Consider the following 465256-nt stretch of genomic DNA (forward strand, 5'->3'; position numbering starts at 1 on the left):
GATGATTGCGGTGATGGTGATGATGATACATCCTTGTAAGGTTACATTCTACTGCAGTACAATAGTCACCCTCTATCTGTTGAATGTCTCTCTAGCTTCATTTGTACTTGTGTCCAGTCGAAAAATTATCTGCCCGAGACAAAGAAAAACTACTACAGGGAATTCTTTCTAGAGTTGAAGTTTTCGTGACTGCAGGGATCCATACTCTTTGGTTCTTTCGGTAAAGTCACGTGGGTATAAAAATAAAATAACAATAAGAGACGCCGATCAAAACCATCACGTTACCATACATAGCAGGCGTTACCAAAAAGATTGCCAAAATCTTAAACAAACACAAGATCCAGTTCCGATTCAGTACAGTACACAAAATACGTGGTCTAATCCCATCTGTGAAGGATGTCATTCCTGACATGCAATATCCTGGAGTCTACAAACTACGTTGCTCCTGTGGTGATTGTTACATTGGGGAAACGAAACGGCATGTGTCGGACCGTGTTCGCGAGCACAAGGCAGATCTGAAACACGGCAGGACTAATACCTCCGCCGTGGCTGACCATTGCTATAACGCTGTGGGCTCTCATGATATTGTTTATTTCCCAGGTGCTCTGCAAACCTTCCGGCTACTATCAAAGGTTTGTTCATGAAGCCATTCAGATATATATAAACACAGACATAACTTCAACCGAGAAGATGGATACAAATTGAGCAATCATTGGATAGATGTTATTAACCAGGTAAAATCTTAACCGCTTTATAGTGTTGCCTTCATATCCGCATCTCCAGCATTCTTCAGCCTCCTACTCCCAGCCCCGCTCGCTGCCCAGCCCCGGCTTTGTCGTCGTGCAGCACCCCACTCCCCCTACCCCCACCCTCTCTGTCTCTCCTCCCTGGCTCCGCCCCCCCCCCCCCTCTCTTACCTATAAGCCTCTTGATACAAGCAGCCCCCCTTTTGCCCACTTCAGCAATTGTTTCTTGCTGTGGTTGTCACACCTGATGACGGACGCTTGTGTTGCGCCCGAAACGTCGTGATTTAATTTATTTTATTTTATTTTTATACCTACGTGACTTTACCGAAAGAACCAAAGAGTAGGGACTTCTTTATTTAACATTATTTTATATTTCTCACGTAATGCAGTTGCTTTTTGTTTTTACTCCAATTTCTATTTTGCTTTATTGTTTCACAATATTTTATTTTTGTTTTTGTTATTTTGATGACCCAGGTCACTCTTGTAAATGACTCATCCTTGTCTCTTGAGTTCTCACCTGGATACACAAAATACACTTGAAAGTGGAAACTATATACTGTATATATCGCTTTCGCTCTGGGATATCCGTGTATCTCTATGGGTATCTACGTATCTCTATTGCTCCTCTATGTATATCTTTGTATCTCTCTGTGCATAGTCTCTAAGTGTCTCTATGCATCTCTATGTATCTCAATTGGTCTCTATGTATCTCTCGATATATATGTGGGTCTATGTATCTCTCGATGTTTGTGGGTCTACGTATCTCCATGTATTTGGGTCTATGTATCTGGATCTATATGGGTCTATGTATATTTTCGATATATATTTGGGTCTACGTATCTCCATGTATCTGGGTCTATGTATATGGATGTATATGGGTCCACGTATCTCTCGATGTTTGTGGGTCTACGTATCTCCATGTATCTGGGTCTATGTATCTGGATGTATATGGGTCTACGTATCTCTCGATATATATGGGTCCACGTATCTCCATGTATCTGGGTCTATGTATCTGGATGTATCTGGGTCTATGTATCTCGACGTGTATGGGTCTATGTCATGTTTGTGACCCAGGTCACTAGCAAATTGGACTCGGTCTGGTCTCTTCAGTTCTCACCACCTCGTTACACGAAATACGCTTGAGCAATAATACTACACCGTTGGTGATGTTGATGATGTGGGTACTATTGATGATGTTTGTGTTTATGATGATGGTGAGAGTGGTGGATCATGGTCTCATACATTCTCATCATCATCATCAGCCATGGTCAATCCACTGCTGGATGAAGGCCTCCCTAAGCACCCCAGCGCCTGCATACCGAGACAGATTTCGCCGCTCCATCTCCTGCTCGGTGGGCGTTCCATTGCTGAGCTCCAGACACAATGCACTGTTACTCAGGGGCAGTCGAGCAGAACACTTATTTGTGGACCCCGTCTGAGTGTGTTCACCAAGAAGGTGTTGATGCACACACACACACATGTGTATGTGTGTGTGCATCATAGCCATGGCAGCATCATTACAGCAGCAATAGCAGCATCGACCACTTTTCGTCTTTGCTTTTATCCGTGACTCAATGTCTCTCTCACCTCCTTCCCTCTCCCCTAATCCCCCCCCCCCCTGCTTACAAGCTCTCTTCACTAAAGCCCGGATCTCACCAGAAGGAATTTTAACTCAAATGTATTTTAAAAAGTCAAATTCTTCAGCGACACCCATGATTACAAGTCTTCGCTTTGATAATGTACGGACCGCAGTCAGTTTTAGAAACGTGCGTGTGTGTGTGTATGTCTGTATGTACGTGCCCTTGAAGGCCACTTCACATGGCCTTAAAGTGCACATAGCCTGGCACAAGCGCCATGGTGACGTTACTGCCACTTAGTGGCTAAGGGGGGGTTGATGTATCTATGTGTGTAAGTAAGAGAGCGGTAGCGCAGTGGTTAGCGCACTGCGCTATGAACCCAGCTGATCCGAGTTCGTTTGCCGCTCAGGGCCAATAGCAATATTTGAACCGGTTCTGGCCCTCCCCTAGGTCGACGCAAATTCAAATGAGCACCTGGTGCGGTGTGTAGAAATTGGCACGGGGAGACAAAGGCGGCCGGGAGTGGTACAGACACCCCCCCCCCCGTGTGTGTGGTGCTGGCCTTCATAGGTGATCAACAACTCCACAATGGAGATGTGGAATATCCACCTATGGCTCAGGGCAGGCGACAGAGTGAAAGCGCCGCCCGATGCTCGCGTTGAGAATGGAAACTTTCGTCTGCCAGGCAGTAAAAACAAACACAGCGATTTGGGGATTAAGGACGCCCGGAACTCGGAGATAGCAACCATAGCAGCCATACAGCACCAACAACAACAACAGCAGCCGTGAAGACTGGGGGCATGAGGAGACCTGGGAAGTTGGTGGTGGAGGTTGGGATCTGGGAGATCTGGGATGGTGAATGTTGGATCTGAGAATAAGAACCTTGGCCCGTGGAGCGAAGGGTTGTTGGATCATGTGGCCTGGGCGAAGGAAGATCTGGATGAGTGGTGGACGGAAATGGGAATACGGAGACCTGGAACGGTGGTGATGCTGGTGGGACCTGGGATAAGTGAGATTTAGTAGGGTTCGAGATTGCTGGATAAGCTGTGTTTTCTGTGCGTCCATCAACCAAGGCATCTCCTCTCTGTGTCTCCAGCTGTCTGTCTCTATATCGTTCGTGAACAGTGCGTTTTGTCTGTGCACCTGCCTAACTACTAAATACGTCTGTGCATCTGTTAGTCCCGCCGGGGAACATGTCCCTCTATATTTGTCACAACACTGAATGTTCTGTCCGAGCGGTGAGTGAACATTGTCCGCCTGTGCAACCCAAGGCGGCAGGCCTGAGCGTGGAAGAGTAGGCCAACAGTTACCCTCCAGAGGAGGATCCTCTGCAGAGTTCCCTCTAAAGTGGGGGCGCTTCCGCCAACAGTAGCGCGAGCGGGCAATTGCAGGGCTGCGCCTTTACCCACACCTGCCCGAATATTTGTGAGTGTGCGCGCGCGCGCCCGTCTGGCTGTGGAGAGCGGTGGCGCATCGGTTGGGCGCACTACGCTCCGAACCCTGCGACCCGAGATCGATTCCCGCTCACGACCAACAACAGTGTCTGCGAATATTTGAACCGGCCCAGGGCCTCCCCTGGATCGACTCGGCAAACGAGCACTTGGTGCGGTGTATCATCACCATTGGGGAGGCAAAGGCGGCCGGGCGTGGTGTTGGCCACCAACCCCTTCGTGTGTGCCGTTCAGATCTTCATAGGTGCTCGCTTGCACTTGCCCCAGCAGTCTGTTAAGACTATATGGGGAAGGGGGGGGATCTTTGTATTTGTGTATACGCCTGTGTGTGGATGTATACGCGCTTGTGTGTCTGCAGCATTTATCTTTCGCGTCTCGCGGTAATCACCGCTGCGAATCTATAATTGCCCTAATTTGGCCGGGGGAAGGGTTCATTTGACATCGGCCTCCCTCCTCTCTCTCCTCTATCTCCGCGTTCAATCGGCCCATGGACACTTGAGCCGATTGAACGCGGACTGACCGCGGTCAGTTTCAGAAGCGTGCGTGTGTATGTCTGTCTTTATGTATGATGATTGGTACGCACACGAACACACGCGCACACGTGCACGCGGTATCTGTCTTGAGTTGTGTTCATTGTGCATGCGCACCGCTGACAATGCGCCAGCAAATAGCTTGCTCAACCTTCGTTGGAATGGGAATTCTCTCCATCCTGTGGCACGTGTTTGACAATCGTCGGGGTGCGTGCTGTGTGGAACGCCTTTTGCATTGTTTGTGTTGGAGCGGGTAAGCTTGGTAAACTTGGACAAATGTAGGGTGGTGGTAAGGCGGAGGGCGGAGGATAGGGTAGTGGCAAGGTGCTGAGGACCCTCGGTGTCGACAATTTTAACGGTACAACTTGCACCCTCCTCGAGGTCTGGGCAAACTTTTAAGCACATATTTGTTGACATTTTCATTTATTCTATTTTCGCCTGGATAATTAATCCCTCCCGATGGGGGCATCTCCGATGACACGCAGAGCAAACACGCGACGCGTTGTGACCTCTTGCGTCGGGTTGGAGCACAAGTCGCTTCGCTGCTGTACCGAGTCGGCAGTGCTGGCCCTCTGTCGCCACCTACTGCACTCGTAGCGAGACCAGGACGAGCCTGGGCAGTCCACGAGGGGAAGGGTTGTTCCTCGGAGGCTTCGTCAACGGGGGGACGGGCAACCGTTCAAGTTCCTTTCCATCTCTCGTGTGGCGTATGGAGAATAAAAACACCGAGGTGAAAAGAAATTAGTTTTTTCGCACGCACGCACTTTCATTTGCGATCAAAAGTTGAAAATAAATTGTTGACCCCAGAATTAATCCAAGGGGCCTCCAGAAATGACGTCACGTGATTTTGGCCGATTTTTGACCCCCCCCTCCCCCCCTCGTCACACGGCGTCACAAAAAGTCAGACCCCCCTCAAATATGACGTCACAAAGCTCTGCCCCCCCCCCCAAACCATATTTCCATTTTTAAATAAAACATGCTTCAAATCGCTTTAAACTATTGTCATTGTAGTGCGTATTTAATGTGGCGCTGCACTCTGATGTTGTAGGAGAAAACATTTATTAAAAATGTGGCGTTGGAAAGCTGAAATTTAGCATAAAATTCACTTGAAAATATTCAACGTCTAACTAAAACTGCAGATGTTCACAATATTATATTGAAATTCTCTTATAATTATAAAATATTAAAAGTAATTATAACTATAAAAAATACTTTAAACTTTGTAGTAGAACGAAGCAAAATGGAGAGTACAATTATAACAATCACATATTCATTTCACAGAATGAAAAGCCCTGGTAGAATCATTAGAATCAAAGTGTTTAATAACAATCATTAGAAAATTTTTCAAAATGTATGCTGCTCCATTCTCCCATGGAGAAGCAAAATGCACCTTCATGGAGTGAATAAAAGGTGACCTTCGTAAATTTAAATGATCAAATAGTTAATAATGAAAATTAATCAAAATTAGTGTTGTTATGACAATTCTGTTACTATTTGGTTCTTTCGGTAAAGTCACGTAGAAAGAAAAATAAATTAAATAATAGCATACGATGTTTCGATTGCAACACAAGCAATCATCATCAGGTACGAATGAATGAGCAATCTTTGGAAGAACGTAATCAACCAGGTGGGGTGTTGACTGTTATGTTAGCCGACTCTCTGTGTTGTTTTGCTTTCTATTTCTAAGTTTACAAGGTTTGTTTTATATTCTTGGTTCTTTTGGTAAAGTCACGTAGAAGGGAAACAATAAAATTATAAAAATATAAAACAATAAAATTCTCACGACGTTTCGACTGCAACACACCTGATGATGATTGCTGGTGTTGCAATCGAAACGTCGTGAGAATTTTATTGTTTTATATTTTTATCATTTTCTTGTTTCCCTTCTACGTGACTTTACCAAAAGAAACCAAGAATATGAATCCCTGCAGTCACGAAAGCTTTCAATCAAAATTTAAGGTTTGTTTTCTCATTCATTTGTACCTGATGATGATTGCTCGTGTTGTGAGTAGACCGATGTGAAAATGCGACGATTCACCACACGAATAATGGCTCTTTTGTTATGTACAGTTTATATACAAGCGTACATAATCCAATCACAGGAATGTGCAATTTCCACCACTGGACACGTGGAATGACAACAGGGATAACCGTGTCGGCCACGGTGGCGGGAGGACTCCCCTCTGGTGTCTGGAGTGGTGGTGCAATGGTTAGCGATATGCGTTGCAAACCGGGGCCGTGGTTAACATTGGTGGAAATTATATAATTAGATACTGGGTCTCCCCTAGGTAGACTCAACCTCAAATGAGTACCTGGTGAAATGTGTAAACGTAAGCAGTGGAGAGACAAGGGGGGGGGGTGTGGTGCTGGTCACAACACCCCCCCCTTGTGTTGTGCCGTCATAATAGGTGCTCACTAACAGCACTTGCCCCAAGAGTCTGACAAAGGCTATACGGGGAAACTTTGTCTTTGTGTGCGTCATGGACCTCTGTGAGTATCAGCAACCCGTGTCCTGAAGACCCCTATATCAGCGACTTCTGTGACTTGTTCAGAGACCCCTATGAATGTACAGGAGACTTCTGTATCAAGAGACCCCTGTATTAGGGGTTCCCTCTGTGAACACCAGGGGGACACCTCTGTGGGAATCTGGGTGCCCCTCTAGGCAACAGCGAAGGGGGTGACGGTGGCCGGGTCGACGAGCGACTCCATTAGGGGGCGCTCCACGGCCGGGGGGCGCCCCCCGCCCCCCACCCCGCGCCGAGACCCCCGCGCCCCCCTCTGCGGGATGGGCAGCTCCGAGTGGTGAGCGGGCAGCGGCGCCGTGAAGAAGTACGGGTGCAGCAGGGCCTGCGGCGGCACACACGTGTGACACGGCACTTGACATGTATGACACGCGATACGAGGCGCAACATGTAATGCACGACACGTTCACACATGACGCCGCACGACAAGACACGTGACATGCGATACAGACAAGGCACGTGATACCAGACACGATGCGCATGACAGCGCGGCACGCGCTACACGATACGTGTGACACGCGACAAGATACAGGACGAGTGGCGTGCGACATGTGAACCCCCTAACCCCATGGGTGGTACAGCAAAGTGCAAACTAATCTCCATCTGTTCCATCTGCATGGGATAGAGTGCTGCCCCCTCAAACGTGTGGGTTTTCTCTGGGTGCTCCGGTTTCCTTCCGCACGTATAAGCACTTTTGAATTGGCTAAAAGCAACTTAATACAAATACGCGCCTCTGTGTGTTGTGGACTAAGCTGAGTTGTGTGATGAAGTTTTATGATTAAGTTCATTTACCACAGAAAGCCTCACTAAAGTCTCGTGAATTATTGTTCAGGAGGGTCCTGCTAAGTTTTCGCAGGAGGGGGACGACGGTTGGCTATGTATATTCCAATTGAGTCATTTGCGGTGTACATTTTTCAAACTTGAATAATTTGGAGAGTGACGCTTTCACAAAAGTGGCCCTACTCTTTTGCGAATGACGTCACGGGATCTTTAACGTCCACTGTGGGTGAAGCAGACCGCGTGTGGTCGGATATTTACTGCTGATAAGACACCGCAGTTTAACCAGGTGTCACTGCAGTTTATGGCTAATACCACCACAGTTTAACCAGGTGAGAACTCAAGAGGGCAGGGAAGCAACTCACAACGAGTGACCTCGGGCACCAATCAGTCTTCCCGACTGTATATAGAAACAATAGTACTGGTAGGAACCTCCTGGTTACACCAGCCCACAGGGGATTATTGTGTCCGTCCGTCCGTCGTGCATCCAAAAATGGGAGGGGCTGGTCACCCCGTGGTGCCCTTATAGAACTCAATATTTAACCTACTCACGCCGGCTTGTGCCCGCCCTCACAGTTGGGCATATTTGCGGAATACACCACACCGCCGTTGACCCTGGCCATTGACCGAGCGACCCAACGTTCCTACCAGCTCCCTCCGCAGGAATGTGTTCATCATTGTTAAATATGAAATTCATCCGCCACTGTGTCTTGCCACGAGGCCGCACATAGTCTCGAATCCACTCCGCAATAAATCCACCCCGCGTCGCACCAACGCGGGTTCAGCCCTCGTGCTGGACAAGGGCTGCGCCGCGCAGGGCGTGCCGGCCTTTGTCGGCGCTCGCTGACCTCGCTGGCGGGGATGCGCTGGCGCGACGGGTACACGAGCAGCCGGCGCAGCAGCTCCACGGCCTCGGGCGGCGCGTCCGGAACCACCTCCTCCAGGGGCAGCGCCGCGTTCTCGCGGAACGCGATCTTGTTGTAATCCGGCAACTCCGTTATCTCCTGCCAGGGACATGGGTGGAGTGAGAGTCGTGGTGGTAAGTGGGGCGAGTTGAGCGTGGCGAGGTGGGCGAGTTGGATGAGTGTGGGGAAAGGTGGGGGGGGGAAACGGGGAGAGTGGACAAATCGTCACGTGGAAGGTGGCGACGGCTGCAGGCTGACAATGATGACGACGATGATGATCATGATGGGAATGATGAGAAAGATGATGACGACAATGATGATCATGATGGGAATGATGAGAAAGATGATGACAGGGAGGTAACGGTTCAGCCCTTCCTTACAGCCCTCTCTTAGGTAAGTTGAAGGATCGTCGCGATTTGAGGTGACAATTTGAGCCAAGGGTTAATTAACTGGTCTCACTGGCTCACTTGTGTTGTTTCATCGGTACCGTTTCATTTGCACATTCTTGTCTTATAATGTCCGCCTCCGTCCTTCTGTCTGCACCGTTTGTACGCCAACGAGAGGAAAGCGAACCTATCTGACACCTGGACGTGGACTCAATGTGGGGATGACGACTCATGAGTCGTCTGGCAACGAGGGGGTCTATACCGGCCACACGTGCTGGTTGGGGGTCCCCAGCACACGCAGCACGCAGCACAGCTGCTCGATGTCGTTCTCTCCGGGGAAGAGCGGGGAGCAGTTGAGGAGCTCGCCCAGGATGCAGCCCACCGCCCTATGCGACGTACACAAAGACAAAGATCCCCCGTGTAGCCTTAACAGACTACAGGGACAAGTGCTGTTAGCAAGCACCTATGAAGGCTAGCAATGGCACACACGAAGGTGTGGGTAGCCAGCACCACGCCCGATCGCCTTTGTCTCCCCAGCGGTGATATATAAACACTGCACCAGGTACTCAATTGAGGATGAGTCGACCTAGGTGAGGCCCAGTGCCAGTTCAGATAATTGTTACTGGTGTTGACCGTGAGCGGGAATCGAACCCGTGTCGCCGGGTTCATGATGCAGCGCGCTAACTACTGCACTACTGCTCCCTACATGCGATGCGCACGCACGCACAAGCAAAGTCACGCGCGCAATTAAATTAACGCGCGAGTGCACACGCAGAAGCGGCCAGGTGGCTCAGGGCAGCGACACCATTTTGGAGCCGCTGAACTGGCACCGAATTAGTCAATGCAGGACCCTCCTAAATGAAGGTCTTGAGACTTACTGCAGAAATAGACAAATGACGTTTTTTTTAAATTCCAGTTCAACTAAACGGACAGAGGAACGGACAGATAGAGGGACTGACGGATAAACTGGTGATATTCTCTGTAACACACCACAGCCTTGGTTCAGACTCGGAGCGGCACACGATCGTCTCTCTCCGTACGCCGTGGCGCGATTACGAGCAGGCTGGCGCTTACCACAAGTCCACACCCTCGTCGTACTTTCGGGCTCCGTACAGCAGCTCAGGTGCGCGGTACCAACTTGGGTTGGAGTTCACGCCACCCGACAAAACAAACACCGACACACACGCCACCGTGTCAGTACTCATCCCGCGAGACACTCATCTTTCTCCGTCTGTGGTCCTGGTAACCCTCACGTCTCGAGTTAAATCGGTCAAACCTGCGAAGATGCCTGCGACAAAGTGGCGCGTCACTTGCAAGTGAGACCCAGTGCACGTGGAATGTTGGTCCAGCGGTTCCAACCACATGTCAACGTTGGCCCATGGGGTATTAGTGAAATTAACATTGGGTACAAACATCCAACGATGGCGAAACATTCGGATTCTTACTGTGGCATAAATTCAGCAGTCAGGCTGCCTCTTACACCAAGTGAGCAGCGATTCCTCGCCCCATAGACAACTCACCCCACGACTGCTGACCCTTTGTTCCGTGCGTGCTCACCGCGTGGCGACCTGGTGGCTGTAGAGGCGGTCTCCGTCGTTGGAGAAGACGCGAGCGAGGCCGAAGTCAGCGATCTTGAGGTGGCCCATGGAGCTGATGAGGAGGTTCGCTGGCTTCAGATCCTGCGAAACAAAGATCCCCCGTATCAGCAGCGATCTACCGTGCGCGGCCGCCTTTGTCTCCCCTCACACCTCCGATTATCACGGTTGGCTATGTACGGTTGCGAGAGAAGTTCAACAGACATAAATACAGTGCTGTCTACACACTCGACCAGCTACTCAATGAAGGCTAAGTCGACCGAGGGGATGACCAAGACCGGGTGAGATATTCGTCTCCAAATTTTCGCTGAGCAGGAATTGAACTCGGGTTGCTGGGCTCATAGTGCAGCTCACTACACTACACTCCCACTCCCCAGAAGGTCCAACACACACATGGATCAGAGATCAATGCTGCTTTTCCACTGTCAACTGAACCGTACCCGGGCTGTGCCGAGCCTGCCCGGCACTGCTCGGGAGGCGCCGTGTTGTTTTTCCACTGCGTAGCCTTTGCCATGCCGCTAGCCACACGACGAGTTGCACTGCATGGAGAAGACGTGGTGAAACCGTTGTCATGGTGTGCTTACGTCCCGAGTACAGAATAGGTCCTTATCCCCACCCTGGCTCCCGTGTTGTGCCATTAACCAGATTTAAGATGTCTTGTGTGGCCAGCAGAGCACGGGTTTGGCTCCGGCTCGGCTCTGCAAATAGCCAGTGGGAAACAGTTGCACTGGCTGGGCTCGGATGTATGAGTGTCAATAATAAATAATATATTTTTAAAAGTGTAATTCATGCAACCGCATCACACAACGCTGCACAGTCCTCAAACACACAGGCGCAAATTGGATAAGATGTTGTCAGCCAATACTTAAGAGTGTTCATACATGTGGGAGGAAACCATAGAACCCAGAGAAAATCCACACGTGCGACGGGGTAACACTCTACCCTCTGAAGATAGGACAATGATATTCGTCCAGACTGGTGCTGAAGATGGCAGCCTTCACGCGCCCCACCCTGTTCAGTGAGAAATCACGATTACCTAATACCATCATCAACCCGGCGACCGAACATCGATCAATGATCTCACGGTCTCCAGAGCAGCAACAACTCAGGTCCCCGCTTCGCTGTACAGTACCGCCTTCTCCTGGGAGCCAGGGTACAGCACCTCGCCGCCCACGAGAAGGGAGTTTCGCAACATTTGTGCGTTGATCCACCAACCCTCCTCTGCCTCCACAGCGCTGGATTACAGGCCACGTGCATTGCCACGACTACCCCAGAAAAGTAAGATCGCATCACACCCGCAACGCACACACGTGGTCGGGCTGCAAGGTCGTTGCGCACGCGCGTGGTTTGCAGCCCGCGGGTGAGATGCCAGGGCTGTTGTGTACGTGCCCGCGCGTGCCACTCACCCTGTGCATGATGGAGTTGTGGTGGCAGAAAGCGACGCCCTTGAGCAGCATGCTCATGTAGCTCTTGACGTGCGCCTGGGAGAGCGGGCGCTCCGAGTCGCGGATCACTTCGGCCAGGTCGGACAGCATGAACTCGAACGCGAGCACAAAGCCCGTGCCGTGCGGGAAGACGTCGCGCAGCTTGACAACCTGCGCGACGCGACCGTTGTGACATCTCAGCGTCATTTTCACCTTCGTTTTACGTACATTGTCACCATCGTTTTCACCATTAATTAAATGTAATATTACTTACGAGTATGTGTGGCAGCCCACATACTCTGGAATTCTCTCCCAGGAGATACCTAGACATTCAAACTTACACCATCAATTAATTCAAATTTTACATACATTTCACTATAATTGTCAGAATAATTCCACTGTCATTTCACCAATGTTTCGCCGTCATTTTGCCAACATTTGACCATTCATTCACCATCAAAACGAGACATCACCCAGCAACCTGCGTTGTTGTGACAATGTGCCGAGCTGTCGATGAATGTCACTTGTCTCAGGAAGCGGCGAGTGCTGTGAATTGCGTGCGCACGGATTGATTGTTTAGGGTTTAAGTGAATTATACCATGTGCAGATCACGCGACGGTGTTGGGGTGAATTAACGTTGTAAAAAAACAACGCAAACCGAGGAGAAAGGGTGTGCGGGGGAGAGGAGTCTACAGGAGAGAGTATGGAATGGAGAGTGAAGGGGAGAAGGGTCGAGATGGTGATGCCGGGGTCTGGTAGAGAGAGGGTAGGGTAGAGATAGGGAAGGATAAATGAGGGGGCCTGTAGGAGATGGCATAGGGGAGAGGCTCTGCAGTGAGAAGTTAGGGTCGGAGAGAAGGGTCTGTGGGGAGAGTAGGGGAGAGAGGGCTGCAGGGAGGGGATAGGGGTCCCCTCACGTAGGGGTTGTCCTCGATCTCCTCAAGGGCCTTGATCTCGCGCAGGGCCTGGTTGGGAATCCCGTCCTCCAGGCGCCTCAGGGCCACTTTCTTCAGCGCCACTGTCTCCCCACTCTGTGGACACCCAGGCAACAATAGTGAGGTCACCATGGTGCTCGTGCCAGGCTAGGTGCACTTTGAGGCCACGCATGTGTTGCAAGCTCACTGGCGGTGAGGTCACGGCCCACATGTAAAGACATTATACAGAAATATAGAAAGAAAATCCCATGAAAATATATACATATATGGCTTGATTTATTTTCAATGCATATTTTGTGGGTCACTGCTAAATCAAGAGATGGTACGTGATTAGTCGTTGCCACAGTCATAGGCAAGAGGTATGATGTTGCCACAGTCATAGGCAAGAGGTATGATGGATGTGGTATACCGGGTCAGGAAATAGTTCCACGGGTCACTGACCCGGACAGGACCGGTTGAAATTAAGCCCTGCATATATACTGTACATTCAGTTTCAGTTTATTTCAGTTTATTTATTTGGTATAGGCCTGTGAGCCATTCGTCTCTTGAATCGGGTGCAACCACAACAAACAAAAAAACACGAACAAGAAAACATCTTAAAGTGACTATGTGACTGTGCAAACAGAAACTCCATGAAAAAAACAGCAAAATATTCCTGAAAAAGCACCGTACACCAACGCTGTGTGCAAAAATCCCAGTGGGATGCAAGTCAAACAACAACAACAACCACAAGAAAACTTAGAGTAAGGCCATCAGTCTAACTCCGTACTACAACAAAACAAACATGTCCAAACCAAAAAACTTTTCGAAATCACCAAAAAATAAAGCCATAATTGCAATGTAAGAGTGATCATAGGGACTGTGACCGAATTTTTTACAATAAACTACATAAATAACATGTAACACCAAACCCTAGAGCCATAGCTGGCTGCATGAGTTACTCCACAACAACAGAAGCATCAGTCGGAGTGTCACATTTTTCAATGCACCTTTAAGATCAGCACGCTAAATCAAAATACAGATAATACTTTGCAGCGTCATCCGGAGTGAAACATTTTATTTTACGCCAATGAATAGCAGTGGCAGCTCGGGGTGTACAACTCCTCTAGAGCAGTTTTGAGAGATCTCATTGGTAGCGATTCAAGTTGCAGCTTATTGGCAATAGCATTCCAGACCCTGGGGGCATCAATAGCAAAGGCCCTTCCTCCAGTTTCTGTACGGCAATAGGGAATGTGAAGCTGGTATGTGATCGAAGACCTGAGGTCAAATTTGTTCTTTGAAACAGAGAGGAGATCCAGCAGGTAGTCTGCGGATTTTTTTGTAAGTACATCGTGAATAAATACGATCTTGTGCACAAGCCGTCGAAAATTAAGAGATGTTAAGTTTGACCCAACGTAGAGATCACAGTGGTGAGTCCTATATGGGCAGTTCAATGTAAATCTTAAGGTCGAGTGATAGATGGAATCAAGCTTCTTCAGTACAGTACTTGGGGCTGATTTATACACGATGTCACAGTAGTCAAGTAGAGGCAGTACGGTAGCTTGTATCAATTCCAAACGGAACATTGGGGGGAAGCAGTGCTTGTGTCGATACAGAAAACCAATTTTTATTTGTCTTTTTACCAATATAATCAATGTGAGCTTCAAAATTCAGTTTTGAATCCAGGATGACCCCAAGATACTTATAGATCTTGAGCATATATACTGTACATGCATATATACTGTATATACCCTGATACAGGCACATGCCCAGTAAACATGGAACGATAGGCCATCATTGGCCGAACGTTGGTCCAACAGTTCCAACCACGTGCCGACGTTGGCCCCACATTTCCATGTTTACTGGGTAGCGGAACATGTTGCAGACATCGTGTAAACATGTGAGTGGTACAGGGTCCACGTGCTGCGATCGTGTCAGTGACACGTGTCGCTGTGTTCTCGACGTGCTATGCTAATTCTCACGCCACGTATTCTTGCCTTGTCAGTGACGTGTGTGTCAGTGGAGTAGTCAAGGGCTGAGGTTTATGTTGCGACGTAAGTCCCACGTGCTTGGCATGTTAGTGACGCACGGACTTGGCCCTCTCACCTCGATGTGCTTGGCTCTGAACACGATCCCATGGGCGCCTTCGCCGATGCGACCCAGGATCGTGTACTGCTCCATTGCGGGGCCCCGAAAAATACCCAGACCCAGGGAGACACGGACCCCTCCCTCTCTTAGCCTCCTCCTCTACCGGGTAGACAGGCGTCTCTCTGAAGATGCGGTCTCTCTTCTTTCTCTCCCAAATAGCCCGTTCTTCTCTTGCCGCGAGACAGGATATCACTTCTCTCCCAGGAGATGGGGGGGGGGGTCTTTCCCCTATCCTCTTCCAAGAGATGGAGACTGTCTTTTCTGCTGGAGGACACAGGGTCAAGATACGGGCTGTCTCTCCACTGCCCTCTCATGCGACAGGGTCTGTTCCTATTGCTTCTGTGGCAGGGTATAGGGGTCTATTATTTAGCTCTTCTCGTCTCTGCTGGAAGGCATGGTCTCTGTGTCTCTCCTTCCCTCTCCTCCCAAAACCGGGGTGTCCTCTGCTGCTATCCTCGGAGACGGAAGGGGTGGGAGGTCTTCCCACACCTTTACTTCACCTTGCTCATCCCAGGAGATGGGAACCACTCACACCTTTCTCTCTCTCTCTCCAGATGGGTTCTCTCTCCTCTCCCTACCTCCGATGAGAAGACAAGAGGTTTTCTCACCTCCTTTCCTCCTACCCGAGGAGACAGGGGTCTCTCTCCCTAGGAGCCAGGGGCTCTCTCTCTCCCTAGGAGCCAGGGGCTCTCTCCCTAGGAGCCAGGGACTCTCTCTCTCTTCCTAGGAGCCAGGGGCTCTCTCTCTCCCTAGGAGCCAGGGGCTCTCTCTCTCCCTAGGAGCCAGGGGCTCTCTCTCTCCCTAGGAGCCAGGGGCTCTCTCTCTCCCTAGGAGCCAGGGGCTCTCTCTCTCCCTAGGAGCCAGGGGCTCTCTCCCTAGGAGCCAGGTGCTCTCCCTAGGAGCCAGGGACTCTCTCCCTAGGAGCCGGGGGCTCTCTCTCTCCCTAGGAGCCAGGGGCTCTCTCTCTCCCTAGGAGCCAGGGGCGCTCTCTCTCTCCCTAGGAGCCAGGGGCTCTCTCTCTCCCTAGGAGCCAGGGGCTCTCTCTCTCCCTAGGAGCCAGGGGCTCTCTCTCTCCCTAGGAGCCAGGGGCTCTCTCTCTCCCTAGGAGCCAGGGGCTCTCTCTCTCCCTAGGAGCCAGGGGCTCTCTCTCCCCTCGCTCTCCCTGTTGACTCGTCGTTATGGGGACCCGCGCGTGGGGGCATCGTTTTACGGCACCTTTGGGCCGTCGCAAAAACAACATTTTACGACACACGCGAGTACACAAAGACAAAGGTCCCACCCCCCGTGTAGCCTTCGAGTCGCTGTTGGGGCAAGGTCTCTGAGTGGGGTTGTACAGGGGGTGGTGGGGTGACGTCACATCCGCTTTACGACAGCCGTGAGGAGGGTTGCTCAGGGCGGCCTTCCCTAGGTGAGGAGGTGGTGGTGAGTGAGGAGGTGGTGGTGGGTGACGAAGAGGAGTGGTGGGTGAGGAGGAGGTGGTGGGTGACGAAGAGGAGTGGTGGGTGAGGAGGTGGTGGTGGGTGAGGAGGTGGATGACGAAGAGGAGGTGGTGGGTGACGAAGAGGAGTGGTGGGTGAGGAGGTGGTGGTGGGTGACGAAGAGTGGTGGGTTAGCAGGAGGTGGTGTTGGTGGGTGGGTGACGAGGAAGGAGGTACTGAGTGAGGAGGTGTTGGTGGTGGTGGAGGCCGTACAAGGCGCTCGCAAGCTCGGCGCGTCGACATGGGGAAGGAGAAGGCCGGCTTCCTCACGCCCAAGGCGATCGCCAACCGCATCAAGGCCAAGGGCCTACAGAAGCTGCGATGGTATTGCCAGATGTGCCAGAAGCAGTGCCGAGACGAGGTGAGGTTATCCCCGCCGTCATCATCACCACCCCGTTCATGATTATGTCGTGTGTGACAACGCATGATTTGGTTGATTGCTGCGTTGGTGGCAATGGTGTACAAGCATAAATAATAACAATACAGTATCAACATAACTCAACGCGTCCCGTGTTAATAACGTCGCCGCAGAGGCGACGATTCGGGCAATGGCCCTGATTCATAACACATGGCCGTGGGGCGGATGTGTTAAATAAATAATTATATTTACGTGGAGAGATTTATAAAGCAGACGTTTTAGTAACTATTGACCGTTTTCCCATTTTTTAAGGTTATTGGTGATGCAAATCAAGACTGGTCACTGTCATCATTGATCCTGTCTGTTCATCCGTTAATCCTCATCACTAGTTTTATCATCAAAGTGATCATCATTGTTTCATCACCAGCCATCAAAGTGATCATCATTGTTTCATCACCAGCCATCAGTAGTTGTTTTTCATCGTCATCAGTCTCATCATCCTCTTAAAGGTTAGCTTACCAAATCGTTCCTCATCAGTTGTTCATTACGGTAATGTTGTTATGTCTTGTTCACCTTCATAATCCTCATCACTTAACCATTTTCATAGCGACCGTAATAATGTCATCAATTCATCATGATATGGGGCGTCACGGTTGCGAGATGTTAACTACCTCGCCTGATACACAAGCTCAGTGGTCCTTTCCTGGTGACATGAAATAGTTTTTAGTTTAGTTAAATCACCATTTGTTCACCATCATAATCAATTGGTTAATAATCATAATGCTTAGTTCCGTCATCATCCAACCTAGTTCCGTCATCATCCGTCATCAGTTATCGTCATCAATTGTACATGATCACCACCGTCAGTTGTTGTTCTTCTTGATTACTGACTGGGCCAAATTTGTCTGCCGTTCACAGAATGGTTTCAAGTGCCACTGCTTGTCCGAGTCTCACCAGCGGCAGCTGTTGCTAGCCTCGGAGAACCCCGAGAACTTCATGGACTTCTACTCAAAGTGAGCTTGGCCCCTGCTAAATGCAACCAGAACCATGTTCCTGCAGGCTCAACATCCACCCCTTTGCCTGCGACAGTGTATTTGTCTGTGGGTGTTTCCTCCCATGAAGTGTCTTCATTCGCTCTTCTAACCATAACGTCATCTCAATGCCCTCCCATCTGTCGTATTTTACCCCTAATTTCCTGCACTGAAAACATCTTCCACCCACATGGCAGAAATACATTATTGGCATTGGCCACAAATCCCAATGCAGGATGCTCCTGAAAAAGAGTCTTAAGACTCAGGCTTTTCCTAGTAGATAAATTATGATATTGTTGCTTAAGTTGGCTACAACATCCCTTAACCATAACCCTAACCTAAAGCCAAACTCTAACCCTGACTCTAACACTAACCTTAAATCTAACCCTAGCTAGAGCATTCTTTACTGCATCGAGTGACAGCCCACTGGTGATGACAAGCACTCATAACGATGCCTTGTGCTGCTTTGGGAATAAGTAAATAACTGTAATTTGACAACCGATTTGAGTCTTTTAATGTTCAGTGACAATGAAGTTAATCTCTTGTCCCCTTTTTTTCCCAGTGAATTTTTGAGTGACTTCATGGAACTTCTCAGTCGGAGATTTGGTAAGGAGGGCATTTCTTACACAACTCAACGACCAACACTGTCTTTGCATTACCTCATTGTTAGCAGCATTTAAAAGCTCATTACATTTTCTTGAACGTTGAATAAATATGCCACGTCTTTTTACCAGTTTTTTGTTTTTATCAATACAGTCGTTCTTATTTGTTGTTTGATAGAGTCCAGACATTCCGGTAATATATCTGAAATTATCATGAATGCTCAAATGAGCATTGGGCGGTGCAAACAATTTCCAAATTCTTATGACTGGGACCAGCTTCTGTATTGAAAAACTAATAACCTCTCACAAAGTGATCCTGATTTTATTTTCCCTGGGGGATATTATGATAGTCGAGTCAAGCCCTGACTCATTTCCAGAATGCGAGTTTGGTGGTTAATTCGCAGCCAATTTTAGATTAATTACATATTTGATGATGGTGCTGCTGTGTTGGCATTGGTGCACAAGCACCGATAACAAAAAAAAACATTCGTTCGACATTCGTCAATAACAGTCCAATAATAATACTCCCCACTCTACCTCGGGCCCCTCTACACAGTGAAGAAGGACCATTGCCGGAAACGTTACCAATTATATATATTTTTTTATTTCAGGCCAGTGTTGTTAACAAATGTGCCGAGTTTTTTCCGTGTTTAGATGAGAGCTGCTGGTTTTATTGGCTCTTAATTGGGCACCGCGCGTGAGCGCGTCTTGCAAGGCAGGAACCAAGAGGGTCCACAACAACATGGTGTACAACGAGTACATCTCGCACCGCGAGCACGTGCACATGAACTCCACCAAGTGGGAGACGCTCACCGACTTGACCAAGTGGCTTGGCCGCGAAGGTTCGTGTTTACGCGCACACACACGTGTATGCGCTTGTGCACGGACACCGCCGATTAGCACGGTCGGCTACGTATGGTGCAAAAGAAGTTCAACATACATACATATACATGTGTGAATGCACTCATGCTTGCATTATCAGCCATGGTCTATCCACTGCTGGATGGAGATTGAATGAATGTACCTGAAACAGAGTGAGTGGAGTAGAGTAGAGTGAGATGAGAGGGGAGAGGTAGGAGAGTGCGTGGAGGGGAGCAGAGTGAGATGAGAGGTAGGCAGGTGCAAGTCTCTGTAGGATCTTTAGATGGCGAGTGCAATCTAGGAATTGATCTAGGATTGGATTGGGAGCCGGTTGAGCAATCGGAGTATCAGGGCAAAGTGGTCTCAATTAACGGTGCGGGTGGAGCTTTGAGAAGTCGCATGGCTGTGGAGGAGGGCAGAGGGAACGACCTCTCACCGAGCTCACGAGAAGCCATTGCCGATATCGGGCGCGCAGGCTACTGCAAGGTGGATGAGACGCCCAAGGGCTGGTACATCCAGTACATTGACCGTGACCCCGAGACGATCCGGCGCCAGCAGGAGCTCGACAAGAAAAAGAAGCAGGACGTGGATGACGAGGAACGCGCCGCGAAGTTCATCGAAGAGCAGGTCCGGCGCGGCAAGGAGGGCCTCGAGGAGGTGAGCGAGGGGCGGGGGCGGGGGTTGTTTGTTGAGCCAGAGAGGATTCCGTACATGGCGATGCATGCCAGAGTAAGACCGGCAAGAACATAGAGGAATAGCAAGAATGTACTGGGAAGACACGCCGAAGAACGTAGAGCAGAAAGGATTAGACGTGAGCAGTGCAAGAGAATTAGTCCGAAACAGAAGGAACCTTCATTCAGCCCCCCTCGTCTGTATTGGTGAAGGGGTGTGTGGAAGTGTGTGCGAGTGTGGGGTTGTTTTGGTGGTGTGGGGACTTGTGTGAGTGTGGGGGTGCGTCAGGTTGGAGAGTGGTAGTGCAGTGGTTAGCCGCAGTGTGCTATGAACCCGGCGGCCCGAATTCGTTTCCCGTTCACGACCATTAGCAGTGGTGAATATTTGAATCGGTTTTTGACCTCCCCTAGGTCGACTCGGCCTGCAATGAGTATCTGTTGTGGTATGTAAACAGCAGCACTGCGGAGACAAAGGTGGCCAGGTGTGGTTATGGTCACCCACCCCTTCGTGTACTGTCGGCCTTCATAGGTGCTCACTGGCAGCACTTGCCCCAACAGTCTGCTAAAGGCTATACGGGGGATATTTGTCTTTGTGTGGTAGCGTTTGGGGTGGTGTGTCGGCATGTGTGCGCATATTATTTTGGAGCCTGCACAAGGCTGGTATGTGGCTGTGCGTTTGTGCACGTGTGGGTGGGTGAGTGAGTGCCAGTGTGGTTGGCACAAGTAAATAACACCGGAGAAGCGGAGGAGCCACACTTTCTCCACATCTGCCATCGTGTGCGATGGATGCCGGCTGAGTGGCTTGTGGTGTGTTCAGCAGGAGGAAACGTCCGTCTACACGGAGCTGAAGAGAGAGAGCGAATCCCAGCTGGGTGCGTGTGGACACTGCACACCCACGGCCAGTTTGTAATCTTCCCACTTTGGTCAGGGCCTCCCCTAGGTCACCTCAGCCTCAATTTGTTCACATGGGTTCAGTGTATCAATATTAACATTGTGTCATGGACTTGCCATCGCGCTTACCACGCCACCCACACTCGTGTTGTCATTAGAGCTTCTAAAGAAGATAGAATCCAAAGGACACAAACAGCTCTTGCATCTACATGCCTCGATTATGGTGTCATGGACTTCATTAATGATGGGATAGACTTCAAATGTATGGCTCGTGCTATTGTGATCATACTACCCAAACTATGGACCATATCGTAAACCACTGTAGTCTGCACTCCTTCTCTCCCTCTCTCATGATTCGCAAACCTCGAATTGGCATTTAGCTCCTAAACATATTGCCATATGCAAGAATAGAATAGTGCATTTCTACAAGTAAGAGCTTATCCTTTTTTTGTTTAGATATAGCTTGAATCTTCCTCTTACTAAGTGCTCACCAACAGTGCTTGGCCCTTCATTCCGTGTAGTTAAGTGGGAGGTGTCATGTGGTTGTGTCTGTGCAGTGACGTTCAGCATGGGGGCCGGCACCAGCTCGTCGTCTGCATCACTGAGACCCAGGTGAGTCTCCCTGTGCCCGTTTGTGCTGCCCCACCCCCCTCCACCACGAACCTCCCTATCAGCCACCCACGGTTTTGTGCAGCAACGGTACACAGGTGTTGCGCAGTGTGGTTACACCTCTTGTGCCTCGCAGCAAGAAGGACCTGGGTTCGATTGTTGGCTCGGGCACCCTTTCTGTGTGGAGTTGGTATGTCCCCCCCCCCGTTCTGCGTGTGTTTGCTCAACGTTTCCTGGCATAACCGTTGTCACGTCTTCCGCGCACCCGCATCCCATCGGCAGTGCCCTGGCAAGCGCAATACAGCCGGGCGGTAGCACAAAGAGGAAGGAGAAGGGCCCCGTTGTGGGCGAGAAGGATGGCAAGAAAAAGAAGTCTGCGCTCGATGACATCATGGAGGTGATGTTCGCATGTGGGCCTTTCTCACAAATGACACGCACGACGTGATACGTGTATCTTGCCGGGCAGCAGTGGCTACGCACGCCTGTAATAATTCAGCACTGTGAAAGCAGCGAGAGTTGGTGGATTGCACCTGTTGGAATACCCCCTTCCCATTGACGTCGAGGTGCCAGACCCTGGCTTGACAGAAGGTAGGACGTTAAAATGTATACTGCGTCTCTTTTGTCTGTATGGCGAAGAGTTTTGCCCCCTCACACGCGTGTGTTTTCTTCGGGTGCTCTGGCTGCTTCCCACACACATATATACACTTATGAATTGGCTGAACATCTTAATATATAGAGGACCACAGAGCTTGGGCCATTGTTGGCAGCGCCAGCTCGTTGCCGCTTATCAGTGGTTCCTCCTCGTGCCTCTGGGTCATTCTCTGACTCGGAGAGTGAGCGAATACTGTGCGGCGGATTACAAGTTTAAATTATTACCGCACGCGCAGCTGCTTGTAACACAATGGCTATGGTTGCTGTGATGGTTGGGGGGGTGTGGAGTTGGAGATATTGGGGGTGAGCGTGGGAAGAGAGGTCGCTTAGAGCAGTACCTTCTCAACCTTCTTCACTTCACGGCACACTTTCGAGCTCGATTTATCTTCCCGACACAACGAATCAAAATATCCCACGGTGCTTCTGCGATTGAGGGGGGGTTGAGAGGGCTGTGGGTGTGGGCTGACAGCTGCCTGCTGCCATACTGCGCACACGCGTGACCGATGGAAATGGAAGGGTAGGAGGTGGCGGACGGGGGCTTGATCGGCCACTGAACGGCTTGGAGGGGAGTTCATGCGTCCTAGCTTGTGGACATTAGTGAGGTTCTTTTCCTATAATTCCAAAAAAACCGCAGCTCACCTGGGACTTTGCCACGGCACACTGGCGTGCTGCGGCACACCGGTTGCAAAGCACTGGCGTAGAGGTTGGTAATGAAACTGGCGGCTCACTCGCAGTTCATTTTCCTTTTTTCTGCAGATGGAAGAGCAGAAGAGGAAAGTGCAGAGAAGCGACTACTGGCTCCATCCGGTGAGGACTCCGCGAGACACAAACAAACCACGACTACGCATGTAGCTGTGTTCACACTGAGTTCTTTGATGCTGCACTGCTGGATGGAGGCCTACCTCAAGCAGTGTCGGTCGTTGGGGTTGTTTGACCGTACCTCACCACGCTGGTCAACGTGGGTTGGTGAAGGTGGGAAGAGTAGTAAAAGTATAACAATGCCCTCTGCTGACAACGTAGTCCCACAGAAGCCTACAACAACTGTTTCATTCACATTGGCCGGCCATCCAAACTTTCCAGACTGAGCTTTGTCCAGACTGACTCAGCCTTTAATGAGTACCTGGTGCCATTTATAAACATCAGCACTGGGGAGAGAAATGCGGCCAGGCGTGGCGTTCGCCACCCACCTCTTCGTGTGCTTTGCCAGTTTTCATCGGTGCTCGCTATCAACACTTACCCCAGTAGCCTGTTAAAGGATACACGGGGGGGGGGGGGGGGTATCATTGTCCTTTTTTGTGCACTTCGCCAGGGTATCGTGGTGAAGGTGATTACCAAAAAGCTGGGTGACCCGTACTTCAAGAAGAAGGCTGTTGTTCAGGTGCGGTATTCACGGGGCTACCCCAGGGTATGGCTGTAGCTGTTGAGAGTACATGTGCGAACCGCATGTGCACGCACATAATAACAACAATCGCCGTTTGCCACTAAGTGGCGGTGATGTATACACATACATGCAGGGATTACATTTCAGTCGGGCATTGACCAGTTTGTTCAAACCGTCAGGAACTCCTTTATCAAGCTATTTTACTTGGTCAATACATTTGTATAGGCATGCCTATAATAACATAAAAATGTATTTCATTGTTATTATAGGCATGCACTCCACCTCAAACTCCCATTGAAGCATGCATCATCGCGATCATAAGAATCGAGTTAAGTCTGCTAATTGATGTATCCGTACATCGTGCACCGTGGATGCATAGGATCCACGATTACGACAATCGTTAACATGCTGTCTGTCCGTGTATCTGTCCATTCGGCTGTCCGACTGTCCAACTGTCTTGACTGTCCATCTGTCCATTCATCTGTCCGTCTCATTTGTTTGTGCGTCCCATCTGTCTGTCCATTTATGATGTGAGTAGGAGGTGCAGGGGAAGTATGTGGCGGTGGTACGCATGACAGACTCGGGTGACAAGCTGAAGGTCGACCAGATGCACGTGGAGACAGTGCTGCCAGCGCTAGGTGAGTAACACCCGCAGGGCCATCGCTGGCATGTAGCCAACCATTGTCATCAATGTCATCATAATCATACTTCATGGGTTGACACATTGAGTACCACTTCTGTGGGATGTCAGCAGTGAGTGACTATGGTAATGGTATGGATAGATTGGGGAGAGTTGAGAGCCCAAGATTCAGTGGGACCCCCAAGACCATTGCGGTTAAGGGATAGATGATGATAAGACTGGGCCCCACCGTGATAATGTGGAATTTCTACAGATAGCTGCCAGTGGAGGTGAGTGCCACCCCTTTGTTTGATTGAACAGGGCGTAATCACTTAGATGAGCACTTGCTCCCATCAAAGTGGATGGATAATACTTTATACATTCTAAGTATCAAAATCAAGCAATGTCTATCCTAAGACAGAGTAAACAGGGCCTGTAACGATCCACCCCCTGGTGAGTTGATGGATCGTCAAGATTTTATTCGAGCATCGATTATTTTACGCCTTATGTTTACGTCTCGTTTGTATTGTTTTTCATTTGTGATGTGTGTCGTCTGTGCCATTTGTACGGACCCTGTTACGTTTGCTTTCTCCCTGGCAGCGTCTCGTTTTATGTTGTTTCTCATTTGCTCCCCCTCATTTTGTTTTGTTTCCTTCATTACCATTAATTGGGTGTCTTGCCCACTCGTCTGTGATTCGTCCTCAAGACTCTGAATTGTTCTCTTTGAGAGTGATTAAATACTGGGGGGCGACGCGTTACAAGGTGAAGTCGTTATTAAAATGGAAACTCGTCGTATGTTTTTGTGTACAACTTACTTAAATATAAAAAATGTCTTTCTGGCAGGCATTGGAAGTTACGCGTAGTAATTTTGTTTGTATTCGTCGTGGGTTGTCACGGCGCAGGCCGGAAAGTGCTGGTGCTGAACGGAGGCTACCGCGGTCTGGAAGCCGTGTTCAACGCCATCCACGAGGACCGCTTCTGCGTCAGCATCACCATCGACTCGGTGAGAGGCTCACGCAGGCTCCCACTCTCTCAGCGGTTACCCTCCCTCCCAGCCACTCGTTCTCCTAACCACTTTCTCAAAACTATCGCCTCTCCCAACTGTCTCCTTTCAAAACTGCCCTCTCTCCCAACTCTCTCCTCTACCAAACCACCCTCTTCTTCTCCCAACCGCCTCCTCTCCCAACTGCCCTCTGGAGCGCTCGCAAATCTCTCTCCTCTCTCAACCGCCTCCCTCCTCTCCCAACTGTCCTCACTTCACAGAAATTATTTGTGAATATCAGCAAGGTTTTGTGCAGTCGTGAACATAATAAAATATCCCTTCTTAAAAGGCATGAGAATTGAGAACAGCCAAGGTCTTGCTTGTGGCCGAGCATTGCCCAATCGGTCACAGTGGTTATTCAGAATACCAAATGTGTGTGTGTTTGTGTTTGCTGGCAGGGCCCCCTCAAGGGACGGAAGCTTGACAACATTCCGTACGAGGACATCTCCAAACTCGCCTGATGACGATTTCCCACGACCTCTTTCTCATCTTGGCAATCATCTCAAGATTAAAATGTCATTAGGGCCACCACATATCCTCAATGTCAACGCTTTCTATCCTCCACCAGATCCTGCAGTTGCCAAATGCACGGTAGAGGCCTCCCCAAATCACACCGCCATCTGGTGTTAGGTCCTTTCCCTTATGGTTGTTGAACCATAAGGGGAAGGTTGGTGGCTAGAACGATATAACAGGTGTAGCTACTTCATTCCCAGTGTTTGTGGGTGCCATTGGACTTCTTGAGGCTCATCTGACATTGCTGATAAACAGTTTATCCTTGGTCCCACGACCCTCTGTCACAGCGTGTAAAGTATACAGTCCTTTAAGAGGTCCACTCTCCAAAACCTAGGTGTTGTGGCACACGCACGCACACACGTTCCCGCGATTTCTAATTGAGGGTGGTGGATCATACGGACATCCTCACATATGTTGTTAAGACTTACAACCTACCGGGCTGCCAAGGTCACAGTGGGGTGGCAGTACAGGAAACAGAGTTCTTGACCCGTCTTGCTTGACTTTTTGAGCTTTGTCTGCTCGCACGCACGGTGGGATTTATGCAGATCCTTTGGTTTCCTCCCACGTGTGAAACACTCATTGAAAAAAAAAAGGAAATTGTATAAACGTCGTCAATGCAGTTGTGAGGCTTTCCTGGATAAACAACTGTTTTTATTATAAATGATCCAGAAGCCACACACAAACTGCAGGGGAAATTTACACTGCGGCATTTCCAACCAGAAGATTGGCTGTGCAGGTTTGGGAGTTTACAAATCTAAAGTGTGAGTTGTTCATAGGAACATGTGACTATCATAAGACATTGCTGCTTCCAATGAGGTGTGTAGTGGTGTGGTTAATGTAAATCGACAGAAATTAGTTTTTTCCGAAGATGCATTTAGCCGTGTGATTCCACAAGAGAAGACGATGTTAAAAACATAAAAGTATTGTTTTTTTGTATCTACAATTAATTATCTTAATGGTGATAATAATGGAGTGGCAGCCAAGGAATGGAGTGCGTCCGAGAGGGATGCCCAGCGAGGAGGCTGAAACAATCATGAAGCAGGATGGATTATTTAATAGCAGATTCGTGAGAGGTTTGGTTTGGTGGCAGCTGCATTGAGGGAAGCCCTTCATCCTGCAGTGGATTGACCATGGCTGATGATAATTATATTACAGTTTCCCGAAGCATATCTCACAGTTGTCCTTAAAATATATATTTTTAAATATTCGCATATACATACTCGTGCAACAACCGCCGTTCGCCACTAAGTGGCGGTGACATCACGGTGTTTTTGCCAGGCGAGGTGCACCCTGAGGCCACGTGAAGTGTCGAAGGCTCGCTGGTAAGAGGTCACGGGGCAGACACTTGTGCATGTAGAGACATTCATACATACAAAGACCCTTTCGCCATACAGGTGGTTGACGTTCACTCTGGTAGGGGAAACGAAGGTGAGGAAAGTGAGAGATTCTTACATTCGTGAGATATGGTAGATCAAATAAATATCACATTAACGAGCAAAAGAGAAACGTAGTTTAAACAGGAGTAACAAAAGAGTCAACTTTAATGGCACAAGAGTGGCGAAACGCCGTCGTTTCCTGCCAACTTGGAAGTTGAACGTGCAATGGTGCTCTGACATAAAACTATTAAACTTTTATTTTACTGTTTAAGGCTCATTGAGTTATATAGCTCTTTTTCAAAAGCGACCTGGTCAAAAATAAAAGCTCAACGAAGTGGCTTAACGTGTGCAAATTTATAGCAACCACCGAATACTCTAAAGAGATGCATTGTGTGTAAGGGCGCCTTATAAACCTCAATTGAACAGGAAGTAGACACAACAGGGTCCGTACTAATTCGTAATTCACACAAAAATCAGTTCACCGCCTTGTGTCAAACAGCCCCTAAAGAGATGTCATGACTACGAACTACTGTTGAGGACCCTGGAGTTGCCAGAGAAGCGGTTTGAACTTGAATCCAGCAACGGGGGCCCCGTTACTCAACATCGACATTGAAAACAATTACCCCCATATTTCTGAATTTGAGTAATTTAAGGATTAAGCATATGGTGAGTCATCTCGTACTGCGATTGTTTGCAGGACTCCCCTGCAAATTAGTAGTTTAGGCTTTGTGAGGCTTTGCTGGTTAAATGTAAGGGATTGATTGACCCGTTTAAGTATCATTCTTGTGTTATCTTTCACTTGCCAGTAGCTGTTATTTTATACCAGCCTGTAAATGTCTGTCGTTTAGCTGGGGCGCTTGTACGAGTTTGTGCACTCGTTGATTAAGCGATGCTTATTGCCTTCGTAATAAACGACTAATTGTATTTTTTATGGACGTTAACGCTGCGATATATTTCATTTTTGAGAAGTGTGCAGCTGTGTGAGCACGCTCGGTTCGAGGTTGTAGCCAATCATCATCTACATCAATTCAAGGGTGGATACAATGAGTACTGCCTTTTGGAAGTCCGCAGTTAGTTCATGTTTAAGTCTCGCAAGAGTGACCTGAGGTTACCAAAACGAGAAAATCCAATAAAATAAAATAGCACCACAACGAAGAAATATAAATCGGAACTAAAACAACCGTATTACGGTTGTACTTTGGATAGACTGGTTCCTGGCATGGGAACGTGGAATTTTCACCGCCGAGACAACCAATGGAGATGGAGGGCCACTACGTTGGTCGCTTAAACAGCAAGAAAGTTGCTGCGTAGGTTTTTGGCGGTTGTGCCTTGCAGCTCTCATGGGTTTCCAGATTGTGAATCTTATTCACAATCTGAAACCCATCAAAGCTGCATCGGCACGTGGATCGAAACGTCGGACATGCCGAGCAACAAGCGGTACAACCGGAAAACATCGGAGAGCTGTAGGGAGTGCGGTGGCTCGCACGCCAATGATCCAGCACTTTGGAGGCGAGGGTTGGTGGATTGTGCAGGGATTTGTGAAACTCCCAAACCAGCTGGACTGTGAGCTAGTAAATGGAAGCACTGCAAGTGGGATTTCCCACTTGACAGGACATGTGGATTCAACTCCGCAGCAGGGCACATTTATACTCGCAAAACATTCAGTCGCAAAATATTAACTACTTAACATACACAATACTTAATCTTCCTTTCCTATTCCATAGCCTGGGACTACCTTTTCGCAGCCGTCCTTACTGTCGACTCCCTGACCCCTGTTCACTTCCAGGCTTAAGATATTCCTCTTCTCTGCCTATGACATAGAAACTAAACTAAGTTTTTTATTTTACCAGGTAAAGCCCACTGAGCTATATACTGTAGCTCTTTTTGAGAAGCGACCTGGCCACATGATAGCTCAACGAAGTGGCTTACCATGTGGACATGTATAGCAGCCAAATACTCTCAAAGCATGACTATAAATGTGAAGGGGGAAACCGGAGGACCCGGAGAAAAATCCACGCGACCACGGGGAGGACTTGGAAAACTCCAAATATACAGCATGCGTCAGGGTCGGGATCGAACCCACGACCTCCTGTGTACCTGGCGAGGGAGTTAACATCTCGCCACCGCGTCATCCACAGACCCGCACACACAGACCCATAGACTCGCAGTGAGACTAATGACTGACTGCCTCTGTCTCTATAAAATAAATATGCCCACAGTTTCTGTACAGCGTCTTGACATGTGGTGGCATTTAAACACTTCAGTATGTAAATCAACATGATGCCGTAACATCACGCGTGTACCACTACACAGACGGTGTGTACCGGTGTAACAGTAGATGGCAGTAGAAGTCTCTGACTTTCAAGTTTATTTTTTGTTTAATTGGGCGAGAACTCCAGAGAACAGGACAGAAGTTTCATTTTTCAAGAGTGGCCTGGGGGGGTTACTAAAATGACAAAAGTTTTTTAAAAGTACATCAGTAGATATCACAAAAACGACTGTGTGAAATGAGAAGTTCTAAATAATCCAATGTTGGTATGTGGTTGGTACGTTATGAGACGATGTTAGCCCAACGTTGCATGTTTACTGGATACAAATCAATGTTAAATAGGAAATGTCACTGTCGCTTTCTCTGTATAAAAGATACGTTTTTGGTGTCTCCCTCTCTTATTGCGTGGTGGATTTTCTGCGGGTTTCTTCGGTTGACGGTTGAAGCTAAATAATCATGGGGCTTTAACGAATATCTCAATGACACAGGACCTTCTTGAAAACAGTCTTGAAACTAATTGAGTATTACTGTAAAAAAAAACAAATTTTAAGTATTTGTCGTTAACAATTAATTGTTCAAACATCCCCATGCCGGGACCCTGTTCTAAATAAGTTATGATAACCCGATAATGAGAAAATCGTGGTGACGTAAAAGCATTTACAGGGACTCCTCTACTTTAAAACATTCGACTTACGAAATTTCAGAGATACGAACAAACCTGCCCGGATGTCCAGTTGCCTGTTCGGACCGAGAGTCGTAAGTTCAACCGCCGCGCAATAGATGGCGGTGGTGGTTTCTACATCGGCAGAACGTGAAGAACCAGTGGCATCTACATCTGCAGAAAATTAAGAACCAGTGGCATCTACATAACGTGAAGAACCAGTGGCATCTACATCTGCAGAAAATTAAGAACCAGTGGCATCTACATAACGTGAAGAACCAGTGGCATCTACATCTGCAGAAAATTAAGAACCAGTGGCATCTACATAACGTGAAGAACCAGTGGCATCTACATCTGCAGAAAATTAAGAACCAGTGGCATCTACATAACGTGAAGAACCAGTGGCATCTACATCTGCAGAACGTGAAGAACCAGTGGCATCTACATCCACAGAACGTGAAGAACCAGTGGCATCTACAGCCACAGAACGTGAAGAACCAGTGGCATCTACATCCACAGAACGTGAAGAACCAGTGGCATCTACATCTACAGGAGATTATCCAACGTTTAAAGCCATTCCCCCGTGTTTAGTGTACATTCCGTACACCACTTTTGCAATCGACAGTAGTAAAGTTGGACTTGTGCAAAAATCGACTTACGAACAAACCTCTGGAACCTAACTCGTTCGTAAGTAGAGGAGTCTGCATTCGAACGCTGCCGTGGTACAATACTGGATAAGGATTAGTTCCACTTTATTTGCTCCAATAGAGGTCTTGAGGTCTCGGGTTCGATCTTCCGACACGGTAGTGTAAAACAACGCCTCTGTCCATCTGCAATGGGCCATACGATCAACCAATGGCTATACACCGCAGTATTAGTCTATGCTCAGGAAGGACGTGCGTCGAGGCGGCGGGGTAAAGTTCGGCCGGCGTGGAAGAGTAGGCCAAATACCCTCGCCTACAGCTCCCTTCTCGGTGGAGGTGGTTCAGCCCATCAGTGGTGGCGTGAGAAGAAGTTACAGGGCTGCGCCTTTATCCTTGCAGAGGCAGCCACGTGTTACCCGGAACCTTTTATGCCTCAGTTCCATGTTGCACAGCGGACGAGGCGCACAACCGCGGCCTGGGCTTGGCCTCGACTGGCTGGCGTCTTCCCGCCCTCTCGTTTAAAAGTAGCGAGTGTTTTATTTTGTTATTAAACGGTAATTAGTTTTCTTCTTTACATATAAAATATTACTTTCTAACAAGTTACGAGGAGCGTTTCATTGGTTCATCAGCTATGGCGCACAGCCGGACCGAGAAGAGTAAAGTCCCCGCGTCGCAAAAAAAACGGGTGAGCGATTTACGCTGCAGTACTTAACAACATTTAATGTTTAAGTTACAAAAAAATTGAGAAAATAATTAAACAGCCTCTCGGTCGATCCACTGCTGGATGAGGGCTTCCCCACGCCGCGTGTCGGTCACGGGGGAGTTGTTTGGTGCTGGCTGGTGAGGGGAGGGAGGGCTAAGTACAGGGATCGCTTTTTAACTACACATCTGATGATTATTGTACTGTACATGTTGTATGACGGTACATGTTGTATGACTGTACATGTTGTATGACTACATGTTGTATCACTGTACATGTTGTATCACGCGCGCCACTGATGTTAGCCGTGACGGGGAATCCAACTGGGTGTGCTGGGGTTCATAGCGCGGTGCGTTGCTAACCACCGATGCACTCAATGTTATACAATGTTGTAGTCTGGCTTAGTCACTTAAATTGTTTAATTAACATGTACAGTTAACGCGTCGATTTGCATTAACTATGAATTATTCTAACATTAACTGATAACAAAACAAAAACAGCATTCGCCAGGTGGTGTTGCTGTTGGATGGCAATCCCTCGCCGTGTGAATGTGGAATTTCCGGATTTGATTTATATAATATACTACAGTACAATGTATACTACACAGACGTAGACTACGGTACAGTATTCCAAACGACGTGATACAACTGGTTCAGAGCTATTGAGTTTGAATGTCAAGTTGTACTTTCGAAATGTGACTACGGCGGTGTGAGCGTCATTAGAAGTATTTAAAATAAGACTTAAAAATTATTCGTCAATAACGCTGTGGCCTTCAAAAGATGGTTAGGTGACGGTTCGGGCAATGTCCCTTCATGATTTCCCGAATCGTAGTTGCAACATTCGGCGCGAAAGTTTGCACAACAACGTTGCTATGAAGGGTCGTTATACGAAACGTTGCCCAATTAATGATGGGCACACTACCAATTTAACATTGTTTGGGTGACGTGCCCACAGTACCTGTTTTCTCTAATCACATGCAGTATAATATTCTAGTTATTTAATTTAATCGACTCTTGTGAAGCAATTGTATTCAATACGTGACAGGGAAAAGACATGGATTCTCACAACTGTAGTTCGATTTGTTCATCATTGGGATTTCTTTCGATCGATGAATCAATATTTGTTCCACAACAAATGCCGCAGTTAATATATTTTTGCTGCTGTGTTGACAATGGTGCGTAAACACAATTAACACAAACAACCCAACATTATTTTTTTAAATTCCCTAAATGTATACATATACTGTATATAGAATGTGACGGTTCGGACAATGATCCATCTTCAAAGCACATTAAGCGCACTATGTGCTATTCAGAAGGGTCATTGACCGAATCGTCACCTATTTTATATATGCAGAGACTCCAACTTATGAACAGAGATACGAATAAACTTGTCCATGTCCATTTGCCTGTTCGGATCGAGAGTCGTAAGTTCAACCCCCGTGCAGCAGATGGCGGTGGTGGCATCTACATCTGCAGAACGTGAAGAACCAGTGACATCTACATCTGTAGAACGTGAAGAACCAGTGGCATCTACATCTGCAGAACGTGAAGAACCAGTGGCATCTACATCTGCAGAACGTGAAGAACCAGTGACATCTACATCTGTAGAACGTAAAGAACCAGTGGCATCTACATCTGCAGAACGTGAAGAACCAGTGGCATCTACATCTGCAGAACGTGAAGAACCAGTGGCATCTACATCTGCAGAACGTGAAGAACCAGTGGCATCTACATCTGCAGAACGTGAAGAACCAGTGCTATCTACATCTGCAGAGCGTGAAGAACCAGTGACATCTACATCTGCAGAACGTGAAGAACCAGTGGCATCTACATGTGCAGAACGTGAAGAACCAGTGGCATCTACATCTGCAGAACGTGAATAACCAGTGGCATCTACATCTACAGAACGTGAAGAACCAGTGGCATCTACATCTGCAGAACGTGAAGAACCAGTGGCATCTGCAGACCGTGAAGAACCAGTGGCATATGCAGAACGTGAAGAACCAGTGGCATCTACAGGAGGTTATACAACTTTAAAGGCATTACCCATGTTTAGTGTACACGCCGTACAACATGTTTGGAATCGACAGGAGTAAAGTTGGACTTACGAACAAATCTATTTACAAACAGACCTGGAACAATAACTCCTTTGTAAGTAGAGGACTCCAAGTACCTGTATTTGCATATTAAGGCCCGAGTGTTCTTTGCGACTGAGTTTTTTAATACTACAATACTAGAACTATTACCACAGTATTAGTTGTATTACATCAGTGCCTGTAACATACAGAAAGCACAGATGACATGTTCATTGTGCAGCTGCACACAACCTTGAGTGATTTTTTTAATCAACATTTATTTCGATAGGAAATGCATGACTTGGCGAAGAGTATTCATGGCTCTTTCAGTGAATAGAGCTGACATGATGGTTTTTCCTTGTATTGATCACAGTCCATTGTATCTTGTATTGATCATTAACTTGTATCATTCATATTCTGTTGTATATTAAGTTAGCCATAGGCTCTGGTGGCTTGTGTACAGCAAGGTGTCTTGTGTTCAATGTTGACCAAAGTCCCCTGTAGTCTATCAATAACCTATTTTGTGTATTACCTTAACCACAGACCCTTGAGTCTTATATAATCACTGTGTCTCGTGGCTTGAGTCGAGCACGGTATCTTGTGTCGTATTGATTACAGTCCCTTGTGTCAGTCAAAAACATTCGCTTATGGCTTGTGTTAATCACGATGCCTTGTATGTCGATTGCAACGCCCTATTGTCTCGAGTTGGTCAAAATACCGTGCGTTTTTTTCTTATCACAGTTTCGTGTCATATTGAGAACAGTTCCCTTCAGGCTTGTCTTAATTACAGTACCTCATTATTGTGTTAATCACAGTGCGTTGTCCTATCTCAAACTCAGTCCGTTGTTGTGTCAATCACAGTCCACTGCGCTGTTTATGATCCACAGTCTGCTGTGGTTTGCATCAGAGCATGGTGGTTTACATCTCCTTTATCATAGTCCCACGCGTCTTGTATTGATCAGTCCCTTGCATCTTCTTTGTTTATCACAGAACCGAACGAACGAGGACGACGATGAACCAGATTCCTCCAAGCTGAGCAGTCGGGTGCAGTGCGCGGAGCAGAAAATCTCGCCGAAGCAACTTGAACAGAAAGTACGACATCCGGCTACGTGCATTCCACTTGCCGGCTTGCTTTGTTGTGCACATGGCAGCAATTGCAAGACGAGCAGAGTAAATCACGAGCTGCGATTTTGTGCATGTGTGTGGGTCGCAGGTGAGCGAGGTGATACAGTACATCCTGACTGTAGACCAGAAGAAGATCCCTATAAAAAAATCAGGTGTGTGGCCATTGTGTGTGCGTGAGTGTGTGGGCGTACGCTGTGGAGAGCGGTGGCATAGTGGTTGGCGCACCGCGCTACGAAACCATCAACCTGAGATCGATTTCCACTCGTAGCCAACATTGCTCATCAGTATCTGAACTGGTCGTGGGCCTTACCTAGGTCGACTCAACCTTTCACCTGTACCTGTTGCGGAGTGTTTAAAACATTACCAATGTTATAATGAGGTGAGGTCATCACTGTCATCATTATCAACACAATTATCTGCCACGTATCTGATGCAATGTTGCAGTGACGTGAGGTCATGAGCATCATAGTTTTTATTATCATCATCTTTGTCATTTACACAACATAATTCTTTGTGGGGCAACCGCCAAAAATGTGTCTGCAGATGTGTAGGCTATGAAGCAGCAACATTACAAATTAAATTAAACAAATGTATTAAAACAATACGTGGAGATAACGGTAAACTCTCCAATGACCAAATTATCCTGGAGATTATGCTTGGATGGGCAACTTCCTTTCGTAATCTGGGGCTATATTGTGGGCAGCGGAGAGGGGAGTTCAGCAAAATCAATTAGTGTGCTGTGCTTCTACGCTGCCCCGCCTTCATAAACCCACACTGACCAACGTGGTGAAGTATGGTCAAATAAACTCCCACGACCCACACGGCAGAAAGAGGCCCTCATTCAGCAGTGAATTGACAAAAGAGTTTTGCGCGTACAATATTAAACTGTGATTTACACAAGACACAAGAGACTGGTAAATACAAGATACAGGCATCCCTCGCGTAGTGCGTACCCCCTATAGCGTGCATTGGCAGTTACGCGATTCATATTTTCGGAACATTTCACAATTACGTTATGCGTTTCACAGCTACATACTCAATAAAAAAACAATAACATTGTGAAATTTAATTTTTCTAAATAAAAAATTGATTTCAATGATAACAATTCTAAGTAAAATAAAACAATTCTGATGGCGTCTCCGTGTGATGGCAGCGTCCAGTGTCACGGGCTGGGCGTAGCCACCTTAGATCTGCTGCGTTTGTTTGCATGATGCGTGCTGCTGCCATCAGCCCACGGAAGCATTCAAGAAGCCCTGAAGTTACTCCTCTTTGTAATGTATTACATTTATATGTACTTTGTAAATCCAGGGCTAAATTAATGAAGTGAAATTGCTTAATTTTTACTCGGTAACGCACCCCCACTTACAACATGTATGTCTGGGAAAATTGGGTTCATTCAGCGCGATCCAACTCACGCGCTGTTTTTCATCAACGCATGTCGCGCGTTCATGCGAAGGACGCCTGCAATTTATTGATGCGACACAAGGGACCGTGGATTAACATTACGGATAAGACACTGTGCATGCCACAAGAGACTGTGAAGAACAAAAACAGGAGAAGATGGGAGACAATAAACAACAGCACTGCTGAAGAAGGGGCATTGCTCGATATGTCAGCCAATAGTCTTTTATTTAACCTTCATCTGTAGAGATGGTTTGGCTACCCATACTCGGGTCACACTTGCAAAAGGGACTCATCCTGGTCTCCGAGTGGTGCTCGCCTGGTTAAAAAAATAAACTTGAAACCTGAGCTATGCTCGTGTTGTGCCGTTGGCTCCTGCTGCAGATATCAGCAAGAACGTGCTGAAGGACCACCGTTATCTCATCAACACGGTGATGAAGATGGTGACCAAGAAGATGAATGAGGTGTGTGTGTGTGCATGCATGCACCCCCTCAACTGCCCATTGGTCATGGGGCAGTTGGAGAGAGAATGGAAAGTTTTCTATAATTGGGCAAGGACGCTACTGGGCAGTTCTAGACAGTCGCCCTGGAACAACAACGGAGAGCAGAGAAGTGACGCTCGCAACAACGAGCGGAGCTCCAAGCGGCTAAAATGCAGCAAGTTGGCATGGTAGAGGCCACAGGTGGTGCATCTGCCAGTCATCTCAGTCAACCCATAGCACCTGGGTCTGTCCCATGACGTCCTGTCAGCGAGCCTTTTGACACTTCACGTGGCCTCGAGTACACCTGGCCTGGCACAAGCGCCGTGGTGACATCACCGTAACTTAGTGGCAAATGGTAGCTGTTGATGTGCGTGCAAAATTGGGGAGTGGTAGTATAGTGGTAAGTACACTGGTACGGATTCAGCAACCTTTGATTCCCACTCAGATAATCATTTGATTATCTGAATCAGTCCTGGGCCTCTTCTAGGTCGACTCGGCCTTAAATGAGTACCTATTGCAGTGTGTAAACATCAGCACTGGGGAGACAAAGGTGGTCAGGTGTGGTGTTGGCCACCCTACCCCCTCATACAATGCCGACCTTCATAGGTGCTCCTCGGTAAGAGCACTTGTCCAAACAATCTGTTAAAGGCTATTTGGGGGATCATTGGCTCTATTTTTTTACTTGTGGTATCATCAGCAGTTTTTCCATGTGTGTTACGAAAGGTGTTTGTGTACATGACCATGTGTTTGTTTTTGTGTATACGTGTGCAGGTGTTTGGGATGGACTTGGTGGAGATTGACTCCAAGTTGCACTCTTTCATCCTCGTCAATAAGATTCCCAATGCTGGGGAAGTCTTAGCTGACAGGTCCAGCCTGCACCTTATTGCATTGGACAACAGCACAGTGTATCTAACTAATTGTATGCATGCGTGTATGAATGTTGAACGTCTTTCACACCGTACATAGACAGCCGTGCTAATCGGAGGTGCGGGGGAAGGATGACAAACTAACCAAGAAATTAGTTTGCGATTTCGAAAATAAGTTTTCAATTGAAATAATGTACTGCAGTGTGATTAACTCTACCTTCAGTGTATTACTTCTATCTATTCATGAGACCTCTCTTAGCTTCAGTGCATGTGGACATTCACCACACCACATTTCTTTGTGGAGGATATAAACAAACAATAAGCAGACAATGTCTAATTCACACATCAATCTCGATATAAATTCAGCAGCATCATTTCAAGCACGGTTTTATATTATTTTGTGTCGAACTGAAACCCCCATAGTGTAAGCGGAAGGGTCCTTGCCTGCAAGATCGGCAGTCCACCAGCATTGAATCTGTTGGAACTAGTCCAGTCTTTGCTTGTTTTAAAACAGTTCTGATTAATTTGTGCACTTCCAGAAGTTTGTGGGTTTGTGGTTGATGAGTTGTATCTTAAATATTGTTTTAATGTAGAGAGATGGTAATGTCAAGTAATCATATTGTCTGGTTATATATTTTTTTATTACACTCGGTCACCGGGATTAATCTTAGCTATTAATATCAATACGCTATACTCCACTAAGCCGCTACTTCACTAATGGACGCAGTTGGGACCTGTGGCATTCTCTTCTTATGTTTGCATTATTAAGCTTTACTGGACCCAGTGCAATTCCCTTCACTCCGCCGTGTTGCACTATATCCTGTAATGCATTCGGTACTTGCCAAATACCTTTTAATGCAGGATTCTTGAATCCGGTTTTCTATGGGTTAGACGTGACCCATAAAAGCCACGCTACGATCCGTAAAGATAGGATACAATTTATTTAGTGAGATGAGAGACAAGTGAAAGATAAATATTGAGATTGAAGCATGATATATAGGCTCGAGGCCTCAAGACAAGAGGTACACATCAGTGTTCCCATGCACAGATGTGACATCACAGGCCCGTAACATCTGTACACGTGCCACATGATGTCACGTGGTCTACCAGAACATGCCAACTTTAAGTGGACCACGGGAAAACATGGTCGAGGAACCTTGCTGCAATGTGCCCAGCTCTCACGCGACATATCCTTGTCTCCAGTGAAGCTTACAAAGCATAACCATGGCGCCTTCCTTGGCGAGCGCCTTTTTGCACTGTTGAGATTGTCGTGAATGCCAAATATGTACCCGTTGAATTGTGTAATTTATTGGAATGCGCCCGGAACTCGCTGTGCCTGGTCTCTCGTTCCCGGTTTCCCCCGGCAGTGCGAACAAGAAGCTGGGGCTGCTCATGATCCTGCTCAGCATCATCTTCATGAAGGGCGGCGTCCTCAAGTGCGGTGCGCGCCACACTGCATCGCCACTCGAAACACTCCAGAGGGGGCTAACGACGGCCTCCTCGATCCGCCAATTTATGTCGAACTTTAAGCTCGCAGATACGCGCGTCAAATTATAGGTGTGCGAGATTGCATTGTTCGATCCATTTGTGTTGCGTGTAATGGGTTGACATGACTTTCCCCTCCCAACCACCAAAAGTTGCTACATTGGCTTTATCGAGACCAAAACATTCACCAATTGAGTTATCTTATATTTTTGTCTTCTACGGTGAGTAGGCACTTCTAAGGCATCCGCTAATGTTTTCTGCAGTTACAATCAGGCTTGCCTTGAAAATTAGACTTATGGTCTAAATTAGATTTTAATAATAATTTACGGCCCTTAATCCACCAATGGATGATGGTCAGCCCACGCTTTGTCCAGGGGCGGAGCCAGAATTTTCAGCACGGGGTGACATTCAACAAATTTTAATTTCAAGAATGATTAGAGTCAGGCTGTTGAACTAGAGTTCAGACGATACGATTGCGGCGAGGGCGCATCGACTGGAACTGCTCCATGATTTCGTCATTGGTGACGCCTTTTGCGACGTCGTTTTCGACGAACAGGAGCATCGCGTCAGTAAAGTACTCGGCGCCCATGGTGGTACGCAATCGGGTCTTAATGTGCTTCATCGCGCTAAAGATGCGCTCGGCTGTGGCGGTGGCCACCGGTAGGGTCAACACGAGGTGCAACAGGCGGTAGACCAGGTGAAAGCCGGAATCTCCGCGGCCGCTTGTCGCCAGGTTGATGGACAGCATTGGCAGCGTGTTCACATTCTTCAGTTCTTCATCTCGCCGGATTTCCTGTTGGAAGTGGAGCAGCTGCTGCTCGAGAAGTATGTCGAGATCAGGAAAATCGCGATTGTAAAAATCACGGGCCAGCTCCAGGATCTTGCTGATGTTGAACGACTCAAATCGATTGCGGGGCGATAAATGGACCGCCAGCCGCAACATCTTCATTGGCTCCGTGCTGAAACGCAGATCGAGCTCGACCAGCATCTTGTTGATTGAGGCGTGGTCGTTGGTGATGATGTAGGTGCAGCACCGAGGATGTCCAGGGCGGGTGTAGTTCGCTTTCATGTCGACGACGGGTACCTCGCGCAGGATGCCCGTACTGACCTCGACAAAGCGGTTGACGACGACCAGCTGCTCCTTGCTGACGTCACGCGACTCGTTCGCCATGATGCAATAGTACGCGTCGCCAATCTCGGTGTCGAGGCGCCGGCGCACCAGTTGAGCGTGAGCATGGATCAGGTCCTTCTGAACGTCGGGGCTGGTCACGGTCGCATTCTGCGGCGCGTTCTCCCAGGTGATGGCCGCAAGCAGTGCGTCGCGCTTGCGTAACATGTTGAGAATCTCCAGAAAATTGCCCCGGTTAAGAGCCAGGCGACTCGTCGTGTCCCCGCATCGCAATGCCCTGGTTCATGCAGACGTGCATGACGTCGACGGAGGCGTCCAGGCGCTTGAAGTTGCCGTCAATAGTTTTGGCATTTTGTCGGGCCAGCCCAGCGTCGCCCGTGATGACGTGCTGCCGGGCGTTGAGAAGGTCCCTGGCCTTCTTCAAGGCGATGTTGTGTGCCGACTTGTGCCCACCCTGATGCTTGAGTAGGCTGCAATTCTTGCCACTGATCTTATTCCAGGTTGAGAAGCCGGGGGAGTAAATGAATGCCGACGCAACGTTATCTGCGCTTGACGACGGCGGGAAGAGGTAGCAATAGAAGCAGTAAACAGACTCACTGAACGAGTACTCGAGCCAGTCGAACTGAACAAACAAAGACGCCGCCGGGCGGCGGGTAGTGCCGCCAACGAACTTGGATGGGTATTCTTAGCTCTTTCGGTAAAGTCACGTTGAAGGGCAACAATTAAATAATAATATATATAAAACAATAAAAATTCTCACGACGTTTCGACCATAACACAAACGTCGTGAGAATTTTTATTGTTTAATATATATGTTATTGTTGCCCTTCAACGTGACTTTACCGAAAGAGCTAAGAATATGAATTACTGCAGTCACGAAAGCTTTAAATCAAAATTTGGATGGGTATTTCAACGTCCTGGTCAGGCCAGGTTGTGGAGCCGGAGGCGGTACGAACCGTCCCGCTTGCAGATACGCGTAGCGCAATACTTCGGCGTCCGACTCCGCCATCGCCTCGTGGCGAGGTCGCGATCCAGAGCGCGAACAGGCCGTAGCTGTCGCTCTTGCTCATCGGACTGTGGCGAAATCCGTTCTTCATCCGGCGGCGGCGAAGGCGAACGATCACGCCTCCGCTGAAGGGCAGGCTCGTCTTGCGCTTCAGGAGCATGCCGAGGACGACGTGCTAAGAAATCGGCTATACCCCACGCCATCGGTTGGCGACACACTCTGACAATACAGTTGCACGGAGTCCGCCAGACCGAGTGTCGTTCACTTATACGTAGAATGTTTCAGATTTTAGATTTTTTATTTTTTTTCGGGGGTGAAAATTGTCTACCCTGTCACCCCCCTGGCTCCGCCCCTGGCTTTGTCGATCATGGACGTTCTTTTACCATACTTCACCATGCTGGCCAGGACAGGATTGTGAAGGGCGGTGTGCCAGGATCTGTTCATAGCTCCGTGCGTGATCAACTGTACCCCTGCCGCACCCACCCCCAGACTCTGACCATGTTATAAATAAGGATACCCTCTGTGTCTCATGAATATATCCACTACAAGTTGAAATATATTTAGTGGAACTACACCACTGGGAAAATAATTGCAGTAATTCAAAATTTTAATGCACGGCAATGTTTGTTTATTTTATTTTTGTTACAGCAAAGCTGTGGTATGTGCTAAAGAAGTTTGGAATCGATCAGAGGTATGTTGCCTTTCGTTTTAATGTCCACGCGCTGTTAGTGTTGTGCACTTAAGAGTATTTGTCTGCTATAAATAACCACGTCACCCACTTCGTTGAGCTATCAATTGTGGCCAGGTCACTTTTCAAAAAGAGCTATATAGCTGAGTGGGCCTTAACTGGTAAAATAAAAAATAGTTTATAGTTCATCCGGTGAATACAGCCCTAGGCCATGTGTTCTAGGTTGTCTCACACCAGTGAGAATCTCCGTTCATGGCAAAACAAGGCACCCAGGCAAGACGGCTTGGTATATTGTCTCACTACTCCCAGCAAATTTCATGCGTTGCTTTAGTTTGGCTGTTGGAGCATTTGACATTAGCACTGAATGGTAAGAATCCTTAATTTGAACTGTTGTGATGGCAACTTACTGCGACCCACAGTACCTTAAATAAGTTGCTTGTGAAGGCATCCTGTTTCTTAAATGTATAATTATTAGAAGTAATACAAATTAAATTCTTCTGTTGCGAAACTCCCTTCCCGTGGGTGTCGAGGTGCAACACCCTAACTTTCCACGAGCATTTGGTACAGCAAACTTCAGAATAATCTCCAGCTGTCCCATCTGTATGGGAAATATTGTTACCCACTCGTATGTGTGGGGCTTCTCCCGGTGCTCCGGTTTCCTCCCACTTGTATAAACACTCATTAATGTGCTGTAAACGTCTTAATATATCCACTCCATTTTGCAGATTGTGCAGTGATGTGAAATGCAGTTTCCATGAATTACTAGGAAAGCAAAAAAAACACACACTGATTACTATTATTATTATGTTTGATTTGCGGTGATTCCCAGCCACCGGTCCCACGTGAGCAACCCTGCTCGGTGCTAGTTGCTCCCAAGACAGCGCAGCTGAGGTGCGCACAGCCCTGGGCGTTGGGGCGTTGGGGAGGGGAGGGGGACACGCTCTCACCGTCTGTGACCTCTGTTCCTCCGCGTTCCCCTCCTCCACGTCCACCCCACAGCACGCACCACATCGTGTTCGGAGACGTCAAGAAGCTCATCATGGAGGAGTTTGTGCGGCAAAAGTGAGCGAGGTCGCTTCTATAGTCGTGCACGAGTCTTAACGGGATTTGCTGCTCAATTGAGCATTGAGGCGGTGTCCATCTCCTGCTTGCAGCCCTGAGCCAGTGGTGGACATCTCACATTCCTATGGAATCCGATGAGCTATAAAGCTTTTTTTCACAGATATCCAGTACTCTGGACATATGTAATCTCTCCACACGACAGCCACTGTTGACTTCCTCACAAAGTGGTATTTATGTATTGACCCCGGAGGGATGGTGGGCGAAGGCAACCCCTCCCCCCATCATCGCCAGCGGCTTGCATCCTTCCGATTGTCAGCAGCTGCTTCTGAGCCATCTGGCCGTGTACAGCCCTTTGTTACTCCGCTGCTGGATGGGGGCCTTCTCACGCTGTATGGGTTTCATTTTTTGGATCATACTTCACCATGCTGGTCAGCACGGTTTGCTGAAGGCGAGAACAATAGGCGTTGGCAAGTCCAAAACTCATCCCACAATGAGGGCTGTACAATGTTTGTGTCGCATCTGTAAGTAACGAGCACGCGAATAATAAATTTGCGTGATCGGTGTAATCAGTGCGGATGCCCCGAGCCTTGGGCCTTCGTTTAAACTGCACCGTAGAGTAAACCATGGAGGAGAACAGCCGTGATGACGGGGGGGGGGGTGGGGTGAGGAATTCCCCCATCGCACCGCCTCGCGGTCCCATCCACTGGCCCCTTCAAACACAGCATAACCTCAGCATGGCAAAGCGTGGCATTGTGGACACCCACGTTGCCACACTTTCACGTACCTTTGGCTGACCACACTTGAGCACTCGCCTCGGTCTTATCCAACAGTAATGCGAAATATAATTAGTGCTCACCATTACTGAGCGTGCTAAAATGAGCACAGCATTGTTAGGTCAAAAATATTGCCCTCGAGTATCCAATAAGTATGGCTTAGGTGCTCGTTGTGACGGATAAATGTTGTTAGCAGCCCGCTTCAAAGTGGTAGACCTCATCTGGCTGCAGGCCATATGAAATGAAGCCATGGGCCGTGTGGAATGAAGTTGCGGGCTGGGTACGAGCTTGCGTGCCTTACGTTCCCCACCCATGGCGTACACACTGGTGTTGGTGATATACAGAATGTACGCCATGCGTGGTATTCGACTCGCACTAAGCACTCTGCCTCTTAATGTACAGGGGCGCTTGGCGGCTGGGCAACACGCAGTGTTATTGAGCAACAGTCGGTTCTCGGAAAGCTTAAAATAATTGTGTTATCTCTTAAACAACAATGGTGGGGTATTTTGGTACTGTCACTGAAAGGAAGGAAAGATCTCGATGTTTTAAGAAGGCATCTCAGAAGTGAAATTCAATAAAATGTCGACCTCCTTGACTGTCCCAGTGTAGGGAGACTTTTATCCAGCATTGAATTAACGCATGGCTGTAAAGAGCCCATTGAGGCCGCAAGTTGATTTTTGAAAGGATACCAAATGTAGACTCTTGTCCCTATTGTTGTACCTCCCAGGTAGGTGAGGTAAAGGTGCAGCCCTGCAATGTCATGCTCACGCCACTGCTGGTGGAAGGGTCTCCACTAGAGGAAGCTCTAGATCCCCTCTTGTGAAGAGTATTTTGGCCTACTCTTTCAAGCTGGCCAGACATCCCTTTAAAGAGGTGGGAGGGACCCACACTTTACCCCATCATATGCGACCTGCCGATAGACTAACTATCTGTAATGTACCCATTTTATGTATACTGCTGGTTGGACGGGGGAGGCGGGATGGATTTGATAAACTTGTCCCACTGTTATAACTTCCACACCGGGGAGATCGAATGGAATTATATAGCATGCTCACCATTACACCACGGCAGCATCTATAGAGCACAACATTAAATAAATTGTGATTAAAGAGCGTGTGTGCATGCGTCCCGCAAGTAGTAGTGTTGCGGTTAGCGTATTGCGCTACAAACCCGGCAACCCGAGTTCGATTCCCGCTCACGGTCAACATCGGTGACGATTATCTGAACCGGTCCTGGGTCTCCCCTCGGTTGATTCACCCTCAAACGAGTTCCTGGTGTGGTGTGTAAACATCGCCACTGGGGAGGCGAAGGTGGTGCTGGCCACCCACCCCATTGTGTGCCATGCCGGCCTTTAAAGATGCTCGCTAACAGTACTTGCCCCAACAGTTTAAGGCTATACGGGGGGGGGGGGAGGGTCTTTGTATCCACATGTGTCGTGCCATTCCAGGTACCTTCAGTGCTCGCGCGTGCCGCACACGGACGTCCCGGAGTTTGAATTCCGCTGGGGCGCCCGCGCCGAGTGCGAGGTGCCCAAGATGAAGGTGCTCGAGTTCACGGCCAAGGTGCGCGCGATGGCCGCGATGGCCGCTTCAACCGCGCGGAACTACGAGCCTATTTACCGGGGCTGTGTCTAAACTCGTCGGATATTCATAATAATCCAGTTTATAACGCGCGCAATGTTGCGGACCAAAGACGCAATTCCGAGGTGCGGAGCCAAGCTCGGTGTCAGATCTCGTCGCGCAGTCCAGTGAGGAGACTCGGTTAAATGTCGAGCCGAAGAGATGTGCCTTGAGATGGTTTTTGAACGAAGAAAATGAATGATTGTTAAGGATGTCAATAGAAATGGTGTTGCAAATGACGGAGGCTGCCATGGAGAAATGACGAGAAGCGATTACGGTTCTTGTCCTGGGGGTTTCAAGGAGGTTCTGCGTCCCACTACGAAGGTGCCTACGATCCATAAAAGTGTAAAGCGTCAGCAGAGAACTTTGGCACGGTGGGTAGCCGGAATTAGGCCGCGGTCAGAGGCAAGCGGTCTTGAAGGTAATTCTGGTCGAAGGATGAACAGGGAGTCAGGGCGAGGGTTGCAGGGGCCGTAGGCTTCATTTATTTGGTATAGCCCTGTGAGCCATTCGGCTCTTGAATCGGGTGCAACCGCAACAAACAAAAAACAAAAACACGAACAAGAAAACATCTTAAAGTGACTATGTGACTGTGCAAACAGAAAATCCATGGAAAAAAAGCAAAATATTCCTGAAAAAAGCACCGTACACCAACGCTGTGTGCAAAAAATCCCAGTGGGATGCAAGTCAAACAACAACAACAACAACCACAAGAAAACTTAGATTAAGGCCATCAGTCTAACTCCGTACTACAACAAAACAAACATGTCCAAACCAAAAAACGTTTTCGAAATCACCAAAAAATAAAGCCATAATTGCAACGTAACAGGATTGAATGAAGGAACCAGCGATTGAGATTCCCGAGGGGAGAGTGAGAGTGAAGCCAGTCTTTGCCAAGTGCCAATTAAGATGGCCTCGGATTTAGTTGGGTTTAGTGAGAGGTCATGATATCGAAACCAGTGCTGTAATGCAGTCGAGCAAGCGGAAGGACGGTCGATGCCCAGTATGTTGGGAGATTTAATGGAGGCGATGAGAGGAGTGGTGTCGGCGTAGGAGTGGTAGCGGACGCCAAAGCTGTCAATCAGTCGGCAAATGGGAGATGAATAGGCGGAAATCAGCAGGGGACTCGGGACTAAGCCCTGAGATACTCCGCATGTCAACGGAATTTTGTTGGATGAAGTAGCTCCCAATTTTGATGGTGAAACACCTGCCGGAGATCAATGAGGAAATCCAGTTTAGTGCAGTCCCGCTGATCCCGAAGTTGGACTCGAGGTGATTGATGAGGCGTTTGTGGTTCACTGTGTCAAAGGCTGAGGAATTGTCAAGACTGACAAGTAAAGCAATGGAACCGGAATCGATGTCAAGGATGTCGTCCAGGATCTTAGAGTGGTCTCTGTTGAATAATACTTGCGATAAGCCGATTGGAAGGGGCAGAAATTCGGTGAGGATGTGAGCTGAGTCTTGAGTTAGGCGAGGGCAAGACGCTCGAGAAGTTTGGAGGTGGTAGTGAGGTTTGTGATCGGATGATAATTAGACGGGTCAGCAGCGTCCAAGACAGATTTTTTTGAGCAGCGGGGAAACCTGGCCGACCTTTAAGGTAGGAGGAAAACAGCCGGTGGAAAATTAGATATTAGCAATGTTGGTAATAATGGTTGCAAGTTCCACGGCGCAGCGGTCAAACAGATGGCCAGGGAGAATATCCAGAGGAGATGTCTTGATGTGAAGTCAACGGATTAGGGCCAGTACATCATTTGAATAAACTGGTGTGAATGAGGACAAGAAGAGAGTTGGGTGGATGGAGGGGCAGGGTGATGACCTATGAATGGTGATCGGTGTGCGATGACCGCAATAGTGGTGAGCTTGTTAGTGAAGGTTTAGTGATTTCAGCTGGTCATTGTTGGAAAAAGATTATCCTGGGTGGAGCAGAGCCTTAAGGACGTGTCGGAGGGTTGCGAGAGGCGGTTTGGATACGGTAGGAGATGTTCGCAGAGTGTGAGGTGAGAATTAGTGCGTTAGCTGGCAGCGCACGTGCGGCATGCCGACAAACGACACCGGCACCCAGGCAGCAGAGTGATCATGGCCGGGAAGGACTTCAAGCCCGGATGCCGAGGCCAGCAGCTCCGTGCAGCCGATAAAATAAAGTGATAAGCGGAATAAGATGAAAATTAAACGGGTGAAGAAGTACAGGGGAGGGGTATACAGAAGAGAGAAAGAGAAAGGGGGGGGGGACTGAATAACTGAGCTCGGTGGGAAGGAGACGCAATGCTGGAGCAGGCAGATGGCAGCCAGCTCGCATGCCGCCATCTTGTCTTCAGAAGCTAAGGCTGCTCAGAAGAAGGATGAATGAATTTGCATTCATATTGTACTCTCTAGAACGGAACAAAGCGCCTGAGCACAGATCCTCCCCCTATTGGCTGTTGTCCCCGTGTGGCACAAGGTGACTCTACCTGGCTCGGCGATGGGCATTTTTGTCATGTCAATTGGGGCCGCCAGTTCATGGGGAGTGACGTGCTCGCCGCTTGTTGCAGAGGTTCAGGGTTGATATCCAGCGGCCACCCTGGTTATTACTCCGGGTGTAATAAGCATGATGGTACTACCATGTGTTGTCTGCAATGGATGGTAAAGATCTCCCTGACATAATTAGCAAGAGAAGGCTATTGTGTGAGGGGGGCCAAATTTGGCAAATGAAATGACACCGCAAATTACTCAACCGGGATTATACAGTCGCAGTTATCGCCTCTTACTGGCAAGCTGATGTCCCATATCACGATTTCAAGTGAGACTCATCCAAGGCTCTCGATTTCTCTGACCTGGTTAAACGAAATCATTTGAAACGATTGCTTAAAGAGTGCTGTTTTTATTTATTGATAATTTGACCCAAGATTCACATTGTTGGTTGAGTTACACGGAATGCCTGTGTATGGAAATATTTTTGTGAGTCGCCAACCCGGACAGACCCAGCTGAAATAATTCCCTGTGGTGATCCCCCCCCCCCCGTCCCACACAGATGTACCGCAACGCGCCCACGGACTGGTCCTCGCAGTACAAAGAGGCGGTTGAGGCGCAGAGCTGAGCACAGGAAACTCAGCCAGGTGTGTGACGGCCACACACTCGTGCGGGCTGTAGAGGTCGTACCAGGTGTGTGCGGGGGTGTCACGGTCCACGCTCGACAATTTACTCCTCCCATTCGAATACAAATGAGCTCGATCCATGCTGCACGCACCTGCGCGATTGTTAAACGCATCCCACGCTACGCGCTAAGCCATCAACGCTGCGTGTATACACGCACACACCGAGATCTTAATTTGAATGGGGGGGGCAAGGAGGAATTTAGTGGAATCCTGTGGTTCCTCCTCGCGCCTCTTCAGTGGTTCTCGTTGAGAGGGAGCGAATACCATATGGCTGCACGTTACAAGCTTAAGTTATTATTATTGCAGACAATATATTGGCTGAACTTTCATTTTGACAGGGCAAAAATGGCATGACTGTGCGATGCCTTAAAAACACTTGCAAATAGTTCAAATATGACCCGTTTTCCATGTAGCCATTCCGTGTAAATATGTGAATAACTTTTTTACATTTAACACATTTTCTGTGAGCGAATGGGGCAGCGTTGCAGCGTTTTGATTCTTTGTGAGCACGTCCGACCCACGCTTGACCTTATTCACACGTGACGGAGAACGCTCTAATAAACTTTACTTTTCGTCACAAGTGCCGGCCTCCCTCGTCCCAGTGTTTGTTGCGTCGCTACGGTCATTCTCAGAAGCGAGCTTCACACTTGGGGCGCTCTGAAACGCGGTGTCCAAACGCAGGCTGACCCTGCCCCCCCCCCTGAAGCTGGCCAGATGGCGGTCTCTCGCTTGCCGCTTTCACCAGAGCGGCGCGGAAGGCCCAAGTCTCAAATGTATGCAAATGCGGCATGGACAGACGGACGGACATATGGGTGGACCTTAGAACGGATGCAGTGGATGGACGAATGGACCAACAGAAAGATGGATGGATGGATGGGCCGACGGACACATTGGTGAATGGATGGAATGCACGAACAGAGAGACAGACAAATTGAGGGATGGACGGAAGAGCCTGTGAGGCCCAAGAAACAAAACCCTCGTCTGCCAGTCACTCATTGGCACGTGGTATCACACCCCTCATTATCCAGCACTGCAGGGCAAGGATTATGTATAGAATTGTGAAACTCCTACCGATTACACTGGGCTACACGATGGATGCCAGGAGATGGCAGTATAGCAAGTGGGTTTATTGAACACAGCTGTGTAGACCTTTTCAGTGTCATTCCGGATCTGCAGTCTGTCTGGTGGTTTTTCTCTGGGGTTCTCCAGTTTTCCCCCACATGAAGTAACTTTGACCCACCCCTTACTGGAAATCTGTGAAAGAGCTTCATAGCTCACCAGATTTCCTCCAGTCTTAAAAGATTCTGATTTTGAAATTAAGTAAAACGTTCCATATTTGTAAAGAAATTGGCCAAAGATTCAAATACAGTGGAGCACTCTTGAACAAGTCTTGAGCCTCATCAAGGCTTCCTGAACGACATTTCACACAAAACACAGAGACGTTCTCAGGGCTGGTTTGCCCTTCCCAATATTTTATTTTGTTATTGTCACAGTCTAAACATCGACAAATGTTGTAATGATGTCTTTGGAAGATAGATTGTTATATTTTTTTTACATCAGTTGAACACATTCAGCCTTCATTACTGTACAGGTATTTAAAATCAAACACTTTTCTCGCCGTTTTAAAACACTTTCCGTGGAAAAATTTCAACTTTAGCAAAAAGCAGGGTCTCCTCCTCGTCACCACCATTCACCAGAGCACCACCCCTCCCCCCCCTACAGAACAACGTAGTCTGTGTAAAACGTAAAATGGCCTGAGGTCTAATTGCTGTCTTTCCATTGCAGCTGATAGTGGATTGATGTCCGTGACAGGTACAGTCGCGATTAAACGCCCCCTTTAAAAAGGTGACCACCACAAACATCTGGTAATATGCTGCGCCGTGTAGTCACAGGCCTGACCGCATCGTCTCAATACATTCAGCCAAAGTGACCCGGACTTTTTCAATACAGCAATCGTCGAGTCCCAGTGACCAACTCGAAATCAAACTTGATACGCTGACAATTATAAATGTGCAATTAAAACACACAAATTGGGTGAACTTTGGCCACGCGTTTGTGAACTTTTTGCCACAATTCGCGGTACAAAGTTGTTCATTTTAGTTGTTTATTCGCGTGACTTCCACCACCCCTGCCCGAGCCAATTGGCAAAGGACGTGCGTGTTGGTTGGACGGCAGTCACACACACCAAAGCACCTGAGTTTGTGCAACGAAAATTACCCGACATACAAAGTTAATGCACAGCAAAAATCCGAGCGCGTGTCGGGTACAGCGAGCAATGGAAACGAGGAACCGACCCCGCTCGCGGAGAGTCGCACCCAGAGGGTAAGTGGAAGTTTGCGTGACCGTCGGTCACATTAATTCACTGTTCAAATCAAAGACCGGACAGCATTGTCTCCCCATATCAACTGCACACCTTGGGGTGGGGGAACCTATGCCCCCCCCCGTGTGCCAGACATGACCCTGTCATTTTACATGACCCGCAGCCACATGAGGTCGACCCACCTTCACAACGACCCACTTCACAGCGTTACGCCAATGGCATTCATCCGTTCCTGCGAGCATTCCAGCGGCGCTAATCGGGTGCTACAGGGGAATATTTTCATACTGGAAACACTGCAGCTTTTCTAATTTTAGTGGCGCTCAGGTCACTCACAGTTGTCTTTCAAGTAGCTCGGAGCATACGCAGTCAATGCATGTGGCCCAACCTTGAGCAGAGTTTAGTGGTTATCTTAAGTGTGGTTGCCCGCCAAAGGAATATGAAACTTTTCCTCTCCCCCCCCCCCCCAGAACAGAAATGGTTCCCCACGTGTGATATAGGTAAATACACAAAACGATGGCATTACATTCCAGCTGTGGAGTCGGCGGGCTAGTTTGTGCACAAATCACCGTGAAGGGCTGCGGGATCCCACCACCCATTCCCAGAGATGAGACCCCCCCCCTCCCATATTAATCCACAGATGCGATTGCTCCGATCTCGATCCAGCTGGCCTCTCCCATCTTCCAAACGGAGGGCCGCAGCGAAGTCACCAACTTTAAATCTCTGCGTGGTTTTTGTTCTGTTTTCAAACAGCTGCCGGCGGCACAATTCTCGCTCCACCACCGTTCCCATTCCTCGCCGGCATGCTTCCCCACCGTACGTTCGACGAGGTCTGTCTGCTGGTGCTGTGCAAAGCCTTGTTTTCTGCGATCGTTTCGTTTGTCCGTCCGCTCGATAGTTTGGCAGGGCGGTTGGCATCTTGTTCTTTTTTGGAAGCGACCGACGGCAAGAGCGGCGCGTAGGCCACTTGGTTAATTCGTGCGCCGCTCTTCCCCCCCCCCACCTTCCCCGGCATTCTCCATTTGGCAAGCGTCGCCGCAATATTTGTTGTGGCGCGACGATGTTCCGCAGGCCCGATTGCGGAGTGTTGAAAATAAAAACACGAAATTTACAACGGGCGCAAGGCATGTAACGATTCAACCTCCGTGGCGATTCATCAAATTGTTTTAATTTTGAGGGTCCACGGTTCGATTCAATGTTCGATTCTTTTGTCCGATACGCACCGCCGAGCATTGTGCGTTCCGTGCGTTCCCAGTATCCTTTGTTCCGCTAGCCCAACGGAAACATTTGCATACAAGATAAAGGGGGCAGCTCTGACATCACCTGCTCACGGTGCTGCGAGTAGAAGAGTCTCCCCCCCCCCCCCCCCCCAGATGAAACTCAGCCCATGTCTAGAGGGTGCTTGGTTTATCCTTCCACGGAGGCTGCAGAAATTGGGAAGTGGTGGGCGTTACCCACACGCAACCCCACCATGTTGTGACCTGCCTGTCGAGCGACTGGTGTACCCATATACTGCTGGGTAGAAGACCAAGGCGGTGGGTGAGTGGTGGAATTTTAGAAACTTCGCCAATGTTTAAATGGATCGAATAGAACCATTGCACCACCACCGCAGCAGCATCATCACCATCATTCCGCAGATGAAATGATGAACACGGCCCAGTTATTTTATGCGTGCGTTTAGTGTTGCGAGCGTAACAATCGATAAAAATTGAGGAATCGTCACATGCCCATTAAATACTGAGCTCGGATTGTTCTTTTTTTTTTACCAGACATGCCGCCCCCCTTAACGGGAGTGGGTAGCCCCCCCCCCCCCCTTAGTGTAGTTTCACGAGCGTGCATTCTTAAAAAAAATTTAATACGAGTATAAAGGTTAAAAGTGCCACCTGCAATTCCTGTGACAACCCTCAAAGTTGAAACGCGTGCATAAAACGGAACCGGCTAAGAATCCACGGCACCCATATTGCATTGCGATGCGCTAATAACGTTCATTTCTCAACGCCAATTCCCCCCCCCACTCCCAACGATATGGCTTTCCACGATTAACAACCATCATTTATGTGCATTGTCTACAGAGGCTTTAATTTTCATATGGATAAAGAGCCTGATTGGTACTAATCACAAAAAAATGCACAGCAAGGAGAGGACCACGATGATGGGCGTTGAGATACACCGTTCTGTAATAATAATACCCGCCAGTTAAAACAACCGTAATAAAATCCCTGCGGCATTGTTACAGTGGCGTTGCAGCCCGTGGGTGCAAATGTTTTTGGAGTAGATTCCGATTTTTTGTTCGAACATCGAAATCTCTCTCCGATTTTCCACGGCTCCTTGGCACCAACCGCCGGTTGCCCGGCACCGGACACCGCGATTTTGCCCAGCGCCCGCTCGTGTCGAGTGTTACCGATTGCATTGCCGGTGCAACCGCCGCGTTTGAAAACCACCGTGTTTGAAACCGCTACCACGAGCCGCGGGACAGCATCTACAGTGTAAAAAAAAAAAACACAAAATCTAAAAAACCCGAGAGTGATCGTGGCCTCGGCATTATACCCACCCACCCTTCGTCCCGCACAGAGAAACTCTGCAGCGCAACCGCAGCCGCCTTTCTCAAAGCTGCCACTTCGGCCGTTCAAGTCCAGAGGCGACGTGCGAGTCCGGTTTTGAGGAGGCGACATTTTCCAGCTCGGCGTTTTACAGTCTCGCACTATGCGTGCAGGCAAAGACTGGATCACGAAGCGGCGTCCGATTGTGATGACGAGGACGACGATGATGACGATGTTCCTGTGCTGGGTTCCAACGAGACCAGTTCTGGGAAAATGGACTTGTCCGTCTGGTAGAAAGAGCGATGACGACGGTGATAATAATGCAATTGGTGCTCCTGGGAAGCTACTGGGGAGAGCCCTGACGATAAAGCCACTGCCAACGCATTCCAGTTTTTTTAAACTAATCCATGCATTTATCGATCACCCGAGACTGGAAAACCCGGGGCAGACTTTGTGGCCAGGAGTGACCACTGGGTCACGGTCATGCCGAGATGCCCTCTCTATGATATCTACATCCTCCAGGTCACACAGACCTGTGGCTTGGCAGCACCAGACAACCTGTACCCTCCGTAGCCCATCACATCCTTAAGAGAGGTAATCGAGTGGGTTTGGAGGGTAAGCGGGGCGGGCAAGCGGGTGGGCGGGCAGGCAAGCGAGCGAGTGAGCGAGTCACTTGTGTAGAGGTACAGTCCGCAGGGCATCCTCCCTGGAGCGGCTCACGTCCACATTCTGCGCACACCCACAGGAACCAGCGGGGTGAGGGGGGGGGGGCGAGGGTTTAGCGGTAAATGGTGAGGCGAGAGGCAAGGTCGGTGGTGGGTGATGACAACTAGAAGCCGGTTGCAGGATCCGTCGCATCGAGCACGAAACCCAGGTCTCACCCCAGCCAGCAGCAGATTGCACAGAATTAAGTAAACTTGTACGTTTAAGACGACGAAATACAATTACCGATACAGTTTGTGTTTATACACGGTTAAACCGTCAATACAACTATAATACCAACCGGCTGTGTGGCAGTAGATACACAAATGCTGCCACAAGTGCCACTCGGCCGTGCTGCAGAAGAAGATTAGAATTGTCAAGTGCCGTTCAAATTCGAGAATCAAGCCCTTTGTGCGCGTCAAGTCTCACATTGTGTGCCGTGAGATTCACGGTTTTTCACAGTTTTCAGTGTCTCACGGCCGTACAGTGGATTCTCACAATTTGTGTTGTTTACCCGTTGTAAATTAGCACACATAAAGCCCTATTTATTGCAGTGCCTCACCAGCAACAGCTGCCGCAAGTAGTTTCAGGTCTTGTGGAAGGTTTAGCTCCAAAACTGTTGTCTTTACTCGCAGCCTTTCCATGAGAATCAGGCTGGAAACTAACCACTATTCAAGGTTATTATTTCATTTACTATGGGGGTGTTCACTAAATAGTGGACATTAACCTGTTGCTCCTACGCAATTCTGTCTGTGCCTCAGTTTCTTAGGGCTCCCCCTCTGAGTTTATTGGGTTTCCCCCCAATATTTTGTCACTGGACATTTCACCGATTGAACCCTTTGGGGGGGAGTTGACATGCGTGGGTCTTATCTGCATCGCGAGATTTTTTTTGTTCGCGAGCGCCCGCGCGTCTGCAGCTCGCCGCGCGTTCTGCGCGCTGCTCAAATTCAGGCACAAGCGGTTTTTAATATCTTGCTTTGCTCGAGCCCCCCCCCCCCAAAAAAGTTTACAAATCGACCGAGGGTTGGGAGACGAACATTCATCACGAGCACTGCCCGCCGCCGCGGTGGGAAAAGGCTCGTCGGTCGCAGACCCGACGACTCGGTGAGCCGCGATCGAATCAACTCTGCCACTCTACTGCTCCACCTAAGGAACTCAACACGTTCGTCGATAACACTGCCCCCTGCCTGCAGAGGAGCAGATATATACTGGACAACACGTCCGGCAGTGGCTCGTCGTCACTGGCACAAACGTCACCTGTTACAAGTCCAGTGTGCTAGCTGCAGCGAGCTAGTGCCAGAGCTAGAATGTGTTATTCAGTAGTTACCGCAGCCCTTTAACATGAAACCGAGTGTTTGCCCCACTCCATGTGCCCTCTGACCCTTCCTCTTACCCAGCACATGGAGGAAAGACGGCAGAGCCGGACTTCAAAATCAAGTCGCAGTGATTTCCTGCTCGCATGAGCAGAGGCCATGGTGGTCATCTCCTGTTTACGGCCACTAGCCAGTTTGTAGGAAATTCCTATGGTGAGGGCGAGTATATCCTCAGGTCAAACACTGGTTGAGTTCCCCACTAAATGCTACTCGTGTGATTCATCCCATGGGAGAGGATCTAGCATTTCGAGGATTGGGCTGCTTAGCCATCAACGGGAAGTGCCCCAAAACACACCGGCCAACGAAGATGGAGCATTAATAGGACCCAGTCGTAATCTGAATAACATGGACAGTGACAGGGGATGATGGGTCCAGTCAACCCCCCCCCACCCCAACCAGGATTTTAACTTGGAAATCTTTCCATAGTGCGAGCCGCTCGCTCTACCGCCAGGGCCATCTATCTGGGCAGTGGTGTCAGGCGAACGCGTCGAGTTTTGTTATTCGCTCTTGTGCAGCAGCGCTGTCAATGCGGAATCGTATATATTTTTTGTTGTATTACAATCGATCGCAAGGAGCCGCGCGCGTTCAGGGTGAAGATGTTCAAGCGACGACGGGGCTTGTGCAGAATGTGACACACACTCCACACAGTGCGTGCGCACGCACGGCAAAAACCACCAACTGAACTTTTCAAACAATAAAATAACGGACGAATAAAAAAAAATTGGAGGGCGACAGGGCTGGAAGGCGTCGCACGCGGCGAGCGGGCGGGCGGGTGGGACGGGGCGAGCCCTCGTGAAGAGCAGCAGGGTGGTGAGGAGAGGAGGCTGGGTGAACGGAGAGGTGAGGAAGTGGAGGAGGAAGAGGAGGAGGATGAGCGGGGGATGTTAATCGTGGTTGGGGACAGTGCTCAGCGCTTGCGCGGCGCCTCGAGAAACGCATGTGTCCTGCGACACCAGAAACACAAACGACACAGGGAGTGGAGGGGTAACACGAGGTCAACAGGGAGGCGAGGGAGGTAGGGAGGGAGGGGGGGGCACTGTTTGTGTGGACGAGGCAAACGCGAACATCGTTATACATCCTTCTCTGTGCCAACAATGCGAAGGGTTCCAAATTGTCCAATTGCACGTGAGCGCACGATTTAGTTTGCAAACCAGTCAAAATTCCTGCTTCACGCATTCGGTGCAAATTACTTTGACTCAAGATACTTGCACGTGATTGGCTGTGCCACCAATTCGTGTGGTATGGTGCGCTGCGAGTGAGCGGTGAGCAGCACTCACCTCTGGCCGGTCTCTGTGCGTGTTCACCGCCTCCACCTTGAGGTTTATTTGCTCCATCTTGCAGCCTGAACCGCCGAGAGGGCGACAGCAGAAACGCGATCACCATCACAAACGAGTCTCTCTCGTCAGCGTGTTGCCAAGCAACGCGCGAAACGCCAACGACCTAACGTCTCGTTTCATCCGCGGCTGGATTGCTCGTTACGGTTCGGGGTCCAGGATTTAATTCGTGGGTAACTTCACTTGTATCGTCTTGTTCGACCACCTCATCTGACGAGATAACGTGAGTTCAGTGGGAGGTCGGTCATTCAATCTTCCTCTGCTGCTCCCACTATCTAGAACTCCCCCCACCCCCCAACAGCCACCTCTGCTGTCGGCTGCCTACTCCTGTTCAAGTCCAGGCCTCAAGACCTCACTCTTCTCCTCTGCGCATGGCTAACTGCCTTTCTCTCCCATAGACTCGCACACACAGACCCACACAGACTCACACAGAAACGTGTGGCTGACTACCTCTCCTTTAAAATAAGTAAGCCCACTGTTTCTCTCATGTCTTGAGATGTGGTCACATTTAAAAGCCATGTAAATGCACATTACCCTGTATCTGTTCTATCCATCTCGTTTGTGTCATCTGCTTCAATAGTACTTTCCGTCTCCATTTTGTTCTGCCCCTGAGCCAAAACGGAACATTTGTATCCCATTCCCGCGAGAATCGAATTGAATCAATGAAACATCACAACCCCTCGCCCAGTGCCCCCCCTGGTTTGAAGGCAGGCAATCTGACGTCACGGGACGAGAGGGTGAGGTTGTCGCCCATCGGCACCTCCGATTAGCACGGTTGGCCACGTACGGTGCGACGAGAAGTTCCACACACACACAAAGATCGTGACCCGGCGATCGTACCGTAAGCCACGGGTGTGAGCTTGATGACCGTGTGGAGGTAGCACTTGAGGTAGGGGAGCTCTTCTGAAACGAGACGGCACCAGCGTTGGTGAAGTACGCTCAAACAAACCCCTCGTGTGTCCACGGGCTTTCATCCAGCAGCGGACTGATGAAGGGGCTGCAAATTCGTACTTTTGAGTAACTTGATGGGATAAAGTAAATGACGTCAAAAAATTATTGCGCACGATTGGCTGCTTCACCAACCCATGTGGTGCGGTGGAGTGGTGGGCGGCGAGGAAGGAGCCCTTGGTGCCGGTGTGCCCGTGTGTCTGTGCGATTCTGTGTCTGGATGCTCCGTGACCATGCGTCCGCATACGCCTGCGCGTGTATCTACGCGCGCTTCGGCATGTACGAGCGTCTGCACGGCGATCACCCCGCGTGTACCGTAGGACTTGTCAAGGAAGTACGCGAGCAGGCAGCGCATGACGGCCTGGTGGCAGATGACCAGCACGTTCTCCTGCCGCTCCAGCTCCATGATCACCGGCTCCAGGCGGTGAACCAGGTCCTGGTAGGACTGCCCATGTGCAAGGACAAAGACCCCCCCCCCGCCCCAAAAAGTTCAATTTAGTTTGCTTTTCAACGTCCCGCCCTCCGGTTCTGCTGAAAAACCAACGCAATTGGAGGATTTCCCTCCCCAACGTAACGTAATTGGCTGTGTCGGGTGGCGGAGGGCACAGTTGATAATTAATTGGCGCTATACCTACACAATGATCTAACTCAAGAGTAACCGATTACGGATCGTAACACAGGTTGTGAACGCCTACTTAAACACTGGTTGACTGAAAAGAGCTGAAGAAAAACAGCTTAAGGACCACAGAGCTTGGGCAATTTGCTGGTGGTGTTGGCTCACCTCTCCCGCCTGGCTGCTGCCTTCCCGCTCGTCTGTGGTACCTCCTCGCACCTCCGAGTCGTTTTCCCTCTTCCGGGAGCGAGCGACTAACTTATACAAATTAAATTTATTATTAATGCCTACGGGTGTCTCTTTAAAATTGAATTTGGCCTACATGGTATTTATTGAATAATTGATTCAAGTTTGCGCACTATTTCGCGAATTTTTTTTCCCCTTTCGAAATGCGGCCGTTTTTGCACCAGTTTCTATTCGGTTGTTTTCGCTCCGATGTATTCTCCCTGCGACGTCGCCCTTCCGGAGTTTGGAGGGGACTGGCGGCCGTCGGGTCCCGGTCGGACTTACCTCCCCCTTGGGGTAGCGGTAGTGGTACTTGTCCTGGTCCCGGAGCGCAAACTCCTCCGGGTGCGTCTCCTGGATCTCCTCGTAGGTCATCTCTTCGCACACGCCCTGCATGTAGCGGCACGCACCACCCACCCCGCGCCCCCCCCATCGTAGTGAGCGTGCTGCACCGCCAATCGCAATGGTGATCAACCGCCATCGACCGGCTAGGATGGTCGCCCCCCGGTTATGAAGAAATACCGGACGAACATACAAAGAGCCGACCAATGAACGAGCGAGTGAATTAATGACGAATTAATACGTGAATGAGTAATGGAGTGATCGAATGAGCAAGTGAACATACGGTTGAATGAGCGATTGATTAAACAAGTAATAGTGATTGGGCAAAGAAGTGAGTGAATTAATCGAGCGAATAAGTGAATGAATAAATGAGTGAGCGAGGGAGGGAGTACGTTAATGCAGTGGTCGAGTGAGTGAACAAGTGAGTGATTGTATGAATGGAGCGAGTGAATAAATGAACGAATGAAACGGACGAGCCAAGGAGTGAGCGAGCACGCACGGCGTCGATCTCGTCGAGCGCCTTCCACTGCTCGTAGGGCGCGGCCAGCGCCTCGGCCGTCTGGATGGTGCGCTTCATTTGGCTCGTCCAAACCTTCAGGTCCTTGATGTTCTGCTCACGCAGGAACTTGCCCATTGTGTTGGCGAACTGGGGGGGGGGGGGGGCGCGGGGGGCACCAGGAGAGGTGGAGAGAGAGGGGAAGAGAGGATATTGTGGGGGGCAGCAGAGAAAACAGGGTCAAAGGTTAATCTCGCTCTGCCCCCCCCCCCCTCCTGGTCTTCATTACTTGCCTTCTCTCTTCCTCTACTCACCCCCCTTCATCTCTCTCGTACCCCATCGTCTGCCCCCTATTTTCCTTCTTAATTCTCTCGCCCTCTTAACTCCCCCCTCTCTCATTTATCTCCACCTTAAACCTTCCCCCTCTCATACTCCCCTTGTTCCTGTCTCCCTTAATCCCTCACTTGCCCCTTTCACTTTCCTTCAATACCTCACTTCCTGCTGCTATCCCCTGCTTCTCTCCCTGCTGCTCCTCACTCCCCCCCCTCTCTACCCACACTCTTCCCCACCCACCCTCTACCCACACTATTCCCCACACCCCCCTCTCTCTACCCACTCTTCCCCACACCCCCCTCTCTCTACCCACACTATTCCCCACACCCCCCTCTCTCTACCCACTCTTCCCCACACCCCCCTCTCTCTACCCACACTCTTCCCCACACCCCCCTCTCTCTACCCACACTCTTCCCCACACCCCCCTCTCTCTACCCACACACTTCTCCACCACACTGCCCCCCCCCCCCCCCCACCTGCTTCCCGCGCAGCGAGAGCCCCGAGTCCCCGCCGATGCGGCCCTTGATGTTGAGCTCGCTCTCGCCGTGGCGGCACAGGTAGATGGAGCGCGGCTGCACGTGGATGTTCATCAGGTAGTAGACGATCTTGCTCTGCACGTGGTCCTGCACGCGGTTCACCAGGAAGCGCTGCCCCACGTTGATGATCTTGATGTAGGACAGCTCGCTAGATGGGGAGAGGAGGAGGAGGCGGAGGAGGAGATGCGTCATCCGTCTCCTTGGCGGTGTCGTGAACGTCGTCATGGCGGTGCGAGTCCATTACTAGCGTCGTTCACATCCTCGCGAACGTCGCCTGTCGTCGTCGGAGCTCGCAGTGCCCTACATGGCGACGGCTCAGGTGCGTTACGCTCATCATTCACACTGCAGCTTACACTCATTACTCTCAGCATGACCACGATGAAAGCTTGCTCCGATTAAGATCATCATCATTGTGATCAACATAATCGCAGCCTATGCTTTACGTACTCATCATCAGAGCTGCATCTACTTATCATACCCATCATCACAGCTTACACTGAATTCCTCCTATTCTCATTGCCAACATAAGTATTAGAGCTTACTCTTCATCATGAGTAGGGGTATGGTGGATACAGCGGAGCAGAGCGAATTGAAGCACAGCCCAACCGAGTGGGGTGGAGCATGAAGGGAAAAGTGGAGTGCGGTGAAGCAAAACGAAGCAAGGGGGAGGCATGGTGAAGCACAGCAGAGTGAAGCAAGGAGAAGCGGAGCGAAGCATGGAGAAGCAAAGCGAAGCAAGGAGAAGCGGAGCGAAGGTGGAGAAGCGGAGCGAAGCAAGGAGAAGCAGAGTGAAGCATGGAGAAGCAAAGCGAAGTAAGGAGAAGCAGAGTGAAGCAAGGTGAAGCGGAGCGAAGGTGGAGAAGCGGAGCGAAGCAAGGAGAAGCAGAGTGAAGCAAGGAGAAGCGGAGCGAAGCAAGGAGAAGCAGAGTGAAGCATGGAGAAGCGGAGCGATGCCGAGGAAAGCATGGAGAAGCCGACTGAAGCATGGAGAAGCGGAGCGAAGGTGGAGAAGCAAAGCGAAGCAAGGAGAAGCAAAGCGAAGCAAGGAGAAGTGGAGCGAAGGTGGAGAAGCGGAGTAAAGCGGAGCGAAGCCGAGTGAAGCAAGGAGCAGCGAAGCAAGGAGAAGCGGAGTGAAGCAAGGAGAAGCGGAGTGAAGCTAGGAGAAGCGGAGCGAAGGTGGAGGAGCATGGCACCACCTGTCGGTGACGTCGTCCAGCGGCTCGTAGGTCTGCTCGTAGAGCACGATCCTCTTGAGGAAGTCGTCCACAGCGTCCTCCTTGTCCATGCCCTTGTAGTCGGGCCCCGTCAGCTTCACCTCCTGTGGTGGTGGTGGTGGAGCACACACGGGGGGAGGGGGGGCAGGGGAACGGGAGGGGGGAGGTAGGCGGTCGGGTGGAACGGGGAGCAGGGGGATTATGCATCTTGTCAAGCGATCGCATTGTTTCGTATAATCTCAAATGCACCTTCGACAGTGCTGTTTGTTACTGGCCCGCGTTGGCATGTTGGGTCTTTGGCCCACGCTGCAGAAAAGAAACCGCACGCGTGTTAAATATCGCGACGATCGACATCATCACCACCACCACCACCACCACAACGTTACATCGTGGCCGCCTCGCTCATTCATCGAGGGCGGTCACACGGCTAGCGGTTTGCGAGGACACGGGGGGGTCACGAACGGACATCGCGAGACGAACTCCGTGGCGACCTTGACCCCCGGCGTGCCGAGCCGTGCACCCCGCGCCGTCACTCGGGGACTCGGGCAAAGGACAACGATTAGCGCCGCAAATCCCCCACGACTCGGAAACACTTCGGCAGCTCGAGGTGGCCGCGGGTTTTGTGCGTAGGCAGACGTTTCGTTTCGAGCAAGCCGAGTAGGACGCCAGAACTGGGAGGTGGGGGTGCTCCGGGAGCGGTGGCGCAGCAGTTAGCGCGCGGCCACGACCAACCACGGCAAAACCCGCGTTTGATCCCCGGCTGCAGCCATCATCCGCGGCAAGCGGATTGTAGATGATATATATCTGAACCGGTTGAGGTCCTTGATGTTTCGTGGGAGACTTTGTAGAAACATAACGTTTTGCTTTCAGCATTACCTAGGAATGTCAGCCTGCAGGTGGCAGGTTTTTCCCGTAGCGTGGGCTTTTATTTTTTTTTCAAAACTAGTTTGGCTACTGTGTGGGCGTGGAGGTCACCGTGACAGGCTGGCTGGGCGCTGGCGAGCCGCGATGTACCCGCTCCCGAGTGATTTCCTGCAGAACCGGTTTGTAGGAAATTCCACATTCCAACCAGGGTTTGAACCCAAACCCTCCGCGCTTGCGAGCCGTTCGCTCTCGAGCCGAGCCACCGCGGCTTGTGCTCGCCGGCTCCAAGTGCTTTGCGCGGCGATTGGACCGATGGTGCAAAGATTCTGAAATCCCCCCCACACCCCACCAACCCCTTCGCTGCCTCTTTCCAGCCCAGCAGCATAAATGGTTTCAAGGCAGTCAATCGCCAGGTGGGGGCAAAGTGTCGGTGTTCCCAAACATACCTCCCTAAAGGGGCCCTCTAGAGCTCCATCTTGTGGAGGCTCCTTCCGTCAGCGGTGGCGTGAGCGAGCACCTGCAAGGCTGCGCCTTTACCATATCCTGCTTTGAGCAAATTCCAATCGCAAGGAGGGTTTTGCAGGCTGGACGGAAACTGAGAAACTGGAGACACACCCCCACCACGCATACAGTTGACGTGACCGGGAGTGCAGTGGACACGACCAGCAGTGCGGTTTACGGTCCCAGCAGTGCAGTTAATGGTTCCGCTAGTTTGGTTGACGTCCACGGTAGTGCAGTTAGTGACCCCAGTAGTGCGGTTAGCGGTCCCGGTATTACGGTCAGTAGGACTGTCAGTGCATCACGGGATGCGGGTGGGGGAAGGGGGGCAAGGGAGGTGGGGGGGAGGCCACGTGCCTGGATGTTGGCGGCGATGACATCGGGGTCCATGCACACCGACTCCACGAAGAACACTTTGTACGCGTTCTCGCTCGCAAAGTTCATAATGATCTCGCGCCGTTCCCGCGTCGTGTTCGTTGCGTCAAACACCTGGGGGCACGGGAAGGGGGGGGGGGGGCACGGGAGAAGGGGGTGGGGGTGGCACGGGAGGAACAACTATCAATTACAACTATAAACCATCTGTATTTTACCGGGTAAGGCCCACTGAGCTATGTAGCTACTTTTCAGAAGCGACCTGCCCACAAAAGAGAGCTCAACGAAGTGGCTTGTGTGGTAATTTAAAGCAACCAAAAACTCTAAACGCACGTTTTTGAACGTGCAGGGAAAAACGAGGAGAGAGACACGCAAACTCCAAATATTCAGCAGGCGTCAGGGTCAGGATCAAACCCACGACCTCCTGTATACCAGGCGAGGTAGCTAATATCACACCAGCGCGGCATCCCAAAAGAGTTCCCTTCTCAAAAAACATCCAGATGCAGCCCACAATGCACTGCCCCAGGCGGCGGTGGCAGTGGCTTTAACAAATCCGCTGAGAGTGGTGGCGGTGGCAAGGGTGAGCGTGACATTGGGGCGAATCTCTTCTCGTCAAGCGGTGATGCCTCACAGTGCAGCAGCGTGGACCGCCTCTAACGCAGAACTGTTGAGGCAGCATCGAGGGTTGGTGGATCACACACAGATGTTGTGAAACGCTTCCCGTGGAAGAGCGTGCGTGTCTGTGCGACCGCTACGTGCGTGCTTAACCGCCGTGTGCGCGTGTGTCTGTGCGAGACTGCCGTGTGTCTGTGCGAGACCGCCGTGTGTCTGTGCGGTCACTCACTGCCACTTGGCCGCCCTCCTCTGAGAGGTATGTCTTCACGTCGTTCAGCGCCGTCAGCGCGCACTGCCTGCGGGAGGGAGGCACCATCGCCCCGTCAAGCAAAACAACGTCGGCAGTGGCGAGCAGGCAAGCAAACGCTCATTCGATATAGAGAACCGCAGAGCTTGGGGGGGGGGGGTGGGGCGGATGAAATTTGGCACCGGCTCAACTACGCCAGAGGCTGCTGCTGCCGCTGCCTTCTCGCTCGTCTGTGGGTCCCCCTCGTGCCTCCGGGTGGTCCTCTCTCTCTTCGAGAGCGATGAGCGAGCACCGTACGCTGGAGGCGCGCTACGAGTCGACATTATTATTGTTTCAAATGGCCTGGCCGCGTGGTTGAGGAATGTGGTTCGCGGCCCCCCGGTAGCAAGCCCCGGGGAGACGTCAAACCCCAGCAGTGTCATTCTGCCTCCCGTGCGCCGGTGCGATTAATGCGAGGCGATTAATGCGAGGTGATTAATGCGAGGTGATTATGCGAGGCGATTAATGCGAGGTGATTATGCGAGGCGATTAATGCGAGGCGATTATGTGAGGTGATTAATGCGAGGTGATTATGTGAGATGATTACGTGAGGTGATTACATGAGGTGATTATGCGAGGCGATTAATGCGAGGTGATTAATGCGAGGTGATTAATGCGAGGTGATTAATGCGAGGTGATTATGCGAGGCGATTAATGCGAGGTGATTATGCGAGGCGATTAATGCGAGGTGATTATGCGAGGTGATTAATACGAGGTGATTAATGCGAGGTGATTAATGCGAGGTGATTATGCGAGGCGATTAATGCGAGGCGATTATGCGAGGCGATTAATGCGAGGCGATTAATTCGAGGTGATTATGCGAGGCGATTAATGCGAGGCGATTGCGAGGCGATTATGTGAGGTGATTATGTGAGATGATTACGTGAGGTGATTACACGAGGTGATTATGCGAGGCGATTAATGCGAGGTGATTAATGCGAGGTGATTAATGCGAGGTGATTAATGCGAGGCGATTAATGCGAGGCGATTAATGCGAGGCGATTATGCGAGGCGATTAATGCGAGGCGATTAATGCGAGGTGATTATGCGAGGCGATTAATGCGAGGCGATTAATGCGAGGCGATTATGTGAGGTGATTATGTGAGATGATTACGTGAGGTGATTACACGAGGTGATTATGCGAGGCGATTAATGCGAGGTGATTAATGCGAGGTGATTAATGCGAGGCGATTAATGCGAGGCGATTATGCGAGGCGATTAATGCGAGGTGATTATGCGAGGCGATTAATGCGAGGTGATTATGCGAGGTGATTAATGCGAGGTGATTAATGCGAGGTGATTAATGCGAGGTGATTATGCGAGGCGATTAATGCGAGGCGATTATGCGAGGCGATTAATGCGAGGCGATTAATGCGAGGTGATTATGCGAGGCGATTAATGCGAGGCGATTAATGCGAGGCGATTATGTGAGGTGATTAATGCGAGGTGATTATGTGAGATGATTACGTGAGGTGATTACACGAGGTAATTACACGAGGTAATTATGCGAGGCGATTAATGCGAGGTGATTAATGCAAGGTGATTAATGCGAGGTGATTATGCGAGGCGATTAATGCGAGGCGATTATGCGAGGCGATTAATGCGAGCTGATTATGTGAGATGATTACGTGAGGTGATTACACGAGGTGATTATGCGAGGCGATTAATGCGAGGTGATTAATGCGAGGTGATTAATGCGAGGTGATTAATGCGAGGCGATTAATGCGAGGCGATTATGCGAGGCGATTAATGCGAGGTGATTATGCGAGGCGATTAATGCGAGGTGATTATGCGAGGTGATTAATGCGAGGTGATTAATGCGAGGTGATTAATGCGAGGTGATTATGCGAGGCGATTAATGCGAGGCGATTATGCGAGGCGATTAATGCGAGGCGATTAATGCGAGGTGATTATGCGAGGCGATTAATGCGAGGCGATTAATGCGAGGCGATTATGTGAGGTGATTAATGCGAGGTGATTATGTGAGATGATTACGTGAGGTGATTACACGAGGTAATTATGCGAGGTGATTAATGCGAGGTGATTAATGCGAGGTGATTATGCGAGGCGATTAATGCGAGGCGATTATGCGAGGCGATTAATGCGAGGTGATTATGTGAGGCGATTAATGCGAGGTGATTATGCGAGGTGATTAATGCGAGGTGATTAATGCGAGGTGATTAATGCGAGGTGATTATGCGAGGCGATTAATGCGAGGCGATTATGCGAGGCGATTAATGCGAGGCGATTAATGCGAGGTGATTATGCGAGGCGATTAATGCGAGGCGATTAATGCGAGGCGATTAATGCGAGGCGATTATGTGAGGTGATTATGTGAGATGATTACGTGAGGTGATTACACGACGTGATTATGCGAGGCGATTAATGCGAGGTGATTAATGCGAGGTGATTAATGCGAGGTGATTATGCGAGGCGATTAATGCGAGGCGATTATGCGAGGCGATTAATGCGAGGTGATTATGCGAGGCGATTAATGCGAGGTGATTATGCAAGGTGATTAATGCGAGGTGATTAATGCGAGGTGATTAATGCGAGGTGATTATGCGAGGCGATTAATGCGAGGCGATTATGCGAGGCGATTAATGCGAGGCGATTAATGCGAGGTGATTATGCGAGGCGATTAATGCGAGGCGATTAATGCGAGGCGATTATGTGAGGTGATTAATGCGAGGTGATTATGTGAGATGATTACGTGAGGTGATTACACGAGGTGATTATGCGAGGCGATTAATGCGAGGTGATTAATGCGAGGTGATTAATGCGAGGTGATTATGCGAGGCGATTAATGCGAGGCGATTATGCGAGGCGATTAATGCGAGGTGATTATGCGAGGCGATTAATGCGAGGTGATTATGCGAGGTGATTAATGCGAGGTGATTAATGCGAGGTGATTATGCGAGGCGATTAATGCGAGGCGATTATGCGAGGCGATTAATGCGAGGTGATTATGCGAGGCGATTAATGCGAGGTGATTATGCGAGGCGATTAATGCGAGGTGATTATGCGAGGTGATTAATGCGAGGTGATTAATGTGAGGTGATTAATGCGAGGTGATTATGCGAGGCGATTAATGCGAGGCGATTATGCGAGGCGATTAATGCGAGGCGATTAATGCGAGGTGATTATGCGAGGCGATTAATGCGAGGTGATTATGCGAGGTGATTAATGCGAGGTGATTAATGCGAGGTGATTATGCGAGGCGATTAATGCGAGGCGATTATGCGAGGCGATTAATGCGAGGTGATTATACGAGGCGATTAATGCGAGGTGATTATGCGAGGCGATTAATGCGAGGTGATTATGCGAGGTGATTAATGATTAATGCGAGGTGATTATGCGAGGCGATTAATGCGAGGCGATTATGCGAGGCGATTAATGCGAGGCGATTAATGCGAGGTGATTATGCGAGGCGATTAATGCGAGGCGATTAATGCGAGGCGATTATGTGAGGTGATTAATGCGAGGTGATTATGTGAGATGATTACGTGAGGTGATTACACGAGGTGATTATGCGAGGCGATTAATGCGAGGTGATTAATGCGAGGTGATTAATGCGAGGTGATTATGCGAGGCGATTAATGCGAGGCGATTATGCGAGGCGATTAATGCGAGGTGATTATGCGAGGCGATTAATGCGAGGTGATTATGCGAGGTGATTAATGCGAGGTGATTAATGCGAGGTGATTAATGCGAGGTGATTAATGCGAGGTGATTATGCGAGGCGATTAATGCGAGGCGATTATGCGAGGTGATTATGCGAGGCGATTAATGCGAGGTGATTAATGCGAGGTGATTAATGCGAGGCGATTATGCGAGGCGATTACGTGAGGTGATTACACGAGGTGATTATGCGAGGCGATTATGCGAGGTGATTATGCGAGATGATTATGCGAGGTGATTATGCGAGGCGATTATGCGAGGCGATTAATGCGAGGTGATTAATGCGAGGCGATTATGCGAGATGATTACGTGAGGTGATTACACGAGGTGATTACGCGAGGTGATTATGCGAGGCGATTATGCGAGGTGATTATGCGAGATGATTATGCGAGGTGTGTGTGTGTTTGCGAGCACCGTCATCGGTTGTATAACCACCACCACCCACAGGCGGTTGCCATGACGGCGTCAGTCCTGTCCGTCTGGGTCTCTGCACCTCCGGCCATTTAAATAAAAAAATCCCGTGAATTGTAATCGTGCCAGAGTCTGCGTAAATGAGCATCAATCATTACCAACGAACTCCATGAACCCTACAAAGCAGCCTTAGTCTAGCTCTAAGAGCCTGGGGCATTAGTAGTGAACTCTAAGAAGCCTAATGGTGCTTTCTATGCGCTTTGAGCAACAGGTTAAAGGTGCAGCCCTGCAAGTGCTCACTCACGCCACTGCTGGCAGAGGGCTTCCATGCTAGATGAAACTCTATAGAGAGCCCACCGCGAGGGAGCATTTGGCCTACTCTTCCACGCTGACCAGACGTCTTGACATGAAGGTGCCCTGGGTACTAACACCGAAACGGAAGGCTCCTAAAAAAAGGAACCCTTTGTCATGCGGCGTCAGAACTTCATCGTCGTCTGGGTCAGAAGGAAAGACATCACCGCTACGTAAATGCCACGTGCATGGGCGGTGACACGTTCCCCGCAGAGGTTAACCATTCGAAATCCTGCAGCCACCCTGGTTAACCCTGTGGTGCGTATTAACCGTAATGATAACTAGAAACTATTTTTTATTTTACCAGGTAATGCCCACTGAGTCGTTCAGCTCTTTTTCCGAAACTCAAAGAAGTGGCTTATCATCACGTGGAAATTTATAGCAGCCAAGTACTCGAAAGGCGTGATGATGATTCTAAATGTGGTGGGAAAAACCGGAGAACCCAGAGAAAAATCCACGTGACTATGGGGAGAGAGAGTCGTGCAAACTCCAAATATACAGGCGCCAGGGTCGTGATCGAACCCACGACCTGCTGCATACCAGGCGAGGTAATTAACATCTCGCCACTGTGGCACCCACAATGATACCACTATCATGCACCATCTGCTTTACTCACAGTGGACGTTAACGAGATCCTGCGATGTGGTTCGCAAGAGTAGGCCACACTGTGCCAGCGTCACGTTCCAAATTAAAAAAAAAATCCCACCACAGAGTTACTCAATCGGGATCATACACCGCAAGCAATAATCACTCCCTATTGCGAAAACTTGGCAGGACCTTCTTGAAAACGAGACTCGGTGAGGCTTTCCTGGGTATAACAATATAATGAAAGTATAACACACGAGGGACAAGGCACCAATCGAAAGCATCACGGAGTCCGTTTGGTGCGGGTTGTTTTTCTTCCCCGGCTGAGTGACGGGACTCGAGCGTGTGTGTGCGTCTGTGTGTGTGTGTGCGCGTGTGTGCGCTCGTGTGATGTGTGTATGTGTGTGTCTGTATGAATGTGTGTGTGTGTGATGTATGTGTGTGTATGTGTGCGTGTGTGATGTGTGTGTGTCTGTATGAATGTGTGTGTGTGATGTGTGTGTGTGTCTGTATGAATGTGTGTGTGTGTGTGATGTGTGTGTGTGTGATGTGTGTGTGTGTGAATGTGTGTGTGATGTGTGTGTGTGTCTGTATGAATGTGTGATGTGTGTATGTGTGTGTGTATGTCTGTATGAATGTGTGTGTGATGTGTGTATGTGTGTGTGTGTGAATGTATGTGTGTGTGTGAATGTGTGTGTGTCTGTGTATGTGTGTGTGAATGTGTGTGTATGTGTGTGTGAATGTGTGTGTATGTGTGTGTGTCTGTGTGTGTGTATGTGTGTGTGTGTGTGTGAATGTGTGTGTGTGAATGTGTGTGTGTGTGAATGTGTGTGTATGTGTGTGTGAATGTGTGTGTGTGTCTGTGTGTGTGTATGTGTGTGTGAATGTGTGTGTATGTGTCTGTGTGTGCGTGCGCTTCGTACTTCCTGATCGTCATCGCCTCCTCGTTGTCATGGCGGAAGAACTCGAACGAGCGGTACGAGTCGGTGGCCTGGCGCCGGTACATGCCCACGTTGAACACTGCACCGTCCCGCATACACACACACACACACAAAGATCCCCCCCCACCGTATATATCCTTAACAGACTGTGGTGGCAAGTGCTGTTAGCAAGCAGTTATGAATGCCAGCACGGCACAGGGGGGAGTGGGTGGCGAACACCACGCCCGGCTGCCTTTGTCTCCCCAGTGCTGATGTTTACACACTGCACCAGGTCTCATTTCAGGCCGAGTGGACCAAGGGGAGGGCCAGGGCCAGGTTCAGATGTTCTCCACTGTCAATGGTCGCGAGTGGGATTGAACTTGGGTCGTCGGGTGCGACTGGCGTGATCGGAGAGTGACGGTGCCATGTGGGAGGCAGGCGGTCGAGGGGTGGTTTAGGCTGCGGTGGGCGACGGGGGCTCGTGGCAGGAGCGTGTCACGGTGGCGAGATGTCAACTACATCGCCTGGTATACAGGAAGTCGAGGGTTCAATCCCGACCCTGACGCCTGCTGTATATTTGGAGTTTGCATGTTCTCTCTGTAGTCGCATGGATTTTCTCCGGGTCCTCCAGTTTCCCCCCCCCCCCCCCACATTTGGAAACGCGCGTTTAGGGTATTTGGCTGCTGTAGATTTCCACTTGACAAGCCACTTCGTTGAGCTATCATTTGTGGCCAGGTCGCTTCTGAAAAAGAGCTACATAGCCCAGTGGGCATTACCCGGTGAAATACAGATGGTTTATAGTTCTAATTAATAATTGTTCTTCCCGTGCCACCCCCTTCCCCTTCTCCCGTGCGCCCTCCCCTACCCCTCCCGTGCCCCCAGGCGTTTGACGCTAACGAACATGACGCGAGAGCGGCGTGAGATCAACATGAACTTTGCGAGTAAGAACGCGTACAACAAGGTGTTCTTCGTGTTTAGTTTAGTGTCGGTGGGCGATGCCGCAGAGTCACGCACCTTTGGTGCTGACTCCGATCCAGTTGAGGTAGCGTGTGAGCTTCTTGGAGATGTAGGTCTTTCCCCGAGCCGGCAACCCCACCATCACAATGAGAGATGGGGAGTTGGTGAGCCGGGGCACACATGCTGCACACGTGCACAAAGACAAAGATCCCCCCGTGGAGACTTTAACAAACTGTTGGGGGTAAGTGCTGTTCGCGAGCACCTGTTCAAGGCCGGCATGGTGCGGCCGATACCACGCCCGGCCGTCTTTGTCTCCCCAACGGTGATGTTTGCATGCCGCACCCGGTACTCCCTTAAGGCCTGGGACCGGTTCAGAATATTAGTCGCCGGTATTGGCCGTGAGCGGGATTCGAACGTGGATCGCCAGGTTCGTAGCACAGTGGGCTAAACACTGCACCATACGTGCACATGCGCACGGGTAAGGCCCACACACACACACACAGACAACCACCGATACATAAACCTGCACGTGCACACACACAAGCCGAGATAACCATGAAAAGGCAATCATACACATGCAGGCACATCCGGATAAACACATGCACGTGAATGAATATACCCGCACTCACAGACAAGAACAAAGACACACATCCCCCCCTATAGCCTTAACGGCTGTTGGGGAAAGTGCTGTTCGTGAGCACCTATTAAGGCCCGCACGGCTGCCTCTGTCTCCCAAGTGCTCATCCTTTTAAACCATGCCCAAAACAGTAAAACCTCGTTATTTCGGTATTTGATCATTCGTAATTGTGGATAATTCGGCATGGCTGCGCTTTTGGCATATATACGGTGCGCTAGTAATTCGTCACGAGCCGAATTGCCGTACCGAATGGTCCAATCTCGGCATGGAAGCGGAGCGACACCGCGCGCCACGACCAAAACAACGACTCGGTCGAGTGGCGACGCGCGTGGCGAGCGTTAGTGCAGACCCGCGCTTTAGGACTTCACCTTGCTTGTGCACTCTGTGCAAGCCAACCCTCTCAGCAATGTCGTCTACACCCACATCAAGAAGTAATAGAAAGGGACTGAAGTATGAATCCCTTAGTCTGCGAGACAAATCCAAAGTTTTGGATAGAATTGATACAGGCGTGTCAATGTGTATGGTGTGTGAAGAGTTTTTTTTTATATATATTGGGGTAGGAGGCACTGGGCAAGTACCATTGTACATAATTCGGAATATTGGATAATTTGGCAAGGCCAGAGCCTCATATGTGTCGAATTAACAAGGGTTTACTGTACTTATTTAAGGCTGAGTTAACCTAGTAGAGGCATAGGTCTGGGTCATATATTCACCGCTGTTAATGGCCGCGAGTGGTAATCAAATCTTAGGCCACCGGGTAGTAGTGCAGTGCGTTAACCAGTACATCACCGCTCCCCACATACATGCATATAGACACACATTCACGCACACACACACAGACAACCGCCATTCACCATTATGTGGCGGTGATGTCACCATGGTGCCTGTGTCAGGCTAGGTGCACACAGACACACACGTACACACAGAGACATGGGCGATTGGATGGGTGAGCGGGTGAGCGAGCGAGCGAGCGAGAGGCTGAGTGAGCTGTCGAGTCAGTGAATGAGCGAGTGGGTGAATGACGGAGTGAGTGTGTGGGTTCGTAACACGGGCACACGCAAGCTCACACATGCGTACACAGCGGTAGATGCGTATAAATGTATCACGTCAACTCTCAATTAGCTTAGGTAACAGGGCGTTAGGGTGGTTCTAATCAACACAAAAATGCGAAGATGTGAAACACCCCGCACCTTAAAGTATAAAACCCACCAAGGGATTTGTTTATCTTCGTGGAATGCAGGTGAAGAGTGGGAGATCATATCGTCAGTGTTGATTCTTAGGTCGTGGGTAACCGAGTCACCAGGAGCAGCGGCTACCAACAGAACGACCGGAGTACGCTTAAAAGGAGGCCAATGAGCGTGGAGTTAACCTCTTTAATGTTCGTCTTCCTTGCGCTGAAAACTAGCGACCTTTGAACCCGTGGTGGCACAATCACGTGATGGGGAGTAGGGTCAAGGATGTCAGCCCTGTGAGGCAGGCATGGGGAAAGGGGAAAAGGGACGGGAAAAGGAAGAGAGAAGAGAATGGGAAATGAGGAAAAGGATGGAAAAGGAATGGAAGAAACGGGAGCGAAGGGGTCAGGAGAGATGTGCAACTTCTTTCCCACCGTATGTAGCCAAGAATGCTATTCAGAGGTGCGGGTTGATGAGAGGGAGAGGGTAGCTTAGGGCCTCGACGCTGCTGCATGGAACGACAGGGGGCGGCGAGAAGAGGGCAGGAATTTAGAGCGGAGGTGACCACACAGAGGCCACGTGAGCTGGTTTAGAGTGTGTGTATAGATTAGAGCGGAGGGGTTTCACAGTAGGGATGGTCACATAGGAGCCACATGACATATGGGGAGGCTGGGGCTGATTTAGATACATTTAGCAAACACTGGGAAACATTTACCCACAGATTAGGAGCCTCGCCCAGTCTCACGACTCTTTTTCAAGAGGGTCCTTTTATTGGGTGCAATTGTGATCAATAGGCATATCAGACATGAGTACATCGAATTGGCGTAATCATTGGTTCACTGCAGCTCAAAGACTCAGCCCCTACAAGGCGTGTGGTGAAGTTATAGGATTTGCCCATGCCAAGTTTTTTTCAGTAATGGGAATGATGACTGCCATGTATATTCCAATCATGTTCAATGTTGAGTGTGTTTACACATTCGACCACACTTAACACACAACCCATCAGTCACGTGGCCCTTCTAGGAGTGCAAATTTTCACCAGCAATACTCTGGAGCAGGTTTCACACACATCATCAGCAGTGTCAGGCTCGCTTGAATCAATGCTCGTGAAATGGGGATACCGTGTGGATGGTTTGAGTGGGGGGTCAGAACATAAGTGGTGAGCGGCCACACAGCTGGCACGTTCGTTTAGTTTAAACTAGGCGAGTTCAGGGCTTCGAGTAACCCCCACATCTTAACCATACCTGTCAACCCATACGGTTTGCCCCGTATTCTTGTACAGGGCAATTGCGTTCTCAGGTCCATACGGCGTACAACCGTTTTAATACTGGCAAAAAATAAAAATCTCTATTTGTTTGTGTTTCTCTCCCTTGTGATGGGAGTTTGTAGGATGAACGTTGAGATTTATAAGGGGCACGGGGTGACCAATAAGGCCTGAATTGGTCTGTAATGAGCTCGGCACTGATAAGGGGTTGAGAGGTATGATCTTAACCAGTACGTTTCTTTTTCCATGTTCACGAAACTGTTCCCCAATATAACCTGGAAAATTGGAGGAACGGAAAGGACGAAGATGTAAACGAAAAACGTTCCAGATGAGCCTGGTGAAAATATTTTCACTGTATCTCCTTTTTCAACCTTGACCAAAATGTACGTAGCTCAACATATTTGAAACATCTACAATACCATAGGTCCCCCCGGTTCATTGTGGTTAGGAATGTGGATTCGTTTGCATGGACAGGCACCCACATGTACATACCAGCATACTCATACACACATACCAGCCAGCACATAGACAAAAAGACAACGATTCCTCCTACAGCAGTAACAGACTGTTGGGGCAAGTGCTGTTAGCTAGCACCTATTAAGACCTGCACGATACACGAGGGAGTGGGTGGCCAGCACCACGCCCGATTCCCTTTGTCTCCACAGTGGCAATATTTTACACACCGTACCAAGTACTCATATTAGGCTGAGTCGACCTAGGGGAGGCCCAGGACCAGTTCAGATAATAGCACTGGTGTTGGCCGTGAGCGGGAATCGACCTTGGGTCGCTGGGTTCGTAGTGCAGCGCGCTAACCGCTGCACTACCACTCCCCACACACACAAGCATGGACAGGCCTCTACACACGTAACAATACCTTATGTAAAATTTTGATTTAAAGCTTTCGTGACTGCAGTAATTCATATTCTTAGCTCTTTCGGTAAAGTCACGTGACTTTACCGAAAGAGCTAAGAATAATAATACCTTAAGTGCTTTATGCATAGCCTGAACAGACTGTTGGGGCTGTTAGCGTGCAGCACCTATGGTGGCCAGCACACGGTGCACCCAAGTGGGAGTTGGTGTGGCCAGCACCACACCCAGACGCCTTTGTCTCTCCAGTGCTGATGTTGAGACACCGCTCCAGACAGGTACTCATTTATGGCCGAGTCAACCTACTAGGGGAGAGGGGCCCATGACAGGCGGCAATTATTTCGTCGCTGGTGTTAGCCCGCAAGGGGGAGTCGATCTCGAGTAGCTGGGGTTAAGCGGTGCGGCTTGCCGACTGCCGTGCCACCGCTCCTCCCCCGCAAGCCCCATGAACGATGCTGCGAATTATAAATCAGAGTAAAACGTGTCGATTGGAGCGCAGCGGTCTGCGTTCTTACATAATGGGATTGCATAACGATCTGACACCTGACCCATTTAAAGTACTGTATAAGGTGGCCCTTTGAATTTCAGCCTTGACTTTCACTGAACATCTGTGAAACTACTGGACATCTGTGAAAGAGAGCCTCATAACTCGTAAGATTTCTTAGGGATAAATAAATATTGTGATTCTCGTTGAATACAAATATGGTACAGTGAGGGAAAAAAGTATTTGATCCCCTGCTGATTTTGTACGTTTGCCCACTGACAAAGAAATTATCAGTCTATAATTTTAATGGTAGGTTTATTTGAACAGTGAGATACAGAATAACAACAAAATCCAGAAAAACGCATGTCAAAAATGTTATAAATTGATTTGCATTTTAATGAGGGAAATAAGTATTTGACCCCTGTGCAAAACATGACTTAGTACTTGGTGGCAAAACCCTTGGTGGCAAAACCCTTGTTGGCAATCACAGGAGGTCAGACGTTTCTTGTAGTTGGCCACCAGGTTTGCACACATCTCAGGAGGGATTTTTGTCCCACTCCTCTTTGCAGATCTTCTCCAAGTCATTAAGGTTTCGAGGCTGACGTTTGGCAACTCGAACCTTCAGCTCCCTCCACAGATTTTCTATGGGATTAAAGTCTGGAGACTGGCTGGGCCACTCCAGGACCTTAATGTGCTTCTTCTTGAGCCACTCCTTTGTTGCCTTGGCCGTGTGTTTTGGGTCATTGTCATGCTGGAATACCCATCCACGACCCATTTTCAATGCCCTGGCTGAGGGAACGAGGTTCTCACCCAAGATTTGACGGTACATGGCCCCGTCCATCGTCCCTTTGATGCGGTGAAGTTGTCCTGTCCCCTTAGCAGAAAAACACCCTCAAAGCATAATGTTTCCACCTCCATGTTTGACGGTGGGGATGGTGTTCTTGGGGTCATAGGCAGCATTCCTCCTCCTCCAAACACGGCGAGTTGAGTTGATGCCAAAGAGCTCCATTTTGGTCTCAACTGACCACAACACTTTCACCCAGTCGTCCTCTGAATCATTCAGATGTTCATTGGCAAACTTCAGACGGGCATTTATGTGCTTTCTTGAGCAGGGGGACCTTGCGGGCGCTGCAGGATTTCAGTCCTTCACGGCGTAGTGTGTTACCAATTGTTTTCTTGGCGACTATGGTCCCAGCTGCCTTGAGATCATTGACAAGATCCTCCCGTGTAGTTCTGGGCTGATTCCTCACCGTTCTCATGATCATTGCAACTCCACGAGGTGAGATCTTGCATGAAGCCCCAGGCCAAGGGAGATTGACTTATTTTGTGTTTCTTCCATTTGCGAATAATCGCACCAACTATTGTTACCTTCTCACCAAGCTGCTTGTCAATGGTCTTGTATCCCATTCCAGCCTTGTGTAGGTCTACAATCTTGTCCCTGACATCCTTGGAGAGCTCTTTGGTCTTGGCCATGGTGGAGAGTTTGGAATCTGATTGATCGATTGCTTCTGTGGACAGGTGTCTTTTTTACAGGTAACAAGCTGAGATTAGGAGCACTCCCTTTAAGAGTGTGCTCCTAATCTCAGCTCGTTACTCGTATAAAAGACACCTGGGAGCCAGAAATCTATCTGATTGAGAGGGGGTCAAATACTTATTTCCCTCATTAAAATGCAAATCAATTTATAACATTTTTGACATGCGTTTTTCTGGATTTTTGTTGTTATTCTGTCTAACACTGTTCAAATAAATCTACCATTAAAATTATAGACTGATCATTTCTTTGTCAGTGGGCAAACGTACAAAATCAGCAGGGGATCAAATACTTTTTTCCCCTCACTGTAACAATATGAAAATCAGACAATTTCTCTCCACATATCTGCCTCATCCATATAAACAAAAACAATTAAAGTATTTCTTAACAAGCCACACAGGCTTCTGGGAGTTCATCAATTCAGCAGCATTTATTTCATGACAAGCAAAGACTCTGGACTGGTTTTCCTCAGTGTCTCATTAGCAGGGTCAAACTGGGTGATTTAATGCTGGTGAACTGGCGATACTGTGGATGATTGCGTGGGGTCAGAATAAGCAGCGAGGAGGCACATAGCTTTCAAGTCGATTTTGTGTAACCAGGTAAGAAATCAAGAGAACAGGACAGTCTGCATCGCAAGTAACTGATCTGGTGACCAAGACGAAACAGACCCATAGCAATACGTAGAAACACAAAAATACGTAGAGACCCTTCGAGATAGAGATACATGGAGACCCATATAGAGCAATAGAGCTTGAGACCCATAAAGACACGTGGAGATGCATCTAGACCCATCAACAGCCATTGAGATAGAGACCCATAGAGATACTGAGATCTCTAGTTTAGAATTTCGAGTGGATTTTGTTTAACCGGGTGTGTGAGAACTCAAAGAGAGCAGGATAGTCTCATTTCCAAGAGTGACCTGGGGCGACCAAGATCACTTAAATAGAATAAAAGTACGGCAATTAAAAAAACAGAAATCGGCACCAAAACAAAACAAAGTCGTGTGAGACATACAAAATATTGCACAAACAAAATCAGTGTCAGTTAAATTATCAATTGCCCAGAATGCAAGTTGTCTCGGCCAGATTATATTCAGACCAGTTTAGCGCTCAAATGAGCATCAAGGCACTGGTTACAGCCTTGAACCAGTGGTGGGCAGGGTGCAAGTCTCTCCCAAACTGCCAGGACACAACCACCGCTCTTGACTTGCCCACAAAATTGTAGGTATTTTATGGACCCCCAGAGTGGCGGGATGATGGATTAAGTCAACCCCTGCCCCCACAACGAGGATATGAACCAGCAACCTTGAGATTGCGAGCCCTCCCACCCGCCACCGCCCGCCTCACCCCCCTCCAACGCTGGGCCGAAGGACTTTCAAGTTCAATGGCCTCATAGCAAGGTTAGGAATTCACAAGCCCTTACTGGAGTCAAACTTGATTAAACCAGCTTAGCTGATCACAGGAACTCACTCGTTACACCGCCACGCTGGTCAGACCCACCAGCCCATGCTAAGGGCAGATAGCGGTGGTTTTAAAATAATCACGATTATAATAATCATAAACCATGCATTTTTATAAGAATAGGTTTTACCCTTTCTGGCAATAAAACAGTTTGTGTTAAGATGTTAAAACACCAAACTGAAACCTTTTGCAAGGAATCGTGTCTGCATTAACCACACACACACTTGTGGTGAACATGCAGACACAAACATGCTCTGGTAGTATATGATAGTGCATTGTCTTTGAAACTGATTGGTCCACACCTGAGACAGCTTTCTTTAGAGCTCGTCTCAAACAGTGATGGACCAGGGGACGCCAAAAGGCGAACAGCACAAAGACAATGCCACTATCAGGACATGCATTTTTGTTGCATTTGTTAAAAGAACAAAATGCCATCACCCTGGGTGACCCATGCCCCCCCCGCCACCCATAGGTACTCGTGGAAACGATGGCACGGGTGTAGTGTTACTCTTGTTATTTTACCAGGTAAGACCTACTGAGCTAATAGCTCTTTTTCAAAAGCGACCTGGGCACAAATGATAGGTCAACGAAGTGGCTCATCGTGTGGAAATGTATAGCAGCCAAATACTCTAAAACGCATGTTTCTAAATGGAGGGAAACAAACAATAGGACCCTGAGAAAAATCCATGCCACCATGGCATTGACTGTGGTATTCATGGAGTTGATGGTTGGTACACGTGTGGGTGATGGCCATTGCTAATGTGATGGTACTTGCAGAGGAGATGGTGTGATGTTAATACAATGGTATTGGGTTGTGTGGTATTTGTGCAGATGTCGGTACATGTACTGGTGCAGTAAATTCTGTGATGGTAACGGTATACGTTATGGTATCGCTGCAGGTGATGATATTTGTTCCGATTGCGTTTGTGGTGCATAGGTAGCGATGCAGGTGATGGTACCTGTTCAGGTTATATTCAAGGTGTAGGTGTTGGTAGCGATGCAGGTGATGGTACAGTGATGGAAAAAGTATTTGATCCCCTGCTGATTTTGTACGTTTGCCCACTGACAAAGAAATGATCAGTCTATAATTTTAATGGTAGGTTTATTTGAACAGTGAGACAGAATAACAACAAAATCCAGAAAAACGCATGTCAAAAATGTTATAAATTGATTTGCATTTTAATGAGGGAAATAAGTATTTGACCCCCTCTGCAAAACATGACTTAGCACTTGGTGGCAAAACCCTTGTTGGCAATCACAGAGGTCAGACGTTTCTTGTAGTTGGCCACCAGGTTTGCACACATCTCAGGAGGGATTTTGTCCCACTCCTCGTTGCAGATCTTCTCCAAGTCATTAAGGTTTCGAGGCTAACGTTTGGCAACTCGAACCTTCAGCTCCCTCCACAGATTTTCTATGGGATTAAGGTCTGGAGACTGGCTAGGCCACTCCAGGACCTTAATGTGCTTCTTCTTGAGCCGCTCCTTTGTTGCCTTGACCGTGTGTTTTGGGTCATTGTCAATCTGGAATAGCCATCCACGACACATTTTCAATGCCCTGGCTGAGAGAAGGAGGTTCTCACCCAAGATTTGACGGTACATGGCCCCAGTACATCGTCCCTTTGATGCGGTGAAGTTGTCTTGTCCCCTTAGCAGAAAAACACCCCCAAAGCATGTTTCCACCTCCATGTTTGACGGTGGGGATGGTGTTCTTGGGGTCATAGGCAGCATTCCTCCTCCTGAATCATTCAGATGTTCATTGGCAAACTTCAGACGGGCATGTATATGTGCTTTCTTGAGCAGGGGGACCTTGCGGGCGCTGCAGGATTTCAGTCCTTCACGGCGTAGTGTGTTACCAATTGTTTTCTTGGTGATTATGGTCCCAGCTGCCTTGAGATCATTGACAAGATCCTCCCGTTTAGTTCTGGGCTGATTCCTCACCGTTCTCATGATCATTGCAACTCCACGAGGTGAGATCTTGCATGGAGCCCCAGGCCGAGGGAGAGTGACAGTTCTTTTGTGTTTCTTCCATTTGCAAATAATCGCACCAACTTGTCACCTTCTCACCAAGCTGCTTGGCAATGGTCTTGTAGCCCATTCCAGCCTTGTCTAGGTCTACAATCTTATCCCTGACATCCTTGGAGAGCTCTTTGGTCTTGGCCATGGTGGAGAGTTTGGAATCTGATTCATTGATTGCTTCTGTGGACAAGTGTCTTTTATACAGGTAACAAGCTGAGATTAGGAGCACTCCCTTTGAGAGTGGCTCATAATCTCAGCTCGCTACATGTATAAAAGACACCTGGGAGCCAGAAATCTTTCTGATTGAGAGGGGGTCAAATACTTATTTCCCTCATTAAAATGTAAATCAATTTATAACATTTTTGACACGCGTTTTTCTGGATTTTGTTGTTGTTATTCTGTCTCTCACTGTTCAAATAATCCTACCATTAAAATTATAAACTGATCATTTCTTTGTCAGTGGGCAAACGTACAAAATCAGCAGGGGATCAAATACTTTTTTCCCTCACTGTACCTGTTCAGGTTATGTTCAAGGTGTAGGTATTGGTAACGATACAGGTGATGGTACCTGTTCAGGTTATGTTGAAGGTGTAGGTGTTGGTAGCGATGCAGGTGAACTCGCGGTCTGCGATGAACTTGTACTGCTGGCTAGTGGACACGAGCAGGTGGGATTTTACTTGCCAACTTATTTTAACATTCTAGTGCCGCTCCGGGAGATCGAATGGAACCCCCCAATCTTTGGACGATTGCTAGTCCAGTGTGCGCTAGCCATTGTACCACACCGGCTCATGATGCGCTGTTAATGGGTGATGCGGTGGACGAGCGGTGGCGTGGTGGTTAGCACACCGCGCTACGGACCCGGCGACCCCCGAGTTCGAATCCGAGGCCACGGATTCGACTCAGCCTCGAATAAGTCCCAGGCTGTGAGAGTATGGACATCTGTGAAAAAGAGCTTCACAGCTCATCGGATTCCTCCAGGATAAATAAAGGTTCTTATTCTGTTCGATTTGCGTCACGTCGCTCGGTGGGCGATGGTTGTACCGCGATCATTACGCAGTGTGCCACGTGCGACTGTGTGTGCCATGTATAAGTACCCCGGGTCACTTCCTGCACGTGGCACTCTTAGCTAGGGCTGAACGATTTGGGGAAATGATCCGATTGCGATTTTTCTGACAGATATTGCGATTTGATTTACGATCATTTTTTTAAAAAGTCAAGCTTCAGTTCATTATTCACTGTGTAATAGATTTAAAACATGTGATTGAGCATTACCACGTGATACCATCAACATATGAACTGCTCTATTTAGTCTCATGCAAGGATGAGAACTTAAAAGATATGAATTGCTTCCAACATGTATTTAATAAAACATTTTTAATTAAAAAGGAACAAGCAAACATAGAACAATTGTTAAGTTAAATAACGTTATAATAATAAAAAAGTAATAAAAATTCCAATAAGAAATAGGTCTTTTAAAATCGCAAAAAATCGCACCCTTTGCGATTTGCAAATCGCATTGTTTCAAATTGCGATTTCGATTGAAATCGATTACCGTAATCGTTCAGCCCTACTCTTAACCTCGTCTCCCGAGGTCTGACCTGGTTCAAGCACCAAACTGAACCGTGCACGGTGCTAAATATAGAACGCACGTGGCATCACAGCCACGTGTGTGTACTCGCCTAGGTATGCGACTATTGTGAGTGTGTGGGGGAGCGGTAGCTTAGAGGTTAGGGCGAGCCGAGCTCAATTCCGGCTCACGGCCAACACCAGTGGCGGGTCACCTGAACTAAGTCATGGGCCTCCCCTAGGTCTACTCAACCTCAAATGAGTACCCGATGCAGTGTGTAAACATTGCCACTGGGGAGACAAAGGCGGTCCGTGTGTGGTGCTGGCCACCCAACACCACGCACGGTCCAAATAGCACTTTATGTTAAGGCTATAACAGTACACGGGGGACCTTTGTATATACTGCATAGCGCTATTGTGTATAGTGCTATGTAATGTATACTTGTGGTTATGCACTTTGTATATTTCATGTCGTGTTTGTACTGCAGTATGCAGTTCGGTGCAGCGTGTATTTGAACTGCACGTGCACGTACATAATATGTACATATAAACACAATGTCATTTGTATTGGTTATGCACCATGTGTTGTGTATACAAGCCACGTGTAATCTGACCAGCACAAGAAAAGCACGCCCGGTCGCCTTCGTCTCCCGAGCGACGATGTTTACACAGATACTCCCTGAAGGTCAAGTCGACCCAGGGGAAGGCCCTGGACCTGTCTTGATGAGTATGTGCCCCTCGCTCACTCGTTGTGAGCGGGAATCCAACTCGGAGCGCAGTGCGCTAACCACTGCACCACCGCTCCCCAGGACAAACTCGACGCGTACTAAAAAAATACTCCACGTGTGTTTAGACCGGTACTCAATTCCACGTGTATCTCATTCCCGCGTGTACTCAGACCGGCACTCACTCAACGTGTACTCACTCCACGTGTACTCAGACGAGCACTCACTCCACGTGCACTCCACGTGTACTCACTCCACGTGTACTCACTCCACGTGTACTCACTCCACGTGTACTCACTCCACGTGTACTCACTCCACGTGTACTTACTCCACGTGTACTCAGACCAGCACTCACTCAACGTGTACTCACTCCACGTGTACTCAGACCAGCACTCACTCCACGTGTACTCACGCCACGTGTACTCACTCCACGTGTACTCACTCCACGTGTACTCACTCCACGTGTACTCAGACCGGCACTCACGCCACGTGTACTCACACGCCTTCCTGGGCGCCACGTCCCCGTGTCTCGGCACCCAGATCTTCTGGATGCGAGTCTGCGTGAGCTCCCGTGAGTCCGCCAGGGTGAGCGCTTGCAGGGGGGGGGGGGTCACGTTGACCCCACCGACCTCACTCGGGGCTCGAACTGTGTCGTCCTAACGTCCCGGGTGATCCGCACACAACCCCCACGACAGCAGCAGCACGCCTCGCCTCCGCAGTTCGTACGAGCAGCCCACGAAGTCAAATCCTCTGCGTGCCTTGACCAGACTTGAATGACCGTACCCTAACCGGGACCTTCTAGAGCACTTTACAACAAAAAAAATATGTCTATAATAATCGTGCTAACTCTAATCTAGTATTACAACTTTAATAGCACTGCTGTTTATTTTCTGCCCCGCTTGGCGTGTGCTCAGCAAACCGTGATTTAGAAAAAATAAAATCGATCTCCCAGCTTACTCAGTTGACTCAATCGGCACGAATGATCCGATGATCGGGTATCGAACCGGGACGTCTCGAGCTTTTAGGCAAACTACAATCTACGACCGGTAACATCAAGCGACTGTCCGTGCTGATGTCTCACCCCACACGCAACGTTACGCAGCCCAACCCCCACGTGCCTGCTCTCTCTCTCCTCCTCCTTCCTCCCTGTAACTAATTAACTCATTAACGACCACAGTCGTGCAACTTCCAAACCAACCTGCCCACCTCTCACCACAACACCCAACACACCGCACGTCTGAGCACTTGAAATCGACTAATCTCAAAACGCCTCGCCAATGAGGCGCCCACGTGAACCACAGGCAGCCCGCCCAAAGCCTTCAATACCTAGAGACCACAACACAAAGAGCATGTGTTGTGTACACGCCAGCCTTTGTATACCGTCAGCACGGACGTGTGTACAGCATAGATATACAGTATGTATTGTATACTGTAGTCAATTAAATCTGTAGACGTTGCAGATAGTTTAGTTTATATGCTGTACAGTCCCTGCCGGCTTCACTCTCCTCCCCCTACTCTGTCTTGTCCGGCTTTGTGCGTTCTGGCTTTGTAGATCCTGTTTTTATTTGCCACTCCTTTCTTCACTTCATTCATTATATCGCTCAAGGGGTTGTTCTCTGAGACCACGTGGCCGCCACGCATCCCCCCCACACTGCCACCGGTACCTCCTCCCTCCCCACTACCACCTCCTCCCTCCCCACTACCACCAGCTCCTCCCTCCTATCCACCACCACCTCCTCCCTCCCCTCCACCACCACCTCCTCCCTCTCCACCACCACCACCTCCTCCCTCTCCACCACCACCTCCTTCCCCACCACCACCACCTCCTCCCTCCCCATCACCACCTCCTCCCTCCCCTCCACCACCTCCTTCCCCACCACCACCACCTCCTCCCTCCCCTCCACCACCTCCTTCCCCACCACCACTACCTCCTCCCTCCCCACTACCACCACCACCTCCTCCCTCCCCACCACCACCTCCCCACGACCACTACCTCCTCCCTCCCCACCACCACCTCCTTCCTCACCACCACTTCCTCCCCACCACCACCTCCTCCTCCTTCCCCCTCCCTTCCCTCTCCACCCTGGCCCCCACCATCGGGAGTGACTTCTTCCCCACGTTGATAACCACCCAGTCCGCTCGCGAAAACACTCAACACCACCGATTGCTCCCTTCAAATAAAAAAATGTAATAGGCGACGTTTCGGGAAATGTCCTTTGTGATGTTATCTTCCTCGTCTGGTATGCAGGAGGCGGGAGGTTCAATCTCCGACCCTGACGCCTGCTGCTGTATATTTGGAGTTTGCGTGGATTTTTTTCTTCGGGTCCTCCGGATTTTCCCTCCACATTTAGAAACGTGCATTGAAATTCTTTAGATTCATTTGCTGCTATAAATGTCCAAATGATGAGCCCACTTTGTTGAGCTATCATTTGTGGCCAGGTTGCTTCTGAAAAACAAGGTAATACCTCAGTGGACTTTGCCTGGTAGGATGGGGATGGTTTAGTTTCATTTGTGTTTGTTTTGGGTGATTGTTTACCTTACTTGTACTTTTCACTGCTATGATGTTTTTGTATTGTTTGTTGTTGTAACGTTCTTAGCTGCCCCTGCGAGACATTTGTGAAAAAGACCTGTATAGCTCATCGGATTCCTCCACTATACATAAATATTCTGATTCTGAGAGCACAGGCTCCTCTAAGAAATCAATTGCGTTGTCTCTTTTCATTGTTCTTAAAACTGTGATACGATCTTACTCTTATTCACTCATGCTCTCTGGCCTATGTTCCATGAAGAAGGGCCATTGCCCAAAACGTCGCCTATCATGCGTCTTCTTTGGAGGCGGCACACACACACAAAGTGCTATTGACAAGGAACGTGTTGAGTTTGTTGACTATTATGCTTTGTGCACCACTACCAACGTAGCAAAGCCAGCAGCAGCACCAACATCATTTGTTGCACTGTTTTCGTTTCTGGGTGAGAAAGCGTGGCACAGTGCAATCGTGTTCTTGCCAACATTATTGTCAGCAACCCCTCCACCACCCGACAATAATAACAACACCATACGTGGAAACCTGACAATATATCCACAAGTGCGTGTAGTAAATGCAGACTTGATTCCTTGCAAAATGTCTCTATTTGGTGTTTGAGCATCCTAACACCTATTTTATTGCCAGAGAGGGTAAAACCTATTCTTATTTTTACTAGCTTTACTACCCGGCTTCGCCCGGGACTTGGATGAATTTCATATTCCCTTATATGTCACTGAAAAATCCTGAAAAAAATTGATGCTTGCAAGAAAGAAAAAAGCCGAAGCAAATCAATTTAACTAAATCGGATGTTTTTCACTCAAGGAAATTCAACCTTAACCCACTTATACATAAGGTCGATTTTTGCAACTCGGGAAGGGAATGACGTGGCGAGCTAAAAATAGTCTCGTTGACTTAGAAATTCCAGACAGCATAAGCTGTGCAAATTTCATGACGCCAGAGCTCAGCGTTCGAGAGTTTTGCTGCTTCACACAAACAAACAGATGTATTTTCTGCTTTATATTTAAGATTCTTTGATATTAGCAAAAAGGTCCCATGATTTGACAATCTCGTTAGGTGGTTGAATGTTAACGCTACCAAGTTTGCTCAGGCCACGACACGGTGTCCACATATCCACCCCTGCAGTCAAACGCTCTTTTTTAAACTCCATAAACTCTCTTTTTATTTTACCAGGTAAGGCCCACTGAGCTATGTAGCTCTTTTTTAGAAGCGGCCTGGCCACAAATCATAGCTCAATCAAGTGGCTTATGGTTTGGAAATTTGTAACAGCCAAATACCGTAAAATACTCTAATTTATAGCAGGCAAATACTTTACAGTTATAGCAGCCAATTACAGTAAACGTGGTATTCGTAAGACATGTGTTTTATCTTGTGTATTCGTGTGTGCTATGTTGGTAAGGAATTGGTGAATGGATGAATGGTTGGATAAGTGCGTGGGTGGGCAAGTGAAAGAGTGGATGGTTAGTGGGTGAGTGGTTTGGTGGGTACTGTAGGTAGGTTGATGAGTGAGCGGGTTGGTGAGTGGTTGAGTGTGTGGGTGAGTGGGTCTATCTGCAATTCAACTTTCAGGTGTAGCAATTTAACGGCTAAATGACTTGGAACTGATAATAGTTTTGTCCCTTTTCTGGTAATAAAACAGGTGTTAAGATGTTAAAACACGAAACTGAAACCTTTGCAAGGAATCATGTCTGCATTAACCGCATATACTTGTGGTGAACATGCATGTTCTGACAGTATGTGCATTACACTCAGGATTTTAGGGATGAACAGGGCCCAATGGAGTATGTGCAATGCACAGTATGTGCAATGCACATACTGTCAGAATTTTTTTTGTTTGCATGTTCACCACAAGTATATGTGGTTAATGCAGAAATTATTCCTTGCAAAGGTTCAGTTTGGTGTTTTAACATCTTAACACACCTGTTTTATTGCCAGAAAAGGGACAAAACTATTATCATCATTGAATACTGGCAAAGGAGGTCCCATGATGTGACTTGGAACTGAATCTAAAATAACACAAAGAACCCAGCACATTCGTCAATAGCATCGTGTGTGGCCTTAAAGAGAAAACGTATACAATACAGTGGCCCTTGACAACACACAAGCCAGAGACCCAAATTGCTCTTCATTGGCCAGACGAGATCCATGAGTCCTGCTGCACTCAACCACTCACACCTCATCCATTCACGAACCAACCCATCTACAATGGGTCCGGTTCATCCCTAAAATCCCTCGTGGCAAATCTGCGCTCTCCTAAACCAATTCATTAACCCCATTGTGGAACCCAAGAAACCTAAAACGTCCATCTATTTGCCTTCCTAAAGAGCAATAATAGGAACAGGTGGCAAAGCCTTTGCCTTTGCAGCACCAACATTTTCCCAGCAACCTTGTTACCTCCCTTAACATTCGCGCTGGATCCAACTGCATTCGCCCCACGTGATTTGTAACTTTCATCCTTCCCCATGTATCGATCGTTCGATTTTAATGTGTAATTTTTTTGCAGAACCGTGCGTTGTATCGGTGTGGTCTGGGACTGTTCTTGCTGTTGTTTTTCTCCCTTAACCAATCTTGGTAATTGGTGTACTTATGCAATTTTTACTTATATACGTTATCTATTTTATATATTTTAGTGAAATGTGTCACTTTCCTATACTTTGCACTCGTATCGGTTTTTTTTGCTATTGTTTGTTTGTTGGTGTAATTTTCTGACCCGCACCTCATAGACATCAGTGAAAAGGAACTCCTCGAATTATCTCCAGGATAAATAACAATTCTGAGTCTGCACTGCCCTCTGGTGTCTGCGCCTGGCAGCACAGACCACAGGCCCGTGACCTTCCCCCATGCCCTCGGTTGCTCGGTCACCAAAGCTCATGGGGACCGACCCTGCGCGCTTACACAACGTCCCGGCCAGAATACGGCGTGGCCCTCGTCACTTGTGAGCAACTAACAGAGGCGCCGCACCGTGGTCTCAGTGGAAGGAGACAAAGTTCTGCATGGGGAATCACCCCAACAAGGAGTGCCGCGTTGGCGAGATGTAAACTGCCTCGCCTGGAATACAGGTGGTAGTCCTGGGTTCGATCCCTTACCCTAACCCCTGTATATTTGGAGTATTACATGTTGTCTCCGCGTCGCGTGGATTTTCCTCTTGTCCTCCGGTGTTTCCCTCCACAGAAGCATGCGTTTAGAGTATTTGGCTGCTCTACATTTCCACAAGATGAGCCACTTCGTTGAGCTATCATTTGTGGCCAGATCGCCTCTGAAAAAGAACTATATAGCTCAATGGGCCTTACCTGGTAAAATAAAAGCAATTTAGTTTTCTTAACATTTAACAATGAGAATCTTGATTTAGACTGGGGGAATACGATGAGCTATGAAGCTCTTTTTCACAGCCCTGTACTTATTTGAGGCCGAGTCGAATTGAACTCGGCGCAGTGCGCTAACCACCGCATTAACCATTAACAACGCATCACGAGCTGATGTGGTGCAATGGCTAGCGCACACTGGACTTGCAATCAACCAAAGGTTGCGGGTTCTATTTGAATCCGGACGGGTCAACGGGATACAGCAACAATACAAAAAGATGTGCCAAAGAGAGAAGAGGCAAGCAATTTGTTTGAGTCTTTCGGTAAAGTCACGTAGATAGGTTCAAAGAAAAAATATAATTTTTATTAAACTACGACGTCTCGATCACAACACAAGCGTTCGTCATCAGGAAGAAAACAGAGGGGGAAAAGCTGCTGAGGCAGTCTGTTTTAAAGGTTTAAAATGGGTGTAGCCCAAGGGACGTAAACGAAGTGGGCGGGGCTAGTTATGTTAATGTAATAAATTAGCATGTTAATGTAAGATCGGAGGGTGTTAATGTGAGAGATGAGCATGTTAATGGGAGATCGCAGAGCAGCAACGTCGAGCTTGGCGAGCGAGGTGGCTGTGTTAATGTGGGAAATTTAACCTGTTAATGTAAAATTCGAGAGCCGAAAATAACAACTAACATTGGAAGCTGGTAGGATGGGAACGTCACAGCCAGTTATGACTTAAACTGGTTGATAACGTCCTTCCAATGATTGCTCAGTTTATACCCATCTTCTCGATTGAAGTTGTGTCTGTGTCTGTATATGTGGATGGCTTCATGCACGAATCTTTGTTGATAGCCAGTGGGTTTGCAAAGTACCTTCGTCTTAGAGAAATCTAGCAGCAGAGGGTTTTAAGGAAAACTGCTGGGTTGGTTACGATTCAAGATGTCGAATTGGTGATGATATTGTTGGTTTTCGTAACGACGCTGTTGGTGGGATCTCTTTGAATCGTTGTATAGCTACCATCAGTAAGTAGGTCCTGAATTTTGTTATTGTATGTGGTTTTGTCCATGATGACTGTGGCATTGCCCTTGTCGGCTGAGAGGATGACGATGTCATCTCTCTTTTTTAATTTGGAAAGCTCAATGCGCTCATCCTTACTGACGTTGTCTTTGGGTTTTTGAGGATTGCAGCGATTTCCCGATCTTGGCACGTCTGCAGTGATGTGTCCCAACATCACTGCAACATCACTGCAACATCACTGCTGCAATCCTCAAAAACGCTAAGACACCTATTAGCAACCCACCGTGCGTAACGGGGGGGGGGGGGGTGACACTCGAAGCTCCACACAGATTCATTCCAGAATCCCTAGCTGACATCTCCTTGGCATCTCGCAGCACACCCACAGTCAACCCGTGGCGTGACAGAGCCATCTAGTGGCATCCCAGCAGCACTCACGGCAGCGTTAAATTAAGACTTCGGGTCAGGGTCTGTGGTAAGGGGTCAGCCAGAATCAGTGGCTGTGGTTAGGGCTACAGTCAGTGGCTCTGGTTTAGGACCGCAGTCAGTGGCTCTGGTTAGGGTCGCAGTCAGCGGCTGTGGTTAGGGCCGCAGTCAGTGGCTGTGGTTAGGGCCAGAGTCAGGGGCTGTGGCTCGGTCCAATCAGTAGCTGTGGTTGGAGCAAGTGGCTGTTGTGAAGTCTGGGGTAGGAATAGGCTCAGGGCTTGGCTGTTTGAAGGAGAGATCTGCCCCAGTAATTGAGCGAGGCTTTCTTTGTGAAGCATGTCACTCCGTGCGTGTCGTCATCGCCAGTCATTTCAACATCCATGCTGACAATCTATGAAATCCCCTCTGTGTGATTCCAAATCTCTCAAATGATTATTTAATCTCCCACCCCAACATCCCTGGTCTCCTTCCAACACCAACCCCACCACTCTCTCTCTCTTGGGCTGGCGGTGATGTTGCCCCATGGTAGCTCAATGACCGCTTGTTACAGAGGTCAGCGGTTCGATTTCCCGCGGCCGCCCTAGTTATAACTGCGGGTGTACTAACCATTAACATACTAGGCGTCTTCCGCTTCAGAGTGGACGCCAAAGGCCCCATGATGTACAGAAATTCGCAAGAGGAGGCCCCAAGAGGCTGCCAACGTCAATGCCAAAATGTGTACATTGACACCGCAACTTATTCAACTGGGATCACACACACACAGCAGCAGCAGCAATCATCACCCCTCCTGCAAAAAAACTTGGCAGGACCCTACTGAAAAAGGACTCGTGAGACTAGGCGAGCCTTTTACTGGGTAAACAACCTCTCACCACAACCCCACCTGCCACTGATTAGTCGCCGCCGCATCATCAAATCTCTCTCCTCCACCCTCCGCTGTCCACCCACCTCCTCAGAGGGCCCATAGCCTTCTCGCAGCCCAAGCCACGTGCCTACTATTCCAGGCTACGACCCAGGAAATATTCCGTTGGGAATTAAACACCGAGTGTGCACGTACGAGTGTGTCTGTATGTACGAGTGTGTCTGCATGGTATGTACGTGCGTGTCTATATGCGGGGACAAATGCCGCAACGGTAATAAACACGCTGTGCTTCGAGATCGGTGAACTGAGTTCGATTTCTGCTCATGGCCACCAACAACAGTAACAATTATCTGAACCGGTCCTGCTGCCTCCGCTAAGTCGACTCATCGCCACCGGGGAGACAAAGGCGGTCGGGCGTGGTGCTGGTCACCCACCCCCTCGTGTGCCGTGCCCACGGTCTTCAGAGGTTCTCGCGAACAGCACTTGCCCCCAGGAGCCTGCTAAGGCTATAACGAGGGATCTTTTGTCGTTGTGCGTCTTGTGTCTGGATTCGTGTGCGTGGATTTGAACCCAGGAAGAGCCCATTCATTCGCAGCCCTGCGCGGTGCTCGCAAACACTCACTCTCACCAACAGGCTGTTCGAGGCTATAGGCGGAATCTGTCTTTATCCTTGAGCCGGGCGTAAAGTCGATCACCATTCCCACAGCCACCCCCCTTCGTGTGCCGTTCCGGCCCTTCAAATCAGCACTTTGACCCTCCCCGACAGTCTCTTAAAGGCTATATTGAGGGCAATTTTTTTGCGCGCGCGTGTGTTTGTGTGTTTGTGGGTACTGTATTTCGTTATGCGGGCGGTTGGCTGTAAATGTTCGTGGCTGGATGTGTCTGTCGTGACACCATATCTAACCCCGCCACACACACACAGCCTCCCGCGAGTCCACGGTGGGGGCTGGGTTATTTTGGGCTGGGTCTTGTGTATCCGCGTGTCTTGCACACATCCCACACCACACACACACCCACATACCCCTCTCCTGTCCGTCACCACGTGGGCTAACACCGCCCCCATAGCCTTTAACCGGCTGTTTGGGGCAAGTGTCGTGAACAAAGTCGTAGCACCGATGCAGGCGGGCACGGCACACGAGGGCGTGGATGGCCAGCGCCGCGATTCGTCTGCCTGGTGGCGATCAGGGCCGGATTAAGGCACGGGGGGCTTTAGGGGCCTGCAGCCCAGGGGGCCCTCCGCCAGATGAAGGGCCCTCCAGATATTGAAGTGAAAAGTTATTTCACTTGTGAATTCTGAATTTTATTTTATTTGTTGTTAACGTTTATTTACAAAAAAAATAAACGTTATTTTTTTTAAACTTAACTTTGTTTTCCTTTTGAAAATATTAATTGGGGGGGGCCTCACAATCTTAATCCGGCCCTGGTGGCGACGTATACACACCGCGCACCAGGTAACTAATTTGTGGCCGAGTCGACCTAGGGGGAGGCCCAGGACCGGTTCAGATAATCGTCACCGTTGGTAGCCATGAGCGGGAATCGAACTGGGTTCGAGGCCCAGCGCGCTCATCGCTACACTCAAAGAGACAAAGATCCCCCGTATAGCCTCAACAGACTGTAGGGGCAAGTGCTGTTAAGCTGTTAAGCGAGCCTTCATAGGTGCTCACCTATGAGCACCTATGAAGGCCGCACGGTATACGAGGGGGTGGGTGGCCAGCACCACGCCCGACCACCTTTGTCTCCCCAGTGGTGATGTTTACACACCGCACCAGGTACTCATTTGAGGCTGAGTCGACCTAGGGGAGGACCGTTGGCCGTGAGCGGGAATCGAACCCGGGTCGCCAGGTTCGTAGCGCAGCGCGCTAACCGCTACACTACCGCTCCCCACACTCAACACACTTGGACACACACACACATCATATACACATACACGCCTGCAGACATACCATCTCGCACATATAGGCACACACAAAGTTCCCATTTTAGACTCGTGCGCTTCAGGGCCAAAGGCGAGTGAATGAGTGCCTATTAAGGTCGGCACGGCACACGAGGAAATGCTCTGAGCAGTCCTCTTGTTATGCGCGTTATGTGCGCGGAGTGGGTGTGGTGTGGAAAAACGTAGCACCAACATCATGTATGTGTGTGAATGTTGTGTGTTTCTGTGCCGTGCCGGCCTTCGTAGGTGTTCGCTAACAACACTTGCCCCGACAGTATTTGTTTAAGGCTATGCTGGGGGGTCTTCGTCTTTGTATGTCTGGTGCGTATGTGTGGAGGATTTCTGCACACTTAGCAGTATGCTGTAATCTATGATCTTTCTGCAAACTTAAGCCGGAAACACACAGGCAGTACACAACACGTGTGTAAAGTGTAGACACAGCACAGCAAACCATCATGTGTGCTTGCACACCACCCAATGTGTGTAAGTACACCACGGCAGACCACGTGTGTAAACACACATCACGTGTGTAAACACGCCACACCACGGGAAGATAGGGACTACAAACTAAATGTATCATCTGCACAGAAACATTTGATAGCTGCTACCTCCATGCCTCTCCCAAACTATGCTGACATCAAATACACCTCGACAACCGCTTTAGATTTGCTAAATTATTTATTTCCGACTTCATCCTACAAACTAACCACTCCAATCATCACTGTGGCCTTTGATCCTAGACCGGTTATCACCTCATCGAACTCGGAGGGAGTCACTGGGAGTCACTGGGCCAAGTTCCTTTTCAATGGGGCGTCACGGCGGAGAGATGTTTACTACCTCGCCTGGTATACAGGAGGTTGCGGGTTCGATCCCGACCCTGACGCCTGCTCTATATTAGGAGTTTGCGGTGTCTCTCTCGCCGTGGTCGCGTGCATTTTTCTCCGGGTCCTCCGGTTATTTTTCCTCCACATTTAGAAACATGCGTTTAGAGTTTTCGGCTCCGATAAATTTCCACAATAAGCCACTTCGTTGAGCTATCATTTGTGGCCAGGCCGCTTCTGAAAAACAGCAATATAAACCAATCTATATACCGTAGCTCAGTGGGCCTTATCTGGTAAAATAAAAAAAAGTTTCGATTTAATTAAATGGATACACACATAACTCAGTCCGTTACCTTTACAAATTATATATTACAAAAAACCCTGAAATATTAGATGTCCAACAGCACTAAAGTTAATTGTACCAAGGACACAAAACTCACGTGGTACTCACTCATTCTATGTCAAAGCCCCAAACACGTGAAATGCCATCGCTTCCCTGAGACTCGCACAGACCCTATAACTCACACAGAATACAACAGACTCACACACTCACAGGGTCACACAGAGACCCGTAGGCGCACACAGTACATCCATAGACACACAGAGAGCCCCACAGATTTACTCTCACAGAGACCCAGAGTCGGTGGAGACCCCACTGGGCATGCTACTCTGGTAGGGCCCTGAACTGTTTTAAAATGCCATTGGGCTCCTCTTCCATCTACACCAGAGTTTGATGCTGAGCTGTCGATTCTTCGAAACTTGTATTTTTACTGCATATATCCTTGTTTGTTACATATTAGTACAACAGCCATCCTATATTCGACTATGTCTGTAACGTAATGTTAAATTGTGCTCTGATCAGTCTAAAAATAATCTGCCCGAGCCGACTTTCCGTTACTGAGAATGTATGATTTAACATTGATTTATGTTTCACAGATGTTTTGCTCCGACTTTTATTTGAGCAAGTGAGACTTATTCTGTTACACTACTCTTGAGTTCTCGCCTGGCTAAACAAATAAACCCGAACTTAAACGTGTAAACACACTCACCACAACACGTGTGTAAACACACTCACCACACCACGTGTGTAAAACACACTCTCACCACACCACGTGTGTAAACACACACTCACCACACCACGTGTGTAAACACGTTCACCACATGTATAAACACGCCACACAACTCCACGTGTGTAAACAAACCACACCACTGTGTTAAACGCATTCACCATACCACGTGTTATGCAAATTGTACACTGTACACACTGATCACACCACGTGTTTACCACCGCGCACTGTCCACCACGTGCGTTCACGCATGGGTTCACCCGCACCACGTGTCCTTGGGCACTCTCCAACACCATGAGTGGCTAGCTACTCAGCTCACAGTAACCACTCACCGCCTCTTTGCGCGCCCACCCACCCGCACGAACACCCCTGAAATATAACAGCTCTATAGTTAATTGTACAAAGGCCGTCTGAAATAGTATTCCTTCCGATATTAGGAAGCCACTGGAACCATTCACTTTTTAAATCCAGATTGACAACGTATTTCATTAAAGCAGCTTGTTGTGTTTAGTTTGTTGTCCTACCTCCGCACCTCCGATTAGCACGTTTGGCTACGTACGGTGCGAAAGAGGTTCTACATACCGAGGCCCATAGACCTCACACAGAGCGTGCGTTTAAACCAAACCACCATCGATCCGAGCCATAATCACTCCAGCGCGTAAATACCGCAACATCATCACAACACGTATCTAGACGCACAACTCGCTCGCTCACCACGCCATGTGTTCCAACACTCAGGTCGAGAGCACCATGCATTCCACACACTCGCCACAATCACTAAGCACACGTAAGACGCGATGTGGAATGAGTCTTCATACACAAAATAGAAAGATCCCCCCCCCATCCATGTTGGGGCAAGTGCTGTTAGCGAGCACCTATTAAAGCCGGAACGACACACGAGGGGGTTCGTGTGGCAGAAACTACGCCCAGCCGCCTTTGTTTCCCCAGTAATGATGTTTCACACACACCGCATCATGCAGTTATTTAAGGCTGAGTCGACCTAGAGGGGGGGGGGGTCCTCGGACCGGTTCAGAAATTCACCACTGATATTGTTCGCAGACTGGGAATACGAACTCGGGTCGTCGTATTTATGGCGCAAGCGCGCTAACCACGACGCTACCGCTCCCCATACAAAGCCATACAACACACGCCACTTGGGGAGAACATTGGGAGGCGCACAGGTGTGGTGAGCTCACACCTCGCGGCAGGATAGCGCACGGTCACGGTCCCAATGGCGCTGTTAAAATGTGACGTTCCTCACCACTAAAGCTGGCACTGTGAATTGACACCAACCCCACCCACCCCCGCACACGTGCGCAGGCGTGTACACGGTTCTGGTGGACATCCTCACAAGCACAGCAGGTGATACTTGAACCCACTGGACGGACCGGCGTGTGGTCTGGACTATCCCGCCACTGGTGCACGCACACGCACACACACACCATGTACGTATGTTGAACTTCTTTCGCACCGTACGCAGCCAACCACGCTAATCGGAGGTGCGGAGGTGGGGGAAACAATGGACATTGAGTACAGGTGTGGCAGAGAAGACGTGGACACGTGTATCTAGATACTACACGTTGAGGACAGTTGTGTACAGGTACAACGTGTGTACGGGTGTGTCCAGACAGAAAGTATTGATTACACGTGTGCACAAAGGTGGCAGGAGTGGTTTCAGATGCAAGGCATGAAAGAGAGGTTCGTGTACAGGCAAGGCGTGTATATAGATGTGTCCATACACAAACACATTCAGCACAGGTGTGCTCAGACAAATATGGACAGGTATCTCCGTAAAACGTAATGACAGGTGTGTACAGGTAATATAAATATGTACCAGATGCCTCCGGATAAGACATCGATCACAGGTTTCCACAGCTAAGACGTGCACAGGTGTGTACACGTCATGCCTGTGTTTATAAAAAAAACACACACAACGATCCCCCCCCCGTATATCCTCAACAGACTTTTGGGGCAAGTGCTATTAGCGAGCACCTATGAAGGCCGGCACGGCACGCGAAGGGGGTGGGTGGCCAGCAACCACGCCCGACCGCCTTTGTCTCCCCCAGTGGCGATCTTTACACACCGCACCAGGTACTCATTTAGAGGCTGAGTCGACCTAGTGGAGGCCCACGACCAATTCAGATAATCGTCACCGGTGTTTGGTTCGCGAGCGGGGATCGAACTCGGGGTCGCCGGTTTCGTAGCGCTGCGCGCATCAACGGCACAGGTGAAACAGGTGAAATTAAACCTAAGCGCTTTGTGTACAGGTGCGTGCAGGAACGAGATGATTGTCATTGCTATTACGCGTGTTCACCCAGGAGGGTCCTGGCTGGTTTTCGCAGGAGAGGCCGATGATTTACTCGGTGCATTCCGAATGTGCAATGCATGTTGAACTTCGTTCGCACCGTACGGAGGTAATACGTACTGTGCACCGACACACGCACACAGCACGTCAAGAGCAGCCGTGGGATGTACAGGAAAACGAGTCCTCGTGCATAGACGCACAGCAGGATGGAGGAGCGGTGGCGCAGTGGTTAGCCACGGCTATCGTCACCGTAGAGTGATATCTCAACTGGTTGTGAGCCTCCCTTCCCCCCCACCGTCACCCATCCACACATTTACCGGCGTGGTGAAGTATGGTCAAAATAGCCCCACACGACCGGCACGGTGTATTAATAACAGAGGGCAGTGAATAAATGAAACACAGATCAACATCGAGAACAGACACACACACGGCGTTGTGCTGTACATAGACGAACACACAATGGCATTGAGAACAGACACACAGCAAGACGTCAACAACAATCGCGCCGGTGATTTCACCACTGCGCTTGTGCCAGGCTAGGTGCACTTTGAGGCCGTCACGTGAAGTGTGGATAGTTCGATGTTGGCAGGAGGTGACGGGACAGATGTTTTGGGTTGACTGACAGATGCTCCACAAGCCTGAACAGACTGTAGGGGCAAGTGCTGTTAGCGAGCACCTATGAAGGCCGGAACGGTACACGAGTGGGTGGATGGCCAGCAATACGCCCGGCCGCCTTTGTCTCCACTAGTGGCGATGTTTACACACCGCACCAGGTACTCATTTGAGGCTGAATAGACCTAGGGGAGTCCCAGCACTTTTGAAGATAGTTGTCACTGGTGTTGACCGTGAGCGTGAATTGAACTCGGTTTGCCGGGTTCGTAACGCAATGCGCTAACTACTGCACCACCGCTCCCCCAAACACAGTAGCATCAACACAAACACAACACACACGGCAAAGACATTAACACGCATACACATCAATCAATAAAGACATAAACAAAGACAATACATTCACGGACATCAACACACATACACGTCAACACACATTAACACGCACATCGACACAGCAATACAAAGACACATCAACAACACACACCCATCATCACACACACACAGCCATCATCACACCCATCATCACACACACACACCCATCATCACACCCATCATCACACACACACACACACCCCCATCATCACACCCATCACCACACACACACGCGCACCAAAGGACACTACCACACACACACACGTGTCACACACGTTGACACTTGCGACCCCCAGACGGGACAGCACGAACCCACACGTGGGGGGGACAGGCGGACCCCACTGATTCACTCACCAACACAAACACACACACGCACGAGGTGTGCGCCCTTCACGCACAGACAGGCGGACAGACAGGCGGACAAGGCAACGTGTTGCTGGGGCGAGCGGTGTCTGTGTGAGGTTGCCCCGCCGCAGTCTCTCACCTTTCTTGCTCCGCTCGGAGGAGCCCCGCTCGGAGGAGCCCCGCTCGGAGGAGCCTCGCTCGGAGGAGCCCCGCTCGGAGGAGCCCCGCTCGGAGGAGCCCCGCTCGGAGGAGCCCCGCTCGGAGGAGCCTCGCTCGGAGGAGCCCCGCTCGGAGGAGCCTCGCTCGGAGGAGCCTCGCTCGGAGGAGCCCCGCTCGGAGGAGCCCCGCTCGGAGGAGCCCCGCTCGGAGGAGCCTCGCTCGGAGGAGCCCCGCTCGGAGGAGCCCCGCTCGGAGGAGCCTCGCTCCCCTCGCCCCGCCGACATCACCGGCCGTGTTGACAGCGCACGGCGCGCTGGGGGGGGCGGCAGCGCCTTTATAGCGGCTGACGTCACACAAGAGGGGGGCGGGGCGACGGAGGCGACGCCCTCCCTCGCGGTGACGTCGGCTTGTGGGTGAGCGTGGTGAGTCGGGAACGCCGATCGCCCACGAGTTCGATTCCCACTCACGGTCAACGCCGATGAGGATTATCTGAACTGGTCCTGGGCCGACTCTCGGTCGAGCATTCGATGAAGGCGGACAGGCCTTCATCGGTGCTCGCTCACGGCACTTTCCACAGCAGTTTATTCAAAATGTATTCAACTTTACAGGGGATCTTTGTTTGTGGGCGGGGCCTAGCCCGTCACATTTAGCCCCGCCTACCTCTTGCAGCTCGCCAACGCATGTGCCCGAAACGTCGAGTATTGCATATTTTTCCTTTTAAAGTCCAGTACGCAGTGTTATTGACGAATGGATTCAGTCTTTTTTTTTCGGTGGAGTTCATTTTTTTTAATTGGCCAAAAACATAAACAAAATAAAAACAGCGTAAAACCCTTCTGAAATATGATCCTACGACCAAGCGTGGCTTTCGTGGATAAGTTAATTAATATTAACCTAGCATAACCCCGGAGCAGCCTATAACACCTATTATGCATGGAAGTCACCCATCCAAGTGCGATGCAGGCGCAATCATACCTGGTTAGCTTACGGCCTTACGAGATTGGGCGAATTTCGAATAATTTGATAACCATTGTTGTTATCATTGCCGAATTCTCCGGATTATAAAACGCACCCATAACCCACCCATTCTACATTTTAAATAAAGATGCTGAGTGTGCTTCTTATAATCCGGTTGATGTGTCTGTGTGTGTGAGACCACATCTTGTGTGTGCTGTTAGCGTGGTGCTCGCTAACAGCACTTGCCCCTACAGTCTGTTAAGGCTATACGGGGGATCTTTGTCTTTGTCTTTGTGAGACCAGGGTCTATTAGAACTGTATTGAAACCGGGGGGGGGGGGGGGGGGGGATGTGGAGTGCGTCTTACTTTCCGGAATGCCTTATAACACTGCGCTTGATACTGCACTTGATACCCTGTGACCAGGTCAACGATAGTGTCTCCTGTTCAAGGGAGTCCCATAGTGCCAAGCAATACATGTTGCCTGTATCTTTGACGAACGAACAGTACTATAAAGAGTACCATGTAGCAAGAGTACCATATACGCGGTTGGCTACGTACGGCGCGAAAGAAGTTCAACACACATACACATGAACACATGATGTGGTGCTTCTGCTGCTGCTACTTTTGGCAGTGGTGCCAAAGCACAGATAACAACACAATTCAACACACTCCTCAACAACACTGTCACCTTAAAATAAAACATTTCATGTAATCGGCGACGTTTTGAGCAATGGCCCTTGGATGTGCTATAAAGGAGTGTTGCCCAAAAACGTTGCCGATTGTAAATTTGTAGCTTTTAGGGCCAGTGTTGTTTACGAGTGTTTAGAGTGTATATCCAAAGTCTCTGAAGGGGTGGGGTTTCTTTAGAGCTCCCTCTAGAGAGGAAAGGGATTTCTCCAGCGGTGGATAAAAGCAAGAAATTGCAGGGCTGCGCCTTTGGGGCCGTCCATAAATGACGTCACGCACCTGGGAGAGGGGGGGGGGGCAGACATTTGTGACGACGTGTGACGAGGGGGGAGGGATGAGAAATGTGACGTCACATATAAATGCACAACTTTTAATAAATATAGACAACACGTTCTACTTAATTAAATAGCCTTTTTAATAAGTGAGTTTTTAATAAATGTTTCTCCTAGAAAATCAGAGTGCAGCGCCACATTAAAAACGCACTACAATGACAATAGTTTAAAGCGATTTGAAGCATGTTTTATTTTTAAAATGGAAATATGGTTTGGGGGGGGGGCAGAGCTTTGTGACGTCATATTTGAGGGGGGGTCTGACTTTTTGTGACGCCGTGTGACGAGGGGGGGGGTCAAAAATCATCCAAAATCGCGTGACGTCATTTATGGACGGCCCCTTTACTCGTCGTCCCTGTCCCATGAACCGCGAGCGATGACGTCATCGCACAGGCGTCCTCGCGGTGACATCGCGTTGCCGCGGGGGCGTATCCTCGACATGACGTCACGGGGGCACGGCTTTCATATGACGTCAGGGGCATGTCAGGAACCCGGTGGCCACGGGGTAAATAGTCTTAGTGACTCGGCGCTAATTTTGATTCGGGGTTTTTTTTTATATTACAGTTTGTTTTTAAAAGTCATCCTGTCACGCGAATGCCGTCGCCGTTGCTTCTGCTGTTGCCGCCGTGCGACCGGTAACGGTACAAGCCTCACGGGGCAGGCCGCCTCGACTGGAGAGCAACGTAAGCACCAAGGGTCCCTTTGTGAGGCCAGACCCAACATCACCATCAGCAGCGTCGCCAAATCATCATCATCATTATCAGCAACATCATCAACCACAGTGTTAAGCAGAGGCGTTCCTTTGTGAGGACACAGCCTAACATCCATCAGGAGCATCAGCGGCATCAACAACGGGGCATCATCGACATTGTCTTCACCGCAACATTATTAAAATCATCGGCACATCGTAGGTAAGAGATGGGGTTGTGATGCCAGGCCTATCGCCGTCGCATCATCAATAGCATCGGCACATCAACACGATCTTCATCGTCAGCACTGTACAAGCAGAGGTGGGGGGGGGGTTCCTTTGTGAGGCCGGGCCTAACACCGCCATCACAGCATCAGTATCACCATCATCAGCACATCAACACTATCTTCATCATCAGCACAGTGTAAGCAGAGAGGGGGATTCCTTTGTAAGACCAGGCCTAACCGTTATCACAGCCGCATCATTAGCACATCAACATTATTTTCATAAGCATCATCATCATCGCATTATCAACGCAGAGTGAGCAGATGGGTTCCTAATATCGCCGCCACCACCATCAGCAGCAGCAGGAGCATTGTTGTTGTCATTAGCACAACAACATCTTCATCAGCAGTATCAAATAGCATAGAGTAAACGGGAGGCGAGGCCAAACACCATCATGGGGCATTGGCGTAGTAGCGAGTTCGCTGCTGTTTTTTTTGCCTAGGTTTACGGTTCCGATGCTGCGGCCGCCCTGATTAATATTGCGGTGTGCATTAACCACAGTGGACGTTGAAGATCCCGTGTGAAATTGTTCGCAAGAGTAGACCGTTGTGTGGCAACGTGGAATATGCGTAGCTACCGTTGTCCCAACTGCAAAAACTTGGTAGGATCCTCTTTTAAAAAAAAAAAGTCATGCTATTCGGTGAGACTTTCTGGGGTAAACCAGCATTACAATAATCATCTTTAGCATCATTCCTTCTCAATAAAATAATAAATACATCGTCACGTTTTCATCAGCACATCATCAACTTCATAATCAACAAATCAAGAAGTTATTTCATCACAATCATCAAATACATCATAAAAATCCTCGTAAAACACCAACAAATTGTAAAACACAACATCATTAACCGAATTAACATCAGCAGTTTATTATTACATTCACATTAAAACCCCTCATTACCCCATTCACATCTGAACCCATAAAATATGAAATATTATTCGCTGATACTGCGTTGGCAGTGGTGCACAAACAACAACAAAACTGAGTGCAATTGTCAATATCACTGTGTGTGGCCTAAAACAACTATGTGACGTTTCAGGCAATGGCCCTTCACAACAAAGTACATGCAGAGGCCACTCCCTGTTCCTGATGACGGCCCCTTGTGTTGCGATCGAAACGTCGTGATATTTGTATTATGTTTTATTCACTTTATTTTTATTATTTGTTTTGATTTAAAGCTGTCGTGACTGCAGGGATTCATATTCTTGGTTCTTTCGGTAAAGTCACGTAGAAGGGAAACAAAATAATAAAAATATAAAACAATAAAATTCTCACGACGTTTCGACTGCAACACAAGCAATCATCATCAGGTGTGAAAACCACAGCAAGAGAATTTGAAAAAAGTGGCGGTTATTTTTAACGTTAGCACCACGGAGAGCGATTTGATAGTTTATTCAGATGGACGAGTCCATCTATGTTCGGAAAAGAGGAGGGGGAGACGAAAATAATGGATGCGGTCTGAAAGCCACCGTAAGTGTAAACAATAAATTAAGACCCGAAATGGTTTATCAAATCCTTCCAATGATTGCTAAGCCAGAATCCATCTTCTCGGTTGAAATTGTCTCTGTGTTTGAGCGCAATTGTTATTTTATTGTTTCCCTTCTACGTGACTTTACCGAAAGAACCAATAATATATTTGATTGTTATTATTTTTTCTATCTACGTGACTACCGAAAGAACCATAGAATATGCATAGGCCACTTTACCTCTCAGGCCTATGTGTTGTGAGGAAAGGCCACCGCCCAAAACGTCAACTATTATAAGACCACAGTGTTATTGACACATTTCTTTGCATTCTTATTCGTTTTTAGTTGCTCATAAGATGTCTGCATCATCACTCAACATCATCATCGACCATCCCAATATCCATTATAATCCATGATTTGTTGGTGGTTTAAAGCTGTATGAACTTTACACGCCTAGCATTGCGCTGCCATGTGATGTGCAAGGAAGGCGCACCCTGGTAGGGTTGAGCCTACGGTCACAATATCACATTTGCCGTCTCGAATGCTCAATTACCACGTGTTGTTTTTACTCGGATAAAGTCACGTAGGTAATATAAAATAAAAGGACGTGATTTAATTTAGTTTTATTTTATTTTACCTACTTGACTTTACCGAAAACACCAAAGAGTATGAATCCTTGCAGTGACGAAAGCTTCAAATCTAGAATTTTCTCGGATAATGTTGCGAGCCTGCTTGCTGCTCCACTTAAAAGCCCATGAGGCACAAGGCAGCAGAACGAAATTACAGTATGTCTATTCTATGCTGATTACTCATAACAAGTATGATCACACAATATTGAGAACTGCAGAGCTTGGTCAATTGTTGACATCGCCTCACTGCCAAGCTGCTGCCTTCCAGCTTGTCTGTGGTTCCTCGGTGATTGTGAGATGCAGTTTGCACAAACTACGCTTTATAAAACTAAAAATGATTGCACACTATACACATTTGTCTCATTATCCTACTGCTCCCTAAAATAATTCATCCACATGTGACTGTCGGAAACAAGGCCGTGTGCATTCCACACACAGTGTGATGATGAGATGTAATGCACGATGGGAGGACCAATCCACATGATCATAAACTCACCTTGTGCTATGCTCTCCCACTTTCATGAACCCGCATTGACTGGTGTGGTGAAGTACGGTGGTGTTTTATGTTTTTATTTAAATGTTTTACATGGATGAAACCCTTGAGATGGAACATCATAATGCAAGGGTGTCCAGGGGTTTCAAGTAACACATACATACCACGCGCTGTTCGCGAGCATCTATGAAGGTCAGCACGGCACACGAGGGGGTTGGTGGCCAGCTCCACGCCCGGCCGCCTTTGTTTACCGAGTGCCGATGTTTTACACAAATGAACCAGGTACTCATTTGAGGCTGAGTCGACCCAGTGGACGCCCAGGCCTGGTTCAGATAATCGTCACTGGTGTTGGCCCATGAGCAGGAATCGAACTCGTATGGCCGGTTTCGTAGCGTAGCGCGCTAACCGCTACACTACCGCTCCCCCAATACACAATAAATACGTCATGACAAGTACACACACACACTTATATTTGCATCGTAAACTTAAACATTTTAAACATTGTAATATACTTACGGCATTTAGAACTGGAACAAAGCAGCTCATATGAACATCGCACCGCAATCAAAAGTGTAAATTTATGGTGCACATCGTATGGAATGTGTCTAGGTTTAACGTTCTTTTCATATATAATGTTAAAACTCAACATTCGTCAGTGACACTGGACTTAAAAGGGAAAACATATGGGGACGTTTTCATACCTGTTAACCCCCACACGGTTTATCCGTATTCATGTACAGCGACATTGAGAGTTCAGGTTGAATACGGGGAACGACATTTTTTAAATCGATTTGTTTGTGTTTCTCCCTTGTCATGGGACTTTGTAGGATGAACGTTGAGATTTATAAGGGCACACGGTGACCAATAAGGTCTGAATTGGTCTGTATGAAGTAGGCACTGATAACGGGTTGACAGGTATACATTTTGGGCAATGGGCCCTTCTTCAGAGCACTTTAAAGCGGTGTTATGAACGAACGTTTTGAGGGATTTTTTTGTTAATTGTGCTTGTGCAACACACGAGCACAATTGTTTCCAAAACGCACTGTCACCAAATAATGTATTCGTATGGAGTCTTCTGGAGATGCAATGGTTGTAAAATGTTGTGCCAAGTGCGTTTTATCATAACCCCCGCACGCACTACGCTCGACATGAGGGGTTATCATCAGTACATTGCTTACAATCAGTACATCGTAATCATCATCTCACCATGGCCAATAAATGAGCACTATTCTGTGGTAAGTAAACAGTACTGTAATTGTAATGTGCATAAACCAAGTAACTGGCACAGTTTGGTGTTAACACTGGTTTATAAATAAGGGGGAAAAACATCCAATTTGCTTGTTTTCACAAGGCAGTGTTAATTATTAAGTTGCCAAGGTTGTTTTTGTTTATGCGCACGTACCACTGGCAATGGGTCTCTTAATTGTTTTAGTGGTTATTTAAAGACTGATTGCTGTATCAGAATGTGGAATATAAACAGCACTTGTTTCGGACCATCTTCATAATTGTGTCACGCCAGCGATTAAATTTAAATTGCAAATACAGCGGCATTGTCATTTAAAATTACAATTACATTGTGAATTGCACAAAAACAATTTAGGGTTTATATTTAGCTCTGGAGACATACTAGACAAAGATTCACAATTTGACAATTGCGCTCTATAAATTCTAAATAGAATAGACAAACACAGCCCAAACACATCACCTTCATTGTTTTAGAAAAATTGGCATGGTATTTATTGGCAAAAAAAAATCTGTTGAAAATTAACATTTGATGGTAATAGTCTACTTTAAAGGCGACTTCTATCCAGCAAAGCGTGCAATTGTGACCATAGAATCGGTCCTCCCCCCATCCTGCCCTGCATGCCATGGGACATTTTGCCAGCATCACGTGGCATCGGAGCCTCTTGGCTTGGGCATTATTTTGATCTTGCTTCTATTCCAGTCATGGCTTCACAGTAACAGCTCGAGACTGCCGACCTTGACGAACTCAGTCTGGAGGTATCACGGCGCGTCGTCGAGTTTAAATCTCATCTTCCCCTGGCCGCATGTCAAAGCTGTCGACTCACGGTGATGGCTCGAGCGAGGCTGGTTTGGTTTGTTGACGGTGAAGGTGGTGGTGGCAGCGGGTGTTGGGATGGTTGGTGAATGGCTGGGTGGAAGTGATTTGATGGATGCCATCAGCTGCTTTGGTTTGTGAGGGCGACATGTTCCTCATTCCTGGTCTGAACAAATCGCCGTGTGTTCGGCATGAGTGAAGATTATTCACCGAGCCTGGCAGGGATGTCGTGGTGGAGTGATGATTGTTTTTCATCGGGACATGGCCAGGGGGCTGAACGCAATTCCGTTTAACATGAACCACATGAGGCCTGCCACTTTAAAATGGCCTGCAAACGATATTTATCCATTATTGCAATCACCTTAGCTTCACTAATCGGGTACGAGAGTGCAGAATAATTTCAACTTGACAATACTGTTTCAAATGACATCGTGCTCAGGTCACTTCTGTCATCTACAAGGGCCTCTTGCAACCCAAATAAACTTGTCCACGGATAATCTAGAATTATATATACGAATGACTCCCCGCTTCATTAAAAGTTTCTGTAGTGTAAATCCGAGATAATATAACTGACCAACAGTCAAAGAGAAATAGTAAACATTTAAATGTACTCATATCACATAACAAAAACGTGAACACATTGGTCAATAAGACTGATCTTAATAGTAAAAAATATGAGTGACATCTTGGGCAATTTCCCATTTTCATAGCACTAAACAATACACTAAGAAACAAGTCAAAATGCAATGTTTATCCGGGCTGCTGCTTTGTGTGAGGGGATATGCAAAAGAATGTGCTAATGTCATTGTCACCAACAAGTGGGGTGAAGTCAGCTTCATTCTACCGATGCGTCAAGATGCAAATCTGGCCAAAAATGCGTTCCCCCTTCGCATGCGTGCATTGGTCATCACTTACTTCCTTTGGGGTCTTTGGACTACGGTGCCAATTCCACATTCCACCTAGCAGTACCTGCAGTCTTGTAGAATAGGAATATGGATGCGTACTGCACCCACCGGTTCTACTTTCTGGCACGGCATTTGAAACATTGGGCAAGTTCCTTTCATCCCGTTCCGCCTGTCTACCCAGCAGTATACATGGGTATGCCACGGCCAATGGGCAGGGATGTGTGTGGTGGGGTGAATGCGAGTACTTCCGCCTCTTCTCCCAAGGCGTTTGGCCTGCGTGAATCGTAGGCCAAAATATCCTCGAAGGGACTCCTCAACGCTGAGCAAAACATTCATCGTTGGAATCGGTCCAGGGAACAACCCGCCTCGTTAAGGTAAATGGCAAGCGCCCGTGGCTTTTACGTGGTCACAGTTGCCATTACAGTGTGCGTAAACAATGGTGTTTTGTTAACATTTTCCCTTTGATGTTGGACGTTGCTGAGGCCACTCCCTCGACCCCGCGTGGGCTCTGTGGACCGGCTCGTGAGCAGCAAGGGGGGCGGTCTTTTTGGCTCAATTGCGGCACCCCCAGTGGCACGAACCTTCACTCTATTTTGCAAGAGGCTTGAGTCATGTTACACCAAACAGTGTGTGCCGCGAAATTTGTGTCCTGACCGACCTTGAACTGGAACAACAACAAGCGCACATACACACGTACAACACGCGCGCACAACACGCACATGCACAAACATTCACACAAACACATACATTAAAATTACACCATCGCACGTGTACACATGCACAAACATACACATGAATATACATGCACACTCGCATGCATATACAGTACGCGCATCTGACCTTTGGACAACCACTGTTGACTTACCCACAAAGTGGTATGTATTTTAGCGAACCCAGGGGCGACGATGGGCTGTGTCAATCGCCCACCAGGAGTTGAAGCTGCAACCTTCTGATGATTGCGAGCCGCTCGCTCTACTTCTGGGCCACCTCTTTGGAGTTCTCACGGCTGTGGCTCTGGGGCCCGCCAACAGAGTTGGGCACAGGGCCCTAATGCGGAGCTCATCCCTGAGCAGGGACGCACTTTGACCTAGTTTTGTGGCAGCGTTCGGGAAGCTCGCCACTCCTCCTCCGTTAGCGGCGAAACGCGGCGGGAGCGTGAGGACGCGGGGCCACGCCGCTGCCGCACTAATTTTGGAAGGAGGCCAGCGTCTGTCTCCTGATGCGAACCCTCGCCTCACGCGCGTCCGCCTGCTGTGTGCACGTGCAGGAATTTCAGGCGGCTGAGAGTCACGGGTGTTGTGTTTGTGCCGTCCGCTTTTCCCGTGGCCCCCCGCGCGCGTGCATGCGTCCCTTCTGTACGAAGGCTGCCCGTGTGGTATCACGGCTGCGTTTAAATAGCACGCGCTGCTGTATGTTCTTCGATGAGTTGCTGCAAAAGTAATTGTAATTATCAAGACTATTGTCATCACCAACATCAGTACCTTCAACATCGCCAATGTCAACATAACTTGCATAATCATCTTCGCCTTCATAATCATTGATACTGCCATCATTAAAACACCATCATAGCCACCACTGCCGTTATTGATTATCACCAATAACAACACTGACATCACCAGCACTGCTCTTACCACCATCACCACCGCCACAGTCACCACCACCGCCAATATCACCACTGCCATTATTACAGTCACCATCGGAATTGGCATTATTAAAATAACCACCACCACCATCTTCACCTCATCTGAAGCATTATTATTATTACCACCACCACCATCATCATCTTCACCTCATCTGCGTCATTATTATCATTACTGCCATCACCGCCAATACCATCACCATCATCGTCAGCAGCAGCAGTAACTTAAACGGGCATGATCTTTCTACACCAGTGCAACCCCCTAATGGTCTGGTGATTGGCATAATCCCTCTGTTAGGGAGTACCAATTTTACTCGCAACATCACAATATGCTGTCTTAAACTGTTCTTTATCTTTGGCAGGGTCAGGCTCCACCGGCCCCCAATGATTAGTTGCTGCCTGTCGTCTGACTCCGGCTGTGCCGTGATTTAGAGACGTTTATCTCTATGGGCACTTACAAAAATTATAACGGTCCAGATTTTGCCTAATTAAATCAATGCTAAAATGGAACATGAGTCGAGAACGCCCATATGCTGATGGACTGGAAAAATATACTTTTTATGGAGAGGGACTGATGTCCTTTTGACTGTTGTATAAAGATTGGGCATTGGATTAGAACTGAGGTAGAATCCATCATCGTCAGCCATGATTTGCCCACCGCTGGATGAAGGAATCCTCAAGCGGTCACCATTTCCTCCGGTCTCACGATACAATGATCCATCTTGTTCCAGCGGTCATCCTCTAGGTGTGTTTCCTCGTTTGGCTGCCACTCTAACCAATCCCCTTCGTTGGCCATCATCCCATCCTGCGACGTGTCCTGTCAAAGCCACACTTAATTTCCTTAACGTTCACCGTGACGTGACATTTTGATATCTCAAGAAGATGCCAGACGAGAGCAGACTTACAGTTGATGCAGCAATTCGCTACTCTGAAGACCTCGCATTCCGACCAGAGCGGGAAGCGCTGGCAATAAATTAACGTACAGAGGGGGGTCCGGGAACAGAGGGAGGAGAAGGATTTAAGAGGAGGGCGTTGTGGGAAAGTCCAGGCAGACGCGGTGGGCTTTCACTTTTGAGGACCTATTTGCATGCTGAGAGAGAGAGAGGCAAAGCGGAGGGGATGGGAAGCAAAGTCCCACAGATATGTCGTCTTCTCCATCAGTCATCACGTGGCAGCTGATGTTGAGACTGGACGAACTTCTTCCGATTCTTCCATTCTCCGGTCATGGTCATTCGTTGCTGCTTGCTTCATCGTTTTAACCCCCTACACGGTTTATTTTTATTTTGTGGTTAAACTCCAATCCCCTCGACATGCAAGCGACAGCGATGTTACATCTTTATTGTCTCATTACATCTGATCGAGTGGCTTGACGATAGGAATTCAGCTGCCAAACATGATTTGAATCGCGTTTGTTTACAACGGCCAGCGTCGACAACATTCGTTATCCCAGCTGGTCGTGGTGATTTTCTGGTGCTCGGCATGGCCAGATTTACGCCACATTGCCGAACACTTTTCCTCGTCTAATTTTTTGGCAAAATCGCGCCAATGTTGGCATCGCCATCGGTGGAGCAATTTTCCCAAGGTAGTGTCATGTATTTCGGCCATTTTCTCAAGAATCCCATTGCCTACTGTACAGTGCCTGTCTTTCAAGCAGCGGGAGTCGTGTGTGTTGTTGTTGTTAAGGTCCTGGGGGAGGGGAAATCCCTCAGCCTGGAAAACAACATGGGACAAAGTGGGGATGAGCCTGCCGAGGCTGTGGTGCCTCAAATATTGGAAGAAGTCACCCCCTGTGAGTGGCTGGCTGAGGTGCCATCTGTTGTAGATGTACTGAAGGCAATCCGGAGTCTTGAGACCAGGAAAGGCACTGGGCAGAGATGATCTCCCAAGCGAAATGCTGAGGGAGGGTGGCGTTTGTGCACAGACTGCCCTACATGATATCATAACAACAGTCTGGACCACTGGACGGATTCCGCTGGATTGGAAGGATGCCCTGGTGGTCCCCCTCTTTAAGAAGGGGGAAAGCACAGACTGTAACAACTACAGGGGCATCTCACTCCTCAGTGTGCCGGGAAAGGTCCTGGCAAGGATTATTCAACATCGCCTTGCTAGGCATGCTGAGGAGAGGCTTGCGGAGCCCCAATGCAGTTTCAGGAAAGGGCGGTCCTACACAGATGCCATATTTTCTGTCCGTCTGCTACAGCAGAGGTGTAGGGAATTCTAACAAGACCTACATCTCTGCTTTATTGACCTGGTCAAGGCCTATGATACCATCAGTAGGCCTGGGCTGTGGGTTGTTCTTCGTGCTTTCGGAGTCCCTGACCCTCTGCTCACGATCATTACGGACCTTCATGATGGTGAGCGGGCCCGGGTAAAACTATGTGGCCAGGAGTCGGAGCCATTCCCTGTACACCTTGGGGTGCAACAGGGATGTCCTCTGGCTCCCACATTATTTAACATCTATTTTGACCACGTAGCTCGTGAAGCCCTCAATCGGTGTACTGGAGGAATTTCCATTTGGTACAGATACAATGGGAGGCTGACCAATGCCTGCGTGCAGTCAAGAGATGGCTCCCTATTGGTCAACCATGCTGAACCTGGCGCTTGCCACTAAGAGGTGGGGCCTTACCATCAGCCCCACCAAAACTAAGCACTTGCCTGGGTATTTTGTACCATCAGACACTCCACCCCCACAACTCCTAATTGGTGATAGGGCACTTTTGGAGAGAGTGGAGAGTTTCCCATACCTGGGCAGTGTGCTCATGACCGGCTTTGGTTTAACAGCAGAGGTCTCACTCCGAATCAGTCGAGCGGCATCTTTTAATCAGTAATGCTGTGTGGAAGATACCTGGTCTGTCGCTCCGCACAAAGCTTCAGGTCTTCTTGGCCACAGTCATTCCCTCCCGTCTCTATGCTTGCGAAACGTGGACCCCCCTAATGGAACATCTTCGCTGGTTAGAAACATTTAGGCTTGCCTGCCCACGATCCATCCTGGGTTTAACCAGGCTGGATTGTGTGAGGAGCTCACAAATTCTTGAAAGATCCGGACAAAGTGCCATCGGTGAGCTCCTCCGGCAGGCAAGGCTGCGTTGGCTGGGTCATGTAGCCCGCAAAGCCCAGCCACCGTATGCCTAAACAGCTTTTGTTTATCCAGATCGAGGGGGTTAAATGGGCGCGGCACGGGCTAGAGAAGAGATGGAGTGATGTGGTACAGGAGGATGTGGAGCGGAGTAGACTTGCCGATGACTGGTACCAGCGGTGTCAAGATCGGCCTCTGTGGAGGAGGCTCGTGAAGGACGCTACTGGGCAGTTTGAGGCAGTCGCCCTCCAACAACAACGGAGGGGGGAGGAGCGACGCTCACAACTACGAGCGGAGCGCCGGGTGGCTAAAGCACAGCAAGTTGGTACACTAGGGGGCACAGGTGGTGCATCGACCAGTCATCTCAGTCAGTCGACCCGTGGCACCTGGGTCTACCCTGTGACCTGCCTTCGGGCGTTGGACACTTCACGTGGCCTCAACGTGCACATAGCCTGGTACAAGCGTCGTGGTGACGTCATCGCCACTTAGTGGTGAATGGCGGTTGTTGTTTCTGCATGTGTGTTGGAGCGCCATTATAGCGGTTTGCGCACTGCGCTATGAACCCAGCTACCCGAGTTCCATTCCCGCTCAGGACCAACACCAGTAACGATTATCGGAATTGGTCCAGGGCCTCCCCTAGGTCGACTCAGCCTCAAATGAGTACCTGGTGCAGTGTGTAAACATTGACACTCGGGAGACAAAGGCGGCCGGGCGTGGTACTGGCCACCCCACCCCCTCGTGTGCCGTGCCGGCCTTCATAGGTGCTCGCTAATAGCACTTACCCCAACAGTATGTTAAGGCTATACGGGGGTATCTTTGTCTGTGGTGAGCGGCGACGCATTTGATTCCCCACTCACGGCCCACTAATATCTGAATCTATCCCGGACCTAGCTTAGGTCAATTCAGCTTTAAATAAGTACCTGGTGCAGTGTGTAAACTTCAGCACTGGGCAGACAAAGGCGGCCGGAAGTGGTACCGGCCACACCACCCCCTCGTTTACCATGCCAACCTTTATAGGTGCTCACTAACAGCCCCAGTCCCTACAGTCTGTATGGTTATGTGGTTGGATCTTGGTCTGTCAGTGTGTTATTTAGGGCCAGAGAAAAAGAGGGTGGAGTGGGGGGGTGCAGGCGGGATGGAAAATATAGCCCATGAGGGCCAACAGTAACCAGAGCCGCTGTATCGGCTTGCGGACCTCAACGCATCCTCCAAAATAACAGTGACCCTGGTTTTCCTGAATGTGTTTAATTGGTGCTCTGTAAAACACTTAGGCGCTGTTAACGGCCCGGTCTGCGCCCCGTTTATTTCCTTTGCCTTGTGTCGGGTTTTATATTTTAAACCGAGAACGGTTCGTTCCTTCTGCTCAGGAAATTGGACGATGGTCATGGTGCGCTGTTGCACACTTGACAGCGAAATTTGCCGAGTGGCCGCCGCATCCGATCACTTACCGCTCGCGTAGGGTCTGTTGAGACTGCCAGCGAAAGTGTGCAGCAAAGCGAGTTTGCTGATAAGCGTTTGAGCTTCGTGAGCGAGTCCATATAGTGAGTGAGTGAGTAAGTTGGTAATTGAGTGAGTGAGTCGGTGGGTGCGTGTGAGTGAATGATCGAGTGAGGGAGTGATCATTGGATGACTGGGTCAGTAAGTGAGTCAGCGATTGAGTGGATGAAGAAGAGAGCGAGTGAGTAAATGGGTTAACAGTTGAGTGAGTGGATTGAGTAAGTGAATGAGTGAGTGAGTCCTCAAGGGAGCATTTGAGTTCGTGATTCAGTGAACCAGGGAGTGAGTGTCTGAGTGATTGAGTGGGTGAATGTTTGGGTGAGCAAGCAGTTAACTGGAACGTGTGGTTGACCGGGTGAGCACAAGAGTGATTAAACAGATGGCGCATTCACGCACGGTAACGGCGAGGACATGCCATCCGCATCGCGGCACCTCGGTGCTTGGTACCACATTTCCAGGTGTTCCGGCGTCGGCGCAGGCATCTCCACTCTCCCGTGAGGCCATGTGTGACGTTGAAGCGGTGTGAGAAATTCGTTGGTCTCTTTGATAAAAAAAAACCCACTTTGCTTATGTCAATATTTACACACGACCAAGTATTTTATGACTGCCCGTGCGTATCTGTCCCTGAGCGTGCATGTACTTGTTGCTGCGAGCGATGCACCGCGGTTTTTCTTATAAGGCTCTGCACCCACAGAGACACGAGTTTCAGTCGAACGGCCCAAGGTCAACTCGGCATAACTTGAGCACTTTGGGAAGATCGCAAACAAATAGAAGCTCCGGGCAGCAGATAAAAGCAGTCGCGCTTGCATGTGTGTGGTGACGGTGGTGATTGTGGTGGGGTCTGGTGGCAACCCTACTGCCCGGTTGTTGTGCTACACTCTCCACGAGTGTCCCGTTGGTCGTGACTAGATGTGGTGGTTGCTAAGTGTGCTTGTGTTACACGCTGGTCGGGTGCAAGGTCACTGCAAACACATTTATTTTAAACAACTAGAAACCGACAAAGGGGGCAAGGTGAAGTAGCTTCGGTTATGGGTTAGAGACAGAGATAGGGCTGGTTAGTGCAGTTAGGGTCAGCGCTATTAAATATAGAGCTAGGGCTCCTGTCCTATCTGTATTTGTGGAAACGAATGTGTCTGCATGTGCACGAGCTTGCACGTTTGTACCTTGCGTCTGTGCGTTCATGGTGGCACAGTGGGGAAAACAAGCTGCACCTGCCAGTCATCTCGGTCAACCCATAACACTTTGGTCTTTCCTGTGACCTGCCAGCAGCGAACCTTCCACACTACACATGGCCTCAAAAGTGCATCTAGCCTGGCACAAGCGCCATGGTGACGTCACCGCCACTTAGTATCAAATGGCGGCTGTTGTGTGCGCATATGCTTATGCTTACACGTCTGTGCGTGCGCGCATGTGCTGTGCTTACACCTGTGTGCGTGTGCTTACTCGTGTGCTTCTGCGTGTGCCGCACCACCAGCAGCAGCCCGCGCCGCTGCCATCACCGCAGCCGCCGCCGGTGCCGCCACCATGCTGCGCCTGCGCTGCAAGAGCAAGAGCGGCACGCACGCCGTGGCGGGCCTGTCGGAGCGCTCGAGCCTCCGTGAGCTCCAGGCGCGACTCTCCGAGGCCACGGGTATCGCGCCTGCCGCTCAGCGCATCATGGCCGGCTTCCCACCCTGCGACCTCGACTTGGCCAGGGCAGACGCCTCGCTCAGCGAGCTGCACGTCAAGTCCGGTAGGCGAGGAGAGTGTGACCGGCGGGGGCGGCTGGCAGCGGGCGGCGCGTCACCGCCTTTGTATAAGTTGTTTGGCCGCTCGCAGCCGAAAGGTTGCGAGTTCAGATCCTGGTTGGGGGTTGACTCGGCCCATCATCTCTCTGCGGTCGATAAAATAGGTTTACATCAACAGGGTGTGCGATGGAATGACTTGCCACCACCATAGCAATGAGGAATTTCCACCGTTGGCTCTGCAGGGTCCTTAACAGGAGCTGAGCAATCTTGATTCGAAGCTTTCGTGACTGCAGGAATCCATACTCTTTGGTTCTTTCGGTAAAGTCACGTAGATAGAAAAATAATAGATCACGACGTTTCGATCGCATCACAAGCAATCGTCATCAGGTGGGACAACCTACTTCAGCATTTTTTTTCTTGCTGTGGTTGTCCCACCTGATGACGATTGCTTGTGATGCGATCGAAACGTCGTGATCTATTATTTTTCTATCTACGTGACTTTACCGAAAGAACCAGAAAGTAAGGAGCTGAGCACCAATACCCTAAGAGCTCACTTGAGCTGGCAGTCACTCTGGCTTGTGACTTGACTGAGCTGAGACGATGGAGCTATTAACTCGATCGGTCGACTTGTTTTGCGATCGACCAATTTGTCTGTGGTCGACGCGTACAAGCGACTGGTGTGGGCGGCACCACCACCATTCACAAATTTGGAGGGCGGCGCTACCTGGGACAACGAGTTAAAGGGGGGCTAACCGACTCTGCAGTGAGTCCGGTGCAAGCGGTGGCTTGTGTTGTGTGGAGGAGCTGTAGCCGATGGGACAGGACACGAGGCTGCTTATCCATGTGTTGCTCTTTACATCTCCATGCTTCTTTGCACACTTTTTCTTTGCTTTCGTTCTATTTCCTTTATCGCTATCCATGTTTCCGATCCTCAGGTCATAGCAGGAAAAACAGTGGACTGGTTAAAATAATCAAAGTTCACAACGAAGTGCCTAAACAAAATAAAGTGCTTAATCAGGGAACGTGTTACTTCTTATAGACAGTTGTACACTTGTCCATGAGAGTTATGTTTCAGTGGGAGAGGGCTGATTGACAGCGTAGTGTGTTGGGAACCGCACGGCCCATGTGTGTCCTTGCATTACGCAAGTAAACGTAGCCGCGCACAGCATAGGAAGCCTGTGCTATAGAAGGGGCTCGCGCGCCCTCCTGTGTTGGGTTGGGGAATTGGAGTGCAAAGGGATCTTATAAACAAGGCAGGTGATAATTCACCAGTTGTCATGAGAACCGTTTTACGCAATCAGCGTTGCTGCCGCAGATCTCGGCCATAATTGCCGCGCCGCTCGTTATTAGCGTCGCCGCTGGCGTGCTGCGTCGCCGCGCACCGTCGACGCCGTGAACGCGCCGCCGCTCATCGCCGCAACCTCCATCCAGGGGACACGCTTATTGTGGAGGAGGACACGGCGAGACGCAAGACGGCCACCCGCCCCAACGGCCTCCCGAGCCCCCGCGTGACCGCCGCCCCCGCCGAGCGCCGCCGCTCGCCGCCGCCCGGAGGCCCCGCGGGTCGGCCCGCAAGCCCGGCCGCTCGCCCCGTTGCCCGCCCGCCGCCTGCCCAGCGGCCGTCGCCACCGTCGCCACCTTCGCCACCGCCGGCCCTGCCGATGCGGCTCAGTCGGCACGTGGTTCCCGCCGACAACTCGTGCCTCTTCACGAGCGTGAGTTACGCGCTTGACGGGCCGGTGGCGGCGGCGGCGCCGGCGGCGGCGGCGACCGCGGCCGGGCGGGCACGCGAGCTGCGCCGTCTGATCGCGAGCGTCGTGGCCGGTGAGCCCGACACGTACTCGGAGGCGCTGCTCGGGAAGCCCAACGCCGAGTACTGCCGCTGGATCGAGCAGGAGGACACCTGGGGAGGCGCCATCGAGCTCTCCATCCTCGCCAGGTGAGGAGCAGCGTCGCGCCGGCACGGGGGGGGGGCTCGCTTGTTCCATCGCATCTCTTGTCATCTCGTTTGAGCTGCTTCGTTTGTGCTGCTGGTGCTGCCTGTCTCGTTTGTTCGCCGTCATTCTGACCGTTAGCCGTAACGGAAAAAAATGGGCCTAAAAAGTGCATGAATGGAAGCTAATAGCTCTATGCATTCAGTGTGAGATGTGTGCATCATGAGTATACAGATCAGTTTTAATCAGGGACTGATTGGCTGACAGAACACACGTGACGGTGCCTATGAACTACTCGATGCACACGGTGCAAACACAACCATACATATAGAAATGACGATCAGATGAGAGGCCATGCAAAACGATACCATTCTCAAACCGAATTATGACCCCGAATCGCAACGACTTGTTACACTACCGAGTGAGTGAATCGCTCCAGATATGTTCCTCACAGTTGCCGCCACCTTGTGTCTCCCCTCCCGCCCGCTCTCTCCCGACACCCCCCCGCAGGTTCTACGAGTGCGAGATCTGCGTCGCCGACACGCAGACTCTACGCGTCGACCGCTTTGGCGAGGGCTCTGGCTACGCACGCCGCGCGCTCCTCATCTACGACGGCATACACTACGACCCACTGGAGCTGTCTCCCGTCGACGGTGCTCCCCACCGCCCCCCACGGACGCTCTTCCCCACGACCGACGATGTGCCACTTGCGCAGGCCCAGGAGCTGGCCGAGGAAGCGCGGCGGCGCCGGCAGTTCACCGACCTGACGCGCTTCGCACTGCGCTGCCTCGCCTGCCAGAAGGGGCTGACGGGCCAGCGCGAGGCTCAGCGCCACGCTGAGGAGACCGGGCACCTCAACTTCGGCGAGGTGTAGGGCCCATCTGCCGCGTAAACCAGCCCGCCAGCTAACCAGCTAGCCCTCCAGTTAGCCCGCCAGTTAGCCAGGCAGCTCACCCGTGCCTGTGCATGCTCGCCTGCCTCCCCACCCCCGCGCTTATTCGAAAGGACGAGGGCGCTGCCGCATTGCGATTGCGGCCCTGCATCCCAGCCTGGGGTTTGCTCCTGAGCAATGAAATGCGTGTGTTCTGGTGCTTTTGGAGATCTCACGACCCTGGGATTTAGGGTTTGCTGAGGCGGTTACGGCCGTGGCTGATGTCTTCAGAACGGTGTGAGAGGCAGCGAGGAGCGCGACTGATGGCAGCGATGGCGACGTTGCTGGGGGAGAGGAGGGTGGAGTTGCCGATTGTGACGGTACAATCGGCAACTCCACGATTGCCGTGTTGCGCCGTGCCCTGCTGTTCCCTCGCCTCCGTTTGTTGCGATCAATTCTTGACTTTGTCCCAATTTCAGCTTTGGCTTTTTAAAAACTTTTTGTTCAGGCGTGTGCTTGGTGTGAATCGGATTACATTTGTCACAAAGAGTTGTAAGAGTTGGACAAAAACCATGGAGGACCTAGCATTAAAGAAATCAGGTGCGCGTCACCGTGTGTAAGTGCTCGAAATCAGGTGCAGCTTGAATGTGGACGGGTAAATTATATTCAGGTACATTTCACCCAAAGTAAACATTTACAGCAGACGAAACACCGGTGCCCACAGCACAGTTTCCCGTTCGTCCATCGCGGTCTCCCTTCAGCAGCATCCAAGCCGGATCCCGCGCCGGCAATATGAGTGTGAGGTCTGAAGTGGTCTGGAGGTCGCACGCTCATCTATTTGGTCACAGAGACCATCGCTTTTCACGTGACAGCACCGGCCTGGATGATGCAGCCCTGACTTTTGAGGACCGCAGGAAGAGCTTTGGAAGACCGGGTCAACGCAGCCAGCGTCTTGGCCACGTCGGCTCTCCGTGGCTGATAGCGAAACACCCTCAGTTGGGGCGAACGTCAATTCAATCAAGCAGTCAATTGACTGTATTCAAAACCGGGTGATGGCCCGTTGAGACGAATGGGAGACCTGTGCTGCCGCGAGTCCGTTTCTTCGGAACCGCTCATGAAAGTCGCACGTGCGACCGTGGTCCGACCTGCAGCCCAAGAAACCCGTGCTGGAGTGAGGCTGGCGGCGGCAGGAACATCAGTGTCCAGTTCGGTGGCACCAGCTGCAGGATCTCGGATACCACTTGGCTGCCTCTCGCTTCGTTGCAAATTACACAACCCCCCCCTGCCTTAATCACGTGTCAGACACCAACACCAAAGGTGTGTCAGTATTGCCTCTCTCGGTGCCCCCCCCCCCATCCCCACACTCATTTTGCTCGTCATTCGCGTTATTGTGCAGTTGTCGCAGTATTTCTCGTAGCGCGACCAATCGCGTCTGTCTGAAACATGCGTCGGGTTGGCGTGTCGGCGAGGCTGTCAGCGCCAACGGGTTGGCCCCGAGCAAGTGGGGAGCGTGCTGGTGTGCAGCGTAGCAGCACCAGCCAGTTGGAGACGAGCCATAACCTTACACCCTTTGACAACACTTGCCAGCCAGACATGAAATATAACCCCATGCAATTAGCCGATAGGATTCTTACTATAACCACTATATACCTGCATATAAGGACTTGAATATACTTGTATACCTGTCCCTAACCTTAACATTGGTACAGTTCCAGAGGTGAGGTGCTAGGTTAAGCTACTTAGGATTAGAGGTTTGATTCGTTTTTGGTCGGTTGGTGTGGTGAAGTGTCATGCTAGGATCTGGTTGTCGATCTTTCTAGGTTTAAGGATAGAATCGCGGGATGGCTGTTCTGGTTAGACTTAGTATTAGTGTCTGGTAGGGTAGTACATTTATGGTGACGGCTACAGTGCTAGGATCTATTTGTCTAGGTTGTTAGGATTAGGGCGAGATGGCGAGTGTGGTTAGGGGTCGCACTTGCATCTGGTTGGCTAGTTTGCTACACCCCTATCAGTTTGCCCCCCCCCCCTTCATTGTCAATCGTGGCCTTGTCACTCTTTGGTCACTTTTACATCCTACGCACTGATCCGCGCGTTGTTGGCGAACGTTTCTTTTCGTCCGAAATTTGGTTATCTTTTACCCAACGTCTCCAATCGGCCAAACTTCGGGTCAAATCGCCCTGGCGGTGATACATTTCCGGTCGTGCCGTCAGACGCGAACCTGGACCCCATGGCGTTCACAGCGTCGTCGACAGCGGAATGAATTTTAAATGTATCCGCTCAGGATGTCGGGAGTCTGTGCTCCCTCCCGCGCTGTTGTTGAACGCGCCGCGTCGCCGCTCGTTATACCTCACCCGGGGCTGGAGTCCGGGCTCATGCAGCGCTGTGTGCATGTGTGTTTTTACAATGTGCACCCACAAAAAAATAATGCACCTCTGCTGGCACGTAAACGTCACGTGACGTCATCAGCCGTGCCTGTTTTTTTCGTGCGAGTTATTTTCAGAGAGTCTCTTTCCTCAGTTGTATTCGGCTTGTGCCATTGGCATCACATCATGAGACGATGCATCGATTCAGATACGTTGATTTGTTAACAAAATTTTAACTGTGGAAAATTATAATAAAGTGATTTTTAACTTGGAGCAGCGTCATCATGTTAACTCAAGCAAACATTTTAATCCTCGATATATATTTTAGAAAGTAAGATGTACCGGTGCCGCTTTTGCATGTTATCCGGTCCCTCCATTCCCGGAGTGAGAGCTGTGTCCGTATTCTTGGCGTTAAATCAAAGTCGCTCACTGTGGGTGTTGGACTCCGCCAAGGGTGCGTCTTGTCTCCACTCCTGTTTGTGATTTTCACGGACAGGATATCAAGGCGCAGCCGAGGTATGGAGAGTGTCCAGTACGGGGGGGGGGGGGGGGGGTATGGAGATGGCATCGCCGCTTTTTGCAGATGACGTCCTCTTTTCCTCATCAGTCTGTGATCTCCAGCGTGCACTTGAATGGTTTGATGCCGAGTGTGAAGCGGCTAGGGTGAGGATTGGCACTTCCAAATCTGAGGTCATGGTTCACTCCCGGGAGACGCTGGATTGTGCTCTCCAAGTGAGGGGGAAAAAGCTGTCCTGAGTGGAGGAGTTTAGGTCTCTTTTGTGAGTGATGGTAAGTGGGAGCGTGAGATCGGCCAGCGGATCGGTGTGGCATCTGCAGTGTTGCGGGCGCTGTACCGTTCCGTGGTATAGTGAAGCGGGAAGCTGAGTTCTCGAACAAAGCTCTCGGTTTATAGGTTGATCTACGTTCAAACATTAACCTATGGTCATGAGCTTTGGGCAATGACCAAAAGGATGAGATCGCGTGGATACAAGGGGCCGAAATGAGGTTTCTCCGCAGGGTTTCCGGGCTAACTCTCCGTGATTGGGTGAGGAGCTCTGTAATCGAGGAGAGCCTCAAGAGTCGAGTTGCAGTTACTCCGGATCGAGAGGAGCCAGTTGAGGTAGTTCGGGCCACTTGTAATAATGCCCCCTGGTAGACTCCTTTTGGAACTCTGCCGGGCACCTCCTACTGAGTGAACACCCCGGGACCGGCCCAGGACACGCTGGCGGGACTGTTGCTCGGCTGGCCTGGGAATTCCCAAGTAATGAGCTGGATTCCGTCGCAGGGAAAGGGAGGTCTGGACCGCCTTACTCAACATGCTTGCTGCTGTGACCGTCACCAGGACAAGAGGATCGAGAAACGAACGAAGAAAGTGAGATCGCAGTCACGTTGTGGGGCTACGGGCATGGGGGAGTGAGCAGGAGAGGGACATCCCACGGAACCGTGTGGGTGGTGCAGTGTTGGTACAAACAAAGAGCCAGTGGACAGGGCCTTCCCCAGGAATGGTTTCAGCACGGCCCGGGTGTACTTTCATGGCCGTGGGAAAGTAGCGCTTTGCACGCCCGCTTCACCCGGACTCGAACTTCGTTTTTTTGCAACTTCGTCGGCCACCAAGGGGGAGTTCCACTCTTCCTTAGTTTACAACAAGCATGGTTTACACTCGGCTGTGCGTCTGTTCTTAGCTTTACAAACGTTTTTTTACATTTCTGATTTGTTTAGCATATTTAAACTACACCCGTGTTGCTGTATTTGAATAAATAAAGATTGACTTTGCTTACGCTGATTCCTTGGCCCACGAGGCACCGTCCCTTGATTGGTTACTGTATTCTCTAGATTATAAGATGCTCCGGAAAGTAAGACGCACCCCAAACTTGTGCCAGGTGTCAGAGTTTTATAAATCTCGTCGCACAGTCGCACACCTTCCTGAAGATAACACGCCCCCCCTCCCAACTTTTGATTCAAAATGCAAAGGGAAGAAAGTGTGTCTTCTCATCTAGACCATGTGGTAATAGTTTTGATTTAAAGCTTTCGTGACTGCAGGGATTAATATTCTTGGTGCTTTCGGTAAAGTCACGTAGAAGGGAAACAATAAAATAATAAAAATATAAAATAAAATTCTCACGACGTTTCGACTGCAACACAAGCAATCATCATCAGGTGTGAAAACCACAGCAAGAAAATTTGAAAAAAGTGGCGGTTTTTTTTAACGTTAGCACCACGGAGAGCGATTTGGCAGTTTGTTCAGATGGACGAGTCCATCTATGTTCGGAAAAGAGGAGGGGAGAGAAGAAAATAATGGATGCGGTCTGAAAGCCACCGTAAGCGTGAACAATCAAGACCCAAAATGGTTTATCAAGAAGATGGATTCTGCAACACAAGCAATCATCACACCTGATGATGATTGCTTGTGTTGCAGTCGAAGCGTCGTGAGAATTTAATTGTTTTATATTTTTATTATTTAATTGTTTCCCTTCTACGAGACTTTACCGAAAGAACCAAGAATATAAGTTTGTTAATAAGACAATGGCGTTAGTTTTTGGAGATCCGTGGGCCACACTGAAAGCTTTGTTTCGATTTAAAATGCATTCATGGGACGGAGAATATTGCCACCGAGGTCGTGGAACTGTCGTGGGCTTACTGACGGTACATGCATGATTCGTGAATTAGTTTGCCATAGCTATAAGGGTCCCATGACAAAACCACCTGGAATGCACCCCATCTCATCCAATAATGTTAATAATTTCAACCTGCAACGTGTTACCAACTCACTGTATTCGCTTTTCGAGAGAACTCGGAGGCGAGGAACCACAGACAAGCAACAAAGTCTGCAGCCATGAGGTGAGCAGGCACGATCAATAATTGACAGCTCTACGGTCCTCTATATACGAAGGTGTTATCGGCCAATTAAAGAGGTTGACATGGGAGGAAACAAGCATCCGGAGAAACTCCATGCATCCGAGGGGACAACTCTTATCCCATACAGATGGAACAAGTAGGGCTCCACATTTGCCAGGGTATATGTACCTCCTTGACGCCGACGAGAAGAGAGTTTCACGACGTTTGTACGAGCCATCAACTCTCGCTGCCTCCACAGTGCTGGGTTACAGGTGGAGTGTGTAGCCACCACCGCTTGGCTAGAGCTCGGAAGCTAAGCAGGTTTGAGCCTGGGTGGAACCTGGATGGGCGACCACCACACAGGTTGGCATAGTAGGGCTGACGCCCACGTCTATATTTAGGTTCCCTGCCTTCAACCCGTACCGACCAGCGCTGGGATTTATGGCCAAATAACCCCCACGCACATGGACGGGCTCAGGGGAGGCCTTCACCCTGCAAGGGATTGACAAAAAAGGGCAGCGTGTTTGGTGCGGGCGGTGGCGTGCGACCTCACGGTAGCCCGCTCTAAACTGGTCACAGAGGCTCGTGGTTCGATTTCAGCGGGCGCCCTGGTCAATACTGCGGTCGTGTGTATCAACCATAACACATACTACCACGCGCTGTCTGCTTCACTCGCAGTGGACGTTAAAGATCTCGTGACGTCAATCGCAAGAGTTGGACATTTTTGTGGTGGCGTTATGGTCCAAATTGGAAAAAAATTACAACGCAAATTACTCGGTTGGAATGATACACGGAAAACGTCGCACCCTCTACGTGGGTTTCCTCCGGGTTCTTTGCTACCATAGCCCAACACAAAAACTTACTGTAACCGATATTGGCCAAAACGTTAGAAATGTGTACATAACTCGAGTAACGTCGCGCCCTCCTTCGGAATCTTAGCAGGAATGTCTTTAAAAAGAGTTACGAGACTGTGAGGCTCTCCTTGGTAAAAAAAAATCTTGACTTAAAGCTTTCGTGACTGCAGGAATTCATATTCTTGGGTCTTTTGGTAAAGCCACGTAGATAGATAAAATAAAAAATAACAATATCACGACGTATTCTTGGTTCTTTATTTTATTGTTTCCATTCTACGTGACTTTACCGAAAGAACCAAGAATATGAATCCCTGCAGTCACGAAAGCTTTAAATCAAAAATATCACAACGTTTCGATCGCAACACAAGCAATCGCCATCAGGTGAGAAATATCGCGGGAGAGCAGCCATATATTCTCAGCAGCTCTCCCGCGATATTTCTCACCTGATGACGATTGCTTGTGTTGCGATCGAAACGTCGTGATATTTTTTTGTATTTGATCTATCTACGTGGCTTTACCGAAAGACCCAAGAATATGATGTGTTGAGTTTACGGGGCTTCGCGTGAGACGTGGCACGACCGCCTCTAGAGGGCGCTGCGAACATGGACTCAACCACCGTCATCAACATTCAGCATCACCACCATCGTTATTAGGGCTGAACGATATGGGGAAAATATCTAATTGCGATTTTTCTGAGAGATATTGCGATTTGATTTGCGATAAAAAATGTAAGTCAAGCTTCAGCTCAATATTCACTGTGTAATAGATTTAAAACATGTGATGGAGCATTTCCACATGATACCATCAACATATTAACTGCTCCATATATTCTAATGCAAGGATTATAACTTAAAATATATTAATTAGTTCCAACATGTATTTATTAAAATGTTTTAATTGAAATAGAACAATAAAACATAGAACAATTGTTAAGTTAAATAAATAAAGTTATAGCACAAAATAAAACAATTCCTAAAAAAAAGTTATAAGTAATAGCAAATCGCAGCCTTTGCGATTTGCTAATCGCATTGTTTCAAATTGCAATTTCGATTTGAAATCGATTAATCGTTCAGCCCTAATCGTTATCATTATCGTGTCACCATCACCCTATCACTATCATCACCGTGTCAACTTAATCACCGTGTCATCATCAACTTGTGGCCATCATCATCACCGTGTCAACCTCATCACCGTATCATAATGGTCGTGTCTTCATCATCACCGTACCATCATCACCGTGTCATCATCACCGTACCATCATCACCGTGTCATCACGTAGTCAGCACCCTATCATCACCGTGTTATCATCGACCTGTCGTTATCATCATCATCATCATCACTGTGTCACCATCACCATGTCCATCACTTTCAACATCCCCGCCATCTATCTGCGTAATCATCAGAAGGTTTTTGGCGCACTGAACCCGGCCACCTGAGTTCAATTCCCACCCGCCACGGATAACATCAGTGGCGCAGTTATAGTACCTGAACCGCTCCTGATCTTCCGCTCAACTATTCACCAGCTCACACTGACCAACGTGGTGAAGTATGGTCAAACAACCCCCCCCCTCCCCGTGTGTACGCGTTGCGGGTGTGCACTGGGCCGCCCCGAGGTGCCACGTGTAAACATCGTCACACGGGAGACAAAGGCGGCCGGGCGTGGCGCTGGCCAACCACCCCCTTGTGACGGCCTTCACAGGTGCTGCTCGCCAACAGCCACTTGCCCCGACAGCCTGTCAAGGCTACCCGGGGGACCTTTGTCTTCTAGCGGGGACTGTACTGGTGGCAGCTGTTTACAGGAGGAGACACGGCTCATGTGCTCACCCGGGAGGACAACGCGTTACCTGGGAGAGGGGGGGAGGGAGGGGGGGCAGGGGGAGGGAGGGGGGCAGAGGGGGGCAGAGGGAGGGGGGCAGGGGGAGGGGGGCAGGAGAAGGGAGGGGGACAGAGGGAGGGGGGCAGGGGGACAGGGGGAGGGAGGGGGGCAGGGGAAGGGAGGGGGGGCAGAGGGAGGGGGCAGGGGGAGGGGGACAGGGGGAGGGAGGGGGGCATGGGAAGGGAGGGGGTGGCAGGGGAAGGGAGGGGGGGCAGAGGGAGGGGGGACAGGGGGAGGGAGGGGGGACAGGGGGAGGGAGGGGGGCAGGGGGGGGTGTGGGTGTAGGTGAGGTGCAATGCTGTTGTGGGTGAGCAAGGGGGTGGTGCGGTTGAGGTGCCGGTGTGTGATAGCTGGGTAGAGGGTGCGCGTTGGGTGAGGATGAGAGGAAGATGGTGTGGGTGAGGGGAGGGTGCGTGAGGTGTGGGTGAGCGGAGGAGATATTGTCGGTGAGTTACGGGCGAATAGAGGTTGTGGGTGAGTAGAGGGTGGAAGTGATGTGTGGGTGAGGATAAGAAGGTGTTACACAGTCTATGTTGGTCGTGTGCGCTTGAGGATGCTGGTGAGTTAGGAGGGTGTGGGAGGTGGGTAAGGGGTAGGCGAGGTTTGGGTGAGGCTAGTGAGGAGGGTTTTGTGGGTGGGTGAGCAGTGTGCAGCAGCAGCAGTCGGTGTCGATGGAGCTGTGCGGATCCCAGCATCAACAGCCGACAGCTTTATCCGCCCTCCCCACGCTCATCATCACCACCACCACCATCAACCACCCTTCCTCCACACACACACACGGGTAAAGCGCCGGGCCATGTGCGCTCCGCATCTCTACTCCGCAGTCCCCTAGATTGCTCCACACAGGGGTCTTCGGAGCGACGGGGGTACCTGGGACCCCCCCCCACCACCAAGAGCTATCCCCTTGTTCAACACAGACACGCGCACAGGGACGAACAGAGGTGAACACGCAGCCATGCGCGTCGGGACGCACAGCAGATACACACAACGCTTAGAGAGAGACATACACACGCATTCAGAGAGCAACTCACGAACACAGATACACACAACGCTTAGAGAGAGAGACACACACGAACACAGATACACACAACGCTTAGAGAGAGAGACACACACACGCATTCAGAGAGCGACTCACGCACAGCAGATACACACAACGCTTAGAGAGAGAGACACACACACACGCATTCAGAGAGCGACTCACGAACACAGATACACACACACACTTAGATTCATTCATATACACAGGGACATAAACACACAGACAAACTTTAATACACACAGCCATGCGCGTCGGGACGCACAGCAGATGTACACAACGCTTGTACAGAGAGAGACACAGACGGAGAGCGACTCACGGACACAGACACACACAGGGACATAAACACACACACAGACAAACTTTAATACGCATAATCTCTCACACGGATGCAAATACATAGACAAAGACGAACATGCACACGCGCTACTACTCTCATCTTAGCCATACACCTCGCGACTCACATCCCTCCCATCCATAACTCTCTCCCTCTCCTCCCTCCCTCCCACCTCTATCATACCGAACTCTCATCCCTCCAAACTCTCACTCCCGCCTCACATTCCTCCCATCCCTAGCCGCCTGCCATCCCACCCTCGCTCACATCCCTAGCTCCCGTCCACCCCCTCCCTCCACAACTCCACCCTCTCTCTCATCCCTAGCTCTCGTCCACCCCCTGCCTCCACAACTCCACCCTCTCTCTCATCCCTAGCTCCCGTCCACCCCCTCCCTCCACAACTCCACCCTCTCTCTCATCCCTAGCTCCCGTCCACCCCCTGCCTCCACAACTCCACCCTCCCTCTCATCCCTAGCTCCCGTCCACCCCTCCCTCCACAACTCCACCCTCCCTCTCATCCCTAGCTCCCGTCCACCCCCTCCCTCCACAACTCCACCCTCCCTCTTATCCCTAGCTCCCGTCCACCCCCTCCCTCCACAACTCCACCCTCTCTCTCATCCCTAGCTCCCGTCCACCCCCTCCCTCCACAACTCCACCCTCCCTCTCATCCCTAGCTCCCGTCCACCCCCTCCCTCCACAACTCCACCCTCCCTCTCATCCCTAGCTCCCGTCCACCCCCTCCCTCCACAACTCCACCCTCCCTCTCATCCCTAGCTCCCGTCCACCCCTCCCTCCACAACTCCACCCTCTCTCTCATCCCTAGCTCCCGTCCACCCCTCCCTCCACAACTCCACCCTCCCTCTCATCCCTAGCTCCCGTCCACCCCCTCCCTCCACAACTCCACCCTCCCTCTCATCCCTAGCTCCCGTCCACCCCCTCCCTCCACAACTCCACCCTCCCTCTCATCCCTAGCTCCCGTCCACCCCCTCCCTCCACAACTCCACCCACCCTCTCACCACTCGCTCCTTTCCGTCCCTTATATCCATAACTCCCATCCCCACGCTCCCTTCTATCCATCCCATCCCCTCTCCCATCCCCTCTCCCATCCCCTCGCTCCCCGCCTCTCCTCCACTGACACCGGACTCATGGAGAAGAGCGGCGGGGAGTGCGACCATCTCTCGGCGGACGAGCGGTCAGACTCTGGAGGAGGTGGAGGAGGAGGAGGTGGAGGAGGAGGAGGAAACAGCCCCGGGTCCTGGCAGAGTTGCTCCTCGAGCGGGGTAGCAGCCCTCGGCTTGGGGAGCCCAAGTTCGACTCCCCTGTGCGTTTTATACGGCACCGCAGGACAGAGATACAATGCGACCATGCTCCAGGCGGGGTACGAGAGAGAGAGGTACGGCGAGAGGGAGGCGGACTTGTGTGTTTGGCCGAACTGTGCGGTCCGAGTGTTTACCTTGTAGGGTTATACACGCCGGCGGGATGAGAGAGTTTTTGTTGTTGTTGTTGTTAAAAGGGAGAGCGTTTGATCAAAATGGGTGCCTACCTCTGGGTGTTGAGTGGGTGTGAGTGCGAGCGATTAGAGATTCATAGATCGGTGTGAGATGCAGAGCGAACCGGTGTGTTCCTACCTGTGTGGTCAAAGTTGTATGAGCGGGATAGGTTAGGAGACGGGTAAGGGAAGCGAACTTGTGTTTGCCTACCTATACGGTATGAGTGTAATGTCTACCGTTTGTATGTTACCGGGTAGGGTACCAGATGAATGTGAGCGAATCTGCGTGTTCATAACTGTGCCTACCTGTGCGGTCATAATCACTGTCTGTGCAGATACTATGATAGACGTCTGCCGAGGAAAAAATCTCTACCTATTGTTTGCCTACCATTGTCATTCATGTAGCTACCTGTGAGTTCGCCTGCTCAGTCATACCTGTTCACCGGTGTCTTCTCAGCTGTATAAGTCTGCATGCACATCGATGTATTTTCTCACCCGGTCTACCAGTCTCTTCGTCGTTTTACCGGTATATCTCACCTGTGTATCTCACCTGTATATCTCACCTGTATATCTCACCTGTATATCTCACCTGTATATCTCACCTGTATATCTCACCTGTATATCTCACCTGTATATCTCACCTGTATATCTCACCTGTATATACTGCCATCTGATATCTGTGGGAAAAAAATTCATAGCTCATTGGATTCTTGCAATCTAAAAAGAAAGATTCACGATATGCCTATGTGTATATTTTGTGAATAATGTACCTGCTAATGTGTGTGCCTGCTAATGTGTGTGCCTGCCCTTCTTTGTTTGGTCACCTGAATGTGTTGTACCCGTGTCTGTCTGCGTGTCTCCTCACCTGTGTCTCTGTCTGCGTGTCTCCTCACCTGTGTCTCTGTCTGCGTGTCTCCTCACCTGTCTCTGTCTACGTGTCTCCTCACCTGTGTCTCTGTCTATGTGTCTCCTCACCTGTGTCTCTGTGTATCCTCACCTGTGTCTCTGTCTGCGTGTCTCCTCACCTGTGTCTCTCTCTACGTGTTTCCTCACCTGTGTCTCTGTCTGCGTGTCTCCTCACCTGTGCCTCTGTCTACGTGTCTCCTCACCTGTGTCTCTCTCTGCGTGTCTCCTCATCTGCGTCTCTGTCTGCGTGTCTCCTCACCTGTGTCTCTGTCTACGTGTCTCCTCATCTGTGTCTCTGTCTACGTGTCTCCTCACCTGTGTCTCTCTCTACGTGTCTCCTCACCTGTGTCTCTGTCTACGTGTCTCCTCACCTGTGTCTCTGTCTACGTGTCTCCTCACCTGTGTCTCTTTCTGCGTGTCTCCTGACCTGTGTCTCTGTCTACGTGTCTCCTCACCTGTGTCTCTGTCTACGTGTCTCCTCACCTGTGTGTCTCTCTACGTGTCTCCTCACCTGTGTCTCTCTCTACGTGTCTCCTCACCTGTGTCTCTCTATACGTGTCTCCTCACCTGTCTCTCTCTACGTGTCTCCTCACCTGTGTCTCTGTCTACGTGTCTCCTCACCTGTGTCTCTGTCTGCGTGTCTCCTTACCTGTGTCTCTGTCTCCTCACCTGTGTCTCTCTCTACGTGTCTCCTCACCTGTGTCTCTCTCTGCGTGTCTCCTCACCTGTGTCTCTGTCTGCGTGTCTCCTCACCTGTGTCTCTGTGTCTCCTCACCTGTGTCTCTCTCTACGTGTCTCCTCACCTGTGTCTCTGTCTCTGTGTCTCCTCACCTGTGTCTCTGTGTCTCCTCACCTGTGTCTCTCTCTACGTGTCTCCTCACCTGTGCCTCTGTCTGCGCGTCTCCTCACCTGTGTCTCTCTCTACCTGTCTCCTCACCTGTGTCTCTCTCTACGTGTCTCCTCACTTGTGTCTCTCTCTGCGTGTCTCCTCACCTGTGTCTCTCTCTACCTGTCTCCTCATCTGTGTCTCTGTCAGCGTGTCTCCTCACCTGTGTCTCTTTCTACGTGTCTCCTCACCTGTGTCTCTCTCTACGTGTCTCCTCACCTGTGTCTCTCTCTACGTGTCTCCTCACCTGTGTCTCTCTCTGCGTGTCTCCTCACCTGTGTCTCTCTCTGCGTGTCTCCTCACCTGTGTCTCTGCGTGTCTCCTCACCTGTGTCTCTCTCTGCGTGTCTCCTCACCTGTGTCTCTCTCTGCGTGTCTCCTCACCTGTGTCTCTCTCTGCGTGTCTCCTCACCTGTGTCTCTCTCTGCGTGTCTCCTCACCTGTGTCTCTCTCTGCGTGTCTCCTCACCTGTGTCTCTGTCTACGTGTCTCCTCACCTTTGTCTCTTTCTACCTGTCTCCTCACCTGTCTCTCTCTCTACGTGTCTCCTCACCTGTGTCTCTGTCGACGTGTCTCCTCACCTGTCTCTCTCTCTGCGTGTCTCCTCACCTGTGTCTCTGTCGACGTGTCTCCTCACCTGTGTCTCTGTCTCCTCACCTGTGTCTCTGTCTGCGTGTCTCCTCACTTGTGTCTCTCTCTACGTGTCTCCTCACCTGTGTCTCTGTCTGCGTGTCTCTTCACCTGTGTCTCTGTCTACCTGTCTCCTCACCTGTGTCTCTGTCTACGTGTCTCCTCACCTGTCTCTCTCTCTGCGTGTCTCCTCACCTGTGTCTCTGTCTACGTGTCTCCTCACCTGTGTCTCTCTCTCTGCGTGTCTCCTCACCTGTGTCTCTCTCTACGTGTCTCCTCACCTGTGTCTCTCTCTGCGTGTCTCCTCACCTGTGTCTCTCTCTGCGTGTCTCCTCACCTGTGTCTCTGTCTGCGTGTCTCCTCACCTGTGTCTCTGTGTCTCCTCACCTGTGTCTCTCTCTACGTGTCTCCTCACCTGTGTCTCTGTCTCTCCTCACCTGTGTCTCTCTCTACCTGTCTCCTCACCTGTGTCTCTGTCTCTCCTCACCTGTGTCTCTGGTTCCTCTCTGAGAGCGAGCGAACGCTGTGCGGCTGCGACAGCACGTCATAATATTGCAATTAAATTACAGACACGGCCTGTGGAGGCCTTCGTCGAGCAGTGGATCGACCATGGCAGCTCCTAATTGTGTCTGTTACACTTGGGCTAATGGAACACATGGGATTGACGGGAGAGAACAAGGGAGGTACGCAGCGAGGATAAGGATTCGAGTTAAATACAGCGCTTAAATTCCGCAGCAGCATCGGGAACGTCTTAACGCGCGTGTAGGCACAGTATGTTAAACTTCTTTCGCACCGTACCTTGCCAACCGCGTGTAATCGGAGGTGCGGGGGAAGAACGACAAACTAAACAACAACAACAACAAAAAGCAGTTCGAAAGAAATGAGTGTTCAATTTAGATTGAAAAGTTAATAGCTCCGGTGGCTTCCAAATTTCGGAAGAGCGTTCCAGACGGCCACGGAAGCGCATCTTAAAGCGCGCGACGCAGTGACCGACGTCACGGACGAGACCGGTACACGCGAGATCGGTACACAGACGACATGCGAACCTGGATGGCATCTTCCATCGAAATCACAGCTCCGTCCCTTTCTGCTGCTTAAATCGCGTTGTCTATTTTTTTGAGGTTCGTATTATTGAACCTCGCTCCATTCAACAAAACGTGTTACAACTCCGCGTCTGTTACACGTCAAGTAGAGTAGTGCTGTTTGTTGCTGGCCGCATGGCGTGTTTTCGTGACTCATTTCTTGGGCCTCCAACACCGTGATACATAACTTGGTATCCTGTGGGGTAGATCGTGTAGTGTCCAGTAGAATGTGAATGTTTGAATACAGCCTGCCACAACTCGAGGCAGTCAAAGCGAGTTGTCACGTGGGCAAATCTGACAACTGAAAATGGTCCCAAACTAAATGTTTACAATTTTGTCCGACGTTTCGATTGAGATTTCATCCAGCTTAATCGGGTGTGAAGAAAGCCTCGTCGCTCACGTGGGCGGGAAGCCTTTGGCGAGTCTCAAGACGTCCTTTCAGGAGGGTCCTGCTCGGTTTTGTTTGCAATTTGGTGGGTGATGTTCCTGCTGTGTTGGATTCAAATACGGTGGTTTGCAGGTACTGTAATAATCGTTTCAGTCGGATCGAAGGGTCGTTCCACGTATTTTTAGATTCCTGAACCTTGCAAGCAGGGTAGATGAATCTACAGGATGGCCTGAAAGTCAGGACACAGGGTTATGTCATCTATTTTTTTCTCTTGCTGTGGTTGTCCCACTTGATGACGATTGCTTGTGTTGCGATTGAAACGTCGTGATTTATTATTTTTCTACCTAAGTGACTTTACCGAAAGAACCAAAGAGTATAGAAATCACGTAGGGTTGTATTATTTTAACACGTGTTCAAATTGGCTTTCATTAAAATTAATGTACGCATTCATTCTCTTTTGAAATGAAATTAGGACTTTTTTTTAAAGAGTACAGCTGGCATCTTTATCCTACATAAAAAAAAAATAATTTAACTCGTTCGTCTTTAGTCAGTATTGTTAAACATGTTAAATGTCATCTGAAAAGAACAGAACACACATTAACAGCAAGTGTTAAAATAATATAAATAACCCGGTGTGTCCTGACGTTTTGGCCACCCTGTATAGGAGACAATATTCGTCAGATCTCAGAAGCTACTGAGCAGGATGGAGATTGGAGAGTGCTTGGATGTATGACCGTCATGCACAGGAGTCGACAACCCCAAAATAACAAGGCCATTGTTTAAAATTTGGTTCAAAAAACAAATCTCAATATATCAAGAGCCGCAATGCCATGTGATAAAAAAATAACGTGACGAAGCAGCCCTTCAAGAGCAGCATGCAGCTCCTGATCCACAGGTCACAGACACCTGATCATGCACAACAAACTGGTCATGGGCTTAAGAGCTTCGTTCATGCGATGCAGAAGTTTAATGCTAATTTCCTGGGGTGATCGGGCTTTTTGCCAAGTTCAGCTCCCAATCTTTGGAACAACGCTTTGTCTTCGCTGACAAGGCAACCAGAGTCGTTCGATATATTTAAGTCCGTCCTGAAAACTCACCCCTTGAAACCGGCCTTCACTCACGCCGAGTTCTACTCTGCAGCTTGTTTCATTCCCCGCGTTCCATACACGGGACCGCGCACTGGGATCTGCGGATGAAACGTGCAGGTGCAAACAATGTCGGAGCCAGGATTTTCAGGTAGGTGTGGGGTTTGGGGCAACCCCTCCAGCAATGACAAATGAGAGAGGAGTTGTTAGTAAGTAAAGGGCTTGTCCCTTGCTTTTTTATTAGACGCGTGTGCGGCGATGGCCCAGCCATCGATCGAGGGTCGAATTCGAACCATCGCTGAAGGTGTTGATGCCTTCAGGAAAGTCGTGTACTGTATACGCAACTGCGCACAATTCTGAGTCACTTGTAAGCGCTTTGCCGTTACTTATTGCCAGTTATGGACTCGGACTATTGTCCTATCATCTCATAGAGTCCCTGGCACGTAATAATAATAATATGCTACACAGTGGCAGTGGGAGTCGCAAAATGCCGATTTGTTACTAATAAACCCCAATGATCCGATCGAAATTAGGGATTTCGTTCGGATCATTTGGGGGGGGGGGCACGTGCCACCCCACCCTGCCACTGGCAGAGGGTTGCAAATGTAAAATTATTAATTAGTGAAATTAAAATCACATCCTTACATCAATAGCCATTGTCAGATGGGGGTGTGGAGGGGGTAGAGGTGGGGGATGGAGAGGTGGGGGGGTGATGTTGAGGGGGGAGGAGGAGGTGGGGGGAAGAGGTGGGGGAGGGGGGAGAGGTGGGGGAGGGGGAGTCCAGGTGTTCGCGTTTTTTAATTGTGACGTAACCGCCGCTGAGTCGCGGGGGTGGTAAGTGGGGGTGGGGGTGGGGCGCTGTTTGGCTCCGCGCGGGATCCGTACGGCGCGTCACGGGACGACCCCCGACCCCGGGCAGCGGAGGAAAACAAACGTGGACGCGTGAGCGGAACCGATTTGGAGGAGGGAGTCGGAGAGAATTTGAGAGAATCGGGGACCCATTGGAGAGGTCCCCGTGACGGCGGAAACCCGAGCGGCAGACGAGTTGCGTTGCAGCAGGGCAAGAGGACCCCGACCAGAAGAGACGGACGCAGCCTGAGCCCGAACGGAATCTCAATCTGAACACGGCACGCGCGAACCGAGCAAGTTCGTCGTTGAACAGACAAAAAAAAGAACACAAACAGAGCGGAGCCGGAACCTTTACCCGGAGTCGAACTGGACCGGTTCGCAACCTCGCCTCGCGCCGCCAGTGAGGGATCTGCACCTCTCCACACGCACGTGTTCACCCCTCCACACGCACGTGTTCACCCCTCTACACGCACGTGTTCACCCCTCTACACGCACGTGTTCACCCCACTACACGCACGTGTTCACCCCTCTACGCGCACGTGTTCACCCCTCTACGCGCACGTGTTCACCCCTCTACACGCACGTGTTCACCCCTCTACGCACGTGTTCACCCCTCTACGCACGTGTTCACCCCTCTATACGCACGTGTTCACCCCTCTACACGCACGTGTTCACCCCTCTACGCACGTGTTCACCCCTCTACGCGCACGTGTTCACCCCTCTACGCGCACGTGTTCACCCCTCTACACGCACGTGTTCACCCCTCTACGCGCACGTGTTCACCCCTCTACGCGCACGTGTTCACCCCTCTACGCGCACGTGTTCACCCCTCTACACGCACGTGTTCACCCCTCTACGCGCACGTGTTCACCCCTCTACGCGCACGTGTTCACCCCTCTACGCGCACGTGTTGACCGCTAAACACGTGTTGACCGCTAAACAGGTGTTCACCCCTCTGCGCACGCGAGTGCATCCCTTTACACGCGTATTCACTTCACACACACGCACGTGTGCACCTAAACACACGCGTGTTCGCGTTCTACACATCGCATGCGACAACTTGTTACGTGAAGTCTGCAGAGCGGAGCGATGAACAAGAAAGGAAATCTGAGGTCCAAGAGTGATTTAAAGTAGGACAGGGAAGCGTATTGTTTTGACCCTAACTTATCAGTGAATCCAGAGACTTGGGGCCGCTACACGGAACGACTTTGAACATAGTTTGACTCTTGCACAGTGGGGGACTTTTGAGCATGAACAGTGGAAGGAGCACCTGTAACACCCCCCCCCCCTTACCTGTCCAACAATGTACCTGTACACACAGGGACATGTGTGCCAGCGTTCGGGTAACCCACCTGTGCGTAAGGAAATCAGTCCAGCGGATAGGTTGGCGTGTGCACAACTATAATGTCTCTCCACTCACTTACCTGGACACACGTGCAGCGCTGCTCTCCACATTCACCTGTGCACCCAATTAGCCGTGCCCACGTGGACCCGCGCACAAAAGCGCCTGTCGGCACGTCTTCCTCTCGTGTGTGTGTGAGTATGTGCACAAACTGCATAGGGGTATATGCGCACGTGTGTACGTGCACAAAGTGCACATTCTCCGGCTTCGATTCGCGACCAACGCCGGTGACGAATTATCTGAACCGGTTCTGTGCCTCCCCTAGGTCGACTCGGCCTCAAATGAGTACCTGGTGGCGGTGTGTAGTAAACATCGCCACTGGGGAGACAAAGGCGGCCGGGCGCGGTGCTGGCCACCCACTGCCTCGTGCGCCGTGCCGCCCTCCATAGGTGCTCGCTAACACGCACTTGCCCCAGCAGTATGTTAAAGGCTATACGGGGGATCTTTGTCTCTGTGAGTTTGTATCTGCAGCGGTGGTGCAGTGGCCAGCACGCTGCGCTATGGACCCGGCAACTCAAGTTCAGTTCCTGTCCTTGACTCGCTTGTGTCGCGTGTAATAATCTCAACCCTGGTGCAGAACCCGGCGACCCGAGTTCGGTTCGCCCACGGTGGCGAGATGTTAACTACCTCACCTGGTATGCAGAGGTCGTAGGTTCGATCCCGACTCTGACACCTGTATATTTGGCGTTTGCGTGTTCTCCCTGTGGTCACGTGGCGTTTTCCCCGGCTCCTCCGTTTTTTTTTCTCTAGACATTTAGAATCAACATCACGCGTTTCGAGTGTTTGGCTGCTATACATTCCCACATGCTAAGCGACTGCGTTGAGCTATCATTTGTGGCCAGGTCGCTTCTGAAAAAGAGCTATACAGCTCAGTGGGCCTTACCTGGTAAAATAAACGATAGTTTAGGTTTATAGTTTAGATTCCCAGCCGTGGCTAACATCAGCGGCGAGTGATATCTGAACCGGTTTTAACTGCGCCCTAAATGAGTATTTGTACCTGATGCGCGCTGTGTACCTGGTACGCTTTGTACAACATGGGCAGTGGGGACACGAGAGCGCCAGGGAGTGGCGGGGTCCCAGAGCATAATCGAACGTGCATACAGACAGGGGGGGAGGCGTGCTTCCTGCTTCCCTACCAGTCTCTGGTTTTTATCATCCGTAGCTCGTAAAACACACACACGTGTATATCCAAATACGTAACACATCCGTCGGTGACACTGGCCTTCAAAGGAAAAAATATGGAATAGGTGACGTTTGGGGGCAATGGCCCTTCTTCATAGCACATACAGAGGCCAGAGAAACCAAGCGGATAATGAGAGTTCGAGACTGCACTTGGTTACACCATGGGGGCCTAATATAAATTATTTGTGGGGTTTTCTTTGTGCATGAATAGTTACCTATTAGGAGCTATTGAGTAACAGGATAACCCTTCAATAATCAGAAAGTATAATTATTAAATATACTGATTTGTATTACAAGTAAAACATTTTAAATGTTGCTGGCACCATTGCATTGTGGGTGGACTCCATGGTAGTGAGATCAGCGAGAGCACCATTGTCAGAATCCGCTTTGTGATGCATTCCTGGGTCCAACTGTCATTTTTGGAGCGCCATAGGGGAGCTCTCAAGAGAGGGGACATGCAAAAAAAATTAATTCTCAAACCTTTTGAGACTAATCGATGTGACAAAACAGGAAATCACAAAAAAAACCCGTTATCTCATTATTATATGGCAATTCTTAGTCCGTGTCTGCTGTATTTTTTTGTTGGGCTGTGTAGCTGGTCACATCCCATGCCACCCCCCCACGCCTTAACAGGCGCTCGCTATAGGCAATTGTCGTCACCATTGGTCGGTTAAAGGCTACGTGTGGGGGGGGGGTGTCTCTGTGTTCTCCCAGCATGGCGGACTACCTCATCAGCGGTGGGGCCGGGTACGTCCCAGAGGATGGACTCACGGCCACGCAGCTCTTCGCTGGCACTGACGGACTCACCTACAAGTAACTCAACGCATGACAACAACAACAGCTGTTTTCCACAAAGTGGCAGTGATGTCGCCACTTCGCTTGTGCCAGGCTAGGTGCACTTTGAGGCTATCACGTGAAGTGGCTAAAGCTTACTGGTGGCAGGAGGTCATCGGACAGACCAAGGTGCCATGGGTTGACTAAATTATACGACTGGCAGATGCACCACCTGTGTTCCGCACTGCCAACTTGCTGCGATATAGCCACCCGGCACTCCGGTCATTGTTGTGAGCGTCACTCCTACACCCTTCATTGTTGTTGAAGGGCGACTGTGTCCAACTGCCCAATAGCGTCCTGCACTAACCTCCCCCAAAAAAGACCGATCTTGACACCGCTGGTACCAGTCATCAGGAAGTCCAATCAGCTCCACATCCTCCTGTACCGCGCATCACTCCATCTCTTCTCTAGCCCGTGACATGCCCGTTTAGGCCCCTCTTTCCGGCCAAACAGAAGCTGTTTGGGCATGCGGTGGCTGGCCATGCGAGCTACATGACCCAGCCAACGCAGGCTTACCTGCCAGACGAGCTCGCTGATGGGACTCTGTCCAGATATTTCAAGGATCTGTGAACTCTTCAGACAACCTAGTTTGGCTTAACCAAGAATGGATCGTGTTAAGTCAGTTTGAATGTCTCGAAGCACGGGTACGTGTAGTTAAACATACGCGTAGCACCAGGCGTGGATTGGCAGTATCTAAAATTTTAAATGTAATTCCAATTGTAATTGGTATCTAATATTACATCTGATACTTTTAATTGGTAAATTGTATATATCTGCATTACATGACCCAAAGTTAATTTGTGATTTGTAACTGCATGAGAGATACTCTGTAAAAGAAAGTATTTTGCCCATCTTTATGGGGCACAGAAAATACGAAACTTGCAAATAATGCCACAGAACGTAAATTATTGCTTTCTCAAATATAACGATAGTGAAGCTGTAGACTGCATTGTCGGTTTTACTTTCTACTTGGAGTAATCGGTCACTGAGTGATGCGGCCCCATCATCATCATCATCCTCGTCGTCGTCACCATCATTATCATCATCGCCTCACCATCGTCGTCACCACGAGCCTCATACGGGATAAACGCGTGACTGCGGTGGCAGAGCACGAAGGAGACTGAGTTCACCAGTAGGGAGCAGAGCCAACAGTACAATCAGCATGAAAAGGCATACAAGGAATACGCAACTTTATATAATTCAAAAGCATGGTTAATACACTACCCGGATAATCCTTTCACGGATAATAATCGAGAGTTATCTATACTTAGCGCTGGGGGATTTTTTTATTTAATTATATTTTTTATCTCCAAGGTGTCCAAGAGTCCTGTTGATGCTTTTGAAATATAGGGGGGCAGACTGCCTGGGCTGCAGTGGATGCTTTGCCACTACTGGTTTCACCTCCATGCGCTTCCCCGAGAGGGCATCATCAGGAAAATATTCACACCACTCTATAATTTACAGATCCACACCCCTCCAGATATAAATCCACACCGGTCTCGATTCTACAGATCTACACCACTCTGGGTTATAGAATAATGCTACTCTCGATCAGGGATTCGCACTGTGGATTCTTGCCACGATAGACCACACAGCCTCACACCGTCGTGCATCCTCTAAATCCTCCGCACCGTAGATTACGCAGATTCTCGCCACTGTATATTCGACAAATTAACTCCACTGTAGATTCCCGCCTGAGGTGCACCGACCTTTGAACCAAACAACCAATTAGTGCCGCTCCCATGGGTCGGCTCCCACTTCCCGGGGCTGCCGGTCGTCGGGGCAGGAGTGGACTTTGCTCTCCGTGTCCCCGAGTGTCCCTCTTTCCTCTCCAGGGACCGTCAGCGGCCCTTATTACCGTAATTTACAGACTACGGCGCGGCTCTGCTGGTCCTCTAAGCGACCGGTGAAGTCGGCGAGTGGTTTGGCTTTTCGTGGAAGCCAAACGGGTAACCTGGTGAAAACCCACGGGTGCAAAGAAACACGGAGAGGTTCATGCCTCTGAGAAGCTGGCCCCCTGCAGTCTCCACTTGCCGTGCCGGGGAGACCGAATCGAAGCGGCGACCTCTGGGTTGCAAGTGCAGCGCGCCGACCGTGACACCGCTGTGGCAGCAATCCCATGCGTACGTGCAGTGCACTCGTGTCCAGCTCTCGCTGCATCTCCCCCGCTCAACGCTTTTCCGCTGTAATCGTGGCGACAAGCGACCAGCTCATCTCGGCGTCGGTACACGATATGGTTTTTTTTTTTCGCGAGCCAGCGTGATAGTGGCGCTGTCGTTCTCTTCTCCGGACCTTCACGGAGAGGGAGATGTTACAAATTCCACGGATTGCGACGGCGGGTTTGAGAGTCTCCAGTCGTAATTGACTGGTGACAGCATAACCACATCGCCCCTTGGCAACGCGGCAGCGAAAGGGCGAACAGCTGTGTCGGAGGGAGGTGATGGTGGCAGGGTAGCAGGGCCTGGTGCGGGAGAGAGAGAGGCACCGGATTATCCGGATTTACTCCGTAAAAAGCAGATAAATTTATCGCGAGCAGCGTAAGCAGATCGGCGTGAATGTCCTGCGGCCAACTCTTGAGCTCGCGGGCCGTCGCTGAGGGTTCCCCGGCGAGTTTGGTGTCAACTCAACGTTCGGCCTTGCGGTCGACAAGGCTTGCACCGATTAGCCAATTTTAGCAACGATACTTGTTTTTTGTTTGCGATGGACGAATGAAATCGATTGCGAAGGATTGATGACCCATGATGATACGTGAACGTTTTCATCGAGGAATGGCGCCGAGAGTCGATAATTCGCATCGGAGTGGGATTGTAAAAAATACTTAACTCGACAAACGAGAAACAATACAGGCATTGAAAACGAGACCAAAAAGAATCAATGCCTGAATGGAATCAATGATCGCTGATCACATCTATGTAAGTCTCTGGGTCTCTACGTGAGTCTATGGGGGTCTGTATGTGAGTTTATGGGGTCTCTTTGTAAGTCTATGGGTCTCATCAGTGGTGTCGCGTGGTCAGCATGAGCGCTGTCCAATTTCCTCCCTCTTGGTATCCCTACGCCTGGGCCCCTCGGGTGCCCCACGGGCAGTTGCACCGCCTGCACACTCGATAGCTACGCCACTGGGTTGAAACATTTATGTACGTGGACTCGACCGCTGGTAACCGAGAAGAGGCGTTATCTGTTAAACTCCCCGTTACGACCTCGTTATCTTTTTTACGCCATCAGCTTATTGGTTATGACGTGGTTACCGCACGGCTTGGTCCGTCATCAGGGTGGTTATCTTGAACAATATTCGTTTTATTATCTGGGGGACGTCTCGCTGGGCAGGGCGTGATTGCACGCGTGCGAGCCGCCAGGAATGGTGGATCATGCAACTGTGAAACTCCCGAAACCTTGCGAGCCTGCGGGTTGTCCAGGATGCCGCAGTGCAGCAAGAGGGCTTGTGAACACCCAACTTTTGAGTATTGTCCCTTGGTAAGCGTGCTGGTGGGTTTTCTCGAGGTACCCGTGCAGAACAAACGGGACGCGTGGCACGGATAAGGCTTTGCATTCGGCGCTTAAATGCAGCAGAATCTTAAAGCGCTTACGGACATTACAAACGAGGCCAGGTACACACGGCCACTTGTTCATATCAGCACCTGGCTTTACAATAGATCACCTCTACGAGAGTTACCGTGACCCCCGCTGCAGCCGGACAGACCGAATGCATTAACGCTTTCAAACGTACACCTGGTCACCTGATCGCTTAATCTTCCTGTCACTTTTGGTCACCTTGGTATCCAATCACCTTATCTATGAATATCCTGGTGACCTTGTTATGGGATCGCCTGATCAATGAATCTCAAGGTCACTTGGTCATCACATCACCTTATCAATGAAAATCCTCATCACCTGGTTACCCATTAATCTGGCCACGCACCCTCCTGTTTAAAACATTAGCCAGCAATGCTGCGAATGCACACACACACGTGGGAACACTGGAGCTTTACGTGGCCATTATCAGAATAAAACTTTTCCGCGTGCTCCCATAATGAATTTTCCCGAGCAACCCATATGTGTTTGTCCATGCCGCCCTCCGGGGTGGAAGATGCCGATGCTTGCGGTGCGCGTGCCACACCTAACCGGCTCCCTCCCCTCTCCGCCTCCCTCCCCTGATTTCAGTGACTTTCTCATCCTGCCCGGATTCATCGACTTCACCGTGGAGGAGGTGGTGAGTGGTGCCCGCCCTCACTGCCGAGTTCACACGTCACACGCCACGGATGTCACCTGCGGACGGGAATCAAACTTGCGTCGCCGGGTTGGGTAGCGCAGTGCGCTCACCACTGCGACACCGCTCCCCAAAACATTGTTGTCCTTCCGCCGTGCCTCCGATTAGCACGGTTGGCTACGTACGGTGCGAAAGAAGTTCAACATACATACATTGTTCACGTATGATGGAGACAAAGATCCCCCCGTATCACCAGATTTCGTAGTGCAGCGTGCCAGCCACTGCACTACCATTGTGCACACACACACATGCGGCACATTGTCCCTTAATTTTAAATCACCCTGAGCGCACCTGATTCCATTGGGATCACGAAAGCTCGGCAGGGCTGAGCCCGGAGAGCGCTTGGACAGGCGACCACCGCGCAAAGTTGGAGCCACGAAGCTCCATCCAAGCGCAGGAGGAGTGAGATGGACGGTAGCAGCTTTGGACCGTAGCAGCGTTGGACCGTGATGGATCGTGACGGCGGAAGCCTGCATCCAGTAGACCATGGCTGATTATGAAGATGATATGACACTGTATCTCTACCTTTCACTGCAGGGTGGAGGGGGGGGGGTAATGTTTCTATTACTGTGGTAGCAGTGCTATGGGCAGGCGGCTGGGAGCCTGTGAGTTGCCGGGGAAGCTTAAAACCAAAATAAGTCGGTGAAGTTGCTCTTGTGGCTTCATCCTGGATTGTGCCGGGTGGCTGTTGAGGGTTTAAGTGGTGGAGATGGAAGAGATGTGGGTGGGGGGGGCGAGAGAGAGGGGAGGGGAGTCGGGGGGGGGGGGGCTCTCACCCTAACCTCGTTAGCGGGGGGTGCAGTCGTTAATCCCAGCCGTCCGCTCGCCGTAGCATCGGCCTCTCAAACGGAACTTGGGACGGACATCGGCGGTTGTTAACACTGCGGTTGAGCACGGGTGACCCCGTAGAGGAGAGGGAGGGGGAGCGGCGTGCGTTTTCGAGGATCAGGGGTGGGAATCCATTGGGATTAGGGAGGCGAGATCAGGGTCGGGTTAGGCTTGGCGTGCGAGTGATCCGCACGGAATCGGCCGTGCATTGATTCGCTATTAAGCGTTTAAATCCCTGGCTGGTGAGACGCCGTCGCCTGCCCGCTATTCTCATGACCGCCGATCGTGAGAGGCGCGCTGGGCCCGTGTTCCGAGTCCGGCGGTTCTTCTACTTCTGGATGTTGCTCTAGAGCAGCGGCTGTGATGCTTCATATCGAGGTGGTTGATGAGCAGGGTGATTGTGTCAGGAGTGGCGGGGTGGTGAACACATTCCATGGTCTCTTTTCTGGGGTATCCGCATCTGCCGTGGAGTGTGGCAGCGCACGCCTACGATGTTGTTAGGGTTGACGGATTGCAGAATGACTTGCCGGCATCCACAATACCCACTGGGCTGCGAGGTTGTCACGAGTAGGCATTGCAGAAATCCGGTTCCTGAACCTGTGTACGCAGATCTCTGAGTGTTTTATCCTTGTTTTGTCCCACGTGATGCAAAACCACTCCCGGCCAGACATCCCCAATGCAATGCTTGTCAGGTGTTTCAGGCGTGGTGCTTCAAAGCGTGTGCAGGCGATGGCAGTGCCGAGTGCAACCCCCTCCCTCCCCCCGCTCTCTCGTACGCAGCAACACGGGTGCTGGATTTTCTCCATAGTTCTCCGGTTTCCTCTCAAACGAAGCCAAACGCTCATTTGCAATATTCGTGGCCGACGCTTCCCGGCGCAGCAGGATCCCGAGACTCGGTGAGGCCCTCCTTGGAGAGTCCTCGGCATTGTAGTGGTTTAATTTCTACGCGGGCACCGGTTGGCAAGCAGTTGAGCAGTCCGGGAGTGTGAGCAGCGTCGGCCCAGTTGCGACGGTGGGGACGCGCGGCCCAGCGACGGACGCAGCCGTCCTATTTAATTATTTAATTGCCGCTTGTTCTCTTTAATTGGGCTCTCTCTGAAAGTGCACGCGGCGGAGGAGGGAGGTGAAGGGAGGTGGCGGTGAGGGGGAGGCAGGGGGATCGAGCGGCGAGAGACGGCACCGCCGCGGTAGCGCGCCTGTCCGGACCTGCGGTGCTTTGGAAAAATCGGAAAAGAAATATCCCGGGATGGCACCCCCCCACCCCACCCCCACCCCTCCCCCCCACTCCGACACACACGGCCACCTTCGCGACGACCGTGCGACATGCACGTTCCAACGAAGAGCGCGTCGATTACAGCGATGGCGTTCACAGGCGGCGATCTCCGGCTACGTGGGGGATTTCGAGTCGCCGGCTCGTCGCACGCCGAGTTCCAGCTCCGGAAGTAATCGCCCCTCCCCCGGTGGCGGAGCCGCGGTGGTGAGGCTGTGGGTAATTGGCGTTAATGGGCACCGGGTCTGCTCTGGGTAACGCGGAGGTGGGGCGACGGTGGGGGAGGTGGGGGGGGCAGACAACTGGTGCGCCCTGCAGGGACATGCACCCGGTCCCCGCGTCTTGGGCGCGCGGGCGAAGACGCGCGATAAAAATATAAAAATAGACCCCCCCCCCCCGAGTTGATGGCGTCCCTTACGCAGCACGTCCACCCTGCGGTTCACTCGTCGTCATCTTCAGTCGTGATCTCTCCGCTGCTGGATAAAGACCTCCCAACCCCCCCAAACATCGGCGTCATCGCTCGCTCCGGTCACACAAACCGATCTCACTTCTTCATTGACCCTCGAGCGCGATGTCCTTTCGTTACGATAACGTCACGAAAGGATCGTCTTACTCGCTAAACTCTGGGCCCTGCCGTAGAAATGTGGACTCTTTACCACTGACTCTGGACCATTGACTCTGGACATCCAAACTGAGCAAACATTGTTCGCACGGCTCTGCAGACCTGCGGTACGTTATTAAACGGCAGGCTTTGTGGATATGTATTTGCGTCCTGCAGGACCCGCCACCATTGCGTAACTCTCCGTGGGGGCTTAAGTCCTCGCTGGATATTTGAGCATGTCCGCTTGCAGACCAGATTAAGTGGCTCGTTACCAGTAAGGCACGTCCGTAGCGAGATGTATACAGGATGTGGTGTGCTGGGGGTCGCATGATTTTTGGGTTGCCGACCCAGACAGACCCGGCTGAAATGAAGCCCCGATCATGTCCACGTTTCAAGTTTATTTTGTTGAACAAGCTGACGACTCGGTCGATCATGATAATCCACTGCCTGCACGTGTTTCTACTGTGAGAGCAGTACGAATAGTACAGGGAGGCTTAAATGTTGACTGCAACAACTTTCAGGATCTGGCAGAAGGAAGGAAGTGACGGCAAGGTTTGGCAGCATCGACGGCTTTGTCGGCGATGACCCCTTGTGTGACTTGGGTAAAACCCTCCCGCAAATATCCGCCCCAAAGCTCATTCACGAAGATTTGCGGGGTCACGAGGCGGCTCTCAAAGCGCCGTTCGGCCTCCTGTGCGGTGGTGGTGGTGCCGCCCCCCCCTAAGCCGGCGGGCGGTGACTTCCCTGGTGAGCCGGTGGCGACACTTACGCCGGTTCTTCCACCAGGCGGCAGATGCAGCCACCGTAGCATGCGCCAACTATAATAATACGACAATGGTAATAAGAATCATTTGTTTATTTAGCCACGATTGCCACACTATCGTCCGAAGACTTATCGGGAGGGTCGTTCCTTTGGGATGCTTGGCCGTCATTCATTTTGTGTCGCACGGCTTTAAAGCAACTTCCTCACCACCGCCGTGGAAGCACACACATCGTGGGCAGGAGAGGCCAGTGTGGCAATACCCTCCTCTGTCTTCGCCAGCTACGCAGCTCCCACGTCTTGGCGCCACCACGTGGTTGCACCGACCGGGAAGCAATGGCGAGATACGGCCGTACTCACTGGTGCCGGCCACGATGCGTCCTCAGTCTCAGTGATTCGATGGCGCGCCGGTTAACAGTGATCCCCCCCCACCCCTTTTTCCATCGAGGACCTGACGTCGGCGCTCACCAAGAAGATCACGCTGAAGACGCCGCTCGTCTCCTCGCCCATGGACACCGTCACCGAGTCCGACATGGCCATCGCCATGGCGGTGAGAGCGGCGCAAATTTGCTCACCGAGATTTACCCGGGCTCACCGAGAGTGACCCGGGGGGGTGTCACTTAAATGGGTCTCACTTTCATCACGCAGTATGAGAGGCAAATGTTCCCTGAACCTGTCCTGGGCCTCCCCCTGGGTTAACTCGGCCTCAAGAATTTGAGCACCTTGTGCAATGTGGCGTAAACATCAGCTGTGGGAGACAGAGGTGCCGGCGTGGTGCTGGCCGACACCACCCTCTCGTGCTCTGTGCCGGCGTTCATCGGTGCTCACCAACAGCACTTACCCCAACAATGTCTTAAGGCTACATGGGTATTGGGGGGGGGTGGTGGTGGTGTTTGTCTTTGTTTGAGCAGCTGATGGGCGGCATCGGCTTTATCCATCACAACTGCACCCCCGAGTCCCAGGCTCACGAAGTGCACCAGGTCAAGGTACGTCGAGCAACATCGCCACCCTCTCTTCTTAAAAATAAAACAAACCCCATCCTCTCTTTGTGAAAATCTCTCTCCCAGTTGCACCCCGATTGTGCTATCAGCACCCAGTCATGAGTTTAATTTATTGAGAAATCTTGCGGGGCAGTGCAAAACCCCCTCTCCCCCAACTTCCGCGGTTGGGAACGGCCAACAGAAGCGGATATCCATTGAGTGATAATGATTTTCCTCCGCCACGATTCTACGAACCGTCATGATCTTGAGGTCACGTAATTGAAGGGCAAATTAGTATAATGTTTTGCCTCGTTTGTGCTTTTCCTTGCGTTTGGCGGCAGCAATTTGTTCCGGAGCTAAAGCGCCATTGGTCGTGGTCTGCTGGCCACGATGAGAGGGCTTTAGCAGAGAGAGAGAGAGTCGTTTTGCTGTTCCTCTTCCGTTGACGGAGCATAGACTGCTGTGTGGGTTTATTACGCGCTGCATAGTTTGGGTTGCGTGACCACAGTTGCACTACTGCGGCTTGTCTTTAATGTATCTCTGTGAATCTCTCCATATCTCTGTGTCTCTATGGTTTTACTTACACCGTCCATAGTTAACCATGGCCACAGTCGCACCACTGTGGCTTGCGTCCTTAATTTTCTATCGATGAAGATGTGCCCATCGGCCTGTTGTTGATGATGTTTTGATGGTAGTTGTAGAGCCTGCCTCGTGTACTCGGTGTTGTCAGTGCTGTCCCATCTGCACTGCCTCTTCGCCACAGATGATCAGGATGAGAGCGGCCTTGATTTTTTTTTTTTGCACCGCATCTCCCTCTAACCTTTGCTCTCACCTCCACCGCTCATCTCTCACCTCTCTCTCTCTCCGCTCGCTGCCCACTGCTCAACTACTAACTGGTCACCGCTTGTGACTCGCCACTCATTTACTCACTGATCACCACTCATGTACTCATCCCTCGCCCACCCGCCTGCCCGCCCGCCCACCCACCAACCACCACCCACGATCCATCGCTCTTTGCTCACCGCCCGCCCTCCTTCGTCACTCACCGCTTGCCGCTCACCACGGCCGCTCGCCGGCAGAAGTACGAGCAGGGCTTTATCACGGACCCCGTGGTGCTGAGCCCGGCACACACGGTGGGCGACGTGCTGGAGGCCAAGGCGCGCCATGGCTTCTCAGGGATCCCCATCACCGAGACGGGGCGCATGGGCGGCCGCCTCGCCGGCGTCATCACCTCGCGCGACATCGACTTCCTCACCGAGAAAGACCACGGCATCCCGCTCCACCAGGTCGCTCGTCGCGGCGCCACCACCGCAAGCCGCCACTGCCACAGTGCTGCCACCGTGGCGGTGGTGGGCACAGTGATCGTTGTGGTGTTCGTGGTATTGTTACTGGAGGGTGATGGTCATTGTCGTTAATTCGTGACAATTGTGGTGGTGGTGGTGGTGATGGCGATAGTGATCACTTTGGTGTTGGTGATGATCGCTGTGGTGTTAGTGGTTAGAGTGGCGGTGGTGATAGTAATTGTGGTGTTAGTGGTCAGCAGTAGTGTCGTGGTTATTGCCACAGCTCACGGCCACCACCAGTGACGATCTGATCCGATCCTGGGCCTCCCCTGGTGCAGTGTGTAAACATCGCCACGAAGGAGACAAAGGGGGCCGGGTGAGGTGCTGGCCATAACCCCGCAACAGTCTGTTAAGGCTATACGGGGAATCGTTGTCTTTGGTGGTGGTTGAGTTAGTCAGCGCTTTGGAGACAAGCGTTAGTGTGTCACATAGATTTGTGAAGCCCCCAAAACCACTTGTTTGCCAGGTGGCCTGGAGATGGCAGTACAGCAAATGGCTTACTTAATCCTCCTGTGCTGAACTTTGAGTATTTTGCCCTGGCACCTACAGATTCCACATTCAGTGTCGGTGACAGTGATGGTGTTTGTATCTCTGCTGATGGTGGTAATGATGGTGATTGTGTTTGTAGCGCTGCTGATGGTGGTAATGATGGTGATTGTGTTTGTATCGTTGTCGATGGTGGTGATGATGATGGAGTCAGTGTTGGTGTTGTATTTCTGTCGATGATCCGAATGATGATGATTGTTTCGCTCTTGATGGTGGCGATAATGTTGATGGCGGTGACGGGTGATGGTGACGTTGATGGCGGTGGGGCAGGTGATGACGCGGAAGGAGGACCTTGTGGTGGCCCCATTTGGCGTGACCCTCAAGGAGGCCAATGACATCCTTCAGAGGAGCAAGAAAGGCACGTGTGTGTGTGTGTCCCGCTGCACCATCACAGCACGTGTGTGTGTGTGTGTGTCCCGCTTCACCATCACAGCACGTGTGTGTGTGTGTGTCCCATTTCACCATCACAGCACGTGTGTGTGTGTGTCCCGCTGCACCATCACAGCACGTGTGTGTGTGTGTGTCCTGCTTCACCATCACAGCACGTGTGTGTGTGTGTCCCGCTGCACCATCACAGCACGTGTGTGTGTGTGTGTGTCCCGCTTCACCATCACAGCACGTGTGTGTGTGTGTGTCCCATTTCACCATCACAGCTCGTGTGTGTGTGTGTGTGTCTCGCTGCACCATCACAGCACGTGTGTGTGTGTGTGTCCCACTTCACCATCACAGCACGTGTGTGTGTGTCCCGCTTCACCATCACAGCACGTGTGTGTGTGTGTCCCGCTTCACCATCACAGCATGTGTGTGTGTGTGTGTCCCGCTTCACCATCACAGCACGTGTGTGTGTGTGTGTCCCGCTTCACCATCACAGCACGTGTGTGTGTGTCCCACTTCACCATCACAGCACGTGTGTGTGTGTGTGTCCCACTTCACCATCACAGCACGTGTGTGTGTGTGTGTCCCACTTCACCATCACAGCACGTGTGTGTGTGTGTGTGTCCCGCTTCACCATCACAGCACGTGTGTGTGTGTGTGTCCCACTTCACCATCACAGCACGTGTGTGTGTGTGTGTGTCCCGCTTCACCATCACAGCACGTGTGTGTGTGTGTCCCACTTCACTATCACAGCACGTGTGTGTGTGTGTCCCACTTCACCATCACAGCACGTGTGTGTGTGTGTGTGTCCCGCTTCACCATCACACACGTGTGTGTGTGTGTGTGTGTCCCACTTCACCATCACAGCACGTGTGTGTGTGCGTGTGTCCCACTTCACCATCACAGCACGTGTGTGTGTGTGTCCCACTTCACCATCACAGCACGTGTGTGTGTGTGTCCCACTTCACCATCACAGCACGTGTGTGTGTGTGTGTGTCCCGCTTCACCATCGCAGCACGTGTGTGTGTCCCACCCAACTCCGCGATGGTAGCGCAGAGTGCCTCCACTAGGTCAACTCAGCCTCAAATGAGTACCTAGTGCGGTGTGTAAACATCGCCACTCGGGAGACAAAGGCGTGGTGTTGGCCACCCACCCGCTCGTGTGCCATGCTGGCCTTCATAGATGCTCACGAACACCACTTGCTCCCACACGTGTGTGTTCCCCGCCCCCACTCCACGATCGCAGTGCGGGTTCACACAGCGCCGACGTGTACACCCCATAGCACCCCAGTGCGCTGGGCAGCAACAGACAAAATAACCACCTTGCACGGAAATGCATCGCCCATTTACAAGATACGGTTTGAGACTGAGTGGTTAAGTGAGTGAGTCAGTAAACGAGGGGGTAGGTGAGTGAGTGGGTTGGGGAGTGAGTGAGTAAACGAGGGGGTTAGTGAGTGAGTGGGGGTGGGCTCATGAGTGGGTGAGTGAGTGAATGAACGAGCGAGTGAACGAGAGTGAGAGCGAGTCGATATACGGGTGAGCGATGAAGTCACAAACCAAGCTTAGCACGCGAGCTGGGGTGAGCGAGCAGAGCGGCGCAGCTTGGCCATCGCAGAACAACACACGTGGCATGCCGCTTGGGAGATGTGGTATCGATTACAAAAGGTGACGATGAGAACGATGACGACGGCGATGATTATGATGATGACACGTATCCATCCGTCCGTCCGTCCGCGCCACTGCAGGGAAGCTGCCGATCGTGAACGAGGCCGGCGAGCTGGTGGCCATCATGGCACGCACCGACCTCAAGAAGAACCGCGACTTCCCGCTCGCCTCCAAGGACGCGCACAAGCAGCTGCTGTGCGGCGCCGCCGTCGGCACTCGCCCGGACGACCAGCACCGCCTGGAGCTGCTCGTCAAGGCCGGGGTGGACGTCGTCATCCTGGTACGCTGCACGCCCGCTCGTCCGTGATGGCTCGCTCAGCCCGCCTGTCATGGCTGCGGCTTGTCTGCCCGCCCCCACGGCTGTCTCGCCCCGCCTCTACAGCCATCTTTACCCCGCCGCCACAGCTATTTCGTCCTGCTCGCCACGGCTATAGTTTGTCCGTCCGTGACACCACCGTTTAGTCCCCAGTGCCGCCGGTGTGAGCCCGTGTCATTTCCGTGTGTGTGTGTGTGTGCGTGTGTGTGCGTGTGTGTGTGTGTGTGCACATGCGCGCTGATGCCAGGCGGTTGTGTCCGTGTGTGTGTGTGTGTGCGCATGCGCGCTGATGCCAGGCGGTTGTGTCCGTGTGTGTGTGTGCGCATGCGCGCTGATGCCAGGCGGTTGTGTCCGTGTGTGTGTGTTTGGCCACATAGGGAGTGATGGATGCGTTGTTGGCCTGTGTGCGGATTTGGGTAGGGCCGGTCCCGTGTGTTTGTGCCGTCTTACGCATGTGTGCCTGTGTGTGCTATCCAGTGAGTGACGCTCCATGTACAGTATTCCCTCGTTATTCTTGAATTACCTTGAATAAATACGTAAATAAGCTATTAAATACGTGCAAATTATCATAGTAACCCAACAAATTGGTGAGAATAAATATAAAGTAAATAAAAATAAATATTAAAGTATTCAATAAGAATGTATAAATTAACTTACCTTAAATTATAATGATGCTATACATCATCACTTTATCTCATCACTTTTTCGCATCACATTCTCTCTCGTCACTTGATTTCTCTCTCTTCATGCAGCCGTGTTGAGTTTTGGATGCGATTCGCGGAGAGCCAAAATCGCGGACAGCAAGTCGGTGAATAACGATGGAAACGCTGTCTACCACCGCCCTGTGTGCTCCTCCCTGCGTGGCCCCCAGGACTCCTCCCAAGGGAACTCGGTGTTCCAGATCAACATGATCCGCTACATCAAGCAGACGTACCCCGAGCTGCAGGTCATCGGCGGCAACGGTGAGAGTAACATCGCGAGGGGGAGGGGGTCCCACGGGGCTGGGGGGGAGGGGCGGAGGTCCCAGTGCGGTGAACGTCCACACTGAGAATCAGAACCAACATTGGATGGCGTGCGGCGGACATACAGAGGCGGAGTTAGCGACAGATAGGACCTCAGGCATATTTGGTAAGGGTTAGGGTTGAATCGTGTAGCTGATTGGCTAGTTGGTTAGGATTGAGATAGGGCCAGTACTCGCGGCTTTAGGCCCGTGGGTTAGAGGTGGGGCTCGTACTGGTGCCCAGTTGAATTATGGTTAGAGAGGTATAGCTAAGAGTAGCTGGGTTAGCTCATTGCTTACAGGTAAAGCCAGAAGGAGACCAATGATCATTAAATATTCACATCACGTGCAGGCTAATTGAATAAACGGGACGGAACAAACGAGAAGAACGGTACCAATAATGTAATATAAATGAGCAGAATTGCGACCCTGAGTCGCTACACCGAGCGTGGTCGTGGCGGTGGGCATTGGCGCGGGGAGCGAGCAGTTGCGTGAGTAGCGATCGCGTGCCACCCTCACAGTGGTGACGGCGGCGCAGGCCAAGAACCTGATCGACGCGGGGGTGGACGCGCTCCGAGTCGGCATGGGTGCCGGCTCCATCTGCATCACGCAGGAAGGTGAGTGTGTGTTGGCCGGCTCCATCTGCATCACGCAGGGAGGTGAGTGTGTGCGCCGGCTCCATCTGCATCACGCAGGAAGGTGAGTGTGTGTTGGCCGGCTCCATCTGCATCACGCAGGAAGGTGAGTGTGTGTTGGCCGGCTCCATCTGCATCATGCAGGGAGGTGAGTGTGTGTTGGCCGGCTCCATCTGCATCACGCAGGAAGGTGAGTGTGTGTTGGCCGGCTCCATCTGCATCACGCAGGGAGGTGAGTGTGTGCGCCGGCTCCATCTGCATCACGCAGGAAGGTGAGTGTGTGTTGGCCGGCTCCATCTGCATCACGCAGGAAGGTGAGTGTGTGTTGGCCGGCTCCATCTGCATCATGCAGGGAGGTGAGTGTGTGTTGGCCGGCTCCATCTGCATCACGCAGGAAGGTGAGTGTGTGTTGGCCGGCTCCATCTGCATCACGCAGGAAGGTGAGTGTGTGCGCCGGCTCCATCTGCATCACACAGGAAGGTGAGTGTGTGCGCCGGCTCCATCTGCATCACACAGGAAGGTGAGTGTGTGTGCGCCGGCTCCATCTGCATCACTCAGGGAGGTGAGTGTGTGTTGGCCGGCTCCATCTGCATCACGCAGGAAGGTGAGTGTGTGTGCGCGCGCGCGAAAGCGAGCGACGTCACATCACACATGTGGAACCACACGCACTGCGTCACGTGGAACGCACCACGCGGAATCCGCGCACCTTAACACATTGGGCGCCGCGGTGGCGAGATGTTAACTACCTCGCCTGATATGCAGGAGGTCGTGGGTTTGATCCCGACCCTGACACCTTTATATTTGAAGTTTACGTGTCTCTCTCCCCGTGGTCACGTGGCTTTTTCCCCGAGTCCTCCGTATTTTCTGTCCAGATTTAGAAGCAATGTGCGTTTAGAGTATTTGGCTGCAATACATTTCCACATGATAAGCCACTTCATTGAGCCATTATTTGTGGCCAGGCCGCATCTGAAAAAAAGCTACGTAGCTCAGTGGGCCTTAACTGGTAAAATAAAAGTTTAATAGTTTATTTCCTGACATCGCACCGTACCAACCACACCATGCGCGTGCGTGCTCGTGTGCGCAACCCCATGTGTGTATTTGTGTACCCGTGTGCGTGCGTGTACCCGTGTGTGCTCGCGCGTGCAGTGATGGCAGTTGGCCGCCCCCAGGGCACCGCCGTGTACCGCGTGGCTGAGTACGCGCGCCGCTTCGGTGTGCCCGTCATGGCTGATGGCGGCATCCAGACGGTGGGGCACATCACCAAGGCGCTGGCGCTCGGGGCCTCCACCGGTGTGGGAAGCACGCGCGCGCGCACGCACACTCGTGACTCTACCGTTTGTGGGTTTGTACCGCTGACAGGTTGTACTGTCGGTAGGTTGTACCACGATTGTACACTGCCATAGGTGGACCGTACCACCAACAGGTTTTACCACTGATGGGCCCGGCCGTGCCACGAACGGGTCGCACCACCAATGGGTTGTACCACTAACGGGGGCCGTAGCACTGGCAGGCTGCGCCACTGATGGGCCGCACCCCTGATGGGCTGTCCCACTGATGGGGACTGTATCATTCTCGGGGTGTATCACCGGACCGTGCCACTGCGCGTACAGTGATGATGGGCTCCCTGCTGGCCGCCACCACGGAGGCGCCGGGCGAGTACTTCTTCTCGGACGGCGTGCGGCTCAAAAAGTACCGTGGCATGGGCTCGCTGGACGCCATGGAGAAGAACCAGGGCAGCCAGAGCCGCTACTTCAGGTGCCGCCACTGCCGCCACCACCATAACCGCCACCACCAACGCCACTACCATCACCGCTGCCATCACCACTGCCGCCATCCCCACCGCCGCGCGGAAAGTGCGGACGTCGTGGAGAGAGAAACACGTCCCTATGCGGGAACTTCGGGAGAAGCAGACCAGAGCACACTGCCAGTCAGAGGCTCGACCTAGCCTGTACAAACCAGCCAATTGGCAGATAGACCTCACGGTAACTCTTAACGGAGCCGGGGAAGGCTTGTCAAGGCCAGGGGAAGGCTCGTGGAGGATGGGGGGAAGCTTATGAAGGGCTGTGGGAACCTCATGAAGGTTAAGGAAGTCTCATGAAGGCTCATGTATGCATGTTGAACTTCTTTCGCCACCGAATTTTGCCAACCGTCCTAATTGGTTGGCTACCTACGGAGAAGGCTGAGAAGGCTCATAAAGGGCAGGCATGGGTTGTGAAGGGCCAGGGAAGCCCTTGAAGGCTGTGGACACTACCCGGAGTGAGACGTCGCTGGCTGCCGTGTGTTTCATAGCGAGAACGACAAGATGAAGGTGGCGCAAGGCGTATCGGGCTCCGTGCAGGACAAGGGCTCGGTGCAGCGTTTCGTGCCGTACCTCATCGCCGGCATGCAGCACGGCTGCCAGGACATCGGCGCCAAGTCGCTCTCCATCCTCCGGCACGGCGTGACCCCCGCGCACACCCACGCCAAACATGCGGCACTACCACTGCCGCCACCACCACCACCACAGTCACACAACCATTGCTACCGTCAAACAAAGACCTCCCAGTATAGCCTTAACAGAGTGTAGGAGCAAGTGGTGTTCGTGAGTAACAATGCAGGCCGCCACGGCACACGAGGGGGTGGGTGGCCAGCACCATGCCCGGCCACCTTTGTCTCCCGAGTGGTGATGTTTACACACTGCACCAGGTACTCATTTGAGGCAGAGTTGACCTAGGGGAGACCCAGGACCGGCTCAGATAATCATCACTGGTGTTGACCGTGAACAGGAATCGAACCCGGGTCTCTAGGTCCGTAGCATAGCGCGCTAACCGCTGCACTACCGCCCCTTACACTGTTATTGCCACCACCGCCATGACCACTGCCATTACCATCATCATCATTGCCACCACGACTGCTGCCTCCACCATTGCCGCCACAACCGCCACCGCCGTCGCCACCACCGCACTGCTGCGTTGCGGCGTCGAGGCTGTGGCGAGAGTCGGCCGAGCCCTGCTGACGAGCCGCTTGTCTCTGGTGCCGTCGCAGGTCCATGATGTACACGGGGGAGCTCAAGTTCGAGAAGCGGACCATGTCTGCGCAGGTGGAGGGCGGCGTGCACGGCCTGCACTCGTGAGTGGGCCACTGCACACACGCACACACGCACGCATGCAGACACACGCACGCAGACACGCACGCAGACACGCACACACGTTCACACGCAGACACTAAAAAAAGATCAAGACCCCCCCCATAGCCTTTAACAGACTGTTGGGGCTAGTGCTGTTCGCAAACCCCGATGAAGGCCGACACTGCTGATCAGCACCACGCCCGTTCGTGGTGCGGGCGTCGTGCTGATCACACCATTTGCTCATTTAAGACTGAGTTGACTTAGGCGAGGTTCAAGACTGGTTTCTGGTAATCGTCACTGATGTTGATCCTGAGCCGGAATCAAATTCCGGTTTCCTAGTTCGTAGCATAGTGCGCTAACCACCGCACCACCGCTCCCTACACACGTACACATCTGTATAGACACACACGACCGCCATTCGCCACCAAGCGGCGGTGATGTCACCACGGCACTTGTGCCAGGTTACATTCACTTTGAGGCCACGTGAAGTGATGCAGACTCACTGCCAGGAGGTCACAAGACAGACCCTGGGGTTATGAATTGACTGACAAAAAAAATAGCAGCCCCATCTGTGCTCCCCCACTGTACCACCTCCAGTGAGCGTCGCTCAAACACACGAACACACGTACACAAGCACACACGCACACGCACGCACACACACACACACCTGGTACATTCTGACACTGAATTATAAACTCTCCTACACACACACGTACACACACCCACGCTAATCTCTCCCACGCGCATGCCGGGTCCTGGCGTGCCGCTACGAACCGCATCTCCCACAACGTTACGGTCGCTCACCTTCGCGCACGTCATCGCATGTGTACGTGCCTGCCTGCCTGCGTGCGTGCTTGCGTGTCCGTGCTTGCGTGTGCGCGTGTCTTGCCAATCCAGGCCACGCGTGTTTTTCTGCGCACGGCTTACAGGGAAACGCGGTCTGTACACACAAGTCACTCGTAGACACGCGCCGAGGATGCTGTGTGTCCTGGGCTCTGCACTGATTTGTGTTTTGATTAACAAAACAAGCTTTAATCTAGATTTGAATCTAGATTTTAAGTTTTCGTGTCTGCGGGGATCCATACTCTTTGGTTCTTTCGGTAAAGTAGCGACACCGCCGCAGTGATGTAGCAGAACAGGGTTCGCCAAACTCTTGACATCCACCAACTTTCTCCGTTGAAATGCAACCACAGGTCATGAATACGCTGCACCCACCTGACGATTGGTAAACATGTCCCATAGGGTGTAGAGCACTGATTCAAATGGCAATCCTTGCTTGATTTGAAGCGGAACTGCCTACGTCACCGTGGGACGACATGCGCGTATGCACACGCACTCCCATGTAGACGCACTCCCATGTGCACGCACAACGGCAGCTGCTAAGTGGTGGTGGTGTCTCCACAGTGCTCGCGCCAGGATAGGTGCCCTTTGAAGCCAAAGTGGCAGGATAGGTGTACAAGGCTCGCTCTCAGGTCAATAGCACTTCCATCTGTCACAGGACAGATGTGCCGGTGTTCTTGCTTAACTGACCGAGTTGGCCGGCGGCAGATGCACCACCTGTGTTCCCCACTGTCCCGTGTGGCCATGAACAAACTGTTGGGGGTAAGTGCTGTTTACGAGCACCTGTGAAGACTGGCACGGTACACAAGATGGGGGGTGGGTGACCAACACCGTACCCAGCCATCTTTGTCTCCCCAGTGTTGATGTTTACATACTGCACCAGGTACAAATGTAAGGCTGAGTCGACCCATGGTGAGGTCCAGTACCGGTTCAAATATTAAACTGTTATTGGCCGTGAGCGTAAATCGTACTCTATACAAGCGCCCATATCTACACACACACACACACGGGACCTCCAATCTTAATTCGAATTCACATTTTCTGCTTTCACCCGGGATCTTGAATTCCTATTCCGATCATCAGGGTGCGCGCGGCACACGTAACGACTGCTATTTAGATGAAGAAGGCCCTAAACGTTGGGGGAGGTGCGCGTGCGCTGCGGTTGGGACGCGAGGACGGGGACCTTTTTCAGGCCCCGCGTTAGAAAGCACATCCGGCGCCACCACACCGCAGTGGCAGTCACCGGAGCCCACGTCCGCTAGGGGGCCTGGAACACGCGGTCTTAGGGTGCAGGTGTGCAAGACAAGAGCCCGTCGGGCTGGAAGGAAGACGCAAACGAGGCGGCGACTTTGAAGGCGGCGTGCGTGTGGGAGTGGCCGTTTGTGGGTTCCGGTCGTTTTGAGTCGCGCATCTGACCAGACTTCTCTCTTTCTCCGTCTCTCTCTCTCTCTCTCCCTGTCTTGTCTCCTGTCTGTCCTCTCTCTGTCTTTCCGCATCGCTTGTGCATGGCCCTCAGATACACGTTCGTACCATGTGAGTACCGCTCAAGTACCGCGCCTCGTGGTGTTGTTTGGTCGGCTGGGGGGAATTGGGGGGCAGGAGGGGGGGGTTACGGGGGGGGAGACGGTCACGCACGTTTTGGGGGGCGGGAGTGGGGGCCCGGCGCTCGTTCGCAAGAGTTTTTTTTCCCCCGCTCACGAAAAAACTTTGTGAAGCTGCTCAATTTCGTTTCGCATTCATTTGCCACCACTTTTTTTTTTTAAACCATTGTTTTCTACGTTTTCTTTTTTTCACCCTCGAGTCGCGTTGAGAATACACGGAAGTGAATTTGTCGCACCGCCCCCCCCCCTTACCCCGGGGGGATGAAATCTACTCTGCGCACTGTCGGCCGCGATTCCCCCCCCCCCCTCCCCCAATCTTCTGCTAAAGCACTCCCATGCCGGGCAGCGCACGCCACGGCCCCCCCCCCCCTTCCTCCATACCGTGAGCCGCGATCGTGGTTACAGAGGTAACACCGCTCGCCGGTAACGGAGTAACGCCGATCGGTCTCCGGCAACTTGGCGAGCGTTTGCACCGGCGGGGGGCTGGCACACGTTGACCGCAGTGGCCTTCCCCCCCCCCCCCAAGTCCCTACTGCCATGCCGCTAACATCACAGGAAAACTGTGCAATCCCGCAGGACTGCCAGAAAATTCCATAATTACTTTGTTTAATATTTTAATTAATCAACAATAACCGCATAGAGGGGAGAATGGTAGGGTTAGGGGAGAAAGTAACAGCAGAGGTGAACTAACGAGAATAAAAAAAACCAATGAAGAGTTTCCCAGCAATGGCAGCTGGTAAGAATTCCACTGTCTTAGAGTCACGTGGGAGCAACCTGCACCTCCGGTTAGCACGGTTGGCTCCGTAACGGTGCAAAAGAAGTTCAACATACATACAAACCAATTTAACTGAGAGCAAAGTAACTTGAAGGGGTCTCTTAAGTAGTTCTATGAAGCAGTTTCTGAACCCCAGCGGTCACGACCGCACCCACGGTTCGGCTTTCCTCGATTACCGACCAATCGGGTGCATGGAAGGGTTGCCAGGACCGCAGTTGAGAAACGCCGCTCTTGCACACGTGGGGTGGAGCAAGGGGCCATCCATTGTGTAGGTACGCAATAATCTGTCAAAACCTGACACCTCCCCACCTCCCTGTACGCACGCGGACTTTTTACCCCCCCACCCCCACCTGCGTACGTACACCTGACGCACCCCCCCCCCCCCCGAATCCTATAGAACGGCCGATATTTAATCCACGCAGAAACGATCAAGGATGGATAATATTAACGTGTTTAAGCAAATAGATAGTCCACCGCTGAACTATCTAACTAATTTGAAGGCCAATGTAGACTAATTATTATCGAGGCTTCAACACCCCCCCCCCCCCGTTTCCTATGCGTACATTGTCAGTAGACCCCCCATATGCAAGCGTATGCATTTGGGTTAACCCCCCCCTCCATGCGTACGTACTAAATGGATGGCCCCCAACTCCGGCCCATCGCCAACGGGGTTCCTGGAATAAAACTGGACTTGAAAAATAGATTTAAAACTGGACTTGAAAAATAGATTTTCTTTATTCGAAAACATTTAACACTTTCCCATTCCAAGATGTTTCCCAATCTCGGAAAACGCAAGCAGCTCAATGTTAATTTTATTTAGAGAGGCATAGCACCATTTTTTTTAAGACATTGTACCCATCGCAGAGAACTATAGCGACACGACAGCACTCTATGATAGCTGGTGCCAAACTGTGCCACACGCCCTCCCATATGGTTTTGTGGGAGCCTCGGTACCAATAAAGTTTTTTTTTTCTTCTGATTTTGTTCCGATAACACGGAAGTATGTATACCGGAATAAAACCGGAAGAGAAACGGATTACGTACACGTACGTCATCAGTACGGAAAAGGGTTATCCATAATAGAGGTTTTTGGGTTAGATTGTGTAAATATGTACAACTAGCTTCATCAGGCAACAGCCAGATATGTCACAAATCTTGCTGTCGCCTGATGAAGCTAGTTGTCATTACTGGCGAAACGTCGTACTCAGATTGTAAATCTTGTGGCTTGGCTCTCCAACACAGCGGTGTGCTGTACTAGTGACGAATTGGCCACGTTCTGTTTACGTGACAACCCTTACTAGTTGGCTGTGTCGGGTGGTGGCGGGTTTTAACGACACATTTATATATTTACGTGATCTAACCCAGAAAATCTCTATTATGGATGATATTGCTCGTGAAAGCCCACGTGGAAAAAGGTTAATTCATATATTTTTTTAAATTAATGTTTGCTTACCTGCCAGCCCATGGGATTTGTGCACAGTGTGGTTGCCCCTGGGTGCTGTCGCTCCCATGCTATGGTCGCACTTAATCGTATTTTACATCGTCGTCGTTGTTGTTTCCCGTTGGAACTATCTCTTGTGTCTTCCTGACTGTGGACCGCCCATGTCCCCCAATTCCCTTCTCCGTGTCATTCCCCTTCGTGTCCCCCCCCCCATCTCCCGCGCCGTTCAAAGTCACGAAGAACGCTCCTACTGAGGGCAGCGGATGCCCCAGCCGGAGCCGCCAACCCAGCATCACGCCGTGTGCCACCACGCTGCGCTCCTCCGCCTGCTGCAACGGCTGGAACTGAGCCCCGCACCCCCCCCCCCCCGTGCCGCCGCCACCGCCGCCCGTCGCGACCGTCGCCCTCATCGTCGCTCCCACCCGGGCAGGGACCATCTGGACGACGGGATCCGCCGTGAGGGAGATGGAGCGGGCGAAGCGAGGGAGGAGACGGGGGTGGGGTGGGGGGGGGGCAGTAGCAGACGGTGATCCGCCAGCCGGAGAATGTTTACGCGGTGTAATCGTGCACTGTAAGACGGTAGAGATTATTTTTTATGTTTGTCAGACGTGAGAAAAAAACGACCAAAGGTGAAAGAGAGAGACGATTGTTGTTTTTTACGTGTTTTACTTTGTCCACGCCGGGCCTGGCTAGTCCCCCGGCCCGGTAACCGCGTGCGGAATATCGCCCCGTTCGTTTTTGAGTCTCGCATCAGCAGAACCCACGGCGATAACGGTGACGCGGCAGAGGTCGCGGTTTTTATTGGCCGAGCGCGGCGTCGCCACGGCCGCATGGTCCGAGGGCCAAACCCAGGGCCCTCTGCCACCCCATCCCCTCCCTACCTACCCCTCATGTGGGGGGGGGGGGACCACCACCCACCCGGCCTGGGAGTTCACTCGGGGTGTTTGTTTTGTGAAGCCATTCCAATGTTTTGACGAATGTCACGCGCAGTTTACATTCAGGCCAACGAGTTCGCCGATGGTCCATAGTTTGTAAACTTTTTGTAAAAATTTAACTCGGAAATGTGAAGAAATTGGCCATGAAGGAAATGACCAGAAACTCGAGTCCCGACTTTCTTTATCCACGATGAAGGCAGCGGTGACGTTTCATTCGAGCATCGGCGCCTCCGGTCGTGCTGCCGACTGCCGACTCCCGCCATAGGAATGTGGACTTTCCGCCATCGATTCAGGGCCGAAAAACACGACCATCTGACCCCCATGGGGAGACGCGTGCAGGAGCGGGAGGGGATTTAGACACAGCCCTTTTTAAGTTGTCCTCATGTCGGTATTGGAATTATATGAGCATCTTATCGTTATACTGAACATGTAATCGCCTATGTAATAACAATATCCTTTAGAATCTTACAGAATACTAGAAATATTAACGATATCCTAGAATAATGCAAAAATATTAGAAATGCTATGTTGAATCGTGTAAAATGAATATCCTATAACAGCATTTGGTCCTATGGAGAGACTGGCTCCTGTAATAGTAATGTGGAATTTTCACCATTCGTAGCCGCCAACAGAAACCAACGCTGCCCCACCTCTCGCTGAGCAGGGAGACACTTGAACGGATTTACAGCCTTGCTAATGTATGGGGTTGTGCAAGAATTAAATCAATTTAATGACAAAGATAATATTTTCATGCAGAAAAGGTTATGTAGAATCGCAGTTCATGGTGGTGATGATGATGAAGGTGGGAGTGATGATAATGATCGCGACGATTGCTATTGATCATCGTGGCGGTTATAATGAAGGTGGTCTTGACAATGATAGAAACGATTACAATTGATCAGTGGTGATGATGATAATGGTAGCGATGATTGCTATTCATCATAATGGTGGTAATGATGAAGGTGGTCTTTGAAAATGATCGTGATGATCGCTATCGATCGTAATAGTGGTGATGAAGGTGGTCTTGACAATGATAGCGACGATTGCTATTGAAGCATGCTGGCAGCGGAGCACGGAATGGATAATAATGATGATGCTAGCAGCAATCATCATTTGTGACATTGACGACTACGCCGATGACGATGACGATGATGTAATTGTCAGGCGCCTCCCTCCCTACACTCCTGCACGTAGCACAAACTCTTCTCTCGGGTGCTGTTCGAAGGATTTTGCACAGTGCAGTCCGCAAGTCCGTGTGGAACAATAACTCAACGCCTTCGTTTTACTGTACGCGGTCCCTATTGGTGGCGTGCGTGGCAGCGGGCCCAAGTGACCCTGTTGGATAACGCCCGCGTATGGAAAAGCACAACCATATTCCCAGCTCTGACGTATTCCGATTGCTTGTTGTGATTATTCGTACCGTCTGTGACCGTGTTTGTTTTATAGGAGTCCAGAGCCCACTTGGCTCTCACTCGTGTGTTTTTTTTAGAACCACGAAGCCACGGAACCCACTCGTGTTGTAAGTGCTCGTGAACCACCACCTGCCCAAACGTCGCACCCCCAAAGTGTTAAGTGTCACTTAACTCACCAACCAACCGTTTTTACGTTTTGTTTGTCCTCCGGGAGAGACTTTCCGCCGTCCGGCCGTAGGGATGTGGAATTTCTACCGCTGGCTCGGCGTGGCCGGCCGTCGGGGAACGGAGCAGCGAGGCTGTACGGATTTCATTTTCATTTCGACATTCCTGCAGCGGAGTACCGTCTGCCCTGTTACTACCCACACACCGTTGGATTTCGTGCAATGTGCTACCACTGTTGGTGTTATTATTGTTGTCTTTGTTATTAATTCCAATCGTTAAAGCTGCGTGAAACGATAACCAGTTGTCGGTTCGGTTATATTCGATTACTCTAATAGTTTTACCGCAGAACGACGCCACGTGAAGCTTGTTTGTATACCCACCATTTTTTTGCGTAAAATAATTTTCGTGACGCGGTTTTGCGTAGCGCTGGGATGTGGAAGCCCGCCTTGACAACACTGCAGTTAATGACTTGGCCCAAATGGCGAATCACTTGGCACACGACGACAGTAAATCGACGAACCGTGGTTTACATACGCTCACGATACGTGCGTCAAATTGTGCGAGTTGAGGTAAAACATTCACAATTTATACACCGACATTTTACAAACCCCCAGATGGTTACGGTTAGACGATACCGACTTGGGTTCTTGAATTGACATGAAGTAAAATCGTGACAATTCATCGAATCGCTGAGAGGTAGTGAATCGTAACATGCCTATAAAGTATTAAATAAAGTTTCACAAGACCGGTTATCTCTGGTCAGAACCCCTTGACTTGCAGTCAAAAGTTGATGAGGTCTATGCCCAGTCAGAGAACAAACAGCCCCATCCTCACTCTGGGATCAATAAAATGACGACCACGGTGTGGGGATCCAATGGTGATTGCCCTATTTGAGAGATTTGGCCCCTGCCATAGGAATGTGGAATTTCCCACCACCATTTTGAGCAGAGAGTCGCTTCCGTCTTGAATATAAGTGTAGCCGTTTACCAATTAAACAACCGTTCTTCGAACGCGAATTATTGGAATAATCATGGCAGCCCACGTAATAATAATTATTTCTATCCTATCCCAGGCTCGAGGTCCGGGTCTTTGTGTTGCCGAGTTGTTGTGAGCGAGCCGCGTGGTGCCATGCGCGTGGTTCCGTGCGCGTTGGAGCCGTACGCGTGGTTGCCGTGCGCGTTGGTTCCGTGCGCGTTGGTTCCGTGCACGTGGTTCCGTGCGCGTGGTTCCGTGCGCGCGGTGCTCGCGCTGGGACTCTCGGACCGGGCCCTGTTTACAGAGAATGACAAATAAAAGTCACTGCACAATAATAACAAACAAGACCAACATCACCCGTATCGCATTAACAGAGTTTTATGGGGCAAGTGCTGTTAGCGAGTAGCACCTATGAAGGCCTGCACGGCACTTGAGGGAGCTGGTTGTCTCCCCAGTGACGAGGTTCAATGGATCTCGGGGAGGCCCGGAACCGGTTTATATCATCATCACAGGTGATAGCCGTGAGCGGGAATTGAACCCGTGTTGCCCGGTTCGTAGCGCAATGTCCTGACCCGCTGCACTATCGCTTCCCACAATAATGACACCACCACCACGACCATCACCACGTGTCTGTCACAAGTCGTGTCAGTCACTGAAAAACGCATCTTCAAAAAAACCGACGTGAATTGTGTTGCAGGAACATATGTGTATCGTACAGCCCATGACTGGACCGAGCCCCCTTCTGGCAAAATGGGCGGGGGATTTTAAAACTGACATGTATTTTACAAAAAAAATTGTTATTTCTAAGAATGTTAATTTGCAAAACTGCACCGCCGCTGCATAGATGCCAGCACGAGGAGCCACATGCGATGAGCCGGTGCCAACAATTGCCCAAGCACTGTGACCCTCTACACATTAAGGTGTTATCGGCCAATTAATGTTTACGTGTGAGAGAGAGGCCATGCGTACGAGGGGGAAACACTCCATCCCATACGGACGATATATGTGGAGTCCGCATGTTTTGCTGTACCACCACCTGGCGAACCAGGGCACGGCTCCTCCTCGACACCAACGGGACGGGAGTAGTTTCGCAACGTGTGCGGTGATAGACCCAACCCTCTGCTGTTGCCTCCGCAGCGCTGGGTTAGAGGCAGCCGCGTGCAGCGAGCGTGGCCACCACCACCCGCTTGACCGGCCGTAACCTTTGTCACTCACGAGTAGGTACGGTTTGCAACCCGGACAACACAATGGTCCCATTGTAGCCGGAATCCATGAACTACAATTAAAAGTGAAATAAGTAATATTTTAAAAAAACGTTTTTAAAACACGCTTTAATGAAATGTACTTAGTAATGGAACAACTCCACGACTCCAGGAAGTGGCCCCGAAGCTTGCCATAACGTATGAGGCCGTGGCCAATTACAGCCAACGTCAGTTGAGCTTGGACAATTAGACCCAAGCCGAAACATAACATATAAAAAATAATGTAAAAAAATATATTTTTATACATATAATATAGTATTGTCATCAGTATGACATAAGTACACCAAGTTTGTAGTCAATACCACATTGGGAAGTGGGTTAAAATTGAGTGACAATATTTGACGATACGACAACAACGACAGAGTGAGTGTAATAAAAAGGGAAGCCAAGAGGGGACTGAACCAAACGCAGGGGAACTTGTGGTTAGGGGCCTCGGGCGATGGAAGACGTTGAAAAGAAATTTGGGGAAATCCCAGCATGTTCCACTGCTCGCAAGCCGAGCAGAGTACGCCCACTCGGATGCTGAACTCGGGATTCTCGACGAGACGATTGATAAAAACATATTTTTGGTGCGTGCTTGTGGTGACACGCATCCTTATCCGTGAGTTCATTTGTCCCGTCTGCCGGGCCTGAATTGAGCCATCGCATAGTCAGACGATGATAATATAATTAATAGTAATAACAATATACGGCTCTTTGTTAATCCACTGCTGGATGAAGGGCTCGCCACGTCACACCGGTCGTGGCCGTCGTTTGACCATACTTCACCACGCTTTGTAATGCGAGCTGGTGAAGTGGGGTGGGTTGGTCGAGGCGTGGGAGGGGCAAGAATCAGTTCCGATTTCGCTGATTTATTTCACCCATATTTTGGTTTCCACGAATCTACCCCCCCCCTCCCCCCCGGTCTGCTTGGTGTCCTGCGCTTTTGCTCGGTTTGCTTCTGCCCCCCCCCCCCCCCCCCACGGCTGGGGACCAGCGACCACCGGGTGGTGGGGGGGCCTTGGCCCGGTTCCCCGGATACCTCTGGGTCTGGATTGCTCGTGATGAGGAATGTCCCTTCGAGTCACGGATGCCAAGGAGAGGAATGGGGGTCATCCATTCTCCTCGCCACGGCGAGGTTCTGGGGGAGGGTTCGGGTGGCACCTGTGGCCGAGTGTCAGCGTCTGACGTTCACGACACCACCACCCCAGCACCCAGACACACGGAGGGGAATGCCAATGGGTGGGTGGCGTGTGTGGGTGGCGTTTGAGGATGGGTGTTGTAGAATGGGGGATTGGAGGGTGCATGGGTGACGGTGGGTGCTTGCTGCTGTGAGGGGGTGACTGAGAGAATGGGTACTCTTTGGGAGCGAGTTGGGTGTTGGTGGATGTAGTGGGTGGGCGATGGGTGGGTGTCGCGAGCGAATGTTGGGTAATGCGAGTGGGTGGGTGCTAGGGAGATGAGTGGTGAGTGCAAGGTAGTTAACGTCTCGTGGTGGCGAGATGTTTACTACCTCGCCTGGTATGCAGTAGGTTCTGGGTTCGATCCCGACCCTCACGCCTGCTGTATATTTGGAGTTTGCGTGTCCCTCTTTCCCCATGGTCGTGTGCATTTTTCTGTGGGTTCGCCGGTTTTTTCCTGCACATTTAGAAACATGCATTTAGAGTATTTGGCTGCTATAAATTTCCAACGTGATAAGCCGCTTTGTTGAGCGATCATTTGTGGCCAGGTCCCTTTTAAAAAAAAACTATATAGCTCGGTGGGCCTTACCTTGTGTAAAAAAAAAGTTTAGTTTAGATGATGGGTACCCACTGGGTCCGTGCCACGGTGGGTGCCCCAGGACTGCTCCTGCTGCCACCACATCCCTCCCTCCACCTCTTTCCCTCCCAACTGCTGCCCTCCCTCCCTCGTCTCTCAGTGCCGAGTGTCCCGCAAGTGTAACTCGAGAGTCCTGCCAGCATCCACTGGAAAAGGGCTGCGGGCTCCTGGCCTGTGCCGAGAGAGAGGCTCGAGTAGGTATATAGTTTGGGATTTAAACGGCGTATTGTGGTTTATAGGGTTTAGGGCTTGTAGGGTTTAGTATTTTATGTTTTTTATTTAGTATTTTAGGGTTACGTGATTACAGCCATTATGGGTGTTTAGGGATTCGTGATTTGAAGATTGAGATATTAAAGGTTTATAATATTTATGATTCAAGGTGTGTAGGGGTTTCGTGGGTATTGGGCATTTAGCTTTAGGGGTTGAAGTCTTTTTAGGTTTTATGGTTTTTAGGGTATACAGGGTGGTAAGTTATAGGATATCGGTTTGTTTATTGGCGTATATAAATATATAGGGTTTGGACTTTGTATATATAGCTTAGTGCTTATACTTTTATGGTTTAGGATTCTATATGGTTATTGTGTACAGGTTAGTTGGGGTTATTTCTATCAGAGCTATGGGATTAGGGTTGTGTATATCGGGTTAGAGTGTATATGGCTGGATTATATGGTTGTTTATGGGATTAGTTTTTTATTAGGAGTGTGTTTACGGCTAGGGATATAGGATTCGTATGTATAGGGCAAGGGCGATGCGGTAGGCGTGCATCAGGTATCGTTTTTATAGAGTTGGTGTCTATGGGGTATTTTGTCTATAGTTCTATGGCTATAGGGTTAGTGAGCATAGGGCTGGTTACGTACGGTGCAAAATACAAATTTAACATAGGACTAGGGCTACAGGGTATTGGTTCTATTGCACCAGGGTTTTAGGGTTTTGTGTCTAGGACTAGGGCTGTAAGATATTGGTTCTATAGGACTAAGGCCAGGGGGTATTGTGTCTATAGGGCTAGTGTTATAGGGTATTGTTTCTGGCTGTGGAGATCACGCGGAGTCGCGCTGCCCGTGAGTGAATGCGGTAACGCGCACTCACTGCAGCAGCGGCGGCAGCGGCCGCGCTCACGCGCGCGCACGTTTCACTCCCAACACGCACCATCCTCCCATCGCACACACCATCATCCCATCACACACACCATCCTCCCATCGCACACACCATCCTCCCATCACACACACCATCCTCCCATCACACACACCATCATCCCATCACACACACCATATCACACACACACCATCATCCCATCACACACACCATCATCCCATCACACACACCATCATTCCATCACACACACCATCATCCCATCACACTCACCATCCTCCCATCACACACACTAAACTCCCATCATACACACACCATCCTGCCATCACACACACCATCCTCCCATCATCACGCAACATCCGCATCAACAACACCTCATCTCGTGCGCGTCTGATGTGATGACGACGATGTCGAAGCGGAGGATGGTGATGATGAGGAGGTGGAGCGACGTGAAGATTTGACATCGAGGGGGGGGGGGGGGTTGGGGGGGTTGGCGGGCGGGGTTGGAACGCGCGGTGCGGACTCTGAATTCCGGAGAGAGGAGGGAGCAGAAGGGCAGAGGCGAGCCCTGGGGAGCAAGTGGTGGAAGCAGGTAGAGCAACGCGCTGGTGCTGGGAGACGGGAGCAGACTCGGTGGGGGGGGGGGGAGTCAAGCGGAGCCGGTGGCGGTCGTGAGCTGCCCAGGGGTTCCAGCCACGGGGCCGAGGAGAAGACTTCCAGGAGGAGAGCCTCGCACTCTGGAGGGAGGGAGAGCCTTGGGACGGCGCCGGTGGGAGGCTGGGGGAGCAGGTGGGAACCGTGGCGTGCTGATGATGTGTGGGTAATGGCACGCGCGCCTGCGTGCGTGAGGAGTGTGCGTGGGGGGGGATTTGTCGGAGTGGGTGGAATGTGATTGTTTCAATGCAAGGCGAGCGGGGCATGGGTTCGGAGCAGACGAATACGAACAATTAAAGCCGCTGTAATTGTAATAACGTCAGCAAGCAGCCGTGGGCTATCAACTGCTGGATGAAGTCCTCCGCTCGTCGCTGTCATCGTGGCTCACGGGTGGTGGGTGTGTTGCGATGCCACCGGGGGTCTCACGCCTGCACGCGCGCTGGTGGCCTCGAGCTCCATCTCCTTGCGGGACGTCCTCTCGCGCGCGTTCCGCTCCTGTCGGCTGCTATTCCATCACCGGTCTCGTTCGCCATCGGCTGTCCTCCCGTCTCGCCGTGTCCCGTCCTGCCCGAGCCACGCTCACCACTTTTCTTGACTGTCAATCGTGATCTCTCCGACTTGTCTTTGTACATCGATCTATTTGTCGTGATTAGAATCGTACTTTTGCTTATAATGTGTGGATATACTCGGCCCCGTCGCGAGAATGGGGAATTGTAGCCAGGTGTCTCAGGCCCACCAAATAGAGATGGTTGCTTGTTTGTTTGTAGAGGCCCTGACACGGCTATCAGTAATTACATTGCAAAGCATTCACCGACCCGCATTGACCAGTGTAGTGAAGTATAGTCAAGCAACCACCATGACTGACGCAGCGTGGTGAGGCATTCATCCAGCAGTGGATTGACAAAGGAGATGTACATTTTGATCATTATGTAAATTTTACTTGTTGATATAATCGAGGCGTTGAGCGATTAATTTAATTGGAGGAGGGAATCTGTGTGGTCGCTAAGCGGGAGTGAGTTTTAGACCGTGGGAGCAGACGGGGTAGGAGTGATCTCCCTATTCTCATTGTAAACTGTTTTATAGATATGGTCATGGTTTTCATCTAGCAGTGGAGACACCGTGGTAATGATGATTATGATGAAAGAGCATGGAGAGAGGGGCATGTGTGGAATTACACCGAGATACAGGGTTAGAGAACATACGCAAGTTACAGACATCGAAATTATTTCATCCAGCAGTGGATAGACCATATTAATGATGATGATAATAATAGCATGGAGTGTTTGGAATTAAACTCGGAGACAGAGCGAGGAACGCGTACGCAGGTTAGAGACGGCATCATCACCATCATCATCATCACCATCATCATCACCATCATCATCACCACCATCATCACCATCATCACCATCATCATCACCACCACCATCACGCGGACTGTTGAGAAAATCGAGTGGTGGGCATGCGCAGTGACCACGTGGTGGCCAGAGGGTGGACAAGGGGCGGGTGGCCCCCCGATGGAGGAGCCTGGTGACGGAACGGCGGCCAGAGGAGGGGAAACGCGGCCCCAGAGGGTTGACCGCGGCGGAGACGGAGCGACGAGATGGGTTCGTGTGCGCGGCGCTTAGGTGGACGGTGAGGGATGATGGCGACAGCGTGGAGGCCTTCGTCCAGCGGTGGGATATCTCGTGGCCCGTAAAAAATAAAAATACATGACCGTTAACAGTGCGTCACGTAGGAGTAAGTCAAGGGGTGTGCATTGGTGACATTGCTATAGTCGCGTGGACCGCAAGCATACACACGATGGCCTTCCGTCTCTTGTGAATGGCGCTATGGTCCTCTCTGTTGCTCTTCTACCGTCCGGTCGCAAACTTAAAAAATCGTCGCCCATCGCCCGGGACTCTCACGTGGCACCGCTGGCCACGCGGTGCACGCGCCGCGTGCGTCGGTCAGGCGCCGTCGTCATCCCGTCGCCACGGCAACCGTCGCCACGGCGACCAGTGCACGTTGGCAACCGCTTGCTCCGTTGTTAGGTAACGCGTGTGAGTGATGGAGTCGGCGTGTGAGTGAATGGCGGTGGATGGTGCTGTGTGAGCGGTGGTGCAGCGGTTAGGGCGCTGCGCTACGAACCCGGCGACCTGGGTTTGGTGACCGTGAGCGGTCAAGAGCAGTGACGATTACCTGAACCGGTCTTGGGTCTGCCGTTTGTCGATTCAGCCTCAAATGAGTACCTGGTGCGGTGTAGTAAACATCGCCACTAGTGGAGACAAAGGCGGCCGAGTGTGGTGCTGGCCACCCACCCCCTCGTGTGCCTTGGCGGCCTTCATTGGTACTCTGTTATCAGCATTTGCCCCAACAGTCTGTCAAAGCTATAGAGGGATCTTTGGTGTTGGCGAGGGTCTGGGTGATGGGGGTCACGATGTAGGTGAGCGGGGTGGTTTGCACACTGCTCCATGCACCTGGCTACCCAAGTTCAATTCCCGCTCACGACCACAGTGGCGAATATCTGAACCAGTTCCTGGGCCTCACCTCTATCTGGTGCGGTGCATACAAAAATCATCACTGGAGATACGAAGGCGTTCGGGCGTGGCATTGTCCACCTGACACTATTGCATGCTACTCGGTTAACGCGGCTCGCTACGTACGGTGCGAAAGAAGTTCAACATACATGCGTCCCCACTCGTTAGCAGCAGCAGCAAGCAGTCTGTCTTATTCTTAGCTCTTTCGGTAAAGTCACGTTGAAGGGAAACAACAAAATAATAATATATATATAACAATAAAAATTCTCACGACGTTTCGACCATAACACAAACGGTCGTCATCAGGTGTGTCGGTTTGCATAAATTTATTTTTAAACGGTGTATTTATTTATAAAAAAAAACGTCAGCGCCACGCGCAGCGAATTGGCAGTTTATTTAGAAGGACGAGTCCATCTATGTTCTGAAAAGAGGAGGGGGGAGACGAAAAATTAATGTATGCTGTCTGAAAGCCACTGAAAGCGTGAACAATCAATTAAGACCTGAAATGGTTTATCAAATCTTTCCAATGATTGCTAAGCCAGAATCCATCTTCTCGGTTGAAATTGTCTCTGTGCTTGTATATGTGATAGCCTCATGAACGAATCTCTCATGGTAGCCAGATGGCTTACAAAGAACCTCTGTCTTGGAAAAGTCAATGTCATGTGAGCCTACTGAATTATAACAATGATCTGCCACGGCCGAGGTGTTGGTCCTACCGTGTTTAAGGTCTGCTTTGTGTTCACGAATGCAGTCCGAGACATGGCGTTTGGTTTCTCCAATGTAACTACTACCACAGAGGCAACTTAGTTTGTGGACACCAGGGTACTGTATGTCCGGAATCACATCTTTTACAGACAGAACCAGATCACGGATTTTATGTAATGTGTTGAAACGGACCTGGATCTTGTGTTTATTCAAGAGTTTGGAGATCTTTTTTGTGATCCACGCAATGTAGGGTAAAGTGATGGTTTTGAAAGGCTCCTCAAGAGGGTCCTTCTTCATGGTTTGAGTGATAGCTTTGCGGATTGTATAGTCGGAGTAACCATTAGCCTTAAGAGCTTGATGTACGTGCTTGAGTTCACTGCCTATGTGTTCCTGGTCGGATATGCATTGGGCTCTATGGTACAGAGTCTTGATGCGATAATTCTTCTGTGATGGATGGTGGTGGGAATCCGGTTTCAGATAAGCATCCGTATGGGTAGCTTTCCTGTAGACAGAGTGGCTCATTGAACCATCAGGTCTCTTTTTTATTAGGACATCCATAAAAGGTAGCTTGCCATCTTTTTCGACTTTCATGGTAAATCTGATGGCTGGGTGTAGGGAATTGATGTGGTCGAAGAATTGGTCTAGAGCAGGCCGGCCATGTGGCCAGATGACAAAAGTGTCATCCACGTACCTCTTCCATAAGGTTGGGCGCAGAGTGGCAGTCTGGATGGCGTCAGTCTCAAATTTCTCCATGAAAATGTTAGCTATAACCGGAGATAGGGGGGAGCCCATTGGGGTGCCCTCAGTTTGTTTGTATAGAGTTCCATTCCAAGTGAAGTATGTATTGGTTAAACAGTGTCTCACCAGGGGGGGTACCTCAGTGTTTAGTCCTTGATGAACCAAGTCTTCAATGATTGCGATGGTGTCAGGTACAGGAACCTTGGTGAATAAGGAAACTACATCAAAACTGACAAGCAGGTCGTCTGGGGACAGGGAAATACCCTTGAGAATTTTGTACCGCAGAGGTGGTTTTTCCAGTGAAAGGACGCAGGATTTCAGACAAAAAACGAGCCAGTTTGTAGGTGGGGGAGTTGATAGTACAGACGATGGGACGAAGGGGTGTATCTACTTTATGTATTTTTGGTAAGCCATATAATCTTGGTGGCCTGGCAGCAGAAGGTTTCAACGAAAACTGTTTAGATTGATCAATTAATGCGGTTGAATCAGAAATTATTTTGTTGGTTTGTGTGACGAGGCTGTTGGTGGGATCTCTTTTTATTTTTGTATAACTACCATCGTCGAGTAATTCTTTAATTTTGTTGTTGTATTCTATTTTATCCATGATGACAGTAGCATTGCCCTTGTCAGCTGAGAGGACTACAATATCATCCCTCTTTTTTAATTTATATAATTCAAAACGCTCATCTTTGCTGAGGTTGCTAGCTGGCATCTTAGCGTTTTGAGGGTTGCAGCGATTTCAGATCTTGCTACGTCTGCAGCGATGTGACCCAGGCCCCTGAGAGCAACGTCTACTTGGGCAATTATATCATTAACTGGTATGTGTTTAGGTGTGACTGCAGAGTTTAGAACTTTAGCTAAAACGGATTTCAGACCATCGGAAATAGAACTGTTACTGCGATTAATTACGACTTTGTTAACGTCTAACTTTTTGGTGTGTGGGTCTGGTCTTTTGTTGAAGAGGAGGTTAAATTTGGAAATCAGGTTGTCCTTACATTTGGTCGACATAGTAGCGGCTGAAGAGGCAGTCATATTGTCTACATGTTCCCAATCCGATGTGGACATTGTTGCCGTCAATGATAAGTGTGATTTGTAGAGTGTCTTGTCTAACTGATCTAGTTCGGTACGTATAAGTCTGATTTTTTCTGAGATAAGAGCTAAGCTAGTTTTGAAAAGAATTCGTTTCGCATTAGAAGAAGTTACAGCAGCAGAGGTCAGTGTAAATGCGATTGGTATTACCCCAGAGTCGTGGCATCTCTTCAGAAAGGTGAGAGACTCGATCAGCTGAGCCTTCTTATCCCGGAGTTTGTTGAAGGATCTTAAAGTTATGTGGAAACCCTCCCCGTAGAGGCGGTTAAATTTTTATTTAAAGCTTTCGTGACTGCAGTAATTCATATTCTTAGCTCTTTCGGTAAAGTCACGTTGAAGGGAAACAATAAAATAATAAAAAATATATAAAACAATAAAAACATTCTCACGACACGACGTTTCGACCATAACACAAACGGTCGTCATCAGGTGTGTCGGTTCGCATTAATTTATTTATTTTTAAGCGGTTTATTTATTTATAAACAACGTCAGCACCACACGCAGCGATTTGGCAATTTTTTTAGAAGGACTAGTCCATCTATGTTCTGAAAAGAGGAGGGGGGAGACGAAAAATTAATGTATGCTGTCTGAAAGCCACTGTAAGCGTGAACAATCAATTAAGACCTGAAATGGTTAATCAAATCTTCCCAATGATTGCTAAGCCAGAATCCATCTTCTCGGTTGAAATTGTCTCTGTGCTTGTATATGTGGATAGCCTCATGAACGAATCTCTCATGGTAGCCAAATAGCTTACAAAGAACCTCTGTTTTGGAAAAGTCAATGTCATGTGAGCCTACTGAATTATAACAATGATCTGCCACGGCCAAGGTGTTGGTCCTACCGTGTTTAAGGTCTGCTTTGTGTTCACGAATGCGGTCCGAGACATGGCGTTTGGTTTCTCCAATGTAACTCCTACCACAGAGGCAACTTAGTTTGTAGACGCCAGGGTACTGTATGTCCGGAATCACATCTTTTACAGACGGAACCAGATCACGGATTTTATGTGATGTGTTGAAACGGACCTGGATCTTGTGTTTATTCAAGATTTTGGAGATCTTTTTTGTGATCCCCGCAATGTAGGGTAAAGTGATGGTTTTGAAAGGCTCCTCAAGAGGGTCCTTCTTCATGGTTTGAGTGATAGCTTTGCGGATTGTATAGTCGGAGTAACCATTAACCTTAAGAGCTTGGTGTACGTGCTTGAGACCTGATGGTTCAATGAGCCACTCTGTCTACAGGAAAGCTACCCATACGGATGCTTATCTGAAACCGGATTCCCACCACCATCCATCACGGAAGAATTCTCTCATCAAGACTCTGTACCATAGAGCCCAATGCATATCCGACCAGGAACACATAGGCAGTGAACTCAAGCACATACACCAAGCTCTTAAGGCTAATGGTTACTCCGACTATACAATCCGCAAAGCTATCACTCAAACCATGAAGAAGGACCCTCTTGAGGAGCCTTTCAAAACCATCACTTTACCCTACATTGCGGGGATCACAAAAAAGATCTCCAAAATCTTGAATAAACACAAGATCCAGGTCCGTTTCAACACATTACATAAAATCCGTGATCTGGTTCCGTCTGTAAAAGATGTGATTCCGGACATACAGTACACTGGTATCTACAAACTAAGTTGCCTCTGTGGTAGGAGTTACATTGGAGAAACCAAACGCCATGTCTCGGACCGCATTCGTGAACACAAAGCAGACCTTAAACACGGTAGGACCAACACCTTGGCCGTGGCAGATCATTGTTATAATTCAGTAGGCTCACATGACATTGACTTCTCCAAGACAGAGGTTCTTTGTAAGCCATCTGGCTACCATGAGAGATTCGTTCATGAGGCTATCCACATATGCAAGCACAGAGACAATTTCAACCGAGAAGATGGATTCTGGCTTAGCAATCATTGGAAAGATTTGATAAACCATTTCAGGTCTTAATTGATTGTTCACACTTACAGTGGCTTTCAGACAGCATACATTAATTTTTCGTCTCTCCCCTCCTCTTTTCAGAACATAGATGGACTAGTCCTTCTAAATAAACTGCCAAATCGCTGCGCGTGGCGCTGACGTTTTTTTAATAAATAAATGCACCGTTTAAAAAGAAATAAATTGATGCAAACCGACACACCTGATGACGACCGTTTGTGTTATGGTCGAAACGTCGTGATAATTTTTATTTTTATATATTATTATTTTATTGTTTCCCTTCAACGTGACTTTACCGAAAGAGCTAAGAATATGAATTACTGCAGTCACGAAAGTTTTAAATCAAAATTTAAGCAGTCTGTCTGTCAGAGGCTCTACGGGGGAGGGATGGCCTTTGGGCGAGTGTGCGCGAGTTAGCGAGTCGGTTGCGTCTATGCGGGTGATGTCACTGGGGCACAATGCGCACGGGGATTTGGGAGGAATTAACGCCAGCGGCTGTGTCCCTGGTGCGAGTTTGATCCTCTGTGGCCAAGCCGAGTTGATTTTGTTCATGTTCTAAAAGCAAACACCCGCAACCCGTGAGCTCACGTCCCTCACACGTGCCAAGCCCCTGCGGTGGTGGTGGGAGTGGTGGTGGTGGCAGTGGTGGTGGTGGTGACAGTGGTGACAGTGGTGGTGGCAGTGGTGGTGGTGGCAGTGGTGGTTGGCGGTGGTGGTGGCAGTGGTGGTGGCGGTGGTGGCAGTGGTGGTGGCGGTAGTTGGCGGTGGTGGTGGCAGTGGTGGTATTGGTGGCGGTGGTGGTGGCGGTGGTTGGCGGTGGTGGTTGGTGGCTGTGGTGGCGGCGGTGGTGGTGGCGTCAGTGGTGTGTGACGGTGGTGGTGGTGATGGTGGCAGTGGTGTGTGACGGTGGTGGTGGCAGTGGTGGTGGCAGTGGTTGGTGGTGGTGATGGTGGTGTTGTCAGTGGTGTGTGACGGTGGTGGTGGCAGTGGTGGTGGCGGTGGTGGTGGCAGTGGTGGTGGCAGTAGTTGGTGGTGGTGATGGTGGTGGCGTCAGTGGTGTGTGACGGTGGTGGTGGCAGTGGTGGTGGCGGTGGTTGGCGGTGGTGGTTGGTGGCGGTGTGTGACGGTGGTGGTGGCGTCAGTGGTGTGTGACGGTGGCGTCAGTAGTGTGTGACGCTGGTGGTGGCAGTGGCGTCAGTGGTGGTGGCGTCAATGGTGTGTGACGGTGGTGGTGGTGGCGTCAGTGGTGGTGGCGTCAGTGGTTTGTGACGGTGGTGGTGGTGGCGTCAGTGGTGGTGGCGTCAGTGGTTTGTGACGGTGGTGGTGGTGGCGTCAGTGGTGGTGGCGTCAGTGGTGTGTGACGGTGGTGGTGGCAGTTGTTGGCGGTGGTGGTTGGTGGCGGTGTGTGACGGTGGTGTTGGTGGCGGTGTGTGACGGTGGTGGTGGTGGCGGTGTGTGACGGTGGTGGTGGTGACGGTGTGTGACGGTGGTGGTGGTGGCGGTGTGTGACGGTGGTGGTGGTTGGTGGCGGTGTGTGACAGTGGTGGTGGTGGCTACGTTGCTGCTGCTCCTGCACGCGGCCGCCAGCGCTGTGGAGGCAAGCAGCGAGGGTTGGTGGGTCGCGGCGCGAATGTTGCGAAACTCTCTTCCCGTGGGGCGTCGAGGAGGAGCCGTGTACCCTGGCCCGTCAGGAGAAGGCGATAGATACAGCAAGTGTGGACTAATCTCCATCTGGTCCACAATCCTGTACCGCCACAAGGCAGTACAGTAAGTTGCCTCCTCGCACACGTGGATTTTCTCCGGATGCTCTGGGTTCCTTCCACGTGTATAACACACACTCATCAACTGGCTGAAACTATCTGGATATAAAAGACCAATGTAGCAGGATCCTCCTAACAAAAGAGTCATTAGTGATTACTCCCTGGGTGAACAAGCGCTATAATGCCCCATGAACCTGGCTGCCCAAGTTCAATTCCCGCTCACGACCACAGTGGCGAATATCCGAACCGGTCCTGGACCTCACCTGTATCTGATACAAAAATCATCACCGCAGGGATCTTGTGACAAACCGGGAGGGGCGGGGGTCGGTGGACCCCTGTTGACCCCCTGACAGCCTCCCATCACCCACTCGCTGCGTCATCTCCCCTCTGATGTCTGCACTGGGCGGGAGTTCGGGGGAGGTGAGAACATAGTTTGAGGGTGAGATGAGCCACGGGACCCTTGCCAACTTCTCCCGCGTTTATTCTGTGGAACGTGTGTCTGTGTGTGTGTTTGTGTGTCTTTCTGTGTGTCTGTGTGTGTCTTTGTGTGTGTCTGTGTGTGTCTTGTGTGTCTTTGTGTGTCTGTGTGCTCCCGCCTGCGTGTGTCTGTGTGTCTGTGTGTGTGTCTTGTGTGTGTCTTGTGTGTCTGTATGTATGTGTCTTGTGTGTCTCTGTGTGTGTCTGTGTGGCGAGCGGTGGCGCAGCGGTTAGCGCGCTGCACTACGAACCCGGCATCCCGAGTTCGATTCCCGCTCAAGGCCAACGCCAGTGACGATTATCTGAACCGATCCTGAGCCTCCCCTAGGTCGACTTAGCCTCAAATGAGTACCTGGTGCGATGTGTAAACATCGGCATTCGGAAGACAAAGGTGGCCGGGCGTGATGCTGGCCACCCACCTCTTCGTGTGCCGTGTCGGCCTTCATAGGTGCTCGCTAACAGCACTTGCCCCCCCTAATGTCTGTTAAGGCTATGCGGGGAATCTTTGTCTTGTTGTGTCTGCGTGTCGTGCCAACACTGGTGATGAATATCTGAACCGTTACCCCTGGGCCTCGTCGAGGTCGACTCAGCCTTAAACGAGTCCCTTCTGCGGGGTGTAAACCAAGGCAGTGCTCGCGAGCAGTCTGTTGAAGGCTATACGGGGGATCTTTGTGGCGTACGGTGGTTAGCACTCTGCGCCTAAGAACTTGACGACCGCAGTCCTATTCCCGCTCACGGCCAATATCGGCGGCGAATAAACGAATGAGCGGATAGGTGAATGAATGAAGCTATGAGTTAATAGACAGGTTAATGAATGAAGCTATGAGTTAACAGACAGGATAATGAATTAAGCTGTGAGTTAACAGACAGGTTAATGAATGAATGATTAATTAATCGAGTAATTGTCTCGTCCTAGCATTTTACAAAGGATACATTACGACGAGGATTTTGCACGAAATAGGTAATGAATATGCGTGTGCAGGCAAATCATTGAGTTCACCAGAAATCTCGTGCTCCCATCTGCAGATATCCTGGGTCCACGATGGCTCCCCCCCTCTTCCTCCACGGCCTCCTCCACCTCCTCCACCTCGTCATCATCGTCCTCGTGGTGCCGGCCGCCTCCGTGGCGACCCCAACACTCACCCCCTCGCTCGGGGTCCTACTCTCTGACCCGCGTGCCGACCCCACACAGCCGCCGGGATCCCCTCCGCCGCTCCCCTCGGGGACCCCGACTTCCACCAAGGGGGTACCCGGACCGGACCCCAGCGAGGCAGGAGGTGGCCGCTTCAGAGCTCCTGCCGAGACCTCGACCCCTCCCCTTATCCCCTACTCCCTCGCAAAGCTGAACACAGTCACAGAGCAGCATCCCACATCAGGGGTCAATGGTCCAGCATCAGGAGCCCCAGATCCTACATCAGGGGTCCCCGGTCCTGTCTCAGGGCTACCTATTTTAGCAACAGGGGTCCCAGACCCAGTATCGGTGATCCCTTTTCCAGTATCAGGGGTCCCAGATCGGACATCGGGGATCCCTTTTCCAGTATCAGGGGTCCCAGATCTGGCATCGGGGATCCCTTTTCTAGTATCAGGGGTCCCACATCGCACACCAGGGGTCCCTGGTCCGACACCATCGGTCCCAGATTCCACATCAGGGGTCCCGCATTCTGTCTCGGGGATCCCTCATTCCATGTCAGGGGTCCCTGGGGATGCGAGCAATGAGCCGCGTTGGACCCCCATGCTCATGCCCTCGCCCTGGACCCCACACCCACGAGAGGGTCCCCTTTCCAGATCACCTGGCACCCCCACAGCAAGGGCCCAGGGGGACGGGGGCCGTGGTGGTGATGGTGGAGGTGGCGCCGCTGACGATGGCGGTGATGGATATGACGGAGGAGGAGCTGCTGGTGGTGGTGATGACGGAGGAGATGTTCAAACTGCTCGTGGAGTGGCTGATGTTGGACCAGGAGGTGTGAACTCCACCCGTTCTCCTCCACCGCCGCCCACGTCCCCGCTGGTCGCTATGACCTCGGAAGACGTCAATCGAGCGGCTGGAACTCGGCGAGAGCCCCCCTCCACCCAGGGTATGGAGACCCCAGACCGGTCCCCAGTCCTGACCCCCTCTCTGCCACCGCCCGCACCCCCAAACCCAAGTCCTACGTCGCACCCTGACCCGGGCGTGAACCCTAACGGAGCTCACTCCCCGGCCACGTTGCCGTCTGTAACCTTGGAGCTGCACCCGACTCCATCTCTCACCCCGGACCGTGGCGCAGACCCGCAACCCGCCAGGTCGACGTCACCGAACCTGGATCTGAAACCGAACCTGGACGTTGCAAGAGGAGCGGCCACTGCGACCCCAGCGGGCGGTGCGGGTGAGTGACCCCCTGTGAACCCGGGGTTACGGAGGTCAGGAATATCACAAGTGAATACGTGCCACTTTGCGGGCGCTCTACATCGGGGTCGGGGGTGGGAGGGGAGATGGAAGCCAGTGAGGCCTGCCGGGATTTACGACTGCTGAGGGGGTTCACAGTTGTGCTGCTGCTTGCTGCTACTGGCTGGCTGCTGCTGCTGCTTGCTGCTGTTGCTGCTGCTTGCTGGCTGCTGCTTGCTGCTGTTGCTGCTGCTTGCTGGCTGCTGCTTGCTGCTGCTGGCTGCTGCTGGCTGCTGCTGCTGCCTGCTTCTGCTGCTGCTGCTTGCTGCTGCTGCTGCTGCTTGCTGCTGCTGCTTGCTGCTGCTGCTTGCTGCTGCTGCTGCTTGCTGCTGCTTGCTACTTCTGCTTGCTGCTGCTTGCTGCTGCTGCTTGCTGCTGGCTGCTTGCTGCTGCTGCTTGCTGCTGCTGCTTGCTGGCTGCTGCTGTTGGCTGCTGCTGCTTGCTGCTGCTGCTTGCTGCTGCTTGCTGGCTGCTTGCTGGCTGCTGCTTCTGCTGGCTGCTGCTGTTGCTTGCTGCTGCTGCTGGCTGCTTGCTGCTGCTGCTTGCTGCTGCTTGCTTGCTGCTGCTGCTGGCTGCTTACTGCTGCTGCTTGCTGCTGCTAGGCGCTCCCGCGCGATGTTCAAAGTGATGTCCGAAGTTTCGCTCCACATGCTGGGGATCTTCTCCAAGTCCTCAATCAATTCCTGAAGCTCCCGGCATGTGCAGCGAAACGTCGGACGTCGCACCGACAACAGACGGAGGTGGTACACAATCTGGAAACACAAGGCAGAGTTTAGTTGTTAAACTGCTGAAATGAAACGTGATTTACACTTACAAATAATTCACATCATACAATTAGAGTTTTTACATCTTAAATTAATAGTCAATATTAATCGATGTCAAACTGGTGATTTAGTGATTCAGAACTGAGTTTTGGTTCAGATCGCCGTGTGAGTAAAATGCGTGTCGTACAGCCCTCCTCCACCTGACAGCCAATGAGTAGACTCGTGACGTGATGAACAAACGTGCTGATTCATCACTGCTTCAGCATAAACACCTCCTCATTCGAGATACAAGCATCGCACCTCCTGGCGTTGACATTCCTCCTCGAAGAAACTGATGGTGGAGCCATTCACCGCACCAGAACATCATCACCAGGCCGATGCTGCACCACACCTCCTTCATGAATGGAAAATGAGAGACACAACCACAGTGATGCGATTGTGGCCATGAAATCCAAACTATGGACCACGTGGTCAACCACTGTAGTCTGTGCTCCTTCAACTGTGGAGGACGAACAGCAAAACGATACGAACTCTGTCTTGAAACCCTCTTGTCGTGGCCAGGAGACCTCGACATTGGTACAGTTGATACCCTGGTATACATCGGGGAAAAGCTGCGACGATGAATATAAAAACGACGTAAATCAAAAGATTTTCCAGAATAGGTGGAGGCGACGGCTGAGAGGTGACGGCTACGAGAAAGGATTGATGATGCTATCACCGACGTAACTGTGCATTGAGATGACGAAAATCAGGTAGCGGTATTAATAAAGTGACAACGTATTTACGAAGCGACGTAAAAAGGTGAGGCTTAAATCGGGATATTGCTGTATTACCAAACGCAAGAACAGAATAGAGACTGCTTCAGTTAATAAGAGCGTTGCATAGCAATTTATTGCCTGCGTCAGGTAGTGGAGGGTGTACGACACACACATCTTGCTCAATCAGTCTGACCCAAAACTTAATTACGAATCATCTCATTGGTGATGCAGCAGTCATAACTTGGATGACCGCGGATATAAAGTTTGACACTTTTCAATTAATTCAGTCTTCCCTGCCGAAAAATCCTTCCTAAAGGCTGCATACAAATAAGAGTCAGCATTGTGGCTCGGCTCAAACAGGAGGCGCTCACCCAAACCCACGTGACTTCTCTCCTCCTCTGCGCTTCCAGAGCCGGGGGTCGTGACGGACGAGGCTGCCCGTCGCTTCGTCCCCGTGCCAGGACCCGGACCAGACCCTCCCCTCCCTCCCCGGAGACCGGGCACCGACCGAGAGCTGTTCTCCTCGGCGATGCCTCCGTCGCGGGCCCCGGGATGGGCCAGGGAGTTGGCACCGGTCCCCCTCTCCCTCGTTCCGGGCACGGGGCCTTGGCGTGAGCTGCGTGGAACGCTGGGCCCCACGTGGGACGCGGGCTCGCTTGTCCTCGCCTGCGCCTTCGCCCTCCTCTCCATCCTGGCGCTCTTCACCCTGGCCAGACTCCTGCTGATGATGCTGATAAAGACGAAGCCACCATCGCCACCCCCACCACCGCCGTCGCCGTCGCCATCGCCGCCACTGCAGCCGCCGTCTGGGTCCGACCCCCTAAAAAACCCCCCGAGGGACCCCCAGAGGGATCCCCAGAGTCCCCTGCCCCCCCTGGGAGCGGCGCTGGTGTTGACGTTGTGCGCCCTGCGCTCTGTGTCGCTCTCCTGTGACCTCCTGACCCCCGAGAGGGCCCCCGCGCCCCTGACCTCCCTCCTCGTGTTCGACTCCGGGTTTCCGCTGCTCACCACCGCTTTCTGCATCGCGGCGCTGCTTCCGCTCCTCCTCCTGCGGCGGCGGCGACGGGGAAGGAAACTCCACGCTACCGGGCCGGGTCCGTATCTCCTCGCCATCTGCTGCGCACACCTCTTCGTCTCCGTCGCTTGCGACGTCGCCTTCGTTTTGATGACGCGGGACCTCCTCGATGGTCATGACGTTGATGACAACGTTGCTGATGGCGGCGGCGATGACGACGTCACGCACGTGGAGCTCCGCCGCTTCGCCGCCGCTGTGCTCCTCCTCTCCCGCGGCGTCTTCGTGTCGAGCGCCATCGCGCTCCCCGCCGCGGTCGCTCTGCTCTCCCGGCGTCCCTCCGGCGAGCCCGACGGCTCCGCTCGTCCCGCTCCGCCCACTCGGGCCCTGCCCCGGAGGCCCCAATGCTCTACCGAGGAGCCGGACGAGCAGGAGGTGGGAGGTCCACCGCGGGAGCTCGGCACTGGAGGAGCCCCCGGCTCCTCGATCCTGCTCTGCACCTCCGCGTGCTCGCTGCTTGCCTGCGCCGCACTCCAGGCATGGCTCCTGGTGGACACCGGCGTCCTCCTCTCCCACGGCGGCGGTTCCGCCACCACCGCCGCGCTGACCCGTGGCTGGGGCCTCCACGTGGCGACCCGCGTGTGCGAGCTGCTGTCTGCGGCCTGCGCCCTGGGCCTGTGCGCCACTGCGCCGGGCGGCGCCGTGGCCCTGTGCGACCGCCGCCGGCGCCGCCCGTGCTCGGCTTCGTGGCCTGAGCGGGCCCTGCTAGCGCGGGTTCGCCAGGTCGTGGCCGTCAGCTCGGGGGTCAAGGCCCGCAACGGGGCTACGGGCGAGCGGGGCACCGCCACCTCCTCCAGCTCCTCCTCGTTCCCGTGGGGGCCCAACAGCCTGGCCCTGAAGCCGGTGAGGAACGGATTCACCAAGAAGGGCGCCGCCCCAGGGGGTGCCGCGCAGCCGCCCCCCTCCCGTGGGGATTGGGACTGCTCGGGGTCCCGCAAGGGGTCCGCGGTGGCGGGAGAGAAGGGACCCGTGGCGGCCCCTGTGAGCGTGCACGAGGAAGGGCTGGAGGAGGGGCTGGAGTCGTTGTCGCTGTCGGACATCGAGCTGCGGCCCCCGTCACCCATCGACCTGCGCCGCAGCATCCACGAGGCGCTCGGGAGTCGTGGGGATGCGCTGTGCTGGGAGCGAGTGGCAGACGAGCCAGGACGAGGTGGACGAGGTGACAGTGGACCAGGTGACAGTGGACCAGGTGGTGGTAGTCGTGTTGGTGGTGGTGGAGGAGAAGGCCATGTGGGAGGAAGTGTGGTAGGTGAAAAAGGGAATGAAGAAGACGATGGTGATGATGATGATGGAGGTGGTGCTGGAGATGGTGCAGGAGGTAGAGGAGGTGGTGAACGAGGTGGTCCAAGAGTAGGCGGAGAAGGTGGAGAACGAGGTGGGAATGAGGATGGTGATGCCGAGGACCCGGGATCAAACCCTGCCGCTCACTCCGGACCCTCCACCACCTTCGCCTCTTCAGACGAGCGACTCCTCCAGACCACCTCGTCATCCCTGTCATCGTCATCATCATCATCGTCGTCACCTTCGTCATCACTCTCTTCATTACCTGCACCATCATCATCCTCGTTTTCACTGTCGTCCTCGCGAGACCCCGGTTGGGGAGACGGGGGTCTCTCCCCGCGACCCCGTGGCCCGGGGTCACCGCCGCCAGGCTTCGAGAGGGTCGGTGAGGACCCGGGGACCCCGTGCGGAGAGGGAAGCAGAGGGGGCCCCGGGGATCGAGGGGCCCCCAGGAGGGACGGCAGCCAGGGATCGGAGGAGCTGAGAGCTGAGTTTGTGCAGATCTGTCGACAGATTGAGCAGCTGAGCGATGGCAGCGATGTTATCCAACTGTGACACCATGATCGTCGTCATCACCACCACCACCATAATCACCATCATCACAACTACCAACAGCAGCATCATCACCAACACTATAATGATCAGCAACACTATAATGATCACCAACACCATAATAATCACCACAATCATTAACTAACATCATCTGCTCATCAGCTCTCCTCCTGACCATCCTTTTCTTAAATATTATCATTAGCATCAACAGCACCATCATCTCATCATCCTTCTCTCCTTCTGCTTATCCTTCTCTTCAAAACATCATCATCACGACTTATATTTATTTCAACATCGTCATCTACGTCTCGTGTTTGTAATCATCGCAGGGAGATGACGATCGTTAACAATATAGGGGTTAGGGAAAGGGCTATGCTCCAGATCGTAAGCTGATTGGCTGGCTGATGGTGAGGACCAGCCCACTTGAATCATAAAACAAATAAGCAGACTATATTTCTGCGTACCCGTCTCTCAATATTAAATATAATATAAAGTATTATTTACACATCACAACTGCCCTTGGGCCTCCTGGGAGTGCATCATTTCAGCAGCATTGATTTAGTACAAGCGAAACTCTGGACCGGTCTCGACATGCAGTGTCTCATCTGGCAGACTTCGGCTTACTTGAACCAATGCTGGTGAACTGCCAGACGTTGTAGGCAAGTGCCCTCGATATAAGATATGGATGGGGACTCGCCATACGGCATGCACTTTGTACTTTGGTCTTTACTTTTCTATCCAGCTGCGCTGCGGGCATCATAGAGACGAACACATAATCTCCATTCCCAACGCTCGCAGCCAGCAGTGGATCACCTTGTGTCGGAGAAAGGCCCCCGGTAGACGACGTCAACATACCAAAAGTCCATTCAGTATGCCTTTTTTTAACGCCATTATAAGCACATGTTTTATATACTCTGTAAGTAGTGTTCACCACATATCACATGGCAATCACTTGGGACGTTGCCATGGTGTAATGAGTGGTCAGCACCACTGGACTTGCCATCCAGAGGTCGCCGATTCGATGCCATCTCCTGGCGTGGCAGTTGAAACAACGGTGCGAGTTTCTCAAATTGTCCCGCCCCTGTCAATCGGAAAAAAATTGGCTCACTCGCCAACAGTCTACGATCATCTGGTTGCGTGTGGTGGGGTAAAGTGTGGGCACGACCACCTTTTTCAAGACGTGCGGTCAGCGTGAAAGATGTGACTATGCCCATGCAACCCAAACTTTGGACCATATAGAAAAAAACAGTGGTCTGTGTTCCATCAATAGACGAGAAACAGCAAAACTACATCAACTCTCTCCTAAAGCCCTCTCGTCATGACCAGCAGACCTCCACATTGGCATCTCGCTGCTGAACATATTGCTGCCATACCCAAGAATAGAATAGCCTGAAAGAGTAGACAAAATACTACCCAGAGTTCCCCGTAGTAGATGCCCTTCAGCAGTGGCGTGAGCCACTGCTAAAGGGCATCCACTAGCAGTAACATCATAAAAGTTTACTTCTCAGAGCTGGAATTTTGCCAAATTAAGACTGTAAGTGCAGAACCAAATTGAATGTGATTTTTTTGTGTGCAATCTTTAGTGACCGGGCTGAAACCATGAATTCACGACTACACTTGAGGACCTGGTTTAATCACAACTCAGTCTCCGTGACTCGATATGTCTCTACGTAAGTCAAAACGTCTCTGTGTAAGTCACTGGTGGCAGGGCTGAGATCATCAACTCACTGCTACACTCGAGACCCCCCCCCTCCCCCCCAGGTTAATCACTGTGGTTGGATGGATGAACCCTGGCTCGAACCCAGGGTCTCAGCGATGCTGGCTCAGTGTCTCTGACACGGCCATCGTGAATCCCACCCCCCCCCCCGAGCCTGCCACAGTCGTTTAAGTGCAATGGTTGGGGCACTCTGGTCAGGAGTGAACCGGATCGGGTTATATTCCATGCTCCATCCCTGCTTAGGCTGTCCCTCCGAATCAAGTAAGGGCAAATGCGTGTTGTATATTAACATACGGTATGTACAACTCTTTGTATGTGTACACACGCCTGTGTACTGTCGTGTGATACCATCCAACTGTAGTGGGGAGCGGTGTGGCAGTGGCTGGCGCAATCGCGATACGATCCTTGCGACCTTCGTTCGATTCTCGGCCACGATGCAGAACATCAGTGGCACCTCCGTGCTGTCTGAACCTGGCGTAGGTCGACTCGGCCTAAAGTGTGCGTGAACAAAAGCACTAGGGAGACAAAGGCGACCGGGCGTTATGTGGTGCTGGTCACACCACCCCCTTTGTGTGCCATTCCGGCCTTAATAGGGGCTCGCTAACAGCACTTGCCCCAATGGTCTAATAGGGCAATTTTTTTGTACGTCTGCCCATGTGTATGTCTTCGTGTGTGACTGTCTTTGTGTGTCTATGCATATGTCTATGTGGTTGTAGATGTGTACTGCATCAGTGTTTATATGCCAGCGGGCGTTCGAGACTTCACGTGGTCTCAAGGTGCACATGGCCTGGCACAAGCGTCGTGGTGACGTCACCGCCACTTAGTGGCGAATGGCGGTTGTTGTTGTGTTTGTATGTGTCTTTGCCAACGTGTGAATCGCGTTATGAACTCGGTAACCAAAGTTCGCTTCCGGCTCAAAGCAACATCTGTGACGAATATTTTGAACCGGTCCTCGCCCCCCTCTAGGTCGACTCAGCATTAGAATGAGTACCCGGTGCGGTGTGTAAACACCAGCACTGGGGAGACAAAGTTGGCCGGGCGTGGTGTTGGTCACCCACCCCCGTGTGTGCCATTCCGGCCTTTATAGGTGCTCGCTAACAGCACTTACCCCAACAGTCTATTTAGGCTATACGGGGGGCATCTTTGTCTCTGTATATACGTGTATATGTGACATATACAAGCAGAGTTCTATGTGCGTGTGTGTATATATTGTCTAGGGCTTAGTAGTTTATACATCTGTAGGAACGTGTGCCAAAATGCCCTGCTAAGTTCGTGATGTCATGCGAATCCCTATCAATCACCAACAATCATGAATCCCATTCAATTCCAATGCCAGACAATGCTAATTCACGACCCCCACACGCGCGTAGCCAGGCATGCACCTCCAGCCACGAGGGGCCGACTCGTGCGAGTTCCTCTGCTCGGACCGTGCTGTTCAACATTTCGCACGGGCGGTGATGTGGCGTTGACGCTGCTGCGGCGACGCTGTGATGTTTCGCATTGGTGAAAGTTTCTTAAATGTTCCCCCCCCCCTCTCCCTTCTCCCCACCACTCACACCACCTCCCAATCTATCGCTTCCGTGTACCCAGCAGTAACACCGCAGCTAGTCGAACGGCAGGTCGCGTGTGGTGGGGCAAAGTGTGGGTAACTCCCACCTCCTCCCGAGACGTCTGGCCAGCATGGGAAGCAAGAGTCGGCCAACAAATACCATCCGGAGAGGCCCTCTATCGCAGGATTTCCTGAATTCCACTGCCTCGCCACCCACCACCACACTCCGTTTCTCCGCGCTTACCAATTTGACTCAAATTCAAATTACATCGTTGCACGCTGCATGCGCCCGGTGACCGTTCAACACTTCCCACGTGTCTCGCTCAACAATTAAGGCGGAACACGTGCACGCACACAAAGACACTGTCAATTGATTATGACGTCACGTGGAACGTGTTTAACAATCATCGGGCGCGTGGAAGGACTTAATGTGAGTAAGCGGTAAGTGGAGTCTGGAATTTGGGAAACCTCACCCTAAGAGCTTCCTGTCGTGAAGGTCTCTTCCGCCAGCAGTGGAATAAGCAAGCCATTGCAGGGTCAGGGCCTTTAACCTTCCGTGGAGGGATGATGTCATGCCATGTGGTCTGTCACAAGCAAACTAACGTGTTCGCGTGTTGCAGTATTGTTATTAGAACTGTGTTTAGAAGAACTTCCACGATTCGGGGTCACGATTCAATGGTTCAAGAATCGATTAATGTTTTGACTCTTTGTTTCAACCCGTCTCGTTTGTATTATCTTTCTGTGTAGGTTTTCGCTAAATTAAGTAGAAATATATGTACAGTATTAGCATGTAATTTACATATACAGCAATATCCGTTAATTGGATGTAATCGGGCATGATGCGGAAAACGATATTTGCTAGATATGCAAATCACATGGTAGTATGATGGCATTACACGTTTGTATTTAATTTGCACATTTAGCAATGCCCATTGCAGTAATCGGGAAAGCCGCGGCGGGGACCCCACGCTTGCTGGTTGAAATCGAAACGTCGGCAAGTTCAAGATCCTGGTCTGGACTCGACTCAGCCAATCATCTCCGCAAGGCCGATAAAATTGAGTATCATTCAGTGGGAAGGCGTACGTCGTACAACGAGCAATACGAATCGATTTTGATCGGTTAATCGATGCTCTGTGACGCGCCTAGGAGTTACCATGGAAGTGATGTCCAGTACTTCCCTCGGGAAGGGCAGGAGAATCATTGTCCACATCTAAAACCTAGGGCTGTGCTTTCAGTGGCAGTGATACACCAATCACAATTAATAATACAACTGAAGACATCCGTCAACAACACTGTGGCCTTAAACTAAAATATATTATAGGCGATATTTATGTGCTAGGATGTACAGTACTATATGGGCTATGAAGAAGGACCGTTGCCCGAAACGTCGCCTATTATATATTTTTATTTTAAGACCCACGGTTGTTGTTTACGAATGTGTTGAGATGTTGTCCGTGTCGGTGCACCACCGCCAACGAAGCAGCATGAGCAGCAACATCGCGAAAGGATTTTTGTTAGTTTGGAAATAAACCAACAGATAACCGAACGCCGATGAATTTAGAAGCACAAATTGAATTATCGTCACCCCCTCCACCCCGCTAAAAATCGATTAGTGCGGCTAAGACGCTTGCAGCGATGGATAAATATCGTTCGAGGGCTGCTTTTGAAGTGGTCCACAACGGAGTGAAGCCGTGTTGTACGAAACGGGAGTCGTGGTTTGCCCGCGGGCGATCGGCTTCGACCACGTCCGTACCCGACATTTAACTTTGAATTGATCGGCTTCGAACCGAAGTCATTGTTTAATCGATTCATGGCTTGTGCCTTAGACTAGAGAGCACACGCGCGCACGTACTATTTAAACACAGAGGGCCAAACATCCCCAAATGCGGTGCCTCTCAAGAAAAAAAACAGTCTCGTGGCCGCATTTTGGTGGGAAGTCGACAGCAGCGGTCGTTCTCTTTGCCACGGATGGACTTAGTTCCGCCACAGTACTGTGGAGATGTCGATCGTCGCATCACGCGCGTCCGAGTGGCGTCATAGGGTAAGATGTAACGCCCCCCCCCCCCCGTGATGTTACGATTCAGATCATTTTTGCAAGAGAAGTGGTGAATATAGCGGCCTGGAGTGGCTGGGGGTAATCGCGCGGCGCAGCACGCGCATCCTCCTCTCGCACGCACGATCGGTTCGGTCGCGTGTATAGTGGTGACTCGTCTAATAAAAAAATATATAAAAGTCGATCGTAAGAATCGATGATAACGTTTTCTATTCGTCGATGCGTTCACAGTAATCACGGATCACAGACATTAGCCATTGTTTCGTGAGTGCCGATTGTCCGCGTACGATTTTACATGAATAAACACGACTCTCATTACTAAATTGGGCGATGTGACGATGACGACGATGATTGTGTGTGCGAGTGTCTCCTCGTCTGAGCGGGGAAGAACGCTCCACCTTGACCGCTTGCGCGTATTCATATATTCATGATTCATATTCCCTGTTTAATTACCGCGTGCTCATTAAGCCGACCTCGTAACGTCGCCGCTGCTGATTGGGATAAGGGGGCAGCAGCGGGGTCGGTGATGAACTCTCGCCTCCCCCCTCTGGTGTCATCAACATGCTGGTGTACCATGAAACCGGTGTGTGGCCAGCAAGGCCCCAATTATAATAAATATTGGGGGGCGGGGGACACATCCCCCCCCCCCCAATATTCAAATATGCTCAAAATGTCCCCCCAATATAAAATATAGATTTCTGTTTTTATGATTAATAAAGTATGGTTGTACTTTATTAATCCCTAATCTCTGCCATTACATACAATGAAACAAGAAAAGGTAAAAAATAAAAAAACAGAGCGATGTAATACAATACACTATTAGACATTATTGTAAAAAAATAAGTGAAAAGTCCATCCTATGTGTTAGTGATTTTTTTATATTTTAGGCAGGAAATTATTTTCAAATTTATATTTTTTTTGGGGGGGGGGGACCCAGACCCCCTGGAAGATTTGGTCCCCCCCAATGTTGACTCTATGGCTACGGTCTTGGTGGCCAGAGTTCTGGTGTAACCATCAACAGCATCAGAATATCATCAACAAGGCCGATTATTTTCCATTCATCACGAATGGAAGATTAAAGACGACGAGCCGCAGTAGCGCGGCTGTTGCAATGCAACCCAAACTGTGAATCGTGTAAGTCAAACCCGCAGAGACACAGAGTGATACACGAGCTACATTAAAGACCACAAGCCGCAGCAGTGTGACTGTCGCCGTGCAACACAAACTATAGACCGTGTGAGTGTAATCTACTATCACCTGCGCTCTTTCAACGGAGGAGAAACATTAACACGACACAAACACTCTCCCGCCCTCCCCGTCGTGGCCCACGTTGGCATCTGGCTCCCAAACATCATTGCTGCTGCTACTGCCATCCTGCACCTCCGATTCGCACGGTTGGCGACATACGGTGTGGATGAAGTTCAACCACAGCGTACATGCGCACGTATCGCGCGCGAGAGAATAGGAATTAACGTGCCCAGATTGCGCCCTCTTGTGGCAAAATGAAAGAGTGGGGGGGGGGCAGCAGATGTGTTAAAAAAAAACACTTGTATTTTGATTTAAAGCTTTCGTGACTGCATGGATTCATCTTCTTGGTTATTTCGGTAAAGTCATGTAGAAGGGAAATAATAAAAATAAAACAACAAAATAAAATTATTACGACGTTTCGGCCACAACACAAGCAGCCGTCTTCAGGTGAAAAACAACTGTCGGGAAGACATCGTTGTCTTCACATGAAGACGGCTGCTTGTGTTGTGGCCGAAACGTCGTGATAATTTTATTTTATTATGTTTTATTTTTATTATTTTATTATTTTCCTTCTACGTGACTTTACCGAAAGAACCAAGAAGAAAAAAACTTGTATGTTTAATGTCGGTGGACAGATGTGGTAGTGAGCAGTTGTATTGGCTGTATATTTATTTTGCTATCCGCCAGTGGGAGGTGGAGTGTGGGGGACACCTATTACCCCCCCCATCCCAGCCGAGTGCAAAATGTAAACAATCCGCGACCTCTGCAGCTGGCGATGGAAAGATATCCAACTCGTGGTAACAAACAGGCGTTATCTCAGCCTAAAAACCAAACACTCTCGTCAATAACACTGTGGACTGAAAATAAGAACAAATATTATCGGCGACGTTACGGGCAATGGCTCTTCTTCACAGCACAAGCTACCTTCACTTGCAACGTAGTCGATCCACAATGATCCACGTACGTGTTGGGGTTAGAGTTTGTGTTGTTTACCCAGGTGAGAGAACTCAAGCGAACAGGCCACGTAGTGTCGTAGCGGGGTCCTCGGAAATCGGAATTCATTAACTGAACCTTATGGCGGTACCCCGGGGTACCATAGAACCCCGGCTCTCGCACAGTGTCTGCGATGCAGTCACTTTTAGTCTGTTGATGGTCGGCGATGCGGCAATCGACTCACCTCGACGAGCTGTACACGATGCACTATTCAAAGTTGAAATTTTCGATAACGGATTTTTTTTAATGCTATAATGTTTGACGTTTCGACATCACGGAATGTGGCACTGATTTCGGATTGATTGGTTACCCCGGTCGCGGAGTTAAGTTCACCCCTGAAAAAAATATAGTGTCCCAAAAATGAAATATTTAATTGCCTCGCCCCATTTTGTATTATTTGGTACCCCGGGGTAGCGGCTATAAGGATCACCTGTTGAGGCTCAAGGCTGCTGGAGCAAAGCGACGTTGTGTGTTGATTTAAAAAAAAAGATTAAGCCACCGGTGAGGTTTGTTAGCTTTATTGGTTAGACAGTTTAACACTTAGTAGTAGTAGGAGGCTTTCGCGACCAATATTATTCATAATTAACGTTTTTGGGTTAGATCGCGTTATTTATAAATGTGTCGTAACCCTCCACCACCCGACACGGCCAATCAGTAAAAAAGTGTCACGTTGACAAAAGACAAATGTTGATTTAAAGCTTTCGTGACTTTACCGAAAGAACCAAGAATATAAAAGACAAATAGTTCACTACTTTAGCCCACCGGTGTGTTGAAGAGTGAATCCACAACATTTACAATTTTTGAGTACGACGTTTCACTGGTAATTACATCCAGCATCATCGGGCAATTTTGGCATCCAGCATCATCGGGCACGTATAAATAATAGCAAACTACATAATATAAATATAATAACATTTGTAACACGTGACAATTTCGTCGGGTGGTGGAGGGTTAATTTACAAGAATCTTGGTATAAAACTACGACCACGTGGGCCTAACCCAAAATCAAATATGGATCTGCGTGTCCCGAGATGTGCAACGAGTTTGAAGCTTCCTTAGGTCGGGTCCGCACCTAAGCAATCAGTTGCATGCAACTGAACCGTTCTATGTGGACCGTCTCTGCAAGTGATTGCGAGCAGTTGCGCAACCAGTTCTTGATCTCAGTAGAGTACAGACTTGATTTGTTAGCGGCCGGGATCTACTCGGCAAGTGATTGCAACATGTGCCCAGCTGTGATTTGTTCATGAAGCCATCCAGACCTATATAGACACAGACACAACTTCAACCGAGAGGATGGGTACAAACTGAGCAATCATTGGAAGGGCGTTATTAACCAGGTAAAGTCTTAACTGACTGTGATGTTTCCATCCAACCTGCCTATGTCAGCTATTATTTCATGCTAATCTCTCACATTAACTTAGCCACTTCCATGCCCTCGTCCAGGAGGCCGCTCTCCTCCTATCTTACAGGTACATGCTAATTTCTCACATTAACATCACTAGCCCCGGCCACTTCTTTATGACCCTTGGGCTACACCCATTTCAAACCTTTTTAAAACAGTCTGCCTCAGCAGCAGACCATGGCTTTTCACACCTGATGATGGACGCTTGTGTTGCGCGCCCGAAACGTCGTGATTTTTTTATTTTATTTTATACCTACGTGACTTGACCGAAAGAACCAAAGGGCACGCGATTTGGTTTGTTACGATCTCGAATGCGCCGTGCAATATCATTGCGCAACTATCGTCTCAGATGCGGGGATGGTGACGCCGCGCGATTGCGACGGCGATTCTGGGTTGAGCCGACTGACCGCTCGGGTGCGAGCGGGCCCCGGGTAACGTCGCTGATGGGCAGCGAACCAGCGGCGATTGGCAGCGTCTCCGATTTCCCCGCATCTCCGATTAGCACGCTGAGCAACGTATGGTGGGAAAGAAGTACAGCATGCATACACGTTTCCTTCATTATCAAATCGTATTCATTGCCCTGTTCCGCAGGACTGGTTTCGCGTTCTCGATAGAAGCACGTGATTTGGTGGTGGTGGTGGTGGTGGGGATGATGGAAGTGGTGCACAAACACAATGAACAAAATAAAAACTCAACACTTTCGTCAATAAAACTGTGTGTAGCCTTAACAGGAACGTATACGACGATATTTCGGGCAATGGCTCTTATTCACATCATATATATCCGAGTCAAAGATGTAATTCCTAAACAGTAAAAATGCATGATCGTGAAACAGCAAAAAGTAACAAAAGCACTAAACTTGTTCGTCAATAACAGTGTGGCATTTAAAGGGTAAAACGTGTAATAGATGGCGTTTCGGATAATTTGCCTTCTTAATGTGTGAACATCCCCTGTTATGTAATATTTCCCCCACTTTTAAATCCGCAGTGTTATTGACTAATTTGTTGAAAACAAGCAAAACAAAACTCAAAATTCCTGTTGCAAGATTGTTTTCTTGCCTCGCTCGTCCCTCAATTTCCTTTGGTCCCTCGAGTTTATAAAAGACGCATACCTCTCCATCGCTTCGGAAGTAATAACTACAAACTTTGGCGATGATGGTGATGACGACGACTACGATGATGATCCGAGCGAAATGCCACTGAAGCTCGAGGATTTTCTCAACGGAAAGCCGGGAGATGGGAATGTTTGGCCGTGGCCGTTTGTACGCATTGTGCGGCTGAGGATTGCAGCGCCCCAAAGCCTCGCAGATTTAGCGTGAAGCCGCGTTGGAGTACCCGTCTGCATTCCTGAGTCACGCACGTCTCTGTCTCGCCACCACCGCCACCAGCAACCACTTCATCTTTCAGATGCGATTCTGCGGCCGTCTGGAACGCACTTCCTACCCATATTGGGAAGTCACTGGGGGAGCTATGCGCTGTTAAATCTAGATTGAAAACTAATTTCTTAATAAAACATTTTGGCTACGTACGGTGCGAAATAATATGAACATACGTACATCGCCCACCGCGTCGCTTTCACGTGTCCGTCTCATTTCCCACCTCACCCCCACCCTCATCTCCCGCTGTTCTTCCCTCTTGTGGCCAGCTGACCTCGACATTGGCACCTAGCTCCTGAGCATATTGCTGCCATATGCAAGAATATAATATCCATATTCTTGGTTCTTTCGGTAAAGTCACGTGGAAGGGTAATAATAAAATAAAACAAACGTCGTGAGAATTGTATTGTATATTTTTATTATTTTATTATTTCCCTTCGACGTGACTTTACCGAAATAACCAAGAATATGAATCCTTGCAGTCACGAAAGCTTTAAATCGAAATATAATATCCCACTAAATCTCCCCCTCCTCTCCCATCTCATGTCTCGCTGTCAATGTCCCCTCCTCTCCCACCATCTCTCATTCACCTCTCTGTTCATCTGTCATCTCATTGCATCCCCTACCGTATCTTACCCCTCCCACCTCCTCTCTCACTATATCTCTCCCCCGTCATCTCTCCTATCATCTTACCCCCTCTTCCACCTTACCTCTCCCTGTTTATCTCCTCACTTATCCCACCTCTTTCACTGTCTCCTCTCCCATCGTATGTATCCTTTCGACCTCGTCTACCGACTCTACCACATCATCTCTCACTACATATCTTCACCCTCTTCTCTCCACCATCTCTCTCCTCATATCTCTCACTTCTGCCGCCATCTCCTACCTCACCTCCAACCTTATCTATTCCCCTCTTTCCCCTTCTCTCCCACCTCACCTGCTACCTAATCTCTCCCTTCCTCACCGGCCCCACCTCATCTCCCACATATTTCTGTTCAACTTATGCATCTACATGTATTCCAAAATAGTCTCTGTTAAAAGCCTTCACCGAGCAGTGGATGGGCCACGGCTGATGACAACTGACAATCATTCACGGTAGGGAACTGAGGAGCAGATTGATTTCGTAACCCGAGGCTTACAATTCTTATGAAAGCGTTTACGGGAAAGGAGACGCTTTTACGAAGGTCTTGTAAGCTTCTTGCACAAGGCGGCCTCTTTCTGTCAAGGTTACAAGCCGTGGAAACCCGTGCTGTTGGGGTCGTGTCGGTGAGACGAAGAAAGTTCAGGTTGGGACTGTCTCAGTGAGCAGAGCGTCAACCCTGTTTCAGACAACTTACCCAGAAAATTGTAATGCTCAAAACTGGAATTGTCTGATTTGAGACACACCAAATATAAACATAATGGGCTTTAAAAAAAAGAAAAGTGGGTTTCTCATGTGCCTCTATGTCAATTGGTATTCATGTCAGTACAGTGAGGGGAAAAAGTAGTTGATCCCCTGCTCATTTTGTACGTTTGCCCACTGACAAAGAAATGATCAGTCTATAATTTTAATGGTAGGTTTATTTGAACAGTGAGAGACAGAATAACAACAACAAAAATCCGGAAAAAGCATGTCAAAAATGTTATAAATTGATTTGCATTTTAATGAGGAAATAAGTATTTGACCCCCTCTCAATCAGAAAGATTTCTGGCTCCCAGGTGTCTTTTATACAGGTAACAAGCTGAGATTAGGGGCACACTCTTAAAGGGAGTGCTCCTAATCTCAGCTTGTTACTTGTATAAAAGACACCTGTCCATTGAAGCAATAAATCAGATTCCAAACTCTCCACCATGGCCAAGACCAAAGAGCTCTCCAAGGATGTCAGGGACAAGATTGTAGACCTACGCAAGGCTGGAATGGGCTACAGGACCATTGCCAAGCAGCTTGGTGAGAAGGTGACAACAGTTTGTGCGATTATTCGCAAATGGAAGAAACACAAAATAACTGTCAATCTCCCTCGGCCTGGGGCTCCATGCAAGATCTCACCTCGTGGAGTTGCAATGATCATGAGAACGGCGAGGAATCAGCCCAGAACTACACGGGAGGATCTTGTCAATGATCTCAAGACAGCTGGGACCATAGTCACCAAGAAAACAATTGGTAACACACTACACCGTGAAGGACTGAAATCCTGCAGCGCCCGCACGGTCCTCCTGCTCAAGAAAGCACATAAATGCCCGTCTGAAGTTTCCCAATGAACATCTGAATGATTCAGAGGACAACTGGGTGAAAGTGTTGTGGTCAGATGAGACCAAAATGGAACTCTTTGGCATCAACTCAACTCGCTGTGTTTGGAGGAGGGGGAATGCTGCCTATGACCCCAAGAACACCATCCCCACCGTCAAACATGGAGGTGGAAACATTATGCTTTGGGGGTGTTTTTCTGCTAAGGGGACAGGACAACTTCACCGCATCAACGGGACGATGGACGGGGCCATATACCGTCAAATCATGGGTGAGAACCTCCTTCCCTCAGCCAGGGCATTGAAAATGGGTCGTGGATGGGTATTCCAGCATGACAATGACCCAAAACACACGGCCAAGGCAACAAAGGAGTGGCTCAAGAAGAAGCACATTAAGGTCCTGGAGTGGCCTAGCCAGTCTCCAGACCTTAATCCCATAGAAAATATGTGGAGGGAGCTGAAGGTTCGAGTGGCCAAACGTCAGCTTCGAAACCTTAATGACTTGGAGAAGATCTGCAAAGAGGAGTGGGACAAAATCCCTCCTGAGATGTGTGCAAACCTGGTGGCCAACTACAAGAAACGTCTGACCTCTGTGATTGCCAACAAGGGTTTTGCCACCAAGTCTAAGTCATGTTTTGCAGAGGGGTCAAATACTTATTTCCCTCATTAAAATGCAAATCAATTTATAACATTCTTTACATGCGTTTTTCTGGATTTTTTTGTTGTTATTCTGTCTCTCACTGTTCAAATAAACCTACCATTAAAATTATAGACTGATCATTTCTTTGTCAGTGGGCAAACGTACAAAATCAGCAGGGGATCAAATACTTTTTTCCCTCACTGTATATAGGTCTCTATGTACATCACTGCACCTCCATGTAAAGCTTTTGGTTTCTGTGTAAGTCTGTCAGTCTCTATTTAAGGCTATGGGTCTCTATATAGGTCTGTATATGAGTATGTGCGTCTCTATGTGGGTATATGAGTCTCCATGTGAGTTTACGGTCGGAATTGTAAGTATATGCATCTCTTTGTGAGTCATTCCTGACCGGTCTAAAACCATCAACTCGCAGCACTTGAGAACCCAATGCACGGTTGATCGGCTGAAACTCAGATTCGAACCCAGATTCTCAACGACACCGGCACAGCGCCTCTTTACGCGGTCACAGAAGCCACGAAAAGCCAACCTGGGAATTTAACTTACTGGCGACCCTCCCTGCCATCCGTGCGGCCCACTCTGTTCTGCCCGGGCTATAACCTCGCTTCGCAGGCAGGGGGCGATCGTGTCTAACGTTCTGCAACACTGCCAGGGGGCTTTGTCGACCAGACTGTTGAAACTGCAGGTCGGGTCAGAGGTAGTGGACAAGAGGGGGTTTGGGTTAGCGGGTTCGTGCAAGTGGCTGTTTGGACAATTGGTTAGGGATAGTACGAGTGGCTAGTCGGCTGGTTGGTTCGAGGTAGGTGTGTTGTTTATAATTCGTTGGCTGGTTTTCTAATCGGTTAGGGTTATGTGAGCACTAGTGGCCGGTTCGCTAATTAGTTAGTGGGTATGGCTAGTTGACTGGTTGGCTAATTTTTTTAGGGATAGTACAAGTGGCGGGTTGGGTAGTTTGTTAGGGGTAGAGCTCGTACCGTAAGAGTGAACGTATTGACGAGTCAGCTCGTGTATACTGTGTTTGTTCCGTGCTGTTTGTCTCGTGTATACTCTACTGCATTTCTTATCTCTCGCCTTTAAAACGTCGCGTTCGCTGCGGGAGCTTAAATGCCATATTCGCACACAATCTGCATCTACCGTATTGTAAAAAACACGGCAGCCGGCCGCGGAATCGAGATGTCAAAGCCCATTCCATCTGAGCACACTGCACCAAGTGTGGGCTGCGGACAACAACGACTCCCCCCAACAACCCCTGCCACCACAACTGCTCTCCCCTCCTCGATGGGCGCCATGCCCACTCTGAGGAAACTGCCGCAGTGAGGGCTGATGGTGATGATGCGGACGAGGATTTTCCATTGTTTTTTTTGCTGCAGTCTCCGAGTAAACGTTGGCATACGGTTGGAACATGCTGAACCACAACCAACGTTGGCCCAACGCCCCCTGTTTTAATGGGCTTGATCAAGCCCGTTATTCTGAGTCAGGGGTTCGGCTCATTGGCATGGCTCTGGCTCATGTTTGAGCTGGCTCAAAACCACGCATACGGGCTTGAGCCGGCTCAGAAACAATGGCCATGGGTCCCAGCCATCAGCAACATCATGGCCCAGGGAGCTGAGCCTAAAAACAAGCCACGCCTGAGCCGCTCCTTTTCGTGCGGCTCCCCGGAAAGCGATGAACCGAGTGGCTTGGAGCCTGAGCCGGTCAGCCGAAATGTTGTGAGGTCCAAGAAGCCCACAACCCAAGCCTTGAATAACCGACGTTAGTTGTTGGCTGCTGATGTAGCTGCTTGCTGCTGTTTGCTGCTGCTGCAGTGAATGCCGCCACACCCTGCGTAGTTTGCGGTTACGGTGTGGCGGTGTGTGGCGACGCCTCTGTAGATTGGGAACCCGTGGCAAGGGTTTGCTGGCTCTTGCTGATAACGTCGAGGAGGGGAAAGGGGAGCGGCAACTCACGGTGGCTGGGGCTGGGGGTTAACGGGGATAACGGCGCTGGAATGTAAGCGGGGAAACATGCGCCGAGGAATGAATCTGTTGGTAACGTTCGTTGTTACAAATTCAAATGTGTGTGTTTCCCTTGTTATCCTGGCATTGGTGCCCACCTTCTGTTCGCAGTGGTGGAAATTCCATATTTCCATGGCGGGGGCAGTCTGTTTATCGGACGACCACTGTTGATTCCCCTTACAAATTGGTACTCGTTCAGTCGACCCTGGAGTGATGATGGGCTGAGTCAACCACCCCGCCTCCCAAACCAGGATTTCAATCTTGCGCTACCACGGAGCCACAACCTCATGGCGTATGTGAAAGAGCTTTACAGCTCATCGGATTCCCCCAGTATAAAATTATTCTGATTCCTGGCCAGTAGTTAACAAACGCGGCCAGGATATTACGGGGATAATGGATTAATTGTAATTGGGATAACACGATAATAAATCTGAGGTAACTTACAAACGTGGATATGGGAATCACTGGATAACGAGGTAAGGACCTGGGTAACGTTGTTTAGGTTAACGGGATAACGAGATAATTGATCTGGGATAACGGGGTAAAACGCGCTGGGATCTGATGCCAACGTATCCAAGGTAACTTACTAAACATGGCTGGGATAACGAGATAATTGATTTGGGATAACGGAGTAAAACGCGCTGGGATCTCGTGCCAACGTATCCAAGGTAACTTACTAAACATGGCTGGGATAACGAGATAACGGAGCTGGGTAACGGATTCATGTTGACGAGATAATGGATCTGGGATAGTGCGGATCTGTGGGGGTAACTTACTAAACAGACTTGGAATGACGTGATAACGGAGCTGGATAAAAGGATAACCGAGGATTACGGGGAATGGGTATGGGGAATAACGGGGAATGAGTGTGTGGGGGGGGGGTAACGGGGAATGAGTGTGGGGGGGGGGGGGGGTAACGGGGAATGAGTGTGGGAGGTAACGGGGAATGAGTGTGGGGGGGGGGGGGGTAACGGGGAATGAGTGTGGGGGGGGGGGTAACGGGGAATGAGTGTGGGGGGGGGGTAACGGGGAATGAGTGTGGGGGGGGGGTAACGGGGAATGAGTGTGGGAGGTAACGGGGAATGAGTGTGTGGGGGGGGGGGTAACGGGGAATGAGTGTGGGGGGGGGGTAACGGGGAATGAGTGTGGGGGGGGGAACGGGGAATGAGTGGGGGGGGGGGTAACGGGGAATGAGTGTGGGGGGGGTAACGGGGAATGAGTGTGTGGGGGGGGGGGTAATGGGGAATGAGTGTGGGGGGGGGTAATGAGTGTGGGGGGGGGTAACGGGGAATGAGTGTGGGGGGGGGGGGGTAACGGGGAATGAGTGTGGGGGGGGGGGTAACGGGGAATGAGTGTGGGGGGGGTAACGGGGAATGAGTGTGGGAGGTAACGGGGAATGAGTGTGTGGGGGGGTAACGGGGAATGAGTGTGGGGGGGGGGTAACGGGGAATGAGAGTGGGGGGGGGGGAACGGGGAATGAGTGTGTGGGGGGGGGGGGTAACGGGGAATGAGTGTGTGGGGGGGGGTAAAGGGGAATGAGTGTGTGGGGGGGGTGGTAACGGGGAATGAGTGTGGGGGGGGTAACGGGGAATGAGTGTGGGGGGGGGGGGAACGGGGAATGAGTGTGTGGGGGGGGGGGGTAACGGGGAATGAGTGTGTGGGGGGGGGGGTAAAGGGGAATGAGTGTGTGGGGGGGGTGGTAACGGGGAATGAGTGTGGGGGGGGGAACGGGGAATGAGTGTGGGGGGGGGTAACGGGGAATGAGTGTGGGGGGGGGAACGGGGAATGAGTGGGGGGGGGGGGAACGGGGAATGAGTGGGGGGGGGTAACGGGGAATGAGTGTGGGAGGGGGAACGGGGAATGAGTGGGGGGGGTAACGGGGAATGAGTGTGGGGGGGGGAACGGGGAATGAGTGTGGGGGGGGTAATGGGGAATGAGTGTGGGGGGGGGGGGGTAACGGGGAATGAGTGTGTGGGGGGGGGGGGTAATGGGGAATGAGTGGGGGGGGAACGGGGACTGAGTGGGGGGGGGGGTAATGGGGAATGAGTGTGGGGGGGGGTAACGGGGACTGAGTGTGGGGGGGGGACGGGGACTGAGTGTGGGGGGGGGTAACGGGGACTGAGTGTGGGGGGGGGTAACGGGGAATGAGTGTGGGGGGGGGTAACGGGGAATGAGTGTGGGGGGGGGTAACGGGGAATGAGTGTGGGGGGGGGGGTAACGGGGACTGAGTGTGGGGGGGGGGTAACGGGGACTGATTGTGTGGGGGGGGGGGTGTAACAGGGAATGAGAGTGTGTGTGGGGGGGGGGGAACGGGGACTGAGTGGGGGGGGGGGGTAACGGGGAATGAGTGTGGGGGGGGGGTAACGGGGAATGAGTGTGGGGGGGGGTAACGGGGACTGATTGTGTGGGGGGGGGGGGGTAACGGGGAATGAGTGTGGGGGGGGGGTAGCGGGGACTGAGTGTGGGGGGGGTAACGGGGACTGAGTGTGGGGGGGGGGTAACGGGGAATGAGTTTGGGGGGGTAACGGGGAATGAGTGTGGGGGGGGGGTAACGGGGAATGAGTGTGTGGGGGGGGTAACGGGGAATGAGTTTGGGGGGGGTAACGGGGAATGAGTGTGGGGGGGGGGTAACGGGGAATGAGTGTGGGGGGGGGGTAACGGGGAATGAGTGTGGGGGGGGTAACGGGGAATGAGTGTGGGGGGGGGTAACGGGGACTGATTGTGTGGGGGGGGGGTAACGGGGAATGAGTGTGGGGGGGGGGGGTAGCGGGGACTGAGTGTGGGGGGGGTAACGGGGACTGAGTGTGTGTGTGGGGGGGGGTAACGGGGAATGAGTGTGGGGGGGGGGGTAACGGGGAATGAGTGTGGGGGGGGGGGTAACGGGGACTGAGTGTGGGGGGGTGTAACAGGGAATGAGTGTGGGGGGGGGGTAACGGGGACTGAGTGTGTGGGGGGGGGTAACGGGGACTGAGTGTGGGGGGGTAACGGGGACTGAGTGTGTGGGGGGGTAACGGGGACTGAGTGTGTGGGGGGGGGTAACGGGGACTGAGTGTGGGGGGGTAACGGGGACTGAGTGTGTGTGGGGGGGTAACGGGGAATGAGTGTGTGGGGGGGGGTAACGGGGACTGAGTGTGGGGGGGTAACGGGGACTGAGTGTGTGGGGGGGGGTAACGGGGACTGAGTGTGGGGGGGGGTAACGGGGACTGAGTGTGGGGGGGGGTAACGGGGAATGAGTGTGTGGGGGGGGGGGTAACGGGGACTGAGTGATTCACTCGCTCCCTCTGTGTCTGGCTCGGAGGGAGGGAGGCGTGGGATGTCTCCTCGTGATTGTGTGGTGGATGTTGGTGGTGGATGTTGGTGGTGGGGGTTCTCCAGGAATGTCAGTCAACCAACAACGCTCATCTAGATAACGAGACACTTTATTGGGTCGTGTGTGTGTGTGTTTCATGTAGTTAGCCAGGGTTTTATTTAGTTATGGGTGTGGGGAGCGGTGGCGTAGCGGTTGGGGCGCTCCCCTACTAACCCGGCGACCCGGGTTCGATTCCCGCTCACGGTACCAACACCGGTGACGATTATCTGAACCGGTTCTGGGCCTCCCCTAGCTCGACTCGGCCTAAAATTAGTACCTGGTGCGATGTGCAAACATCGTGACAGGTTATCGCTAACAGCACCAGGCCCTGTTAAGGCTACACGGGGGGAGCTTTGAGTGTGCGTCTGTGTGAAGGACGCTGCTGCTACTGGGCAATTGGAGGCAATCGCCCTCCCAACAACAAGGAGCGACGCTCACAAGGAGCGACGCTCACAACAACGAGCGGAGCGCCGGGTGGCTAAAGCACAGCAGATTGGCACAGTAGGGATGCACAGGTGGTGCATCAGCCAGTCATCTCAGTCAGTCGACCCGTGGTACCTGGGTCTGCCCCGTGACCTGCCAGCGGGCGTTCGACACTTCACGTGGTAGCCTCAAGGTGCACATGGCCTGGCACAAGCGTCGGTGACGATTACCACCACTAAGTGGCGGTGACGTGGTGTTGTTGTTTTCTTCAGGCAATCCCCGGTCTCCTCCCCCACATGTCGCATCAAAATGAAATTCTCCAAAAGTCCCAAATGTAGCAGGACCCTCCTACAAACGAGTCTGAGCACTCTGGAGTGAATACAGCACTGCTCGTGCTGATGATTTTGGTTTTTTTTCCTGGATTTTCTGTTTGCACAGTCACAAAGTCACTTTAAGATGTTTTCTTGTTCATGTTTTTGTTTTTTGTTTGTTGCGGTTGCACCCGATTCAAGAGCCGAATGGCTCACAGGGCCATACCAAAATAAATGAAACTGAAAAACTGAAATGATTACGATGGGCGTATAAGATGAGGCTATTGTTGTTGAAGCTAATGATTAGTACGGTTGGCTACGTACGTACGGTGCGAAATAAGTTCAACATAATGTATATGCAATTGTAATTATATTGTTGTTGCTGATGATTCATTATGATTGATCATACAATAACTATATAATCATATTTCACGATCCTGATAATACTGTTGGTGATGAACTCTTTTTATAAAGAGTATTGCTAATGATTACGCTGCTGTTGATGATTAATGCTGATGCGAATTATATCGGTGCTGCTGATGACGATCATGATGCAGATTATGGTGAGTAATGCTTTATCCGTGCCGGATACGTATCATCTTCCCTGCCCCCTCCCCTCTTCATTCCAATGACCACACCCAGACCCCCCCCCCTTCAACTCGACATCAGAGTGGAACATTCCAACTCGTCTTGTCAAACCTGCGTGGGCGCGCCCAATGCTAATTAGGTGTGGGGGGGGGGGAGATTCAGCTCACCTTCATTACAGATTAAGTGGTTCCATTGGCTACAGGTGTCCCCCAGGTGAGGCAGGGGGTGAGGCGAGAGGCTCTCGTCCTGCCTCACCTGTTCTCCTGGAGTTAGGGGGTTGAGATTTGATTATTGTATTTGATTATTTGAGTTCAAGATAATGTGGCGAGGTGATTAGGTAACTGTTTGGAGTTTAGGGTTAGAAGCATCAACTTAAGAGTTGGAGTTAAGGGGCTGCAATTATACAACTTAAGGAGTTGAGTTAAGGGTTCGATGTCGTGAGATATACATTTAAGTGATGAAGTAAATGGTTAGACTTATGTACTTAAAGGTTGGAAAGATACATTTTTAAGGGTTAAAGTTAGACGTCCGAGTTAAGGGTTGGAGGTATAAACGTGGGTTAAAGGGAATGAGCTCAGCATATTTAAGTCACAAACTTGAGTGTTAAGTTAGAGAGCCGCAAGTTAATAAGTTTAGAGGCCTCCTCCACTCACGGGGCCCCGCCCCTCCGGACCCCACGCTCCTCCCACGCGCCTACAGTGCGAACACGTGCGCGCTACATTTTAATACAGACTTAAGGCACACGTGCTTATGCTATTACTGTGTATATATACTTACTCATTCACTGGCCCACATTCACTCGCGTGGTAAAGTTTGGTCAAATACCCTCCCCAACGGTGGGGCGGGGGTGTGGGGGCTCTTCATTCAGCAGTGGATTGACAAATAGTACTGTACATAAATTACACGCGTGAACACATTGTGCATACGAATTGCAACCGGCACTGGGTCACTAGAGTGATGGCGACGTCACCGCCGGCGTTTGTGCCAGGCTAGGTGTACTATTGAGTGCACTTGCACGCAACCGGGGTACACCACCACCACCACCACCCATTAGCCACGGTCAGTCCACTGCTGGATGAAGGCATCCCCCAAGCTTCCGCCCACCTCTCACGCGATTCTGCTGCGATGTAATCACCTAGCACCTGTCCCACAAACTGATGTTATGACTCCATCTCCATCAGATATTCACGCAAACTCACTGTAAAATGACACGTGTGGAATTGCAATGGCACTGCTGCTGTGTACATAGAGCACACACTGGCGTTTGTTAGTGGGTAAGGTGGATACAAACTCTTGACCACAACGTGGTGACACGTGTTACATAAATACGTTGAAAGGCCCTGGACACTTCTAAGCGTGTGTGTGTGTGCATACTGAACGTGTGTGCACTGTATGTGTGCCTGGATTCGTTTAGTGTGTCTGCACCGTGACTATTCATTATTTCGTGGTGATGGTGGTCACCCAAACTCCTTGTGAATCGTGCCGGCTATCATCGGTCCTTTCCCAAAAGTCTATTTAGGCTACACGGGGGATCTTTGTCTTTTTGTGCCACTACAGTACAGTATGAGTGTGCATTGCATGTTGTGCACTATAGTTGTGTCTTTTATATTAATATACAAAGCACGTGCGTGTGAGAGTGCAGTGTTGTGCATTGTGTTTTCGTATGAGTGTGCTTTGTGTGTGTGCGCATTATCATGCACTGTTTGTGTAAGTCACACACCGTGTTCATTCTTGAAGTGTTGCAGGTGTGTCTGTGTGAACACTCGAGTGAATATATTACACTAGTACAGTATATACTGCAGTGTACGTCGTGTGTAGGTGTGTATGTACACAGTGTTGTGTACGTTGTGCGTGTGTCTGTAGAGACCGGTTCACTCGCTCGCAGTGTTAATGTGTAGCTGTGTCTGTACACACGCGCGCCCCACCCCTTATCACCACCACCACCACCAACTTCGTGTCTCTCCCCCCACCTCCACACAACATCACCACCACTAAAGCACCACTCCTAAACCCTGTCTCCTCCCACCCCCTCCCCCTGACGCTGATCCTTTATAAACCTCGCAGAGGCAGCCACACCCGTGCACAGCCGTAGCAGCAGCAGCAAGTGAGAATCTGGGTGCAAGTTATTGTTGGAGGGTGCGGGTTGACAGCAAAGTTCACGCCAGGTAGCAACAGAGCCATCGAGAAAGTAAGAGCCTAACAACAACAGCAACCACCACCAACGACCACCAACCACCATCACCGTCGTCGGTAGAAATCCTCGTCGGTAGTGGAGCCACCACCAAAAACCATCTCGACCATGCCGGCCACCGATAGAGACCTGGCGGAGGACGCTCCGTGGAAGAAGATTCAGCAGAACACGTTCACTCGCTGGTGCAACGAGCACCTCAAGTGCGTGAACAAGAGGCTCGGAGACCTGCAGAAGGACTTCTCCGACGGCCTGCGGCTCATCGCCCTGTTGGAGGTCCTCAGCCAGAAGAGGATGTATCGCAAGCACAACCCCAGGCCCACCTTCAGGCAGATGCAGCTCGAGAACGTGTCCGTGGCCCTGGAGTTCCTCGACAAGGAGAACATCAAGCTGGTGTCCATAGGTAAGCGAGGGTTTTGATTTTTGCGGCACCACGGGCTTGTGCAGGACGCTAGTTATCCTAGTGGTGTGGCGGTCATTACAAGGGGGGCAAAGCTATTTCACACCCCTCCTATATTTACAGCCCTGAGCCAGTGGTGGAAACTCCACATTCCCATGGCGTGGGCGAGTGTTATCAGTAGGACAACCGCTGTTGAGCGGTCTTAAGGGGCCGTTTATAATGTACACTTTGTAAGATGTACCAACGATGCGGGCCTTGGGGTCAATTAATTGCTGGATGAGGGCCTCCCCACGTTGTGCGAGTTGTTTAACTATACTTCACCACGCTGGTCATTGCGGATTTATTAAGGGGGGCCCACCCAGGAGCGGTTCCTTTAAGATATCCGTGGTAGTCCAATAGTGCTGTGTGCTGATGAGACCCGTAAGGCCGAAACTTATGTAGAGTTTGCGTGATTTTCAACTTACACTGGATACTACTTTCATCCAGCAGTGGGTCGAGAGTACGTTTGTATGATTATTTGATGGCTTGCACGGGTTTTTTTAAACGCTCAGTTTAAAGTTACAAAACATTTTTATACTTGCCCGTAATGCTTCGAACATTGCCGCTATGGTCATCAAAAGGTTGGCACATTGGTGGGCGTCGATTGATCTCCGGGCGTGGAAAGTTGTGAAACATTTGTGCCAAAAGTGTTTTTTTTTGTTCGCACAGCAAATCGCGGTTACAACCACCGTCAAATGGGCTAGCTTGCGCTTGTGTGTTTTGGTGTAAAGTGTAGGGTACTGCCAATTATCGCTGGCCAGAGGTCTGGCTAGTTGTAGAAGAATAGGCCAAATATCGCGATGTAGAGGCGTCTCCCTTTGACGAGAGGAGGTCCTGCCACCAGCAGTGGCTTCAGAGAGCAATTTGCAGGGCCGCGCCTTTAACCTGTGCTGCTCCACAACAACGCAAGTGAGTGCCCTTTTTTCGTATAAATTGCCCAAGCCTCCCAATTAATTTTGCTCGATTTTTCACATCGGAGCGTCGCTCGTCTATCGCTGCTAGCCTGGTTACCGTTCCCGTGAACGTTGCTCATCGATTCCTCCGCCCCGTTTTGAGAGGACTCTGGTCCAATCTGACTGTTCACAACCAAAACAGCACTGCAGGTCATAAACGCCCCCAACTTGATTACACGATTAACTCACTCACGCAGCACCACACTGCCAGGTACACACGACAGTGCTTTCCGCTTCTTCGCTTCGCTCTTCACTTTTTGGAATTCCCCCCCCCCCTCTCCGCCATACTTCTTTTTGAACCTTTGTTCAGCAACCCGTGTTTTTTTTTTAACCAAAAAATAACATTTTGCTTGGCTGTGTGGTCGGCGAAAATGTCATTGACCGGGTCAATACCGTAGTCTCCGGATAATACGACGCTCCTGAAAGTAAGACGCGCTTCGAATCTGTGCAAATAGTTGTTCAAATCTGGTCACGCATGCACGCACGGCTACCGGATTTATAAGATGCGCACACGCAACATTGTTATTAAAATGCACCGGGGGGAGGAGATGTGGTGTCCTATTACAAATCCAGAGATACGGTAATGCCATGGCTATCCGGAACGCCGCGTTCAGTGCGGTGGTTTACACGGCACGGGTTTATTGATTGATTGAAAGTTGGTGATTTGCCCGTCAGGAACGTGGTGGGTAACTCGTGTACATGGAGAGGTACCGTTTTGGGGGGGGGGGGTAACACGAACTTTTAAGTCGCCCAGCAGCACGGCTTGCCACATGCAATGGTTAGTCTGGTTTGAAGGTGGTACAGTAGGCAGTAAGAATTATATTGCACTTTTTTAATATAAAATATGCACTTGAATTGTGAACAATCGGTTCTTAACAGTAGAATAATTCTCGTCCTCCAGTCATCATTATCCTTACTACTTGCCCAAAATCAGCAAGTCCTCTCAAGACTCCTTTTTCAGGAGAGTCCTGCTTGCTACATTGGGATGTTTTGCCCATTCCGTTTGGGAATTATACCAGAGGAGATTGTTCCGTACCTGGAGAAAACCCACCCACTACGGGATAAACGCACACACAAAGGTCTGCACGGATGGATGCAAGGATCTTTAATGTGTGTACTATGGTTGATCACGGACAATATTTACTTGCATCAAATCTCAATTTTACATACCAGAGAATCAGTTGGTAGCAGCGTCAGAGATACTTAAACTTATGTGGGACGAATTTATATCGGTGGACAATGTAAAATTAAACTTGTGGATTTATTTTCTGGCGTCCTATTAAAAAAGACGCATTTGTTAGTTAAATGGTGGTTAAATAAAAAATTTCGAGAGTTAACGTTGAGTTTCAGTGACGTTCCTTAGAGATGGTGTGCTTTGACATGTCTCTGTAGCCATATACATTTGATGTAAGAACCATGAATTTTAAGTGTTGCACCTGCAGTTGAGACTCTTGGTGAGGGCCCGTGGATGCTTTATGTAGACGAGGGAACAATATAAAATGATTTATTGACTAAATGAGGATCCAAATGTGTCTAACAAATTCGTGTAGGGCACATGTTCTTCTCCGTTGATGGCCTTGGGATAGTGGTGAGAATTCCACATTTGCTATGGTGGGGAACAATCCTTTCCCAGGACAATCGACTCGTCTCGACGAGCTGTACACGATGCACCACCACCCACCATGGTGCGTACCCAGAGCGTTCAGGGTGTCGGCGCCATCGTCCTCGCTGCGTTTCGACATCGCGGAGTGTGCCACTGATTTCGGATTGATTGGTAGGCCCAGGCGCGAAGTTAAGTTACACCCCTGGAAAAAAGTGTCCCAGAAATAAAATATTTAATTGCCTCGGCCCATTTTGTAATATTTGGTACCCCGGGGTACCGCGATAAGGATCAGTTGTGGTACACAATAAATCTTGGTGCGACCAGCACCAAGGATCTTGGCCACATTTGTCTCCTCCGGTCCTGATTTATCCATGACGGCATTGCACCAAGTACTCGGGTTTAAGGCCGAGGTTGAGAGATTATACTGGTAGGAACGAAGTTGTAAACTGAGTACCAGCCTGCAATAGATTAATGTGTCCGTCCGTCCCCTTTCAATACTTTAACGAAGTGAAATCTCGTGCTGTTGGGTGTAAAAATTCCAATGTTCCTACCAGCCCACCCTGCAGGGACCTGTTAACTTATTTCGGTATAAGAACTCTTGTAATTTGTTTTAACTGGCACACACCCCCACCTACCCTATACACCCACCCACCCAAATCCCGTGCACCACACGCGCACAATCCTCATTGCATCGCACGCCAATCCAACATCGTACACTCCCCATGTGTCACAACGCCCCCCCCACACCACTCATGGGTGGGACCTAGTAAAGCATCCTGAAAAACGGTCTTAAGATCTAAAGCGATGAGCTGTTATTGTTATTACACCCAGCACGCGCATAAATCTTGAGACATTAGTAAACACTTCCTATAAATTCCCACAACCCCGTTCCTTTACCCAAACCCTAACCGCGTGGAGCAGTAATGCTTAGATTTGATTCTTCCCCGTGCAAATCGCTGCGCTGCGCCTTGATTGGCACGGGTCCACACCGGCGCGCACACCAACGCGCACCGCACTGCACCAAAGAGCTCGCCCACCCACTCGCTGCATTGGGGCAGTGCGCACACACACACAGACACTGTGTTAGTGTGCGCGTACTGCATTGTATAACTCACCTGCGTGTACACATGCACTGGCATAGCCCAACCCCCACTGCAGTGGTGGTGCTCACCCAAACACTGCAAAGCGCGCACACTGCATTGTAGGACGCGCCCAATAACCCGCTGCTCTCGTGGCACACCCACACTCGTCTCCATTGGCTGTACACCCACACAACACACTGCAGTACATAGACACACCCAACACACACACACAATTCCTTACCTAGCACAATCAAATGCACGCTCGCAATCTCACGAACTGGGCCCAACTTGATGATGCTCAACCACAACCCTGACTCAAACTCTGACCCATGCCGCAGCAACTGCGTGCGCACCACACAGATTCTGGTGAGGTTATGTATTTGACCTTGAGCTCAGGTCTAGCCCCCCCTTGCACACAAACCCGATGTCGGTGTGGTACACAGCTGCACAGTGCAGCTCTGTCCCGCGAGTGGCATTTTGTGTGTTTTTTAGATTGTTCATGGAAACGAGTAACAGTGATGAAGGTTGGTGCTGCGTTGTCAGGGGCTGCCGCTGCCAGCGGCTGGTGGCGGTGGGTGCTGAAGAGTCCAAAGTTTACCAGGGACCAGGGGCTGTGATTGTTGGTGATGTGGACTTGTGTTAGCAACGCCAACTGTGCGTCCCCCCCCCCCCCATCAACACTTGGTCTTCATAATAAAATCTCTGCTCTTATCAGTGGTGGGAATTAGTCATTTATTCGTGAGCGCAATCACCGAATTTTATAAAGTGGCATTCATTATCCAATGGGTCGTGTCATTTATCTCGGTGTGGGCTGCATTTGAGGTGTTGGTGGCTTCCGTTTTTCTAAACGCAGACTGTTCACTAGTTGGCAAGATCGCCATCCGTCTGTGGGCATCCTAATTGAACACTGCATTTTCAAATCCATGCGCGTTTTTTTCCTTCGGGAAATCATCACCGGTACGGTCTGCCAATGGGGAACTGTACTCTTTGGTTCTATTGGGTAAAGTCACGTAGGTGAAAAGAATTGTTATTTTATTTTCACCTACGTGAGTTTACCCAATAGAACCAAAGAGTATGGATCCTAGCAGTCACGAAAGCTTTAAATCTAGAATGGGGAACTGCTCCATATGTCAATTCAAAACGGCTCCTTTGTCGATGTCGTTCAAATGTTATTCCTTTTCTCAGGATCCCACACTTAAATGCAGTCTCCTACTGTAAGTTGGCTAACCTCTACTCCTGAAGAAGGCTTTTTCATTATGTGCTATGGTGCTGCTGTTAACGCTGTTGCCGCTACTGCGTCTGCTGTAGGCCACTGCCTGAAACGTCGCCCTTACTATGTCTGCAAGGCAGTGTTGACGAACGTGTGAGGTGGCGGTGATGCATGCCTGAGCTTGTGAATCAACCACCCCCCCTCCCATCGCACCATGTAGTTCTTATTCCACCTGTAGTATTTGTGACCAAAATTTATTTATTTTGTTGGTAACCGCAGCGGTTGGGCCACAGTAAAGGTGTTCCGCTGGTTTTTTGTTTTTCTGGGCGTTGTCCACCGCTTTTAAAGAAGGGGTCTCTCTCTGCCTGTGGTCGTGCCTACTACCCCACCTCATGTTTCATTTATTAGGTATAGCCCTGTGAGCCATGCGGCTCTTAAGTCGGGTGCAACTGCAACAACTACCCCAACGGTGGCTGCCCCCCCCCACCCGCAGGGCATTCTTCTCAGTTTCTTTGTGGCTCTTGGAGTATCCAGTCTAGGGGGTGCTGGGATACGGGTATGGACGGGTTATGTGGTAGCTGTTGGTGGGCATGTAAGAATGTGTCGATTAGAAAAATATATTCCTACACGCTCGGATATTTACGATCTTTAGCAAGTTGTATGCCAGGCTACGTTTGGGCTAACGGACTAAGGACAGGACAAGAAACAAATGGTGCTGTGTAGTGGAAGGGAAGTGGAGTTGGTGCAGTGATTGGGGCACTATGCTTGTTGTTGATGTGGTTGTTGGGGGGGGGGAGGCAGGTGAAGGTAGTGGTTGCACCGGAACTGATTGCACAGAACACAGGTTTTACAACCGAAACTTTTTGTTATATGCCCCAGCTTGTTTGTTAACCTTTATGTATTTGTATTTTTGTGCTGATTTTATCGCGCATTTTACTTTAACCTCCCGTGGTGTACCTTCTCAAAACGTTGGCCTCATTGGGCTATTGCCACCCTGATCATTTTAATTCCCTGGGAACATCCTCTTCCCGTCTCTGCTGTCCTCTCTCCCCTCCTTTCTACTCCATATCTTTGCTCTCCTTCATTTATCCCATCCCTCATCCCTTTTTATACTACCTCCTCTCCTCCTTCTGAAATCCTATCCCTTCTCTCCTTTTCACCACCTCTTCTCTCTCCCCGTTATCCCTTTTTCTCTCCCCTCTCCTCGGACTACCTCTTCTCTTTCTTTCTCCTCCACTCGTTTCCTCTTCGATGTTGAGTTTCTCTCCCCCCCCCCCCCCACCGAAACGCCGTCGCTCTAATTCCTCGTGGTTTTTGTTTATCCATGTTTAACTGCTGCGGCAGTAACCACGGGCCCTGCTCCTAGACCCCCAAACACGTGGGAAAGGAGCGTTGACAACAGCCCATGGTGTGGGGGGCAGGGGGGGGGCCCTGTTTGGTGATTCACTTTAATAACGAGTGAATTATTTCCCCTTGTGCCGCTTTAAATGTCAACTGTGGAGAACGCTACTTGTGTTTGTGTAACCAGCCGCAGCCACGGGTTCCCGTGCGAGTGTAGCGTGTACACGTCTGTGCCTGCGTGTGCGCGCACGCATTTTTTAAAATATAAAAGCCACTAACCCTGGGTGATTTATATGTCAAAACAATTGTGAAGATTGCAGAAGGTGGCACAGCCACGAGTCGTGACCATGGTGTGTGGGCAGGAGGCCATTCATCCAGCAGTGGATAGACAATGGGGGTGTTGGTGGTGGTGATGTTGCTTCTATTTTTTAAAACGGTCTTTAACCATAGATGAAGACATTTTGATGTCAAAACGAATGTGACGAAGGCAGGACAAATTATTGGCCATGATTAGTTTTTTTTTCCAGCAGTGACTGGACAATGCAATGGCTGATGGTAATAGCAGTGATGTCAAGATTATGCCGAGTCCTAGGTATTCACGATTATTGCCCGTAGTTTAAGAATTTATACCAATACACTTGTCTGCAACCTAATGTTCGTGTGATGGCAATGATTGCCATAGAACCGACATATCCTCAACATCTCCTTCACGTGACCAACGGAATGCTGCACCCACCATTCCAGTGGCTCCACCCTCGAGATGAAGCCTCCCTGCTGGTCCTCTGATTTGCGTTCAGAAGTTGTGTGCCTAATCGGCTGTATTTGTTTGGCTGTGCTACTTGCTCCCTGTTCCTAACAAGTGGCAAGTGGTAATTTTTTTTTCAGAATACATACCTCTCCATGTGTAGGGGATGGATGTAACGGACTAGGCGGGTATTCGCTGTGCCCCCCTAACTATGTTTAATATTATGATACTAATTAATGTAACAATTGGTTTATATTTCATATGTAAGCTTTCACGTTCTAGATTTGAAGCTTTCACGACCATTATGATTCGTATTTGGTGTCTTTTTGGGTTAGATCGTGTAGATATGTTGGCTTTTAAACGCATCCACCACTCAACAGAGCCAACGAAATCAAGTTGTCATGGGTAAGTTTTTATTTCGACTCTTAACAAAAATGGTGGTTCTGCATTGCCAGTGGTGCACCAACACCAATAACTCAACACTTTTGTCAATCGCATAACCATTGTCCACTACATTGCATATAGTCTATTTTTACTCTTTGGGGCTGCGTTATTGATTAATGCATTGGGATCTTTGCATTGAATGAAGCCTTGCGCTAACCGATACAGCATGCAAAAAACTTTCCATTTCTACAAAGTTGCAGTCTTATGATAAGTTAAATTACCATTGTCGGATCTCGGAAGCCCAGCAGGGGAGTCGGGGTGGGGATCGGCCTTCATAAGTAGCAGGTAAGGGGCTTGCCGGGTGTTTTAAGGTGTCAGGCTGTTTTGGTCTGGGGAATCATAATGGAGGTTTTCACGCTGCGCTACGAACCCAGCAACCCGAGTTTGATTCCCACTTGGCCACCAACACCAGAGACGATTATTGGAACCCTTCCTAAGCCTCCCCTAGGTCTACTCTGCCTCATGAGTACCCGGTGCAATGTGTAAACGTTTCCACTTGGACAAAGGCGGCCGGGTGTGGTGTTGGCCACCCACCTCCTCGTGTGCCATTCCAGTCTTCACAGGTGCTTGCTAACAGCACTTGCCCCCTATGTCTGCCAAGGCTGCAAGGGGGTCTCTGTCTTTGTAGCCAGGAGATTGCAGTGGTGTGTTATCTCCCCCCACGTGTGGCGGGGTTTCTACAATTTCCTTCCACATGAAGCCAAACTCTCGTTTATGGAAATTGCCAAACATCCCAATGTAACAAGGCCCATCTTGAAAAAGTCGTAACTTTTTGTGGCTTTCCTGAGTAAGGAACAATTTGTAGTCGTGATGAAAAAATTTTGTCTTTAGGAAATACCATTTAATCACTTGGCATATCACAGCTTACAATTTTTCGCTTTGATTAAATAAGTAAGATATTTGGAAAAGTGACCTCCATGGATGAAGCTAAAATATACCTCCTTTCCATGTTTTGTTCACTGAAGACCAGAAACCATCAAGCTGTGGTCAATCAACTGCTGGATGAAGGTCTCCCCAAGCCACCACCATCTTTTCGTGTTGCATTTTTGCACATCTTGATTTTTAAATAGCATTACCAATTTAGTCCTTGACCAATCCACTCCTGGTGCATCGAGGCATGTCGGGCTTGTTGGGGATGTGGATTGACCACACTTCACCATTTTGGTCGTTCTGATTTTGTTTTAAACTAATTGATTTTTATAATGCAAGCAAAATGATAAGCTATACTTTCATTGTACATAATTTGTGTAATATATTTCTTAATTTTATTTGTAAGCCTGCTGTTTTGTACCTGGTTAAGGCATCCTTCCCAGTGGTGTTTGTCCATGAGCAACTTAAGTTCAATTTATATTTCATTGGGTGACCTCTGTAAGGTGTGCATTCTCTTAACTCGCCGGGTATTTGTTCAAAGGTGGGAAAAGATGCCAGATGGTACTTACACTGAGGAGATGGAGTAATGAAATCTGCTTGTTTGTGTGAGCTTCATGTGTCATTGTGTCGCATGGCCATAAGAGATGGCGACATTCATCCAGCATTCGCTGGATCATGGCTGATACTTCCAATTATAGATTAATCTTACTCTTCCCATCTTACAATAAATGACACGGAGTTATACGTGCAGGAAACGGACCCAGACTCTATTAAAGGTCAACAGCTGTGCACTGTACGCTGGTCTAACAAGCCATTGTCTGATAAGCATTTTACTGTCCTGGCAAGTGTTAGGGAGCACCTATTAAACTTGCGTAAAAAGTGTGGTGCACGTGTCCATGAATGCAGGCCTGAGCACCATTGTCTCACTCCTTGTGCTGTGTTTATGCCCCCACCACTATCATTGCTTGCACTGTTGCAAATTTTTGGCCAAGTCTACTTGGGGGAAGGCCAGGATCCTGTACCATTTGGCCACTAGTGATCAACCAGGTGGCTTGGCGGGTGGAGCCAGCGCCTGTTAATCGAAGGTTGAGCGGTCAAATCCCATTTGGAGGTTTACTTCGCCCATCCTTCTGGGGTTGATTTTTTTTAAAATTAGTACCACTTTCTGGAAGCAGGGGCAGAGCCAGGGGGGGTGACAGGGGTGACATTCTGCATATAAGTCTACGACACTCGGTCTGGCGGACTCCGTGCAACAGCATTGTCAGCGTGTCGCCAACCGATGGCGTCTAGTTCACCAGACTGACTCTCTAATCATTCTTGAAATTAAAATTTATTGAATGTCACCCCGGCCTGAAATCCTGGCTCCGCTCCTATCTGGAAGGCCACAGTAGTAATCCTTTGGCGAGCATTGTCGTGGGGGGGGGGAACGGCTACAGTAGAATGCATGGTTGATAAACAGATCGCATGATCTTTTTGGTGTTTTGAATTTGTTTTATCAGGGACTCTCGGTGCCCCTTAAAAGTTTGAAGCAGGGCCAGATCGTAGCATCGGTATCCTTACCCCATTTAAGACAATTACAGCCAAATTGCTGCGTCCGGCCTGGTCTCGTTAAATTTTTCTACTCAACCCCACGCCCTTTTTCACCCAAAACAACCTCTGCAGCCCCTGTCTGTCAGCGACCTTCCGCCAGGCCTCAGGAGTTCGGCGTGACCGAACATAAACATTTTGCTCGGCTCCACAGTAAGCATGGAACGGGTGCGGTAAGCTGGTGCTTGCATACCTGCGAGAGCTCTGTGCAGGTCGCCGAGGATTGGCTCCGTGCGGGTATGGGAGGTGGAGGGGGGGTGATGTCGGAAAGGGGGGTCGATTGCGTTGCTGCTCGGGGTTAGGTTAGGTTTCATGTTTTTTTAGTTTTAGGCAGTGGTTACCAACATTTCAGTATGGGCCCCCCCCCCAAGATGAAAACCACTAGTCCCCATGCCCCCCTTGCCAGCCCCAAAACAGAACACAGATTACGAGGGGCATAATGCAAAGATCACATGTCAACGCGGCGCGTTCGTTAGGCCTGCGTATTGTGGTGCGTTCGTGGTTTTTTTTGTGGCCAAAGCGTGGTGCTGACGTACATTCAAGATTTCTCCTGCACTGTGTCCATGCTGCAGCCTCTGCCCCTGGGGGTTGAGGTCAAGATGTGTGGGTGGGTTGGGTTTTAGGGGGTAGATTTTGTATTTCGATTTAGAGTTTATTGTGAAATAGAAATGTTATATTTGGGAGTTCATGGTCCTTTGTTAATCTACATTTGCTCATACCAAGGTAACCCAACGTACTAAATAAGTTGATCACAAATCCGTTGCGGTACATCTCCATTTACATTCTACCGTGGCATGCACCAACACCCACCGGCTACCAATCCGTTTGTCAACCCATGGACACTTTCTCTAAGGCCAATATTAGGAATCCGCTGGAGATGTGAACTTTATGAAATATATATTGAAAACTCCTTTTTTTCTAGACCTGCTTTTTGTTTTAGTTTGTCCTTCCCCCGCAGCTCCTATTTTAATATGGTTGATTATGTACGGTGCAAAGGAAATTCTACATTTGTACATTCGTAGCTGCACCACATCCCTCCCTGAAGGGCCCTACGTGGCCTGCCTGAACCTTGCCTCCTGAAAGAGTCTTGTGGGATGGGTGTGGCTGTGGTGTTGGGGGGGGTGAGGTGACTAAGGGGATGATGTAGTGAGTGCCTTAATCTCCATCGGTTACCATGACGAAGGCACTCACCTGTGCAGTAGGCGCCCACCCACTCCTTTGTTAGTCGCGGCACGCAGTAGAAAGTACGAACGAACAAAATGATCTGTCAACTCGACGATGGTGGTCATGACAGTCCTAGGTGGGATGTTGTGGGTGTGGAACGGGAAGTGTAGTGGTTAGCGCCCTGTGCTACAAACCCAATGGTTAGTTCGATTCCAGCTTGATGCCAACACCGGTGGAGATTATCTGTACCGGTCCTGTTTCAGATATTGTAAACATCGCCACTTGGGAGACAAAGGCTTGCCAGCCGTTGTGCTGGCCACCCACCCCCTCGTGTGCTGTGCTGGTTGGTGTTCATAGGTGCTCGCTTAACAGCACTTGCCCCAACAGTCTGGTAAAAGGGATCTTTGTCTTTTTTGAGTGCTGTGCATGGTGTTGGTGACATGCAGTGTGGTCTTCGGTAGGTTTGTGGTGGAACTGTGCGTGTACAGTGGGGTGGTATTGTGAGTGCATGGTGAGGGTGATGCATGTGGTTAGTGGTGAGCAGTTTGGATGTGGTGAGTCCGTTGCTGGTGTCCATGTGTGGTGTGAGGTACGTCGATAGTGGTGTGTGTGGTTTGTGGTACGGGCTCCAAACACTGCTCTCCTTTGTGGTTGTGCCAATCACACAGGAAGCCATTGTGTGCCGTCTCTCTTTGTGATTTGTGCTCCTTGCACACGCTGTGTGACACCACTTCCCACACACACAGACATGTACAAAGCCAAAGATCCCCCGTATAATCTGAACAGACTGTTGGGGCAAGTGGTGTCGGAGCACCTGTAAAGGTGAGAAGGGCACCAGAGGGTGGGTGGTCAGCATCCACGCCCGGCTGCCTTTGTCTCCCGAGTGGCAATGTTTACACACTGCACCAGATACAAATTTTTGAAGCCGAATTCACATCGGGGATGCCGACGACCGGTTTAAATGCACAACCACCGTTGGTTGTGAGCGGGAGTGTTTCGGTACGCTGATCATTGTGCGACCCCACGCTCGTGCATACAAAGACGCAAGCACGTGTGTACGACTGGTGAAGTGTTTCATAGAGCGTTGGTGAGGTCGAGTTCTCCTTCGTAGACATCACTGGGCGCGCGAGGTGGGCTTGTTGGGTGACTAGAGAGATGGTGAGGTGGGTGAAGTTTTTTCTAGTGGAGCGATGCGTAAAGAGACGGTGATGAGCCCCAAGTAAGTTAGTGGTGAGTGGGTGGAGGCAGGAGGTGCTGCTGGGGAGGCATTTTCTAAGTCTCGCCCCCCCCGCCTGATTTAGGAATGCGCCTGTTGCCACGGAGACCCTTTTCAGTTTGCCGTCAGTAAAGAGACCGGGGGGAAAAAAGCCTCCTGGTAATGAAGGCTGAGCCAGGGCCGTGACTCCCCGCGTGTCCTGGTGGTAGGGGGGGGAGGCGGGATGGAGACTTCATCTCACAGCAATGTGAACTCCGCGCTCGCTCTTCGCCGCCAATCTGTGTGGATGCGTTGTCCTCGGTGCTGGGGGCCGCCGGGTCCTGTGGGTCAGTCCTGGGAATATTTCGCGCGTTCCCAGATGGAGCAAAGGCGATGGAGCCGCAGTGGCTCGATGCTTTTTTTTATTTTAAACAAACGGTGGCATCAGAACCTGGCGTCTACCGTTACAGGATTGTTGCTGCCAAGTAAGGAGGTGGTAAATGTTCAGGGTGCGTTTTTAATAAATAATATCTACACAAACTAAGCCAGTAAATATGCAACGTTGCGCCCAATGTCCGCATTGTTTACTGGGCGCAGGCACTCATCCCTTTCATTGGTTGTGGTTACAGAATGCAAAACTTATTCTAGATGTGTATACTAAAAACACACACAGCTAGACGTGATAAAATGTGACCTTCGCTTCAAAGTGAAATCGACAAAAATATGAACCAGCTTTTATAGGCGCTTGACTTTGTACTGTACACCAACAACCATTCGGTCGGTGAAGTGGCAGTGACGTCGGCAGAACACTCGTGCCAGGCTAGGTGCACTTTGCCTGGCAACGAAACGTGTGTCTGGTCGAGCACACGTTTGCAAATGGCAACTGTTGGTTTCTGTGGTGGCACGTGGAAGATGGGAACGTGGTGGGCACACAGGACAACGGGGAGGGTTAGCGGAGTGTAGGGTAGGCAAGGTAAATGGATGTGTGGATTGCCTGCGAGGGTCTGTAGGAAGACCATGCGGCGAGCTAGGGGCATGGTTGTGGCTGCCCACAAAAACGGTGTTGCCCCTTTTTTTTTGCAAGAGGAGCTATGGGTGTGTCGCACACAAATCCATATAGTCGTGTACAAACAGGGTATGCGAGCTGCACGCACACACAGTCCACTTTGGTTCTGCCACGGCGGACAATTTCCAAGGTGCCCCCGTGGAGCCCAATGCAGACTGCTGGTACACAAGCACCGTTAGCGAGCGACCCAGAGGCCAACGCTGCATGGGAAAAGGAAATGGTGTGGCCAGCACCATGCCGGGGGTGGGGGGGGGGATGGTGTTTGTCTCCGCAGTGCTGATGTTTACACACCTCGCCAAGTACTCGTTTAAGGCCTGGGTTGCTTTGTTAGCCCTGACCTAAGGAATTAACTCGTGTTTTTTGGGTTCAAAGCTCCAGTGCTCTAACCGTGGACACGCACGTTTGCACAGATGGATACAGAGGCATACAGGTGTGCGCACTTACAACCAGCCGCCGTTCACCACTTAAGGGGCCGTCCATAAATGACGTCACGCACATAGGGGGGGGGGTGGTTGAGGAATGTGACGTCGCATCAAAATGCGCAACTTTAAATTAACATAGACAACACGGTCTACTTAATTAAATATACTTTTTATAAATGTTTTATCCTACAACATTAGTGCAGCGCCACATTAAATACGCACTATAATGACAATAGCTTAAAGCGATTTGAAGCATGTTTTTTTTTGGGGGGGGGGGTGGGGCAGAGCTTTGTGACGTCATATTTGAGGGGGGGTCTGACTTTTTGTGACGAAAGGGAGGTGGTCAAAAATCGTCCAAAATCGCGTGACGTCATTTATGGACGGCCCCTAAGTGGCCACGTCACCGGCGCTGGTGCCAAGATTGGTGCACCTTGAGGACGTGCAGTGTCGAAGGCTCTGCTGGCAGGAGGTCATGGGACACCCAGGTGCCATGGGTTGACCGCTTGGCAGATGTCGTGCACAGGTGCACGGTCACACGGTAGCGCAAACACGCCGGTGTAGTTTTGCCATTCCCCTGGTTACCCGTGTACAGTAGTAGCCGCATTGCCACGTTGGTGACGGATGGGCAATTCGCCTGGGCCCCACGAGATGCTCCCGTTTCCCAGGGCCAGCCTCATGAATTGGCAAACCCCCCAGACGGGGCTAATCGATGCCGAGGAGCGATGCTGGTGTTGAACGATGGGCCTCCCCTCCCCCACCCCGGTAGCTCCTCTGGGTCTTTTGGAGGGGGTGAGGTTGGGGGTGGGGGCTAAAGGGGGGTTGGGGGGCAGAGGTCAAATTTTTTGGCAGATGGGATCGTGATGACCTGGGGAGCTTAGGGGTGGGGAGAAGATGGGCGTAGGTTGTGAGGTAATACGGTGGAAATTGGTGGCCGGGGGATGGGGGGGAGATGGGGGTGCGACTGCACAATGCGGAATGTGGCTCGTGCATGATGATGGCAGCCCAGACGGTCACGTGGTGGGTGGGGGTGTAGGTGGGTGTGTTTTGTAGTGCGTTAAGGCGTCGGATGTAGTTTGTAGAGGTGAATAGGGGGGGGGGGTCATAATGACGGAGACCGGACGTCCCGTTGCTGCCGCCGCTCCCCATCTGGGTAGGGTACCGACAGACCTGGCTGATAGTGACTCACTGACGCACTGCTTTGGCGCTGGGATTGCATGACTGTCCGTGACCTATTGGAGTTGATTTTTGAGACCTGTGTATAATGGTTCAACCCTACTGGTCTCGTCAAGGAGTGTAAACCATCACGCGAACTCCGGTCATCCTTCCAGCAGCTTTTGGCTAGCCATCAAACAAAGACTGCAGCTGCATCACACACTTCTGCGGCCATCTGGAATGCTCTTCCTTCTGATATAAGGAAGCCATTGGAGTTATGCATTTTTTAACATCTCGTTTTGAAAATTGAATTGTTTCTAGTTTGTCCTTCCCCCGCACCTTCAATTTAGCACAGTTGGCTATGTACGGTGCAAAAGAAGTTCAACATCGATTCGTCTAACGATTGAGGCTTGCACTCAAAATGCATAAATCTCGCAATGCACGTAACACATCTGGTAATGTCTAAGTTATATTTAATGCTTTTTAATTAATTTGTTAAAATGTGAAGGGTGCAGCGCGGTGATCGTACTTGGCCAGGTAGTCCTTTTAAACGGGATAGAGTTATCCGCACTTTACCCCACCACATGCGATCTATACAATCGACTCCTGTACATCTGTGAAAGAGCCTTATAGCTCATCAGATTTCTCCAGTAGATAAATGAAGATTGACTGCAGTATTCCAATTTATGTTGACTGCTTACTGAATGGAAGGAACAGGCAGGTGGGAGGGAGTGGGGGCGATCTTAAACTTCCCCGGTTTAACTGCTGTACCGAGAGATGAAATTGAACTGGAAACCTCTGTCTGGATGGGAAGTCCGAGTGGTACTGACCACTCATTACACAATGGCAGCGTCCCACGCAATTGCCATGTGACCATGTGGTGAACACTACTTGCCGAGTATATAAAACACATGGTTTTGATACAATTATTTAAAAAGGCTTGCTGAAGGGACTTCGTACGTTTTGGGTATGTTGACATCTTCTGGGACCGTTTTCTCTGCCACAAGGCGATCCGCTGATGACCACTAGAATATAGCGGTGCCAATCATTACCCAGTGGTTTCGGGGACACTGCAGTAGTTGTGAAACGGACCTCCAACGCGAAGGGGAGCAAATTCCCCCAGTCCTATTTAAATTCAACCTTAAATCATTTTAAGTCTTATTGCACAAACTGCCTGGCAGTCATGTGCCTTTAGGGTCACCCTGACCCGATTCTACCGTTCTCCTATCCTCGGGGCCCCCCAACTACCCCTGCCACCCCTATAATCCAAAACCACGTACAGATTAGACGTTTGACTAGGGATGATTAAGAGTCACAATTTGACCTCCTTATATGAACTGTGAGCACTTGTTTGACGAGGGCTTATTAATGCCCCCTCGACCACAACCTAAAACGCCAACTTTGCAATCCCATACTAATACACTTCGTTCATACCCCTCCCCCCTCATCATCATTAGGGTCTACATAAGTACCAACATCCTTTAGCCATCCCTCATCCATCCTCGTCATCAACACGAGCCCACATCTACCCCCCCCCCTCCACCGGTTACCCTCAACACCAATTCGAATCCCCCCAACACCGTTGAACCTCCGCCATCGCCACTTGCAACATCAACACCATTTCACCAAATCGCACCACCTTCTCCATCACCCCCCCCATTCACACGCATTAACACCTTCCATACCACCCTGGCATTGACAACCATCCTCTTCATCACGCCACTCTTCCACATCACAATCGCGCATCGACACCATTTGCCCCCCCCCCCTTCCGAATCTTCCACCCCGAAAATTAACAAACAGGAAGTTCTGAGTGCGGGTGCGGGCCGGGCGATAACGGAACCCCGCGCATTGTCAGGGCGTGGTGACCGCAGGGCGCGCGGTTTTAACCGACCTTAACAACAAATAATAATAACTTGCATTGCAATTTCACCGCGATTAATAATCCACTGCTGAGAAACTCTGCCGCGACGCATACACTTTTGTTGGCGGGGTGCGATGGCGGAGGGAGTTCTAGAGGGTACAGGGAGTTGGGGGGGGGGAGATGGGATGTGCGGAAAGCGGTGGCGCAGTGGTTGGCACACTACGAACACTGCGACCCCGAGGTTCGATTACCGCTCGTGACCAATAAGTGACGGATAAATATTTGAACCGGTCCTGGGCCTCCCCTAGGTCAACTCGGCCTTGTGTCGATTCACGCTTTTGTTAATTTCCCTTCTTGCTCCCCTTCACTGCTTGCTTCCCGCACCGCCGATTTTTTTTTTAGCACGGTTGTCTACGTACGGTGCGAAAAGTTTCACCATACACTGGAACCAACTCCCTCTGCATACGCACAACAATTATCTTCACTAACCTGCTTCCGTTCCTGCCTTACAAACCATCTCTTCTCCATAGACCATCCTACTGCTATTCCCTGCACCTCCCAGCAACCACCAGACCTACCCCAACCCTTCCTTAACCACTCGCACTTGTTCTGACTGTCACCATAACTGCACCACTTAATAATTCCTCTTCTATCTCAACCACTAATCTTTGTGCAATGTTCCAATCGTAATGTGCCTTGCTATATAAGATGAGCACACCAACGTGTGCCATGCCAAGCTCCCATAGTTGCTCGCCAAACAGTCGCTTAAAAGCCATACAGGTGATGTTTATCATTGTTCATGCTAAAGACACGAATGTACCTGTAAAGTCCCACTGCTGGATCAGGGCCTCTCTCCAAGCCGGCTATGGGTCCTATGGGCTGTTTGACCATACTTTCCTTTATTCTGTAACCAATGCGGGTTCAAAGTGAGGTGGTGCATAGAGATGTGGGAGCACGGTTAACGTCGTGCAATTACGCGTGAAAACACAGCACGGGTTATCTGAAACGAACAGTGCTGCTCATCGAGACGGTTCATGCAAAGGCCACCGTGGGAATTAACCCCCCCCCCCCCCCCCCATTGCCACGTCCACATCCTCTAACGGCCCTCTGCACTCTTTCCCACGGCTTTCCTAATACATTTTGTGGCTATTGTAATTTCACTGCTGTCTCTTATTTTTACTGGACCACCGAGGTGACCCACTATCCGTTTTTTTATTTCTAGCCGAGGGTGAGAGCTGGGTTTGGTAGTCAGCCGTTTATAGTGCAAGGTAAATGCGCAGCCCTGCAATTTCTTGCTTATGTCACCGCTGGCAGAAGGGCCTCCATTCACTATGCCAAGCTCCTAGAAGGTATTGGTCGACTCTTTGTTGACCAGACTAGTGGAACAGGTTAGGGAGGGGGGGAGGGGAGTACCCACACTTAACTACACCATTTAGGACCGGCCAATCCTAACGCTTAAGGTTGTGTTGCCTATTGTATGCCGCTGGATGGACTGACCACGGGAGGGAGGTGGAGTTGAGAACTTGAACCACTTGCTTCACCTGCCGTGCCAGGAGGTGGAATAATCCAACCGGTGACCGCTGGAACGCAAAACCCAGTGATAACTGTTGCAGCACCCTGGCAGTTGTGTTCATCGATCTTGGTGGTGCTGGATTCTTGTTTATTTTAAAACTGCAAGTGAAAAATGCCCCCTTTTTTGAGACTCGTGAAACAGCATGGTCTCCTTTTGCATAGGGCGACCTGGGTCCCGTCAGGTTATTTTTTTAAACGCTGAATAATTTGAAGAGAAATTCAACAAAGCCAGACCTCGAGAGAATTAATGTAAATACAAAGTTTAATAAGGCACTTAAAATATTACATTCTGCATCCGAGACGTAATATAATGTACCAAAAGTCAAACGACCTTAAGAATTGGCAGCGACTAAATCAAGAAGTTGTGGCAGTAAGTTTAATAGTTCTCCATCATTTTGAGTTCTAGTGATAGGGGCACGGACATCGGCTCATGTGAATCTTGTCACTGGATACTCGAGGCCTGTGGTGTGTGTGGGTTGCACGCATTGATGAAGTATTTTACACGCTCTTATTTAACTCCGTCTCTCGTTGTTGTCTTCAAATCTTGTAACTCAATTTTAACCCACTTCCCAATGTGGTATCGACTGCTAACTTGGTGTACTTATGTCATACTGATGACAATACTATATTCCATATAAACAAAATTAAACATTCTTTGTATGTTATGTTTCGGCTTGAGTCTAATTTTCCACGCCCAACTAACGTTGGCTGTAAATCACCACTGCCCCTTACGCTGTGGCAAGCTTTGGGCCCACTTCTTGGAGTCGTGGAGTTCTACCATTACTAGTACGGTACATTTCACTAAAGCATGTTTTAAAATATTACTTTTTACGGAGTGCAGTCGTGTGTTAATGGAGGCAGTGGTGAGGTGGTGGCGGCGTGCTCGGGCGCATTGCGTTACTGACCCGGCCTTTAGTTTTCGTGCTCGTGACCAATAACAGTGACTGCAAATGTTTTGAACAGATTTGTTTTTGGTCTACGCTGCCTTTTTTAATATATAACGGTTACCTGGTGTGTTGTGTAAAACATTAGCGCTGGGGAGACGAAGACCGCTGGACGTGATGATGGCCACCCCCCCCCCCTCTTCGTGTTATTTATTGTTATTCATAGCTGCTCTGTAGCAGCGCTTGCCCCGACAGTCGAGGATGAGTGGGGGAGGTCTTTGTCTACACAATTGGTGTTAATCGTGCCAAGTGTCTCGCAACAAACGAAACGACACCTTACTTTGTAATATAGTAAATAGGTTGTGGTATCGGGTACACTACGATAACCGAACACTGATAACATCAATGGTGGGGGGGAAGATGACTCAACCTAACTTAACTATCCCTTAAATGAATAATCTGGCACAATGTGTAAACCTCAGCACTGGGGTGACAAAGACAATAGGTGTGGCTTTGGATGGGCTCACGGTGAGCCTTATCCTCTTGTGCGCTGTGGCCTTGGTGTGTGTTAGCTAACAGCACTCGCCCCTGTGTGTAATGAGTGTCTGATGTGCATTTGTCATGTGCGCCCACCTCGCAGTGTGCCACTCACTGCTGCGGGGAGCGGTGGCGCGGCAGTTGGCACTCTGCCCTAAACTCGGTGACCCGAATTTTAGTTTTTCCCTGTTTTCACGGCCAACACCAGGTGACGATTATATTATCTGAACCGGTTCTGGGCTTCTCCTAGATCGACTCGGCATAAAATGAGTACCTTGTGTGGTGTGTACGCATTGCCACTGGGGAGAGATGAAGGCAGTCGCCCATCCCCTCGTGTGCGATGCTGGTCTTCATAAGCGTTCGTGAACAGCACTTGCCCCAATAATCCGTTAAGTCTATTGGGGGAGGAATCCTTTTATCTTTGTACTGTATTTGACTGCTGTGCATTCATTGTGGCTGTGGTGGTCTGAGTCATGAGGCGGAGTCAGCAGATTGGTAGCTCGGATGTCTGTCTTGCAAAGTCGAGACGGAAGCATTATGAATGTTATTATATTTTTTTAATGACATGGTGGGATACCAATTTGTAAGTTTGTTGTCGAACTTTTATCTATGTAATTGGGACGAGGATGTGATGGGTGGGATGTCTGTGCAGTTGACTGATATGGCCGTTGGAGTGACCCTAGAGCATTGTTTACCGAGGGGGGGGGGGAAGATGGTGATGAGACTAAGAGCAGTCCTTCAATGTCGTGTAGACTTTTTTTTAAAGGAGAACGAGGAAGGTCAGAGTTGGCATGGTTGCTGAAATGATTGACAATTTCAGAAGTGTGATTTTTTTTTTTGTTGCAAGAATTGCAACACTTGGTAGGAGGAAGGAAGCGATCGTGGGGTGGTGGCCTCGAGGGCAATATCTTATGACCTCTTGACCTTCATCCTAGATTTCCCTGCGAATAATTTTTTGTTGTTGCACGACTTAACAGTGGTGCACGACTTGTAAAAGATGAACATACTCATACATAATTTGCCTTTTAAAAGGAAACAATGAGGTGGCTTTTAAAGCAATGGGCCTTCATCATACATCTATTTGATTCTTTTTTTTCTCCCAGTGTCATCGTGACTTCAACCACTGCCAGTTCTCCTGGCATCAGCTTTAATCTGCCCCATGTGAAGCCTTGTGGGAGAGTACGGAGGCACTCTATTGAACAGCGGGTAAAGGCTTGCCAGCTGATATTTTATTAAAGCGTACACAGCTTTAGACAAATTGCGACCACAGCTATTCCTGTTTTTTTTTAAACCTTCCCAGACTCGCCCCCCCACCTCCTGATGGATCGTCATCGATCCAGATGAAACGAGTGCAAATGCACACACACACACGGACAACTTAATACAGTTAGTGTTATGCGACAATGTTTCTTGTTTTGAAGTAAATCTAAATACGCACAAAAATGCTAACTCTCCAGATTAGTCTAAGATGCTCCGCCGCTAAAACCTTGTGATTGGTGTTAAAGCTCTTCGGGCCTAGTCCCTCCCATCGTATCCTTTCTCCTCCCAAGTTCCTTTTTGTAACCTTGCTCTCAAGTCAATTCCAGCTGTGAATGCTGTTTCTTACTGGCCACGCTGCGTTTTGAGCCAGTGCCTTCAAATTTGTTTACTAAAAGCACGTACAAACCTACTGAATTATTAGACTCGCCCCCAACTTTTAGCTTTTATTATAAAATTCGTAAGTGGTGGGGGTGGTTTGGGATCGTCTTCTAATCTGGAGAAAAGGGTAACTGGCTGGATTTGGATGTAATGCAGGATTTCCTAAGTAGGTACATTGTATTGCTGCAATAAAATGTGGTTAGGACCTGGTAGGTACAGCAAGTGGGTTGTTGATCTATCTGTGTCGCGGCGGAGCTTTGCGAAGTCCCCTTGTATGCACGAGTGGATGTTCTCTCGACCTCCGCTGAATTGCCACTTCCCTAGCCAGAACCACTTAATAATCATTTGATCAAACGTCCCAATGCAGGAACTCTGCTGTGACAGTCGTGCCCAAAATGGTAATTCTTATAATAAACTTTTAACAAGTAAAACAAGTTACCGCAGTACTGAACTATATATTATGCAAATAGTCGTGCGGTATTATCACTCGCTCTCTGTAGTGGCTGTCCCCTCGGGCACGTTCTGTCCTTTGGCTGCTATTCCATGACCAGTCTCGTCCACCGGTCGTCATCACTACTTCGAGCTGCCCAAGACGATGTCTTGTTTGTTCACTATTGTGTTCCTTGGTATCCTTCCCAACATGCCTCCATCTCTCCCATGCTGCTTGGTGCACTTTTAAATTTTAATTTTAAGTGCCATGCTATTTTTGTCGTCAGATCCATCTCTCGTCACCTGTGGGTAATATGCGCCGATTGAAAACTTTTATGGGCACGGCGGTGAACCACTTTCCGTTAATACTCGTTGACCATCAAATCTTTGCCATGTGCACCTGTTTTGATTCTGTACTTTAATTTCCTTTTTTGATCAATAGGGAAGTTCATGGTTGACACACTTCTTCTCTAAGAATATTTTGGTGTCTTTCCCCTACCCCTCTCCTATTTGGACCCCACCCCTTTTCGGGCTCCACCCAGACAGGCTCCGGTTTGTTTTTCGGGCTTCTGTTTTAAGAGTGGTGCCACTTTTTACTTTCCCGTGACACTTGGCAACTCCTGGGCTCGAACAAGTTGATCTCTGTTGGGTGTGGGGTAGTGGTGCAGGGAGGAGGGGTGGTGCCTTTGCAGCAGATGGTGATGAACGCGAGGGTTGGCGCTAACCCGACTACCCGGGTTCAATTCGTGCTCTCGGCCAACACCAGTGACGAATATCTGAACTGGTTCTGGGCCTCCCCAAGGTCGGCTCTCCCTCATGAGTACTTGGTGCAGTGTGTAAACATTTTCACGCGGGAGACGATGGCGGCCGGGCATGGTGCTGACCACTGACTCGTGTGTCTCGTAGAGTACTTGTATAATTGTACGTTGTAGGTACTTTTTTTTTTTACCAGGTAGGGGCCCACGGAGCTATATAGTTTTCAGAAGTGACCTGGCAATAAATTAAAGCCCCTTAAAGTGTCTTGTGTGGAAATGTATAGCAGCAGAGTACGCTACACGTTTCTACATATGGAGAGAGAAACCGGAGGACCTTGAGAAAAATCCATGGTGAACATGCAGACTCCAAATTATACAGGCCTCGGGGTCAGAATCGAATCCACGACTTCCTGTATTCCAGGCGAGATGGTTAACATCTCGCCACCACAGTGCCCTTAATCCTAATAAGAGCTCTATATATACTGTGCTTGTTACCAAAGTCGCCCAAATGACACGCAAGCCTTTTGCACGAATACCATATTCGCCCTGTATAATATCTTGCTTGTAGCATGGGTATTGTCTTCACCTGAAACGAAAACTAATGCTGTGTGGTATATTATACTGGTCACCCTTACCGTACTGTATATAAATACTATTGTAATAGCACCCTTAATCTCTGAGACGACTGACCGTGTTTCACCGTAGCACGTGTGCACCTGCAGCCACGTGTGCCGTGCACTGTAGCTGCGGGCGAAGGACTTGGCACTCATGGAAAAGATTCCCTTTAAAAACGTCTGGTCGATCGTATTGCGGTTTGCAAGTTTCTTCTTTGTATGTAAACAACCGGAGGTATAGGCAATAAGGGCGCGGTCATGCCTCGTGTCTTTTTTGACAGTTTACGTTGGTGGCAAAAATACGAAGAGTTAATTAAGAGTTGTGTGTTTTTTACCGGTATCCTTTTTAATATCCTCACTGGGTACCACCGTGGCCAGAGGTGCCTCGTTTTCAACCAGATTTTCTCCAGACTCGCCCCATCATCAGTATCCCCCTTCTAGGGTCGATAAAAATGAATTCCACTTCATTATTTGCAACTGTTGTGACCTAGCAGGCTTGGTTCACCCAACCCACAGTTGGATGAACTGGTGCTCGCCATAGGAATATGGATTTTCCACCGGTGACTCGAGGCTGAATGGAGGTTATCTGGACATAGACAGCAACAGGCAGTGGGGGGGGGGGGTGATCTCCCATCATGGGAACTTTGTTTACGATTTGCATGTTTTTTTTTAAAAAGGGGACTGGTGCGGTGGTTGACCCTGCATTATGAATCTGACCTCAGTTTTCCACCGTCGGTGTTGTCACCCCCTGAAGGACGTTGGTATTACCCAATATGATTCCCAGCCACGGCTAACATTGTTGGCGAACGATATTTGAACCGGTTATGGGGTTCTAGCCACACTGGCCAGTGTGGTTTAAAGTACGGTCCAAACAACCCCTCGACCAGTGCAGCGTGGAAGGCCATCCACCAGTAGTAGATCGACCGAAATGGCTGTAAGTAATTGTGGTGTTAAGGGATGAAAACCACATGGTGATGAATAATGACGGTGGCGGCCAAGGAATGGAACACGCCAGAGTACATCGACCGATGAGATGGAGTTAGAAAATTTGCACTGTTAAAGTTCTATAGGGGTGAATTATTACATTGCATAATCGCGATATGGCAGCTGCTTAGTGGCCTTTCATCCGGCAGTCGTTTGCTCAAGGCTGACTATCTGTTATTGGCACTGGGGGAGGGGAAGCAAGATTTTTTAGTGGTGACTGGGGGGGGTGACTTGTGGAGAGTTTGCAAGTGCCTGTTGCCACCCCAGGCATGCGGCACAGGTAAGAACCTGTCCCATGATTATGCCCCCCCCTTCTCCCCCTGGGCGATTTCATTAAAGACTGCTGTGTTAACGTCTCGTTGAGTGAAGTTTGTGCTATAAAGGGGGAATAACGGGGGCCAGGTGAAGCAATTATTTTTATTGACTTGTATTATAACAAAAATGTATATTCCGTACTCTCAACAAACCAGCTTTGGATGCTGATGTTAGTGGAGCTGGTAGTGACGCTAATGACGATTCATGTGCAGGAGTGAGATGGATAGAAGCGGCACTAGAGCAGTGTGGGATGGCGACTGGTGTGGGGAGGTCTTCATCCAACGGTGGATACAGTGGGTCGTGATGAGGCTTTTTTCGACGCTTCTACTCGATTCCTGTGTCGTGGTCAAATCTTGTAATCAAAATTTCGTCTACTTCCTGTTGTCCAATCAATTCTACATTTTGCACACCTACTCAGATCCGGTGACAATGCACGCCTCTATCAAAATCGGCATCAATTAATCAATTCGCTACTTTAAAGCAATGAACATTTTGTATGGACGCCTTATTATTTATATATATATTTGTGTAGATAAAAAACGCCGGTCTCTAAACTCTCGAATCGCCTGCTCCGTGTGAACTAGTTACGTAACTAATCAATGAATTCATCGTTGACGTACTTCTCGACCGTGAGTTAAACGAAGTTGTTAATAAATCCATTGTTTAAAAAAAAAAACTTTTTTAAAGTTTTTATTTTGGGTGCGGTCACTAATCTTATAAAGAGACCCGGGGGCATTTTGTAGACTCTTGGAGCATTAGTTACATTCACTGAATACAGGGTGGGGGAGGTGGCAGTAGGGTGGGACGGGGTGATTGGGTGGCTGGATACTGACAGAAGGCGAGAAATGTTGGTTAGTATGGAGACAGAGGAGGTGGAAACCTGGCGGGGGGGGGGGGGGGTTGGGGAATGGGAGTGGTTCAGTTGCCATCGCTCAGCACCTCCCTATGGGTTAGGGGTGACTGGTACTTGAGGCACGCTCGGCCACCTGAAACTTTACCTGCACCACTACAGGGGTGTGCGAGTTGTTGGTGCAGGTGTGTCAAGAGTTTTTACACGCATTTCTTAGCGACGTCGAGGCTGAAATATCAATGGACTGGTTTCCCCGGCTTTTAATAATCAATGCGCAATACAGTAGTTAACCCAGTACCAGGTAAGAAGGGGAAGTGTTTTGATTCTTCAGGGGTGTGGCAATTCTTGACCACACACGGTTAGTTACCAGTGTAACCTGAGATTACCTGTATCTATACACGTTATGGACGGGTAACTCTTATCACCTGTATCCACAAGCCAGGTAACTGCTCTATTGGTAATGGGGGCCGGGGGGGGGGAGATATCTGCTTGCGCTGGGTGGAAAGAGCCCCTGTTGCTCGTCCTTTTCGCTTCTTTCCATGAGGAATGTGGAGGCCACTCCCTAATCGCTCCCCTGACCCCCAGCCCTGTGCCTGTGCTAAATTCAACACAGGTGTGGAGCGCATGTCTCTGTGTTGGGTGTGTGGTGGTGTTTTTATGTTTGTGTTTGTTGGGGCGGGGGCGTTATCGCAGTGGCTTGCGCACTACTAGGACATCAAGCAGTGTAAAATTCTCACTTGCGACCAATAACGGTGGCGGATATTTTAACCGATGATACTCCCCTAGGTCGGCTCTGCCTTTTAATAATTACTTGTTGGGGTTGTGGACCTCCCAGAATAAGGGGGAAGACGAAGCGGCAGTAAAGCGTGGCACTGACCACCCGACCCCCGTGTTGTGCTGACATTAATAGTTGCTCTCTAATTGCAGTTTTGGTAAAGGTAATGTGGGGGGGAGCTTTGTCTTGTGTCCATTGTGCCTCATCTGTGCAGGTCGTGACAATGTGGCTGTGTGTGTGATGTGTACTCGTGTGTGTTTGTTGCATTTGGAGTGCTGTACGGGTGGGGCGTGGTGCGTTGCGACTCGAGGGAGAGACTGGGGTGTGGATGCAGTGGTTGGCCATCTGTGCTACAAACCCAGCGGGTTAAATTCCCGCTCGTGGATAACATCGGTAACAAATGTCTGACCCCGGTCCCGGGCATTCTCCGCTGGAGAGACAAAGGGGGCCGAGTGTGGTCAATCCTGGCCATGCCCCACCTAAACTCCTGCAACCGTGCGGGCCTTTAACAGGTGTTTTTTTTTAACAGCACTTGCCCTAGCAGTCAAAGTGTGTGTGCATCTGTGCTTTACACTGGTTGTGTTTCCGATGTGCACTCGTGTTTGTGTACATCCGCATTGTGTCACTATGGGAACGTGTGTGTGTGTACGTGTTGCTGGTGTGCCAATGTCAACATGTGCTTTGTACAAGTGTGCTTATGCTGGTGTGAGGAATGTGCTAGTTTGCAGACTTGTATCTGTGTGGGTGTTCTGATGGCAGGATACACCAGAACTGGGGGTGGTAGGGGGGGACGTAAGGACATTTGGACAAATGGTGTCCAAAGCAATCCCACCACCCCCCCTTGCGTTCAATGCTCACCTTTTAAATTGGTGCTCGCTTACCGCACATAGACCATCAGGTCTGTAGGCTACACAGGCACTCTGTCCTTGTCTTTGTGACTAACTTCTATACAGGGAGTGTAAGTGCAGTAGTTGGTGCACTGCGACATAAAACCCAGGATCCACATTCGTTTCCTGCTCGTGACCAAAAAGTGGCGAATATCCAAACCGATCTTGTGCCTCGCCTCGGTTGATATGGCCTTAAAGGAGTACCTGTTGCGGTGTTTAAACTTCGGTACTGGGGAGACGATGGCCGGGCATGCGCTGTTCTGGCCTTTAAGTACTTTACGTACCCAAACACCCTATTCAAGCCTAATACAGGGGATCTTAGACATATTACACAGACAATGTACATGTGTACAAATTCTTGGTAGGGGAAACGATTTGCCCTTTGGAGAAATGTTTATCTGGCTGTGACACTGATAGATCCACACTACAATCCTGATAAGCCAGGTTAAATTCCTGGTCTTTGCACTGGTGGGATGATGGGCCTCCTGAACCTCGTCTGTTACTCCCCTAGGTCAACCAGCCCTAAAATTGAAGAGTCGGGTCACTGAACTTTTTGTAAAAGAATGTGTAGGATGCCGTGGTTAGCGCACTGCACGATGAAGCTGGTCACCCGCTTCAACCTCTGCCCGTGCCTTCCGTAACCCTTTCCCGTTCTGAGAAGTCTGCAAGTTGCAGGGTGGGGTCCCGTTCGCTGCTGAATCTCGGAATGCGAAAGCGGATCTGTTAATTCTACGTAGAGGCATAGCGCTGTTTTTAAAGACCGTGTACTCTCCGCAGAACAGTAGCGACACGGCTGCGCACAATGGTAACTGGTGTCAAACTGTGCCACGCTCTCACACGTGGCAATGTGGGAACCTAGGTGCATCTTTAGGTCAGAAGTGGTTTTTTTTATTAGTCCTTTAGATTCCGTTATAATGAGGGATTCAGAACTGTCATTGGAATGTGAAAGGGGGTTAACAGGCACTTGCTAAAATCACTTTCCCCAACATTCGGCAGGGATACATATCTGTTTCTGTGGTGCATTATGGGCAAAAGACTATATATACATATAACGTATTCTTCGGCCTATTGGATTTCCATACTAATATCCGTTGGCTATGTGGTGTGTCAAATTCTTGTTCTACATCTGTACCTCACTCCCCCTCGGCCTTTTCATAGGCGCTTGCTCACAGCACGTTTTGTCTTTGCCATTTTTGTTTTACATTCCATGTCGGTCTGGCTCATGCTCGGCCCTGTCTCCCTCGTCCCTGTGCCAGCGGTGAAACGGTGGCCGTGAGTTTCCGGATACCGCGATCCGGAGGACGGGCGTGGTCGGACACGTCCGTGCGGTGCAACCAGACGCTACCTGCTGACTTAGAACTCCTCGGCTGTGTCACCTCCTTGCTCGTCTGCCTGTGCCATTCTTCCTGTGTCTACCTGTCCTGCTTGCGTCTCTGCTTGTTGGTTGGTCTGTCTGCCTTGCAGTGTGTGTGCACACATCTGGCTGTAATGATTGTGTGTTTGCCTACCTGACTGTGTATTTGCATTGCCAGCCATCTGCCTGGCACGTACCATCAGTCGAACGGTGTATCTGAATCGTGCCTGCCTGCTTTACCCATCTGCCCACATTCATATGCCACCGTCCACGGCTTGCTAGTTTTTACCTAAAATACTACAAAAAACTGTTTTTCACCAAGGTACAAAACCCTCATGCATGGTCTGCTTGACTACGTGCTTACCTGTCCATCCGTCTCCCAACTCGTCCGCCCATTCGTCCCCCGTGCGTGTTTGAGCCGTGAGGTGGGCGTGTGTCGCTGAGATGCATGCCCATATTGGGTGATGTTCTCCTGGGAGGGTTCAGGGTGTGGTGCGCGGGGGAGAGACGAGGTGTGTGTGTAGTGGGGAGTAGGGATGTACAAATGTGTGTGTGCGTAACGGCTAGTTGGGGCGCATTAACGCCCGCACATTCCCGCTATGCGGTCCCCTCCCTCCCTACTTTATAGTATTGTTGTGGCTGGGATTTATTACAATTTTCATGTGGCCTTGAAGGTGATGTCATCTTCACGCGAGGAAATTTGTGGTTCCTACAATAAGTCTTGAAAGTAAATTAAATGGGTCTTTAAACCAGTCATTGTCCTACAATGATGATTGATGGTTTAAGCTGCTGATGCTATCTGGTGGTGGTTGTGCACTGGTGATGGATGAATGATGTGCTGGTCCCAATGGTAATTATGGAGGGGGATACCCTTGGATGGTGGTGATGCTGTTGCGGCATACTGGTGGTTGCTGCCAATTTTTATTTATTTATGGTGATTCTCATATGTATAAAGTTGATGTTGCTGATTTGCTGCTGGTAATGGTGAGGGGGGGATGCAACCAGACGACACGCATTCTCGACCCTGGTCTCTTAATGCACGTTGCATCACAAGATGGATCTCTGTAACATTATTGCATGGTGCAAGCCGTGCCGGCGTGACCCATTTTTGAAGGGGAATCCTTTGCGAGGTAGAATTGGTAGCCATTAGCACAGAAGCCTTCACCGGCTTCTGAGCCTTGCTCTTCCAGCAGTAGATAATATGAATCTTGACGATTGGGACACATCTGGCAGTGGATAAGCTATGGCTGCTGTCATATGACCGTGGCGATAACGATTTGGTGATGGACTACATGACTCGTGGTTGTGATGCTCCTGAATTTTATTTTATTTCACCTTCATTTAACCAGGTAAAAAAACCCTTGGTTTTAAACCTCTTGTAAGGGGAACCTGGCAAGAAGTCGGCAAAAAGAAATTGCCACACAATACCAAATAGTACAATCTAAAACATAATGAATAAATGGTGATCATGAGATCAATGTTGTTGAATTATTGATGATGAAGACCATGACCAATCATTCAAATGATGCTGCTGCTGCTGATGGCAGCAATGACCATAACCCCATAATGATGCTATGATAGTCGTGTTTTTAATTCACAACGCTCTTCACCACTTCACCTCATTTTCACAGACAGCCAGGCCATCGTGGATGGGAACCTGAAGCTGATCCTGGGCATGGTGTGGACTCTGATTCTGCACTACTCCATCTCCATGCCCATGTGGGAGGGCGAGGAGGACGAAGAGGAGGCCAAGAAGCAGACGCCCAAGCAGCGTCTGCTGGGCTGGATCCAGAACAAGCTGCCCGACATGCCCGTCGGCAACTTCAGCAAGGACTGGCAGAACGGGCGCGCGCTCGGGGCGCTCGTCGACAGCTGTGCGCCCGGTGGGTGTCTCGCGTGTACTCGGTGGGGGAGGAGGGGGACAGCTGGGGTAGAGCTGGGTGGGTACAGAGCGTCTTGCGGGAAGGCGGAGAGCTTGGGGGGTAGAGAGGATTGCACAGGCGGGAGAGCTAGAAATTGGAAGACAAGTGGGTCGATTTTAAGTGAGTTTTGTTAGTAGTTGACATTCGGGCTGAAACCTGCTTGGCTTGGGATACATTCCTGGTAATTTGGTCATGGATCACCAAGGGAGGAGAGCTGTTAGAGGCCATGAGTTTCATTGAGAGGCAGAAGGGTGGTGGGTGAGGTGTGTCTCGGAGAGCGCTTTCTACTCTCTGGGCGATGCAGGAAGGGGGATCAGGGGCATGAGTCACTGGGGTGGGGGTTGTCGCTGTTGCTTCTGTCATGTCGCCAAACCCCCGTGCTTCCTGCTGTCGCTTCCATGACGATGGGGAATTTGCGCAAAAAAAATCTGCAGTGAATGCGAATTCCAGCTAGGTCGAGGAACGGGACAGCTTAAGGAGATGCCAGACAGTTCATTACAAAAACAAAGGACTTAAAAAAAAACATGTCGTTGCGGAACGAAACTGGGAGACTCTCTGTATGAATTAATGATTGATCAATTGACGCGAAGCAAAACTTTGGTAAAAGAACTGTAATGGTTTCAAATGCTAACGTGATTGAACTGATACATCCACATTTTTTTTTGCAAATTTGAAAAGGTAAAAATAAAGTCACTGTTGGTTTTTGCAGTTGTCCTGTGCAGCCCTCCGATGTGCTTTCGCGTTGCACCGCATGTTTTTTCGGCACGTGTCGGTTCTGTTCCGTGTGCTGTCGTGCAGAGGAACTTTGGACGTCGTGGTAAAAACCGGAAAAAATGTCGGCACGAAATGGTTTCCAAAGTGGGGAAAAGGCCACTTTCGCTGCTACTGCTCGCCACTTCCCTGCTCGCCACAGGAGCAATTTTGTGTCGTGGGTGACCGCTAAGGTGACCTTGTGGTTACCTCCCGAGGGTCCATATCATAGCTGGACCGAGAGGCCTACCTGATTCTTACCCTCCACGTCAGTGGTTTTTAACCTGGGGTGCATGTACCCCTGGGGGTGTGAGATGGCCTTTCTGAGAACCAAAGGGGGTGCATGCTGGAGTAAAGGTTAAGAAACTACTGGTACACGTTAGACTGGGGATGAGTCGGCTTCTAAAAAATTATTCTGCAAACGTATAACAAGTGACATTACATTTGCAGTTAAAGGTGCAGAATTGGCGATGTATGACGGCTTACTGTGGCGACAATCCTAAAATACCATTTAAGCATCTAAAATTTAGTAACGTGGCCTGCTTATTCGAATTTTTTTTTCGTGTTTTATGTAGTATCCCTCCCCTAACACTAGCATTCACACACTAAGGACAGAGGCGGAGAGCTGGCACAGCGGCTCTTGCGTTTGTGCTATAAACCCAATGCGTCTGGGTTTGATTCCCAGCCACAGCTAACATCAGTGGAGCGTGGACTGGTTGTGAACGAGCCCCCCCCCCCCTTCACCAACCGGCACTGACCAGCATGGTGAAGTAGTGTCAAACGACCCCTATGAATGACGCAGCATAGAGAGCCCTTATTCCAGCAGTAGATTGACCGAAAGCTGCAATATATGGGGACACGCCCATGAACGTACGTGTCGACAGACATACAGACACAGGCACGCACCATCACTCGATCCCCCTGTTTAGCCTTGAGCTGTTGGGTAAAATTCTGTATGCAAGCCCTAACACACCCACGCGCATGCTTACACACACAGAATCCCTAGTTTATAATAATTCACAGCCTTTGGCAACCCACTGCTGACTGAAGGCCTCTCAGCTTTGATTGTGGGCATTGTTTGACCATACTACACAATGCTGGTTGGCGTGGCAAAAACTGCTTAATATAATTTGCTACTCATGGCCTGGGCTGAGACTCAACTGCTTGCCGGGTTCGCTAACCACCACTCCACAAGTTTTGTTAGTGAGCGATGCGGTAGAGCCTCTGGTCTCCACTGCGTGATACAATCATAGGATAGGTTTACCTATTTATTTTAGTTGGTTCTCCATATCGTCGAGATATATACCGCAATTTCCTTTTTTTTTCTACGCCGTTATCTCCCATCGTCCTTTCGCTATATCGTCGGCGCTCACACCCCGAAGCGGGGGGGGGGGGGTTCGACAGTGACGGGGTGCGATCGTAGCACAGCCATGGCCCATGCCGCCCGGTTTGTGCAGATTACATTGTGCCAACGTGGAGGTGCTTGCATGCGCGGTTATAATACGGCGTGCGCATGCGTCCATTGTGTCGGTGTGATAACGGTATTTGTTATCCCTATGTTTGTGTAATATGGGAGTCATTGTCGAAGTGCAGATTGGATGTGTGTGTTTTGGATGGTCTGTGTGCATTTGTGGATCCATTTTTTTGTTTTGACGCATTAGAATTGCCGCCATCCTTTTATCGGTTGCAACCTTGCTCCTTAACCCACCCCTGGGTTAACCTCGGCCTTAAAATCCTTTATGCCCTGCATCTCCGTGCAGGTCTGTGCCCCGACTGGGAGACGTGGGATGCACGGCCCCCCGTGGACAATGCTCGCGAGGCCATGCAGCAGGCCGACGACTGGCTCGGTGTACCGCAGGTGAGTTTGCCCATCTAGATCAATCCCAGTCCCCCAACCAGAGCCTTGCGCTTTAAAAAAAAATTGCCAGGCAGCGCTCGCGCGCTCCTGTAATCTGCCGCTGGAGGCAGAAGCGATGGATGGTGGATCTCGCGTGTGGTTGTTAAATACCATTCCCGTGGATGTCGGTGGCGCATGCCCTGGCTTGCTAGGAGAAGGGGGTACAGGAAATGTGGGGACCTTCCTACTGATTCTATCTATGTGATGGAGTTGCCTCTTGCATGTGTTTTCTCCCGGTTGCTCTGGTTTCCTCCAAGTTGTATAAACATTCCAAGTTGCCTGAACATGCAGAACCCCCCTGAGAGTTCAAGACTGGCTTTCGTAGATTTAAAAAGTAATTGTTAACATAATTTCGTCCTTTATCTGATTTGGTTCCGGGGTGCATGTCTGATCTGGATTGATTCGTGTGTCCCATCCGATTCCTTACTTGCATCCAGTACCTTGCTCTGCTCTCGCCTGGATCCTTCAAGGCAGGCCGAATCAATCTCCCACTCCTGATCCAAATCGTTCTAAATTTAAACCCATTGTTTTGTGATGCTGCTGCTCCTGCTTTGGCGGTGGTGCACAAATGACAACCCAACATACAAGTCCAATGAGACTACCGTAAAAGGATATAAAATCAGTGATGTTTTGTCGGTTCTTCACGGCCAACAAAATCAGCTTTGTTCCCTTTTGTGGAGCTTTGTGTGAGCCCTTTTGTGATTGCGTGGGTATTCTCTGGGTGCTCGAGTTTCCTCTTAGAAGGAAAACACTCGTCAATGGAATTGGCCAAACATCCCAGTGGAGGAACCTCCTGAATAAAGTCTTGGACTTTCCTGGATAACATTTTTTCAAATTCGGACTTAAAAAAAATCCATTATTCCCACGTCTCCTTCCTCCTGTAGTGGGTGGGGATGGTGGGGTTGGGCCCATCGCTCCGCTGCCAAATTAAAAAATTTTTTTGTTCTTTAAAACAACAAGACGGGGTTTGTGGTTGGGGTGTACGGGACCCTGGGGTGAGAGCGGTCGCCTCTGGCGACGCTCGTGTATCATCCTCGCACCGCCGTGGACGTGAAATTAAAAACAAAGGCACCGCGGAATTGCCGCGCTCCCAGAATGAATCGCCGCTTCCTGTGGCGTTACCTAATTCTTCCAGCCCTGGAGGCTGTATGTGGGATTTTCTGCCATTCGGCTACATCCCCTCCCGCGTGCCCACCTGCCTGCCTGCTTCCTCCCACCTGCGGACGCCGCCTTTCCTCCCCTGCCGTCTGGCAGTGCATAGTCGTGTAGAAATCAGATATTATTATCATTTATTTATCTGGCCGGTGGGTGAACGGGGATCTGTTTTGGCAGCTTGTAGCGAGGAGGCGTAACGAAGACCGTGGAATGCTAGAGTGCAAAAGCCCGTCGTGCCCTGTTGTGGCTGCGTTTTTGAGCATCGTGAGATGACAAACAGGCGCGCGCGTGGGCAGCGCCCGCCTGTAAAACCCGTCGCCGTGTAGAGGCACAGAAAATGTGGACTCTCTCATCTGTTCCGTCTAATGGATGGTGGTGTTGCCCTCTCGCACTTGCTTTGGCTTTCTCCTGGCGCTCGGGTTTACCTCCCACGTGTGTAAACACTCATTAATTGGCTGAACATATTTTTAATATAGAGAACAGTTGAGCTCGGTGCCGGCTCGCTGCCTGATTTTGGGGCCCCTCCTTCTCCTCGCGCCTCCCGTGTCGTTCTTTCCCCACGAGCGAGTGACGACTGCTTCGGTGGCGCGCGTTACAAGTTCTTACCACTTGCAAGAAAAAACATTTTTTTTAGACCTGTTAGCATAATGCATGTAACAATTCCCTGCTGCTTGCCTACCCCGTGCGATTTGGTTGTCACGGATTGTAGGCTATAGTTTGATTTAAAATTATATTCTGTGCATAATTTAATACCTGCGTTGTGAATGCAGGATCTTATTTTAATGGACACAACGTCATTTGGTGTCGCCTGCTGGCCCCCAGTCCAGGCTCAAGACCTTTCTCTTCTGTTCTGCCCATGGCCAACCGCTTCTCTAATAGATAAACATACCTGCTGTTTATGCGCAGCCTGTTTTGGGTGCTTCATAAATCAACGTTGTATTGCTACATTGCTTATCGCTCTTGACAAAAGGCTGATAGAAGTGAATGTACGGTGTTTGTACGTCTGTGGTCATGACAAGAGATGCCCCGTGTAGCCTGTCAGTGGGTAGTTGTGTGGTGGTTAGCGCACTGCACTATAAACGATGTGCCCTGGGTTTAATTCCAGCCATTGCTATAATATCCCTGGACTTGGCCCTCCCCTTGGTCATCTCAGCCTGAAATGAATATCTGATCCATTTGTATAAAACATTAGCACTGGGGATACCAAGGGTGGCTTGGGATGGTGCGATCCACAATCCTCTCGTGCGCTGTGCCATCCTTCATAGGTGCTGACTAACGGCACTTTCCCCAACATTCTGTAGGCTGCAGTGGGATCTTTGTCTCAGTGTGGTGAGGTACCTGGACGACATCTGTCCGAGCCCCGATTTGTGACTGAGATTAGCAAGATTACCTCGGATCAGACGACTTGGGATTGATCAAAAGCTGTCGTTTTTAATGCCAGCCAACAGCACTTGCCTGAACAGTTATGTTTTATTTCTCCGCATAAAGCATTATTTAAATTTTTACACTTCATCAGCCACCACAACCTTCTGGGAGTGACCTTTATTTTCAGTATCATTCATTCAACATATGCAAAACTCTGGACCGGTTTTGACATTAGTCTCGGTAGTATTGGGCTTGCTTAAATGAATACTAGTGAGCTGCCAGATGTTTTGGAGGCACAGAAACCCCTCCCTTAGATATGGGTCCTAGTTTGATGCAAACCTTATACAGTATTCTAATACACAACATGGTCATTAGTCGTTGTATAAGCGAGCAAATGTGTTTTTGTGAACAAGGCAGGAGTGGTTGGCATACTGCAATGAACCCCCGAGCATATTCCTTCTCACAAGCAACATTAGTGTGACAAGTGTCTGAACTGGTACTGGGCTCCTCGTAGGTCGACTCTGCCATAAATAAGTCACTGGTACCGTGTACTGGCCACCCCTCGTGTGTACTATGCTGGCCTTTGGAGGTGCTCTTCAAACTACTATTGGCATAAGTGTTTAAGGCTCTAGGGGGAACTGTATCTTTATGTGAGAAAACAAGTGTGTGCATGAGTAATTCCTTTCTCTCGGCAGCCATTGTTTTCCTGTCTAGTTGTGACCAGCGTCGTCTGAAATCTGTTTCCCCGCTATTTGTGCTGCTCAAGACCCTGGGCTTGAACTAGTGGCCTCTCATTGACATTCCGACAAATCTCAACGCACTGTTGCAGTCTCCCACCTCTCACCCTGCTACTGCCACCTAAACGTGCACGGCTTCCTCGCTGATGTGGATGTATTGCCCCCCCCCCCTACTATCATGGGGTGTCTGCTCCATATTCGCATTGCAAGGTGTGAACTTTACAACACGTATCCATTGAGGTTATCAAACCCATTCAATGGCCTCTTGTGGAAGTTTGGATGATGGTGATGCCGTCAGTGAATCCGCTGTGCAGGGGCAGTGTTGGAGTGATTGACGGTCTAACATTTTGCGACGTATAGATACAAATTATCATTGATCATATGCTTGACCAATATATCCATTTTGCATATTTGCAAATGGTCGCTTTTTTAGCTTTGTCACCCAAATTCTTGGGTAATAACTCTCGATTAATTTGTGCGTTTTTTGTTCTCGATGGAATCCCTAGGATAACTACTTATCCGGTGAAGGGCATTCTAGACAAGGGGGCTGCAGAGGATGTAATGCGGAGCCATAAACCTTGAGCGGACTTGCTGTAGTGGTGGTCCTGTGTGTGTGTGCTCATGTGTATCCGTGTGTTCGTATTCCAGGTGATCGCCCCGGAGGAGATCGTCGACCCCAATGTGGACGAGCACTCGGTGATGACCTACCTGGCTCAGTTCCCTAAGGCCAAGCTCAAGCCGGGTGCTCCCCTCCGCCCCAAACTCAACCCCAAGAAGGCGCGCGCTTTTGGCCCAGGTCAGGCTTTTGTTTGGGAGGAGGTGCACCGTGAGTGACCCCTGCCAGATCTGGGATGATCGCCACCCCCGCCTTCAACCTGGCACTGAGCCATAACACACCCGACCTTGCCAGACCCTCTGACCCATCAAATCGACCAATCATCGCCCCAACTGGCCACCCTCCATCAGTCACTGGCACGGTCATCACCGCCCAACTATCACGCCCTACTCCAGCTGCCACCATCACACCAGATGCTCCTGCTCCATTGCACTTGGCAGGTCAGGAATTTAAATCCCGGTTAGGGTCAACTTAACATGACCCTACATTTTTCTGTCGCATGATATGACCCCAATGGCACAATTGTGATTGAAATTGGGGGGGGGGACAGGGGAGTAAAAATATTTCCACTTTTTTTTAAAGAACGTATGTTGTGGTGTCCGTAGGGGTGGAGGCGATGGGGAACATGGTGATGAAACCGGCGGCCTTCACTGTGGAGACTATCAGTGCTGGGCAGGGAGAGGTCCTGGTGTTCGTCGAGGACCCTGCTGGGCACAAGGAGGAGGTAAGTGGCCATGCACATGCCTGAAAAACTACTAACTCGAAGTTATCTATCACGAGAAATTACATGTGACTTAGTATTGTTCGATTTAAGATTGTAAAATGCATTGTAACTTTAACTTATCTGTAAAGGAATTAATCAAACTGCCCAAATCGAGACCCTCAAAAACATCCTCAACTCGGGTCCAATATGTCTGACATGTTTGGTTTATTTTGCTATTATGTTCACTCGGATCAATGGTGCAGTAATTTGTGTGTACTCTGCTACAAACTCTGCAACCCGAGTTGAATTCCTGGCCACGGCCAACATAAGTGGCAGGTGATATCTGAATTGATCCTGGACCATTCTTCAACCTACGCGCACTAACCAGCGCGGCGAAGAATGGTGTAAAAAAAACATTTTAAATGGCATTGCGAGTCAGTAGTGCATTGACAAATGTTCATGTTTGTATCATTTGAATAACTGAGAATATTAAATTTCACTTAAATGTGTACAGGCTAAAGTCTCTCCCGTCAAGGACAAGAACCAGACTTACTCTGTGGTCTACACGCCCAAGGTGGTGGGGCCTCACAAGGTGAGGCACTCTCCTCGGCTGCTGGGGTTTCTCTGCGCCTTATCTCATCTCCGAGCACTCGCCTTCAAAATACTAATGCCTTTGCTGGGGAGGGAGGGTGGAGGGCCAGTTTTTGGGTAGGAGGGCAGGACTGAAAGCGGGCTATGATCACGGTGCATCCAGCCTGTGACCAGTGTCACCGTGTACGTGCCCCGGCTTTTCAGATCTCTGAAAGCCAGGCTGTGTTTGAGCCTGGGTGGTGATTTTTGGGTTGGTGGGTAGCCATGCATGAACCAGGCTGTCGGCCGCCCCTCTCGCCACGCGCTCCTCTCCTTAATGCAGGGCCACAAAGGCCCCAAATCCTAAGCTGCCAGGAACAAACGTTTTAAAGTTGCAATCGATAAGAATCCGTATGTTTTGAATGGAGGTAAGGTTGTATATGAACTACGGGTGGTGGGGAACAGACACTGGGAGGGAATTCCAAAAAAATTGAGCCATGTGAGGAAAGAAGTGGAAAGTATTTAGACCTGCAGAGTAGTGGTGGTTCAATAATGGTGTGGATGAGACTTAACAGCCAGTCTGGTAATCCTCTGTGTGAAGGAATCAATGCGTGGAACATCCACGGTAGTAGCGATTTTGAAGTGTTGGTGGGTGCATGAGGTGGGTGGGTGAAGTGTTTGTTCAACCACCACACTGCAGGTCAAGATAGTGTGGATGAGACTAGAGTTTGCTCGGTAGATCGAGTACTCCAATATGGGAGGAGGAATCTAAGTGGCTTTGACAGGAACTGTGTAACCCCAGTAGTGGTGACAGAACTGGACTTTGTCCTTAACGTGTGTATGTGCACCCTGCAGGTGACGGTGCTATTTGCGGGGCAGCACATCAACAAGAGCCCCTTCGAGGTGTCTGTGGCCAAACCCCAAGCGGATGCGAGCAAAGTGACGGCGCGGGGGCCTGGCCTGGAACTCAATGGCGTCATCGCCGGGAAACCCACGTACTTCGACATCCACACGGCTGGTATGACTCGAACACGGCTTGCGTGGTGCCTCCCCCGCTTGACCAGCATGGACGCTCCCCCACACGGCCGGCATGGAGCCCCCTCGGTCAAATCGATTTCGGAGGCGATGCGTGCATCATGCATGACAAGAGTGGTTTATTTTCAATAAATGCAAATTACATGCGCCTTGCTAAGCAAATGGAAAGAACGATTTGGAACGTACGAGAGTGACGACAAAGAAGCAGGTACAAGCTATCGATTCTAGAATCGGGGGGGAGGGATTCCAACAAAGTTAACATACCAACCCCCCACGTGACCAATGCTCTACCCCCCCATCAGGTGCGGGCATGGGAGATGTGCACGTGACGATCACGGACCCGCGGGGACGCAGCGACACTGTAGACGTGGAGCTGGAGGACCGGGGCGAGAGCGTGTTTCGCTGCGCGTACCGCGCCGTGCTGGAGGGAGCGCACAGCGTCGCAGTGTCCTACGGGGGCACCGCCATCCCGCGCAGCCCCTTCCCCGTCAACGTCGCGCAGGGTGAGCGTCGCTCTTCTCCCCCAGCCGTCGGTGTCATCAGGGGCCCTGCCCCCCCCCCCCCCACCCGTGCTTGAGATTTGACTGCAAAGGACCTTCAACGTCTCGCTTCATCTACGCGCTTCTGTGCTCCAGCGACCAAGGATTTGTGTCATAGGCGCATGCAGCACTTTCCCCAGCAACCTGTGTAAGGCTGAAGGGGGCAGGGGGGAAGGTCTTTGTCTTATCGTTATGTGTGTGCATATGTGACTGTGCCGAACAGCGAGCCATGCGAGCGCGTGCCGCGCCACGGGCAGAGGCCTCCAGATCAAGGGCGTCCGCATGAAGGAGGCGGCTGACTTCCGCGTCTTCACGCAAGGTGCTGGCACCGGGGAGCTCAAGGTGTCGCTCAAGACCCCAAGTGAGTCACGCTGTCGCTTGGCCGGTGGCGTCGTCGCCAACGTCGTCGTTGCTGCTAACCTTCTAAGTCCCCAGTCGACCCTGGGTTGGTGGGAGGATCTGCACGTTCTCTTCCGATGGACTCTAGAGTTTGTTTGGAACTCTCCTCTCTCTCCTCCCCCCCCCCCCCCCCCCATGACATCCATGCTGTTGACTCCCAGAACAATGACGATTCTGCAAACATGCACAACTATTAACTACATGGCTACATAATCGCATGACTACACAAGCACATAACTGCAAAACCATTTGAACCCACTACGTCACGGCGCATGGGTGGGAATGGGCAGCGGTGAGCCTACTGCCTTCCTCCTCCTCACCACCCCCTCCTCCCCCACCCTGTGTGCCTCAGATGGGCACGAGGAGCCTATTCGTCAGAAGGCCAGCGGCGATGGCGTATATGCGTGCGAGTACATGCCGAGCGTGCAAGGCAAGCATGTGGTGTCGGTCACCTGGGCCGGCCAACACATCCCCCGCAGGTAGCGTATGCACAGTGACGCGCAGCATACACACCAGCACATCTAAACACGTACGTGTGTGTCTGCATCACATCATCCTTGTCCACGATTATATACTGGCGTGTGTGCGTGTTTATGCTCACTTGTGCAATTGTCTCCGTGCGTGGACGTGGTGTACTATTGTGCATTCCTGCGAGCGTGTGCGTCTGTGTATGCACTTGCCTTCCTTCATAGGTGCTACTTGCTAACAGCACTTGCCCCAACAGTCTATCGAAGGCTTTATGAGGGGTCTTTGTGCTCACCTGTGTTTTGAGTGTGCGTGGGCAGGTTTGCCTGATGATGCGTGTGTTTGTGCATGCAGCCCCTTTGAGGTGGAGGTGGGCCCCCCCGCGGGGGAGCAGAAGGTGCGCGCATGGGGCCCCGGCCTCCGCTCCGGCCTCGTGGATCACCCGGCCCACTTCGTGGTGGAGGCCATCGGGGATGACATCGGCACGCTCGGTCAGCACCACCTCTGATAAATACAAACGAGAGAATTGTTTTCTGGCCAGGTGGCTCGAGGAGAGTGGGGCATTCCTAATGACCCATGTTGGAGATACTGAGCCAGCAACATCTGAGGTCCTGGAATTGATTGTTTGGTGTAGTGGCGTATTTGTTGTGAGCGTACTATTATGGACTTTGCTAGGACAGTGAAACCTTGGATTGCGAGCATAATTCATTTCGGATACGTGCTCATAATCCAAAGCACTCGTATATCAAAGCGAATTTCCCCAAAAGAAATAATGGAAACTCGGATTCGTTCCACAACCCAAAAATACTGTTCATATAAAAATGATTAATAGAAAATACCTTTTTATATTTTTATTATTTAAATTTAATATAGTAATCAAATTTATTAATAACTTTTAATCGTGGCTGGTGTGAGGGAGGCGAGAGAGGAGGGTTATTGTGGAGGACGACTTTCACTTGCAGTACAGTTACTAAAGAACAGTCACTACACTTGGACACAATAAAAAAAATGCTTTATGCACACACACGTGGTCACAACACTATAGTAAACAGTATACACGTAGTCACAACACTATAGTAAACAGTATACACGTGGTCACACCACTATAGTACTGTAGTAAACAGTATACACGTGGTCACAACACTATACTGTAGTAAACAGTATACACGTGGTCACAACACTATACTGTAGTAAACAGTATACACGTGGTCACAACACTATATAGTACTGTAGTAAACAGTACACACGTGGTCACAACACTATATAGTACTGTAGTAAACAGTATACACGTGGTCGCAACACTATAGTACAATAGTAAACAGTATACACGTGGTCACAACACTATAGTACTATAGTAAACAGTATACACGTGTATTAACATTATGAGACCTCCTTTGCCAGAAACAAGATATAGGAATAGGTTTTACCCTTTTAACTGGCACAAAAACTGACACCTTTATTCAAGGCATCATGTTTGCAATGACCACAACACAAGCAGTCAAAATGCAAACAAAAAAGACAACTCTGATAATAATATGCACTGTCCTTGAATTTGATTGGTCCACACCCGAGACAGCTTTTCTTAGAGCCTAGTCTCCATTGGTGTTGGACCAATGGAGCCTAGTCTCCATTGGTGTTGTCTCGGGTGTGGACCAATCAAATTCAAGGACAGTGCATATTATTATCAGAGTTGTCTTTTTTGTTTGTATTTTGACTGCTTGCGTTGTGGTCATTGCAAACATGATGCCTTGAATAAAGGTGTCAGTTTTTGTGCCAGTTAAAAGGATAAAACCTATTCCAGTATACACGTGGGCACAGCACTATAGTACTGTAGTAAACAGTATACACGTGGTCACAACACTATACTATAGTAAACGGTATACGCTCGCACGGATGTTGACTATACGAGTGAGGCACACCGACTGAGACCGAGCATGGGAGATGATTACCGATTACCCAAAATCCCGCAGAGAGAAGAACCATTGGCTCAGTTGCGATCACGTGACGCTCGGCAGACAAAGCGTATACTGCTCGTATTGCAAGACGCCGCTCGTTTATCAAATTCTTATTTATTGAAAATTATGCTCGTCTTGCAAAACACTCGCAGTTACTCGCAATCCAAGGTTCCACTGTACACTAATCACGAGGCCGTCAAACAGAGGGGCCAGGCGTCCTAATGGCGCCCCCTTGTGTACTGTGCCGGCCTTCATAGGTGCTCTCTAGCAGCACTTGCCCCAGCAGCCTGTGTAGATTTACACGGACGACTTGTTGTCTATTATTCCACTGGCACAGCCGTGCCATGCCGGCACGCACAGCTCTCGCCGTACACTCCTTTCCCCACTGGTTATTTTCCGTTCCGAGTCGGTCCCGAATCGTGACAACGCGAGCCTCGCAGGGCATCTGGCTCGTTAGAAAGCAGGGCCATGGCCGACACTGACCATTTTCATCACGTGTTTTACGTGGTTGAACACGGTCTTGGTTAACTAGTCGTACCTTGCGTCGGCGGGACTGCTCTACTTCTGCAGTGGAAAAGCAAACACGGCATCTCCCCTGAGCCGCGCTGAGCTGACTGTGGCCCTGGCACTGCTCGGTTGTACGGTGGAAAAGAGGTAATGGTCTGGTGTGCCCGCACACATCTGTCCGTGTTGGCGTGATGCAGGCTTCTCGATCGAGGGCCCGTCCCAGGCGCGTATCGAGTGCCAGGACTGCGGCGATGGGTCTTGTGACGTGGTATACTGGCCCGGCGAGGCCGGCGACTACGCGGTGCACGTAGTGTGCGACGACCAGGACATCAAGCACAGCCCGTTCATGGCCGAGATCGTCGCGGCCCCTGCAGACTTCCATCCCGACAAGGCACGGGGGGGTGGGGGGGGTGGAGGGGCGAGGGGGGTGTGAAGGTGGGGGGGTGGTTGGGGGGGGGGGTTAAGGTTGGGGCATTGATGTGCAAGGCACGCAGTGGATACGGGCGTTGTGCGAAGTGGGTGAGGGCGTTGGTGTACAGGAGATAGAGGGAACATGGGGGGGGAATGTATGGGGGAGGGGTGTGAGATGTTGGTGGTCACGGGGGAAATGCAGAGTGGGCACAATAAGACCGAGGCGACGAGGGTCGTGGAGCAACGCGAGTCCCTGGCTGACCATATCTCCTGAGGTCGTGTAACGTGCGTGTTCTCCTGCGCAGGTCAAGGTGTTTGGGCCGGGCCTGGAGAGCGGCAAGGTGGTGGTGGGCAAGCCCATTGAGTTCACGGTGGACGCACGCGCGGGGGGCAGGGCCCCCTTTAAAGTGTACGCACAGGTAAGTGCACCTCCTACCCCAAACAGCCCCTGCTGACCACACGAAACGGTTGTCCTCCGTAATTTGTTGTCACTGGGTGTTCGTTACCATCTTGCGCATGGTTCGCATATTTGCCCTCTCTTGTGCCGTTTGTCATTGTCATCGTTGTTGTCGTCCGGTCCAGGATGCGGAGGGCACCCCGATCGATGTGCAGGTGAAGGACAATGGCGACGGCACGTTCCTGTGCCGCTACACGCCTCGCAAGGCCATCAAGCACACCTTCCTCACCACGTGGGGCGGCGTCTCCGTGCCGGGCAGCCCCCACCGGGTACGGCTCCCCGCTCGCTTCGCCGCCGTGACGTTTTGTCGCCAACGACGCAGGACACGCAGCGCGTCTCCTCCTCCACCCTCTTGCTCTCTTCCCACTGCTCATCTGTTCTCTCGCGTTTCTGGAATGCACGCCCCTTCTTTACTGTGACGGGGATGTTGTTGTGCAATCCAACAGGGGGTTTTGCTGCACTGCTCTCTGCCGATTTTTTTAATCTAACCCTAGCACGATCTCCCACCTGTTTCCACGCGTGCCCAACCAACAAGCGCTGATCGTACTCAACCCGACTTTGCTTCTGAGATCTGGCGATCGTGATCGACGGCCATTTTGGCCGTCGATCACGCAGACGTAAAGATTTTTAGCCCTTGGGTCGTGTGAGAAGTTGCCGCTATCGTAAAGTGCGCTACGGCCTCTGCGGGAGATCTGAGAAGGGGGTATAAAGTGGGGGGGTGGGGGGAAGCATCTTGTTGCGTCTCCAGACCCCCCTCCCTGAGTAGTGACCAACATCCGTGCATGATGTTCAGCACAACAGTGTATATTGATGCACTGTGAGCCTGCGTGCAAACACTTACCCGCGTGTATGGGTGCGCGTGTCGTCAGGTGACGGTGAGCAAGGGCAGCTACCCGCAGAAGGTGAAGGTATCCGGAACGGGCGTCGACCGCTCCGGCATCAAAGCCGGGGAGCCGGTGGAGTTCACCGTGGACTGCTCGGAGGCCGGGGAGGGTGAGTTGCGGCACAACCGAGCGCACTTGCTGTGCCGCCAGCGCATACCGTTGTGCCACGCTCACTGCTACGACTCTCCCACGTTACCCCCCTCCCTCACCGTGCAGGTGACATCAGCATTGGCATCAAGTGTGCGGCGGGGCTGCTGGGCCCCACCGAGCAGGACCTCGACTTCGACATCATCAAGAACGACGACGACACCTTCACCGTTCGCTACATGCCGCCCGCCGCGGGCCGCTACACCATCATGGTGCTCTTCGCTGACCAGGTGACTGCTGGTAGTGACCGTGTCCGTAGGTAGTATAGTGCAAGGTGGTGGTCGGGACGCTAGTGGGTTTGTTGGTGGCTAGGCTGGTGATGATGTAAATTGTGGGGAGTGGTGGAGCAGTGGTTAGTGCACGGTCCTACAAACACAGCAAACACAGATTTTATTTTTGGTTGTGGCCAACATCTGTGTCCGAATCTTTTGAACCGGTCCAGAGACTCTTCCCTTAGAGAAACTTGCAGTAGAATGGAGATTGTAGTTGTTAATGGTGGTAGTGATGATGTAATAGTATGACAGTGGTCAGGTTAGTTGTGATGGTGGCATTGTTAATGGAATGGTGTTTATGGTGATTGGGGTGGCAGTGTCGTTGGAGCGGTTGTAAGGGTGGTGGCAACAGGAGCTCTTGTAGTGCTTTTGTTGGTTTTGGTGAAGGTGTTGTGCTTCTGGTGGCCTATGTGCCGCCGTTCAATGGAACCGCCTCTCATGCTAACGAGCAATGCCCCTTAACCCCCCCCCCCCCCCCATTTCACCCCTGCAGGAGATTCAGCAAAGTCCGTTCCGCGTTAAGGTTGACCCCTCCCACGACGCCTCCAAGGTGAAAGCCGAGGGTCCGGGCGTCAACAAGACAGGTGGTGACCTCTTCTTCAGTATTCCCCTCGAGCACTCGGCGGGCGCGGCTAATATTCTCGCGGTGATGTACTAATGTCGTTCGTGGGCGGTTTTGAAGTAGCGGGCCTTCTGGGCCGCATTAAATTCCGTAGTCTCTCCCACCCCTGCTCTAAAGCTTTGCTGATTCCAATGTTGCACTGCTGTCTCCCTCCTCCACCCACACCTGGCGGACACGCACAGGTGTGCAGGTGGGCAACCCGACGCACTTCAAGGTGTTTGCGCAGGGGGCCGGGCGGGGCAAGGTAGATGTGGAGTTCACGGGTGCTGGCAAGGGCGAATTGGTGCGCGACTTCCACATCCGGGAAGAGCCGGGCGACACCCACAGCGTGGAGTACACGCCCTTGCAGCCGGTGAGGATCTGCTGGGGTCCTCCGGGGTCTTGGGTGCTCCAAGGGTGTATGTGTGTGGGGAGCAGTAATTAGCACATTGCACTAGGAATCCTGCGCATGACCAAGACCAGTGGTGAATATTCTGAACTGGTCCTGGGCCTTCGCTAGGTCAGCTTGACCTTAAATGAGTACCTGGTGCAATGTGTAAACATCGACACTGGTAAGTGAGGCAGCCGGCATGGTACTGGCCCCCCCAACCCTCTCTTGTGTCGTGCCTGCCTTCAAAGGCGCTCGCCAACAGCACTTGCCCCAAGACGTCCAAGCTATTTAAGGGTGTCTGTCTTTTTTGTGGGTCGAAAGTGTGCGCGTGTCCATGCGGCGTTGCTGATGGGCGATCCTGTGTCCGCAGGGGAACATGGCGGTCGCGGTGAAGTATGGGGGCGACCTCATCCCGCGCAGCCCGTTCACCGTTGGCGTCACTCCGGCCGTCGACGTCTCGAAGGTTCGCGTCAACGGCCTCGACAAAAGTGAGTGCACACAAGCACGCGCTCGCAGTCACGTCCATCACGGTTGACGTTGGCTTCGGGGGTTTGTGACACGGTGATGATGCGCTTTGCCACAACTTTATTCAAGTGACCTATAATGTCTTATATTTACCAACCTGGATTGTTTTTCTCATTTAGAAATCTTCTTTCGTTTCCACCCTTTTGTATGAAAATCAGATGTTAAATTTAGTAGAATCGCCGTGGGGTTACTTACCTGCAGACTGCCCATATGCCAATAAATTGCTGACAGGCGCTCGTCAAGGCCTTTTTAAATATTGTTAATTTTACTACGGTTATTATGTATTTGTGTATTGTGTAGTTTTGCATACAATTAGCATCGTAACCGTTGGGCAATTCGCCAGCATTGCTTTAAGAAAATCTGACTTGGCTGATTGGACACTGAATGCCAATGCTGGTCCATGGTTTGCTTTTGTTGACCATATGCTGCTGATGAGAGATGCGTTCCCAGAAGGCTGTGGCCAATGAGATTTTTGTGCAGGCAAATGTGGGAACTTGGAGGTGTTTGTTTGGCTATTTTGTTACTTGCTTTCTCTCGACACTTGATGGTTATTTTGCATTGTGATTCTGGAGACGAGCGTTTGTTTGGTTTGTTACTCGTGCACCGCCCTCATCTGAACGTCGCATCTCCCTGAACACCCCCCCCCCCCTTCCCCACTACAGAGGCGATTGTTGGCCAGGAGTTTGCGTTTGTTATTGGGAAGCGTGGCGCGGGGGGCCAGGGTGCCCTGGACGTGCAAGTGGCCGGGCCGACGCGCCGGGCCTTGCCGTGCCGCGTGGAACCGGCACTCGAGGGCTCCGAGTGTAGCTTCACGCCGCGCGAAGCTGGCACACACTTCGTCACCGTGAAGTATGACGGCGTGCCCATCTCTGACGAGCCCTTCTCGCTCGAAGCCGCGCTCCCGCCCGACCCCTCCAAGGTGAGTTCTTTGCCAGGCCCGTGGATGCAACGGAACAAAGATGACCATGTTACAAACCACTGCCATGACCTCTATCCTACGGAGCAAAAGGTTCTATGTTCCTCGAAGTGACCGTGACTTAATGTGCCATAAACTGAACTATGTAAGGCCTACCAAGCAATCCTGATTGTCCCCAGTTCAAAGATTACCAGCTTCATACTCTACTCATGCTTACAGGCAAAGGAGCAGGGCTTGCTGTGGAGTGGGTGGGTTTGGCAGAGTGGGCAGTGCCATTTGTAATGAGCTAAGGTGACCACTAGCTGTGGGTTGGGCAGGGAATTGAGTGAATACATCTCCATAAAAGAAAATAAATAATCGGTAACATCAAAAGTGGCATGGGCCATGGCACTTTTCTGTTTTTGGCTTGTGTGAAAGGTGGGGTGGGTCTGTGGGGTGGGTCTGACAAAGGAAGTTAGGTGGGGGGGGGAGGCTGCCAGCTTGTATCCTCCATTGAGCCTCCCAGAAAAAATGCGATGTGGTGTTTCCACAACGTGGTGCGCGCAGGTCCGCGTGTCGGGCCCCGGGCTGCAGTCAGGCGAGGTGGGCCGCCCGGCGCAGTTCTCAGTGGACACGCGCGGCGCGGGCGACGGCGGCTTGGGCCTCACGGTGGAGGGCCCGCGTGAAGCTCGCATCGAGTGCGAGGACAACGGCGACGGCACCTGCTCCGTGGCATACACACCCGCCGAGGCCGGCGAGCACCTCGTCAATGTGCTGTTCGCGGGGCAGCACGTCCCGGGGTCGCCCTTCCGTGCCCTCATCCACCCGACCTTCGACCCCTCGCGCGTCGTGGCGACTGGCCGTGGTCTGGAGAAGTCCAAGATGGGCGAGCCGGCCACCTTCAACGTCGACTGCTCGAAGGTGAGTGGCGGGGTTGCAGGAATGGAGGTTACCGGCGTTGTGGACAAAAGTAGTTGGTCAAGTTTATTTAGTTTAACCAGGATAATCTGTTAGATAAGTGACCCGAGTTGATATCACTTGACGAACAATCGATCCTCAAACCACGGCACAAATGCTTAAACTCCAAGATCTGCCCCGACAGTATCGCACCACCTATCTTACCTCGGTCGATTTGCGCCGACCCCTTGTGTGCGTTGCATCCAGGCCGGCGATGGAGACCTGGCGGTTGACGTGGTGTCGGATTCGGGCAAGCGCGCCGACGTGAAGACACGGCGCGGTCCTGACGGCTTACACGCCGTCACCTTCACACCGGTCACTCACGGTCCGCACACTGTGTCGCTCACGTACGGCGGGAAGCCCGTGCCACACTTCCCCGCCAAGGTTGCGGTGGACCCCGCCGTCGACACCAGCGGCATCAAAGTGTCGGGCCCGGGCGTGGAGGAGAGGGGTACGTGCTGCTGGTGGGGAGCGGTGGCGTTCCCACTGTTCCCCCACCATCCCTCCGCGCTTCTCCGCGTGTGACCTACAACTTCCCCCCCCCACCTCCCCCCACACCAGCAGCGCTTGAATGATTAAAGAATCCCGGAATGAGCTGATGAGCACAGTATTTTTTTCCAGTTTCCTGTGTAATTTTATTGCAGTGGTGCAGTGGTTGTTGCGTGATGGTAGTCATGTCGTAGTGATGTTTCAGGAGTGGTGTCGATGGTGAGTGCGGTGAAGTGGCACCGATGTCCCCCCTCGTATTATAATAACAACAGCGATTTAATGCATTTGGGTTTTGTAGTTGGTGGCAGTATTTCCGATGGTGAAAATAATCACGTGGACTTTTTACACCAGTCATTTATTGGACTCTATAACCATAATGTTCAGTCATTGGTAATTGTGATGCTCGCACTGCTGGTCCCTTCATTCCGTTGAAATGTTGATGTTCATGCTGTCGTTGGCAGGCGTGTTCTGCGAGGCGATAACAGGCTTCACGGTGGACGCGCGGGCTCTGGGCCGCGCGGGGAACGGGGCCCGTGTCGTCACGCGGGTGACCGGGCCCTCGGGGGCCATGATGGACGCGCCCGTCAAGGCCAAGGGCGACGGCACCTATGCCGTGGAGTACACTCCCTGCGAGATCGGTACGTGCTGTGGGAGGAAAGCTTTTAGTCGGTGTGGACTACCGGCTGTGACGCACGGAACGTAAACCTCCACACTGACCAAAGGAAATAGAATGTAGTACAATTCCCAGACTGCATCTCTCCATGCTGTGGAACAAACAAGTCCAAGACATCACGTTTACGACAAGGAAAAGTTAACGGGCCTGGGTAGGATGCATTACCAGAAGGGGTGACGGGCAACGGGCGAGACTGGTGACTGATTGACAGCCAAAAGAGAGCACGTCCAAGAAAACGACCACCGCGGAGATGGAGGGATGCGATCAGTCCAGGGGAAACCTATAGACTCGCATATATTAGATTGTGATCTAAATTGGATTCTTAAGTGGTAGTTGCTGACAACAGGGCTGAGCAACAACTTCACACACTCCCAAGACGACCATGCCCCTCACGTGCTCTGATGCCCCCCCCACCCTCCAGGTGTGCACACGGTGGACGTGCTGTTTGAGGATACGCCGGTGCCGCGGAGTCCGTTCCGCATCGCCGTCGACGAGGGTTGCGACCCCTCGCGAGTCCGAGTCCACGGGCCCGGACTCAAGTCCGGCATCACCAATCAGCCTAACCGCTTCACTGTGGAGACCAGGTGCGTGAGTTTTTGTGAAATTGTATTTTTGGCCTATTAGAACTTGTGCCATTCCAAGATTGAATTTCCAGACTATTAGGAAACTGCAATATTAGAATAATTCCATCTGCACTCCCTTTTTCGTCTGGTCGCCAACCCTGCGCCTTACCCCACCGTATATATAGGGGCGCTGGCACTGGAGGCCTGGGCCTGCAGATCGAGGGCCCCACGGAGGCCATCATCTCTTGCACGGACAACAAGGACGGCAGCTGCCTGGTCGAGTACGTCCCGGAGACGGCGGGGGACTATGACGTGCTCGTCACCTACGGCGGCCACGCCGTCACCGGTACCGCACGCACACTCGCTCCGGACTCTGGCACTCGTGCAGCGCGTGGTAGGGGATGTGCGCGTGCACTTCTTCATGTTTTTTTTTAGGTGGGGGTGTGTACGCACGCCTGCTTGCATGCAAGCGTGGTTATTTTCTTGTTTGTGTATGTGCACGTGGACCTTTTTGTGCATGTGGGCGTTTGTGTGGTGCACGCGCATGTGTGCATACGCACGTGTGGTAGTATAGTCGTTAGAATCCTCCACTAATTTCGGTCACCCGAAATCTGATTCTCACTCGCAACCACTTGCACGTCCAGGGCACCCTGGCCCCCCGCGCCACGCTTCCCAATCACAAACGTAAACTGGTCCTGGGCCTCCCTTAGGTTGACTCGGGCTCCTGGGCAGACTATAGCAGCGGTGCGTGGTGCAGCCCATCTACCCCCTCGTGTGCCATGCCGGACTTAGTTGCTCACGAATAGGACTTGTCTCACAAGTGTTGAAGGCTACATGGGGATTTTTGTTTGGCAGGGAGCCCGTTCCGCGTACCTGTCAAAGACACCGTGGACCCGAAGCGCGTGCGTGTGTCGGGGCCTGGCGTGGGCGGCGCCGTGCGTGCCGGCGTGCCGCAGGAGTTCAGCGTCGACTGCAGCAAGGCTGGCGCGGCGCCGCTTGAGGTCACCGTGAAGAATCCGAAAGGTGCGGCACCATCGGCACAGTTGCTGACATCGCTGCCCTTTACCGGCATCTAACTCATTGTCCTCTTGCCATCGGTGACCTTGCAGCCCACCCTGCCATTACTACCAACCACTTACTATTGTCACCGGCATCTCATCAATTCTCCTATCCAATCTCATTGCCGCTATAGCGGTTTCTCACCCATCGTTATTTGTGCCCCCGTCGTCACCCCCCCCCCCCCCCGGCTCGTCGAGTGACTGTACCACCCGGCTGTGCGATGGCGTGAGTAGGTGTGCTGGAGCCCGTGCAGGTGGAGGAGCGCGCAGGTGGCCTGCACGCCGTGCACTACGTCCCCACCGCGGAGGGGCCCTACACAGTGGCCGTCAAGTACAACGGAGAGAACGTGCCCAACAGGTAATGTTGTGGGAGGTGACATTATTTTGGAGGGAGTTTTCTTTAAGTGACCGCAACACGAGCTGGGTTTGACCGGTGTCTGTGGCCGGTGCTTGCAGCCCCTACAAGCTGACGGTGCTTCCCAAGCACGACGCCAGCAAGGTGCGCGCCAGCGGCCCCGGCCTCAACAAGACCGGTGTGGAGGCCAGCTTCCCCGTGGAGTTCACCATCGACGCCCGCGACGCGGGGGAGGGTGTGCTGGCCGTACTCGTTACGGTATGGCCCGCCCACTGTACAGACACCATTTTGCAGCTCATCCCAGGATGCCACGGTGGCAAGATGTGAACTACCTCTCCTGGTATACAGGACTCCTGTTTTCCCTGTGGTCGCTTGGATTTTCCTTTCGAGTCCTCCGATTTTTCCCTCCATACGTGGAAACATGCGAATATTTGGCTGCTATAAATCTCTAGATGAGCCACTTCGTTGGGCTATCATTTGTGGCCAGGTCGCAGATGGAAACTAATGTTACTAAGTTTAACATGTGAACTTATTATGGATAATGTTGCAAAATATATGGTTGCACATCTAAATTATTAGAGGTAATATGCATGGTTTTAATGGAGGATAATAAGTAATGTATAGTTTAACACGTAGGCGTTGGCGACCAATATCATCCATAATAGTTTTATTTTAGTTAGATCGCATAAATACGTCATTAAACCCGCCACCACCAAACACCCAATTTTTAGTAAGGTTTGTCACGTAAACAGTACGTGCCAATTCATTACTAGTACAGCACACCGGTATGTTGGAGAGCAAATCCACAACATTTAACGTCACTCGGATTGTAATTGATGTGGATTTGCTCTCCCACACACCAGTGTGCTGTACTAGTAACGAATCGGCCACGTTCTGTTTACTTACAAACCTTACCAATTTGGTGGCAGGTTTAACGACACATTTACACGATGTAATGCAAAAAACGTATACAGTTAGTCCCTGAGTTACGATGGTCCGACTTACGATATTTCGATCTTAAGATGGCGATAGCGATACGACGAAATTTGTAAAATATTTAAACTTTCGTGCGGCAGACAAACGCAGCAGTGTACAAGGTACGAATCTTGGCGAGGTACAACACTATGATATGTTCAATGCATGTATGATGTATCTTTAGCGATTTCATTTTAGGGTTACCACGATAAGATACATTCAATGCTTGTTAAAAGTTTTTATAGCAGATAGGATTGTTTCCTGAAACTTTCTATTAAATTGCAGTTCATATAGGTTGGCTAAGAATATTTACCTTGTTTTTAACTTTACATTTTACTGTGCAATACAATATTGTAATTAATAAATACATACAGTATGGTACTGTAAATTGTTCTGTTTTGCGAAATTATCACCTTTCTGTAAGACTCCTGGGTAGGCTAGGCCATCTTCGACTTGCGATATTCTCGACTTACGATGGGGTCGTCGTAACGCATCTCTATCGTAAGTACAGGACTTGCCTGTATTAGCAACTACTGTATAGCAGCTTCGATTTTAAGAAACGTACCTCCTTTTCAAAGACGTAGTTTGACTACTGCTTCACCTCTGGCCAATGACCTTAACCCTAGCACCAAGCAAGTGTTACTGCAGCCCTCGCGTTCATCCAAGCCAACCGCCAACCCTAACACTCCAGCTCCAGAACTTGCCGGTCCCCAACCCTTGGCCAATGTTAACACCACAACCCCTCGCGCACCTGTGGGGGTCTCCCAACCAAACAATATCCAGGCTTTTTAACGACTTGTTAACGCTACCGATTTTACCTGTTTATGCATTACCTCGTTTTCTTTAACGTGCCTGTGTTTTGTTACTTGTTTGGCTAACACCCCCCCCCCCCCCCGCCGCCACCCCGGTAGGACCCAGAGGGGCACCCTCGGCAGGCGAGCGTGCGCGACAATGGCGACGGCACCTACACGGTGTGGTACGTGCCGGACTGCGCCGGCCGCTACACCATCGTGGTGAAGTATGGCGGGGATGAGATCCCGCTATCGCCCTACAGCGTGCGTGCGGTGCCCACTGGCGACGCTTCAAAGTGCCGCCTACAAGGTGAGTGACGGCACCAGCATTGCTGTAGTCACTTTCCACAGCTGCCACCAATGACGGCCACCAGCAATTGGGCCGAACTTGGAAAGGGGGTGTACGTGGCGGTGACTTAGAATTGCTTTTAAGAGGAAAATGTTCCCCCCTCCAATATTTAAGCCATATTTTACTAACGGTGCCTTACTCGCTCCTCTTCGCTCCTCTTCGCTCCCTGTGGAGCATAAGGTCGCAACAAGCCCACGCCATGCTGGGACTGTTTTTAGCAGCTTTCTCTGCTTCACCCCAAGACGGGCCCATGGTCTTTAGTTGGTCTTGAATGGTGCGTTGCCGTGTTTTTTACCCTTGTGGTGTGTTACGATACAAAGAATCCGTTAGCATCTTTCGCAGAGTAAGATAATTAATCAAATTTACAAGGCGAAGGGGTGAATCCTCAATTTTTTTTATGTCTGTCTCGGTACCTGAAGGACTCTATTTACAGGCCACCGGAACTTTGTGCAGAGTGCTTTTGAGACCTGGCAACGACTGCCGCCCCCTTTTTCCACCCGTTTCCGAGAACCCATTACCCACAATTCACTCCTTCGAACACAAGCCTGATGCCTAAACAGCAGGTGATTCTTATTGTTCGTCCCACCCCTCTGCCCACCCCATCCCTCCTCCACGTGCGTAGCGCCAGCGACGCACCTGGCGTTGGGCCGCAACACGGCGTTTGCGGTGGACGCGCGTGGCGCGGGCCGGGGGAAAGTGACGTGCCGCGTGCGCGACCCCGAGGGCCGCGAGGTGGACGTGGAGGTGCAGGAGCAGCCCGATGGCAACTTCCTCGTGCTGTACAGTGCCGACACGCCAGGGCCGTACGTCGTCACGATCCGCTATGGCGGCGAGCACATCCCCAACAGCCCCTTCCGCCTCGTGGTGAGCACCCGTACACTGGACACTCGAGCACATGCATGGATGTACGCACGCGTGAACGTAAAAGCGTGCATTCTCGTGCAAGCACAGACGCTTGTAATATAAGCACATGCGCACAATGTGATGCATGTGCACAAAAAATATTTACGTGTATACAAAGGTACGTACACAGGCATAGTAGTACGTACACGTGTCAGTTGTCACATTTGCCACCTGACGAATCGCACCTTGTACAATTGCCCTCAGTCCACTATCACACCTGCCCATTTCATCTTGCATCTCACATTCCCACCTATTTCACAGCAGTTCTGATTGCCTGTCCACTTGTTTGCCTGTCCCTCTCGACTCCAGTTTCCAGTTTACCACCAGCAGTGCTGTCAATCTCATCACTCGCTCACTGCATCGCTGTGCACAACCGAATTTTTTGTAACACTAACCACCGTTAACGCAACACTTGATGGTAACTTCGGCTGACGGTAACGGCGGTGGTAACGCTGCCCGGACTGCGTAGGCCTCCAAGGACGCGCCTGTAGTGGAGGAGCGGCGAGTGTCGGTGAAGCAGCAGCAGCAGCAATCCGCTCTAAAGCCGCTCCGGGTACACGTGCGTGCCCGTCTCCCCTCGTCTCTCCCCCACATGTCCCTGGCACCTTGGGCTCGCCCTCTGAAACCACCTGCTGAGCAGCAGCAGCCACGTGGCTTCTGCACTGCATGCCTTGTTGGTGTCCCTCCCCTGCCACCACCCCATCCACGCACCAGTTAACTTACCTCTTTGTGTGTGGACTTGCCTTTCAGGGCATGCGTGGTATTTTATGTTCGAATCTCGCGCGAGATTTTTCCACTGCTCCCCATGTATGTGCACGCTCTTTACTACTACTACTCTTCTTTCCTTGCCAGACCTTTCTTCGGCGGGCTGTGGGAGAAGCGTGCTGACGCTCTGATGGGAATGCGAGGAGGCCCCCCCCCCCCCCTTGGTGGTAGTGGAGCGGCGTTGCGTGCAGGGGGTCTGGTGCAGGCACCCACCGCTAATCTCGCTCACCCTCGCCGCACTAACAGCTAACAGCTCGTGCATGTGGGAGACCGCTCTCTGCCTCACGGCTCACCCCCCCCCCCACAACCTCCCCTCTCCGTGACGGTGTGTTCAGGCCTCGTCTCTTAATTGCTTATTTATCTTGTTAATAAATTTGTGATAACTTGGACGTTTTTAAAACGAGCCACTCTTTGCAAATCACCGAGCGATTGTAGAGGAAAACCACGGACAAGTGGGGAAGGCGGCCAAAAACTCCGCCAACAATTACCGAAAGCTCTGTGGTCCTATATTCTGATGTTTGACCAACTCCATAAATCATTGGGTTAACTGACAGTGGTCGGAATGGTTATTCAACCTGATCTTGGTTCAGTCTTGCCACCCTGCACTTACTAGCATGGTGACGTATGGCCAAACAACCCCAATGATCAACACGGTGCGGGGTGGGGGGGGGAGGCTCATCCACCAGTGGCTTGACCAAAGGGTGGAACAATATTTTAATCATTGAGTTATGATAATAGGTTAAGTCGCAGATTTAAATTGTTACCATATTGCTACTTAATGGGCTCAATGTGTTTGTCAAGTCGCATTGGTTTGGACATTGTTATTCATAGGATTTTTTTTTGCTGTCGGTTAACCAACAGCAATGAGGAAGTGGTTAAGGGTGTCTCGTGGCTCTCCGGAACGTGGATGTGCGTGTAGAGTGAGCACTATTTACTGCTGTGTGCGCGGCTCTTGTCTGCGTGCATGACTGCGCATGCACTCGTGGGAAACGATTGCGCATTAGTTGGCGCACTTAAGAAACTAGAAGCCTCGGTTCGATTTCAGTTCGTGGGATAACGGCAATGGCAAGTGGGATCTGAACCTGTTCAAGATCTCCCCTGAGTGAACTCTGCCTGAAATTAGCATTTAATGTGATGTGAAATCTCACCACCCCTGGGCAGCGTAGTGCTATGTACACTACCGACACCCCCCCCGTTCTTCATGCCAGCCTGGTGAGGTCTGTTCTGTGTGCGTCTCTTGCCGCGTATCCAGGCACAGGAGCAGGTGAGCCACGCACTGCGACCATTCAGCCTCGTCATCCCGTTCGTGGTGAGGCGCGGTGAGGTCACTGGTGAGTGCCACCCGCTCCCCCATTACCCCCCCCTCCCACACACCACCACTCGCAGCCCCCACCTCGGTCACTCCCAACTATCATTGACTGTTCATGGAGAACGCTGTATGTATGCATCTGCACATGGGGGGGGGGGGGGGTAAGTCTTGATCGGTCTGTACATATATGGGCGTGCATCTTTCTCTGTACCTGGGAAGCAGTAGCGCAGTGGTTGGCCCTATTATGCTACGAACCTGGTGACACCAAGGTTTGATTCCCGCTCACGGCCAACATTGACTATTATCTGAACTGGTCCTCCTTGACGTCGATTCGGGCTCAAATGAGTACCTGGTGTGGTGTGTGAGAACATTGCTGCTTGGGAGACTAAGACAGCCAGGCGTGGTGCTGGCCACCCACCCCCTCGTGCACCATGCTGGCCTTCATAGATGCTCACTAATAGCACTTGCCCTAACAGTCTGAAGGCTATACGGAGTGTCTTTTTGTGCACGCGGCTGACTGCGTGCCTGTGCATAGGGGAGGTGCACATGCCCTCGGGTCGCAAAGATCGCCCCGAAATCGTGAACAACGGTGACGGCACGGTGACGGTGCGCTACTCGCCCGTGGAGAAAGGCCTCCACGAGATGGACATAAAGTATGATGGAGAGCACATCCCAGGTGAGCAGCGGTGACTCCAGGCAAGTGTTGATGCACATACTGAAAAGGTACAATGTTGTCAAGATGCACAGCCGTATGGGTACACAGTATTACAGGTGCATGGACACGTGGGTATACGGGTGCATGGACAAACAAGTATATAGATACACTGGTATGAAGGCACATTGACACATGGGTACATGGATATTCAAGTTATAGTGAGGCATTCGAGATGAGCAGCTACACAAGTATGCATGTACACGGATACACACACAGGTGCTGGGCAGTGTTGATGGTGTTGCAGTGACCTTAAGAGAACTCCCTGAGAATTGTGCCGCCGTCCCCCCCCCCCCCCCTCGCTGTTAACGCTCTCTGCAGGAAGCCCGCTGCAGTTCTACGTGGACGAGGTGGAAAGCGGGAACGTGACTGCCTACGGACCGGGCCTGAGCCACGGCGTCGCCAACCAGCCGGCCTCCTTCACCATCGACACCAAAGATGCTGGCGAGGGTAAAACGCGCGTGGCAACAGAGGCGCGGCAATTGCACCCCTCAACGATGCTGAGAGGTGCAACTGCCTGAAGAACTGTAGCTGAAGGTGGCAGTTGCTTTGCAAAGACAGTTGGTGGCAGTTGCCTGGCATTTGGATCGGTAGCTGATACGATGTCTTGCACTCTTCACTCTGCAGTTATTGGTGTGTAGAGTAGTTGATGCACAGTGCTATAAATTCAAGAAATCTGTGTTCAATTTCCAGGCATAGCTAATATCAGTGATTATGAACCCCTCCCATAGGTCACCTCATCCCTTAGTAACTGGGTCTCTGTACTGGCTACGCCACCACTCGTGCACCGTGCCTGTCTCAATAGGTGCTCGCTAACCCCACTTGAGAGTAGTGTCGGCTACACAGGGGGAGCTGGTTTACCCCTTTTCCACTGTAACATCAGAGCCATGTGGGGTTCTTGCCAATACTGGTGGTTTTCCGCTGGCTATTTGCTGTGCCAAGCCAGAACCAAACTATTATGCCCTGGCATCAAAGGCATCCGAATATAGCTTGGAGCCAAACGGGGTCAGAGGTGGTGCTAATGCCGTCATTTTTTAAATCTGACATCAGTCGGTACACAACTCTTAGGCAGCATCACCACGTCATCTGCGTGTTTTTTGTGGTGTGCGTCACGGTTTAAAACAACCCAGTGCCTTGCTGATCTGCTCCGGGCTGGCTTGGCAAGGCCCTGGCGTGGCTCTGCTGTACTGGGGGGAGGGTGCGGGGAGTGGGGGGGGGGAAAAAAAGAGGGACTTTTTTTTTTGTTCCTCATTCCACACCTTCCCTGTGCCGACGGTGAGCAGGGGGGCTGTCGCTGGCCGTGGAGGGCCCCTCTGAGGCAGATATCTCGTGCCAGGACAACAAGGACGGCACCTGCTCGGTGTCATACCTCCCCACGACGTCTGGAATCTACAGCATCGTCGTCAAATTCGACGACCAGCACATCCCTGGCAGCCCCTTCTCGGCCCGCATCACCGGTACCTGCACGTTAATCGCACTCGCTCGTGATCTTTCCTCCGTTGGGAATTTGCCGCAGACTGTACCGGTGTGGCAGAGGATGATCTGATAGAAATCTGGCATGAGATGGCGTGACGGTATTCGTCGCAGGAACTTTTTCACATTTGATACCCTTCTGCACTTGACATTGGCGCTTGCGTCGTCCCATGCATATATTTTTAGAAATGTATTTAAAACGAAGTGAAGTACGCAAAGACTCATGGAGAGGCGAGTTCAGCAGTAGAGCGAACGGCTCCTAATCGGAAGGTTCTGACTTCAAATCCTCATTTGGAGATGGGCTTGGCCCATCATACCTCCTGTCCCCGGGTCAATAAAAATGGTATCACTGTGGGAGAATTCAGCAGTTGTTGGCCTAATGGAGATACTTGCCCTCATCAAAGGAAAGTGCAATTTCCACCACTGGCTCAGCACAGTAAAGGAGGCGGAGTACTTTCCTACAGGGCTCATTTGAGCAACAAATCACTTTGCTCTTTTCCCCTTTACCTAATGTTTTGTTTGAAATTGTATTGGAGATGCTGTCTCTCCAGCCTCTTGGCCGTAAAGTGGAAGAAATGTATTGAAGAATCTGTGCACAACCATACCTAGCGCTGAGACTTTGAACCTCTCCCTGCCGTCACCTCCTATCCCTGCCGCCCCTCATCCCTTCCCGTAGACGACAGTCGGCGCCGCGCTCGCCTGAGCGTGGGCACTGCACAGGATGTGTCGCTGCAGATCCAGGAGACTGACCTCAGCGTGCTGAGCGCCAGCATCGTGGGGCCGTCCGGCTCCGAGGAGCCCTGCCAGCTCAAGCGCATGCCCAATGGACACATTGGTACTGCTTCCCACCCAGCTTGCTAGACGTGCCACCGAGTCGCCACTATTGCCATCCAGTTGGTCGGCCACATCACCAGCCAGTTGGCTAGAGGACACCAAAAAGCATACCGCCACCCCAAACGGCCACGCCACCAGCCGTTAACACTGCCAAACAACCACACAGCTACCCCAGGTCGGCCACACCATAGTTACTAATGGGTTTGATAGTTTTATGTTAATGCTACCATATTTTGGGGGGGGGGGGGGCTCAACTAGGCCACACATGGTGAATCTTACCAGTCGTTATTGTACGTGTCTGAGTGACTGTTCCGTGTGTTTATGCCTGCAAGCGTTGCCGTTTGTCTGCATGTGGCACGCAAGTGTAACGATGTTTGTTGTGTAATGCAGGCATCTCGTTCACACCGCGCGAGGCTGGCACGCACGTGGTGAGCGTGCTAAAGAATGGCCGCCACGTCACCAACAGCCCCTTCACGGTGCAGGTCGGCCAGTCCGAGATCGGCGACGCGCGGCGTGTGCGCGTCAAGGGTGCCGGCCTGCGCCAGGGCCACACCGGTGACGTCTCGGAGTTCATAGTCGACACGAGCGACGCAGGTGCGTTGGTGGGGGCTGCTGCACGCCGGGCAGGGTGGCAATTCAAAGGTCACGAGACCACTACTCGTGGCTGTGTGCTCCTAGGCCCATTATCGTTCGTCAAACTGTTTTCGGTAAATGTTTTAATCGGATGGGCACAAATGTGTCGCGCTTATGCTATTTGGAGAGGTGAGCAGCTGCGGCAACCAAATTGGCACCGTTCTGCCTGTAGTGAACGAACGGAAACGTTTTGTTGTGATTCAACAGCTATAAGTTACTATTGGCCGCACAGCAGTTTGATGAATGTAATTGAAAATATTAAATAATATTGTGCAAATAAGCAATAAACTATGCGAATGAAACGATCGTGCACAATAATATTAAAAAAAGTGTTGGTAAGGCAAATTCTCATTTTCATGTGTTGCCAAAACTAAGCTCAAAGCCCTCCTTGGACATTGTAAATTAAATGGTAGTGCAGATCGGCAGCACTGAGGGCTGATGAGCCAAATTGTTAAAGCAAAGATCCATTTTTGTTTTAATTTTTACTTCGTTCACACAGACAAAATGGTGCAAGCTTTCAAATGAAACCCCCCCCCTCCTGCATTGAAACCTGTGTCGCGGTCTCGTCAGTTCTGCACATTTTCCACTTGTGCGGAATTTCCGTGTAGCTGATGGGGGTTACCCTTATAATGCCTTGCCTGTCAAGGCTTTCGGACAAAAGGGGGATAATCTGACCTTTGACCTTTGTCTAGGCTACGGAGGCCTCAGCCTGTCCATTGAGGGCCCCAGCAAGGCTGACCTGGACTGCGAGGAGCTGGCCAACAGTGCTTGCCGAGTTTCCTACCGCCCACTGGAGCCCGGCGACTACCTCCTAAACATCAAGTTCGCTGAGGAGCATGTGCCAGGTGGGCACCGTTATAACTGCTTCCGCCCTTTCTCGACCTCTGCCGACGTGTTAACAATCTGTTTCACCACCGCTTGGTTCGATTTAAATTATACGTTCCAGAGGTGATGCTCGTTTTCAAGAACCTCGTTTATTTTGTGTGGTTGTGATTGTGTGTGCCGTTGCTCGTGGCAGGGAGCCCGTTCACAGTGCACGTGACAGGGGAGGGCCGCGTGATGAGGCAAAGCATCACACGTCCGCGCCACGCGGCCTCCGTTGCCTCCGTGGGCAGCATGTGTGACCTGAGCCTCAAGTTGCCGGGTAAAGCTGCCCCTCCTCCCGAGCTGTAAACCCTTTGACCCCCCCCCCTTCCAAGTGCGACACAATGCGCACTTATTACTGTTGCTGGAATGTCTCTTCAAATGAAGTTGTCAGTTTTGTTGCGAGTGCTGTGGCTACAGACCGCTTTGTAAAGTCCCATATGATTTAACCTGATTTTTATCCACTCGGCTGTCCTCCATCTTAACTCGCACAATCACAGGCATCTCCCTCCACTCTGCACGATCTCTGACTTGACACCATCACTTCTGCATGTCCCCCCCCCCCACCCCAATTCAGAGGTCAATGCGGCAGAGCTGTCTGCGGAGGTGACCAGCCCGTCGGGGAAGCGCGAACGTGCCGAGATGGTGGCGGTGGGCAGCGGGCAGAGCGGCTCGTACGCCGTGCGCTTTGTGCCACGCGAGATGGGCGTGCACACTGTTAGCGTCAAGTACCGTGGCCACCACGTGCCGGGCAGCCCCTTCCAGTTCACGGTGGGGCCGCTCGGCGAGGGGGGCGCCCACAAGGTGCGCGCCGGGGGGCCCGGCCTCGAGTCCGCTGTGGTCGACTCGCCCGGTGAGAGGAGGGCCACCACGCACGTCGCACCAGCACGTCCATTTTAACATGCGTGCGCGCTGAACAGTTCCATCTACGCTGAGACGGTGACGCTGCCTTCAAGTGTGTGCGTGTAGATCAACGTTATGTATGGGTAAGGTATTGTTTATGTTTACTCAAGTTGATTTGTGGAACTTCCCCTGTTCCTCCCTCCGCTGCACAGCCGAGTTTACGATCTGGACGCGGGAGGCCGGGGCTGGAGGCCTCTCGATCGCTGTGGAGGGACCCAGCAAAGCCGACATCTCCTTCGAGGATCGCCAGGATGGTTCCTGCGGCGTCTCCTACGTGGTTACGGAGCCCGGTGGGCACAGGGCACCATCACCACTATGCCCGGCACAGCAATCGCCAACGTCATCATCGTCAAATTCATCATCCACCACACACCCCGATTGCTCCTATATTGGCACCGCCATGATTAAACCCCTCATCACAATCGCTATCGTGAGGTTGATGTCGTTAGTTCAATTCCTGAGTGTTTTTAATCGATTTGTGTGGTAATTGTTCAGCGAGCTGAATGCTTGAAGCCAGTTTAATCACGGGTGGCTTAAACCCAGATTTGAACCCATGCTCTTTTGCGGTGATAGCTCTGTTCTGACCCCTGAACTGCCCGACCATCACAAATGAAAGCATTGAACTTTTTCTATCTCATAATTTATCTTTTAGTAATTAATCCACGACTTTTTGACCCCTCCCTCCCTGCCCTCTACCCCGTAAGGTGACTACGAGGTGACGGTGAAGTTCAACGACGAGCACATCCCCGACAGCCCGTTTGTGGTGCCGGCGTCTACCTCGACGGACGCGTCGCGCCGCCTCACTGTGGCGAGCCTTCAGGTGAGGCCCCGGAAGAACATACGCTAGCGCCCAGGACCCACCCCCACCCGCTCCCCCGGCCGCCAGCCTTTAAAGAGACCCCCTTGCCTCGTTTCTAAACTTCCGATTTCCTGACACCGGCTCATCATTCATTAATTCGTCACCCCTGACATACCGCCCGAGAGGTCGCGACACGTGACGCGTAAGCTCTGATGCCACAATCCTCCCACCTTGACAGTCTACCTTGACACTTAAATGAACCTCATGCTCTTGACATTTCCATCTTGGCCTCGGCTTCATCCCTTGCACAGACATCAACCTGAAAATGTTTACATTAAATGATAATTAATCCTTTTATAATTCTCCAATCATCTTAATTCTATAACCCCATGCTTGTCACAGCCTCAAACTCTACAATTGTCATCTTAACCTTTTTCCCATCTCAATTTTGCCCTCCACCTAACACCCTTCCTTGGTCATCTAGCCTTTACCTCTTCACTGCTACCTCAACTCTTGCCATCCTCGCTGTGACCTTTACCTCTTGTCCATGACCCCCGAGGCGGCCAGGGGGAAGGGGTGGGGCGCGCGGGCGTCCGGGCGCGAAGAGAGCGCCAATGTTTTTCCTGAGCCTCGTCTAAAGGCCTCTGACAGTGACCTCACTCAGCCGCCTCCCGAAGAGAGGGGGTGGGGGAGGAGGAGGGGGGAAGCCCAATGTTGCAGGGGGACCTGAGGGGCTCCAGAGACACCCATGCTGCCCTGCTGCTTGGCTTTCTTTGCTGCTCGCTCGGCTGCAAAGCCTCCCTTTGCCTGATGCAACGCCTCCTATCAGCCTGTGACATCTGCCAGCCGCAACACAACCTCCCTGTGCGGCCTCAACATCTCTCCCTGCGCCAGTCTGTTGTACCAGCCTGCTTTATCTAGCTTACACCCTCATCCACTCCTCTTCCCTGTGTTCTCTTCTGTTCCTGTTTGTTCATCCTTTTCTCTCTCTTCACCTGTGCCTGCCTGCAATCCTTGCTACTCTTATTCTTATTTTTTTATATTCTGCTTTCCTGTCGGTGGTGGTGGTGGTCCCACACACTGGAACGTTCATCCAATCGTCTATTGTACTTAAAACATTCTTTCTGGGATAAGTGAATCTATTTGGTGTTCCATAAAAATCTAATCGCTAACGTGCTTCCTGGCTATTAAAGCCCAGCTGCTCTGCCGGATTGTGTCCTTACCTCTCCATATTGCTGCCCTATGCCCGTGCAGTGTCTTTACCAACTATCCCCCCCGCCATGGCGGCTTGGGTCCCTCTGGAGCCGCCAGCAGTGCCGGTCCTTGTTTGGCCCCTCGCCACCGTCGGCAGAAGCACCGTGTTGGGCGGCGGCCGATGCTTCTGCCACTCACTTTTGTGGCCGTAATCTGGGGTTGTTTTTCCTGGGTGTTGATGCTGTCACGGCGGGAAATGTTGCATGTCGTTACCCCCCCCCACCCCCTGCCCCGCTAACCTGTGTGTGTGTGTGTACCGTCTCGCGTGGTTTTTCGTGGTCGCGTGTCACCGTGTCGTTTGCATGTTCCCTCCCGTCGCCCTGCACGCTCTCGTTAATTCTCACCGTCGCTACCGGATCAGGTGAGTGTCGCGCCTGTGTGAACACTCCCCCCAGAAACCGATTTCCCAAAATCTCACTGCCCCCTCCAATCCTGTTGCTAACTTCTAACCTCTACCACTCGCCCAAGGCTTGCTGCTAGCACGAAAACAAAAATCCTAGCCCTGCACACCGCAAAAAGGATCTCCATGTTTTTGCTGTCCATTGACCCCCTAACCATGACCTTCTTGCAAAGCATCCACTTTTTTTTCCCCCCCACTAACGCCGCCCGCCTCCCCCACCAACTGTGCCGCTGCCCTGGTGTCCCAACCTCCCAGCCCCCCACCCCCTGGTGTGACTTGACCGTGTCTCACTAATCCCCGCCCTGCTCCCCATGCTACCCCTGCAGGAGTCTGGGCTGAAACCCAATCAACCAGCGTCGTTTGCTGTGAACCTGAACGGGGCGCGGGGGAAACTGGACGCAAAGCTTCATTCTCCCTCGGGGACCATCGAGGACTGCATAGTCTCGGAGCTCGACAACGGTACGTTATTCGTAGCCATGGTGACACTATCCATAGCTGTGACTACGTGCTCTTTCGTCGTCTCTTCCCCAGTGTCGTTGTCAACTTTAATGAAGTTGATCGGTCGTGTGTCGTTGTGGTTGCTGTCGCCAGACAAGTACGCGATCCGGTTTGTGCCGCGGGAAAACGGCACGCACGCCGTACACGTCAAGTTCGACGGCAGCCACGTGCCGGGCAGCCCCTTCAAGGTGCGCGTCGGCGAGCCTGGGCAGACTGCCGACCCCGGACTTGTGACGGCCTACGGGTCTGGTCTCCAGGGCGGCACTACCGGTACGAAAGACCTGACGACAACGGCCGGCGTTTGCCACGAAGTGACGGTAATGTTACCATAGCGCCTTCCCTTGCCAGGCCATTCCTACTGAGGCTATCATGTGCCGTGTCCGACCTCACTTGTTGGAAGGAAAGGACAGACCTGGGTGATATGGATTGAATAACTGAGATGGCTATTAAATTTCAGTCTCGGTCGCATGCATCTTTGTAATGGCTTTCCATGTTACGGCGCGATTTTAAACAAGGTCGTGATTGTTATGGACACACGTGCACACTGTACAACGCTCGTTCCACACTGTACAAAGCATAGAACAATCCATCGGCTTAATTTTTTTAATCGATTCTTAATTATGCTTAGTATAAATTATTTATTTGCAATTCATCCAAGGTCTGTTAATGATCTTTAATGGACAGGGCTAGGAGGTGGCATTTTAATTATGATCTTTCCCATTGTTTCAACTGCCGTGCCAGGAGAATCAAAACGGACCTCCTGGATTACTCCTCGACAGACGCCAATTACTAATACAGAGTTCTCAAATGGTAACCTCTCGCAATACTATGCTGATCGTCCCCTCCGTGCCGTCCCGTGGTGCAGGCGCGCCAGCGGAATTTGTGGTGAACACCACGCGGGCCGGTGCCGGTGCCGGGGCCCTGGCGGTTACCATTGACGGGCCTTCAAAGGTGCACATGGACTGCATCGAGTGCCCCGAGGGCTACCGCGTGAGCTACACGCCCATGGCCCCCGGCAACTACCTGGTCGCGGTCAAGTATGGGGGCCCCCACCACATTGCCGGCAGCCCCTTCAAGGCCAAGATCACCGGTGAGTGGGTGCTAGGATTTGTCCAAACGCTGCTGCTCCCCCATTGACTCCCTAAGTTGAATGTGTAGTTCAATGCCCCTTGTTTCAGAATACCAGATTTCTCTGCCCAACAGAGGGGTTGTTCTGTAGCCTGATGCGTTTTTCATTCACATCCTGTCGATTTTAGTTAAGAATTATGGCCGTTGTACGTTTTGAACGTCTTTCATACTATGTAAGCAAGTGCTAATTGGAGGCGCATGTTGGTGTTTTTAACAGACGGGGATGGTAATTACGATTTCATAGTTTTCAATGAATAAGCTAAAGGCCAAATTACATAACTGCAATTGAATCGTAACCTAACGTGTCGGAAGCATCACTCGTACTATTTAGGGGGACAGTGGTGCTGTGTGGCCCAAGGTCCGGTTTGGAGCGGCTACCAGGAGGCTGTCGCACCTGGAGCAATGGGGGCTGTGAAAACAGGACTTGGGTCGGGACTGATTTTACCTCGGCCCAACTGCAATGTGAGATCCAGGAGCCCATGATCAATGAAACCAGAGGGTACCATGGCTTGCAGACCCATCGCCGAATGAGGTCCATTTACTGTGAACCCCAGTACTGATGAGGTATGTTGAGATCATGGAGGCCATGTTGTTGTGGTTGCATTACTTGTGTGCTCATTGTTGAAACATGTTCGTGTTGCTGCCACTCGTGCTGCTGCCTCCTTCTGCATGTGAATGCGTGACCGTGCTAGGCCAGCGTCTCGCCGGTAATGCCGGATTCCAGGAGTCTTCATCGGTGATGGTGGACACACTGACTCGCTCGGCCGCCCATTCGACCTCGGCGGTGGCGCCGGGTCTTGCGCGCTTCGTCTCAGACGCCAGCAAAGTGGTGCCACGCGGCGCAGGCCTCAACAAGGCCTACGTTGGCCAGAAGAACAGCTTTACTGTCGACTGCAGCAAGGCTGGTGCGTTGCGCTCCAGGGTCTCGCAGTGGGCTAGGGCTGGTGAACTGGTGGTTGATAGTCGTCGTGGGGTTATCATTGGGTTGTCACGGCATTATTAATCCCCCCACGTTTGCAATGGAGAATCGTAATTTAATTCACATGTTAGTCCCTGAGGTATGCTTGGATAATCTGAACGTAGTAGCCACAGTCTGCAGGCAAACAACAACGTGATCTATTTGAAATTGTGCTGTCGCAGACTACCATTGACACCCAACAATTTTTTTGACAGATGAGTTTGATGGGACTCGGGGCTTAATTTATCACTGTAGTTTTGGTTACTGGTGGACTTGGAAGGTAGGGTGTAGCACGTTGCTCATAGTAGCCATGGCCATAGCGATGAGAGATAATAGGTCGCTGACCCATACAGGCCTTGCCGAAATTAATAAACCCTGCGTTTTAAAAATATTACTATAAAAAGGACCTTAAACCTCAAATGGTCATCTGTTCAGCGACCATTGGAAGGGTGCTAGTTTGGCTGAAATTAATCCCTGACAGGAGACCGATTTGGACTTAACTGGAACGGGCGTTGCGTAAACACTGTTCGCTCGCCATTTTTTTCCCGCCGTGGTCACAGGCAACAACATGCTGCTGGTGGGCGTGCACGGGCCACATGTTCCGTGCGAGGAAGTGGTGGTGAAGCACACGGGGAAAGGCGCCTACGCCGTCTCCTACACCCTCAAAGAGCGCGGAGAGCACATCCTCGTCCTCATGTGGGGCAACGAGCACGTCCCCGGCAGCCCCTACGTCGTCAACGTCGTCTGAACGGCTTGCGATAGAGCCGCCGCGTGCTTCTCCTCCCCTGCCCTCTTTCCACCTCAACGACCTCCACACTCGTCCATCCTATCGCAACTTCACAATTCGCTCAACATCCCCGCCCCACCGTGTACAATCACCGCATGTTATTCTGTAAAGTTGCCGCCCTTGTGTATCCGTGTGGGGTTTTGGTTTGGTACACGCCAGCTGCCCGTTAGCTGGCATGAGGGACGGGTTGGGAAGGGAGCGTGACGCAAATGTTAACGTTTTGTGGTAGTTTGTGAAAAGTTTTTGTCGCTCGCCTATTGAACAATTCTTCCCCGACTTTTGTTAGTGCAACTTCTGGGTTGCCTTTGATCGACGCCACCCCGTCTCGCTTTCTGCATTTTTTGAATCTCGTTTTCTGTTTTTGGTGGCTGGTGGGTGACATTTTTTTCTATTTGGTGCATCTGCCTGCGTAGAATGTTTTTTGTGATTTGTGTGTAATGTCTTCAGTGAGACACTGTACATTGGCAGGGCTACTCGTCGTAGCTGCGCTGCTATCTGGGCTAGGTTTATCTGTTTACTGTAGCTATTCATGTAAACCACTTTCTCGATTTAAAGTAATTCGAATTTATATTTTTTATGACTTCAGTTTTCTATGTCGATGCTTAGTCTCTTGACTAAAGTTCAGCTAATAGTGTTACGAAAGTCACCCGAAGGTGATTCTTGAGGGGCCTGCCTACTCAGACACATTTTGGCCAATCCCGAGACCCGTTGCTGTGGCGACCTGCTGCTGCTACACCTCCAGTAAAGCATGCCACGATTGGCTTCTGATGGGTAGCTCCCACAACCCAAGTCTTTTTGGTCTTTTTGTATCGACTTACAAGCCTAGTTATAAAAGGAAAAAGTATGACTTCTTTCTCTCGGATGACACTGAACTATTATAACTGGATCCCCGCCAAGGCCTCGTTTTCAGTGAACGGCGGCCGCTTGAATGTATGATCGCTGGGGGAGAGGGCAGCATGATGCCTTGCTTCCGTCCTGGCAGCTGTAGCGCAAACACTGGTTGTCGCTGAATGTACGGAGGGGTCCCACGTGCCAGGGGGACAAAGTTGTTGCCAGCTCAAGAAGAGAAGTCCTTTGTACCAATTGACGAAAAAAAAGTCTAGGTTTTAGTTCCGTTATCCTCAATCAGCCAACCCAAAAAGCAATGCAACTGAACTAAAAAACCTTGCCGGGGTTTACACTATAAAAAATTACATTGTTAGAAAAACCAGAGCATCAGGTTTTTCTGAAAAAAAATTATTCCGAGTTCACTTCTTGTAATTGCGCTGGTTAACTCGTTCTATACCCAATTTTCCAACAATACGCTCCATCCATTTTGGTGTTAAAAACTCTGATCTGGCAAGATGGTGATCAACTAGAATGCCGCCTCTCCACCGAGGCAACAACACTTCTGATCTGGCAAGACCGAGACCTCCCCCCCCCCCCCCCCCCCCAAACAAAAGAAACGCAACCTCCATGGGTGTCTCGCAGTCGTGTGGTGGCTGTGCGACATCCGGGTCCCAGGCTGCCTTGCAAGCCCTCCCACTCTTTCCTGCCTCATGCCGGCGAGGGCCACGTTGCTCTGCGGTCGTCAACCACCACAGCAACCTCCTCTCCCAAGCACAATAAAGTCTAACCACAGCCGCGCCACCTCTGCTCCTGTCCGTCGTTTTGCGGTGTTTTTGTCTCGTTGGCTTGAGCTGTGATTGTATTGATCGGAATGTGGGTTATAGCGAAGAAAAGGTGCGCACTGGAACGTGCAAAGATGCGTAAACGAACAGTTGGGTGATTTGCAGTGTAACATTTGTAACCAATTTTGTTGACCCCTTTTTCTGAAGACTTTGACTCTTGACCCAGAACTGAATCAGACGTTTAAACACTCTACTTTTAAACAGTGGAATTTCCCGAAACTCTCTTGCACACGGGCTCCAAGGTCACAACTGGTCCATAGCATACTGCGGAAAGGTAATGGCCCTGCCCATGGCATTTGCTGGCGGAAGGACTTTCATGACGAAATGCTCAAGTGGGCCCCTCGTCTGTAGGGTATTTGGCCTACTCTTCCACGTTGGTCAGAAGGCGTAGCAGAGGGGGAACTACCAGCACTTTACCCATATTATAATTTAAGCTCCACTTCAAAAATTGGCCAAACGAAGACCCATTTTATCGTTTGGAAAAATGCTTCTAAATCATTTGTGCACGGGTCCATAAGATCTCAAATGTAAAAAAATCTCAAGGTTATTCGCCCCCTGTTGGTTTTTTTTTAACTATCAATGTGGTTTGCAGGAAAATTGATAGCGGCACTGAAAATGCCACCGGACAATGTATGGGTAAGAGAGGTTTGGCGACTTGCGATTTAAACGGTCTGTCCCGTGGCAGACGCGAGGGGATACGTTACGGAGGACACTCCACGCGCACCCCTGTACTCTCATGATCCCGAGTCCATGCCCCGCCACCCCCTGCTCTCATCCCACATTGGCGTAACCCCCATGGGGAGACGAGCATGCGGCTCGATTAAGGGCTGTTTATTCTTAGGCAGTTGTGGAAATTCGGTATTGCTGTGGTGGGGAGTGAGTTTGTCAACGAGTCGACCAGTCCGGAGAATATTGGTACGAATATTGTTTTATTTTTTTAAGTGGAAAGCGGGTTATTAATGGATAACCCTTAAAATAATCGATTACCGCTTCTGAAAGAAAGCGACCGGTAACCACTGGCAGCGACATGTTCCGTGAACGCAGCGATTGGGCGTGCGTGAATGTACACGGCAAGGCGGCCTAAGGGGCCGGCCATAAATGAAATACATAGCACACACCGCCCTGTGCACGGTATACTTACCTGTAGTTGCGGGCAAGGGTCTATAGGGGCTGCCACCCTGAGCTAGAGAGAGAGAGAGCCGGACCGTTGAGAGGCCGAGTTCCCCCCCCCGACCCCAGGTGAGGGGTTGGGGGGTTATTCCAGAGCCCCCTGGAAGGTTCCAGAAAGGGGGTGGTACCGGGGGCGGAGAGTCCCCGAGGTGGGTATAAAAGACGGACCTCGGGGACAGCTTGAGGCAGTGCTCTGAAGACGACGACATAAGACCAGCTAGTCTGGGACCCCGGGACCTGACGTCCTTTTAAGGGCCGAGCGCGGGCCAGTGGTCGGCACCCGCACCTTGCCTGGGTCGGGTCAGCGTAGCCTCCCCTAGGTCACCCTTAGCCGGAGGACTCAGAGCCCGTAGCCCCAGTGATTAGCACGTCAGTGCGGAGGCCATACCTCCCCAAGTAGTGGGAGTAAAGGGGGCTTGTTAAAATTTAAATAAACCGTGTTGCCTCTAAAGACTACGTCTCCGTGGAACCCACTACACATCCAGTGGTGAAACGGACGCTTGCAGGTAGGGCTTGGGAAGCCTCGGTAAGATCCCCTGCAAACAGCCGCCCTCTTCCCAGATGACTCTGTGGCAGAGAGCTCGTTCGCAAAACTGCTCGATGCAAACGCAATGCGCATCATAATAGGAGCCCTGAAACCGACACCAATCCCCCTGGATCCCCGTTCTGGCAAACATTCTGCTACCAAATATCCGTAGAGATATGCACACTGCAAGGAAGTTTACACGTTTCGTTACCAACAACTTACCCATCAACCACCTCACCTCACTGCCAAGTCGAGTCCTGATCCCCCTGTTGGGGATCGTGCTGTCATCATCCTACTGGACATGTGTGAAAAAGAGCTTCATAGCGAATCGGATTTATCCAGTCTAAATATTCTGAATCTGAGAATCTCAGATCCGGAAGAACGCTGGCGAACAGTGGAACAACGCTGACGTCCAGAACAACAACAACAAAACCTCGAGACGCAAACGTCGCACCGACTTCACTTTGACATTTCTCAATGACACGGGTGGAACCATCAATCACATCAGAACATCTACAGGCCGCTATGCACATTGCCTTCATGTATGGAAAATTAAGGACTTGCGACTGTGGCCATGCAACTGAAACTATTGTGATACCATCTCCCGCATAGCTTCTGAATGCACCTTAAAACGTCTCATTCCATAACACCACTCCGCTCTCCGTTTTGCTCTAATATCCGTTTTGCCCCAAGCCCATCATCGCAACCTGTACATCGACTCAAATCTGTCCCCCCCCCCCCCACACAGATATCCGGAGAAACCATCACTTTGCCGCCTTCATCCTTAATCCTGTAAATCCCTGCCGTAGCCTCAGAAATGACTCCTCACCCCGAATGAAAAGAAATCCATTTGCTAAAACAGTAATTCAAGAGCCGCAATGCACGTGGTGAATACGAGACGGTGGTCCTTAATAAATAACGTCACGGAACAATCCTTAATGAGCCGCATGTGGCTCCGGAACTGCAGGTTACTGACCCCTGCCCAATGTAAACTGGACTCCCATGGTGAACTGGACTCCCATGGTAAACTGGACTTTCATGGTGAACTGGACTCCCATGGTGAACTGGACTCCCATGGTAAACTGGACTCCCATGGTGAACTGGACTCCCAAGGTGAACTGGACTCCCATGGTAAACTGGACTCTTATGATCAGGGGCCGACAACCAAAATAAAAAGTCATTTGTTTTTTCTAATTTCAAGAGCCGCACTGCACTCCTCAAAGAGCCGCATGCAGCTCCCGAAGCCGCAAGGTTGCCGACCTCTGGGCTAAGGCAAAAAATCCCATGAAGGCGACACCAACGGTGGATCGCGGCAAGGTTATTGACAAGGGACGTGAGCACCATCACTAGGATACCCGTGAGTAGTGGGCAGCAGCAGCAGCTGTGGTGGACTGCAGTCCATTGGGGTCCTCATCATTCGTTTTTTTCTCTTTCCTCCATCAATTTTCCGCGCGCGAACTTGTCCAACCCTTCAACTTTGCGTCGGAGGCAAAGATGAATCCATGCCACGTGGGATGTAGCTGGTTAAATAAGGAAAAGGTGCAGCCCTGCAATTACTCAACGCCGCTGTTGTCAGAAGGAGCATCCACGAGAGGAGGCTCCAGACAGCTCGGTAGCTTGCGAGCGCTCACGAGCGCTCCCTCTAAACCAGTGGTCCCAAACTTTTATTGCAGCCTCAATCGTAAAGAAATGTTATTATGTTAACATAAGTTTGGTGAAACAAGGTAGTTGTATTTACGTGCCCGTGCTTAATTTGTGTTTAGATTATTTACCGTCTAAAAACATCTGGCCATGTCTCGCACCCCCAGAAAGGGCATCTCGCATCCCCAGGGGGTGCACGTGTGAAGAACCACTGCTCTATTCTTCCTTACGGGCCGTCCATAAATGACGTCACGCGATTTTTGACCCCCCCCCCCCTTCGTCACACGGCGTCACAGGAAGTCAGACCCCCCCTCAAATATGACGTCACAAAGCTCTGCCCCCCCCCCCAAAAAAAATAAAACATGCTTCAAATCTTCTTTGGTTCTTTCGGTAAAGTCACGTAGAATGAGAATAAAAGAATAAAATAAAACAATAATATTCTCACGACGTTTCGGCCACAACACAAGTGGCCTTCAAAAAAATACTTCAAATCGCTTTAAACTATTGTCATTGTAGTACGTATTTAATGTGGCACTGCACTCTGATGTTGTAGGAGAAAACATTTATTAAAAAGTATATTTAATTAAGTAGAACGTGTTGTCTATATTTATTTAAAGTTGCGTATTTTGATGTGACGTCACATTCTCAACCCCCCCCCCCCTAGGTGCGTGACGTCATTTATGGACGTCCCCTTAGTGGATAGACATTCCGCATGCTCCGACTATCACGGTTGGCTACGTACGGTGCGAAAGAAGTTCAACACACATACTGTACATTAGTTTTCATTCATTTGAAATATATTTTATTTATTCCTTATTTTATTAATTGGGTTGTTTCCTCGCCAAACGCGACCCTTAACACGCGTAAAACAACTAAATAAACTAAACTATATTCAAAGCTTTCGTGACTGCAGGAATTACTCTGGTTATTCCGGTAAAGTCATTCGGTAAAGTCACGTGACTTTACCGACAGAACCTAAGAGTGAAACTAAATTATGTTTTAATGTTACCAGGCAAGGCCCACTGAGCTATACACAATAACTATTATTCAGAAGCGACCCCGGTCACAAATGATAGCTCAACGAAGTGGCTTAGCATCACGCGGACATTTATAGCAGCCAAACACGCATGTTTCTAAATTCAAACTCGTCTTTTAAAGCACTGTGAACTGCGCTTCTTCAACAAAGGAATAGCAAAGCTACACGAACTCTCTCTCCGCTGAAGTAATCTAGTGGCTAGCAAACCTCGACATTGGCATTTAAGTTCCTGAACAAATTGCCACACTGGATTAACCGTCTGTCCACATGGTTTACCCCGTATTCTCTGTACAAGGACAATCGAGTTTTCAGGTCCGTACGGCGTACAGCCGTTTCAATACGGGCAAAGAAAATGCCTTTTTGTTTGTGATTCTCTCCCTTGTGATGTAGGATGAACGTTGAGATTTATAAGGGGCACGGGGTGACCAATAAGGTCTGAATTGGTATGTAATAAGGTAGGGCTAAGGTAGGGTTGACAGGTTGGTAGTGGTGAGTGTCTATTTGTTTGTGTTTGGGGCCGTCCATAAATGACGTCACGCGATTTTGGACGATTTTTAACCCCCCCTCCCCTCGTCACATGGCGTCACAAAAAGTCAGACCCCCCTCAAATATGACGTCACAGAGCTCTGCCCCCCCACCCCCTCGTCGCACATCGTCAAAAATGTCTGACCCCCCCCCCCCTTCAGGTGCGTGACGTCATTTATGGACGGCCCTTTCTCCCTTGTGATGTGACTTTGTAGGATGAACGTTGAGATGTATAAGGGCACGGGTGACCAATAAGGTCTGCATTGGTTTGATAAGGGGTTGTCAGCTATGTGTACTGCAAGAATAGAAGCCAACAGTGGATAGAACGTGGCTGAGCAACGTCACACATCGTGCCTTAGCGTCACCGCGCAAGGTGACACGACGCACGCTGAATACGACATGACGTCATCATAACGGTGAGCGATGACGTCCCGAGCACGTACAGGCGAGCGCATTGTCGATGCAAAAATAGGGGTTAATTATTTACTCTGCAAAGCAACAATCGGTAAAACGTCATAAAAGGGGAATTGCGAATAATATAAACTGTTAAATAACGAAAGAATTACATTACTATTATGTTAGCGCTGGTGAAATAATCAAGCATAAATATTTACACAATTGCGGGGAAAATGAATTAAGAGTGGTCTCCCCCTTTCATCGCCAAATGGTTTCGTCCGTGACTCCTTGAAGCTTCCGGCGGCCACCCACAATCCTTTCCGTCGGGCGAGGTAAGATGGCTGCAGTGGTTGTCGGTAGTCGCCGTTGAAATCCTTAAACATCACGACCGCGTTACCGATAATCAATCGTGCGATTTTACAAATAGGTGCTCTAACATGGCACCAATATTTATTTGTTCTTATTTCTTGTCTGCCCCGCCAGGCGATCTACCAAGATGGGTCGCCGTCCCGCTCGCTGGTGAGTAGGCCTTAGTCCCGCCACAAGGCCTCGAGTCTAAAGTTCCACTTTAGTTACAATTAGGATTTTTGCGTTCGCCTTTGCACTCGTGATGCCTGTTAAAGAGTTTGACAACTTTGGCCGGTTTATAGTACGGCAAAGTATACTGTAGCGAGTATATTTATGAATGGGCACGCCTTTAGACCAAGTCGCGTTACAATTCCTCGGAAGCTAAGCAGATGTGGCCTGTTTAAGACTTGAATGAGCGAGCATTCATGAAGTAGGTGCTATAGGCTGTTGCGCCGTCGCGTTGAAGGCAACGGCAGTATACTATAGCAATATATGTTGCATTGTACTACGCTCCCAACGTCTGCTAGGCCGCGTTGAACGGTGTGGTGAAATATGGTCAAATAAGACACCCACGGCACAGGGAGGCCCTCATCCAGCAGTGGATTGGCACAAAGGCTGTCCATATACCTCGACGTAACCCCCCGTTATAGCAAAGTGGAATCCTGGCTCTCCAGCGTTAAGTGCTAAATGGCGGCTTCCCCTCGGGCAAGCGTAAAAAAATACATCCCAAGTATTAGCCAGTATCTGTAAAATTTTAATATGCTGCTATGTTTGCTGGGTGGCATGCGTCCAATTAAAACGTGTTCATACAGACTACAATGCTCATTTCTGCGAGAAACAAGCCCGTGCGTGCGTGTGTTTTATAGTTACAGATACTGCAAGAACAAGCCCTACCCGAAGTCTCGCTTCTGTCGCGGTGTGCCCGGTGAGTGCTCGAATTAAAACTCCCCAAATGAATATGATCGGAAATTAAAATAGCGCTCCTATAAGGGGTGCCGAGCTGCGACGCGGTTGTGTAACGTTCCAGATCAAATGCGGCTGAAATGCAATGCCACAAATGAAGTAGGCGTTGGCGGCACAGGGCGATGCGGCGAAAGTCATTGTGCGGTGATGTTCTTATGTCGCGTCTGTGCTTCCCGCACTGACCAGCGTGGTGAAGTATGGTCAAATAATCCCCTTGTTTGACCCGCGACGTGTGGTTGGTCCCGATCCAGCAGTAATTTTACAAAAGGGGCCCTGCACATGAGGGCAATTGGGTGGCGCGTCTAATACCTTTAATGGGACAAACATCACGTGTAATTAAGGTTAGCGTATGTAAATGGTTCTACTTTTAATAGCAATAAGCTCATTAACTCTCCTAATGTGCACCGAAATTGCGGTAATTGTTGCGAAGGGATTCATTTAAGTACGTGTACGATCCCATGGTCACACTGCTAGATTAGTGCCTCGCCACGCCGTCTTAGTTGTGGAAGTGATTTTTTTAAACCATACTGTACTTCACGCTGTTCATTACGGAGCATAGACAGAATAAAATAAAGTACAACGGTTTTTGCTGCACTGCCCTCTGGTGGCCAAAACATGGACCCTGTAATGTGGTGGACCCTCGTTAACCTCATTTTGCACTTGAACAAACCGACCTTCATTTAATTGGTTGTTGGTGTTCGTTGGTGCGCATATCAAACCCCTTGGTTTGTGTAAGATCTCCGTCACATATACGGAGTCCTAAAGGGACCTTGGAAACAGAGCACCTCCATGCATCTCAGACTACACACGTCAGAGCCCAATTTCACTTTGATGTGTGTTGTCTGAGATGCATGGAGGTTAGATTTACTTAACAATGTCAAAGTATGTCAACGCAATGCATGGCTGCCCTGAAATATAACTCTGGGGCTCGGAGAATCCTTCCTAGCTAAAAGACGTGGTATGGCCTGTACACAAGTACCTACGACTAAATCACCCAGCATGCACCCTATATATCCAAATCACGGAAGTTAACTAGCAAAAATTTTACTTTCGTCGTGATTTGGTGGCCACCAAGCACAGCAGAAATTTTCACGGTTCAGTGCAGAATAATCTTTTGGCTTTTACTTTGCTACAACGTCTATTCCCATAGTCACCAGCGTGGTGAAATAACCACCAAAGCCTACAGTGTAGGGGGCCTCAAACAATGTATTTCTAAAGGGATGTACTTGCACATGTATATATACTGATTTAATTACCTATACACAAGCAGTGTGCACATTAAGTCATACGTATTTGTAGTGAATGATGACCGATCCTTGCCACTTACCTCTCTTAGATCCCAAGATCAGGATCTTCGACCTCGGGCGCAAGAAGGCCCGCGTGGAAGAGTTCCCGCTATGCGCGCACATGGTGTCAGATGAGTGCGAGCAGCTCTCCTCGGAGGGTGAGCGCCCAATATCCTGTCTCTTTATAAAACGTTCAGTATATTAAAAAAATGTAAGCAACGCGTACATATACTTTGGTGCAATTTTTTTTATTATTTTGGTGCAGTGACATGGCCGGGTGGGCTCAGGTTTGCTCCTTTTTGCATAGGTCGTAACTAGTAGGCTGTGTGCTCGTATCATGGTCCAAATTAGTTTTTATTTCAAATTAAATAGAACCACATACCAGCATTGCCGCCTAAAGGCGACTATACTCGTCTGGAAACCACAGCGCCTATGTGAGATAGCCTTGCACTTAAGAATGGTGTGATTAGAAATAAACCCACTAGGCTGTGTAGTGGAGAGGAAATGGCACGGGGTGCTGTACAAATAGTAAAACATACATCTACATAGTTTCAAGGATTTGTTTTCTGTTTGTAGTAGGGAAAGTGGAGAGAAAGCTTTGTAAGATGTGGGGAAGGACACTATAGGCAAAAGGGACTTGAGATGACACGGGGGAAGAGCATTACAGCAGATGGGTTAAGTGAGCTTGTCTGTGCAGTTGGATTTTGGACTACACAAAAAAATGCTTTATAAAAAATAACTATGTAGGACCCTTCTGAAGAAAGTTGTCCAACTGACTTAGTAATTAGTAGTGGATCACCTGGTTACAGGATTAGCAAGTTGACACGCATATTCCAAGCTGACAAATAAACAACCATCATCGCGTTGTTGCAGCATAACGTTTTTTTACTGTTTGGCATTTTTTTTATCTGCTTATAAACGAACAACATTTATCATTAAATATTGTACAGCATTTTTGAGATGCAATCACGTTTAGTTGGCGCTGTATAAATTCAATTTTTATAAATTCCTGTGAGAATTGTAGTGATTTCAGTTTTTGTGTGATTATGCCAGCGCTCGAAGCCGCCCGTATCTGTGCCAACAAGTACATGGTGAAGACGTGCGGCAAGGACGGCTTCCATATCCGCATGCGGCTGCATCCCTTCCACGTCATCCGCATCAACAAGATGTTGTCCTGTGCAGGCGCTGATAGGTCAGTGCCAGGACGCCATGTGGCAAGGGCGATGGCAGGTTACACGACATTTGTTTCATCATTTTAAACTGGTTGTGAAAGCTGGATCGCCGTGGTTGAATACATATTTGTAGGCTGAATTTTGCCGAATATATTCGAAATATTTGAATCGATGCTGCATTTACAATTTTTTTTAAATCAACAGTTAAGCTAAAATATTATTGGATTGGCGTTTCTCCCACCGATATGGATTTATTTACATTTTTGATGTCTATGCAATTAGGTGTGGATTTGCACTCAATTAAGCCGACTACCTTTTGTTCAATTGATTGGTAGTGTGCAATGGGTGCATAAAACAAACAGACTCCTTGGTTTGTGTAAGATCTTCGTTCCTTGTACGAAACTCTTAGGGACCATGGAGACAGTGCATACATAATGTGACATTTAAATATATATAAAACATTGTAGACAAATGTAATGTGTGGGCCCACTTTCCGCCTTTATTTTCACATCCAAGATTAATATTCTTACAGGTGTTAAGTTAGTTTTTAAAATGTATGGTTCATTCGTTTCTTTAGTGTTCCATGTGCTCTGGCCGCTAAACAAATGTGCATGATGTACATAAAGAGGGTGGTGTTTGCAGATGACATAATTGCTGGAACCGTTCTGTCTTGTACATTCTCCAGGCTGCAAACAGGGATGCGCGGAGCCTTCGGTAAGCCTCAGGGCACAGTGGCGCGCGTGTCGATCGGCCAGCCCATCATGTCGGTGCGCACCAAGCCCAACAACAAAGAGCACGTGGTAGAGGCTTTCCGTCGCGCCAAGTTCAAGTTCCCGGGTCGCCAGAAGGTGAAAGTCACAACACCCATCGAATTTAAAAATGTATATTATTTGCAGTGCCTTACCCCATTGTGGCTGTTTACACAAGAAAGCTGTTATGCACATGGCTGTCCTCATGCTTGTAGTTCTCAAGTGCCATGATGGAACAAATATATTTCAGCATGTAAAAAATAGTATTTATACTTTAGCTGTCCATGAAAAGGTGTTTATAGCGAACCATCGCAAGTAACCAATTGCTCAAACCTTTGGCGTACTGTTAATGTCAGGTCATGTCTGAAAAAACTGCACTTTGTAAAAAAATATTCTTGCTAGTTTGTAATGTATCATGTTACTTTTAGTTCTTGAGTTATAAGTAACATTAAAGTTTTGTAAATGATCAATTGTTGGACAGTAAGTTTGTATATTTAGCTTGTATGGTTCACCCTGCATTTGTATGGTCTATTTTGCATGGTTTTCCATTGGGTTGGTTATCTGGTTTTGCCCCATAGCGAAAAACATACAATATTATTGGTTCTGGCCATATATTCCAATGCAAAACCTTCCTGAAAAGGAGTCTGGGTATATAAGTAATTGTATTAATGTCAATGAGTTGAACTTGTCCTAGTGTCTTCAATTGTGTAAAGCACACTAACACACGGTCTTACTTTGTGCCACAGATCCACGTCTCAAAGAAGTGGGGCTTTACCAAATTCGACAGCAAAGACTTTGAGGCAATGCTGGCTGAAAAGACGGTGATGCCCGATGGTGTGGGTGTCAAGTACATGCCAAACCACGGGCCCCTGAACAAGTGGCGGGCACTGCACGCCGCGTAAGAAGAGACAACTGTCCTCAACTGGGCACACATTTTCTGCCGCTTACCCGCATGAGCCTGGGATGTGTTGCCTTGTGAATTTGGAGAAATAAAGCTGTCCTCTGAAACTTGTTTTTTTTATTTTGTTTAATTGCACCCAGTGGTTTTCTTAAAGAAATTGAACATTAAAGTGAGAATACACCATACTTGGTTTTATAATTGTCATGGAGCGCAAGCCTGAAAGTCTTGCACATGGTGTCCAGCATAGAGCACTTGAGTCGAGCAAATAATGGATGTTTTTTTAACTGATGGTTATGTAGGAACGTTGAAATACTGGGAGGCAGTTACAAAGCCAACCGCAGAGAACGCTGAACAGTATAGAAGGGACTTTGGGAGGAATGAGGATTAGCCACGTTTTGTGCTAAAACCCTTGGCATCTAATGGTTTGTTGCAACATGCATTACAACGGCAATTTAAAAAAGTGGCCATAACATGTAAAATCAGCAACATGTAAAGGGGAGCAGACTAACGACCCACATGCGCACCATGACTTGACAGCCACTGAAAAACCAAGCATTTCCAGTGTTAAGCAGTCGAGTGACGAAGCGGAGATGAGCCAAGTGTACTTTCCCGCCACCCCACGTGATGTCCACTGCCCGTGATTATCACCAATTGTTTAACACGTAGGCTGTGGGTGGGTCTAAAGACACAAATGTCTTTAAACCCACCGACAGCCACAAATCTGGCTGTCGCTTGATGAAGCTAGTTGTAATTACTGGCGAAACGTACTCCGATTGTAAATGTTGCTTGGCTCGAAAACACCGGTGAGCTGTACTAGTAACGAATTGGCATGTTTGTGACAACTTACTAATTGGCTGTGGTGGGTTTAACGACATTTACGCAATTAACCCAAAAAAAACTTATGGACAACAGTGCTTTATATTTGAAACAATCGGGGTGAAAATTTGGAACTTAATTCTGAATAACCCAGAACTTGTGCAGGTTTAAAATACCTAGTATTTTATTCCACAAAAGCTTTATATTGGTCTGAAATAGCAAACTTGCTAATGGACCAAAAAAGTATGCTTAGAGAAGAAAGAAAATAAACGTGGATTCGACTTATGTCGAGGATAGTGTTTCCCCCTTAGACGTATAGGTTATCTCCGGGTGCTCTCGTTTCCTTTTATGTAAGGACTCGTTAATTTACTAATAAGACCTTGATATATATAGAATCGCAAATATTGAGCAATTGGTGCCCGTTCACCTCACCTCGAGTAGTTAGCTCCGAGAGTGAATGCTGTTGTGCTCCTTAGAGATTCAAACTGATGAATGCACAAAGTGCCACCTGTTAGACAACGTTTTCTCTGTCGCTATATGGGCAGCTTGTTTATTGGCCAATAAAAGGCTGTAACAGTGGTATTTCAGCTTTTAATTCCTGGCAACTTTCAACAGCATTGGATGTTTCATGGCTGATGATGAGTCATTGGTGTCTTATATGGTAATTAAATTAAGACGTTAGTAGCTGCTGCTGAGAGTTTTTTTGAAGAAGCGAAGTCAGCTGAAACTTTTCTTAGTGGCAGTTAACTTTATACCTACTATAATCACCCAGGAATGTCTGTCAACGTTAATGACGTCCCTCCACATCGACCAGTCCCCCTCATTAATAATCATAAAGTCATGTCCTCCAAATGGACCCTCCCCCCCCCCCATTCATAATAATTAGCATTTCGTCACTCCACATGGGGGGCCGAGGCGCCTCCTCCCCCCTCATCGGCGTCAACTTACAACCCTCACTACAAAGGCAGAACCCTCACGTCACGCCATCTCCGTAACGCTATTGAGACATCAAAGTAAAAAGGACGTGATGAACAAGGGATTTTAACCTTAAAATGGAGGTCTGTGTCACCGCGCCCTTACACGCATTAATGCAATGAATATCACGCCGCGATCTGCTTTTCGCTTGCAAGTTTCAGATGTATTGCACGGGCGAAAGGCTAGTCTTATATGTATAGCTCTCAGGAATCGTGGTTGTGAAATCGCCCCACACACTCCAGACTGTACCCACCCAGCACTACCGATAGCTGCAAAGTACACTCCCAGCCCCTCCTGGCACCACTACATGTCAAGTCTCACTGATCACCCTCAAACCTCGCAGTTTCACACGATGTTGAGCGTCTCACGGCCGTGCTGTGGATTCTCACGATTTTTGTTGTCTACCCGTTGTAAATACAGTACAGGAATACACTCGGCTCAAGTTGTTGTAGTGTCTCAGCTCTAGTTATTGTAGTGTCTCAGCCCTAGTTATTGTAGTGTCTCTGCTCTAGTTATTGTAGTGTATCAGCTCTAGTTATTGTAGTGTATCAGCTCTAGTTATTGTGTCTCAGCTCTAGTTATTGTAGTGTATCAGCTCTAGTTATTGTAGTGTCTCAGCTCTAGTTATTGTAGTGTATCAGCTCTAGTTATTGTAGTGTATCAGCTCTAGTTATTGTAGTGTATCAGCCCTAGTTATTGTAGTGTCTCAGCTATAGTTATTGTAGTGTATCAGCTCTAGTTATTGTAGTGTAATCAGCTCTAGTTATTGTAGTGTCTCAGCTCTAGTTATTGTAATGTATCAGCTCTAGTTATTGTAGTGTCTCAGCTCTAGTTATTGTAGTGTATCAGCTCTAGTTATTGTAGTGTCTCAGCTCTAGTTATTGTAGTGTATCAGCTCTAGTTATTGTAGTGTATCAGCCCTAGTTATTGTAGTGTCTCAGCCCTAGTTATTGTAGTGTATCAGCTGTAGTTATTGTAGTGTATCAGCCCTAGTTATTGTAGTGTCTCAGCTCTAGTTATTGTAGTGTATCAGCTCTAGTTATTGTAGTGTATCAGCTCTAGTTATTGTAGTGTATCAGCTCTAGTTATTGTAGTGTATCAGCTCTAGTTATTGTAGTGTCTCAGCTCTAGTTATTGTAGTGTCTCAGCCCTAGTTATTGTAGTGTCTCAGCCCTAGTTATTGTAGTGTATCAGCCCTAGTTATTGTAGTGTATCAGCTCTAGTTATTGTAGTGTCTCAGCCCTAGTTATTGTAGTGTCTCAGCTCTAGTTATTGTAGTGTCTCAGCTCTAGTTATTGTGTCTCAGCTCTAGTTATTGTAGTGTATCAGCTCTAGTTATTGTAGTGTATCAGCTCTAGTTATTGTAGTGTACCAGCTCTAGTTATTGTAGTCTATCAGCTCTAGTTATTGTAGTGGTAGCTGTCTCCCAGGGTTCAAATCCTGTAAGGGTCATCTCCACGAGTAGTCTGCCTTTCATAATCCAGGTTTTTTTTTGGATTAGATCGTGTAAATATATAAATGTGTAGTTGAACCAACCACCACCCGACACGTATACCTTTACTCGCAGCCTTTCTACGGGAAACAAGCAGAACAATATCCGAGGTTATTGTTACTATTAATTAACTATGGGGAAGGAGTTGTGTTCACCCTTTAGTTAATAGTGCGTGGGTATTTACCAGAGCAGCGTTGCTTCTTAAGCTGACAGATGATGATTGCTTGTGTTGCAGTCGAAACGTCGTGAGAATTTTATTTTGTATATTTTTTTTGTTTCCCTTCTACGTGACTTTACCGAAAGAACCAATAATATGTTTTTAAATCATTGTTTTACTGTTATCTTAGTGGGGGTTAAATATAAATCGGTCACTGTGTGTAGTGACCTCGACTAAAACATTACGATGGACGAGACAGGTCAACAATGAAGACGCCCACCGCAGATAACGTTCAGCAAATATCCATCAGTGGGTAGACAATTGCTGATGATATAATGTCAAACATATACTGTACATTATATTTTGTTATTTTTTCCTGAGGGGTATCGATTCATTTTCTGGTGCCACCCTCTATCCTCCTCCTCACCCCCCAATCCTTCTCAGGCAATAACCGATAATGCATTTATAATATTTTATTTTCATTCTAAAATAAAATCCATGCGTGAGTGGAGTAGAGTAGGGGGGAGGCCGGCAAATCGCATTTAATTTTTTTTGGCGCCAAAACCTCTCTGGCGCGCGTGACGCGTCTCGCGCGCGGGAAACCCCCCCTAGCCCCACCCCCCTCCAAGAACCGCTTCACATTCTCCAGCGCGCATTGGCTCCACGGGTGGGGGGGAGCCAATCAGCTCGAGTGGCGCGGCTCCGCTGTCGCAACGAGGAGGAGACGGGAGGAGGGAGGCCCCCTCCATCGCAGCTTATCCGGGCTGGGAGTTCTAATTGTGGCGAGAGCACGCGTTGCCCGAGGCTGTTGGTGGCGGTAACGAGAGTTAATAGAGGACGAGGGGGGAGGAGGAGGACGCTTCGCGTCGTCTCTCCTCACGCAGCCGCGGCACCGTTATTCCTCACCACCACCGTCATAGTCCGCGCCGATTTCGTGCGTGCTGAGGTGATCGCCACCTCGTCAAGGTCGGTCGGTCTCACCCGACGTGAGATTTGTGTTTTCATTCAAAAATTATTTGAACGCCACACACGAGGAGCGGGGAGGAAGGAGCAATGCCGCCGGCGGGAGAGGCCTGGCCACGCCGCGGCGACCGCCTCATCGGTCGCCGCCGTCCGACTCGTCCTGGACTGCCGCTGTTTCTGTCGGCGCTGCTGTTGCTGCTGTTGGCGAGCGGGACCGAAACGTCGAAACTGAACGTGCCCAAGATCCTGCTGCCGTACGCGGGCGCCTCGCAGATCAACTATACCTTGGAGGCGGAGAGCGGCTGCTACAGATGGTGTGTATGTGCATCTTTCATTCATCGCGGTCGGTTAAACCCATTAACATCCGGGCTGGATCTGTCGCCGTGACCTGTAGGGTCGGTGCGGTGCCCTAAGCGCACCTAGCCTGGCACCAACCGCCGTGATTGGCGGCTGTTGTTGGTGTGTTGTTGTTGTGTCAACTGTTTCTCGCGTAGCCTAACCCGTCCTGTACACTCATGTGTTTGTGTATTCCCAATGTCACCCCACGTGTACGTGTACAGTACGGTGTTTCCCATCTTTCACGGCCATCTGTTTACAGTGTTTAATGTTTGTGTCCCTAATGGTGTACACTGTACACACAACAACCGCCATTCGCCACTACGTGGCGGTGACATCACCACGACGCTTGTGCCAGGCTAGGTGCACCTTGAGGCCACGTGAAGTGTCGAACGCCCGCTGGCAGGAGGTCACGGGGCAGACCCAATTGCCACGGGTCGACTGACTAAGATGATGTACACACACACGTGTACACACACGTGTGTGTGTACAGTACGGTATTGTCCATAGCGTCCGTGTGGTGTGTACAGTGTTCATCTATCGCCCCACGTGTGTGTACAGTACTGCCCAATTCTCTCTTTGTACACCCCACGTGTAACTTGCGAGATAAGTATGCCACTTATAGGCACCGCATCTGCTGTAACGAGACACTCGAGTGCTTTGCTGCGTGGTGTGAAATATTTTTCGACACTACAATAGCATTCGACACGGGTTTACTCCAGCGTCTAAATGGGACACGCGTGTCAAGACGCAGTGAAGAAACTGGGCATATGTGTTGTTGACTTAAAGCTTTAGTGACTGCAGAAATTCATAAAGAGGAGTGGAAGTGGTAAGAGAAGCGTTAGCGCGAAACTGATGGGGGAGGAAAGACGATTCCAGACAAGTGGTGGGGGAGGTCAGCAGAGTATAATTAGCGACCTGCCACTGATATTTGGTTGACTGAGCTCGCTTAAGCCATCTTCTGAGTTAATTATTATGTTTGCACGATATGTTGAAGACCCCCCCTATCTATGAAAGGTTAAATGCCTGCGAAATGGATAGACGTGACTGGCATCTGCCACAATTTAACTCCGTGTGTAAGTGCACACCATTACGCAGTGTGTATGAATGTACACCACTGCTTTCTGTGTTTAGTTTGTCGTCCTTCCCCCGCACCTCCGATTAGATTAGCACGGTTGGTTACGTAGGTCGCGAAAGAATGTCAACATACATGTACTGTATACATTGCACAATGGACCCGACCTGCTGAGTTCGATAGCCAGCCAGGTATAAAATCGGTGGCTTTTTGATCGCTGAACCAGTCCTGGTCCCCTTCCCTTCACCAGTGTGGTGAAGTATGGTCAAGCAACTTACATGACAGGGCTTGAGGTGAGGCCTTCATCTATCAGTGGCTTTACACAGAGGACTCTACAGTATAATTATACAATTGTGCATTCTGCAATGACGTGCATGTAACTCGAGCACACACAATTACAGTACGCTCTAAATAAATGATTAGGCCACTACTACATATCAAGATGCCTTTTCACCCCCAAGATAAACGGTTCTTCTCAACGCTGTACTAATGGGTGAGTGCAGGAGTTGACGGCTCGCAGCTGCAGGCAAGGGAACTGTGGTGTCAGGAGGAGTGCGTTGAAGTGACAGGAACAGCTTTGTTAAGTGCAGGAGTCTGTCCCAAGAATGGAGACAGATGCTTAGGAAATTGACGACGTTCCTTGGCACCTGCCATCGATTGTCTGGGGTTATGGGTGGGAGTGGTAGCCAAAAACACGGATAACGTAAAACGTTTATATATTAGGGCTGTAAAGAGGTCTTTCGTTTCTTACGTAGACTGGGAGGGGGGGGGGTGAAGATATATTGTAGAATGCGTTGTCTTTGTGTTGTTTTTAACTAATAATGTACCTGCCAACATGTTGTGGTCACGTGGCCACCGAGTCGCTGACTCCCAACGAGTGAGAAGCAGCTTTTATACTCATCTCATTCAAGCGTGGTTAATCCCCAAACAAGGTAATCCGCCCTCGGAAAATTGAGAGTTTAACTGTAATTGGCACCAGTAGCAGTGTAGAAGAAGCCGCAGCTGGGTTTAGTTTAGAAATATAAATACAGCCCTTTGCAATAACAGAAGCGTAGAGGGTAATATAATTAACTTGAAATGTTACACATGTGTTCACTTGGCAGAGAATCAAGCATGAACTCCACGGTGCAATAGAATTCCCTAGACTGGTAACTAAATTAAATTGAAGCTGGCACTCTGGATTATATATGTGGGGCTATGGGGGAAGAATAGTGCAGCTGATGAGCAGGCATCCGTGTCAGAACTGTAACAGGAGCGTTGATGGCTACTGGGGATGTGCCGCTTTCAATCGGACCTGTGATTAGTTATTATTACAATAACAGCAACAATCTTCGGTGAAAGCATAATTCCATTGTGATTGAAAACCATTAAGAATGACATCATTGTAATTTACCCTAGGTCTGATTGTAGTGCACGCCAAAGGCTCAATTTCACTCGTGGGGGTTTTAGTTACACAGTAGCAATATGGCCGTTAACAGTTAATCCAGCTCGCGTGCATGGCGGGGCTGAAAAATTACACCTGGTTTGTTGGCCACGCGTGTTGGTGGGAGGCGTGTCACAGGAAGTTGCCCACTGCTCAGGCTTGGCTGTGGCAGGGAAGGGCCTTTATCAGCAGCAAGCAAAAGCAATGGCTGGATAATAGGGAAGGGAAATTTTGCATTTATTTGCGGTTTATGAGCTGGCCCATTGCTGTTTCACGGGGTCTGTCTCACAGAAGGGTGTGGCCAGAAGGCATGTATGTATGTCGAACGTCTTTCACTCCGTACGTAGCCAACCGTGCTAATCGGAGGTGCGGTTCGGTGAGCACAACGGAGACCTGCCTTGACACTTTACAGCCCGTGTCCAGCCACTGCTGGATGAAAGCCTAGTCAGACCTAATCGGTCACGGGGGTTTCTTGACCATACTTCACCACGTTAGTCAGTTGGGCATGATGATGGGACTAGTTCAGATGTCACCACTGATATCATCCTTGGCCAGCAATTAAACTCGGGTCACCAGATTTATGGTGAAGTGCACTAACAACTGCTTTATTGCTCCACCACTGTGATATATACTGTACAATTACCTAACCCCCCCAAGTCAGCTGGCGGCCTACACAATAATTCTTGAGTGTTGCTAGCCACTTGAATTTTATCACAGGAATCGTTTTCATTTTAATACAGCATGACGTATGATTGCTATCTTCACAATGGTGTATATTTTTCAGAAAAGAACGTAAGCCACTTAAAAATGTTATTGTTGCCACAATCATAGATGGCCACCATCAAAAATGGTAGCCATCTTGGAAAAATGGTATCCGTCTATAATTTTTAGGTGACTAACGATGTTTTCTTATAAAATTACCTTATGCGATAATACGTGCCAAATTTGGTTCTCGAATAACCATTTGTGCGATATATTCATGTTATCTACTCCACTCGTATGTGCCTGAGGCATTCTTGATGTCTGCTATTTTGCTGCCCTCCAGGCAGTCGTCCCGGCCTGAGGTTGCGAGCGTGGAGGCCGTGTACAGTACCGACGATGCAGGGCAGCGGTGCTCCAGCCGCGCCGTGGTGTCGGCCCGCGCCGCCCAGCACACCCGCCTCACCACCATCGTCATTGCTGAGGACACAGGTGGGCAGCCACACACACACCTTTCACCTGCTCCCACCTGGTTATTGCTTTCACGGATAGTGGATGGGTCACAAGATTCGAGCAATCTGCGCCGGTCAAACTTTGCTCAATTCGAGGTCACTCAATCTCGGCTATGATCTCCGTTGTCTGGAATCCCTTCACCCTGACCACTTGGTCTAGACGCATCTTCTACTCAGGCTCAGGCTGTAGACCAGGGGTGAGGAACCTTTTCACTGCAAGAGGCCTCAAAAATGAATCTCCTCTAGTATCTCATTAATGTGCCTAAGATGTTTCCAGTGACAGATAAATCTTTTTTGTCCTTTTTTATGTGTAAGGCATGATGGGAAGCTCAATCCTATAGTCAAAATTATTCCTCTTGTGCCGTTTGGAAATCACATTTTGCGTATAGAATGATTTTCTCCTTTGTTGCTAGACTGCACATACATTTTCTGTCTTATGAGTTTCCATTCATTTACGGAAGTGGTAGGATATTTTTTTTGTTCGTTTTTGCTCGGTACTGTGAAACGTGCGACGTTGTGATAATTTTCCTTACGTGCGCCCACCGCTCTTCCCCCCTGTAGTGTCGGGCCAAGTTTTACGGTGCGATGTGATCGTCGACACTATCCAGCACATCCAGATCGTCTCGACAACGAGAGAACTCTACCTCGACGACTCTCCACTGGAACTCACCATCCAGGCCGGCGACCGCGAGGGTGAGAGCACTCTGCTGTTTGACAAATTCCACAGGGCAACCGGAATTTGATTCATGGCCATCGCTAACATAGGTGGCGAGTCATGTCTGAACCGGTCCTGGTGCAACTGCCTTTGTGAACACACACTGACCAGCCTGGTGAAGTATGGTCAAACCACCAGAACTGTCTCTGAATGGAGAGGCCTCTATTCAACAGTGGACTGATGAAGGAATTTTATTATTAATCATAATTTATAAACATACATTTAGAGTATTTGGCTGCAATGCATTTCCACATGATAGCTGTTGAGCCCTCATTTGTGACACACTTCTGAAAAAGAGCTATATAACTCAATGGGCCTTACTGGTAAAATACAAATAGTTGAGATTAATGTACATTGCAATATACATGTGGACCTTTTGAAGTTTTCAAATGTAATTACTACTCAAGATCCTGTACACATTAGGGATACATGTACATTTATCACTTTTTTGTCGATCCACTGCTGGTCAGTGCAAGTTCATGAAGATGAGATTATAGAAGTACAGTGTAACAGTGTACAGTATTTTGCTGCACTGCCCACTAGGCAGCCCTGCGGCAGCCCTGCGGCAGCCCAACGCCAGCCGATTCGTGCATAGTGGTCACCCATCCAAGCATTATCTAAGCTTAAAGCTGCTTAGCTTCCGAGATCTTCCAAGATCTGGTGCAATCTGAGTGACTTGGTAATAGGCATTTTGGAGCAATTCGATATAACCTTAATGTTGTTTGTGTTGTAAAATGTTTGCACAAGCAAGGCTTTTCCTTGCTGCTGTAACGTGACATCACGTTCAAATCACTTTTCCACCTCCCTGAATTCCACCTTTACAGGAAACACGTTTACCACCCTTGCTGGGCTGCAGTTTGATTGGACGACCATCAAGGATGAGGAGGTGCTGTCCACTGCCGATGGACACAATGCCTTGCGGTGAGGGGCAACAACAGATGCATGAACACTTGTGAATTGACACATGAACAGTTTTTCATGCAGAAATATTCAGTAGAAAGCAATTGCAAAAATGGTCAATGGCGAATGGAGACATCATCTGATGGGAATACAAATTACAATAACTTTAGAACGGAAATGTAGCGTGGGGGCTAGAGGCCGACCGAAACTGAATTTCTGATTTTGGCTGAAACCGAAACCAGACCGAAAGTACAAAATTTACTTTCGGCCGAAACAAAATTTAACTATACTTTCGACCGAAACAGAAAGGTATATAACCGAAGTTACCGAACACAAGATTTCTGAAATACTAGCGGCAAATACTCGGCGTTGCCCGGGGGAAAAATATATTTTAAAACTTCTCAAAACTTTAAAATATGTACAAATAAAAAGAAACTCATTAATTTAAAATAAAATAAAACCCAAGTGCGCCAAGATTCGAAATCTTTAAATCACGCAAAGGAAGCGAAGGTTGTAGATTCCTTTAGAATCGGCCTATTCCCATTTAATATAAGTTGGTTGCATGTCGGGAAGTACACTAAACATTTCGAGCAGACACACATATTCACAAATTTCCTTTTTATATATTACTAGCTTTACTACCCAGCTTCGCCCGGGACTTGGATTCACGACGCCCGGCCGCCTTTGTCTCTCCAGTGGCGCCGTTCACACACCACACCACTTACTCGTTTGAGGCTGAGTCGACCTAGGGGAGGCCTAGGACCGGTTAACATAATCGTCACCGGTGGTGGCCGTGAGCGGGAATCGAACTCGGGTCGCCGGGTTCGTAGCGCAGCGCGCTAACCGCTACACTACAATGCGTTACGCTTCCACATGCGCGGGTCACATGACAGATTTGACGTCACAGCTCACTTGCCGTGCAAAATATATTCATTATTGCGCCCCCCCTCAAAAAAATATACAAAAGTCTATTTTTATAATTTTTGCATGGTGTACAGTCTGGAAAGTATCCACATGGCAAATTTCAAGTTTTTTGCATGTCGGGAAGTACGCTAAACATTTTGAACAGACACATAATCACAACTTTGCCTTTTTTATATATGTAGATGTCATGATGCAATGCTACTTTAATTAAAAAGAAATCTAGAACTAATCATTCAGAGCCTGCAGTAAGAGTCGCTAAATATCAAATCTTTAGGTGTTACTTACTGTACTTAGTAATTATATCCAAACAAACGAATATTGTAGTTAAGAAACAACAGTTGTTCCGCATTCAGCCAGACAGGCTGCCATCTGTTGACCGGTCGTATAAACTATAAATATTAGTAGACAATGGTTGCGGCTGTAACCTCGCTCCCAAACTGCTGCTGCTGACGTGTGTGTTTGCAGCTTCTCGCATAGGATTGCCTAGCGTTATATTCTAAAAATAGATCTTCGGTTGACGACTGAAAGTCAATATCAGTTTCGGCCGAAACCAGATCGAAAGTTAAAAATTTACTTTCGGCAGAAACCGAAAGTTAAAAATTAACTTTCGGCCGAAACCGAAAGTATTCCGAAAGTGGCCATTTGCTAACTTTCGGCGCTGAAACCGAAACCGAATTTCGGTCGGCCTCTAGTGGGGGCTTGCTAAATTATGATATTCTTTGATGTGTGCTTGTGTTTTACTAACCAGTGCATTTCCGTCATGTTTGTACGATCCTGTGTGCATGCAGATTTCTCCGGTTCTCCGAGGCGGCGTACCGGCCACCGGCCTACATCCTGGAGATGGAGAGGAAAGGCCGGCAGGGCGACCGCATGCTCGTGTCTGGCCTCAAGACGGGCAGCGCCCGCGTCAAGACCAAAATACGAGAGCCCCTGTACAAGGTGGGAAACACGAGTGTGTGAATATACAGAGACGAAGATCCCTTGGCCATATAGACTGTTGTGGAAGAATTGCCACGAGTACCTATTAAGGCAAGCACTGCATGTGAATGTGTGCTGTGTCTAGCACCATGCACGACCACCTTTGTCTTCCTATGTCACTGATGTCGACAGCTGGGAATCAACTACTAGTCGCTGGGTTTTGGTAAATTTCTCGCTCTGTGGGTTACATAATATCTGGTTTGGTTGTCATGTGACAAACGTCTCGGCAGCAGGGCAAATGAGAAGTCACCTCCCAGAGGCAGTTCTTTAGAATGGGGTAGTGCACAGATATGTGAGTGCCACTTATATATCCAGACAAGACTTTTAATGCATGCAACCTCATTTGCTGTTGTTTTTTACATAGTTACTGAGCAAAGGGCCAAAATGTCAAGCGGCCAGTAACAAACAGCACTGTCAAAGTTGTATTAGATAAGCGTTAACATGTTTCTTGAGCAAGGTTATAAGAGCTTGGTAAAAGAGGCTATGTGAGGGAATGTTAGGGTTCAGGAGTGCTTGTTCATTGAGTTTTTGAGCTAGCTGGCAACCGGAGAGCACAGACTTAGATATTTCTTAACTTATCTAAGTGCGTGGGAGGAAGCAGAAAGAGATGTTGTTTAGTTAGAATACGCAAAATAAAGTTACATATATGATATGGTTACACTTTGACCTCAAAGGAACTGCTTGCCTGTGATGTTTGGCGGCACTTGCAGGGTGTGGAGGCGACCGAGGTGCGCCTCGTCATTCTGGAGAGCATCCTGCTGAGCCCCGCGCACGACGTGTACCTCCTCGTGAACACACACATCCACTACCGCGTGCTCAAGGTCAAGCAGGGCCGCCTCATTGGTAAAACTTCCCCCTCCACAGGAGTAACAATGTACACAACGGTCGATTTCCATACAGAAAAATGAGTGATTGCAACCGTTGGTGTCGGTCCTTCCATCATACCTTATTGAGATTTCTTTAATGGTGTACAAAAAGCAAGTGGCACCTTTGTTGCTCTATAATAGTGCCTTGTAATGTGTCATGTGACACGACTGTGCTGCGTGTATTATGTGCGCAAAGCTTTTCCCTTGTGTACTCCTATGTGCCTTGCTGCAGTCTAATGCGAGCATCGCCTCCATGCGGAGCAGCAACTGTGGTGCATTTTCCAAGCGGTTGAGGGTGTGTCATCTTCTTTGCACGCGTGTATATTTTGTTCTGTTTGCCTGGTGCAGACATCCCGATGCCATCGGAGCAGTATGAGCTGCAGCTGCAGGGCCCGGTGACAAAGAATGGGCCTGTGGCCCGGCTGGATGTGCAGACCTCCGTCCTGGTGGCCCAGAATCTGGGGCAGACAAGCCTCCTCCTTGTGCACAAGAGCATCCTCACCCTGTGCCGCGTGTAATGAGTTGCCTTTATTAGCGTGTCTGTGACTAATTTCCTCTTAGGACGATTACAACAGTCCACAAATTATCATCCTCCTGCATACAGCACTCATTAAAGATTGAATTGGCCAATTATCCCAATGCAGATGAAGGACGTTATCATCATCATCTGCCTTGACTTATCCACTGCTACATGAAGACCTCCCAAAACCTGTCACCATCTCGCATGGCCCTGCAATGTAACAAGCCACCTAGCCTCTGTATGTTAGCTGTTTTCATTGCTCCTTTTCTGGAATGGACATAGCCTGGAGCACTTTTTCTTCTTTGGCTGACATTCCATTATTATTGTCGACCAATCGTCATCCCTTCTAGCGATTTGTTCTGCCAAAACCCACTTTTCTTAACAATCCCAATGATCTATATGACCATCATACGTTTGTTCGTGTATATTTAGAAACGGTGTTCTATAGATTAATTCGAGCTATATTCAGATAGTGCTATTGGTTTCCAGTTGCCATGAGACAAGGAAAACAAATTTCGCAACTTGTAGAGATGGACCAATGTGGTTGGCAGCAGAGGGCAGGGCAGAATAATCCCTTATTCTGTACTTCCATTCCCCCACGTCTGTGCTCCCCGCCTTAACCAGTCCGCTCTGACCAGTTTTGTGAAGTGTGGTCAAATTAACTTCACGTTCTGGACAGCCTGAGGAGGCCCTTATCCACATGTGACTTTGACAAGAGGTCTGTGTGTGAATCTTTTTTGACAGGGTTTTGTTGACTCTTCATGTGGACTGCCACCTCCAGTGTGTCTGGCATTGGTAATAGGCGTCGCGTACGATTTTCACCACAAATTTTTTGGGCCATCGGCTGCGATTTGCATACGTCGTACGTTGTAACTGGGACTCCTTGACTCGCCTGAATCAGACATTCGCATGCAGGGTGTCTCGCGTCTCCCCAACTCCACTGTCTACGTGATCGAGGCCGCCTTCCTCGGTGAGCGCCAATCCTACGACCCCCGGTACCCATAGGTTCCCTTCAGATCGTGTCAATAGAAGAGGGAAACCTTAACAGCGCATTGCTCCTATACCTACTACAATCGTCCTGGAATGTCTGTCCTTAATGTCCGTGATGTCACCCCACATCGAACAGCCCCCTTCATTAATAATAATGAGCAGGAGACGTCCTCTTAATGGACACCCCCCCCCCACCCATTATTATTACCTACTATAATGAGCCAAGAATGTCTGTGTGCAACGCTCGTGACGTCACTCCACGTTGACCAGCCGCCCCCATTAATAATCATGAACAGGTGACGTCACTTCACATGGAGCACCCCCCCTCATTAATAATCCCCCCCTTCCTCGGCGTCAACTTACAATCCTCGCGGCAAAGGCAGAACCCTCACGTCACGCGATCTCCGTAACGCTGCTGTTGAGACATAGAAGTAAAAATTACGTCATGATGAACAAGGGATTATAACCTTAAAATGAAATAGGTCTGTGTCACCGCGCCCTTACAAATTGCACACGCATTAATGCAATGAATATCACGTCGTGGTCTGCTTTTGACTTGCAAGTTTCAGATTTACTGCAATACACCCGTCCTTGGAAGGGCTAAAGGCTAGTTATGTAGATTATATAATTTGGGCGTTTGTCTTTGGCTGTCCAACATTAGCTTCAGCCTTCGTTAATGGTGAAAAAAACCTCATAAAATCCTCGAAAGTACCATTGTGATATCTCTGCAATGACATTTTCTGAGTTTCTTCCTTATCAAGACATCATTTCTACCTGATTGACAGTCCTTATTCATTGACATATACCACAGTGGTGTCACGGGAAAAAGCTGTGGCAGTGCTCCTGATAGTCATGTTTGTTTATCGTTAATAGAGCTGGAAGATTTGCATCATCCTTGTACACAAAATCCATGTATATATCCAACATGAGAGACATTTGTTTTTGTGGGTTTACGTGTTCCATTAAACGGGAGCAGTGAGAGAGAACGTGTGTATGTGTGTGTGCGTTGGGTTGTATGGGAAGTTGTAGCATGCTGCGTTACAAACTCAGCGACCCCAGTGATGGTTTTCTGCACTAGGTCATGGACCTCCCCTAGGTCGACTCGGCCTCAAATTAGTATCTGGTGCGATGTGTAAAAATCGCCACTGGAAAGACAAAGGCCTTCGTAGGCGCTCACTAACAGCACTTTCCTCAACAGTCTGTTGAGGCTATGAAGGGGGATCTTTGTTTTTTGGGTTGTGTATGTGGCGGCAGGTTTTCTGATCGAGCCGGGAGAGCACTGGGTGTTGGAAGTGGGGCGTGAGTATTGGATCACGGTGGAAGTGTTCGACAAGAATGGCAACCGTATTCACCTGACCGACGTAAGTGGCAGATGCACATCACGCACATTGCTCTGCGGACCTGCGGTCTTTCAATACAATACCAAATTTAGATTTGTCTAACTTGATTTGGAGCTTTCGTGACTGCAGGACTTACTCTTTGGTTCTTTCGGTAAAGTCACGTAGAAAGAGAAAATATTAAATTAAATAACAGCATACGACGTTTCGATTGCAACACAAGCAATCATCATTAGGTACAAATGAAAGAGAAAACAAACCTAGTAAACTCAGAAATATAATGCAATACAACACAGATACATTTTGATTTAAAGCTTTCGTGACTGCAGTAATTCATATTCTTAGCTCTTTTGGTAAAGTCACGTTGAAGGGAAACAATAAAATAATAAAATATATATAAAACAACAAAAATTATCACGTTTCGACCATAACACAAACCTGATGACGACCGTTTGTGTTATGGTCGAAACGTGAGAATTTTTATTGTTTTATATATATTTTATTGTTTCCCTTCAACGTGACTTTACCGAAAGAGCTAAGAATACAACACAGATAGTCGGCTAACTTAACAGTCAACACCCTACCTGGTTGATTACATTCTTCCAAAGATTGCTACATTTGAGAGAGAGACAAAACACAGAACCAGAGACACATAGACAGACACATAAGCAGAGAGATAACACAGACACACAGAGAGACACACACATAGGCACACAGAGAAACAACGCCTCTGTGTCGAGGCCTTAAATAGAGAGAGGGGGGCAGAGTGATAGAGGGCGGGGGGTAGAGAGTCTATGCGAGCTTATGGTTTCTGTGTAAGTCTATGGGTCTCTGTTTGTCTTGGTGTGAGTCTCGCTCGGTGTGTTTTTGTGTGTGTCTCTTTCTGCATGTGTGTCTGCCTATGCTGTTCTCGTGTCTGTTTTATCATTCATTCTTACCTGATGATGGTTGCTTGTGTTGCAACCGAAACGTTGTATTCTATTATTTGATTTGATTTTCTACGTGACTTTACCGAAAGAACCAAAGAGTAATATAATGCAATGTTGATTTATTTAGTATGTTAATTGCAACCGCATCTTCAAGATGATCTGCAGAGACATTGGGCATCGTAATTTTTTTATTTGATTTCTACCTATGTGACTTTACCGAAAGAACTAAAGAGTATGGATTCCTGCAGTCACGAAAGCTTCAAATCAAGATTGGGCATAGCATTTTCTTTTTGCAGGAGAATGGGGTCTGTCATAGCCGGAGGAAAAAAGGAAGGTCTTGAGACTGGATTTGGGTAGAGAGCCAATATGGATGGCTGGGTGCTGGGAGTTCCAGACTCTGGGTACAGCAGAGGAGGATGAGTGACCTTCCACTGAGTGAAGGTTTACTGGGGGCTTCCTTTTTACATGTCCATAATATTGCAGCCTTTGTCTCTTGGAACCTTAGAGATTTGTATTGACCACACTCAGGGCTAGCGCAATGGGAATGTTTCACTCCATTCTGCTTCTCGGATTGACTTGACGTGTACAGAATGTGCGCATCGAGACAACGTTCCCGAAGAAATTCTTCAACGTCCTGGAGTCAAACCTGAATGGGTCGCAGCATCGCGTGCAGGCCCTCCACCGGGGACAGACTGAGGTCAAGGCCATTCTCGCCCACGTCCTGGCCCCGGTGAGCGTGTGTGTGTGTGTGTGCGCGTGCGCAGCTGCTTGTAAAACAATTGCAATTACCTGCACCACTTATCAGCTTTCCCAGCACAGGCCCACACTAAGCAAACACACCATATAAGGCAATAAACGGTGCAATAAACTGCACATTAAGCTTTTATTGGCATCCGAAAAAAACTTGCATAGCACACCGCTGACACATTTGTACAGATATCGTCATCATTACTGTCATGATAATTTTACGTGTTGATATATTGACAGGTAAATGAACTTAATTGATAACCAGGGGTGCATTTAATGGACAGAGCGCTTCAAAGCACTCCAGAGTGCTTGTCGATTTAACTACCTGTTCGCAGCCCGGAGTGTATCGTAACGTAACAGTATGAGAAGGCTACCTTGCTGAGCGTTAGTTGGGGATGTCAATCCAGACAGTCGCAGGCACCGTACCTTCCTGTGAACTCTCGGTTCGTGGGCATGACACGCGCAGTTATTGGTTGACCGGGTGACATAACTCAACCATTGTGAGGCTCTCAGCGTCCTAATGCACCATTCTTTTGGAGCTAATTTCGACCTCGTAGTGCCACGGTAGAGCGCTCTTCCCATTGATCGCACTCCAGGTATTAGCCCGTTGAGACCAGAAGTCGCCTTTAAAAGGAGGACCTGGATTTTAGTACAGAAAAGAGCAAATTCCATTTTAAACTCAATGCTGCAAAACACCATTCCATTTTTTACACACAAGAATGTGTATATAAAAGCTTGATCATTATTAAATGCTTGAAATATAACCTTGTTCAATAAAAAAAAAACGTTAACTGTTATCTATTGCAACTTCAATAATAATGTTTTGGGCCTTTTGGCCTGTGCTGAGCAACTGTGTTTAAATAAAAAAAAACCGTCTGTACATTCAATTAAAATTTTCTGAAACATTTGAATTCAGAGTTGTAAAATACATTAAGACTTTAACTGCCAACCATCCGGCTCGGCTAGTTTTACTGAGTTTTATGCCAAGAGACTACGTCAAGGAAGTCCGTCACTCAACCGCTCATTCACAATAATGAATTCAAATTGATTCTGAAGCTCACGATACAGGCAAGCCTTTTTGATTGGTATAGGCTGTATGACCCCCTGCAGTGGCTGCTGATTCGCAGTGTTGATAGTGTAAATGTATTCTTCAATTGAACCATAACTCCATGTGTTATTGCTTCATCCTTGGGAGGGGGGGGAACCTTTATCTCCTCCAACGATTGATGATTTGGACCAATGTATGGTCTTTCTCCAATGTTGGGCACTCAAGACTTGACTGCCGCCCTGTCTAGTTCACGTATGGTATTTTCAACCTTTTTATGCTAAAATGCAACTCAAAAAAGCTGGACAACACTGAATTAAGTACATAAGAAATTTTAACAATTGGATGCAACTGGGAGTATTGAATGCAAGGTTCTTGAGAAATGTTATGGAGAGATTTTAAATGGAAGGCCATTATCTCCAACATCTTAGAATAAGGACATGGCATATGGAGAGCAGCTCACATTGTTCATCATTTTTAGAACCACTATTTACGAATAATTATGCTTCATAAAATTATAATGAAATTAGGATGATTGTGTACGCGTGACCTCCACTGAGAAATAACTGCTTTTTCACCTCCGTGGCTGTGGAACTGCGTTGTCATCTTGTGCCCTGCAGAATGGAAAATCGCTGGCTCTCCCGCAGACAATCTCAAACCAGCAGGAGGTGGAGATTTTTGACCCTATAGTTCTGCAGCCGCCCCTTCTCATCTACCCGTGGCAGCCCAGCCGCGTGCATTACCACTACACGCTCAAGGTACTTGGGAGCGGTGGGTAGGAAGGGTAGGGGGAAGTTTAGTATTCATAATCACACGTGGTTCAGCTCTTTTCAGTAGTGGAACTCAAATTGATCGAAAGAAGAGGTGAACAATAGCTTATCAGACCTATGCCCGTTACCCTTTCCTGCGTCTTGGTTTTACAGGGTGCTCCAGTTTCCTGGCATTTAAAATACTGAAACAGAATTGGCCAAGCATCCCTATGCAGGATTCTCTTGAAGCAGTTTTGGAACTCAGTGATGCATTACTGGATAAATTAATTATTAAAGACATACTTAGTGGCTCGTTTTTGTTTAAAGCTCATCTTGGACTACCAATGGGATGACTTTGTGTCAAAACGGCATGTACGGCAGGAAACCAAGCTGAGACTCACTACCTCTACAATACAGGAATGCCAACGACTGTACGGCAGTCGATTGCCCTTGGTTGATGCTGCACCAGGTTCTCTGCTAGAGGATCTCATCGGTGGAGGGGGAGGCTGAGCGATCGACCACAAGCTTCGTGACTGCATCAGATTAACCGTTATCGTTGACGTTTGGGGATAGGAAGGGAGCTCACTTGGGGGCTTTGCCAGGATGGGACCCTAGGGGTTCATGCCGGAGGGCGGACACTGCTACATGCTGTCTCGGCGTATGCTCCCGAAAACCAACACATGCATGATTGTTGGTGTTACCCCTGGCGGTCTTTCATAACTCAGCCATTGCAATCACCTGTAACCTAGTGGACGGCAACAGTGACAACCTGGCGGTGTGCGCGGCAGGCTGAGGGCGGCAGCGGCAACTTCAGCTGGTCATCGACTGAGACGGAGGTGGCCACGGTGACGGTGCGGGGGCTGCTAACGACAGCAGATGCGGTGGGGACAAGTGTAATCCGTGCCAGGGATGTGCAGAACCCTCTCCATTTTGGCAGCATGAAGGTGAGGCTCTGGTCTGGTCGTCCAACTAAGAATCATATTTACTCGGCATGCCACAACTTATCGATTCAGCCACGAAAATAGTCAGGATAGCCTGGTGATGGTAGCACACAACTATGACCGTCGTGGTGTCATACCCTGACTTGCCAGGAGAAGGCAGTACAGCAAATGTGGGCTCCACCTGCTTTATCTGTATCGGATAGATCGTTGCCCCCTTGCATGTGTGGGTTTTCTCTATGTGATCCGGTGTCCTCCCAAATGTAAACACTCATGAATTGGCCATTAACACCTTATTATATAGAGGACTGCAGCGCTTGTGGGGAAAATTGGTGCCGTCTGACCACTTGGCAATCTTTCCCGTGTCCAACCCGTGTCGGAGTCGCCCTCTGTCTCTCTTCAAGAGTGAGCATATATTGTGCGCATCACAAGTGGAAATTAGTTTCGTTATACATTCATCAAATTGTGCATTTGAGAGTCTTATTTACAATGTATATAAAGTGTAACAATTCTATAAACTAAAAGTTAGGTGACTCACAGGTATGTATCTGTGGCACTCTGCAAGGTGCGCATGCTGGAGGTGGTCCTCTTGGAGTTTGGCCGCTCGAAGCTGGAGGCGCGCGTGGGTGGGGTTCTAGAGCTGCCGGTGCGTGCCAGCGGCTTGGTGGACCCGGCCACACGCCAGACCATGATGTTCTTCGACTGCTCGCAAATGCACTTCACCACCGACCTCGCCAACACGGCCGTGTTTCAGGTCGTCGAGGGTAAGCGCCTGCTACCAGCTCTCATGCATGCCGACACATGTGGGGAACAGGGCCGTGCTAGCTGTGCTCGACACAGGGTAAACAATTGTCTCTATAAACACGCGAGAGCCCATTAATACGCAATGTATCTCTGTTTTGTAATTTGGCTCCAATTTTATTCTGACTGAGCTATTGGCAGCGCGTCATGAGACGAGGTGTCCACTGGAATATCTCACAAAGCAGTGCAACGCTAAGTGTTGCAGAATAGCCAACGCAAACGGATATCACTTGATCACTATGATCACTTCAAGTGACCACTGGTCTACATTTGAGAGTAGTGTTTGTTGCATGCCAATAAAATAAATAATATAACTGTCAGAGCTGGAATTTCTCTGAATTAAGTAAAAAAAACAAAATTTTACCGATGTGTTATTTTGGTGACTGGGCTAAGCTCACTACACTTGTTGAGAAGCCTGTTTACTCACAGGCAGCCACCTGGATTTGAGTCGGCTCAGCGATCTGATCTCTGAACCACCTCGTCATCTCGACACACTTTGTATCTTGCTGAATTACAGCTTCTGAGATCTGACGGGATTGGGTGCATTCCGGGTGATTTGGTCATGGTGCCTTCGGTCACGTACATACTCCAAAGTTGGCTGAGCACACGTCTCCTCTTTTCCCCATCCCAGGAAACCTGCCTCCGGGTAATGGTTACTGTATGGCGGTGCGTGTGCGCGCCCTCTCGGCCGGACACACGACGATCAGCATCTCCTACACGCACGGCACCACTCATCTCCACGACTCCATCACCATCGCCGCTTACTTGCCGCTGAAGGTGAGCTGCCCCCTTCCAATTGGCGATCGCCAACTCGACTGATGCCCGTTTTGAAGTGCAAGCGAATTTTTATGATAATGGTGGGAGAAGTGGTGGCACAGTGATTCATGTACCACACTATGGACCCGATGGCCTGAGTTTGATTCATGGCTGTGGCTGCCATCAATGGCTAGTGATATCAGAATCTGTCCTAGATGCCCTGCACTTCATAAACCCACACTCAACAGCATGGTAAAGTATGGTTAAACAACCCATGTAACCGACATGGCATGGGGGAGCCTTTACACCAGATTAGATTTACAAATCTAGATTTGAAGCTTTCGCGACTGCAGGAATCCATACTCTTTGGTTCTTTCTTTATACCTACGTGACTTTACCGAAATAACGAAAGAGTATGCATTTACAGTCTGGAATTTATTATTATTTTTCATCGTAATAACAATGTCCCTTTTTTCTAGGTATTCATATGTCGTAGCCATGATAACCTTAAGATGATCGATATTGCGTAAAACAAAACTTTTTCCCCGGGGCTGTCCCCCTCCTACCCCAGGTGGTGGACCCGATCTCCGTGGCCCTTGTCACTCTGGGGGCCTCCAAGGAGGTGGTGTTTGAGGGCGGGCCCCGGCCCTGGGTGCTGGAGCCATCCAAGTTCTATGCACGACTGGACGCTCAGGACGAGGACCTTGTCACGAAGCACGCGGTGGGCTACGGCGAGCAGCAGTGGCACCAGCGCCACACCTTCAGGGTGTTGTGCACCGCGCTCGGAGAGCAGGTGGGGCTGGTGACGGCAACTGTTATGAAGGGCCACTGCACTGCCATATTGGTGCCAGGCTCATGGTTAATTGAGAATCCTTTGCAAATGCTCTGCTCTCATGAAACATTGTTGTGACATTAAGGTTTTAAAGTTAGAGGCAGGCACACTATGATAGAAATTTGCATTCTGATTCCAATTGAATATATTCTTAATGTCGGGAAGGGAACATTTTCCTTACCAAGTGCCAAATTGGACTTTCAGATGCCTTTTTGCGGGCGATACATTAACATACGCCTTAATGTGAAAATAATGTGCATTTTAGCCGAGTATAGATAGAGCTCCTGTGTAATGACAGATTTGACACTGAAATTAGAAACACAGCACTGCTAGGTCGAAAATATTGTGGCTGTAGGTCGTAGTGTAGCTTAATCTCTACAGGTTAATGCTGTTAATCTTTTGGAAATAAAGCAGCGGGCCCACGTGCTGCAAGTTCTCCACCCCTGCTTACATTCACCCCTAGTCAATTACACTGCTTCACTCAAACTCAACTCTGACAGCAGACGATCATCGTTTACCAAGTTACCCCCTCCCTGTGTGCCCCCTGACGCTCGCCGCATGCAGGCGCTCACGCTGACGGTGGGGAACCACGAGAGTGCATCAAACCCGCTGCCCGCAGAGGAGTGGACGCACACGCACTTTGTGTGCGCGCGCCCCGCTTCACTCAGCCTGGCGCCCGTCTACTTGCCCACGTCCACAGGCCGTCCATGCCCACTCACCCAGCAGAAGCGGCAGCTGGTGGGTGCTTCCTTCCTGTGTATGATGGTTGTTGTTCTGCATCACAGTCTGGAGCAGTCATCTGCCAGCCATCTGCACTGTTGACTTCCTTCCGGCTATTCAAATCCAGGCTCAAGAGCTTCCTCTATCTGTCTGCCTAAGACTGACTGCTTTTGTCAGTGAAATGATGCACACTGTTTTATCCACCGTCTTGAGTTGCAGTTGCATCTAGACGTTATAGCAATCCATTAAGTTGCATTTGCTATCACGGTTGTTTGAACTGCAAATGGATGGTAGGAGACCCTGAGAGGCAGGCCCGATAATGTGGGAGGGTAAGAAATTACAAGGAAACCTTAGAGGAAGATTAGAGGGCCTTAGAAGAAAAGTAGAGAGTGGGGGAAAATTATTTTGGATGAGTATGGTTACCAGGTCCACCCTGCTACAGGTGGGAAACACTAATGGATGATTATAATGATGTTTGCAATTGCTGCCGCCGCCTCCTCCTCCACTAGGTGCCCATGTCCAACCACCGCGACGCGCAGCTGCTGCTGGTGGCGCTGGACCAGCAGGGCGAGCACTTCGACAACTTCAGCTCGCTGGCGTTGGAGTGGTTCTCCTCGGACGCGAACCTCGCCTCCTTCCCCGAGTCCTCCACGTTGCTCCATTTCCATGAGGAGCAGCAGCAGCAGGGCACTGGCCAGGCCCTCGCATACAGTGAGGCCCACACCACGGGCCGTGGGGCCACCCTTTCTCTCAGCCTAGAGGCCTCTTTGTTGGGCAGCATGGGACACCCTCTATAGATTCCCATGCATTCGCAATATAGTCATAGTTTAGTCAAGTCTTATTTTGTATATTTTATTTTGTTCTTCTCTTAGTCTAACCGACTAAAGTAGTCGAACATACAGACCACTGTTAGTTATTAAATGTTGGTGTGAGGGGCGTGCATTCCCCCCCCACAGCCAATCGGTGAACTCAGTGCTTCTATAAACATACATAGCCAATTGTGTATTTGGTATTCCTCAGTGCTTTGCAATCTAACAATGTTAATACATTATCTTAGTCTGGGTCTTCTGTCAAACTAGTTATTTTTGTTTCATCATAGTCATGTATTGGTAATTGGTGAGTAATCATAGTCATGATGCTGGATGATTATCATCCATTGTTCCCTTTTTCGGTGCAAAAGTCCCTTCTGTATACTTGAGAGCTTGCACACTTTAATCACATCCACACCTTAAAGGGTTTTGGCTTTGACGCGGTGGCGGCAACGAGCTGATGCGAGTGGACGTTCACGAGTCTCGTCTCTACAGGTGTGCAGCGGGTGACTACGCACCGTAAGAAAGGGACCGTCACCATCAAGGTCTCCGCCAGCACGTACTCGGACCACCTCCTGCGGGAGACCCTCGCTCGGAAAGAGGTCGGCTGCTCGCACAGAAAAAAATAAATGAAACTCACGGCGCCTCTTTTCACAGCGGTTGAATTTAAAAGTGCCTTGGAAAACCACACGTCCCCTGTACATGTTCACGCGTGGCTCTAGATTGGGGTTGTCTGTCGTAGTCTTGTGACTTTGGGGTGTATATTGCTGGGCACTTAACGACTCATCCATTCACCAATTAACTTCAGTTGTTCTGCTCAAGATGCTATGCTTTGCGTTTTTAGACATTTAGGATTTTTACAAACCCACTTGTAAATGTTACCTTAAAGTTAATGGAATAAGCAAGGCATAACAGACTACTAAAGAGACGGAAAGTATTTCTTGATTCAACTTGTGACCCGAAACCCATAATAATTATTCAGATTTCTGTGTTTTTTGGAGTGTTTACATGCCTACTTGTTTATTAACAATGATGTATATTTAGTTGAGTTTATGAATATCTTTGTCTTGTTTGTACTTATTTATTGTGGTGTGGATTGTTAAGCGCTTTGTGGGCCGTTTGTCCTGAACGTCGCTATATTGCACACACACGTGTGTGACGCGTGTTAACGTAAACGCGCGTGCGCGACCCGCAGGACCTAACACTGCCGACCGTCTCAGCCTCCATCGAGCTGCTCCTCGTGGAGGACGTCAGCATCTCCCCGAACAACCTCACCATCTTCAACCATCCTGAAGCCAAGGTGGAGCCCAGTCTCATGCACTACTTGTCTGTAATCTCCTGCCTATAGCTGGGACGATTAGTCAGTCAGTTCACTTGATTACTCGACTCGTGGCGAGCCTTTGACACTTCAAGATCAAGGTGTCGTCGTGGCCACAGCCATTAATGCCATCTCACCTCGGCAAAGTTTCTTCCCTCCGCCAGTTCCCGCAGCTGCCGTAGAGTAAACAAGATCTGCCCTGCCCTGACAGTTATCACACCACCATCTGGTCTTCGGTCTTCTTATTGGTCGCTGGATATGTAGACACTGTATATTTTTTAGATTTCACACTTACAATTTAACTTACAATTTAGCAATCTTTGAAATAACGTAATCAACCTGACCTTGCGTTAATTGTGTTTTGACCGACCGTCTGTGTTGCGTTATATAGTTTCCAAATCTTGCTAAAACCTGTTTGATTTAGTGTGCTCACACGTTTCTCTCTCTCTGTATCCCCTGTTGTATCTGTGTCTGTACATATATCTGCGGTTATGTGTCTCCTCTCTCTCGTAAATTTAGCTCTTCTGTACCTGATGACGATTGCTTGTGTTGCAATCGAAACGTCGTACACTATTATGGTATTTTATTATTTCTACGTGACTTTACCGAAAAAAAACAAAGAATAATATAGACACTACTCTAATGCCTGTCTTGGCAATTGACCCTCACGCATCCTGCATGCATGTCCCACCGACACTTTGCTCATCCTAAAAGTGGACCTAGCCTTGCACAACCGCTGCGGTGATTTTGACGAATGGCAGCTGTTGTTGTGTGTGACTCGTCCCCTCTTAGGTGACACTCACGCTGAGCGAAGGTTCGGGGTTCTTTCACGTCAACGCCAGCGGCAACGACGTCATGCAGATAAATCACCAGGATGTCAACGCTGTGCAGGTGTGTGTAAGGCTGACCGCTATCAGTTCACTTTGTGATATTTGACTGTTGTGTGCAAGGACTTTGTTGGTCTCTGTTGCCAGAGACTTTTGCTCAGTGGGAATAAATAAATATGCAACACCCACAAAACCCAACAGCTTGTGTAGCCACGCTGTGAGTCCTGAGCTGTCTGAGATGAGGTGCTGCAGTGATGTCACAAAAATGCTTTTATGGCGCAATTGACGTCACTACAACATTAAAACCTGTGTCAGAGAGCCGAGGACACACGGAACCTAGGTGTGTGCACTGGTGAAGCCAGTGGGGGGGGGTGGGGTGGCACTTGCTCCCCAAATGATCCGATCGAAATTAGAGATTTCGATCGGATCATTGGGGTTTATTAGTAACCAGTGGGAAGTATACCCGGCATTGCCCGGGGGGAAAATATATTTTAAAACTTAAAAACATAACATATACAAATGAAAAAAAAACTTTTATCATTACCTCATTAATAAAAATAAAACCCAACGCGCGGTGGAAATAAAAACTTACGCTCACGCGCCAAGATTCGATTCTTTAAATGGAGCAAAGGAATCGAAGGTTGTAGATTTCTTTAGAATCGGCCTATTCCCGTTTAATCGATACCACAAACGCTCACCACATACCGATTCTCGCCACTCCTGTATGCGGGTTGACGCCACACACTTCATGGTCATTCCCCCCCCCCCCCAAATACAAAAGTCTATTTTTATACGTTTTACATTGTGTACAGTATGGGAGCTAGCCACATGGCTAATTAAAAGTTGTCGCCTAGTATATTATATCCATTATTCCCCCTCCCCCCCAGCCGCGCATTTGTGCGGGATACAGGGCCTACGCGGAGGGTTTGGGGGGGGGGGATGCGTGACGTCAGCAGGCACACTGCGTAACGCTACCGCATGCGGGTCACATGACAGATGTGACGTCACAGCTCACTTGCCGTGCAAAATATATTCATTATTGCGCCCCCCCCCCCTCAAAAAAAAATTCAAAAGTCTATTTTTATAATTTTTGCATGGTGTACAGTCTGGAAAGTACCCACATGCCAAAGTTCAAGTTTGTTGCATGTCGGGAAGTATGCTAAACATTTCGAAGAGACACACATTCACAAATTTCCCTTTTATATATATAGATAAATCGGCATTTTGCGACCCCCACTGCCACTGTGTAGCATATTATTATGTGCCAGCGACTCTATGAGATGATAGGACAATAGGCTGAGTCCATAATTGGCAATAAGTAACGGCAAAGCAGTTATAAGTGACTCACATAATTGTGCGCAGTTGCGTATACAGTACACGACTTCCCTGAAGGCATACCTTCAACAAGCTCGATGCCGATCACACACGGTTCGAATTCGACCCTCGTTTGATGGCTGCGCCATCGCCGCACATGCGTCGAATAAAAAGCAAGGGACAAGTTCTTACTAACAACTCCTATCATTTTTCATTTCTAGAGGGGTTGCCCCCTCTACCTGAAAATCCTGGCTCTGCCATTGAGCGTGTGTCTTGTGGGACAATATCTTTTTGTTATCTGAGTTCATCTTCAACTAAAGGTCAGGGATTGATTGACTACTTCAGTTTGAAAGAATGTCTTAATCTACTGAATTACTGTGGTAAACTTGTGTTTGCACTGGATACCACATGCTCCCTGTGTCAAGTCTGGCTCCCATTATCTTTAGAGTCAATATTCTCTTCTCAAGAACTCATGTTCCTCGCATTCCAAACTTTCATCGGATCCATCCCTTGCCGCGCGTGTGCACCGCTGCTGTTGATCTCATGCCGGCGCTACATCAACGGCTAGCGCTGTTTTCGCTGCTTCTCGGTGTCACCCATGCCACCACCCCTCACCTTGCCGACTGCAGGTGTGTGATGTGTGCTCGGTGGTGTACCAGAGAGCCCAGAGCGAGCTGGAGGTGAGGGTGTGCGCTGCCCGGCAATGCACGCCACCACGGGGGTTTCCGCTCGGTTGCACCCCTGCTCACGCCCGAGTGTCGGGATCGCACCCCTGTTTAACCACACATTTATTGAGACGTCACAGGTGGACGGTGTGGAGTTTTTTTTGGGGGGGGATTTCTCCAGCGCGCATCTGTATGGCACTGCATCGTGTATCCTTCACCCATAATCCAACCTTATGTGGTGGGGCTGTGGATGAACATATATGATGGGTGAAGCGATGCATAAATTCATTTTAGGGAGCCTAAAATGATTAGGTTACCTAAAATAGTTCCTCACGGCTAACGCACCCTGTGCCACTTATCTTACTTCACCCACACAGTGGTTTCTGTCAATGGATGGTGCTGTCCCCTGCTGGTGCAGGTGTTTGTTTTTGTGTTGCCCATTCGGCTTTATTCAGACCTTACTTCCTCTCGTTGCCTCTTCCCCCCCCCCAAGCCCTACCCTTTGCTGATGGCCCTCTCTCATCTTACTTTACCCCTCCCCATTTTGCCCGTTTGCCGATGCCAGGTGGTGCCCCTACAGCCCGGCACTCTGTCCCTGCTGGTGCTCGACCTGTGCCTGGCTTTGCCGTCGTCTGCCCGTGCAGAGGTCCGAGTCTCCAACATTCAAGAGCTCCTCATCGACGTCCTCGACAAGGTGCCGCCATGATGACCAAGAAGATCTATCGCAGTTGCGTACTACTTGGTGTTAATGTAACATCGACAGATTTGGAACATTTCTATCACTTCCGTAGCTTTAGTCAAGTGGTGGGGAATCCTACGGCCCATGGGCCATATGCATTCCATGATTTAATTTAAAGCGGCCCAAGGCCATGTGAGGCCTACCACTTTAAAACGACCCTCAAACATTTATCCATCACTGCAAACATAGCCATACTACTCGGGTTCTAGAGGGGGAAGATTCAATCCTGACGATACTGGATTTACAATTGTAGCACACTCGGTCACTTGTGTGAATGTAAGGGCCTCTTGTAGTGACATGACTGGAGTATGTGTTGATGTGTGAACCCGCCCAAAGAAATCCTACTCGGCCATCAGTAAGGAGGTCCATTGTTATTGTTGCTTAGCGAACCACTGTCGATGTGTTGCCTTTGCTGGGCACGGGAAGGTGGAGATTGGCAAGGCGGTTCGTGCATACGTGCGGGTCCTGGATCACCAGCGGAAGCCCTTCCTGTCCCAGTTTCTCCGTCACATGGGACTCAAGCTGACGTCTGCCTCGAACATCCTGAATTTGGAGTGAGCAAAAACAAACACACACACGCATGTACAAACGCACTTTCCTGCTGCAATCTTGTTTGAATACCACGATTCCACTGTTAAATCTCAATTCCCTTTGATAGGATTGCGCACGCACCCACGCAGGTGCGGATGCACAAGATTGAAACAAAGACCCTCCTTATAGCCAGAACAGACTGTTTCGGGCACAGCACATGAGGGGTGGGTGGCCAACACCACGCCTGACCGCCTTTTGTCTGCCCAGTGGCGATGTTTACACGCCACACCGGGCACTTATTTGAGGCTGATTCGACCTAGGGGAGGCCCATGACCGGTTCAGATGATTGTCAATGGTGTTGGCCGTGAGCGGGAATCGAACTCGGGTCGCCAGGTCCATAGTGCAGTGCGCTAACCGCTACACTACTGCTCCCCAAGATTGAGATGCTTTGCACTGACCGCACCCCCAGACCCTTGCTGGAGGCCCCTGATGACGTGTCGGTGGCGTACCTGGTACATGGGCTGGCGGTGGGGCAGACCACGCTCACCGCATCGGCTCGGGATCGCACTGGCCGCAAGATCAACGCCATGCCCAAGGAGATACAGGTAAGGGGCGCACGTTGCACCTGTGGCACCTGTCCCCACTGGTTCGGCACCCGTTCGTCTCTACCTCTAAACGCAGCCTCCGCCCTGCTTCTTAAAGTGCCCTCATAGTTAACCACCCATGTCGACAGTAGTGCGACATTGAGCGTCTTTTAAGTATGTTCTGTGTTTGTGACTGCACAGGTGTTTCCTCCGTTCAAGTTGTCCCCACGCAAGCTGGTGCTGCTGATTGGAGCCAAGATGCAGGTGAGGAGGTTTCACAGGATACCGGCACAGGGCACAAACTCGATTGTATTCAAGTCAAGGCTTGAGGTTACATTTGGAATTGAAACACACTCAGCTCCTGAGAGCAATATTTTACTGGTAGGAACGAAGTTGTAAACTGAGTGTACCAGCCTGCAATAGATTAATGCGTCCGTCCGTCCCCTTTCAATACTTTAACGAAGTGAAATCTCGTGCTGTTGGGTGTAAAAAAAATTCCAATGTTCCTACCAGCCCACCCTGCAAGGACCTGTTTATACTCTATAATGTGAAGGCTTTAAATTGAGACTACAGAGTAGATGAGATGGTGGAGCTTCTGACGGCAAGGGTTGCTGATGAAATTGTGCCACCTTCTCCACTGCTCGCCTCGTGCAGGTGATGTCAGAGGGTGGACCCCAGCCTCAGTCAAACCTCGTGTTCAGACTGGAGAACGGCACAGTGGCGCGCGTTGGCTCGGCGGGCCATGTCACGGCGGTGACCTTGGGCACCACGCGCTTGCTCGGCTCCATCCAGGCCACCGATCCCGACATGCGGAAGGTTGTCGTCTTCTCACAGGTACGCCCCGCTGTGCCGGGACCCAGCCCCGAATGGTGGTGCCTGTGGCCTCGTTTTAAAGTGTCTGCGCCCCATACAAGCGGTGATGGGTGCTCGTTGCCACTGCTGGTCCCGAAGATGTTGGTGACGAGTCGTATGAGGTCATTCTGTCCTTAGCACAACCACCGTTTACTTCCCACAAAGGCACGTTTGTTTTATCGACCCTGGAGGAATGTTGAGTTCAGTTGTGAAATTATTTGAGTCTTCCAAATGTGAGATACCTGCTCTGTCGTAGCACCGACATAGCCGAGCCGAGTGTGTGATAATCTCTCTCAATGTATACATTGAACTCGAGCCATAATTAAAACATGTACAGTTTTAAAAACCACGGTGGCTGACCATGTTTTGCTACGCACCTTCATCAAGCATACAGCAGTAATTTAACAGTGTCTTATTTTGCATAAACGGTCCTCGCCCGAAGGAATGTGGAATTTTCTCCACGGTCCCAGGATCAGCGACAAGAGATGAGTGACAACCAATGGTTACTTACACACTTTTTACTTGTTGGGAATCCCTTAGCATGCACGTCTTCACAGTTGAGAGCTGCGTTGTTTTTTTTTTACCCCAGGACCGTTTCTCTTTAATCGGAGGGTGGAGTTAATGAGTTAATATGCTCCCCTGTCACGTGGGTACTGTCTTCCACTCCAGGACGCAGTTGACGTGGAGGTGGTTCCCCTGCGCGGTGTGCGCATCCACGTGCCGCTCACTCGCATCATGACCAGCTCACTGGTGAGTGGGGTCCCACTTTAGTCGTGCCGCGTGGGGGCATCATGGTACTCTATTGGCATACCTCGTGTTGAAAAGTGAAGGAGTGTCCTTGTTTATTTCGTCGGCTGGTATACCTCGTGCTGGTAAGTGGAGGGGTTTGCTTAGTTGTAATGTTGGGTGCTTCAGCTACTGTTGCTAGCACTAAGTGGTTTCTTGAAGCCATTACGACGTATACCAAATGAACATGATTGATTGTTACCCACATGATTAGTTGAATATAACATGAGGCAGCATTGCATGTTTAAGTTTGTTTGCTTCCTGCGACTGTCCCTCGCCACCCGCAGATGCCGGTGTACGTGACGGGGCTGGGGAGCGGGCAGACCCCCTTCTCGTTCGGCAGCATCCGTCCAGCATTCACCTTCCACTGGAGCGTCAGCAAGCGCGACGTGCTGGAACTACGTGGCCGCCACTCGGAGGTATAAGAGCACGTGAGACTGCGCGACATGGGAGCACACCGGACAGTGTGATCACAAGAGTACACTGGAAATCGTGTACATAGGAGCAGACGATCATAAAAATAATAATAAAAACATATTTAGCCTTGGAACGCACCGTACATTTTTCATTCCACTCGAAGGCTCTTGGGACTGCAGATGAGTAGGAAGACAGCAGCTAGGTGATGAACTGGCACTAACAGTTGCCCAAACTCTGCGGTCCTCTATCAAGATGTTTGCAGCAAATTAATGATGGTTTACACGTGATTGAAACACAATACGTGCTGCCATTGTGTAATTGGAACTGCATTCCAGAGGTCACCAGTTCGTTCTCCCGACACGGCAGTTGAAGCAATGGTGTAAGTTTCTTCAATCGCCCTTCCGCCTCTGTCCACTCAGCAGTGTAAATGGGTTCACTGCAGTTAGTCAATTGGCAAATCGCGTATGGTGGGGTAAATAGTGGGTACTCCCACTTCTTCAAAGACCTTTGACCAATGTGGAAGAGTATTTCCAATACCCTCTAACGCTCTCTAAAGCTCTCTATAGCTGGGTGGACAGAGGTGGGGGCAGTATTTAAAAAAATGTCAATTGTTTCAACTTCCATTCCCCTATAGCACTCCCTTTAGTGGAGGCCTTCTACCAACATTGGTGTGAGCGGCCAATTGCAGGGCTGCACATTTACCTCTTGCGCCTTTTGCGTGCGTGCAGGCGTCGCTGCAGCTGTCGGAACGGCACAGCTTCTCGCTGGTTTTGCGGGGCCGCGCCCAGGGCCGCGTCGTACTCAAGGTTACTGTGAGGGCCACAGACCCTAAGGCTGGCCAGTTTGAGGGCGGCGTCCGGGAGCTGACGGACGAGGTGCAGATCCAGGTGTTTGAGAAGCTGGAGATCACAAACCCGGAGGGTGACACGCGCCAGCTGCTCCTGTCTCCAAAGGCCACGTTCCCCCTGCACACCAACAGGCATGTGTCTGATCGTTGCTGCTCTCCGTCACTGCGGCAGACGTTAACGTGGGCTTGTGTGATCGTTAGAATGCTTGTTTGTACATATGATGATAAAAATAATAAAAATACTGAACAGCCCTTTGAAATTAGACCATTAAAAATAAGCTAGGCCAGCGAGCGACTGTGGTGTAAAATATACAAAGATGCAGACTTCTAGTTTGGACAGGTAAAAATTATTTAGACCAACATTACCATTTGTGGCCTTGCACTGCCATGTATGAGGAGCAAGAAGTAGAGAGAGTCCATGAAAAATGAAGCTGGACTTGTTTTGATCGCATTTTATTTACCCGGGAAAGCCTCGAGACAACAATTTATGTGTTTATTCCAATCGAGAAATTTACAACTGATTTTTCTTATTGGTAAAAATATGGTTTATGCTGTCTGCACACAATGGCCCACACATTTTTCGAATAACGTCACATGATCGCTAACGTCTAGTGTGAAGCAGACGGCGCATAGTATTTTATGATTAATGCACCTACAGTATTAACGAGGTGGGCTTTCCGGATTTGAACAAGCGATGAATACGCTACCGCTGGGCCACATCACATCCTAGCGGTCGCCATAATCACAGAAATGAGTGAAAGACGTTGCTTAAGCTTTATCGTCAGCTGCCATGTGACAACCGAATAAAAAGAAGAGAGAGAGAAACCTCCCTGCCTGTGCCCCCCACTCTCCTGCTAACTTGTCCGCTCGCACTGCCGCCTCTGCCCCATTTACCCAAAGGGACGCGGTGTCCCGCGTGAGCTACCGCGTGCTGGACTGCCCCCTGGGTGGGTCCGTCGTTTCGGTGGACGAGCAAGGACTCGTCACGGCGTGCGCTGCGACCGGCGTCGCCATCGTCGCCGCCACCGCCCAGGAGCCCTTTGGCCTCAATCAGACGGCGGTCATCGGTGTACGGGTGCGTGTGTGTGGGGGCCTCTTTGCCGGCAAGCCAGCAGTGGAAGTCGGCTGTTGTGCTGCGTATATCCAATCCGAGTAGAGTGCAGCTTGAATTTACAAAGCACATTTTTGACGGCATCTCAAGATGCCATACAGTGGGGAGGACATTAATTTGGGAAACAAGAGAAAAAGGATGGATTTTTTTTTTTAATTGTTTTGAAATGAGTGTGGTATATACACGTTCACAAATAACACGAAACTTCAAACAAGAAAGAGTCGAGAACAAGAGTGATAGAACAGGAGGGTCCTGCCATGATTTTGCAGGGTGGGGCGATAATTTGTGGGTAATTTCTTCAAATATTGGTCATGATGCCGGCACACAGCCTACTTTTGCAAATTGCGTCATTGGATCTATAATGCCCACGAGGAAGCACACGACACGTAGTATATTTGTGTTTCGTACACCCGCAGTAATAACCAGGGCGTTCGCTGGATTAAAACCGTGAACCTCTGCAACATTGCGGCAAGCGGGCTGCCACTGGGCCATGTCACCACCCCGATAACAACATTCAGATAAGAGGGGAACAATACATACACAACAGACAATACAAAGAGTTGGACAAAACGGTACAAACGAGACTACATATTGAACGGATTAATTACTTTTCTTTGGGTCTTTCGGTAAAGTCTTTGAACCTATCTACGTGACTTTACCGAAAGACTTTACTGAAAGACCCAAAGAACATGAATTCCTGCAGTCACGAAAGCTTTAAGTCAGGATTCATGACTCTGAATTGTTACCTGAAATTACGTCAGGATGGAGGGGGGGGTCGAAATCATCCCACACCTCCTGGTTTGACTCATCTCTGGAGTCGACCGGTGTTTATTGTTGCCGGGTAGCACATGGGTTGCTTCCGTTGTGCCACAGGTGGCGGCGGTGGCATATGTGCGTGTGAGCGTGGCGCTGCCGCTCTACACGTTGGGCCGCGAGCCGCTGCCGTACTTCCCACTCGGGGCCTCGCTAGCGCTCGTCGCTCACCTGCACGACAACACAGGGCAGGTGTTCCACTCAGCCAGCCTGGCGCTACGCTGCACCCTCAACAGGTGAGCTGCCCGCCATATTCAACAACAGCTGTTAAGCAGGGGAGAGGTTTCTGCCCAGTACCTACGAACCCGATCGGGGGTCAACTTGACCCGCTATGCCTCGAAATCAGCGGTCCCCAACCTTTTTGGGATCAGGGACCGGTTTCGTGGAAGACAATTTTTTCACGGACGGGGGGGAGTTCATCATTGGGTCTTTCCTCCTTTTTTTACTCATTTTGGCTAGGGGTTAGCTTGTGGGCTTACCAAAACTGTGACTGAGACAAGTGCGCAGTGCGGGAAAGAGGCGCGGGCGGAAGTGGTAAATAAAATAATGGGCGGGCCACGTGCGGACCCGCCTCTCACCTCCTGCTGTGCGGCCCGGTTCCTAACAGGCCACGGACCCGGTACCGGTCCGCGGCCCGAGGGTTTGGGACCCCTGCTCTAAATTGATAAAATCTGAAATTATTGATTCAAACGAAATTTTAGTTGACATTAGCCAAGCTATAATGGGCTCCTGGGATGTGAGGACTCCACATGTATGGTTCCTAGAGGCAGACATTGCATTGGTGAGCATTGGTGACTACTCTACTGATGAGTCCGAATTACGACAAAACCAGTCCACAACAATATATCACTGCTGCTGTCAATTGGTCACATTTGCTCAAATTCTTTTGACAATCTAATACAAGATAACCATAATGCACTTCTGCAGGAACTGCTGATGGGTTTTTTGCTTTTGCACAAATGGTTGTGTTTTTTTTAACTTCTATTCTTAAATGTTTAGCTTTTCTCTTCATTTAAAAATTTGGTAATAATAGATTCATAGTGTGTATAACTTGATGCTCCAATATCTCACTGATTTTTCATGATCCCCTTGCTTTCTTCTCAAGAGGTGATTGAATAGAGCATTTTGAAAGGGATGGCTCCGTGTCTTACAGAAGAGGAGAGTGTTAAACGATATAAATCGGTGGGAGACGTGTGGAGGCTTTGAATTTAAATGTTGTCTGTATGGTTTCTGCCTTTTATTTTAGTGGGGTGTCTGTAAATGGATCACGTGGCCACTTTCGAGTGTGATGCTCTCCGCACACGCGCCTCGCGTACACGCGTGTGTGCATGCTCTCGTGCTTGCGCGTGTGCTCAGAGACGACCTGGCGCAGGTGCGGCCCGGCTCGGTTAACAACACGTTCGTGGCGGCGGTGGGCGGCTTGGGCTCCACCGTTCTCTCGGTGTGGGACCCTGACCTCCCCGGCCTGGCCGACTTCCTGCCCCTGCCCGTGGGTCACGCTATCGGGCCTGCCGATGGCCTGGCGGACGTCTCGCTTGGTGACGTCATTTGCTTGTCGACGGCTCTCACGGCCCAGGACGGTGAGTTGCTTCCGTCTTTCGGCATCAACGACCCCTCCCATCGCCACGGTGGTTACTGCCTTTCCCCAGTGGATGCTCAGATGTCCATATAGGCCGATCCGGGACATGCAGCGCTTCCCACACACCGCAGAGCCGAATGTGTGTTCTGCCGGTGAGGGTGGGTAAGTATTAAAATTCCCATTTTTTAAGTAACTTAAGAAGGAGCCCTGACTCCATATATCTGGGGATGTTCTGACAATGGGTGAGGTGCGCTGCTGGCTGCAAGAGTGTCAAATATACAATGCCTCATATCACGATGCTGATCACACAATTGAACTATAATGGCCTAAATCACACATTAACTTCGACTAACAGCTTGCTACACCCTGGTTTTTAATCACGAGCGGCTGAAATCTGGATCCGAACCCAAGATCTCAGCTGAGACGGCTCAGTATCTCTGACATGGATTTAGCTCTCGGAGCCACCTGGAGCTGATTTCTTAGCTCGACTTGTGAGGAGAGTGGAGTGTGGCAGGACAGAGTGGCCTGTTTTGGTGTTCTTGAATGCACCTCGGCTTGCTGCGTCAAAGCCAGTGGACTTAAGAAATAGGTCAATGAAAATAAGTGTGAACCGGAGCGATGAGATCAATTTACGTGCAGAAGAGAGATGATTTGTAGTATGACAGAACCCTGAGGGATGGCTACGGCATGGAGTGTAATCCTTCACTCCGCATTCTATGTACAATGGATGATGATGATGATGATTAAAGATGTGCGAGTTTTGTACCTTGCGCAGGCTCCTCTGGTGTGTGGAGTTCTTCGGATGAGTTGCTTCTCTTCGTGGACGCGCACACCGGAGTTGCAGTCGCTAAGGACGTTGGGACGGTCCACATTTACTACGAGATCACAGGCCTCATAAAGACCTACATCGAGGCAAGCACCACCTTGGACATGTACACACATTTTTCGTTATTTTAGTGTTCGGAGAAACATTCTCATGCCAACAAATATGCACAGTCGTAAAACCCTCAGTGTGTTGCGATTTGTCACTCGAGCCGGTGACACTTTTGGGTTTTCCTTGCAGCAACATTGTCATAGCAATGAATGTTGGTCACATCTAGCGAGTGTCTGGAATGAGGACACGATGCAGATTTATTAGAAATTACAATTATGTATGAAGATTATGTGACCGTTAACTGTTTTTACTACCTGGTAAATTGTCAAGTGAAATTTGACAACTTCAGAATATATGTAGAGCAACTTTGAGGTTCATTTGGCGACTCTGTTTGAAGAAATTGGAAATACTGCCCTCATTGTCCAACCAAGGGAGGGTGCTCCTACTGTGCTGTGTCAGTTGTCTGGAAATCTCTTCCATTGCATATCTACACTGCGGACTCTAAATAGATGACTTTCCTCTTCTCCTCTACCTATGCCTGATCGTTTCCATCAATTATTGTCTCCAGTCCTACCCTCACAGTACAGACACCTGCTTCCATTAGTATGCCCCTGTCTCATGAATTCACAATGCACGTCTCTCCTTGGTGTACAGCATTTCGAGATGCGGTCACTTTCAGATGCATTATACATCTCAACTGTATTGTATACACACCCAATAAATCAATAAATGCCTCACTGCCCCCCCCCCACCACCACTCCAGGTTGTGATACAGCCCTTGAAAAAAATCAGGGCTACGTACCTGGGTGCCATGGCTCTAACCAACTGGCCCAAGACGGAGGGGGTCAGGGTGACTGTCACGCTGGGGTCAGGAGAAAGCAACATGAAAGGTAACAAAATTCATTCAATGTTTGGAAAAATACGTATAAGGAGAAATATATAACTGCAAAATTCTGTCATGAAATATTGGTTATTGCTATTTTTCTCCCACTTATCAGCGTTGTGTCATCACGATACAAAGACATTTGTATGCACTAATACCACCCCATGTCAAAGGCCGGTCTCTGGAACTACTTCCAAGGCTCGTAAATTACTTGTTTTCTACATCCGATGATGCACCTACTCACGTGTCCTGCATGACAAAGCAGTCAAACCAAACTTTTTAGTTTTAGTCCCCACAGCTAAATTTTGCCCAAAAAAAAGTACAAATCTAATTATTTTATGATGCTGATCGGTGACTAAGACCATGAGTCAGCTGCTCTACATAGCCGACTTTAATAGTGGATAGCTGAAACTCGGATCCTAACCCAGGATCTAGGCAGTGCTGGCTCAAGCATCTCTGATGCAGCCCTTATGAACTCCCTGAGCCACCTGGCCCACCCAGGCCCTCATCTGAGGCCCACGCGACTCTTTCTAAGTCTACCTTTCTAAGAATCTGAGTGCCCTGGGAACACTCCCCCCACCTACCCCCACCTCTCTATGGCCCTGCGGCTGGCTACCTCTTGAGTGCTGAACGCAGAGTGTTTGTTTTTTCACCCGCAGGCCAGTGCAGTGCCAGCCAGCTACAGGCCATGCACGTCCTGCCCTTGGCCAGCAACCTCCAGTGTCACACGCAGTTCAGCAACCCCGAGGTGACGCACGTCACAACGCATGCGGCGTTCAGCGTCTCGCCCGCGTTCGACGTCGCCAACGGTGAGGCCCCGGGGCGTCGGTATGCACCTGTAGCACACGTATGACGAGACACGTGCGTGACAGAAACATGGACACCACATAAATGTGACGCACACACACACACACGTGTTTATCACATGAATGGATGTGGCACACACATGTCCGCGGGAAAACACGGGAGATTGTACTGGCAAATGCCAATGGAAATTGTCGTCCCGTCAACTTGTGCATTAGATTCTAAATGCTTGTTAAAAGCTAGAGGCTGCACTCCTGTAATCTGACACGTGGACTTGGGCAGTGAACAATGCTCGGAGGAATGAATGCCAGTGGTCGAGTATACCCACCAAGTGGCAACCAATGGAGGGAAGATGCTCGAAAGCACGACCATGATTGGACCGTGAGAGATAGTGGCACCTTAACAGGGCCTTCATCCAGCAGCGAATTAATTGTGGCTGATGATGAGGATAATGTATATGGATATCCATATCGTACGTCACATTGCTATGCAAAGACGAGCATGCAATGACGGGAAGCTCGTGGGGTTAAACGACCGCACCGCGCATCGCAGGGCACTACACGTGCGACGTCTCGCCGTTGCCGCTCGCCGACGCCGGGCGGCAGAAGTCTCTGAGCGTCGCCGCCACAAGCGTGCACGTCTGGGCGACCGTGCGCGAAGCTTCCTGCGGCGGCGACGGCGTGGGCTGCGGCGGTGGCAACGACGGCGGGGGCGGCGCGACTGCCCACGGCACCGCCGTGGCCGTGGTGCCGTTCTTGCCGGCGTTCTACGTGGAGCCGCGGGAGGTGGTACTCTCCGGGCGACATGCTGCAGCGTTGTTCACCGTGCACGCCACCGAGGAGGCGCTGCGCTACCTGGAGGTGACGCCGGAGCGTCGCGACAAAACGCGTGCTCGACACGCCTGTGTGTGCGTGTGGTTTGTGTTGTTAGGCTGGAAAACCCTGGACCAGTTTCAACTTCAACAGTCTCATTGGGAGAGTAAGGGCTGTTAGACAAATGCTGATGTGTATTCTTACGGTATAGTGCACGAACTATCAGCATAAAACAGCAGTGTTGCATAAAAAGAGTCTCGAGGCTTTCCTGGAAAATAGGCTCATCGTGTGCTGTGCTCGGTCGATTATCACGTCGCAGGATTGTGAGAGATGCCGATAGCTTGAGAAAGCCTTCATCCAACAGTGGATTGATGCTGACTGATGATCTCTTTCTTATGGCTTATGTAGAGCAACCATAAGAGATTCAGTGGGAAGTGTGTCATCATTCGATTGCTTTCTCTGAGGATTGGTAATTTCAGCTACACTCACCCACTTACCCACTCACCCATGTTTATATTTGGAGCAATGCAAAGTTATATAGTCCCTAGTTTGGAGTTTGTAGTCTCAGTTGCACACAAATGGTGACTGAACATCGATCATCAATTTCCCAGTCAGAAAAGTGACATGTGAAGCTGATGATGACGATTGTAAACAAAGCTGACAGGTGCAAAGACATTTTAGTCAGCGGTGCTTGGCTTAACTACTTCTTTGTGTTGGTACCGTGCCCTAGGTGAGCAGCAACAAGCCGTTCGTGCTGGTGCAGCGCAGCAGCTTGGGTAGCAACTGGGTGCAATTCTCAGTGCAGCTGACGGACGACAACACCGCCCTGCGCCACGTCAACGGGGAGGAGGTGGCAGGGCCGATGTCCGAGGCTGTCCCCGTGGTCTCCGTGAGCTGCTCTGCCACGGGGCAGCGGCAGGAGCTGCATGTTCACCTTGCGGTCGCCGGTGACGCCACCGCCGCGGCATCGCGTGAGCCCTCCACCGCAGCACCACACATAGTTTAACCGGAATGTGAGTTTTACGATTGGTCCTCTGACAATTTGAAAGAGCTGAGATGGCAGGTTTGTGTTGAAGCTATTGGTAACTGGCGTCTAAGTCTTGAGCATTCGTTATCACGAAATCTTGTGTGTCTGATCCATCGCGAATGTGCACTGATCACACGTAATAAGCTGTTTAGATTACTACCGTTTTAAGACCTTGGCAAAATGTTGAGGTTGCTGATGTTGAGGTTGATGAGCAGACGTGGAAAACTGCTGTCAAAATCTATTAAAATATTAATTCTGTCACTTTACACATTTTCTCCGAGTAGATTTGAAGACCGCTTTGCACCTCCGATTAGCACAGTTGGCTATGTACGGTGCAAATGAGGTTCAACATACCGCTGTCAAAAACAATGACAAATAATGTAAACCTCCATGCTCACATGAGCTTTGGCAAGTGCTCATCCCACGTGCAGCATTTATCAAACTCTAGTCCTTGCAGCTCCACCACCTCATGTGCCATGCCACCGTTAATAGGTGCTCGCTAATGACATTCTTCCGAACAAGACTGTTGAGGCTATACGGGAGGTCTTTGTCTTTGTGTTTCCATCAGTGTCCAGTGAGCCTGCTCATGAGGGCTCATTTCAGCACCTGATGAAGGGCCACCAGAACTTCCTGCTCATCCTCTTCCTCATCCTCTTGAGTGTTGCCCTCGCCATCATCGGTGAGATCGCAACGTGCGGACAATGGAGCTGCTCTGTGTGTTCGTCTCGTTTGTTTCTGGTGTTGCGTTCTGTTTTGCGAAGCTAGTGTGTGCATGAGTAAAGCTGGGAGTAACACTTTGTGCCACCTGAATGTCGTTTAAAAGTTCAACTTGTGTACGTTACACATTGTATTCATGGATGAATGAGTGTGGCAAAGTGTTTGCGACAGCTCCACAATTCCATGAATGTGGGTTCCATTTCCTGCTATGGGCAACATTGGTGAGAAGTGATACTCTCTCCCCATCCTCTAATTCGACTCGACCTTAAATGAGTACCTGGTGCTGTGCGGTAACAACAGCAACACCACCCCCTCGTGCACCGTGCGAACCTTAATAGATGCTCATTAACACCATTTATTGAAGTCTTTTAAGGCCGCAAAGGTGATGTTCATCTTTTTTGTGTGTGTGTTAGTGTACTACTCAATGGTGGCACCGGGGCAGTCTGTGCAGCACCCGGCCTTCCTGCCACGTGGAGCGTCTCCCCTCCACAACAACTCCCCCGGTGAGTACCGGCACGAGCGGTTGTGCGAACCGCGAGCAATTCCGTTCACATTAACAATGGGCGCATGTGCGAGAGCTTTGTGAGCGCGTGGGACTTGGACGGCGTTGACTGATTGTATCTGTCCACGCAGCCACCCCTCTGTCGCCATGGCGCTCCGATTCTCCCGAGAGCCCCGCCTCGCTTCGATCCAGCCCCAACAAGCGACTGTGGAGCACGGAGACCGCGGACTACCTGCACCGGCGTAGTTAACCAGGCGCTGGCCACGGGGCCGCCAGCCGCCAACAACGCACTGCACCACCGGGATGACTCCTGCACGATCAGGCACAACTGCAGTCCCTACCACCACCACCACAGCACCAGCCTCCTCGACCCACCCGACACCCAATGGCAGAGCCAGCACTCATCCACGGCACTCACACACAGGCACTTCGTGAGCTTTCCTCACTTAATGGTAATTGAATAGTATTGTGTTTCTTTATGCGAGTCGCGATTAAGGCAATGCGAACATCGCAGACTGTGCTGGCCGGGCGGTCATATATTTGCAGCTGAGGGCTGCACTTCCAAAAGCACCTGGACTCTTAACTGCTACTCTCAGGTTACATGGGAGTTGGTCACATGGCCAGAAGGCTGGTCACATGGTGGACCGGAGAAAATGTGATAACGCGGAACGACCGATCCAGGTTATTCCCACATTGTTCCACCGAGTACCAACGTTCTACCGAAGGTCAGTATTTTCCCCTCTTATACGGAAAATTACTGATGTGTATATATTTTTTTTACTGAAAAATAGAATTACATGAATAATGTTGCGTATATCACTTCTTCGAGCCATGCAACTGTTGCTTTGCGAATGCTTTGTTTTGTTTAAGCAACGTTAAATGCTTATCAAAATTGGCTTCCAACGATAATGCTGCCACATAAGTGTGCTTTGGTTTTCTTATGCATGCTCTCTTAATATTGTTTCAAGATTTATCTTTCTTTTGAAGTGTATTTAATCAAACCTGTGAATTCGGCTTCACAGTACCATTCAGGTTGTAGGATTTGGAACTGTGACATGTATTGCAAAAAGAGCCTTACCTAGCGAACCGCTGGTGCCTCAATGCTATTGTTTAGCACAAATTGTGTTTTAAAAATATCTTAATTGCGTTCCACAGTGAGGCTTTCCTGGGTAAACATGTATAATAACAGTAAAAGCTATGAAGCGCAGGGTTCCATTAATACAATTGCGAAATAATACCATGTGGTTCTACAGAATTTGTGTGCCACAGGTGGCCGGCAGCTGTTATTGGAATAGTCGGGCATTTAGGCTTTTCTCCTTGTGTATCAGAAATCTAAACATAAATCGGCTCTAGAATAAGCGTTGTACTCCCGCCTAGTACCACATTTTATAGCCACCAGGCATGTTACGATGCATCGAGTCATAAATTAATACAAATTATGTTAATTAATCAAGCATTGAATCGATTACTTTTTGGGATGATTAAATGATCCAGCGGTAGCGCACTTGCCACTTTTTGACGAGGTTCCCAGTTCAAGCCCTGGTTGATAATCGGGTGTATTATAAATAAGCACCGTCTGCTTCACAGCGGATGTTAATCGATCCCGTTATTTGAGAGTAGGCCATGTGTGCCAACAGCACCATTCCAAATTTGCCAAATTTGAAAAATTACCTGCAAATTGTTCAATTGGGAAACAGGCAATCATTGCCCCCACTATGAAATTACTGGAGACCTTGTCTGTTAAACATGCCATCATTATAGCCTTGCGCTATAAGAATGTTGCAAATACCAAATGTACTAATTGCATTTATTTGGCACTGAAAGCACCATCACATTAATACTCAACATAAACACTGAAAATTCTATACAATGATAAAAATAGATTGTTTCTTCTTTTAAGTTATATGCAGATGATTTGCTGTTACATTTTGACTTACGGATTTAGAGCAAAAAACGCTTATATTGTGAAATAATACACGTGAATGTAAGAACCTTACGAAATAATCAATGCCAAAATCAAATGGCGGCCTCCCGTTACTCGTTTCATTTCAAGGAATAGCTGGGCGGTACATCACTAAACGCCTGTTGACCACATGGTATAGAAACCTTGGACCCCCCCCCCCCACTGCTTCTCTCCCGCTGGAGCCGAGACATAGCCCCGGTGTGTGACTCTGCAGGGATTGCGATGGGCACTGGACCACTCCTAAAGCTGCACGCTACGTAAGCAGCGAATGTGAAGGATTCTGAGTGGTAACTGGTGGAACGCTGGCTCCCTCGCAAAGAGCCATTTGCACGCCAGGGACCAGCTCTACCATAAAACACCCAGGGCTTAACGTCAGCCTAGTCTGCTGTCTGGAATGCCACATCCGGTATGTGTGGCCACATGCGGTATATAGACTTCTTGCTACGGCTGTGTGGCTGCTTTTGTCACACGTCAGTCTATCGGTGACTCGGAAAATATTCAGTGGGTACCAAAGTTTTGCATAAACCAATCCAGGTATCCCTCGATTTACGAAAGGGATGCGTTCTTCAGAAAACACGCAAAAACTGAAATTTCGTGAATCGTAATGGCTTTTTCTATTAGATAAAAACAATTAGGGGTGTGTTTCGGACAGTCATTCCAAACACTTTTCACAATACAAAAAAAATAAAGAACATGCATTTTAAAACGATTGAATAATTTAAAACAAAAATAACCTTTTCGGGGAACTCTCCAAAACATCTGCATGTTGAAAAGACTGAAAAGGTGACGTTGAGGCGTTACTGTTGCACTGTGGATATACCGTGACGTCGCGGATGAATGACGCATTCTCCCAGGTTCTTCTTGTTTGGTGTCATGGCGCGTGCCATGTGAAATTTCGTTTATGCGGAAATTCTATTTCGTTAATAGAAAAGTGTCCATAATTTGTCCATTGTGTGAACGCGAAATTTTGTAAACCGAGCGTCTGTAGATCGAAGGATACCTGCCCCATGTTGAGGATTCAGAGCGATTGTAGAGGTGACATTGTGTGTGTGCACTGTGCTTTAGGCAAAACTGATGACAGCCCTTGGATAAATGGGGCAGCCAAAGATGCCAACTCCCCGTGAGTCATGCCAGGTCCAATGATGTGGACCTAGCATGGCTAACAATACACCAGGCATCCCCACTTCCAGCTGTCCACACTGAGCCTTGGTTGGACTGTTAGTTGAGACAGCAGCCCCCGTGCATGTATGAGCTGAGAAATGCTGCTGTTCTGACAATGTGTTGCAGCCAATCGGTAGCCCTAACCCCAAACCCTATACACATAACTCGCAGGGGCTATTATAAGGAAATGTTAACATTGGCAATGGGGCTCTGTCATGTATTAAATGCGTTTAGTATTTGGCAACATAGCATTTACAGTGTACAGGGCAACATTTACAGTTTGAAATGGAGAAATAGTTTTTGTCATCACTTGGCGTTAAAATCGGCCTTGGATGCTCGGTTACGTTAAACCCATCGCCACAACAAATGCTCATGAGCCCCACTGCCAATTGTGATCGATGCCAGCGGTATTTTTGACGACAGCTTTCATGATGATGAGCAATACAGGTGGCGAGCACAGTGTTATCGCCCACGGGCCTCAGATTTACTGTGAATTTGCAAGTATGATGCCGGGTCTAATCATCACCTCGACAGGATTCCAGGGTGAGATGTACACACCTGTTGTTTGAGCTGCTCGCCACTCGTGTGTATATGTGGAAGTACGGAGTGTTGTTTGCTCAGGGACATTGGCCTGTGTGATTCACCACTGTAAAAAAAAAACATTCATTTTTGGCAGCTGTTATTCTTAGGTGATTGTTTTTAAATGTTGGGAGATGACCAGTAAAGAGCTTTGGAATATCTGCTACAAATGTGGATTGTATATGCATACATATGCCATTGTGAGTCACCTCGTACACCTGCCTCATTCAAACCGAATTCCGTTGAGCTGGCAGGACTGAATGAACGTCTTACCTTCGTATGTATGTATGTTGAACTTCTTTTGCACCATACGTAGCCAACCATGCTAATCACTTAAAACAAAACTTTTATTATGGAGTGCTCGACACAGATTGGCTATTTCATTAAATCTTAGGGCAGGTAATTTTCTTCTGTTGAAATGTTTGGGCCCAGAAATGCATTGTTAGCTTTTGTTCGCAAGAGCAAATCTTCCCACAATGCACTGCGCCAGGAACATGTTATAATTCTACGTTTAATATAAATGTAGTGGTAATAATTATTTGTTTGCAGGGTTTGTCTGTTACTCAACAGCTACTATTCAGTAATTATTCATACACCTATTTAAAAACTGGTCCTCAGAAAACATTTCTAAATATTGAATTCTCATTAGGCCCCATGGTGTAAAGTCTCCAAGCCTTAACACTATCCCTGGCCTATTTTTGCTATGAAGAAGTGTAATTTCCCAAAACTTCAGCAGTTATATAGTTTATTTTGAGGCCAGTGTTATTGATGCGTTATTTTTCTTAATTGTGCGTATGCATTACTGCAGCAGTAGCAGTAGCATCACCAAATTGTGTTATTGGGTGGGTTCACGTTACGTGCGTCTAGAATATTAAGACGTGTGCAAGTGTTTTGACGTGCGAGTGTTGTCAATGTGCGTATGAAGCGTCTTTTCGTACTGTCGTGCATCTGAGACCCTTGCTCGAATGGTGTGGTGTAATACATGTTGGTGTGTGCCGTTTGCTGGTATAGTGACAAGCTAAGCGCATTGCTGTGTCTTGGTGCAGGATAGGGTAAACCCCTTTGCGTAGGGCCTGCGAGAACATGGAATATTGTCCAGGTGCAGGGGGTCACTAGCCCATTACCAGTCATGTCACCATATCTGGGAGGTGCATGCAGAAGCGGCCACCATTTTTAAATGGTGGATTAATGGACTAATAGTCCCAGCTTTGCTCTTGGTGTGTAAATTATGAAACAGGAATAGGAATATTACACAAGTTATAAGGAGGCTTTGTTCATTCATCGTGGCACAGGATGGTAGTCACGGAAAGATGCACAGAAAAATGAGTTGTAAAGACGATCCGTTTTATTGTATTTTTTACAGCATATATATGGAAAGCACATTTAAAAAAACAACGTTTTCTTCACCGGGTAACGAATTTGTAGAAACGCGCGTCACTTGCTCTGTTCCTTCACTCGGCGATGGGGGGGTGAAACATCAACCATCGGCACTACAAACATCACGAATCAGTGTTGAGACTCAACCACTAGCCACACACCCCTCAGAACACACTTGAGGATCATCTCACGTGGTAGGGCAGCCAAGAGACAGGCTAGTGCCACAGTGGTTTTGATCGCACGCAGTTTCCGCTCCACAATGGCCTCGCTCACCCGGCTTGTCCCTGCGTCACTGTCGGCTCGTTTTGGGCGTCTCCCTCCCGTCCGCGCTGGCGCTGGGAAACACGCTGACAACGCAGACGACAGCCGCTTAGATGAGGAGCCGGCACCGATGGCAAAGCAAGCAAAACCACACAGCACACTTGACAAACTCCTAACCAACACTGTTCAACATCATCATTAGCAGGCATTATCGATCCACTGCTGGACGAAGGCCACCCCACACAGCCACAATCCATCGAACTCCCGCACAAGCGCCGATCTAATTACGTTGGTCCGCCACATGCTCTGCTCGTGGAGACCTTGCTATAACTTGCAAAGCCCAACTACAAGTGGGTTTACTTGTATGAGCTGCTTGCATGGTAGAGCTGGTGATAAAGTTTGAGGGGGGCTGAGCTTGCCAGCACTAACCACCCACTGCCTAGGCAGTGGGAGTGGCAGGGAAGCATGTCAGAGGTTATCACTTTTACACAGGTGGGCATTATAAACTTCCAGCTCGACATGTGGCGGTAGTGCGCTACCGACCCCTCGACCAGTCAATCACGACGGGGGTAAGGGTGCATCCATGTGCAGTCGGGCGCCTCACCCATTCTCCTCCTTGAGGTGGCAGTAGAGCTCGGCCCGTCCACCAGCACCAGTGACCAGCCGCCCCGCGAACTCCTGGTGCTTTCTCGCGTGCAGCGCGTCCATTCTGCTTGTCCACATGCTCAGCAGCGACACGGGACCTGGCAATGCCCAACACAGCAACCATGCCGCAACAGCATGAAAGGGGGTGGGGGCAGGGACAAGCAGAGCCGCAAAAAAAACCATAAGTGCAGTGACATGGGTGCAGGTAGGGCAGTAAGGGTGTAAGGGCAGTATGGGTGCGGGTAGGGCGAACAGGTTTGAGAAGGAGAAATGGAAGCGAGTAGGGTAGCATGCGTATGGTGGTACGGATGGGCAGGGCGACACTGGCTTAGGAACGATGGCCCCAGCGAGTATTTACCCCGGGCCTTGTCAAGAGGCTTTGCGTCGTCGGAGGACAAGCGCGGTCGCTTGGAGGGGACCGGCTCAGGAGAGTCCGGCGAGTCCTTGATGAGTTCCGGTTCCGCCGCTTCCTCCTTGTCTCCGCTCCGCTCACGAAACCTGTGGCGTGAAAAGATATCAAGCTCTGGCGATCACGCATTCTCTGTTACTACAATTTTCCACCAGTACCAGCATGTCACTGGCACAACCAAGAGTGCCGCTGGTGGATTAGGAGTCCAAGCGCTGGGTTGTGAATTGAGACCCCCGGGTCAGAATATTTATAGGGTTATGGTTCTGACTCCTTTGGGTGAAAATTAGGGGGGGGGGGGACAGTTAAAACTACTACACGGAAGTTTAAATGTTTTGCCGCACTGTGATTCCACAGGATCGGATTAGTATTGTACAGGAGTTAAAATATCATCAAACTGGCACATGGGCCTGAAGGGCCAGCACGCGGGCAAGAGTGCAGCGGTAGTGCACCTGTCGGTCTCGGCATCCGGGTCGCGCAGGCCACTCCGCTCGGCGCGCTCCTCGCGCTCCTCCTTCTTGCGCTTGCCCTTTTTGCGTTCGTCCTCGTCCGCGGGCTTGCTGCGGCATGCCAGCAGGCAGTCGAGTACGCGCTGGTGCCCTGGCGAGTCCCCCGCGTGCGCCCGCACCAGCGTCTCCAACTCGTTCCACATCAGCCGGTACTGCTCGTCCCTGCGCCGGCGACGGGCACAACCGCGATTGCACGGACGTCGAACGTTACGGACGCTGGGCCGTAGCGACGGTGGTAGAAGCCCTGCATGCAAACCGCTGCTTTGTGAGGTCGAGTTGGTGGATCATATAGAGATAGCAAACGCAATGGGCTGAGAGGTGGGGTTCGCAAACCCATCTGTGAAGAGTGTTTTCTCCTTCTATGGTAATCTATGCATTGGAGGGCATCCCTGGTTCCCTCCCACAAGAAAAATACATTTAAAAATGAAACTGGCCAAACATCCCCAGCAGGACCCTCCTGAAGAAGTGTTTTGAGACTCCATAAAGGGGTAGGATTCGTCTATACATGCCATTATTTGTATTGAATTAGATGAGCATTTCATCATCAGCCATGATCTATCCAATGCTGCATGAAGCCTCCATAAGGCCAACACCATCTCTTGCGATACAACAATCCATCCAGAACACGAGCTCATTTAATCGCTCTATCTCCGCGGTGAACGTACCCCTCATGCGTGTTCACTCCTTTGTCATTTAATCCTAAAATATTTTGTTTTACACTCAAGCCGACTATGACCATAACACTGCAGGTTACTTGCAGGTTCAAAATAAGAACCACCACACGCTGCGACTAAAACCGGCTAAATCTCGAAAGCGATTGCGCACGAACAACGGGTGTGCTGCCATTACCGCTTGGGCCCCTTTCCGCGGGTCCCGGCCGTGGAGATGGGTAGGGGGTCGCTCTTGCGCTCCATTTCCACAAGGTGGTAAACAACTTTCTGGCACTCCAGCACGTCGTCATCCATCAGCGACGCCCGTACCACCAGGTTCGCCAGCGGCACCACCTGCTCATTCACCACGACGACCACGAAGTGGCGTTGAAGTCATCACAGCACTTGTGCCAGGCTAAGTGCACCCAACTCATTTACGAACACACGGACGTCAGGAGTTGTGGTGCCACTGGTACCAGAAGGAGCCATGTAACTGTGTATGTGTGCACGTGTTTACACAATGTAGTTTGAAGCGCACTGCGCTTAGAAACTGGTGACCTGAATTCGATTTCCACTAACAGCCAATGTCGGTTATGAATATCTGAACTGGTCCTCGTCCTCCCATAGATCAACTCGGCCTAAAATAAGTACCTGGTGTGCTGTGTAAATATCAGCACTGGGGAGACGAAGGCGGCTGGGCATGGTCAATTGACCCGTGTGTGTTTGTTGTGCTGGGCTTCATCGTTGCTCTATTACAACAGTACCTGCTGTTGTGTTTGTCCGTGTGTGTGTGCGCGAGTGCGTACAGCCTGCATGTTGAAGATTGTGGTCTGGGAGATGATCATGGGCCAGTATCGCGTGTGTCGCTCCAGCTGCGCTCTAGCTCGGTCCAGAGGGGTCTCCCCCGCGCGAGGCAATGGCCCCGGCACCGGCGCCAGGCGGTTTTCCTTCATGAACTCTCCAAAATCCTGTGTGTGTGGGACACAAGGACAAACACACTCACACGTTCACACAAATACACGTATTGGTACCGACACAAATGCACTCGCAAACAACCTGACTCCAAAGAGAGTCTCGGCCCAGCATGCCGGAGGCTGCCACCAGCCGAACATCAACCCTGCAAGGAGGCCTCGATCAGGAGGCTTGAAAACTTTCTCGTCAAAGTTCTTTTCAACTTTCTCTCCCGGGACACAAAACACAAAGATCCCCTGTATAGCCTTTACAGACTGATGGGACAAGTGTGTTAACGAGCACCTATGAATACCATGGCACGAGAGGGTGGGTGGCCAGTACCACTCCCGGCCACCTTTGTCTCCCCAGTGTTGATGTTTTTACACACCGCAGCAGATACTCAATTTTTATGCTGAATCGACCTCCAGGAGGTCCAGGATTGGTTAAAATATTCGGCACTGTTTTTGGTCGTGAGCGGGAATTGAACTTGGGTCAGCGGGTTCGGAGTGCAGTGCCCAAACCACGATATAACCATAACCGCCATTCATCACCACATCAATTGTGCCAGGCTAAAGGCACCTTGAGGCCACTATGCCACCAAAGACAAAGGTCCCCTGTATAGCCTTAACAAGACTGTTGGGGCAAGTGCTATTAGTACCTACGAAGGCCGGCACGGCACACGTGGGGGTGAGTGGCCACCACCACGCCCAGCCACATTTGTCTCCCTAGTGCTGATGTTTACACACAGCACCAGGTACTCATTTGAGGCCGAGTCGACCTAGGGGAGGATCAGGACCACACACACACACACACCGTGATGCGGTAGTCGGTGACGCGTCCACCGCAGCCCTCGCTGATGGAGGGGGGGTCCTCCAGGGTGGAGCGTGAGCTACTGAGCACGTGCAGGAAGATCTCCCCGCCGTGGCTGCACAGCATGTGCCCAATCACTTTCGTGCCGGACTTGCGTGGCTGCTCCAGCATCACGGAGCGGCCTAGTGCATCGAGGAGACGGCAGCGCGTTAGCCGCTAGTGATGGAGGTTCGTGGTTCAGCAATGGCAAGCCGCCCTGGTTAATACTCGAGTCAAAGCGATTTCCTGGCTCTGGCTCAAATGAGCAGATGCGAGGTTCTACTCTTAACAACCCTGAGCCAGTGGTGGAAAATCCCCATTTTTATTGCACGTGGGAAACAGCTTCACGGTTTATTGCATTTGTTCAGGGTAAATATTCTGAATCTGATAAAGATTCTGACATTAATATAGCAGGAGAGTCAAAAGTCCAACCAGGTTTTGAATTCACAACCTTCCGATTGTGAGCCACTCGCTCTACCGGATGGATTAATACTGTGGTGAGATAAACTATGAATACTACTCGCCGCCTGCTTCACAGTGGAACTCAAAGATCCTGTGTCATTTCAAAAAGACCAGGCCATGTGTACTGGTGTCCTGCTCCAATTTTTCAAAATGGAAAAAATACTCAAGTTCCCTCATTTGATAAAAATCGCAAAGGAATATCACCCCTACTGAGAAACTGGTGCAGAATATACTTTTTGATTTAAAGCTTTCGTGACTGCAGGGATTCATATTCAATAAAATAATAAAATATTTTTATTCTTTTATTGTTTCCCTTCTACATGACTTTACCGAAAGAACCAGCATATACTTGTCTGTGAGACAATAAAAGTATTTTTATTAAGAACCAGAATATACTTGTCTGTGAGACAGCACCTTCATCACCAGCTTTGCTCCATAAGAATGGCACGACTACCAATTTAATTTATTATTTAACTTGATAACTATGAGATATTGGCACGGGTGAAATTTCACCGCAGCCAGGTGCAGTTCTATGATTGAAAACGTCCACTTCAGACAATTTAGGATGTTGAATGCAACTCGCAATTGCTCGTCCAAATTCAATGAGGCCTGGAAAACCTCAGAGGGTGAGGAATGGCTGGGGAAAGCCATGGGTGGCCAGGGGTAGCCAGGGAAGGCTGTAGATGGTTGAGAAGGTTCAGAGAGGGCCAGCGACACACCATTGAGGAGGAAGTTTGTGAGGCAGGAGGAAGGCCGGCTGTTGACATCCACAGGCGAAATGCGGAATGCCCCGGTGCAGTAGTGAAGCTCTTCACGCCACACACATGGGGGTAGCAGCAGCAAACCGTTAAAATACCGAATGGCTTACACATTCATGTGGATAGGCCTTTTGTCAATCCACTGCTGGATGAAGGTCAGTGCAGGTTGGTGAAGGCAGGGAATTCCTACATGGTGAACACTTAATTAGCGTACTACAACAGACTTTGTTGCACTGACTTCTGGTGACCATTACGGAGCACAACCATGCAGCCACATATACGACATGCATGGGGGTCGCCCATCCAAGCACTATCCAGGCTCAATATTGCTTAGCTTCTGATATCTTAAGTGAACGGGCATATACTGGGTTACCATGGTCACATCATGCAACACATTAAAAAATATATTTTTTCCAAATTTGATTCCAATCTTTCTTCTAGGCGTTGTGTCACGGTACGTGGAAATTATGTAGACCGCAGTTACATCACTGCTATGAGTCACGTGTCGCTCGCTCCAGTCTACTGCCGATCTGGAAAATATTTCCACAGCTAGCATACCACATCCAGTACCTCTCACTCTGGCTGTGGCTGCGACTACTTAAGTTACTTGCCGTTTAGCCCAGTCTATCAGTCATAGTCGCCCCTAGCCAGGCCTCCTTGATAGGCATGGTCCGCATTGCTGAGCGCGATGATCCGTGGGGAATTAAGCGCTGGCTGTGACATAATGAAACTTGGGTAGAAACCGATGGGGTGAGGGCATGGGGACCTTGGGGACCTTGCGGACCGTGTGGTCGTACCGATGCTGTTTGTGCGCGGTGTGCACCACTTGAGTGTCACAGTCTCCTTGGTGACGCCCTCCCTGCTGCCGCTGCTGCCCGGAGTCAGCGCGCTCAGGTCACCTGAGAGGAAGGGCGCACGTACGAGAACGATCAGCCAAGGTGCACGCGTGTGTGGGTGTGCTGGTGCGTGTGTTGTCCGCGTGAGGGTATGTGTACGTGTGTGTTTGTTGCTGAACATTAAACACTTGTCTAACACTGAGGGCAGTTATATTAGCATCACTATGTGGGAATTCAACGGTATACGATGGAAAGGATGGTCTCTGCCATAGTCATGTGAAATTTCCATCAACTGGCTTCCGATTGAGGATAGCCAATGGAAATGAATACTGCCCGATGCGTTTGCATGTGAAGACACTTTTTAGAGTAGTTTATTTGACTTTGTGTGTGAATGTTTTTGTTTTGAGCGGTAGTGTGGTGGTTAGCACACTGTGCTGTGAACCCTGCGACCAGAGTTAAATTCCCACTCACGGCCAACATCAGCCTTAAATGAGCACTTTATGCGGTGCGTAAATATCGGCATTGGGGAGACATCTGGTTGAGTGTGATGTTGGCCACCCACCTCCTCATGTGCAGAGCTTAATAGCTGCTCGCTCAGCAGTCTGCTAAAGGCTATATGGGGGATCTTTGTCTGTATGTGTAGGTGTCTATGTGCATCCACGTATGTGTCCCTGCGTGTGTTTTTGGCTGTATCTATGTGCATGTGTGTGTCCCAGTGACTGAGTGTTTGTATATCTGTGCGCATGTACGTCCTGCCACGATATTAGCTTTCGCATGCACATGCCATCGTGTGTAATGGTGCGTGCGGCGTGCCATGAGCTGCGCGTGCAACCGCGTACGTACGTGCGCAGGCGTGCGGGCGCCACTCACCGAGTTTAAAAAGCTCGGCGTGCGCGTCGCAGTGGTGCAGCAGCTCCACGTCATAGTTTGCCGAAGTGTTGGCATGCTGTTCCTCCTGCTCGGTGGCACCGGCGAGATGTGGGTAGGGGCGCACAGATGCACGCAATCAGCACCCAGAATAGGTGGTCATTGTTGCTATTGCGCTCGCTTGCCCAGAAAAGATTCAAAGAGTCTCAAGACCCTTTTATTCAGGAGGGTCCTGAAAGTTTTTCACAGTAGGGGGTAATGTTTCTGCTGTGCGTGATCCCAATTGAGTTCTTTGCAGGTAATATTTCAGCATTGGGATGTTTTGTCCAATACCAGTGACATTACATGTGTGTTTTTTTTTAAAGGAATGTAAACCATCACACGAACTCCGGTCATCCTCACACACTTTCAGATCCGTTTCTGCGGCTGTCTGGAACGCTCGTCCTTCCGATATTAGGAAGCCACTGGAATTATGCATTTTTAAATCTATATTGAAAACTAATTTCTTTAGAAATGTTTTTTGTGTTTAGTTTGTTGTCCTTCCCCCGCACCTCCGATTAGCACGTTTCGCTACATATGGTGCGAAATAAGTTCAAAATACATACAGAACAGGGGAAGAACATACAACCCCACACAGAAAGGCACCCTCATTGGGAATCGAACCCCAGAACCTCTTGCTAGAGGCACAAGTGTTATCACTGCACCACTCACCTTCCCGATTATGAGAGTTGTGGTTATAACGGCTGTGATTTTGGTGATGGCAGTGGCATGATTGTGCGATGTGGTGTTGGTGGTGAATGTGATGTTGGTGGGACATGACTGTTGTGCTTGTTATGGTGAGATGTGGCGTGTAAGGTGGTGGTGATGGTAGTGGTAATGAAGAAAATTGTGGTGGTGGTGGTAATGGTGGTGGTTGTGTCCTATTCATATGGATGGTGGTGATGGTGGTGATGTTGGTGATAGGGGTGGTGGAGAGAGTGGACAAGTTCTGTATCTGGGCAGGTGCTTATGAACAGCTCTGGTTTGGCAACACAGGTCTTACTCCAAATCAGAGGAGCGGCATTATCTTTTCATCAGCTGCGTAATGCTATGTGGAAGCTACCTGGCCTATCGTCCGATAAAGCTCCAGGTCTTCTTGACCACAGGTATGCCCCCTTCTCTACCCTTACGAAACGTGGAGACCTTGAAGGAACATCTGCGCCAGTTTGAAACATTCAGATTGGCCTGCCTATGATCCATCCTGGGTTTAACCAGACAGGATTGTGCGAGGAGCTCAGATCCTTGAAAGATCTGGATACAGTCCCATCAGTGAGCTCCTCCAGTAGGCAAGGATACATTGGCTAGGTTATGCACATGCCCACCCACTGCATATGCCCAAGCAGCTACTTTTTGGATGGATAAAATGGGCTAAACAGGCATGGCAAAAGCTAGAGAAGAAATGGACTGATGTGGAACAGGAGGATATGGAGCCGAGTGGTCTTGCCAACAACTGGTACCAGTGGTGTCAAGATCAGCCTCTGTGGAGGCCCGTGAAGGACGCTACTCGGCAATTGGAGGCAGTTTCCCTCCAACAAAAGCAGAGGGCAGAGGAGCAATGCTCACAACAACGAGCGGAGCACCGGGCGGCTATAACACAGCACGTTGGCATAGTGGGGCGCACAGGTGGTGCATCTGCCAGTCATCTCAGTCAACCCATAACATCTGGGTCTGTCCGGTGACCTGCCAACAGTAAGCTATCCACACTCCATGTGATAATCTCAATGTGCACTTAGCCTGGTACAAGCGCACTGGTGATATCGCTGCCACTTAGTGGGGAACGGTGGTTGTTGTTAGTTTACTACGACTGTTGTGATGGCGTTAATAGTGGTGGTAGTAATGGTTGCATCACCGTCACGACGATGTTGGTGATGATGGTCTTGATAAGGGTGGTGTTGGTGAGGGTGGTGGCTGTTTCACCTTCATGGGGATATTGGTGATGGTGGTGGATGCCAGGTTGAAATGCTGCTGCACCAGCGTTGTCAGTTTGGCAGGCAGGTAGCGCCCGGCACGTACGCTGTATACCTCGCTTGACAGGATTGGAGACAGCTGCACATGCAACAACACACCGCGACAATATGATACAGTGGTACGACTGCTTCTTTTTAGTCAGGCACCAGGATTTGTGGTTTAAAGCATTTTGGAATATTTACTTCTGTCCGAACAACGTATTTTTTTGAAGGTTATAATTTTTGTGTGTAGATGCTCGTGTGCATGCATGCATGCGTGCACGTATGTGCGTTTGCGCGGGTCACGTGCCTCTCGCTTGCGGTGCTCGGACACGCAGCTCTCGTCGCTGATTGGGTGAGTGTGAACCAGCACCAGCTCACACTGCTGAATCGGCATGAGGCTGCAAACCAGACCGTCACCGCCATCACCGCCGCCATCGCCGCCGGAAAAACACAGACATCCACCAGGGAAGATTACTGCTAAGTCAAATTTGTGCAAGCAAAGGGAGGGGGTGGTGCCCATCCATAGGTAAGCATTATTGAACTCTATTTTCTGGCAGTCCACATAATAAACTCAGTGTGTGCTGATGGGCCATGCAACGCTATATATATTACGAGTACAGATGTCCTCGGGGCATATTCGGCCCTTGAGCAACCAGTTGCAGAACCCTGCGATAGCCTATGTCACAGATTTGACTCACGTAGGCTGGACTGCAATTGGATTAGACTCCAGGAGATGGACATGTGTAGGTGAAGGTCTCTCAGACAAGGTTACCATGGACCGACACACTCAAGACTCTCACAGACTAGACTCTCTTCCAGACTGGCCAATGTCAGATTGGCCACAACGCCAATACCATCGGATCCAGCGAAATCTTAAGGTACGCGGGGGGGTGCGCGGTGCTTGAAATAGAAGTAACGCCGGGCACGATGGCACCCACCTGTGATCCCGGTGCTTTGCAGGTAGGGGTTAGTGGATCCCATAAAGATTTCTGAACTCCTAATTGTGCTGGGATGCGAGGTGGCGGTACAGACGTGGCAGTACCGACCTGTCTGAGCCAGCTGCCAGCTTGTTGTGCTCCTGAATTGCCTCCTGCACCGCCTCCTCCAGCATGCGCACATGGCTGTCCCTGTCGAAGCATCAACAACGTGGAGGTTAGCGCAGTGGCAGTATCCGCGAAACTGCGAGCGCCATCCCACAATGACAAACCACCACCAACCCTCGAATTACTCAAAAATGTATTTGATGTATTTTTAGATTCTGCCATCGGACATCATATCGTATAACACGTGGTACAACCCAAAATATACATCAGACAGCCACAGAACACAAGAAGACCTACGTAGATAGAAATATTAACACAGGGACACATCACAGTAAGAGAAAAACAAGATGTGTTGGTAGCATTGTTTAATTTTTGGTTTGGTGGATGGCTGCGTCTCTGCTGGTCTAAGGGAGGGATGTGCGATTGTAATGGTGGCACCATTGCCAAACGCAAACAAAAATAAATTGTCACGTGGCCACCTATCCCTCAAATCCCGTCCTCCCTTGTGCCACTGACTGATTGGGGGCGAGGCCTAGACGTGTGGTGACACAAGTCGGTGTGCGATGGCACAGTAACATGAGTGGGGGAGTTGGAACACGGTGATACGAGTCGGTATGTGTGACGGTCAAGTGACACAAGTGCAAAGATAGCCGGTGTGTGCGAGTCGGTGTGCGATAGCGTGCCGCACCCGCGCAGGCTGGTGATGGCGAGGATACGGCCGCGGTTGGAGACCCGCTCAGCGCGCTCGAGGAGGCTGGTGCGAGCCTCATGCTGCAGTTCCGAGCACTGGCAAAGAGTCTCCACTGCCTCCATGACGCCCTGCAGTAGGCTGCAGTACTCGGGCTCCGAGCGCGGGTCTGGGGGCCCTACCATCGCGAGCGATGCCGAGATCTGCGCACAGCGTGGAGGCCGGTGGCACAAACGATGGCGGAGGGAGACAGTTGGAAATGGGCGATTGCTCTACATGTCACGATTCATCATCATCGGCCACAAGCCAACATCCACTTCTGAATTTAAGTGTGCCAAAGTCGTCACCATCTCTTACGGTTCTGCAATGTAATAATCCACCTAGCAGGTTCACACAAGCTGGTTTAATTACCCTGGGTTTGTGTGCGAAACGATTCATCCATTGAAAAATTCATATTCTACCGATATGCGCATTGAACTGTGCATTTAATTATCTATTATTACAAATCCATTTACGTTGCATGATCATGGAAATTTTTCAGAGTGCAAAACCTTGAGTACTATCTCCTCTTACACATGGGTTCTCTGGGTACTCATTCACACAGATATAAAACTCTTGAGACTTAGTGAGGCTTTCCTGAATAAAGTAAATTATAAAATGAACTAAAATTTAAATAATCACTATTCTACCACTGAAATCAGTGTGTGTGTGTTGGTACCATACGAATTATTGCGTCGCATGATCGTGAGAGGTGATGGCAGATTAAACAGGTCTAAATCAGGCAGTGGATTATGGCTGATGATAATGATGATATCTCACTCCCTCGCTGCTCACGTAATAATAATTTTCAGCCTCTGTCAATCCACTGCTGAACGAGAGCCTCCCAATACCGTGTGAATTATCTCAGCATCACATCCCTCTCGGAACACAGGAAACCCTGCTCACCTGCTGAAGGCTCTGCTCGTCCTGGTTCCAGGAGTTGAGTGACCTCGCCTCCGAGTCGCTGACGATAAAGCGTACCTGGGTGAGCGAAACGAGATGAACAGAAAATGGCTACACAATATCTGTAGAAAATATTACAAATGTTTAAAACTAAACTTGCTATCTTTGGCACTTGCACAGCCTAACAACATAAAGTTTCATATTTCAGTTGACAAAAATAGCAGCCAAAGGAGACAATATGCCTGCTGAGGATGACCACTGTGATAATGGAGGGATGAGATTATTTCGTGTGCAGGAACGAGACACATTGCAGCATCATAAAACTGAGGGAAGGCAAATACATGAGGGGCCTCACCCAGCAGTAGATAGACCATTGGTCACGATGATAGACCATTGGTCACGATGATAGACCATTGGTCACGTTGATAGACCATTGGTCACGATGATAGACCATTGGTCATGTTGATAGACCATTGGTCATGTTGATAGACCATTGGTCATGATGATAGACCATTGGTCACGTTGATAGACCATTGGTCACGTCGATAGCCCATTGGTCATGATGATAGACCATTGCTCACGATGATAGACCATTGGTCACGATGATAGCCCATTGTTCACGATGATAGACCATTGGTCACGATGATAGCCCATTGTTCACGATAATAGACCATTGGTCATGATGATAGACCATTGGTCACGATGATAGACCATTGGTCACGATGATAGACCATTGGTCACGATGATAGACCATTGGTCACGATTATAGACCATTGGTCACGATGATAGACAATTGGTCACGTTGATAGACCATTGGTCACGTTGATAGACCATTGCTCACGATGATAGACCATTGGTCACGATGATAGCCCATTGTTCACGATGATAGACCATTGGTCACGATGATAGCCCATTGTTCACGATGATAGCCCATTGGTCATGATGATAGATCATTGCTCATGATGATAGACCATTGGTCATGATGATAGACCATTGGTCATGATGATAGACCATTGGTCATGATGATAGACCATTGGTCATGTTGATAGACCATTGGTCATGTTGATAGACCATTGGTCATGATGATAGACCATTGGTCATGTTGATAGACCCTTGCTCATGATGATAGACCATTGGTCATGATGATAGACCATTGGTCATGTTGATAGACCATTGGTCATGATGATAGACCATTGGTCATGATGATAGAACATTGCTCATGTTGAGAGACCATTACTCACGTTGATAGACCATTGGTCATGATGATAGTCCATTGGTCATGATGATAGACCATTGGTCATGATGATAGACCATTGGTCATGATGATAGACCATTGGTCATGATGATAGACCATTGGTCATGTTGATAGACTATTGGTCATGATGATAGACCATTGGTCATGATGATAGACCATTGGTCATGTTGAGAGACCATTGCTCATGTTGATAGACCATTGGTCATGTTGATAGACCATTGGTCATGATGATAGACCATTGGTCATGATGATAGACCATTGCTCATGTTGATAGACCATTGGTCATGTTAAAAGACCATTGGTCATGATGATAGACCATTGGTCATGATTATAGACCATTGCCCATGTTGATAGACCATTGGTCATGATGATAGAACATTGCTCATGTTGAGAGACCATTGCTCACGTTGATAGACCATTGGTCATGATGATAGAACATTGGTCATGATGATAGACCATTGGTCATGTTGAGAGACCATTGCTCATGTTGCTAGACCATTGGTCATGTTGATAGACCATTGGTCATGTTGATAGACCATTGGTCATGTTGATAGACCATTGGTCATGATGATAGACCATTGGTCATGATGATAGACCATTGGTCATGTTGAGAGACCATTGCTCATGTTGATAGACCATTGGTCATGTTGATAGACCATTGGTCATGATGATAGACCATTGCTCATGATGATAGACCATTGCTCATGTTGATAGACCATTGGTCATGTTAAAAGACCATTGGTCATGATGATAGACCATTGGTCATGATTATAGACCATTGCCCATGTTGATAGACCATTGGTCATGATGATAGAACATTGCTCATGTTGAGAGACCATTGCTCACGTTGATAGACCATTGGTCATGATGATAGAACATTGGTCATGATGATAGACCATTGGTCATGTTGAGAGACCATTGGTCATGTTGAGAGACCATTGCTCATGTTGCTAGACCATTGGTCATGTTGATAGACCATTGGTCATGTTGATAGACCATTGGTCATGTTGATAGACCATTGGTCATGATGATAGACCATTGGTCATGATGATAGACCATTGGTCATGATGATAGACCATTGCTCATGTTGATAGACCATTGGTCATGTTAAAAGACCATTGGCCATGATGATAGACAATTGGTCATGATTATAGACCATTGCTCATGTTGATAGACCATTGGTCATGATGATAGAGGCCTTCGACCAGGCGTGAATAGATATTTAACCACGGGTGGACAGCTGATACCGAGATTTAAACAAAGGATTATCAGCGGTGCCAGCTCCAATTGAGTAACAGGGTGGCACAGCGTTGACACTTGTGCCTCTGAGCAGGAACCTGGGTTTCGATTCCTGACCTGGGTGCCTTTCTGTGTAGAATGTGTATGTTCTCCCTTGCTCTGCATGGGTGTTCTGCGGCTTTCTCCCTTACTACACACAATCTCATCGGTGTTGGCCAAACACCCCAATGTAGCAGGACTCTGCTAAGCTAAAAAAAAGAGTTCTTCAGACTCAGTGAAGCTTCTCCAGGTATATATGTAAAGTGTCTCCGACACATCCATTATGTTCTGAAGCCCCCCCCCCCACCGCCCAAACCGGAGCCACATGGCCACCACCTCCTGCTCACCAGCTTCCTGCTGGGGAAAATGTCGTAGAGGATGCGGCAGTACTCGACGGCCGACTCGACGGCGCAGGTCCACAGCGACTTGGAGACGGGCGCCAGCGGGATGAGCCCCGGTGCGCGGCTCTTGGTGAACACGTCGAGCTCCACGCTCTGCTTGCACGACTCGCCCATGTGCACGCCGTGGTCCAGCACCAGCGCCGTCTTGTGCGACAGGCCGAACATCGCGCTGCCCGAGGAAACGAAGACGACAATAACAACAGCAGCCGGCATTCGCCGCCAAATGGCGGTGATGTCACCACGGCGCTTGTGCCAGGCCATGTGCGCTTTTAAGGCCACGAGAATTGTCGAACGCCCGCTGGCAGGGGGTCAGGGGACAGACCAACGTGCCATGGGTTGACTGACCGAGATGACTGTTAGATGCACCACCTGTGCCTCCGACTGTGCTAACTTGCTGCGTTTCAGCTGGCATAAACAATGCACGCAAACGCACGTGCGCGTGCATCGTAAGCCACGTCGCAATCGTCATGCGCGATCGTACACAACGTAAGTGTCGTACGCGACAATGCAAGCGCCAAACACAAGCATGGTACGCAACAATGCACACGTCGTGAAAACCTGTATCTACTACGCATGTAGCGATTTAGAAGCCAGCTCTCATTTCAGTGATCACAAATCAAGATTTCAATTTAATTAAGCAAACCTTTACACCGTGGTGAAAGTAGCGGCCTCTAGCGGCTGCAGGGATTAAGTCAACGATGTACAATATATACCTTTGTTGGGCTCTGTGTAGCCTTAGGCACGTCTAATTGTTCCTGAGAATGCTGAGGTGGGTTGTGATCGTGGTTCGAACGAGCGAAGAGGCCAAGTCAAATCAAACGCTGAAGATGTCTTCATGCTCCGTGCCCACTGAACATCCTGAACAAATGAGTGGCAAATTACACGTTACTATGGCACGGGCAGTACACCTCTCCATAGGACAATGACTGCTCAATTCCCAAAAACAGCGATACTAATTTAACTGATCTCAGTGTTAGGCGTTTTGGCATCCCAAACAAGGCTACATTCATACACTCCAAATCCCCACCTGGGTTTCCCCAAACCCAGTGTAATGGAAAGGTTAGCACGATGGCCCTCTCTGTTAAGGGGTCGTGGTTAGCCTCCTGAATAAGGCAACGTTCATCAACTCCGACCTGTGGCATTTGTTAAATCCGGCTTGAAGTGTTTCACTCAAAGTACTTCCACTGCTGGATGAAGACCTCCCCCACCGTACCTCAACCACGCTGGTCAGTGGGGGGAGGAGGTTTGTGAAGTTGTTGAGCGAGTCGCAGGGCCAGTTGAGCTAACAAAGAATTGCACCGTCGGACAACTGCCACCGATGTTTGCCGTGACCAGGAATCGAACTTGGGGCGGCCGGGTTTCACAGCACGAACCTCGGCTTTCACCTCATTAAAATATTACGAATACACAATTAAACTCGCCGCCACGTCGCGAGACAATAATCACGAACAATAAATAAATCGTGCAAGTTACCTTAAATGCATCGACTCTGACCACAACTCCCTCGCCGAGGCACTGCCGCGCACGGCGTCTCCCCGCGCGGGCTCCGCCTCGCCCTCGGCCCGGCCACGCGGCTCAGGGAAGACCGGAGGATGCGGCCTATCGCAGTCGGGGTCCACGGACCCCGTTCCACCGGGGTCCCCTCGGTGCGCCCCCCTCGGTTCGCCTCTTTCGCCCTCGGCCCTTCGAGGTGTCCCGGTGGTACGAGGGGACCCCCCCCCCGCCCCCCTCTCGTCAATCCCGGCGGCTACTCGAAGTGTGCGGCGGACTGCGAGCGACGTGCGGCGGTGGATGCGGAGGGAAGCCGCGGGGTTGGTGCCAGACTGGAGGAGGTTGGGCGGCCTCGACACTGCTGATGAGACGCTGAATGTCGAACCCGGTGCAATTGTTTTAAGCTGTAAAACTAAACTTTTGATTTTGCTATTTTGTTTTGTTTTACCAGGTTAAGGCCCACCCGAGTTATTTTTTTCAGAAACAGGCCTCGCTAGAAAAAAAAAGAAATTATAGCTCAGCGTATCAAGTGGAAATGTACGGCTCTTAGCAGCAGCAGCAGTACCACCAAATATTCTTCACTCGCGATGTTGATCTTAACGTGTGGAGAAGGGGGAGAAACCCGAAGATAAATCCACGCCACCACGGCGAGTGAGACACGCAAACTCCAAACATACAGCAGCAGCAGCAGGCGTCAGGGTTGGGATCGAACCCACGACCTCCTGTGTACCAGGCGAGGTAATCAACATCTCCTAGCCACCCACGACCTCCTGTGTACCAGGCGAGGTAGTTAACATCTCATAGCCACCCACGACCTCCTGTGTACCAGGCGAGGTAGTCAACACCTCCTAGCCACCCACGACCTCCTGTGTACCAGGCGAGGTAGTTAACATCTCATAGCCACCCACGACCTCCTGTGTACCAGGCGAGGTAGTCAACATCTCCTAGCCACCCACGACCTCCTGTGTACCAGGCGAGGTAGTTAACATCTCATAGCCACCCACGACCTCCTGTGTACCAGGCGAGGTAGTCAACATCTCCTAGCCACCCACGACCTCCTGTGTACCAGGCGAGGTAGTTAACATCTCCCAGCCACCGTGATGATGATGAGAGAGAGAGACGCAGACTCCAATTATGCAGCAGCAAGCATCGTCAGGGTACGGGATCGAACCCACGACCTCCTGTGTACCAGGCGAGGTAGTCAACATCTCCTAGGAATATGGGAATGGCGGTGTAAGGGTATCGTCTGCTTGTTGTATGTTTACGCGCGTATTGCGAGATTAACCATGATCATCTCCACCGGCCGTGGTGTATCTTCTGCTGGATGAACGCGTCATGATCATCGCCAAAAGAAGAAAGTAACTAATACAATGTTTACCTGGTCAAATTGAGCTTTGAAGCGGTGCGCTCATCTCCGACTTACAGACAGTGATGGAAATTCCACGTGCCCATGGCGGGAGGCGAGTCTAACACAAAGTGTTACTAATTTTATAGACCCCGGAGGGATGATGGGCTTAGTCAACCGCCAACCAAGACTTAAACTCGCATCATCAGCACCAGATGAAGGAGTGATCAGTAACCCGGAGATTCCTGCAGCGGGCAGCTCATGGTGATGATGCCAGGTCTGAGGTTAAATAAAATACCTTCTATGCATTGTGGCTTTGGTCTATCTACTGCTGGATGAATGAGTCATCATCAAAGCCTTAACAAGCCGCACCGACCGGCCTTGTGAAATATGGTCACGCAACCCCACACGACAGACACGTAGAGAGGCATTCATCCAGCAGTAGAGCGACATAAGCGCTGTAATAACGTGGTGATGCCTGGCCCATACTGTGTCGGTCTCGGTGACACCTCAAAAAAACAATGACTGCTAATGATTGTTGAAAACAATACCAATCCCATACCTGGTCCGTATCAAACCCACATGGAACGCATACATAACCCATATCTATAGTAGGTTATATATACAGCCCATATCTAACCCATACCTGCCCCATACCTAACCCATATACCTAGGTCATACCTGGCCCATACCTAACCCATACTGGGCCCATACTGAACCCATACGTGGCTCATATCTAGATCATATACCTAGTTTATACCTAATAAACATACCTGGCCAATATCCAGGCTATTTAGACTATACCTGGCCCACACTGGTCCATATCTAGCCCATATATCTAAGCCATACCTGACCCATTACTGGTTCATACCTAACCCATATCTATGCCATATACCTAAGCCATACCGGGTCCATACATGACCCATATCTAGGGGTTCTAGGCAATACCTGGCCCGTACGTGGCCCGTACCTGGCCCGTATCTGACCCATACCGGAAATTTCCATGGCTGCGTGCCCATCCCTGCAGCCGCAGCTGCTGCTTCTGCTGTATCCATGGTCCTCCGTAGGGTTCCCCGCGCATCGATCCCTTACGCTCCCCTCTGCATTGGTTCATGATGACGCCGAGACCAAAGCCTCAGTGCAAGGAACGGATGGGTTCGACTCCCTCTACACAGTCGCCACTGCCGATCCGTGACTTAATTTAAATATAGAATCAATACATTCCATCCATTTAAAATCCACCAATTGATTAAGCTCCCCAACCCCCCCTCCCTTTGTCATGTTGATGATCACAGGGTGGGGGAAGGTATGTTTGACCAAATTAACCATACTTCTCCACGCTGGTTAGCTCGGGTTGATGGATGGGAAGGACAGGACCGGTTTTCATATCACCCACCACGGATGTTACAGCCGTGGCTCGGAATCAAACTCGGGTTGCCGGGTTAATTTCTCAGCGCTCCAACCACTGCGCCTCCGCTCCGCCCGCTAGACCGCGTGGTCTAGCGATAGGGCGTTGGCCGCTTGTTGCAGAGGTTCGAATCCAGGGGCCACCCTAGTTATTACTGCGGATGCAACCACCATGATATCTGTGGGGCAAAAAAAGAGCTTCATAACCTATTCGGATTCCTCCGGTATAAATACATATTCCAAGGCCGTAGCCATGGAGTCAACATTGGGGGGGACCAAATCTTCCAAGGTGTGTGGGGGTCCCCCCCCCCCAGAAAAAAAATCACTATTTGAAAACGAATTTCCTGCCTATTTTTTACAATAATGTCTAATAGTGTATAGTATTACATTGCTCTGTTTATTTATTTTTTACCCTTGTTTCATTGTATGTAATGGCAGAGATTAGGGATTAATAAAGTACAACCATTACCACAATCATATAAACAGAAATCTATTTTATAGCAATATATTTGGTGGGATATTTTTTGCATATTTGAATATGGGGGGGGGGGGGATATGCCCCCCCCTAATATATTTATTATAATTACGGCCTTGACATATTCTGCTTCCTATTCTTGGTTCTTTCGGTAAAGTCCCATTCTACGTGACTTTACCGAAAGAACCAAGAATATGAATCACTGCAGTCACGAAAGCTTTAAATCAAAAAATATTCGGATTCCGTTAATAGCACGCGCCGTCTGTTTCACACTGATACGTTGTAGATCCTGTGACGTCTTTCGCACGAGGAGGCCCACAGCTGTCAACCCATGCGACGGTTTAACCCGTATTCTTGTACAGGGAAATTGAGTTTTCAGGTCCATACGGCGTACAGCCGTTTCAGTACGGGCAAAACAAAATGTGTCTTCTTCTTGGTTTCTTTCGGTAAAGTCACCTAGAATGGGACTTTACCGAAAGAACCAAGAATATGAATCCTTGCAGTCACGAAAGCTTTAAATCGAAAAATGTGTCTTATTTGTTTGCGTTTCTCCCTTGTGATGTGACTGTGTAGATTGAACGTTGAGATGTATAAAAGGCACGGGGTCTGAATTGGTCTGTAATAAAGTAGGGCACACTGATAAGAAAATTGACAGGTACGATGCCGATGTGTGCCGGCTTCAGGGGGTCCAATATTTTCAATTTCGAAAATGACACCGAATAATACTCGGGTTGAAATTTTGCAAACACAGCGGCAATCGCCGCCCCCTACTGACGACGCACCGATGCCGCAGGTCACACTTTTACAACGAGACTCATCCTGGTCTCTTAGTTTCTCATAGTAAACTTGACTTTCGCAAACTTGATTTGGATGCTTTCGTGACTGCAGGAATTACTCTTTGGTTCTTTCGGTGAAGTCACGTAGAAAGAAAAAAGAAATTAAATAATAGCATACGACGTTTCGATTGCCAACACAAGCAATCATCAGCAGGTACAAATGAAAGAGAAAACAAAGCTAGTAAACTTAGAAATATAATGCAATACAACACAGATAGTCGGCTAACATACCTGGTTGATTACGTTCTTCCAAAGATTGCTAAATTTGAGAGAGAGAATTCCCGGCAGCTCTGTTGCCTTTGACGGGGGATTATACTGGTAGGAACGAAGTTGTAAACTGAGTGTACCAGCCTGCAATAGATTAATGTGTCCGTCCGTCCGTCCCCTTTCAATACTTTAACGAAGTGAAATCTCGTGCTGTTGGGTGTAAAATCAGCAATAGACAGCGCAGAGACTTGTCCTACCAGCCCACCCTGCAGGGACCTGTTTATTATTATCTGTGTAAGGCACTGCCACTTAAGATGGGACTCGGAACGCCTAACCATAATTAAGATACACCTATCTTACCGTATGTATGTTGAACTTCTTTCGCACGGTACGTAGCCAACCGTCCTAATCGGAGGTGCAGGGGGAAGGACACCAAACTAATCACAAAAAGCAGTTCTAGAGATATTAATTTTATAGAGATATTAATTTTGAATCTTCCCCACTGGCCTGACGACTTGGAAGGGGGTGGAAGTACCGACACTTGACCTCACCGCACGCGACCTTCCCACCAATCACTCAACTGTGTTGCACCCGTTTATACTGATTATAAGGGGCCGTCCATAAATGACGTCGCGCGATTTTGGACGATTTTTGACCCCCCCCCCTCGTCACACGGCCTCACAAAAAGTCAGACCCCCCCTCAAATATGACGTCACAAAGCTCTGCCCCCTCCCCCCTAAAATAAAACATGCTTCAAATCGCTTTAAACTATTGTCATTGTAGTGCGTATTTAATGTGGCGCTGCACTATTTAATTAAGTAGAACGTGTTGTCTATATTTATTTAAAGTTGCGCATTTTGATGTGACGTCACATTTCTCAAACACCCCCCCCCCCCCACCTGTCCTGAATCCTCACTCCATCCCGACCCCCGTGACCACCCACAACATCCCCGCTCCCTTCCGCCACGTTCACAAACCCGTACTGACCAGCGTGGTGAAGTATGGTCAAACGATCCACTCCCTCCCCGGTGACCGACACCACGTGGGTCGTGATGCCTTCATCCGACGGTGAATTAACAACGGTAATTAATACCGTATTCTCCAGATAATATATACCTCGATGGTCATACATACCGTATATCCTCCTCTTACACCCCGTATTTAAAACAACGTTGGATAGGGTGAGTCTTATCCACCGGTGTCTGTGTGCATGTGTGGAGCGGTGGTGTAGCGGTTAGCGCGCTGCGCTACCGGTGTCTGTGTGCGTGTGTGGAGCGGTGGTGTAGTGGTTAGCGCGCTGCGCTACCGGTGTCTGTGTGCGTGTGTGGAGCGGTGGTGTAGCGGTTAGCGCGCTGCGCTACAGACCCGGAGTCCCGAGTTCAATTCCCGCTCACGGCCAACACCAGCGACGATTATCTTGCACCAGGTCCCAGGGGCCACTCCCCACTAGGTCGACTCGGCCTCAAATGAGTGTGCGGTGTGTGGTAAACATCGCCACTGGGGGAGACAAAGGCGGCCGGGCGTGCTTTCTGGCAACCCAACCCCCTCGTGTGCCGTGCCGGCCTTCATAGGTGCTGCTCGCTAACAGCACTTGCCCCAAAAGTCTGTTAAAGGCTATAGGGAGATCTTTGTCTTTTGTATGTATGTATGAAAGACCAAAGCAGTAGAACTTTATTGGCGCCGGGCACACAGGTTGGTATTGAAGGTGCCTCTGACTTCCGATTCTTCGTCCGGAGAATACGGTCATTACCTGGATGCGTGCGCGTGGAACGACGACAAGGTTTGATGGCGATGATGGGGAGCAGCGGAGGACACCGCGGCCAGACACGGAATGTGAAACCTCACTTAAAAGGTTGCGTTTATTCATTTATTTGTGTATAACCCCCCCCCCCCCCCCCCCGAGAGAAAGATATAGGAAAAAAATCAATTTGCTACTTAAACTTGGTCATTAATGCCATTTTAATCAATTAAGAGCCAAAACTCGCGAATTTAGCACCGAGGTAACAAGACATGAAGACCCTGTGTCAATCAATTAAGGCAGCGGGTTAGTCAGTACAGCCACACACATGATACAGCATACAGTACACGATTCCTTTGGAATTCTCACGAGAAACACTTGCAAGTCTCTATGAAACGCATCCAATGCCTACATTCAAGTGAGCATTACTCTATAAAAAAAACTAGACTTAAAACGGGCGTAAGGGGCAAGATTCAATTATAAGAGGCAATTAGCATTAATTAGCCTACGATAAGTTCACGTGACAAAATGCCATACTTTGTTAGAGTTCACATCAACAGTGCCAATGCAGTACCATCGTCACCACCATCATTAGTATCATCGTCATTACTATCACCACGATTACTATAATCATCAGCATTACGATCATTACCATCATTGCTACCATTATCACGATTACTATAATCATTATCACCACTAATATCATCACCACCACTGTTATCATCATCATCGCCAGCACAACCACATCACCACCACCTACACCGCCCCAGTAAACGTGGAACTTTTGGCCTAAACTAGACGCCAATGTTGGCGCCGACTCCGGCCGCAACGTTGGCATGTTTACTGGGGCTTGTACCATCACCACCACCATCTGTTCGCAGCAGCGTGGCAGGAATAGAGGGGTTGACTGGGGGCGTGTGTGTGAGAGTGGCGTAATGAATTAGGCCACTCATTCATCACCACGTGAGGCTCCTTTCGGGGCTGGCTGCACGAGTTGCACTCAACCTGCACGAGTCGAAATATTGAATTGGGCCAGGTGCTCGGTCCGATTTATAGCAGGGGTGGCAACCGAAGACATAGGTAAGTTACCGAAATTAATTAAGTTTTTATGTATAAAGTGAGTTCACGGTCAAGCCACGGTCAGATGCAGGGTTAGCAGGTCAGGGTTTAAATGGTTACTGCTTGGGGTTAGATATTGGAGGTCAGAGTTTTTTCAGATTACAAGTTCAGGTTTATAGAGGTCGGACTTAGGAGAACACAGCAACAACAATAATAACATTGATGACCACGTGACACGTGGCTCACGCGAGTCTCTGAGTGTCGAGGAGCCTAAACCCAGATGACTTATTGAACCGAAAACTAAACTCGGCTTACTCACAAGCTATGTTTAAGGGCACGTTTAAACCCGACTTACATTTCAAACGCGCGTCTAAACCCCATTTTATTTATTTATTCTTACAAAACGATGCGAAACCCAACTTAAATTGATTAAGATCCCAACGTTAGAGTTTATTGAGCCAAGACGGTTTTAAACCGAGTGTTTAACCCCACCTCGTTGAAAAATAAAAGATAAGTAGTGACCAAAACATTGTACCTATTGATACGACCAGAACCTTAACACTTCCTGATATTCGATTGAATCATTGATTGACAATTGAATTATTGATTTATTGACAACATATGAATTTATTTATTGGTGTTACGAGGACCTGTTTGGCCATAACCTCTGACCCTGTCATCACAAGCAGCGTCGAGTCTCCTCCCCCTCCTCGCTGACCCCGACGCTTGACCCGACCTCTGACCTCTCCCTAAATGAGGCATCCGCGCTTACTACCACCAGCACTACCACCGCCGTAACCACCACCGTAACCGCCATCGCAACCGTCATCATCGTCGTCGTCGTCATCGTAGTCGATGGGCACGCTCAGCGGGGGGTACACGGCATTGAAGGGCCCTGCCAGCGCACCCTGCACCAGCTTCCTCTGCAGCCGGTGTCGCGCGTAGCGAGCCACCAGCAGCACAAAGCCCAGCAGGCCGAGGGCGGCCAGCACGGCATACACGAGGCTCAGACGGGTGGCCGCGCCGGCCCGGTGGCGCAGGGCCCGCACCGGCGGTTCCGGCGGGCTCCGGCGGTTCCCCTCCTCGGCGGCGGCTGTGGTGGTGAGGTTGACGCAGCGGGAGGAGGAGGCCCGCTCGGCCGCGGCAGCCGTCGCGCACACGGTGTAGGTGGTGCCGGGCTGCAGCTCCGCCACGCGGTGCTCGGTGACGCCTGGTGCCACCGCGGCGGAGTGCGCACCGCCACGGGGGCCCTCGGCACTGCGCCACCAGCGCAGCTCACTCACACTGCCGCTCAGCTTACCGCTCACCCCACTGCTAAGCTTACTGCTCACCCTCCAAGCGACCAGCGCCGAGAAGGAATTAACCTCGACCACAGCAAGTGTCGGCGCCTCCTCTTCTACCTCCTGCTTTACGGAAGAGGCGGCGGTCGCGGGTGACGAGCTGGTGGAAGACGATGAGGTGGATGACGAGGTTGATAGTGAGATGGATGGCGATGATGACGTGGAGGCGGAGGACCCGTGCCCACGGGAGGCGTCGCCACTATCGCCACCCACGCGGAGGGTGACGCTGCGCGTGTCAGCGCCCTCCGAGTTGAACGCCACGCACGTGTACACCCCTGCGTCGCTCTCGCGCACCTCGGCGATGCTCAGCGTCCCGTCGGCCTCCAGCCAGAACTTGTCGGCCAGCGTGTCGGTGGTCACCTTGTCCCCGGCGGGCGACACCCAGTAGATGGTGGGCTCGGGGTCTCCCAGCGCCCTGCAGTAGAGCGTGACCAGGGACCCCGGCCGCGCCGACGCACGCGCCGGCAGCGCGCCGCGTGCGATCAGCGGCAGGCACGCCTCCTGGGGCTCCGCGCCGTCGGCCCGGCGCCTCGCCGCCGCTGCCAGCATCGCCTCGGCGGCCGGCCGGCCTCTGGCCTCGGGAGGCTCCGCGCACACCGCCAGCTCGGGCTGCGCCACCTCGAGACCGCGCCGGGCCGTAGCGCCGAGCCACCATCGGTTGACGCAGTCGCAGCGCAGCGGGTTGGAGTGGAGGGACAGGCGGCGCAGCGCCGGCAGGGCGCGGGCCACGGCGCCGTGCAGGCCGCCGAGGTCCCCGTTGTCGAGCAGCAGGGTGGCGAGCCGGGGCGCGTCGCGGAACGCGTAGCGGTGCACGAAGGAGAGGCGCGGGTTGTGCGAGAGGTCGAGCGACGCGAGGCTGGGCAGCGACTCGAACGCGTCGCTGTCCACCGCCGCCAGCCGGGGCATGTCCCGCACGGAGAGCTCCTCCACGTGGGACAGGTTGCGGAAGTCGCCCTCCTGCAGCGCGACGATCGGGTTGCGGTCCAGCCTCAGCAGCCTGAGGCCCGGCAGCCGGCGCAGGGCCGCGGCAGGCACCTTGGCCAGGAGGTTCCCCTCCAGCGACAGGTCCTCCAGATGCTCCAGCCCGTCGAGCGCGGCCTCCTGGAGCCGCGACACGCGCCACTCGCTCAGGTCCAGGCTGCGCAGCTGGCGCAGCCGCGAGAACGTGCCGTCCGTCACGCTCGCCACCGGGTTGCCGCCCAGGGCTAGCACCCGCAGCCCGGGCAGAGCGTCGAACCAGGCGGCGTCCACCGAGCGGAGCACGTTGTGGTCGAGGAAGAGTGTGCGTAGGCTGCCCAGGCCCGCGAAGGCCGAGCCCGACACGCTCCCAATGCGGTTGTAGCCCAAGTATAGAGACTCCAAGCCTGGGGAGAGAGAGAGAGGGAGAGAGGGAGAGAGAGCAAGCCAGCGAATCAGCGGCATGCGAGAAGACGGAGAGAGAAAAACAACGTTACCCGCGTGGCATTACGTGGGTGCTTGTAAAAGGATTTATTTCTTAAACACAGTTGCTGAGTACAGGCCCAAATTATCATCGTCAATACCGCCATCAGCAATCAGCACTATTAAAAAAGTTGTAATTAAAGTTCGAGCATTTGCCGAAGTGACCGACCAAGGGGAGGAATAATTGTCAAACGCAGGGCCTCCCACACTACAGTCCTCGCGGTCCACCACCGGAAAGTTTTTCCCAGTTTACCAGTTTTAACTTTGATGTCACACAAAACGTTGTACCCGTGTGCACACCACAGGAAGGGCAGTAGAGGCGAGGGTATCGTGAATGGGGAGTTGTGCTGGTCACGATGGCAATGGGACCGCGCCGTCCCTCACCTCCCAGCGACTCGAAGCACCCCGAGCGCAGCGCCGCGATGTCGTTGCGCACCAGGTGGAGCTCGCGGAGGCCCCACGGCCCAGGGCCTCCTCCCAGGCGGAGGCCGCACGCGTCGGCCACCGCGCCTCGGGACAGGTCCAGCATGGCCACCTCCTCGTAGCCGCGCACCGCGACGTCGCCCGGCGGCAGCTCCGCCACGGCGTGGTCGGTGAGGAGCAGGGCCTGCGCGCCGCCCGGCAGGCGCGGCGGCAGCGCCGTGAGGTTGCCCCCCCGGCAGTCGACGGCACGGCTCCGGTTGATCCCGAGGAGGGAGCACGAGCAGAGAGCGGGACAGTCGTCTCGCTCGTCGTGGCTCGGCCACGTGGAACCGATCTCCTCTGCCGCCTCCTCCGCCTCCTCTGTCTCCTCGACGTCCTCCGCCGCTCGTTCGTCACCCGGCGGAGAGGCGGCGACCAGGGTGGCCGCGAGGGCGACCGCCAGGGTCAAGGCGGCGAGCCAGCGCACGGTGCCGGGCATGGTGCCGGCGATGGCACGGGATGCGGAGGCGGGCGGGTCACGTGGAGATGGTTACCTGATGATTTATTGATGAGGCTAATGTTGATGATGATGCTAGCTTTATGAAGGTGATGGTGTTGATTTGTGGGAATTATTGCGGAGGTGTTTTTAAAGGTGGGGATGTGAGAGATTGAATTGGATGTGTGGTTGTGGCAAGGGTTGCAATGTCCCCTGCGAGATACACACAGACACAGGTCCACAGTTCAGCCTCACAGAGTCATCGGGGTGAGTGCTGTTAGCAAGCTCTTATTTAGGCCAACACGGCCTTTGTCTCCCCACAGCCGATGTAAACTCGGACGAGACCCAAGACCGGTCAACCAAGGCGAACGTCGCGGACCGGTGGTCGCCTTGGCTGGCCGCGTATCGAACTCTGGTCGCCCGGGTTCGCAGCGCAATACACTAACCACTGCGCCACCGCTCGACCCCTTGGATTATAAAATACCTCCCGGTCACCCTCTAGAAATCCATTCTCTCTCCGTAGCTACGAAGATGTGCATGTTCCAACCCTACCCTCCCCCCTTCTTCCCCCCCTTCCCTCACTACCCCCACCCCTCCCACCCCATTCACACGGCTCCTTGGGATGCAGTAGCCCCTCACCCCCCGTGCAAAAATGCACGTGGCTTTGTTGCGCGGGCGATGGCAGCTGTGGCTGTGAAGGATTGTCTCTCAAGGGGTCATGGGTCACCGAGACTCAAGACGGCGGGGGCAGCCCGAGATCGGGAAAATCTAAACAATGCTAACCGTGCCTACACACACCCACATCATCACTCTACCATCATCGCCATCACCACATCATCACATCATCACACACATATCCATCATCACGTCATCACTATCACCATCCCGCTAAATAATCAAGACAAAGATCCCCTGCATAGCCTTTAACAGACTGTTGGGGGAAGTGCTGTTCGTGAGCACCTACATGGTGGCCAATGCCACACCCGGCCACCTTTGTCTCCCGAGTGGCGATGTTTACACACCGCACTAGGATCTCATTTGAGGCTGAGTCGACCTAGGGAAAGCCCAGGACCAGTTCCGATAATCGTCACCGGTGTTGGCCGTGCGCCAGAATCGAACTCGGTTCGCGGGGATCGTAGCGCAGCGCGCTAACAGCTACTCTACCGCGCCCCTCGCAACCACCACCACCACCACGTACAGCAGCATGCCAATGTAAGACAACTACCATGAACCACCAACAATGTCGCCGCCGCCGCCGCCACCACCACCACCACCACACGCGCGCAGACACAATGCAAGCCACATAAAGACCGCTTTGAGTCCCGGCTTCTCGGCGTCACGCCTTCTCAAAAGGAGAGTCAAAGGAAGAGTCACAACATCTCTCTGCTCACACGAGCGTGGCGCGTCGCTCGTCTGGCGGTCCAGTAAGTCGGTGATGGCAATTACACATTCCTATGGCGGTGGGGTGGGTGGCGTTATTAACACGAATGTTGAGCCATTGTTCAAATCACTGCCGAGATGACGGCTCTCCCCACGCTGTGGTCGAATGTTTCACCATACTTCACCACACTGGGATAGTAGTGGTATTGACGATGATACTAATGATGGTGGTTAGTGATGGTAGTATTGATAATGTGGTGGTATTGATGATGACGATTAATAATTAAGGCGGTGGTAGGATGATGGTAGCAGAGTAATGATAATTATGATGGTGGTGGTATTTATGATATGATGATCATGATGATGGTGTGATTATGATCCTGAGCCACAACTTTGCTTGTGCGCAATGCGACCATCCATGATGGACGGTCGGTGAGCAGATGAAGATCAACAACTTCTGATCAATCGCGAGAACCAGTAAAGAGGGACAGGGAGATCACTCCGGAGGGGGGCGCGGAGGGGGTAGGGTGTGGGGGAGGGGATATGTAGGGAGAGGGGGGGCTCGAGGTGCCAGATCCCTCGCAACGAAGCGCGATTGTGCATTTTGGTTTCTCAAATTCCACCCTCCCACCGCCTTTGTCTCTCTCGCCTACATCAGTGAATTCACACGCGACTGTGGTCGACTGGTAAACACGGGGGGGGGGGGGGTATCAGGGGCGGGGGGTAGCCGGGTCTCCAGAAATTGCGAGTGAACCTAAATCAAAGCCGAACTCCTCAAACTCCCGATGTCCACGTGACTATAAATGGACGTCTGAATCCATCGCCGGCCTTTCGGCTTTCCACACCAAACATTTGTCAAGCAGCATCATTCTTTAAGGCACGCGGTTTCGACCTTCTGGGTCTCATCGGCCAGAGGGAGAGAGAGAGTCAGGCTGGTTAAACCAAAAAAAATGCGGCTAGGTTGCCAAATATTTCCTTTGCAAGAGCACTCCCACCGCAAGCGTGGGCCCCTGTTCGCCCATGTGGTGCCGTCGAGTTACACGCCACCTTTGCGGTGTTTAAAAATTAACGTCTCAGGAACAACTAAACACGGCCCGGTAATTAACATTAGCGAGCAATTTGCAGTGCGAGCCGCGAGGACTTTTTGTGCGGCCCCAATGTGATCGCTGTCGTGTTTAAAGTGAGAATTTTAAGATTGAAGGTTAAGAGCAAAGTCTTGTGAAATGTCCATGGCCCCGACTGTACGACTAACTCATAGGGGCGAATATCATCGCCCCTACAATCACCACTCCCCAACTCTACCTTCTATCACAAACATCACCACCATCACTAATACCATCGCCCCTACCACCACCACCACTCCCCAACTCTACTTTCTATCCAATAGAAACCTCTCCTCCGCATCAAGAGTCCGAACATCCCACGTGGCCAATCTCAGTGGTCTCCTGTTCCTGGATCTGCCAGATGGAGTTTGGCCAGGAGGCGTCATGAACGCCTTGGTGTCTCCATCGTGGTGGAGGGGTAAACCAGCCCCTCGCATCCACTGATCTATCCACATCTATGACTTCTATCACAACCATCACCTCAAACACCCCCATCAGCCTCTCACCACCACTCCCCTACCCCGCCCCCGCGTTCACGCCGCGGTGGAGGCGACAGCTGCGCGATGGATGAGGTCTGGGGACCCGAGGGCTTTGTGGCTCCCTCTCCCGCCCCATTCTCATGCTAATTCACATGGGACGGGGGGAGGGGGACCCTGGGGGAGGGGGGCCTGGGGGAGGGGGACCCTGGGGGAGGGGGACCCTGGGGGAGGGGGACCCTGGGGGAGGGGGGCCTGGGGGGAGGGGGACCCTGGGGGAGGGGGACCCTGGGGGAGGGGGACCAGGGCAGACCCCGAGCTTTGTGAGCGCGTGAAAAGCGTGGCGCGATCTGCAGAGGGGTGTGCAGCGTGATGGGGTGTGAGATGGGGGGTGTGATGCAGTGTGAGATGGGGGTGTGATGCAGTGTGAGATGGGGGTGTGATGCAGTGTGAGATGGGGGGGGTGTGATGCAGTGTGAGATGGGGGTGTGATGCAGTGTGAGATGGGGGGGGTGTGATGCAGTGTGAGATGGGGGGGGGGGTGTGATGCAGTGTGAGATGGGGGGGGGGGTGTGATGCAGTGTGAGATGGGGGTGTGATGTGAAGATGTGGTGAGGGGTGAGTGTGTAAATCTCTCTGAGTGGTGTATGTGTGTGTGTATAATTATGCTACGTGTGTGTGCCTCTGTGTATGAGTGCGCTGTGCTGCGAACCCGGCCACCCGAGTTCGATTCTCGCTCAGGGCCAACACCAGTGACGATTGTCTAAACGGGTCATTGGCCTACCCTAGGTCGACTCAGCCTCAAATGAGTACCTGCTGAGATGTGAAAACATCCCCACTAGGGAGACAAAGGCGGCAGGCGGTGATGTTGGCCACCCAATCCCTCGTGTGCCGTGCCGGTCTTCATAGGTGCTCGCTAACAGCACTGGCCCCGAGAGTCTATGAAGGCTACATGGGGGATCTTTGTTGTTTGTATGTGCCTGAATGTGTGTATGTGGGTCAATGTGTATGTATATGAGCACGTGGTGTATCTGTATCCGTGTAAGTGAGCGCGTGGAGGAGGTGGTGGGGGCTGCCCCGAAGTGGAGACAATGCGAGGGGGAGCCCCCCACCCTGCCCCCCTCACTCCCTCTCCTCGAGTCCTTAACTCGAGCCCCTCCCCCACCCAGCGGGGGCCGTGTGCCCCATTGTCCTGGGCCCCGTGTGCAAGAATGGGGCCTAACGGCACTGCCCTGGAGTCTACGCTCCTCCAGAACCCGCTTGCATGAACCCCCTTACAGGGACCCCTTTGTATGAACCCCCTTGCATGAACCCCCTTACAGGAACCCCTTTGCGTGAACCCCCTTACAGGGACCCCTTTGCATGAACCCCCTTACAGGAACCCCTTTGCGTGAACCCCCTTACAGGGACCCCTTTGCATGAACCCCCTTACAGGAACCCCTTTGCGTGAACCCCCTTACAGGGACCCCTTTGCATGAACCCCCTTACAAGGACCCCTTTGCATGAACCCCCTTACAGGGACCCCTTTGCATGAACCCCCTTACAAGGACCCCTTTGCATGAACCCCCTTACAAGGACCCCTTTGCACGAACCCCCTTAAGGGACCCCTTTGTATGAACCCCCTTACAGGGACGCTCTTGCATGAACCCCCTTACAGGGACCCCTTTGCATGAACCCCCTTACAAGGACCCCTTTGCGTGAACCCCCTTACAGGAACCCCTTTGTATGAACCTCCTGACAGGGACCCCCCTTGCATGAACCCCCTTACAGGAACCCCTTTGCGTGAACCCCCTTACAGGGACCCCTTTGCATGAACCCCCTTACAGGAACCCCTTTGCGTGAACCCCCTTACAGGGACCCCTTTGCGTGAACCCCCTTACAGGGACACCTTTGCATGAACCCCCTTACAAGGACCCCTTTGCATGAACCCCCTTACAGGGACCCCTTTGCATGAACCCACTTACAAGGACCCCTTTGCATGAACCCCCTTACAAGGACCCCTTTGCACGAACCCCCCTTAAGGGACCCCTTTGTATGAACCCCCTTACAGGGACCCTCTTGCATGAACCCCCTTACAGGGACCCCTTTGCATGAACCCCCTTACAAGGACCCCTTTGCGTGAACCCCCTTACAGGGACCCCTTTGTATGAACCTCCTGACAGGGACCCCCCTTGCATGAACCCCCTTACAGGGACCCCTTTGCGTGAACCCCCTTACAGGGACCCCTTTGTATGAACCCCCTTACAGGAACCCCTTTGTATGAACCCCCTTACAGGGACCCCCTTTGCACGAACCCCCTTACAGGGACCCCTTTGTATGAACCCCCTTACAAGGACCCCTTTGCGTGAACCCCCTTACATGGACCCCTTTGTATGAACCCTCTTACAGGGACCCCTTTGCACGAACCCCCTTACAAGGACCCCTTTGCCTGAACCCTCTTACAGGGACCCCCTTTGCACGAACCCCCTTAAGGGACCCCCCTTGCACGAACCCCCTTACAGGGACCCCTTCGCATGAACCCCCTTATACGGGCACCATTAGTGACCCCTTGAATGGACCCCCGTTACATGGAACCCTTCGCATAAACCCCGATGGGAATCCACTTGAATTAACCCCCCTTCAACAAACCCCCGTTACACGAACCTCGTCAATGAACCCAGACTGCGAGAGCACCGTCACATATTTATCCCCTTCGAGTGCACTTCTCACTCGATATTTCCCGGAGCGCCGCTCGTAAGGGATTTACCGGCGTAAGGCACTTCCACGAGAGTGCACTCTGTCATCGGGGGCCGTCAATCAAAAAAATGACGAGAAACATTTTTTTTCGAATCCGTTAGAACAACAAAACCCAACTCAACGAATAATTTGGGTCTTTCGGTAAAGTCACGTAGATCGGTTCAAAGAAAATAACAACAACAAAAACGACTTATTTTCTTTGAACCTAACTACGTCGCTTTACCGAAATACCAAAACAATGTGAATTCCTGCAGCCACGAAAGCTTTAAGTCAACATCCAACTCAACATTTCAAGATCCGCGGTGCACTGTGGTGGTGACCGCGATACTCCGGTTCCGTAATAAGCAACGGCACGAAGCGGTCCTCTTAAAGAGGCGCACGCCGCGCCGGAGCCGCAGGTTGCTGACCCCTGACCCACCCAACGCCATCCACAGCGCTGTGTTATTGTACCCCTTTATAGCGACCATCCTATGAACCAGCTTTGTAAATTTTGAACGCGTGGGTGGAGCTTTACCTTGTTGTTAAGTGTGCGTTGTTGTTGTTGTTGGTGGTGGTGGCTTAATCAAGGCGAGATGGATCTGGCGTGGCCGCTTACAAAATTACCCAACATCGTTCAGGACTGTCCCAGCTGAACTTATACAACAAACCTGTATGGACCCAATCCCCTTTAGGTACACGGACTCCCCTCTCTCAGGGGACTAGCCTTGTGTGCACCCCGTTTGAATGAACTCCACTGTGTGTATAATAACACGTGTTAGTAAACATTGAACGTTGGACCAATGTTCAGTGCGCTAACCACTGAGCCACCTATCCCCTCCCTACCTCCCCTACCTTCCCTATGTAATACTACACGTACAGCCCCTGTGGCAATCCACTGCTGGATGAGGGCCTCCCCACGCCCTGGGACTCGTTAGCGGTGGGGGGGTTATGTGACCGTATTTCCCGATTGCATTTGAACAATCACAACAAAGCAATTGGTAAAAACTGTCTCCAACACAGCAATGTTGTTGTTCGTCATCAGCGATGTTAAAACGTCTTGCACGAGCTCTACTACACCGGATTAACAACGAGCTAACCCGAGTCGACGTCTATTCCTTCCCACTACAAGTGCCCACTCCACATTGTCGCGTCGAGGCCGAGTAAGTTCGGGCAAAACACGATGGCGCGCAGAGGTCTCACCTGTGTGCAGAGATGGGGAGCTGGTTCCCCGACTCTCTCTCCCTCTGTCGCCGTCTCACTGACTTCGCCGGCTCTTGCACTCTCCCTCTCTGCTCCCCGTAAGCCTCCCACCCCCCAACCTCAATCGGGGGGGAGGCTGTGGGCGAACCCAGCAGCCCCCACACGCCTCCCTCCTCCCATCCCGTCTGCGACACGCGGCTTCGTGTTCGCGGCTAGAATTGGGGGCTTTTGTGGTTTTCGTTTCGCGGGTTGCTGAGCACGGGACAAAAAAACCGCCAGGCGGCCAGAAATAACCCGCACTATTAAAGTTGTAATAGGTAAGAGTCAACGCCTTTGTGGAATAGAGCGCGAGGAAAATGTTGCACGAGCTTCGGGTACGTGAGACGATGATGCATTGGGGGGAATTCTACAGCACAAAGTCTGTGAAAGGCAATATGGGACATCTTTTGTCTTTGCGTTGTTGCGACTTGCGGTGTGGTGGTTGAACGCGGTGTGGGTGAGATCCAAGTGTCTGGCAGACCGGTAGATTCATTGAGTGAAGCTCACGGGAACAGGGACCACGGTGGTAGCAGAAGTAGCTGTAGAAGAGCAATATGGTTTACAGCTAGGGTCAGGGTTCGTCGTTAGGCTTCGAGTTTTAGGAGTTCGGGGTGAGAGATTAATTTTTTTACATTTGTGTTATGGGTTACAGTTATAAGATTAAAGTCAAGAACTAAAGTTAGGTCTTAAGTTAAAGCTGGGATGAGTGTTAACATAAAGGCTTGTGTTAGCATTATCGTTAGCGTTCGTGGTTAGCGTTCAAGTTAGGATAACCTTTAGTGTTAGGATTCGGTGTGGGGTTACGGTTCGGTTGAGATGGTGTTAAGATCAGATTTGGGGTTAGAATTAGCGTTGATCAATTATGTGCTAGGGTTAGGAGTACAGCAGATTTGTGGTTAGCTTCGTGGTTCGGATTGTCTTTGTGGTTAGGGGTTAGGGATTTAGAGTTCGGGTCAGGGCATCCAAAGGAGCCGTGTTGCTCTGCAACGAGATGCCCACGCTTTGCCGATTCTTCTCCCCCACCCCACACACACAAAAAAGATCCCCCGTACAGCTACGGAAAAGACAATTGCGGCAAGTGGAACTCGGGTCACCGGGTTCACGTTCTCACGATAAAACACGCTCACAGATACATTCCAGCATGGGTATTCCCATCTCTTACAAGCTGCATTGCCCGCGTGTAAGAGACCAAATAGCCTCCAAGAGTTGTTCTCTAAAGTTTGCTCGAGTTGAGGTGGTCCTTCCGTCAGCAGTGGGTGTGAGCGAGCTATTGCAGCTCTGCGCCTTTATATTTCAATTGTACACGCGCACACACCCCAAGAGCACGCCCAATTCAAAAGTAGTCTTTCGTTGACAAAGCTTCACACTGGCGTGACAGCCCGACACACATCCTCGGCGAGTCTCGCTACAAGAGCCGCCTGTTGTATTAGGTCCAATCCTTCTTTAACACGAGGCTTGGGTTTCCGGAATCACAAGATGACGATTTTGTCGCAGACGTTTTATATACGTTTTTGTTCACGTGTATGCACGGTGGCCACCAAACGCCCCCGTGTGCGGTTCGGGCCCCGAATAAGGGCTCCGCTTATAGCACTTGCCCAAGTCAGTTGAGGACTATTAAGAGGGGTGGGTGTCTAGTCTTTTATAATTTCATACACACAAAAAAGAGCATACACATGCAGGCAAACACACACACAAGGATCCCCTCCCGGACCGTGGTAAAACAACTTGCACACCCCCCCCCCCCTCCGAAAAGTTTAGCTCGGTATGCCACTGACCAGTGATGAATGCAGGGATTTTATGGGGGCCGTGTGGCGGCTGTTGTTGTTGCTCCTGCTGCCTTAACAGCACGGCGATGTCACAACAAAACACGGGGACACAGCGCGCTTCATCGTTTTATTGAACACTCTCTCTGCCCACTGCTCCAGGAACAACCCTCGCTCCCAATCGAGCGCTCTAACAGCAGCAGCGGCGGCGGCCCTTTCTACACGCAACAAAATAAACCGGTTCAAAAGTTTTGCGAAAATTCGCACACTGTACACAGACGGCCACATTTGCCAATCCACCGTTGGATGAGGGCTTCCACACGCCATGCGGGTTGCGGGTCGCTTATTTGACACCTAACCAGGCTGGCCAGTGTGGGTTGAAGGAAAGCGTAGACGTGGGAGCATGGTCCAGTTCAATAGATTTTGCTGTACTGCCCTCTGCTGCCCACCACCTAACCTCAAAGCAGCCTACGCTTGTTTTTTTTAATGCTCGGTGGTCAACCATCCAAGCACTACCCATGCTTCGCGCCTGCTTAGCTTCCGAGATCGGGCGCATTCCAGGTTTGATTTGGTTTTCGGTATTTCATATGCTACCAAGTAAAAATAGTTTTTTGTGAAACCGCTGTGAATTTAACCCATCTCGGGCACGAAGCTGAATTGGTTTGGTGAAAAAGGTTGCGATAAACTGGTTTATCTCGTGTAGAAGCGGTCACCGAGGCTCAGGATTCTCACGTTCCGCTTCGTAAAATGTAATAATGCACGTGTCCCATCACTAACAATCCACGATAACTATAGTGCGCTCACACCTCCAGACAGCGGGCGCATTAAGTTAATTAGTAATTAAAAATTACCTTCATTATTGCACTTGGCTTTCAGAGGCTACGGTCAACAACGCGGTCAACTCAATATGGATAGACAGAACGACAGACGCATAACGGGACGAACGTGAGACACGGACACACAGACACACGGGAATGAGGACACGGGAGGAAAAAATACACAGGGTTCAGACATGCATGGGGACACATGTGGACAAACATGGGGTCTGGGGCCACAGAGACACATGGGAACATAAAGACACAGGTCATGGGGTTGACATGGGAGACAAATGGATACACAGAGGCACACAAGCAACACAGACACTCACACGGGGACACCAATACCAATACCCGCCATTTGCCACTAAGTGATGGTGACGTCACCATGGCACCTGTGCCAGGCCAGATGCACTTTGAGGCCACGTGAAGTTTTCGAAGGCTCGCCGACAGGTCTCGGGATAGACCCAGGTGCCATGGGTTGGCTGACACTGAGATGACCGGTAGATGCACCACAGACACACGTGTACCCATGCTCACACATATGCTTCTCGGGTACACCGATACTTGGCACGTCCTGGCCACAGTCCAGACCCGGGGATCAGCGGCAAGTCACCCTGCGTCACGTGGCCCTGCTTAATAAGCAAGGAATTTGTTCGACTGGGCGATGAAACTGTGCTCATGGTGACCACGGCTTCACCCGTCGCACTTCGCCGGCCACCCCCCTCCCCCCTGATGTTTACCAGTCTGGTCACGGTGAATAAACCGCCCCACTCCGCACACCACCCCCCAAAAACTTTACGTATGTCAAGAGCTGCGTTAAAGCCCCATCACGCTCCATCGCGCGTTCCTCCGTGTGTCACTTGGGCTCACGGGTGGGCCCCGGTGAGAGGAGGGCACGGGGAAAGCACTGCTCGCAAAACACGGACAGGCGACCGCCGCAAATAAATTAGCAGCTGTAGCGGCAATTATCATAGAAATGTAAAACTGATAGGTTTAAACCCATCGGTTTAAGTTCAGCTTGTTTTTCCGTTCTCCCGATTATATTTGAAATGTGATATTTGTGGTGTCATTTTACGAATGAATTTCCAATCACAACTCTTGCAGGGAACAGTGCACAGTATTCCCTCGTTATTCACGAGCAATACGTTCCGGAAATGCTTGTGAATAGCTACATTTGCAGATATCGGTCTACGAACATTGTACGTGCAATGTCTGCAGATGCTTCTAAAACTCGATGCAGCCGAGTAAAATTCCAGATGCGATTCGCGGAGAGCCAAAATCGCAGATAGAAAGTTTGTGAATAAGGAGGGAATACTGTACCACCTTGTGTCCAAGAATGGCCCCAGAAGATGACACCTAAGAACTAATTTGCAAATCAAATCACTGAAATAAGCCAACTTTATCCACACGAGGAGCACACTATTTATATGCCTTGAAAATAATGTTTCGGCTATGTCTAACTCAATTGCATTTTTTTGCCAAGAGTTGAAATAAACCGAATTGTACGAAATAAAATAAAATAAAGTTTTTGTGCAGTCATTGGTGATCCTGGCAGAGACCAACAGCTCACAACACTTGAGAAGGCAGTTTAATCATCACAGGGAGGCTGCCGCAACCCAGATTCAAACCGAGGGTCTCAAGCAGTTGCTACCTCGGTGACTCTGGCATGGCCATTAGAAACTCCTTGAGCCACTTAGCAACCTGCTTAAGAAAGTTTGTTGCCGCATGCGGCTCGTTAACACTTGAGCACTTACGTGGGGTTGGGTGAGATGAGGGGGCAGGTGGGCAAAGTTTGGGGCTATCAGGGAGGGACAGCTGGGGTTGGACAGTGTCACGCCCCCGAGCACTCCGTGTACGTCGTCACCATGTTTCCGATTCTCTGTGTGACCGTACGGCAGTGCTGCGACCTGGCGCCGCCATGCGAGTGCGCTTGAGCGTGCGTGTTAGCGTGCGCGTTCGCGTGAGCATGCGCGTGCGCGTGAGCGTGCCCCCTGCTCCCGGCCTTGGTGCTGGCGCCGCTGAAGATGGAGTCGGCGAGCGGGTCGGCCCTGAACAGCTCCTCGAACAGGCCGTTTGTGTCGAAAAACTGCTGCCGGGCGGACGCGCGCCGGGGCCGCTGGTGGTGCGAGCCGAACGTTGAGTCGGCGCGACTGCCGGCTCCTCCTCCCGCTTGCCTCCCGAAGCCAAAGTTGGGCGCGTCGTCGAAGTGCCGGAAGAAGTCGTCAAAGTTGAAGTCGAAGTTCGCCCCCTGTTGCTGGTGCTGCTGCTGGTTGAAGCCGCTGCCTGGCGCTCCGCCGGCACCCGCACGCCACCCAAACGTGTCGTAGTCGCGGCGCCGCTTCTCGTCAGACAGTACCTCGTAGGCTGGATACGACGTAAGGGAGACAAGGGCACGAGTCAGACATGAGCAGTGAACGTGTAACATTTTATCATCCGCCCGCTTCTCCGGCAACTGTACACGCCATCTCTGCCACCGATGCCACTCCGAGATCCCTTTAGCCCCTGACCTTGTGCAGGCAGGCTACCAGTTGGGGCCCCGTGGAGATGCTACAGGGAACTTTTCTGTGGAGAGATTACGTACCACACAGGAATGACTTACGCAGAGGCTGTAGCTGGTGGCTGAGGCTGAAAGCAAAAAGCTAGAAGCAATCACACTCTGCTACAGCAATAGATCCAACATGCAGACCTGCGCCATAAAGGTGATTTTACAATTAATTTGTCTAAATTCCAGCTCCGAGCATTACAAATTTCAGTTTTAGTGTCATGCAAGGAGCGCGGCTCTCTGAAGAAGGGTGCATGGGGCACTGCAGCGACGCCTAGTGTGAGCTTACACAGGGATAATTTTCGAAATAAACCAATCTACCAATAAACCAAGAAAAAAATCCGAACCCAGGACACCTCATTCAGTTATTACCCCCTCGCTATTGTTGGCTCGCGACGTCACGTGCCCTCCAGTCTAACCGGCGATCAGAAAAATAACCACTGGGAAATCGAGCACTGCCACCCAGTGGTCGCCATTGACACGTCACACGCCACTTCTGCAGGAGCCTACGGAGAGTGTGGCGGCAGGGTTAAAATACTCAAAATCATTTATACCCCGACCACCCCGCCACCCGGGATAGTTTTAACCCCTCCATCCAGTGTGTCATTCTCATTCTCCCATCTATAATTATGTTGGGAGTTTGCCTGTTTGTCTTGTAGCGACATTTAGACAAATGTGGAATTTTAACTGGGTTGTAAGATACCTACATACTATGCTGACCCCGGCGGGGAGGCGGGTATCATTGTTATCACCAGCAATGATCAATCCACTGCTGGATGAAGGCCTCCCCAAGTCGTCGCCACCCGCGATGTAATAATCCACAAGGCACACACAAGCCGATTTCACGACCCAACTACAGCAAGAGTATTTTTAACCTGGTGTCCAACTGATATCTATCAGAATTCTGGCCCTGAGGTCAGGATTCCACGGGGATGCCCTATCTGACAAGGGCGCCACTGCTCACCCTCGGCGATCTCGTGGAAGCGCGCCTCTGCATCGGGGTTCTTGTTCTTGTCGGGGTGGTGCGCCATGGCGAGCCGGTGGAACGCCTTCTTGATCTGGCGCTGCGAGGCCGAGCGTGGCACGCCTAGAACCTCGTAGTGGTCGCGCTGCTGCTGCTGCTGCTGAGTGGCGCCCAACAGCTCCGCCACCAGCAGCACGCACAGTGCGCTCGATAGTGCGCTCTGGGGGGGCGTCATGATACACAGCACTGCCTGGGAGGAGAGGGGGACACACTGGCGAGTTAGAGGTGAGTGAGGTGCATTCGCCGGGGGGCGGCAGCACGCCTTGTCTGGGGGGGGCAGCTATGATGCACAGCGCCGCCTATGGGACAGAGGCGGTTAGGAGCATGCAGGCACCACGAGTAACTGGGCAAGTAAGGCAACTACCACACAGTACATACAGGGTACGTACAACAGTCACATACAACGTATGTACAACATGTATAACACACACCATCATCAGCCAAGATCAAAACACTGTTGGATAAAGGCATCCGAAAGACGCCACACCTATCTCATGATCCTACGATGTAATAACACAAAACATACGTTACACAAAACACACGCTAAATGCAAAAATATAACACACATCACATACAACACAAAATAGCTACATATTACACACAATCATACCACACACAACACACCACATAAGACACATCCACAGAGCAAATACAACATACGTATACATGTTGAACTTATTTCACGCCGTACACAGCCAACCGTGCCAATCGGAGGTGCGGGGAAGAGGAGTGAGCGGTGGGCAGAGAGAGGTGGACTCGAGCAGAGAGCGCAAGATTGGGAGGCACCAAAACAGTGACGCCAACACGGCGCTAAATTTAGAGATTAGTTAACTTCCTACAGCGAGACATGTTCAGTGAACCCAGCAGCGTCAGCATCAATCACATAGCAGACACGGCATCATCAAACACACGGCATCTTCATCAGGCAAACACGGCATCATCATCATCACACACACGGCATCATCATCACGCAAACACGGCATCACCACACCCAGACTCGTCACGCTTAACATCATCAAGACACGGTACCGTCACACCCAGCCCCATCACTCAACACCATCATCACAACCAGCCCCATCACACAACACCATCATCACAACCAGCCCCATCACACAACACAATCATCACATTCAGCCCCATCACACTCAACACCATCATCACACACAGCCCCATCACACTCAACACCATCATCACACACAGCCCCATCACACTCAACACCATCATCACACCCAGGCCCATCACACTCAACACCATCATCAGACCCAGACCCATCACACTCAACACCATCATCACACACAGGCCCATCACACTCAACACCATCATCACACCCACCCCCATCACACTCAACACCATCATCACACACAGCCCCATCACACTCAACACCATCATGACACACAGCCCCATCACACTCAACACCATCATCACACCCAAGCCCATCACACTCAACACCATCATCACAACCAGCCCCATCACACTCAACACCATCATCACACACAGGCCCATCACACTCAACACCATCATCACACACAGACCCATCACACTCAACACCATCATCACACACAGCCCCATCACACTCAACACCATCATCACACACAGCCCCATCACACTCAACACCATCCTCACACACAGCCCCATCACACTCAACACTATCATGACACACAGCCCCATCACACTCAACACCATCATCACACACAGCCCCATCACACTCAACACCATCATCACACACTGCCCCATCACACTCAACACCATCATCACACACAGCCCCATCACACTCAACACCATCATCACACACAGCCCTATCACACTCAACACCATCATCACACACAGGCCCATCACACTCAACACCATCATCACACACAGCCCCATCACACTCAACACCATCATCACACACAGGCCCATCACACTCAACACCATCATCACACACAGCCCCATCACACTCAACACCATCATAACACCATCATGACACACAGCCCTATCACACTCAACACCATCATGACACACAGCCCTATCACACTCAACACCATCATGACACACAGCCCCATCACACTCAACACCATCATGACACACAGCCCCATCACACTCAACACCATCAACACACACAGGCCCATCACACTCAACACCATCATCACACACAGCCCCATCACACTCAACACCATCATAACACCATCATGACACCCACCCCCATCACACTCAACACCATCATGACACACAGGCCCATCACACTCAACACCATCATCACACACAGCCCCATCACACTCAACACCATCATCACACCCAGCCCTATCACACTCAACACCATCATCACACACAGCCCCATCACACTGAACACCGTCATCACACACAGCCCCATCACACTCAACACCATCATGACACACAGCCCCATCACACTCAACACCATCATGACACACAGCCCCATCACACTCAACACCATCATCACACACAGCCCCATCACACTCAACACCATCATCACACACAGCCCTATCACACTCAACACCATCATCACACACAGCCCCATCACACTCAACACCGTCATCACACACAGCCCCATCACACTCAACACCATCATGACACACAGCCCCATCACACTCAACACCATCATGACACACAGCCCCATCACACTCAACACCATCAACACACAGCCCCATCACACTCAACACCATCGTCACACACAGCCCCATCACACTCAACACCATCATCACACACAGCCCCATCACACTCAACACCATCATCACACACAGCCCTATCACACTCAACACCATCATCACACACAGCCCCATCACACTCAACACCGTCATCACACACAGCCCCATCACACTCAACACCATCATGACACACAGCCCCATCACACTCAACACCATCATGACACACAGCCCCATCACACTCAACACCATCATCACACACAGCCCCATCACACTCAACACCATCATCACACACAGCCCTATCACACTCAACACCATCATCACACACAGCCCCATCACACTCAACACCGTCATCACACACAGCCCCATCACACTCAACACCATCATGACACACAGCCCCATCACACTCAACACCATCATGACACACAGCCCCATCACACTCAACACCATCAACACACAGCCCCATCACACTCAACACCATCGTCACACACAGCCCCATCACACTCAACACCATCATCACACACAGCCCCATCACACTCAACACCGTCATCACACACAGCCCCATCACACTCAACACCATCATGACACACAGCCCCATCACACTCAACACCATCATGACACACAGCCCCATCACACTCAACACCATCATTACACACAGCCCCATCACATTCAACACCATCATCACACTCAACACCATCATCACACACAGCCCCATCACACTCAACACTATCATGACACAGCCCCATCACACTCAACACCATCATCACACACAGCCCCATCACACTCAACACCATCATCACACACTGCCCCATCACACTCAACACCATCATGACACACAGCCCCATCACACTCAACACCATCAACACACACAGCCCCATCACACTCAACACCATCATCACACACAGCCCCATCACACTCAACACCATCATCACACACAGCCCTATCACACTCAACACCATCATCACACACAGGCCCATCACACTCAACACCATCATCACACACAGCCCCATCACACTCAACACCATCATCACACACAGGCCCATCACACTCAACACCATCATCACACACAGCCCCATCACACTCAACACCATCATAACACCATCATGACACACAGCCCTATCACACTCAACACCATCATGACACACAGCCCTATCACACTCAACACCATCATGACACACAGCCCCATCACACTCAACACCATCATCACACACAGGCCCATCACACTCAACACCATCATCACACACAGCCCCATCACACTCAACACCATCATCACACACAGCCCCATCACACTCAACACCATCATCACACACAGGCCCATCACACTCAACACCATCATCACACACAGCCCCATCACACTCAACACCATCATCACACACAGCCCCATCACACTCAACACCATCATCACACACAGCCCCATCACACTCAACACCATCATCACACACAGCCCCATTACACTCAACACCATCATCACAACCAGCCCCATCACACTCAACACCATCATGACACACAGCCCCATCACACTCAACACCATCATCATCACACACAGCCCCATCACACTCAACACCATCATGACACAGCCTCATCACACTCAACACCATCATCACACACAGCCCTATCACACTCAACACCATCATGACACACAGCCCCATCACACTCAACACCATCATCACACACAGCCCCATCACACTCAACACCATCATCACACACAGCCCTATCACACTCAACACCATCATCACACACAGGCCCATCACACTCAACACCATCATCATCACACACAGCCCCATCACACTCAACACCATCATCACACACAGCCCCATCACACTCAACACCATCATGACACACAGCCCCATCACACTCAACACCATCATCACACACAGCCCCATCACACTCAACACCATCATCACACACAGCCCTATCACACTCAACACCATCATGACACACAGCCCTATCACACTCAACACCATCATCACACACAGCCCCATCACACTCAACACCATCATCATCACACACAGCCCCATCACACTCAACACCATCATGACACACAGCCCCATCACACTCAACACCATCATGACACACAGCCCCATCACACTCAACACCATCAACACACACAGCCCCATCACACTCAACACCATCATCACACACAGCCCCATCACACTCAACACCATCATGACACACAGCCCCATCACACTCAACACCATCATGACACACAGCCCCATCACACTCAACACCATCAACACACACAGCCCCATCACACTCAACACCATCATGACACACAGCCCTATCACACTCAACACCATCATCACACACAGCCCCATCACACTCAACACCATCATCACACACAGCCCCATCACACTCAACACCATCATCACACACAGCCCCATCACACTCAACACTATCATGACACACAGCCCCATCACACTCAACACCATCATCACACACAGGCCCATCACACTCAACACCATCATCATCACACACAGCCCCATCACACTCAACACCATCATGACACACAGCCCCATCACACTCAACACCATCATCACACCCACCCCCATCACACTCAACACCATCATCACACACAGCCCCATCACACTCAACACCATCATCATCACACACAGCCCCATCACACTCAACACCATCATGACACACAGCCCCATCACACTCAACACCATCATCACACACAGCCCCATCACACTCAACACCATCAACACACACAGCCCCATCACACTCAACACCATCAACACACACAGCCCCATCACACTCAACACCATCATCATCACACACAGCCCCATCACACTCAACACCATCATCACACACAGGCCCACAATAACCGTTACTTTCCATTGCGTTCGTTTCTCGTAATAACGTAGTACAGTATCTCCAATAAACTAAAACTGCGAATTATTAAAACAGTTCACACATGTTCATCAAACGGCTCTAGTTAATAGCATATGTCTTTTATACTCGTACGTAGGAGTATCATCGTTCTAAATTATAATCATGATAGGGTGATTTAATTATTTTACCGAGGGCGCAGATACCTCCGACCCCTGAGGTAGTGAAGTTCTTCCGTGAAACCGCAGCAACAGTATTACTTACACGGTTAAAACAAAATCACATATGTTGACCAGTTACGACGACATTCAATTTAAAATGTTACAATTTTAATTCGTTAAAAAAATGAAGGCGCGAGACGAACGCTGCTGAGCACCTACGCGCCAAGCAGCTTCCAGAACGGACGAGACCAAGGCACGCGGGGGGGGGGAACTTGAACTCTAAAGTTGTGGACGCGTCCACACTCACAGACGAAGAACAAGGTGTATTTTCCCAATAACAAACCACACTCTTCAGTAATAAATATATGTAATACACTTAAAACACGTTACAGTCATTCGTTTTGTGAAGTGATATTATTGGACTAGTGTACAGTACTGTATATAAATTACCTTCTACCCCGATGGGTTGGTAGAGTCCGTTCCGAGCTTACAACACGAAGCTTTTTGCGATTGGTCCACGAAGCGTGTCCCACAGTGCACCGGGCGAGAGGGGAGGGGCTCCGGGGGGAGCGGCTCGGGGTTGGGGAGGGGGGCATCGGAGTTCGGGGGGCAGCCTCGGGGTGGGGGTGGCTCAGGGTGGGGGTGGGGGGCCTCAGGGTGGGGTGGGGGTGCTTGGGGTGACGGTTGGGGGACCCGAGGTGGGGGGGGGGGCAGCCTCGCGGTGGGGCTCGGGGTGGCGGGCTCAGGGTGGGGGTGCTCGGGGTGGGGGGGGCTCGGGGTGGCTCGGGGTGGGGGTGCTCGAGTTAGGCGGGGGCCTGGGGTGGGGGGCTCGTGGTGAGGGGGGCAGCCTCGGGGTGGGGTGACCTCGGGATGGAGGTGGGGGGGGGGCTCGGGGTGGGGGGGCAGCCTCGGGGTGGGTGCTCGGGGTGGGGGGGCTCGGGGTGGCGGGGCCTCGGGGTGGGGAGGCCTCGAGGTGGGGGGGGGGCTTGGGGTGGCGGGCCTCGGGGTGGGGGGGGGCAGTCTCGGGGTGGGGGGGCCTCTGACCCCACAGCTGATCTTATAACTGCAATTGAAAGAATGAACCATCAGTGCCATTACTGTACCCTACGTAATGAATTCAACGTTCACTCCAGTTGCTTGTGTTTATTGAGCAGCTACACGATGTGGGCAGTGGACGGCAGTGCACCAAGAGCAATTATTGTACTGTAGTTTCTATGCTCCCACCACTGCTAACCCGCACTGACCGGTGCAGTGAATTATGGTGAAAATGACACCCACGACCTGCACGATGTCGGGGAGGTTCTCATCCAGCAGTTGCATTTACAAAAAAATTGGGCTGTACTTGTACATTCACTGCATTGGTATTAACATCACTGGGCCTCATCAGAAAGCCGTAGACTTCTAACCCACGTGGAGCCACGGTGTGCTTGTGGTCCAACAACTTTATTAATTTTATTAAGCGGCAAAATACACACATCCCCGGCTTTTCTGTCAATGTCATCATACTATCCAGAAAAGCATCACTCACTCAAAACAATAAATAAGCAATGTCTCCATATTTCTACAAATAAATATACAATTGTTCCTTACACAACCCCATTAGCTGCACGCACGGCCTTCTGTCAGTCCATAATTTCAGCAGCATTGATTCAAGACATGAAGACATCTGGGCTAGTTGTTACATGAAGTGTCTCATCAGTCTATAATTTCAGCAGCATTGATTCAAGACATGAAGACATCTGGGCTAGTTTTTACATTAAGTGTCTCATCAACAATGGTGAGCAGCCAATCTTCCAGGCAAGGACCGCCATCTGGTCAATTATGCTTTCAGGATAGCTGCCTTAGTTTGCGTGAAAGTGAAACTGGGGTACTGCACAGTAATACCCCGATTTAGGTGTCGACCTTCCACGTCGTTTCGCAAATACGTCGTCACTTTATTAACGCCACTATCTTGGTGTGGGTCACCTCAACCCGCCCGTCCTTTCATGTAACCATCGCCTCTCAGCCTTCGCCTCCACCTCCTACCCTGTACACAAAATACATGAAGTCCCCGACTTACGATGGTCCCCGACTTACGATATTTCGATCTTACGATGGCGATAGCGATGACAAAATTGTACAAAAAAATGTTTTATTTCGCGCGGCAGGCAAACGCAGCAGCGTACGAGGTACGATACTGTAACTTGATCATCGCCATCCTCCTCTTCCGACAACTAAGTTAATGTAGCCATCAACAACCCAACATCGTTCAAGTATGCAGACGACGGACAGAATCTTGGTGAGCACACTAGAATATGATACGTTACGATACGTTCAATGCATGTATGATACATAGCTTTAGCGATTTCATTTTAGGGTTACCACGATACGATTACATACGTTCAATACATGTTAAAAGTTTTTTTTTTTAATATATAGCAGATAGAAAAAACTTTCTATGAAATTGCAGTTCATATAGGTAGGCTAAGAATTTACCTTGTTTTTTTAACTTTAGAATTTACTGTGTAATACAGTATTGTAATTAATAAATACACAGTATATAGTTTATACAGTACGGTACTGTAAATTGCCCTGTTTTGCTAAATTATCACCATTCTTTAAGACTCCTGCGTAGGCTAGGCCATTTTCGACTTACGATATTCTCGACTTACGATGGGGTCGTCGTAACGCATCTCCATCGTAAGTCGGGGACTACCTGTAGTTTTCGTCCAGCGTAAAGAAATGTACCGTACTGGAGAACAATGCATTACTTGTGTACAGTATCTTATTGTACCCCGTATAGTGTGTGTCAAGGTTTACTGCTCTACACTAGTGTTGAGCACAGTATTTTTGTTTGTTTGTAATTGAATGTAACGTTGCGTGTAACGTTGCGTACACTCCGTTGTCTTCTGATTTAGCTCTCGTGGGAAATTTACGGCGTTTTGATATTCGACGCCGCAACTTTCAGGAACGCATCCCCCCCCCCCACCCCCCAGACGTAAACCGAGGGTATTAATGTATCCGGAGAAAATCCATGCACACGAGAATATTACAATAAGGTCCGCACAGAAGGGGCTTAAGAACCAACTCCATGATGTCACATACTCTTTGGTTCTTTCGGTAAAGTCACGTAGATAGAAAAAATAAATAATAGATAACGACAAAATTGATTGTTCACGCTTACGGTGGCTTTCAGACAGCATACATTAATTTTTCGTCTCCCACCTCCTCTTTTGAGAACATAGATGGACTATTCTTAGTTTTTTCGGTAAAGTCACGTTGAAGGGAAACAACTAAATAATAAAAAAAACTAAGAATATGAATTACTGCAGTCACGAAAGCTTTAAATCAAAATAGATGGACTAGTCCTTCTAAATAAACTGCCAAATCGCTATCCGTGGTGCTGACGTTTTTTAAATAGATAAATGCACCGTTTAAAAATAAATAAATGCAAACCGCCACTTCTTTAAAATGTTTCTTGCCGTTGGGGTTTCACACCTGATGATGACCGTTTGTGTTATGGTCGAAACGTCGTGAGAATTTTTATTGTTTTATATATATTTCATTATTTTATTGTTTCCCTTCAACGTGACTTTACCGAAAGAGCTAAGAATATAATAGATAACGGCGTTTCGATCGCAACAAGCCGACTCTCTGAGTTGCATTACATTTCTACATTTTGCTAAGTTTTATCTTTTTTTGCAATGGTTTTACTTAACTTGATTCCTGTGTCGTGGTCAAATCTTGCAATCAAAATTTCGTCTACTTCCCGTTGTCCAATCAATTCCGCATTTTGCACACGTACCCAGATCCGGTGACAATGCACGCCTCTATCAAAATCGGCATCAATTAATCAATTAATTCGCTACTTTAAATCAATTTACATTTAGTATGGACGCCTTATTATTTATATATATTTTGGTGTATGTCAAAAACTCCGCGGTCCCTACTAAACTCTGGAATCGCCTCGCCCTAGAGGCAGGCGCCACGTGTCTCAGGCGCCACGCCTGCTCCGTGTCAACGAGTTACGGGCACCCTCACTTCCACACAAACAAAAGTTGTACATTGAAGATTCATTCGTAAAGTAATCAGTTAATTAAAGTAAGCGTTGATGTGGGAGCAGGCGCCGCATCATTGACGTACTTCGACCGTGAGTTAAACGAAGTTGTGAATAAAATCGTTGTTTTAAAAAATATATATTTTTAATGAGTTTTTTTTTACATCACCTTGTTCCCTACTCTTTGAATTTCATCCCCACCCCCCTCGCCCGTTACGGCAGCCCCTCCCCCCTCCCTCCCCTCCCTCCCTCCACCCTCCCTTCCCCCACCCCTCCCCCTCCCCCAACCCTCCCTTCCCTCCCCCCTCCCCCACCCCTCCCTTCCCCCTCCCTCCCCCCTCCCCCACCCCTCCCTTCCCACACCCCTCCCCTCCCTCCCTCCTCCCCCTCCCCCAACCCTCCCCTCCCCCACCCCTCCCTCCCCCCTCCCCTCCCCCACCCCTCCCCCACCCCTCCCTTCCCTCCTCCCCCCTCCTCCCCTCCCCCACCCCTTCCTCCCCCCTCCCCCACTCGGCTCTATATAAAGCCCCATCACAGCGGCTTGTTGCTATTTCTCGCCTGAAGACGGTTGCTTGTTGTTGCGGTTGAAACGACGTGATCTATTATTTATTTTTCTCTATCTACGTGACTTTACCGAAAGAACCAAATAGTGTGAATTCGTGCAGTCACGAAAGCTTCAATTCAACATTGATGTCTCATGTTTATATTCGCCCGTGTGTCGTGGTCCGAGGTGTGTTGCCTTGCAAAAATAAACCCGTCCTAAATCGCCTGGTAAATTGATGTTGACGTGTTTACACGGATGAATTAATTTCTTGGCAGGCTGTGGTAACTCAAGCGCAGCACATTCCTCAATAGCACTGCCCTAGATGGTAACAAAATATATAAAATGCCACGTTTCAGACAATGGGGCTTCTTCACAGCAGAGGCAGTGTAATTGAGGTGTTGTGATTTGTATTTAAATTATTTCGCACCGTACGTAGCCAACCGTGCTAATCGGAGTTGCGGGGGAAAGACCACCCTCAATGCATCATCACCAAAACGTGTGTGTGAGATATACCAAAGACCAGTAGTAATTATGTGTGCAAGGACTTGACCACGCCAATAATGATCGAGTTGACCCCAGAATCATCAGGCCATCGTTGCCGTGGCAACAGAAGCTGTCCGTGCCACTCAGGCCTCTGTGGCAACGGGAAGGGCCCTTGAGTGAACGAGCTGCACAGCTGCAGCGGGGAGGCCTTCGTGGGGAATTCGAGAGAAAACAAAACCAAACCCAACGTCCCCGACATTCAACCCAGACCACACAGCACTCACTTCATCAGCCATGATCAATCCACCGCTGGATGAAAGCCTCCTCCCCAAGCTGTCGCCATGTCCGTCAATGCTAACGCATGAGTCAATAGTTTTAGGCTTCAAAGTTAACTTCCCCACCAATTTCAAGTTTGAATTTAAGTATAGGATTCATGCTGATACCGTTTATTCTGGATAGCCTCGCCGAGTCTCAAGATTTTTATCAGGAGAGCTCCTGCTGCTTTGGCCAGTTGCATGAGTGTTCGACATCGTGTGGGGAGGAAATTGGTGCTGTAATGAAATTATTTAGTAAATGTTCTCCCGTCTCTCATCAGGCTAGATTCTCTCCATCTCATGGTTCTCCCCTGAACTTCCCTTCTCCACCACTTTCCTGGGCTTTCTGTTGGGATATTTTGATGGTGTGGAAACTCTTTAATGGAGTCTGGGTGGAAAAAAAACCACTATTTTCCTGGGATCTTTCCAAGCTCCTGAGACCTGAAAGGCGGCAACTGTCTCTCTCTCTCTCTTGGGTCTGCCTCTGAGAAGCCAGAGAGGTCAGGTTAACAATGCGGTGGACCGCGGAGTCGGCTAGCTACTGGCGCTTTTCCTTCAACATCATGGGGCTCTCTGGACTCGTGACGGCTGGCATGCCGTTGCCGGACATTGTCTAAAATTCGTACTTTTATTCAATTCTGCTTCAAACATTTAGTTTTTTCCATTCAGTGTATTGTTGAATTTTGCATTCCATTGCAAAGTGCTTTGAGAGTGTGTTTCAGTATTTACGCACTGGATGAATGTAAATCTTTTCCTTAAATAAGAAATGAGATTCCACGAATTATCAATAGAAAACTATTTTTTTTACCAATCCGGGAAAAAAATCTGACTTTGTGCTTAGGAGGACAAACGATGTCCGGATTGTATGCGTGTTGAACCTCTTTCGCACCGTACATAGCCAACCATGCTAATCGGAGGTGCAGGGGTAGGACAACAAACTAAACATAAATCAGTTCTAAAGAAATTCGTTTTCAACCGAGATTTAAAAGTGCATAGCTCCAGTGGCTTCCTAATATCGGAAGAGCCATCCAGACGGCCGCAATGTATTGACCGTATTTGTTCTATGGTTACCCAAAAGCCACTGCGAGGATGGGTTTGCGTGACGGTTTATGCTCCTTGACTAGATCACCAAGGTATCGTGGTTCATTTGTGGCAGCACTGTGTGTAATAAGTAATGAGCGCGACCTTAAGCTCAACTGAAAAAACGTGGCACCTCGCGGTCTCATTTCCACAAGACGGCCCACGAGACAGACGCGACAGCCTCCGCTCTCTCATGTTTAATACTAAAACAGGGTAATAAATGCTCACGCGTTAAAGCTTTTTCTCCTGCCAAAAACAAGAGCACGAGCGCGGGGTCCTGAGCTGAGGCAATCGAGCACACGACTGCTGGTAACCGTGGGCCATACGTATTTACACAGCAGGGCACTTCCATCTTTCAAAAAAATTACACAAAATAGTATTGTGCGTTCGCACTTTGTAAAAAAACTAAATCGCTCTCTCTCTCACAAAATCTATAAACGGCAAATAAACATCGTGCAGTTCGTTTAAACAAAAACAAGCGGCAACACAGCGACAACGAAGCACAACTGAAACACGAGGCTCGCGTTTTATTTTAATATATAACCTTGGACCAGATTCCCACGCGGTGGGGCGGCTCGAGTTCTGGAGCAAAAAACACAGCGCAGCAAGGCTAGGATGACCGCGCTTTGCAGCCGTGGACCAAAATGCACCGACGTCAGCGCGACTCGGCCGTTGGCTTAGGAGGCGTGGCCCTCTCCTCACGGATCTCGTGAAGCGTGGCCAGTGAAATTACGTCACGGCCACATGGGGGCCCCAGGCGGCGCGGGATGGGAAGCGTTGATGATAATGACTTGTGGCGAAGAGACTCAAGACGTCTCCATACCGGCCTCGTCAAAGCACAGAGCAGGCACTGTCGGGATCATTAGTACGAATGCGGGCAGCTGCCGGTGAATGAATCTCATATGCGGCGAGTTCATAGTCAGCCATCGACGAATTCACTAATAATTCGTAATATACAAATTTTATTTTATTGCCTTGATTTTGCATATTCTGGCCCTAAGGGCATATTAATCCCATTAAAATCAGTCGGCACAGTGCATAATTGTGTGAATTCCAGTTTAGGGTTAGAGGGGCCCATCAAAGATACATCATCTTCCGGGGAGCCATTCCACGGCACAACGTGAGGTCCTGCAGGTGTGGCGGCTGAATAAAAAAAAAGTATCATTGCAAACAACGAGCTGTGAACCGGATGTAAAACAGACAGCAGGCACAGAAGAGACCAGGGCAAGGCTGGTTTTGGAGCAAGAGGGCTTTTAGTGTCACAGACATTTCCAGCTGACGTCGAGGTCACCGTATAAGGCTTTTCTTGGTCGTGCGCGCACAGGTGCACGAGAGTCTTGGCCTGCGAGCACAAGAGCTCATGAGAGGTCGAGCCTCCGCCTGCGCCTGCTCCCGGCGGTGTTGGTGGCGCGGTTGGGGGGGGCATGGGGGGACATGGCGGGGACGTTGGAGGGGCACGCGGGAGCCTGGGGGCCGCCGGAACGGCACCGCGTGTAGAAGAGGATGTAGGCCTGGGCACGGCAAACCTCCGCCACGGACACCACGTCCAGCCGCGAGTCGTTGCAGTGCACCCAGAAGCCTGCGCTCGCCAGACGCGCACGCAGAACATTCGTGCCAGGCTCACAGGACCCACCGTGCAGACCGCACACACAGTACATACAGAACACACGTACAATACATGCTAGATGCATGGCACATACAGCATGGATGCCAAACAAAGCAACACCAGATACATACAAAGACAAATAATTGTCACTCATACAGCCTAAACAGACTGTTGGGGCAAGCGAGCACCTATGAAGGCCGGCACAGCACATGATGGGGTAGGAGGCCAATATTAAGTCTGACTGAATACATAGCACACTCACCGGATCATAACACACACGCAAAAATATCAAACACAAAGCGCGCACGCATAGCACGTACACCATGCACGCGAGATACGAAGCCGTTACGTAGCATATATACGTATGTCAGATACACACACAATGTAAAGTAATTATTTACCAGGGAAAGCCCACTGAACTATGCATTTTTTTTTTTAATCAGAGGCGACCTGGCTCCACATAGTTTTTAGAAGGGGCTTATCATTTAGAGGAATTTATAGTTGCAGCCAAATAATCAAAACACGTGTTTCTAACGATGGAGAGCAAAACCGGAGGAACCTGGAGAAAAATCCGCATCAACTCCAAATATACAGGCATTGTCAGGTTTCGGGATTAAACCCACTAACTTCAGGGTACCAGGCAAGAGAGATAACATCTCAGCACCGCAGTGCCCCTAATTACACTACACGCACATCACAAACACACAACGCACACACAACGTATATATCATGTGCATCAGAGTCATGGTCAGAGTCATGAGCGTACCGCCCTCAGCGTTGTAGCAGTACGCCGTGTAGTGTCCTGAGCCGAAGCCTCGCCCGTGATGCATCACCACGGCTGAGAGGTCGTATGTGCTGGGGTCAGCACCACCGCTGCCGCTGCCGCTACCACCGTCACGGCTGCAGTACGGCGTCATGCAGAGTCGCTGCTCAAACGCCACGTGCACGCCAATCTTCTCGCGGTGATTTCGGCCCGACCACCTGCACACGGCCACACCATGTCACTCACAGGTCAATTCACACAATGCTGCGCCCACACACTCATCATCATTATCATCATCTTCTTCAGTGATGATCTATCGATTGCTGAATTAAGGTATTTTCTAGCAGTCACTATCGTTCATGGTCTCACAATGCAATAATCCATTTGGGGATTTACAGGAACACACAGGCACACATCGGGACTTACAGAGATACATAGCAGTCACACATAAGGGCACAAGGGGACACATAGAGATACATCGGGACAGAGACACGCAGGAGAAACACAGGAGAGGTACTTACAGACTCACGGGGACAAACAGGGACACACGAGGACACAGAAACACAGGAGAGACACAAAGCGACACACGTGGCGCAGCAGTTCACCTGAAGCGCTTGAGATGTAGGCGTAGCACGCGAGGCAGTCTGTGCACCAACAGTTGCTTTTGCGCCTCGGTGAGTACCGGCTGCTTGGAGGAGGAGCGACGTCGCCGGCCTGCCAGGCACAGAATGGCAGCATGGCATCGCCGGTGAGAGTGGCACCGGGTCGCGCCACAACCATGACGAGCACGCGACCACCCGTTCACCACGTGCGTGTCTGTTCTTTATGCCATGCGAACTCAAGCCGAGCAGCTAAGTCGCCGCTTGTATCGCTACGTAGTAAATTTACACGCTGTATGCAACTTGTATATTTTTTTTAATTCGCGGAAGATCCGGCATGTAGCTTAACTAGAGCGATATGCACATGACTCCTGCGCACATAAAACGTGTGTGGCGTGATGTGGCACGGGATGATGGTGTTGCATGGCATGATGTGGCGTGATCCAGCGTGGCATGGTGTGGCATGGCGTAGCATGGAATTGCGTGGTGTGTTGTGGCGGTGGATGGCGTCTTGCGGCATAGTGTGGCGTGACATGGCGTTGTGTGGCATGGTGTAATATGCCGTGGTGTGGTGTCACGTGGTGAGTGGTGGTGGTGGAGGTGTGGGCACGAGCTCTCACCGTTGCACGTGTCGCAGGAGTACACTTTCCCGCCATCCAGTGCCTCTGTCTCGGTGAACTTGGCGAGCATCTCGGTGAGGGTGCAGCCGCCGTTCGTGCTGCCACCAGCGCCGCTACCACCAGCGCCGCAGCCACTGCTGCCACCACCATCGCTCTCCACTGCCTTGGCCAGGCCGTGGTAGCGCTCGGGGAAGTCGAGCGAGAGGTCCCAGAATAGCTCATTCCTCCGTGACGTATGCGCGCATGACAGGCACGTCACCTACATCCAGGAGAAAATAAAACGGCGATGTGAATTAATATTGTGGCTGGGTGAGTGGGTATCTTTGTGGCTGTTTGGATGGATCAGTAGCCTGTTGGGTGAATCGGTTGGTGGGTAGGCGAATGGATGGGTGCCTGGTTGTCTGGCTTACTGGGTGGGTGAGTGAGTGGTGAAAGGGTGGCTGAGTGGGTGGTCAGTTGCGTGAGCGTCTGACTGCATCGCTCGGTGGCTGGAAGGCCCTACCTGGCTCAGCAGCTCCCCCTGGAAGATGCTCGCCACCACCCGTAGCACCTGGCGGACGAGCTTCCGCTGGGAGAGCGGTGACGGCGGGAGGCGCGGGAATGGGGACACAGGCGCCGCATTGGCGTGGGGCGGCCCCGGAGGCCATGGCAACACTGGTGACACCGGCGACACTGGGGAGCCGGGCCCTGCGGAAGAGGATGATGCCGCAGCTGCTGCCGCCGCCTCCAACTCCTGAAGCACCTTGTCAAGCAGCTCGCACAGGAACTCCTGAGCGTCCTGCTGCGCATAACCCTGCCGGCGCGCGCGGTCCACGCGACGTTAACTGCGGTCGCCGTCGTCCCATCGTCGTTATTACCGCCAATTCACAGTTAACGCACCATAATTTAAATGAAGGCTGGTCAGGTGACATGGTTCTAGATTCCCATTTGAGATCTAGACAAAAGTTTATCCGATGACACTTGGCACATTTCCAAAACGAAATGCAGCGTCTATCGCTAAATCTGGTCGTGAGAATCGCTCTTCAGCCCGCTGGTGAGTGAGCTGAAACAATAATTGTCGCGTCGTTAAAATACTTGTACATCGCATCATCGCCACCGTCACAAACATTCGCGTGAACCCCCCATCCGCCGAGTGCCAGCGACACCGCGTACGACTCCGGCCGCGCGTCGTCGGCCCGGTGCCCCGCACGCTCACCTTGAACGACGGCACGAGGCGCCACACCGAGTGCAGCATCGCGTAGGGCGACACAAGCGCCCACTTCCCGGACCACATGACCCTGAAGAGCGTGTGCAACTCGTGACAGAGAGACACGCGCTCCTCCTCCTCTTCCTCCTCTCGCTGCTGCTGCTGCCCGTGCACCTGGTGCTGCTGCCCGTGCGTCACTCTCTCTGCGCCACCCCCGCCGCTCAGCCCGGCCCTGCGGCTCTCACGTCTGGCGCCGTCCGTGATGGTGGCCGCCGCCTGCCCCAGCCCCGTGGCCTCGCGGTAGCACTGCTCCGAGAGCTGGCGGGCCAGCCCCACATGGCGACGCTGCCGCCGGGGGCCCGTCGGATCGTCGCCCTCGAGAGGCCACGAGGTCGCACCGGGGTCGGAGCCGGCGCCGCTAAGGTCGAGCAGCAGAAAGCATTGGCGGAACGCCTGCAGGTGGCTCAGCACCTGCACAGTAGCACACAGCGATGTCAGGCGCACAGGCAATGGCTGAGTGGCAGAGACTGCTACCATTGGCAAACCCGCTCGTGCGGGCAACCCCCTCACGCGGGCTATCCACTCCAATAGGCAACCAACCACATGCCGTGTTGACACAGCACCACCACAGCAAGGAACGCTGCTGTGTTGTTCCCGGCGCCGCCGGTACCACCCGCACCTGCAGGATGGAGTTCATGTAGCACGTGTTGCCCAGGTTGCGTAGCCCCGTCACGCCGGGGGTGACCGTCGGCCTGCGCTTCAGTGGAGGGGACGGTGCGTCTGGAGGCAGCGCCGGGGCAGGCGAGGGCGGGAGAGGGGTCAGTAGCATCGCCACGGCGACCACCTCCCCGGTACGGGGAGGCACGGCGGCTGGCGTTGGCGTGGGCACTCGGTGGTTGCGGTGCTGCGCAACATTGCTCAGACGAGGGCTCTTCCTCGGGGGCCGGCTGGACATCTCCTCTACACAGGGGAGGGAGCGAGGTGGAGGTGGTGGAGAGTGGCAGCAGGGAAGTTGGGTGGGGGGGGTACGGGGGGGCCTTGTTAGAAACAAAATTACCACTCACATCCGCCAAAGTAGAAATAATCACGAATCATGGGCACTCTCACCCGGATTATACGATATGGTCTGAAGGCTTTTCCATCTAAAAGTCTAAATCAGTTTAAATTTCCCATAAATCACGTGACTTCTCTGTGTGTGGCCACCTCCACTGCGAATTCCTCCCCTCCTCCTGCGCTCGCTGTGAAAATAGACGCTGCTCCCCCGTGCATCAGCATCGAGGTCCTGATGCAGCCTCTTCCTCCTCCCGTCCTCATCTCGCCTGACCCATTGCTCCCGTTCCTCTTCCATCCATACCCTCACATTTCCCGTTCATTCTCTTCCCCTCTCCCGTTGCTTTTTCATTTTGCATACATTGCATCTCTGACTCTACTCCCCTTCTCACGGTGTAGCATGGGTAAACGGTTTTATTATTCATACGTGCAGCAGTTCATTGGACTGTTGCATTGCAAGACTAGGACAGATGATGGTGACTTGGCGAGGACTTCATCCAGCAATGGATTGATCACAGCTGATGATGGTGCTCTTTCTATTTATGAGAAAATAAACCAGAACTGTTTCCCTCAATCGAACCAAACGTTTCATAGACTACACATATACAGCCCCTTTGCGTCAAACCATGCTGAATCAGTGCCTCCCCACACTACATTGGCCACGTGAGTCAGAATATATATTTAGACTGGAGGAATCTGATGAGCTATGAAGTTCTTTTTCACAGATGTCTAGTAAGTAATTTGACCATGCTTCACCAATCTTGTCAATTCGGGTTCATGAAGGTGGTGGCAGGGCGGTGCATGACCGGTTCAGCTATCACACTCCACTGATGTTGGCCGTCACCAGGAATAAAACTCTAGTCACTGGGTTTACAACTCAGTGGCCGAGCCACTGCATCACCGATCGCCTGAATTGTAATAATAATAATGCCATTTATTCACCCAGAAAATTATCGCCGAATCTCAAGACTTCTTTTTCGCGGGTGGTCCTGCTACATCGTGTAAGTTCCACCACTCAGTGTTTGGCTTCACACGTGAAGCGAATCTGTGAAGAACCCCGGGGATGAATCCGGGGTGAACCCGCCACGTCGCACATCCAAGCCTCATGCACGCTCAATGCCGCCACTGAGATCTGACGAAAAATCTGGCTCATCGCGGGCGTATGTATGTTGAACTTCTTTCACACTGTACATAGCCAACCATGCTAATCGGAGGTGTGGTGGAAGGACAACAAACCAAACACAAAAAGCAGTTCCTTAAGAAATTCGGTCACCGGCCAAAAACTCCGCGCACCTCTGTGTCGCCGCCTGCGCTCCTGCCGCTCCCTCTGCGCGTCCTCGCGGCGCCGCTGCTCCTGGGCGGTGTCCAACTCGTGCAGCGCGCGGCGCCGCCCACTTGACGTGAGTCCCGCCCACGCCGTGAACACCTTGCGCGCCAACGCCAGGCGCCGGTGCCACAGCGCGGTAAACATGCGGTCCTCGGCGCGCAGCTGGGCTTCCACCCGCCGCTCGCTGGGCCTGCCGGGGTATGAAGAGGCAGCCGCACCGTGTCAATGCCGCGGGTGGAAACGCGGAGACGTTGGGAATAGTGACACGGCAAAGCTGAGGGCACAAATGCTAAGCAAAGTGGCTTTAAAGCCTGCCTAGTGCTTGGATGGGTGACCACGCGCATTACAAAAAAACCTCAAAAATTGCAGCCTGAAGAGTAAAAAAAAGATAATAGGCGAAGTTTTGGGCAAAGGCCGTTCTTCACAGCACATTTTACGTGTTCATTGTGCTTGTGCGCAAATGCGTCACCAAATAATATGCCAATGGTCGTTAAAGGCTGATGGGCTTCCAAGACCAGAGGAGATCCAGCACATTCCGGGAAACTCGCTCAAAGGCACCAACGTGTCTGCTCAGATGCACCGCACATCGGCGGTGTAGCCATCGAGGGAGTGTACAGGCAGTGGAACTGCACCGGGGCCCACGGGCCAGTGGGGTAGGGGGGCATTTCATTCATTCCTATGTCAAACCATGCTGCTATGCTACTAGGCTACTGGCAGTAACATGGGGGGGGGGGGTAACGAGGCAGTCTTGGCAGCAGCAATGGTGGAACTGTGGCTAGGGGCACAAGGCAGAAGCCATCTGCTGTGCATGCTTATGCGTGTTGCCATGCAATACGCATGTCTATGTAAGTACACGACGTGTATACATGCATCGTGGTGTAGTTTAGTGTGTATGTGCAAACGTCGAGTAAATGTGCAGCCCTTTGTCAATCCACTGCTGGATCATGAGAGGGCCTCGGTGCCATGCGGGTCGCGGGGGGTTATTTGGCCCATGCTTCGCCAAGTCAGTAAGTGCCGGGTTGGTGAAGGCTGGGAGCGCAGAAATACAATACAACAATGGATTTTGCTGCACCGCCATCTGCTACTCACAACAGAATGTACCAGTATGAATGTATCCATTCAACGTGTAGTTTTGTTATTATTACTACACATTTTACAGGGTGATACATTTATAGATACCACACTGGTATTTAACGACTCTCCCCCTTACTTTCTTCTCAACAGCTGATTGAACATTGTGACAGTGAGGGCTCCGCATCTTACAGACGAGAGCGTTTATCGACTTAATGAGCGGGATCGAGTTTGGTGGGAAAGATGCATAGAAAGTTAGAAGATAATTTGTGGATTGTCTTTCTCCAGATTATAATAATTCGTTTTATATCGAGCCATGCATGCAAATTGCATCTTGAAACGCTTAACATTTTGAACCCACGACACGAACATCTTAAAGTAAAAAAAAAAAATTTACGTCGTAAAAAAATGTACAAGAACACCAAGGATGAACAAAAACAAACCCCGACTAGGAGCACGGAGGCGGCCAGAGCATGGAGCACGTAGGGCAACATCATTTGGCAACTCAAGCTCCCGACAGCCAAGAGAGTCCAGAGAACAATGATAACAACAATTGGATTTCACACAGCGTTATGCATGCAAATAGTAACCCCCCCAAAACACTGAACATCACGAAACCCGAGCACACTTCGGCTATAAGCATCAGTAAACAAGGACGTGTTTATTAAGTGCGATTTCAATAACGACAGGGAGCTGATTTGATGACGTACAGTGGGAGTGCATTCCACGCTTTCACGGGTACAAGTTAACCTTTTCCCCAGTTGCGATAACAGTAAAGTGCAGCACATTTGATTTGCGTGTTGGTGGGGGGGGAGGGAGCTCTCTGATACTGGGGGGTTGTCTTGATCGACTACTTTGAAGAACCAACCAGTTTTTGATGCCCAACAAAGACAGCAGCTGGTCTGAATCAGGATAATTTAAATCTGGGGAAATTAATGGGCTGATTAAGCCAGGCCGGGGTAATTGAAGGCCGCAGGTGGAAAGAGGTGACTCACCCCTAATTATAATGAGGCCCGATAGGCCAATGGCAAGAAAGCAGGAGGGGGGGGTGGTGGCTGGCTGGCTCAGGTAAGATAAAGGGCTTAGCCAGAACAGAAAGGTGTTGGACCACGGAGGCGTTCAAGTGCTGAGGAGTGAAACATCAAACCAACAGGCTCCGGGGACAACAGGCGCTTTGGCAAGAATCTGCCTTCGAGGCTGGGACCCTGGTGGGAGTACAAGGCTGGAGAGCAGAAGGCGAGGAAGTCACGGACGGGACGGAGACAGAGAGGTTACAACGGCAGGAGGTTCAGCGAAGGTGGCCAGGAGATGCAATGACCAGCGGTGGCGCTCGCGCTCGGGAGATATTCAGGCGGAGGAGTGAGGTGGCCTGGTTGGGGGTCCTGCGGCAACACAGTGCTGGCCTCCCAGTTAAAGCTCCGTGAAGCTGATGGGCTGTGCAGCCATGCAGAGGCTTTGTGGACTGTTGGGATTGCGTAGGGCCATTGGCTTGAGGTGAGGTTCTGAATTGGGCATATGACTTTGATTGTATTCCTTGGATGTGAGGCACCATTTAGGTGTTGCCCACATCTCACTGAATGGATGTGACCTGGCAGGAGCAACAAGCAAAATGGCCAATCCCTCAAAATTGCCTCCGACTTGGTCAGTTAAAGATCGTCGTGGGATTCGCGTTCTGGGGAAACCCTGGGTGAATCTACCATTTCAAATGCGTCACTTGCACACAGATGGAGCTGTAAATCGGAAAGCATGCCGGTCAAAAGTCGCGCATTTTACTTTTGGCGTGACCTAGCAACTCAAAGACTAGGTGAGCGAAGGAGTCCTGCTGGGGTATGCAGAGAAATGAGAGGACCAATGAACCAAAGCAAGGTCATGCAATATTCTAAGATGGAGTGCAATTTTGAAATTAATTTGACACCTGATTGGAAGACGGTGAAGGGAAAATTAAATGGGTGTCATGTGGTGGTATTTATGGGTGCCGAAGTGCGTCTGCAGCAGCGTTGAATACTTTGAGTGTGTCAGGGAGGCCAAATAGGAGGTTCAGGTTTCGGTAGCTTCTTGAGTTGGGGATTGCAGATCTGGGGAATATTGCATAGACGAAAAGCTGTTTGAGAAACGTGAAATATTGAGTCCGAGATGGCTCTCAGTCCAGGAGGACCCCAAGATTACACACGTTTGACAATATCCAAGCATGTATGAACCCTTTCCTATTTTGAGACTTATGCAAGTTGCAGGGGGCGTCCCGTTCACCTGAATCTCGGAACTCGCAAGCAGCTCGGCATTAATTTTATTTAGAAGCATCACGCCGTTGTTTTTAAAGACCTTGTACTTGCTGCAGAGAACTGTAGTGACGCGACTGCACTACGATAGCTGGTGCCACATGCCCTCCCGCATGGCCTTGTGGGAGCCTCCGTACCGATAACATTTCATTTTCGATTTTCGTCCGGTTTTGATGTACACGTACATCATCGGAACAAAATCGGGGGGGTGGGGGGGGGGAAACTGACGTAGACGTACGGCAAGGTTAAGTTAACAAAAGGTGACTGGCATTCGGTACGAGTAGATCTCTTACCAACAATAAGGATTGCATTTTTCTGTTAAAGTTGCAGAAAATTTAATGCAATCCACTGAAGATGGAAGTGATATGGGAAGAAGGGTAAGAAAAGGGATGTGGGGTGGGCGTGGTCAATCACAACAGAGCGGCCGCGTCGTCGTCATAGACGTGATAACCAATACCAAACCTAGAAATTAGTTTTTCCTACAGGAAGAAGGTTTAGGGCAAAGAGCCAAGGATGGAACATCATAGTGTAGAGGATTGCGAGGTAAAAACATTCCTTGGACAGAAATGTTATGAGTAGATGGAAAGGAAGGGAACCACGCAATAAGTTCATCAGATGCCCACAAGGCTGTGTGGGACTTTTTTTAGGATAATGGAGCGAGCGATAGTGTCAACGGCGGCAGATTCTTTAAGAAGCACCAAGTGAGAGAGATCCAGAGTGGAATATCCATTGGGACAAACGAAAGTGCAGTTTCTGTTGAACAAAGTGCCCAAAAACCAGATGAATGGATCCTAAAATTCCCGTTGAAAATTATGACTGGTGAAATAATTGAACATGACATTCAAGAATCTTGGACATTCATGAGCGGTTAGAGTTAGGACGGTAGTTAGTTTTATCGATTTGATCAAGAGGTGTTTTTAAGAAAGGGAGCGACATAATTTTTTTTTAAATCACGCGGAACAATTCTAGAAGAAATGGAATGATTAATTATTTGATTAATGTATGGAACAAAGGTAGATAAGCGGGGCACAGTAAAGGTTGTTGGTAGGGGATCGAATACAGAGGGGTTTTTTTTTTTCTTTAAATTGTGAATAATGGCAGACTACTTTAAATGAACCGGTGATGGAAGATCTATGTAGTGTGGGATGGAATTTGGTTCAGGACAATTTTTGGATGCAGGAAGAACTAATATGGATGCTCGAGGTTTTTGAACATCAAACGGGAGCCGAATATTTCGGAGCGCAACAGTAGGAATGAACGGTGAGTGACGTTTGCTGTGCAAGGGCGTTAACGGCTTCGTATGGGGCTTTGGGGTGGTCACCAGCAGCATCGTTAACCAACTTAGAAAAAATAACCCGGATGTAGGTTAGCCAGGGCCAGCCTACACCCATATTTGAAGATTCACTTCAGGTTAGTAGTTCAAAATATTTTTTTCCCCATTTGCGTCCAGTGGTTTTCGATTGGCAAAATTATGGAGAAGGGGGCACGAGAGAACCGACACGAGGAAATCCATTTTTAATAGGGGTCAGTTTGTTAACCACGTTGGGAACCGTTTTGTTGTCAATGGAAGACAAGGTCGCAGTAAAAATTATAGGGTCTTCAAAAGGAATATTGTAGGAGAGCAGAGATGGTGTTATGTTTTTAAAACAACGATAGGAGGCAGATGACTGTGCGCACCGTGTATCGTCGCCGGCGCCCGAGCGGAGCGTGCGGCCGCTGCGCGTGGTCAGCTGGTAGCGCTGGCTCGTGACGGCGCTCAGCGTGGACCGCAGTAGGCGCAGGTCGCCTGTCGCGTTGTCGTTAAGGACGTAGTCATCGCACGCGTAGCAGTACACGTGCAGCTCGTTCACCTCCAGCGCCAGCGGGTGGCCTGTGTTCTGCAAAGGGGGCAGGGGGGTGGGGAGGCAGGTGTGTAACACGAAAATAAGAAAGGTCTCTGTGTTGTGTCCGTCCCCCCCCCCCGAACTTGTTGCACGTGACTTTTGCTTTGGTAGTATTTATCTCGAGCCAAACTTTTCAGCCTTCTTTATTAAGTTCTTATAAATAAGGAATAATAAATAAGGAATTTAATTTATTTTTGGGTACTTGAAATGCCCCAGCATCTCAAGTGTCAAGATTATTTTGCATAACCAGTTGAGTGATTCAAGAGACCAGGGTAGCCTAATTTATTTTCAAGAGTGACCTCGGTTACCAAAATGAACAAAAACAAAATAAAAATCCGAACAAAAACAACCGTCACATTGTGAGGAATTGAAAATATCGCAAGCGTAATTTACGTGCAGCGCAAATCGGCTCCAGCAGATTACCTCCAGATGGAACAGGGCGCAAATTACAAAACTGACCTAACACGAACGTGACCATCAAAGAGGAACGGTGTGACCTAAAGTACAAATATGTACACAAGGATATATATCAAAGCCCCTTGCACAATGGCGGAGCCAAGATTTTCAGGTAGTGGGGGCAACTCCTCCAGCAATGAAAAATGATAGAGGCGTTGTTAGGAAGTAAGGACTTGTTCCTCGCTTTTTATTCGACGCGTGTCCGGCGATGGCGCAGCCGTCGATCGAGGGTCGAATTTGAACCGTGTGTGATCAGCATCGCGCTCGCTGAAGGTGAATGCCTTCGGGGAAGTCGTGTACCGTATACGCAACTGCGCACAATTCTGAGTGACTTATAACTGCTTTGCCGTTACTTATTGCCAATTATGGACTCAGACTCTTGTCCTATCATATCATGTACACATGGCACAATAATATGCTACACAGTGGCAGTGGGGGTCGATCGACATTAGGGATTTAGAAATTAGGGATTTCGATCGGAACATTGGGGGGGAACGTGCCACCCCACCCTGCCACTGGTTCCGCCAGTGCCCTTGCATCACATTACATCTCATCCATCATTCCAATGCCCAGCTGCAGTTTGTCACTTTTGTTGATTTCGGGCCTGTGGCCACCTGGTAGTGCAGGAGGGCGTGCTCCGAGATGTAGCGTCCGCAAGCGACGTGCGAGCAGCCCAGGCAGGCCCACACCGACTCGGTGGTGCCGCACTCGGCGCACAGCCACTTCTGCGGGTTCATGATGGAGTGGTCCTGGGCGAGACGCAGCCGGAACACGTGGCGGCACTTGTCCATCGCGAAGAGGAAGACGACGCCGCTTCCGCCGCCTCGTCGTCCGCTGCCTTCACCGGCACGTGCCTCCCCCCCACCACCTTCGCCAGCGTCCTCCGGACGAGTCAGGTTTTGTTACGCGGAACTGAGCGTCTGTGAGCAATCGCGGACATCAAAGTCGGTGTGGCCGTCATCAACAACGCCACCCCATCGGCACCACCGACACGAGCATCATCACGACTACCATAACTACCAGCTTCGGCACCATAAGCACCATCACGACTACCAACACAGCTACCATGACTAACAGCTTCATCAGCACCACCGACAAGCACCATCACAATCCTGACTACCAGCTAGCACCATCACTACTATCAACAGTACCACCACCGCTATCATTACTACCAGCTTCAACACCGTCACTACAATTACCACCACCGCCAGCAGCATCAATACCAACACTACCACCACCGTCATAAATACGAGCACCACGACCAGCATCACCATTGCTGGCAACACCACTACCCGCTACCACAACTAACCGCTTCAACACCACCGTACCAACACTCGCAGTACATCCACTCATCACCATAATCACCGCTTCCACCAGCAATAAAAACGCCGCTACCACGACCAACAGTACCACCGCCACCAACTAACTACCAGCTACTATAACCATAACAAAGACAAAGATCCCTCCTCCCACCCATATATTTTAATAGGTCGTAAAGGGGGAAAGGGTTTTATGCGAGCACCTTTTGTAAGCCGGAACTGCACACGAGGGGGGGGGGGGGGTGGCCACCACCACGCTCAGTCACATGTGTCCCAAGCACTAATGTTTACACACCACACTCGTGTACTCATTTAAGGTGGAGTCGATCTAGGAAAGCCCCACGACCGTTTCAAATATTTGCGACAACCACTACGGCACCATTCCCCCACACCGCAACAACAACAACCGTCACCTCCACAATAATCCCTTAACACCACCACACTACTCCCACCACCACCACTACTATCAACATCGATCATTATAAATCCACTGCTGGATAAAGACTTCCCGCAAGCAGTCGCACCGTCCTTCACGGACCCGCGATGTATAACAATCTATCAAGGATCTTCGCAAACGCGAGCCGGATTTGATCTGTCTGTCCGTGGTGTACGTGTTTTTTTTATTATCGGGGTACGATCCCCCCCTCCTCCTCTGATTTCTGATTTGTCGCTTGAGTCTCGACCACCGGCCATCATCATCATCTCTTCCAGGTTACTTGTCCTGCCCAAGTCGGCTCGCTTGTCCTCTCTGTCCAATACGACGTCTGTTCGCTTTCTTGTTGAAACTTTGATTTTTGTCGCACCACCGTACGTAGCCAATCGTGCCAATCGGAGGTGCGAAGGGGGAACAAACTAAACGCACACAAAAATCGAATCCACGTGTTCCTCTTTACGGTTTCTCGGCGCAATTCCAAGCATGCGCCTTGCCTCCCTCCCCATTCTGTTTTGCGCGATTTGTCCACTTTTGTCCCGTGTTTTTTTGTGAATGTCATAAAGTAATGCGAAATTATATTTAAAAAAACATGTCTCTGGGCACACGGTTGGTAACCATGTTGATTTTTCATTGCTAAGTTATAGTATTACACAGACATGCAATTGTGCGGTAGACATTCGGGCAGTTATTGAAAGTAGACTTAGGATCGAAATGAGGAATGAGCGGGGCGTTTTTTTTATTTAAGAACCACTAACGCCATCAATACAACTACCACTCCCGACACTGTCAATACGACACTCATAGCCTCATCAAAATACGGAGAAAACACCGTTACCAATCACTACCACCAGTGTTCCCAACACCACTGACATCACCGCACCACAATCACGATCACCACACCATCACAACTAATACAGAAATGCCTGTAACACTTTCATGACCACCACAATAACTATTATATAACCTTAAGAACAACCATCACATCCACCACCAACCACCATTATGATCCAAACATATCAGCCACCACTACCATTATTCCCAACACCACTACCACCACCTCATTACAATAACAACCACCACTTTCCATCACCACCAACGCACTACTCTCAACATCGCTGGCATTACCGCACAACACAATAACGACCACAAACTACCGGGGACCATCACCACTAACTCTACCAACCATCACCACCACCACCACTAACCAACAACACACTCACCACTACCGTCACCGCCACCATCACTAACTATACTACAACGACCACCACAACTCCCAACGCCACCACAACAACAACAGGCATCACCACAACAACCCAGCAACGGTGTTGAAAGCAGCGGGGTGATGGCGAGGCCCAAACAAAAGCCCCCGGGCAGACAAAGCGACAGTGACAGGGACACAGCACGGGGCCTCTCTGGCCTCGGCTCGTTCTCCTCCTCCTCCTCCCCGCGGCCCCACGGGGCCTCTCCGGACAAAGTTTGCGGCGTCATGGCTGGCGTGGGCACGACGAGACGCCGTGCTTACCTGTAGGACGAGGAGAGACAGAGGAAGGAACCCAGTTGCAGCACCATAGCCCTGGGTCTCCTGGTCACAGGGGGGTCTCGGCGCTAAGGCGGTGACCCCCGGGACCCCCGGGGTCACGGGGTCTCCCGCCCCGAGCAGCGAGGCCGTGGGGCAGCTGGGACACGGGAGAGACGAATGCAAGGACGTGGCCGGCAGCCGGGCTGAGGGTCCGGGCGGGGTCTCTGTGGGACCCTCACGGTGGAGCCGAGATGGAGAACCAGGCTCCTTGGTTGGGAATTGAACGTAGGTCTCCTTGGGTCCGCTTGCACTCAGGGTTCAGAGAGGAAACTGAGCATTCAGAGTCCCGTGTCGAACCCGAAACCCGCCAAGAAGGTTCAGGGTCTCGTCTCGGCTCCGGTCCTCCGCAAGCCGAGTTGTGAGGCCAGCGTCAGCGAGTTCAGGAGTCGAACTAATAAAGACCGGGGTCCAGGGTGGAACCTATGTCCCCGGGGGTCCAGGTCTACGGTCTGCGTTGGGGGAGTCGAGCCGCGCAACTCTCCGCGTTCTGCGAGGCTCGTGGCTGAACCCGCGCTCTGCAGACTCCGCCCCTCACCCCAGCGCCCCGCCTCTCACCCCAGCGCCCGGCCCCCCACCCCAGCGCCCGGCCCCCCCACCCTCAGCGCCCGGCCCCCCCACCCTCAGCGCCCGGCCCCCCCACCCTCAGCGCCCGGCCCCCCCACCCTCAGCGCCCGGCCCCCCCACCCTCAGCGCCCGGCCCCCCCACCCTCAGCGCCCGGCCCCCCCACCCTCAGCGCCCGGCCCCGCCCCCACCCCAGCGCCCCGCCCCTCACCCCAGCGCCCCGCCCCTCACCCTCGTGCCCCGCACCTCACCCCGCTCCCCGCACCTCACCCCGCGCCCCGCACCGCGAGTCCCGTCCCCCACGCTCCGCCCCTTGACACCGCCTCCCGCACTGCCATTCGTAGAGGCGTCAGTCAAGGGGGCGTGTCTTAACAAAGAGGACGAGGACATTGACCAACCGCGGAATGACATCGGAGAGTTACGCGGGGGGGGGGGGTGTAACGTGACAACATCCATGGTACGTAATTACGTCACAGGCATTCGCGTGCTCACGTAGTGTTAACGTGATGATGTCATTACGGACGTGGACGCTTGCTTGACGCACAGATGGATCGATTAGCGATTATAGTTGTAGTTTGTGCTCGCGATTCGTGCGTCTAATCGCGCGCACAGCTAATCGATTAATGTTCGATGAATGCAACGCTTATGTTGGGGCGTGATTTATTCATGGAAATCCCTGCAGCAGTTCTCTATTTAGAAGGACACCGTAGTCACAAATAATATAATCGATCTGTGAATCTAATCGACATATTAAAGGGCATCGATACAACTCCACCGCCCACTCCCTCGCTGCGGATGGACCACTCCATTTCCACGCGCGCTCGTTGACATTTTTTGTGTATCCGTTTAACTCTCCAAATTTAGTTCGTTATCTATCGAAAAGAATTGTTACATATCAATCAAAAACAATTCGACTCGATTCAAGTACTGTATAAATGTACCGCAGTCGAGAGTGATAAGCGAACCGGTCAGGCACTCGGCGCGGCCACCCTTCGCCTGTTGGGGTGGGGTCCTCTTTGCGTCACGTGCTGCGGTGGGCGGGGCAAGCAGTCGCAGCGAGTGGGAGCTCTGAGCACGCACGTGGGTTCGAGTCCCGGCCCGGGCCACTCGACAATGTCCTACTGCCGCCAGGAAGGTGAGCAATGGGGAGCCACAGCGGGAACCTCGCGGCTGTACAGGGTGGTGGTGGGGGGGAGAGCAACGACACCAAAGCCGGCTACCTCTTTTACAACAAAACTCGCAGCTTTCGCAAGCGCGCATGCGCCCAATGTCACGGAATGGGGGGGGGGAGATTTAGCATCGTGAAGCCAGCATGTCTCAAGGTGTCCCCAGCGTGGAGCAGCCTGGGGTGGGGGGGTAGAGGAGGTTTCTTGAGGGTGGAAGTGCTCTTTGGTGGAGGTCCCTGTAGGTGGACGCTTCCTGTCGTGGATGCGCCTCGGGTGAAGTCTTCGGGTCTGGGCTCCCTCTGGAGGCTCCCTATGGTGGAGCACCCCGGCGCTGATGGATCCCGGCTGAACCAAGAGCTCTGGGAAGGTCACACGTGGTGCTGTGGCGTTAACGGGTTTCAACCTACCCGGCCTTCCCGCGTCTCACGGCGTGTTGGGTTGAGGGGTTCACAGTCGTGTCCGGCCAGACTGCTCGGTCGATGTGAGAACGGCCATGTGACAACATGCAGATATTAATCTGCGTAACTATATTGGGGGGCACTGCCCCACTTGTAAAAGCAATCCTCCAGTTGATGGGGACCACTTGCACCATACGTAGGGTTAATTACACTTGTAATTGCGCCACGATTAATTGCAACGACCGTATAATTGTAATTTCAGCTAAAAGTTCTGCCTTGTAATTATAATTGACCCCAAGTCTGTTATGTTAGAGTCGTCTGAAGTCTATAATCGCAGTTCCTCTCTTCTACGCCACGTCCACCGCCCCAGGCGCCTGTCAACCCTATGTTATCGTTACTCAGCGGACCGAGCTGGATGAGCCCAATAGGGGTAAGGGGGCAATGAGTAAAGTGAGACACCAGTCAGCACTGGAGGAGCCAGACTGGGGCCCATTTCCCGTACACATTCAAGAAAGCTCGCTGCGCTGCGAGGTTACGTTACGCAATTTTTATGAAAGGGCACAATCCAGGTGACATCACCGAACGATTAGGGTGGCTGGGCGTGCAGTGGCTGCGTTAATATTTCAGTGGTGACCGGTTTTATAAAAAAAAGCATGCTATTGTATCGCTCACGGCATCAATGTCATCAACTGTTTACATATACACATCTATACAGTATCATCATCCATGATCGGTCCACAAGCCGCCGCCATCATATTACGATGCAACAATTCATCTAGCTCCTGCATATATAAAGAATGGGAAAGCTCTTGGACCAGATTGTTTGTGGACGTCTACAGGTAAGCTGCAGCCGTGGTCTTATCTCGGCACAAATCCACATTCTCTCCTCCCTGCCCACACAGGTAAGGACCGCGTTATATTTGTGACAAAGGAGGATCATGAGGAGCCGAGCCAAGCCAAGCTCAAGGAGGACGAGCCGGACCCTTACGATGAACAAGGTGCGTCCCCCTCCCTTCCGTCACCATGATCCTAACACACAGCGCTCACATACAGGCTGCGCAGGGGTCCTGAAAATGATAGAAATCTATAAGCTGTAGATTAGCGTGAATGGCACGCGCCCTGGTGCAAGAAATTAAATTCCCGCCCCACAACTGCTCAACTTCTGCCCCCCACCACCGCCTCTTCATAGCCTGGTACATGAGCCCCTTTGGACCACGGGCCCTGGTGCAGTTGCACTGCCTGCACACTCGATACGCTGTGCCACTACTGTGCAGTGCTTCTGAGTTTAATTAAGTGTGTTATTAAGAGGCACGAGCATTGTTGCTGGTGTATGAGCAAATCACTGGCAATGCTCCCAATCTCACCAAATATTGGAATCTTATAAGCATGGTGATCATCCAAGTGCTATCCAGGTTTAACGCTTAGTTTGCAATATCTGGTAAGACCGGGTGCTTTCTGAGTGACTTGGTCATCCAGCGCATTCAATAAAAAATAATTCGTTCGTACATGCACATTTTGATGCACGCACTACGAGCGTGGGAAGATTTTTTGTTCAAATAGTGATGAGGCAAAAATGCCACAATGCTAAACCCGCTGTCTCACTCACACAGGCCTCATCCTGCCTAGCGGGGAGATAAACTGGAACTGCCCGTGCCTGGGTGGCATGGCGAGCGGGCCGTGCGGCGACGCCTTCAAGTCAGCCTTCTCCTGTTTCCACAATAGCAAGGAGGAGATGCGCGGTGCCGACTGCATCGACCACTTCCGTGACATGCAGGAGTGCATGCAGCGCTACCCGGAGATCTACCCGCAGGACGACGACCCCACCACCGCCCTCACAAATGACGACCTTGACATTCCGGTCGCCCCCGAGGGGTCAGCAGACCGGCACGAAAACGCACCGGAAGGCGGGCAGGGCGGCGAGCCGGCCACTTCTGAGTCACCAGCCATGAGTGAGGTCTCGGAGAGCGGGCACGGGGAGGTGGCAGCCGCCACAGTCACCGATCGTGCGACGACTGTGGGTCAGAGTTAACGGGCATATGGCGCACGTAGTTGTGCAGGAGGGCTTCCCGTGGCATCGCATACCCATGCCTACTTGACTCTTCCTTTTTTATTTGCGACCTGATTTGCGTCGTCGTTTTATGTAAACGATACCAAGTGGTGAGTTTTAAGCAGGTAAAAATATGTATTCCACGTGATTTTGTCCGTAAACGGCATCGCCTGCTGGGCGGTCATGATGCACCGTTGATTGATATGAGCTGTGTATAAAGTTGTATTTATACATCTCAGAGCTACGGCCAACGGAGTCGTGAAGACCCAAACGCTTAAATTAGAAGTCGGAGCCCACTCTTAGTTCATGCTCTGATTCGCACGTTCTCTTTGTGTGTGACGCGTAGAGACATGATCTTCAACCGTTGCACCCATTTGTGTGATGCTGGTACATGTTTGGAGGCATCGTTTCTCACCATGTGGGTGATTACCACAGTTGGCTACTTACAGTGCGAAAGAAGTTCAACATACATTCATACAAATTAAATGCACTGATCTTGAACACAGAACGTTTCGCTTGCGAATGGAGTTCATCCCCAATGGCCCTCGTCTTGTCTAAATAAACTTGTAACAAATACAGCGTCTACGCATTTGTGAGATTTATTAAATAATACAATGAGATTTGTTTTGTGTGAACGCTTAAAACCAAAATATTCAGGTTTTTCTTTTCTCTCGTCTGATTTCACTTTCAGTCAACCTCCACTCAATGGGAGGTCACTCCTCTGCTGCTTGCCCCGCTGTCCGGAACTCTATTTGTCCACACTGCTGAGACACTTCTCCAATTCAGCTCTGGCTTTGAGATCTCTTCTCATCTGCCTGTGGCTGCTCTATTAAGTGTCTCCAGCCCATCCCTCCTCTCTTCACACCCTAGAAATCCCTGATATCCGATATCCACCTCTGCCCCCCCCACTGTTTGTAGAGCGTCTCGAGACAGTCACATATGCTGCCATATAAAAGTTAACTGCCATATAAATATAAATTGTATTATGTAGCAAGCGGATGGTGCTCTTGACTAAATGTCCTCATGGAGACTGTGGGATCTATGAAAGGGGATTTGGTCAGGCCTTCAGTAGTAATTTACAATTGTCCAGTTTTTAGCACTTTATCCAAATCGCGAATAGGCAGACTAGCGTTGTGTGGGCGCTGAGGGGCCCTGCTGCTTGCGCATGCGGTTGAACAGCTCCATGTACTGCACCATGGTGTCAGCGGCGGTGTAAAGTGCCGCGCCACCAGTGGCCCCATCGGCCCGGCCCGCGCCAGCCGTGGGCGGACTCACGGGCGCATGGGGGCCCAGCAGGGCCTGCATGAACTCCTGCAGGAGGCCCCAGCAGTCACTGGGCACCACGCATGGGCAGTATTCCACCTGCACTTACCACACATTCAGAAGATGAGCAGAGTGTCAGCTCGCGCCTGGGCACGAGGCTAGTGTGGTTATTGTTAGGTGTAGGGAGTGTCTCTGGTTGTCTGGTGTAGGTACGGTTTGGTTGGAGATTGTGTTCATGATAAATGTCATGCTATTATTTGATTTTTTCTTTCTATGTGACTTTACCGAAAGAACCAAAGAGTAAAATTGGAACTTTAGCTCACAATATACATATATAGCACCTTTTGTATATACAATCAGGGCTTTCCCACCCACTGTGTGGATCGTTGGAGTGAGTTCAACCGATCATTAACCATTGTGAACTATGTTTAAAGAGGTCATGTGTATTGGCTAACAGACGAAAACCCGGACTGCCGTCCCCACCTCACTGCCCCCTCTAAACCATGCTCCCCATAAGTCTGACGGAGGAAGCTGCTTGTAATTGTGCATCGCACCTCCACACACACTCCCTTGGAGCTGGGCCCCATGGTGACTGTGCCGAGCTTGATGAGGAAGTCTGCATAAACATAGCGCGTTCCTCGTGCCTCAACCTGTGATAAAACGATAATAGCCTCATTAATACAGCAGGCAGTCTAGACACACGGCCACCTCATGGCAATGGCAGCACTTAGAGTGAACAGGAAACAGTGAGTAGGGAGATGAGATGGGGAAAGTGTTAGGGTTTGGATGGCTAATATAGTTAGGGTTAGAAATAGTATTTGGTTTTATGGTTTATTTAGGGGTAGGGTCCGTGTTTTGCGTTCGCAATAACAACCCAAAATGTAACTTGGGTTTCACCGATTGAACCATCACAATGCCTCTCCTTTGGATCTCCAGTGTAGACGTGGTAGTCGGGGGGCCATGCCGCCCCCCCCTCACCGCTCACCTTGTTGCTTTTGGCATTCTGGAAGAGGCCCTTGAGCTTCAGCATGAGTGCGTCGAAGCCAACGTCGGCCGTGAGACAGGGCCCGTTCTCGTAGAGCGCGAAGCAGCTGAGCGGGTACTCCGAGTTGTGCATCACATACATGCACTTCATGGACTGACCTGTGATGTGGAGAAATCGTTATAGCGATGGGGGGGGGGGGGGGTAACGATATGGTCAATCGGCATTCGGAGGTGCTCCCACACCTGGCTACGTACGGTGCGAAAGAAGTTTAACAAACATACATATGGGTAAAGATGCCCTTGATTCGTGAAATAAACACGTATTGTTTAAACACAAAGAAAATTTTTGATATTCTTTTTGTGGTCAATTATACTAAGGCCCCTTTAAAATTAGTGGCCTCCATAACATCCTGACCTCCCGAAGGCAGGGAACCCCCCCTATAAGCCATGGCGATGCCAGTCAGCACACAGGGGAACAGAGATGAGACATTTCTTTCCCTGCAAAATTCAAATTATCCAAATTGATAATATACGTGGCAACCACACCTCGCACATGCCACATTTCGCATATACCAAACACACACATACTAAATTACATGCTTAAAACTTATTATTTTACCAGGTAAGGCCCATTGAGCGATACCGTATAGCTCTTTCAGAAGCGACCTGGCCACAAATGATAGCTCAAGGAAGTCGCTTATCACGTGGAAATTTATAGCAGCCAAATATTCTAGACGCACGTTTCTAAATGTGGAGGAAAAACCGGAGGACCCGGAGAAAAGTTCACGCGACCACGGGGAGAACGTGAAAACTCCAAATATACAGCGTCAGATAAAGGTCCCCTATACAGCCTGTAACAGGCTGTTGTTAGCGAGTACCTATTAAGGCCGGAATGGCAAACAATGGGCTGGTGTGGCCAGGACCACGGCCTTTGTCTCCCCAATGTTGAAGTTTGGACACTGCACCAGGTACTCAATGAAGGCCAAGTCGGCCTAGGTGAGTTCGAGGACATACACCATACACCCACCACACACCTCACGCACACAACATAGAAACTCACACACGCATCACCCTGCGCATGCACAGGACGAGGCGAGTCGCCGTGCGTGCCCCCTCACCCGTGCTGGAGACCGGGTGGTACATCTCGCAGTCCACCAAGAAGGAGGCCTGCTTGGTGGCACCCATCAGCTCCAGCTTCTTGGCCAGCATCTCCACGTTCTGCTGGATGCTCTTGCCATCTGCCAGCGGCCACTGGCACACGCTGACACACACGCCGGCGCCGCTCACCGCATCGGTACAAAGACAAAGATTCCCCGTATAGCCTAAGCAGATAATTCTGGCAAGTGCTGTTAGCGAGCACCTATTAAGGCCGGCACGGCACACAAGGGGTTGGGTGGCCAGCACCACGCCCGGCCGCCTTTGTGTCCCCAGTGGCGATGTTTACACATCACACCAGGTACTCGTTTGAGCTTGAGTCGGATGGGAAACGCAAGTGATGAGTTTCTCTCGACATTTTCTCTCCAGATCCAAAATGTGTATGGCAGCAAGGTGACAGTGGTCGCTGTTTATATAAAACTGTTTAATGTCGATAAAGAACGGTATCTCGGTGTGTTTGTCAGATATTTTGGAAAGAGAAAATGTAAATTAAAACATCTACTGAATATGAAATTTCAATTAGGTGAGTAGAGAATAAGATGAGGTGAGTGAAGGTGACATAGGTGAGTAGAGGATAAGGGAGTGGAGGGTGAGGTGGGTCAGTAGAGGGTGAGGTAGGTGAGTGGAGGGTGAGGTGGGTGAGTGGAGGGTGAGGTGAGTGAGTAGAGGGTGAGGTGGGTGAGTAGAGGGTGAGGTGAGTGAGTGGAGGGTGAGGTGGGTGAGTAGAGGGTGAGGTGGGTGAGTAGAGGGTGAGGTGAGTGAGTGGAGGGTGAGGTGGGTGAGTGGAGGGTGAGGTGGGTGAGTGGAGGGTGAGGTGGGTGAGTAGAGGGTGAGGTGGGTGAGTGGAGGGTGAGGTGGGTGAGTAGAGGGTGAGGTTGGTGAGTGGAGGGTCAGGTGGGTGAGTGGAGGGTGAGGTGGGTGAGTGGAGGGTGAGGTGGGTGATTGGAGGGTGAGGTGGGTGAGTAGAGGGTGAGGTGGGTGAGTGGAGGGTGAGGTGGGTGAGTAGAGGGTGAGGTTGGTGAGTGGAGGGTGAGGTGGGTGAGTGGAGGGTGAGGTGGGTGAGTGGAGGGTGAGGTGGGTGAGTAGAGGGTGAGTAGAGGGTGAGGTGGGTGAGTAGAGGGTGAGGTGGGTGAGTGGAGGGTGAGGTGGGTGAGTGGAGGGTGAGGTGGGTGAGTAGAGGGTGAGGTTGGTGAGTGGAGGGTGAGGTGGGTGAGTGGAGGGTGAGTAGAGGGTGAGGTGGGTGAGTAGAGGGTGAGGTTGGTGAGTGGAGGGTGAGGTTGGTGAGTGGAGGGTGAGGTGGGTGAGTGGAGGGTGAGGTGAGTGAGTAGAGGGTGAGGTGGGTGAGTGGAGGGTGAGGTGGGTGAGTGGAAAGTGAGGTGGGTGAGTAGAGGGTGAGGTGAGTGAGTAGAGGGTGAGGTGGGTGAGTAGAGGGTGAGGTTGGTGAGTGGAGGGTGAGGTGGGTGAGTAGAGGGTGAGGTGGGTGAGTAGAGGGTGAGGTGAGTGAGTAGAGGGTGAGGTGGGTGAGTAGAGAGTGAGGTGGGTGAGGTGAGTGAGTAGAGGGTGAGTCGAGGGTGAGGTGGGTGAGTCGAGGGTGAGGTGGGTGAGTGGAGGGTGAGGTGAGTGGAGGGTGAGGTGAGTGAGTAGAGGGTGAGTATAGGGTGAGGTGGGTGAGTGGAGGGTGAGGTGAGTGAGTAGAGGGTGAGTGGAGGGTGAGGTGGGTGAGTAGAGGGTGAGGTGGGTGAGTAGAGGGTGAGGTGAGTGAGTAGAGGGTGAGGTGGGTGAGTAGAGGGTGAGTCAAGGGTGAGGTGAGTGAGTCGAGGGTGAGGTGAGTGAGTGGAGGGTGAGGTGGGTGAGGTGAGTGAGTCGAGGGTGAGGTGGGTGAGTGGAGGGTGAGGTGGGTGAGTAGAGGGTGAGTAGCGGGTGAGGTGGGTGAGTGGAGGGTGAGGTGGGTGAGGTGAGTGAGTAGAGGGTGAGGTGGGTGAGTGGAGGGTGAGGTGAGTGTGTCGAGGGTGAGGTGAGTGAGAAGAGGGTGAGGTGAGTGAGAAGAGGGTGAGTAGAGGGTGATGTGGGTGAGTAGAGGGTGAGGTGGGTGAGTAGAGGGTGAGGTGGGTGAGTGGAGGGTGAGGTGGGTGAGGTGGGTGAGGTGAGTGAGTGGAGGGTGAGGTGGGTGAGTGGAGGGTGAGGTGGGTGAGTAGAGGGTGAGGTGGGTGAGTGGAGGGTGAGGTGGGTGAGTAGAGGGTGAGGTGAGTAGAGGGTGAGTAGAGGGTGAGGTGAGTAGAGGGTGAGTAGAGGGTGAGGTGAGTAGAGGGTGAGTAGAGGATGAGTGAGTAGAGGGTGAGTAGAGGGTGAGTAAAGGGTGAGTAGAGGGTGAGGTGGGTGAGGTGAGTAAAGGGTGAGTAGAGGGTGAGGTGAGTAGAGGAGTCGCCCTCACCTCGTCACCCCCATCTCTCGCTCGCGCCACGTGACCTCGAGCCGCGCGCGCACCCTCTCATTGGAGGCCGAGGCGGCGTCACGTGGTCCAGGGCTCCCGTCGTGCCCCGCGCGTCTTCCTCCCCGGGCCTAGGCTTAGCGAGGCGCCTCCTGCGGTCACTCCACTCCAACTCCTCACCAACCCCTCACCAACTCCTCACCGGCTCCTCACCAGCTCGCGATTATCTCTCTCTAACTTCACTGAGCGCGCGTTGCCCACGTTGTCGCGTCTCCGTTGGAAGGGCATCGTGCGTAGCGGCGACTACTCGACACCAACATGGCGGTACGAGTGGGAGTCGCTCCGAGTCTCATTGTGGCGGCAACGTGGGGAGGGACACGCGGGGGTAGAGGGGGACACGGGGGTAGAGATACACGGGGGTAGAGGGACACGGGGGTAGAGGGACACGGGGGTAGAGATACACGGGGGTAGAGGGACATGCGGGGGTAGAGGGGGACACGGGGGTAGAGACACACGGGGGTAGAGATACACAGGGGTAGAGGGACACGGGGGTAGAGGGACACGCGGGGGTAGAGATACACGGGGTAGAGATAAACGGGGGTAGAGATACACGGGGGTAGAGGGACACGCGGTGGTAGAGGGACACGGGTATAGAGGGGCACGGGGGTAGAGATACACGGGGGTAGAGGGACACACGGGGGTAGAGGGACACGGGGTAGAGGGACACGGGGGTAGAGATACACGGGGGTAGAGGGACACGCGGGGGTAGAGATACACGGGGGTAGAGGGGCACGCGGGGGTAGAGATACACGGGGGTAGAGATGAACGGGGGTAGAGATACACGGGGGTAGAGGGACACGCGGGGGTAGAGATACGCGGGGGTAGAGATACACGGGGGTAGAGATACACGGGGGTAGAGATACACGGGGGTAGAGAAACACGCGGGGGTAGAGATACACGGGGGTAGAGGGACACGCGGGGGTAGAGGGACACGCGGGGGTAGAGAAACACGAGGGTAGAGGGGCACGCGGGGGTAGAGATACACGGGGGTAGAGGGACACGCGGGGGTAGAGGTACACGGGTGTAGAGGGACACGCGGGGGTAGAGGTACACGCGGGTGTAGAGGTACACGGGGGTAGAGGGACACGCGGTGTAGAGAGACACGGGGGTAGAGATACACGCGGGTGTAGAGACACGCGGGGGTAGAGGGACACGCGGGGGTAGAGGGACACGCGGGGGTAGAGGGACACGCGGGGGTAGAGGGACACGCGGGGGTAGAGGGACACGCGGGGGTAGAGGGACACGCGGGGGTAGAGGGACACGCGGGGGTAGAGGGACACGCGGGGGTAGAGGTACACGCGGGTGTAGAGGTACACGGGGGTAGAGATACACGGGGGTAGAGGGACACGCGGTGTAGAGAGACACGGGGGTAGAGATACACGCGGGTGTAGAGACACGCGGGGGTAGAGGGACACGCGGGGGTAGAGGGACACGCGGGGGTAGAGATACACGGGGGTAGAGAGAAATGCACAATGGAGACTCGAGGAGAGAGATAAGAGAGGGACGAGAGACAAGGGAGACGCTGGGGGAGGGAAACGGGGAGGGGGGGACACGAAGGAGAGACGAAAGAGTACATGGATATAATCTGAGCGCGTGTTTATAAATGTAAAGGGGAAAACGGGGGACCCGGAGAGAACATGCAAACTCCAAATATACAGACGTGAGCGATTAGTAAATCGCAAAGGCTGCGATTTTGGGCGATTTGAAAAGTCCTATTACTTATTGGAATTGTTTTTTTATTATAACTTTAATTAACTTAACATTTGTTCTGTTTCATTTTTCTACTTCAATTATTTAAAAAAAAATACATGTTGCTAGCAATTCATATATTTTAAGTAATCATCCTTGCATTAAAATATAAGAGGAGTTCATATTTTGATGGTTTCATGTGGTAATGCTCCACGTTTTAAATATATTACACAGTGAATATTGAACAGAAGCTTGACTTTTAAAAATGTAATCGCAAATCGCAATCGCAATATCTGTCAGAAAAATCGCAATTAGATATTTCCCCAAATTGTTCAGCCCTACCCACGACCTCCTTCATTCCTGGCGAGGGGGATAACATCTCGCCACCGCGATAGACACGCGGAGAGACGGGGCCTTGCCGACACGTGTTTTTTTATTATCACAGTTTATACAATGACAGACTCTTGGAATGTGTCAGACATTGGAAGCTAAGCAGGGGTTGACCCTGAATAGTTCTTGGATGGGCTATCACCACGCATGCTGGACTATTAGCATCTGCGGGGCTGCGTGAAGAGTAGCAGACGGAAGTGCCTATTTGCTGTGCATTCTATGCTCCCGGCATTCACAAAATTCGCACCGTTATGATCATCGCTATGAATTATGTTCATAGCGATGATCATAGTGATTATCACATCACAGTTATTATGATGCCCGATGGTGATCATGAAGATGTTCGTGATGATTATCGTAACAATTATGGTTTTGCCTTCCCTCCCCGCAGACCTCACTGCCTATGAACCCGAAGCCGTTCCTGAACGGCCTGACTGGGAAACCCGTGATGGTGAAACTGAAGTGGGGCATGGAGTACAAGGGATACCTTGTGTCCGTCGATGGCTACATGAACATGCAGGTGCGAATCGAGGCAACGCGGGGTGTCCCGAGACCACGTCACACTGACGAGCCCCTCGGGCAGCGGTGGCCAGTGACCTCGCGCCTCGATGTACTGCATGGGACCTGCGGTATAAATAATACATGATGACGCTGAGCGATTCATTAAGCACAATTGGTTCCTCTGCTCATCATGCACGTATCGAATTGTGTTACTTCGCAAACTCTCGTCCCAAATAACCACTGTCATCCAGTAGGAGAGTGCATGGAGGGCAGTAGTGAGTTCAAAGGTGAGAAGCAAGAGATTGTGTGGAGTGTAGGGTGAGTCAAGAGGTGAGAGGTAGTCGGGGGTAGAACACAGAGGACCCTGAATATGGTGAGTGTGACCTTGACATTAATCTGGAATGTACGTCTTGCTGTACGGTCTCATACAATATTCTGCCATGCGGTGTTGTGCAGCTCGCCAACACTGAGGAGTTCATCGATGGTGCCTTGGCAGGGCACCTGGGGGAGATCCTCATCCGGTGAGTCGTGTTGCTACAACTACTGGCTTTGCCCCGGTTGCAAGCGTGCTTGGTGTTGTGAAAACGAAGAGTAAAAAAGAGAATGAAAAGCTAAAAGGTGACACTAGTGAGGGCGTGCGGATGTTTATTATAATAAAATACGAAGCAATATGGGTTTATGAAGTGTCGAGTGGGACTGCATCTCTAAATACTACGAATACATGGGGTGATAAAGATGTGATTAGAAATATTTCATAGGGAGTGAGGCAGTCATGAGTGAAAGAGGAAGAAGGTCTTGATCCTGCACGTGAACAGTGGTAAAGGGTGTTTGGTACAGAGAGCCAGAGGAATTTCCAGGCAATGGGAGCACCTGCAGAGAAGGTGCAAGCTGACTGGATGGTTTTTACTGAATGTTTGTATCCCTAAACACCACTGAACGGCCTCTTCCCCCCTCCCCTCCACCTGCAGCCTATGCGACCTGTTTTTGCAGGACGAGATTGTGGGCAGCAGAAACCAGTGCAGCAAAATCAGTTTCTGTTCTTTCTAAGCTCCCGCATTCATGTTCCCCGCCATCTCAAACGTCGCACTGACAAGCGTGGTGAAGCATGGTCAACACAACCCCCAAAACCCGCATGGGGCGGCTGGATTGACAAATTGACTGTACGTGTGCATGACCGGTCTCTTGTCGCTCGCAGGTGTAACAACGTGCTGTACGTGCGAGGCGTGGAGGAGGAAGAGGAGGACGGGGAGATGAGGGAGTGATGTGCCTCCAGATATTTCAAATCCGTTTGTTTTCACTTGGCATCTTTGTTATTAGTTCATCAACTTTTAAGGCGTTTTTGTAAAGCGTTTCAAAGTGAGTTAAAATAACGTGTACCATGCTCCCAGGTATTTTTTTTTTGTTCAGCGGCATTTAGAGGATAAAAAATGCGTAACATTGTGAATTTCGCGAGGTGTGGTTCCACACTAAGGGATTCGTAGGCATTTTCACGTATCCCAACAATATTGGTTTGATGTTTCATTCACGCGGTTTTAACATTTTGAATTTAGCGAGGTGTGATTTTACGCTAAGCGATTCTTAGGCATCTTCACGTCTCCCAACAATGTTCGTGTGATTGTTCCATTCCCGCGGTGTTCTTAATAGACGAAATAAATCCTGTTTGTACAGCCATGTCTCCAGACATCACTGCTTCAACACAGAAATAACACGTGCACGCACACACACTACACACGCATGGGAATGAGCTCAAAGTTGGGGCTGTGAGTCGTAAAGGGGATCCCATGTGGTGTCGCCAAGGTGACCTATGGATAACATTGATGATACACTCCAGTGTGGATAGAGAACATTTTAATCGGTTCATAATAAGGGTTTTTGGGTTAGATCGCGTTATTTATAAATGTGTCGTAACCCCGCCACCACCCGACACGGCCAATCAGCAAAAAAAGTGTCACGTTGACAAAAGACAGATAATTCACTACTTTAGCCCACCGGTGGGTTGAAGAGTGAATCCACAACATTTACAGTTTGAGTACGACTTGTGATGACGCGGATCAAAAAATGATGCAACGAAGCTTGGAGAGCTACAAGCTTGAAATTATATTAACACAAAAATGGACCACCTGAAAAAACATGCAAAGTCAAGTGGGCTTGTGCAGGACACGTCGTTACTCGCAGGGGTGATCACTGAGAGTCAAAACATGGTGGAATAGCAACTTCTCCGTATGGCTGATGTTGGTGTAGAGTGACAACTATAAGTACATTAAGGCGTTTGAGCCAGGTTATTGCGATAGTGAAGTGGACAATCCCTGTTAATGCCTCCACGTTTGAATCTGGCATTGTGGCGTTATATGTTCAATGGTTCAATTTTGGGGGGGCTGCGGTCATATCTGCATCTGTTGCCATGGTTTGTGCAGTGGATTTCTTCATGGAAGCCAGAGATCTTCTACGTCGTTGGGTCTTGCACGATATGTTTGTGACATCTTGTGAACTCCATTTGTCTTTCAAAACTTCGCCATCAGGGTTGCATTGTTGAAAATTGAGCGCGTGTTTCCACAAACGGGGAATTGCACGCTTTTAAGCAGTCGTGGTGAGGGACGTTGTTGAGATCCTAGATAGATTTAAATGTATTTAAGCAGTAAGGGCCCAATGAGCTCTGTTTCATGTACGTACTGGTGGATGGGGAGGTGTGCGTTTTCCACGATTTGCTGGACTTCGCTTAGGGTAAACGGCATCGCGGCGAATGAATGGAGGGGGAGTGATGTGTGACAACGCGGCTCTTTTTTTCCAACGGAGTTTACATTTGCTCCATGTGAAATCCGACCCACAAGGGGGCACCATTGCCCAGTCCGTAACCCTCACGTCGCCGAGGCTGTTGTTCATTGCCAACGTTGCAGCGCATCAAGCAAACCTCGGGGGGAAAAGTTTCGCTTCTCTCGCTTCCCCTATCCCACGCACGCATCGCGAATGTTTGTATACCAACGAGTTGACCAAGGGGTGAAGCCCGAAACGTCTTCACACACGAAGCGCCGACTGCAACAGGCAGGCAAATGTAATCCCACTGCTGCCCACCCACGTGGAAACAACAACACGACACGTGCTCAGTGTAAACAACACGTGGTTATTACTGCGCTTGTAAACACCAACACGTGTAAACAGTAACGTGTACATTACATATACAATGACAATATCGTATATCACGGTGCCAGTGCATCTCCCTGAATGCCAGCATATCTGTGATCATGCCAGTGTTCCTTGATGCCGTGATGTGCCAATAATTATAATATCGTTACTATCAATATACAGTATATATCCGAATGTGCCAGGATGTCGCCATAGTGTCAGTATATCTGTAATGACACGAGCAAATTTTCCATTGTGCCAATCTGTCTCTTAATTCACTAATCTGTTATTTAAGTATGTCACCATTGTAGCGGTACATCCACAATTTTCCAGTATATCCCAATGGTACTGATATATCTGTGCTGATACCCCAGTGCATTATATCTCAGTGTGCCAGTATATCCCCGTTACGCCAGTATATCTCTCAGTGTGCCAGTATATCTCAGTGTGTCAGTATACCCCCGTGACGCCAGTGTATCTCTCAGTGTGCCAGTATATATCTCAGTGTGCCAGTATATCTCTCAGCGTGCCAGTGTATCTCTCAGTGTGGCAGTATATCTCTCAGTGTGTCAGTATACCCCCCGTGACGCCAGCGTATCTCTCAGTGTGCCAGTATATCTCTGAGTGTGCCAGTGTATCTCTCAGTGTGCCAGTATATCTCTCAGTGTGCCAGTGTATCTCTCAGTGTGCCAGTATATCTCTCAGTATGACAGTGTATCTCTCAGTGTACCAGTATATCTCTCAGTGTGCCAGTGTATCTCAGTGTGCCAGTATATCTCTCAGTGTGCCAGTGTATCTCTCAGTGTGCCAGTGTATCTCTCAGTGTGCCAGTATATCTCTCAGTGTGCCAGTATATCTCTCAGTGTGCCAGCATATCTCTCAGTGTGCCAGTGTATCTCTCAGTGTGCCAGTATATCTCTCAGTGTCCCAGTGTATCTCTCAGTGTGCCAGTATATCTCTCAGTGTGCCAGTGTATCTCTCAGTGTGCCAGTATATCTCTCAGTGTGCCAGTGTATCTCTCAGTGTGCCAGTATATCTCTCAGTGTGCCAGTGTATCTCTCAGTGTGCCAGTGTATCTCTCAGTGTGCCAGTGTATCTCTCAGTGTGCCAGTATATCTCTCAGTGTGCCAGTGTATCTCTCAGTGTGCCAGTATATCTCTCAGTGTGCCAGTGTATCTCTCAGTGTGCCAGTATATCTCTCAGTGTGCCAGTGTATCTCTCAGTGTGCCAGTGTATCTCTCAGTGTGCCAGTATATCTCTCAGTGTGCCAGAATATCTCTCAGTGTGCCAGTATATCTCTCAGTGTGCCAGTGTATCTCTCAGTGTGCCAGTATATCTCTCAGTGTGCCAGTGTATCTCTCAGTGTGCCAGTATATCTCTCAGTGTGCCAGTATATCTCTCAGTGTGTGCCGGTAGAAGCCGGTCTCGCCTCCACAACACCCAAGGTCACTTGCACGCGAGGCGCCACGTGATCGCCGTGACGTCACATCCCGCAGCGAAGGGGTGGTGAGGGGAGGGGTGACGTCAAGTGGCCGAACGAGGCGACCCGCGTTGACGTCGCAACGCCCCCCCCCCCACACCGAGCCAATGAGGAGCGGCGATACGACCCAACCCCCCTCCCTTCCCCCGACACGAGCCCCGCCGCGCTCGTGACGTCACCGTCGAGCCTCCCTGTCCGTGACGTCATTGCACGTGGTACACGCGCGGGGGTAACACGTGGACGTGCTTTGCATTGCGGTGCCAAAGACAACAATACAAACATTGAAACGCAGAGATAAAGACAATGGTCCCCCGTGTAGTCCACCACAGGCTGTTGCGGCAAGTTGCTGTTAACGAGCATCTATTAAAGCCGGTACGTCCCACCACGGGGGTTGGTGTGACCAGCGCCACGCCCGACCGCCTTTGTCTCCCCAGTACATTTGATTTTTATAAAACAATATATACACGCACTATCACGTTCACAAAGTTCCCCCATACAGTATAGGCACAGATTGTTGTGGAAAGTGCTTTTAGCGAGCACGTATGAAGGCTGGCACAGGAAACAACACGAATGTCATATACTGTCTCACACATAGCCACACATCGATCTCATTCACACGCGCACTTCTCTCACCGCCAGTGAGTGGAGGCAGGGTTGGTCATGTGATGTCACCCGCCGAGCCTCCGTTCTCGTGACGCCATTGCATCGAACACGTGTTTACACAAACACAAAAAGCAGCATATGAACACACATAACCAGTCTCTCTCCACACCAAAGCTCGCATTTACACACATACAAAACTCGGCCCTTCGTATCAACGGAGCACATACCAACGGACCCAGGACATACCCAAGCTATCACACATACACACTACCCACTCATTACATACATCCACACATACCCCTACCCACATACCTAACCATTACGCGTACAATACCCCCATAACATACACACACCAGTTACACACGCACATACCTCCCACCCATCAAACGCACACACATACTCCCACACACATACCCACCCACCCCCCCGCCCACCTTTCACATACGCACACACATACTCCCACATCCCCCCACAACACACACACATTCCCCACGCACAAGCCTCCCTCCCCCCCCATCGCCGTCATGTGATGATGTGGAGTGGCTGAAACGCGGGTGGATGGAAGCGACATTTCAACGGCAGCAACCTCGATAGAGAGGGGAGTTCTTTAACGACACAACAACAACATCATCACCAGCAGCAGTAGCATCAACAAGAGCAGCACGCGACCCATCGCGGGAGAGAGTAGCACAACGTGGGAGCAATCGCCGGGTGCTGCACAACGAGTAAGTGCTGCTGCTGTTGTTTGTTGGTGATGTTGATCATGTTGATGGTAAGAGTGCTGGTTTTTTGCTCGTGCCCCCCTTTGCTGGAAGGGGGGAGGAGGGGGCCTTGGGAGCTGAAAGCTGGGAGGTGGGGGTGGGGGGCTCTAAATGTAAAGAGTCGCTCTTCGTTCGCGTCGTTGTCTCTCGTTCGTGTTTGCGTGCGAGGGGATAGGGGCCCGGGAAGGTGGCGAGGGGAGGCGGAGAGTTTCGTGTCTGTAAGGGGACCGCAAGAGCCAGAGTTTTCCCTGCTGTCGCTCGACACTCGTGCACTCCATCCATCCTTCCCCCTTGTATGAATCCTTCACAGCTCTCCCATACACCTCTTCATCTTATCATCCATCGGTCCACCGTCCACGCAGCTCGCATTCCAACCCTTCGTTCCAGCTACCGAACTTTAAATGTTCATTTAAGTTCCTACCAAATCGTTGATCCGCCTTCCGTCACCCCTTATTTCCCAGACATCAGTCCACTCAACTTACACTTAATTAACGCCCCTTTCTAAATCCACCCATCTAATAACATCCATCCTTCACATCCATCCATCCACCCACCCATCCATACATAACTTCACTCATTTCATCCATCCATAACTTCAGAATTCTTTCCATCCACACAGCCATCAATTGATCCACCGATCCATTGTTCGCTCATTTCATCCACCAATCAATCTCACCATACATCCATCATTTTTTAGTGAGTTCCATGCATCCACCCACCCACCCATGCGTTTTGTTTTTATTTGTTTTGTCATTTCACCGGACCTCCGGTTAGCACGGTTGGCTGCGTACGGTGCGAAATAAGTTAAACATACGCAGTTAATCCACAATTCCATCAATCCACCCACCACCAATCCATTTCTTAACTCATTTCACCCATCCCACACGACCTGACAGCGCCCCGCGTGGGACCCCGCGTGGGACCCCCCCCCCCCTTCCGCGGGCTCCACGTGGCGCGAGGAGACGCCGCGAGGCCCGGGGCGGGCATGGCGGGGCCCAGTGCAGGGGGAAGCGGGAGGGAGAGAAGGGAGGCGGGGACCCCCCCCACCACCACCCCCACCACTCCAACACAACCATCTCGCCTTTTGCGAGTGACGATGTTCATCTTTATAAAAAGATTTCCCCGAGTGAGTGTTCCAAGTTATGGGAGTGTGAAACGGAAGAGTCGCGGTGTACGTGCGCATTCGTACGTACACGCACACACGTACACGTTCACAGACACACGCACACACACACGTGCACACGTACACACACGCGCGTACACACACACACGTACACACACACGTATACACACGTACACACACGTCCACACACGTCCACGTACGCACACACATGCGTACACACACGTACACGCACACACGTACACACACGTCCACGTACACACACACGCAGACACACGCACACACACGTGCACACGTACACACGCGTACACACACGCAGACACGTAGACACACACACGTACACACACACGCAGACACGCACACGTACACGCAGACACACGCACACACACGTGCACACGTATACACACGCGTACACACACGTAGACACACACACACGTAGACATACACACGAGACACTTCGTGAGTCGCGTTCCATCCCCCACCCCCCCACGCGGGCAACATCAGTGGCGAAAATATGAACCGCTCCTGGGAACCCCCACCCCTAGGTCGACACGGCCTTAAATGAATACCGGGTGCATAGTGTAAACATATGCCCGCTGGGAAGACAAAGACGGCCGGGCGGACGTGGTCCTGGCCACACCACCCAACCTCGCGTGCTAGCGCCATAGGTGCTGCTACTCGTTAACATAACTTGTCCCAACACGTCTGATAAAGGGCGATATGGAGGGGATCAGTGATGTTTTGTTTGCACGTGTGCGTGTGTGCACGTGTACACAGCACGGTGTGCGTGTTGGTACGTGTGAATGGGTGTGTGGGCAAGGTCGCAGTGTGTGTGAGAGTACGCTGTGTGTTATTGTGTATGAGAATGTGAGAGTGTGTATGTGCTGTGTCATTGTGTATGTATATGCAGTATGTATGAGAAATTATACGCTGTGTATGAGAGTTTGTGAGCGTGTGTATGGGGATGTCTATGCATGAGATGTTTGCGTGTGCAGTGTGATTGTATATATGTGAGTGAGAGTGTGTCGTATTATGATTGTGTAAGACATGAGTGTGTGTAATTGTGTATGTGTGTGCAGTATGTTTGTATGAGATGGCTATGTGTGTGTGTGCAGTGCGATTGTGTGTATGTGTGTGTCGTGTGTATGGGAATGGTTGTGTGTGTGTGCAGTATGATTGTGTATATGTGTGTGTGTCGTGTGTATGAGTGGCTGTGTGTGTGCAGTGTGATTGTGTATATGTGTGCCGTGTGTGTGGGAATGGCTGTGTGTGTGTGCAGTGTGATTGTGTATATGTGTGTGTCGTGTGTATGAGAATGGATATGTGTGTGCAGTGTGATTGTGTATATGTGTGTGTCGTGTGTATGGGAATGGCTGTGTGTGTGCAGTGTGATTGTGTATATGTGTGTGTCGTGTGTATGAGTGGCTGTGTGTGCAGTGTGATTGTGTATGTGTGTGTCGTGTGTATAAGAATGGATATGTGTGTGCAGTGTGATTGTGTATATGTGTGTGTCGTGTGTATGAGTGGCTGTGTGTGCGCAGTGTGATTGTGTATATGTGTGTCGTGTGTATGGGAATGGCTGTGTGTGTGTGTGCAGGGTGATTGTGTATATGTGTGTGTCGTGTGTATGGGAATGGCTGTGTGTGTGCAGGGTGATTGTGTATATGTGTGTGTGTATGAGTGGCTGTGTGCAGTGTGATTGTGTATGTGTGTGTCGTGTGTATGAGTGGCTGTGTGCAGTGTGATTGTGTATATGTGTGTGTCGTGTGTATGGGAATGGCTGTGTGTGTGTGCAGTATGATTGTGTATATGTCTGTGTGTCGTGTGTATGAGTGGCTGTGTGTGTGCAGTGTGATTGTGTATATGTGTGTCGTGTGTATGAGAATGGCTGTGTGCAGTGTGATTGTGTATATATGTGTGTCGTGTGTATGGGAATGGCTGTGTGTGTGTGTGTGTGCAGGGTGATTGTGTATATATGTGTGTGTGTGTCGTGTGTATGATAATGGCTGTGTGTGTGTGCAGTGTGATTGTGTGTGTGACAGTGTGTGTGTAGTGTTAACTTGTGTGTGTGATTTTATTTACAATCGCAGTTGTTGGGCGCAGGTTCAACGGTCTGTAACGCAAAGCGGCCAGCAACTTAACTTCAGCACTGATGAAAGTCCAGAGAATAGGAGCTGACGCGTGTGTGTTTGAGTGTGGTGGTAGTGAACGGCTTTGTGTTTATCTTTGTCATTATCATTCCCTGTGTGCTGTGCCGGCCTTCATAGGCGCTGCTCGCTAAGAGCACTAGGGGGCCGTCCATAAATGACGTCACGCACCTGGGGGGGGGGGTCAGACATTTGTGACGATGGGGGGGGGGGGGGTTTGAGAAATATGACGTCACATCAAAATGCGCAACTTTAAATAAATATACACGTTCTATTTAATTAAATATACTTTTTAATAAATGTTTTCTCCTACAACATCAGAGTGCAGCGGGACATTAAATACGCACTACAATGACAATAGTTTAAAGCGATTTGAAGCATGTTTTATTTTTTTGTGGGGGGGGCAGGGGCAGAGCTTTGTGACGTCATATTTGAGGGGGGGGTCTGACTTTTTGTGACGCCTTGTGACGAGGGGGGGGGGTCAAAAATCGTCCAAAATCGCGTGACGTCATTTGTGGACGTCCCCTTGCCCTAACAGTGTTGAGGCTATACAGGGGATGTTTGTACAGTATTTGTATGTAGCGATGTATGCAAACAAACACAATCATAACCATAAACTGATTAATTATAAATAACTGATAAGCAATTATTTATAATCTATATTCCATACAGACTTCACCACCGACGATTGCATCTTAACAAGTCGATGTAAACAATCGATTATTTTCCAGTTACCGCAGAGAACATTCACACGGTAATTTGCATGTGGTTTGCACATCGCTTGCATACAATGGCACGTGTTCACGAGTCCAACACCGTAATAACAAGTCATCAACTATTAATCGTTACAAGCTCACACAAAGATTATCGGTACGTAATTGCTACATCGTGGATCGGCGTTACCTTAATTCAACCAGCAGTGGATAGACCACGGAGTGATTAATATATGGAGGAGGAGCGAGCATTCCCTTAACGATCCTGACGATGCTGATGAGACCCAGGATGTCGAAACCCGTCCACGCATGAGGTTGCTTGATTGTGCAATTGCCACTGATCGATATTAACCTGGACTTAAAGAAACAAACGCGTGTGTGGTTATTGACGAATGCTAATAACACAGTATTCATACGGTATTTTCAGTACACAATTAACAGTATGACAGTCCACAGCCAGTTACGCAGTACACAAAGTACTGAAGGTAACTACAGATGCAATACACAGACAACTGTGCACAGTAAACACCACCTCCATCTTTGGCTTGTCAATGTGCCGTGACGAAGGGCCATTACCCGAAACGTCGGCTATTGTGCACTTGTTTAATTTCGGTTCACACGCATTGTTATTGACACGGGGTGTGTTGAGTTTGTTGTTGTTGTTGTTTGTGCTGGTACATCACTGCCGATGCAGCACCAGCATCACCAGATAATGAATCAGTATATGCAGCACACAAACAGCACTAAAGAGTCAAGTACACATACAAATAGTGCGCACACAGTGCGCAGTGCACAAATACAACGCCAGGGATCGGAAATCAAAATAACAAGAAGAGCCATTTATTTAAATCCGGTGTAAAAAAAAACACCCCTAAATGTTTCAATACGAGACGGTAGCCCTTAATAAATGACATCACAAAAGAGTCCTTGGTGAGCTGCATTCGGCTCCGTGGCCACAGTGTGCCCACCACACCTTGACTACACCGTGACTACAACCTCGCCTCTCACCCCCCCCCCCCGTCATCCAACCCTCTAGGGCCGGGGAGCGTGGGTCCCCACCCCAGCTCGGCGCTCCCCCTCCTCCCCTCCCGACGAGGATACGGACACGCGAGCCGCACGTGGAGACCGGTCAGAGGAGAGAGTTGGTGAGGCTCAACTCCTTAAGTGAGAGAAGAGAGGAGGAGTAGCGAGAGCGGGTGGCCCACAGACAGGGCCGATGTGAGTGGAGGTACAGGCAGGATAAGAAGAGGTGGGGGGGGGGGGGTGCCCAAGGACCGTTTGGCACGAGGAGGGGAGTTGAGGTGACGGGCAGGGGAGGAGATGAGAGCGCGAGCTCAGTGGTCGGGGTGAGAGGAGAGAGAAGAGAGATTCCTTGGCGCCACCACGTGAAAGAGGGAGAGAAGTGAAGGGAGCAAAATCCACGGTGGGAGAAGAGGGGAGAATACCGGAGAGAGGAGGGGAGAGAGAGAGGAGGGGACCCCAAGGCCCGGGACCTGGGCCTGCGGCGAGTCCCCGTGGTCCCAGGGTCCCCGGGATGGTGGAGGTGATCCCGGCTGAGGCCCCACACATGCAGTCGGACGAGGTGCGCGGAGCGAGCGAGCAAGGCCTGGGCTCGGAGGGCGACAGCGACACAAGCAGCAACAGCAGCAGCAGCCCGCGCTCCACATGCAGTGGCAGCAGCAGCGGCGGCGACAGCCCACAATGCAGCGGTGGGACACCTCAGCTGCAGCTGCAACAGGAGGCACGGGGTGGCACGGGGCACCACCACCAGCAGCAGCAAGTGTGCACCCTTGAGCTCCCGGACCTCGCGGGTGACTTCAGACCCACGCTGGAAGAGATCGAGGAGTTCCTGCAGGAGCACATGCAGGTGCTCAAGAACGGCACGGACAGCTCGGCCACAATCAAGGTTGAGGCCACGACCGAGACCAACAAGCACGGCGGCGGCAGCAGCTGCAACGTCGGCGGTGGCGGCGGTAGTGGGGGAGGCACGAGCAGCATCGGCAGCATCAATTGCTCCGGCAGCCCCGGCGACGTGAGCACGATCCGTCCGACGTCCACGTTGCCACTCGTTGTGCAGCCCGTGGCGACGCCAGCGGCGGAACGGTCGGCTGAGGCAGCTGGGCAGTCGCCTCCGCCGATTCCGGCGGGCGGCGTGAAGCTCGCGCAGTTGCTCATCAACATCCAGGGCCAGACGTTCGCGCTGGTGCCGCAAGGTCCCGCGTCGTCGTGCCGGCCCTACGTGCGCATCGCTCCCGTGCCGATCGCGGCCAAGCCCGGCACGGCGCTGCAGGGGCCCGGTGGCCTCGTGGTGAGCGGCGTGCCGGTGGCGGGCCAGCGGCTGACGGTGCGAGGAGGCCCACACGGGGCGGCGGTCGCAGTGGCGGCGGCCCACGAAGTGCTGAAGATGCACAAGTGTGAGCATCCGGGATGCAACAAGATGTACACCAAGAGCAGCCACCTAAAGGCGCACCTGCGGCGCCACACGGGAGAGAAGCCCTTTGCCTGCACCTGGCCAGGATGTGGATGGAGGTGAGGGATTGGGTGATCTGCGGGGATGAGTTCTTTGCCTTATAGGACCTATTTTTGTGGATCTCTCAGGCACTTGCTATTTGGTCCGATGACTCCGCATGTCCATTCCACTCTTTCCTTGGGTTTTTGAAGGAAAGTCTGGTCTCACACCCCCATCGTCTTCCTGGGTTTCACACCCAGGCTTCTCTGGGTCTCACATCGGGGTTCTCCCTCTTTGTCGTTTTATCTTCTGCCTCCCTTTCCTCAGTCTCTCATCTTTCAGGTCTCCAATCCCCCGTGTTTGTTATCTCTGGCTTTCACATCTCTTGAGTGTCAGTCCTGGTTTCTCAACTCCTTGATCCGAGCTCTCTTTGTTTCATGATCTGAATTACTCCCAAATGTTCTCACTCCTGGGTTTTCCATTCCATCGGTCTTATCTACTGTGTGTCCCCCACGTCTATCATCCCTGGTTCCCTCTTCCCTTCCCGTGTATCTGGTTCCTGGGTTCTCGGATCCCCGAACCCTTGGGTTTATCAATGCCAGTTCTTCAATTGCTGATCCTCCAGTTTCTTATCGGTAACCTGTGCATGGATATTCCAGTACTGTGCAAAGTCATTCTTCAAACAGTGTGTCTGAAAATGTCAAACTTTGTTTTTGACCAGGTGGATTCTATTTTGTAGACGGCCTTTGCCTGCCCAGTGTCCCTCAAATCTTAGCACATTTCCTGCCTCCCCAGATATCCTATCCCCCAAATCACTTGGTGGTGTTTTTAGTTCCTATGGTCAGTTGAACGAAATCACTCCAGTGAAACTTCCCCCTTCACTTCCATTCCAAAGCACAGCGACGTTAAATAAGAAACATTTTTACTTGGGTGCGTTCTATGTAACCGGGCCCAGCTGTCCCATTACCTCAACCCCAGCTCTCCCGTCCCCTCATCCCCAGCTCTTCCATCCCGTCAACCCCAGCTCTCCCATCCCCTCATCAACAGCTCTCCAATCCCTTCAGCCCCAGCTCTCCCGTCCCCTCAGACCCAGCTCGCCCATGTTCGTGTCATCTCCGCTTCTCCCTTTCTCGCGGCCCCGAGGCATGGCGACGCGTCCCGCGCAGATGGCGGTACACGTGACACCACAACAATCTCTCTCCTCTCTCACTTTCCACTCCCCTACCCTCTCTTCCTTCCGCTCTCCCCTCCGCCCCACGCCTTCGCCCCACGCCATGTCTCTCGCCTCTCCTGCCCCCCTCTCCTGCCCCGTGCCGCCCACCCGCCCGTAACGCGACGGTTTCCGTCGCCTACACGTGGCTGCTCAGGCTGCAAAAGGCCACGTGACGGCTCCAACAGCAAAACCATAGCCCAAACCCCAACGCAAATAATAACCTAAGCATAATCGTAAATTATAACCGGAAGGCAGGAAGGCGCAGTGATAGGACTTTGTGCCTCGTAACAAGTAGGGCCTGGGTTCGATTCCAGACTTGGGTGCCTGGCTGCGTGGATTTTGTATGTTCTCTCCCCCTGTTCTGTGTGGGTTTCCTCAAGTTTCCTGCTGCTTTAGCTATTAAAAAAAAACACAAATCGTAACTGGAATTGGGCAGCACGAAATCTTACTTGCAAATTACTCAATTTGGATGACGCACGGCAACAGCAACATGGCTCCCCCTGCTACTGCGAAAACTTAGTCGGACCCACCTGAAACAGAGTCTTGAGACTCGGATAAGCCAGCCTTTCCTGGGTGGCCCAGCATCATTATAACAAGAACCATACAATACCCATACCCAAACACATCTCGACCCCCAAAACCATTTTCCAACTACATGCCTGTAGGGTGAATTTTTTTACAGCGAGGGGGGGAGTAATTCTGGGGGAGCACGACACAATATTTAACAGACTTTAAACACAAGTTATTTGCTTAACGGGGTTAACGATATGATCTGCTTTTGTCTATCATGCATTCTACTCTTATCCTCTTGCAGCTGCCCCTGTGTGTGTATGCGGACAGGCCATGGCTTTCATTGCTTCATTGGCTCTGAAGGGGTTTTATCAGCGTGGGGGGATAATTTTTTGAAAACCCCCAATTTGTATATGCTGCTTCTATTTACGTGATTGGTGACAATGCTGAAACCATCAACTTATAACACCAGAGAACCCGGTTTCATCACAACTCGGTCTTTGTGAGTCTATGGGAGTGTGTGCCTCTATAGGTCTCTGTGTGAATCTATAGGTCTCTGTGTGAATCTATAGGTCTCTGTGTGAATCTATAGGTCTCTGTGTGAATCTATAGGTCTCTGTGTGAATCTATAGGTCTCTGTGTGAATCTATAGGTCTCTGTGTGAATCTATAGGTCTCTGTGTGAATCTATAGGTCTCCGTGTGAATCTGTAGATCTCTGTGTGAATCTGTAGGTCTCTGTGTGAATCTATAGGTCTCTGCGTGAATCTGTAGATCTCTGTGTGAATCTGTAGGTCTCTGTGTGAATCTATAGGTCTCTTGTGTGAATCTATAGGTCTCTGTGTGAATCTATAGGTCTCTGTGAATCTATAGGTCTCTGTGTGAATCTATAGGTCTCTGTGTGAATCTATAGGTCTCTGTGTGAATCTATAGGTCTCTGTGTGAATCTATAGGTCTCTGTGTGAATCTATGGGTCTCTGCGTGAATCTATGGGTCTCTGCGTGAATCTATAGGTCTCTGTGTGAATCTATAGGTCTCTGTGTGAATCTATAGGTCTCTGTGTGAATCTATGGGTCTCTGTGTGAATCTATGGGTCTCTGTGTGAATCTATGGGTCTCTGTGTGAATCTATGGGTCTCTGTGTGAATCTATAGGTCTCTGTGTGAATCTATAGGTCTCTGTGTGGATCTATAGGTCTCTGTGTGGATCTATAGGTCTCTGTGTGAATCTATAGGTCTCTGTGTGAATCTATAGGTCTCTGTGTGAATCTATAGGTCTCTGTGTGAATCTATAGGTCTCTTGTGTGAATCTATAGGTCTCTGTGTGAATCAATGAGACTGTCTTAGTCTATGGGCCTCTATGTCAGTCTGAGACTCTGTGAGTCTATAGGTCTTCGTGTGAGTCACTGGTGACCATGCTGAGGCCATCAACTCACAACCGGGCCTGTTGCCCCCCTCGGTGCTGCATGGCCCGCACCGACGCCCGTGGCTGCTTGCTGTTACGGCATGTTGGTCGTCCATGCATGGACTAACCGAACTCAATTCTGAATAGCTTCCGAAATTTGGCGCATTCCGGGTGATATGGTCATCGTCCACCTTTAAACCGTAAACCGGGGCAAATCTGTGGACAATAGGCAAATCCTGCGATAAAATAATATTTGACGTCGCATCAGCCGCTCGACCTGAATAACTTGTATCCTGTGTGCACAGGTATCCTGTAGGGTCTGTTAACCCGTGCCTCATCCCACAAACGTTCTGTATATACATCCACTATCCATCAATCATGGCGTGTCCTGTATCCATTGTCATGGTCAGTCCGTGAGGGTTGGTGAAAGTGAGGAGACGTGAGGAGTACAAATACCACGGCGGATTTGGCCGCATCGCCGTCCGCTGCCGACGACGTAGGCCCTGCGGCAGGCCGAGAGAGACGTGTGCACAGTGGTCGCCCATCCGAACAATATCCAGCCTCAATGCTGTTTAGCTTCTGAGATCTGATATCCGACGAGATCGGGCAGATTCATGGTGATGTGGCGATAGGCGCAGGTTATAAGTCATTGCAGCGAGACAGTCGCAAGTATGCGCGCCCGTCTGTGTGCGCGTCTGCGTGCTCTCGTCTGTGTATGTGCTTAAATGTGCGCGCATCTGCATGCGCGTGCGTCTGTCCGCGCACCCAGGTTCTCGCGCTCGGACGAGCTGTCGCGCCACCGCCGCTCGCACTCGGGCGTGAAGCCGTACGCCTGCCCCGTGTGCGGAAAGAAGTTCGCGCGCAGCGACCACCTGTCCAAGCATGTCAAGGTGCACCGCTTCCCACGCTCTAGCCGCTCCGTGCGCTCCGTCAGCTGACTGCCGCGCCCCCCTCTGCAGGTTCTGCCCTCCCCTCCCGCGGGTGCCACACCCCACCTCTTCACGGGCCCTCACCCCCCAAAAGGGTGCCTTGCCTCCCAAAGGGTGCTGCCCTCCCAGTCCCTGATGCACGACCCCCAACACCCCTCACCCCTGGTTTTCTCCGAAGGCTACTGGCCCCTTACCAAGTGACGCTGAATTCAACCGGGTCTGGCTCTCCACTCGGCTACGCTGACATAAGGATTTAAAGTGTCTGACGGTGCTGTACAGACTTGGCACTGAAGCACGTGTGTGGCGGCGGTGATGACAACTGAGATTGGGGTGGGAAAGGGTTGGACCCCCTGAGGGAAGAGGGAACCAGGTGGAGCGCATCGGAGGGTGGACGCTGCAAGGAGGAGGACTACCTTCGGATTTCTTCTTTAAAGAGCTGGAGATGCAGATATGTGAATAATGATGAACCCAGGCCCGATAGCACTTGTTGTTTGTATAAGTACAAAGCGATTTGTACGCTTGTGCGTGTTTATATATATGGCCTACGCGTGTGTGGGGCACGTGCCCACCTCTGCACGTTGCGCACGCTGCCTCGCAAGGCCAAAAGGTGGCACACGGATGATGGAGCAAACCCTTCTTCGTATCGGGCAAAGCGTCTCGCCGCGAGCGCCGCCACGCGTGTATCCATCGGTGGGATCACCCCGGAACGCGTCGAGAAAACCCCGCTGTGACGTGCGACGCCACCGCGTGTGAGCGGATACCGCCCGGGAGTTAATTTCTCAACTGAATATTTTCCAGTGTTTCTGGTAGAATTAATGGAGTAGTTGGCACGTGACTCGTAGCCACATGCATATGGAGAGTTCCACTGGGTGTGGTGTGGCAGGGGTTACTGATTTTTCCTCTGGGTTGGCGACGTCCTGGACACTGGCCTCCCATAACCCTGTCCTGCTACGCTGAGCCGGACGGCAACAAACTCTTTCATCACACGAGCGACTGAGTGAATTTTATTAAAATTGATGAAGCGATGATGTCAAGCGGTGATTCCATCTCCACACTATCGGTTTTTTCTACTGCCGAGCGAGAACCTTTTTCCCCGCCGTGGTTGCGGCCGCCGGAACCGTGCGCGAGAAGATGGGAGCGACTCGCTGAATCAAGGTCTCTGTCCGTCACGCCTCCTGGACTCTCGTCCCTTAGGCCTCTGGAGGGTGCGGGGGGGAGACACAACATCCAAGGGGCCACGAGCGGCCAGGTTGGGGGTCGCATGTGCCGAGGGAGGGTGGAGAGTTAGGGCTTGCCCCCCCCGACTGCGATGCTGGCCTTGGCTCGGAGAGGAACGTGTGGTTTCGTGTTTGCGTCACGCCACTTCACTCGCCGTGCCGTGAACGTCCGCCGTCATCTCGCCGTAGCGAAAGAAGCTTGTCGATGCTTTCGCCAGCGCTCGGAAATTCACCGATATTTTTTGCTGCTCACGTCGCCGACTCTAAACCCTAACGGTAACTGCCTTTTCCCAGACACGAGGACAGGTGTGGGATTTTTTGTATGGTAGCCCTACCTCAGTTGCCAGTCCTAAATCCTCTTGCCTCCAATGATAATTGGCAACTGGCCAACAAGTGCCCACGTGTTGCCTAAAACGGTTCATGAGTGAAGTCTGGCAGCCGCGCGTGTCTGGCGGGAGTGGCAGCATGTTGTGGGTGTTGTTACATATACAACGGTGTCCCAACCCATAGCGTGCGTGCGCGCGCGATCATGGGTGCGCGCGCGTGTTAGTCTGTGATAGTGTGTGTTAGCGTGCGTTCTTGTGTTCAGCACGCGGGTGCTTGTGTGCCCGCTTGTTGCGCGTTCGCACACACACAGAGTGAATACCTCAGCCGGACATTGCGTCGGAACGCCCGTCTACGCCTCCCCCGCGGACTTCGCCCCAGGCGGGGTTCCTGTGTTTGCTCGGGGTCACAGCCAGCGGTCAGTCACCTCGTTAGCCAACCACGCACGCATGCGTACGTGTGTGCGTGCGATGTGTGTGTGCGAGGGCACTCACAAATGCGCGCACGCGTATGCGTGTTTGCGCGTGGATCTGCGTGCGTGTCTGAGCGTACGCGTCTGTTTACATGCGTTCATGTGCGTCGGGGTCAAGAGGTCATCACGGGTAAGGCCGCTAAAAAATCAAAGTCACAGTGCGTCCCTATAGAGGCACAAACAGATAAAGGTGAGAGGTCGCCGAGAGTGGAAGTCTCTTTTTCCATTGAGCGCTGCGCACGCAAACAGTGTCACCGCAGCACAGCGAGTCCACCACACTCAAGCGCCGTGCGGTATAAATGGTAGCCGGCGCTCAGATGTTAGAAAATTCCGCGTTACGATAGTTCACACACTGCACTCGCAATCCAGAGGTCACCCGGTTGAGTTCTGTCTCCCCGGCTTGGCAGTGAAATTAATGGGCCAAGTTTCTCATATCCCTCCCCACGACTCCCTCTGTCCACCCAGCAGTATCAATAATTTTCACCACAGTCGGTCGATTGGCAGGTCACGTGTGGTGGGGTGAGGTTTTGGTATGCGCATATATTCCAAAACGTCTGGCCAGCGTGCAAGAGTTAGGGCCAAATAACTCCCTTGGAGTGGAGGCCCTTCTGCCTGCAGTGGCATGGACAAGTCATTGCAGGGCTGCGCCTATCTGTCCGTTGAAAAAGAGGCTTTTAGTCGTAGCGAACTCTCGCGTAGTTTTAAGTGAAGAATCTGGAATGGATGAGCAATCATTATTTTTTAGTTGCTCAAGTCCATTGGTAGTCTTAAAATTAGTGTTGAAAAAAAATCCACATTCCTATAGAGGGAACCAGTCGCCCCGTAGTCAACCATTGTTGACTTACAATAAAATGGTACTCAATTTACCATCCCCCAGAGATGATGGGCCGAGTTTGACAACTGACAGGTCATTTAACTAACAACTTTAAGACTTGTGGGTGACAGCACCAACAAGCCACCACAATCTGTCAGATGAAAATAATAATAAAAACCGGTAAGCCTGTGAAGTTTTTTGTAGAATGGGGGTAACGTCCTCTTGTAATGTTCCAGATTGTGTTGCGTAAATTTGTATTGGTACTCGGCAAAGAAATATTTCCATATTTAGCAGCAGGACTCTCAAAGTAGTCTTTTTTTTACATTTGTGTTCAAATGTTGCTTTCAGCATCCTGAGATGAGATGCAGGAATTTTCATTCTGTACTTTCGTAGAGAGCGGTGCACCACGCTGTCAAATAATATCCCCATAACACGACGTTTCATTACGGCTTTTGAAGTCCATTCGTTATGCCTCTTCATCTCCGATAGAGCAGTAAAACGGTCGGCAGCATGGTTATCTGGCTACCGGAGTTCGATTCCTGCCCACGATATCTGAACCGGTCCTTGGGTTCCCACCTTTTTCTCATCCCACCCTAACAGCATGGTGAGATATGTCCAAGCAACCCCCAGTGGCTGATACCACGTGAGCAGTGGATCGACAAACAGCTGGACATTAAGCACATTTTGAACTTCCTACAAAGAGTGCTGCGCGGCAAGACGTTAAGACTCTGAAGTTCTCCATTCAGCAATATCTGTCGATCGCTATAATTATTATTAACTTGGAACATTCGAGCTATGTCTGCTGGGCACCCATTGTGATGAGTTTCCGGAGTGTCTCGGGGGAATAAGATCCGTGGTGACCTCGGCCTGACCTCAGCGTGACCTTGAGACTTGGGGCATTTCTGCTGAACTCTGAAAAACCCTTTGAATGTGACGTATTATCGCCCGCTCGCGATCTCTCTCTCGATGACTGCGTGAACCGAACACAAACAGCAAACTCCCATCAGAACTGTACGTGCTTGGGCTTTGCGTTCCGGGCCCTGTGAAATAGGAAGATGTTTAAATTGCCCACAGGAGTGCTTTCACGATGTCACTTGTGAAATTTTACGACAAAGCGTGGAAGTTGTTCCTCAGTGCTGGTCACTTGGTGACGGGCATCAGAGGGCAGCAGTGTGTAGAAAAATGCATTGTTGTACTTGACTCCTCTGTCATTAACTTGTCAATGCTCCCCCGCCTGCACCCACCCGCACTGACCAGCACGGTGAACTTTGGTCAAGAAACCCGCAGGGCATGGGGAGGCCCCTATCCAGCAGTGGATTCACAAGGGCTCTACGTGTACTTTGACCTTGTTTCAGTGTCAACATGCCACTGTCGTTTTGGCGCTCCTGACCGTAAATTTCAAGTATTTTTTTCCCTCCCGAACGAAGCTTCAAACACGTGCGGTACAGCCCAGGGCGGACACGCAGTACCTTCAAGATGAGAGCTGTGTTTGTTTCCAAGCCGTGTTGTCTTCGTTTAACCACTCGGTGCTCGCGCCGGATTCCACAGACCTCTCGTGCCACCCCGTGCCAGCCGGTTGGCCGTCGGCCTCACCTTCAACCGCATTGTTGCCTTTCGTGGGAACACACGGCTCGCGGATACATGGCACTGGAACAAAAATATGAAGTGACTCGGGAAAAAAAAACGTGTGCTCTTCAAACAATACGCAAAAACAAACACGCAACAAACAGCTCGTGCGTTTATGGACGCCGACAAGCAATCCTGAGCCAAGGGCGGATGAAACCCAAAGGCGGCGCACGCACATGCGCGTGCACTCCCGGAACGGAACGGAAACGGGCGCCAGCATTTTGACGAGCAGGAGTCCGGTTCCGAAACGACTGACTCGGCGCATTGAACCCCTGTGCCGGCCGCCGTGTCTTATTTTTCAGAGTGCGTAAGGTTTCTCAAATGTTTTTGTTGGGGGTTGTGTTCCAGCGCTGTGCCGAGTCTCGCCGTGTCCCTGTGCCTCTCGGTGTCGGTGCGTGGTAGTGGTGGAATTGGTCGAGCTGCTTCCTCGGGTTTTTACGTGAATTTTGAGGACAAAACATCCCCGTTGTCACGACCCTGTGTCGGTTGCCATGCGCAATGGGCGTTGGGAGTGATGACGATGACGATGGTGAGGAGGGGAAAGTGTTGGCAATGTACAGGAGAAGCAATTGAAACGGTGTCTTGACATTTAACGGACAGGATTGTGTATGACATCGGTCTATTTGAAGACATCATCCCCTTTCATTATATGGGCTGGTTTGCCCAGAACCAGCCCTAGCTATCAGCCTAGCCCTACTCTTGAGCCCAGCTTTCGTGTTAACTGTGACACTAGCCCGAACACGTGCATATTCTATCAGGACGTGTTCGTGTCTGTGAGATGTATTTTCGTTCAGGGTGTAATATTTTAATGACAGCGAGAACTGTAAATTCCGCGACCTCAATTCCTGGAACCAATATCCAGACCAGTGTGTGATGTGTGTAATGTGCACGTGATGTGCGAGATGTGTGGGTGATGCGTGTAATGTGTGTGTGATGTATGTTGTGTTTGAGTGTTATGTGTGTGAGTATGATGCGTGATTTGTGTCTTGAGTCAGATGTCTTCTATCACCGGTCCCTGTTGGCGGTTGATGAGGCCCCTCGGGGTAGAGTCATCCTGCTGGGTGAATTTAACGTCCAAGGGGGGCCATGACACAGACACCTGAACCGAAGTGATTGGAAGGCATGGATGGGGCAGAATTCTATGCAGCCAATGGCCGTATAATCACCAACATGCTGTTCTGGCATAGGCGCATCCACACAACAAAATGGATGCACGCCGGATCCAAGCAAGAACATCTGCTGGACTACATAGTGATGGAACAGCAAATGTGGGCCGATGTCCTTGATACCAGGACCTACCATGGAGCTGATCTGCCCACTGACCATTGCTTTGCCATCTTTAAGATGTGCCAGCCATTCTTACACTTCAGTGGGGTGTGCATTCCACCTCGGACCCCATTCAAACCCACCAGCAGCAAAGTCATGGTCAGCCGATGAAAACGGCGAGCGAGAATTGCATCATTGCTTGCAGCTGGGCTTGGGATAACCCCCCCACCCCTTTCCTAATGACGAGCTGCAGTTATGTCATAGCTCTTGTTGTGTTTGCGTGTGCATGACGTTTATATGAAATGTGTGATTGAATGTGGTGTAATATGTATGTATGGTGTGTGTGTGATGTGTGCGTGCGATTTGCATGATGTGTGTGGACCGGCGGCGCAGTGGTTAGCGCACTACACTGCGAACCTGGCAGCCTGAGTTTGAAACCGGGCCATGGCTAACATCAGTGGTGGGTAACATCTAAACCGGCCCCAGGCTTCCTCTAGGCCAACTCAGCCTGAAATGAGTACTTGGTATGGTGTGTAAACGTCAGCACTGGGGAGACAAAGGTGGCCGGGCGTGTTGCTCGCCACACCACCCAATCTTGCACGACGCAAGCTTTAACAGGTGCTCACCAACAGCACTGGACCCCCCCACAATCTATGGCTATACCAGGAATGTTGAGTATGATGTGTGAGAGAGTGATGTATGTGTCATCTGTTGTGCAGATGTCGTATGGTATGTCTGGTTTGTGTGTGGTGTCTGTACTTGGCATGTGTGGTGTACGTGGTGTTTTGTGTTAACGTGGTGTGTATGTGCGGTGTAGGGTGTGTAATTGTAGTGGGATGCAAGGGGCACGTGTGCTGCAAGGTGAGAATGGTGTGAGGTGTGTATATATATGCGGTGTATATGATGTGGCGTGTGAATACGAGATGAATATGGTGTATGATGTGTATATAAAGTGTGTGTATATGTGAAGTATGGTGTTCCCATTAAACATCACGTTGGCGTATAGTTGAAATCGTTGGCCTGTAGTTGGTTGGCCCAACGTTTCACGTTTACCACGTTTACTGGGCGTTGGCGCGTGCATGTTATGCATTCGAATCTATGAAATCCATCGCTCGCTCTGCACTTAAAACAGCAAAACCTTGACTTACGCACACACTCCACTCTCGTTCCTCTGTGCACCTCCGCCGAGAGTGACTGGAAACTTGGGTCAACCACTCGCAACCACAATTCAGCAGCAGCAGCAGCACCGCTCTCACGGTGTCACGACTTAACTACTCGCAACCTCAGTGCCACATCGCAACCAAGCGAACCCCCCCCCCCCTCTCTTGTCTCCTAGTTACGTGGTGCACACCCCCCCGCTCTTGTCAAATCCACTGCTGGATGAGGACCTCCCCACCCATTGTGGGTCGTTGGGGGGGGGGGCGGGGGTAATGGTTATTTGACATTTGTGGGAGCGGTGGCGCAGTGCTTTACACACTGTGCTTCGAATGTGGCGACCCGAGTTCCGATTCCCGCTTACGACCAACATCAGTGACGAATATTTGAACAGTTCCTGGGTCTCTCTCTCCCCCCCCCCCCAGGTCGACTAGCCCCTAAGTTACTACCCGGTGCGCGGTGTTAGAGATCATCAGCACTGGGGAGAGAACGGCGACCGGGCGTGGTGTTAGCCACCCACCCCGTCGTGTGCCGTGCCGGCCTTTATGGGGTTTCACTTATCAGCACTTGCCCCAAAAGTTTGTGAAAGGCTATACGGGGGTCTATGACTTTGGTTGTTTGACCATACTAAAGAGGCGTGTGAATTGTAGCAAGGTGCAGCCAGTGAAAATTTGTGAAGTCAACTTCGTAAAGACTCCCAGTGAACATGCGACGTTGCGCCAACGTTGGCATGTTTTCTCAGCGTGCATAATATTAATGATTTAGTATTTTGTTTAATTACCCCCTTAACTCTAAAGCACTTATTCCTTGCCCTGCACTTAACGGTGAAGCCCTTTGTCAGAGTGAATGTAGTCGCCGTGACCTCGAGTGGGTGGACAATTTTTACGGCTCTTTCTCGAAACTTTTTGACCTCCCCTCCCCCGTCCCACACACACACACTCACTATGTACTGTAGACTGTCCCGTGTGGTGCGTGTGTGTACTTGCATACCGACACAAGATGTATACCCGTGACCACACGCCGTGTGGCACCACAACTCGAATGTACTAGACTTACATAGATACGCGTGCAGTGCACATACACTTTGTGTTATCCCCACGTGGCAGGTCTGACACCACGTGGCAGAGTTAACCCGACGTGGCAGGGTTATAAACGCACACAAAAAACCCACGTGGCAGGGTTGACACCACGTGGCAGCGTTATACACCCACGTGGCAGACTTGACACCACGTGTCAGGCCTGACCGCACATGGCAGGGTTGACTCCACGTGATAACGTCAGCTCAATCTGGTAAAGGTCAGCGGCATTTCTTGTCCCCATCATTAATCATCTCAGGTTTACCAACCCTCCCGCATCCTAGCGGAATTACAAATTGGTAATAATACGAATGAGTAATATTAATACATTAATAAAAGTCATAGTAATACTGTATTAGTGGTATAATTACAAATCTATATTTTTGTGTGGGGCGAGTGCTGGTGTGCATCACCTGTGTTGTGGCCACGTGCGCTAGGTATGCGAGATCATCGGCATCATCTCAATAAACACGTGTACAAAGAAACGGATACACGAGGCAGCTGAGCTCTGCGGGTCTGTGTGTGGGTCGATTTATTTGCGTGGTGAGTGTGCGTTGTGCGTAGGAAGCGGTCGTGTTGCGGTTAGCGCGCTGCGCTACGAACACGGCGACCCGGGTTCTATTTCAGCTCACTCTCACGGCCAACACCAGTGGCGATTATTTTAACCGGACATGAGCTTCCCCTAGGTCGACTCGGCCTCAAATGAGTACCTGGTGCGGTGTGTAAAAACATCGCCACTAGGGGAGAAAGGGGGTCGGGTGTGGTGCTGGCCACCCATCTCGTGTACCGTTCCGGCCTTCATAAGTGCTCGCTAACAACACTTGCCCCAACAGTTTGTTAAGGCAATAAGGAGGATCTTTGTTTATTTACATGGGTTTCCATCTGCCAATTACCTTACTCAACCCGTGACCTCCTGCCAACGAGCCTTTGACATTTCACGTGATGGCCTTAAAGTACACCTAGCCCAAGGCTGTAGCCATGGAGTCAACATTGGGGGGACCAAATCTTCCAGGGGGTCCCCCCCCAGAAAAAAATCTCAATTTGAAAACGAATTTCCTGCCTAAAATATTTCAATTCACTAACACATAGGATGGACTTTTTATTTATTGTTTACAATAATGTCTAATAGTGTATTGTATTACATCGCCCTGTTTTTTACCTTTTCTTGTTTCATTGTATGTAATGCCAGAGATTCGGGATTCATAAAGTACAACCATAACCACAATCATATAAACATAAATCTATTTTATAGCAATATATTTGGCGGGGACATTTTAAGCATATTTGAATATTGGGGGGGATGTGTTCCCCCCAATAAATATAATTACGGCCTTGACCTAGCCTGACACAAAGCGCCGTGGTGACATCACCTCGACTTCGTGGTGAATGGCGGCTGTTGTTCTAAATGCGTATGTGTAACAACATTTGCCACGGCAGCCTGAAAACACACACACACCGTCGTTGGTTTTTGCAAAAAAAACCCCATTGCTGAGAATTTACCTGCAGATTACTGAATTGGGATCACACACGGAACAATATCGACCCCCTATTGAGAAAACCTTGCCAGGACCCTCCTTAAAAAAGAGTCCCAAGACTCGGTGAGACTTTAATCCTCTGGTAAACAAGCATAGTAATAAAAAGATTATTATATTATTCGGGTCTTTCGGTAAAGCCACGTAGATATAAAAATAATACAAATATCACGACGTTTCGCTCAGCAGCTCTCTCGCAATTGTTTTCACCTGATGACGATTGCTTGTGTTGCAATCGAAACGTCTTGATGTATATTTTTTTCTACCTACGTGCCTTTATCGAAAGACCCAAATAATATGAATTCCTGCAGTCACGAAAGCTTTAAGTCAAAAGGGTTATTGCGTTGCACTTCGAACCCGGTGTCCCGAGTCCGGTTTCCGCTCACGGCTGATATCAGTGGCGAATATCTGAACCGGACTTGGGTCGATTTGGCCACACGTCACATGCACCTCCATAACACACGACCTACACTCAACCAGGCACATCATGTTGTATAGAAGAGAGTGATGATTTAACCGACAAATGGGGGAAACATTCACACTGCGCAAAGATTCCAGTGAAAAGAGTCGGGGCCCGTCGGGTATTCCAGCCAGGACCCACGAATCAGGGGTGGGATCCTGGGGACTCTGGTGCTTTCTAGGCCTCCCTGGGGTCCGCTCCCTCCCCTCATTCCCCCACTGCTTCATCGTCTCCCCTTTTCTTACGCCATCCCACTCTCCCTCGCAGCAATCCCTATCTCTTTCCCACCCGCTGCTCCCGTTTCTCGCGGCCCTCCTGTGACCACACTTCATCCCACCTCTCCTTGCTTCCTCTCAACGCCTTGTTACTCCCCCCTCCCTCCTTCCCAATTCACCCTCCCCACTCCTTTCCCCATTCACCCCCCCACTCCCTTCCCCATTCACCCCACTCCATCTTCTCTTCTCCACCAACTCCTTCTCCCATCCCCCCCACCCCCGTTTTTCCCCTTCCTTCCCCCCTCCTATTCCATCTCCATACGGTATTCCCCACCACTCTCGTCAATTCCTCCCGTCTCCCACTACCAGTTCCCCCCACCCATACCCCCCTCCACTCTTATTCTCCACCATTCCCTGTTCCACCCCGTCCCTACTCTCCCATTCCCCGATCGCACCCCCCCCTCCCCCCCCGCTATTCTCCCCATCCCCCCTCCACTTCCTCTCCATATTCCGCACCAAACTGTTTGCTGCTGGAATGAATTGGGGGTGTTTATGTGACTACCCTGCCCTCCAGGGGAGAGAAGGGTGTACAAGGGGGTAAGTGACGGTATTACATAACGTTGTGTAATGCGTGCGGGTGTGGAGCTTTGTCCGAACAGCTTTCCCAGAATCTCCCCACCCCACCCATTCACCAAGAGTAATCCTGGGTGTTAACAGAGACTCACTAGAATTCACAGCGTTATCATCACAGGACATCTCATTACTTATTTGGTGACAATAATACAGCGGTAATGCTAACATGCAACCGACTCACTCAACCGCATCACTGTGACAACCGTCACTCATCCACCCTCTCAACCGCATCACCATGACAACCGTCACTCACTCAACCGCATCACTGTGACAACCGTCACTCATCCACCCTCTCAACCGACTCACTCAACCATCAATCATCCATCCTCTCAACCGACTCAACCGCATCACTGTGACAACCGTCACTCATCCACCCTCTCAACCGCATCACCATGACAACCGTCACTCACTCAACCGCATCACTGTGACAACCGTCAATCATCCACCCTCTCAACCGACTCACTCAACCGTCAATCATCCACCCTCTCAACCGACTCACTCAACCGTCAATCATCCACCCTCTCAACCGCATCACTCAACCGCATCACCGCGACAACCGTCACTCACTCAAACATCACTCAACCGTCAATCATCCACCCTCTCAACCGACTCACTCAACCGTCAATCATCCACCCTCTCAACCGACTCACTCAACCGTCAATCATCCACCCTCTCAACTGACTCACTCAACCGCATCACCGTGACAACCGTCACTCACTCAAACATCACGCAACCGTCACTCATCCACCCTCTCAACCGCATCACCATGACAACCGTCACTCACTCAACCGCATCACTGTGACAACCGTCAATCATCCACACTCTCTAACCGACTCACTCAACCGTCAATCATCCACCCTCTCAACCGACTCACTCAACCGTTAATCATCCACCCTCTCAACCGCATCACTCAACCGCATCACCGCGACAACCGTCACTCACTCAAACATCACTCAACCGTCAATCATCCACCCTCTCAACCGCATCACCGTGACAACCGTCACTCAAACATCACTCATCCACCCTCTCAACCATCACTCAACCGTCAATCATCCACCCTCTCAACCGAATCACTCACTCAACCGCATCACCGTGACAACAGTCACACGCAGCAACAATACACATGCACCATATACATCCCCTCTTTGTCACTCCACTGCTGGATGAGGGAGGGCCTCCCCACGCCGGTCAGTGGGGGCTGGTGACAGTGCGGAGCACAAACGTTGGGAGCATATAAGCGCAGTACAACAAACAATGTCGCTGCATTGTCCTCTGTGTGGCCCACCGCGTAGCCCCCCACCCCGGCCGCCGCTGTCTCCAATAAAAATAACAACAACTCATGAAGTGTATTTTAACAATGCCGTAATGTTTTGATTTAAAGCTTTCGTGACTGCAGGGATTCATATTCTTGGTTCTTTCGGTAAAGTCACGTAGAAGGGAAACAATAAAATAATTATTTTATATTTGTATTATTTTATTGTTTCCCTTCTACGTGACTTTACCGAAAGAACCAAAAATATTAATGCCGTAATGCATTGTGTAAAGGCGCACAATATCTCACGGACACGAGCGACCCCGTGACCCTTCAGGCGTGGAGACGAGCTCAGTGTCACCCGAAAGCCGGACGAAAAAGGTGATGAGACTTTTAAGAAAGAGGCGAGGCCGTGAAGAGGTGAGGCCTTAAAGAGGTGAAGAGGTGACGTCTTAAAGAGGTGAGGACTTGAAGAGGTGAAGCTTGTAAGAAAGAGGTGAGGCTTTTAAGAAAGAGGTGAGGCTTTAAGAAAGAGGTGAGGCTTTAAGAAAAAAGGTGATGCCTTTAACAAAGAGGTGGTGGCTTTTTGGGTCTCTTAGAGATCGACAGAGTGAACGCCGGCTGCTGCTGCTGCTGTGAATGCGCAACGGGGGACGATGGCCTCACACTGCAAGATGGCCGGGGATGCCAACGGAGAAACGACGCCCGGCAGTGGCCATGGTCCGGGACCCTTGGTGTAGAGAGGAGGTTGTGAGTGGCGCTGCTGTGCCGGAGGGCTCTGCCCTGAGCTTGTTATAAGTGCATGGTGACGGCGGCGAAGGGAGACGACCGAGGGGCGGTGGGTGGCACGAGCAGCATGGCGATCCATGTAGGTCGACCCTGCTGGCGACGGTGGAGAAGCCGATGGAATCTAGCCGAGGATGACACACCGTGTCAACCCGTAAGGTTTACCCCGTGTTCTTGTACAGGGAAATTGACTTTTCAGATCCATACGGCGTACAGCCGTTTCAATACGGGTAAAAAAATAAAATTGTCTATTTGTTTGTGTTTCTCCCTTGTGATTGGAATTTATAGGATGAACGTTGCGATTTATAAGGGCACGGGGTGACCAATAAGGGCTGAATTGGTCTGTAATAAGGTAGGGCACTGATAAGGGGGGGTTGACAGCTATGGGATGATGACAAGGCGCCCAGGATCGCGTGGCCGAGATGGTTTTGCTACCGTTAGGGAGTTTCTTGAGGTCGCATGATGAAGGTCGAGCACGGGCAGAGCTGCCAAAGTCGAGGCGAGACCCGACTAGGCTGCAGGCCGAGGCACTGACGATTTCGGTGTTGGGTGCACGTCAATGACAGAAGCCTCAGAGGTGGTGTAGATACAAGACCTGATATAGTTGGTGTCGCTGTCGAAGGATAAGGTGGGAGTCGAGAGTGACGCCGAGGGACTTAGCGTGGTTTGAGCAATGGGTAGTGGAACCAGCGATTAGATCTGGGAGAATGGAGGAGGGCCCTTGTCTGTACCGTCTCAGGTCTAAGGGAAGGGGGGCCAGCAGGAGGAGAAGTCTGTAGAAGAGGTGATGTGGCTTTGAGGTGGACGAGGCGTTCCAGGCGCTTGGAGAAGGTGGAGAGAATGTTTATTTATGCTGTAGGAATCCGATGAGCTATAAAGCTATTCTTCACAGGTGTCCAATTAGGGCAGGTCGGAACGTGACAACAGCACACATAACAATACACAAACACGAGAGATTGGTTATGGGTCTATAGTTTGCCGGTTCGTCAGGAGTGAGGCCCGGCTTCTTGAGCATCGGGGTGCCTTGACAAGGTTTGTATATGAAGATGGGAAATTCTCGACTGTGAAAGAGGCATCGGAGAGTTCTGTGGCGCAATCTTAGAACAGAGAACGAAGGCAGAGGGGGACGAGTGCTTGTGAAGCACTTGGATTGTTATGGTCAAGAGGGCGCAGTGGCGAAATAAACATGCGACGCGAGATTAAACGTTTCGTTTGGTAACTCCACCGTATTTTGATAAATACTGCCCTCACTGCAGCCGGTTGCACGGTGATTGTTGATTGATGAATGAGTGGGTGTTGCCTGGGCAAAGGTTGACTGATAGTTGCGCGTGTAACCAATTGAGGGAGTCACGGTTGAGTGACGGTTGACGGTTGAGTGAGTGACGATTGTCATGGCGATGCGGTTGAGTGAAAGAGTCGGTTGCGTGCATACGTTGGTTAAGTGAGTGAGAGTCGGCTGAGAGTCGTTTCAGTGAGTATTGGTTGAGTGAGCCAGTTGAGTGAGGGTCGGTTGAATATTGGTTGAGTGAGAGTCAGTTGAGTGAGTATTGGTTGAGTGAGCCAGTTGAGTGAGAGTCGGTTGAGTGAGCCAGTTGAATGAGAGTCGGTTGAGTGAGTATTGGTTGAGTGAGAATTGGTTGAGTGAGCCAGTTGAGTGAGTATTGATTGAGTGAGCCAGTTGAGTGAGAGTCGGTTGTGTGAGTATTGGTTGAGTGAGCCAGTTGTGTGAGTATTGGTTGAGTGTGCCAGTTGAGTGAGTATTGGTTGAGTGAGTAGGTTGAGTGAGTATTGGTTGAGTGAGTAGGTTGAGTGAGTATTGGTTGAGTGAGCCAGTTGAATGAGAGTCGGTTGAGAGTGAGTATTGGTTAAGTGAGCCAGTTGAGGAATGGTTGAGTGAGCCAGTTGAGTGAGAGTCAGTTGAGTTAGTATTGGTTGAGTGAGTCAGTTGAGTGAGTATTGGTTGAGTGAGCCAGTTGAGTGAGTGTCGGATGAGTGAGTATTGGTTGAGTGAGCCAGTTGAGTGAGCCAGTTGAGTGAGTATTGGTTGAGTGAGCCAGTTGAGTGAGGGTCGGTTGAATATTGGTTGAGTGAGAGTCAGTTGAGTGAATATTGGTTGAGTGAGCCAGGTGAATGAGAGTCGGTTGAGTGAGTATTGGTTGAGTGAGCCAGTTGAGTGAGTATTGGTTGAGTGAGCCAGTTGAGTGAGTGTCGGATGAGTGAGTATTGGTTGAGTGAGCCAGTTGAGTGAGAGTTGGTTGAGTGAGCCAGTTGAGTGAGTGTCGGATGAGTGAGTATTGGTTGAGTGAGCCAGTTGAGTGAGTATTGGTTGAGTGAGGAGCCAGTTGAGTGAGTGTCGGGTGAGTGAGTATTGGTTGAGTGAGCCAGTTGAGTGAGAGTTGGTTGAGTGAGTATTGGTTGAGTTAGCCAGTTGAGTGAGTAGGTTGAGTGAGTATTGGTTAAGTGAGCCAGTTGAGTGAGAGTCGGTTGAGTGAGTATTGGTTGAGTGAGCCAGTTGAGTGAGAAGGTTGAGTGAGCATTGGTTGAGTGAGCCAGTTGAGTGAGTATTGGTTGAGTGAGTATTGGTTGAGTGAGCCAGTTGAGTGAGTATTGGTTGAGTGAGCCAGTTGAGTGAGTGTCGGTTGAGAGTGAGTATTGGTTGAGTGAGCCAGTTGAGTGAGTATTGGTTGAGTGAGCCAGTTGAGTGAGGGTCGGTTGAATATTGGTTGAGTGAGAGTCAGTTGAGTGAATATTGGTTGAGTGAGCCAGGTGAATGAGAGTCGGTTGAGTGAGTATTGGTTGAGTGAGCCAGTTGAGTGAGTATTGGTTGAGTGAGCCAGTTGAGTGAGTGTCGGATGAGTGAGTATTGGTTGAGTGAGCCAGTTGAGTGAGAGTTGGTTGAGTGAGCCAGTTGAGTGAGTGTCGGATGAGTGAGTATTGGTTGAGTGAGCCAGTTGAGTGAGAGTCGGTTGAGTGAGTATTGGTTGAGTGAGCCAGTTGAGTGAGTATTGGTTGAGTGAGGAGCCAGTTGAGTGAGTGTCGGGTGAGTGAGTATTGGTTGAGTGAGCCAGTTGAGTGAGAGTTGGTTGAGTGAGTATTGGTTGAGTTAGCCAGTTGAGTGAGTAGGTTGAGTGAGTATTGGTTGAGTGAGCCAGTTGAGTGAGAGTCGGTTGAGTGAGTATTGGTTGAGTGAGCCAGTTGAGTGAGAAGGTTGAGTGAGCATTGGTTGAGTGAGCCAGTTGAGTGAGTATTGGTTGAGTGAGTATTGGTTGAGTGAGCCAGTTGAGTGAGTATTGGTTGAGTGAGCAGGTTGAGTGAGTATTGGTTGAGTGAGTATTGGTTGAGTGAGCCAGTTGAGTGAGTGTCGGTTGAGAGTGAGTATTGGTTGAGTGAGCCAGTTGAGTGAATATTGGTTGAGTGAGCCAGTTGAGTGAGTATTGGTTAAGTGAGGAGGTTGAGTGAGTATTGGTTGAGTGAGCCAGTTGAGTGAGAGTCGGTTGAGAGTGAGTATTGGTTAAGTGAGCCAGTTGAGGAATGGTTGAGTGAGCCAGTTGAGTGAGAGTCGGATGAGTGAGTATTGGTTGAGTGAGCCAGTTGAGTGAGGCTCGGTTGAAGATTGGTTGAGTGAGAGTCAGTTGAGTGAGTATTGGTTGAGTGAGCCAGTTGAGTGAGGATTGGTTGAGTGAGCCAGTTGAGTGAGTGTCGGATGAGTAAATATTGGTTGAGTGAGCCAGTTGAGTGAGCCAGTTGAGTGAGTATTGGTTGAGTGAGCCAGTTGAGTGAGGGTCGGTTGAATATTGTTTGAGTGAGAGTCAGTTGAGTGAGTATTGGTTGAGTGAGCCAGTTGAATGAGAGTCGGTTGAGTGAGTATTGGTTGAGTCAGCCAGTTGAGTGTGTATTGGTTGAGTGAACCAGTTGAGTGAAAGTCGGTGGAGTGAGCCAGTTGTGTGAGTATTGGTTGAGTGAGCCAGTTGAGTGAGTGTCGGATGAGTGAGTATTGGTTGAGTGAGCCAGTCGAGTGAGTGTCGGTTGAGAGTGAGTATTGGTTGAGTGAGCCAGTTGAGTGAGAGTCGGTTGAGTGAGTATTGGTTGAGTGAGCCAGTTAAGTGAGAGTCGGTTGAGTGAGGATTGGTTGAGTGAGCCAGTTGAGTGAGTATTGGTTGAGTGAGCCAGTTGAGTGAGTATTGGTTGAGTGAGCCAGTTGAGTGAGTGTCGGTTGAGAGTGAGTATTGGTTGAGTGAGCCAGTTGAGTGAGTATTGGTTGAGTGAGCCAGTTGAGTGAGTATTGGTTGAGTGAGCATTGGTTGAGTGAGTCGGTTGTGTGAGTATTGGTTGAGTGAGCCAGTTGAGTGAGCCATTTGAGTGAGTATTGGTTGAGTGAGCCAGTTGACTGAGTATTGGTTGAGTGAGTATTGGTTGAGTGAGTCGGTTGTGTGAGTATTGGTTGAGTGAGCCAGTTGAGTGAGTAGGTTGAGTGAGTATTGGTTGAGTGAGCCAGTTGAGTGAGAGTCGGTTGAGTGCGTATTGATTGAGTGAGCCATTTGAGTGAGTAGGTTGTGTGAGTATTGGTTGAGTGAGCCAGTTGAGTGAGTAGGATGAGTGAGTATTGGTTGAGTGAGCCAGTTGAGTGAGTAGGTTGAGTGAGTATTGGTTGAGTGAGCCAGTTGAGTGAGAGTAAAGTTTATCGAGTGAGTTGAGTGAAATTCGGTTGAGGGAGTGTTGGTTGAGTGAGAGTTGGGTGAGTATTGGTGAGTGTTGGTGAGTGTTGGTTGAGTGAGTGTCGGGTGAGGGAGTGTTGGTGAGTGTTGGTTGAGTGAGAGTTGGGTGAGTGTTGGTGAGTGTTGGTGAGTGTTGGTTGAGTGAGAGTCGGGTGAGTGAGTGTTGGTGAGTGTTGGTTGAGTGAGTGTTGGTTGAGTGAGAGTCGGGTGAGTGAGTGTTGGTGAGTGTTGGTTGAGTGAGTGTTGGGTGAGTGAGAGTTGGGTGAGTGAGTGTTGGTTGAGTGAGAGTCGGGTGAGTGAGTGTTGGTGAGTGTTGGCTGAGTGTTGGGTGAGTGAGTGTTGGTGAGTGTTGGGTGAGTGAGTGTTGGTGAGTGTTGGTTGAGTGAGAGTCGGGTGAGTGAGTGTTGGTGAGTGTTGGTTGAGTGAGTGTTGGTTGAGTGAGAGTCGGCTGAGTGAGTGTTGGTGAGTGTTGGTTGAGTGAGAGTCGGGTGAGTGAGTGTTGGCTGAGTGTTGGGTGAGTGAGTGTTGGTGAGTGTTGGGTGAGTGAGTGTTGGTGAGTGAGTGTTGGTGAGTGTTGGGTGAGTAGAGTTGGGTGAGTGAGTGTTGGTGAGTGTTGGTTGAGTGAGAGTCGGGTGAGTGAGTGTTGGTGAGTGTTGGTTGAGTGAGTGTTGGTTGAGTGAGAGTCGGGTGAGTGAGTGTTGGTGAGTGTTGGTTGAGTGAGAGTCGGGTGAGTGAGTGTTGGCTGAGTGTTGGGTGAGTGAGTGTTGGTGAATGTTGGGTGAGTGAGTGTTGGTGAGTGTTGGGTGAGTGAGTGTTGGTGAGTGTTGGCTGAGTGAGTGTTGGTTGAGTGAGAGTTGGCTGAGTGAGAGTTGGCTGAGTGAGTGTTGGTTGAGTGAGTGTTGGGTGAGTGAGTGTTGGTGAGTGTTGGGTGAGTGAGTGTTGGTGAGTGTTGGCTGAGTGAGTGTTGGTTGAATGAGAGTCGGGTGAGGGAGTATTGGTGAGTGTTGGCTGAGTGAGAGTTGGCTGAGTGAGTGTTGGGTGAGTGTTGGTTGAGTAGTGTTGGTTGAGTGAGAGTCGGGTGAGTGAGTGTTGGTGAGTGTTGGCTGAGTGAGTGTTGGTGAGTGTTGATTGAGTGAGAGTTTGGTGACTGAGAGTTGGGTGAGTGAGTGTTGGTTAAGTGAGAGTTGGGTGAGTGAGTGTTGTTTGACTGAGAGTTGGGTGAGTGAGTGTTGGGTGAGTGAGAGTTGGGTGAGTATTGGTGAGTGTTGGTGAGTGTTGGTTGAGTGAGTGTCGGGTGAGGGAGTGTTGGTGAGTGTTGGTTGAGTGAGAGTTGGGTGAGTGTTGGTGAGTGTTGGTGAGTGTTGGTTGAGTGAGAGTCGGGTGAGTGAGTGTTGGTGAGTGTTGGTTGAGTGAGTGTTGGTTGAGTGAGAGTCGGGTGAGTGAGTGTTGGTGAGTGTTGGTTGAGTGAGTGTTGGGTGAGTGAGAGTTGGGTGAGTGAGTGTTGGTTGAGTGAGAGTCGGGTGAGTGAGTGTTGGTGAGTGTTGGCTGAGTGTTGGGTGAGTGAGTGTTGGTGAGTGTTGGGTGAGTGAGTGTTGGTGAGTGTTGGTTGAGTGAGAGTCGGGTGAGTGAGTGTTGGTGAGTGTTGGTTGAGTGAGTGTTGGTTGAGTGAGAGTCGGCTGAGTGAGTGTTGGTGAGTGTTGGTTGAGTGAGAGTCGGGTGAGTGAGTGTTGGCTGAGTGTTGGGTGAGTGAGTGTTGGTGAGTGTTGGGTGAGTGAGTGTTGGTGAGTGAGTGTTGGTGAGTGTTGGGTGAGTAGAGTTGGGTGAGTGAGTGTTGGTGAGTGTTGGTTGAGTGAGAGTCGGGTGAGTGAGTGTTGGTGAGTGTTGGTTGAGTGAGTGTTGGTTGAGTGAGAGTCGGGTGAGTGAGTGTTGGTGAGTGTTGGTTGAGTGAGAGTCGGGTGAGTGAGTGTTGGCTGAGTGTTGGGTGAGTGAGTGTTGGTGAATGTTGGGTGAGTGAGTGTTGGTGAGTGTTGGGTGAGTGAGTGTTGGTGAGTGTTGGCTGAGTGAGTGTTGGTTGAGTGAGAGTTGGCTGAGTGAGAGTTGGCTGAGTGAGTGTTGGTTGAGTGAGTGTTGGGTGAGTGAGTGTTGGTGAGTGTTGGGTGAGTGAGTGTTGGTGAGTGTTGGCTGAGTGAGTGTTGGTTGAATGAGAGTCGGGTGAGGGAGTATTGGTGAGTGTTGGCTGAGTGAGAGTTGGCTGAGTGAGTGTTGGGTGAGTGTTGGTTGAGTAGTGTTGGTTGAGTGAGAGTCGGGTGAGTGAGTGTTGGTGAGTGTTGGCTGAGTGAGTGTTGGTGAGTGTTGATTGAGTGAGAGTTTGGTGACTGAGAGTTGGGTGAGTGAGTGTTGGTTAAGTGAGAGTTGGGTGAGTGAGTGTTGTTTGACTGAGAGTTGGGTGAGTGAGTGTTGGGTGAGTGTTGGCTGAGTGAGTGTTGGCTGAGTGAGTGTTGGTTGAAAGTTGGGTGAGTGAGTGTTGACTGAGAGTTGGGTGAGTGAGTGTTGGTTGAGTGAGAGTTGGGTGAGCGAGTGTTGGTGAGTGAGTGTTGGGTGAGTGAGTGTTGGTGAGTGTTGGCTGAGTGAGTGTTGGCTGAGTGAGAGTTGGGTGAGTGAGTGTTGATGAGTGAGTGTTGAGTGAGTGAGTGTTGGGTGAGTGAGTGTTGGGTGAGTGTTGGGTGAGTGAGTGTTGGTTAAGTGAGTGTTGGTTGATTGAGTGTTGGTTGAGTGAGAGTTGGGTGAGTGTTGGTGAGTGTTGGTGAGTGTTGGTTGAGTGAGAGTCGGGTGAGTGAGTGTTGGTGAGTGTTGGTTGAGTGAGTGTTGGTTGAGTGAGAGTCGGGTGAGTGAGTGTTGGTGAGTGTTGGTTGAGTGAGTGTTGGGTGAGTGAGAGTTGGGTGAGTGAGTGTTGGTTGAGTGAGAGTCGGGTGAGTGAGTGTTGGTGAGTGTTGGCTGAGTGTTGGGTGAGTGAGTGTTGGTGAGTGTTGGGTGAGTGAGAGTCGGGTGAGTGAGTGTTGGTGAGTGTTGGTTGAGTGAGTGTTGGTTGAGTGAGAGTCGGGTGAGTGAGTGTTGGTGAGTGTTGGTTGAGTGAGAGTCGGGTGAGTGAGTGTTGGCTGAGTGTTGGGTGAGTGAGTGTTGGTGAATGTTGGGTGAGTGAGTGTTGGTGAGTGTTGGGTGAGTGAGTGTTGGTGAGTGTTGGTGAGTGTTGGCTGAGTGAGTGTTGGTTGAGTGAGAGTTGGCTGAGTGAGAGTTGGCTGAGTGAGTGTTGGTTGAGTGAGTGTTGGGTGAGTGAGTGTTGGTGAGTGTTGGGTGAGTGAGTGTTGGTGAGTGTTGGCTGAGTGAGTGTTGGTTGAATGAGAGTCGGGTGAGGGAGTATTGGTGAGTGTTGGCTGAGTGAGAGTTGGCTGAGTGAGTGTTGGTTGAGTGAGTGTTGGTTGAGTGTTGGCTGAGTGAGAGTTTGGTGACTGAGAGTTGGGTGAGTGAGTGTTGGTTAAGTGAGGGTTGGGTGAGTGAGTGTTGTTTGACTGAGAGTTGGGTGAGTGAGTGTTGGGTGAGTGAGTGTTGGGTGAGTGTTGGCTGAGTGAGTGTTGGCTGAGTGAGTGTTGGTTGAAAGTTGGGTGAGTGAGTGTTGACTGAGAGTTGGGTGAGTGAGTGTTGGTTGAGTGAGAGTTGGGTGAGCGAGTGTTGGTGAGTGAGTGTTGGGTGAGTGAGTGTTGGTGAGTGTTGGCTGAGTGAGTGTTGGCTGAGTGAGAGTTGGGTGAGTGAGTGTTGATGAGTGAGCGTTGGGTGAGTGAGTGTTGGGTGAGTGAGTGTTGGGTGAGTGAGTGTTGGGTGAGTGTTGGGTGAGTGAGTGTTGGTTGAGTGAGTGTTGGTTGATTGAGTGTTGGTTGAGTGAGAGTTGGGTGAGTGAGTGTTGGTGAGTGTTGGTTGAGTGAGAGTTGGGTGAGGGAGTGTTGGTGAGTGTTGGTTGAGCGAGTGAGTTTTGGTTGAGTGTTGGTGAGTATTGTTTGAGTGAGTCGGGTGAGTGAGTGTTGGTGAGTGTTTGTTCAGTGAGAGTCGGGTGAGGGAGTATTGGTGAGTGTTGGTTGAGTGAGTGTTGGTTGAGTGAGAGTCGGGTGAGTGAGTGTTGGTGAGTGTTGGTTGAGTGAGTGTTGGGTGAGTGAGAGTTGGGTGAGTGAGTGTTGGTTGAGTGAGAGTCGGGTGAGTGAGTGTTGATGAGTGAGTGTTGAGTGAGTGAGTGTTGGGTGAGTGAGTGTTGGGTGAGTGTTGGGTGAGTGAGTGTTGGTTAAGTGAGTGTTGGTTGATTGAGTGTTGGTTGAGTGAGAGTTGGGTGAGTGTTGGTGAGTGTTGGTGAGTGTTGGTTGAGTGAGAGTCGGGTGAGTGAGTGTTGGTGAGTGTTGGTTGAGTGAGTGTTGGTTGAGTGAGAGTCGGGTGAGTGAGTGTTGGTGAGTGTTGGTTGAGTGAGTGTTGGGTGAGTGAGAGTTGGGTGAGTGAGTGTTGGTTGAGTGAGAGTCGGGTGAGTGAGTGTTGGTGAGTGTTGGCTGAGTGTTGGGTGAGTGAGTGTTGGTGAGTGTTGGGTGAGTGAGAGTCGGGTGAGTGAGTGTTGGTGAGTGTTGGTTGAATGAGTGTTGGTTGAGTGAGAGTCGGGTGAGTGAGTGTTGGTGAGTGTTGGTTGAGTGAGAGTCGGGTGAGTGAGTGTTGGCTGAGTGTTGGGTGAGTGAGTGTTGGTGAATGTTGGGTGAGTGAGCGTTGGTGAGTGTTGGGTGAGTGAGTGTTGGTGAGTGTTGGTGAGTGTTGGCTGAGTGAGTGTTGGTTGAGTGAGAGTTGGCTGAGTGAGAGTTGGCTGAGTGAGTGTTGGTTGAGTGAGTGTTGGGTGAGTGAGTGTTGGTGAGTGTTGGGTGAGTGAGTGTTGGTGAGTGTTGGCTGAGTGAGTGTTGGTTGAATGAGAGTCGGGTGAGGGAGTATTGGTGAGTGTTGGCTGAGTGAGAGTTGGCTGAGTGAGTGTTGGTTGAGTGAGTGTTGGTTGAGTGTTGGCTGAGTGAGAGTTTGGTGACTGAGAGTTGGGTGAGTGAGTGTTGGTTAAGTGAGAGTTGGGTGAGTGAGTGTTGTTTGACTGAGAGTTGGGTGAGTGAGTGTTGGGTGAGTGAGTGTTGGGTGAGTGTTGGCTGAGTGAGTGTTGGCTGAGTGAGTGTTGGTTGAAAGTTGGGTGAGTGAGTGTTGACTGAGAGTTGGGTGAGTGAGTGTTGGTTGAGTGAGAGTTGGGTGAGCGAGTGTTGGTGAGTGAGTGTTGGGTGAGTGAGTGTTGGTGAGTGTTGGCTGAGTGAGTGTTGGCTGAGTGAGAGTTGGGTGAGTGAGTGTTGATGAGTGAGCGTTGGGTGAGTGAGTGTTGGGTGAGTGAGTGTTGGGTGAGTGAGTGTTGGGTGAGTGTTGGGTGAGTGAGTGTTGGTTGAGTGAGTGTTGGTTGATTGAGTGTTGGTTGAGTGAGAGTTGGGTGAGTGAGTGTTGGTGAGTGTTGGTTGAGTGAGAGTTGGGTGAGGGAGTGTTGGTGAGTGTTGGTTGAGCGAGTGAGTTTTGGTTGAGTGTTGGTGAGTATTGTTTGAGTGAGTCGGGTGAGTGAGTGTTGGTGAGTGTTTGTTCAGTGAGAGTCGGGTGAGGGAGTATTGGTGAGAGTTGGTTGAGTGATAGTTGGTTGAGTGAGTGTTGGCTGAGTGTTGGTAATTGTTGGTGAGTGTTTGTTTTTGGTGGTGTTGGGTGAGTGTTGGTTGAGTGAGTGTTGGTGAGTGTTGGCTGAGTGAGTGTTGGTGAGTGTTGGTTGAGTGAGAGTTTGGTGACTGAGAGTTGGGTGAGTGAGTGTTGTTTGACTGGGAGTTGGGTGCGTGAGTGTTGGGTGAGTGTTGGCTGAGTGAGTGTTGGTTGAAAGTTGGGTGAGTGAGTGTTGGTTGAGTAAGAGTTGGGTGAGCGAGTGTTGGTGAGTGAGTGTTGGTGAGTGAGTGTTGGTTGAGTGAAAGTTGGTTGAGTGAGTGTTGGTGAGTGAGTGTTGGTTGAGTGAGTGTTGGGTGAGTGAGTGTTGGTTGAGTGAGTGTTGGTGAGTGAGTGTTGGTTGAGTGAGAGTTGGGTGAGTGAGTGTTGGGTGAGTAAGTGTTGGTGAGTGTTGGTGAGTGTTGGTTGAGTGAGTGTTGGTGAGTGAGTGTTGGTTGAGTGAGTGTTGGTGAGTGAGTGTTGGTTGAGTGAAAGTTGGTTGAGTGAGTGTTGGTTGAGTGAGAGTTGGGTGAGTGAGTGTTGGGTGAGTGAGTGTTGGTGAGTGTTGGTGAGTGTTGGTTGAGTGAGTGTTGGTGAGTGAGTGTTGGTTGAGTGAGTGTTGGTGAGTGAGTGTTGGGTGAGTGAGAGTTGGGTGAGTGAGTGTTGGTGAGTGTTGGTGAGTGAGTGTTGGTTGAGTGAGTGTTGGTGAGTGAGTGTTGGGTGAGTGAGAGTTGGGTGAGTGAGTGTTGGTGAGTGTTGGTGAGTGAGTGTTGGTGAGTGAGTGTTGACTGAGTGAGTGTTGGGTGAGTAAGAGTCGGTTGAGTGACGGTTGCCCGGGTAACGCGCCGAGGGGCTCACGCGCGCGCGCGAGCCCCTCGGCGGGAATCCGCACAGAACCGGTTCGCGTTTCCCGCCACTCGCGGGGGCGGTCGCACGTGGCGAGTGAGGGCGCTGCGAGTCCGGGTGTAGCCCGAGCCCCGGGCTCAACAGTGCGAGGGTTTTAACTCACGGAACCACACCACGCATCGCCACCACCACGCAACCACAACCGCCTCACGCTGTCATCCATCCCTCAGCCACCTCAGCAACCACACCATCCCTCAGCCACCTCAACCAACCACACCATCCCTCAGCCACCTCAACCAACCACACCATCCCTCAATCACCTCATCAACCACACCATCCCTCAGCCACCTCAACCAACCACACCATCTCTCAATCACCTCATCAACCACACCATCCCTTAATCACCTCATCAACTACACCATCTCTAAATCACCTCATCAACCACACCATCCCTCACTCACCTCACCAACAACACCATCCCTCACTCACCTCTCCAACCACACCATCTCTCAATCACCTCATCAACCACACCATCCCTCACTCACCTCACCAACCACACCATCCCTCACTCACCTCGCCAACCACACCATCCCTCAATCACTTCATCAACCACACCATCCCTCAATCACCTCATCAACCACACCATCCCTCAATCACCTCGCCTACCACACCATCCCTCACTCACCTCATCAACCACACCATCCCTCACTCACCTCACCAACCACACCATCCCTCAATCACCTCATCAACCACACCATCTCTCAATCACCTCACCAACCACACCATCCCTCACTCACCTCGCCAACCACACCATCCCTCAATCACCTCATCAACCACACCATCTCTCACTCACCTCATCAACCACACCATCTCTCACTCACCTCATCAACCACACCATCCCTCAGCCACCTCAACCAACCACACCATCTCTCAATAACCTCATCAGCCACACCATCCCTCACTCACCTCACCAACCACACCATCCCTCAGCCACCTCAACCAACCACACCATCTCTCAATCACCTCATCAGCCACACCATCTCTCAATCACCTCGCCTACCACACCATCTCTCAATCACCTCATCAGCCACACCATTCCTCAATCACCTCACCTACCACACCATCCCTCACTCACCTCATCAACCACACCATCCCTCACTCACCTCACCAACCACACCATCCCTCAATCACCTCATCAACCACACCATCTCTCAATCACCTCATCAACCACATCATCCCTCAGCCACCTCAACCAACCACACCATCTCTCAATCACCTCACCAACCACACCATCCCTCCATCACCTCACTCACCACACCATCCCTCAATCACCTCACCTACCACACCATCCCTCAATCACCTCATCAACCACACCATCTCTCAGCCACCTCATCAACCACACCATCCCTCAATCACCTCACCTACCACACCATCCCTCAATCACCTCATCAACCACACCATCCCTCAATCACCTCACCTACCAAACCATCCCTCAATCACCTCATCAACCACACCATCCCTCAGCCACCTCAACCAACCACACCATCCCTCAATCACCTCATCAACCACACCATCCATTTCCATATCACCACACTCAATACCTCCACCCTGGCGACGCTTCTCACCGCTTCAAAGCACGGCAAACCGCACCTCACACCGTATATCACCACACAACACTCCAGTAGATATGCAACGTTGGGCCAACCTTGTTGCACTAGCCTTTTGGCCGTCCAAGGACGGGTGTATTGCAGTAAATCTGAAACTTGCAAGCGAAAAGCAGACCGCGACGTGAGATATTCATTGCATCAATGCGTGTGCAATTTGTAAGGGCGTGGTGACACAGACCTATTTCATTTAAAGGTTATAATCATTTGTTCATCACGACGTCCTTTTTACTTTGATGTCTCAACAGCAGCGTTACGGAGATCACGTGACGTGAGGGTTCTGCCTTTGTAGTGAGGGTTCAGAGTTGACGCCGAGGAGGGGGGAGGAGGCGCCCCGCCCCACCCCCATGTGGAGTGACGTCACCTGCTCATGATTATCAATGAGGGGGGAGGGTGCTCCATGTGGAGACACGTCATCTGCTCATTATTAATGAGGGGGGCTGGTCGCTGTGGAGTGACGTCACGAGCGTTAAGGACAGACATTCGTGGGTGATTATAGTAGGCATATGGTTGGAACCTACTGGTCCATCGTTGACCCGATGTTCCATGTTTGCTGGGACCGCGCGTCCGGCCGTGTGATATTTCTGTCGGGATCCGTGACTCCCTTGAGTCGCCGTGACCTCCAGTCACACGCGCAGCTCAAATAGCCACTCTCTCGCTGGGCAAGCGTGAGCTGCATCGCTTCGAGATAAGCGCTCGCCGCTTATGTTGGCTGGGAATCGAACTCAGGTCGCCGGATTCCTAGCGCAACTTGCTTCAGAATCATCATCTTTATTTAGACTGGAGGAATCCGATGAGCTATGAAGCCCCTTTTTCACTGATGCCCCGGTACGGGCGGCGCCACCGCTCCGCCCCCCCTATGAAGCTGCGTGTCCAGCTTGATGTGTTCACCTTGATGTGCCCATGCTCATGAGTCCACCCTGTTGAGTCCACCCAAATGTAACCACTGTAATGTGCAGATGCTGATGGCACTGGGGAGAGAAAGACCGCGCGGTGCCGCCGAAAAGCTAGAAAAGCGTACACATGGAATACATTTTTGGATGCACATTGACAAATGGAGAATTGATGACAGACTCTTGGGGTGCAGCTTCTCGGTGCGTGCATTCGTGTTTACTCGTTGGATGCAGTTTGGAGAATAATGATACGACGGCTTTTGGGGTGCAATTTTGAGACATGAAAAATTAAATGATAGCTGCGTGAGTGCACTTTGGGAAATGTAACAGCGACCGTGGATTTTGGAGTGCACGTTGTAAAGCAAATGGCTATGCTTTTTTGGGTACACTTTGTAAAATAGTAAAATTAACCGCGTGTCTTTTTTCGTGCATGAACTTTAAAAATGTTCTGACCCAAAGATGAGTTCGGACGTGAACTTCTCATCTTTCACCTCTTGTCCTCACCCACCTCCACTTACACCTCCCCCCTTGTTGCTCTTCTTCCTACTTATCATCTGCCTTTTCATTTTCTTTCTCCTACACCAAATTTCCTACTCGTTTTCCATTCTACTCCTCTTACTCCACCTATTCCTTGTTCTTTTCTTCCACTTCCTCCTGCACCTATTATTCCTCCTTGCTTAACTTTTCCTCCGCCTCTCCCTCCATTATTTCTCATTTCTTCTTCCTCATCCTCTTCCGATAATCCTCCGAACACCCCCCCTTTTCATTGTCCTCCTCTACCACCCCTTACTCCTATACCGCCTTCTCTTCTCTCCTCCTACTCCTCACGACCTCCTGATTCCTGCTACTCCTTTCACTCTTGTTTACGACTTATACTCCTCCACCGCCACTGCCCATTCCCTACGGTTGGGGTGGGGTATAAGGGTGTGGGGGTGGTGGTGTATGGGGGATGAATGGAGGGAGGGTGCACGTGTCGGAATGTCCGCGTGTCCCCCGTGGCGAATGCTGCGCACCACGGCCACCCCCTTCTCTCCCCCCCCCCCCCAGCTGTCGAGGAACAGTTCACGCGATATCCCCCTCCTTGTCAGTCGGAGCAGTAATACAGTATGAGAATAATAATAATGATCTCACCCTGTGGTGCATGGACTTAAATGTTGTTTTCCGAGAATGTGTTTGTTGCTCAGTGTCTGCAATGTTATGAATTATATGCCGTAACTTTTTGGTTTGTTAGTTTTCCCCCCCCCCCCCCACCAAGGTCGTCCGCGGGTCATTCGTTTAAAAGACAGCTCACGGCTGAGCGTGTTCTTAACCCGCGTCAACAAATACAACGAGTCGGTCGAAACGTATAGCGCGCCGCCACTGCCGCAGAGTCTTCGCTCACTCTGGGAGCGAGGAGGAACCACAGGCGATCGAGGAGCAGCAGCAGCAGCACCAGCCACGCCGAGATGAGCCGGCGCCAACAATTACCCAAGCTCTGCGGTCCCCCTGTTACCTTACGGGCGTGAATCGGACAATTCTCGAGAGTGTGTACACGTGGGAGGAAAACGGAGCACCCGGAGGAGAAAAAAACACCCACGCGTAGGATGAACGTTGAGAATTGTCCGAGATTTGTATAAGGGGCGCGGGGCGTCCAATAAGGTCTGAATTGTGTCTGTAATAAGGTAGGGCACCGATAAGGGGGGTTGACAGGTATGGGTACGGTGCGAAAGAAGTTCAGCAAACACGCACACATAAACGTTCAATCCCGTACAGTCCACATGTTTTGCTGTACTGGGTTTCGGTACCTCGATGCTCACGGGAAGTGAGTTTCCCAGGATTTCTATGATCCACAAACCCTCTCCGCTGCCTCCACACTACGTAACATTCCACAACCACAAAGAACAATTAAATCTTTACGTGAAAAATCCTAATTACAGTGCATTCTTAGATGAATCAAGCAATGCATTATTGATCAGTGCATTATGATCGTGTTGATTGTATATAATTAGAAACTTTATATTGATTATTGTGGCGACTATGAGCGATGTTGACGACGATCGTGAATTATTGATGAACTCATCATGGCCGCCTTGATGATAAAGATGAAGACCGCTATCACTTAGGATGATCGCGTTCATGTTAAAGACGATCATGTTGATGTGCTATGAAGAAGGGTCATTGTCCGAAACGTCACCTACAATATATTTTTCAAATTAAGGACACGTATCGACGAATGTGTTGGGTTGTTTTTTTAATCAACACGTTAATTATTGTCATGATGAATGACGATGATCACTTTCGAGGATTACAACGATGATTATAATGTTGTGATAATAACGCACTTCATGATGATTATGACGATGTCATAGAGGACGAGCATGGATGATGATGTGATTATGAAGATGACCGTGATTATAACTGTCATCAAGGTTGAGTATGGGATGACGACGATTATGACGAACTGTTATCTCGATTGAGTTATGGATGATGGTGATGATGACGACGATCATGATGATGATTTCCCGCGGTGTCTCCTCGCTCCATCTCCTTCCTCCCCCGAGCGATTCCGCCTGGAGCCGGACTCGGGCCGCTGGGCTTCACAAACACCGCCGCTCAGTTTCCCGGCAACACGAATCAAACCCTTTCCCAGGGCCCCCCACACACACACGCAGCCCCAACCCACACACACACATCGCACGCAGCCCCTAACTCACACACACGCAGCCCCCCAACCCACACACACGCAGCCCCTAACCCACACACACACGCAGCCCCCAACCCACACACACACGCAGCCCCCAACCCACACACACACACGCAGCCCCCCAACCCACACACAGCCCCCCAACCCACACACACACACACGTATAGCCTGCAACAGGCTTCTGGGGAAAGTTGCTGTTCGCAAGTAGCAACTAAGAAGGCCGGCACGGCGCAACACGGGGTTGGGTGGTCGGTACCACGCCCGGCCGCCTTTGTCTCCCCAGTGGCGATGTTTACACCCCGCACCGGGCACTCGTTTGAGGCTGAGTCGAATTAGGGGAGGATCAGGACCGGTATTTGATAAGTCACTGGTGTTGACCGTGAGCGGGAATCGAATCCAGGTGACCCGGCCCCCCACACCACCACCACCACACCACCACACCACCACCACACCATCACCACACCACCATCACCACACCACCACCACCACACCACCACCACCGCCACACCACCACCACCACACCACCACCATCACCACACCACCACCACACCACCACCACACCACCACCACACCACCACACACTCTCCCCTTCGCATTTGGATACCGCGCGCTCCTGGGCCGGTTAAACGTTGAGCGATGTTGGGATGGTGGAGGTTGGGGTGAGGGTGGGGGGTGAGGGTGGGGGTGTGGGGGGTGAGGGTGGGGGTGTGGGGGGTGAGGGTGGGGGTGTGGGGGGTGAGGGTGGGGGGGCTGTTGGTGTTCTGGATCTGAACGTTCCCTTGGCCGTGACCTTGGGTTATGGGACAGAAAAAAAAGACGTCAAACGTAAACACAGGCAGCACTGTGTGTGTGTGATGGCGACTTCAAGCGCACACACACAAAGACTCCCCGTATAGCCTTTCACAGGCTGCTGGGGCAAGTGCTTTTAGCGAGCACCTATTAAGGCCGACACGGCACACGATGAGGTTGGTGACCAGCACCACGCCCGGCCACCTTTGTCTCCCCAGTGCTCATGTTTATGCACCGCTCCAGATACTAATTTGAGGCTGAGTCGACCTAGGGGCGGCCCGGGATCGGTATTGACCGTGAGCTGGAATCGCACTCGGATCGGCGGGTTGGTAGTGAAGTGCCCTAACCACTGCTCCATCGCTCCCCACGTGAATAAACAAAGTACATGCACACGCACGGGTAACTCAATGCCACGCATCAACACGCACACACGTGTGTGTGTGTGAACTCTCAATGACACAAACACCCTGTGACACACACACACACCCAGTACAGTAGTGGCTCACGTGATAGTGCATTCACCATAAGCACACAAACACAACGTACACACAATAACATAACCATACACAGACATACTAACACAACACACACTAACACAACACGTTCATAAACACGTACACACATGCATATTTACACAATAATGTATAGGCAACATCGCCGCAACCACACACAAGCATTTACATAACACACAATACACAGACTAACACAGAAGATACACACACAACGCGCACAAACACAGCAACACGGTAAACACAAAATACACACCGACACTCGAGTATTCAACATTTGACTTACAACAATGACACAACACACAACAACAACAACATAGTGAGTATAGGAAAGCTTTACCCGTATTCTTGTACAGGGAAATTGAGTGTTCACGTCCATATGACGTAAAGCCGTTTCAACACGGCAGAAAACCCCCCATGGTTTTGTCTATTTGTTTGTGTTTCTCCCTTTGTGATGGGACTTTGTAGGATGAAAGTTGAGATTTATATAAGGGGCCGTCCATAAATGACGTCACACACCTGGGGGGGGGGGGTGTCAGACATTTGTGACGATGTGTGACGAGGGCGGGGGGGGGTTGAGAAATGTGACGTCACATCAAAATGCGCAACTTTAAATAAATATAGACAACAGGTTCTACTTAATTACATAGACTTTTTAATACATCAGAGTGCAGCGGCACATTAAATACGCACTACAATGACAATAGTTTAAAGCGATTTGAAGCATGTTTTATTTTTGGGGGGGCAGAGCTTTGTGACGTCATATTTGAGGGGGGGTCTGACTTTTTGTGACGCCGTGTGACGAGGGGGGGGGGTGTCAAAAAGTCGTCTAAAAATTGCGTGACGTCATTTATGAACGGCCCCTAAGGGGCACGGGGTGACCAATAAGGTCTGAATTGTGTCTGTAATAAGGTAGGGCACCGATAAGGGGGTTGACGCCTATGCGTACGGTGCGAAGGAAGTTCAGCAAACACGCACACACAAACACAACGCGATCTTCGACCGGAGTCAGCTGAAGTCGTCGTCTCGACCTCGTGGTCTCCGTACCTCGTTGAGAAGTGCCACTGTGGGTTCACTTTGACTCTAGCGGCCTCTAGCGGACACCCGCGGCAGCGGCCGTCACCCACGGCCTGTTGCGTTGACAATCACCGTGGTGAGGTGGGTTCTAACACCATCGTAACTATAGGTATTTGTAATGCCTGTAGCGAGGTAGATGCTTACACTAGCTATAGTGAGTTGGCATTTGAAATACCTATAGCGAAGTAGGTGCTTACACGAGCTATAGGGATTTTACCGAAAAAATAAAAGAGTATGAATACTTGCAGTCACGAAAGCTTCAAAATCTAGAACCTGTAGTGAGGTAGGTACTTACACGAGCTATAGTGAGTTGATATTGGCAATGACGGTGGCGCACAAGTGCGATCCGGTGCTTTTTAGAGGCAAGCGTTGGTGGATCACAGAGTGATTTGTAAACCCCGCGGCTGGCCTTGCGAGGTGGTACTACAGGAGATGGAAGTGCAGCAATGGGGTTCGTGAGCCCGTCTTGGTGTGATCCCCTCTATATGATTGGTGGGTCCTGTCCGGGCACTCGGGTCTCCGGCCGCACGCCACCAGACACTCGTGAGAGTTGGCGTCGTGTGGCATGGGACAATTCGGGTTTGGTACATAATTAGCCTGGAGAGCTGGAATGGAGTTCAAAAGAATTCGCAAACGTACAGCTCGTGAAAGACCCAACTCAGAAGATCACTGGGTTTGATCTTCCACGAAGCTCGTGGTCCACCCTAAATCGCATCCGCACAAACCATGGCAGATGCGGATACCTGATGCACACATCGAAAAATCTCCAGTGCGCGACTGTGGTCACCCAGAACAGACCATACAATATACAACGCCGTAATGCCCGATCCACAAATACCAAGGAGACATCACAGCCACTCCTGACACGGTTATCTGGCTTGAGTACCTGAATGTCAAATTCCAGTGGTTGCTCTGAATTTACGTCAGCCATGCGTAATAAATACGTACGGTGCAATCTGCTGTAGGGCTCAGAAACGCAGTCATTTATGCGGAATGTGGAAGTAAAGAGGTGGGTTCTAACACCAAAGACACGTGGAGAGACGCGCTTGGAATGGCACTGAGAGACGCGACAGAAGAACACGTGGATCGGAGAACATACGCGGCATAGCGACATCACGTTGGATGCAGTGGCTTAACTACATTATCAGATTGGGGGTGGGGGGGGGCAATCGGTGAGGTGGGGACCCAATTTTGTTTTTGTCTCTCATGGTGGTTGTGAAGTGGGCCCAACTCGTAGCTTTGGCCATCAGGGGGGCAAGGCACCCCCTGCCCCCACGCTCGTTACGCTCCTGGTTGGTTGTCAAGAAAAGTCAGCGTGGCTCGGGCAGGACGCATCACGGCGAGAAAGGACGATTGCCGATGGTCAAGATTACTAACGGAGTGGCAGCCAAGGAAAGTAACGCATGGGAGAGCACGTCCGGCGTGGAGACGGAGCGTGTCCGGGTGCTACGGTGGATTTTTGATTCATATCCCAGAAGCGTGAGATATTCCGGCAGCGGCGGCTTTTGTTGGCTTTCGTCCAGTAGCTGATTGATCGCGGCTCATGATCTTGTTCTGTAGACGCTGAGCAACGACGACAATATTTCACATTCAGCTCAGGAGTAGCGCGGAGTGGTATCGCCGTGATGTCTCCTTCGTATCTGTGGATAGGGGGCGTTGCGTCGTTGTACGTTGTACGGTCTCTGTTGTGGATGACCACAGTCGCGCACTGCTGGAGCGTTTTGATATTTTTTCCATTTGGGGGTTGTCCATAAATGACGTCACGCGATTTTGGACGATTTTTGACAGCCCCCCCCCTAGTCACACGGCGTCACAACAAGTCAGACCCCCCCCTCAAATATGACGTCACAAAGCTCTGCCCCCCCCCCCCAAATAAATCATGCAAAAAATCGCTTTAAACTATTGTCATTGTAGTGCGTATTAAATGTGGCGCTGCACTCTGATGTTGTAGGAGAAAACATTTATTAAAAAGTCTATGTAATTAAGTAGAACGTGTTGTCTATATTTATT

At 50.4% G+C, this 465256-nt stretch overlaps 18 protein-coding genes and 2 non-coding genes across 36 annotated transcripts; 13 read left to right on the top strand and 7 right to left on the bottom strand.

Moving 5' to 3' along the window:
- Nucleotides 1-5346: 5346 nt before the first annotated feature.
- CDK20 (cyclin dependent kinase 20) lies at nucleotides 5347-16206 on the bottom strand. The gene is made up of 8 exons (XM_032963423.2): nucleotides 14934-16206; nucleotides 12831-12944; nucleotides 11896-12084; nucleotides 10452-10573; nucleotides 9969-10031; nucleotides 9157-9280; nucleotides 8452-8607; nucleotides 5347-7151 (listed from the first exon to the last, which is right to left on the bottom strand). The coding sequence occupies exons 1-8, from the start codon at nucleotides 15006-15008 to the stop codon at nucleotides 6963-6965; spliced, it is 1032 nt and encodes a 343-aa protein (XP_032819314.2). The 5' UTR covers nucleotides 15009-16206; the 3' UTR covers nucleotides 5347-6962.
- Nucleotides 16207-16509: 303 nt separating this feature from the next.
- On the top strand, nucleotides 16510-27987 carry KIN (Kin17 DNA and RNA binding protein). Of its 2 annotated transcripts, none has more exons than XM_032963425.2 (13): nucleotides 16510-16814; nucleotides 17730-17824; nucleotides 18405-18448; nucleotides 19164-19286; nucleotides 19781-19962; nucleotides 20797-20848; nucleotides 21425-21479; nucleotides 21759-21873; nucleotides 22884-22934; nucleotides 23437-23505; nucleotides 24047-24146; nucleotides 25030-25130; nucleotides 25568-27987. In XM_032963425.2, exons 1-13 carry the CDS (start codon nucleotides 16695-16697, stop codon nucleotides 25628-25630), a joined length of 1170 nt encoding a protein of 389 aa, XP_032819316.2. In that variant the 5' UTR covers nucleotides 16510-16694; the 3' UTR covers nucleotides 25631-27987. The 2 variants fall into 2 exon arrangements, with proteins under 2 accessions (XP_032819316.2, XP_032819315.2); XM_032963424.2 differs by having other exon boundaries at nucleotides 16520-16814; nucleotides 20794-20848.
- Nucleotides 27988-31043: 3056 nt separating this feature from the next.
- Nucleotides 31044-48758, top strand: LOC116947554 (non-structural maintenance of chromosomes element 3 homolog). The gene is made up of 10 exons (XM_032963430.2): nucleotides 31044-31317; nucleotides 34400-34501; nucleotides 34623-34686; nucleotides 36320-36399; nucleotides 37189-37283; nucleotides 38651-38724; nucleotides 41552-41594; nucleotides 42591-42653; nucleotides 44874-44988; nucleotides 48053-48758. The coding sequence occupies exons 1-10, from the start codon at nucleotides 31264-31266 to the stop codon at nucleotides 48116-48118; spliced, it is 756 nt and encodes a 251-aa protein (XP_032819321.2). The 5' UTR covers nucleotides 31044-31263; the 3' UTR covers nucleotides 48119-48758.
- Nucleotides 48759-49614: 856 nt separating this feature from the next.
- Nucleotides 49615-98476, bottom strand: PFKFB3 (6-phosphofructo-2-kinase/fructose-2,6-biphosphatase 3). Of its 3 annotated transcripts, none has more exons than XM_032963426.2 (13): nucleotides 98143-98476; nucleotides 70747-70872; nucleotides 69736-69832; nucleotides 63728-63794; nucleotides 62869-63000; nucleotides 61132-61253; nucleotides 59876-60083; nucleotides 59070-59216; nucleotides 58514-58618; nucleotides 57706-57835; nucleotides 57283-57345; nucleotides 56386-56450; nucleotides 49615-53762 (listed from the first exon to the last, which is right to left on the bottom strand). In XM_032963426.2, exons 1-13 carry the CDS (start codon nucleotides 98444-98446, stop codon nucleotides 53703-53705), a joined length of 1626 nt encoding a protein of 541 aa, XP_032819317.2. In that variant the 5' UTR covers nucleotides 98447-98476; the 3' UTR covers nucleotides 49615-53702. The 3 variants fall into 3 exon arrangements, with proteins under 3 accessions (XP_032819317.2, XP_032819319.2, XP_075926795.1); XM_032963428.2 differs by having other exon boundaries at nucleotides 49615-56052; XM_076070680.1 differs by lacking the exon at nucleotides 98143-98476 and adding an exon at nucleotides 82910-84015 and having other exon boundaries at nucleotides 49615-56052.
- Nucleotides 98477-100521: 2045 nt separating this feature from the next.
- Nucleotides 100522-121548, top strand: YOD1 (YOD1 deubiquitinase). 4 transcript variants are annotated; one of them, XM_076070684.1, is made up of 4 exons: nucleotides 100522-101043; nucleotides 114345-114602; nucleotides 116029-116536; nucleotides 117042-121548. In XM_076070684.1, the coding sequence occupies exons 2-4, from the start codon at nucleotides 114395-114397 to the stop codon at nucleotides 117403-117405; spliced, it is 1080 nt and encodes a 359-aa protein (XP_075926799.1). In that variant the 5' UTR covers nucleotides 100522-101043; nucleotides 114345-114394; the 3' UTR covers nucleotides 117406-121548. The 4 variants fall into 4 exon arrangements, with proteins under 4 accessions (XP_075926799.1, XP_075926798.1, XP_075926796.1 ...); XM_076070683.1 differs by having other exon boundaries at nucleotides 114348-114602; XM_076070681.1 differs by having other exon boundaries at nucleotides 100522-100815.
- A 4581-nt stretch (nucleotides 121549-126129) lies between these two features.
- Nucleotides 126130-162585, top strand: LOC116947556 (inosine-5'-monophosphate dehydrogenase 1-like). Of its 4 annotated transcripts, XM_076070687.1 has the most exons (17): nucleotides 126130-126271; nucleotides 127855-128093; nucleotides 137312-137410; nucleotides 141590-141638; nucleotides 145603-145704; nucleotides 146066-146140; nucleotides 147214-147420; nucleotides 148294-148381; nucleotides 150143-150342; nucleotides 151250-151340; nucleotides 151900-151995; nucleotides 153160-153303; nucleotides 153624-153768; nucleotides 154303-154446; nucleotides 155038-155121; nucleotides 157476-157492; nucleotides 160009-162585. In XM_076070687.1, exons 2-17 carry the CDS (start codon nucleotides 128065-128067, stop codon nucleotides 160122-160124), a joined length of 1686 nt encoding a protein of 561 aa, XP_075926802.1. In that variant the 5' UTR covers nucleotides 126130-126271; nucleotides 127855-128064; the 3' UTR covers nucleotides 160125-162585. The 4 variants fall into 4 exon arrangements, with proteins under 4 accessions (XP_075926802.1, XP_032819324.1, XP_075926800.1 ...); XM_032963433.2 differs by lacking the exon at nucleotides 126130-126271 and having other exon boundaries at nucleotides 126896-128093; XM_076070686.1 differs by lacking the exons at nucleotides 126130-126271; nucleotides 127855-128093 and adding an exon at nucleotides 134028-134413.
- A 4246-nt stretch (nucleotides 162586-166831) lies between these two features.
- On the top strand, nucleotides 166832-189779 carry LOC116947558 (uncharacterized). 2 transcript variants are annotated; one of them, XM_032963437.2, is made up of 3 exons: nucleotides 166832-168200; nucleotides 178315-179651; nucleotides 181643-189779. In XM_032963437.2, exons 2-3 carry the CDS (start codon nucleotides 178331-178333, stop codon nucleotides 184138-184140), a joined length of 3819 nt encoding a protein of 1272 aa, XP_032819328.2. In that variant the 5' UTR covers nucleotides 166832-168200; nucleotides 178315-178330; the 3' UTR covers nucleotides 184141-189779. The 2 variants fall into 2 exon arrangements, with proteins under 2 accessions (XP_032819328.2, XP_075926803.1); XM_076070688.1 differs by lacking the exon at nucleotides 166832-168200 and adding an exon at nucleotides 168280-168458.
- Nucleotides 189780-206064: 16285 nt separating this feature from the next.
- LOC116947559 (filamin-C-like) lies at nucleotides 206065-276193 on the top strand. Its single transcript, XM_032963438.2, has 47 exons — nucleotides 206065-206608; nucleotides 236568-236819; nucleotides 239369-239466; nucleotides 243411-243558; nucleotides 243984-244102; nucleotides 244596-244673; nucleotides 245507-245669; nucleotides 245989-246189; nucleotides 246449-246586; nucleotides 246977-247103; nucleotides 247444-247580; nucleotides 249749-249942; nucleotides 250268-250381; nucleotides 250545-250688; nucleotides 251289-251412; nucleotides 251520-251680; nucleotides 252216-252306; nucleotides 252527-252696; nucleotides 253085-253202; nucleotides 253902-254158; nucleotides 254702-255055; nucleotides 255299-255542; nucleotides 256042-256218; nucleotides 256675-256837; nucleotides 257002-257162; nucleotides 257672-257839; nucleotides 258109-258232; nucleotides 258331-258487; nucleotides 260116-260305; nucleotides 260967-261208; nucleotides 261717-261806; nucleotides 263265-263343; nucleotides 263857-263997; nucleotides 264355-264483; nucleotides 265317-265490; nucleotides 266183-266341; nucleotides 266731-266934; nucleotides 267666-267818; nucleotides 267992-268117; nucleotides 268415-268690; nucleotides 268893-269030; nucleotides 269445-269560; nucleotides 271520-271652; nucleotides 271785-271961; nucleotides 272557-272781; nucleotides 273512-273724; nucleotides 274338-276193. The coding sequence occupies exons 1-47, from the start codon at nucleotides 206317-206319 to the stop codon at nucleotides 274523-274525; spliced, it is 7827 nt and encodes a 2608-aa protein (XP_032819329.1). The 5' UTR covers nucleotides 206065-206316; the 3' UTR covers nucleotides 274526-276193.
- Nucleotides 276194-281889: 5696 nt separating this feature from the next.
- On the top strand, nucleotides 281890-287054 carry LOC103091720 (large ribosomal subunit protein uL16). The gene is made up of 6 exons (XM_032963442.2): nucleotides 281890-282047; nucleotides 282743-282801; nucleotides 284176-284283; nucleotides 285179-285317; nucleotides 285983-286145; nucleotides 286793-287054. Exons 1-6 carry the CDS (start codon nucleotides 282025-282027, stop codon nucleotides 286946-286948), a joined length of 648 nt encoding a protein of 215 aa, XP_032819333.1. The 5' UTR covers nucleotides 281890-282024; the 3' UTR covers nucleotides 286949-287054.
- Nucleotides 283494-283621, top strand: LOC116947643 (small nucleolar RNA SNORA70). The gene has a single exon (XR_004403707.1). It is a non-coding gene; the product is annotated as a small nucleolar RNA SNORA70 (small nucleolar RNA).
- Nucleotides 285588-285723, top strand: LOC116947642 (small nucleolar RNA SNORA70). The gene has a single exon (XR_004403706.1). It is a non-coding gene; the product is annotated as a small nucleolar RNA SNORA70 (small nucleolar RNA).
- Nucleotides 287055-291076: 4022 nt separating the features above from the next.
- Nucleotides 291077-332815, top strand: NUP210 (nucleoporin 210). 3 transcript variants are annotated; one of them, XM_076070689.1, is made up of 40 exons: nucleotides 291078-291664; nucleotides 295230-295375; nucleotides 295957-296088; nucleotides 296935-297031; nucleotides 298723-298873; nucleotides 299623-299755; nucleotides 300127-300270; nucleotides 301200-301268; nucleotides 302543-302649; nucleotides 304144-304284; nucleotides 305967-306104; nucleotides 306884-307039; nucleotides 307599-307797; nucleotides 308466-308611; nucleotides 309162-309383; nucleotides 309987-310160; nucleotides 310652-310853; nucleotides 311447-311553; nucleotides 312147-312251; nucleotides 313062-313160; nucleotides 315040-315090; nucleotides 315641-315769; nucleotides 316241-316368; nucleotides 316815-316950; nucleotides 317131-317193; nucleotides 317584-317763; nucleotides 318451-318531; nucleotides 318855-318986; nucleotides 319713-319963; nucleotides 320732-320906; nucleotides 321816-321991; nucleotides 323112-323335; nucleotides 324110-324246; nucleotides 324972-325098; nucleotides 325751-325900; nucleotides 326448-326755; nucleotides 327438-327678; nucleotides 328303-328413; nucleotides 328865-328954; nucleotides 329085-332815. In XM_076070689.1, exons 1-40 carry the CDS (start codon nucleotides 291441-291443, stop codon nucleotides 329201-329203), a joined length of 5901 nt encoding a protein of 1966 aa, XP_075926804.1. In that variant the 5' UTR covers nucleotides 291078-291440; the 3' UTR covers nucleotides 329204-332815. The 3 variants fall into 3 exon arrangements, with proteins under 3 accessions (XP_075926805.1, XP_075926804.1, XP_032819334.1); XM_076070690.1 differs by lacking the exon at nucleotides 328303-328413 and having other exon boundaries at nucleotides 291077-291664; XM_032963443.2 differs by lacking the exon at nucleotides 315040-315090.
- A 1164-nt stretch (nucleotides 332816-333979) lies between these two features.
- INTS13 (integrator complex subunit 13) lies at nucleotides 333980-352820 on the bottom strand. Of its 3 annotated transcripts, none has more exons than XM_032963445.2 (17): nucleotides 352651-352820; nucleotides 348769-348991; nucleotides 345892-345966; nucleotides 344947-345149; nucleotides 344262-344342; nucleotides 343523-343613; nucleotides 343184-343312; nucleotides 341204-341315; nucleotides 340322-340423; nucleotides 339486-339575; nucleotides 338269-338447; nucleotides 337311-337472; nucleotides 336704-336858; nucleotides 335798-336016; nucleotides 335298-335437; nucleotides 334899-335037; nucleotides 333980-334380 (listed from the first exon to the last, which is right to left on the bottom strand). In XM_032963445.2, the coding sequence occupies exons 1-17, from the start codon at nucleotides 352770-352772 to the stop codon at nucleotides 334323-334325; spliced, it is 2280 nt and encodes a 759-aa protein (XP_032819336.1). In that variant the 5' UTR covers nucleotides 352773-352820; the 3' UTR covers nucleotides 333980-334322. The 3 variants fall into 3 exon arrangements, with proteins under 3 accessions (XP_032819336.1, XP_032819337.1, XP_032819338.1); XM_032963446.2 differs by having other exon boundaries at nucleotides 341231-341315; nucleotides 352651-352819; XM_032963447.2 differs by lacking the exon at nucleotides 352651-352820 and adding an exon at nucleotides 350296-351028.
- Nucleotides 352821-356523: 3703 nt separating this feature from the next.
- LOC116947562 (uncharacterized) lies at nucleotides 356524-369740 on the bottom strand. Its single transcript, XM_032963448.2, has 3 exons — nucleotides 367933-369740; nucleotides 360545-361271; nucleotides 356524-360084 (listed from the first exon to the last, which is right to left on the bottom strand). Exons 2-3 carry the CDS (start codon nucleotides 361059-361061, stop codon nucleotides 358130-358132), a joined length of 2472 nt encoding a protein of 823 aa, XP_032819339.1. The 5' UTR covers nucleotides 361062-361271; nucleotides 367933-369740; the 3' UTR covers nucleotides 356524-358129.
- Nucleotides 369741-369850: 110 nt separating this feature from the next.
- Nucleotides 369851-380265, bottom strand: DNAJB9 (DnaJ heat shock protein family (Hsp40) member B9). 3 transcript variants are annotated; one of them, XM_032963452.2, is made up of 3 exons: nucleotides 380198-380265; nucleotides 374059-374308; nucleotides 369851-372916 (listed from the first exon to the last, which is right to left on the bottom strand). In XM_032963452.2, the coding sequence occupies exons 2-3, from the start codon at nucleotides 374291-374293 to the stop codon at nucleotides 372384-372386; spliced, it is 768 nt and encodes a 255-aa protein (XP_032819343.1). In that variant the 5' UTR covers nucleotides 374294-374308; nucleotides 380198-380265; the 3' UTR covers nucleotides 369851-372383. The 3 variants fall into 3 exon arrangements, with proteins under 3 accessions (XP_032819343.1, XP_032819342.1, XP_032819341.1); XM_032963451.2 differs by lacking the exon at nucleotides 380198-380265 and adding an exon at nucleotides 379967-380046; XM_032963450.2 differs by lacking the exon at nucleotides 380198-380265 and adding an exon at nucleotides 379778-380015.
- Nucleotides 380266-386386: 6121 nt separating this feature from the next.
- Nucleotides 386387-402909, bottom strand: LOC116947564 (ubiquitin carboxyl-terminal hydrolase 44). The gene is made up of 11 exons (XM_032963453.2): nucleotides 402316-402909; nucleotides 399656-399961; nucleotides 398380-398579; nucleotides 393322-393545; nucleotides 391658-391938; nucleotides 390988-391449; nucleotides 390295-390585; nucleotides 389793-390051; nucleotides 389179-389287; nucleotides 388577-388791; nucleotides 386387-387783 (listed from the first exon to the last, which is right to left on the bottom strand). The coding sequence occupies exons 2-11, from the start codon at nucleotides 399830-399832 to the stop codon at nucleotides 387563-387565; spliced, it is 2439 nt and encodes an 812-aa protein (XP_032819344.1). The 5' UTR covers nucleotides 399833-399961; nucleotides 402316-402909; the 3' UTR covers nucleotides 386387-387562.
- Nucleotides 402910-403713: 804 nt separating this feature from the next.
- CHCHD4 (coiled-coil-helix-coiled-coil-helix domain containing 4) lies at nucleotides 403714-407123 on the top strand. The gene is made up of 3 exons (XM_032963455.2): nucleotides 403714-404069; nucleotides 405401-405496; nucleotides 406109-407123. Exons 1-3 carry the CDS (start codon nucleotides 404048-404050, stop codon nucleotides 406525-406527), a joined length of 537 nt encoding a protein of 178 aa, XP_032819346.1. The 5' UTR covers nucleotides 403714-404047; the 3' UTR covers nucleotides 406528-407123.
- A 5-nt stretch (nucleotides 407124-407128) lies between these two features.
- On the bottom strand, nucleotides 407129-412466 carry MED20 (mediator complex subunit 20). Its single transcript, XM_032963454.2, has 5 exons — nucleotides 412379-412466; nucleotides 409911-410053; nucleotides 408794-408951; nucleotides 408363-408458; nucleotides 407129-407907 (listed from the first exon to the last, which is right to left on the bottom strand). Exons 1-5 carry the CDS (start codon nucleotides 412390-412392, stop codon nucleotides 407671-407673), a joined length of 648 nt encoding a protein of 215 aa, XP_032819345.1. The 5' UTR covers nucleotides 412393-412466; the 3' UTR covers nucleotides 407129-407670.
- A 4-nt stretch (nucleotides 412467-412470) lies between these two features.
- On the top strand, nucleotides 412471-416682 carry SNRPF (small nuclear ribonucleoprotein polypeptide F). Its single transcript, XM_032963456.2, has 4 exons — nucleotides 412471-412699; nucleotides 414906-415034; nucleotides 415472-415536; nucleotides 416211-416682. Exons 1-4 carry the CDS (start codon nucleotides 412694-412696, stop codon nucleotides 416275-416277), a joined length of 267 nt encoding a protein of 88 aa, XP_032819347.1. The 5' UTR covers nucleotides 412471-412693; the 3' UTR covers nucleotides 416278-416682.
- A 3089-nt stretch (nucleotides 416683-419771) lies between these two features.
- Nucleotides 419772-439916, top strand: LOC116947568 (Krueppel-like factor 15). Its single transcript, XM_032963457.2, has 3 exons — nucleotides 419772-420943; nucleotides 425996-427488; nucleotides 431302-439916. The coding sequence occupies exons 2-3, from the start codon at nucleotides 426494-426496 to the stop codon at nucleotides 431468-431470; spliced, it is 1164 nt and encodes a 387-aa protein (XP_032819348.1). The 5' UTR covers nucleotides 419772-420943; nucleotides 425996-426493; the 3' UTR covers nucleotides 431471-439916.
- The last annotated feature ends 25340 nt before the right edge of the window (nucleotides 439917-465256 follow it).

Source organism: Petromyzon marinus, chromosome 30 (assembly GCF_048934315.1).
Source record: "Petromyzon marinus isolate PM22_M1 ecotype Great Lakes invasive population chromosome 30, UKy_Petmar_22M1.pri1.0, whole genome shotgun sequence".
NCBI lineage: Eukaryota > Metazoa > Chordata > Hyperoartia > Petromyzontiformes > Petromyzontidae > Petromyzon > Petromyzon marinus.

Coding starts and splice junctions, on each gene's coding strand:
- LOC116947568 (XM_032963457.2), top strand. CDS start 426,494: ATGGTGGAGGTGATCCCGGCTGAGGCCCCACACATGCAGTCGGACGAG. Junction 427,489..431,301: donor TGGCCAGGATGTGGATGGAG/GTGAGGGATTGG, acceptor CCGCGCACCCAG/GTTCTCGCGCTCGGACGAGC.
- LOC116947556 (XM_032963433.2), top strand. CDS start 127,846: ATGGAGAAGAGCGGCGGGGAGTGCGACCATCTCTCGGCGGACGAGCGG. Junction 147,421..148,293: donor ACGGCATCCCGCTCCACCAG/GTCGCTCGTCGC, acceptor GCGGTGGGGCAG/GTGATGACGCGGAAGGAGGA. Junction 153,304..153,623: donor GGCGCTCGGGGCCTCCACCG/GTGTGGGAAGCA, acceptor CTGCGCGTACAG/TGATGATGGGCTCCCTGCTG.
- LOC116947558 (XM_032963437.2), top strand. CDS start 178,331: ATGGCTCCCCCCCTCTTCCTCCACGGCCTCCTCCACCTCCTCCACCTC. Junction 179,652..181,642: donor GACCCCAGCGGGCGGTGCGG/GTGAGTGACCCC, acceptor CTGCGCTTCCAG/AGCCGGGGGTCGTGACGGAC.
- CHCHD4 (XM_032963455.2), top strand. CDS start 404,048: ATGTCCTACTGCCGCCAGGAAG. Junction 404,070..405,400: donor GTCCTACTGCCGCCAGGAAG/GTGAGCAATGGG, acceptor CTGCCCACACAG/GTAAGGACCGCGTTATATTT. Junction 405,497..406,108: donor GGACCCTTACGATGAACAAG/GTGCGTCCCCCT, acceptor TCACTCACACAG/GCCTCATCCTGCCTAGCGGG.
- KIN (XM_032963424.2), top strand. CDS start 16,695: ATGGGGAAGGAGAAGGCCGGCTTCCTCACGCCCAAGGCGATCGCCAAC. Junction 16,815..17,729: donor AGAAGCAGTGCCGAGACGAG/GTGAGGTTATCC, acceptor TGCCGTTCACAG/AATGGTTTCAAGTGCCACTG. Junction 19,287..19,780: donor CAAGTGGCTTGGCCGCGAAG/GTTCGTGTTTAC, acceptor TCGGGCGCGCAG/GCTACTGCAAGGTGGATGAG.
- LOC116947554 (XM_032963430.2), top strand. CDS start 31,264: ATGGCGCACAGCCGGACCGAGAAGAGTAAAGTCCCCGCGTCGCAAAAA. Junction 38,725..41,551: donor GGGCGGCGTCCTCAAGTGCG/GTGCGCGCCACA, acceptor TTTTTGTTACAG/CAAAGCTGTGGTATGTGCTA. Junction 41,595..42,590: donor AAGTTTGGAATCGATCAGAG/GTATGTTGCCTT, acceptor TCCACCCCACAG/CACGCACCACATCGTGTTCG.
- LOC116947562 (XM_032963448.2), bottom strand. CDS start 361,061: ATGCCCGGCACCGTGCGCTGGCTCGCCGCCTTGACCCTGGCGGTCGCC. Junction 360,085..360,544: donor GTGCTTCGAGTCGCTGGGAG/GTGAGGGACGGC, acceptor CTCTCTCCCCAG/GCTTGGAGTCTCTATACTTG.
- INTS13 (XM_032963445.2), bottom strand. CDS start 352,772: ATGAACCAATGCAGAGGGGAGCGTAAGGGATCGATGCGCGGGGAACCC. Junction 348,992..352,650: donor CGCAGCCATGGAAATTTCCG/GTATGGGTCAGA, acceptor TTCCTCGGGCAG/CGCGATGTTCGGCCTGTCGC. Junction 345,150..345,891: donor ACGAGCAGAGCCTTCAGCAG/GTGAGCAGGGTT, acceptor CGCTGTGCGCAG/ATCTCGGCATCGCTCGCGAT.
- CDK20 (XM_032963423.2), bottom strand. CDS start 15,008: ATGGAGCAGTACACGATCCTGGGTCGCATCGGCGAAGGCGCCCATGGG. Junction 12,085..12,830: donor AGATCGAGGACAACCCCTAC/GTGAGGGGACCC, acceptor CGCGTCGCGCAG/GTTGTCAAGCTGCGCGACGT. Junction 10,574..11,895: donor ACAACTCCATCATGCACAGG/GTGAGTGGCACG, acceptor TTTGTTTCGCAG/GATCTGAAGCCAGCGAACCT.
- PFKFB3 (XM_032963426.2), bottom strand. CDS start 98,446: ATGTCGGCGGGGCGAGGGGAGCGAGGCTCCTCCGAGCGGGGCTCCTCC. Junction 57,346..57,705: donor CTTCCTTGACAAGTCCTACG/GTACACGCGGGG, acceptor GTCTCGTTTCAG/AAGAGCTCCCCTACCTCAAG. Junction 56,451..57,282: donor GCTCACACCCGTGGCTTACG/GTACGATCGCCG, acceptor TCGGCGGTTCAG/GCTGCAAGATGGAGCAAATA.
- LOC116947564 (XM_032963453.2), bottom strand. CDS start 399,832: ATGGACAAGTGCCGCCACGTGTTCCGGCTGCGTCTCGCCCAGGACCAC. Junction 393,546..398,379: donor GGCGCCGGCGACGATACACG/GTGCGCACAGTC, acceptor ATACCCCGGCAG/GCCCAGCGAGCGGCGGGTGG. Junction 390,586..390,987: donor GCCTCGTGCCGTCGTTCAAG/GTGAGCGTGCGG, acceptor GCGCGCCGGCAG/GGTTATGCGCAGCAGGACGC.
- DNAJB9 (XM_032963452.2), bottom strand. CDS start 374,293: ATGACGCCCCCCCAGAGCGCACTATCGAGCGCACTGTGCGTGCTGCTG. Junction 372,917..374,058: donor CTTCCACGAGATCGCCGAGG/GTGAGCAGTGGC, acceptor CGTCGTATCCAG/CCTACGAGGTACTGTCTGAC.
- LOC116947559 (XM_032963438.2), top strand. CDS start 206,317: ATGCCGGCCACCGATAGAGACCTGGCGGAGGACGCTCCGTGGAAGAAG. Junction 252,307..252,526: donor TCCGGGCGTCAACAAGACAG/GTGGTGACCTCT, acceptor GGACACGCACAG/GTGTGCAGGTGGGCAACCCG. Junction 266,935..267,665: donor AGTCGACACGAGCGACGCAG/GTGCGTTGGTGG, acceptor ACCTTTGTCTAG/GCTACGGAGGCCTCAGCCTG.
- MED20 (XM_032963454.2), bottom strand. Junction 408,952..409,910: donor CCACCCGGTCTCCAGCACGG/GTGAGGGGGCAC, acceptor TCCACATCACAG/GTCAGTCCATGAAGTGCATG. Junction 408,459..408,793: donor AGAATGCCAAAAGCAACAAG/GTGAGCGGTGAG, acceptor GTTTTATCACAG/GTTGAGGCACGAGGAACGCG.
- NUP210 (XM_076070689.1), top strand. CDS start 291,441: ATGCCGCCGGCGGGAGAGGCCTGGCCACGCCGCGGCGACCGCCTCATC. Junction 319,964..320,731: donor TTCCCCCTGCACACCAACAG/GCATGTGTCTGA, acceptor ATTTACCCAAAG/GGACGCGGTGTCCCGCGTGA. Junction 321,992..323,111: donor CTACGCTGCACCCTCAACAG/GTGAGCTGCCCG, acceptor GCGTGTGCTCAG/AGACGACCTGGCGCAGGTGC.
- LOC103091720 (XM_032963442.2), top strand. CDS start 282,025: ATGGGTCGCCGTCCCGCTCGCTG. Junction 282,802..284,175: donor CTTCTGTCGCGGTGTGCCCG/GTGAGTGCTCGA, acceptor TACCTCTCTTAG/ATCCCAAGATCAGGATCTTC. Junction 285,318..285,982: donor TCCTGTGCAGGCGCTGATAG/GTCAGTGCCAGG, acceptor TACATTCTCCAG/GCTGCAAACAGGGATGCGCG.
- SNRPF (XM_032963456.2), top strand. Junction 415,035..415,471: donor ATGGCTACATGAACATGCAG/GTGCGAATCGAG, acceptor GGTGTTGTGCAG/CTCGCCAACACTGAGGAGTT. Junction 415,537..416,210: donor CTGGGGGAGATCCTCATCCG/GTGAGTCGTGTT, acceptor TGTCGCTCGCAG/GTGTAACAACGTGCTGTACG.
- YOD1 (XM_076070681.1), top strand. CDS start 100,572: ATGACGTCACGGGGGCACGGCTTTCATATGACGTCAGGGGCATGTCAG. Junction 114,603..116,028: donor CGAGCTGCACGTCAAGTCCG/GTAGGCGAGGAG, acceptor ACCTCCATCCAG/GGGACACGCTTATTGTGGAG. Junction 116,537..117,041: donor GAGCTCTCCATCCTCGCCAG/GTGAGGAGCAGC, acceptor ACCCCCCCGCAG/GTTCTACGAGTGCGAGATCT.